At 41.3% G+C, this 576716-nt stretch overlaps 3 protein-coding genes across 3 annotated transcripts; all 3 read right to left on the bottom strand.

Annotated features, from left to right (window-relative positions):
• Positions 1 to 23139: 23139 nt before the first annotated feature.
• On the bottom strand, positions 23140 to 33281 carry PTGER3 (prostaglandin E receptor 3). Its single transcript, XM_009482365.2, has 2 exons — positions 32448 to 33281; positions 23140 to 23446 (listed from the first exon to the last, which is right to left on the bottom strand). Exons 1-2 carry the CDS (start codon positions 33279 to 33281, stop codon positions 23159 to 23161), a joined length of 1122 nt encoding a protein of 373 aa, XP_009480640.2. The 3' UTR covers positions 23140 to 23158.
• Positions 33282 to 37329: 4048 nt separating this feature from the next.
• Positions 37330 to 50554, bottom strand: ZRANB2 (zinc finger RANBP2-type containing 2). Its single transcript, XM_075710571.1, has 10 exons — positions 50466 to 50554; positions 49978 to 50030; positions 49726 to 49834; positions 48285 to 48367; positions 45709 to 45785; positions 44989 to 45126; positions 43970 to 44142; positions 41680 to 41766; positions 39722 to 39886; positions 37330 to 39157 (listed from the first exon to the last, which is right to left on the bottom strand). The coding sequence occupies exons 1-10, from the start codon at positions 50519 to 50521 to the stop codon at positions 39094 to 39096; spliced, it is 1005 nt and encodes a 334-aa protein (XP_075566686.1). The 5' UTR covers positions 50522 to 50554; the 3' UTR covers positions 37330 to 39093.
• A 75781-nt stretch (positions 50555 to 126335) lies between these two features.
• On the bottom strand, positions 126336 to 428060 carry NEGR1 (neuronal growth regulator 1). The gene is made up of 7 exons (XM_075710468.1): positions 427891 to 428060; positions 284552 to 284784; positions 233295 to 233420; positions 215990 to 216121; positions 189004 to 189124; positions 182825 to 182976; positions 126336 to 126460 (listed from the first exon to the last, which is right to left on the bottom strand). Exons 1-7 carry the CDS (start codon positions 428058 to 428060, stop codon positions 126336 to 126338), a joined length of 1059 nt encoding a protein of 352 aa, XP_075566583.1.
• Positions 428061 to 576716: the final 148656 nt, after the last annotated feature.

Below are 576716 nucleotides of genomic sequence, written 5' to 3'. Positions count from 1 at the left end.
CTAAGAGCTGATGTGTGCCCAGAGGAAGACAAAACCTGTCTTTTCCCATTCCTGCTGTTCTCCCAGTCCCGTCCCCTGCCTTCCCAGAGCCTCCTGGGCAGGGGGCTGCAGGGTGCTGTGGCACTGCCGGGGTGGGGGGGGCTGTGGGCCCCCCTGCAGTCGTGTACTCGGTGCTGCCCGCAGCAGCTCGCTCCCCTCCCTCCGGCTCAGCCATGTGTTATCCGCCACAACAAGTTGGCAACAGCCGTGTTCTTGCTCAAGGGTTGTGGCCATCGTCATTCTTTGCTATTTCCTTATAAACAGTCCTCCCTTTACACTCAGTTTTAATTTTTGCCTCTCTGCTTTGTTCCCATTGCTCCTGAAGCTCTCCAATCCTTCACGTCCTTATCGGTGGCCTCCTCGGTGGACCCGATGAGTGGGATCCTGTCCCTGGCCGCAGCAGCGTGGCACGGAGCTGTATCACTGCAGGTAGGACCCTGGATGGGCAAGGAAATCTCTTTTGAACCCTGGCCAGGATCTCTGCTTCTGCTCAACTTCTGTGTGTTTTGCAGGCAAAACCGGTGCTGCTCAGCCAGCCATATAAAGTGGCATTTCAGCGGCAGTCAGGAGAAAGCAAACAGCCGTCCATTTCACTTAGTATAGCTGGGACAGGCTATACAAATTTTATTATAAGCTCTGAAACAGCAGAACCTGTGTACTTGCCTAAGTAAGTTGAGCTGGTTCTTCATAATTGTAAAATGAATTGCAAAAGAAAAAGAAATCCTCAAATCCTGTAAACACAATACTGAACTTTCACAGTTGGAGGAAGAAAGGAGCAGGGGTGGAAACAGGGAGTAGTACTTCCCTGGGAGCTGCCCGCAGCTGATGCTCTTGCCGTCGTCCAGCTGCGCTGTTTATGCTAATGGCGTCGTCCGCGTTGCAGGCACTGATGACCTTGCTCTGGCACTCAATAAACCCCTCATTCATGTAGCCGTGACGCTGCCTTTCACTGCAGGGCCCAGATGAGCCAGCCCCTCCACAACATGCTGCCTTCTGTGGCTTTTACATCATCTGGAGGAGAACTGTGGCAGCTGGGCCAAAGGCAGTCTGCAGAGGTGGGAACGACAGCGGGGCACGGCCAGCAGAGAGCCAGCTCTGCCAGGAACCCTTGCCCTGGGGCCACACACTGCCTCTATGGCCCCTTGTTGCTTTTCGACACGCTCTTTTCAAGTTGGAAAGTACTGCTGGTTATCATCTATATAAAAAGAGGAGCGTGGTGGTTTTTGGTCAGGAGCCATGGCGGGTGGGGGCAGTGGCTCAGCAGCACGGCCCCGGGGACCCGCACAGCTCCCTTTGCTCTGCATCTCTGGGCGTGCTCAGCCACCACCCCGGGGCTTTTGGGCATCTTTTACCCAACCTCAGATGTCAACGGGAGAGGCTGGGAGAAGAGGGGAGGAAAATTAATTAGACTTTTAGCAACTTCCTAAGATCCCCTTCAGTGAAAACTGATGTTGCTGCCATTGTGGCTTGCCATACGAGTTCAAGCCTTTTTAAATTTTGGATTTGCTACTGAAGAGTAAATTTCCTTGAAGTGCTTTGCTATGACCCTCTTTATGGCTATTCTGGCAAACTTTTTCTACTTTGATAATTTATACAGGCTGCTGGGTTGCATTTCAGATGCTCCCTACCACTCCCCGCAGTACTAAAGTGGGGGCTGCTGCTCGCTGTCTGCCTCTGTCTCCGTCTCTATTAGTTATTGGATTTCTTCTTCTTTGCAAGTAGCATTGACTGAACTGCCACATGCTCAATATTTAAATAAAGATCTGAAGCTTCAGTGCTATCCAGACATTTTCAGCGTTCTTTCCCTGTTAATGCTTTTTTCAATGCTTCCCACCTCCCCCCCCCCCCCCCCCCCCCCCCCCCCCAAAGCAGCAGCTTTTTAGGAAGGAGAGCCCTTTTTAGTGGGAAATAATGAAACAAAAGCACCAGCGAGCCAGACCCCATGACTTTAGAGCTGCTGGGGCATTGCTGCTGAGCACCGCTGCGTTGCTGGGCAGCATGAAGCTGCTCCTGCCCTCCGCTCCTGCTGCCAAGCTGTGCTCACTGCCCTGCAGCCAGAGGGAATTTGGGAGGTGGGGGTGAGGTCCTGCTGCTGGGCACAGGTAATGGATCTCAGGTCACCTCATCCCCCCCTGCTCACCAACACATGTATGAGAGATGTCTGGAGGAGCAAAGCTCTGCTCTTACCTCTGATGGGTCCGATGTGGGATGGCAATTAATGATTGCCCTTTTCATTACACAACCAGCGTCTCATGGAGCCTGCCAGCCTATGTTATGAAACGTGTTCAGTATTTCAGCAAAGATCCCTCTGAGGAGCATTGCCAAAGTAACATTGTGTCCTAAAGAAAAAGGATTGCTAACAAACAACTAAAATTAAAAACAAGCTTTACCAGCGTCCAGCAAACGTCCATGAAAGATATACAGAGGTTATTCTTCCAGCTGTATTTTGTCTAACCTTGCTGACATGCCTGAATCTTCTCCCATACGTCACCTGTATCAGCTAAACTGCCAGCAAAATAAGCCTGGAAAGCTTTTGAAAGTGAATATAAGCACAAATAAAGTTCACTTTCAAAGCAGAGAATTAGGACACATGGCTTCAGGTGGGATCTGATGGTGCCTTATCTGGCTGTGGGGCTTTTCCTGGATGCCCATGGCTGCCGGATACAAAAATGGGAGAAAACTGTTGGGAAGACAGTATCCGGCACTCCGGCAGTGGCATTTCCAGCTATCTGGTTCTGTATAGCACATAGTTATAATCAGGTCCAGACTTAGGTATCTTTGCATGGATAAACCGAAGTGCTTTGGGAATAAAACTCCTGGCTGCTGTGCCGCAACCGGGTGGCGACAGTGACAGCCATGAGGGCAAGCATGGGTGCCTCTGTGGCTGGGAGCCATGGTGACACCTCACTGTCTGCCATGGCATGCCGGCCCTTAGCACGCCAGCCCTTGGCATGCCAGCTCTTGCACTCTCACCGCCCTTTCTCAACAACGCCAGCGGCGCCAGCGGGTTCCCAGTCTGGGAAAGGTCGTGCCTGGTGCGAAGTCAGGGCGAGTCTCAAGGGACATGGTACCGGGAACGCAGATGTGGAATGTGTAATGGGGAGCCTGAGTGGGTTTCACCTCTCATCTGCTTCTGGCAACGTGAAACCTCAAGGTCACGCTTACACAAAACCCATCTTATTTGGGTTAACAGCTTTTATTTTCTGGGCTATGGCTTGCCCCAGTTATTTCAGGAAAGAAAAGGAAAACAGGATGCAATGGTATTTCTAAATGTTTATTTTGTCAGTAGAGAGCAGTTGGTTTTCCAAAGGCTGCATAGCTCCCACTGCAGTTTTCGGGGCCAAGCAGGCTCTTGGGCTGTTATGGAGCCATATCTGATGCACCAGCCCTCCTCCCTTGGGGGGTGTGGGGACAAGGTCTGTCCCTGCACTTGCACCCTGTGCTTTGCTCACACCTCTGCAGTGGCTGTAAAAAGCTGCTGATCTGCCTAATGGCACTAGAATAGGCGACTGCGTGCGCTACACAGCGACAGGAAACTGAGCCTCTGCGGGGCTACAAGTGACCAGTGAGTGGCCTTAAGGAAACAAGCTCTTACGAGGATTTAGAGCGGAAACTCGTTCAGGTGCCAGGGATAGAGCCTGGCTGATTCCCACCAGCCGGGCACACCGCAGCCATCGACGGTGCTGGTCTGCTCCCCTGTGCTGCAGCTCATCAGCTGTCCTCTCCCATGTCCCGGCGTGATGGAACCAGAAACTGGAAATGACTGTCTGTGTATTTGATGGGGGTGTAAAAGGGGCCCCTGAGCCCTGGCAGTGACGCTGCCCCTGCTCTGGCCTCGGCTCCACAGCACAGGTCCGGATCCCTTCTTCAGCACATGGGCTTTTTAATTTAGCACGCTTGAAGCTTTAAAATGACTTTAATTTGCGGTTTGCATATGAATTTGATGCCAATACTGCTACCCCTGTGACACTGAAGTGTTTGGGACCAAGCCTGAACTTTGCAGACTGTTTTCAGGCGCAGGGCTTGCCTCTCCAGGCTCATCCTCTGCACGGTGATGGGGACTCGATGCTGAGGGTCAGAACAATTTGAAGTTACCACCTGTAGCGAGGGAAGGAGAGAACATCATATATGTGTTGCTGAATGCAATTAATTAATTAATTTATCGTAACATGCTGGGATGATGTGATGGCCAGTGTTTCTAAAGCCTTGGGCTGCCTGCTGTGAATTAGACCCCAGATTTCCAATGGCAAAATCTGTTACTGCAACGGGTGGCGTCGCACTTGCTTTTGGTGACCTGATGCTGTTGGCTTTTCCTGGAATGTTGTTGGGTGATGCCAGGGAAACACACAAAGGACAGCTTTTGTTTTTCATTGTTCTTCTTTTCCTCCAGGCTGCTTACCCTTTCATTCCCTCCCTGTGGGAAGCCGCTGGAGGAGCTTGTGCTGCTGCAGCAGTGTGCCGCTCCGCCTGCCCTCCTCCATGTCTGCTCGGAGAACCGTCACCATCACCTTCCTCCCATGCGTGCGCTGGTGCTGGTGTCTGCTCGCCTTCTGCTCTGAAGGTGGGGAAGGGAACAGAAACGGGGGGGCAGGCACAGGGAAGGAGTGGAGGGGTTGTAGAGGAAAATACTTTACAAACCTGTCACTTCCTTCTGCTTTTAAATAGCATTTTGACATTTGCTGCTGTGACTGAGCATCTCCTGCAGCTGATGGTCTGTAGTTGGGTGACAAGCTGCGTGTGTGAGTTAACGGGTACCTTTGCTTCTTGCTGTCTGAACGGCAACTAATAAGAAACAAGAAAGCAGCAGCTCTGTAAGTATGTCCTTAGATATATTTATTTAAAATGAGGGTTAATTGTGAGAAGTTCTCCAGGCCAAAATCCAATAAAAATTTGGATTTAGATTCCTGTCAAGGAAAAAGACAACCCTAAAACCCAACAAACCTCTGATTTTACAGCAGGTATGCCAGTGTGATGAGGAATACCTTCTGGCAACGATGTTCAGATCTGCTGGCAGGCGAGCAGTCTTGACGCAGGCAGGGTTTGTCCATGGTGTGCAACACCGCCGAGACAGCCCCGGAGCAGCAGGATGCAGGGCAGGGGGGAGAGGAGCTCGGGGGGGGTGTCTCCTGGGTTTCCTCTCATCTACCTCCCTGGGGGAAGCTGGGCTGAAAATTTAAGGATGGAGAAAATACATTGTCAATGCAGCTGAAGTCAGACAGCAAGGTGAAACTAACGCCTTTATTTTGTTTAATGTGCTAATTAAAATTATTTGGTAACGTTCTGTATAAAAATGGGGGGGAGTTTGGCCCACTGGTTTATAAATAGTACAGAAGCATATGCTTCATCTGAACCATGCCAACTGTACGCTTACAGCTCAAAGTGCATCATGATTTCATCACTACTGTAGCTCTCAGGGCTCATTCAAACACATTTATATTCACTAAATTACAAAAAATCTTCATTACTTCTTTGAACTCAGGTACTTTTTCTGGGAGGACGGCTTTGCCCAGTCTCAGCAGACCCTGGCCTCCTCCGGCTGTGCGAGGACCACGGGCGCTGTGGGCACATGCCGAGCGGCCAGGAGCGGTGGCAGTTGCATGCTCACTTGTAAACCCCAGAGTTTGCTGCATTTCACCGTGTTGCTGTGACCCCTGGCCTTGCTTTGCAAACCGCAGAAGTGCGATAAAACACCCAGTTTCTATAGGCTCGGGACTGCAGCAAATGAGCAATGCAGCCAGTCTTCTGCTCCAGGAGGTACATAAGGAAATGGTCTGTTTGCTTTTTGGTTTTATGAACTGAAGAGCTTTCTTAGGAAATCCTAATGGCTTTATGGCTGTAAAGCTGTATTTCTGCAGAGCCGGGGATCAGTGGGAGCATCCAGGGCAGCTGCAGGGAGAGCGCAGCCACCCTGGTTGGGGGCTCTGTGGGAGACCGGTGCTGCCTTCCCATATTTATTTATCAGGATTGCTGGGAATTCCTGTCACCGTGCTCCCCCCAGCCTTCCGGTGCGGCATGTCGGATGGAGCCTTGGCAGTGTGGCCGCTTGCACAAACGGCTTTTAATTTTGGGAGCTCGGGTTCAGCTAGTGTGCATTGTGTAAGTGATTTAATTTCAGAATTACATTGCAAGATGGCATAAACTAGGAATAACTCAGGCCCAGGTGGTTCGGTAGCCTTTTGATCAAGGAAAGCTTGAGTTAAAATGTACTCATGGCAAGGGGGACCCCAGTCGGGGGGTGAGCCCAGGCAGCCGCTGCACCCCTCTGCCGCAAGGAGGGTGCAGCCCTGCCTGCCCTATGGAGCTGAGCCCAGCTCAGTGCGGAGGGGGAAGGTGGACACAGACCCTTCCTGAAATGAGACCTTCCACCAGACACAGGGCAATATCACTATAAAAGGTTCTGTAAATTCTTAACCGGCATGTCCCAAATTGCTGCACAAATTTCTGTGCTCACGTGCAACTTCCAGCCCACGCACCCAGCTCTGGTCTCGTGCCCGCCCCTGCCGGCGCCGCAGCAGAGAACCCCTGGGCCCAGCACAGGGATTTGTGAGTTGCTTTCTACACGGAGTGGCAGAAGGTGTCATGTGGCAATCAAGCGATGCTGTACCGGTTAGCAGGCACGTTCCCAAATAAACAAAGCAGTTTGCCTTGCATTTGCCTTGCTCTTCAGAGCATTTCAAAATGTCAGATTTACCTGTCATAACCAAGGTGGGTGGTTTGTAATTATTATTGAATATCACCGCTGGAACCACTAAAGGCTTTACAAAGAGTCATCTCCTATTTTACCTAATTTGTGGTGAAAAATCCAAAGAAAGAGACAGCTTGCCAGTGTCCCACAGCACCTGTTTTGCACCTACCCCTGGTTGCTGCAAGTGGGGGATTGCTTGGTGCTGCCTCCTGTCCCAGCAGGATGGCTGGGGACGCCGGTGACACTGGTGATGGCTCTGCCTGGCCATGTGCCTGTCCAGCCACAGTGATCCTGGCACGGTGTCCTTGTGCAGCAGAAAGCCCTGGGCACGGCAGGAATTTACAGTACCCATCTCCTTGGCTTACCAGCACGTGTGTGCGCTATGCAGGGATGGGCCCTGGCACAAGCTGCTTGTAGGGATGCTGCACAGTGTGGAGGGTTTCCAAAGCCCTCGCTGGGGGCTGAGCTGGAAGAGGAATTTCCACAGACATAGAGGATTTTGACCTGTGCTCAAATAACTGCTGCAGCGGAGAGAAAGGGGGGTAACACCACTCAAGTTTGGCCAGCCGGTGCAGGGTCCAGCCCTGAGACTGGAAAGGCAAGACGCTCCTCACCCGGTCATTTCAAAGCAGCATTCACTTTGAAATGTACGCATCTACTTTGAAAACAGTACTGCATTTAGTAGCAATATCATTTTATTTCAAAAGCATAAACTTTCTGACTTAGCAGAGGTGAGGGAGCCAGAGCACTAAAAGCAGGGAGGGTGCAGCATGATCCTGTAATTTGTTTTGAGATGCTTAGTGTAAAAGGGGTATGTACCTGAGACGGACCGACTAAATAAAACTGATTGATAATGGGCAATGACTATGTAGCCCAGTAAAATACCAGCTGAATTATTAACTTTGATATTGTTACTGTAATCAAACTAATTTATTGACATAGTTGCTATAATAATTCATTTCCAGTAACTTAGATAATTCTGCCGTGTCAATACGTACGAGGGGACAGGGGAGCAGGGCCAAACCCTGCTGTGGTGGTTTTGTAATTGTTTTTAAAGCGAGGGAGGGCATGGGGAGCAGACAAACAGAGCTTGTTTGGCTGTTGGCACCCAATGCCCTTTTGGTTTTGTTTATCCCAAATGAATGTGTATAAACTGATCACAGCCGTTTCTGACCGTCTGATAAATGAAGTGTCACAACCAGTCTCTGGGTGAGAGCAGATGATTAAAAACAAACACTGCCAGTCTCAAACTGGTGCTTGCTCTGTTTCTGAAGCAGCTGGAAAAGTCTCCATGCACAGAGCAGCTTTGCTGGGGCTGTGATGGGTGGCTGGGCTGCGAGCGTGGAGGGAATGCATGGGACACCCGGGGCTTGTCCTGCTGCCCACCGCAGCGTGTGTGCCCTCGATTGCTATGGGTGCATGTGTGAAGCGCAGATCATGAGCAAGTGCAGGCTCTAGAGCCTTTTTTTGACCTTCAGGCTGCTTTTAGTAGGACATTTTTCTGACAGTCACATGTGGATCTGAGGATCCTGATGGCCTATGGCTGCTTGGCCACACTTGTGCGGTGCACTGGCTGAGCCTGTGCAAGGTACTGGTCAAGCTGGTGCAATGCAGTGGCCGAGCTTGCACAATGCACTGGTTGAGCCCACGCGACGCACTGGTGGTGTGTGGCTGTGCCGTATCCCGTCCCAGCCTGGAGCTGGGGGACCAAGGAATGGGAAGGGAGAGCCTGGGTGGGCTATATTTCCCAGACAGCTTGCTGGGTCTTTTAATTATTATTGCTTACTGGTGATTTAGTTGCTGTTAATAGACTGCAGCAGCTCCTCGTGCTTTCAGCCCAGGGTGAAGGCTGGCGCAGGTGAAAGACCAGGTCTGGGGCAGTGCAGAGGGGGTCAGGCACCGGCAGCCCCAGCCCCTCTCCCGGCCCCGGGAGCCGCTGAGGGCTGGAAGGAGGCAGCAGGGGTGGGCACCTGCTGTCACCATGGGGTGAGCATTGGGGATGCTCGGGGACACTGCTCGGGGTGCACGTGGGGGTGGGGCAGGAGGGGCAGCCCGGGCATACAGTTGCCAGTGTTCGAATATTGCTGCCCGATGGATTTATTTATCCTGGGATAAATGCTCCTGGGCGCTTGACAGCTTGTAGCCAGTCTCATTAAGCTATGCCACTGTGTTCCTAATTCAGGGCTACAGGCAGCTGGCTGCTGGCACTTTTGTGGAAGCAGGTGCCAAGGACAGTAACGTTCAGAACATTTCTCTGAGCGATTAAACCCAGGCTTGGAAGCCAAAATCTTGGTTTCTGAGTCTGAAAACACCAGCCACAGATCCTGGGCTGGATTTTGCAGCGTGTGCAGTGTCCGTGCCTGTTGCCTGCTGGCAGCAGGATGTGGGTGGGCTTGGCCGGCTTGCCAGCCATGGGCGAGCAGCAGCACGGGGCTCCGTGCTGGAGCTGCCCACTGGCAAGGACATGGAGCACCTGGGGCTCCACAGAGAGCCCACAGAGTGAGGTTTGGAACATGGTCTGTGGAAAAGCTTTAGGACAGTGATGCTAGGTGATTTGCACCCAGCAGCAGTTCCTCCTCACACAGGGGCACCTCCTTACCTGAGGTCAGCTGTGATGAGGCTCTGTTGGCTGCAGTTTATTAGATCAGATCAAGGTTCTGAAAAAATCTGGGATGTTTTTCCTCCCTCAGAGGTATGCATCCATGTGCTTTGTGAACTTGGGAATGTCTTCTGTGAACTATTTGTGATGTAATTCAGAGATGAACATTTCAACTGCATGCTGCCTTTGCAGCACTGATTGTACCTTTTTCTTTACTTTGATTGAAATGGCTCATCCACAACTTAATTCTGGGGGATTTACCAAAATAACTTCTGGGCAAGTACTTTATTAGATACTATTTGAAAGATAACCATGGCATCAGAAAATGGGAGTTTTATTTGTGTCGGCTGGGGACACATGAATGAAAAGTGAATTATCTGGACCCAGCGTGGGAGCGGAGCCTGGCTGTGGTGAGCAGGAGCTGGGGTTGGCAGGGTTGTAACAAAATTGTTGTCTCATGGTTAGTTAGGTATTGAAGCAACAGTAGTTTTGAAGACACCAGTCTGGAAGGGGAGTCCTAACCCTGGTAGATTTGAATGTAGTCTTCAGTGAGTGGTGCAGAGCAGAGAGGGATGGATGGATGGACACTACCACTGTGGAATATCGCTTCTGCAGGAGCTCTTGCCTTAGGTTACATTGGTCAAGAGTCATCTCATGTCTTTAGCTTCACTCCTGTGGATTTACGCCCCAGCGTGGGCAGCAAAATCTGACATATTGCTGTCCTCAGTCTTTCAAGTCGTACTGGAAAGGATGGTGGGAAATGCTCTGTCAGAAGCTCTTCAGTTAGAACATATTGATATTCATCATATACCAAATGTATGTTTTAATTATACAGTAGCAGTGAGAGATAACAGAGAACTGGCCATGCATTTAGTAAGAAAAATAATCATTAAAATTCAGTTTATTAAACGTCCTAAAAGTGACCACAATTTTACCTTTTGTTAAATTTCTGATCAGCTCATGAGACTCAGGAATGGCCATCTTAAAACTAGAAATAAATTTTGCCACCGGGTGAAATCCTGCCATACTGCAGGCTGGAGGAGTTTTAGTGACTTCTAAAGGAGCTGGGATGGTTTATGTGTCCCACAGACCTCCCTGTCCAGTTGTGAAGCATTTCCATAAACCAAGATGTACTTCTCCGGGATTTTGGTCTCTGGCTGAGCTGTAGGATAGTTTGAATCATCCACTGTAAAGAATACATATAAGTTAAGATGATCTGAAGTAATTCAGGTTTGGGTTGATCTTTATGGGTTTTTTTTCCATTATATATTTAGAAAAAATCCTCATTTTAAACATGGCATTAAGTAGGTCTGTACCCTCTGTTGTCTTTGGAGGTAGCTCTCAGGCTGTCTTGAAGATGCCCATATATATATATGCCCATATAACCCAGTGTTGGAAGAAGATGCACTGCAGTAATGCAGTGCTTCGCTGCTGGGCTTTGTAGAGACTGAGCTGACCTTTGGTTTGATGAACCATGGGCTGGTGTGCACCTCAGGGCGTTTCAGAAAGAGCAGGAATCTTGCAAAAGTGGGACTTGAGTGTTTCTGGAGGAAACATTTCACTCCTCATCCTTTAGCTTCAGAGGGACATTTTGTTTTTTTTTTTTGTTTGTTTTTGTTTTTGTTTTAATCTTCAGACAGTGCCTGCATGCCCCCTGTGTGGGAGGCATCACCGTGAGTGCAGGAACCCTATGGGTCCCCTGCCCTGCCGGTGGCACCTCCGGGCTGGGCACTGCTGGCAGCTGCCTATGCAAACACAACGTCCTTCTGCAGTCCGTGAATATGTGTCCTGCTCTGTCACCCTTGGGGAGGACACAGCAGCCTTGGCAGAGGACAAAAAGGACAGTAAGTTCTTGCCCTTCATAATGTAAATTTATCTGGAGGTTTAACCTGCTGGGCTGCTTTATCGCCACTCTGACCGTGACGCTGGGCTGGCATTGCCAGCAATGCAGCATGCTTCTGAAGCCAGTGGCCAGCCAAGTTAAAAGGACACTCTCCAGTGAAGCAGAGACCATTTTATTATTATTATGGTTTGGATAAGATGTTGTCATTAAAAGGCTCCAGTTGAAGTTTGTCACTGCAGAAGTAAAAAGGCTTTCTTCTGCTGTGCTGGCTCAGGAGATGACTGACTGCAGGGATGGGTAAGAAAGGAAATGCTCCGGATGGGCAGAACAGTAATTTGCAGAGTCTGTAGCCTCATCTCATCTTCCTGTCAAGGGCCTTCAAAAGATCAAGAGCAGCAGTATGAAAGGGATAGGAGGGGGAGAAACCTGATTATTCTGAGGCTAAATCATTTATTTCCAGAGTGTTTCAGCACATCCAATCCCTGTAAATTAGTGACTCTCCCTCTCTTCTTTAGATGCACTGTAATAGCACAGATTTCACAGAAAAATGAGCTGGTTTTGAGGACCAGAAAGGGCAATGAGGAGGTTTAGTGCGAGGGCCTGGCGAGCGTGTCAGCGGAGGCTTTGCCTGTCCTTTTCTGAGGAAGTCATGACTTGATGGCTCCAGGAGACAGACACTCTGTCACGTCTGGTGGTTTTAGTCTAAGGTCAGATTCACTGTTTTACATACATAGCACCTAAATTGTAACTTGAAACTCTCTGGTTTTAGTCTTGAGCCACTGAACCTTGTTGCATTTTATTCTGCTAAATGAGATGCCCTACAAAAGGCTGATACTTCCTTGCCTTGATGACATTTAAGTACCATAAAAGATGTTAATATTTCAAAGATCCCTTTAGTTTTAAAGATTTTAAGTATCAGTATTTAAAGATTTAAGATCCCTTACACCTGAATTACAGGGGCCAGCTCTCCCCTGTGGGGAAGAGAGGCCCCCGGCGTGTTGTCTGCCTGTGCTGGGGAAGGGATGGAGGGAGGCTGTGGTCGAGGCGGGTTTGAAGCATCACCAGCCTGTGATGTCCTGGGGTGGGTCAACTCTGCAGCATGGGTGACTTCCCACCCCAAACCTGCCTGTACATGCTGTCACCCTCAGCACATGGGCTTCATCCCACCTCCAGTGGAACACCTCTCTGGTCTTGGCCTGTTGCACAGTACTTAGCCATGAAGAATGGTCCAGACTCACTGATGGGCAAACTCCCTCAGAGAGGGACTGTAGCTGTTTGCATGTTGCACAGCTCTCATGGTGGTAAGAGACAGACTGTGACCTTTCCCTAAGTTGGTGGGATGGGACAAAACCTTGCCCAAATGTGGGCAAAGGGTTTCTAGGCGTGGTTTTGTCTCTGTTCTTTAAAGCCTGTTCACGTTCAGAGCCAGTGAATTGCAAATACATCAGGCAAAATCCAACTGACTCCAACCTGTCACATAAACTGCAAATTGTTGGGAATTACGTCTTCACGCTATAAAGTCACTCTAAAACGGGGTTTATACTTCTTTTCATCTCCAAGCCCAAGAGCCTTTATAAATGCTGAACTTATTTTTCCTAATGGATGCATGTGATAACTGTGGCTCCCCACTATGCAAACAGCCTGTATGTTGAAGGGTGGAGAAGGTTTGTTGAATAAGTATGTTTACAAAAAGTCATAATAGCTGGGGCTTCTACCCTTTGCTACAATTTATTATTAAAACAAAGCAGCCCAAAATATAAATACATTGTCTTTAATAAAATGCATTTGAACATATTTAACATATTTTATATTCAAGTGGTTCTTTTATGTTCTGCAGTGGACCAAAGCGAGGGCTGAATTTCTGCGCATCCCTCATTAGCATCAGTGTTGGGGCCCGCTGAGACTGCTCTGTGCTTTAGGGTGATGCTGGCAGGGACAAGCCTGGGTGAACTCAGAGTTAATTCTCCTTTTGACTTCATTCCTGAAAAATTTGAAATGTTCAGAGGGAAACCAGAGCTTGAGGAAGCTGGCCAGAGGACTGCCAGTGGCTGGGGTCAACCAGAAATGGCTTGGATCTACAGAGTAAACCACAAATCACCAGTCCAGAGCCCTGCTCTGCTACTGCTTCAGAGCATGCTGCCTGCTTTGAGCTGCCTGCTTTGAGCTGCTGCCGCTGCTGCTGTTGTCATGCACTGGGACTCTGTGGGCTGCTAAGATATGCCAAAGATAGGATGCTGGCGCTCTGTATTTTCACAGGCAATGCTGGGGAAAGGAGGGAGTGCAACAGGCAGGATGCAGGTGCAGGGGGGGCAGAGCCCCTGTCAGCCTTTCGAGCACTTGTGCAGCTAGGGCTCTTTCTCTTTAAGGCGCCTGGGATAGCTCTGTGGCCCTGGCACCCCAGCGGGTCTCTTCATAAAGCCCCACAAACAGTTAAATCCTGACAGAAATGGAAAATTTGTCTTTGCACTTCCCGGGAGGAATGGAAACACTGAGGAAAATTGAGCATGGAGGTGTTTGGCTAAAAGATACCCAGCATTAGTTTTGCAGTGTACGCAACCCAGGAGCAGGATAACCATCAAGTATATGCTCACTTTTGATGGCAGTGGTGCTGGGGAAGGGCTGAATTTGGCCCCGCAGGGAGCACCAACAGTCCCCTGCGCTGTGGGTGCTGGGGCATGCTGCTGCCTGGCACCGGGGGAATAATTCACTGCTGCTTGCTGAAGCCAGACAAGCTCTGACCCTTTTCAGCACAACCCCCCAGGATGGTGCTCACCGCAGTGCCCACACTTCCGCCGAGAAAAACCTGGGAAACCATAAAAGTAGCAGCTGCTTAATTTATAACCTGTTGTTCTCAAGTGAAATGGCTGCATATTAATAATGAAAGGATCTGGGACTCAGCTGGCCATCTCAGGCCATCTCAGGCCATCTCAGTAGGAATCTCAGGAACATTAATTCCAGCAGGCTACATGGTGACTTGACTCCCCATAAATCAGTGGTGATCCACAGGGCACAGCCTGTAAATACCTTTCCGATCCCGTCACTCTTGCCAACGGTTTTTGGGAAGGATCCACCAGACCCAACCTTGCTGGACACAAGAAGCCTGTGGACTGCAAACTGTTGTTTCATGAGCCAAGTTTGGGTTATTGCTTCTTTGAAAGTCCTTGAGGACTCCTGGGTGCTAGCAGGCAGCTGAGGGATGGCTTTTTTCCCTTTGTACCCCCAGCTGCAGATATTCCTTCCTTTCCCCCTCACACGCAGTCCATGGGAGCTGGGAGGTCCGACCTTGTCATGTCCATACAACGCAGCTGTGCCAGCCCTTGCTCTGGTGGAAATCCTGCTCGGCTGTCACAAGAAACTCCTGCTGGGTCCAGGGAACTTCTTCATTGAACACCTGAGCACCGAAGCAGCTGCCCCATGGAAGCTGGCTTGGTTTACAGTTGGGATTAGATAGGAACAAGTGCAATAGCACAGGTGTATCTGTACAGTGCACAGATAGTCACGCATATGTATATGAAATAAACGGACATTTCATGTATTCACCATCAGCCAAGCTCAGATCCCAGGGTTAGTGAAGCCCAGCACTACTGGAGGGAGCTGGGGAACATCCTGGGCACTTGGAGGACTGGAGGGCCAAGGGGTTGCTGCAAGCCAGGGGAATGCCTCAGTCCTTCATGGAAAGTGGCCTTGGGTGTACGCCCATGTAGGTAATTCATCCCTGCTCCCAAATCTTTTACTGCATTGCTGTGATCTAAAATACTTCATTGAATATACAGCATCTTACCTGCAGGCAGGCAGATGCTCCCACTTCCGGCAGAGATCACCTCACCCCTAAGGCCATTTTCTTGATGCCTCTGGTAACCCAGTATCACACGTTTATTTGAAAATTGTTATCTTCTGCCTTTGTCACTGTGTTTATAATTTGTCAAAACAGTATTCTTAAAATACTAATTTCCACATCAGCCATACATACATATTTCCAAAATACAGCCATTTCATTTAATTTTTTTAATTGTACTGGGGGATCTGTTAAACAAAAATGGGGCCTGCACCCAAACCAACAAAAACGCCTGCACTCCGAGAGCCGGGATGTGCCCCCCATAAGACCGAGCACCGGCTCTGACTCTGCACAGAGATTCACGATGAGCCGTGGATGGAGGAAGCACGTGGCAAACCACCACTGGCTTCCCCAGGGCTTGCTCAGCCCTGCTCGGCAGAGAGTTGAGGGACATGCCCGGAGGCAGGGTGGCCGGGGGACTGGGGCTGAAGTGAGCTGGTGGGGAGGGCAGTGCTCAGGATCAACTCTTCCTCTGGCTGAAGACTTCATCAAGGGAGCCCAAGCAGGATTTGAGCCTGTAAAACACACTTTACATCCCACCAAAGTTCTTGTAACTCTAGGCAGAGACTTGTGCATCTTGAAAAAGCTGTTTATCCTTGCAGAGTGCACTTTCGGGGAGCTTTCTGCCGTCTCTGGGCAACCGGACCTATCGGCTGTCGTTCTTCCTGCTGCTGTTCAAGATTAGATTTGCTTTCTGTGGTTCCATCTCTTTCATTTCATGGCCTTTAATACTCTCTTGCATTCTGCTTTTTTTTTTTTAACATAGTTTCTTTGTTGTTTTTTTTTTTTTTTTAAGCTGAGATCAAATTAGCTGATAAAAGGAAACTTAAAATTAGACCATCTGTGCGTCTGAGGCTGGGTGGTGAGGTGTTTCTTCCACCGCGTGTGGGACTTACGCTGAGAGCGGAGCTGCAGCAAGGCTGAGTGCATTGGAAAGCCCGTCTCTTGGTGGTGGCCGTGCCGGTGCTGGCTGGGGGCTGAGGGGCAGGAGTGGCAGGGAGCCGTGCTGCAGGGATTCATGCGGCCGTCTCAGCAGGGACGGTTTATCTGATGCCAGGGTTTCATTTCTCAAGTGTCCGGAGGAGCTTGTGCGAGGCAGTGGGAGGGCTGCTGAGACCGGTCGCCACCTCCCTCTCCCAGCACTGTCTTCGGCAGCTCTGGCTGCCAGCACTGCTCCCTCGCGCCTCCCCTTCGGGCTGATCTCACCCTGCCTGCTCCTCCAGTGGTGGGGCTGAAGCCCTGAGCTGGCCCCGAGGCAGCACAGCAGAGACCCAGCATCGCCCCACTGGTCCCCTTGGGTTCCCCTTCACCTTTACCCACATTTGCCTTTTCATGACTAATGGGGCTGGTTATTTGCACCGTCCTCTTCTCCCACCAACTTTGAAATAGGCTCCTTCCTTCTGTATTCTGCTTAAGAACTCACACTTGAAGCGAGAGGACGTGCGTTGCAGGTTCCCTGGTGACTTTCTGGTGCCACAGACCCAGCTCTTCCCCCAGTGATGTTCCTGAACAGCCCTGCACTAAGGTGAGGGATTGCACCGGGGTCCAGCCCCCGCATCTGACTCCTGCAGGCAGCCCTGCCAGTGACCTGACCCCCAAATGCTCGCCCTTACTGGAGCATCTGAGCTGCTACTCTGAACTGAGAAGCCAGAAGGAGAAAGCTGTAACAGAGCAAAACACCAGTTAAATAAAATGGTGGTGACCATCGCAGGAGAGGTCTCATGCTCAACTATTGTTGCCTTTACAAGCCTTCAGACTTTGACTAGCATGCTATGAAGTTTCTATTCTAAATTATTTAATGTTATCTACAAATGCCAAGTGAATGAAAAAAATACAATTTGGGACTTGTTACTCTTGCTGTCTAAAGCTCATGTTTTAATTTAGAAAACATGGCAATTGGCAGGGGACCTCCCGGGTATCTGAGGTTTTGCTTCAGCGCATGAGACCACTTTGGGTGCCTGACACTTCCTCCTCACCAATTTTATCTTGCTCTATTGGGGAGTGATTCATGTTTTACCACTGAGCATTATTCAAGTTCCGTATTCTCCCACCGTGCAGCAAACAAATCCATTTCTCACAATTACTTTATGTGCAAAGACTTGGGCCTCCTTTTACATGCTTATTTTGCAAATAAACATCTTGGGTAATGCTGCATCTGTGCAACCTGTTTGCTTTTAAATTCATGAGCTCAGAGTGATAGCAAGCAGCACCGAGATCCTGGATCGATACGTTTAAGTCAGTTTGCGAGCATGCAAGAGGCAGGCGGTAACGCTGTCAGTCACGCTGGGTTCACAGGGTTGCTCTGGCTCTGCTAATCTGGGCTGATGTTTTAATGCAGATGGTGCCTGTTGTTGAGGTGAGGGGTGGCCGCCGAAGGGAGAAAGCTGAAGACAAGGGCAGCAGCCACCCCGACACCTGGGGCCTGGTGATGCACCTGTGGGACCCCCGGGGCTCCAGCTGTGTTGCTCTGGGGGTGGCAGGACCCACCTTGGCAGGACCTGGGGAAACCAGCCCAAGGTACTTCACCAGGGCAGCTCAACCAGTGTTGAGGCACCGACTGTTGGGCGAGCACCGTTGGTGTGCGTGGCTGGCACGGAATAAGCCCACCAGCCGGGTGCTGCTGACATGGCCATGTGCACCAAGCACCGAGAACCCACCTTGCTGCTGGCAGGGACGCAGCCTCAGCCTGCCCTTGGAGGCACCGCTCTGCCTGCAGGGCACAGGGAACCCCGGGCTTTGTGTACAGCCGTCCCAAGCTCCAGAAGCCCTGGGTTTGCTCCACATGTGCTTCTCTGGCTGGTGTGCTTCACTTCACTGGTGGCAGGTATCTTCATTTGCTCCCAGCTGATAGGACCCGATGTGGGGTCACAGAGCTGCAGAGCGACACATGACACTGCAAAGTGACCGCAGCCCAAAACACCATGCTCAGTACCGCTGTGGCCCTGCACGGCTCTTTGGGTATGTTGCAAGAGACGCTCTGTCTGTAATTTGGTTTTGGTCTGTTTGGTATAAAGAACGTCTCTTTTCATGTTGAAGCATCCACATAGAGAATCATAGAATCGTTTAGGTTGGAAAAGACCTCCAGGATCATCCAGTCCAACCATTAACCTACACTACCAAGTCTACTCTAAACCAATCAAGGGTAGACTAGACTAAACCATGTGCCGAAATGCCACATCTACCCGTTTTTTGAACACTTCCAGGGATGGTGACTCCACCACCTCTCTAGGCAGCTTGTTCCAATGCTTGACCACCCCTTCCGTAAAGAAATTTTTCCTAATTTCCAACCTAAACCTCCCCTGGTGCAGCTTAAGCCCGTTTCCTCTCATCCTATCGCTAACTACTTGGGAGAAGAGACCAACACCCACCTCACTACAACCTCCTTTCAGGTAGTTGTAGAGAGCAATAAGGTCTCCCCTCAGCCTCCTCTTCTCCAGGCTAAACAACCCCAGTTCCCTCAGCTGCTCCTCATAAGGCCTGTGCTCCAGACCCTTCACCAGCCTTGTTGTCCTTCTCTGAACACGCTCCAGCACCTCAATGTCTTTCTTGTATTGAGGGGCCCAAAACTGGACACAGTATTCCAGGGGCTGCCTCACCAGCACCGAGTACAGGGGGACAATCACCTCCCTGCTCCTGCTGGCCACACTATTCCTGATACAAGCCAGGATGCTGTTGGCCTTCTTGGCCACCTGGGCACACTGCTGAAGTCGTTTATGCTCCCTTCTGGTCCCCAGAAGTGAAAGATTTCAATGCAGCAATCCCTGTTGATTGCCAGCTGCTCACATTTTCACGCTAATAGATAAAAATTAAGCGATGGTGAGTATTTCCAGTTCTGCAGTGACATACTAGGTTGAGAAAATTTAAATAAAGGTGCTTTTGATATTATTAGCCACAGAGCACTGATTTCAAGGTTTTGATCAACCCGTGACTGTTGACATTAACTCCTGCACCCGGCGGCTCAGGCTGTGCCCCAGCTGCAGGAAAGCTTTACATGATAAACAGGTTTCTGCCCTGGGGCACCCACCCACGGGACACTTCAGAAAAGTCCTTCATGAAGGACTCCTTTTTCCAGGAGAATCTCCTTTCAGAACAGTAGCCAAGAAAAGCTGTAGTTTGAAAGATGAGCTTTGCTGGGTATCTCTCCTCCGTGTATTAGCTAGTGGCCGTTTCTCTGGGGTGCCAGTCCACACTGAAACGTGGTACCACCGCATGGCAATCACTATAAATCCATCGAGCAGTAAGGGAACAGGCAGGGCATGTGAAATGAGGGAAAATTGCACATAGTAATTTGCTGTTTCTCTTCTGAAGGTCATTTAACTTGGAGAAATACACAGTGACATTTCGCTGGCTTGCTGGAGGAGCACACTGAACTCTGTTGTGGTGGTGGGTTGGGTTTGCCCGTCCTAATGACGCTTCCAGTACATTAGTGGAGTCGCTACTCTTCTGTAGAAATCTGCTTTAGAAGCTCAAAAAGTTTGTGGTAAAATTACAAAATGTAAAAGAAAAAAAAGTTAAATAATGTAAAAAAATGTGGGAACACCCTTGGCGAGAGGGGCTGCACATGGTCACCCACATGGGCTCTTGCACACGGGCTTGGCTGAAATGATTCAGACATTGAGCTGGGTCTCAGATTCGGGGGTGCACAGAGTCCCGGTCCTGCATGCTTTTCCCACCCAGCGGTCGAGAGGCATGAGCCTGGCGTACAGCGAGTTAGGAACTGCAAAGCCTGTACCGACGCAGCAAACCGAAGCAGCCTTCCTCAGTGGTGCAGCACGGTTCCCACAGGTGAAGGTCACTAGCTGGAAGACTGTGCAGATAAGATCTGATCTACGTAAACCTGTCAAGACTTGCATTGCATCAGCAGGTGGTGCTTTTGCAAAACTCACTTAACCATTTATTAGAAGGCCTGTTACTAAACAATGCTTTACAGGTTAGGATTGGCCATTCTCCATCCCCTGCCGCTTTGTGCACAGCCCATCGGGAGCGGGCAGCAAGGAAGAAGGTGGGCGAGCACCCTGCGGCTCCCCTCGCCAGGACAGATCCGCTCAGCGAGTGGTCACAGCCGGGCGCCGGGGGCTGCTCCTCCACCGGCACCTCTGTACAGGGTGTTCGGAAGTGGTGTGACGCTGGGCCCCAGGCAAGAGCAATCAAGGAAACGGAGACCGATTAGTCTGTCAAACTTTTATTCTGACTGGTACAACACACATTGATTTGGTACACAAACAAGCTAGTTTTTAAGGCAAACAATGATCTCAAAATCATCTTTCCATACACTACAGTTTCCATAACATCTTTGACAGAAGTACAACATATTAAAACCAGTATTAGAAATACTACTGTAGTAGAATTTAAATACATCACATAAAAGGCATCTTTAAAGAAATGCAACAAAAATACACCACTCAAACAAATAAATGGGAAACAAAAACTTTCATTTATACTAAACTCTTTGAATTCATTTTTGAAAGTGCGTTCCTCCAGCCACGTCCCATTATGGCAGCCATGGCTGGCAAATAGTGCTTAAACTCCTTTTCTGTAAACAAATTAAAAGCAGACATTCTTTTCCATTTTCTGATATTTAAAGTAGCTGCTTTATCTTACCACACCCAAAGATGGACAGAACTGCCTTTTTCCAAATATAAAAGTGTCCTATTTCACTAAGAAAAGGCATGGCGTAACAAAATTATTTTAAGCGAACTACAGTGAAACCACCCGACTCTTAAGAACAACAAGCCCACGTCTGGTTACTCTAGAACTGAACAAGGGTCCCCTCCCACAGCCGATTTAAGGCAACGTCACGTTTGAGCTGTTCTCTCATTACCATGTATTTGATTGATTGTGTACAGGAAAAAACAACTTTCTCCTCTTGCCGCTATAAAACAGCTGATAAAAGGGGGATTGATTCACTCTTCCTCGCAGAACTTCTCCCTCGCTATCCCACTTACAATCCCAGAGTCGGCCGGTTGCTCCGTAAGTGCTGCAGCTCAGAAATTTCTTGACAAAGAATGATTCAGTCTAATCGTTAAGGTCATCCTGACACATTTTACAAGCGACTGGGTTTCTGTATTTGTTTTAAAAAGCTAATGTACATAAACTGAACAATACCAATCCTCTGGACAGAAGAACAGGCTTTTTATATTCCAAAAGAATTTTTTAAAACAAGTATGAATCCTGCAAGGCACTTTCCCAAAGACAATGAGTAATATTTTTATTTCACCGTGTTCCCCAAAGTGCTGATTAGTAAATGAACTGGGGCTAGCAGCACTGTTGATGTGCAGGCATGTGTAGTCGTTACATTCAACACTGGCTCTCACACAGTGCAGCAGCTCGCCGGGGCCATGCGGCTCCGAGCTTGGGGTCCCACAGCCTGAAGGATGCAGTTGACTCATAAATGAAAAGGGAATTTATTGCATTAAAATGAAGAAGATGATGAGACTGACAAAAGAAAGGCAGTACTTTACAAAATGTGCCTCTCTGTGGTTTTAGGCTGGCTCTTGAATTAAGGAAAGACATTAGCTTTTAGGTTGCACTCGAATGCCACCCAGATAAAATTAGATTTATGTAGGTGGTGGCTTCTGCTGTCAGATTAATTACTCTTGTTTGACTGATACAAAGATAAGCAATTAGACAACGCAGTAACAAAACAAGGAAAGTGAGTAGCCAGTTTATCTTTTGAGTAGATACTTTTACAGACAAAGGAAGAGAAGTAAACATTAAGGTTCTGTGCAAGAAATTCCTAGTAGATGCAGGATTACATTTGCCTTTAAGGCCCCTGAATTCAATGCTATATGGCACATAGTATATGGCGTAAAACTATATGATAAAACTATATTGTATTGTATTTGCATCTAATTTCACCCAAGAGGCCATGAGACAGGAGACATTAGAGGCTATCACGTACAAAAGGGTGATGAAAACAAGGAAAAAACATAGCCCTTGTAAAGATAAACTTCAGATGTGACACAAATGGATTAGAACTCAGTTTCCTAATAAAACCTGAAAATTACCTGGGGGAAACATCTGACTAATGCACACACTGCTACCCACCTCTTCCAGTCTGCTTTATTTTAAAAATTCCCAAAGCTGCCGTATCTTTCAAATTTGTCTTTGGAGGAAAGAAGAAACAAACTATTTTGGGGTACTATTTTGGCTGCTTCATAAGACATTTTAGTAATGAAGAAGTTTTGAGTGGCATTACTTAAAAATCATTTCATGTTCATTTTATTCTTGGACATGTGCATTTCCAACTAAAACAACTCATATGAAAACAGTATTTTTGGCTTTGTAAACCTTTGCCATTAATTTACAGGAAGAAGAACATTTACTGTCTCTTACAACCTGTTTATCACTCTCTCCATCTGCTCAAAGTAGTTTTATAGTGTGCTTTGCAAACAGCAATTCTTGTTATGCCTGCATATTTCACAGGCTGCTATTTAAAAAAAAAACCAGACTACAGATTTCTCACTTGTGCTATTTGTCCCAATGCTACATCCTCCTCAGCAGATGAGTTTACTTTAGCATCCACGCACAGTAAGTATTTATGAGGACAAATCCATGTGTCATGAGACTTGTGCTACCTTCAGTTCTCGAAAGAGAATAATGTACCACCATTGGTACAACACAACCTTTTCAGTTTTTAAGCCACTGGAATCCAAATCAAGTCCCCTAATTTTGTCTTCCTTTAATTCTTGTATTTTTTGCCCCTTTCTCCCCTTGTCCCTCCAGAGAAAAGGAGGAAAAAGGACTCTCTGAAGTAGATGATCTTAGTATTAAAATATATATAGGAGTGAGTCTCTTCAGCAATTTAATCTGTTGAATCTGTTTCAAGTGTCCCCTTATAGGAAAACCATTTTTTCTACCTTAGCACAAGAAAATTCCCTCCAAGCTCTATTTTAGGCACACAAAACATCATGTTCTGCAGCTCAGTTATGAATGGCAATAACAACAGAATGCAGAAACAAAACCAATTCCTTCTTCTGTACTTGAGAATTTTTGGCACATTGGATAAATAATTATTTGGCACTACAGGTCCACTCACTAATACCATTTTCAGCTATTTATGCAGATGCTAACATGTTACAGACACCCCAATTCACAGTAGGATTTAAAACTACTCATTGGCAAAAGTAGTTTCCATGCAAATGGATCAATGTTCCTTCATGCCGTTGTCCGTCGGATTTCCTCTGACAAGGTGATTGATCTCTCTTTCCACTCATTGTTAGAGCACTTGGAGACAGCGCTGGCTGCTTGACAGAACTTCTGGAGGAGGATCTTTCTGAGCAGCAAGTAAACCCATGGATCCAGTATCTGGTTTAGTGAGGCTAAACGCACAGCTGTCAAGAAGAAATTGCATTCCTTGCGCATTTCTGAGCTTTGGGCTTCACTGGAGAATCCCTTGCAGTGTTCAAATGATGTATGGCTGAAGATCATCTTCAACATCGTTATCTACGGAAAGTTAGGAGGAAAAAGTGATATATGTTAAGAGACTGTTATCTGTATATCACTATATGCAAATAGCCCTAAAGACAAAATCCTGTCAAGAAATTTTTGTCCTCCCTCATCCGATTCAAACTGTGATCAGAGCAAATAAACATTGAGAGAGCAGCTCACTCTGTGTGTGTGTGTGTGTGTGTGTAAAATGAGTGATAAACATGATACCTTCCAGCTATCAGTCAGATTTATTTATAGATCTCATGCTAAAACAAGGCAGTACATGCTGCTTCCCTGCTTGAGACACAACGGAAATCTGAGTGCTAAATCCTAGAGGTTCAAGATGGCCTTGGCTAGAAAGGGAAATTACTGACCTTGCAAAATTGACTTAAAGGGACTAATTTTATCATTATCATATTATCACAATTACAAGGAACAGCTGAATAACTCATGATGAGTAGAGCTCTTCAAAATTATGTTATGAACTGTAAATGTCAGAAAAAAGAATTTCAAATACAAAAATGTCTTTTTTTTTAAAGCTAAGATGTTTTACTCTATGACTTCTAAATTTTAGAATTTGATTTTAAGGTAAACTATTCTGCTTATGAACTGAGCCAAATTAAAAGAAAAGGGTTAATAAAGGTGTTTTGGGCTGGGAGTCAAGAAAACATTTTAAGTCAACAGAAAAGAAAAAAATCTTTTTCTTTTGTCAAAAGCCATAGACTGTGTTTTGTGTTAACCTGAGCTATATCTCCTCCTTTCCCCCCTCAGTTCAGCTCCCCCAGTGAAGAGTGATATATTTAGGAATCTATTTCCCACAGCATCCGAACTGGCATGACTGAGAGACACTATTTACACTGTAAAATGTTTCACACAAGTAGAAGTTTCCATAACTGATGTCTCCCATACCTCACAGCACAGATCAGCAAGCTCTGGCCTGGGAGCCAAAAGCTACATGCAGGTTGATTTTTCTGGGATTAAATGCCATCAGGCATGGCAGCATCTTGATTTACAATACTAGTTACACAGCATAGGGCTATCGGGGTCCTGCCATGGGTATTAAAGTGGATGGCACATGTCAGAACTGCACTGGTTAGCAGTAGTCACTCATTTATTCAGAAAAGCCAAAGAGGCAGCTTTGATTAATACTTTCACCCCCAAATCTGTACTTTAAGGTAATTTCTTCAATCATATTTCAAAGTGTCAGCAAAGATATGTGCTGTTGGTACGGCACAGGCAGCAGGGAGGATCCATTTTTCTTATGGGTTGCTGCAAGACTTACAACCATTAGAAGACTTATAAACTGAAGACTGCACTATAATGATTCAATCAACTAAAATAACAACACTTTACATGTCCTCGTTTTCCAAATTAAGACATAAGCTTGCTGTACAGCTACCAATGCCATGAGCCTTGAAACACAAGGACACCTTTATTCTCATGTTACAGACTAGAAAGGTAAGACACTGCCAAGGGCTGCTACAGGCTGCACAGAAAAACCTGTGACTGAAAAAGAACCCAGCCTCGGAACTCCAGTGCAGTGCTCCAGCCACAGGAGCACTGGTTTTGTTATCAGGCTGCTGCATATTCAGGTAAAAATGGTGAGAAGCCTTTTTGTTTGTTCTTTTTTTTTTAAAGCTGGTGAGAGTGCTCACCAGACCTGGTGTTGTGATGCTCTCATACACTAATACGTAACCATGGGAAATATGAATCACATTTTGAAAAAAAATGTCAGATAGATATAATTTTCCATGGTTTAGTCGGTATCTGTGGTCAAGTTTTCTCCTGAGCTTTCTGTGCCAACTACAGCTGCTTAAAAATGTATCACTTCAGAGGCTTTTAGTTGCTTCTCTACAGATAAGCTACTTTAGTTTTTGTATTGCAACGTTTTTTCCAGGAGCCCATAAACACAAGGATCAAAACATCTCCTGAGCAGGCACTTGCCGTGCAACTTGCTGCCAAATGACGTGCGTCTCAGCTGTACAATGGGGAAAATACCTGCGCTCTTACACCTGGCTGTGATGCACAACAAAGCTCCCCGGTGCTTTAGAGCAAGGAAAAAGGCAGAGCCGACGTAAGGACGGGGCACGCTTCATAATGTACACCAGGAGACAGCAAGCAGGCCTTGTCGCTGGGCACCGCGTCCTACCACAGACTGAAGTGTGGCAGTGTGAAGTGACCTGACGCTTGGGAAGCCAGAGGTAGGGCCTGTGTGCTACACTCTGTCCTCTGAGGACAGGGCTATTGAACACCCAAGTTTTCCTGGGCAGGTCCTTTTTTTTGCTTGCAAATCTCTTCTGGGCATGACTTGAAGACCGTGACTGTCTGAATTTACTGTCTGGAGATCCCGCAGAATTGAGATGCAGTAGGTTCCACACATTTTGACGCGTCTACTGTGTATGTCAAGGAGATGGACACCTATGCACGATGGCCCTGATGCACATCTAATTCACTGTCTTTGCAAAGGTCCGTGGTATTACTGAGTGGTACCGTAGTGTACCAAGGTACACTAAATAAACTGGCAGCCAGTCATGAAAACACAGCCCGAGGGACAAGATTCTTAGTCAATTATGCATAGCCCTGCCCAACTTCTTGACTTCAGCCTTTCGAAAGAACCAAGACAATCTGCACCAGCAGCAACACAAGCTGAGTGATCCCAGCCAAGGTTTTCCCACGGAAGGCTGTCTTGAGAGTTCAGTGTCACTCAGAAAGATCATGGCTGGACTGCTTCTGTGCCCATAAACTGGGACAGTCAGAGCAAGAGTGACCAGAAGGAGAGGCTATGGGGGAGGATTTTTCCATTCAAAGGGATATTCTGGGTGCCAGATCAATAACCATGTGTTGCCCTTGGAAAGACTTAGATGAGTCCGGAAGGCAGGGCAGCTTGGACAGCAAAGTAGAATTGTTTTTGTTTCTTTAAATAGAAGCAGTTGAGAGTTCAATCTATTACATTTAATTTAAATAAAAATGAAAATAAGTAACCGTTGGTAGAGCCTTTTGAAAATGCAGATAGACACAGATCCAGACCACATCAAAAGGCCACCTGTGCACCAGTCCCACACAACCGCATCCCTAGCACTTCCTCTGCCCCCTCTGCCACTGTCACAGCTCGGTCTACGCTGCCTGCAGCACCTGCCCCCTGTGCCCACCAGAGACCAGCACAACCCACCTCCTGACGGGGACGGCAGCATTACCGTGACATAAAGAGCAGCGGTATTAGGTAAATATGCTGTGCCCACGCTACAGCCAATGGAAACCACACTGCATTTGTCATTCCCAGTATTCAGATCGCTTTCTCCCAGATCAGCTCTTCTAGCTCTTCCTTTGGGAACTCTGCAATGACCCCTGTTTTGCAGACCTTGTTGTCTTGTTCTTTTGTCAATAAACCCATGGAGCTACAAAAATATCAGGCTAATAAAATACATTTCCCAAGCAGACAACTTATTTTTGTTTTTATTACATAATACTCCTTTACTGGAATATTTGTTGGACCAACAATTGCTCTACTGGAAATTTTATTTGTTTGATGTCCTCAGAGGTTGTTTATCATGGCCCGTATTGGTCTTCTAAATTAATTAAAAGAAAGACTGCAAAAGGTAGAGGAACAACATCAGGTGGAATAAAGTCAATGGAACTACACAATTTATGACAATAAAAAGTTTGGCTCAAAATGCATATAGTAATATAGTTGATAATTGTATTTATTAAATTAGAGTAGATAAAACTTTACTGTTATCATTGAATGTAGTTTTATAATAACATTAAACCTCCACTGCTCTGGTTTTCAAAGTTACAACCACAGACAGGATGTGTTTTGTGAGATGTCTTTACAGTGTTTTGAATAAAGTTGCATTGTAGTACACAAGAACTTTTCAGGGTTGTTTCATAAGCTCCCCCGCTGGCAACCATCACTGTGGTAGATTGCCACTAGCTTAACTTTACATGGGCAGCCTATGTTACCTCAGGGACTCGCAGGCAGCTTATTATTTTATTGCAAAGAGTTTAGAATGAACTTCCACTGTAGTTGGGGGGGGGGGGGGGGGGGGGGAAGAAGCAAAAACTTTCCCAAAGTATTTTTTCACTTTTACAAACTATGTTGTAAACTGCTGCTACCTGCAGTAAAAGATGGAGACTAAAACAGCTGATGTGCTTAAAGGTGTGTATTTTTCAGCCAAGCAAGAGCTGAGCAGCTAGTCTGGAATGTAGGGTAAGAATATGATGGGAAATTCCTGGTCTCAGACTGCAAAAATCTTTTCTTGAGAGAGCTTCCAAAAAACCAAACATATTTTATATGTATCATGAAGACAGGAGCATTCATCCTCTTACACTGCTTCTCCTCTCCCACTAGCCCTAATCTGTTGCTTAAATAATTCTCTCACACATAAAGAAGCAAGCCGTAGAAGGAACAGAGGAGTCTCCTGATGAAATACAAATAGCGTCTGTGGTGAGTGAACCATGGAAAGCCACGATGGAGAGGATATGATTTTTTCTTGTTATTACTAACCATACCTATAGTCATGTACCGTGTTGTTTTAAAAATCAAAATTGTAATTTTTTCTCATTAAATTTTTAGAACTCTCTTCTGCTGCCTCTGCTGGAGCCAAGGCAAAATGAAAGACTTCAGTTTGAGAAGGCCAAATGCCATTACAGATTCTGCTTGTGGACCCCTGAAGGAGAACTTCCTACTGCCTAGCATGGACGTAGATTTCTTTTTTAAAGTAGAAATACTGCCTGTCACAGGCAAAGCTAAGACAAGTCCAGCCAACTAGACTACAGAGGGGCATGTCTGGCATCTGGACCACCTTAACCTTGGTTCACCGCCTCACTGTAGCTGTTCATCCATCAGATTGACAGTAATCCAGAAAGAATCTAAGTTACAAGGCACCTGATGATCTCTCTTTATTAGCAACCTTCTTGCGGTAGGGCAATGCAACACCTCCTGGTGTGCACGGGCCACAGACACATCAGTATGTCCTGGGAAGAATTACTTCTCAGTGCTGGCTCCGCATCAAGGCCACGCTGCTTTCCACGCAGCAGCACCGCACATCTGGCACGTGCGCAGGCAGCACTGCGTGCAGTGCTCTCTCATCTGCCACCCCACAGGACACTGACTGGCACTCAAGCAAATCACTTCTCTGTTCCTGAGAAACATATGGCAGTGAAATAATTTGCAGTCCTCTTGGAGAATTACTGCAGAAGGCTGAGGATTTCAATAAGAACACTTTTACAGTAGGATAATAATGCAGGGAATCACGACAGGTCCCATCAAAGTCTAGCAGGCTTCCAACAAACACGGTCTAATTTGTACCACTTGGGTGTGACCTTATCTAGAGAAATGCAGTCCAGCAAAATGCAGTTTTTTGGCTGTAGGGGTCCACGGGCCTTCCCTGCCAGCATGGCCAAACTGAAATGACCAGCATGCTGGGACAGTTTTGAAACAGGTGGCTGTTCCAGCCTCAGATGGAAGTGGAGCATTAGTGGGAAGAGTTCCCGATTCATAGAACAAAAGCCATCTATTTTCCTTGCAGCTCAGTGGTTTCACTGTCTTTTTTCTCTCTAAGTGAAGGTGCTTTCCATAATTAAGTTTTGCACATTAAAAATATTACAAAATAATATATTTTTAGTAAAAATATCTGTAAAGAAGAATGTATTTAATTTCTGTCTGACAGGAAGGTTAAGGAGAAGTATTTTAATAGGAAAAGCAGAAGAATACCTGAGCATTTTGGCTTTAAATAGCCTTGAAACAAGTCTGTGAGTGAATAATTTTGTAACCTGGAGCTCTAAACTAATTATTATGAGAATTCCAGTTTGTGCTGCACCTGTGTTTCTGTGCAATCAAGGAATAGCTTCCTCTATTTTACCACAGTCTCATTTTAATCTGCTGTCAGTTTAGTTTGATGGTTATGCTCCACAGCTGGGCACCAAAGTAAACAGAATATTAGCACGAACTGGAAACCACTTATGATAAAGCAGTATCTTATTTAAGTGGAGCATTTTCCCAGGTTCTCCACGCTGAATTCAAGTAAGATCCTGAGTGCACAACAAAAGGAGACAACGCCTGCATTATGTATGCACTTCCTCTCTTCTACCAAATCCAGCATAAATCAAGAAAAGGTGGGACACTTCATTAAGCCATTTAGGGCACAGCCACTATCATCAGAAGTTCCACTTTTCTGTTAAATCACATTTTATTTTGTCATTTTCATCAACAGATCAAGTCTAAAAATACTGTGTAAAAGGGCATCGTTTGCCTAATAGTAATAGTTGTCAGAATCCATTAGTTCTCAGTTATAAAACTCAGGTTTCTTTTTTTAAAAACCCAAAGATCTCCTCTGAAAATCCCTGGATTCTTGTTTCAACTAAATTTCTTACAACTGCTAAATGATGCAGCTATAGGTTAAATGAGTTCTACACTCTGGCTTTCACTGAAAATGCACTTACATTACTCCATGGTCACTCTTCCAAAAATCTGGCCTCTTATTCCTAATACATACTTTGTAGTTCTACAGAAAACATTGACGTGTATATACAAATATGCTTCTGCAGTCATGACTCTTGATTTCGAGAATATGAAGACTGGAGAATGTGCTGACGAGACAGAGAAGTTTTGCAGAACTCTGCAGAGCAAGTTACATGTTTTCAAGTGTTGCTGCTGCACAGGGAAATGAACTGTTGACAACTTCACTCTGGATTACAGAGTGCCCCAGAGGGGCAAAAGTCCTCCACAGGATCATAAAACACATGCAAAGCCTTGCCAATGAGTACCACTTCAACTGGCCCCGCCTTTGTCTTGGAGCATCAGGCTCCTTGCCAGGGAGTCAGTTCATCTTCTGTGGCCAAACCTCAGAGAAGCCCTGCTCTCTCTTACCAGCTCCCTGAGCGTTTTCTGGAGGTGTCAGCCTTGTTTACAACAGGCTTTCTGACCTGGGCTCTGCTCTGTTAACTCATCCCATTAACACTTCCCACAGATCCGTTCAGTAGAGCAGGGGCAGCTGTATTGGTTTGACTTCTGACTGTTAACTCTGCAAAAATGCCACGGGAAGCAAACCACCAAGAGGAATCCCTGCACCCTCACTGATTTTTCTGAGTACTCAGGTTCTGAAGGCAGAAAAAGAAAAAACTGTCCCTCTTCTCAGGGATTTTCTCTCGATGCTACGAGGCTGGTTAAACCCTTAGGTGCAATAGCTCCATGGCCCCCGGGCTGGTTGAGGGAGCAGCACGGGTCCTGCTGCCTTGGCCGCAGAGAGCAGGGCAGAACCTTCCGTCCCAACGGAAAGGCTACAAAAGCAAGGGCTGAGAGGCAAACATACTTCCTTCATTTAATAAACGCCTTCTAATTTTTTCATCCGTTTAATTATGGACAAGCATGCAACAGTTAACTTCTGTAAAATAAAGAAGTGTCTCCCCTTGGGACTTGACTGCACACGTCAGTGGGACAGCAGGACATGCCACAGCAACGTTAGGGGCTGGCCAAGGTGTGCGGGGCTGCAGGCAAGCAATGCATGGAGACACACACCGAAATAGTGACAGGGCAGTCTCCTGGTCTAACTTACCAAATCTAACATCCCTTGGGGTTTGAGGAGGAGAACATTATTCTTTGCTCTCAAGTTCTCACTAAATTTTTGTGTGGTTTCATATTTTACTTTTGTCACAAGCTGTTAATGATCTCTAGAAAGTCAACATACAGCCTCTGACTTATTTTGGGGCAGGGTTATTTTGGAGATTTGTTGGAGTTTTAATTAATTTACAAGGGCAACATTACTTAATTAAATTAATTGGTTTTCAATTTTTACCTTACCCCCATCAGCTGTTATCTTTGTCAGCCATTCCTCTTGTCTCAGGCCAATTTATGAGAGCTCAAGTTCTCTGTGCACAAGAAGGAAGAAAAATCCTTCTCTGGCCATAAAGCACCTTTCACATAACTTCAAAATTACCATAGCTAGCTTTAGCCCTTTCCTGCTTACGGATCCCAAGTACAACCTTTCAAAAATCATACTATCCTCTGACAGCAGAATAATCTGGCCTTTTTAGATGGAGTACTGGCCTCCTGTGTGTGCCCTTGTCCCACATGGCAGAAAGAGATGTGGATTCAGCCTCCTCCACTCATAAATCATGAGGAAGGATTTACCCTAGTTTGACAAGAAAGACAGGGCATAAGTGAGGAGTAACAAAACAGTGGAAAGAAATGCAAGGGTCCTTTAAAAAAAAAAAAAAAAACAGAAAAAAAAAAGCCCAGAATGCTGCCGTAAATAAGATACAGTGAGCAATCTACTGAAAACCAGAAGGCACTCACAAAGTCCCAGGTCGTACCTTTTCTCATAAAGCATTAAAGTAAGTTTTGCTACAAGGTGGGAGCAAACAAAAAATCGTAAGTGGCTGTCTCCCATGAGCACAGGGCTCCATCACAGTAAGGTCTCGACAAACTTCCTCACAGGTTCCCCTAAATGAGGAATAAGCAGATTCTGGTTCCCCTTGTCCCCTCACCTTCAGACCCCTACGGCACTATGGGGTAGGTACAATGTGCCGGTCAGAGCTGGGCAGAGGCACAGCATGCCCTCCCTGCCTCTGGAGCCCACTGTCCGCACCAGCCGCTCCCCCTCCCCTCTCAATCTGCCTGGTGCCTGTGGCTCTACGCCACAAGCACTGCCGACTTGTGTCCTGCTCCCAGACTCACAGTCTCCTTGTGTCCTCCCTCCTCCTCTGTACAAGACCCTTGTTTTCCTCAAGGTCCCTCCTTTTGACTCCGGTTCCTTTGTCTTATTTTCCCAAATATGCCGCACTTTGGCTATCCTCTTGGACCTCTCCCAGCTTCTCTCCCGCTGGCTTTCCACGCCAGGCTCTGTCCCTGTCCCCGCTTTCTTTCCTCGGAGGCCATTCACGGCCATGCCATCCATGAGGAACCTGAACTGCCGGTGCCTCCCACCCTGCCCTCTCTCAGGGCCACCCTGCCTCCTGCCCTAAGGGAGGGAGGAAGGAAGCCTGGGGTTGACCCACGGCAGGCAGCGAGGCGACCTACCAGCAGCGGTGACCAGCAGGCTGAGAGGACACACATGATCCCCAAGAGCTGGATCAGTGTCTCCATGGCGATTCGCCCCCACTGCTTGCTGGAGCGCGATGCAGTCGCTTTGGTCCGACAGCGAGACACCAAGGCCTCGATGGTGGCCAGGTTGCACGCCACCGTCACCACAAGGGAGAGAAGCCCCAGGACAGCAAAGGTGGAGGCGAAGAAGAGGCTCCCGGTGAGCTGGCTGTCGATGGTGCTGATGAAGCACCAGGTGCCGGGCCACTGCAGCGTGTACTGGCCCAGGCCGGCGATGGGCAGGAGGGCGAACGCAAACACGGCCAGCCAGATGCCGAGCAGCACCGCCTTCGTCACCCGCGTCTTCATGTGGCTGGCGTACCAGTGGGGCGCACGGATGGCCAGCGTCCTCTCCACGGCCATGGCGCTGGCGATGAAGAGCGGGCAGAGGCCGAAGATGGTCATGCTGAAGCCGAAGAAGGCACAGAGGTGGCCCGAGGGGTCGATGGCGTCCCAGGCGCGGTTGGACAGGTAGACGAAGATGACGATGGGGCTGGTCAGCAGCTGCCCCAGCAGGTCGGTGAGCGCCAGGGAGCCGATGCACAGCAGGAAGGACCGCTTCCGCCGGCTCTTCTTGGCCCGGTAGCTGCGGGAGACCAGCAGCATGGCCAGGGCATTGCCCACGATGCCCGTGATCATCATGGTCAGCGGGAACGCCACCGAGACGGCGCTGCAGCCCTCCGCCGCCCGCCCCGTCCCGTTGCCCCGCTGCCGCATGGCGGCGGGCTCGGTGCCGTTGGGGTCGCCCTGGCACTGCGGCCAGCGGCTCATCCCGGCGGGCTACCGCGGCGACGGGGCGCCGAGGGCTCAGCCCATGCCGGCCAGGAGCGGCGAGGCGAGGAGCGGCGCTGCCGGTCGGCACCCGGCGGGCGGGAGCCGTTATAAGGCGGGGGCGGGCGGCGGGCGGCGGGGGGCCGGCCCTTCCCGCCCCGAGGGGAAGGGAGAGGCGGGACGGCACAGCGCGGCCGCGCACCTCCGCGGAGCTGCCGGTGGCGGCGTCTCAGCCGCGGCGTCGGGAACGCCGCCGTGCCCCAGGACGGGTCTGGGAGCCCGGCGGCACCGGCCGTGCCCCGCCGCGGGGACGGGGGCTCCCGGCCGGCCCCCAGCGCGGTCGCGGCGGCGGGCGCTGCTCGAGCCGGTCCGTGAGCTCTGCTGCCCCCGGGCGGCACCGGCGCTGTCCCCGCCCCTCCGGCGGCACCGGCACCGGCACCAGGAGCGGGAGCGGGCCCGGGCGGCGCTGAGGGCGGCCGTGCTGCGCTGCAGCTGGGGATCCGTCACCGGGCTCTTTCCCTGCCCTTGCCGCCCCGCCCCGCCGCGTTGCAGCGCTCCCGGCTGCTCTGCCGGCGGCTGATGGCCGCCGAGCCGGGGCGGGCCCCGTGCGGTGCCGGGGCGGCCGCTCCCGCTGCCCCTGAGCGGTCTCTCCCCGAGCCTCTGGATGCCACGGTCCGTGCGGGCAGCTCCGGACGTTCCTTGTATGCTGAGGTGGCAACGAATGCCATGTGTTCTTTCTTTTCCTCCTTTCCTTGCCAGCTCTATTTAACTCTCAGGACTGTGCTTTAGCACAGTTCAGGCTCAACCAAGTCGTTTCTCAGGCCATAACTGGCTTGATTAACCAGGAATAAATAAGTGAACACCCCTAACTGTTAGGTGACGGAGTACCTGACCAGCCAAAACACCCACTGCATTGAAGCGCCTTCAGCTTCCTGCCATTTCTGTGGTCTCAGGAGTTTGGGGGGACCCGGCTTTGCTCCCAGTGTAGATAACTAGTCAGAGAACCAACACTGAGCATTGTTACAAATCCTTGTTTCAGGTTACAATAATTTCTTTGCTTAGGAGCAGGAATTTATCTTGCTCTATATAGTCAGCTACTGCTAGGGATTTAACTCATTTTTCCTGTGAAAGCTAACAGTTTTAAGACGTTTTAAGCATCAAAAGTGCTATTAACAGAGTCCAGTTTAAAATACTGCCCTGCTCAGGTTTTACTTTGTATGACCAAGTGTGCACAGCTAAATCATGAAGTGGGAAGAGACGTATTTCTCATAAATAGGAACCATATTAGAAGTTATGGCTTGCTTTATAAATTACTGAGCCGTGGCTTCTTTGTTAATTCTCTGCTTTCTAGAACATGTACAGCAATCCATCCTTAAATGAAGGAATCCAGACTTTAAATCTTGCAGCTTTAAATCCTCCCCCCTCTTCCCTTTTTAATTCTGACATTGATTTGTTCATTTGGAGCTACTGTGAGTTCTACTGTGTCCCCCCTCTGCCATTTGGAACGTTTTTGTGCCATCATTTAGTACTGTGCTCGATATTTGTGCCCCAGTTTTTGCAGTGGGAATGTTCCCTGTTGGCTTAGTTGTGTGTTTTTTCTGGATGGGGTCCATACCCAGCCTATGAGAAAGCATCAATTTATTAGTTCCATTTTCCAAACTAAGTATGAAGCACTCTACAGACTTTTCGTTTTTTTAAAATGCATGTGTAAGCAACCTCTTTTTCCAATAAAAATGCTACTCATTTTGATAATGGGAGGACAGGTAAAGTTAGTAAATTGTGCAGGACTTTGCTCAAAGCCGTTGCTGTAACTGAACTGTTACAGGAGCCTTACTCCCTCTTGTTGCTCCCTTGTCCAAATTTTGAAAAAGTTTGCACAAATATCTATACTTTCATCCTTAAAAAAACCCCAAAACCAACCCAAACCAAATACCCTATTAGCTGTTATTTCTGATTAAAGAACAAAAAAAAATTCCTTCATGTTAAAGGAATTCCAGACAGAAAGTTCTATGACCAGTGATAATTTTGATTAATGCTCCAAGAACAAACTATGGAACTGATTAAGAACATTAGGTGTAGTTTCTTCCCCCAAAGCATGTGAAAGCTACAGCATAGACTCAACCACAGGTAGCATCCCAGGCAGAGACACTCCTCAAATAGGAATGAATTGTAAAGACAGGCTGATCCTGAGGCGTTGCCATTGACTGGGAAGAGTTAAGGGTGCGTTACTGGGACTAGCCAGCCCCTCAAAACTTCCAATCGGCTTCACTCAAACTTTTTTTCCCATTTAAAGTATCTTTTCATACTGTGTAAGAATATTCGCTCTAGGATCTTAGTAACTCATTTGCTATCTGACTTGAAAAGGACTACAGCATTAAGTCTTTCCTAATGGAAGATGACGTTAACTTGTCATGGTTACCCATTAAAATGAGGTGGTTATGGAGAATGAAACTTCTGCTCCTAATCCCTCCATTCACATTCTGTACCATCCCCAGAATGCCAAATTCCATTGGTCAGGTCTTGATTTTCAAAACTTAAATTTTAAGAAGCCTTTTCTGATACCTGGATGACAGGCATTATTACTATTTAAAGTTATCCTGCCCTACTTGGTATTTGTTTTTCAACATCTGTCTAGCAGTGCTACACTGAAATTAGAAAGGTTTCAAGTAAGCGTCTTCAACAATGTTAGTATTTTTCATTAGTCTTGAAATGTTATTTACGCTCATTATTCCCTAAAGGTGGAGTGATGGTAGTGCCATTGCATTTAAAATGCTGTAATTTAAAACACTGGCCTGCTAATCATCAATACAAGCCCATGCAAGCCCAAGCATGCAACATGCTACCCACCCACCCCCCAAAAAACCCCAAGAGTTGGGCATGCCAAATGAGCAAATACCTAATGCACTGAAAAGGATGAAGATGTTGCAGATTACTAGGCATAACAACTAACTTGCAGTAGTTCATTATAACTAAATTTAAGTTTGGGGGGTTAGTGAGAAGTAAGACCTAACACAGTGACTATTTAATCTCTGCTGGTTCATCACAGTCGCTTGCATCAGACAACAGCGTACAGGAGTTAGTTACCTGGTGTGGAAATGAAGCAACCTTGTTTTAAGATGTACCAACATGTACATTTTAATGCTTTTTATTACTAATTGACTATCTATCTAAAGAAAGAAGAAACATTTTTCAGCAGTTGATTTTACTCTGTTGCCAAATTTATACATTAAAGTCTAGTCTGCTTTTAGGTAGACTCACTTTCCAGTTTTCAGTTACTCCAGGAGAATGCTTACACAAAACCACCATTACTATTCATTAATGTATTTTTCTTGGAAAAGCACATTAGCCCCAAACTTAACCTAATCAACACTTCCTCCTTAGCCATTACAAATTTCACTGATCTTTGATAAAGCTGCACACAAATACCTGTTTATTACTATCGGCAGCACTTTATCTGACCCCAATGGCTAAACCAAGGGCAAAGGAAATTATTTTCTAGTGAAATGGAAAAAATTACCGCGAGGTCACTGGAGATAATTCTACCCGCCCCCCAAACCCACACAAACACCCTACCTACAGTACACCCACACCTTTCTACTGCCTGGGCTTATTCTAGCTTTGCGTCTTATCACAGGTGGACCATGTTTAGTTCTAATAGCTTGGTTCTAATTTATTTGCCAGTCCAGTAACTAAAAAGTATTTTGTGTCTTTTATAACCGCCATGCAAAGACTATCATAGTTGCTGTGCCTTTGTATTATAAAATGTAGAGATCAAAATAATTTAAACATACTGCTTCGTCTAAAAACTTTGAGAAGATATAGAACACATACAGAATACCTTGAAGTTTTGTAAAAGCTCATTTTAAATGTGCTGCTGTTTAAATCCACAAATATTTTCAGTACTTAAAGAACTGAAACAATCTGAAAATTTATGATACATATGGCCAGGTAAGTGCACGTACTGCCTTTCTTGCACTGCAGTAACAGAGAACAACAAAAAAATAATCTGTTAGTACAGGTTATAAAGATTTACTTATGTTTCCAAGAGAAAGCACTCACTGCACAGTTGACTCACAGGTTTTATTTACACTTGTCTACAGAATCATTTTGCCTTACATTTTATCTAAGCCAAATGAAACCATAATTTTCCTTTGTTTGTAGCCTATCATTTGCTAAATTTAAAAACTTTCATCTGTTAAGTACAGCAACAATTTTAATACAAAGAACAAGAAAAAAACAAAGGCTAACAACATAGCATCTATTTGATCTGATTTTTACAATTTAGTAGTTGGACTTTGAATTCGTCAGAGGCAGTTACAAGACTAACCTGCTCTTGTGCAATCTACACACACTTAGCATTGAAATTAGATATAAAAGAAAGCATTAAAGAAGAAACTGCAGAGCAATTTTTTCTGCAAAAAGACTATCAAAATATTTCTACACCAAAAACATTTTGCTTATATACCAGTCCAAAAGAAGTGTCTTAAAAAAAAAAAAGCAGAATGTAGTTTTTAAATTTTGCTCCGTTTGTTTTTGTGCAGTTCATTTAAAAAAAGCAGTTGTCAAATATGGGTTTGGAAGTTTTACTACTGAAATAAATGCAGATATATTGCTGTTTGCTTGCTTAAAAACAATTTTCCTTAACATACTTACCTTGTGATGGCACTGAAGATACTTAAACCTTTCTTAACCAAACGGAGCTCAAGAGAGACCAAGTTTTAATGTGATATTGCTAGTAAAATTGATTCGAATAAAGCATTTTAAGCCATAAATTACGTTTAAGGGAAAAAGAATGATTGATGAAGAACACATTTAAGATGTCAGAACTTTCTACACAGTTTATTATTTCTCATTTTTAAATATAAATAAAATTCAGATACCTTGAAAATTTTAGTCAGCCCAAAATGAATTTTACAGACGACCTGCAGAAGCTTCACTTGATTCCAAGAAGCTAGTTCCATATTCCTCCATCTCAAGAGCAGTTCCTAAATGATCCTTTTCTAAGAAAGGATCGCAGAGTCCAGGGTCCATGCACATGAAAATACCATAGCCAGTACCCACTGCAGAAAGGGCACTTTGCTGACTGCAGCAAATCATTTCTAGTGACAGGCACCAGCAGCTATGAGACTCGAGCAATGGAGAGGATAGTGCCCAACGTCTCAAACATCTTTGATTTGAAGGAATGAAGTCTAATTCACTCTGTACAGAATCATATGATGGGCTGGATATTTAATAGCTATTTTTGCACTGAGCATAGCTAAAGAGGGGCATCCATCTATACTTCAACACAGAAAAATAAAAAAAATAATTAAACCTAAGTACTCACTACTGTCATCCAATGCGTAACACCAGCCCTACAGCTACACTAACCTTTCGTGGTCCCATACAAGCTACATCAAACAAGCTCAGGAGTTGGACGCAGAAAGCTCATGGGTTCTTCTGTATTCCTCAGATACTTCTTTGTAATTGTCACGTGAAGAGCAGAGTTGTATCACAACATATCCAACCTGTGCCTGCTCATACATGTAGGAGAGCCAGGAATCGAGTAACTGAGTCTTTAAAAATAATAAAAAAACCCCTTACTCAAATAATAAAACTTCATACCTCCTCTGGGGAGTTTATGGCTTAAAATGCTACCTCACTTTTTGTTTCATGAATGAACAAAGCTGCAGTTTTCCAGAAAGCAAGGACAGACATGCACCTCTACTAGCAGATTTAGCACTTCTGACCAAATAAGACACCAACTTCTTAAAAATGTCTCATGCACTGACTGGAAATTTTTTTTTTTTTTTTAAATGTGAGCTTTAATACATTATTTCTTTTTAGAACTTGTACGGGAACCAGAATGGGAAGATCCAGATGATGATCTGCGGCGTCTGTAAGATATAAATGGAGAAAGCATGCAAAGAAATAAGTTGAAATTAATTTTAGCATCCACTTTGAGAAGTCTGTATCCTATAATAGCTGGAAGCCAAGTATATTTGATAGGCCATAGTATATCTGATAGCCAAGTATAAGCCAAGTATATCTGATATCTTACAAGAATATAGAAATAACTTTAAACTGCTTTAAGCTCATGAATGTGAATTTAATACTAAAAATGTAAGTTTAATACTGAAAGTAGAATACAATTTCTAAATGCAGTATTTACTTATGAAAGTAAATCAATAATGTACATGTTAACACTTTCACACACTGAAAGAATGGTGACCCAGGTCTTTCTATGGAACATGCTCCTAGGAGGAGGAAGTTTCATTGGGGGGGAGAAGGCAATTACAGAGGTTTTAATAAGAAGTAAGAGTACGGGAAGTGATAAAACTATTCTTAATATTAGAATAACTGATCAGATTCAATTCTTTCCCAGTGAATCTCAGTCCTTCAGAAAAAAAATAAAATCACACATTTAAATACACCCATTCTTATTCTACATAAACCCAAACCTTTCGGGTGACCGTGATCTCGATCGTCTTTTTTTGCGATCACCAGATGAAGAAGATCTAGAACGACTTCGCTTCTTGCTTCTCTCAGGGGAAGATGATGAACGAGAGCTTGAGTAAGATCTTTTTCTTGGGGTGGAAGACCCCCTGTAGGACCTGGAGCTGGATCTTTATTGATTAAGAAATAAATCAGATTTAATTCTGGTATAATATAGAAAGAACAAAGAAAGAACAAAAAGAGACAGTTTTTATGAACACTTACTACTCTATTTACTATTATTATCAGTGTTTTCTCAAATAAATTTGTGGATGCTTTAATACTTACTCCTTAGTTATCTGCCAATAAAGACTTCTACTGCTGTGGTATTTTGCTTAATAAGTTTTGCTAAATACGTGTTTCTTGATATACAGGCCACCAATGGTTTGGAACCCTCTTTCCAGCATTCACCAGAATGACGCATTTTGACAAAGAAGCGATGGGAGACTGGGACAGGAAGTAGCCTATATAAGGAGCTTCCTCAGTAGTTAAATTCACAAAGCAAAATGGCTTGAAAACCACAGATGTAATGCTGATTTAACAATGTTTCACTTCATATTAATGGATATTACACATTGAAAATTTGTAAAGTAATGTTCATCTTGCTAGAAGAGTAAAAACCCTCAGAAGGTATATTTACAAATCTCAAAATAAATTTGGGTAGAGAGTAAGACCTTCCACAACCAAAACATTTAAAAAAAAAAGTGTCTTGGAATACAGTCATTTTGGCATTTAAAAAAATAAAATTAACACCTTCACTTACAAGTACGCAAAAAATCACTTTGGTCATTAAAAAAAAAAAGAAAAAAACCCAAAAACACTTGTGGAAAAAGTAACAGAGCTAGAAAGTCCTAAACTGTAATTCCAAAATTATATAAAAACACCTAACAGGATTTTTTTTCCAGTAAGCTGGATAAAATATTAAAAAAAAAACCAAACAACAAAAAACCACACCACAGTATATGTTGTTGGAAAAATATTTTCAGGGTTCTTACTGTAAATAACAAAGCAGTCCTATTTCACACAAGCTAATACACTGAGGACACTTGTTGGATGCCACATGGCACAAGCAAATAACCCAGCTCCGCTGACGAGTCACTTCATCATCTAGTGGGGGTACAGGCACCCTTTTTCTCTTCCTAAAAAAACGGATTCCATCTCGCGCTGACCCTCGCGTGATAATCCATAGCATGTTTCTGCCACCAAAGGGTGGTGGCACCATTTGTGATGGGTCTTCCCAACTCAAACTTCTTTATTTACAGTTCTAAGGTTCTCTGCATGCATGGAGATGGGACAGTGCTTCATTCCATCGCAAAAGGAAGGCCCTGCCAACAGGATGCCTGCGCAAGGACACCTCAAGGAACTTATATGCTTATGTTACTCTTCCCCGCACAGTTCAGTAACTGCTATACAGAAAACATCGGCTAGCTCAAAATCTTCCTTCTCACATGATTTACTGTTAACATTTTTATACATTGTCCCCACATTAATAAAGATAATGGCAGCAGTACCTAGTGGAAGTTAGATACGTTAAGTAAGTTAACACTAAACACAAAACCAGAAGTATAGCCTATTTTCTAATGTTCTTCCACATCAAGTAGCCAAAGTGGAAACAGTAAAACCAGCAAAAATTACTGAAGCAAGTAAACATGCATTCAAATTCTTCTTCCTTCAAAGTGAAGATGAAGTGGCGTCCACTCGTCTAGCTTAGATCAGACTTAAACTCTTCAACCAAAACCTCGCATTCTCAAGAAATACATCTGTAGTGGTAACAACCTCGTGCAGAGACCCCAGGAATTCTGACTTCCAAGATAAGAATGAGTTAATGTTTTGTGACCAGCATAATTTTACGATGAAATCAACAAGCGGTTGGTTCTTCTGCCCTTTTTTCCTCTCTGCAAGGAGAGAGTGCTACCTCATTCACCTTGATTTCGACCCACGAGATCTAGAGTGCTCTCTGGAACTGGAACGAGATCTTGATCTGGAACTGGAAGAACTTCTTGAATGGGACCTGAAACAACATGGAAGATTTTTTTCCAGTGTCTGACTTGTATTTAGCAGAGTAACTGCTACTGTTAGCAGTAGTTAGACAACGATGCATCAATACAATTTGGCCTAGAGTCACTAAAGAAGTGACAATTTCCTCCTACTCCCCCAGTATCACCATAGTACATTTTAGAACAGAAACTTTAACGCAGTAAGATGGCACATTAAAAAAATTATGAAGTCAGCTTTTTATTACATTTCCTAGAACAAAGCACAAAAATTAAATAGGATTGCAGTTATTTGCCAAATGAAACAACTGCATACCTATTAACTATTTCATGAAATCAATGCTGCAACTTTTAATTTGTGCCTTAACTTGAAAACCATCAGTTTCTTTGAAAACCAGAGTAGGTTAAGAGTATTAGGACTAGCTAGCTCAAATTTTCCCCAAGTCAGTTCTCACAAGCATTTCGTGAGCAGTTTCTAGTTTTTGTAAAGGTTTTCCCCTGCATTAAAAATGTAGTAGTAGTTAATTCTTGGCTAAAATACGGACATATCTAACACTACTTATAACTAGTCAAAACTATTTTCTAATTTTTCATGGTGATGGATTTTCTTTAAAGCACAAACCACAAAAGATATGTAAAAATGGTAGTGGACTTGCAGCGACCATTGTAAAAAGAAGGCATTGCAATCAAATTCTAATAATATTTTCAGGAAAAATGTATTATACATGCTGTCAGTTTCCCAGTTTATATTGTTACCATGTCTTTTTCATTTTACTGTGCAAAACAAAAGCAGTATGAACACATGCTAACTAAAAAATATATTTAAACCTTTTTAAAAAACACAAAGAAGTATCCACAAACGGCAACTGGTATTTCCAATTAATTATCTGTAGCTAGAAGCAAAAAGTTCAACAGAAAGGTGAAAGATCCCTAGCAAGTTTCACTTATGACAAGCTACTTCTTACTTGACTGTTAACATTTGTGAATTAATGAACAAAGTTATGGCTAGATGAAGTTGTTCTGTCTTCTTTGACATTCCCACCCCTAAACCTAAGAATTACACTCAAATGCAGCCACACTGGCTGCATACTATCCTCACATAGGACAATACAGCCACCTCCTCAAAGATCTTGCTTCACACCTCACTTCATTTACAAAAATTGCTAACAGCCGGTGCTCCTCCTTGGAGCCATGCAGCAAATACACATCTTGAGACAGCATTTGAAGGAGTGGGGAGGCTGACAATAGGTACTGTGAAGAACGCAATTATTCACAGAAGAGGCAGCATGAAGAAAAGCATGAAAGCAATGGGGAGAAAAACAAAACATAGACAGTGGCTGACATCAGGTTAGTATGAGGGTCTGAAGAATTTGGGCAGCAATCACAGCAGAGAGAGCAGAAAGGTGCAGTTACAAAGCTAGGAAGATTAGAAGAAACTTGAACTTTATGTATATGAACTTTAGGTATAACCCTATCAGCTAGTACCAATTTGAGGTCTCAAACCTATCAGTATCATCCTTGTATCAGTTGTAAGGCAGCTAAAAAGCTACAACATGACTTACATCACATGATTAGAAAACGTTTATTCAATTGTTCATATATTACTGAATTTAAATAATAATGTGAGATCTTAAATTTACTCAGTACGTTTTTCATGGCCCCATGATCAATATAAACCTTTTGTGTTATTCTGACAACATTGCCACTGTATTTAAAGACTTGTTGCTTGCCATCAAACTAAGTTCAAGTTTTTTGTCTTTATATCCAGGATATTTTCCATTCTGTCCTTTCATTGAATCTGTCTGGACTGCATCATCACTGCCCTCTTCTGTCACCTCCTCCCACTTTAATAATACCACTCTTCTGCTTCTGTTCAACAACTCTACACAACATTGCTAAAAAAAGTTCACCCATTGAATCACATATGGCCAACAAGCCTAAAACTAAATCTGAAAATAAGTTTTATTTTCAAAATTTGTTTGAAGGATTCAATTGAAATATCAACTTAAATTTACTAAAACAAGCAACAAGACATATGAAGGCTCCCTACTGAGGATCCACAGAAGGTCAGAACAGAACATTATCTACCTCTGTAAATTCTGTGCATAAAATTGTTAACATTATTAAACTAAAACTGTAAGGCAATCAAGAAAAAAAGTAAATAAAGAAGTTAGATACTGACATTTTGCCTGGCGTTACCCTTGACCTGTACCCGTTTACCTGGACCTAGACCTTGAGCTTGAATGAGAGGATGAGCGCGATGAAGATCGTGAGTGGGAAGATCGAGACTTAGAACGACTGCGCCTATTGGATTTCTTTTTCTTATTAGTGTCCTCTTCCTCACTGGCATCAAGATTATATTTTGAAAGGTCAGCATCATCTTCATCCTCATCCTGAAAAAATAGAGATATACAAAAAATACTTACAAAATACTTTGTTTTCTTCAGCTAGTATTTTTTAGTTATTCTATGGTTCATTTTGTGCTTTTTTCAACCTTTGAAAATACTGCTGTTAGTGCATTTAATGAGATCCAATAATTTTAAGAGTAAAGAGTGACTGAAAATTTGTGTTTCAAAGCAAGCTATTAAAAAGCTGCAAAAGCCTCATCTGAAGTCCCATTTTCTGTTATTTAATGAAGTTAATGAAAATACAGACATTGATTTTTACCAGTTACTTTAAATGAGTGCTTGGAAGAATTTTCAGACTCAAAATCTATAACCATAGCATATGCAGAGACATGTTTCATATGCACAATTTGGTGACTGCTGTGTTAAAAATAAGCATATACCCACGTCTCTGCAGGACTGCTGTCCAAAGGTGTGGACAATCCAGTATGTGATGATCATGTATTTCATGAAAGATGAAAAAAATCTCTGAATATTTTATTCCATTTTATAAAAAGGAAATCTGATGTAGTTTTATAAGATTAAGAATAAAATTCAAGAATATTCCCTTTATATGGTAACCATACATAAAGGTTTCAAATAAAGATCTCAAAATTTTTGATTCTGACCTCAGATAAGCTTTTAATTTTTTAATGGTTTAAAAAACATTATACAGCTTTGAATGCAGGTATTTAGAACAAAACATACTTTACAGAAGTTATAGGCACCGTTATTCTCATAGCTACTCCTCTATATTGCTCTAAAGGTAGCTAAAAATACAGACCAAACCTTGCCTAGTAACAGCACTGTAGTAATAATTAAAAATAATTGCTAAAAAAAACCCAAACACGCTACCTCATCCAATTTATATTTGGAGAGATCTTCATCCTCATCCTCCTCATCTTCCCCTTCAGATTCCTTATCTTCTACTTCCTTCAGGATAGATGCAGGACCAACCGGCTTCCCTCTATACTTTTTCTTTTTGCGTCCAAACTAAGAAATTTTATTCCATTAGAATACGATTTAATCAAAAGCAATTTCCAACTGTATTTTTTGATAAAATTTCTATGAGAAAATAAATATACATCAATTTCAAGTAAGATATTGCTCAAAGAGAAGAAGTATCATGAAACATCAATTAGCAACAAGACATTTTCTAAAGAGATGCTTGTCTTAGATACAATTAGTACCCACAGACAAGGTGAATGGAAATCTGAATTTAACAAAAGAGTATTTTATATTTGTGTCTATGGGATATCTTTATAAGACAATGTTGAACATCTGGCTGAAAACAACATGAATGACTGAAGCCAGCTCCCTAAGAAGTTCAACAAACTAAGCTTGTACCAGTTTAATTTGAACTCATTCTTAGTTTTTAACCCCCAAAAAGACAAAACAGATGCATTCGCTTTCAGTTCAGAACTTTCACACTTGAGCATTTGGCAAAGAGATGCATCACAATGTATTTCTGACTAGCACTCTTCCCTGGAAGGAAAGCAAATGCAGATGTATGTAACCTAAACACAAATCACACAATACATGTCTCTCCAAAGTAATACATGTACCTAATCTTACCTCGTCATACTCCCCGTCTGATTCTTCACGTTCTATATATTCAACATTCTCTCGTTCATTAAATCCTCCTCCATACCCTTTAAAAAGGGGTAAAACAAGACAATCTCTTGAGTTGCACCAAATTCAGCTACATTAAACACAAAGTTTATTCTAAACTTTCAAAGAGGTTCTGGAAGCCTTCAGTGGATTTATAAATATATGCCATACAAATGTAATATGATCTCAAGAGGAAGATGAATTGTTCCCACACGTTTTATCAAATATAGTTCCTCAGAAACCTAATCGAGAAAATGGATTAAGACATACAAACACCACAGAAGCAATAGCATTTAAAAGAATGGGAAAAAAAAAATTTAAAAAAAGAAATTTCAGGATTACAGCTGTGTGGAGCAACCAACTTCCCAGAAGGGCTCTGGTGGGGCTGCAGTGCCCGACAATTGCCTTGGTGCGGATAAACACAGGAATGTCTCCAAGGGGCTAGAATAATCATAGAATCATAGAATGCTTTGGGTTGGAAGGGACCTTTAGAGACCATCTAGCCCAACCCCCCTGCAGTGAGCAGGGACAGCTTTAACCAGATCAGGTTGCTCAGAGCCCCATCCAACCTGACCTTGAATGTTGCCAGGGATGGGGCCTCTACCACCTCTCTGGGCAACCTGTTCCAGTGCTTCACCACCCTCATTGTAAAAAATTTCTTTCTTATGTCTAGTCTAAATCTATTCTTCTTTAGTTTAAATCCATTATTCCTTGTCCCGTCACAACAGGCCTTGTTAAAAAGATTCTCCCCATCCTTCCCGTAGGCCCCCTTTCAGTATTGGAAGGTCGCAATAAGGTCTCCTCGCAGCCTTCTCTTCCCCAGGCTGAACAACCCCACCTCTCTCAGCCTGGCCTCATAGGAGAGGTGCTCCAGCCCTCAGATCATTTTGGTGGCCCTCTTCTGGACCCGCTCCAACAGGTCCATGTCCTTCTTGTGCTGAGGGCCCCAGAGCTGGATGCAGTACTCCACATGAGGTCTTACCAGAGCAGAGTAGAGGGGCAGAATCACCTCCCTTGACCTGCTGGCCACGCTGCTTTTGATGCAGCCCAGGATATGTTTGGCTTTCTGGCCTGCAAGCGCACATTGCTGGCTCATGTCCAGCTTTTCATCTACCAGTACCCCCAAGTCCTTCTCCGCAGGGCTGCTCTCAATCTCTTCATCCCCCAGCCTGTATTGATATCGGGGGTTGCCCCATCCCAGGTGCAGGACCTTGCATTTGGCCTTGTTGAACCTCATGAGGTTCACACAGGCCCACCTCTCCAGCTTGTCCAGGTCCCTTGGATGACATCTCGTCCTCCTGGTGTGTCAACCGCACCACTCAGCTTGGTGTCATCTGCAAACTTGCTGAGGGTGCACTTGATCCCACTGTCTATGTCATTGATGAAGATGTTAAATAGCACCGGGCTACTGTTCTTCAAGACCAAAATCCCACCTCTGAAAGCAGCCAGCAGCCAGCTTGGAAAGTGGGCAATGAAACACGAGGTGAGCACAACACTTGCTAACTGCTTTCCCAGCTGTTGGCATTGCTGCAGCCTCTTTGCCACAGCCAGGTCCTACATGCATGCAGCCTGCTTGGTGGCTTCTGGGCATGCCAGTCTGCTCCGATATCGCAATTATTCTGCAACATAAAGTTGTATATATATCCTCAGGGAGCAACAGAAATAAGAGCATCCTGTAGTTGCACTGAATTGTACACGTGCCAAGATTTGCCTTAAAAGATTTTTTCTATTCCTTTTTACAATGCGAGTGGAAAACTTCAACTATTCATTTTAATTTCAGCTAACTTTGTAATTTACTGCGTGTGCAACATGCTAGGTGTCCTGCACATGACTGCAAATTTACTCTGAAGGACACCAGAACTTGAAAATGAATTAGATAGTAAAAATATTTAATTATATGAAGTATTATATGAAACACAATTATTCTTTTTCTTTTTGAATAATAATCTCTGTGCTCTTCTCCATGCTTACTTTTTTATACACATTAGCATTACACTCTATTCATCAAATTCTCTGCCTGATCCCATTTGCAGCGGTAACAGTATAAATAGTTATGACCGCACTGTAAGGCTGTCCTCTGTTCTAGTTACCACTGGGTTCATTGTTGATGCAGGAGGAACTTAAAATGCATGACAGTGTGACCAAACCTCATTAAGAGATAACAGTCTAATCTATACAGCCCTCGAATACTGTTCTTGTGACTGCCAAGTCGTCTGTAGATGGACACTATATATACACTAGACCTTTTGGAGTTTAATAAAATATTGTATTACTCCTTCCAAACATCTTAGTATCAAAATCAAATACAGAGGCAGTTTAAGCTGAATATTTGTTGACTTTCCAAATGAAACCATCACATATTTGTCACACTACTGAAAGTAATCAAGTCTAAGAACCTAAAGATTCATTTACATATGGAAGATCATTCAACTTGGCTAGTTCTGCTGTGAAAACAATCCCTTTAATTAAATCACATTGTGATTTATAAAAAGAAGTTTTCTTACAGTAGTTTGAGTATTTTAAAACCATATACATCTTACCTGTCCTTTCCTCCAATTTAGCGTACTTTGGAGTATTACACATATTACATTCTGATCTTCTGGCCCAGTTCACGTTACCACATCTTCAGAGGCAGAAAGAACAAAACAGAAATAAGAAACATTTTCTTTCAAATCAAAAAGCTTAAGTGTCGAGGCAACAGTTAAAAAAATAATAAAAATGTATTTGCCAAGTTTTAGCAGTGATGTGCGGTCACTAGTACAACACAATAAACTCCAAGGCCAACAGTCACAAAGACACAAAGAACTGCAAGAGAGTCTATGCATGTTTCACCAGCATGAGGATGATGGGAAGATGACCATACTGAACAAATCAAGGGGAAAGAAGTAAAATTAACAGGCAGGTAGGCAGACAAGTTAGCAGAAGTAACACCACACAAAAAGTGTTAAGATTCCTCATTACTTTCCCCTAGTGGCATTCACAGTTCAGAGGAGTTAAGAATGAAGCTACCATGGGAAAAATGCTTATGAGCAGTCATCATCATCCACCGATGCACAGCTACAGCTATATGCTTCCGTTACTGCATTTCTATCTTACAGCACCCTAAAAGGCCACTCATACTTCATCCATCTGTAACGCTATCATCAGGATGCTGCTCAGTCCCAAAGAGAGGAGAAGGTCATAGAGTCATAGAATCGTTTAGGTTAGAAAAGACCTTTGACCATAAGATACAGCCTAGCTATCAACTTGGAAAGACATGACAATCCTGAAGCGTGCCATCAAGTGGATTCCCTCAGCCACCGGGACCCATGGTGCTGCCCAGGAAACCTGCCCGTCTCGTGCTGCAGAACAGCGCAAACAGAAACCCCTCAGGCTGAACACAGCTAAATTCTGACAGAAAAAAATAAAAAAAAAAAATCCAGGTTTCACTGGTCAGACAGCTTAATCAGCAAAAACTGAAATCCTTAAAAGTGCCCTAGAAAATCTGAAAGCACCTTTCAAAAATCAAAGCATTTTATTAAAGCAGTCCTTTTCTAATCTAGATCTTAATATTCTCAATTGATGGCTTGGAGAAACATCTAAGAATTTAACTATGTGTTAAACTTTACCGATTAAATATTTAGTGAATGTTAACAATACAACAGCATACTGCGTTGAAGGCGTTACTTCCATTTACGCATTTCTTCTGAGCTTGCGAAGTGTCTTATCAGACAGTGGCTTATCAGAGAAAAACATGAACTTTTACCTTTCTACTCTCAATTTTTCACTCTTTTTCCAGTCATGTTAATTAAGTAAGTGCTGTCCAGCAAACAAAAGTGAATGCTGTCCTCACAGCAAAACACTACTAGTGTAGTAGCTGCGAGTTTTGATCACTCTTCTCTCATCAGCACAAGTAAATTTATACTGACAAAATCAGGTATCACGTTGTAGATGTGTTGCGTGGCTCTAAGAGAACACTCTGCATTTTTTAAAAGGGCATACGTTTTACACTGCCAGTCGTTAGCACTGAAGAGGCCACGACTCTTTTCAGCAAGTGTCTTTCCTATTTCAGTCCCTCCAGCTTTCATCATTTTGGCTTCTGTCGTTTTTTCTGGAAAAGAAAAAAAAACAAAACAAAACAAAAAACCAAACAGTTCTCAAACATCTTGCTTTGTAATTAATTAGAAAGATTTAATATTCTTTTTAAAAAGGCAAAAATAGACAAGAAGAAGAGATATCATTTAAGATACTCACCTCTTCCACATCTGTTACAGCTAGTTCTTCTAGCAAAGTTAACATTCCCACACCTGAAAATAAAAATACAAAGAGAACGAAGACGCTAGTTAACTGAACGCTGGAAAACGCACACACATGAGACTTAAAGAAAAACGACTTTCTATTTCAAACTGAATTTGTTCCAGATTGATCCACGAAGTTTCTGAGGCCGTGCCCGACCCTGGGGCTGGCTGGTGCCGGACCCGCTGAACGGCGGGGCCCAGGAGCTCTCAAACCCTGCAGGGAAGCTCGGCCCGGCCCCGCCCGGAGCCGCCCTGGCCCGACCCGGCGGGAGGGCGGCCGCCACCGGAGACACAGCGGCCGCGGCTCGCCCGGGCCGCCCGGACCTGGTGCTGCCCCGCGGGACTCTCCGTGGCGTGGCGTGGCGTGCCGTGCCGCAGCCCAGACCCCGCGGCAGGCAGGCAGGCGGGCGGGCGGACGGGTGGGCGGGCGCCCCCCACGCTCACTTCTTGTCGGGGCAGATCCAGTCCCCGTCGCTCACGCGGAAATTCTTGGTCGACATCTTGGGCCCCGCCGAGCCGAGCCGAGCCGAGCGCCGAGCCGAGCCGAGCGCCGCCGCCGCGGAAGAGGACCGGGGCCCTGCCCCGGGCGGGCTGTCCGCCGCGCCTGCGCCCTGCTGCCGCAGCGAGCGGGTCAGCCGCCGGGCGGGATTTTGGTCAGGCAGCGGCTCGGACGCCTCAGCCCTGCCGCGGGAAGAGGGCGCGAAGGAAGCGCGCCCCCCAGCGGGCCGGAGGGCCGCCTACGGCGGGGCGGCAGGGGCGGCGCATGCGCAGTGCGCTGGGCCGGTGGCCGCGGCGGGCGCGGGGGCCGGTGCGCCTGAGGGGGAAGGGCGGGTGTGGACAGGCAGCGCCGCGGCGTGCCGGGGAACCGGCCCGGCGGGGCGAGGCGGGCTTCGTCAGCCCTGGAAGTGTGAAAATCGCTCGTATAGGAGCTCATTGATTTCATGGCAGTTTGTTTTCCTACAGCTGTTGCTGTGGCTCTTGCCACCCCGAAGTCGCAGGGACAGAACTGCCCCGGCTCCTCACGAGGAAGTCCTGCCGGTTAATTCCTGCGTGTACACCTTCAGTAAAATAAACAGATAAACCGTCAGTTGTTCATATATAATGAAAAAGAAAGAAGGCCTCTTTTTCACAGACGAGAGCGCGCAAGGTTCAGTCAGCCGCCTCAGTGTGATGGCCCTGACGAAATCCCTGTAAGAACATACAGGGCGGTTTTAAATACGAATACGACAGAGCATCGGTACAAATACTAGGGTGTTCAAGTAAATCCATTATCTAAAAAAATACTTTCAAAAATGACGACTGACAAAACATTTGGTGGTTTGCTGGTGGGTTTGTCCCGGCAGCGTGATGGCGGCCTCCCTTTGCCGCGTGTGACCGGGTGCCTGCGGCCGCGCCAGCCAAGCACGGCCGGGTCGGAGCAGCGCCGGCACGGTGTGCTCTTGGCAGCTTCTCTTTCACACAGCCTCAGACCCCCTTTCCTTTTTTCTTTTTGGACTGGTAATGATCTGGCAAGACCTGCTGCGCTTAGGTTGACCAGCACGGCCTAATTAAGTGCGTGCAATGTGCTTATTTATAGCAAATGTTACTTTCCTGGCGGTTTTCGTTCGCTTTTCCTCCTGTGCTGTAACCACAGCCTGTGGAAAAATCATCTGGAATCTGTTTACAGGACTGGTTTTTATCACATCCACTCTCCAGTTCATGAGGCAAGATGACAGTGTTATTTATTTATAAAAGTATGAAACAGCATCAGCACACTGGAAAAATGTGTTGGGGCATCTGGTTTGTCTGCCGCAGAGGGTTGCGTACAAATTCCCAGTTACGAAATGTCCATAGGAATCACAAAGGACTAAACCTGCGTTTACCTGCAGCTGGAGAAGGTCACAGGTGAAGGGCTGTGCTGGAATTTTGAACGAGGGCTGTGAAAAACCTTGTTTTTCTCTACTCCAGAATTAGAAGAATGAGGGGAAAGTACCAGATGAAAAGGAGATGGTGGCTGGGTGGCTGCCACAGAGCTCACCGACGGGGCCTACAACAGCAACAGGTCCTGCGTTGCACTTGTGCTTGTGTACACAGCCTATTTAAGTGGTGCTTCACAGGCGGGCGGTGCAGCCTGCAAAATTTAAAACCTCGATTAGCACTTTTTTCTCAAAACGACATTCCTTTATGGCACTGAATAATCAATGTAAGCTTAAATGAGATATCAGAGTCTTAATGCTGTAGTAGATGGCAACAAATCTTCTTTGGTCATTTTGTCAGCATGGATCTTTAAAATGAAGTAAATAAAAAAGAGCTTGAAAAAAGCTGGAGAATCCAGTTGCAGCCCAGAGCGCCTGGGAGGATTCACTCCTGCCATCCTTTGATGTTTTAGTCAGTACAGCAGGTGGCACTTTAGTAACATACATTTTTCCAGGTACTGTTGTTATTGCAGATTAAAAGCCTGCTTTTTTACGGAATTCAGGGGAGGTAGTTTAGATATCAATGTATTGCTAATGCTATTTAAAAAAAAAAAGTATCACTGTCACCATGCACGATTGGCACTGGAAATTGAATGCAAGATTATTTTTGAGTTGCACATGATACCGGACATTGGAGCTGGCAAGGGTCATCAAGATCATGTAGTGTGTGTCTCCGTTCAGACCTCCTACAAGCAGGACTTTTCCACTGTCACCTGCCTTTTCCAGCAAAATAGGCACTACCCAGCTGCTCCCCTGTTTTTACTTGGGTGAGGCTCTGCTTATGTCGGTAGGATTATAGGGAGTCACCAAAACCAGAACTTGGCCCCTAGAAGTTAATTCATTCCTGTGTACCTTCAGGAAAGACCCTTTCATAAGTAACAGCAATATCAATCATCAAGTGTAATATCAGGGAGACAAAAAACATCCGGACCTGCAGAATAAATTAATGTGTGATGAAAGGTTTTCTTCAGCTGTAATATCCTTCTGCTTATTAAAAAATATTGTCCAAAGCTAGTATGTTAGAAGAAAATTGGTATCTGTTGACTTTAGTAAGAATTGGATTGAACTTCAGCGTGCTTAGGAGAGGCATTGTTCCGAAATCCCGGGTTCCTATTGAAATCATGGTTTGTGAATTCATTACGATACTCTCAGAATTTGGGTCTCTTCTCTCCTGCTGGTGTCTGCAGAAACACCAAAGACAGAGCAGAGCCTGTGCAGAAGATTTCACGGCCTTTGCGTGGCTTCTGTGCAGCTACGAGGGTTGACTTCTGCAGAGCAAAATTTAAAATGAGCTTGGAGGATACCTCTCTCTATCTCGAATGATAAAATCCTCGTGCTGTTCAGGTCAGAAAAAAACCCCTTTATCGATTTCAAGGCCAGGAATTTGTTCATAATCCCTGGATTTCTCTTCAGGCAAATGAAGGTGTGCAAAACTTACTTTTTACATTAAGAAATGGAAGAGAATATGCACTGTTTTAAAAATAAGCAGAAGCAAAACTGCAATTCACCTGATAATAATTTCAGGCTTAAATATTTCAAAAGTTACTAAAATATAATCAGAAGAATGTTTAAGTGGTACTTGTTTTCTGCTAGAGGAAACTTCCCAGAGGAGTCTCTGGCCAGGCACCTGCAGCCGGAAGTTTGAAGTGATCAACCGCATTTTTAAAACAGGACCTTTCCCTATGTGCAGAGGGAGTGTTTCTGTAACTTCCATTTGTTCAATTTACTTCAAAACCCAGATATATTAAAAGCTGAAAAGCCAACTGGGGACTGAAAAAAAAAAAAATTATCTTTTAATTTATGAATAAAAGCAAGGCCCAAGTGGACAAGACCTACAGTCTGGAAGGACAGCATGACCAGACACAATCTGGTCAGTGACTCTGTAGGTTATGCCCTTTATTTATTAAGTCAGTGTCCTGTTTTCGGCTGGGATAGAGTTAATTTTCTTCCTAGTAGCTGGTATAGTGCTGTGTTTTGGATTATTTAGCATGCGAATAATGTGAAAACACACTGATGTTTTAGTTGTTGCTAAGCAGTGCTTATACTAAGTCAAAGACTTTTCAGCTTCTCATGTTCTGCCATCGAGGAGGTGCACAGGAAGATGGGAGGGAGCATAGTCAGGACAGCTGACCCAAACTGACCAAAGGGCTATTCCATACCATATGGCGTCATGCTCAGTATATAAACTGGGGGGAGTTGGCCGGGGGGCAGCGATCGCTGCTCGCGGGTGGGCTGGACATCGCTTGGTGGGTGGTGAGCAGTTGCACCACTTGTTTTTCCTGGGTTTTGTTCCTCTGTCTCTCTTGTTTTTTTCCCTTTTCATTATAATTTATTATTATTATTTATTTCGATTATTAAACTGTTCTTATCTCAACCCATGAGTTTTCTTACTTTTGCTCTTCAGATTCTCTCCCCCATCCCACTGGGGTGGAGGGTGAGCAAGGGGCTCTGTGGTGCTTGGTTGCTGACTGGGGTTGAACCGTGACAACCAGTTAGCTTTGCTTAAAGGTTTTTGATAATGCTGATCATCGTTTCCTGTGTTTCTTACACAAAGTTTCATTTAAATATCTACTCCTTGTTTCACAATGCTTATGAACAATTTTATTGGATTCCCGTTTCCATCACAATACATTTGGGCTTCAAATGTGGGTAAGGAATTGATAATAACCAAGTAAATGAGAAATACATCACCCATCATTTTAACATAATGAAACCAAACAGATGAGAATGAAAAAATGTACAGAAAACTATTTAATTGGCCTGGCTCTAGACAGCCAATTCCTACCAACAAGCCTTGAAAATCAGTTGTCTTGAAGAAAAACTAAGTGGTACAAAGGCCAGCCGAGATCAACCTCAGGTAATTAAATGAAGGCTGCCGGTGCTTCATAGCTCTTTCATTCTGTTTTTCATGTCCCTTCCTGTTATGATGTCTGCATGCCGTGCTCTTTATTAAGCAACTTGGGGCACCTAGCTTTTTAAGCATCACTTTAAAGCACTTCGTACATTGTTGATGCTTTGCAAGACATAATAATAATTTCAGATCTATGAATGCAATGTGCTTCTACCAGGTGAAATCTAACTACTATGAAAATCTTTTTTGTTTATGTAATTGAACATAGACTAAACTATACTGCGAAATAGTGTTTGACTGTTCGTTTTTCAAAGCGTGTCGCAACTTGACAGATACCTGTTTAAACAAGAAATAGTGAAAATGCAGTGCTTATGTTAAAAAGTGCAAATGCTAGAAACCATTCAAGACACTCACAGGTTTGTGATTTACTCTGAAATACAAGGACAGCTGTGCTGGAAAGCAGTTTTAGGACATACCATTGCATTTGGAGAGTTGGTCTTAAAAAGTTTGTTTCAATTTTCAAGTGTGACCGACATTTGGTAATAGAGTTTTTCAAGCAAGTGATGGGTACTGACGTGTCGCTCAAGCTGACATACTTCTGGAGGAAATATTTTCTTCAACATGTGACCTTTACAGAAGATTAGATGCTGCTTGTCATTTAATAATTTAATAATTAAAAAATGATTCAAGGCTGCTAAGAGTATATAAAATCACAAAAGAAATGTTTTAAATAATAGTTTAAAAATGTTTGTTTTAGTAAGAGTAGAGTTGGCAAATATTCGCTAAATCATTTAAACGTGGGGCTAAAAGGGACTTGAAGAGGTTGCTTAGTCCTCTGCCTTGGTTCAGAGGTACAGTCAGTGAAAGAGACCAGTCATGACAGCTGCTGGTTTAATCCCAAACCAGGCACTCCCTGTCCGTGCTCTGGAAGCCGTCCCGTAATCCAGCCTCTGTCATTTATAGCCAAGCAACAAGTAGCAATCAGAAACACTTCTGACCTAAATCTTCCTTTCTGTAAATTAAGTGGATTACTTTTTGTCTTTCCATCAGCTGATACAAAAAAGGCCTGATACTGTTCTCTTTTATTAACATCCTCTGGCATGCATGAAGGGACTCTTCCTCTTCTCTATACTTAAAACACGGATTTAAAAAATTTTACTCCTAGGCCTTATTTTTTAGATATTCCACCATTTTTGTTGCTCAGCTCTTGGCGATCCCCCCGCAATGGACCCCCCTCCCTTAGTGGAACATGAGGGTGCGATTGCATACCATGCTGCAGCTGAGGACTGTGCTGAATGTGGTAGAAGGACTATTTCATTTTGCTTTTGTGCAATTCTACTTTTTGTGCCTGTTAAAATCATGCTTAATTTTTTTTCCAAAGAGCATCACATCATGAATACATACTCAGTTTATGATTCACCATAGGTCAATGCCTTTTGCAATACTGTTGCTCTTCCACTTGTTCACTATTTAAGACTTGTATATTTGATTTCTCCCTTCAACGTCTGATGCTTTGCATGTGGTCTGAGTCGAATTTCTTTTTTATTAATTTCAGATCAATTCTCCGAATACCAAGGTAATTCCAAATACTTAACTGGTCTTTCAAGTTTCTTTTGATTTTCTTTCTGATTCAATCTGGATTGCATTTCCTTAACCTGTGCACGAGTCTCACACAGCCTAGGTCACAGGCTTTTCTTGATTGAAGGTAGATCGTACCTGGGTATTTCCCTCGTACTTGGTGGAGATGCTGAATGGAGTGAAAGGAGGTTTAACATGACACATGCAAGTTTTGTCTTCACATAAACCCTGTAGCTTTTTTGGTACTAGGTATGTTACTTGCTGTTGTGCCATATATTAATTATTATTCATTATTTTTACATGTCATTAGTAAGCAAGTAATAGGAAATACTTTGCCTAAAAAGTGTGTGAAGCCACCTGAGCTTTAAAAGGAAAAGTGTGTGTGTCCGTTGCCGTGACACCTTGCCTACCTGCTTTGCATATGCTCTTTCATTCCACTGTCAACATGTAATTTAGAAATAACATAGAGTTTCAATAGTCAAATGTGCAGGGACAATGCAAATGGATCATATTTCATCATTACATTTTTACTCTGAAACAGTAACAATATATTCTCTAACTGAGCTCTCACTGCTGTTGACAACAGCCTTTCCTGCAATCAGAATTGCGATATAGATGCATTATTTTCTCCAGCAAATTTTACCTGTCAGACAGTTGTTTTAGTTCTAGTGCTCCTTCTCAGAAATAAATAAGGACTCATGATACACTTCACTCTTTTGACAGGAAAATCCAAACATGTATTTGCCCACAGTGTAGTTGACCTTTGCGATACAGGTTAGAGCCACAGGAGATCTGGTTTAAATTTTTAAACTTAATCTCCAAAGCAGATGCAAAATAAAGTAATGCTTTCCTCATCATTTAGAAGAGGTAACCTGTCCAGCAAAGCTGTATTTCTGGGTATGTGAAAGGGTAGAGTTAAAAGTGACAAGGTCCAAGAACTGACGCTGTATCTCCAAAACATTGAAGAATTACTTTTTAATGCAGCAACTAAATATTCTGTGGCTAGCTAGATCTGACAAGTAGATGTCATAGCTGACATAATCCAGGGATATAGAGGGTTTTTCTAAGAGCAAATGTTCTTTAAATTTAAAATTGATATATTTTTCCCAAGATTTTCTTTTAAAAAGAAACCAGTTTGGAAGAACACCAGTTGCCATGCCCTAGCCAAGTAAGGTTGAGAGGAGCAGTATGATTCCTTGTTAAATACATTCAGAGATGTTAAATGTCAAAAAGGATAAGGATTCTCTCACTTGGAGGATAAATGACAGGATCAAATAGTTATGAACTGATCATGAATACATTTAGATAAAAATTAGAAAACAGTCTACCCATCCAAGAATGAAGTTCTGTAATGGTTTTCCAAATAAAATCAGGGAAGAAGGATTCTAAATAACTTAAGATGGAGCTTGGTAAACACATGGAGAGGGTTATTTGATTTATCAGAGGACTTACTGGAGAGGGGAAGCTCTGTCTGTGCTATGGGAGTTTCTGAGCATCACATACACTGGCTTATCCAAGGAATTTGAAAGGTGACTGGATCATTGTTTTGTGCTGCATCAGCACGATGCTCAGGGTTCCTCTTAGTCACCTGTGGAGGTCCTGGAGTATTTTTTGTCCCCTTGGCAGGAGGAATCAAAGCTGCTGCTTCTCTCAGCTTTCTCTGAAGAACTAACTGATGATGATTAGATCTGGACTCAGGAGGAAAAGCTGCTTGATTCACTTTTGGTTTTGGAGGGTTGCTTTGCTTGCTTTCACAGAGCAGTGGAACAGTCTAAGATCTTCAGGATTTGACATGGTTGGATGGACAGCATATCTATATTCCACCCTATGTTTTTTAGGTTTTGGATCAATTGAAAAAGTACTTGCAAATTCCATAATTTTGTATTTCATAGAACATGTTTTGCATATTTGCTTATAAATTTAGAGTAATTAGGAAATCTGTAGTCAATGCACCTAAAAGTCCACCACCAAATTTGTCCTGCTGCGCTTCCTTCTGTCCTGTATTCAGCAAGACACATGCTGTGTGAGAGCAACAGCTTCTCACAAGGGTGGGTTACCCCACGGTTACCCAAGAGCTGCTCTACGGTTGCTGGATGCTGGGTTTCTCTCACTTTCTCTTCTGTTCCCCTCGTCTTTTTCTGACCCACTTTGACGTCTTTCAGGAAAGGTCTGAAGGATTCCTCTCTGGAACCAGAGGAGTCTGTCAGACAAGAAAAAAACCTGAAGTCTTGTCATTTGTTCCTTTTTCAGCAAGTTGCTGGTGCACCATGATCTCTGCAGATCATTATGTGAGGACACCAAGGCCTCCTTCCTCTGGTATCTCAGTGTCTCTGGAAAACACAGAAGGCATTTCCAGTGTTCAAACCTGACGGTGTAGGTGAGTGAGGGACTGGTTGTAATGATGACACGTGTGATGTTTGAGAAGATGTCTTATGGGCTCTGTGCAGGTAGCAGCTCTGTGCTCCCATGTCGCTGAAGGAATAATAAGGCTCCCAGCAGGAAAAGCAGAATACATACTCTCTAAACCTGCTGCTTAAAGGAAGGTGATGTGTTTAAGAAAAATATACATAAATAAGCCACTATGTGTAATTTTCAAAAGATATATTTGAAGACCATGTAGGTGAGATGCAGAATAAATAATGCCCCAATTGACGTTATAATTACTGTGGTTCAAAAAAGCTTATTTTGAATACAAATTTGTCAGAGCAAAAGCATTTAGTGGGCAAGTGCAGTAGAAATAAAGGTGAATCATGTAAAAAGATCTAATATATATTTTTTAAAAGCCAGGTTGGAAAGGGTTCATCATTTAAGGAGTCATCGTCAAGGAAAACAAGATGTGATTAACCTTCCCCATGCTCGTCCTCCCCTGCTCTTCTTACGCTGCATGGTATCACCACTAATTAGCGAGCGGCTGGAATGGGTGCGACAGGAGGATCTGTTAGATTTCCTCTGCTCACCGTCTTGAGGAACATTCATCACCATGGCATCTGAGCACCTTGCTGCTGCGAAAGCTCCTGTCTGCAGTGGCACAGCAGGGATATTTTGCTCAGAGGTACCTGGAGGGCTTCAGAAGTTTCCAGCTCTTTGTGGGGATGTTTCTTTGCTTAGTCAAAATCTTTCATTTGTCTTTTCACAGATTCTGCCCTTGTTGAAATCAACAGCACTGCGTGGAAAATTTTGAAGATCAGCATTTACTCCTAGAAATTTGGTGTTAAGTAGACAAAAGTGTAACTTGGTCACAGAAATAATTAACCCCTTCATAACCAATCAATTTTAATCATTATTTTTTACTGTGTACACGTAAATAAAATTTATTTGGCAAAGTCTTACTTACTTTGACATTCTGTCTCTGAAAGCAATTGATATAGTCCGTTCACACGTACCCCAGTTGATGGAAATGTGCCAGTAGTGTATTTAAAGGGTAAGGAACAATTCCAAAAGAAACTGTACCTAAAAGTTTTTGTACTAATTTTATCTACAATATTGCTATTTTGAGCTATATTTTTGTTAATGGACATTGAGTTGTACCAGTTTAGGACTCTGTGGAGTCAGAATTAGGCTGCTGACCCCTCCTCTGGTTTCTAAATGGTGTCTTTACACCTGTAGTTCATTTTTGCTGTTTTGCTTTTTGCATCTTACTGAAATGAAATATTTTGCTGCTTCTCCAAATTCTGCTTTGCCTAAAAAAAAAAAAAAATAAAAAAAAAAATTAATAATTTGGTTCAGGTAAGGAACTGAACAAACCCAGACAGTGAATAGTCAGGAGGGTCCTCCAGGGTTTGCTGGTCCTTTCTTAGAGGTGCATCTATGTGACCTGATTCTCAGGATGTCCAAGGAGAACCATGAGTGTTCCTTCACTGCCAGAGAATTTGTGAATTCTCATACATTGCTGCTTACCAGACAGAATGCAAAAGCAATTTTGTGTCCTCATTTTTATAGCCAATTCTGCTACAAATGTGCACATTTCAGTGAAGACAGTCTCTCTTTTTCCAGAACACTCAATTACAGTAACATCAGACGCACAAAGTCATTTTGACAAGTGTCCTATTTACAGAGAAATGAGTGGCCACAAAGGAGAATTCTTTTTTTCCCCTCTTCTTTCTTTCTTTGGAGAAGAAAACCCTTGAATAAACTTTGTTTTTCCTTAAATTGCAATTGCAAATGGAATAAGGAATTCAAAGTGCAATTTCAGTTCACATCATGCTTCAAACCAACATGCCACACCAAACCAAATGAAGTGAAGTGAATCCAGATTCAGAGCCCACTCCAGAGAAGTGCTGGTTCTCCTGGTCAGAAGCTAGAGAGATTTCAGTGGGCTGACATCTGAACAGATAAGTGCTCTGCACCTCCATAAGACCGAACTTCTTTTCCCCAAAAACTTCCTGAGATTTATTAATCACACTTTTCCATGAGGTTGGATTAGATCCTGAATTCCATGCAAACTCCTGGCAAGCGGACAATCCAAATACTGAGTGAAGTAGAGGTGTAGATTTATATATGTATGCAGAAGGGATTTCTGGAGGTCTCCCACCTGAAGCAGGTCTATAACCAGTATGGGATCAGGCCAGCCATGGCTTTGTCTAACTTCAGCCCAAACCCTACAGCAGAGGCCAGTACGTCCCCTTCCCCCCAGAAGAAATAAAACCCCACCAGTCCCTCCTGGGGACCTTGGGGTAGGTGGAGTCCTTCTCACCACAGACCACCAGACTGGCCTTACAGCTGCTGCCAAAGCCTGAATGTATTTACCCAAAAGTGAGCCCTGGCAGCATGCATGAGCTATGCTCCCAGGCTCACACTGATCCCAACCAGCCTCCTCTCCTTGCTTCTGCAGCTCCAAACCCTGCCTTGGCCAAAAGCAAAATGGTGCTTGTTCAACACATCTGGCTCCATTTAATGCAAATAGAAACGAATTCTGTCCTTATTGTGTTAGCAACTATGCTTTTTTGTTAACGACAGAAATTTTGAGCGCTGTGTAAAATCTCTACGTTGCTATGGTTATAGTACAGCCATTCTCAGTGTCTCCCCGAAGTAGCCAGAAATGAGAAAAATCCAAGGGACGCCATGAAAGTAATTCCCAGTCATACAGGGCTTTCGGATGTTTCCCCTCCTGTCAGTGAGGAATGAAGGTGGCAAACTAGGTTAGTGCCATCGTCTTAGTTCTAAGTAATATAAAATTCATTTACAGCTGGAAACTTTTCAATTTAAATTACCTCCCAGGAGGTATCCAACTTAAAACTTTGGGGCTAATTTCTACAAGCTTGTGCAGTTTTTTTCCCTGCAAAGCGAAAGCTATCCATGTATTCTCTTATCTCCCCTCTTTCCTTCACCCTTTTTTTACCCTGCCTGTTCGGTCTTCTCTGGCTCTTTCTCTGCTGTAAGCACAGCAAAAAGAAGGATCCCCAGAATCATCATTACCAACAAGCCTTTAAAGAGTCCCTCTGCACCAGGCTGTGAAGTTGCTCCTCCGGTCCCTCGGGTGACGAGATGCTGCACCCACGTGTTCCCACCCTCCATCTCCATCTGGAGGACCTGTGGGTCTCTGGGCCTGGCACCCCAGGCCACCACACCTGGTAATTGCTGGTGCGAGGTAATGGAGACTGACAATTTCATCTTTAAGCTATTTATCAGCTGGTGCTCTGCACATCAGGTGTCACAGGAACATGACAACTCTTGTCAGGGAAACAAGAGAGTCCTGTGACAGGCTTTCAATTGAATTTCTTCACCCAGCACTCCCAGCATTAACACTACGTTAAAACAACTTCATTCATTATTCAAAAAAGGAAAAAAAACCCAGTGAGATCCTGACAAAATATATAACTTTTTTGAATCCTAAAAATGCACCTGATTTTGCTTCTTCGGTGCCTTCTGAATAACCTGTCTGGGTTCATTAAGAACTGCTTTATTTGTTGCTAGTGAATAAGCTAACAATGGGTCATTCTGCCAACGTGTGGGAGTCAGTCGTTTGCTATGAATGATTCATAACTCAGGCTGCTTTTTAATAAAATGCTTATGTTAAAATTCTCCATATGCTCAGAAGGAAGAAATAAAAATTCCTCTCTATATTTTCATTAGAATTTATAATAAAATGACAACCTGGGGTTTTATTCTCTTGTATGCATGTCCTTTCTGCAGATGCACCATACTTGTATACAGGCTTCACTTGGCTGCCCACCATCCCTAAAATCACTCTGTGATGTTGCTCCCATACAGACATTTTAGAGAGACAGTTAACTCTGACTTTTATCTCATATTAAAAAAATACTGAAATAGAGGAAGAAAAAGTGAAGGCTCCAGGAGGTGGCATTGTTCATGTGCCTTCTTCCGTAGAAAAAGACAAAAGCAGTAGTAACAGCAGTGTGACCCATGACTTCTCTCCACTGAGAAAGTAGCAGTGCATCATCACCAAGTCACTGTAGTTATAAAATACAGGCTCTGTATATTTATGACATGTGTTTAATAACTTGGAAGTATTTGATTATAACACCATGCTCTTCCAAGGTGCAACTGAAGCAGAAAACCTAGCAATGCTCTCCCAGATTTATTGGGGAAAGGTGCTCAGACAAACGCGAGAAACAAAGGATGAGCAGTGGCAGTGCTGAGAGCTGATGCATGGCATGTTTGTTACCTTCCATTATACTTCATTTGTCCCGCAAAAGTACCATGGAAAAGGGGGATCTCCCTTATATCCACTGATTATCGCATGGCCCAGGAACAGAAGCCCATGGGCTGCACAGCTTCGAGATCTCTCCCCAAAGCCTGCTCTCAGACCGCACCTATGAACTGCAGTTGCACAAATTTCCAGTTTCAGTCTGCTTTGCAAGGAGTTGCTGGTCTGAAGTCACCTGGCCGTGCTATTTCCCTAACCTATTTTAGTCATTCTTCTGTATTTCTGTCTGGGACATGGGGTAAGTTCCCTTTAGCTCCCTCAGCTGCACAGCTGTCCTCTGTGCCATCCCCTACCACAGACAGTTCAGCACCATCTCTAGCAGCAAAGTCCTGAGCCTCCATTGGCTTTCACTATGGAATAGTTTGTTCTGCATCTCATACCATATCGCTATGGTAAGAAAGCCAAGACATCAGATATGGGAGCAAAAACCTATTAATTTTGGTAAATCTCTTTGCTGCAAGGCAAAGATTCTGCTTCTTTCATGCACCACCTTTTGTGAGCCCTTTTTCCCCCAAATTCAAAGGTTCTGCTCAATTATGGCAATTGCTCACAGTGGGGTGGTGTGGCTGGGATACTATGGAGCTGCTTTCTACCTTCAGCAGAACTACAGCTTTCTCTTCTGCCCCTTAAGCTTAGGGGTGAAACAGAAGTGTTGGTTGTATCTATTTACATAGATCGACTTTATTCAGAAGAGTTAGTATTCTGCACGGGACCACAAAACATAAATTGTTATAGCAGGTCCCCAGTGAATCCTTTATGAAACAAAACATACTGTGCTTGAACCTGTCCATTTAAAGTCCCAATTAACAAATTGGTAACTGCTTATGTCATTCTCTTCACAGCTGCTGAATGGTGTAGTACAGATCCCATTCAGGAGCATAATGGCAATGAACAGCAGGGCTTAATGCACTGCAGTTTACCCTTTGATCCCAGATCATTGCAGAAAGGGTTTACCAGAGAATTTGCTTCCCTTTTCTGTTATATTTTTAACTTTTAAGAATATTTTTCCTGCAAAGAGTTTCCTCACGTAAACTTTAATAGTCTGTCTTTGCCTGGATGCTGCATATAATTTTATTTTAATAATGACTATTATTCATGACTCTTGCTCTACCACTCTGTTCTCCAGCCTTACTCCTGACCCTGAGAGATCAAACAGATGTCCACAGATTTCTGCATGTGATCTAAACAGTTTCTTCAGGGGTGCAGTTGTTTGTAAAAAGATATCCAGTTTTGACTTACAGGCCTCTCAGGATGGAGAATGACGCTTCTCCTGCTAAGCTGTTTCAATGGTTATCTTTTTTTAAAAAGTGCATACTGTCCTATATATTTTTTGGTTATTGGGTCTTTATTCTCTTCAGAAAACCAATTTTTATACCCAAAGACCCTGTGGGTCTCTTTGGTTTATGTGGCAGGGTGCTGTGATGTCAATAAAATAAGAATCAAGAATACTCTTGAGATTTAATAGCCACCGTAAGTACTAGTCTAACTTCACTGTCTTCAGTAGCACTGCTGAGGATAAATGACTGTAAAAGAAAGGTCAAGATGTTGTGGTTTGCTTGTTTAAAAGTAGAGAACTAAATAGAATATAGGCAGATGGATATGAGGTCATTCAAAACTGATATCAAGTAACACAATGAAGTGAATTGGATGGAAGTTTCATGGCAATCATTGCGAGGGAGCTGATGCCTCTCTAAGTTGCATGGCAACATGCTCAAGACAAAAATAAAACATCCATATGGCTTTGAAAATCTGATTTATTTCTGAGGTAAAATAGGTTTTTTTCCTTGCTTGAGGTTAAAGTCTTCTGAGTAAAATGAGTAAGTCCACTGACACTGGAAAAAGTTACCAAGTTTTGAATTTTTCAGGGATCCCTATGTATATGCGCACTCCCATTCGCACTGCCTCTTCATCTGCTCTGCTCTACACTTGACCAGTTCCTTCTCAGCTTTGACCAATCTTGACAATTTCCTTTTTTAAGCTGTTCTTCCAACTGGTTTTTTAAACTTTTTTTTTTTTTTTTTTTATTCTGAATTGTTCCTCCAGTCATTCCTGCGGAGTGGGAGTCTCAGGGCATTGGTCTTGCCTTGCGGACTCTGCTGATGCCAACACGCTTCTCAGAACAAAGCTGGATTTGTTACTGCAGCTTGCACTGCATGAGGAAAACATGAAAAATGTTCCCTCACACAAACATGAGCAGATTTTGTTGCTACAAAGGACTCTGGTGCCTGAGACACTGCAGACTGCCAGGCGTAAGAACTATGAATCATCTTTGCTTACTACTTGGGATTGTCTTTGGGCAAACAACTGTAAAAATGCCCGTATTGTCCTTTTACAGTTTGCTCCTCAAGCAAAAAAACATGGTGGCTCACAGCGAGGGGAAAGTGTGAGTCCAGGAGTCAGATCTTGATCCCACCATAGTGAGGGACAAAGGTGAACGTATGGATGCAGTTTGTGTGATACCGTCCCCATGGACTTCAGCAGCCTCCCAAAGGGACAGACCTCTGCCAATTGATGTCTGCATGGGCATGAGAAGTCCCTGTCTATTGCAAACAAGAGGCTTTAAGATATTCAAGCTCATGGACATTGCAGGTTTGCATTACTGTGCCCAGCTTCCAGCCTGGGAAGATCAGGTGAAAGCACAGTGTTTGAGTGGTTCCATTGGAGGACCTTGTGTCTCCTTGGTACAACGTCAAAGTGTCTTTGATTACTTGGGATGCTAATAAAGAAAGACCTATTAAAATGGTTGTAAGTGCCTGCAGTATGTCATGCTGTATGCCATAGAATCATAGAATCATAGAATGGTTTGGGTTGGAAGAAACCTTTAAAGGTCATCTAGTCCACCTCCCCTGCAATGAGCAGGGACATCTTCAACTAGATCAGGTTGCTCAGAGCCCCATCCAACCTGACCTTGAACACTCCCAGGGACGGGGCATCTACAACCTCTCTGGGCAACCTGTTCCAGTGTTTCACCACCCTCACTGTAAAAAATTTCTTTCTTATGTCTGTTATCCCTTTCGCATGTGCAGGTAGGATGCAGTTGTTTTGGCTGGAGGGGATGCGGTTGAGGCCAGGTGCTGGTGACCACTTCCAGCAGGTGTCATCGCCGTGCTGTGGCGGTCCCCTCCAGCCCTGCCTGCACTTCCTTGAGGATGGACCATAAATATTCAGTACTGGATGCACTGAGATGTAAAATAGCAGGTGCAGCAAATCTGCATGGTGGGGATCCGTTTAATGGGTGAAGGATTCAATATTCTATCTACTGAGCAAACAACTGTATATAAAAACTCCATCTGTAGCTTTTTATGTGATGTTGAGTTTTTTTTTTAATTTAAACCACAATTTATTTTAAAAAGTACAGATACTCTTGTTGTGGAAGATAGCTTTGTACAATTAAATGGCAAAATGGATTAAAGCCATTGATAAAAATGTGAATATTTGAGTAATTTTAGGTTTCATCTGAGTACATTCAGAACAAAAAAACTTGTCCTGTGCAGTTCTTCATGTTCCATTCCCTATGGTAAAATTCTTGCTAGCAATTATGCTTTTTCTTTTGGCTTATTCTTCCTTTGTTTCCATTTCCCCCTCTCTTTTTTCCCCTAGCTCCTATAGCTCCTTCTGCTTCAACAGCAGCTCTTCATTTCAAGGGGAAATGCTACCACGTCTCCATGTGAGCCAAGTACCTCATCAGCTTCCTTCAGTATAGTTTACTGGAAAGCAATGCCTAGTATTTCTTTTTTTCTCCATAATGCCTTTACAACACCCGCCAGTGCTCACCTTATCTTTCATTGGTTACCCTTTGTAGGAATGTTGACATTTATACAGTTAAATTCCAATATTTAGATTGATTTATGTTTTATAGATCTGATTCAATTACCAATGAAATCAATGGATGTCTTGACTTCTACCAGAAACTTCCATGCTGACCAGATCTTCTTCTCCTTCACATTTGTAATGGCTGAGATTTTATAAACAAACATATTTTGATCAAAAGATACTTAATAAATGTATTTTAATTGGCTACTTTTTGAAATAATCATATCTATAGCTAATGCAGCAGTCACAATTCAAAGCTAGAATAAGTAGGCAAAACTTACTGGAAAGCAAAGGTGAATTTACCCCATTTATCTTGTCACAGATGACATCATGTGGAATATATGGTGCATATGAGGCTGTATGGGCATGAAGCCAGCAAGACAGCTGCTGGACATAATGTTGGTCAAGGCCTTAGGTCCTCCCTTGTCTGCACTGGGAAGTGTCTGCCCTGGTTTATATGGTTATTACTCGGAAATTTGCAGCCAGCCTTTCTCATCTCTGTGGCTGCTGGAAAATAACCGTCTGTCTCTGTTGCAGAATCCCTTGATGAACCTCATTTGTCCAAATCTCCCAACAAATAGATGCCATATGCAGTCAGTTTGATTAGTGCAAGCCAGTATTTAGGTTCTCTGTGAAGATGACTGTGCGTGTGGCAGTTTAGCCTGCACGCCGCCTGAAGAGCTGCTGATGCCACTGCCTGTGTCAAGGGCCACTGGGGAGCACTGGGAGAAAAGGCAGTTGTGAGGTGGAATTGCATTCTTGTCCTACTTCAACAGGAACCTCCATGTCTCCTGTGGCTAGACAATTTCTCGAGCCTGATTCAGTTCCACTGAGATTAACGGAAGACCTGTTGTAAACTGAAACAAGTACTGAACAAGACCTGGTGGGAGCTCAGTCTGTCTGCTGGCCAGTCATACACTGACATTTGTTCATTAGACAATGGAGTCCTACAAAGCAGCTCTAGGGAAAGTAGCATAGCCTCCTGCCCAGCCAGAAGATGGTGGCCTGGAAGAGAAGGACTGTGGCAACTGGAGGTTCATTCCACATAAGATGGTGTTGTGGTTTAGCCCCAGCCAGCAACTAAGCACCACGCAGCTGCTTGCTCACTCCCCCTACCCCGATGGGATGGGGGAGAGAATCGGAGTAAGAGTGAGAAACACTCCTGGGTTGAGATAAGAACAGTTTAATAATTGAAATAAAGTAAAATAGTAATGATAACAGTAACAATATAATAATGATAATAACAATAATAATATACAAAGCAAGTGATGCACAATGCAACTGCTCACCACCCACCGACCGATACCCAGACAGTTCCCGAGCAGCGATCGCTGCTCCCCGGCCAACCCCCCCCAGTTTATATACTGAGCATGACGTCATATGGTATGGAATAGCCCTTTGGTCAGTTTGGATCAACTCTTCTGGCTGTGCCCCCTCCCAGTTTCTTATGTACCTGGCAGAGCATGGGAAGCTGAAAAGTCCTTGACTAGCATAAGCAGTACTTAGCAACAACTAAAACATCAGCGTGTTATCAACATTCTTCTCCTACTAAATCCAAAACACAGCACTATGCCTGCTACTAGGAAGAAAATTAACTCTATCCCAGCTGAAACCAGGACAGATGGTCAACCTTACCCAACATCTTTGGTTGATCCTGTAGGATAATCTTCCATCTCTCATTACGGTGGCTGTCCCCATTTCATTTATTTGTCAGATGAGTAGAGAAAAGGGTGAATCAGACACAATCAGTCATACTTATGAAGAGCCACACAAAGCAGTGATGCAGTTGATTAAACCTTGTTCTCAGAGTAAAGTTAACAGAAGCTAATTACAAAGCTTAAAGAGAAAATCTTCCTGTGTGCTCTCACACCAGCGCTCTGACTTGATTGGAACACACTGAACTGCTTAATCAGAGTGAGGATCGGGGACATGGTGCCATGTCCCAGACTCTACCTGCTGGTACCCCAGGTGAGATGCTCTCAGAACAGATTTTATTTTGAAGAAGTCATTAATGGCTATGTGCAACATGCTTTACAGAAATGGTCACGAATACATTTTATTATAAAGGTGCCATGATTACTGTGCAAAGTAGGGTCTTCTGGCAGGGTCTGACAGTCTGAAATGAAGGTAGAGAAAGACATATTTAGGTGGGGTTTAGAGAGCTCTCTGGAGATTTTAACTTGAGGTCAGTGGTCTAAAGAAGGACTTCAGCCTTCTGGAGGTGACCATGCTGCTGAACAGACTCTGGGAAGGGCTTCTGATTTATGCAGTGACACTAGAGAAGGTAGTGGGGTCCATGGGAGTATCTTGAAGGACTGAGAGTTTCGGAGGAGAACCAAGGCAGAAGATGACTCCCTCTAAAACACGGGGAAGAGATTCACTGAGGTCTGTGAAATTACCGAGGGAAGACAGAAGATCTGGATCAAGTGAGGCAAAGAACTGGGAATGACAGAAATACTCTGACTGTTCATGTTTGGGAGGAACTTCAGACCTGACCCTGACCTGTCTTCGATAAAAGTTGTTGTATTTCCCCAAACCATCTGCTTCTTAAGATCAAACCCTATATACTTGATCTCAAACAACAATAACTGACACTTTAAAAGTCAAATGGTCACAGATTTTTCTGAAAACTTTGTACACAGATGACTTCAATGCCATTGAAATGCAAAGATAAGTTTGAAAAGAGTTGTTTTCAGAATAAGTAAAATATTTTCAGCTTCAAATATCCTGCATTCACAGCTTTTTTGCTGTGCAAATTTTATATTTTATTTTTTATATTTTGCTGTGTAAACTTACTTTATCCCATATAGGTTTTTGTGGGGTAAAACTGGGGTATAGTGGCTCAGTATACTAATGTGGGCAAAGAGCACAGTCATGATTTATGGATAAGCTTAGTTATTATTTAGGTACTTTTTTTCGGCTGACTTACATTCCTATTGTATTACAGTCACTTTTCATCAGTAATGAAAATATGTCCTTCTTACCCCCTGCAAAAAGCTTTGTATTTTCTGGTTTGCTTGAGGAAATGATCTGGCATGTATCAATAAAGACAGCAATTATTGCGATGGGCTTACTGTTATTTATGCAGAAGAAATTTCTGTTATTCATTGTGGGCGGTCAGATGTAAGACATCATGCAAATGGAGTGGATCTCAGAAATAATTCTCGTATGGGTAGAGCAGAACTCCCAGAAATATTTATCTTACTAAGAATAAAATACAGAAAATGATATAGTAGCTATTGCAGAAGCAATAATCACGTACTACAGTATTATCTACAATTGTTCATAAAAATCACTTGATAGCAATAGCAAAGTGCTGTGTGGTTAAAGTGAACTGTCTTGATATAATAGAAGTTTTACAGACAATATACAGCATAATTGACTATTATTATGTATACTAATACATACTGATAATTAATTACTCTTTCAAATGAGATAACAATCAAAGCCTTGATTTAAAAGCAAATATATTTCTCTGTGTTTTCTCCATGACTTCTGATATTTCAAAGCATGAAAATATTGATATTCCAGTAACTGGCTGTTACTGCATTGCTAATCCATTAGCTACCTGATTATGGTCAAGACGGTGATGGGCTGAGTCATGATTGAGAACAGGAAAATATATTCAATGTGCTAAAATCAGATGGGTTGAACTTTGGCCATGCATCATCATTTGCAGTTGCTACTGCTAGTGTTAACTTCGGGAAACATTATATTGCCTAGAAATTAATAAAAAATGAAAATAAATGTTGTTTCGAGAAGATCCTAAGCATAACTGAAAGGGTGGAAATTGATAAATAAATTGTCAAGTTTATGAACTGTTTGTCTGAAAAAGACTGTAGTATGACTTTCAGTAGTGTGCGTGTGGATGTGTGTGTGTGTGTGAATGCACATTACAAAAGAGGCCTTTACTGCAACCTTCACAGCCAAGTCTTCTTAGTTTTTTAAAACTTGGCAAATGTATTTTTTGGCAAATTGTCCTACCTCAAATACAACAGTAGAAAGGCCATTTTCTTTGAATAAGCTGCTTGCAAAAATCTGCTGTATGTTGATTGTTTTATGGGTGAGCTTCAAATAGAAGTAAACTTCAATTGTGTTTTAGTAATTAATTAAAAAAAGTCCTGGGATGTATTGAAAGGAGTTAAAACGAATAATGAATCTATTTTTAAATAATGCATTGAAATTTATCATAAACTGAGGGCACTCAAATATAGGAATAAGAAATACATGAAGAAAATCTGTATTTTACATTGTTTAAAGCATTGTTCTGCTGTATGGCTCTGTGTGTGGCTTAAATGTGAGACTAAACTTTAGAAAATACATTTTTACTGTGAGGGTAATCAGACACTGGAAAGGGTTGCCCAAATCAGCTGTGGGGTCTCCATTGTTGGAGATACTCGGGTCCGACTGGAGGCAGTCCTGGGCAGCCTGAGCAGGGGTTGGACCAGATGATCTCCAGAGGTCCTGCCTACCCCAGCCCTCCTGTGATTCTGTTTCCATCCAGGAGAGACACACAGTGTAATGTCGGGGACAACTGAGAGGGTGGTATTCCCGCTCAGACTGTTTCAAGCAAATCAAGTCAGAATTATGATGAGCAAACTTCCAACATGAAAATTCCCAATCAGTGATCAATTTATATACCAATAGATTAGTCCAACTTGGAGCTTTGGGACTCATATACTATTTAAAACCCAACCTCTCTTTCCATTTGGATACTCATGAGTATCATTGCAACTGAGGAGGGAAAGTTTGGAAGTTATCCTTTAAGGCAATACCAGTGGCCAACCCAGATGACTGCTGGAGAATGGATACTTCTGTCCCGTCATGCTGAGACAGAGCACCTCATCTCACCAGATAAAACATTTCTGAAAAGCAAGTGACCAGTCGTAAATCCAGTTCCTAGACTAAATCCACTGCTTTGGACTTCTGAAAAGATGTCTCAGAACATTTATTAATTTTCTTTGCTATGTATTACATTTTTGTTGTTTCATTTTATCTGTATTTTTTCATTAAAATGAAAGTCATCTGCATATCCTTCATTCCAGGATTAGCTCTTTTTATTTTATTTTCCCAGCAGACTGATTGTCAGTTATGTTTCAAGAGCTTCAACCACTGATGGATTTCTACACAGCTGCCTGGGCATCTGTGGCAATGAAATATGAATGTGTTTCAACAAAATCCAAAGACTTCTGCTAGGGATGGCAGTTACCCATAAGAATAGTTTTCTGGGAAATGTTTACATGTTCTTCAAATGTAGCCTGGCAAATTATTTAAGTTAAAGGTCATTTGTCCCCAAGAAACTGTAGGTATTATTCTTTGGGTCTTAGTTAAAAACATATAAATTCTTCATTTAAGAAATCTTTATATTTCAAGCTTCATTCTCACAGAAGTCAAAAGATACAAATCTGAAAATTGGAAACCCATAACAAACAAAAAAAGGCCTCCTCAAAGGCATGACACACAATGCCTTACCAAGTTCTGGGCTTGGGGAGAAAAGGAATGAATGAGAAGGGAAAAAAGGATTATTTTCAGTGTGTTTTGATTTTAGCCGCTTCTGATTCAGTGCTCTGTACATTAACGGTAGATACCTGGAGGTGACAGACTCTGTGTAGATACTGCTAGAGATTAATAACCACATCAGACTAATATAGGTAAAGTGAAGCCATTTCTTTTTACCTAGAAGAGAGAGAGATTGTGTATAAATCTTGTGGAAAACCAGCACATAATCCTTTTCTAAAACACATGCTAAGGAGGAAAAAAACGTGTGGCAGTCCAAGGTGAATTGAGTGACAGTGTCTAGAGGTACGGTATCAACAGGCTGGCCCTGTGTCAAGCCGACAGGCAGTTCTGTACCTGCAGCCTGGCCAAGACCCAAGGCAGGCACCCAAATGTCGCTGCTGCAAAAGCACAATCTGTGCCAAAGCTGGTCACTGGGGCCCTGCAGCTGCCAAGAATGTACCATGAGTGACTGTCTGCTGGCTCGCACTGCACGGGTGCACAGCTCCATGCCACCGGCAGCAAGAGGAGATCATCAGTGCTCAAATGGTGTACGTGTTGGACCTGCTGTTAGTGTGGAGCTCACTAATGCGCCTTTCCACTAAAGAGACAGGCCTGTAAAAAAGTAATTCCTCCTCACGTGTGAAGTAGTGTGGTGTTCTTCTAAGCGACTGTTTCATAATAAGGAAAAGCCCCTTCCTGGGCATCTAAAGGTAAAAGTACAATTCAAAACCTCATGTGCTAGATTGGCAGGTCTAGTGGATGAACACAGTTTATAGGGTCCAAAGCAAGGAATGTATCACGGAAGTAATAATACATAACACTTCTAGAGCATATTCTTCTAAAGATCTTAAAGCAATATGCAGAGGAAGGTGAGCCTGAGCATCTCTGTTCACTCTCTTGCTCTCAAGGTAGTGACTGCCAGGTCTGGTGGTTCCTAATACCATGGTATAAAGAAACCAAAGTTACTGCTCAGCAGTTTCAGATTTGTGTCATGCAGCCTGAGAGATATTTGGTAGAATCGCATGGAGCATAAATTACAATGGAATTTAAATTTTTATATTTATAGTTGTCCAGGATGGACAGTAAAAGATGCTCTAGTGAAAGACGTCCCTGCCCTTGGCAGGAGGGTTGGACTAGATGATCTTTAAAGGTCCCTTCCAACCCAAACCAGTCTATGATTCCATGATTCTAAGGCTAATGTAGAATAAGAAGAGTTTTTCTGAAGAAAATCCACAGGCTTTCTGGAATGCCCAGGAAGATCCTCAGAAGATAGCTACTTAGCCACAAACTAACTGAACTGTGAATTCATCATCCAACTCACTTGATAATAATGTTATCATTAAACAGCTGCTTTTAATATTTAATAAAAGGTATTTATAAATTGCTATAACAACATTGTTTACTGTTTGCATTACCTCTTTCAACATGGTTCATTAGCTGTCATTAGAAGCAGTTTACAGCATGCATTTTGAATATAGAAACGCTGAGTAATAATCTGCATCCAGTCCCATATCAACTTCAGCTGTTTCTTTCCACGTTCCCCTTCTTTCCATCAGAACTCTTTGAATTATATAAAGTGAACATAAGGAGGTATGGACACTCAGAAAATTATTGTTTTGATTATGCCAGTAAATGCCTCATTCCCTTTAAGTGAATATAAGCTATAGTTCCTATAGCTTTTAGAAACTCCTACAAAAAATCAATAAAGAGCTTAAAAATACATGGCATTTAACAGTGAATACCCTCCTTTATTTCACCTTTTAATAGGAGACTACCGGATTTTTCTAATAAGGTTATCATGTTCCACTGCAGTGAATGCTTTAGAACAGCAGCTTGTAATTTTACTCATGTTGTGACCTTCTATGCCAAATGGGGAACAACTCAAAATCCTCCTCTTATCTTGCTGTGTGGAACATGTCATATTCCCTTTTGCAGCCTTGAAAGGACAGTATATATCTTACCCAAAGCTCAAAGTCAACAATAATTGATTTAAAATTCTGCAGTGCAGTGCTACTACTGTCCCATCCCTTTTTACCCAACCAATGACCAAGAGTAATTTTTCAAACATTTTGAGTTTGCAGATATCTAAAATTTCTCTAGTCAAGGTGTGGAGCTTTCTATGAACAATTTAAGTCTACTGACAATTTACAGGTTAGCTAGGGTGAAATGCGAGAGCTGCAAGGATGATGTCCTGTAGATTTGCAGTAAGGCATGGAGCTGTCTGTCCTCACTCCTGCAAGTAGACTCATCTGATGTGAGAGACACAGAAAACATGGCACGGGAAATTTAGCATGTTGGGTGATTGGCAGAGGTCTAGGTATATAGCTGGGAAAAGTATGGGACATTTTGGAACTAATCTAATGATCTCATGGGACTGATTCATGGGTTCAGATACATAGGAACTAGTGTAATTAGTAGGATTTATCTCATTTAACTTTAGCCATCTGAAAGTTGGTTGTCTAGTCTACACTAGCATTGTAGTCAGTGAAGAGGAATAGGTGCTTTTGGCAGGTGATCCATCCCTACCTGAGATCCTTACCTTCAGACGTGTCTGAAGTTGGGTAGGATGGACCCACATTTAAAATTTAAGATCAGCCAATCCTTAAGCAATCACAGAAGAACGTAAAACCATTAGAAATGCCTTACTGGGTCAGAGTAATGGTCTACCTAGCCAAGTATAGTGTCTGTTGTGGTAGCAATAGGCAATGCTATTCAAGAAGAACATCAGAGCCTTACCAATTTTTGCTGCCCATTTGCCTTGTACTCCCCCAGCGTATAGAAGGGTTGTATTAAAGATGTTAGAAGTTAAATCCCATCCTAATATCTTTAGTAGCCATTGACCTGTGGTTTGTGAATTTGTCTAATCCTTTTCAGAGTCCACTGATCCTGTTTGCCTCCAGAGTCTCCTGTGGCACCAGGTTCTAGAGGTTCATGAGCTGCCGTATGAAGAAAAATGTTCTTTTATTTAATTTAAATAAACCTCCTCCTAGTCCCACTGGCTGCTTATGAATCCTTGGTGTGTGTGACTGAACAACAGCTCCATGTTCAGTTTATTCAGTGCCTTCCAGGTTTTGTAAACCTCAGCTCTATCCTTCTTCTGCCTTCTCCTGAGGCAGACTAAGAGCCCCAGCCTTTTAGTCCCCTCATAAGGCAGTTGTTCTACTCTGCTGATGTTTTCTGCTGCCTTCCTTGTGCCTTCCCAAAGTCCACTACATCTTTAAAATGCAGAGACCAGCGCTACACATACTGTGTGAGAAGTGGGTGCATGAAGGTGGCATATAATGGCAAAGGATGCATTTGCCTTGTTCGCAACAGCTGTTCTGATGACATTCAACATTCTGTTGGCTTTTTTTGCCTGATATTGCCAAGCAGCAATTTCAGAGAACTGTCAAAGATATCTGTAGGGTTCGTTCCTAACTGTAACTGCCAGTTCTGAGCTCAGCACCATCCTGTCACTGTGTCCAGAGTTTTCCTCTTCATATCCTTTACCTTACATTTATCTACACCAAAGCTTATCCACCATCTTTTTGCCCCCATTACTTTTGTGAGGGCTTTCTGGTGTTCCTCACAAACAGCAGTGCATTTGATCACATCGCATGCTTTTTTCTCACCAGCATGAGGCATAGCTGAGTATCTTGGAGAACAAGAATGCCTTAGTCCAAATAGAAATCAATGTGATGATTTACAACAGAGAAAAATGGAAAACATGTTTACAATATTTTACTTCACCACCCTGCAACTCACCCAGACTTTTCTGAAATCATTCTGCTGTATTCTGTGTACGGCATGACAGAGTTGCCACCACTTCTGAGGCTGGATTCAAAGCAGGAAATGTGCGAAGATCACAGACAGACGATTCAAAGTACGGATGGATGGAGTTTAATGCAAAAAGCGTGCAGCAACATGCTGAACAGGCATGCTTGCATTGTTCCTGCTGGAATTGTGCTGATTTGTGTGATCTTTTGCAGTAGGAGCATCACAGAATGATTTGGGTCACAACAAAGAGAAAGCTGGCAACTTTGAATTATTTTGTGTTTTAATCTATGAAACATATTTTCAACTAGGCAAGATCTATGGAAAAGACTTTGAATAAATGCAGTGTTTGTGTGTTGCCAGGGCTTCAAATCTGAGCGAGAAAAAGAAAAAACATTTCTGGCTAGGCAACTCCCAAAATATTCACAGCAAAGTGGTAAGGCACACATTTCTCATCTATACTTCAACTGGCCAAGGACAAATATCTCAATTTAATAAGCATTACTACCGGTTCTCAGGAAAGGCAAAACTGCCTCTCCCCTTTGCCCGGTTGAGTGAAGGGATAGCCCTTGCCCTGCCAGAGGACATGCAGTGTCTGGCCAGCTTTTCCATCTGCATTCCTCTGTGCCTTTTCCCCAGAGAATGCCAGAGTTACAGACCTTTGAGCACAAGACTTGGCATTTAAAATAAAAATACCACTCTCGCTCTCCTTTTTTTTTCTTTAAGGAAAGCCTCCACTCCATCACAGTAGCAACAGTCAATCTAATCATGTTCAGGGTTTAATTTATCACATTTAAACCAATACAATACAACTTGCTTGGGTGGCAGGGTGAAGGATGTAACAAATATACTCAGAAATTCCTGATGAAGAGAGAAGCCAGAAGAAGGCATTTCACAGGTTTCTCCGTCCTTATGTAGCTGACCGCTGCTACCCAATCCCTCTTCCACCATTTGTACCCTGGTGGAAGAAGACCTTAACCTGAGGGTTTCAGTGGAGCTCAGGCTAGCTCTGGCTTCGAAGTGAGACCAAGTGAGTCCCGGTACTGCAGAAAGACCCTAAACTGGTACAGCAAAAGGTGACGTGAATGTAGTTGAACAAATTGTTTAAAGTGAAAGCTCAGATTCACATTTCAGTCCCTCAGCAGATGAGAGCTCAGAATCCGGCTCTGTCCTTCAGCAAAGACAGGACGTTCCAGTCCCAGGATCTTGCGCTGCCTATTCTTGCCTACACAGGTAACACTGACTCTGGGGAGTAACTGTCTACAGAATTGATTCTTCATATGGAAATATCAACTCATAACACCTTTCCAGTGCCAGCTGCAAAGCTAGTGTCTATTTATTCATTTTCATTTTTAAAAAGATACTCAGTCCTCTGTGTGAGCCGTAGCTGGTGCATAATGACAGTCGATGCTTGCCTACATGCTCACAGCACCACTGGTTTCTGACTTATTGCATTAAAGCAATGTACTTGGGGACAACCTGAGTACGAAAGGCACTGTATAAATCCAAATTCTATTAGACACTTCATGCAATACATGTTCATTGTACAGTACTTCACCAGGGCTTTATCTTAAAAAGAGAATGGAACACAAGACTTAGAAAAATGGTTTGCTTACAATCAGCAAAGAATTATTATTCTGGTGCCGTGCTAATACATTGTCATACAAATGCCAAGGCAGCCTGATAAGGGTTCCACTGTTTAAGTTGAAGGCTTCTGTTCTGTCTTGAGATATTTGGGCTACATTGCTATTCTTAAATAATTTCTATTTATAATATGGAGAGTGGGTCTAAATTGAAGACAATCTTATGCTATTTTTTTTCTTCTGTTCAGTTCTAACTATTCAAGGCCATTCCCAAATATTTAATTAATTAATTTAGTCTGAATAGTTGGTATTTTTCAGCATCCAAATCCAATCTTCAGTGGATTTCAGTAAATCATCCCTAAAAGCCTTTTTTTTTTTACTTAGATGCTGTTTTTGTACAGCATCAAATCATTCTACTCTTCGACAGGAAAAAATGTTTTCTAAATCTGGCTTGCTTTATTGTTCTCCTTTACATAAATAAAATGATTTATGGTGCAAGAAAAGCAAATAAAGAAGAAGGAGGAATTGTCTGATCTTTTTAGAACTATTTCTTCTTTATCCTGAGATTTATGCTTTTTTTTTTCTCCTGGACGTGTGTTTGCACTGAAGTAGAATCTCAACTTTCTGCTGACCTCTGCTCCATATCTTTTGCACCATGCACCAAAGATTAGTAAAATGTCAGATAACTACTCAGTTTTGGGTGAGATAATGCAGGAGACCTGAAGAGCTCTCATGAGCCTGACAGCGCTGTGTTTCTCAGAAACCTGCAGTCCAGCTGCTTCAGCACAGCAGAGTGGGTGAACGGGATCAAAGCGGGGCGCTTCCTATTGCTGCACGAGGCGGTAGTCTCGCCATGGAAACACAGGTGCCAAACACGCACATGAATGCACATGAATCAAAATTATTGGTTGCTATGGTGATGGAAGACAAATGATGCTTTTTGCAGATTCATTGATCAGGTGCCACAGGGCTGCAGGAATTCTTCATCAGGTTCTGCCTCCAGCTCTCTTCAGTTACAACAGAGTCAAAGATACTCAGAGAAAAAAAAATACCTGTAGCTAACTCTCAGCTATGAGCCTCCACTCATGTGAAGAGAGTGTGAGAGCACAGCACTTTCGTGGCTGCCCCGACGGACGTTGGCGTGGTTGATGGTCCACTACCGGATTTAATGGATTGCAGAATATCCCTGAGCTGGCATAGTTATGCTGGTTGGTCTGGATACCTGTGACTGTCATCCTCTTGTGAAATACCTCACATGTCTTTTGTTGTACTTAGGTGCCCAGGACTAACACTGTGCCTGAAGCCAGCAGAGAGGCTGAAGTATGGCATTGCTGCAGCTCCTTACGTTACATAAATGTAGCAACAACAGCTATCAACACTACATTTCCTTTATGCTTTTTTATTGAAGAATCTTAAAATAGCAGGCACCACCAAAGTATCCATATCTTGCAGTATAAACAGTATGCAGAGAAAAATGACTGGCAATATCTTCATGGAGCTCTGGTTTAGAGAAAAGGTCTGGATAAGAAAAATCTTAGAAGTAACTTAACTGGCTTTGGTATACCATTTTTCTGGGGCAGACAATACTAGGGAAGGATCATTTATCATAGGTACATTCTTGTAATATTCAGAGAAACAATTTTTGAGCTCTGTGTTATCTATTGCTGCTCCTTTTTTGTTCTTATTGCTTACTATGAGTTTCTGTTCAAGAGAAAAAATTAAGTATATTTCAGAATGACTGGAGTCCTACATGTAGTGTTTGTGTAATATATTCAACATTTTATGATTCTGTTCTTCTTAAGTATTTCTAAATAGCAGTACCTTGTAGGCTGACTAAGAGAAGTCAGATTTGCTTTTATTGAACATAAGTATATGCACATTATAAAAGGAGGTGGAATCATATAGGTGTGGGGAAAGCTTAAAGGTTGAACTATTACATCTCTAAAGGAAAACAGAAGTCTGCTAGAAATAAGAGCTGTGTCTTTTGACCTTTATGTCAACACAGTTTTGAAACAGAATGCAGGATTAGAAGTCAGAGCTAAATTTTTGTTCAAAGCTTGTCATTTAGCCTGATGTTATATGCATTGTCCTGGCAGCAGCAGGTTAAACATATTCCTCTCTGAGCAAAGCAGCAGTGGCTAAAGGCTGGACCTACAGTCCCAGTGTGATTGTTGAGTGGGAAGGGAGGGCACTTCCCAGGGTGCTGGTGGGTGGCAGGACCCTGTCTCTTGCAGCTGTGTGCTGATTTCTTGGACCTCAGGTGAGCTGTTTTATGTCTCTGGCCTCTACCTGCATTTGCTTTGGTTTTATCTATGCAGATTTAAAGGCATCGGCATCTTTTGCTGACTGTTTGAACGCCCATATCAAAGGACGTTCCTCACTTTGGTTTAGATGTGTGACAGATGTCCTGGGATTTATGGAGTTTGTGAAGCACATCCCCAATACCTATTGCACTACACTAGGAAGGGGAAGAAGACTATGAAATCACGCTGTATCCTTCGCCTTTGTATATATGGTCATAGCAGGCTTAGTCTACCAACAAGTGAAAAAAGTATAAGAATTGTTATGGTAAATAAGAAATTCAGTGACAAAAAGTTTTGCAACTGGAGATAGAAATTACTGAGGTTTCTTCTGGAGTATATAGCTGATTATCAAAACCTCAAACTTTAGAATATTAAGAAATAAAGACTATTACCGCACATATTTATACATACGCTATGATAGTGATTTTTTTATTAGAAGCTGCTTGTGTCATGATGTGTTTCACTGTACACAGCAAGGCAGTGCAGAGATACCTGAGCTACAGGCCACTGACTGCCAGACAGCAAGAAAATTAGCAGGGAAATATAACCTGTACAGAGCTTTCGTTGCCACAGTCAGATTGTTTCCAGTACCTGAATTTGCTTGTTCAAGTAGACTTTGAATATTAGCAGACTGAGTATTAGCAGCTATGATGCTGAAGAAGGACCAGCAACAGGTTAAGATGCTCACTTCTTCATGGAGAAAAGGAGAACCACCACTGTTATATACAGTCTCATCTGGAGTCTGCTCTGCATTTGCCCCAAGCAGACTAGACAAGCTCTCACTCGCTATGTCTTCTGGGATGTCTTACATGATTTCTTATTTACATTAGTGGAAATAAAATACTGGAAGTTAATTTTATAGACCATCATAATCATTGATGCAAGCACAAAGCCCATTCACTCAAATAAAAAAATCTGGAGCTTATTCAATCAAGAAAACAGATTGAGTTGATTTACACCCCTGGGTCAGGAAGGCTGTGCAGAGCTTTGGGAACCATCTTTCTCTGCAGTGTAAGAATGGTGGTTGGGGAAGTCAGTGGGGAAGATGAGCCAGGAGCAAAGAGTGAAAACTGCTCCCTTGCCGATGGGGAGTTGGGATGCAGAGCAGCAAAAGCTCTGGGCCCCACTCATGGTCTGTGAGCTCTCCTGTGTTTGGAGACTAAATTTCTAAAGTCTGACCCAATATACAGCAGGTGGGAGCAGAAAACCCTCACAGCCTGCTCAGCCTGGTAGGACTTCAGGAGATGCCAGCCTTGGAGTGCCTTCTGGAAGAAGCCACCTTTCAGGGCAAGTCTGAGGAGTGAAGCTGGACACTGAGTAAACATTTTCTTTTCTCTGTTATAGCTGCTATCCGAAGGTGATGCTACAGTGTTAAGAAGCACTTTAGCCTCTTGGCAGATGGAACAATGGTGCAGTCACAGCTGCTGCCGCCCACCCTGCGGTACTGGAAATGATAGTCTCTTTCAAGTCCTCGGCAGACTTACATTTCCTGACTTCACTGTGCAGATGTGGAGCCAGTCTCATGGCTGAGGCCTGGGACTCTACAAGTCTGTCTTCTTGCTGCACTTACCAAGTCCTTAACAAAAAGAATGCAAAATGCAATGCAAAGTCAGTAAAGGAAAAGGGAACTCTTCGTACTGTCTCAATTGTGGCTTTTTAGAGCAACCCTGTTTAATACAAAATTGTGTTCAAGGACCAATCCATCTAAAGGAAAAAGTGAATATTAGGTAGCCCGTATGAGAAAGAGGATAACATTGTCTGATGGACAGCCCGGTGTTGTATGCTCATAAAATTTTGTTAGGAAAGGTACCATGCTCACGTGTGAGTTCGAAAAAAAAGAATTCCATTTCTAGTCCTTGTCAAGATAGGGAGAGAAAGAAAATCCTTTTTTGGAACAAATGAACAAAAGAAAACAAAATTCAAGGTCACAGCTAAATATAACACTGGAAAAAAAAGAAAGCAAGTCCAATAGGCATCAAGTAGCTGTTCAGATACAGTAATCTAATGAAACCAATTGTCCCTGACCTATTCTATTAACATTCTGAAAATGCAAACATACACTTACAGCCTGTGTACTTGCAAAAAACCCACCGAGACAAGAGAGCCTGTAGGGCAATACAAACACCTGAGAGAAAGAAGACAAAAGCAAGGCTGAAGTACATTGTCAAGATTATTGACCTTATGTCCTGTATAGCAGCAATACCTAAACCAAAGACTCCACTTTGCATGTCACCCACTAACATAGAGACTATTCACAGACAGCTCTGTATGTAAAAGCCAACTTCAGAACACTTTCAGCTCATGGCATATAACTGCTCTCAAAGGCATCGAGCTGCTGTGTATGCCCATCCTCTGAAATGCAAATACAGGAGGTATCTGCACTCGCAGTTAGCTCACTTGCAGTTAGCAAAGCGAGAGGCAGCACAGATTTCGTCCACTGAGCAGCAGGACAAGCTTTTGCTGTCTCTGCATATGCTGCAATCGCTGCTCCTGAGTGCAGCACAGGCATGCGACTCGAAAAAGAGCTGGGTTACGCTCTCCAGTTCACAAACAGCTTTCTGGCCAACAGAGCAGCTTTCTGGCCAACTTTCTGCAACCTTCAGATGATGTGAGAGAGGGAAGAGCAGGCAATATCAGCGACTTTCATTGTAGAGAAAAGCTTAAACTCTACTTGGGACTCTGACAGAGCACGTGATATCTGAGCAGAGAGAAGATGGATGGAGCCATGCAAATCCTCGGCACATTTGCCTGGTGAAAGCAGCACATCTGTAACAGAGGGATTGCCAGAACAGGCTTGATGAGGCTATAACTTCCAAGTGATCCTAGGCCATGCTCAAAATTATCAGTCTTAGGACATGAATGTGTCAGGAGAGGGACAAAATGATCTGCACTTTGCAATCCTGACTCTGCAAGGTGAGACCTACCTGTTGCAGCAGCCATTGTCTGTAGCAATTTCCTGAACTTTCCCCTCTCCCTTACACTTGAAATCAGCAAATTGTTCAGAGAACTCAGTGACAGATAAAAAAGTTTGAATTACTCCTCTGAAGAAAACTCCTCCAAGTTTTGGAATGAGAAAAATTTCAACCTTTCTCAAGAGTCTGTTAAAAGAGGTAGACCCAGGCAAGGCAGACGATTCCTCTTTCCTCTCGTGAAGCAGTGGAAGTGGTTTGAAAAGCAAGGTGATGGCTTTCATTTCAGCTTTAACCTCTTGGATGGAATCTTGAGAAAAAAAATGATTAATGGAAATTCCTGGACTGGTGGCTGAAATAAAATGAGATGCATAATATCAAAAACATCAGGAATTTTATTAATGCTGAATACAGAAAATAATAAAGGGGTGAAAGTGCCAGTTAGCAACTGGGCACTTTAGATAAATGTCACATAGTGAGTATTTGCATTAATTTGCTGCATAGATTGTTCTGACATGTCACATTCTGGACAAAATGTAAGAGCTGTGCCTTCTGTGGCATTTCAGAGCTCAAGATGCATGGACAGAGCCCAGGAATCCTTGTAGCGTGTTTTGTCTCTTATGAGATTTTGGACTTGAAACTGCATTTGTTTATCTTTAAGTGCTACACTGTGCAGGTTCCCATAATTTGCATTTCAAACTTGGCAGAGGGAGAAGAATAAAAATACATATGGCAAATTTTACCATTATCTCTGAATTTCTGTCGTTTTATCAGTTTCACTCAGAATGCAGTATGTCTCTGTAAAGCTGTTTTTTTAAAGAAAAAAATAGGAATTTCAGGTTGCTAATGTAAAATATGTTGATAAAAAAAGGAAGAAAAAATAATTGGAGAAAAAGCATATACCTGTGCATTAAAACAATCCTCCAGAATTATGAACCAGGCATAAAATGTGCATTCTTAATTGTGGGAGACATTTCCTGACGGGAGTCAGTCATAGTCTTTATTGGTCTGAGACTGCTTCTTGCTGCTCTCATCTTGGGTTGCAAGTAAACAGAGCTCTGATAACATAAATCTTTATGATTTTAAGAAACAGCTTTGAGATGGTTTTTAATCAATGGCAGTGTGGTTACAAATGTGTGCTTGAGCTCTGAATCCAGCTTTTGTCTCCTAAAATTCTTTCTAGTGACAGTGAACTTTCTTTTTGACTCCACTACCAACCTTTAATCATGTAAATGTGCATTTAAATTTACTTAATAATGAAACAAAGTTTACTCTGCATTTTCAGAAGGATTCTAGAGTTTGTAGGTACCTTAATGATGACAGCCCCACCTGAAACGCTCTGATGAAGCCTGAGAATTGGACACAAAGTCAAACATCTGTCATATTCTGCCACCTTTGAAATTTCACTCCCTGAAAAATATCTCAAGATAGGTATTGCTAATCATTATTGAAGCATTTCCATTACTTTATGTTGCAAAAGACAAATTCTGATCATGCAAATACAGACCAGTATTTTGGTAGTACTAAACTGGATTGAGCAAATGGAACTGATTAAAATTACCAAGGATAAAAAGGGTTAGTTTTAACCAGGATTAGTTCTCCAGGTTAATTCCCTAGATAGCTAGAGAAATGGTTATACCACCACAAGTAAGGAACAGAGCAGGAGCAAATATCTGGTGCTGGAAGAAAGGAAGGATGTTTCTTTCAGTGTCAATGCTTGTTTAATGTGATTATGGAATAGCAGCCAGTGTAGCCCATTTGAAATCAGCATGCAAACCACAATAACAAATTACGCTTCTGCTTGTGCATTTGTGGGCTCGGAAGCACACTGAGGTTGCAGCAGGCACATTCATTCTCACATTGTCTGTGAGCGTGCATCCAACAAACTCCATTTTTCTTACTTCATTGACAAAGTTTGACTAATATACATTCCTTTTATAAGTTTAGGTAGCTCTCATAACACATTATACAATCCCTTCTGCTTTCCACACATTCCCCTTATCTTCAGTTCTATACAAACAGAAATAGCTGCATTTTTATTTTGGTTGATTCTGAGACAATTTATAGAGTATAAAACTTAATCCACAGTGGGAGAGAGAAAGAACAAAATTTCAGTTATTTTTTTCTCCTTGAAGCTCTGAAAGCTTTTTCTAAACAATACACTTTTATTTTGATAATGGAACTTTAACCTTTTTAGATCAAACATGCTCTCTTCACATTTCTACTGTAGCAGAATGGCTGTATTCCATACTGGAAGCTAGCTGTTAAAGCTGAGGGAATGCACAGACCACAGCAAGCACAACATGGGGACACCAAAGGGCAGGAAATATGGCAAAAACACAAGGATCTGATCAAAGCGAGGCCTTCTCAACAGGGCAAATCCTCTGCTTAATCCAAAGCCTGCAATAGGAGGCCTTTTCACTTACCTGTTCTACTCTAGCTTCTTTCAGCAGGTGAAGAAAATCAAATTAATATCCTCCCATGGGTGCCCATTCATCTCACGATGGCCCTAAGCACTCCTCTCTGAATGTTCCTTAAATGGAATACAATAATTTGAGAAGATGCCTGCCTAAAAACCTCTGAGAGATGACAGGCATGCTGGGTTGTTTTTTTTTTTTCCAGCTGAGGACAATCAGACAAATTAGAAGCTCCAGGCAGTTGCAAATGGTACAGATAAACAGAAAAATGCTGATGGATGATCTTAAAGGTCTTTTCCAACCTAAATGATTCTGTGATTGGTTTTGACATTGGGAGTTCTGAAGGTCAAACGGAGGAGAACTTGAGACAGCAACAGACAGTTTTCTGATACTGGTAGTGTCTGATTAGTCTACTAACAAATGTTGGTGAATATTTTGGGTTATATGCTTCCAGTTCATGAAGAGTTTTGCTTTATGAACAGCTCAGATTTGTTGGTTATTTGCAAGAAATGCATTTATTACTGTATGGAGCTTTATCAGGATGGCTAAAGCAAATCCTGTTCTTGGAGCATTGATGGAGCACTAATGACAGCGGCCCTCAGAGTGAAAATGAAAGCAATATGCTTTACTAAGAGAAAATGTCTTTAGAAAAGCCCTTATGTAGCCTTACTGTTTAAAGAGGAAATATAAAACATCTTCAAATGCAAACAGAGCTCTTTGTTTTCTATCACTGCAAATGTTAACTGCTCTAATAAAACTGTGCCAAAACTGCACGCATCTGTGTAAAATGGGTGCCATTGTTTATACATCTGCTTAATATCTCCACTGAATTTGTACTCAGACATTAAAAAAGAAATTGCTGCATGAGCCCACCCCAAAACATCATTCTCCTTGGTGCTTTGCCTCCACAAGGGAATGTAAGTGAGAGATGGCCATTGAAATTAGAGAGGAACAACAGAAGAATCAGTAGAGCATTAGAAGAGTATTCAAAGTACCAGGAGATGAGGAAAACCTACCTTTATTTCCTTATTGCCCTTCATCATATTGCACAAAAACTTAGACATAGTGCAGATGCCTGGCTGGGGAGTTCCTGAGCCACCTGATGACTGAAGAGCACTGGATGTGCGTACAGGTGCAGCCCTGATAACCAGCTGTATCACAATTATGCCTGAAGAGCAAACTTGGTTTTTGTACCTACAGCTCACTCATAAGTTAAGTTCCACAGCTCTTTTCACAATCACACAGTTCACTGCGATAATACAGAATATTTTGAAGTAACAAGGTACCCAGTACTAGAAACAGTTGTACTATTATTCTAAGCTTGACAATTGGGAAAATTTTCCAAATTCAGACGCTGTACATTTGAGCTCCTAAACTGATTTGAGTTTGAGGCAGATACTGCAGAACCTGAAAAGAACAGCTGCAGCCACATCTTTTCATGTTGCTAAGTTCATCTCTCAGTGTGAGCACAAAAGCTGCTTCCAGAAATTCTAAATTTAGTATTCACTGAACAGATTACTAAAACATTGGAGAATATTTTTAAATATGATGGTTTCCTGGCAAGATACACTGAATACCGGCATACTGTGTATAATCTTCTAGATCATGTTTGGTCTTAGCCTAGCAATGCAGGACTGAAGGGAATAAATGCAAGGAGACTATCCCCTTGACTATCTAAATGTCACTAGATACAGCTGTATCTTTAGAATAGACTGCCATAAGTTAATGCAAAGACATTCCCAGACCAGTACTTCTACTGGATAGCCTATTAAGCAGGAGAAGTGTTTGGTTAGAGGAGACATAAGCATAGCTCAGTGCAGCAGGGGGAACTGTTCACCTGCACATTACGGATCCTGGGAAAGTAATTAGCTCATTGAGCATAACGTTTTGCAGGCTTTTTTCAGGGTATGGATAATCCAAAACCTGCTTGCATATCAGTGTCCTAATCCAGTCCTAAATTAGGGGAAAACAGCCTCGATCCTATACAAGTGACAAGAGGTGGGGAGAAGTAGAGGACCTGGTCCAGTTATGCCTGGGACCAGAAAATATATAAATTTGTATTTTGAGACTTTTTCTTCTCCCATTTAGGAAAATGTCTGTAGCTGCAGTGGAGATAAATCAACTGGCCAGCAAGCACTCAGAGAGGTTTTTTATTTTTTTTTTCTTCTTAAGTAATAGCAGTTTTGTTGTTCCTGATTTATGGCTGTGTTATGTAAAACTGTTGTGTAAGGGAGAGCTGTGGATTTTGCTTTCCACGTAATGCTGTGAAAGTGGTGTAATCAGGTTCAGGCAGCGAGGGTGTGGCACTTTGCCAGCCTTAAGCCTAAGTAAACTGCAAGAGAAATTGAAGCAGTTGGTACTGACTGAGCTGCGGCCCCAGATTAAGCTGAAATCTTGCTAGTGTCATGATATGACTATTGAAAAGTTATAATCCCATTGGTTTGAACTAGCAAGTGGCAGCTTCACTCACATGATAAACAGCAGAAAGGAATCTTTCCCAAATTACCGTCAAATGAGTAGAGACTTAATACTTTGAAAAGTGAAACTGTGAAGGCTGCTGTTATGAAATTACTGCATTAGAGTAATAGCAGAATTGTTCCAATTCTCTTTATTGCTCCTGCAGATTAATTGATTTTATATTATTTCCCAGTGATACATACTGTATTATTTATTGCTGTAATCAGTAAGATTCCAGTGCCATAAATAACTTTGCTTGTGCAATGTGCAACTTTGTTTTATGGATCCACATTAATGCATTAAATTAGATTTCACTGGGGATAGCTTTTGGTACAGTGCATCCAGAGAACACATTTATAAAGAGACAGCTTCTTGGATGACCTTGTGTTTGAACTTTGGTTTTTTGTGAAAAAGATTTTATAAAAAGCAAGAAAGAGCATAAAGTTGGTTCCTGGAGGATATGAGACAATTGAAGCAAATATGGGGATGCACTGTTTTCTTCCAAAGTCACTTTCTTTAAGACACATGTGGTGAAAACCTACAGCTTTTGTAGTCCTACTGACTTCAGCTGAGCAGCTGTTATGAGTAATTACTAATGTGGGACAGGTAAGTGATTAAAAATTGCTTTTATCAAGCAGCAGCACAGGTGAACACTAGGCAGAGACCTGCCCTTCTGGGGAGATCAGGAAGGCTGCTCAGAGGGTGCTAGAGGCTGACCTACCTTGATTTCTCCCAAAGGTGCTGAACGGTCACTGTGTACATTTACCTCAGGTCATCATATCTGCAACTCGGTCTGTTCTTTTAGGTTCCTCAACCTAACAAGTGAAAAAGATTTCTTCAACTATCAATAATGAGTAATAGTCAGATTACTCAGTAATAGCCTTGTTTTAATTTTAAAAATAATGATAATGAATTAAAATCTGTTATAAAACTACCCTGCTGCATGAATCGCAATAGTCACATCTATGTGACGTGCTGTTTATCGTAGCCGTGTTGGATCTGTTGCCCTCTGACGTTCTCTATAGGCTGTGGAGCAAAGATGAAATGGAAGTAGGTGTCACAGCAGACACCAAAAGCTCTCATAATGTTTGATTGGCGCCGGTGTAAAATCCCAACCTATAAACCTACCAAGAGCTGAGGAGAGGAGGATTTTCCTCCCCACCGCGGCCTGCTGAGGGAGCCACCCTGCCCCCCCTGCACCGCCTCCCAGGCAGCGGCGCCTGCTCCGATTGGGTGATTACAGCACTGTGCGTGCGTTCAGATTGGGCGGACATGGCGTCCGTTTGGACTGGGGGGCCAGGTGGGGCCTGGGATTGGTCAGTGGTGGCTGCTCCCTGGTGGCTGGGTGGGATGGCGCACTGGCCAGCTGAGGGGAGTGGGGCTGCCATGTTGGCAAGCTGTGGCATTGGAGCGGGAGGCTCCAACCTCTGTTGCAGTTCACTGAAATCAGTCAGAGCATTCACTCATCGTGTGAAGACAGGCATATGTTCCCCCCTCTGATGACACACACCAGCCTTCATTAGGAACTCAGGTGGCAAAAGTGTGTAACCGTAGCTATAATTCAATGCAGAGGCACTGGTACCTGGTGAAGTTCAATGGCAGCTGGTTCCTGCTGTCTCTGCCAGCATAAATCCCGTGAGCTGCAGAAGGAGTCTTGGAGAACGTCAGGGGCATGTCTGCATAGTGTAGCGTAGGGTTGTGCAGTGATACCTAAGCCAGCTGTAAATGAGATGCAAATGTTAGCATGGTGAGTTAACATTCACCTCCTCTGGGCATATTTACCCGCTTTGTGGGATGCGGGCCATGCGTCATCGCCTGACACTTTGCTTCACTGAAATACCTGCTGACATCTGGCAGTGCCAGTACGATGCACAAGATGTTGATACTTGAGGTACAAAAGCTAATCCATTTGTAAAGTCGTATTCCTTAGATATTCCCAGATAGCTGGATCATTTGCTCTTCTGTTTAGTCAATGCTAACCCATAAGGTGAAGAATCTATATTTGTGGTTGTTATTCATATTCAGAAAAGCTTGAGTGTGTAGGCACATACCCAGGTGCTGTTGGGTGTTATGATTCCTGAATTAGCCCAGACAGACTAGCTGTGCAGCAGAGACCTCCGCGGGGTCTTGCTTGTGCTGCGGAGGAGCAGCATGTGGATGTCAGTGCCACCATAAGGCAGTATTGGATCCTCCTTTTTGCCTCCCGGGCAGGTGTCAACTCAAATGCCAAGTGGTGGTAATTTAAATGGTAGCAAGGGCCATCCTTGTATCATCTGATTTGACAGGTGCTTCATTTTAATGCCATCAGTAAGCAACATTTGGAGATACGCTCGCCTTCTCTTTCTCCCAGCCAAGGAAAAGCTGAACTTGTAAGCCTTGCACTACTGTTGAGGATAACTGGGTGCCACTGAAAAGCCAAAGTGAAAGGGCCAGTGAAAGGCAAGGAGCATGCCCAGCTTACTGTAAGGACTGTCTCACTAACGCTGCCTACAGACATGGGACTCACCACTTTTCTCCAAACTTTTATTTGTCTTGTGTTCTGAGGGATGACGTAAACGTACAAAAAATTCATGTTCTTTGCAAGACAGACCCGGAGGACTATTTGCAGTAAATAAGAACTTTCAGCCTTCTTGTCTGTGTCCTATAAACCTGCTCTGAAGAGCTCACATTTTTAAAAGATAGTTCTCTAACACTTCCATAGCAGGAAGGGGGAAAAGGCACATTTTTGTTCAGTTGTGAAGTGGTACAATATTGCAGATTTGCCCTCTGGAACTTTCCCAGTGTGTATCAGTCCATAAAACTATAGAGCACTAGAGAGAGAAGTATGCTTTCAGGAGGTGATCTCTGATGTTAGGTGGTAGACGGAAATCATCAGTAACTTCCATCCTGCAGCATGTAAGAAGGTATAATGATCCACAGACACCGCAAAGCAACATTTTATGCCTATTGTGTTGATAGCAGGGTTTCTGCGCTACACCAGTATTACAAACAGTTACTGTCATTATGGTGTCTTAAGAAACGAGCCAGCTAATAAAGACAAAGTTTGTTTTGTGTTGTTTTGGTTCCTTTTTTTAAAGCATAGAAAATAATACCCGTTCAGCTCAGGTATCTTAGAAAAATGATCCTTTCTACCAACAAAGGAAAGATGGGGGGAAGCATAAGACATCAGCAGATATTTCTTTTTTGGAAGAAAGAACAAGAGAACAGTGTAGCAGCAAGATTTGTGCTTATTAAAAGATAGCGCTAGGGCTCTAGGCAACATTTATCAGACATGGTCACAAAAGTCTAGTGTGGGATTTACCACTGCCTATCACTGGGAAAAAGTAACAACTAATGAAGCCTGCATTTGTTCAAGCAAGACAAATATCCCATTAAAAATCCTAGTTAGCATTTCCAGGTAGGAAAAGCGAGAAAATACATTTTCTGGAGGGGTTGGTTGTTAGAAATGAATCTAATGGAAGCTTTTCCCTGGTGGCCTGACCAGCAAGCTCCCGATGCCGACTGCTTCATATGCGAGGTGTTGGGGTGTGGAGGACTGGCCTTAGCCACCCAAGGTGGTCATAGGTTAGTGTGGGTCGTTGCACCACTTCGATCCAGATAATAATATTTTCTTACCTCTAATAGGAAAACAAAAACCATATGCTTCCCTGCCCAAAATCTCAACTCCTTGGAGGTGCTCCAGGCAGGCTTCCTGGTAGAAAACTGTCCTGGCTCTCAGCAGGCGGTGGCATGCCTGTGGCACAGTGCCTTTGGAGTGCCACACATATGGTTCCTACGTCCAGGACAGGAATCTGCAGCAGAGGCAGGACTGGTTTAGGGGTGGGAGTGGGAATTTTATTTTAGCCCAAATCTGACACGGATCATGTTTTGGGAGAGTGTCCTCCTCCATGTCTGGTCACGCAAAGGGGTATTTCCTTTCACCTGGGCTACATGATGTGTGGCTGCAGCTCTAGTGAGGGAATGGTGCACAGCTAATGACTCCTGCTTTCTGAGTCCACATGCCGGATAAAACTTGTCAGCAGGCTTTATCATCTGTGTCTCGCAGAGTGTCCAGGGAGGAGAAGAGAAACATGAGTTTGGGAATGTGTAAATTGCCTGTGGCAAGACATGGAATCATCAGAAGGGGGGCAGATATATGATTCGTACATATACTGTGTGAGTTTGACAGGTCTGTATCTGTCCTTTGGTCTCTTTTGTAAGATGGTCCATGAATACCGGGAGACAGATTTCTGCCCATCTGCGCATGCTCTCTCTTCCTACACAGTGCCGTTTAGATTATCAGTGACTTGATCAGCTGTGGTAGTATTTCTGATTGCAGAGCACATACCCAGACTGAAATACCCAGTGTGTGGAGAAGTAGCAGGAAGAGCTGCTGACTCCAGGCCAGATGCTTATTTGAACCACTACCTGCAAGAAGCAAAAAATGCCTAAAAGTATGTTACAGCAGAATTTTCTGTTATATTTTGGTGACATATTATTAACATTTAACTCACTGTAGACCAAGATATTCAAACTACTATATTTTAGTTATCGCCACTGCCTCCATTTGAAAATGCCTTTGGTGAGAGAAATTGAACAATAAATTTTACTTTTAGTAAGGATAATTGTTAGAGAGGATCCTCTAGTAAAAGATGACGATTAAAGTGTTCTTGTATGTTTTTCACTCCTACAGAATTTAACGTACAAGTTGTTGTCTTTTTCTCACAATGTGCAAGCTCAGAGGTAACGAATCTGTAACTGACATGAATAGCTAAATGTGTGTGGGATAAAAAAAAAAAAGATTGGAAGCTAGTCTTTAATCTAATGGTAATCTCTATTTTTAAGGCAGCATGCTTTGCTTTCCATGTATTAATTAAAGTATAAACCGGCTGCGAAGCTTATCTTTACAAAGTAAGAACTATTAATATTCTTCTTTTTTGTGCTTCTTTTTATTGGCTTTTCAGCTAAGGCACAGAAACGCCAGCTGAACCAATTAGCTATCTAAAGTTTCAGGCTTATTACACATGCTAAGAAATGAAATTCTTGAACGTACAGTAATGAGGTACCTTAAAATGCAAGAGAGTGGGCAGATGCAATCAATCAAAATAAATCCATCGGTGATACTCTCTTTAACATTTTAGTGGTAACTATAAAGTGAAACTAGACCAGCAGTGATCAGAATAGAAACCCTCTGATTAAAATTCAATTTGTTTTCCCTTTCCATAGTTGAGAAGACTCCATTCAGCAGGTAAGGGTGAATGCACTCTGGGAAAACCAAGCAGAATTAAATGAAGACATCATCTGATTCAGATCCGGAAAGATAAACCTTGTGCTTCTCCCTGAAATAAGCAGCCTGACATTACACATTAGCATTGTAAAAAGAGTAAAATAAATCCGACAATTAGAAAGACTGTGTGTTTTAGATAAATATTTTTGTTGTTGTTGCTGCCTGACACCATATATTTTTGTTTTCAACTCATTAACCTGAAGACAGAAAGAAATTAATTCTTGGGAATGCTGTAATGTACTAGGAGTGTTTTAAGGTTCAGTAATCAATGCAATTCATTTCCCCAACACTTAGCAATAATGCTTACATATATTTGTATGTAAAACACACAAATATGAGCCGGTACTGTGGTGGCAAGGATGCTTTTGTCCTGTGAGGAAGCTATTTTATTGCAGACTGTCAGCTCAGATTGACTGTGTGGGACCAGCTGGCACCAGGGCGGAATGGTCGGTTTCTGCAGTGGACAAGCGGGGTTGCGGGAGTAGGCATATTTTCAAGAGCGACTTTCAAAGTTTTATACTCTGAAGTGCCATTAGTAGCTCTGCACTTAAGGGGCTACCTCCCCTGCTTTGAAAACGTATCCCTGGCCTTATTTTTTTTAATCCTCTTCTAAAGCTTAATTCTCCTTTTGGTAGTGGCCACACTCAGCAGGGACTGAAGCAACTCCTGCTGTATTCAGCGGGAATTCAGGGCAGGTAAGCAAGAGTCCAGTGGTTACCTAAATTGTCTGCTAATACCAACCCTTGGCTATTACACATAACTTAAGCTAATATACACACCTCTAACTTGGTGACTTTGTCCAGGCAGAAACCATGTAATTTGACACAGAGTAGATTCCTTTCGGCAGATCAAGAAATTTTTAAGGAAATGCCCACTGGCATCACCATGATTAATATCTCACTCAGCTTTTGATAAATCTCTTTAAGACAGTGGGAGAGTCATCATATTTGGAGCTGTGCTGCCAACAGACTTGATGCAGGAACCCTACAGCCTTCAATGGGAAGACCAAAGATACTGCAGAAAGTAATGCTCACAATTTTTGTGTAGCGTTTTCCAGACATAATTAATGCTATGATATATTGTGCAATCTATCAAAGGTGCAACTGCTTTGGAAAGTGTAACATCAGGATCTTCAGATCCTGTGCTAATTCCTGTGAGTTTTTATATTCAGTCTGCCTCAATTCCCTCTGAACTATCAATTTATCAAACCAGTCTCATTTGGGATGCAGCTGCTCCGCATCTCCTGGGGTCTTACAGATCTCAGTGTGCAGCCTCATTCCCACATCCCTGCCATAAGCTGCTACCAAAGCAGCGTGCAGTTATTATGATATTCTTCATCTCATCTTCTGAACTGTCACTGTGTGCTCTTCCCTGGTCACTGTGTTTCACCCTACAGGCAGCTGCAGTTCAGTGTCAGGTGAAACAATTCTTGAGTGTGCAAATTTTTCTGAAATGTTTTTAGACCCTTTTGAAATGCCAGTGGCTTTATAAGGCCTGTTATAGTATTATTCTACTTCCACAGAAACATTTAAAGCATGAGTATTGTCTTGGCAGGATTGGCCAGGAAACATGGTTGATGTAGTTGATGATATAAAAAAAAAAAAATCCTTGTGTTAAATGATTGCAGTTCACTGTTTGGTAGGTTACCACAGGAGACACTTCATCATCTCGATTTTATTTGGAAAGAGCTGCTTGGAATCTCATGGGGTCCTGTCTTCCTTAACTTGACACCTCTTTTGCCTCGATCTCCCCACTGCCTCCCAGAACTGTCTTGTTATGATTTAGTGATATCCAGGCAATCTCAGTTTAACTTGGTTTCTTCTGAACTTCTATCAAGTTGTGTGTACTTGCTAACCTAGCTGCCAGTGCTAGCTATCTGGATGGCTCAGTAGTAGCAGTTCTTTCTACTCTTTAAACCTGCCTGCTGTCTTTCTCCGGACAGTGCTTGTACTACTATGCACAGCAAAATATTTCCCTTTGCCATTGTCGTGTACCTTTATCCTCATCAACAACCATTTCACAGTGTCAGTTCACAGTGTGCTTTTTCAAGGATGCTGAAAAATGTAGAACAGTTTTATTGCTACACATCCCGACATACAACAAGGGCGTTTAATTGATATAGCTCATTTTGTTCCTTCCCCTCGCCCTACTCAAGTTTGCAAGGAGACGGACAGACAAATGAAACCTCAGCATTAAACTTGCACCCAAATAGACATGCTAGACAGGCGATGCATCAGATTTTTGTTTATGTTTTTGAAAGAAGCTTAGTTTTCGTATATGCTAATGAGGTAATGGTACCTCTCTTATTTTTTTTTCCTGGCATGGACGTTTTCATGGTTTTAGGTTTGGATACAGCTGACTTTTGCTGCCTGGACTTCTAGTTGAATCTTTTTAATTCGTATCTTCCCTTGAAGAAAAAAAATGTAAGAGAAAAAGGCTGTGATGGCTTAAATGCCGCCATCACCATATATATTGCATCTCATCTCAAGTTCTGCCTCTGCAGGGGTCCCTTCACAGAGTCCTTTGAGGACTCTTAGCCTTATTCTACCAATAATAGCTCTCTGTTGAAAGCCTGTGATGAAGAATTATTTCTTTCTTACCATTAAAAAGCAATGTGCAGAAAAACACATTTAGAAATTCATTTTGCATGTTACAGGATAGACTTTCACTCAGGGCAACTGGCTAATTCACTACAGGCACCATCCAGAAAATTTGGTAATTACTTTTTTTTTCTGAATAAAGTACATTCTTGAGAAATAAATGCACTTTCCCCCTTAAAAAAAAAGTAACAGTTAGGAACAATACAGCCAAAATGTTTTATTTGGGCAATACAAATACAATCAAATCAAAAATATCACAGATTTTCATACATTAGTAAGAAGTTACTGTACACTTGAACAGTTGCCATTTTTACAGCTAACAAAGCTTTACCTTTATTAAAATGTATTTTCCTCTCACATAAAATATACACTTTTCACTGACGTATTTTACATCATACACCTCTCTGGGATAAGAAACATTTCACAAACAATGCACAACAGAGGCCATCTTCTCTAAACCCATACAAAATATTACATAGAAGCGAGAAACACTGGTATATCCTGCTAGGCTGCAGCCCTCAAATGTCATAGTCTGTTGCTACTAAAAATACTACATGCATCATAAAATGCTGTACATCATTTAAAGTTTGGACTTGACAGATTTGATCCTAGTTCCATACGGTACTTTGTAGTGAGTGTTAAACACCGACTTTGTATTAATGGCACACTGACTCTTCCTTTGTGTTCACATCTGCAATTAAAAAACCCTCAAATGATGTTCCTAATGCCAGAGCAAACGCAAATGATTTTGCAGTATAACACCACGGCTGATCATTTGGTACCCCGTGTGCCTTGCAGACACACAGTCTGCTCCGTCTTCTGACAGCATAATAAACATCTGAAATGAAATCCTTGATCCATTGAAATAAATGGAAGTCTTGCCATCGACTTCAATGGAACCAGATTTTAACCCTGCAGTGGTGTTATATTTCCCTTACAATTAGTACAATGGAAAAGGAGGGAAAAAAAGTTCTGTGAAGAAAGACTCCAGCCATGCTGCAATACAGAGATCACTGGCAGCAAGCATTGCTGTAATGTAAGGTTTCCATAAGAGCTTCCCTGGGGACTACCAAGAACCATTCTTTCATAATCATTTTCTGATTTAATTTGGAGAACAGATGCAGGAAATAAATACACTCATCCCTACAGGCTGTTCCTGAGATTTGGAAAGAATTAGGGACTCTGTTAACTTCAGGTTAAACTAATTAAAAAAACATAGAAAAAGAAAATGTCGCTATATTTTAATCCTGGGAGAAGTTCTGTTGTTAACCTAACAAAGGAGTTATAGAAAAGCGATTTTCTCCCTACCCATTGTACAGCAGTAAGGTTACAAGGAAGTTACCGAGTGGCTTTGGAAAAAAATTTTCCATATTTTTTAAGAGGCTTTTTCTTTAATTGCAAATAGGAAGATCTGCCCAGTTACTGAGACAGATACTCTACGTACTGTAGCATTGTTCCTGTAATGTTCTTTCTTGGCTTGAGTCCCTCCCAAAAGGCACTGGCCTCTTCCTGGTGCCCAGCCCTGTGGCTCCCACGGGACATGGAGGTGCTGAGCTGCCCCCAGCGCTGCCATGGCTAGTATGCCTGAGGTTTCAGAAGAGTCAGGCTAGTGTTAGGGTCTGGGAAATGTCCACCCAAGCCTGGTATCTCCAGGCGCCTTTCAGACATCAGCTTCTCTTTTTGCACAGGTTGTTCCTGTCCTGCTGCCAGGCTGGCTTTACACAGAAACACCCTTCCTACCTTAGCTCATCACCGGGGAGGACATTCCCTGCCAGGATTCCTTCAGGTACCTTTGGATAGGGTATTGTTTCTCTTAAAAAAAAATCCTTCAATCCTCATAAATAAGGCATCTGTTTAATTTAGTTACTGTAAACCACTTTTTGAAAACTAAAATCCTCACTGTATCCTGTCATCTTGAGATGATTTATTTAGAAATTAACAAAAAAGAGTAATATATATATAAAGTATCCTTTTCTAATTGTAACACAATGTACAATCTGCAACCTGATTCCGGAATAAAATACAATCCTTAACAGAAGCAGTGTAAATGTAGGGAAAAGTAATTCAATCATCTCCCGTTATTTGTGCATTTACTGTATTAAGATGGCTTTATCTTCTCTGTGGCTAATGGTCACTCAGAGAGAGGAAATGCAGCATTTTTGCATTATCTGCAGCCTCACACCACAGTGCTGCAATGCTGCTGTAGGATGAAATCCTTACTGTAACTGAGGATCCACATGGTGACTTTGTCAGGCTAAGAGATGAATGGATGCAACAGGAATGTGCTCTTGGCATTGGATTTGGTAGTTGAGAAATGCTCTGACCTGGTTGCTGCTTGAGCCAATGTAGGCAGTCTGGTTTCACTCAATCAGCCCTGTAGGAGCTTTAGGAAAGTGCTTTCTGTGCTGCTGATTGATGATGTTTAAGCAGAATTTGATGCAGTTGGATTCACACTAGTCATGGGAATATATTTTTGTGGCAGGGCAAGGGTGACCAGTGTACTGTGATGAATTATATTTCCTTGGATTCGCTTGGCTTATACTGTTATCAGCTATAAGCAAGTGAGAAAACAAACAAATACAATATCTGATCTGTTGACACAGATACTGTACATTGGGCTCAAAGCAGAAATTTCATCAGCAGAAGACAGATAAAGGTGTGATGGGTATCATCCATAATGTGAAATCTGGCTCTGAAATTATGTGAATGGCACATAATGTGAAGAAGCACTTCCAAGTTGCGCCTAGCATTATTCTTAGATTTACTATGTAATTTAGGCAATAATTTATTTGTGAGAAAGCTGCCCGTGCACAAGTAAGGGCAGAAGTTGGCTTTTCTTTTATCTATATGCTACTTTATTTGTCCTGGAATAAAGTATGGCATTGTTTGCTGGCATTTGCCAATACCTCAGCTAAATGTTTACAGTTCTGAAATTTATTAAAAGTAGGTTGTCATGGTTGATTTTTGTTCAGTGTGATCATTAATAAAATCAGAGCAAATTTACTTAACCTAAATTAGACTGGGGTTTGGGGCACTATATAAAAATGATTTATTTTACAGTTAAGGTTTGTGTATGGGATATCCTTTATACATATAATCATATCTGTAGTTTTTTATATTCATGTCTCATGTCTGAGTATATGAACATGCAGCGCATGCTTGCTTTCTTTGGATTACTAGTGTGTCTTTCATTCAGTAAGGTCGACTGTCGGAAACATTTTATAATTGCTTAGTATTAACTTGTCTATTTTACTGTGCCCTGAATGAGAGTCAAACACCTCCATTTGTAGGTTGACTTTTTTTCTTTTACATATTTTAATGTAATGGTTCTACCTCACTTTCTGTAGAGTGAAAATGAGAAGGGAGGTCTAATATTTACCATGAATGCATTAAGGAGATTCATAAGTAAATACACCGGGCCAACTTCCACTTTCTGTTATACTAATCTCAGCATGGTTTACTTCATTTAAACCACTAAGATTACTTGACTGCAAAGCTGAAGCCATAGCAGAATGTGGCAAGTATTGTAAATCCATTGTATATAGGTCCTCTGCACATGCAGGGATGGTAGAGTAGCTCTGCAGAATAACCCTGCTGGGTACCAGGAGTATGCTGCCAGGTAAAAAGGCCTGCTGCACAAAAACACATACCTAGCTCAAAGGTGACAAAATTTGTCATGGGGAAGTAAGCACTGACATAATAAAGGCAAAACTTGCTTTCTTACAGGAAATCTAGAGACTATGTACATTATATACAGATCTACAGAAGAGCTGTACTAAGGAAATAACATGATGATGCTTTCTAGAACACCTTTGCCGTATAGATCATGATTTCACATGTAAGCTCCCAAAAGTTGGATCTTCCTTCCTTTTGGTCTTAGGATCAAGGGATTTGTACTTTCATGAAACCTTTTTGATTTTGTATTTATATTAATAAGAGCATTTTGTTATTGTGGGTCATTATTTCTTAACATCATACGTGTCAAACCTGGCAAGTTTAATTTAAAATATTATTTTTGAAAGAATAGTTTTATACTTGCTAAATAACACTGAGGATTCACCTCAATAATTTATTTTACAATAAAAAGTATACTGGTCTTTCGCAAAAAGTTTTTTTCTAGCATTTAAGATATTAAAATGAATGGAAAAACATTTGTTTTCATTCATCAACTTTATGTAAAATGGACCCCCGACTCAGATTTTCAAAGACAGCATGATGTAATGGGGTCCCATGAAAAAACAAAGGGGTCATTCTCCAACTATCCATATACTGAATTCTTTCTGCATGTTTTTTCTTTTTTTTTTAAGGCTCATTTTAATGAACACTATTTCAATTCACGTTTACTCAGATTCTTCCACCTGGGAATCTCACAGGCTATGTTTCCTTACTAGGAAAGCTAAAGATTCCCTCTGTCAGTGTGCCAGGGACTATCACTACAGCCTATCAAATATGAACACCAGAAAACTTTCATTTGTCTGCAAGGGATTAGATGGTGAAAACGGGAATCTACAATCCATAAATCCCTGCACGGGTGAAATAGCAATACCGCTTCTTTTGCCACACAGGGTAAGTGTCACCCGAGAAAGCACTGAATCCCACCTGTCCTTTCATCTTTCATTGTTCACAGAGAAGTCATCGCACTACAAACCAGCAATAATACTCTAGCATTGATTAGATTTATGTAGGTGAAGGATTGTACAAATGTTTACTTTAACTGCTAGCAGTTGACATGGAAGCTTTATGTTCTGAACCGGTGAATAATGCTAGTCTTTCCCTTCATGCTCCTTAATGCCTTTTTGACCTTATTTGCCTGTAAGTAGCTTTGCCATCAAAAGCTGTAATTCTGCTGAGCGATTTCCCAAACGCAAGAGGAGTCCTACTATGTAATACTTGCCAGATCTCACAGTGTGCAGCATCACATTACATGCAGGGTTTACTACTGAGTGATTCCATTTTGCAGTCCAACTAGTACCATCTTATAATTAAATAGCAAACTCATGCCGTGTAAAGGTCAAATGTATCAAACCTGCCAAAACAAAGGCCACATGTATGTGGGACTCAGGAGATTGAAGACCAAAGTCAGCATATATAAGATATCCATTCGTTAGCTTAGAAATTAGGACTTGCCAAGGTAAGCAACTTATTTACTGTAGATGTACTGCATGAAAGTGTACTGCGGTGATGCAGCTCGTGCATGTGGCTTAAAATGGGCTTTAGCTTTGTAACCTATGTCAATTCTGCTATCGGCTGTATGAATTTTTTGAAAGGGAGACATTAACGACAGAGTAACTTTGCTTATAGATTTGCTTTGATCTTGTTTTTCAAGCCGTGTAATCAAGAGCTGGTGCTTGATAGCTAAGATTGGCTTTTATCTGTCAAGCTTTTTTAAGCTTTTAGAAAATAACAGGGAGATTAGGTTTTGAATATGGGCTTCATATCCTAACCCCTTATGGAAATAAGTTTAACAGATATGACAACACTCTGCTCCCTGGGTGTAATACAAAATATACCATATTATTATATATTAGACCTGCTCTGTAAGAAGAAAGAATGAGTGGGTTATAGTAGATTTACTGTGTCCACAAGTGTTCATAATTCATTCCTCTTGTCCTAGAAATGAGCTTTAGTCTGTCTCTTATGGAACTCATCCTATCTGCTGTTTGTTTTGCACAGGTAAAAATAAATCAGACCTTTTTTAATAATTTGCTATTCCAGTTTTAATTGGAAATGTCTAGGCTGGTTCGTGCTTCATTCCCTTCTAATACACTTTGAGCCTGGTCCACAGAGGTCAAATCAAACTGCAATAGCATAGTTGGATTGACATCATGTTTAAATCTGGTGTTTCAGTGTAATTGATTTTGCACTGCACACAGGGGATAAATTAAATACAATATGTAAGTATTAAATGGATATACTTGAGCCTCCTGTTAATACAACTTTTGTCTTTCAGCTCTGTCCTTACAGAATGAAACCATATTATAAACAACCTGGTTCAGCTGAGTCTGCTGTAGGCATGGTCATATTATTTTTGGGGTGGAGCTACACTGTGCAAACACATTGGAGGTCCTCAAAATACTGGATTTTGTTGTTGAAGAAAAACTGAGAAAAAACTATTTTGCAAACCCCTATTTGGTGATGCTTAAATGTAATTTTTCTTGAGTGTGGTACAGGACTGAATTAGCTAAATTACCCTACCTGGCAACTTTTGCAACATCATTGAGAGCAGGGGCTTCTTTGGTGCTAGATCATTATCCATATTTATCAAAGGAAAAATACAAGAGTGGAGCAACAGCATTATTTGAATTGCTATGGTTATGAAGACATATAAAAATGATAACTGCTGAGTAAATGTTAATAGGCAACATTGTCTGCTGGTGATGGTGAAAGAGTAGTACCCATTAAGAAGAAAAAAAAGAAGTCAAATCCCTAGGAAAGCTGTTTCCCCTCTTGTCATAATGACCGATGCTGTTAACAGGATTTCTAATGGATGTTTTATACTCTTCCCTAAAAGTATGTTACTAATAAAAGTCTCACTTTGTCATATTTTATGTATTTATTTTCAGCATATAAAAATGTAGCAGGCATCCTGTCTGCTAAAACACGCTTGTAATTGAGCTTTAAAAGCCTGGGCAAGCTGCTTCACAAAAGACACTAACGATAATTGGCAAACCAGCCCATCAGAGTTCAAACATTAAGTATTGACATTAGATTGAAAGGAGAGCTAATTCTGAAACAAGTGAGGAAATTCAGGGCCATCTCCAGTTCACATTATTCACTCGGTTCCTGTGTCCAGCTGAGTCTCTGGGCTGTGAAGGACCTCAGTTCCTCAGCCAAGAAGTAGGTCTACATTGTAGCTGCTTTCTGTTTCTAAATTCCACCAGCGAAACATTAAGTTTTAGGTCTAGCAGATTAGTATTTTGTTCATTTTTCTGACCAAGAGATATTAGAAAGACATGTCATTAAGCCTGGCATACTTCGCAAGTAAAGCAAAAGCTTGTAATTAAGAGTAAGCGTCTTTGAAATACTCCAGAGTGTCATTATTTGGGCATTAGCCATGTGATCTGTGGAAATCCACCAGCACATTAAAACTGATCTTGGGCAGAGAGGCTTTTTTGGTTTATTTTATTTCATGTTATTTACTTTATTTTAAACCAATGAGCCAGGTCCTTCTATTGCATAAAGCAACTCCATTGACAGCTGCTGAAGCTATAGATCGGTAATACACAATTTGGCTCTCTGCAGTGTTACAGGCAGGGACCCACTTGAAAAGAGAAGGGTGAAAAATGGAGCTTTATTCCCTCAGTTATGCAAATACCATCTATTTCACGTGGCAGAAAGTTCTGATTTATAATTTCGCCCTCCAGAAATGTCTTCTCTGACACTGCCATTGTACCCCCAGTAATATCATCACCTCCGTTTCACCCTCTCCAGATCAGGATGGCCAGCTCCTGCCCTGGAGAGGTGGAGCTGCCTCTTGGAGCACCATACCTGGAGCCTGGAGCAGCTGCTGCAGCACCCCTCCTCTCACTTTGTGTTTGTAGGGTCTGGATCTGTATCTTGACTAATTTCTCTTTCTGGATAGATAAAGATTTTAAACAAAATCTATCCTTTAAATCACAGTCCTCACTTGGCAAACAGTGAGCATATTATACACACGTGTGGTTTTAGAGCAAGTTATTAATGCAGCAGGATTATTTTATTTATTCCAATTTCACTGTTCACAGCTCAGCACAAAGCCAGAACTGCTTCATAGTTCCTAATAAATCACCTTAAAAACATGCTTTCATTACTTGTCTTGATATACTTTTGTTTTTCCAATCTATTTTTAGCTCTAATATATGTAGTATTATTCAGGTATTATTGTCATGTTGGCTTTTTAATACTGAGCTTTGAGTTGCAGGACCTATTTATTCTTTTATATTGACTTATCATATGATAATGTACTAAGCCGTTTGCTCTGGATCACCAAGGAAAATATATATTTGTGGAATGAAGAACTGATGGCACCGAACCAAGGTGTTATTCAGGGTACTGCTGTTTACTGCTCTGTAAAATCCTCCCTGTATTAGTAGAGCGATTAAAATATAAGCTAGATGCACTAGTACCTGGGGCATTTTTGCTCAGGGCTCGATATGATATTGTATTCCAGGCTTCCCAATTACTGCAATGTAAAACAGGAGAGAAAAATCAGAAGTCTATCAGGGAAGAGGAATAATCAATAGTTACAAGGTATCGACGACAAAGCAGTACTTGTTAAAACCAAGGGGCATGCTCAGCCCTGTTCTGCCCTGCATGGTCGTGTTAAGCCGTGCAGTGCTGCATGGGGCTGTGCCGTACAGGGACCCCAAAAACATTTGGCTGAACCAAGCTAACCCTGCTAACATTTCATTGCATGTGGAACTGAGTTTGATTGTGTGGAATACATACACTCCCAATTCAGCGCTTTATACATTTTAATTGAAAAGCCTGAACCTATAATGAGAAGCAATCTATCTTGCAACTGCTGATCTGAAAGAACTGAATAAATAACCAAGCTGATCAGTCTGTGGCATGGTTCGTATGGCTGCCAGTGCTGCACCCGGCATTCTTCTGGCTGGACAGAAAATGATGATGCTGGATGAACTACCATTAGCTCTGCTAAAGCTTTCCCTTAACCCTAAATAAAACACTAACGCTAAAGCCGGCCCAGTGCGAGTATGACTGGGACACGTGAAGGCAACCAGAGTACTGGCATGCCTGGCATCCTTCTGAAGCAAGCAGTGGCCAGCAGACTGGTGACAGATGAGAGGCACACATTGCTCCTGCAGACACAAAAAGGTGTGGAGTATGTCTGGTGGGGTCTTCACTAGCACTGCTCCAAGGCACACCATGTATCCCTTGCTTCAGACTATGCTTTGGCAGGTCTGCATGTACATCTTTTGTTGGCACAGCACAGTGCTACCAGAAGCCCAGTGAATTAAGACAGGGTGGTCCCTTCGCCTTTCTGCAGCATCGTGGGGTTGTTTTGCACTCTGCCTTAATTTTTTCTTTCCTGTTTGCTTCTCAAGCAATGACCTATGTCTCAGGAAGCTGTCTCAGAAGGATCAGGGCAGCCCAGTCCCTGGTGCAGGTGCCTGGCTGCACTTGTCTCGGGGGGCTGAGGAGGCATGACCTGCTCCACTGCCCCTGCCCTTTCCCCCCTGTTCTGACACAAGGATTGTCCTTCAAGGGGGTAAGTGCTTTCAAAGCATCTGGCCACTGCATATAGTTTGTGGAGACAACCATATCTCTGCTGCACTGCTTGGGCAAGCAGAAGCATGATTCCAGGCTGCAACCAGAAGGCACTGGATGCTCCATGTCCACTGAAGCTAGCAGCTTTTCTCTGGCGTGACCCCTTGCTGCTGCTGCTGAAGGCAATAAAAGGTTCAGATCCAAAGTCTTTACAGCTGCTGTGTTTTTTGTCTGCCGTATGAACCACGTTATTGCGGTCACTTTTTTTGTCCCATGCTCCGACAATGAACACCAGTATAGCACCAACCACACAAAGTGCAGTTAGGCATGGAGGCTGCCATTGATTTTGAGGCTGTTTTTGAGACAGAAGTGCTGCTGAGCTTTAAGCTGCTTTAAATGCTAAGGATCTGTTTAAATTCTCTCTCTTTTGTACTTCACCTAATTTTTCATCAGAATTCCAAGTGTAATATGCTGGTTTTGGCTGGGACAGAGTTAATTTTCTTCATAGTAGCTAGTATGGGGCTATGCTTTGGATTTGTGCTGAAAACAGTGTTGATGATAATACAGAGATGTTTTCGTTACTGCTGAGCAGCACTTACACAGTCAAGGCCTTTTCTGCTTCTCATCCCACCCCACCAGCGAGCAGGCTGGGGATGCACGAGAAGCTGAGAGGGGACACAGCCAGGACAGCTGACCCCAACTGACCAAAGGGTTATTCCATACTATACGACATAATGCTCAGCATGTAAAGCTGGGGGAAGAAAAAAGAAGAGGGGGACACTGGGGGTGAATGCGTTTGGTCTTCCCAAGTAACCATTGCGTGTGATGGAGCCCTGCTTTCCTGGAGATGGCTGAACACCTGCCTGCCGATGGGAAGTAGTGAATTAATTCCATGTTTTGCTTTGCTTGCGCGCATGGCTTTTGATTTACCTATTAAACTGTCTTTATCTCAACCCACGAGTTTTCTCACTTTTACTCTTCTGATTCTCTCCCCCATCCCACTGGGGGGGAGTAAGTGAGCGAGCGACTGTGTGATGCTTAGTTGCCGGCTGGGGTTAAATCATGACAAATATGTTACATGATTCTGGCTCCACCAGCTGTGGCAAAGCCCATTTACAAAAGAACATATTGTTTACAAATGAGGTTTGATACTACTTTAGTCCTGACAGGTGTACCATATTTAGGGTGGCAGTGATACTATCCTGAATATTTTTTTCATGCAGATCATTTCAGTGCCAATATCAAGCAACATTCTACAGAAAAGCACTTGTTCTTAAACTCGCACCTATCGGATTATTTCAGTATATTATTCATATCACCTTTTTATTCTCCTGCATTTTAAAAATCTGTTTATGGAAAAGTGCTTTTAGAATGTATTAGCTTTTGACCAGAATAGGGTATTTAATTCAGCATGCAAGCATTGACAATGAAGCATATATTATGCCTCCTACACAGCATTTACTGTCATTATAGTCGCCTACATATATTAAGTTATTTTGTTGATGATTATGGATGAATATTAGCAAAAGAACTTTGTGCAGAATAAAACCATAGTTTCCTACCATCTGAGATTGAAGGAGAAAAGGGCATAAACAAATGGTTTGGCTTGCAAATGATAAACTCATTGTTTTGAAAATATCTGAGGAAAATTAAGGATTATATTCGGTCATCTGTTACTTGTTGCAGCGTGGCATAAACCTGATGCCTTCAAGGTTTTTCTCTGCTCTGATTTTTGCCCCTGACCCTTTCTAAAGGCACTAACCATGGCTTCAGAGGAGTGAAGGGAGACAGAGACCAAGAGCATGCGATGTGTTTTCCAGTCTGTGTCATTCTTTCGACTGAGTCAGTAGGGCAAAAGATCATGTAATTTTTTAGTGCCGCTGCCTTTATCAGACAACTGATTTATTGCTGTCATGGTGCAGACCTGTGTGAATGATGAATTAATTCCCCCCAGTATGTAAATAGCATATCGGATATCATAGTCACTTTTGTCCAATGTGCAATGCTGTGCATTGTCATAGTGCTACACAAACTAACTCTTTCGTTAGCATTCATATAATTTGTGTCATTATATTAGAGGCAAGGCTCTGTGGTGATGGTATTGGTGACAAACTGGGAATGGTTTGGAAGATTCACTACCAGTCTGCTGAGTCCCTGGTTTACCTTGTTCTTCTGTGGTGCTCTGCATCAGTTACTCTTTAAATGACTGACTGGGTGACCATGTCTGTAGATTATGCAAACCTACATATATGCCACAGACGGTCCATGTGTTTCACCCTTGTGCCTTGTTTTGCAGTTGAATATGCCAGGGGACTTTTGTATGTACGTTTGCAAATTTGCTGTAGGGCTGCTCTTGAAACCTGCCTCTGAGATCTTTTGAGAAGTTGGGAAAAAAGCTTCTGCATCATGTTTTCTCCTGGCTGAGTCCGGGTCTTTGCAGATCTTACTACTAATTCTGATCTTGTTGGTTTTGCCACAAATCCTGAGCTGACTGTGAGTTTTGCTTAGGTGGCATGACAGCAACAACAACAAAGAAAAGCCATAAAGAATAGTTTAGTATGGTGGGCAAAGGTGGTCTGGCAGGTGTTGTTGGGGCTGTAATGCCAACATTTTCTGTGTGACCAAGGAGAGATGAAGCAAGCTGTGGAGCTTGGGGAAGTACCGAATCCCACACTGGCCATGACCTGGCAGCTTGTGGGAGGATACAAAGCACCTGTGGGTTTGTGGGGGATCTGCTCTGCTGCTGAAAACTCCCAGATTGAGCTGGTTCACGTTCTCCACTGTCATCTTCTCCTGCTGACCCTGATTTAAGGGTTGGGAATGAGGGGGAGGTGTGTGAAATGGATTCGATTTGTAGGTGTAGGAGGCACTGCAGTCAGTCCTGAGGAAAACTGAAGACAGAGTGGATGGAGGCAGAGGAGAAGTCTCCCTTCCCTGGGTCAGAGCTGGGGAGTTCTGCTCTGGTTTTGTCCAGGTGTCGGTCAGTAGCACCTGGGCTGGCTGTTCAATGTTACAGGTGGAGCAAGTTGCTGTGTGCAACAGTACATGGGATGCTACAGTGGGCAGGAGACCACATCTCAGGAGAACACAACCCCGACCAAGCAAAGCTTTCACGTCCCTGCTCCAACAAAATGCTCAGCCTCGAGGGTGCCGATGTCCCTAGGTAGTGAGGGTGATAGCTGCATCTCCCTGAGAAACCTTACATCCTGGAAGGCTGTCTTCAGGAATTATTCTGAAGTACATGGCTGAACTAATTTCTCCATTTAATCAACATTTGCTGCATCATTAGGAAAACAGCCCTGCCCCAGTCTGCTGTACTTCCCCAAAGTGAAATGCAGAAGCCAACAGGAGCTGCCGTCCTGCCTTGCTTGGCTTCAGTTTAAAACGATGCAAAGTAAAAAACATCAACAAAACTAAACAATGCTCTGGGAAAAGACCTGATCACATTTCCTATAATAGCTTATCCAACCCAATAATAGATCTTATGAACTTGTGTAGTCCAAGCCCAGGCTTTTGAAGTGCTGCGGACCCTTTCCATGAGTTGGGATACACAGAGACGATTAGATTTACCCATTGTAAATGATCGCCATTGATTTTGTTGAGGAGGAGGAACAGATAGCCATCACAGGATAAAAGAGACTTTAGAAAAAAAGAAAAAAAAAAGATTTTTTTTTTCCCCCGCTGGAGTAAATAGATGATTAAATCACCTGAGGGTCTTGCTCTGTGATTCTTGCTTTTCAGATAAAAAATGCCAAGCAATCTAAACTGGTTAAGGTTGAAGTATGTACTGAGCTTTACATGGTATTCAATTCACAGATCAGTATTTCTTTAAGCTCTAGCTGGCTGGTCATTTTGACCATATGTAAAGACCAATATATAAAACTGAACAGAAATTAATACAATCACTTGATAGCCAGAAGCCTTGATGGTTATTCTAATTGCTGCTCTGACTGTGGAAGCCAGGACTGCATGGCACCGCCTTTTTCTCTGGGGCTGTGTCTTATCTCCAGCAATTTTCTGAGTGCATGTTCTGTGCCAACTGATCGCATCAAAAAAGCTGAAGGATTGAGAAGTTCAGGCGCTCCGTGAAAGGAGAGGCACAGCAATACAGATGGAGTGCTAAGATCTGTGCATTTTAGCTATCCACTTCAACAAAACGTGCTGGAAGATTTGCTCAGAAATAAGCAAACAGATCCTGCAAGCGCGATTGTGTTTCCATCTATAGAATAATGCTGCCTGGATACCCTTCCTGGCAAACCATGAATCTCTTTGTGCTTTCTGATTACACTGTAAATCTCACTCGCTCATCTGTCATAAAGATTGATTTTTCTTTTATTGTTTTGTCAGTATATGGTTTTATCTCTTCAACCCCCTTCTCTTCCCCTCCATCTGTAAGCTGACGTTTTGCTGAAGTGAATGTTGCGACGTCTACTGTATGTTACTGAGTGAAGCTCTAAAAATGAGTCTTGCAAATTAGCAGACATCATAAAAAATAACAGCCTGCAAGGTGCAGCATGCCCTGACTGTACAAGCCTATTCCCCTTTCTCTGGGTCTGGCACTCCCCTGGCACTCCACTTCCTGCTTTTGGCTTGGCTAAGCCTTTTCCACGGGAGCCATGAGACATTTTGTGAGAACAAGCGTATTAGACAAGGTCTGGGAGTGGTAACTGGAATTGCAGCTGTGTCCTCAAGGCACTGTGAAAGAGGTGGCACAAAGGTGGGCAGAGGTGATCACCTCTCCCCGGGCGTCAGGATGCTCCCAGGTGTCCCCTGAGCTGCAGCACAAGTAATTCAAGCCCCGGCAATTGGCAGCATTATGCTTGTTAACTTCTGAAGGCTGGCAATTATTTTGTGTCACCATTGACAAAGTTGACGACTTTCTTTCCCTTTACCATATTAACTCAGTGACTTTTATATGTGCATATGAAAAGCTGTATTTACTTTGATTAGACAAAGTGTGAATGTTAAATTACAGTCTGTACCATCGAATCTGCTATTTTTCTTCTGCCCATTACTGTAGACCAATATTCTACTTTGGGAAGGCATTAAAACCTCTTCACAGTGACTGAAAGCAATGACCAGCTTTTTATATTCTATTTACACCAATCTCTATTTGATTTCCACAGATATAAGAGGCTTCAGTTGTAGGATCACTCTTATCTGTAGATGTAGGCTGAGCAGAGGCAGCGCACAGTGCTTGTAAGCCAGGGAACAGTCTCCTCAAAGAGTATTGCTAATTGTGTACGATTAGTTATGCACTTTTAAACAGTAGCTCAGGCTTAGTCCCCAGCCTTAACACACACAGATCATCACCTGGCTACTTGTGACAGTACCTAGAGACTTCTGGCTGCGTACAAGCTGTGCTGTACATTGCTGGCCTTATTTGCTGCGCTCAAATTCTCTGAGCGTGCTAAAAATTTGGCATACCATCGATTTAAAGCAACTTTCCATTTATAAAAATGCATGTGGGATGGAGTCATTAGAATAGTAAATTTTAATGCTTATATAACGCTTTAAATCTCTACGAAGAGCATTATAACCAGAGCTGTTTCAAAGCCCTGAGAACTCCAAAAGGGAGGAAAAAATGCCCTAATGCCCTGCCCCTGGGCATGGAGCTCAGCTGGGTAAAGGAGCCCTGGCTGGGTCCCAGCTGATGTGGGACTTAATTAATGAGCTGTTCTGAAATCCACTGGTGAGGGAGAGCCAGCTGCCCCATGGAGGAGTTGCTCTCAGTCAGCACTTCCCCATCTCACTGACTCTGGCCAGGTCCTCACCGTCACCACCACCAGTCCATTTTGTGCACAAAGATCTCTTGTGTCCCTTGTTCCCACCTGGCTGAGGTGAAAACTATGAAGTAGTGGTCCCTGCAGCTGAGGGGTGCGGGACGTGCCCTTTCCCCCCGTGGGAGGGCACCGCTGAGGGACAGTGTGTTGATGGGCCGCTGCATGGGCACCATCCCTGCTGCTTTGGGGCACTTCTGCTCATTGCTGAGCCCAAGGATGATGCTTCACGTGGCCATTTCTCTCCGCAGCCCAGTGTGCTGACCAAGGGAGACAGTGCAGACAGCCCCTCTGGGGAGGGGAGAGGAGAAGGGTAGGGCTGGCCAGAGGCGGGGTGGATGCTGAGGGAGGAATGGCAGGCTGCTGAGGCTGCTGCTGCTGCACTGATTTTAAAGCTAAATCAACAGGACCTCTTTTCTCTCTTAATTGCTATTTTCTTACTCCTCAGACTGTTTTAATACAGAATAATTTCCCAACCTCAGACATCCTCATTTGTATTGTTATATTATTTTTAAATTCTGCCCGCTCCCGCCCCCCTCCCCTGCCCCAATTACACTGAAATGTTGGGCCAGATCCTGTGCTGGTATGGACCACTCTTCCACATCTTTATATCATATAGGATCACATGTTATAAGTATTAGTAAACAGGCAAGTTACAAACAATTTTATGATGGTGGGAAACTGAGAGTGGTCCAGCTGGAAGATCTTTGGAGGACACTAATGGGAGAGCCACCTGTAACTGCTCCTTGGAAGTCAGCCTGTCTTTATGAATAATGGAGGAAAACATGCCTACAGAGGCATACAAACTAAATTTAGTTTTGGTTTGTTTGCTGCTTCTCCCTACTAAATCCATGTGTCTTTCATAGTACATTTGAAGGTAAAAGGACAGTAAATAACATCTCATCACACTTCTTAAATCTCAGGTTGGTGAACTGCTGTGGTTAGTCATGGCCCTTTTGGTCCTGCAGGCAAGTCTATTTATTGATGCGGGAGAGGGCAGCTGTGACACTGTGGTGTCCCCGCTTGAAGAAGAGGAAGGGCTGGCAAAGCTTCTGCAGAAAGCCACAAAGATGTCACGGAACCCAAGAAACTCCTTTGAGCAGTTGAGGAGGAAAGAAACTGAATCAATTTTACCCAAGAGGGCCCCAGCTGTCAGTGGTATATGGCAGAGGAGACACAGCGTGGTCCTCCAGCCCCAGCGAGGCAGCCACCCAGCTCGTGCTGATGCTCATCCCCAGCCCGAGGTTGTGGTGTGGGGGCGATGGGAGGGGGACGGCACTGTGGGACCAGTGTGCACTGTGCCAGGGATGAAGCACCCCCCTCCCAGACCCTGTCTGCTGGTTGGGTCCTCCCTCCCTGCAGGGCAAAAATGGGTAACGGGGCCAAAGAAAACTTGTGTCTTTCTGTGAACTGAAACCATCTGCCACAGCCCTCTGGAAGGTCACTGTGATGGTCACATTTTTTTTTAGGCAGCTCCTCATTTTCTTAATGTGAGAGATTTCTAAAGTTAATTATGAAATCTCTAGTATTAAATATTCAGGAACACTTATTTTTGAATACCTCAGGTTCATTTAGGTTCTTTGAAATTTTAATATCTTGCTTTAATATTTAATGCTACACTGACATGAGTATAGAAATTTAAAGTCTATTCTTTGAATGAAACAAGTCCTGGATTTCTATATAGAAAAGGCTGAGATGGAGAGGTGAAGAAAGGGTCTATCTTAAAAGGATGCAACTCTCTTCTTTTTTTCCTGTCAATGTGTGGGCCATTGAATATTTCCAAATAAACATGTTCTTTTTGCACTAGTGCTTTTAAAGTAACATAGACTCAGGTATGCAAAATATCTTTTCTTTTCTTTCTGCTAATTATCAAAGACGACAGTCTCTCCAAAGTGGCAGACTGTTTTAGGTCTTCTGCATCACTCATCCCTCAAGCAGCACCAGGATTGTGCTGTACCCTAGGCTCTGTACTGTTTTTCATTTAGATATGATGCTGAGGAAGTGCTCACAATGTTTTCTTTGGGGCTCCACAGAATACAAAAGACACAGAGATCTGGGCAGTAAATTGGACAAAAGTCTGTGTTATTCGGTTGCTTTGCAGTGAAGAATGAACACATTATCCTTGCATGGTTTGTTTACTGATCCCATGCCAAACGGGTCACGCCTGTGTAACACCAGCTAGTTAGTGAGCGGTGGTAGGTCCTGAGGAGCTGCGTGAGGCAAGGGCTGTGCCTGTGTCCTCCCTGCGCAAGGAAATAAAATGCCATTTGTTTCTGTTCACTCGCAAGGCTAATTCATGTATGAATTCCAGATTATTGTGAAAACAACCCTTCATACACATGTGTAATGTATGTATGTGTATATATTGGGCATTGTAGCCTTGCTCAGTTCATATGTCAGCTCTAATTAAAGCCTTTCTTAGTTATTAAAATCTCTTTAATGTGTTTTACAGCACAGTACCTTCAAATGAGAAGCATTATAATTTTAAAAATTTGGGGGGGGGGGGGGGTTAGCTGCCTAATTAACAGACACCATTAATTTGTGAGCTGCATGTAAAGTGAAATGAGTCATACAGGGTTTGTGAAATTTTCTAAGAATCTGCATTAGAGTCAAGATGCATAAAAGCACTTGGAAAAAAATCACAAGCTGATGGGGTTTAGTGTTTAAAAGATATAGGCAAGCCTGTAGCTGGATGAAAACAATTTGTCTTGGAAAAAAAAGGGTTCTTTTTAAGGACAGAGTATGAGACTTGCATGGAGGATTTTGCTGCTGTCTTATTCAGAAGGCATGGGAAAAATATCAGCTAAAGGTGATGGAGCCAAGTTGCTAGGTGCTGAGTGTCAAAGAGCAAAAAAATATGTGTGAACATGCAAAATAGCAGCGTGCAAAATTATTATCACAAAGGCTTTCTGTGAAAGAGAATGGGATATAATAGGGCTGATTTTGAAAAGCAATTTTGTCCAGTTTTGTGCCTGCAATTTTATATGAACTCATAATGCCGGTGCATCTTTATGGCCACATTTTATGCACTTAGATGATCACCTACTCAGCTTTTACTGCCAATCAGTTAGATTTCCACGGGTCTGATATCATGTACCATTATTCACAAAGTATAATAGCATGTACAAGTAGTCTCACCAAGTTAACTGGACTTCATGTGCAAGTATAACTTGGCATGGATGAGGATGTCACCACTGATCTCCAAACCTCCATCTGTACTGTGTAATTATTTGTGACAACAAGATACTGTTTTCGGATATGAGGACCCAAAATCACTAAAGCCATTTTAAATCCCTGGTAAATGTCTGCACACACACACTCAGAGGATGTATGTGGCTGCTTGTAACTGGTCCTTGGCATTAGCAATAGATTGCAAGTGTTCTTTGTGGCCCACAGGTTTATTGGTGAAGCCTGGGGAAATGTTTGGCGAGAGTGTTTTGTGTGTCGTTGGGGACCCCATTTCAGCCTCAACTCTAAAAACCAACACACCATAGAAAGTTGCACTCTAACTGTCAGGTCTGGGTCCATAGCACTAATGTTCATGTCAGGCTGGATATCAGGGCATGAACAACTGTAAAGTGTTACTTTCCAGTGTAAAAGTTCTCGTCTGGGACAGCAGAAGAATGCAACAAAGTGCCTGGAGAATGTTATTCTTCAGCTGCAGCTTTGCAGACTCTGAGTCTTACAGTTTCTGAGAAGCCCTTCAAAAGTAAACTCCAAACCCTCCAAACCTTAACTCGCTGATTCAGAGACTGCATGATCTGCAGCCCAGGATAATCTGGCATGAGCAGCAAAGCCAGCTCGAGTGCCTCACCACTTGCCCCATCTCAGAGCATTCTCATTTACGCTTGGTTTTGCTCCCCTCACTTAATCACTCTAACCTTCTGTGTTCATGCTCTAAACAGAATCCTGAGGTCTGGCATCAAATCATTCTCTTTTTATATCTATTTAATACTGTGTTCAGTTTTGCGCCCCTCACTACAAGAAAGACATGGAGGTGCTGGAGTGTGTCCAAAGAAGGGCAACAAGACTGGTGAAGGGTCTGGAGCACAGGCCTTATGAGGAGCAGCTAAGGGAGCTGGGGTTGTTTAGCCTGGAGAAAAGGAGGCTGAGGGGAGACCTTATTGCTCTCTACAACTACCTGAAAGGAGGTTGTAGTGAGGTGGGTGTTGGTCTCTTCTCCCAAGTAACAAGTGATAGGACAAGAAGAAATGGCCTCAAGTTGTGCCAGGGCAGGTTTAGGTTGGATATTAGGAAAAATTTCTTCACGGAAAGGGTAGTCAAGCATTGGAACAGGCTGCCCAGGAAAGTGGTTGAGTCACCATCCCTGGAGGTATTTAAAAGATGCGTAGATGCGGCACTTAGGGACATGGTTTAGTGGTGGATGTGTCAGTACTACGTTAACGGTTGGACTCGATGATCATAGAATCATAGAATCATAGAATCATAGAATCATAGAATCATAGAATCATAGAATCATAGAATGCTTTGGGTTGGAAGGGACCTTTAGAGGTCATCTAGCCCAACCCCCCTGCAGTGAGCAGGGACAGATTTAACTAGATCAGGTTGCTCAGAGCCCCATCCAACCTGAGCTTGAATGATCTTAAAGGTCTTTTCCAACCTAAATGATTCTATGATTAATCTGAATAGTTTCAGTGCTCTTGTTTCTCAGAGGGCCTGTGGAGGTGCAGCGAGAGACCTGCTGGGGGGCTGTGCAGAAATGTGCGGCCAGGAGCTGCCATGCCATGACCTCGGCTTCATGCTGGCTCTTGCAGAGCTGTACCTGGGGATTGCAGGGAGGATGAGAGGGCTCAGAGATGTGATCTAGCTTATTCATTACAATGGAGAAAAGAGGTCAGATATGATCTTAAATAGCAGTGTTAGCTATTTAACATCTTCTTGCAGTTGGACCTCTTGCAAGTAGGTCCCTTCAAACTGAAATATTCTATTCAATCCTATTCTATTCTTTTTACTTGTGGTGGTTTTTTTTTTTTTTTTGGTTGGTTGGTTGGTTTTTTTTTTGAGGGGATGTCCATCCTATAGAACTAATTTGGTGTTTTTCAGGGCCTGTGATGGTAGGGGAGAGAGGGGTCCTAAAGACTAAACTGAGTGCATTATGTGTGTGCAGCAGGATGTTCCTGTACAGACAGGCTAGAGGTGGGATACTGGTTAGCTTGGCTTTTAAAGCATGGAAAAAGTGATTGTATAATGAAACGTGAGGCGAACTCTGTTCTTGCTCCTGTGTAAACTTTGCTAGAACAATCTTGGATTGGGATTTGTCCCTGTGAGAAGATACACCTCATGGAAAATGAAGCCAGGTGAATAAGGAACAATTCAAGGCTTGGAGAAGTTAAAAAAGTGAAGACTGCCAAGGTCTGATGATGGAAATTCATTAGCTTCCGGCTGAATAAGTAACTATGATTCTCTTTTAATGTAAGATCTCTGTCAGCTTGCAAAGGAGCAGATGTGCACACAAGATGGATAGTTTCAAATAGTCAAAATACTGGGTTTTTTGTTTTTTTTACTTTAGTGATTATCTTTTTTCATCTAAAATAAATCCAGATTGTGCCTAGTCTGGAAAACAAAACAACAATATTTGGAGAGTGGGAGTGTTTATTTAACAGGTGGCCTATTTAGCAAATGGTTCACTCTTATAATATTCCTGTAGTATTCTGCAGCAGTGATTCAGAACATATGAGAGCGGGAAGACAGTTTTTGGGGTTATTACTTTATGTGGGCTTGGGTTAGGTTGGTTTAATTAAGAACATCTGCAGGAGTGCTTTGCTAAGTGCATTTGCATATATTATTGACTTAGAGATGGGTACTGCATCTTGGAGAGCAGTCACCCCCTCCTCTTTGCAAAGGTTGGTGAAAAGACAAGATGTGTTTGCAGGGGCACCGTGCTGCTGCAGAGCCCTGTGCTGGCAGAAAGGGCAACTGATGGGCTTCAGCCCATCGGTCTGAGGGACACACAAATTCATCAGATATATTTCCAGCCTCAAGTGGCATGGGATACCTATACTTAAACATGGATTTGATGCCCGGATAATATTGCCTATTCAGGATGTTGTTCCTATACAGGATGTTCCCTATAGCAGGATGTTATTCCTGTTATTCCCAGGAAGTTATTCTGGAGTGGGGGAAAAAGAGAAAGAAGCCCTGGTGACAAAGGTGGAGGGCAGGAGCTGAGCTGCACAGGCAATCCCAGCCCTTCCCAGTGGGCAGAGCATTTTCCCTTAGGCTCATTTTTGGACCCTGTTGTCCAGGCTGATCCATCCTTGAGGTGCGGTGTGGCTCTTTGCCCCTTGGTCACCAATGCTCAAACCTAAGCTTTGCCAAGGGATGTGGTTTTGCAGAAAAACTGGTGTTCCCCATGCCTGGTGGCAAAGAGCAGGCGCAGGGACAGAGCAAGCCCCCTGGCATGGGGCAGGAGCTGCCCCACCACCCTCCGAAATGGGACCTTACTACAGCTATACCAGGTGATAGGGGAGCTGTTGTTATCACACGGAGGAGTGCAAACATGTTCTGCTGTAGACCAAATATATATTCTTTATAAATCTCCTACACCAGGTGTGATAGCTGAGCTGGAATTTGAGTGGAGAGTTATTTTAATAACAATATTTTGAATAGTAGAGGGATAATTACATGCAGATTTGGCTCACTACCTCCACGAGGCTTGGCTTTTGTTTTCAGATGGTGTCTCTCTACATTTAACAAATACAAACGACTCTGTGGGGTTTTTTTCCTATACTTGTTTTCTCTTATGAACCCTTCCAAAGGCACTGGCTCTATATTAAGTAGCTGACCTGGTACTGAATAGCTTTGTGCGGTGGAAACAGCCATGGAAACATCCCTGCCCTGCTCACCCACTGCATGAACCATGAACTGGCGGGGCAGGGGGGTGTGCTTTGGTTTTGTTTTTTCTGCCTCAGCCTGTGGAAGGTGGAAAGGGATTTCTTTCCAAAATATTTTTCATTTACTGGAATGTTAAAGCACGTTCCACAACTCCCAGGTTTTGCTAATAGTGTGAGCTTTAAATATAGGTAAAATACCTTTAATGATGAAAGTCATGATCACAATAATTTAAAGTGATTATTACATTATAATAGCCCTAATTCTTGCAATTAATTTTAAGACTCCATCCCAGTATTTACTATTATTATTTGCCGTTTGCAGCAATGGTGTCATGATTTTTGGGTGGGAGAGAAATTAGAAATTGGGAAGGTGTTGGGGTGGGGGGGGAAGGCTGGTTAGGTTTTTTCCCAAATTAGCCAAATCCCTGGTTGTCAGCACTCATGAAGGGGCTAGTCTTAGATGAAGAGCCTAACAGTAGTAATTGCACATTTCACCATGTGGCAAAATAATTACTTTTCACAAGCATCAACTTGATGAGGAAGCAAAGAAAAAAGTTGTATTTCAAGATCACAGTTTGTCAGAAAAATGAACCCAATTTAAACACTCAAAGGAAGATCCTGTGCTCTCCTTAGGGTTCTCAGCCGAGCACCAAGCCAAGCCCAGCTGCATGTAAAACCTGTAGTAAAACCCCATCCCTTTCCATCCTACAACAGGAAAGCCAGAGCAAGCCCTGCCATGGGGGGATCCAATTTCAATCTTTTAGCCTTGGAGCTGGTTGAGCCTAATGCCTCATCACTGGCGTGGCTTTGCACATCAAGTTCATGGCTTTGCATGCCAAACACCAGCAGACCCTCCTCCTCATCCTTTTCCTCTTTCCCCTTTCTGAGCAGGTTTTCTCAATGGCTGCAGCGCTGGGGCCGAGGGGGACAGGTCCTTCTGCAGCAGCAGACCTGCCCAGAGACCTGCACATGTCTAAATCCCTTTCAGAAGTATTTTGGTCAAAAATTCTCTACTCCCTTCTTCTGTTCATTAACCTTTACTAGAGTGCTAATTCTGTATTCAAATATAAGGTCAAAGCCCTTAGCTGAATTTTTTTTAGAAGAACTAAGTGTCTTATCTAAAACCTTCTGGAGAGAAATAGCACGCCAGAAGCACTCATCAGTGCCTCTTGACTGGCGCTGCTGCCGTCTTGTTTCCTGAGGAGCCGGTGATACACCTGACATGGGAGCGACTGTGCTGGGGAGCAGAGTTACTAAGGGTGATTAACTTTGGGAAATTAATTTTTTAAATGTACTCTCTTACATTGTGGCCTTTTGCAAAAAGGTGCTTAAGGCACTGAAATAAAGACCGAGACACTTATCGAAACTCCCATGACAAAAATGAATATACTGTAAAAACTCAGGTATCTTTTCCACTACATGTTTCATCAGCAGGGGAGGCATACTGACATTCAGACATTTCTGCTCTGCTGCATCCATATATGGATGCACAGAAAGACTCTAACACAGTACCCCAAACTCGAGGATGGCAGCATTTATGTGTCCGGCTTGAGGAGGAAAGTTTTGCTGAGTCAGAAAAACATCACGGAGCTTACAGGTTTGTTTAAATTGAAATCAGAGCCCTGTCAGAGAAGCAGGTGGGAGCTTAGACCTCAGTGCACAGGTGTAATGCCCCATCTTTGTCTTCTTAGCTGACTCTTTGTCTGATGCTTCTTCTAAGGTTCATTTTATGAGTTAGGAGCTCAGTCTGAGAGCTGCAGCCTTCCTCCTGCTCCCCTGCCTTCCCCTTCCCCATGCCTGGGAAGAGAAGGGGACCAAGAGATGGGGCCAGCAGTGTGCCAGCCCCAAGGGAGGGGAGATGGTGGCAAGTGTGTGCTGATGCCTGGGGAGAGCAGCCCTCTGCTAACAGCAGAGCCTGAAACTGAGCACTGAGCATCTCCTCCCTCTTAGACAGTTCAGCTGCTGCGGGCTGTAAAAGCATAGTTTGGTAGCCTTGCATTTAAATTAATATGAGAAAAAAAGCCTCTGACGAAATTAGAAAATGCACAAGTAGCAGAGCAGGATGCTACTTGTTTGCTTTTCTAGGGATACCCGGAGGAGGGTGGATGGAATTACCACTTTCCCGAATAGGGCTTGCTGCTCACTGGTGGCTAAAGCAGGAGGCTGCATCTGCAGCAGTTTCAAAAGATTGACGCAAATATCCCAGGACTAAACTTCCAAAGACTGTCAAGCACATTGTTTAGTTTAACTCTGAACTGCCTCTAACTCCACATGGATGCCTCGCTAGCTTATTTTCCAGCTCACTGAGAGCAATACAGGAACCCTCGCCTGGCCCCAGCAAAGCGGCTCGACGCTCAAGGTGGCTCAGGCTCTGGGGAGCAGCTCATGGGAAAGTGTCCCATCCCGTCGCTCCATTTGTCTTTCTGCTACTAATAAACACACAGGTAGGAAAGATACATGCACGCAGCTTGCTAAAAGTAATTTAGAAATGATTCATAAGGACTTACGATCCTTAATTTTTGGCAAACAAACATTAAATCCTCTTTATACAGAAAACAGTGGCAAATGAGATCCATTGCTCCCCTGGCCCAAACTCCAGGCTCTCTAATTTTAAAAGCTTGGGGCAAGTGAATTTGCAGTAGCTTACTCCAGAGTTAACTTTTTTTTTTCTTCCCCTTTTTGTAATAAATGTAAAAAGGTCAAAGTTAATGAAGAAAATAGTGAATTCGGAGTTCCGTGGAAGAACAGCCCAGTGCTTTTAGCAATTCACTTAAATGAGAGAGGAAAACCAGTTCCTTTAACATTTTAAAGCTTTCATAGCCTAATGAACCATGCTACCTCCTGCAGCTTCTACAGAGCCAAAATTCCTGCAAGAAACTGTCTCATTAGCATGAAGTGGGAGCAGCCTGCCCGGCTCGCTGCGGCTCCCCGGGATGCTTCGCCTCTCCCGCGCCTGATGAAGTATCACTACCTGAAGTGACACGTCAAAAATGTTAAGCACATCTAAATGGCTGCACCTCCCAGCCTAAATTAACTGCCCTGCAGAAGTCTATTTTCATATAAGAAAAAAAAATAAGGCAGGGGAGGGAAGAAATAGCCCTGCCATCTCACCATTAGACACCCACCAGAAAACAGGGCTGCTGCTGTTCAATCATATCTTTAAGGTTTATTCTCACTTGTGGTTCACGTTTAAGTCACTGTTGTTGAGGTTAATGGGAGTTATGTGCTTATGACTATAATGGTTTTGATAAGTGGAGAAGCTGATATTATTGCACATAAATCGCATTGTGTAATGTGCGAATTGTGTTTTGGTTTTGGCTGAAAAATAATAAAGAGAAGGATGGATGTGCATTAGGAGAGAACAGATTTTGCCCTCTAGATACCAAATATAATATATATCATCATTACAGGCATTTTTTTTATCTGGCAGCATAAAAAAAAAGGGTAATGGACGAATAATGAGTACTTTCATATTTGGCAGATAAAAGGGGAAATTCCTGTGGCTGTAGTGGCCAGAGCAGCACTGTACCGTCTCCTCCTCCTCTGTCTTTAAATTCTGGCTCACTGCAGAAATGTAATTTATTCTGCTAATGGGGGCTAAGGTTTACCTGCTGTCCAGCTGCCCCAGGGGCTGAAGCAATGAAAGGGACTGCAAGTAAAATGACTTTCAGCTGTGCTATTTTTCATTGCTGTTTGCAGCTGGGTTCAAAGTTCATTGCGTGGGAGAACCGAGTCTGGAGTGAGAGCAAAGGAGAAGGTCCCTCCTGCATTTCTCCAGGCACCGGGATGGCTGGTGGCATAAATTAAAGCAAACCCTCAGGGATAATTCTGGCAGCTAGGAGTTATGGAGACATCAGCGTGTGGGTGATGCAGAGTGGCTGATGACCATTATGCATCATGCAGCAGCCCCCCTGGCACGGGAGCCCTCTTGCGCAGAGACCTGATGGCCTCGCTGCAGCTCCTTTTGAGATGAGAACGAAGCAGCCAGAGCTGGGTGTGAATTTGGCCCCACAGCTTGTCCTATGATACAGATTTACACCCTACCAAGTGGTGGGAAAGCTTAATACACCTTAAAAGATGAATGACTGAAAACTGAGTTTCTGGGAGGTGGCAAATATGCCGATCTCTACATTTTTTAACACAGGAATTTTCTAGTATAAAGGAACCTTTGAGCTCTTTATGAATTAGGCATAAAGTGGGCAGAAACTGATAGGAACAAATAGGTATGTGCTCAGCCCTGAAGATGCCCCGGTAAAAATCTCCCCACCCCTGCTGATAAAAAATTTTTGGAGCAGGATTTATTGAGAATCCCTTCCAAATTATCCTGAGACCCTTGTGCTATTGCCTTGATCTGGCTGTTTTCAGTTATGTTATGGACTTTTCCGATTGCAGAATAAATTCCCTCCCTTGCCCTCAATGCTCAGCAGAGAAACATAAAACAGGACTGAAAAACGGAGCCAGCCCAAACTAAGTGTTTGCAGCATCCCTGCATGGGCAACAGCAGTGCTTAAGGTCGGTCAAATTGAAGGTAAATTCCTCCCTTCAATGTTAACACTTATTTATCGACTCTCATCATTAAGGCTGAATGGAGAATTTTTAATTCCTGGGTTTTAAGATTTTTTTTTCCCGCTATATTCTTGTTTTAAAGAATTTTGTGTTGCAAGCTGTAGAGTGGACAGAGGGGTGTGGGTGTGTGGTCCCCCTTCCCGCAGCGCTGTGGGAGGAAGGGGCACCCAGGCTCCTCGCTCTGCCCTGGCTCAGGGCCACCCGAGGCAGTCAAGCGTACGAGGGGATGTGGAAGGGGACGTGACAAACCTTTGGCAGCGCCGCAGTGCTGCCAGCCCCTATGGCAAACCCCACAAGCGAGGCAATGCATTGCCAGCACTAAAGTGTCAGGCTAAAATTTATCCTTTTCCTAAACTTCCTCACATATGTCAGTTTATGCAAGAATTTTAAAATTGTCTAAGATTCTTTTAAAAGAAATGCTTTTTTTTTTCCTTTTTCTTTTTTCTCCAAAGAAACAAAACCTTCCATGGCAGGCTATGAAATATGGATTATTTACCTCCAGACTGGGCACAAGTCTGGTCCAGTCTTAGAACTAAATGCATATTTAGTCTTTAAGGCATATTTTTTTATCCATGTAAATACATATTTTGGTATACACATTCTTTATAACACAGTTATGTGGACTAAGCAGAGATTTTGGTAGGCATAACATTTACCATTGTTTGTCTAGAATGCTAGCTCTGAAAATGTGCAAAAAAGCAGCTTTTACTGGTGATGGTTTTTAACACTTCTGTATCTTAAAAACAGCATAGTTTCTAAAAAAAATATATATATTGAAAAGTTTAAAAAAAGCTGTCTAGCTATGAAGGATACATTTCCTGCCAAGTTATAAACCCTTGAGAAACTGCATTTGTTCAAGAAGTTGTGAGACATCCTTTAATTCAGCATTAGTATAATATCACGATCAGCAACTGTATAATTAGAGCATCATTGCTTCTATGTATGTCACCGATGCAATGGTAATTGCAGACCTGAGTTATTGCACAAGTAGGAACTTACGGTGTTACAGACTTTGGGGTTTCCAATGTGGACAATGGTCTTGATATAAATATTCAGTTATACTGCTTGGAGCTAAGCCATTTATTTTTCACGTTTGAAAGGTGGGAATAAATATAATAATATTTGCCCGACAGATATGAACAGTATGGGTTAATCCTTTGAAGAAGCATAGAACATACCTTCAAACAGTTGCCTAAAGCAAATACACCCCACAAATTAAAGGGTGGGTAGATTTTGTAAAATGTTGTGTTCAATTTGCAGCAGTCTGCACCGTCCGTTTTGGAGGAATGTCCCAATAAGTCCCAATCTGTACAATTACCAGTTTACCGCATGGAACAGATTCACAAAGAACCAAGTTTCTTTATTTGATCAACACCGCCTACAGCTCCAATCCTGCAAAAATTAAGGTCGTTTGACTCTATGTACTATGTCTGTTGAATTAATCGGTGCATAACGTTAAGCACGGCTGTATCTCTTTGTAGGACTGGAGGGCTGAGTGGGCAGAGTCTCATAAGCAGCCTTCAGGAGACTAACCCTACAGACACCGAGGGCACACGGCAGCGTGTGCGCAGTCCCGGCACGCCTCGCACTGCGCTTTGCACACACGCACACACACACACATGTCCACTGCTGAACACGCAGGTCTGACTGATATTAAATACCTATTTCATCTAAGGAAATGCCATTGGCACCTAGAAATGTTTGTGGTTTTGGTTTTTTTTTTTTTCTTTTTTGACTTGACGATAATTATGTCCCCCCAAATTTAAGTGAAAATTCAGAGATGGGACTGAATATCTTGTGCATGTTATCCAGTGGCTCTACCTGGTACAAATGCAAACAGTCAATACATAATTATATATCTTTTTTTCATATTTAATAAAGCTGCTGTTCATTCTATTCTGTTGCTGGAAATATCAGGATCCAGATAATCAGGAATCACTGAAATGAAATATATCATTAAAATATAGAATTTGATCCAGCCACAGTATAGAAACATCTCTCAGTTTTATGTGAGACAAGTCGTATGAGTTGGGCTATGCGTATCCTTTTTTCTTTCTTCATAAAACTGTACTGACATGATACTTTCTGCAGCACCACTGTTTCTAGCGAATGGATTCTAAAATAGAGCACTTTAAAGCTGCAATACAAGAGAGATCAGAATATCAGGACTGCGTATAGTATAATTTGAATTGGTTCTATACTATTTCCTGTTATTTCATGTTATTCAAGGTTTTAAAAAATGCCACATTTCTGAAAATAGTAACTGCTTAGCACACAGCTGTAAATAATAAGATAGAAATAGTACGTTCTGTCACTGAACATACGCAGAGTGACCCAGGACATTTTATTGCCATATTTTGGAGTCAATATATTTCTGTTTATACTCTTTATCAGTAACTACAACAGATTCACTGCATGTTCTGTATACACGCTAGCATAGGATAGTATAAATTGAGACTAGAGAAACCCAGAGTCTGCCTTTTCAAAATGTGGGGTATCTGTAAACTGAATTTGGAACTGCTGAGTATGCACAGTGCTCCTGTGGTATTGGTCACTACAAAAACCTATTGTTAGGAGAAAAAAATGTTGTAGTATAATAATAGTGTCGCCTACCAGAGATCATATACAAAACAGGGGAATAATAACTTCGATAATGGTTTTATTATTCTTGTCATCAATAGTTGTTTTGTAAGCAAGTCAAGATCTATTGGGGTCACCAGGGGATCTTGTATTCAAGGGCTGTTGGCCATAGTCATGTCCCAGTAATTTACACAGATGGCATTTTTAAATTCAGCTGTAAACTGTGAGCAATGTTTTGTGTTAATGCTGTCCAGAGCTGTTTAAAACAAAAAATTAGTAGCATTGTATGCTATTTTGAAACTTGATCCTTCACTGAGTGAAATGAAAGTGTTATCTTGATAGACTGCAGTACTAGGAAATCATGTATGAGGACTTAACTGCTGTGGTAAGGTATTAGTACATTGGTAATGAAGTCCTGTCTGTAAAGATGATTCTATCATGGACGGCAACATGCACTTCAGTACAGTTATTGGAGAAACCTCATTTTAATATATATATGTATTTTATATATATATGTATATATATAAAATTCTGCTTGATACTTCATGTATTTTCAGATATCTAATATTTAAAAGCATCCTTTATCATTGCTAAATTAGCCAAACCAGTACAAAATTAAGTGCAAGAAAAATACCAATTCACATAGTTTTTGCCAGTAATATAAAAGGGAATATTCAGCTTCTCACATTTACAGCCATTTAGGAATTTTGATTTAGAATGACTAAGGGAAATGTTTCTACATTCAAAAGATGACTCAAAATAATTTGCATTCTGTTTTGTAATGGGAAAACTAATTTTACAGAGCTCACCTACTGGTTAGTGGTGGTAGATGGAAAACTTAGAAAGGAGTTGGTGCTATCCTGGACTGATTGCCTAAGAACATTAAGTGTGAAGCAGTTCAATGACCCCCTGGAGATGGGAGAGGAGGTTTTCCTTTTAGCCATTAGCACCTTTGTCCTCAGCTGGAGATTTGTTATGCTCAAAAGGATGCTTTAGCATTTCCCAAAACACATTCCAGATTTGTTGGAGAGGAAGAGGAAGTAGTGTTTTATGAAGGCACACCCATGCTGAATTTGCAGGAAAAAGGAAAGAAAAACAGAAAGCAGTACTGCACAGTGCAGTTATAATACAAGGCTCATTCTTGAAACCTGAATATCATGCTAGAAGAAAATCTAGGTATGTGTAATATTTTGAAGGCAATATTATTTGATTTTTTTATCAAAAAAGAAAAAAAATGTTTCTGTGTAAATGTGGATAGAATGCTATTCAAGAAGGGAACCGAATATTTGTATTGCAGCCTTAAAGAAGCACATTTTTACTGCAATATTTTTTTTTGTAAACTACAGTCTGCAACTCAGCAGACCATGACTGAATGCTTTTGAAAACTTGTAGATTACAAACATGAAATCACAATTAATATCCTCTAAAAGTAATTTCAGAGCTTTCACGTCTTAAAAAAGGACAATGTGTACTGCTTCACAAGGTAATGCAGCTAATCAAAAAAAGGAGTAGAATTAAAGTATTTACATAATGAGCAATTCTACAGAAGGCGATCATCCCCATGTAAGCACTGCTGATTATATCCCACGCTGCTTTTAACAAACTCTACCAGATTGGATCCAGTCATCAGCACTTTCAGAGAATCCTTAAAAGCCTTTTATGGGTCTTTACACTTAGTGCAGAATGATGTTCTTCAGGTAGAATATGCTGGTGAGGGAGGACAGTGTCAACACAAGGTACCAGCAGGAGAAGAGGACTTCGGCATCACCGGTGATCCCATACTGGGCTGTACTGGGAGCTGCAAAGAGAAGAAAAAGGGGTTAAGTAAAAATTTCCACTCTTAGACCCCCACATTCTTCATTTTAGATAACTATTAGAGCAGCAAAATTATTCTTCTGAAAAATGGAGAGAATGCTGCAAAGGTAGCCAAGCCTTCCTGCTACACTGCTCAGTGAATATTAGTTTTTGTTTTAAAGAGGATAAATCATTATTAAGGCAAGCATTTAAAAACGTGAGTACTTAACATCAGATGAGCGCTTCATGTTTAAACATCTAAATAATTTATCTGTTCTTAAGTTAGCATTAAGTTCTCCACTGAAACCAATGAAAGGTGAATATATTTAGCTCTGCTGGAAAACAACTAATTTTCTGCCTGACTTCAGAGGCCAAAGTTTGACAATTTTGCTTAACCAGAGAGATTCATATTTATTTTCAGTCTCTTTGAAGAAATTGTATTTACTTGCTTTAATACAAAGCCTTTTTCATATCCTAAAGTAAACATTACAGTAAGTGCGTGCAAAAAAGAGTTAAAATATAAGAAAACAGTGTCAAGAAACAAGTGAGGAGACAATCATTTGCAGCAGTCGTGAGCATCTGCAGGCTATCCTGTCTGTGGCGTGGGAACAGACCCGGGCAGAAACCGATGATTCTGTTCTTGAAAAGCCACAGGCAGGAGGAAGGAAAAGGACCTGCTGCCTCACCTTGCACTGAGCCAGAGCTAGCAGGATGATGCTATTGGGATGTTTGGCTGCTAAATAAACACTCTAGGCTCACTTTGGCTGGCAAATTTCTGTACAAAATATATCTCAAATAAAATATTTTTCTTTTATATGATGCATGAAACCCCAGACTCTTATAGGTGTACATAGCATCCTGTGCTCTTTGGTTGAACACCGGTATCAAAGGTTTTGCTTTCCAGACTATATGAATATAAGATAGATTATTCTAAAACATAATATCTGTGCAAGTCTTGTATTGAGTGCCATTTCTACAAGCAGGCATGGCTTATGTCAATGGTACTTTATTTAGATACAAGTTGCAGAATTTACTTTTCTGACCAGACTGACCCAATGTCTGCCAGAAACATGGAGCAAGACTGAGCCAGCTTGGTCCCCACATCCTGATGCCCAATGCCTTTTCCTTGCAGAGGACAGAAGCGTCAGAAAGACAGGAGGGGAACAGAAATTTCCAAGCTCATTCCTGATGACCCATCTTGAGTGAGCTGGAGGTGCTCAACCCAAAGGCTTGGCTGCAAAAGGGAGAAACCACTAATGTGGTTACTTTGAAAAACACGTGAGCCATGTGTGAACAAAGAGAAGAGGTCACCTCGGAGCCCAGGGTTGGTGGGGGGTTGGATGCCACGTGGAGGATCCTGGCTCTTCTGCAGGATCTCTCCTTTCACCCTGTTACATTGCTGTCCTGAGGTGTCCTGAAGGCACTGGGCTATCTGGACCAAGAACATGAGGAGGTGGTCTGAAGAGGAGACTTCAGCCAACAGCTCTACTCTGCAGGTACATGGGAGACGGCTACACAGAACAGGTGTCAACAGTGCAGAAGACAATTTCCCTGAGGCCAAGGCAAAGCTTGTCCCACTGCCCTGCTCAGGAGCAAGCCACCTCTGACAGCACCGCTGCCCCTTGCCAGTGCCAAGTCCACCTCTGGCAGGGAGACACCAGGGTACAGCGCACAGAGCGCTTTGGAGTAGGCAAAATTCACCAAATCCTCATGTGCTTCCCTTTGGGCAGAGAAGAGGAGGAGAAATAAAGCATCCCTGATGGCAAACACAAGTCGTGCTCCTGGGGTGTCCAGGAGGGTTTCATGGTGCAGTCAGGATGGAGCCCAGGGAGGAGAGCAGGACCTCACTTGGTGGTGTGTGCAGGGAGGAGCTTTGCTTTTGCAGGATGCAGTCTCCTGAATTTCAAGTCTTGTTCAGTCTGAACACTGAAACATAAATATCCCTTTGCTTTCTCTACAGAAATCTGAGCTATGCTACCAGGTCCGTTTTCAATGTATGACATTTTATTAGGCACAGAGTATGTGATAAAACCAAAAATCATTCATTTCCCCCCCCCCCACGCAGAAAGGTTCAGGTAATAAAAAAAAATTACAAGACAAAGCTTGATTTTGAAGCTTAGTTTAGTGACTTATAACCATGACTAACTGCAGGACAGGGCGCTCTCTTCTCATTAAAAAGGAACTTTCTGTGATAAGTCAGTATGACAAATCAACATTTAATTTATTACAAAAACCAGGCTAGAAAGCTGAAGCATAGCGTAGGTGGTATTTCATTTTATCATATTAAAAGAGTTTCCCCAACGTAAAGATAATTCGAACTACGGTGGCTATAAAAATGAGTGGAAAATTATGTAAATCTGATTTCCTGCATATGAACCAGTACTATCTTTCTAAAGCTTATTAAATCATATCTGGATTGTTTCAGCACCAAGGTAGTAGGTGAATTAATGGGGGAAAAATACATAGACTTGGATAGATAATAGAAAAGAGTTATGGTTCCCAAAGCTGGCTAACCAGAAGAGTTTGATGTGAAAGAAACCTGAAGGAGAAGCAAATCTGGACCAGTTGAAGTGACTGGACTGTGCTGGGTTTGAATAAACTGCCCCGAGGGCTGAGTTCACATGGTAGAGGGATGCCAAACGTGTGCAGGGGCTGGTTTTGCTCATCCATGGGCAATATATTGGCCCTGTCCACCCTGTCCCACACCTCACCCCCACTGAGGGGCTAGGTTGTCGATGCTATGGCTGGGTCTGACAAACAAGATTTCAGTTCAGAAAATCATTTAGTAAGCTCTCTGGGTTTCTTTAAACCTGTCGTTGGCATTACAATAAAGAATGAAATCCAGCTGTGCTGCATGGCTTCCAGGTTCACTGGGACTGATGCTCTGAAAGAGCTTGAGCCGAAATTTAAAATTATTCTCCAGTCCCTCTAATACCTGTTCTGTTTCCTCAGATTCCTTTCAAGAGGGCAAACTGGTGTGAGCCTGCTGGCATTAGGGTCTGCTTATTGGTATCTGCTGGGTATGGTTTCACTTACTGAGACCTGCAGTGACATTTGCTATAGAAAAACAAAATAAACGCAGAGCTATTCACATTTGCATCCACATGGCCCCAGGAGTCCCCTCGAACAAAGACATTGCTGTCATTGTGGAAATGTCCCCAAAATCCATAGCGTGCCGACAGGCAAACTGGTAAGAAACTGGCTTTAAATGGCTTTTATGGAACTGTATACTGCAGGTTTAAAAAGCCATGCTATTTTAATTCTAACTGGAACCAGTAGCTGGAAAACATTTGCCATATGCCTGCACAGGACCAGCAGTTCAGCATGTGCATCATAGTGCACTTCTTCAACCCTTCATCTGTCGGTGGAAAAAGCCTGACTGCTCTTCATTGTGATTTAATAGGCTCCTTTTATAATTAGCAGCCTGAATTAGAGCACCCTTTGGGCAGCTCGGCTGTCAGAAACGGGCAGGGCGCTGCCTGTGCATTCAGCTGGGGAACACCTGGTTGTCTCAGGTACGATGGATGGTAACTTACTGATTCGGAAAGTCTTGCCAGATAATTATGCCTCTTAACTTTAATTTGACTTCTGGAAATCTCCAAGTGTTTCTAGTCTCCAAAGTGAACTTATAAGCAGATGTCCCTTTCTCACTGTTAGTGGCAAATGGGTTGCATCAATTACAATGTCACGGTAAGTCTACTGGATGGCACACAGTTTAAAATGCTGTGCTTGGCTCTTAAAAATTCTTAAAAATTAATAACTTCTGCAGTCCTTTTGTTTTTCACCTCAGTATTTTGATTAACTTTTCCGGTGGTTACCTGATTGCTTTGCTGGCAAAAGAAAATTTTGTTCCCAAATATTAATAAAATTCTGTAGATCTTTTGTGGTGTTTGACAAACTTTAAAAAGTAAACAAACTTACTTTTAAAATTTAAAGATTCTTAGTATGGTCTGCTTAGTCATTAATCTAGAATGAATAATTATTTTTTATAAGTACTAAGTAGTCCTTGCTTTCATTATCATTGCTATGTAATGCTAGGCAAGGTCATTTTGTACTTGGATCGGTTAATTTTCATAGGGTTTTTTTGAAGGTTCACTGGGTCAGACTAAGAACCTTAGTTTAGGAATGAATGAAAAGGTTTAAATGTTTGAAAATAGCATAAAACTCACAGCTGCTTTTTTTCCCCCCACTAAGATCTTAGCATTGAATGTCATTGTTTTGTACAGACACACACACTTGCAGTCTTAATATTTGTAGGGTGAGATAATGGTGGAGGTATGTATGATTAGGTATTAGATAAAAGCATGAATTGTTTGACTCCCTGATTACATCTGCAGCTATCCTGGGCATTTCCATAATACCGATCACCATCATTATAACAGAGCACTCTGTTTACAGCTGATTTTACAGCGTGTGAAGATTTTGGTACACGGTGGGGGAAGGAGAACAGCAGTTGGCCCGCAGAGAGGTATTTATCTGGCTAAAGATTCTTGTCCAGAACAATGTCTTGGTAACTATCTGAAACAGAAACGAAGGTCAAATTATTTGGCTCCCCTTGTGCTGATCTGGCGGTGCAAATTCAGTTCAGAGCTGTGATAGTGGTACCTTAAAAGACAGTGATTTTCCATCTAGAAGAAGGTTGAAATGAGCTTGATGAAAAGTCTGATGTTTGAAATATGAAATGACCTAGGATTTAGAAGATGCAATAACTTTAAAATATATCAGCTTCTGTCATTACTTTCTTGCTAATGGAGAAGTGAAGCCCTGCGCCTGGGAGCAGGGTTGCCGGGTGTCGATGGTCCCACTAGTGATGGTTGGGAGTTACCGTGTTTAACTCAAGGCACTGGTTGCCATCCGTGTATGACTGGAGGAAACGGTTGTAAAATTTCTGGGGGAGAGACTCCTTGTCTGTGGCGCCTGGTCTGGTAAGGCAAGGGCAGGGTGTCAAGCTGAGCCACTCACATGGCAGCATTGCTGAAGAGCTGTGAAGGGACCTGGTGGGGTTTGGCAGGTCCCTGCGCATGCCATCGCTCAGAAGATGGTTCTTCCCCCATGGAGCTCTGTGGGGAGCCGTGTGCTCCTTGGGATTTGCAGTCATCACCTGCCTGCTGAGAGTAGCCCTCAATATTGACATACAGCAGTAGGTTACAGAAACAGATTTTGTGTGCACATATTGCACCGTGTCCTCATAAGCATTATCAGAATCGTCTGATCTCCCTTAATACATTAAAATTATCAGTAGTTCTGTGCAAGCCATTGCTCTTGTTGCAGCAGGGACCGAGATACGTGGAGAAAGTTTCTGCTCCCATTCCCCCCTTTGCTTTGTAACTCCCTGTGTTATTAGTAACTCATAAAAGCGGGTCCATTTCTCACTTTTGACAAGACCACATCTAGCATCTGGGAGTCATTTTCATGGTGTCACAGTCCCGCTGAAGGAGAAACCCCTGCTAAGGTCAGCACTTGCCGTGTCCTCCACTGCTGTCGGAGCATGACTGCTGGCCAAGGTCCCTGTGTGCATGCCTCTGAAGTCCATGTGGTCTTATCAAGCTCTCCTTTTTTTTCTAATTTAGTGATCATTCTACATAATCCTAATGTTAGCAGTTGTGAAAATATTTAAGCACACTCTTAGCACAGATAGGATTATATTCAGACATCTCTCCTGGTGGTGAACAGAAAGGAACAAAGTAATGTTATATCAGTATCTCTAATTAATACAAGAAATTAGGAAAAGTACTATGCTGAAATGTGCAAACCAACATTTCCTAACACCAAGGAATGAATTAACCAGAAATAATTATAAGCTTTAATGCTGATGCCTTGTAGACAAAAGCACGGACCTCTTTAGGTTGTCTGAATAAGCAAGACTAATTCTATTAAATGGATTATGCAGAGAGATGTTAATAAGCATTTCATTTAACTATATTCAGGTTAATGATTTATTATAGGAAAGCCTTAATAAATAGGGTTTTTGTGCAACATTTAAAATATACAGAGAAGGAAGGAATAAACTAACTCAAGGTCAAAGCAGTAAGAAAAAAGAGATGAAAAGGACTGGGCTGTCAAAAACGGTTTTTTAAAGGAAAAGATTGTAAGATAATGGGACTCTGAAGGCTCAGTTGAGTCCTACAGATAACATCTCTAAATATTGTTACACTTGAAGTTAGTTGAGGATTTATGGCTTTGGAGGAGCAGGTCGACAGTCCATAAAAGACTGAATTAGAAAGCAATGGCTTGTGATAGGAGAGGTAATCTGCTTGGAGAGTGCTAGAACAGGCTTACGAGTGTTTTGACCAAAGGAAAGTTTGTCAAAAAGAGAAACCTCACTCTGTGCCTCAGAGGCCAGGCAGGATTGTAGAAAGCTTGACCTTGGGAGAACAAAACCTTAAAATCTTGTGTAAAAATGAATCAGCAAAGACACCGATTTGTTTAGTCTTATGCAAATGCAATCATCCTCAAGGCTAAGTGCCCGAGACAGGAAATTTACAGTGATGGAAAATTCACTAGTGAAGTTAAATAGATAAATCTGAACAAAGAGGCCCTTTTGAAGTGTGTGCCAGATGGAGGCTTTGATTAAACAGAGCTTTGACCATGATAATAACACTTGGAAAATGCTGATAATGTAAGTAATGTTGAAATGGGTTTGGACCGTGTCTATGGTAGCTGGGAGCTGGACGTGGTGACTCAGAAGGTCCTCTCCAGACCGATGTTCCTCTGTTACTGGTATGAATCATTGAAATTCCTTTTAATGAGAGAAAAACATGCAGCACTGCCCAGGCCAACATCCCCAGAATGCATTTGAAATACAAATTGCTTATATTTTTAATAAAGGCATACATTTGCAAGAGATTATTTTACAGATGAGGTATGGTCAAGACATTTTGCTTATCCCAGCAAAGAAAGTCAAGTGAAGAAATCAGTGAAGAGCTATGCAGCCCTGGCTTTCGGAAAAGTGAAACACATTTTATGAGGTGGCTCACGAGGCACTGAAAAACATTTTTACTGAGCATGACAAACTGTTAGACAAGGTAGCTCAACACCACTGGACATGTCCTCGCCTGTGCGCAGTGCTCGTTTGTCTCCCCAGTCCTTGCTCACGAAACCATAAGGACAAGGATTATGCTGGGAACAAGGGAGGAACGTGTCAGGGGACAGCACCTCCATATAGCATCATCTACATCAAATACATTAGTATAGGGAACAGCCAAATTTTGCTCTGTTAATGCCTGTACAGCCCATTCTCTGGGTCGCATGGGTGTAATTTTGGATAGAATTTTGCTTTTTTTTTTTTTTTTTTTTTTTTTTCTAGCCAGGAGTTGCTCAGCACTACTGAGACAAATATATCTGAAAATCCTTGAGAAAGGAGACAGGAAATATTGCAGAAGTTGTCCATGAGCTAACTCTGCCTGGATGGATTTATGCGACTTCTTCAGCTTATTCTAAGACAGAGCTGTAGAGGATATAGCCCAAAACTGTGAGGTTCTTAAAAGAGTGGCTTTGTCATTCCCTGAAATGTGAGCATTGGCAGGAAGATTCGGAAGATGAACCCCCCCCCCCAATAGATCGATGGAATAGATAAGAAAGGGGTATTGTCAGGTCCTATTCAGTGGTATTCACACAAGGCTGCTGTGAGATGCAGAAACTGTAAAATGAATGGCTTATGCTGATTTGTTTCTTATTTCTAATTTAAATGAATAATGTAGCATTTCTTGAGTCTTAAAATAGGAATACAGAGAATAAAAGATTATTGCTATAACTGCAGAAGCAAAACCCAACCATTTGTTGCACTAAAATATTAAAGCTTATATTTTAATACTTGAGATAGATATGCCACCAGCAATGTTTTAAAGTGAAATATTATCCCTGTGTGTGTTTGCGCATATCTCTGTGTATGCGCAGAAAATAAGAAAGAAGCATTTCTTGCTTCAGTCATAAAGACCACAGTTGTGATATGCTCTGGACCTAATTTGAAACTGGTTCTTTACACTGATTGTGACTGAGTTAAAATATAAAATACGATATTTACAGGGCTAAAAAGAAAGTCAATCAATCAAAACCTGATAATTAGCTCAGCCACCCAGGATTGTAATTTCCTAATTGTGGGGATCTTTGCCTGGGAATTTGGGTTCTCTGGCTGTAGAAAAAGACATCCAAGGAGGCAGCAGAAGACACATACTTCCCTCCCTGCCCTCCACAATAGTCAGAGTCGCCCTTCCCTTTCCACCCGCTCACACACTGACAAATAACTCATGCTAAATATTGTAAACAGCAAAGTACTAATTTAAAACCAGCTAAGAATACACACAGTAATGTAAATTTTAAGCAAGATGATTTTTGCTTGCTTATTAATGTGATGGGGCATGCCAGACACATTTTGCAGTTGTTAGTGAACACTTAACAGCTGCATTTCATTAAGCTTATAGAGAAAGCAAGACCATAACTGATGGAGGTTGTTAACTATGTGCAAAAGGTTTTTAAGTGTCTTAATTTCTGTTCTCAAATAACTCTCTGGAACAAAGCAATTCCAAAGTCAGCAACTTCTCAAAAGTACTTAGTGCAGGCATCTCAATATATATAGTATGCATATAGAAGCACCTCCAAACCCCCTTAGGTTGACTCACCAGCAACGTGTTGTCTTGCAAACAGAATTGTTCTCTTTTCTAAGGAGAGCATCCCATACTCAGGCTGAAGAGGATGCAGTTAAAGATCTAGCCATCAATTTGTCAGAGTGGCATTTGGAAACACAGTCCTGGGCTGGGAAGAGCTTTTGAGCAGCAGCAAGGAGCAGCTGTGCTCCACGGGCAGTGATGGTGCCAAAGGTCATTGAATCAAGTTACCGTTAAGATTTTTGCCATCTCCTGTTTACTTTTCCCCAGTTTCACTGCCTTGAGACCTGCCTGGGTCAACCACCTCTCAGCAGCCTCTCTCTGATGAACAACCCACTTTTAAAAGCTGTGCTAATAAATGGAACCCTAAAATTGCATTTTTTTCCCCCCTAACACTCACTCTTTCTTCCTGTCAGCTTCCAAAATCTGATGTTTTATTTTCCAAATTGTCATTGACTCTTCTCAGAAATCCAGGTTTAAATCTGATGGTTATTGTTCATAGCAAAACAGTTAATGTTAAAAAAAAAAAAAAAAAAAAAAAGTGTTATTTTAGAGAAACAAACATCTCTAATTTTTCAAACTTACAAATGGTGAGTAAATTTTCCAGCTAATTTATACTTTAAAAAATCACAGTAATTTGATCATATGTAAAGTTATAGATGGATTGGCAAAATTTGGGTAACTTAATTGAGAGAAGGTAAAATAACCTTTTAATGCTAATTAAATGGATGCTATTGTTGAAACATATTTAAGATACCAGATAAAAAATCCTGTCCAAGAAGGGAGGCACATGAGATATCTTATACCTAGGCACAAGATCCCGATAACTCAAAAACCTTGATTTTTACTTCACATGCCAAAGGAATCTCTGTGATCCTCAGTGTCAATGTGTGCTTTTTGAAGGAGCTCAGCATCTAATTATTAGTGAGATGGTAGTTAGAGACCTACAGAAGCTATTAACATTTTCTGTTCATTCAGTATACGTACACCATTGAATTGTTAAAAAAACGTGTTGCAACCTAAACTACTGCATTTGAGTACATTTGAATGTAAGCACTTTCTATTGCTACTGTTTTCACAATGAAAAGGTATTGCTAAAACTTTATTACCTAGGTGTGATTTGTTTCCAAACTTGCATTTTAAATTTTAGCATATGGTTGCCGATAGAAAAGTCCCCATTTACGGGCAATTATCACACAGTGGTACCTAAAAATCACTGTAGTTATTGCTCACTCTAATTATATGGTCTTGCTGTTGTTCTTAGTAGTGCTTGTAAGTGTGGGCTTTTCAGTGGGAGCCAGGCACACACCGTTTTTGTAACTCCACATTTCTGTATTTACAATAGATTCAGGTAACGTATGAAAAATGGGCAATGGTGATTTGGAGAAACTCTTCACAATAGCAGTCCTAACACAAAAGCCTGTTTTGTAGATAATCAGTGTAAATAATAGATTCCCCACATGCTGCTGTCTATCAAGTTATTTCTTCAAGCAAATGTCTCTGGGTATCATAAAATCAGAAAAATAGTAGTGCTCAGACAAAGCAGGCTCACTCTAATCTTTCAGATAGTGCAGACATGCTTTTGTTGCAGCTGCAAAAACAAAACTAATTTTAAACCCTTATGCATTGTTGTATGGTATATCTTTAATGGAATTTCATTTAGACACAGATAAGCTTGATCATATCGAATAAAAAAACCCTTCCATTAAATAATGCAAAGGAAAAGAATCCTGCTAATACATTAATAGGATAAATGAAGCTGGCACTGAACACAGAATGCCTTAGTGTTTAACAGGATAAAACAGTACAGTCCTGACATACCTGGTTTCTACTACAAGGAATATTTCATAATCCCAAGAAGTATTTATGAGGAAAATTACTATGAGTGAATAGAATAAAATTTGGCTTTATATATCATCCTTTATACTCAAGTTATCTCAAATTTATTTGTACAAATGAGAAGTGCAGTCATACTGGAACAAATAAAGGATCTTTCAGGAACTTCAGAACTGTGGGTGTGTACCAGCCTCAGAGGTCTGAGACGACTTTTAACAGACAGAGGAGATACCAGCCCCAGTCCTGGGATGAACCCTGTGCTTAACCAGATCACCACCTGATCCCTGCCTTTAGCTGGTAAAGGAGACAGGAGAAATCAGCCAAGCACCTTGTCCGGAGAGTAAAGCAGAGCACATAGTCGATGGCACTGAACAGACATCTCGCTGTCTGTCAAAGCAGACTGAGCCTGAACATAGTTGTTCAGCACAGACAGCAGTATGCACTCAGTCACGGACAATCCCAAACCATCTCCCCCAAGTCTTCTAGCACTGACCAACAATACAAGGACCACCCCAAGGTGACCTGAACTGGGATTTTAATGCAAGAACCTCAAAGCTAGATGTGCTGTAATGAGAAGGAGCTTCATGCATTTCAGAGGGCAGATTAAAATTCCAAATAAACTTAGTGACTAAGAGAAATCTTTTGACCAGAAAAAAAAAAATCCATTTAATAAGGCCAAAAAAATTCCACTCTCTAACAAAAATAGCCTACTGCACGTGTACTGGAAGAACAAGAATTGATTGTGACAATTTCTCAGAAAAGCATCTGTGATTACAGTGGATCATACATGCTATCTTGCTATGAAAGGAGAAATATGTTTCTGGGGTGTGTAAACAGAAGTGCAACCTATGAAGTAGTGCTGCTGCTCTCCTCAGCACAGGAGGGCTATGTCTGGCATGGATGGGTCACTTCGAGAGATGCACAGACTGACCGGACACAGCCCACAGAAGGACAATGAGAACATCTCACCTAGGAGGAAACCTTGGAACAGCAGGACAGTTCAAAACCCAAGGGGGAGAGGGAGTCCTAGTAACAACCGTGGGATACACATAAGGCTTGCCCCCGGATGAGGTAAGGGAATGATCTGCTTGTGTCTGTAGCAGGTAGAACAAGATCAACAGGTCTGACCTGCAGCAGGTAGGACCCAGAATAACTATGAAGACAAACTTAGCCCTGGTTGCACGGAAAGGATGAGGAATCTGCATCATTGCAGAGTTTTAAGAGCAGTGTGTCCAAATATCTGTCAAAAACAACAGTAGACAACACCTCTCTTGCCTGTGGGAAGAGACCTTTCTAGATGTTCTCTCTGGACTTTTAAAAATAATAGCCCAGGAATGCATCATAATTAGCAGTGACTGAAGCATTTAATTTTGTTCCGGAACCGGAGATCTAACAGGTTCCACAGGAGGAAAGGGAGGGTGGCTCATGGCAGAGGCAAAGATCAGTCACTTCAGCCTGCAGCTCTTGGAGGCAACTCCCCAGTCCATAGCACAGGCTGCAGCTCCATTTCCCTCCCCTAGAGACTGGCTCTCAGTTCTTTCTAAAGGCTTAAGGACATGCCCGTTGTATGCAAACTGTGCAGGAAACTTTAAACAGGTCTTTAATTCTCATAGAAAAACGAACACAGCTGTGGAACCTATAATTAGCATACACCTCTTGGCTTATCAAACCCAGCTCTGCTGTTGCATCATATCTTGTGTTAAGATCTATCTTAAAAGCAGTTACTTGTCTTCCACTGGGAGCAATCGGTGGAAGGTTTCCCTACGGTTGCACTTCTGAATGGGTAGGAATTTTCTTACTCTCAGGATAAATTTATCTTTGGATGAGCTCTGTCTCCTCCTGGATCTCACTGCCCTCTTTCCACAGGCACCACTCGTGTGTGATTTCACTTTGTTAGACTAAGCACCATCTTCTAGTCTCCTTCCTCTTTCTCTTTGTTCTTTTTGCATAATGGAACAACAACAGATTCAAATACTTTACATAAATGTGCAGTTTTAACCCATTTCTTCGTGGGATCAGACCCTGAAGGGCTATAATTATCACTGATGTTCCTACATTAGAACTATTAATAAGTTAAAGGGCACCGTTGTTTCTGTGGCTTGAAATAAAACCTGATTTCCATTTTCTTTGACTTTGCCAAGCTTTCCTCTCCTTTAGATGTGCTAAAAATAATTTACCCAAGGATTATTAAGAAAAATAAAGATTTTTTAAAATATTATTTCATGTTATATTGCAGCAGGTAAGGTTATCTTTAGTGACTCAAATAACTTTGCCTTCAAATAAAAGTTATTCCTTAGCCCAAAGGTCAAGCAAAGAGTGCTTTCTGGAATCAGATCCACTCTGCTTCTTTGGAGCCATATATGAGAAAAGTTGAATAAATCCAAGCCTAGCATAGCTTGAGGGTCAGAGTTATAGGATCTACTACTGTGTATTAATGAGCTAGAAACACTATCTAGGATTTCATTATCAAAATAAGGCCTATTAATAAACATAGTCCATGAAATGGTGAAAATTCCAACTCAAAATTCTAGCAAAAGTCAAGGGAGAGTATCTTATTGCTGTGTCCCCAGCTTGGTTATGCAGGCAAAGCTACAAAGTTGGCTTCAGAAATGCAATCTGTCTGTAAGCACCTGTAGGCAAAAAACCAAAACCAAACCCCAAATCCCCCCCTGCTGAAACCCCCAAAATCTAGCCTAATTGCAGATGTTTCCATTAATACTGTGCTTAGTAGGCTGGAACACAGTTGCATATTACTGAAATAAAAATTATAACATCTCTGTAACCTGGCTGATAGGTAACATGGCGTTGCAATAAGTAACATGGTGTTGCATCTTTTGGCTTAAATAGATGGGCTGTTCTGTGTAACCAGGCTCTTCCATCTAGTGATGCACACTGGGGGGCCTGACTTTATGGTCATTGCCAGAAAAAAAAGAGAAAGAAACAGCCTAGAGAAAATATCCTGAGTTTCACTACCAAGACATTTCTATAGACATCTGAAGCCTGCTGAATTTCCTGGCTAAAGCATTAATTCCTTGAACTGAGAATTGGACATAACTGACTATTTTTTCCATTGGATTTCAGAATTACCAGTGCTTTATAAAAGAAAGGCAACACCTCAGTACAGAGTTGTGTAAAGTGGATAGCACAATATACAGCAACCTATTATCTGTCAGCAGGAAAACAAACAAACAAAAAAATTAACACCAGTGTAGTCAGCAAAGCCAGGAAATGCAGCTTATGTTTGCCTCCCACTTACAAGAATGCTGTTCATTGCCCAGAATAACATATTCCACCTCTGGTAGGAAAGGATATGGTAAAAAATAATGACCTCATATTTAAAATGTGCTTGTTATGTGTCTGTAGGGAAGTACTGCGTCACTGTGCACCAGAGTCTGAGCAGTTAGATACACAAATAATTTGAATTGTATTTCTATGGGATGGTGCATGGTAATTGCAAACAGGATTGACAACTTCCTCTAGTCCAACCTCCCACGAAAGGTTGGACCAAGTGATCTTCTGAGGTCCCTTCCAACCTGGGCTGTTCTATGATTCATCATATTTCCCAAGATCTCAGTAAAGGTATCCTAGTTCTGAGACATACATGGACTCAGACACAAGTTCTGAACAGATACTTGAATTGGGGTTATTATTAATTATTGTATATTTTAAGCTGTAATCTAAAAGACAAATGTACAACTCCCAAACTGTCCTTCTTGCTCCAGATTTGGTGAGAAAACTATTTTTTTCTGAGTTTATGTATGGAAAAAAATTTGTAGAAAAGAAAAAAGAAGCTCTTCTGTTGAGAATGAACCATGAAATCACTTTTAGATCAATTTTCTAAATGATGTAGCTACTGAAGCCCTCCATTACTTTAAAATGCTTCTTTATAATTGATATCAGAACTAATTTATGTTGAACTTATTTATGTGAAATCTTAGCATATTAGGCAATTGCACGTCCCATGTATGGTAGGCTTATATGATGTGATTGGTTACTTAATCCTGGAGCTACACTATGGTGAGTAAACATGATTGTCACATTCATCTTCCAAGCTTTGCTTCTAGAAAGATGACTTTTTATATATCTGCAGTGTGATGTACACACTATTTCTGAAGCACGTGTACTATTTTTTTTTGTTGACAGGCTTTCTATTTGAAACTTTCAATTTTTTTGACTATTTTAGATTTTCAAAAATGTGATAAATGTTGTAGCATACATATTTTTTGTTATTCAAAAGTTTAAAAATTCTTATTTTGCAGAAGTACTTAGCAGACAGATGTGCTTGCTAACACGGTAAGTACAACATATTTCTATGTCATAAGAGACATACTAGAGCTTTCAGCTATGGGTATTACCAGAGTATCCCTCATCCTGTAAAAACCCTTCCCTCCCATGTATGTGCTCTGCTCCAGGAGCCATGCTTCACCTGTGTTGCTCTTGGCACAGTCTGGGTAAAGGAAACCACAAAACCAGCTTGTATTTTTGAGTATAAACCCTTTTGTCTTGTCTGGAAGATTTGGCATAGCAACAACTGTAGAGGTAGAAGCAACAACTGTAGAGGTAGAGGGGGACAGCAATAGAAAGGGATCATTTTAAGGGAAACTTGCAGGAAAAAAACAAATAAATAATGAAATTATTTCATGATATTTTGCAGTTTTCTGCTCATACTGCTGGTTTCGGATGTGATGTTTTCAAGGCTGGGACTACCTTTTTATCTACAGATCTACAGCACACATCTAGCCCAGATTTTGTTACAATCTGTAGCAATAACAATCAACAAGAACAATCATCACCTGTTTATGTTAAAATTAAATAGAAGAAAATACACAGAGGGTAAAGACATCAAGTCTAGAACAGGCTGACATTGGGTTCTACATGGAAGTCCAAAATTAGGCAGAGAAGAATGGGTCATGATCTTCCACTGGACATGGTAAACACAGCTTTGGTTAAGAGGACATTGAGAAGATGACTAGAAAAGCACTAGGGAAAGCACTGGGACAAGCAAGCCAGCCACCCATTCCCATTCCTGCATCCCTGTGTTGTAGTATGTAATTTGGGGGACCCAATTCTCATCTATATCCCAAACCATGCGGTTTGGAAAGGTTCTTCAGTGAAGAAGGACCAAGAAGAGCCAAGAACTGCGGCTCTCCATGACAGATAACCATGCTCAGATTTCCATACAAAGTGTGTAACTTTCAAGTTGCCTGCCAGGGTTCCAGTTTGATAAATTTGCCCAATTCAGAAGTGTGATGCTCTAACAAAACTATGGAGTTATAAAGTCAATTGCTGAGAAACACAGGTTCTTTTGAAAGTAATGTGTGGCATGTGCTTTCAGGTACTTATGCACATAATTTTGGCAGCCTACAATAACTGCTTCTCTGACAATGTTGCCCTAATTTGTAAGTGTCACATTTGAGAAAAGGAAAAGCATTTTAATGCGACAGAAAAATCTGACTTCGGAGCTAATTACTTTAATTTGATAGAATTTTTGGCTCATCTGCATACTTGACAATTATTTACAACTTACATTGGTAATTAGAGGTTGGGTCTTGTGCTGAAATATTGCAAATAGCTTTGAAGACATTTGCTGATCCTGCTAACTTTTAGAGGAAATGAAATTATTAGTAGTTAATATGTAAAATATTTGTACTTCTGACCTTTTGTAAAACATTCTTTCTATATTTTAAATGATTGGTTGTCAGAATCATTTTCCTCAAAATGAAGTGTGACATTGTAAATAAGCTCTTGAATTAAGCAGCATATTAAATCTATGTATTCAGTGGCAACCTTTGATAGTTCTCATATATCATGAAGATTTTGTTGGTTCTGCTGCATTGAGGCAATGTCATATTGCATTGTGAATGATAATTTTTTACACTGAACTTTATGGTTTCTGGACAGTTTCAACATCATTCTTCTGATCTTGACAAAGGATACTGAGTTAAGCAGGTTAGTACATGATTTCTTGTCTTTTTTGGTGACTGTGTATAAGAAAGGAACTTTTTTGCTGGAGGATCTGACAACCTTTAAACAAATCTTCCAGTGAGGTGGCTGTCAGATGATTTCTAAAGATATGGTTTTTCTTCAGCTATTCTGCTGATTTTCTTAAGCATTTCTTTGGAGTTTCTTTTGGTCATATTTCTGTATAGTGTATATACTGCTCTGGTTTTATAGGTATATTAAAAAAAAGGAATCCATGAAAGTCTACTGCTGAACCATGCTAATAGCCAATCAATTAATCATCAATAGTGCTTTTATTATAATAAGGTGATGGATGAAATAAATAACAAAGTTGAACTGTTCACTAATTCTAGAAGAGTTAAAGTATGGTGCCACCTTGAATCATAACTGACTAGACCGGTATTATCTCTTGAGTTTGTCTTGTATGTCAATACTGCTTAATCTTGTTCTTTGTAATGGGGTATGCCTTAAATAGAAGGACACTGGATAAGTCATATAGATAAAAGAGATCTACAGCTTGCTGGCATGTGAAATTCCTCTAATATATATTTTTATGAAACTACCAGCACATTATGTGCTCAGCAGCATAAATAAAAAAGTGTGTTACCCTGGCAATTTTACATTTACTACATTAGTTAGTAAATGCAATGGCCACCCTTACTTTCCTATAATAAAAACTGCTGAGCCTTTTCGTGAAAGATGATTGCAATTTCCACCGGCCTGTATATGCAATGAAAAAACATAACTCATCAAAATCTGAGCTATTTGCTCTTAAGATACAAGAGCGTTTTTCTTGAACACTTGACGTGACATTAACTATTCATGAACCTTGAGAGTGTTCAAACACTGCCTAAGTAAAATTGTTACTACTTTTCAACTTGATTGAGATCTTTTCTGAACCAGACTCTACAGCAGCCAGCAAAAGGGCTCTCCGCACATATGAAATGTGGAGAGTGTCCAGGTACTGTACCTGTGAGCTATCGATTTGCTGAAAAGTTGAGTTCCTCCTCCAAAATTGATTCATGGTAACTGCTTCCATTAGGTCAAACAGTATTTAACTGCTTGTAAATTTTAATTAAATGATTTGTCACTTTGAATATATAGTTTGTCATCTTGCAGCTAAGTGATGTGTCTTTATCAGAGAATGACTCAAGGGGAAGGCATCCATCTCCTCTGTCACTTTGCCCCCCATTAAGATAATTTGGCTGTTGTGCAATATGTGAGGCTCCGTGAAAGAGACTATGCTTCCTATGAACAAGTCCATCATGCAAATTATAAAAATACAATTTCTTCCTTTCATCATTAACATATGCTTAACTTTCTGAGTATAACAAACCCTTTTCCCAGCAGCACTTAGCAAAACAGATTTTTTTCCTTCCAACAACTTACTTTTCCCTTTTTCATGTACAAATGACACCTGTAGCTATTCTTACTCAGCTACCCAAGTATCTTTTCTGTGCCTACAGTTATTCTTACTTGCAAGATGTTGATTCTAGGAGAAAGTGAAGAGAAGCTTATAAACCATGTAAATCTGTTGACTGACTCCAGAAATTATGGTTTATTTTAATTGTTTTTTGTGACTGCATAGCTCTTACCCTCATTTCGGTGTGACTAGCTATGGAGTCCTCATTTCAATGAATTTAAATAGGTCTTCTGCATGTGCATGTTATACAACACTGATTTAAGCCTATGAATTTCATATACATCCTCCTCTATCTGTGACAAGGTTTAATCCTTTGAGGCAGAGGGCCTCTTGCTTGTGCAGGGACACAAGCTATTGCTTTAAAGCTGTTGCTTTAATTCTGGGGTCTACCATTTGTGAGCTAAGAGAACTTAATGAACAACATGTAAAGTCCATCCACAAAATATACAGAAAGCACGTATAATCTAATCAAGTGTTTGTTACTTTTCATTAATGTGTAGATTTTCTTTTTCTCAAAGTACTTTCAGATTTCCACCCTGTAACCAAGGGTATCATGTCAGAATATGCTGTTCAATTTATCTTTATTTGCTGTTCCCTATGATGAATTATTTGGGGCTTTTCTGATGCAGGATTGCAGCAGGAGCTGGTATGGCGGTTGGGAGGACTCTGAGCTTTTGCAGCTACCTCCTGCGTGTGTGAGGGGGAATGAAACCCCTTATCTCCAGAGCGGCTTTAGGTTGGTTTTCTGCTGGGGCTCCCCCAGCTATGGGGCTGGTGGGTACCCTTTGTAGAGGTCCCCACCCTCCCTGGCTGATGCTGCTTCTCCTCTGCAGCTTTTAGTGCCGGTGGAGGATTTTGCATCAGGAGGCTTTTCATGCACCAGCCTTCCCCACCCGCTTTTCAGCTTAATCCAGAGGATTTTGGAGACATTATGGCTCAGCTTTGCATATGTTATTACACAGAAGAGAAAAAAAAAAAACAACAGTTGAGATTTTTCAAAGCTGACTGGGAGCTTTAGGCATGAAACTCCTGTTAAGACTTACGGCTTTGAAAATCTCTATCAGTTAGTACAGTATTTTGGTGGAGATTGCAAAAAAATCGTTGGTGCCTTTGCGGGAGGCCCCTTCCCAATTAATGGTGATTAATGGTAGGGGATGAGTATGTGGAGTGCATTATCCTCAGGATGGCTCTCCCATTGGCTGCACCTTTCAAATACCTTTTGCTCTGCAGATGCTTAGTGTCACCATGCCCTCTCCATCCCTTGCTTGGGGAGGAGTGCTGATACTGATGGGAGGGCACACAACACAGCTGCAAGGAAACGTGCTGGTGAAAAATGAGTTAACTTCTATAGATGTATTTTCTAAGCAATATGTGCAAGAAGGTTAGTGAGACCATTCAGGGAAGATACTCAAGCGCTTCACTCTGCTGTGTGAGTCTATGCTGCAAAGGGCCCCTCGACTGCAATTGTGTACTGACCCTGCCACCAGTTACTGAGTTGCCGGCTGGCTGAGGACAGCTGCAAAAAGTCTCTTCTGCGTGTTATTTTCCATCCCTTTCCTCAACACCCTTGTGAAGTCAGGAATTTGGTCTGTTCAGTAGAAATACACTACACTCACCATTGAAATGCACTTTGAAACAGAAACCAAAAAGCACCTAAAAAAGGTTCTTTCGCATTCTCCATGATCGCCTTGCAGGTGAGCTGTGGCTCAGCTCTTCGTAGCATAGCACTATATTTGTGGGTTGCAATCAGATAAACTCGATATCATGTGTGTCCCTCTGTTCATGAGAAAGCAGCACACACAGACTGTCAGAAATGTTTCCCAGCCAGGCAATGGGCAATTTCTTTCTGCTGTTGATTTTGGCTCAAAATCAGGATTTAGAAAGACAAGACAGAAAACAGTACGTGGCACTTGGCAGGAATGTTAGCAACTTTCAAAGTAGTTATGGATGTCATATTCGTAAAAAAAATAGTAACAGAAAGGGAAATGGTACATATTCCCCTCTGGGTAGTCGGTAAAGTTTGGCAGTGATGAAACCTTTCCCTTTTTTCTAACCTCTCTGGGAATTAAGGGTGCTTTGTTTTGAGTGTGTACCCTACGTCATGCCTGTCTAAAGAGCTGTGCTTTTGGGAAGACAGAGATGGACTTGCATGCCTTTAAAACCGCCTCTGATAGTCTTTGAGACATGTGGGATAAAGATGCATTTTGCTCCAAAACCAATACATTTTTTTCCTAGTTTGTACTGTGTATAACCCTTAACTACTAAAATCCTTCAAGTTTCTACAGAAGGAACTTTCCAAAGAACTGAATGAGACCTGGATAGTGATAATCTGCATTTAACAGGCTGAGGATTTCTACCTCTTTGTAAAATGCAGCTCCTTCTTTAAAGTGAAACACTAAATGGAACTGTATATTGTGGGGGAGGACATAGGAGACTGTAGGTATGGAAACCTTACAAACAACATTGCAGGCATTGCTTATTCCTGAAATGTCTCTATAACCAGAGTGCTTTGCTTTGACAATTTACTGCAGACTATTCAAATTACTTGCTGTTTTCCTATTATAAAATCCATACCCCGTTCATTCAAGTGAACATGCTCTTGAGCTTTCAAAACTGAGTTGTTCTCTGAATTGCCTCGGTTTGCCAGAAAACTCATTCAGTGTAGTTTTATATACTGTGCTTGTTGAGTGAGGAGGCTGAATGGTAGGCAATCATTTCTGTTGCAATCAGAGATATTAAGAAGGATAAGTTCTATCAATTTTTTTTTCAAAGTCAAAGAGATGCATCCCTGCCATTGTGGAATATGATTGAAAGAGAAATGCAAGCTGAGTCATGTACTTTGAAAATGAGAAGAAGGATGTATAAAAGATGTCAAGGTCAATCATTTCATCTCTGTGTTTGGAACGACAGGCATCATTGAATATCCCAGCATCACCCAACATCAGCAATCACAATGTGATACAATATGGAGGCGGGTGGGTGGGAGGGAGCAGACTGTCACTCATTCATTGGGTTGGTCTTCTGCTGCCTAATGCCAACAGCTTTTCCTTATGAAAATGTCTGACTCAGCAGTTGATAAATGGTAAAATATTTTGCAAAACTTTCATTTTAATGAAAACCATCTTTAAAACTTTAACCAGATGGCTCCACAGTTTTTTGTGGCACTGTAAAATTCAGAGGCTCAGATAAAATCTGGGCTTAATGAAAATAATGTACAGGAACAGGTACCAAAGAACAGGCACAACTACAAAGTGAATTTTCCTTGTAAACCTTACTGTATTAATGGCGTAGCGTACGGTAAATTGGGCCTGAGCTCTTAACGTGTTTTCTTCCACCTATATAGTGTGTCCTAAATAAGGATGAGGTTCATATGAAGTCTTGCTGCTGAGAGACACAAACTTCTGGTACTGCCACACTCACATTGAGGATTGCCCTATAGCCTTGGCAAGCAATTGTTTATTTTTAAATTTTGGTATTTGGGTCATAAATTCTCATTAGCAGCTGGGCCTGGAAGAAAGCAAATGTCACAGTGTAGCACGACACTGTGCAAATGGCTTGAGTCTATAATATAAAGTATATAGCCTAGACTCTGAGCTCTGGTCCAGCTCTGAGTAAAGCATCTTTGTTTTATTCATCACTCAACTTCACAAGTGAACTATCTGGTCATAGTCAAAGTCCGTTTAAACTACCCTGAATGTTCAGGGACTGCTCCACTGCCCTCACTGGTGTATTTGTGCCTTCAAAAGCATTTCCTATTCTAAGGAAGGTCCATCTTCAATAATTGTATAGTCCTGCACAAAAGCAGGGTAAAACCAAGACAGCACTGCTCCTGGAAGCAGTGACAACTCATGATAAAAGATTATTTGTTTAATTGTTCAGAGCTGCTGTGTAAACCTTTTATAACCGCACTCTTTGAAAGATATGGGCTTGGCCCAACTATCATGTTTTTACCTACAAATTTTTGTTCTATTTTCTTTAATACAGAAGAGGCTATTGGAAGAAAAACACATCATAGAGTCTTTCTTGGGTTGCCTGATAGCATGCTTAGGAGCTCATCTGGAAAGTTTAAAGAGGGACCAAAACCAGTTTAAAAAAATGTTTGGTAGACTGAGCCTTGTGACTGGTATTTGGTAAAGAAAGATAAAGATGCAAAGATACGCCTTTAAACATTAGGTTCAGAATAAGGAAATGACTGATCCTGTATTAACTCTGGATGTTGGTTTTCATCCCTAGCTGGAAATACTGCTGGCAACGGCATCAAAATGTCCATGTTGCATAGATACTCTAGATGCAGCTGGCAAGAAACTGAAATTTCCATTTGGTGAGAAATTCAGACAGTGAAAAGACAAGAAAAGAAGTGTTGCCTGGAATGAGATGGGTAGCCTGGAAGGAAGCCAGTATTTTTTTTTCCCACTCAAAACTCAACAGGCTTTTATTTGAATTTCTTTAAAACTGACATATTCATGGAGATTTCAAATAGGCATTTTCTGACAAGTCCCCTATTCCCCCAAGCCTTCCCTCCCTTAACAACCCAAGTTTGTCAGATCCTTTCCAACCAGCTGTAGCTGTAGGCTCTTTTATATTCTGTGAATAGTTGGGACCCTCCCTGAAGTTATAGATATGTAGTTATATATACATTTTAAATTTCTGCACATGGCTACACATCTCATCTAGATGGATACATGCATATTTATTCCTGTGAGAATTACTGTAGTCAGCCAATTCTGGCTGATAAAACCTTCACATAAAACATACCCTTATGTGATAAATAAAAACAAAGACTGCTCTCTTTTTGCTAATGAATCACATTCTGGAATCTCCTGCTTCTCTTTTCTCAATCAGAACATGTCCTTATATGCATGGTCTTTTAGAGTAGCTTTACCACGTCTTGCAGTGTTGCAAGCTGGAGGATTTGCACTGTACATTTTTCTTGCCCTTTCAGAGCTGGTACAGGACTGCAGAGTGGCACTGCTGCCTGCATACACAACACGCTACAGTGCTGCAAGAGCACAATAATACATGGCTTTGGTCACATTTCAGATTAACCAGAATGGGGTCACACTTACTGTGTTACAAGCTAGATGTGCAAACATCTGATTTCCTGGCACACTTTGGGAGCATAGGCCTAAATTACATCTGTAGACGAAGAACAAAATTTAGATATATGGATCGCTGCTCCCAGCCTGCCTTCAGAGCAGACATTTCCAGCCCATGCACCTCCACACCATCCCAGGCTTCCTCCGCCACACGTACGGCATCAGGTACCACTGCATGACTGAGGTGGGGAAATGTATCGAGGTTGTGGACTGAGATGGTTACACATTTTATCTATGTTGATATTTAATAAACAGATGCCAGGGCTATAAAGAACAATATCTATCTTTTTAAGATAACGTTAACTGTGGGAAGTTAGTGCTGTGCTGAAAAGAGCATTCCCCGTGTCGCAGAGGTGTGCTGGTTCCCGTGCTGTAGTTCCTACACAGTATACACTTGTATGCAACAAATGCTGGTGCCATTTACAATACCATAACTGACTACGTATAACGATAAACCACCAACACTAACGACACCGATCCCTTGGAGCCCAGGAATCACGTACAGCAGTGAGCATCCTCCAGAAACGTGGAACAGCCTTGGGCTCAGACTGCCAACCAAGCCTATGAGACACGGCTCATCACTCAGCATCAGAAACACTCCGGCAGCAGAAAGGGTCAACACGAAAGCAGCAACAGCTAGTAAGCTGAGCATCTCTGTCTGCCTTCCACATCCTCTAACCTTTTCATAGATGACGGAAATTATTTCACAGATGTCCCTGCACTGCTTTCCTGGCATTTCTCAAGAGCACTTCTTGGTTAAAACGTGACATTTCAGCAAACTGATCAATGTATTATATTCTGAAATATTCGGGCATTCTCATTTCTATGTGAAATCCTGAATTTTGTTGGTTAAATGAATTGGTGAGTGTCAGAGCAGCTTCTCCCCTTAAGTGGGCTTCTCAGATTTGTGGAAAAACTCATTAATATTGAAATTCCCCCTGACAGAAGGCATGTAGTCAATACAATATCAGAAAATATATTCTTACATTTTACATACTGGTTTAGAAAGTAGAATACATACTGGTTTAGAAAGTAGGAATCAATGGACTAAAACCGACCTGTTTCTAATCCTATTTTTCAGCTGATAGGAAGTAGCTTTTTTGATATTAAGTGTCGCATCTATTCAGCAAACAGTGAATAAGATACTTATGATTTACTGTGTTCAAACAGTCTTCTGAAATGATACAGACTTTAAATATTGCAGAATATTTAAAGAATATTAAACTCAGCACACACTGTGAGTTATTTGAAACACGCATTTTACTTAAACAGAAACATTTACCTAATTCCACAGATTTTACTTTGAGGAAGACAGAACGATTTGGAAACATAAAGTTCACCTGTTTGTAACAGCAGATGAATATAATACTTTAAAGGCAGTTACTTCCCATAGTGGAGCTGGTATATAATTCTAAGCGTTCCTGGTTTAAGAACCTGCATTTCTCTGCTGCATGTTCCTACAGTAACACATTACACACTGGATAAAATGTGCAGATGCATAATGCTGGGTCAATATATAAACGATTTTTTTCCAGCAGAGAAATACTCTATGCTGGAATTTCACATCTGCCTGGAGTTCTGAAATGCAACAGAAATGTCCGTAATATGTTATGAACGTAAAGCTTTAAAATAATTAACAAATAAGATTGATATATTGATCTTTTTTTCTTTAGACATTGTTTACCTCTTTGATGCTTACCTACCCATAGAAAGTCTTAGTAACCTTATGTATGCTTTTATGTCTGTCAACTGGGACAAAAGAACCTATGGTGTTCTTCCGCTGGGTGTTGAAAGGTGGCTCAATCATCAAATGAAGGAGATAGAGGGCAGTCTGGGAGACGATGCCTTCCTTCCCAGGGCGGGATAATTTGGGAGGCACTGAAGTGGCCACTGAGAGTCAAAAGCTCTTTGAACAAACAGACATCTGTTTTTAATGTATTTTAGAAGTTAAACTTGCAATGACCCAGGATCTATTATCCTAGATCTTGATCATCTTTTCATACTTGTTTAGTTTTTGGAAGAAATTCCACAAACTGGGAAGAGAAAGAAAATATTTTGAGTGTTGGCTGATGAAGATGAATGACCAGCTGTTTCTCAAGGCTGATCATTCTCTTGTGCCTCAGGGTGCATCTCTACTCCAGTGTTTGCTGTACCAATGTGTCTCCTGCCTACATGCAAAAATGCCTAGTTCAAGATACATGGTGCTTTCATCACGTAAAGACAAAATTGATGGCAAGAAAGAATGCCATAAATTTTGAGATTCAGAGTCCAACCCTGTAGATTTTCATTACACAGATCATTTATTGATTAAAATGGGAATTGCAACTGCATAAGAAGAGGAAAAAATGGGGGTTTGACATTCATATGAAACAAATAGAGTCTGCTTGAGATTAGGTATTATTTGGTATTCTAGCATATTAGAACATACTAGATATGCAGTAAAGCACATTAGGGAGAAGTAACTGAAGTTCAAGGAGTTGTCCAACCTGCCCAGAGTGCTCACTTAAACATATGCTTTTGTTCCTGAGAAAATTAAGTAAGTTAAAGTCCTTCTCTCTCCAACTCCAATTTTTATAAAAGTGCCTTATAACATGTGAAATCATTAATTAAAGAAGATTCCTCAGTTATTCTCTCTGACCTGTCACTGTTACTTATTTAGTCAGCATTAAGAATTCAGCAGCATCTTCAAAGGCTTTTCAAGAGACCACCTATGAACTAATTACGCTAAAGGATGAAAGATTTGTAAGTAACTACAGCTCCTGGCAATGGCTGACAAAATAGATACCAACTGTGGCCCCATTTTTTTAACTTTTCAAGCTAATTCTACATGCATTAAGTATTGTCACTTAAAACTGAGAAAGTAAACTCCCAAACGTAAAAGGGGCTCCAGCAGAGGAAGGCACAAGGATATCACTATGGCTCTCAAACACAGTGTTGGTTTTGCATTAGTTGTAAATGTTTTAAATGGTTTGTCACCTATTGTTTGGAACTGTAAGGAATCTTTAAGATTTTATTTTTAAATCAGAATGTTTTTTATAGGTAATCACTGAAAGACATTTTGGGGATGTTGTCACATGGCTTATGAATATCTACAAAATGTCACAAAACTGTGTTGAAATTTTGCACATGCATCTTATAGACAATTTTTAACAATAGAAGGTCAAAACAATTGTTTGGAGTAATTATACTGAATATGAGAAGGAAAATTGGTGAAATTAAAGTTTTTTTGTGTGTACCAATTTCAATGCTGACAGAGTCTGCACAAAAGTGACCTGTAGGAGTCAGAGGCAGTAGCAACTCCAGGTTTAAGCATCTTAAGATGGCAGTGACATTTTCCTTTTACACTACTCCTTCCATATACAAAAATACATATGTATATACTCATACACACTAATAACAATGAAAAATATTTTTCAAAGGTGTTTTGAGAATAGGATAATTACTGTGTATTCAGAGTTGGACTAAAATCTCAACAGAAGGTGGTTTCAAGATCTTCAGGATTACTACAGATTCTTCACTTTCTACAAAAAGTAACTTCCTAGTTTGGGCTCTAAGAAAGATCCTGGAAACCCCTACCAGTGATGATAACGTTGAACATCCTGTCATTTACCTTGCTTTATGGGAGATCCTTGCCTTGCAGTTCTCCCTCATCTATCTACAGTTAAATATTGACTCAGTTTTGGTTTTTCTCATAACCTTTGGCTCGTTATTGAAACACTGGAGGAGGATCTGTCTCCTTCCAGCAGCAAAACCTTCTCCAGGAAAAATATCCATTGAAGCTGCAATGAAGTGAAATTGTAAATGACCGTAGTAATTAACCAACTAGCTGCAAAGCCTAGATTAAGTAAGAAGTAGGCTGATACTTTTTATTCCAACTGATGCAAGACATGAGGAAAAATTACTTTCTACAGGTTTATCCACATTTTGTATTCCTGTCACTGCATGAGGGAAAGCAGGGCAGATGGACAGAGATCCAATGGGTGCTGCTGACTAAAACCTCCTGGGATGACTTCAAACAGTCGCAAATCTTATTTTACTGTCATAAGCAGCTACAGACAAATAAACCAGGTTTTCTGCCACGATCTCCCAGCCCAACCTACTGCTTTCTCTGCTGATACTGCAGCACATGAGGGACTTGGTGTCCGACACTGTGGAAACTTTTTAATTGCCTCTGCAGCTGTATAACTTCATAGCAATAGTGATGGTATTATCTAGCTATTTACCAGACTAAAATTAGAAAAGTAAAGGGAGTATCACAGCATTATTTAATTATGTAAGGCAAACAGAACATTTCAATGGCAATGCCACTGCTGACACCAGTGCTGATTTCCAGGAGAAAGGACTCAATCCTAAATTTTTATCAATTTTGAGAGCTTTTCTTTAGGAAAAAAAAACCCTTTCTGTTGTCTTTCAGGGGAACAGATGTTGTTTTTCACCTGCAAACTGACCTCAGAGTCCTTTCAGTCATTTAAAGTTGGATTGGCTCATGTAGTTTCATATCTATTGCAACTTTAGCTTCTTCTAAATTTTTCCTCTATTGTTCACAAAGGCTTTCATATTCTCAATTTCATACTGTACTTTGGAAAAAGACCTCTCTATTTAACACTGTGCTCTCAGAATTAAGGCAGGGATAGTTATAAAAGGATGCTATTCATTTCCATTCCCCCACCTCCATCCTGCTCCCCCCAAATGCATATAATTTTGCTTATTTGTCATAAATTTCTGCAGACAGCAAGAATTCAAACACATCTTGAAGCTATATTACTCGAACATGAATTTTTTAAAGGCAGAAAAGACTGCGCTTCTGTGTTGCAGTGCTTACCTATGGAAATTAAACCCCAAAATGTTACTAGAGTCTATTCCAACTGTTATCATACAGCATAAACCATCATTCCTTGAACAGAGCTTGGAATAACATCAGGCTAAGGGGACTTTTCAACCAATTACAAAAAACAGCATTAAACGACCCAGAGACTGAGCTTCTCTTGTCGCTACTTTGCCCTATTGCCATATCATCCATGACTCTTTTCTTCTTCCTGGCTTCTGTTAGCTATAAAAATAATTTCTTAGCTTATTTTCAACTGCTTGGTAGTCCAAAGCAACTGTGAAAAATCACAAGGATAGGAACTTTAATACAAACACTACAAGCACCGAAGATTTATGCACTTGTCTTTCTACTGTTCAGCTCTCTGTTGTAACTCTTTGTTTAATCTGCATTTTTAACTAGGTAGTAGATTACCTCAATTGCTATGGCTTTCTGGTGTAGTCTTTCTAATTTTTTTATCTTAATTTGGAAATAAATGTATACTTCAAGTGTAGGTTTGGTAGAAGAAAATTCTACTTGTGTTTGTCTCCCAGATGATCCTGATAACGCTTCTGAGAGTCCTCCTTGGAGGAGACTTGAACATTGCACATCTTACCATATTATGCACATGGACATAATTTCAACCTGTTGGGTTTGACACTGTAACTGCATCCTGGGGAAGGGGAAGGTGTTTAACGTAGAGCAATGGGAGCTAGAGCAGGGTACATGAGACTCATGACTTACCCCTTTCAAACCCTTTGGAGAGTGGTTGGGAATATTGATGCAGGCTGGCCTAAAGGCCATCTTTTAACAAGCTGTGGGCAGGGCAGTCCCTGTTCAATAGCCTGTGCCGGGCTGACCAGCTCCACTGAGGGTGTCCTGCTGGAGACCAGCAATGGGACCCCCCCCCCCCGAGAAAATGGGGAATCGCCAGGAACGATCAGGACTTCTTACTGCCTGCCAACCACAAGGGCAGGCTTTTCAGCTCTCCAGGAATACCTTCTGGCACCCTAAAATGAAGAGGACCTCACAACGGGGTCTTAGATTCATCCTATGGGTCCTTCAGTGATGAGACAGCAAGAAATTTGTAACAACATTCCTGTTTACAGCGATGTGAGAGAAGAGTCAGGTCATCACAGAGAGAAAACACAGTAATTACACCGTGTGGCTGCATTGCCCTGTGTATATCCACTGCATCAGCCTGGGGCAGAGAATGAATGGGAGAAAAACAGAGATGTGGGGAGGTGTTTTCTCAGAAGGGGAAATTTTAAGAAGAGGACAAGATATGAAGCCTGGAGGGAAGACAAACCAATGAATGCACAAAGACGGGAGGGAGACAGTCCAGCACTACCACAACAAAGCTGCCCGTTATCAATTCCAGTTTTTGATATGGCAATGCATCAGTTATGAGTCCCTGAGAAAAAGTACCCAAACATACTTCGTGAATGTATGTGGATACTGACCTGGGCTTGAGACAGGACTAGAGGTAGTAGGCTCAATAATTTCTACAAAAAGGGAAAAGGAAAAAAAAGAGAACATTTGGGAGTTAATCACACATGGAAGACAAATACAGAATGAGACAGAAAACAGTCATGCAACAGACACGACAATTTTATTGAAAGATTGGGTTGGCCATCACAGGCCTGTGACAAACATGCAGTCAACCACACTTCTGTGCCTGTGAACAATGTCTTTTCCCAGCTACATCATTCACGTGTCACAAGTATACAACAGGGAGACCATCACACTCTGAATATGCAAATACTTCTGCCTGCCACCTTGGCAAAGCCACCCTTGGAGTTCTCAAGCTCAAAAATATTTCTCCTGAGAATTAATGAAACCTGCCTAGAAAAGGGGGTTTTTGCTCACTTCATTGAAGGTAATTTCTGATGATGAATATAAGTGAAGGTAACAATTTTGAACAAAGAATGTTTTTAAGTAATAGTTTTGTGCTTTAGTGAACTTTAAAAAATGCATGTCTTTTTAATTATTGAAGTCTTTCCCAAAGAAAACATTTATCAAAAACATCAAACACATTTTGAAGATGTTTACTTCACCTGGGGCAACCAATACAAACAAAAGAAAAAAAATTCAGTCTAATGAAAAAATCACCTGTGGTTTTCATTATAATTTTACTTTAAAATTCATTATTCTGTGCCTTTTTATTAGCTTTGAATAGTGCTATGCAAAATGAAATACCAGTCCCAATCAATCTTGTACAGAAGCAAGCTACCATCTCAATGTAGCAATTCAATACTTTTAATAAAAAAAGATTTAACAAAATTACCAAGCTCAAAAGATCATTGACCGTATCTTGACTATAACAAGAAACTAATGAAAAAAAATGTGAGCGAGTTGACAACAATGGATGTGCAGGTAATAGCTGAACACACTCTCCACTCGTGTCCAATTTTGCATTTTTTCGTCTACAATTACTTTTCAGGTTAATATGATGCAAAAATGATTCTAAGTGAAATAACAGACAAATATTTTCCCAAACAAAAAGTTATGAAGTTTCTTTACCAAATTACTGATGCTAAGAATTCTGCTAATACAGATGAATGTTTCCAATCCTAAAAATATTTATTTGACATTTTGACAAATACATCATTGTCGCTGGTAAATTCAAATCACACTTTTAATACAAAATGGAATTTCAACTGTATTACCACAACTTTTCAATTTTATTTGAAATTTAAAATCCGTGAAGGTTGGTGACATCTTGAGCAGTCTTGAACATAAAAAGGGTTTATAGTCTAGTATCGAGGCTCTGTACACCTGTTTATCTATGCAGCGATGGAGAGAGGGAGAGCTGTGGACAGACAGGTCTGTTGGTCAGTCCCCAGATGTCCCTCACAGGTTCCCACTGTGGCAACTGGGGCAGTGGGAAAGGAAAGGAAAGGTGGAGTGAGGGTGGTCTCCACCCTGCTCTGGCTGGGAGTGTCCCGGGGGGCATGCGCTTTGTACACCCTGCCGTGGTGCTCAGGTGCTGTGCTGCAGGAGAGCAGGAGCTGGCTGCTTCCAGCAAGGCTGACGCAAAGTCAGTGAAAGACGTAAATGATGGGAGAGGATTCTTCTGGGGTTTGTGTTGTGCTTCAGAGGAAGGTTTCTGCTTAACTGACTGCGGTGCAAACATGGGTTTTCCCAGTATATTTCACAGACATAAAGCAAAATTACAGAAAGCTAGAGAAATAATGATCGTACAGTGAAGACTGATGAACTAAATTGATTTCAGCAACACCTAATTTTTTAAAAAACACAGGCTTTGTTACATTGGCATGGATTAGGAAACTGTGCAATAGCCATAGTGATGTATTTGTGGGTTTTGAATCAAGTTGCTCAAGACACCAATTCTGCTTGCTTAGGAGAGAGGCACAATGAAGGTCCTGGCTCATGTCTCATTGCATGGGGAACCTGCGAGAGCTTGCTGGGGTAGAGCCTGTTGCAGGGCAGCACTGCATGGCTGTCGGGGAATGTCCTCAACCAAGGAGCACTGCTTGTGCTTAAAGTGAGGAAAAAGGGAAATGCAATATGACAAAATTTTTCCATCTGTCTAGAAAAAACATGTCCTCTATGAAATAAGGTTTTACTCCTGAGTAGAGTAAACATGATTTTAGCAGGAGAAAAGGAAGTGGTGTTAATACAAGAGACTCAGAAAAAACAAAGAGTTATCAAAATTCCTCCATTTTGTATTTTAATGACTGGTTTACAGGTTTTATAGTAATTTGATTTAGCGGCTTTTAATTTCTTCCAAATCTTCATGTTCTGAGAAATTACATTCTGCTTTTCATGTCTAGTTATCACCTTTGCTTCAAATGCATTGTACAATGATGACAAAAGTTATTTTTCTGGCTACCTTAGAATAACATGATCTTTTTCTTGTGAATTTAGGAGACAATCCTTCTTGTTGCTATGGCTTCCTATAAAGGGAAAGGTTCCTCTTGCTGCAGAGCAACAACAGTGTTTGCAACCATCAGGTAAATTAACATAATGAGTACAATTTTTCATTAAAAGGCAAAATACCATATCCAAACCAGCAGGGAATTTTACTAGGATTGTGCCTCTTTGGGAACCATTGGAACTTGACTTAATTGTAGGTGCTTAAGATAGCATAAAGTCACAGAATTGTAGCACCACTGAGGCTGGAAGTGAAGGCAGTAATATCATGTATTATTCTGCAAAAGTCTCATTTTTAAAATACATTATTAGATCAAGGAACTGGAGAGATGGATATATTTCTAGTTTCAAGTTCTAAAACTCTTTTTGCAAATCTTTATTCATGAAATTGTTCAGGTCTATAGAGAGAAAACAAAACCAGCTGGTTTCCCTATAAGCACGCTAGGCTGGTTCATTAAAATTAAAATATATTAATGACTTCTTGGTAACACTGGGAGACAGGGGTGTCTAGAAAAGAGTGGTATTATCTGTACTTCATTTTGCTTGGACCTCAATCATACAATATCAGGACTGCTCAAATTTTCAAGGGTGATTGTAGAAAAAAACCATGAAAGTATAATAGAAAAACATGGTATTCTGTGCCATTTCTGTAACTTCAGCAGAGAATTCTCCTTGAGCAGAGCTTTTTAGATTTGTTTCATAAACCAGAGGCAAACTGATGTGTTCACACCACCTCCTAGTTTGCCCTTTACAGACTTGGTGCCATCTGAATTCCTGCGTGCAAGATCCTTGCTGTTATCTTCAGAATTACCTATTCTGGTGAGGCAGGCATGAGCCAACAGCATCTTGTTATTTTAAAGCAAATTCAAGCTTTAATTCAAGCTGGGACCAAAAAGATAGAAACAAGAGCATCCTGGGCATAGGGATACTGGCATAGCATCACTGGCTGCTAAAGATACGCTGAAAACTGGTAATTTCTGTCAAGGTCTAAATGTACTAATGCCCAAAAACCACTTAATATTTCTTGTCAGCCTGCAATTTTCTTTGTTCTCACTGCCAGGTTGGCAAGGCTGCCTATTTTTCAGTCCTGTGGCTCCACTTGCAGACTGACTGCAGCTGCCAGTTTGGGATAATGGGGCAATTTCCCACCACCAACTTCAAACACCCAGTGGACATGCAAGCAAGAAGGTAAAAACTGATGGTGGGCATCACTCCTGTGCCACAAGGCTCCAGGGATGCTCAAATAAGGTTTTCTGCAGTGCCTGTGCCATGGAGACAGAACTCAGCCCCTCTGGGAACCCAAGCTCCTCTGGGAAGATGGGCCAGAACAGATTCAGCCAAAACAGAGTAGCACACTTTGGGAAAAGCTGATGAAAGAAGCCAGTTTAATTTTTTCTAAAGTGTGTACAAACACACCTTATACTACCTTTTAAGGTTCAGCTGTCTTTACAAATACCCTACCGACCATACAGTGAATGCTTGAGGATGCTGCCAGAGATGTCACCATGGAAAGCAGAACTTCACAGCAATAGTTTGGGACAAGTGAGTCTGGAGTTAGAAGCCTCTGTCCTGTCATTGTAGAGGTGCTGCCACACACTGCAAACCTGTGGAAGTCATGAAGTGACTTTTGGAGCAGGATCGGTACACCCAAGGGCTGGTGACAGCCACCCTCTGGGGTCGAGGCTGCATCCGTGACTGGGGCAGCTTTAAGAAGAAAAAGGAGGAAGATTGGAAGAAGCTCAAGAGATCTTTGCAACTGTGTGTAGGAGGAGAAAGAAAACAAAGTAAGAGTAGACAGGACAGCAGATAAAGTATTTGATGGCAGTTAGATTAAGTGCATGGAAGAAGTATGAAAGCTGCTGAGAACAGCAGTCAGCTACGTGATGCCTGTCAGGAGAAGGGGTGTACAAATCACAGCCTGACACTGAACGTGGCCAGGGAGAAATAACAAAACTGCCTGTAAGCAATGCAGAGTGTCCTGGAAGGGGGCAAGTGTGACCAAATGCAGCACAACGCAGAGTAGCAGCTGTGGCTGGAGCAGGGGTGGAACAGGGTAGAAAGCACACCATGAAGAGTGCTGTGCCCTATGCTGGCGTTGTGATGGAGTACAGAGAAGTAAGAGATGATAGCACGGGTAAAACACACTGTCTGGTTAATATTACTTTGAGAAAGTAGAGAAAAGTCTTCGTGGGACAACACAAGGAAATCTTTTTATCTGAAAAGTCAGATTTTGATAAAGACAACTAGAGAGTTTTTAAACAGAGGAATGCACCTATAGGTCCTGGTGTAACAGCCCAACTTTGCGGAAGTGAAGGAAGGGGAAATGTGGGATAAGGTGTGCAGGTATCTGTACTACATTGTCACGGGAAGAAATAACACGTAATGTTCTTTTAAAATCAGTTTTGGTTAGTGGTGGTGAGCGTATGCTACAGCTGGCTGCTGGAAATACTCTGGCATTAGAGAATCAGCAGTTGAGTGAGTTTAAATAAAGTGGAAGAATAAACCCCACAGACTTGCAACTACAGCTCTAATCCTCAAAAGGAAAATCTTTGGAGAATATAAGCTACTAAAGACAGCTGGGACAAGGAGCTGCAGTTTAATGTCAAGGACATTTAATGTTGCCTTTTACCAAAAGGAAAGAGATAGTATCTAGAAATTCTTTTTTGATCCCAGGCAGAAAAAAAACTTGCAGAGAAAACCTCTTAACAAAATGGGAAACCACCCCATGAAAGGCTACACAGCACAAGTAGGAAAATTACAAGGAACAAAAGGAATTGGCCATAAAGAAGCAATGTCTAGGAAACCGAGCTGGGCAGGGATGAAGGGGGAGCTGCCCAGATGTCCAGCTGAACGGCACCTTGGAAAGGAAACCGCAGCAAACCTGCTGCAAAATGCTCTTTAGCCCCATAGATACCTTAAGAAAAATTAAAGCACCTTTGTTCACAAAGGTAGGATAGAGAAATTAAGTATGGACCTAAAAATATTTTTTTTTGCTTCAGTTTTAGGAAAAGCTTGAAAGATGGTATTCTGAATAAAAAAATGGAAATGGAAATTGCTAGACCAAAGTTAAAGCAAAATTCAATCAGCTCAGGATACTCAGGTCAGAGGGATTTAAATACATTTGCGCATAAAATTGTCAAAACAAGAGTAAATTCATGGGGAGGGGAGGACAGCAGGTAGAGCAGGACTGGGAGTTACAGATATGTTCAGGGAGGGTAAGCACACACAACTACAACTTCATGGCATTCAAGGATTTAGAAAAATATGAGGTGAAAGGAGCTATTAAAGGATATAGGCAGGTAAAAATAAGCAAGTAAATAAAAACTGTCTATTAGTTTACTAGAGGCCAATTACTTGTAATTATTTGCCTAGAAAATTTCCTAGTATATGATTAAGGAACCGAGTAGTTATCAGCCACTGTTTACATGAACAAATGGGTATAAACCAAGACCAAATGCATTCAGAAATCTGAAGTGGATCTGCAGCCTTTATAGCCTTACTATCCTCACACTGCCTCCTCATCAGAACTTGTGCAAAGGAAAACCAACTCTGAGGAGGAGGAAACTCGATTAGTTTGTGGAAGGGATTACATGACGGAGCAGCTTGCCGTGTAAGGGGATTAGATTCACTGACCCAGGCGTCCTCCCAGTCCCAGCTTCTTAATAGCATAAACCAACCTTTTTTTTTCCCCAAGAGAATACAACAAACTCAGCAAAAGTAAACAATACGTTGTTTCAGTCTGTTGCCTGCAGAAAACCAGCCTACAAGCCTCTGAGTCTCAGATAAAAACCATACCACTACCCCCAAGCAAGCACCCCACCTCCTGTTCCTATCTCCCAAACCCACCAGCAACCAAAAGCAGACACGGAATGGCCCACAGTACACGCGCTGGAAATTTTTCATATCTTTCCATTTAAAAATGCACAGACGTTATAGTGGCGGATGCATCGTTACTACTTATACTGGCATACTTGAGTTCCAACATCCTTTTTCATGAGTTATGACTAGTCTGTCACTCTTTGCTGCTGCTGAAGCCACATTTCCCTGTCCACTGCTCACAGACTTGAGTTCACCGGCCATTTGGGACAGAGTATAGCGAGTCACAGACACAGCTCAGTGTAATTATATTGAAACATAATTGTTACGGCATCTCACAAAGAGTAAGATCAGTATTTTCCAGAATCCAGTTTCTCCTGTGGAATTTGCTACTTCGGTAACATGACCAATTTCATTATTAAACTGCAGTCTGTGAAAAGGGTTCAGAAATGTAACAGATCTCAAACTGCTGCATGAAGCTTCCGGCTGCAAAACATTGCAGTCTCATACAGAGGGGTCTGCCGATGAAGAAAAGAAAACTACCAAAATCTCAGTCTGCACTTGCAAATACTGTAAGTTTTCCCACATTGCAAGTTTAAGACAAAATTTATCTAAAAAGAAATTTAGTAAAACCAAAAATTGCTCACAGTGGTTAATGAAGATGTAATAACTGACACCTCTTTGGTGTTGCAAGTTAATTTATTATTTACAGAGCACTAGCACAGTCACAGTCCGGGCAGCGGGTGAGGGTCTCTAACGCAGCCCCCTTGGAGCTGTAGCTTACATACTGGTAGGACTTTTGTTCAAGATTTATTAAATCCGAGAAGGGAAAGGCAATGGCGAAGATATAATAGATGTGAAGTTTGGAGAAATCTGGAACGCCATGGGACCATGCCAGATGTATACCTTCATTTTCCTCTCTCTTTTCTCCATGCCTTGTCCTGGCACAAACACAAAGGAGAGAAGAGTGCTCATTATTTATTCCCATTCTCCTTCTTTCCCCTGCGCCCCCACATCAGCTTTCTGTATATTATCTATAAAAAATACATAGAACTTTTGACAACTTTCCTGTTTCTGGTACCTTGCCAAACCCCTCAGTCTTCATCTGCTGGTTCTGTCTCTGCATTTTATACAGCGAATTTACTAATTTTTCTAATAATAAATTGGAAATGACAAAACATGTCAAGCAACTGGACTCAACACTTGACATTCTTAGTCTGTTGAGAAGTTTTTTCTCCTGAAAAAATGATCTCCTTCAAGGTAACAGAAAACAAAGCGTCTCTGTGGATATCACTTCTGAAGCACAGTTCTGCTTGAAATATTGTAATTAATTCAATATTAACAATATTTAAAATATATTGTATATATTTTTTTCCCAGTGTATGAAGACTGTAAGGATAGCCTCTGCAAATCAAGGTCTTTAAAAACCACAAATCACAAAGCACAGACTTTTATTGACACAGAAGCAGTCCAGTACTGCTCCATATTAAGACAGGGAACAGACAGTGGCTCAACAATTCTATTTCTACTTACCAGCATCTCTGCCCAGACACGTGGCAGCCACCTTCTTCCTGCAGTCCTCAGCTGCAGACGTGGGAGCACATTTCTGCTGATGCTGGAGCTGGCGAACCAACATTTGTCTGTCGCTTACAGTGGATGTTAATGCCACCATAAAGACCATTTTGATCCATGAGGGAAGGATAATTCTTCAGCAATATAAAAATGACAATGCTCTTTTCCACTTCTCTGGAGCCCCCTCCCAGCACGAGCTCAGCACCAGCCCATCACTGGGACCATTACAGAAGAAGTCTTGAGCTAAAGCTATGAACCCAATTTTTTATTACAAAGATACCTTATTTTATCACTCTGCAGCTGCTCCAAAATGAAACTGTTTTGGCTGGAGCAATTCTTACTGTTAGGAGGATACCAGTTTTTAAAAATGAAAAATATTCTTTATTGTGAATAAAGCCATATGCCACACCCAAATTCTGTTTTTCAGAATAAAAAGCAATGCTATACAAGTCTGACCTATAATTTAATTCTTTGTATTCTTCACTATTACAGTGACAGAAAGTCTAACCTGTCTTACAATAACTGTGACAAACAGAAACTATGAAATGTTTTAATTGTTTTCTGTAGCCCTCAACATTGTAACATTGGTTTCTGCCATTCTTCAGGTATTTTGATCCCAAGTGTGAAATGACTGCTGGAACAAACTCAGGTTGCCTTTAGCTAAAGACTTATGTTTCTTGAAATCTCATTTTAGGATATGACACACACAAGAGCATAGAAATCCATTCTGCTCAATAGTATTTTTTTAGGAAGACTGAGAAGTCAGATACACAATCAAGAACACTCGATTTGACAAAACCATAGCATTGGCATATATTCTAGTTCTTTCTTTCTGACGTTATTCTAGTTTATGCTAGTATTTTGTAGTCTAGAAATTAATCACCAACACTCTAAACAGTTTCCCTATTTATATTTGGTTTAAAATCCCATGAGTTTTCTTAAGATAAATACAAATTATTTGAAAAGGCATGATAAGATGTTAATATTTACTATAGAATGGCATCTACATACACTGTGTAAGAGAAAACACAACTTTATGAGGTATTTTATTATAGGATGGGGGCAGGTGCTTACTCAATAGCAGTAACAGCTTATCTAACGAGAGTGCAATTTCTAGATCTGAGAAAGTGTCAAAACATGATGCTACCAGACTAGATCACTTACAGATCATAAGGAGAGCATTTTGTAACAGGAGAATACAAAAAGCTTGTTTCATTTCAGTCTGCATCAGTAAAATTGCTGGATTTTGCTGTAATAATATTTAGACTTCTCATGTGTTGGAGGAATCAATAACTGGTCCAAAATACAACTGGCAATTAAATGCTAACACATTAATTAATTAAAAAAAACCCCTCATAACTGTTTTCATTTATGACCTCTGATAATTAACCAGGCTTGTTTAATCTAATCTCCCCTGGGCTTTATCAGCTTTGGTAAAGATTAATGATTTATTTTGAAATAGAGGTCTTTAAGCCTAGGTAAGCCAGAGACTGAGTACAATGGTAAATGGAAAAACATATTAATAATAAATCTTTTGGATGGAAACTGTAAGTGGATTGGGTAGAGACATGACCTTAATTTATCCTGTGTCTTTTACTCACCATTAATAGTTCGCAATCACAATTTGAGCTCTTCTACAGCTTTGAGTTATTACACCTTAATTGCCTAGTAATTGTTTATTTTATTTAAATGGTTTGTTCTTCTGTTACAGGATTATAAGAATTTAATAGCTCAATGTCTATGAGACATTAAAAAATATAAATAATTATCAACTTGAAGTTTGAGACCTGAAACTGCCAGGTAGTTTACTCATTCCATCCTTCAGCATTCCTCACTGCTCTACACCTACAGTAGTTTGGTTTTGCTTGATAAGCAGGAGTTTTTCAATAAATATTCAAACATTTTTAAGGCTGTAGAAAACCAAGTCAATGACAACTTTTAGTGTACTCTTGTAAAAGAAGTCCAATGAAAGTTAAGTTTTAAGAGCACTCACTGAAAGGCATTTCTGTGGAGTACCAGGCCTGAGCACCACATGTGTTCTTAGCTGGCACACAAAAAGTAGTGACATGAATTTAAAGTTTTACTTAAAATTCTAATGGGATTTGATTTTATTATGAAAAATCAAAGAAAGATACTAAAATAACACATTGTTTTAACTCTGGAGACTACTAACATTATTTATTTAATTAATTTTTAATAATTTCCAGAATGAATCATCATATTCTAAGTAGCATGAACTATTTTATAGCATGAAAAATAAAAAGTTTTCAATATAATTTAATTGGGGGGGTGGGGGGGAGTGAACCAGTAACAAGCAAATATTATATTTCCATTAAAAACATTCAAAATAATATTGAAAATAAAGGTCATGCATTTGATATTCTTGCCAGTAAAAGTATGCAGTTTCTGTTCCCACTATCACAACAATTTCACGTCTATAACACGTTGGTATATGGTCAAGGCTTTACCTTTCACAGGAATGTCTATATTTTGAGGAAATGAATAAATCACGGAAATTTATCCTGAGCAAAGGGATTTTGGCAAAAGCACCCATTCATATAGCAGTCTACTTTTTGAGTATCACAAAAATATACCCACTAGTTTAAGGTCCCATCACTAGTACTGCTTTGCGCTAGTATTTACAAGCACTAAACTATTAAAAATGAAAAAGTAAAGTGCAACAGATTTCAAGGAACAGAAATAAATTTGAATAAATGAATAATAAAATTTTTCAGATTTATAAACCAAATTTGGACAATGAAATCTTTACAGATTTCAGAATGGATCTCAGCGTTCAACAGTCCCATGCAATGGGTGGCTGAAGAAACTCCTGCAAAGCAGGTCTAAGAGAAAAAAGTAAAACAAACGACGCAAAGGTTCACTCACATCAGGAAAGCAAAAAGTATTCATTCGTTAATTGCAAAGAAAATAGGGTTATGGGTAGTTTGGAGATGGCGAAGGTTACGTGCAGAGAGAAGCCAAGGAAAGGCAAAGAACTCCAAAAGCAGGTAGAAATATTTTGTTCTATGGCGAGTCCCACGGACGCCCTGGGTGTGTAGGGGTGTCTGCAGCCTTCTGAATGACCTCGGGATGTGGAAGAGATGCATAGTAGCAAATACGTCACCCGAGAGAGAAGTGATGCTCTGGATTTAAAAAGAAGGGAAAGGAACCAGCAGCTGCTGGTCAGCGAGGAGCTCTGCTTTTCTGCTGAAATGCCACAGGGATCAAAACGGTCTGGCCACCCTGGTATTAGGGACACACTACTTACTCTATGTAAAGACACATAAGGATGTTTTTTTTCCAAAGAAACTGAGGCCCCTTCAGATGCAGAGAAAGATTTTTACAGCATTGCATTCCTAGCCTAAGGACACCCACTGCAGTTTATGAAACATAACAATAACTTTCGTAAACGAAGAAAACCTCAGACAGCACTTTTGCATTCTAAGAAGATACATCAATAGGGCTCGTTTGATGTCAAATCGAAAAGCATTTCTCTCAGCGCTGTGTATCCAGTTACAAGACACTGTCGAGTATTATCAGAAATAAAACATAATAAAAGGCACAACCAATTTGCAGTCTCTGTTGAGGGCCTGCATTTATGAAGTCTTCGACATGGTTTACAATTTTTTTCCTATAACTTTTATTAGAAAAGCACTATTGAGGATACGATTTATTAAATTCCATTCCCCTGCACACTTGAAGCATCTCAATTTCTCAATGACTGGCTGCAGCCAGACCCACGGCGGACTGTCTGCCCAAAAGGAAAAGAAGCAGCTGTTGTTTTAACCACAAACACTTAAGGGAAATTTTTTGAAAGCTTCCTAGTGTAATCTAACCTGTCCCTGTGTTGCCTGACCACCCATTTCAACTTGTATGTTGTGCTTTGCCCATCATTCCATAAATGTAAGAATCTGCCATGGTCCCCTCTGTGTGACACACAGGCTCTCTGCAAAGCAGAGAGCACACCTAAATGTCAAGGGATGATCAATCAGCGCGTAGTAACCAGTCATGGAGATTCTCACAAAGGAAAAAGCCTTAAAATAAATTGAATGTTTTTAATTAAAATGAATGGTGGGAAAGGAATGGCTCTATTCATGAAAGAGAAAAAACATTTTAAGAGTTTTCTGAAATTGATCTCTAAATGCTTAATCAATGCTTCCCAGCCCGTTGCTCTTGTAAACCAGTTTATAGAACAGCGCTGCATAACCAAATTACAAAATGGACAAAGAAACAGAAAAGACAGACAACTCAATTGTCAGCAGTGCTACACTGAATATGACCTTCTGTTGAAGTCAAAGGTCTAATGAGGCTGCTAACGAGTCTGGCCCTTTCCTGGTGTCATGTCTCCTGTGTGCTGTCCATGCCTTAGGCAACAAAACCAGGGTGAAGCAAACAGAGAAACCTATTGAATTTCTATTTCCTATCAACATTTTAATTATGTCTACATCACAGAAGTTACATGAACTACAATGTTTTTATTTAGTTGTTCAAGTTATAGGATTATAAAGGATAAACAATATTTGCTCATTATTGCTTCTTTCCTATTTCAGATTTTTTCCAGAGAAAATCACTGCTTTAAAGATTTTTACAGCTGCTGACACCACAGCAAAATGAAGAAAAAGTGACAAAGTAGTTTGCATCCCTTTAGCTTGGTCTTTCATTCATATGTATAAATAGGAAGCTCATGAATAATGTAGATCTAGAAATCTGTTAGCATTTTTGCTGTTCAGAAACATATGATTAGCATTGCTCTGACTCCCAATAATTATATTCGTGTTCTCAGAGGTCATTCTTTAAATCTGCACAACTGTCGCTATATTTCTGGAAGTAAATAAGGCAAAATATACATTAGAGATGTAATACGACACATGCCATGGCACTACCTCCTTCCTGTGTGTACAGCAGTATGCCTGCAACTGCTAATACTTTTAAACAAATGCTTTTGCCAGGTTCATTATAATAGGCAGGTTTGTTAATTTTCTCCCACTTCTGAATATGCACAACTCCAATAAAAATAGCCTGGACGCAGGGGAATCTTCCCGGAGACACCTTCCTCTCCTACACAGCTCTGCAGCCCAGTTAAACCCTCTGCCAGCACCAGCGTGTTTTCACTCATGCTGCGCAAGGCTGGAGTATATTGTTAAGCCGTACTTCAGCTTCTCTTGGAAAGACCAAATGACATATAAAAACGCTTCTGCTTTCTGGCTGACTGCACCTTACCCGGGTGTTGAAAAGAGGTAGACTTGCTTTTTTCTGGCACACAGTGGAAGCTATATGCAGTCTATAGGAGAGACAGCTGACCTCAATATTTAAGACCTTTGATCAATATGTCCGGCAGCATTTACTCTGACACATGCACATTTGATCTGGGCTGTATAAAAGATTTGTGGGCTAGAAATGTTACAAAATGTTATACTCTGTAGCCAGGAAGAGTAATTCTATTTTTTCCCAGTTTTTTTTTCCATGGGATATCTTGCCATATTAAATTATACTGATATGATAAAGCTGAGGTTTTTTGTAAAGCTCTGCACATGCAGAAATGCCGGTTTCACTACTCTGGTGCAGTCAGAGGTATCGCGCAGCCATACATGTACTAAAATTGCATCATGCGTTTATGCTTTGGCTAACGTGAATAGTTCATTTCACTGGAGCAGAGCATGATTTCCAAATAAATATTATTAACTTGGGGTCAGACAGGGAGTCCACCTATAAGGATGCAAGTCCTGGTACACAAGAACCACATTCCTGCCTGTTCTCTCGCTGACTCGGAGCAGTGACCTGGGGCTGGGACCTCCATGTCCCATGGGCACACAGAGCAGCCTTGGGCTAAGGAGAAGTCCCCACAGCAGCAGGCGACTGAGCAACACATCGTCCCCATTATCAGCAAACAGGAAAACAGGGGAATCTGCCTGAGTTACAAGAGACCAGTAACTTGGACACAGGGAGCTGATGGGAAAGAGTTCGTACTAACGTCAGGTACCTAACCAAATCGCTACCATTTGTAGCTGATCTATAGGCCAATAGATAGTACCTGTGCAACCAGGGTCCATTACACCCTGAGTCAGCCCTTAGAGATGTTCCCCCCTGACCAGGGGGAACCTGGGTTCCTGACCTAACCACCTCCAGGTTAACCTCCGCTAGGGTTTCCCAGGTGAAAGTCTTCTCCTGCTGCTTGCAGCTCTTGGAATACAGGAATAGAGAACTGTTTCCGGAATAAAAGTCACATTCTCATTTATAGGCATTCTTGCCTGATCTATGTATTACTACTGTGTTTAGAGTAAGCACCCCAGCTCTGCAATCCTTGTATGTATATAACACATGCCTACAAGAACTAGATGCTGTTCAACTGCTCTGATATTTGCTTTCACTGGCACAGCAATTTGTGAGTAAGTTATTAAATAATTACTGTGTAATTATAGTTCTACTGATCCCTGATGAACTGAAATCCACAGACAATGCCTATCAAATGAATCATTACAAATCTCTATAAATTACATGGTGAAATGTGTGAACATCATGATGAAATTCACAAAACGTCTACAATTTCTGTAAAAGGAGACTTAATTAAGCTGGAGTTATGGCTGCACATCTCTATCCAGATTTTAAGAAGGAGCACATTATAAGATTTGACTTTGAACTTTCCAAGAGAAACAGAAAGCCACATAATGCTACAAGTCAGAGAAAAAAAGAGAGGAATACGATGGTGAACATTAATGTGGATTATTCCCGTTATAAATGAGTCATAGAAAAGTACAACTGTTTTTCATTTGGTACTAGGAAATAGGTAGAACATGAGACAAACAGTGCCTGGCTAATCTATAGAACAAGTCATCGTGCAAACACCCAGAGGAAGGAAATGCGTTTATTGCCTGGCAGCTATTAAAAGCTGAGATCAAGGAACAGAAGTCTGCTGCAAAGAGCCTACAAGAAAACAGAGGATCCAAGCACACACATCAATGGTTTGAAATAAACAACATGTACTTCTCAAAGGACTCATTTATCATCTCCCACAAGAGATTTAGATATATCAGACTGTGATAGCTGTTGTCAGACCCGATAACTTTTTCATGGTTAAGGTAGTGAAATTTAAAATATTAGATTATCTGTTATTTACATACCAGGATCCTGCCTCAGAAGATTACACCCAAAACAAGGAGGACTCCCTGCCAAGGTCAAAGGTAGACCTGCTCTTCTGCACAACTTGTTAAGGTAGGCATCATGCTACAGCTTAGAATCTCGTTGCACAGATGAACTACAATTAGCATATTATAAACATACTATTAGCATGCAAACCCTAAACATACCATTTCTGTAAATGGAAATATCTTTTCCATTCTTTTGGACACCAAATCCACCTAAACCTTGCTGAGATAACCCTGGACTGGCCCAACTCCTCTTGCAGTCCCTCCTCAGCACCAAGGATGCCTACGCTGACCCCTTGCTACATCGTCCTTTCACTGCTTTAATAACACACACAACAAACTGGCTACTTCTAATGTATTGAAGATGAAATAAATCTTCATCTGCAAAAAGACAAACAGGACTTCTTTTCTTAAATGCAAAACAATAAAAATCACCTTAAAGAAACCTAGAAACATGGGTAGCTTGGAAGAAGGCATTAGGTAGAGTTAGACCCAGGCCAATCGTTTCGTTAATGCTGACCACATACGCCACTTGTTAAACAGGATAATAAAATCAAACCAGCACTAAATACCTGGGTGAAATTGCGTTTTGTTTAGCTTTGCAGTAAGGTGTTCATTGGAACAGCAGAAAGAGAATTGTACTCAAGAGCTGCGTCTTCTTTTTTGACTTTTTGTATGGAGCAGACCTGAGGCTTTTGGTTTATTTCTTTAGCACTGAGGACAAATCCTTTTGATAAAGTCACTAAGCTTCATTGTTGAAATCATTTTGATTGCTTGCCCCACCACTCTCTATTGAAGACTGTTGCAGAACCCAGCTGTTCTAAAGGTTAGAAATCCTCCTCTCTCAGCCTGGATTTATGCATGACAAATTCATACCCATTCAATTTTTGGACCAGCTTCATCCCGCAGCCTAAGCAGTTATTTTCCCAAGCGGCACTTTATTACATTGATTTATGTGTAGAAACAACACTCTCCCAGCCTTTGCTTTGCTCAACCAGTATTGCGCAAATGTTTATTCAAAGACAATTTCCTTTCACTCTGACGTCATGTGCAGCATCAGAGCCGGGTGTCAGTTCCAAAACCCTAGGCAAACTGAGCAAAAATGAAGAGTTGTTAGCAGCTCTGTAACGAGCTCCAGCCACAGGTCCTTCCTGCTCTGCTGTGCTGGGGTGGCTGCAGCTCAGGCTGGCGTCAGACCTAGGACACAAGGTCAAACACACCACATTCCTCCTCACTCCCCTCCTTCCAAAACGACAATGTCCATCATGATGTGCTAAGAGAAAATGCATGAAAGTATTTTTATGCTCAAGAAAAGTCCCAGGCACTCTGGGAAAAAGTTTTTATAAATAGGGGAATGATGGTTCCAGTCCTTGGACTGGGAATTTTATTTAAAGTAATGCAAATTTTATAGGGTATTTTGTGTAACAACTATTAACAAAGACTGTAAAGACCTGAACTACCTTTCTCAGTTGCATTGACACTTGCATTTCCTGGACATGGTGATCTGTCTCCTTAAGTTGCACACTTAACTGTGGAACAATATTTACAGACCCCAGGAGCAGTTTTAGCACTGCTGGTTGTGAGTAAATGCTGAAAGGTCAAGAGTAAGCCTTTCATTTGCAAACAAAAATGGACTGGCTGCAAAATTTCTTTAGTAGGAGAACCATGTGTCTGATGGGTGACATACTGAAATTCAGACAGGATGATGACAAGTAGTGCAGGGAAACTTTAATCCTTTTTTCACATTGCATCCTAATTTAGAAATCTGCATTCAGGGCAAGCGTCTTGTTATTTTGCAAAAAGTGCTATTTTGCTTCAAAATGTCAACCACTTAGTCATTAAAAGTACTATTTTGAAACACACATATTTTATAAAATATATTGCTGTAATAATAGCAGAAATCTGTTTTTTAAACTCAGCTCTAGGTTAAGAAGAAAGGTGAAGAAGGTGAAGAAATGCACCTTGCTGAAGAAGGTTAAGAGCTGCATAGAGCTACCTTTAGCTGTAAAATCGTAGCTTTAAAAACATTAAACTCTCTATTGATATAGATAAGACATTGTTGGACCCTTACCCCAAAATTAGTTTCTCCAGCCTGACAGACATTTTCTCATATACTTGCAGCACTGTGGAAAGCTCAGCAATAGCATTAGGAAAGAAAAGTGCCTGGTACCAGATGTACATTTTATCGGCTAAATAAATAATAGCTGTACATCACTGCTATATTGTGATGTGCCTTAGTTTACAGTGTGGTTACTTCATGAGATCCGTTGCTTTCCCCTTCACATCCCCAATAGTTTAAAATGAAATGTTCTTTCACTCGGAATAGTATATTAACTGAGTAAATTAACAGAATTTAAATGATCAAATTCTCAGGTTTGTGTTTTATCTTTGAATAAAGTTCATGAAATCTAAATGCTGCATAGTCTAAAAATTGGAATATCTTTTTACAGGTCAATTTATAAGAAAAGGTCTGTAACAGTAACAGCACCTACTGCACAGTAAAATTCAGATTACTGTTGTTGGTGCTTCATAGCAGAACATTTTAAAGTCAAGGAATCAGCTTTTTTACTTGTGATAATATGTTTGGAAAAAAAGTATGTTTGTGAAAAATTTGTCATAGGTCTTTTTCATGAAGTATTTCTAATACTGCAAGCAATATCTAAGCATCTAACATCTAAGCATCGTTTTTACAATGAGGGTGGTGAAGCACTGGAAGGGGTTGCCCAGAGAGGCAGTGGAGGCCCCATCCCTGGAAACATTCAAGTTCAGGTTGGACGGGGCTCTGAGCAACCTGATCTGGTTAAAGCTGTCCCTGCTCCCTGCAGGGGGGTTGGGCTAGATGGTCTCTAAAGGTCCCTCCCAACCCAAAGCATTCTATGATTCTATGATCCGATGCCAAAGTTTTTCATCTGAGGTTTGGAAAAGCCCTGAGAAGACTGAGCTTTTCTACTCAATTTATTATTTAAAAGCCAGTCAAAATCTCAACATATAAACCTGGAGGTGGAAATATGGATAACATTAATTTAGTTCTCTACCTCAGCATTTTGTTACTTATGTGATTCGGTACAGAGGCTAATTAGTGTTTATAGTGTGGGCTCACTGAAAAAGCTCACAGTTTTAAATCTCTGAATCTAGTTTTAGCTTTCTTACAGCAAAAAAAGGAATTTTTTTTCTTTCTAATTTTCTTCAGTTCACAAACTGTTCAGACGATTAGGAACATATAGCAACTGTCAGGAAAATGTAAATAAAAGCTGTGGAGATAATCTCTATTATTTTTAGTAATCTCTAAATTAGAGGACACTTGACATGATAGGAGTACACATGTTTTTCAGATAAATTTCCTTTGGTTTCAAGCAAGTGCTTTTGTTAAATAACCTAGAATTTATTTGGTAAATTATCTCAGTTATGGCATTTTCCAAACTGTCAGACTATTTGCTTAAATACTGAACCTGGTTTCAAAATCTCTTCTATGATTTTCATGAAAATTCTTGATATCCTTGATCAATAGCTAATTCCTTTTTAAAGCCCCATGAGCTTTGGTCTCAACAACTTGTTATGAAAATAAGTTCTACACTTAATAATATTTTAATGAAGAAGTGCTTTGCATTAGGTTTAAAATTTGCCACTGATTAGTGTAAGTGAAAGCTCTCCAGGGCTTGTTTTATGAGAAAACTTCCTAATACACCTTCTCTAGACTAGCCAATATTTCAATAAGCCTCTTTTCCTTTAGAAGATAGACAGTAATAATCTTTAATCTCTTGACATGGGAATTTTTTCATTCTTTGTTTCCTGTCACCCATTTATGAACCTCCCCCCCCTATTCTGCAAAATTTTTGAGGCCAAGGCTGAAGTCTGTATTCCAGATTGAGTTGTAAAATATATTTATATTGTTACATTATAGAACTTTTAGTTTTCATCCCATTTATTATACATGGTATTCTTTGGATTTTCAATTTTTCTAAAAAGGTAATTTACTTCAAGGTTTTCTACCTCTTGAAAAGAAACACAGGTTAAAGAAGAGCTTTGCCCTTCAGTGCTCCTTGCCCTGTTCAGGGCACAGGCAGCTGCTGCCTTCAGCAGCGCACTTGTAAATAAGTTCCACAGGTGACCTTGAATGTTTTAATCATCATAATTAAATGATACCTAAAGATGAACATTTAGACATGCCTCTAGACATGCTTCAACCTCTCTGATTTATCCAGTTCAGTAAGAATATGTGTCTAAACATTGTTAGCTATGGTCATAATTGCACAATTTAAGAATATAGACACCAATGTATCAAAACATGACATAAAGGCAACTTCAGTAAGGATCCATAGCAAAGATCACCGGGGTTTTTGTTTGTTTCTTTTTTTTTCCCCCTCAAACACAGATACACCCTCAGGCTTTTAAAGTTTCTTCTAAATGTCAAGGAGAAACACATTATTGGTCTTGCTCAGATGGGTTATTTCTACCTCATCCTATCTCAGTTACTTATTGTCATATAATTCAGAATAAAGCTCAAGCTGGAAAATGGATTTAGAGAAAATTTCTCCTTAACTCTCAGTAATTGTTACCTGGAGCAGCAGTTGGCATCCATATGGAAGGATCTCACACCCAACATCTAACAGAATTATTACGACTTACATAAATGGTGGATTTGGCCATTTATCTTATTCGATATGAATATATGAATTTAAGGTCCTGAGTTTTTAACTCTGCTGGGCTCCTTGTCTCAGCAATATCTTATGAAACTAGTCCCCCAGGTGTACTTCTGATATAAAGAAAACTCTGTTTTACTTGTGCGCTGTTCAGCTGCATTGTACGTCTGCATTTCACCCTTTGCAAGAATGGGGAGAGAAGAAAGGTTTTCACCTTGCCTATGAATCCCATTGAGGACGGTTGAAAGTTTTCAGAGAGTTGTTTTCCACTGGGAACATGATCACTCAGTTAAAATGCCCTGGATGAATACACCTTGGTCTTTGAGAAAGGTTCCCGAGGAACTATCTCCCAGATTTATAACCCTGCCGCTCTAATTCTCTGAATTTCAACACACTGATCAGGAGGTGGGTGCCTGTCCCAGTCTCCATCCCCAGGACAGGTCCTTTCCACCATGGATCACCTCTCCTGTAGCAGCTGGTCCTATTACGCCATCTTGGATGTGGTAAGCAAAACTGAGGACTTAGACCAGAAGACCCACCAGTGAAGATAGAGCACACACAGAGGTGGGAAAAGAAAAAAAGAAAAATCACCTTCGCTCTGTAACAGAAGAGGTACACCACAGATGTTATGAGCTTCGAGATAGGACAATGCATCACGCAAAGATTTGGCTTGGTTTTATAAAGGGTATACCATGAAACCCTACAGGTCTGGACCTGGATATCCCTTGCAGCAGGTCAGAAGCCGTAAGAAAGCATGGTGGCTCAGATGTGTCACCACACCTTTACAAATGCTTTGGAAGTTCCCAGAATGGATTTCAAATCTGCTCCCTGTCCATCACCTCTCCTGAGATGTGGAGAAAGACACCTTCCTGGCACACTCAGCAGGAGCAGTATGAGCAGATGAGGGCAATGACTGCACCCCTGGGGCAGACCTGGACAGGACTCCCCCAGTGAAAAACTAGGTCCATGGAACCAGTTCTCTGCACAGTGATGTCTACAGGAGACTTTGGGCTTGATCCAAACATTGTTAAATCAACAAATATCTTTTGACTGACTGCAGCAGTCTTTGAAAAGGCTCCCAATGGGTACAGGAATTTTCATTTAAATTTTCTTTATATATCTATATAGATATATCTATATAATTTTTTTTTTTTTTTTGGTGCAGACCAGCCCGCCTGGCTGCGACATAACACAGAACTATGCAAATTTAAGTTTGATTTGCTTTGCAGGCCAGTATTTGAGAGATAAAATAGTAAAATCTTTCTTAGGTAATTGGACAACAGCTGAAATGGTGGACATAAAGGGAATTTCCCCGAAGAATAAATTTATTTCTAGGAATGTCAAATTTGGTAGGCCAGGCAAAGCTATCGAGCTAAAACTTAGCAGAAACCTGTCGCATATCCAAATACACTAAAATACGATTTCTCAGTCAATAAAAAGAAACTGCTGAGTTTAACAATGGTATGAAACTATTTGAACAGAAGACAACCGAAGCAGTCTTTGCACAATAACTAAAAGCTAAATTACTGATAATAAGGACCACCTGCAGCAGCGCCAGCCTTGCAGGGCCTGCACGCATCCTGGATGGTACGGGACAACTCCTGCGGGAGGTCCAGAGGTCCGTGCCAGGGAGAGGTGAGAATGGCCAGTGATGCAGCCCAGACCTTATCTGCATCAGGGGAATATTATTCCAGGCAGAATAACAAATGCTCATCCTGAAGGAGGTCTTGGGCTGCAGCCAGGGCCATGCGCTGGGCACAGGGGGAGCACGTCGAACTGAGTGCCCCGCAGACGGATCTGCTGCACCACTAACCTGAGCAGTGCAGCTGCTGCCACCGGATCCCTGCAGCACAGCTGCATTGCATGGCCCCTTCGCTCTAAATACAGCTCCAGAAAGGCTGAGTTTGAGATGTTCACATCCCAGCTCCTGGATGTGTTTGGGGCAAAAAAACAGAAAAAGGAAAAAAAAAAAAATAAAGGAAAAGAAACTAAAGCTTGCTAAAGCTGGAGGAGTAAGGGCATAGAAAAACCCTTAAGGGTTCGGAACAGTCACTTCAGGAATATGACTGCAGCCCAGACATCAGACAATATTAAATTATTATTGCAAAATGGTGATGGAAGGGTACCTGTCCCAGCAGCAAGCTTGGCCATCCTGTCACCACTGTTACAGACGATGGTAGTGCAAACACATATATTTATCAGTATATAAAGTTACCAATTTTGAATCATTCCCTTGCTCATTTCAGGAGAGGCTTTTATGAACTTGGAGACAATTATTTTGCCATGGCACTGCCCTTCCCTCCCTCTGCCCAGATCTTGTTTCTTCTTAGTCCTGAGAAACCCTGCTCTCTCTTCTTCCCATGGTGACTATGATGGGTGGAAACAGGCTTCAGCTGCAGTAAAAAAAAGTCTGGTTTAAATTTGAAGGAAGAGTTGCTAATGCAAGAAAGAAGCACAGCTACAACCTGACCACGATGGGTCACTATGGATTGAGGGGAGCAGGTCCAACAGCTGCCAGGAACAACGATTAGCATCATGAGCCTGCCCTCGGTCAGATGACTGAGATGAACTCTGAAGTCTTAAGTCCCCTTAAGCCTAGTTTTTCTTTGATTTTCATGACTTGGCATAACAGGAAATGACCATGGAAAATGGTTGCCTGTCCCATTATTTATAAGATGTGTCATAGCAAGGCCATTACCACTCTGCACATACCCTTGATACCTCTGGGTATTTGATGTTCCAGTAGAAGTACTGTAGTAGAACACTACACCAATTATACATAGTGCCACTGAGGAACGTGCATATTATTACGTTATGTGCAATTTACAATGAATTAATTTAAATTTTTGGAAAAATATTAACTTTTTTTTGCATTTCATACATGAAACCTAATGTATTAAAAATATTAATACAGCAGTTTAATTGGGAATCTTTATGTAGGAACCAGGACACAATGCAATCAACACATATAAATTGAGGGCATGGTCTGGTGCTTCCTAGCATGTAGAAATGTTTGAGACAAGATTATAAGCATGTTGCACTAACCATAAGTTCACAGTTGGATGCTTATTCAATAAAGTAGTTCTGTTTAGCTGCCGCAATTAATTTAGCACAGAAGATACTACCACATCTCACACACCTTGCTATACTCCTCCTCCTTCCAAATGTCAGTACTGACCTTTTCTGCAGCTCTTCACAATTATTTACGTTTTTGAATTACTGACAATATATCTAAGATTTCTGTATAAACCTGAACATCAGTAACACCTGTGGATCATATAACCAGCCATTTAAAGGAACTAATTTCTTTGGCAGCTGTTAGTAATGGACATGAATGCTTCCTCTGTACTGCAAGTTTTCTTAAGAAAGGTACCACTTACCAGACAAATTATTTATAGTATTTCTAAAAATACTAGGGAACGTGTAGGAGGTGCTCTTTAGAAAATAAAAATAATACCTTTACTTAAGAATAAACACACACATATCTACTAGAGAAGTAATGATTATTTTCATCTTTGCAAGATGATGGCTTACATGAATCCAGACTTTTGTGGATGGTATGTCTTCAGGGGACAGACAGATCACACATGTAGCAGTGAATTTAATGCCTCTATGAACACTCTCTTAAGTAGATTTGTAGTTTCTATACATGTATAGATTAAATCTACATGCAGATTAAAAATGTAGGACTTCAACAACCACTCAGTTTCCTGTCCTAATTTAACAAGTGCTCAGGCAGAGGAGAGAGGACATGAGGACAGGCTTGCAGAGGCGTGGGGTTGGCGTTGTACCCCTGACCGAGCCAGGATACTAAAATGATGCACCCTACAACCTGACATGTACGGCCTAGAGCTCTGGTGCCATGGAGCAGAGATGAGCTCCTTGCCTAAGCCAGGGTCTCCAGCAGCTCATCAAGGGCTTGTGGTAGCAGCATCTCACTCCACATCCCACTCAGGGAGTGGGGGCTGAGTTCCACCTTTATCCTCATCCATGAAAGGCAGGAAAAACCTTCTGCCACAACTCAGCTTGGATAAGAGAAAGTAAGAAATCCACTACCAACTGTAGCTCCTGGCCAGGAGAGTGCAAGGACAGGAGACACCTTGGTAAGGATGTTGCTGCTTTAGCAGCGATAGAGACCATTTCTGTTTTTGCTGCTTGAGAAAAATGGTTGAATAAGGCTACCTCAGTGCCAATGGTTAATGATAACTCCCTCCCCTCACAATGGCCTTGCAGATTTATTTGTAGGAAAATGCCTTTTGTCTTGAATTAAGATTGTGCTAATTTAAAAGCAAAATCTGTTTAATTAAAAAAGGGCTATTCTATTCCCTGTTGGCTCCTCGCCCCTGTAGATGGAACCTCTTACCCTGGGTGCACATCATAACGCCTCATCTCCTGGGTTTAATGAATCAGCAAATCCATACTTTATTTACAGGGAAGGACTACATTCTTCTTTGTAATCACCAGAAATTCTGGGAAAAGCCAGCATAGGCAGTGCTAGACATCTGATCAATTAGGCCCATAGATGGCAGGATGGGACTGTCCAACAAACACTGTTCATGTGGGTGCTCTGGGAGGATCATGTACTTCTTACGCTTACCCACAAAAACCAACACATTTGGATGATGCAGAGGACTTAGCCATGAATAATTAGCAAATTCCCATTCATTATTAATTTATTGGAATGACTGCTTCTCTGTAATTTTCCCACAAGGCTCAGTCTTTCTATTTTACAGCTGCTGAATTTATTATTAATAGCTAGATCTTAGACATGGCCAACAAGTCTTCAGTTAGGGATATTGTAAATTTTGTTACATTTGCAGGATCTGGGATGTTCATAACTCCCCAAACGTGAGGTTATTCTGCAAACTGATCTGGCTATCTCACCCCAGGACAGAAGTGGTTCTGGGTGACCTTCTGCTGGGCAACCTCAGCTCACAGCAGCAGTGGGGTTGTCCTCTGTCTGCTGGCCATGGGTAAGCAGCCATACTCCAGACAAGTTCTCCTCCTGCCCCATCCATCCCACAGGCATTGTTAAGTACAGCTCTGTTAATCTACCATCTCCTTCGCTCAGTCCATGTCCGCAGCCACACAAAGTCAGCTTTTACCTTGTCCTGACATCCCTTTACTGGCTTTATAACTTTCTATTAGCTCAAGGTTGCCTTTATGGATCACAGAGAGCCAGAGCCCTCTTGGTAGTGGAAAAAATAACCCTTTTTCTGATATCCTTGAGTTTTATATCTGCATAGGATGCAGACACCAATAACAGAGAATATGATTAGCTCTGTTCCCGAGAAAGGCTCCCAGCTGTGCACAGCTACGATGTCATTTATCTATTACACGGGGATGTGAAAAGAAAGAAAATACAGACTTTCTAACTCTGCTATAAACAGTTTTCTTAAAAAAAAAAAACCCAAGAGCAGACAGAAACAGCCAATTAGCAATTACTTAGCAATACTGGGCAAGGTGCCAATACCTAACAGCAGAGGTGTGCAGGCTTCCACACTCAGGATTTGAAGCGCTCCCACTGTAGCTGCGCATTGTGACAGTGTTTTAATAAAACCCCTGGTGTCTATGTGCACCTATTGTGGTTTCACATGGGAATGCAGCAGGGCATGCGGAGGGGCTCCCGAATCGCGGCCGTTACTGGAAGCTGTGCTAATGATACTATTCCAACTGCCCCGCATCTCAGACTGTATTGCACCAATGCAATTAACAGTTTAAAATACACGCTGGAATAAGACATCAACATCTAATTTTTAACATCTGTCAAGTAACATGATGATCAAATTATACATAACCCTATATTTGACTATCAAATGTTGCTACCAACCATTAACTGCTAACACTTCCCCCACACATACCTGAACTAGTGCATATGTTCAGCTATCATTGCCAACAAAATAAAATGTAAGTAGTGTTTCACAAGAGAAAATTCTCTCTGAAGTATTAAGGAGTCTTCACTTGATAAGTTGCTACCCTGTGATTTTTTTTTGTAAATTTTTTTTCTTTTTTTAAAAGTGATACTTTTTCTAGATAACATTAACGAAAACTATGAGCAAGGAAAAACTCCACCAAATGATCTTCATTCCCAACTGAAATCTAGATCACTACCTTTTAGAAACCTTTCCTTGTTTTGACTAGATTAAAAAAATCACAGTATAAAATAAAGACATTTCTTCTTGATCTTTCAGTCAAACCTCTGAGCTAACATCACCTGCATATTTCGTTCCATGAGGTCAGGATCAGACCCAGCTTTCACTATTTTCTCTCGGACTGTTCTGTTTCACACATCCCATCTCTTTCCTGATGGAGAACATCTATTTTTATGATTTGTAACAATGATCTTGGTACTTATATGACATTTTCAACCTCTGCATCTCAAAGTGCTTTTTAAGCATGGCTACATGGTACCTCAACAATTTAAAACTGATAAAATCCTGGTGGCAACTAAAAAACAGATTCAGCTCTGTTCTGTTCAAAATTAAACCGAACCTTTATTTTACCTTCTCTGAATTACAAATACACCAAATACTATCTGCTTCTGGCATAATATTCCTTTGTTTTCACTCCTTGCATTTTCTGTTTAAAATAAGTGTAACATTGTTTCCACTTCGTTAATGATTTCTCAAATATTAAATAAAATGGTAGCAAATGCTATTTTCTGCTTATTATGTCTCTTCTGCAGTAATTTAGAATATCCTGACAATATATATCATACAGGAAGTGTATTCAGAAGTAAGTTTCATAGTTAGAAGGCAATAACCCCAGGATTTAAGCAGCTGAAAAAATCTACATTTTCACTGAATAATTAATATCTTTATGTAGAGAAAAGTATGTAGGATATATTCTAAGTTTTGTCTTTCAGTTTTATCACTATTAGAACAGATTAGCACTGAAGTTCAACTATGAACATCTTCAGATGCCACTAACAGATGGCTAGATATTCAACAAATGTGAAATACTACAAATTCACAGATAAACATATCTTTCAAGCAGGACATTTGAGACCCATTTTACGTAACCTTCATGCTAAAAATCTCAATGCTTTGCTTTGCCTATTACAATGCTTATTGTCTCTTCCGAAAGATTTAACTTCAAGTCCTCCGCGACTTCTCTGTACCAGAGGCCAACAACCGACAAACCAACCCATGTGCAGGGCTCTGGCACACCCCAGTTATTCAGCTCAGTATTTTCCTTGAAACTAGCTGAAAAAGTTTTTAACTTTGCTTACAGTAGTACCTTAGTGATCCATTATTGCTATTCTGAGCAGAAAGATTTTGTCATGCTAATTCTGTCTCTATACCACGATGGTGGGTTGGGTTTAGTTGTGGGATTTTTGTAGATTCATAACTCATTGATACCCCCAAAATGTGCCATCACTGTCAGAACAGAAACCCTTCTGCAGCACAGAATAAATAGCCAGGTGCGTTATTTCCCAGTACTGAAGAACTCAATGGTATTTATATGCCTTATGAAGAAACCAGGGGAAAAAAAGCATACTACTATTTTTTGGCTTTTGAATCCATGTATGTGGAAACAAACAACCATGAGCATTTGCCACATGTCCACGTTACTTACGGTTGAGAGGCAGGCTGGCATTGGTCGTCCCTAGCTTGTTGGCAGCGACACATGTATAGTTGCCAAAATGCTCTTCTGTCACATTGGTAACAGTAAGAAGTGATCTTGTACTATAATTTTTAATAGTAATTCCTTGTTGACCATTGATCAGTCTAGAAAGCAAAAAGAAAATTTCTGTAACTCATATACCATAAGCAATAAATTTCTTTTCTTTTTACATAACTGGTAGCATAGTAAGCTGTTTGCAAACTGCCAGTGTAGTCTGTCGAGCCAAATTATCATAGCGGCAGATCGGAGAGGCCACGGGCAACACTGGAGCTGTGGGGTGTGGAGGGGAACAGTTTCTGCCTGTGTGTCCTACAGTTGAAAGAAAATAAAGACTAACACCCACGGCCCTGCCTGCCTGGACATAGGCTAGGATATAAACTCTCAGATCCAGAGCTTAGATTTTAAATTGGGCAAACCTAACTAAAAATTGAAATACCCTATTTGGGGCAGAAAAGTCTTATGGTAAGTCTTTCAGAGAGTGTTTTTTCAGACCCTGGAGATTGCTTGTGTCCTTACACACCTCCAGCTGATGGCAAATGAGGATTAGGTAGCCTGAAATGTGACTACATAATATTGTGACCACAGCTTATTTTACAGGTCTCTACAGTTATAAATTAGACTTGCAATTAGGAAAGCACTGCAGCCTGAGACAACAACCTGAACACAAACCAGGTTACGAAGCATAAGAAAAAGCCAAACAAGGGCTCTTTTGACCTGGCTCTGTTTCCCTGGCTTTGAGCATCCCACCCCACACTTCATAGGAGCTGTACAGGTCTTTTGATATTGCTTCCAGAGCCACATCAGAAGCACCACTGCTGCACTGGGGCAAAGAGAGATGACCAATTTAAATGTTGGTGTTGTAGGTAAACCATGTCTGATCAAACAAGGAGATGAGAAAGGTAACAACATTATTAAAATAGTAGTTGCAGTTAATTACTTATAATTCCTTATATTTCACATAAGGAGCATAGTTCCAGGTTAACTATATATATTGAAAGATATAATCATATATAGTGGGAATTAATGCAATCTTTATCATTCTGTCTAAAAATATTTCAAGTCTATCATTAATTGCACTTCTGCATATTGTGGATTGAATACTTCTCATTGTTACATTTGTGCCTCAGCTCCAATTTAATCACTATATGCTGCTGCACATACAGGGGTTTTCTATTCCCTGTGCAGTTTGTGTTGCTGTAAAGGACTCTGGTTTGCTCTGTGTAGCCCAGTGTCAGGGAGACGACATAGCACATCCCATGGACACATGTGGTTTTGCAAGAAACATAAAAAATGGGATTGAAAAGCCTGGTTTGGAGTGAAAGCTGCAGTTAGAAGATTCATCTCTTCTCCAGACTTGTGAAAGGCAGAAGGTTTTCCTTTCAACTTATGCACGTGCTTCTGCACATGAATGTTCTCCTAAAACTGCCAATGCCTGTCCCTCCTCTTTCTGCCTCCCTTGCAGAAAAACCCAAGAGCCTCCTCTGCTCCAAAATACACCCTGCTACAACACCGCCATGCCAGCATGCCATGGCTCGTAGCAGGTGACAGTGTTATCAGAGTGGCAGCAACTGATGCCGTGCACGTGGTGCTCGGGGAAGCAGAGCAGGCAGGCACTCAGCAGCGCACCAGAGTTAGTCTCTCCAGCACCAGGTCAGATTCTTTCCTTGGGATGCCCCTTCCCCAACAGGAAGGGTCCAAGCTGCAGCCATGGCCACCATCCCTTCCCACTGCCTTTTGGGGTTTGAACGCCCTCATCCCGTCTCCTGCCCCTCTCCCAGGGGACCTCAGGATACCAGAGCGACAGCTCTGCTTCTACCTACGGCTTATTCCTACCAGCCTTTTCCAAGCCACCTCCATCCTTTTGGCCCATAACTGCAGTTTGAACTACAGCACCTCTATTTTACAGCTGTAAGGTTTAACTCACTTTTTTGTCTGGAAAACTGTGGGGTGTTGGGATTTCTGCTGTCCCCATGCTCCATCAGAGATGACATTCGTATATAAAAAAAAAAAAATGAACTGCGTCTGCTTGATGTGATCTGCTGCCTTCCCCAGGCTGATGAAAGGATGAGCACTGTGGGTGCCAGCTCAGATCCCTTCCCCTCCTCCTCTTGCCCTCCATCCTCTCCCACTGCTCCTGCCTCCTGCCAGCACAGTTTGGACAGCATCACCTTCCCTCCACGTCCCTGCTAGGAAGTGGCTGACAATAAGGGGCCAGCACTGGAAATGGAGTAAATGGAATTGGATAGATATGCATATCAATAAGCCACATAATTAACGGACCGAGGAGTTGGCATTAGTTAGCATAAACTCAGCAGTTTTGAGGATTTCCATTTGCAGTTGTAAGAACCAGATGCTTTTACTTTTAAATTAATTATTCCCGTGTGCTGCTCTGCTTAGCTTATTGACTGAACACAGCGTTTACTACTTGTCTGGGTTTTACCAAGTTACTTCTCAGGCTGGAACGGCATTTTAAGTTGTGTGCAGCCACCCTACACATTTCTTCACCTTACCGATTTGTACCACTAGTTATAAAGGGAAGAGTGATCTCCTTTTTATTCCAGAGATTATGCCTACGCGTCCAAAGAAGATCATGCATCAGTGCCAGCCCCGAGGGGGAGCTACCTTCGGTTTCATATTTGAATACCTTCACATTATTATAATATTAAGCCATGATAATGAGTTTTGTTATTTCAAATGTAAGTCTTGTTTGCTTTGTCAAAGATAAGGGAATTAATATTTTTAGATAGGTGACTTCTGGGCTTCTTCCCTGTGGCCATTTAATGCCTGAGATCTAATTTCTGCGTAACCCTATAATGTAACATAATTAACAGTTGTGAATTTCAGAAACTGAGAGTCAGCACAGTGAAGCCATTCTCTTCTCTGCAGGGAATCCTTGTACAGTCTTAGAAACCACACACTTTTATAATTTTAAGATGCTTTTACTAACTTTTGCCTCAAATTTCCAGTCCCTTCCCAGCTCACCCCACCCTCCCCATCTCAGGGTACACTCAGCTCAGGGTCCATGCAGCCACCTGACAGCTCCCACGTGGAGTTCAAGGCACTGCTTTTGACAGATAAAGTGCTAAATGGTCTGAAACCTTCCTGTGAGACCTCTCCTCGCCTTTCCCCAGCTACAACAGGAGAGTGGAGGTGTTCATCCTGCCCGCTCCCTGCCCTGGAAAGCAACACAGCCTCCCGCGGGATGCAGCTCTCGGGCTTTGGGCTCCTCACCTTGCACTTGGCCAGGGAAGAATATTGCAAAGCACGCTTGTGTGCCAGCGCTTTTGGAAAGTTAACAAACAGCAACTCTTGTGAGCTTGGTGATTAGGCAGAATTAATCCTGCAAGCTCTCTGCCTCAAAGACCGGTAGTTTTAACTGGATGTAGTCTGCGCCTGCTTTTATGTTTAGTTTCAATGGCTATTGTATGATGAGATGATCCTTGCAGTCTGGAAACTGTGGGTTTGGATTTACATTAATCTATGTAACAACAATATAGTTTACAGACCCAAAAGGCTTGTTTAAGACACTGAACATACACTTGGGGTTTCAGATCTAATTCCCATTGTTTGTTTATTCAAAGATTCATCCAGATTCACAAAAAGAAAAAAAAGGTCCCAATCCAAGGCTAACTGATGAAAATGGGATTCTCTCTATTCTATTAGCAGAAAATATAGCAGGGTGTGTACTCCCAGTATATAAATTTAGTCTTGTAGTGTATCTGCAAATTATCTGCAGGATAATGTACATGCTACTCTGAACTACGCAGGAAAGCTGACTCTTCTCAGTTTTGCATTAAAAGAAAGACTGAGCTGTCCAAGGCTCAGTGTATCATCCAGAGTTAAAGGGCTTTCCATCATCCAGAGGTAAAGGGGACATACTGGAGAAAAACCCCAATGTGTATGTATTTTCGTCTTTCCTGCAAGTGGTGGAGGTTCAGAGATTCCCAGTACCTTTGTAGTCATATATTTCTAGCATATCTGTCAATAACAGTTTAAAAAAAAAAAGATGGACTATGAGATTGTCCTGGTTTTGGCTGGGATAGAGTTAATTTTCTTCCTAGCAGCAGGCATAGTGCTGTGTTTTGGATTTAGTAGGAGAAGAATGTTGATAACACGCTGATGTTTTTAGTTGTTGCAGTACTTAGCAAGGACTTTTCAGCTTCCCATGCTCTGCCAGGTGCACAAGAAACTGGGAGGGGGCACAGCCAGAAGAGTTGATCCAAACTGACCAAAGGGCTATTCCATACCATGTGACGTCATGCTCAGTATATAAACTGGGGGGGGGTGGCCAGGGAGCAGCGATCGCTGCTCGGGAACTGTCTGGGTATCGGTCGGCAGGTGGTGAGCAATTGCATTGTGCATCACTTGCTTTGTATATTATTATTATTATCATTATTATAGTGTTATTATTATAATTACTATTTTATTTTATTTCAATTATTAAACCCTTCTTATCTCAACCCAGGAGTGTTTTTCACTCTTACTCCTCCAATTCTCTCCCCCATCCCATCGGGATAGGGGGAGTGAGTGAGCGGCTGCGTGGTGCTTAGTTGCTGGCTGGGGCTAAACCATGACAGAGATTTAACATAATATTTGAGCAGTAAGACACAATAGGGCAGTACATTCCTTGCTGATTATAGCAAGCCTCAGGTGATACACGAACTCAAACAGAAAACAGAGGGCACAACTTCAGCATCCTGAAATGCTCTGCTTAGACTTTCTTCCTGCTGCCGTGGGACTGAATGCACTCACAAAGAAAGGAATTGACCAATGTTATAAATAGAAATGTGATTATCGCACTGGAAATGGCTAATTGAATCCAGAGCACTAAAACCTGCATTACAATACTTTCTACACAAAATATGTTTCTGCTGCAACTCCCCCTAAACATGTGTACAATATCATATGTATTGTTGGAAATAGGATGCAGATGAATTTAACCAACAGAAGAAAAACATTTACTGTTACATATGGTAAAGATCAATTATATTGTTTTAGAGAATGCTTTAGGATATGGTCAAAGTGCAATAGTTATGACTGCTCTGAAAACTCACGAAGGAAGATGAACAGCTAATGTTCCTAAAGGGGAGCAGCTGGCCAGTGAGAAATGAGCTGACAGATGGCTTTCGATGAAAAATGGTAATTACTATTTTCATGTCAACTCCCAGGTTTAATGGGATGTTGGAGCTGAGAAACCCAGCACTTGGAAACCAGGAAATTCCTGGTTTTTTTCAAGCTAGAAGGTGCATATGGACAGTCACTTAGAAGGAACAATATCCACTTGTCTTTGCACCAATATGTAAACTTAACAGAAACAAGCTCTTAGATAAGCTAAGAGCTGTAAAACAAAATTTCCTATTCAAAAAGAAAAATATCTACCTGTTTAATGAGCTGCTTTTTAAAATAAAGATGTCTCTGCAGAGATGCCTGTTATCATTACATAGCACTAATGACCTGGAAGTGAAGCTGACTCTAAACAAAACCAAAGCACACAATCAGTTTTCAGGGTTTGAGCAGAGAGCACTCCCTGACCCCTTCTTGGATGCTGTGAAGTGCAGCAGCTCTACTCGAGTTTGTGGGCTATAAACCTGTGGTCTACACCACTAATGGCACAACTGGGTGAAAATTCGTACATATTAAGGTTTGATTGAAAGTAGTCTTCATGAACCAACCTTCCTGCCCCCAAAAACCCTCAGTGGGAAACTTATGAAGATAAATTAAAAAAAAAAAAAAAAGATCCTTTTAGTAGACTTTTTCAGTGCCTTTCTGGTTATTATACCTAAAAGACTGTAATTACTAAAGCCTGTTTAAATGTTAGGCTCATTATTGGAATTACCGCTATTCCAGCCCAGCCACGGACAGCCTGATTACACCTCAGTTCTGAGCACAGAAGCTACGACCACAAGGAAACCAAGAAACTCCCCCAGAAGCCATGCAGAATGGCTGTTGGTAGCCGACACCTCCAAGCACCCACTGTTTAAAGCTCGGCATTAATTTCAGGACAACCTGCTGGATTTGTCATCACGGGGGACAAACCCAGCCCAGCAGTCTCCTCTCTCTTCCACCTGGGTTCCCGCAGGTGGGCAGCATCCCCAGCAGCACAAGGGGGTCGGCGAGTGCCAGCTACTTACTTCCTCTCTCCTTTGTACCACTCAAAGACTGGGGCAGGAACTCCTGCACCTTCGCACCGTATCAGTCCGTTCCCTCCAAGCATCACACCGCTGGATTTAAGTTCCTGAATTGTGGGGGCAACTGAAAAAAAAGAATTGTAAAATGGATATTTGCATCTGGATATGCAGATTGTTTAACGCCGCTTCTCTTCAGCACGCTTTACGTTACTCTCAGCCTGGCGCATGTTTTCCAGCTTGATTCATATTCAATCACGTTTTCTTCCAGCAGTGTAAAAATTATCCCACACAGCAGATTCTGATACAGATCTGTGTATCTGGTGTAAAAAACACAACTGAGACATGAAGAAGTATCAATCCCATAGTCAAAAAAGATGTTTTTCCAACTCAGTTACTCAAAATATAACTATTTATGAGTGTTAGTGTCATACAAGATGTATTTAAAACCTGTCAATCAGAAAAAAGCACATGAAGCCCCATCACTGGTGCTGGCTGAGAGGCTGTGGGGTCCTACTGGGCTCGGACAGGGGGAACCTCCACAGCTGGGGAGGGGTACAGCAACACCTGGGGTGCAGGGTCCAAAGCAAAGAGAACATGGCCAGCACCATTTATCTTCTGCATCATGTCTTCTGCAAATGCCCCATAAACTGCATAGGCTCAAATGGCCTTTGAGATTTGCACACTAAAAGAACAAACTTACCTTCACAATTATGAACCTACTGTAAATACCATATAACAGCATGACTTTTCCAGTATTACACTGGATATAGAGTTGTTTCAGTAAATATATTTTGTCTTTTTAAATAGTAAACATTGTAAATCGCAATAAACATTTTAAGCTTAGAACTACAGATACAAATAAAGATAAAAAGTCAGTTTTTCCAGTTGCCAGTGAAAGGCAACTGTAAGCTGAAAATAAAACACAACAAATTCCTCAGGAAAAAGATTATCAAAGGAAAGGCTGAACAACTGCCTTCTCCCTGGAATTTCTTTTACATTTTCTGTTTTTAAACAGTAATTTATGTGCATCATAAAAACACTATAAAAACCAAAACACAGAACTTATAAATAAAAATCTGTTCATTTTTTCCCGAGCAGTTTTCCAGATGTTGCTTTAAGGTGTTTATGCATATGTAAAATGCTGACTGCCTCTTGTCTGTTTCTCTCACCATCTTATCCATCACTCAGTGTGCCACGTTAAGAGAGCATAATCTTTTACGGCAACCAGGCACACTAAAGAAGCATCAGATATATGAAAGAGCAGAGTGACAGCCAGGTGCCCTGCATGGGCGGGTCAGCTTCATCGCACATCTCATCACACACCTGTCCTTCACCAACACCATCAATGGCTGCTGTTCCAGATGTGTAGGACATCACGCAGGAATCCAGCTGTCACAGCCCAGGGAAAGCAAACACACAGTCTTAGCACTTACCCAGAAGTCTTGGTGTTTAACAAAACCACATGAGGATGTTTCAGTTAGGATTAAAAAGAGAACTTGTTGTGTCTTGCCCATCATTCATATCCTACCCCACGTCAGGCAGACAGACAGACTACAATTTCCCACAGCTGGCAAACATACCCTCTGCCTTTGACTTTCTCTTCCCAATGACTACATCAAACCAATCCATAAATTCATTAACTTTCAACTGGTAACATTAAAATTTCAAGCGGATAATAAACATATAACCAATTTGCATGACTACTTTTCCATAATCTGCATAGGAAAAAACCCAGATATTTTTGTCACTCATAAAAATAACAGGGACATATAAAGCTTGCTCCTTCCTAATAAATGAAGCAGTTTGTGCAGACAAGACTTTTAAAAAATAACTGAGAAATATGTTGTTTTAAAAAATAACTGTGACACTGATCACATGAAGAGCTGTGAACTAGTTACATTTTGCCTCTGCTCTATTCAGAGCACTACAAAGCTCGTGGATCAGCTTGTGCTTCTGAAGCGTTCAAAAGAATGATATTAAAATCGTGCAAGATGGACCATACAAAAGCAAAACTTGTGCAAGGTAAACCATAGAAATGCACCACGTGGATAATGGAAGAAAATGAACACCTATGGCATGGGCACATGGTCAGCGGAGGTTGCTGAAAGCTGGACTATGACTAGGAGGAGGTCTACCTCTCACACATGGTTTCCACCCTCCCTGGGAGCGGGGACTGCCCGCCAGCATTTCTACTGCTTCCCTCAAGTTGCACGAAAGATGTGAATGCTACAACATAACCCCTAGGACATTTCTCCGCCATTAGTTCATGTGTGACCATGGCCAGGGAGCACCAGCTTGAGCAAGCAGGTCCTGGGACTGCAGGCTGCAGGGCACAGAGGCCAGACCCCTGGCATTCAGAGAAATACCAGCTTGCTTCCCCGTTTACTTATGCCTGTCTGATGTTGTGGTTCCAGATTGCTGGGGGGACCTGGTCCACCTGCTTGACCGAAGTGGGGCTAGCCCAACCCAGGTGGTCCAAATGGACCCCTCCATCCTGAGGTTTCAAATAGTTTTCAGGATCTCCAGGGAGATCCACAGCCTGCCTGGATGGCAACAGGCCAATACTTACTTATCTGCATGGTTGATGCAGTTTTAAACTGTTACTTATTTTGTCCCCGATGATATGAAGAGCAGGACTAAATTTTCCTTTGAAGAAAACTTTACACATTTAAAGACTTGTGCACTCAATCTCTTGGTCCTCATTTATCTGAACAAACTCAGCCTAAAAGTGACTCAGTTCTATCTCTCATTTCAGACATGATCTTTCCCAAACAATGTGCTTGTTTTTTGTGGTGCCTGCAAGTCCTCCAGTTCACCCACACTTTGCTTGAGTGAGTGTCCCTGACACAAGGTGCAGTACTACGAGGGACATGTTGCCAAGCAGAACAGGGAGGTTGCTCTGCATGGTCTGCACAAGACACTTTCCTACACGTGATGACATGCTACCATTGCTGACTTAACATGGCATTTCTTCCCCCATTGCCCCTTGGGATTTCTGTGGCATAAGCCCAATTGCCCATCGTGCATTTGTGCAAGTCCTCACCTGTGTGTAGATGCTACCCCAATGCTTCTCCTTTACTGATAACTTGTTATTTTTACCACTATTCTCCAGTGTGTTGAGACAACCTCCAGTCCTGCCTGGCCCATGGGGCAGTCCCCTAGCGATGCTGGGACACCTGCCCTAGGGAGGGATGGAGATTTGCTGCACCTGGAATAAACTGAACATGGCAGGCGTAAGTAGACATAATCTATTTTTGGGGACACCAGAGAAAAATTCTGGGAGAGGAACTGGGATAATGCACTGCATCCATACATTGGGCAAGCTTTCACGAACTGAAAGCTGAGTTTAAGCTGTTGACGTCTCATGTTATTTCCATCACCACTGAAAGACGCTAGAGATATTTTCAGTGGCCGTGGGCTTTGTCTTTCAGTTGCTGAAAGACTGTGGGTTTTGCCCTGTGCAAGAGAAGAGCTGTAACCACCCCACGGGTTCCACAGGGTCTGCAAGCCCTTAAATAGCAGGAAACAGTACTTCATCCAGCCCTTTCTCCACATAATCATGCAGTGGCTCCTTGGAAAGCTTTGTAGTAAGAGGCGCAAACATTTTTCTGCATTATACAAAGAAAGTGGAAACATATGGGGTTTTTTTCTAATTCAGAGTGGGTAGGATTATCAAAAAACTGAGTTTGAAATTAATGTACCACACTGTGTGCACACTACATGGACAGTATTTAATTCTCATGAGTTAAGCAGAAAGAGCAAATAAAAGACTGCAAAGGCCTGGGTCATGTAGAAAATTTTTTCCAAAAAGTACCACCTTCATGCTTCTCAGTGTGGCCTGCCCACCTTTTGCTTGGTGTTTTGTGATTTTTTGGGGGAATTTTTTTTTTGTTGTTGTTGTTTGGTTGTTTGTTTTTTAAATAAATGCAGAACATCACCGTTAATAAATTTTAAAATTAAATGATCCATAAAAATGTACAGCTTGCCAATGCTTTTTCAGGCAGAAGCCCCAGGCACCATGCTCCTGGTGCAGCTGGAAAGGGGATGCCGGCTGGATCCCAGCTACAAATCACAGTTCCAGGCTTTGCTGTCTGGTGAGGCTGAATTTTGTTTGAAAAATACTGAAAAACTTCTGAAAAGGAAGTTTTCTTAGATCTACCTTTCAGAAGGATTTCAGCTTCTGTTTGTTTAGAATAAAAATAAAAATCAATATTCTCTCCTCTAGGAAATCCCTGGTTAATACTGCTATGAAAACACAAACCAAAGATAGCTTAGAGTCACCATTGTCTTAGATTTTTCATTGTCAGGTTATTTTCTTGGTTTTAGTATAAAGAGAAACTATGTGGTGCAGGCACATTTCTGGTGCACTGATTAGTAATGTGCTGAGCCAAAAATCCATCAGACCCTACTGCTCCCATTGGTGTCGAAGACCGAGTAACTCCATATGAAATTATACACTTAAATACTTGCTGCTGTGTGTTGCCAAAATTTGTTTTGGAAAGGAAAGAGACAAGCACATGGGAAAAGATTCTCGGGCCTCCACCGTTTCATATATTTTTAAAAATGTTTTTCCATGTAGTCAGCAAAGACTCATTTTTGAGAAAACATTCATGATTTGATCTTATTGCTGTCAGTCACACTGCAGTTGTCTGTGTTCTTATGCTGCTAGGGCTGCATGTGTTTTCTCCTATGTAAAAGATTTTGAAGTTATAACAATCAGAAGGAATATCAGAAGGATCTAAATGCATATAATTTAAAAAGAGGAAAGCTCATATATTATGTTAACAAGTGCTCGCAGGATTCAATTAAATTCTGCCATCGCAGTTACCCAATATACATAATTTTTTTTGTGAACAATCTCCCTGACACCAGAGTTGCCCAGAACAGCAGGGATGTGCAGGATCAGCCAAACCACCTAGGAGAAGAGAGGGATGGAAGCTGACAACACCCTGCCTCCAGCTGGGGCTGGCGGGCAGGTGTTTGGGAGAGGTTATAATAAACATACAGAAAATAACATGATTTTTCCTCCCAGGTATCACTGCAAGAATTTAGAAAACTCCTGAAACATGAGGCGATGGTTCTCCCACTCTGTTCCTCTGCCCTGCGACAGGTCTCCACATTTCACAGCACTGATTACCCCTCTGCCTGATCACCTCCACCTCATTAGATCCTTCTGCAGCTCTTTACAGCTTGCTTTATTTCCTTTTGTATTGCCAATAAACTTGCCAGCCCTCTGTTGACACCCTTTTATAGGGTGTTATGAACAGCAGGGGGGGGCTTCCAGCGCACTCCCTGCCCCGTGCAGGGACCAGGGGGATCTGACCCTCTTAAATTACTAAGGGGGATGATTGAAATCCTGCTCAATGGCAAGAGCAATTAGATGCCTTCCAAAACCCCTGTCAGGCTTCCTGCAAGGCGGTTACGACCACTACCAGCCATACCAGCATCGCTGCCCACAAATGCGGCAGGTAATCCCACACACCGCCCACCGCCCCGGCAGTGGGTGGCTGCTGTTGGGTTTTCACAGCTGCTTAGTGAATTGATAGCAAGGATAAATATTGGCCATCTAGGAAAATATTTTCATTCAGGAGTTTAACAATGATGACTTAAACTATTACAGAAAATTGTTTAGTATCATTAACAATGCAATCCTGCTCTATTCAGCTGATCGATCAAACATGTGCTAGCAAAAGTCCCGAGTCGGGGATAGCAGGTAAGGAATAAGTACAGATGGACACAAGCTTAAAGATGTGATGAAAGATTGAAGAGGTAAAAAGAAACAGCAGCTTCAATAAACAAATTTAAAATAAACTAGTTACAGCTGGAAAAATAGTGGAAAAGTAAGAGAAATTTTGGTTAAAGATTCAGCGTAAAAGAATCCAAGGCTGGAGGGAGGCACGGGGTAGGCAAGGCTCCAGCAAACCTTCCTTCAAACTTTGCAGCCTCCACAGCTGAAGGCTTTACCAGGTTTTCCCCTCCACAAGTTATGTGGGAAGAGACTCCGCTTGCGTTGCAGAGACACAGATGTGCTTCTGAGTGTGTGCGGAGCACTTCATTATAAATAATAATAAACACACAAGTGAGCAACAAGATAACAACTTGTCTCAAAGATATAGAGCATCAGTAGACAGTGAAGCCCTTTACCTGGAAAAGCCTACAGGAGGAAGGAAGGGGGTGGCAGCCACAGAGAGCTCCCAAGGGGGAGAGAGAATATAATAGAAAAGTTAGTGGTCTGACAGAAGATACTGCCGTAAAATGTTAACAGTGATATTAACAAGAAAACCTTGTGTAACACTAATAATTTTAAATGTATTTGTCATTTTTATATCTCCTAAATAATTGTTATATAAAACAACAAAGCAAAAAAAATTATTATATATATCTGTCAGCAGTACTGGGCTTTTTTGACTCATATTTGTAGGTTTACTCTCCCTACGGTGGATCCTTGTTCAGTCCTCTCCCACAGTTCATCCCTGTGGAGCAGAGCACTTAAAATAAATGCGTCGTTTCTGACTTGAAACTAAATTACTGGAACTTACTTAATATCATTTTCTCAAATACGTGTAAGTGCTTTGCTGGGAAAGGTTTTTTCGAGTGGGTGCTCGGAGACTCGGCTTAACTGGGGTTTTACTAACACCCTTTCGCGTTTGTCCTTACATGAAAAGGCTCAGGAGATAAGGCTGTTCTTGACCCAGAATACATATTTATTATCCCCACAGAATGCATATTTATGTATCTCCACCAGAAGGATTTGACATGAGAAGCATATGAGTGAGGAGGACGAGACCCGACATGACCCGGGAGGCGATGCATGATGCCACAGCTGCTCGCTGAGGGTTTGGCATCACTTCATGGGAGTCACGCAAGTTTTACCCAGCAAAGCACAATATGCCTCTACACCACCTAGCACCATCATGAGTTCAGGTTATATCACTTATTGCTAAAACAGTGTAGGAAAAGTACAACTGCCTATTTTCCTTCTTATTTAGGAGTAACAGAAAAAAAGCACGATGCAGGACAGGAGCACAACATAGCATCAGCATGAACACTGATGTGATGGTTGAACTATTGCTGTCCCATAACCAAATACAATGTGAGTTCATTAGGCAATTCACTCAGTTCAGTATGTGAGCCTCAGGGGGACCTGTTAGAGATTTCAGGATAGATGAGCACCACATCAAGTGCGTACGCACACTCCGATGTGTGCACATCCCCTTTAATTTTAGTGAAACAATTGAAGTTTCAATAAATACCCCTATTAAAGTCTCATGTGATGATGCTGAGTACTCACTGCACTCCATCTCTCTCCCAGCGTGTTAATGAGAAAGACGTGAAAACTGTCATCTTCGTCTCCCACTCCTGTGCTAAAAAAGCTCTATAATTATTTTTTGTTCAGTTTCTGCTCATCTGATATCACCAACACGTTCGCATGAGTCAGGCGTTTGTGCTGGGAAACCAAATTTTGCAACTTATGTTCCACCCAGAAACGATGCAAAGTACTGCTGAATCTGGTTTCCCACCTAAATATTTTCATTTTGTTTTTAAATGTCTAAAGGAGCAGTTAAAACAATGCATGCAATACACTGGCATTCAGGCAGGCACAGAAAGCATGCAAAAAAACCTCCAGCTAGAACAGGTTTCATCTTTTAACATTTTAATGAGCTTCGGGACTTTTATGCATATTAGTTATGTTGCCCTAATTACTCATTATAATTCTAATGTGCATTTTATATTTAATTACAATGCTTATAAAGATTTGGTATGGACAGTAAATTATTATAACTAGCATGTGCATAATGATTATGAGCTGAATTTATTAACTTTTACACTAGCATTCAGGGCTGGCAACTTCCAATTTCACCTTTGTGATTAACCATATTGTCTGATTAAACTAACATTTTTGTGGCATTAATTGTAAATGTCAAAAAAGTCTTTTGCTTTCCCAGTTTTCATCAGATTTTAATTTGGCATCCTAACATAGTCTTTTATTAGTGAAATTGCTCTCCAGTGTGTTAAGATAAAGACTTTCAGGTAAGAGAACAGGTTTTCTGATATCTGTTTTCTGCCTCAGAAAAACAGATATGAGCAATATTCAAATATATTCATTTTTATATATATACACACATATAATACCAATAAAGTAACAAATCTTTACAAGTGAAACAGTATTACCTGTACTTTATATAATTAAGATGGTCTTCCAATAGTCTAGTTTATTTAATTTTTCTAACTTATTCAGAGCAGCAACCCTACCTGTTCCCAAATTAATGGAGTGTTTAATAAATGTCTCTTCATATCAGAAACTTCTCCAGAGTGTGGCAACATTTGAGAGACATGCCTTTAACAATTACTGGGCTAAACAACTAATAAGCTTATTTTTTCCCTCTCTTCTTGAGGACTTATCAAAAAACACTGAATTCAGTGGGATCTTGATGTGCACATATACATAAATTTTATATGCAAACATACAAGGTATCAGTAAGAATTCAGTTCAACTCCTGCATTTCTAAATGTAACCCAATGTCTCTTATGCTTTTCCCTCTCTTATTCAGGTTTTAACTTTACAAATCAGTATACGTTAATACTGATTACCTGGCACCAGCTGTCAGAAAATGAGCGGATTCTCAAGCATTCCCTGTGCGTAATTTGGCATGTCACAGGGTGCATCAGAATTTCCCGAAACATGCATCTCCCTCAGATACACCTAATGGATTGCATTATAACAGACCATCAAAATCACTGGCTGCTGTGCAATTTATGGTTTTGAATATAAAACCTCCCAGTGTTAAGTTGAGAGGAAAGCTTAAAATCCGCAAGTAATTGTTATGTAGGAGAAAAAAAAGTCAGCAACACAAAATAATACTTAATAAATAATAGGCCAGCAGACAGGGATTCTTAACAATGTGTTTTACAAGTATTTGAGGGGCAAGAAAGAAGAGGAAGAAACTTAACAAAACCTCCCAAAACTAGCAAAGCAAAGACCTCTAGGGAGCTACATAAGAAAATGTAAGTTAGCGCGCAGGTGGAAGGACTGCTTTGTTTTTCTGTCCATCAGATTTTATCTTACTGCTTCATCTATTTAATCCTTCTGTTTTCAAACAAAGCATTTTTCTAATCATACTCCCTTTAAGGTAGCTTTGTACATGTATTTTTATCCCCTGATAAAGGAGTTGCTCTAACGAACACAAACCCCTTTTCTTGAGCAGCTTACGCTTCAGGTGACAGCATCAGAGGGGTGGGCAGCTCCAGGCACACTCTAGCATCTGCTCCACGTCTCTGGGTTAGGTAAACTTGGTTCCCCGAGGATACTACACAGACAAGCAATTTTGTGTGAGCATTGACGGTGTTACAACAGACCCCCTTCAGCTGCAGACCTGGATGGAAACAGCCCCTGCACTCTCAGTGGGGCACTGGCCCAGGTGGGGGGATGCTCCCCTGCTCTTTTTGGCCCCTGCTGCCCAGCCCAGCTGGTATGACTCTCCATCTTTTTACAAATAGCTACGTCCCATTTGATAAAACAAGTCCTGCCACCATATAGTAATTTACAGTATGAATAAAAACCTCAGGTCCGTGCGCTTCCACAGTTGGGGACCTCATAACATAAATCAGAGCAGCTGGGGGAGGACAGCCGGGTCAGGAGCATCTCATATCTGCATTTGTCCAACAGCATCACACTTGCGCTTTCCGCAGGCGTAATTGAAACCACGATGAACAAACATGAAACAAATCCTGCATTTGCATACAAGACTTGTTGGTAATTTAGAAGGAACAGATGCACAAAACATAAATAGGGATATAAACGTTCAGTGTTTGGTGGTGTTTGATATGGTGGAGTTGGTTTTAATCTTTCATTGGCCAGTGCAGCTTGATTCAAATTTAACTGAAGTCAAAGTCTATATATTGACTTCAGTGGGCTTTGAATGAGGCCCAGAAAGATCTGCAATGAAAGAGAATTTCACAGTTTCCAAAACAAAAAAAGTAAAAAATCCCCACAACTTGAATGAGCACTAGTATAACAAAGACAGCTCTTGTAATGTAATCCCTCTTTTTATATGTTATTGCTCTTACTGCTGTAATTTGAGGGAAAAGTTGTCATCGATACTTTCTCATCAGCAAAGAATGGCTGAGCATCTGTAATTACCTGAGCTGAAAGAACAAGCTTCTATGTTTCATGGCATAACATATGGTATTGACAGGACCCAGCAGAACCGCTGATGGTCTTTTTTGAAATATATGAAGGGGATCTATTGGAAAAGGGTTTAAAACTTTCAGTGTGGCATGTAGGGAGATTGAGAGGAACAACTTCTGAGTCCGGACACTGCAGCCACTGTAGAGAGGGGGAAAGTGTGTTTGCTGGGGTGTAGGTGACACCCAGGCACTGCGGCACCAATGGGCAGTGGCTGCTGGGAAGGGCATGTGGGTCTGTAACGGGGTGCAGGTCTCCTGCCAGAGCAGAGGTGGCAGAACCTGAGCAAAGTATTGCAGAGCCTCAGCAACGTATAACAGAGCACGACATCCCTAATGAATCATTTGCAAGTGCTGGCTGAGAGACTTCAAGTTGAAGGCCATCTCTCTGAAATTCAAGAGAGCATCTCCCCCAGGAGAAAGCATCTTGGGAACGGCTGGGGTTGGCTTTTCCCATGTGGAATGCACACTGATCTGATTTTCATTCCCCTTTTGCATTCACTCTATTAAGTTACATTTCTCTCTGTGTTGAGAGGGACTACATGGCCCCATGCAGCCAGCGAGGAAAGCACAGCAATGGGGAGCTTTGTGCTGAAATGCAGGGCAGCGTCTCCTCAACTAACAACGGTGAGGCTTAAGTAGTGGGAAAGATAAAGATATTTTACTCCATGCAAGCTTGCTGTTAAATATTACAGTGCTCCATGTACAGGAGCAAATGTACATCTCTGGGTAATGCTGGAGGATCAGAGCTAGCTTGGGAAAGGGACTTTTCCATATGGGACAGGAGCACCAACATGGCAGGACATGAGGGGAAGAAGGGTGACATACTGTCGTGTCTGTTTGCCCAGGGGAGCTGGGCATCCTACCTGAGCCGGGCTCACCAGCTGCCCCGCCAGGCATTCACTTCAGCAAACCTCCCTCCCTCGGCAGTTCCTATTGGAAAAGCTTCCACACAATTAATGTGCCCTCACACTCTGCTGCGGTTCCTTTATCTCAGCAATTTATTCAAACGCGTGTGTGGAGGTGAAAGGGGAAAAATGAGTATCAGCATCCCGGAGTGGTACTAAGGAACGAGGAGGAGGAGGAGAGGAGAAGCTTTCATACAACTGATGCCAATTCAGAAGGAAGAGTTGGCTGGGAGCCTGGGTGAGAACAAACATGAGCGCTTTTACTTTGCTATTTCTCTCCCTCTAAGGAAGATAAAAGCAATGGACTTCAACAAATTCCAGGAATTACTAAGTAGATCTTTTGGCAGTAAAGCTGAGGAAAAAGTGAATTAAAGCAAGCTGGTAGTTTTCCAAGGAAAGAAAGTTTGGAATAAAAATGCAAAATATCTTAGAGTAGGTCAGAAATGCAGCAAGAGACCTGCTCCAGTCCCACTGAAGCACATCCAGAAAGCCAAAACACAAAAGCAGATCAGGCAGGCATGAGACACCAAGGGCAATGAGAAACCGTGCCATACGTACATTATCAGTATTAAAGAAAAAAGTTACCCTGTTGCTCAGTACTACCCCTGTGTGGTGCCCAGACCACCAAAACACTCGTAGTGGTGCATTTCTGTACTACCACCCTTGCAGCTTGACCCTACCTGAAAATACAACATGATCACTAACCAAAACCCTGAACGCTGGACCCATAACAAACCCTGGGGACCCACATCCCTTTGGCCTGGCAAAGAGCCTTTTGATGACAATTTTCTAAATAATTTTGCATCCTTACTATGGACATTTTTTATCATCCTTTTTTCTCACACTTGCACCTGTAAGTGCCAGATGTCAAAAGCTTATGAATGTCAACACACGACATCTTCTGCCTTCCCCAACGATAAATGGGAATTAGTGATACAACATGATTTGTTGTTGATGAATCCAGGGTAGCTGTTACTCTCCTCAGGTTATCTCCTAGGTATGAAGACATCTTGTTACAGTTCCAGCATGTGTCTGGGGATTGGACACATAGCAGGTGACTGCCAATTCCCTCTGAACAACAGGCACCCGGGGCTTCAGTCTTCAGGACCTTGCCCAGCCTTTCTATGGTCTCAGAAATAACAATTTAATCATTGTTTGCTTTATGTAGACCTTTGATGAAATGTATTATCCGCATCTGATGACTTGAGACAACAATTAGCTTATAGAAGACTGTTCTCTATCTACTGTAGGTTAAGCTTTGTTTGTCTGCTCTTGGTATACAGTGCTGGTGGCTCGCAGGTGACCAACCTTCCCTTCTTCTGAGACAGTGGAGCAGAAAAGCAGGAGGAGGTTTCTGACAACACGCAGTGCTGGGAAGAGAGGCCAGGACCTCCCAGAGATGCTCAACAGGTGCATTATGTAGTGCAAACCACCTGTGTATGGGCCACTAGTGTGGTCTCAGCTGAAGTACCAAAAGTTCAGAAAAGCAGAAGGAATTGGGATTAGCAGAACTGGAAAAGACAATTTAGTAGGGATACATTGCATCACAAAAGATGCAAGACTGAAGAAAAAAGGAATTAACCCTTCCCTATCTCCTTTACGGGCCAAGCAAGCAATAATCAACCAAAATTGAAGCAAGGGAGATTTAGGTCTGGTAAGCTATTGCTGGAACAGATTGCTTAAGGAGACTGTCAGGGTGCTCTTTCTCTTTTTTTTTATTTTAAAAGAAAAAGTTGACAATTCAAATACTAGCATCTGCATCTGGACAGCAGCATCAGCCTGACTCCTCAGTTGCTCCTCTTGGTTGAATTTTTGTGGTTTCCAGGATCCTGGGATTATTAAGCATCAGAACAGTTCCTATAATGGCAAATTCCTTTACCCATTTCTGTAGATACTAGTGTTATATTTAAGGTTATATGCCATTTTTCAACACAATGGGAAAAAAAGAAATCATACTCTTCTCAGCTTACAAGTAATGAAATCCTCAGGTTCACACCTAACTACAAAAATAAGGTAAGTACTGAAACTGGATTTGGAATTCAAAAAAATAATTCAAAAGACAGAAGTAGAACTTTTTTTGCAGAAAACTTATCACGTACACCTTGGATCTGATTTGATATATTCTACATACATAACAAAGTAGCTAGGTGTACTCACCAAAATGATATTTCTAAGGACAGAACTCATTACTACTGTATAATAAATGGAAGCATAAGTCAGAGTTAGCACTGAACAGATTGTTTGGGGTTGCAAAGACAGCAGCTGTCACAGCTTGACAGCTTTCTTGTTAGTGAATCAGCTTTACTGACAGTCTTTTTGATTGAAAACCACTGTTCGTTGACAGTGTGTTATAGCTGATATACATACGTATCTCATGAAGAATGAGAAAGAGCCATAAAAGGTCTAGAAGCTATTGCTCTATATTAAAAAGAAGTGAAGTTTACATAAAGGGTTTTTTGGTTTCTCCCCCCTCCCCAGTAATCTGCCACAGATGTAAGTTGATAGAAACAGGACAATCTATACTGATATCTGACAAACAAACATGTATGCAGAGTCAAGTCCAAAGTGTTTTTTTCTAACAGAAAGCAATAAAGCCACATAAATACTAGTTGCTTTCAAATGCTCTCAGGAAAAGTTTATGTAACTGGCCAAGTTTGGCCACAAATGGCCAAGTATAGCATAGGCTTCCTCGAGCATCTTGGTTAACAGAGCCACCTGCTCTGCAGTACCCTGGACTCTTCACTAAACACATGTGATCTGCATACTTATGGCACCAAAAATTAGCTGGCTGTAGTAAAGGAGGTATTGTATTGAAAGAAATGCATCTCAGGGTCTTTGTCTCTCTCTCCCCCCGCATCTGTATTTATTTTCAGATTGTTCATATAAAGTAACTTCTTCCGCCTCAGTTTTGTAGTATTTCAACAGATAAAAGCCAATGAACTGGGTACAATGGATGTCACCTTTTATTTTGAGATCATTGCTTAAAACAAAGCACATTTGATGCTGTGCTGAAGAATACCAAAGACAAAAAATGAGAGCCATTTATGAACACCAGAAACATCAAGGCCTTTGCAGTTTGTCCCTGATGCACATTTATATTCTTGTTACAACTGCTCATTTCCAAAGAATGTCACATATTTCTCAAGAGACAGTAGATTGCAAGTCAACACTTGGATGCGGACCTGACTTTACATGAGAAGTCTGGAATACCGGGATTTCCCCACTTAAACATTTAATTGCTGCATTGAAAGATAATTCCTGTTTTGCTCTTTTTCTTGCGATTCTCTTTTGCCATTAATAATAGCAGGTGCAGAAGCAGTGAGCATCTGAATTTTGAAACATTTGATATTAAACAGAATTTTGTTCAAAATACACTGGAGATAGTGCATTTTGAAGTGAATTTTTCTGAATTTGCAAACTGAATTCTTTCAGTCTAGAAATGAGTATTGTGATCTTTGAGCACGGTGTGTGACAGGTATCAAAGCAACTAAAGCAATATGGTCCGTAATGTTACTAGTCTTTGGGAAGCAGCACTGAGTGCAGCCATGCCTGCAAGGCATCAGAGCTTTCATTGCAAGAGCTTGTGTTTGCTCTACAACTCTAAGGTCCAAAAAAGGTCACATCAGCTTCAAAATAGTTTTATTTGAGAAGAGGTAGAAAATATGAAGAGAACTAGCTTTATGAATTATAATGCCTGAAGAATGATGTTGGCAATTTTTCCTTTCTTTTGTGTCAACAGTACTGCTTTGTTTTAAACTATAAAAGCAGAAATATTACTTCTCAAAGCTCCCCTAGCTCAGATCTAGTGCCTACACCACACACTTGCTAATACCAGCCAAATTGCAGAAGTTATTAAAACCTAATTTAGCAATCTCACCAGGGGACAAACAAGTTGTAACAATATCATTACAGTCTTATCCGGGACTGGATGTCTTGTTGAAATGCTGAGTGTAGTCAGGGTAGGAGCCAACAGGGACCATCTCTGTGTGGCATCACAGCCGTACCCATACACTCACAAGTTATGCTAAACAGATTTCTTTTGCAGAACCATTTCAAAGCAGCAATGACTGCTGCTGGAAAAAAATAATAATAATAATAAAAAAAAAAAATCAGGGAATGGAGAGTTTTGCAAGACTGACACACTGTTCAGACTTGTCTTTTCATGACCCCTATTGGTGTCACCAGCTGCACTCAAAACCCCTTTACACCGTCACCTCAAAGGCACTGCGCTTGCAAGAGAGAGGGAAGACTAATTCTTAGACCAACAGCAACAAGGAAGACTACAATTACTAGGAGAAATATTGCTTTACAACACGTTGAGTATTATAAGAAATATTTTAAGTAATTGTTTTTGCTGAAGAGCAATCTGGGCAAGTGAACTCTCCTGGAAGCTGAAGAGCTCTCCATTAATTTTGGCTCTAGTTTGGAGTCTAACACAGCCTGCTGTATACTTCAAATTGCTTCTTGAAATGCATAAGCTCTTTAGAGATGAGTCATCTTCTATTAAGACTTCAATTTTCCTGAACTGTATTTTAGCTGGTGTTTAAAGTGGGATCACCTGGAGGCTGAAGAGCTAACACTGGTTCAGAGCTGGGAGAAAGCATTCACTCCAGGCAGGATTGACTTCCCAGGAGTGCTTTTCCTCAGTCACTACAAACACTTCCTGGCTTTGCATCCCATCAAGTGTGAGGGGGTTAATATCCCACCTGTGGATGTGAAATTTTAGCATCTCCAAAGATGACAGTGAGCTGCATGCTGACCTTCCAGGGAGCCAGCACTGCACCCTGGGAAGCCAGCCCCATCAGGAGGAGAACACTCCTGGTCCTGCTGATGTCAGGAGAAAGAGCTGTGAGAAAGGCAGCTTCACCAGAGGTGGATGCACAGAGGTGTCCAGAATCTTACTGTAACCTTATTTGGACTTTAAAACGACAGCACAAGTGGAAAAGTACACAGAAGTTATCAAAGAAAAAATCATTAAATTTTTTTTGCCCACTAATTCATGAGCTGGTCCCCACACTTTCACCAACAATGGCTTGAAGCCTTTACATTGTGCTTTTGCAACAACCATCAACAACATCTTGTTGACAATATTTTTCACCAATATTAGGAAAGGTTGTGATGGATGCTCTATTTTATTTGTTACAGCACAGTCTCCCAGAGATGCATAAACATAATGAACAACATTTACTGGTATACCATAAATGTACAATATGTGGACCTGTAACTACTGGCAGAGTGTAAATATGTGCAAATTAGTACAGTTATTTTTATTTCAATGGCTTGTTTTCCTAGGGACAAGGAAGAGAGATTACTTTCAAATGGGTAATCATGGCAGTCCTCAGAATTAACTACTGCAGAAATGACAAATAATCAGCACACATAGGCTTCCAAAACAATAAAATCCAGATTTGAATAATAGAAACAATCTTTTAATAGCTAGGTCAGACACACTGCTTCTCAAGAAAACAGTGCTTGAAAAGGGATTTGTTTGCACATGTTTTAATAGCTCTCTAACTTCTCAATGTGTTTCACAGATTGGTGTTGGAGATAACTCTTCACATAGTGAAGGGAGAATGTGACATGTTTTTCGGTGTCTTAAACTCTTAATTTGCCTTTGCGTCTGAAAGCTGAGCCATTATGGCAGCAATACTGGTGTAACGCTGGAGCAGCATCTCCTTTTCCACAGAAGGAGCCAAGCTGCATCCTTGTTCTGCGGCTCCATATGCCACTGGTCAACATGAGATCTTTATGGAGAGAAGAGGTAGCTCACTTGACAGGCTGTTGTCCTAACACATCTGCACTGCACCACTGGCAAACACAGGATGCCACCCCCCACTCCCCCCAAAATAGCCCAAAAATCACTTGGGTGAAAAAAAAAAATAAAATCACTTGGCAGAGTTAGGCAGAGATTTTCTTTAAGACGATGAAAGAAGTACTCTTTATCTGTTGGAGGGATATCTTGAGTACTAATACTCTAACTTCTTCAAATGTAAGACCTCATTTCATGTTGCCAAAGCCCTTGATTATGGGCTGTGGCAGCAGAATGCCATCTACATGAAGAAGCATTATAATCAATTTTGTCACACTTCAATATGAGCAACGTTTTTCAGAAATACGCAATAACTGCATAGCGGTTTGCAGAACCTAATAGTAAACTATTACACCGCAGAAAGAAATCAATGTTAATTTAGGAGCCAATTGCACTTGAGTCAGAAGCTTGAGCTATATTGTTTTAATATGACTTCTGAAATGTTAATAAAAATACCCGAAGGACATAAAATGACAAACTTTACTTTCATAAGAGGTTTCTTTCCCCACCAGTGAGGAGAAAGATATTTTCTTCAAATCAACTATATTCTTCCCCCCCACCCCCCACCAGTTGAGATAGTTTTAAATGTATGACCAGTTTTTATTGAATTGGTGTAAGTTGCATTTCATTAAGTGTTACTATGAGATAGGACATCATACGACTCATAGAAGGGATCTCAGTGATGAGAACAGCTTGCAAATTAAATAAATAAGAATGTAGTCCTAATGTTGACCAAAAATAACAAAAAACCCCAAAAGTAAGAAAACCCCAACTCTGACTACATTGCGCAAGATCAAAACCTCCATTTTACAGAATAGCAGAAAATTCTTCAAACATCTTTACCTTATGCAAAAGAGCCCTGTTCTTATTTGTACTAGTTTCATCTGAAATATTTTGCTAGCAGCTCATCGTCTGGATGGCTGGACCCGAGGACAAGCTCTCCTATTATTGACTTAAACCACGATCAAAGTTTTCACCTCACTGTAGGAAAGACATCCTCTCCATTGTTCCTCTGAAGGTCTTCCTGTGTCTTTTTAATTGAAATAGTAGCTCAGATGTAAAAGTTATAACTACTGAACTAGAACATCTGTACCATTTGGAATTAGGTTAATATTTAACAATAACAGGAAAAACAAGTCAAGAGATGGTCTTGATGGGCTAATACATGAACCTCCACACCCTCATCACTCCTGACCTGCCTGCGTTGCAGACTGCCAACGCATCCTTTGAGAAGTTAGCCCATGGTCCCCCAACACCACATTGCAGAGCAGTACTATTCTCACCATTCAAAGCATTAGCACAACACTAACTTTGATCTTTTGCAACAGCTTCTCAGGTGAAAAAAGTTAAGGGAGGACACAATCCATTCCTTGGGTCTGTGGCCGGTAGGACAAAATGGAAGGGGACCAGTTGATGCAGCTTTCTTCCCAAAGAAACCAGAAAATTTATGGAAAACAAGGCAGCCTGAAGTCAGGCTTTGAACACAGCTTATTCATGGCCAGGGTTATCTCTTACTCTTGCAGACTCCGATCCACCATGTGAGTCCATGGAGTCCAGCATTACCCTTGCATGCATGTCTGAGACCAAGAAGTCTTGCACGGAGCGAGGAGTCACGTTCTGGAAAGCTCACGCTGCAATAAGCCCCACTGATCCATTAACAGAATCAAACAAGAACCAGTAGTCAGATTTCCAGGGGTCCCCAGTGTGACTTAGAAGCCAAAATCCCATTTTTGAAAGGTAACCTGAGAATTTAGGAAAACATGTTTTACAGAAGCCAGTGAAACTGCACTCCAGAGTGCTTTTAGCTTTTCAGAGTGTAATTTTGATACTTCAGAAGGGTATTGCAAAGTTCAATCTTCCAAGGCTCCATGGACACATACCTCTCAAAATGGTTGGTGGGAATTGTGGCTGCTCAGTACCTGCAAATTGCTCTCTGTCATTACAATATTGGGAAATACTTCGTGATTAAAGAGAGACCGACCTACATGATTCAGTTTTGAATGTGTGAATTTCAGCCAGATGGATAATATCAGCCACTGCAACACCAAGATAAGGTCTTTCTGTTCCACGGTCAAATATGAACATATGACTTCACCTCACGTGGGTGCAATTCTGTTTGAAGAGTTGACATGACTGAATTTACTTGATATAAATGACACCGTAAAGAAAAGCAGTAACTTTTCCTCCACGGTTTTGTTCTTTCAGAGAACTGGTTTTAGCTGGTTTAAAGAAAAAAAGCTTTGTCATTGGATGGAAGTGTCTTCACCAAAAGGAACAGTTGCTGATTAATTTTCAGGTCCCATAAGTCAGTGAGAAGCAGCACCCTTGACTGCAGTCACTATTGTAAACTCCTGGTACAACAGACAAGAAGGTTGTTCCTTCTCAGGCTGGTTAACAAGCAATATTGCAAAAACAAAGACACACACAAACATGTACAAGTGTTCAATACATTGTCCATGTTGTTTTAAGGAAAAAAAAAAAGTTGCACTTACAGCTCAAAATACATTTATGTAGACTCATATGTAGACTCACTGGTTTCTCTGCCAAAATGACTCCTGCTCTCCTAAAGCCAATGCTGACCATAACCCCCAGGTCCTAAATTTAGTCGGGGATATAAATATGAAGCTGCACATCTGTAGCTATTAAAAATGAATACGAGCAGAGTTATTTATTTATGCTTAAACAGAAGCCCCCCTTTTCTCCCCTCTCTTATATTAGAAGAACATGGAAATTGAAACTGCAAATTGCTCTGAGTAATTTTATACTTGGTACCAAAGCAGAGAAGAATCAAGACCTTCTGAAAATATTTGGGTGTTGCCTTTTTATTTAATAATGCATTCACCTTGATTGGGGGAAATTTTCTTTGTTGAATTAAAAATAAAAAACCTTGCCAAGCAAATGTTTTTCATAGGTCAGCAACAGTTCACAGCAAGACACTTTCTGGGAAAATAAAGTCACAGCAACGTGTCTAGGTATTAGGAGCCCCAACAAACACTGAAGTCCTGTAATGTTTTTCCCCAGTAGGTTTAAGGTTACAGATATAATTAGGTTAGAGTGGCTTATACAGTATGTCTGATTTCAAAGTAAAATCAGAGTATTATGCATAATATTATGCAAAGCACCATAGCAACAGTAAGGCAGACTTCTAAGAAATGCTAATGAGATAAGCTGTTCTGCAAAAACCCTAACCTGTCCAAGCAAACCCCAAACACATTACTTAAAATTCATACAAGAAACTCACACATTCCTCCTATAAAAAACCCTCACAGCATAAAATGTCTTATCAAACCATCACAGCAGGAAGGACACAAGCAGGAAGGGGGCACAAGTTCTGTACAGCAGATACCTTTCGTAACTGGCTCACTGCTCCCCGAAAACCCAATCCTGCACGACTGTTACTGCTCCGACTGAAAACCAGGGGCAAAACTTGGATGCTGGAGGGCAGGCAGCAGCCCAGGGTCCCTCTGCTCTGGACTTGAACAGGACCACCGCAACCCAGGTGATGCAGTGCCTGCTCTAAGCACTCACCTGCAGTCCAGAGTCAGAGAAAAACTTAATGGAGTGGGGAGGGAAACAGACCCAAACTAAAAAAACCCAAACCAGCTTTGATGATTTACTCAAGAACATGAAACACATGCATAAAAAGGAAAGGGCAAAGGAGGCAGAATCATTCCAAATGCAGAATATGACCAATTCAATTACTATAATTAATTGTTCTATATTTCAGGTTGAGTCAGGGAAAGAATAATGCAACAAGTACTTGAATAAACCAAACTGATACAAACCCAGTTGGCCTAATAAACTTCAAAAATATATTTAAGAGCTGGATGAAGCAAATGCAGGGCTACGATATTATTTCTGAGGTGCCTAAAGCAGCCTCCCTGAACCCTTTTCAGAAAAGGAAAGAATAACAGGAACCAGGGAATTACAAGCCAGTCCATTTATGTCCAATCCCCATAAAAATGTTGAGGAGGTGAGACAGCCATCTTGCAGAGAGCATCCAGGGCTGCTGGGGGTGAAACGCCCCTAAAGTGTCCTGCTATCATAAGGAAGGCAAGTGTCCTAGCCAGATACACACACAGAGGCATCAAAAATAATCCTTCCACACCCCTGGCAATCCAGCACCTCACCTGGCATGCTAGCTCAAGTTTTGAATACCTTATTAAAGAAAACCCTTTCCTAGAACCAACTTATCTACAGAAAAGAAACATTTAGTCAATCCCTTAGAAAACAGGACCCGAGAATAAAGATGAGATGAATCAGGGCTGGTGAACATAAGGAGGTAAACATGAAGAGCACAAGTCTACTACCTTCAAACAGATTGAAAGGTAAGACTGATCTGTTCTCCGTTCCTCAGAGGACAGGTGAGGAATGGGGTTGTAATTCTGCAAGGAAGGTTCACATTAGACACTGTGAAAAATACTCAGTTAAGGGCTGTGATTGAGTAGAGTATGTTGCCCATGGAGCTGCCATCACAGGAGATGCCTTATGGAGGGACTGGGCAAACATCTATTGGCAACACCGATTCAGGGGCATGACTTACTAGGTTAATACAGTCTTTACAGGTTGTCATATAGTCTATTTACTTCCATTTTCCTTTTTCAATATTTTCAAGATCTAATGGAAAACATCTGTATGAAGAGGTGCTGTTGCAAGCAGACATGGCTCAATATCTGAATATTTTGAGTTATCTTTATATTGTTTGTATTTACTGTCTACAAAATTTGGCAGATGAGCTTTCTCTTCCGTAGCCTGTGGGACATCAGAGGCAGGAGAACTGCTGCAGGTTGAGCTCTGGCTGCACTATGCATCATTTCCTTTGAAGCAACTTGTGACAGAAAAAATGCTTGGGAGTCCTGGCTCAGAAATGAAGACCTGTCCTCCCTCCTGTGCTGTCAGGAAGACCCCAAGACAGCCAAACCAACAGATCTGACAGCACCAGACCACACCAGTGCTTCCTGATGCCAGCTGGGCTTCCTAAGCACAGGAACTGTAATTTTCACCTCCCCAGTAAGCACCGATGAATCTGGCCTTCAATTTGCAGCATGATGGGGTTCATAAAGGCTGAAATTAAATTATTATCTTTTAGTTTCAACTGAATGGCTTTTTTCTTCTCCAAAGTCACTGGATCTTAATTCAGCAAAGTCTGCAAGATCCAGCTTTAACAGAGCTGTTCAACATACAATTACAGAAAACCAGACTCTTAGTGTATATTTTCTGAAAAAAGAAATACAGCTCCACTTTAAAAAGTCCACACTTGCTATTAATTTAGGTAGCTGACACTTTTACATAAATTAAAATAAATGCCAGTTTTGTGATGCACACATCTCACTCTTCATCATCTCAGCATGGCCTCAACACTTCTGGAGACTCTTGCATTTAGCCACTGCCTTTAATATTTTTAAGTATGGACTAATAAACCGGAAGAGAGTCAGTGAAGCTACAGTACCATATGTACAGTTTCAGACCAGCTTTCAGATGGCATATTAAAGTCTTGCTAATGCAGACACCAGTTCGTTCAATGTGGGGTTCAATATAATAATCTATAAATCAGTATTTGCTTTATAAAATGTAATGGAAAATGCTAATAAGCTTTACTTTTGAAATGAAATTGGATTATATCTTATCTATTTTAACCATATGGAAATTATGGGGGACAGACATAAATTAAGTAGAAAATGTAGATTATGCAATATGAAGCAGTATAAAGAAAAAACCCCTGTAAAGTCATTAGAGTTATAATTTATGTGCTGTAAGGCAGATAGCAAGCTGGTTGTTTATGTATGGTTGGAAGTTGCCCAGCCAAGAAACTTGAAATTCACAAAGTAATTTAAACCTGGTAATTTTCTTGTACATGCTTGGATGACTGAACAACCACTATATGCAATGAATATCCATATTCAAAATTATGCTTATATCTACCGTAACCGCTCAAGGCTCATTGATACATTCTATTAACTGGGCACAATAAAAACTTGATTTATTCTACAGTTATCAGGTCTGCAGTAAAGAACGTTCCTTTTAATAACAGGGAAACAGTATTAAAAATTGTCAGAAGCAGTGGTTAAGCGATCATATTCATGCAAATGTAGTGCTGTACCTTCATCATTGTGTGTGCTGGAGATTGTACATCAAGATATTGCTGATGGAGGGACACAGAAATGAAACAGGGATTGCTCAGACTCTGCAGCACACGACTGTCCATACCCCATCAGATCATAAGGGTGCAAGAGCAGCAGGTGAAGCATAAACCACACACGTTACTTCCAAGAATATTTTCTATTGTAAGCGCTACAGGTGGGAAAGGCAATAGACATTTTGTGAAGCTACAGGATCCCTGTAAGACTAAAGGAGGGGAGTTTGGTGTGCTGGTCACGGCTTCACTGATGCTCACTAAGGAACTGAGTCACAAGTAAGTGGAATTAAACACACAGTGGAGGTACCTAGCAGATGGGCACAACATTGCTGCACCAGAAGTACAATCACAGAGTAACACCAGAGGAGGCTGCAGAGCTGGTGCTGAGCCCAAATGGCAGGGTGTTAGCAGGAGAATTAAATAAGTTTGCAAAACCAAAGAAGATAAAGGAATACAATTTTTTTTTTTTTTTTTTTTTGGTGGGAGTAGAGGGAGAAAGCCTTGCTCTTTATTAGTTGTTAGACAAATGAACAGATGTCTTAAAAGAAGAAACAGGACTGAAGAACATTCAACTAAGGAAACTCTGCCCAACCCAGGGTAACAAAAGGAGCTGAAGGCTTCCTCTCTTCTTTTGTATTTCTTTCATTAAGATCTTTCCAGATTTGAACTTGAAAATAAATTTGATACAAACTTCTTGTAAACAGTGACTAGTAGACAAACCACAGCTCTCCTGAATGAACTATTTAGCTTTTACTGACAGAAAGCTGCCCTGGCAGGCCAGCTCAACAGACAGCAGACAGGCATCATTCTGTTGGTTTGATCGCGTGCACAACATCCCTGTTTGAATGGTGCTGCCCACGCTGAGGTGCTGGGAAGTGAAGCTCACCCCAGCAGCACTGGCCACCCCAGTGCCAAGCACATCCCACCTGCTGCAAACAACACGCCCACGGGGCTGATGACAGCAGGGTGAGCTCTCCCAGCATTGGCCACCTCTGGCGTGACCCTCTCCTGAACGCCATGAGCCATTTTTCTGCCTGGTCAGAATGGATGAGCATCGTCAGCAGGGAGCAGATGTTCAGAGTGCTTTTGCATTGCGCTTAACTGGCTAGAGGACAACGTACAAATCCAAACAGAAGTGCATTAGCAATTAGCCGACTATGGCAAATCATTCACATATACAAACTGTTTCGTGCTGTAGCCAGATCTGAGTTTTACATTGCTCCAGTTTTATCCCCTCCCCCTCCATTTTCTTTAGCTGTAAGAAATATTAAGAAAAATACTTTGCATGTCCCCAGTGCAGACTTAAAAGTTTGCCTGAATCTGGCATAATGCCACATGCACTCACACTATGGCCAAGGACACTTCCAGCTTAGACCAGGTAGCTGAATCATCGGGACAAAGATCAAGTTGGACACTTTATTCAAGTATTCACCCAGCTTGTTGGTTGATTTAGCAGTCTAAAACATGTTTTCCACTGCAGATCGAGGTACCCTTACACTGTGTGCTGCAGTCAAACCTGAGCACCTCTTGCTTGTGGTATGCACCAATGAGTAATATGACCTCCTGAGCCTGCACATCCTTTGACATGGACCCACTGTTTCTCCCATTACCCACTTGGCTCAGTGTTCAGGGAGAGCAAATCCCATCCCACCAGCAACCCAGCCTCTGCTGCTGGCCACATGGGAGTCATTGGTCGTGCTGCCAGCTGCCGCAGCGAGACCCTTGCTCGCCATGCAGACCCGCAGCAGTGGCTGGTGAAAGGGCCAAGGACTGGTGCAGAAACAAACCACCACTGCTCAGCTTTACCTTCCCAACGCTGTCATAGCTGATCTTTCCCACCCACAAAGACAATCCGACAGACTCAAAACTCATGTTAAGAAAAATGGCAAATTGATGTCAGAAATAGTTCCAGTTTTGACACGAACTGGGGTGCAGCACATGTGTCAACTAGTACATCAGCTGCACATTGCATTTAAGCTTGAGTTTTGGGTTTGGCCAGCTAAGTTGATGCTTTTCTCTCAACTAGGACTCATGCAAGTCTAGATCCTGGCTCAGAAAGCAAGATATACATATATATTTTTTTTTTTTTTTAATAAAAAACCCAAACACCAAAACAACCACTAAACAGGCTTACCACCAACTTTTCCTTTTCTGCAAACACTTACAAAGCTCCTGAGACAGTTTCACCCTTATTAAAATCCCCATGATATGAAGTAACACAGATGCAATATTTGTTTTGCTAAAACTAGACTGAGCTCACCATTCCTTCTGGTCGCTATTGCAAGTTATTTATTTAAAAACACAAAACATTTGAGTACAGCTTGTGTGAAAGGTGTTACCCCAAAACACCCAGAGCACACCTATACAAGTATCTGCACATCTTCTCTTATTGACAATCTTCCAGTAACAACATACTGCACAAAAAAACCAATGGTCACTTTTTCCATAGGACACCATCCGTTGTGTTTTTTCCTCCCCCATAGCCCCTAGTTTTTAGGGCACTGCCTGCTTTCAGGAATTCAGCAAAGCTGGTGTAGGTGGAAACACATCAGTGAGGGCAAAACAGTGGTGGGAATGGCGATGGCCTCTGCATGAGCTTCCTCGAGCTGTTCTGCAGCTGAAGTCTGTCCTTGTGACTTGTAAAGCAAGGACTGATGGTCACAGCACATTATACCTGAGCCTCAGTGCAGAAGCCTCAGCAGCAGAGGGAAAGTGGGATCTGCATCCAGCACCCCCAGCCTAGATGGCCAAATAGTACAGAAAGCTGTCTGTGAGACCCAGCGTATGATTGAGCTATTCTATAAGTATTAGTGCATTGATCCACCATGTTCCAGGACATCGTGAACTACAAGTACCCCGATGTCATGTAAATGAGGACAGTCCAGTCAGCTCTTGAATGTGGGAACACCCTATAAACACCCAGGTAGCACGGTTAGCCCCATCAGCTACCCACGTGCAACAACCCACCTCCTCTGCTCCCACCTCCAGCTCTGCAGCAACTGGGGAATGAGGAGCTTTGCTACCTACAGCATATCAATAGGGGCAAGATCTGTGGAGGGATACACAAAGCTGAGATCTCAAACTGTGGTCAATAAAGATGCCACAGCAATTTTCAAACCAGAAACTGTTACAAATTACAAGCTGGGTAATTGCACTTAACCTAATTATTCCTGTTTCCTTTCCGTTTTGGGGTGGTGTTTGGCTTTTTTTTTTTTTTTTTTTTTAACATGTTGGCAGGAAAAAGAACACTGTTTTGAATGTTTCATGTCATACCAAGGGCTAAACCAAATTCAGTCCCAAGTCAGAAACACCTGTTCAGTGTGAAAATCCCAAAAGATCAGACCTAACAGGCTATAGGGACAGGTAACAGGCTACCTTGGCGGTTCCTGGTGTTACCCATCATCCACCAAGACCACTACGGCAGAACTATGCGGCAGCAAAGTCCTCATGAAACAACTTGCTGCCTCTACTGGGAGTACTTCAAATTTCCATGGAGATCGATTGCCATCTAGTCACCCAAACAGAATTTCAAAGAGTTATTCATCTCGTTATATTATTGCACAACTGTGGCAAATTAAATCAGAAACGCTTCAGCCCAACATCCACAGCAGTCCTCAGAAGTTACTCAGATAATTACTCAAAAAATTACTCCAAAAACTTAGTCTCAGCACCACAACCCAGCAAAAGCACCTGCTACAAAGCCTGTGACAGCACGACAGCACTACTGTCCCCTGGCAGACAAAAGGAGGATTTGAACCTTAATCTCATTTTCCCTTCCGTTGGTGAGATTAACTCGTACATCAAATAGCGCAGGTCATTTTGCTACTGTAATACAAAACCCAAACAGACTACAATTTCACCACAAGCAGCAGTTCTCTGCATTAGACTTTTCTTCTCAGCCGCATCCCTCTTCTCCATTGGATTTAGTGATTAAAAAACAACATGACTTACAGTTTACTGTGACTTTTACTTTTTTCACATCTGGGACTGAGACATCATTTTCTGCACTGCATTCATATTCCCCAGCCTGGTCTCTTGTAATTCCATAGATGTCCAGGTACTGTCCGCTCTCAAATGGTTTTGCTGAAATGAAATAATCAGAGAAAGAAATTATTGGAAGCTGAGTACAAACCACCTGAAGCTTCACCAACATCTGAACAGCAGCTGGAGGGTTTTGCTGAGTGCTGCAGATAACACATGTCCAAAGGGAGCTGGGCAGCTGCTGCATTTTTCACTTGGAAACCCCAGCTCCAAACCAGGCTGCAACACCCCCCTAAGCTCCTTGGGGTTGGCCAAGGGTCCTCTCCTGACCATAACCCACAGTCAAGCTCAGCAGCCTCCATATCCGTGACAACAATTTGCTAATGCAGCTCTGTACCTGATGGGCTTCACAGAATATAAGGCAGAGTCCTCAGTCAAAACCTTGCCTTAAGAGTTTCAGCATCCATTAAGGCTTATGGTTTGTACCTGGCTGAACATCTGCCCCCCTACAGCAATCAGAAGCAAAGCCAGCAATTAGGGCAAGCTAAAGGGACAAACAGCCCAGCCCTGGAGCAGCTGATCCACCTCTACTGCTGGTGGCTCCAGCATCAGCTTCCCATCACAGGTGCCCTCACTTTTTAACAACCATTTGATCTTGCGGCTATACATCAACCAGCTGGATATATATATATAAGGATGATAAACCTTATCAGCTGGAGTGTTCAGGCCCCCTGCACCCTGAGGGTTCCCATGTGTCCTGGAGGGAACCAGTGGCTGATCACCTCTAATGGGTGCCTATGGGTACAAAATGGGTGGGTCATCCTACATCCTACCTCCAGAGAAAAAGCCCTTTCAGGCTTGCTCACCACACCAAGTGCTTACATCTTGTGCTGTAATAAACATTTCATCATATTAATTAAAAATTAAATAATAGCTCTCCTCTCCCATAGGACCCAAGCCCAATAAATAAGATCCCCAGTGTTTGCCTTGTTACACAGAAATAAGGACAATCCGTGTGAGCACTACTGAAAGTAGGTACAGGTCTATCTGATGTAAAACAGTATGAAGACCAAAGTGAAATATGTAACTCCTTGGTATATTATATCTGAAACCATTAATTATTTTAGAAAGCAAGAACAGTTATATGATTTAAAAGCTACTTTATGTCCACTGTACATAGAGTCATAGCATACACAGACATTTTTGTAGTTTTCTAAATCCCAGCATCTCCCAGTTTTTCCCTATTGTGATTCCTGCCATGCAGTGAGCACTTTGATATCCTTCAGATCAAAATGGCTACCTGGTTCAAAGTGCATCTTTCTATGTCTTTTGAGCAGTGCGCTGTAGGTGGGGAGCGAATGAATTGTTTTATATACATCACAAGGCATTCACCACAAAATAAACCAAAAAACTGTTAAATATAATTTTTATCTTAAAACAATATCTTATAGCAGTAATGACCACAGATGCTGGAAATTATAGGCCTAAAGGTCAGAAAGACTTGCTGAAAGTGTTTTCCCAGACAGACAAGCTTTTAGTTGACTGTTAATATCTTTGCAACTTATAGAGCAATGACAAAAATCTGAACTGTGTAGTGAGAACTATGTAGAAGTATTATGTTCATGTCCATCACAGCAGTGAATTTCATTTGCTTATCTGTTCACGGATTAATGTTTTAAAGTGTGCAAAGTTCAAAACATCAATTATAACAGTGCATCGCTTAGCAAGATGGCACTCATTAATAAGCACAATATACCATGCCTGTCACAGGAAAGAGCCCAAGTAAGCCCTGGTTATGTAAAGTAGAAAGATAAGACTGAAATTGGAAAGTTATTGTGAATTGAACTGAACATTCATAAAATGCAACAAAATAATTTATGGGATATGAGAAATTGCATGAGAATTAATTTTTTCTCTTCCATGTTGTTTGTAGGAATAAATTACAAAAAAAACCCCTTCCACAAACAAACCAGCGGTTAGTGTTCACATTGTGGCTATCATCCTGTTCCACTTTGGCCAGGTTGAATCAATTTCTAGGAAAATTTTGTTTGCATTTGCTTTGAACAGCAGTGAAGGATGCAAAGCCCCTGCCTGCATGGGAGTATCTGCCCAGACAGAGGAGAGACCTTCCAACAAGACTTCTGCTTTGATTCTAACACCAAGAAAATTATATAAAATGCAAAATTCTTTTGTGTGTCAGGTTAAAAATTACTGTTAAGTTATGAGATTGTAATGTTCTCCGATGTGAGTACTTCCCTGGATATATGGTATGCACCAAATGTTGTACACAGAATCTTGGGAATAATTTTTGATGTATCCTATCCCAGTTCCCAACAGCAATTTGGAAAAAAAAAGAAAAAAACATATCTCCAAGTACCTGGAATTTCACAAAAATAGTTATTTGTGTTTTGGAGTTAAGCTAGAAACCAAACATTCCCTGCTTTAAACTTTTGTTTTAATGTAAACACAACATACCAGACGATAACCTAGTTTCTTGCCTCCCAGCTTTTGCTTTCTTAACAATTCCTGGATTGTAGCTGTGCTTTTGGCACTCGCTTTGCCACCTGAATGGGATAATGTTGAGCCTCAGCCAGGGTCAATACAGCTGCCACTCTGCACTGACAGAAGTGACAGGTTTATGTATTTGGCACAATTCTGCTACGGTGTAAGCAACATCAGTTCTCAGGTCTGGCAAGCAGTCATCCATCCGGCTGAAAAATATCAACAGGAACAATATCTGCAGGGAAAGCAAATGCGTATTCAGGTGCTGACACCAGCCAGCTTTGGGGTGCTGCTGTGGACTGAGAGGGCAGCACAACAAATTACTACAGCTCAAATGCATCAGTGCTGCTGGGTGGAAACTTAGTGGGAGTTCCCACAATAATTCCTGTTGGAATGATTTGCAAAAATGCCCATCGGCACTTTTCATAACCGTTGTATTTATAGGGATCTTATGCTGAGCTATTAACCTAATTTATGCTGCAAACTATGCATGCATTTTTTATAGTGCTGTAAACCCCATGTATTTTATTCAACTCACATACACATTTGAAGATATTAAAATTAAGTCATTTTTAAACCCCCACGTCCCCAGAAATTTTGCATCCAGATGACATAAGAAAGCTTTTAGTAAATATTAGAGATAAATATTTTTCTTAGGGAATACATAGATACTGCATGTCATCTTTCCTATTCGTCTGCACAGTATTTCATCTTCTTCAGCTTGCTTTTAGTTCTAGAGATTTCCCATGGCTGTGTGGGAGAACTTAAATCGTGTTATGTGAAAGATATATGCATAAGTATATGTAAGCGTATTTATGTTACATTGCATGCACATCCAGCTCATAAAAGAATATTCATAAGCAGTAGGGAGAAAAAATTGTGTATAAAGACATTGGTGAATGAAAATGAGTTTCAGCAGGCAACTCAGTTTTCTCACTGTTTTTTTTCTGTGATGTCTTACAGCCTGGGGTAACCACACCTTGCTCTGTCCTTCTGCAGACCGTGTGCATTTTATGGACCCTATCAATATGTCAGAAACATGTCTGGCTAACTTCCCTGGCCGTAGAGCCAAAAGATTTATCAGATTTGGTATCTGAGAGAAAGAAATCTGGAAGGTTCATTAGCACCAGTCCATCAGCCTGAGGTTATGTCAGCCAAGATCTTTGATCAAAGATGGGAAAAACCTGTTGAGTAAAAGAAACATAAATATGAGAGTGCCTCATGTCCAAGGCAATTCCTGATGGGTTTTCAGAAGATCTCTTAATGAGACTTACTGATACACATAATGATATGTTGGTAATCTGCTCTGGATATCCTAGCTTACAAGATCAGGTTCTCCAGCCAGGAAAGGAAATGCCTGTGAAACTAAGCTTGAGTGCCTATTTTCTGCTACTGTCACGTGTTATGATGCCTGATAAATCACCACACTTATTATTCCTCAGGAGAGTACACAATTAAAACTGTGCTTTCTTACCATGCATATGGTACCTGGCATCAGGTGTAGCACATGCACACATTGCCATATGGACCAATTCTCAAAGGCTTGGACAGACGAGTTTTGCAAGGGTAGCATTTTCCTCCCGTGGTGTTAAACAAGTCAGTAAGAGCAAAAATCTGATGCAAGTCCATGGTAGCTCTGAAAAACTCTGAGGACTTCATCTGAGCCAAGGGGGGGGTTTATTTTTTCCTTATTCACTAGGATATTAAATAACTACAATGCAGCCCCAGTTTATGAACTGCAAAACCTGTTCAATGCTCAGGACTTGCTTTTATGACCCAATCTTTGAGACACCTCATGCTCCAGCGGAGAGTGAAGACCCTCATAGGACTGGGAAAGTGGGGAGCACAAGGCTGAGCTGATGTCAGTCTTGATTTATCACGGACTCAGGACACTTCAGAGGTGCACATGAGAGACTGCTCAGAGCCTAGTGAACTGTCTCCAAAAGAGAGGGGGTGCAAACATCCCAGCATGGGCCCACTCTCATGTATACTGCCTCAGTGATGAGGACTGGGCTCAGTGTGAGGGAACAGAAGGTGGTCTCCAGTGACGATGCCATCATGATGCTATCTGATTACCATCAGATGCTTTAAGTAGCCCATAATCTGTAAGGTCCTTCTTGATCTCAGAGGCTGGGGGGAGATACAGGATCAAGGGTGCGAGGAGTCACCTGGACATAAGTTGCTGTGGGATGCTGAGAACCATATAAAGGCTAGAGAATTGGATTCACCCAGAAAAATGGTCTGAAGCTATTTCTACTACTCCTTATGGATTCTGGGTTTAAAGTTACACCAAATTCTGTAACTGGATAGTGTATAGTCCTCTCCAAGGAACTGCAGGTAATCTGAACAGCTCACTGTCTATTAGGAGAATGGCTGTATCATATTAGGGACCATTTAAACATTGGTCAATTAAGACCATTTAGCTTTAGAGAAGCCATACTCTGTGTTTGAAAAGAAAAATCAGATAAAATGTAAAGAAAAAAATATCCCAAACTGACAGTTGAGGGCTGGAGGAGATCTCCCAGCCGATGACATGAAACAAGAAAAGCCAGTAGAGCAATTTTGTAAGAAAGGCATGCTGATAAAAGAAAAGAGATGTGAACATAGATTGACAAAGTTAAAAATTTCAGAGGTGGAGACAAACAAGGTTACATCTGTATGTGAATTATATATAAGTATGGAGAGAAGCATTTGGAGAGATCATAGTATGGGCAACGTAAATCTCAGCAAGTTATCAAGTGATGTTGTGTGTAGAGCGTAGAGGTTGGTCCTACAAGTTGTCACAGTTAGTTTTCCTCATTCTCTAAAGTTACATCAGTTTCTGTCCCTGTGCAGAACAGCTGCCATGCTGCACTCTGTGTCTGAGATTCATAGAAGTTTTGGAGCAAGTTCGAATTTTCTCTTTGCAGACTTCATACTAGGGAACACAGGATCAGCTCATACTCCAGAATATGGACTGACTTTTCTGCCTTAGCAGCCAAGTATTAATATAAAGGAGAGGCAGCTCCATTTTAGTAGTTGAGGAGAAGATACGGTCAACCAGATGTTACTCTGGAGGAGAAAAAAAAGACTTGAGATAGTAGGTTTGTTGCATGTTATGTCTTCCGTATATTTAGTTTCATATATCAGACTGCACTCTGATTTTTGCAGATCTGTTCAAAACTCTGTGCTGCCTGCAGAAGGCAAAGTATAAATGCAGTCTGCTGCAAATGCCAGTTTTTTTCACTGGAAGACCACAACCCATAGCAGGCAGCTCATCTGTCTGTATCACGACATGCAAAGCACCCTTTGGCAGGAGAGAGGTTTGCAAGAGATCCTCTTACACAGAGGCTGCTGGGTCTTCTGCAGCAAATAGCTGAACATGAACATCTTCAGTCTGAAAACAGCCTAAAAAACCTTTCTCTGCACAACAAAAAATTAAACCATGTAGGGAAGAACAGGACAATGATCTTGTTAATAAGCAAGCTACATGATGAAATTTCACTTGAGCTTATTTATAATTCATAACATTTATTGTGAGGATTTGGCTCTTGGGAAGGGGATAATTATTCCTAATAAAGCCGCATGTCTGCAGTGGCTTTCAGAAGAGACTTGGTCCATCCGTCGGTCAGTTGGGGGGTGCAGGAGCCCTAGGGCTGGGGAGCAGGAGGGATGGGGGCCAGGAGGAGTCCAGACGGTGCCCCCCAGGCATTCACCCTGGGGTAAAGGACTGCAGTCACAGCTTTTCTCATGTCTGATGACTTTATAACATTCCTTCCTCCTGTTGCTATACCAAAATGATCCACTGCAAATGATAGCCTATTATTTATCTACTGATTATCTATGTGGCTCAAATACATTTGTTGATCCCTTCCTTTTTATATGACTTTTTTGTCTGCAGTTTGTTGAAGCTGGAGGCATTACTAGAGTTAAATGAATGATTAATGACTATTTTTTCCATATTTCTTCATACCCCTCAAAAGCTATACCATTTTTTGTAAGATGTGCATTTTAAAAAGAATTCTTAATATGTTTAAAATATGATTTATTTATTTAGAAAAATGCCCAGAAGAAATGATTCTGGGAAATAAAACAGGAGGTACTGCAGGTATGGTCAGGATGAATGTGGCATCTACTGTTTGCTTGCTGCCACCTCCCTGGAGCATCTGCTTCCACCAGCCTGCCTAGCCTGGGTTTCCTGCCTGCCTGCCTGCCTGCCTGCAGCCCTCCTGGAGAGGACATCCCCAGAGGCCAAAACACCCTTGTGACAAAGCCAAGGCTTTGGTGGCTCCAGCCACCACCTTGGTACAAACACCCACTACTAGAGTGGGGCAAGATAGAAATAATAGTAATAAAAGTAATAAAAATTAAAAAAATAACAGAACATTTGAAAAGTAAAATAGAAAAAAAGGGTCTCTGATTGGATTTTTTGAGATCATCTGTTACTTTTCTCTAAAAATTTATGTAAGCCCCAAAATTTGCACGCTCAGTTCAAAGGACCAGTATCTCCCAAAATAGCCATGAGGGACACTATACCAAAGGAAAGGGAAGGAGAGTGAAATCTACAGTTGCTTGGTTTGGTTTTGAACGTTAAAGATTTTGTTTCACTGAAATATCTTCTATGATTCATAAATTGCTCACTCAAAAGTGCAATATTTCTCAAATAAAAATGAACTAATATCTGAGGGAATAAACTAAGCATGTATTAAAATTCTAATTTTCATAGCATTTTATAAGTTATAAATGAGTTAATCTACTTTTATTGAAAAGTGAGAAATACTTTCCATTTGTTATAAAATCATCCAAAAATTAACACTTATTTCTGTGCAATGCTTTTGTATGGTTTTAGTTTAAACCTCCGTATTTTGCTAAGATTGCAATCTTACTCTTATTTCTCAGTTCCTTAACAAAGACCCAATTATTTGACCATCTTAGTTTGAATATTCTTCTCCTGACAACTGTATTTTAACAAGAATTTTTTTTCAGGCTATTTAAAGATTTTAAGGAGGCATGAGGATTTCTAGGAATACCTTTAATTGTTCCTGAAGGGACGCTCAAACTTCTGGAACGGTCCTGATAAAAATGACATTTTTCTCAGAAGTCTTCCTCAGAAACCCCCTGACCACAGACAGTGTAATGTCACTTGACCCCAGAGCAATGGATCGTGATACTGAATGTCACTTACTTGGATCCTAATACTCAATGTATCTCCCAAGAATTGTACTTACAAGTATCGTTAAAAAAAAAAGGAAAGGCCAGAAGTCCCATAACATGAAACCAAAAGATATTGTCTTTTGTATGGGAGAGGTGTGATTTTGGAGGTTCCTTATTTTTTGTTTATCCAAAGACAAAGGAAAGAGTCACAACAAGCAGTTCATATTGAGTACTAGTGTTTGCACTGCTGTCTTTAAACTGTTAATTAATCCCCTCATTTACTCCACGCAGAGCTCCAGACCATTTCCCCTTGAGTTCTTGGGAAGCTGCCAGCTGTGTGTTTGCTGTCAGGGAACCATTGATTTAATGACATGCGATGCCTTTACCAACTGAAAAACTTCCCTTTAGAATCGTAAGCCAGGCCGTTAAATTCATATAAAATACTAATCAAAAAACTTCAAGTCCCCAAACAGTTGTAGCATGGACCAATCCACTTATGCAATCACCACATGCCCATCGGTGTGATATTTAGCTGTCCCATGCACATTATTTTTCTCACATAAGAACTGATGAAGGACCCCGACACAGGCGGCCCATGACCCAGGGGACACATGTTTTGGCTGTTTTCCAGGGAGGTCTTGCTTAGCCATGCACAGGAGCTGCTCCTTGCAGCACGTTTGCAGCTGAGGAAGTGCTCTAGTAGAAGACAGCAGTGCAAGTTGTTGCATTTAGGGTGTTCAACCACCCAACTGGTTTTGCATGCCAAGAGGGGTGCGTTGCAGTAGCTCATCCTCTGATGGATGAATAGCATGGATTTCTGCAACTGAACTAATTGCTCAGGTGCCCAGCCCCAGCTGGTGTGAACAGCAGCCCAAAGCCATGGTGCTGTGCCTTGGGTGCTAATGGGGAAACGTGTCAGGTCACCAGACTGGAAGATTTCCTGACCTCTGGGGGCCCCAGCCAGAGCTGCTGATTTGGAGGAGCAGGCATCCTTGTTCAATAAAAGTGCAAAGTGCAAAGCAATGGCCTTGTGTGAAGTACTGTTACACAGAGTTGTAAACCTATATCTGAGTGCTGAGTGGCTTCCTCAGCACAGAATGAGGAGTTTACGTCATGGCAGAAAAAGAAGGGTTGTTCTCCATAAACCCAGTCTAGGAGCAGGACATGAAAGCCTTGTAAAATCAAAAGGCATCTGAGCCTTAAATTAACGTTATCTTTGTCAGTGTAATATGCTGGCATTGAAGGTATTACTTCTGAAACCAGCTGGTGCCAACACGTACAGCACACAGCCAAGAGGCAATTTGCAGGTTTCTCTGGTGGCTCAGGACAGCTGAGAGCACAGCCCTGTCCTTCCCTCCTCCCAAGGCCAGGATAGACATTGTTGGCAGATGTCAGGGACTAAGTGGAGTGGAAGAGGAGCAGGCAGCTATGTGCAGGAGTCCCCTGCTTATCTCCTCTCCTCGCCTCCACCACACAAGTAAAACCTCCCTGATCACAGTCAATCTTAGCACGTCACTGCTGATCGTCCCTGCCCTGGTCTATCTCTGAAGGTTTCCTGGCTTGGCTCCAAACACTTCCAGCTCGGTTGCAAGGAACAGATGTTTCAGCTCAGTCCGGTAATGTTTCACCTGACCAAGAAGCACAGCGCTAGTGCCCATAATGAAGCTGTTGCCTGCAAGATGAGTAATGATGGCATAAGGGAGGCATATCACTGTCATTGCTGATCAGGTTAAATCACTGAATTATTTTACATTCTGCTTCTTGGACACCTAAAGGGAACTAGCTTCGCTTTTGCTCTAATGCAGCAATAAATCTACCTCCATTTATGAAAGGTGGCTGCCCATCATTGCGATTCAGGATGCCACATCTCAAGTGCGACAGGAGCTCGCTCCACCCTGCAGCCCATGAGCATGTCATTGGGTCCGGCCTCAAAGGTTCATCTCCTGCAGGATGTCACCTTGATGAAGTGATAGCTCCTCTGTGAGAAAACCCTTTATTACTTGTAGGGCTCTTACCAAGCTGCTGGGGAGGTGAGATGGGATCACTTGGGCAGGGATACAACAGAACAGTGACTCCAGCCATTGCAAACCCAAACCCATGAACCAGGAAATGATAATCACTGATTTTAAGGTATCCAGGACAAAGCAGCTCGAGTGAAAGTGATCTTTTCAGATGGCAGTATTGCTAGGCTGTTTGAAGTACCTGCTAATTGGACTTGGAATTACAAAGTTGGGAAAATGTGGTTCAATAGTGAGATCCTTCACACAACTTGGTTAGGGCTGGGAGTATCTTCACTGTGCAAAGGCAGCAGCTAAGCGGAGGGTGGATGAGAGCAGCTTCTCGTAGACCAAAAATTATATCATGCACAATTGCAAATATATTAGAGGGAGACAGTGGTGTGAAATAACCCTCACCAGCAATGAATCTGTTCAATTTTTAGAATTTAGTAGGACAAAAGACACAAGCCAGAAACTTTTGTTTCTAAAACTTTCAGTTTTAAAACTATTTTGAAGCAAGAGATGAAGCATTTTAAAAGACAAGCTCACACTTTGTACACACACAAAGACCTGGAAATCTGATAACAATTCATGTCAGTTAAGTATTTTCAGCCTGAAAATCCAGGTTCAGAGTACTTGCACTTCAACAAAATACTTCTTATTTCTGTCACGTGTGGATGACATCTGAAAAATGGTGCAAGTGGGACAAAATATTTGACATTAGCTTGTTCATATCAAGCTTTTTTTTTTTTTTTCTTAGGATTTAGCTAGAAGTTTTAAAAAAGCCGCTTTGCTTCTCCCTCTCCAGTATCAGCTTTCTGTAGCAGTCTGCTTCAGGAAGGGTCTTGCAGGAATCACACTCTGCCTGTTCAGGGACTAGCATTGCCTTTTGTCTTGTAATTGAATTGAATCGGCTCTTAGACTCATTCTTCCCAGACAGCCCTATCATTTGAGTGCTCTGAAGATGTATTACACTAATATATCGTCAGAATGACACTGCTATGATGATACATTAATGCAATACATCTTCAAAGCTTTAGGGCTGTCCAGGAACAATAGAACAGGCATTAGATTCAGTTCAGTCATATCACACTCATGCACACATGCCCTGATCGCAAATGAAATGTGTTAGAGAAGGTGAGGAGTCATCATGTGGATATGTTCAAAACTAAATTCAGGCTAATTTCTGGATAAGTGTAGCTTTCCTCAGTGTTAGTGAGAAATCTGTTATTTTGCATGTGCTAAACAATTCTTACAGGGGTTTTGGCGGGGGGTTGTTGGGTTACTTTGGAAACGCTTCAGTGTCACTATTCTCTGGAAACAGAACCGAATGAACGACGAGAGTGTCCTGGTGCTAGGGATTTGCCATCACTCAACATGGGAAAATCTGTCTTCATCCAGCTAAATTCATAATTCCTGAAAATCTGGTCTCCCAAATGCATGCATATACATGCATCCAGTTTATCCTTATGTAGGAAACAACTAGAAACTAGACTGGAAGTGATGGGGATAAAACAGTGAGAAAAGGGCAAGAGAACAGGGAAGAACTGGAAAATACAAAACTAGAAGTCACCTGGGTTGATGCTGAGGATCCAGGCTGAGCAGTCACAAAGGCAAAGGGGGACAGTTCAATATGAACAAGCCAGGGAAGCCGGGATAATACGGTCAGGAAACACTGCCACACACCACACACAACTACAAAAAACCCAGAAGATTTCTATGTCTCAATCATTTTTTTCTTCTTCTTTTTTTTTTTTCCCCTGCAGCCAGTGGCTATGAAACCTGCTAGCAAAATGTGCCAGAACATATCTGTCTCCTTGTTGAGCCAGTGATGCTCAGTTTCTATGTTAGCAGGTAATGCAGCATAATAGGAGTGGATGTGGTGATTAAAACAGTGCTGAGGACCTAATGTGCACCATGTGTGGGGTCTGGATTGGTTTTGCTTTGGAACAGATCTGCCCTGCTTGTGTGGGCTGAACTCCTGCTCATGGCAGGACCATGCGAAGTTCACTCCAGGAGAGGATCCACCAGGTTTCCTTCATTTGAGGGGATGGAGTTCACGCCCTTTGGGAGCATCTGTATCAGCATTTCAGCTTGGACTAGGAGTGCAGTCTTGAGGTGAACCTCTTGGTTGCCCTTACTTCTTGCACCACGCTTGGTGCTGCAGAACATATGTGCGGAGCCTAGCCTTGTGTGTGGGTCCTCTGGGGAACAACACAATGCCAACACAAACCAACTAGAGTGAAGATATTTGAAACATATTAAACTTCATCTAACAACACTTGTAGTAAATATTATGATAGCAAAGTCAAACACTTTGAACAAAGCCGAAGGTGAGGCTACTCTTGCAATCTTTTTATGTGCCCGCCCCGCCCCATACATTTGATATAGACCCATCCTGGTGACTGTTGTCTGAATGCAGCTGTGCTTCATTTGAAGTGTCTTGTTTCCCCTAGCATCCACCCAGATATTTAGCTAGTTTGGCAAAACATAACCATACACATCTGACCAATCATCCCATCTGCTCTGCTAGCTCTGCTAGCTCTCACTGCCTCCCGCCCACGAGAGAGAGCAGTGGCTCTGATGCCTCCATGCGTGCGCTGTAGCAGCGACTGCCAAAACAACCTGCCGGGATGTGGAAAGATATCCCACTTCTCTCCATTTGCTTAATTCAAATATAAACAAATGAAAAACCTCTATACCCTGACCATTAGATTGTGGTGTGAATTTTCAGGATGTGTCATTTTGTTTTAAGGGAGTTAGGTAGAAAAAGTTTTGCTTTTTCCATAAGACTTTTTGAAGCTATGGAATTTAACCTATTTTGCATTTATATAAACCCAGGAAATTTCAGGCTTTCCTAGCAAGTCCGTCCTAAGCATCAAAGTGCTCAGGTGATGCATGCTTCTGGTAATGGCCCTGCTTGGCTCCGTGGTTTGACCGTGGCCGTCTGGCTGGACACCACCTGAACATCCCGGGCCGTTGGTCCCTTTGCGGATGGGAAAACTCTGCTTTGCAAAGCTTGTCAAAACCAAAGCAGAAAAGGGTTTTGATATACAGCACCTGAATTTTGCAAAACAGTAACATTTTATCAAAAGGTTTCTGAATGGCTCTTGTTACTGCTCGTGGCAATGCTGGCAGAGCTTGCTTTTCAAAAACAGGAATGTAACACACACACACACACACACACACACACTGTACATACAAGTGTTAAAAGCTGGAGTTATGTTTCAGGCAGACCTTAATTCTTTAAAATTCTGGTTTCATTCTTAGACTATTGATGCTGCACTTTGCTCTTAAATGTCAGAACAAAATAAGTAATACCTGCAATTTATTCAGGTGACATTTCAACAATAAGAGATATTCAGATTACAAAGTACAGCCCCATGTTCCTTATGGTGTTACGCTGAATGTGTAGATTTTGTGGATTTACATAATGGATTTGTATAATGAATATTTATATAATGAATGCATTTACATAATGACTACAAGTTAAACATGCACAATAAAGATTCCAGGCCAATAATTTATGTACTAAGTTAAAAATCACCTCTAAATATATTTTATTTTTATTCCTATGAAAGGTTCATGTTATCTCTTCAAAAAAATTGAATCTGACCTTATCCGAGTAAAGGCTGCATTGATGCAAATCATGATAATATTTTGGAATTAGTCTACATTGAATCATTTGTATTCAGCGATTTCAGTTTCTTATCTTTTAGTAGCAGCTTTGACAAACAATTTCAGAATATTCTAAATATGGTTCGTTAATATAACTTAGTGTTGTATTCTAGATGTGATGCTTGCATGTAAGCCTCATTAGTGCTGCTGGGAATTACAGGAGAAAACTGGTAGAAATTATAAAGTGCAGATGAAGCTTATGTTTAGATAAAGGTAATTTGCTGCAGACAGAATACAAATTGTTACAGAAATCTGGTGTTTTCAACTCTCCTGCATTTTGTTTTCTAATAAATTCAGGTCTCTTGTTTGCCAGACTGATAATTAATTGGATTTGAGTGCCATTTATAACTATCTGTACACCAGAACATACACCTGAGCACAAAAGTGCTACAGCGTTACTGAAATGGAAAAATTCTTCTTTCTTTGGTAGACTAGCAGACAGACCATATTCTGTAAATTATATATTTGCTTCCATCACATTTTACAAGATTTTTGAGCAAAAAGTTATTTGGATCCTGTGTTCTCCCACTCCGGACAGAGTTCTATCCATTAATCAACCAGGAGACACCAAGGCATGTCTTAGTGCAACGGCCGCATCAGTGCTCACACCTCAGATGAAACGGGTTTTGTAATGATGCAGCCATGTCATGTAGCATTTGAAATGAGTTTGCAAGGCCTCAGCACTGAGACTTGTCACAGCATCTCTGCCCGGACCTGTTCTGCCCTGCCTGCAGCTTTGTCATGCCTGGTTCAGCTGGGGCAGCATTTCCTCTAACTGAGCAGGTGTCCCTGGCTAATCTGTTTTACCTTTGCATTTCCATGGCATGACCATAGCCAGCAGTAGTGAGCAGTTATTCTGTGTGTAATGAGGTATTTATGACTGTTACAAAATGATGCAGAAAAACACAGGCTGGTGTGGGAGCAGGGATTTGAGAAGTGGGCACACGGGACAGGGTGCAGAGGAGGGCAGGCATGAGGTGGGTAGGAATGGGCAGGGGCTGCCACAGGAGACCCCATGGCTGTGAACAGCTCACCCACGGTCAGTTAAAGAAATGGAGATTTGGAGCTGGACAAAGTGGGGTTTAGGGGTATTAGAGAACAAAGGAATTATATCAGACATTCATAGAAGGCAGCACAAACAGTAAATTAGGATTTAATGTGAAGCTGTGGAGCAATGAAGAAAGAGAAAAGGTGTAAAAACATGATAGCAAACATTTAAAAAGGACCCAAAATGGATCTAAAAGGGAGGAAGAGGAAATGACCAACGTGAACGTCATATTCTGTCCCTTGAGGGATCCTGGATGCTGACAACTTGCCATAATAACCCCCCACCAGAATGAAGCCATGGACCTTCAGCCCCCACAGGGCACGGAAGGGTATACAAATCACCAGGAAAAGGGGTGGGAATTAAGTGTGTCTGTAACAACTTTAACTGCATCAGTATTCTTTCTTTTTTGGTGAGTCATAGAATCACAGAATGCTTTGGGTTGGAAGGAACCCTCAAAGATCATCTAGTCCAACCCCCTGCCATGGGCAGGGAATATTAGATCTAGGTTAATAGTGAGTCTTGAGGTAGGTGCATATCCAACTGTTTATATAATGAATTATACATGCATGTCCTGAGGGTCCCCCCCAGACAAGAGAGACATGGACATCCTGGAAAAAGTCCAGTGGAGGGCCATAAGGATGATGAAGGGGCTCAAGCATCTGAACTGGGGAGCAGCTGAGGGAGATGGGGTCTAAGCCTGGGGAGGAGGGGTCTCTGAGGGTCCTGTACATAACGGGGGATGCAAAGGAGATGGATCCAGACTCTCCTCAGAGGGGCCAGTGACAGGACAAAAGGCAATGGGCTTGCATCGAAACAGAGGAAATTCCATTTAAACATGAAAAAAAGCTTTTTTACTGTGAATGTGATCAAAGACTGGCGCAGGTTGCTCAGAGAGGCTGTGGCATCTCCTTGGAGATATTCAAACCCAGCTGGACATGTTCTGAGCAGGAGTTGGGCCAGCTGATCTCCAGAGGTCCCTTCCCACCTCAGCCAGTCTGTGGTTCAATTCTGTGATTTTTCCTTTTTTTTTTTTTTTTTTTTTTAAGTACCAAATTTGTTAAGCCCATGTTTGTGTTTCATCTAACCTATCACTTCCTGGTGAGAGAGTAAGGGATGTGGCAAAACTAATCCAACATGCCACCCTTCCACAAAGAAAGTCCTAAAAGGAGAAGCTGTATAGGATTTGCAGCATCACCTGAGAGCTACTTGGTCAAGATGCTCCAGCAGAGAGGATGAAACAGGGAGCACGTAAATGCACATTTCTTTCTCCTATGGGAGCTATTCATGTATGCTTCCAAGGAGGGCTGAGAAGACAGAACGAAGCAGGTATTGGGCAAGGGAAGGGAAGCAAAGCACAGGCTGTAACTGCCTGACTCATACCTGTCTGCCTTCAGTTCGCTGCTGTGCAAGGTGCTCGGCAAGAGCACATCACCATTGCACTGTGAGCACTTTGATTTACTCTCCCTGTATCGTGATATCTTTGATTAGTCTTGTCCTTAAATTTCGTTTTCAGTTCTCATTGTGTAAGTGTAATGGGTCTGTAGTTGAATGATCACATTTTTCCTCTCAGTCCTCATTCTCAGTCCTTTGGTCAAGATTCAAAATCAGTGGCCCTTGTGATTACGTGCACTAATTTTGCCTGAATTCAAGATGAGGAGGATCTAATTCCTCCTCAGACCCCTTCTCCAGACTGAGTGCACTAACTCTACTTTTCTGCTTTTTTTCTCTCCAGGAAAATTGTAACAGCTCCTTTCTGTAGACAATCTAATGCTTTAAGCTATTACTCTAAAGTATCACCACGGTTTCTAATAAAATTTTATTTGACATTTAGTTAAAATCCATTTTTTGCTGCAACTGAATTTTTTTCCCCTGGTCCCCTGATGGACACTTCAAGCAGGATTCATTGTCATTGTCTTAAAGGTCAAAAGTTAATTTTTTTTCAGATCTTGCTTTGTAAAGCAAACTGTTAGTCAGGATTATGAGACACTGCGGTAAGCTGTGACAAGTCCATGAAACTGTTCTTCCCTGCAATTACACGGATTTCATAAAAGTTGTGTGAGCAAAGAGAAAGACCTTCACTGCAAAATCAATTATCATTGTAGAGTCCCTAAAAAAGAACCAGTGCAGTACCAGTCTAACATGCAACAACCAGCTGGAGATAGGGAATATCTCCTTTCAGAAACACAAAACCCACCAGGATTTCCAGAGCCAGTAACTCTGAGGTACGGAGTGGGGGTCTCTCCACCTCTGAGTGAGACAGGTCCAGCTTTGCTCACAGGGAGCCAGCTTCGGTGGCTCTGCACCAAGTCAACCAGTATAGAGATGCCTGTAATGTTAGCTAAAAGTTTTCCTTTAAATATGTTATGAGGAATTAAAAGTGTAAATGGAAACACTAAGTTAAATAGAAACTATACATCTGGATGCCATTTTTTTTTGCAATTTTTCATACATATAATTTAGTTTATTCAGTAAAACCATTCTAATAAACTATGCGGTATCATGAAATAATTGTAATGTTCAATGGTAGTTACATTAAATTAAATCTATTGCATGATGTGTTAATGTTTTTAACTTTCACTCCTACTTCTAGAGAGCCCTGTGTGTTCTTGATTATTTCCTTGTTTTGGTTTTAATTGGAATTGTTTGATAAATGTCTGCAGCCTCTTAAAATGAGCTTAAAAATATACTCATATTTAGGCTGCCTTTATTTCCACATTACTATGTTACAGTAGTACTACAGTTTTCACTGATCTCAGCTGAAATCTGAAGCAGCTTTTATTTTCTAGAAGTCTAGTTAGACACACACCTTTTAAGGCCGAAAAAAGTGATGCTGTCACAATTCTGAAAACTGAAGATGCAAAACCTGTTACTGGTGAAACATTGCAGAAAGCTCCAGGTGACAGATATTTGTGCTTACCAGATGGAGAGATGTGTCTCCAAGAAATGGAAGGCTCTGGCTTCCCCGTGGCCAGGCACACCAGAGTAACATTGCTTCCTTCATTCACAACGATGTCACTCGAAATACGAAATATCTTCGGAGAAACTGGAATGAAACAAGGAGACAGTTGTAATGGAGAGTTGCTGAATCAGTGTAATTCTGCTAGAGCATGGGCAGCTGAGGAGAGCTGGGATACCCATATTGCCATTATTGATAAGAATACATGCAGCTGTTGAAATATAACTATGCAAAAACCTTGCTTAGGTGTGACCACAGCTATTTCCATCACGTTTGCAGAAGCTCAGCCATTGATTCGAAATGCTACAAGTAAGAAAGCAGCAATTTCCTCTATTTTGTGCAAAGCAGGTATTGTTATCAAGTTCCCAGTAAACTACTGATGGATAAGAGAAGGTTGAACTTACTCATGACAGTTTGAAAAGAAGATGAAATTAAATTTTTCTTGTACTTTTAAAAATAATGATGCCTATTACATCTACTCTATGTGTACTTGGGGAGTCATATCTGTTCATGGAGAAGTCTAAAATACATTTATTTTGGTTGTTTTGTACTGCTTTTAGTCTTGCAGTAGCAACATGGCCAAGAAAAAATAAGGTAGATTTTTTCTTTCATTTCATCAGCAGAATTCTTCCCTGAACTCCATTTTCTATACTATTTATACATCTGGGCATAAGAGTACAGGGTTCCACACGGACAGAAAATGATAGGAAGCATTAAATGGCCTACCCTAAAGGGAATACTTTACTTCTTGTAATGTTACACAGGGAGGAAAGGAGGTCAGGGTCCCAGCAATGAAGGCAGGAATTCTGGATTTCAGAATAAATCTTTCTTTTTAAAGAAATATGTATTTCTTTACATGACTTATTATTATGTTTGATATAGAAATCAAATCAATGAGGTAACAAGGCATACCCTATTGATGTTTCTGAAAAGCACTATTCTCTATATGATAAATAACAAATTTTGTACAAATCATAGATATCTGTAAAAGATACACATCTTGTATGTGGGTGTTTTGGAGCCTTCTGTAATGACTTCTTTAAAATCAAAGTGCTCTGCAAGGTAAATGGGTACCAGTAAAATGAGAAAAAAAAATGTTTATGATCTTCCATTTTCTAACCAAAGTCTCTGTCCAACTGGAGCTTTACTCTCCTGAATGCCACAGTCTTGTCTCACTGGTTTGCTCCAATTTGTCACAGCCAAAATCCCACCATCTGAACCCATACATACACCTTTGCAACCTGGAACACATTATTAGCACCCCTTCAATGTACTTTAAAACTACAGAGCTTTTTCATATGCACAGACTGGTTTTGTGTGCTTTGGGATCTCCACCTGTGGGTGTTCTCCAGCCCTTTCCCTGGTCCAGTGACTGGAAGTATTTCAGTCATAGAAATGAGTTGGGGTCAGACAGACTTCAAAAAGGTGGAAATTCTCAGTGTTTGCTTGTGGCTATGCATTTGTGAGAAAAGAAAATTAAAAGTCCATGTAGAATATTTTTAATTAGCAGAGACACATTGTCTTTAGGGAAAACAAAGGTCTGGGGAAGGCTGAACCTTTGCTAATTCCTAAAGCAGTGAAGTTCAGTATTACCTGCCTTTGAAGTTCAAGCAGGTTTACACAATCACTTGAACTGAGATATACTTCTGAATTTGCAATAGTGTAACTCACAAGGGTGATAATCAACTCTTCCCTACTTTACTTGATGACCTGAAAAAGCATGCAGTCATTACAGTCCATTTTTAGGAGCTGAAACGTACAGAAGAGTTTTTTCCACATAAAGGGATAGTTTATTAATCAGATTTATTTGCAGGTCCCTGCAATGAACCCTTTACTCAACCTCCTTCTGCAGAAGTGTCTCCTGTCCTAAAGGAGAACATGAACAGCTGCCACCTACATGCCCACCCCACATCAGCCATGCCATGACATGACCCTTCCTCGGGGTCCCCCATGCCCTGAAATGGGGCATTGTTAATACAGGTCTTCCCCACTTCCCTAGTTAGCTTCCCACTAGTTTCCCTTATGCTCAGGCTCCCAGCCCTGGATTTCTTCCTGCATCTCCCGATCTTTCCCTCTCCTCCTTGTTTAAGGATAGCCATTAACTTTGGCTGTCAGTCTTGCCTTCTTTGTCGTAGGTTTTGTCTATCATGTTCAAACCCCAAATCTATAGTATTATGTCAAATATTTTAATTTTGATAAAACCATATGTTCTAATGGCAAACAATTTGAAAATCCTTCCCTGGTGATTCTACATGTGAGCTATGGTTATGGAGCACAGAATTTGATATGAATGAAATTCAACTGTATTAACAGATTTGTGGAATCTGACCAGAGGAGCCATAGAATAATTTCGTCTGAGCTCAGATAGTCACAGGCTCTAGAAATTTTCCCAGAAGCCTGACTGAAATATATGTTTTAGAAAGCTGTCTAGTCTTATCCTGGCAATTCCAGGTGATGCTCATACTACCACGTCTGGTAAGCACTTTCAGTGATTAAATACCCCCGTGCTGCTGGGAAATAGCATCTTAGTTCAAAATTGCATTCCACTAAGTTCAGCTTTCAGAAATCAGATCTTATTTTGGTTTTGTCTGCAAGACTGAACATCCTCCTTACTATCAAGTATCTTTTCTGTGACTAAGGACCTGTACAATGTGATAAATCACCTCCTCATCTTTCTCTGCAGATGATTTGAGCACCACAAGCTTAATTTTTGTAAGGCTTCCTAGATAATATTTGTTTCTCTCTTTTGAGGAATATCTGAATCAACCTGAAATGTGAACAGTGGAACAAGGCATAATAGCCTAGCAAGAGTCTTACCAGTGTTGTGTGCAGAGGTAAACCCACTACTTTATCGCAGCTTTATTTCCTCTTTCCCTGTGCAGTTATTATCACCCAGACCATTATTCCTATTATCCCTTCAGCTCCTGCCATGGCCAGCTGTGGAGGGATGAAGGGAAGGAGGGGGCAGGAGGCACTGAAGGGATGAGGATATCTCGCTGCACAGATCTCCTGCATGGTTAAAAATGCCAGTTATGTATGTTACCAGAATAACACAAATACCTGGAGTCTCCTGTTGGTCCCATTGCACATCCACCTGTGATTCCCTCCTGAGCAGTACTATGGGCACCTCCTCTTAATTTCCTCTTTAAAGTTTCTTATCTTGTAGGTAAAAAGTGATGTCCCCAGCAGGAGGGAGAGCAGCATCACCTCTGGGGCTCTGCTGCAGAAGGGACCTGCCTGCTCCATCTAACAGCATCCTCTGTTTTGCATTATGGCAGCTCTGTTAAGGCTTTCCCAAATCAAACTTCCCCACTAGTGGCTGACAAAGACCTGCTTTTTTCACGAGATCTGCTATCCCTGAAACCTGACTGATTGATGCTAATAAGAATTGAGTCTCTGGCTGACAACATATTTTAGCTCCTCGTTCTTCCTGGAGTCCAGAATTGTGTGTGCCATTATTTTTCAGGGGATTGACACTGAGTCTATAGCTCATTGCAAGGTCTTGTTTCTCATTTTCAAGAACTGGAACTATATTCTCAGTTACATTCTTGTATACATAAATGACACATTGTAATTAAGCTTACTACTGTGGTGGGAATGACTGTAGGGTATACCTGCTTTTTTAGCTGCTGGTGCTTTTTAACCATGGGAAAGGATGTCCTATTTGCAGCACAATTTAAAATTATCAGGTAAATAATCTGGGGCCTCAGCATTAGTGCACCCCTTGTTTCTTAAAGTATATTCCCCCTGTTGAAATGTCCAATCAAAGTCTGTGTAGTATCAAGATTACAACGTATGTGGTGGGGCATACAGCTCTGTTTCTTCAGTAGGTTTCCCCAGGTAAAAGTGATGAAAAATTATGAACTAGATTTTTTACAGTAGCATTTATTAAATTATATGGTAGCCAACTCCCTTTTCAGATTATAGTGTAATTAATACCATTTTATATACAGAATATAGCCAATCCCAATAGAACATATAGAAACTGTGAGAGGAATTGGATTACAAGTACAGAAGTCTGGGAGTTTGACAAGAGAGATTTTACCACCAGAATCTAAGGAATCACCGGCTTCATCCCTCCCACGTGTTGCAAGTATAGCTTTTGCGCTCATATCGCGTTTCATATAGCTGAATCTTCATTTGCTTGCTTTTCAATAAAGAGTGACTTTTTTTTGGTGAAAGAGAAGAATTATATAGCCTCTTTTCCAGAATCCCCAATACCCTTAAGTTCTTCATCCGAATGCTGGGCTGCAGAGAGGTGGGCCTCTCTGCTTGCAATGATAACTTGATTTTTTTCCTAATTACAATTTCGTAATTAAGCAATAAACACAGCAGGGGGAAGAGAAGATGCTGCTTTCAGCTGCTTAACTGACCATTTCTTTTGGACTGGAATTAACTTGTTGACCAATCCATCTGTGCAAATGCTTATGCATTTCTAGCTGTGAATGGGCAAACGGCAATGTGCAAAGGAGTTTGCGAAACACTGTTCACATTTCAGAGCTCTCCTGCAATATGCACTGCAGCTCTACTTAACTGCAGTGTTTGAGCACAAACACTGCTGTTTAGGGTCCGAGCTGCAGTGGAGGGCAGTGAGAGCATGCAGTGCAAGGGACGCTCATGGTGAAGCAGTGCATCATGAAGTGTCTTGGTCCATTGCGATTCAGCCTTCGCTTCTGCAGAAGCATTAACATTCAATCGCACATATTCCTAAAAGCCATACAAGTCTCAGAAGGCAAAATCCTCCCCTCAAGAGCACACAAACACCCTTTGAACATCAGGATTTCAGCAGACCATTGGCTTCCCTGGAAGCAGCTGCTGGCCCTGGGGGTACCTGCTCCCCTCTGCACAGGCAGCAGCCCCCCCCGCGGGGTCCATAGGGGTGGAGAGCAATGCAATGCCCTCATGGCACAGCCCTGGCAGGTTTCCTCTGTTTTACAGGTTTTCTGATACCTCTGCCTGCAGCAATCGGCACAGACAGGGTACAACAGCTTTTGGCATTCCCATGCACACAAAAAGAATTTGCTCCTTTAAATAATATTTCCTACTCCTTCCCATAAATCCCAGAGTCTGACATTTTCACCCAAAGGGCAAATCAACAGCATCAATTCTCTTCCTGCAGCTGTTTGGAGCCTACGGGATGTGAGTGCACACAGTTTTTGCTGGTAGCACTTCATGCCCCCATCCATTACATCCCAAATACACAACAGCTGTATATAATGTTTAAGTGTAAAATATTTTATAATAGCATTTATACTATATATGACACTACAATTATGTGGTGGTTTAACCCTGGCTGGATGCCAAGTGTCCACCAAAGCTGCTCTATCACTCCCCTTCTCAACTGGACAGGGGAGAGAAAATATAATGAAAAAGCTCGTGGGTCGAGATAAGGACAGGGAGATCACTCAGCAATTACCGTCACGGGCAAAAGAGACTCAATTTGGGGAAAATCAGTTTAATTTATTACCAGACAAAACTGAGTAGGAGAGAGGAATGAGAACATGTGTACGGTAATGACAAATAAAACCAAATGTTAAAACACCTTCTCCCCAACCATCCCTTCTTCCTCAGCTCAGATTCACTACTGATTTTTCTCTACCTCCTCCCCCTGAGCGGCACAAGGGGATGGGGAATGAGGGTTGTGGTCAGTTCATCACATGTTGTTTCTGCCTCTCCTTCCTCCTCAGGGGAGGACTCCTCACACTCTTCCCCTGCTCGAGCATGAGGTCCCTCCCACAGGAGACAGTCCTCCATGAACTGCTCCAAACTGGGTCCTTCCCACAGGCTACAGTTCTTCAAAAAGTGCTCCAGTGTGGGTCCCTTCCACGGGGTGCAGTCCTTCAGGAGCAGACTGCTCCAGCGTGAGTCCCCCACGGGGTCACAAGTCCTGCCAGCAAACCTGCTCCAGTGTGGGCTCCTCTCTCTCCATGGGTCTACAGGTGCTGCCGGGAGCCTGCTCCGGCACAGGCTTTCCACAGGGTCACAGCCTCCTTCGGGCACATCCACCTGCTCCGGTGTGGGGTCCTCCCCAGGCTGCAGGTGGATATCTGCTCCATGGTGGACCTCCCTGGGCTGCAGGGACACAGCCTGCCTCACCATGGTCTTCACCACGGGCTGCAGGGGAATCTCTGCTCTGGTGCCTGGAGCACCTCCTCCCCTTCCTTCTTCCCTGACCTTGGTGTCTGCAGTTGTTCCTCTCACATATTCTCACTCCTCACTCCAGCTGCAATTTGTGTCCCCATGTTTTGGTTTTTTTTTGCTTTTCCCTTTCTTAAATATGTTATCACAGAGGCACTACCACCATCGCTGATGGGCTTGTCCTTGGCCAGCGGCGGGTCCGTCTTGGAGCCAGTTGGCATTGGCTCTATTGGGCATAGGGGAAGCTTCTAGCAGCTTCTCACAGAAGCCACCCCTGTAGCCCCCCCACTACTGAAACCTTGCCACGCAAACCCAAGACAGACTATAAACATGTACGGTCTATTGCATTTTTATTAGGGAGACAGAGACCGTCTGGAGTAATGATTCCTCCCCGATGTCATGCTCCATGACTTTTTCCGACAGCAGGCAGTACGCTGCACCCACTGGAAGGCCGCTGCGTTTCACTACAGCACCACAGAGGCTCCTGGTGTAATTGCCAACTGCCTACTACAGCACTTTCCTCTCTGACTTTATTATTTGTGTCTGTAAGTCAGTGAACTCTTCTTCCCTGTGGCCTGTTAGATAATCTATTACAGAACTACAACTGAGCTTTAAATATGGAAAAAAGAAGAAATGGCAGGTGGGAAGTTCTGTGATTGCAACACAGTGTTTGAGCCCTCTTTATATACCCGGTGATTTTCCGTACTCAGCGTTGTACAGAACACAGACCCCATCATCCTTTCCTTGAGGGACACAAGATCCCAGCAGATAAACCCTCTCCAGATTTTGCTGAAGACTGGAAAGTCTGATCTAGAAGAAGTGTGCATGCTTTTGTTTCTTTCTGAGGATTATCATCAGGAATTTTGCAGACTTTCTAAGGGAAGATTTGAACTGTGACATGGTAGAAGATGGAGAATTTTCCAGACTTACACAGTGCAGATTAAGTGATTTGCTTTTAAGTACATGCTTTGTTCATTTTCTAAATGGCTGGGCTCTTCTTTAATCTCGGTTTTATAGTGGGGAAATTACATAAAATCTAGTGGAAGATGTCTGTAAGTCTTATTACAATGACACTGAAGGGGTTGCATCATTTATGCATTTCCAAAATAGAATTAGAAAATAAATGAATACAAGCCATACATTAATGAAGATATCATACAAGTAAGCACAGAAGTGCAGTCCTACTGTATAATGTAATTCTGTCAAATTACAGAAATGATATAATATGATCTGGTACTCATGAAAAATTGTAGATTTTATTTTTATCAATTATTTCCTAAGAAGATGTTCTTTCCCATGATAGAAATTGGCTTCTATAGTAAGTATTTCTGGAACCTCACTGTTTGAGACAAATAGTGATTCCTGGTATGTTAGTATGCTGCTAATTTTGCGTTCAAAAAACGGGTAGATGTGGCACTTTGGGATGTGGTTTAGTAGGCAGGGTGGTGTTGGGTTGATAGTTGGACTGATGATCTTAGAGATCCTTTCCAACCTTAATGATTCCTAATTTTTACTTTCATTAAAAAAATTCCAGTCACCAAGCCAGGAAACATGACATTATTACTCTACCCTTAATTGGTTTAGCAGTGGACTTGGTAGTGTTAAGTTAATGGTTGGACTGGATGGTCTTAAAAGTCTTTTCCAACCTAAATGATTCTATGATTCTGTTCCATGATTCTAATTTTAATTCTGTTTATTGACTGTTAGGGATCACTACATTCAGATCTGTGGAATTTATTAATTATGACTAGAATATATACGCATAATCACAATGGAAAGTTAATATTTAATAAGAATTAAAAAACGTTTATTTTGCGTACATACTTTTTATGATACCTCTAAAGACTGATCTACGAGCCGATTTAGCTTTTAGTATCTGCTATGCTGAGCTTTGAGTGCAGATTAAATCCATTACAGAGCTACTCTCCATTTCAACAACTACAGTCTTTCACCCATCCCACATGGCAACTGTGAAAGTCAGAAAAAAAATTAAATATAGGAATGAATAACCATTTATGCAGTATATAGATTAAAGAAATACATAAGAAACAAGATAACAAGCAAGGATGAAAGATGAATGAAACTCAAGTAAATTTTTTACAAGGGTCCAAAATGAAAAGTGCTTTACAGTCATCCGACATTCTTTCTTAAAATGCTTTTAAATGAATACCTTCCCATTTAGGACAAGGTATATAGACTGGTTGTAGAAACTAGAGAAGGCAGTCAAAACTAAACTTCTGCTCTCTATAGTTTTATCAAATGGCCCTACTGCAGGGACGGTGAGGTGAAGGGACTGAGTGAGGAGCCCAGGGGGATTCCTCCAAAGGTGGAATTCCTCCCTTGACAGGAGGCAGCACAAACTGGGCTATAAGTGCATTGTGCAATGCACAGCGGGTGCCAGGGTGTTCATGTAAGACACCGCACGGTACAGGCAGGATCCCTGATGCTGCCAAACACTGGTGACAGGCACAGTGCATTACTGCAGTGGGACAGAGTCCTGGTTTCGGCTAGGATAGAGTTAATTTTCTTCCTAGTAACTGGTATAGTGCTGTGTTTTGGATTTAGTAGGAGAAGAATGTTGGTAACACACTGATATTTCAGTTGTTGCTAAGTACTGCTTATGCTAGTCAAGGACTTTTCAGCTTCCCATGCTCTGCCAGGTGCACAAGAAACTGGGAGGGGGCACAGCCAGGACAGCTGACCCAGACTGACCAAAGGGCTATTCCATATCATATGACGTCATGTGCAGTATATAAACTGGGGGGAGTTGGCTGTGGGGCATCACTGCTCAAGGGCAGCGGGTGATGAGCAATTGCATTGTGCATCACTTATTTTGTATATTATTTATTATTATTATTATTATTACTACTACTACTACTTTCTCTTCCTCTGCTGTCCTATTAAACTGCCTTTATCTCAACCCATGGGGTTTACTCTTTTTTCTGATTCTCTCCCCCATCCCACTGGGGGGTAGGCGGTGAACGAGCAGCTATGCTGTGCTTAGTTGCTGACTGGAGTTAAACCATGACAGAAAACAAAGGAAGGAAACCCCTGAAGGTACCTGGAGTGGCTGAACAGTCATTGTTAAGTGATGGCCAAGCAACTGCAAGGTTGTAGAACTGAATTGCTATAACCCACCTGATGGTCTGATTTTCCAATGAAATAGTTTGAGTGATTTGGGACTAATTCCCCATTTGCAAATTTCAAATTAAAGAGTTGCTCACATCACATCAAATGTTAAATGCACTTTAGCCTTTGTTCATTTTCTGGGACTCAAAATAAATCTAAATCAAAGCCAAAGATTTTTGTTTTCTAAAACAAATGAGAAAAAATGAATAATTATTTTTTGTTTTGCTGATGACGTTTAAAGTGATGCTAAACATTCTGGAAGAAGATTTACATTTCAGTGAAGCTTCATTTTCTGTCCAGAATGCAGTATACTACATTGCTTACTTAAATTTTGATTAATTGAGAGAAAAATATGGAGCAAAAGAGGAACACAGAGGAACAAATGATAGTTCAACGTCACAGGTAGTCATGCAGGCAACGCAATATCCCCAGTGTTACCGTCCTAATGTGTAAACCCATCCTTATGCAGTTTTAAATCTCCACCATCCCCTTCCTTCATGTGCCTGGATGAATGCATTCTCTGAAAGGTTTCTGTAAATGACCAATAATAGGAAGATTTCAGCATTTTCCATTATTTCCTTTCTCCAATTATTTGTTGAGAATAGTTATAGTACTCTGCTTTAATAAGTAATTTGTCAACATTATAAGACAGAAAAAAATCCAGGGAACTTACTCAGAAAAGTTGTTTACCTGGTTGGTTTGCACAGTGCTTTGTTTAAATATTTACCAAAGCTTATATCCACTACAGCATTAAATAAATGAATTACCTTTATTAGAAGTGCATACCAATAGAGTGTGGCATGAGGGACACAGCGACATGCTTATTATCCCTTGGGCTGTTTATAACAGAGAGAAATAAATTTGTTTCTGTTTCCAAAAGCAATTAAAACAAATGGCATGAGAATGAAGTTCAGACAAGCCTTAATAGCGAGCTACCATAAAAGCAAGTGTGCAATAATAACGATAACGTTAATAATAACAATCATAATTTTATTCCACCGTGATGCCACTAAAGTACAATTCATTGGAACTAGTCCATCTCAGCAAGAAGCAGCTCCAAACCAGCTCATAAGTGATAACAACCCGTGCTCCAAATCTCAAGGCCTCGAAGATGAATAAAATGGAAGCACTCAGCATTTGCCATCATGAAGAACCCCACACCTATCTTCACAAAAGCTGCTGTGAACTGCAGAACACTGCCCAAATGGGTTTTTGCACTCAAAGTGGGCTTTGTCCTTGCCCCCCCGCCCTGGTGCCAGCCACCAGTTCGGGTGCCCCCCCTGCCCTGACGGTGTGATGTTGCTCTGAGCTGCCGAGACCTCGCTCAGCATCATCGGCAGGGGAATGATTGTTTGTGATGTACAAACCATCTTGTAAAGCACTGGGGACTCCTTGGTGATAATAAAAACTGCTATCTCAATGTAATTTGTAACCATTAGTAGTCAGGAACCTCTAGCTGAGCTGCACTTGCAGCCAAAATCTAAAAAAAGAGCTCAGAAGAGGAGGGAACTATTATCTTCTCAGGCTCCCTGCGTTTTAATTTCCTGATTGGATGTTTCTTTTTGGCATTTGGGAGCAGATGGCCCTCTGATCCCACCAACCTGATGAATCCCACAAGGCTCCTAGACAGCCACACCCCTCTTCCCACTCTTCCCGCAGCGCAGGGCATGGCAGGCACTGAATGTGACGGCAGCGCGGGCAGCAAGTCCTCAGCAGAAGGTGGTGGAGACACCACGCTCCTCCTCCCACCAGCACTCACCACCCTTTGGGAACTGCACTAAGGCTGTGTGACTATCTCCAGATCTTCCTAGAGTCCATCTTTGAATATACAGTTCTTTTTTTCCATGTGTACACAGATTTTGTAATATTTTCTGTACATCTGCCTTTTTAAATGTCAAAAAAATTCTAAATTTAGCTGTGAAAATGCAAAATATGTGTGTGTGTGTGTGTGTGTGGGTTGAGATGTTTATCAGAGATAATAACTCATCAGGTCTTGACTTGGGCTAATATCTCTAGCAATTCATTCCCCAAACACACAGCAGCAGGTCCCTGGCTCGGTTCCCCACCCACTCCCGGGCGTGGCAGTGATGGCAGCACAGAACAGACCTGGCTGCAACAAGAAACATTTCCTCTGAGGTGGCCAACACAGCCAGGGCCAGCGGTACAGCCACTGGAGGCTTCTCACCCCGTTGGCAAGGGGACAGCTTGCCGGCAGCAGACAAGGATGCTGCATTTTACCATGGGGTTACCATCAGCTGCAGCTCTGAACCCTGCATTGCTGGAATGACAGGTTAGGGACCTTCATGACCTGAGCTGTATGCTGTAGACACTGAAAAAAGGTAAAACATTGGTTTCTCTCTGCAGACAGAAGAATTTATTGCTTTGCTTTCCTAATATGCAAATTGATTTCATTAGCTTGTATAATATCTAGAAATCACTAACATGACATAAGAAATAGATTATTGTTCCTTTTATGGCTTGGACGTAATAATTAGTTTTTATGACAAATACATAGAAAAATTAAAATGTGCTTATGAGGGTTATTAAAACCAGTGATGAACTCCATTTGCCACTAATTGAGAATCTATATGACTTTTCAGTTTGCAATCATCAGATCCCCCAGCATCTGGAAAGCCTTCCATGTTACAAATAATTCTGTTTTCCAAAAGTTTCATAAATTTTAGCATATGCACTTGCATGCGGGTTTCTTGTAAGAAAACCTTATTTTCCTATTCTTTCTTTCTCTTATTCTTCCCATTTTAGTCAGAAGGATGCAGCAACTTGTGACTGAATAACCAGACACAAGCATAACACTCAAATATGGGGGGGGAGGCGGGGGGGGGAGAAAAAAAAAAAAGGGCACATAATCAGGGGAAAATTTTTATGGAAAAAAAAAAATCCCAGGTGCAAATGTGGTTGTTACGAGTAAGTAATATGTTTGAACCATATGTGAATGAAAAGAGAGGGACTGCATTAACAGCTAGCAGGGTCTTCAACAGGCCATTTGACCATCTGCAGAGCTCATCAATAACTATCACCAAGCACCAAAAAAGTAATAATATTGCCAAACACAAAACACTGTGACTACTGTGAGGTGTATTAATTAGCAGGAACAGATGTAACTTATTTCCAGGAGATTACACTGGCTGATGTCCCACGCAGCAGCTAATGCTGCTAATCCAGCACAGTGGCTAATTAGCCAGTGAGGTGTCTGTGTGTGCTTGTGAAGCTTCATGACTTGCTCTTGACCCCCAGCCCAGCTGTAAATTCAAGCCTGCTTCCGTGTGGTTTGGGAGAGGACACCCTCCAATCAGTGGCTTTCTATAGAAAGTCGACGATGCCAAATATTTGTGACCCCAAACTAAAAAAGGCAGAATTGCAAAGAATCCCCTTAAAGGCTGGACTTTGCACAGATTACTATCAGTCAAGTGGTTAGTGAACGGAAGTCACAGTATTCAATGCAAAATTCGTAAGTTATCCTAAATCAGCATGCTTCGAATGCTCCAAGAAACAAGAAACTATTTCACTGTTTTAAAACACCCTTGGTTTTGTCAAGATTTTAAAATTATTTAAATCTACATAAATACTCCACCTCTCTGGCAAACGTGCACTGTTTTCATCCTCAGACCCGTAAACAATTTCAATCCCCTAAACACCTCTAAATGCCACATCTAAAATACCTTATTTTAAAATAAAAAAACAACTATAAACATCACAAATTCTTTTTTGCAAAAAAATCATTTTTATAATTGAATATATTGCTCCATAGTATCTATCATAGAAAAGATAATTGTGGTTTTTAGAGTTGTAAAACCATTTGTCAACACTTAAGAAAAACCCTTGCTCTACTTTTATGTACCATTTGGGGTTTTTTTCCCCCAGAATGCATTAGAGTTGCCACACAAGAAATATTATTATGTCCTCCTCTGCTCAGCCCTGGTGAGACACATCTGGAGTGCCAGGTCCAGGGCTGGGTCCCCCTGGAAAGAGAAGCATGGAGAGAGTGGAGCGAGTCCAGGCCAGGGCCGTGAAGGTGATGAAGGGCATGTCCCAGGAAACAGGAGTCACTAACATTAAGACTGTCAAACAGGAGTAGATGTGCAAGAGTAAATCAACAGCAAAGATTTAAATTTTATATGCAGTTTGTTGAGTTTAAAACAAAGTTTAAATTGCTGCATTAAAGGGTCTGTGTTTCAGAGAAGAAACCCTTTACATATTAAATCCCATCACAAATTCCCAGCTTGAGGCAATAGCAAATAAGGTTTTTCTTTGGGAAGAAAATTCCTTGAAAGCCAGGATAAGTGGAAACTGCAAGTTACAGAAAAATAAAAGTTCAGAATTTTTCAAGCCATATTAATCTATGGAAGCAGTTAATTGCCCATGTGCCCAGAAACATTTTACCGCTCCTAAACATTGATGCCTATGACTTGTATTACTGTACCAGTCTACCTCCTTATGGCTGCTGAAAAGAGCTAATGGAAGGAAAAGAAAGAGTTTGCATTTTCTGGAGCATTTCAGACATGTGTTGTGAGTGTAACTCCAATGGCAGCTTGCAGATTATTAACCCTGGTGAAATGCATGACCTGAGATCATGGGATGGTCTCACAAAACGGTTTAGGTGGCAGCGCTGGCTCATTGTCTGCAGCAGCTCAGTGCAGCCCAGCAAAAATCATGTGAAAAGCCCAAGCACCTCCCTCCCTACCTGCACCTGCCATGGTCAATTTAACTGTTTATGAATGCATAAAAATACAGGTAACCAACTAGATGACTCTCCATGTAACATCATTTTTTGTCCAGCTGAAGCCCCCCCATTGTAAAAAAATATTATACAAAGATAGCACACATTTTTTCATGTTTGACAAAACAAAATAGTAAGATGATCTCAATATTTAGTCTGTTGTAAAATACCCCCAAAACATATATGATTTTTAGAGTATAGTTAATACAGTTTTTAAGTCAGTACAGTAAATAATACAAAGAAGGAGACAGCAGCCTGTGCTAGTATGGCACAAATCTTCATTTATGTGGCAATCGGTCACCAGCTGGGAAAACTAAGAATATTTTTTTTTCTTTTTTGCATTTACATGATTAGTTCCTTAACAGCAGTTTGATTGAAAAGCATTGCCTAAAGGTCCTCACCTCTTGCTTATTAAACATTGTTTTGTACGCAGAAGAAGCATTGGCACACTGGTTCTGATAAAATGAATTATGGATGGGCTGTGAAGAAAAATGGCTATACCTTGGTTCAGCATTTATTTCCAAATTCATGTCAATGCTAAAGGGTGAAGAAAACCTCATAAAAGTAGTACTTTTGTAAATTTTTTGTTAATCTCTTTTCCTCTTACCTATCATTAGCAGTATAACCATAATTTGTATAAACTGACGTAATACCTTTTACTTTTTAACTAGAAATTTATTATCATGCATTATCTGTTATCAGCGATCAATTTATTTTAGACCAACTTGAATATTGGTCTTAAATTATAGAAAAAAAGACCCACATTGCCACAGGAACATGCTAATGCAGAATTGGAAGGAAAATAAAATAAAAAATGTGTAAGCAAATATTCTCTCTCTTGTATCTATTGGGTTTCTATCAACAGTATCCTGGAGTCACCGGGCCAGGAAGGTTTCCTGGAAGTGGACGCTGGCTGGTTAAAGGCTGACACAGCTGGATTCACATCTACAAGATTTGTCCTAAATCGTTCATTTCAGCACAGAAATATTGGCCTTTACCTGCTCTACTTGTGGCAGTGTCACTTCTCAAAGATAATGATCTATTTTAACCTCAGTAAAAGTTTATGAAGGCATGAGAGACTTGGGAAGACGTCAGCAGTGTCAGATGTGTCACCTGCATGGGTGCCATCCCTCCTGCTCCCTGCCGAGTTGTTAATGACGGCGGTGTGCACTGACAGTTCTTGGACTCTGGGAGGGTCACATTAAAATAGTTTATTTATCTTCAGCAGCAATATCTCAAATAAGTAAATCTATTTGGATTTGTCAAAACCAACTTAAAATGAGCCATGCCTTGAATATGGGAATTGAACAAAAAGTGAACTTAAGAGGTTTGCTGAAGTCAGTGAGAGTTTTTGCTATTGATTCAGGAATTTTCTCTGCGTCACTAAACCAAAAATACATTGTGGCTTTTGGCTATGTGCTTACCATATGCCACTTCTTGAAGGTTCAGACTCTCACCCAGGTTTTGTGAAGAACAGCCACAGCAAAGGTGGAGCCACGTGTGAGCAGAGGCAGGCGGCAGGGAGGGCTGCTTCCATCATACTTGGAGGACTGTTACCAAGCCAAGAAGCCATTCATAACATGCACATTAGAATATATTTATAAATTCAGAGAGTACCACTGCATAAAACTTCAAGTAATGGAAGCCGTTACAAAAGGGCTAAATTTATTACTAAAATTAATGAGCATAAAAGATTAAGAAAATCTTACCAGCTATGTATCAATCATATCATTGTGATTGATTCACTTAGAATATCCAAACATTTTACTAAGAGCTACCTAAATTGAATACTTTTTTCATAAATATTTCAGTAAAATTTAGAAAGTTCAACAAAAAGGCTAAAATATCAGGTGGATTTTTTCTGTTATGAGCATTAACAGTGATTTTCAGGGACAGTTTTTACACTGTTATGCTAATACCTCTGATGCTTATGGTCCACCCATGTTATTCAAAGATGGAAAGCAAAAGACCTCAGCAAAGTAATGTATATAATGTGCATGAGAGAGGTTGGCCCCAAACTGGAAACAAACCACCACTTCTCCGAGGAGGGATGGAGATATGTCTCCAAGCGTGGTGCTTCTGGAACAAACACATTGGCCTAAACCCCAAATTCACTGCAGAAGGGGAGGCAGATAGCAGCCCCAAAGTTTTACCTCACAACCAGAGCCTGCTCTGTGAAGCAGGAAGGATGCGCTCTGAATGAAGGCTGATGAGCAAAATTTGTTATGATGCTGAAAGTTCTTTGAAAGACGAACATGACAGCTTGCTTTTTTCCGAGCAAATCGAAGGATCTTTATCTCTTACCCACAGTTATTTTGTCATGCAACCATTTCTCCATCAATGAAGAAGCAGACTCTCTGTAGATAATCATTCTTCAATTTCTGATGCCATAGATTTTCCCTATTTTCTGTGACTCATATTGTTCACTTGGTAAATGCAGAGAGAAGGGAAAGGACGAGCACTTGTTCTCTCTGCAGCCCTTTCATCACTCTCCTACATTTTTTCATTACTGTACTCAATTTATCAGTGAGAAAATACAGAAATAGAAAAGCTATATCTTTGCCTTGAGTTGGATTTGTTATCAGCAGTTTGATGCTTTGTAAAGCAGAAGAAATGTAGAAAATAAAATTGCCATTTTTGTTAATTGATTTGCAAAAATCTAGTTTTAAATCAGAAAAACCTTACTGAACCAAAATCTAGCAATATTTTATTTTTCTTTCAAAGCTTTCCATCTTTTTCCCTGTGGTGGGTTGACCCTGGCTGGATGCCAGGTGCCCACCAAAGCTGCTCTATCACTCCCCCTCCTCAGCTGGACAGGGGAGAGAAAATACAACGAAAAGCTCACGGGTCGAGATAAGGACAGGGAGAGATCATTCACCAATTACCATCACAGGCAAAACAGACTCAACTTGGGGAAATTAGTTTAATTTATTGCCAATCAAATCAGAGTAGGATAATGAGAAATAAAACCAGATCTTAAAACACCTTCTCCCATAGCATTTTCCTTGGGAAGTTGGCAGCTCATGGCTTGGACGGGCGTACTCTTCGCTGGGTAAAAAACTGGTTGGGTGGCCGAGCCCAGAGAGTTGTGGTGAATGGAGTTAAGTCCAGTTGGCAGCTGGTCATGAGCGGTGTTCCCCAGGACTCTGTTTTGGGGCCAGCCTTGTTTAATATCTTTATCAACGATCTGGATGAGGGGATTGAGTGCACCCTCAGTAAGTTTGCAGATGACACCAACCTGGGTGGGAGTGTCAATCTGCTCAAGGGTAGGATGGCCCTGCAGAGGGACCTAGACAGGCTGGATTGATGGGCCGAGGCCAACTGTATGAGGTTTAACAAGGCCAAGTGCCGGGTCACAACAACCCCATGCAACGCTACAGGCTTGGGGAAGAGTGGCTGGAAAGCTGCCTGGCCGAAAAGGATCTGGGGGTGTTGGTAGACAGGCGGCTGAACATGAGCCAGCAGTGTGCCCAGGTGGCCAAGAAGGCCAACAGCATCCTGGCTTGTGTCAGGAATAGTGTGGCCAGGAGGAGCAGGGAGGTGATTGTTCCCCTGTACTCGGCGCTGGTGAGGCCGCCCCTGGAATACTGTGTCCAGTTTTGGGCCCCTCAATACAAGAAAGACATTGAGGTGCTGGAGCATGTCCAGAGAAGGGCAACAAAGCTGGTGAAGGGTCTGGAGCACAGGTCTTATGAGGAGCGGCTGAGGGAACTGGGGTTGTTTAGTCTGGAGAAGAGGAGGCTGAGGGGAGACCTTATCGCTCTCTACAACTACCTGAAAGGACGTAGTAGTGAGGTGGGTGTTGGTCTCTTCTCCCAAGTAGCTAGCGATAGGACGAGAGGAAATGGGCTCAAGCTGCACCAGGGGAGGTTTAGGTTGGAAATTAGGAAAAATTTCTTTACGGAAAGGGTGGTCAAGAATTGGAACAGGCTGCCCAGAGAGGTGGTGGAGTCACCATCCCTGGAAGCGTTCAAAAAACAGGTAGATGTGGCATTTCGGGACATGGTTTAGTCTAGTCTACCCTTGATTGGTTTAGTGTGGACTTGGTAGTGTAGGTTAATGCTTGGACTGGATGATCTTAAAGGTCTTTTCCAACCTAAACGATTCTATGATTCTATGATTCTCCCCACCCCTCCCTTCTTCCTCGGCTCAGATTCACTACCGATTTTTCTCTACCTCCTCCCCCGCAGTGGTGCAGGGGGATGGGGAATGGGGGTTGCGGTCAGTTCATCACATGTTGTTTCTGCCTCTCCTTCCTCCTCAGGGGAGGACTCCTCACACTCTTCCCCTGCTCGAGCATGAGGTCCCTCCCACAGGAGACAGTCCTCCATGAACTGCTCCAAACTGGGTCCTTCCCACGGGCTACAGTTCTTCAAAAAGTGCTCCAGTGTGGGTCCCTTCCACGGGGTGCAGTCCTTCAGGAGCAGACTGCTCCAGCGTGAGTCCCCCACGGGGTCACAAGTCCTGCCAGCAAACCTGCTCCAGTGTGGGCTCCTCTCTCTCCATGGGTCCTGCCAGGAGCCTGTTCTGGCACAGGCTTCCTATGGAGTCACAGCCTCCTTCGGGCACATCCACCTGCTCCGGTGTGGGGTCCTCCCCAGGCTGCAGGTGGATATCTGCTCCATGGTGGACCTCCCTGGGCTGCAGGGACACAGCCTGCCTCACCATGGTCTTCACCACGGGCTGCAGGGGAATCTCTGCTCTGGTGCCTGGAGCACCTCCTCCCCTTCCTTCTTCCCTGACCTTGGTGTCTGCATAGATGTTCCTCTCACATATTCTCACTCCCCTCTCCGGCTGCAGTTGTATTGGTCTTTTTTTTTTTTTTCCCCCTTTCTTAAATATGTTATCACAGAGGCATAACCACCATCACTGATGGGCTCATCCTTGGCCAGCGGCGGGTCTGTCTTGGAGCCGGCTGGCATTGGCTCTATTGGGCATAGGGGAAGCTTCTAGCAGCTTCTCACAGAAGCCACCCCTGTAGCCCCCCCACTACCAAAACCTTGCCATGCAAACCCAATTGGATTCTCTTAAGGTGGAAAGCCATTCCCAAGTGCATTAACATTGCCAGAACGCCACGTCCCAAACAGCATATTCCTCCTTTGATGCGTTTTTCATTTCCAGGAAAGGGAACAAGGGCTAGGAGCAATCCCATCCTAATCTTGCTGGATAAATAAACACTGACCATCGATCCTGACAGATAAGCCCCATTTAGGCTGGGGGAGATCAGCACAGGTGCCGGGGTGCTGACTCCAACCACCAGCGCTACATTGACTGCATCTCTCTGCCTCATTCAGCCTCTTCCAAAGATTGGTTAAATGTTCACTCAGTTGCATGAGCCTGTGTAAGGGATGCTGATTTTGGCTGAATACATTTTCCTGTAACTCTAGCACATTTGGGTTTTTTTAACCACAATTTCAGCTGTACTTAGCAAGCTAGGAGTAATTAGATACTTTTTCGCTGATTATCTTATTATTCTTAACTTTTTTAAGCACAACTGAAATTGGTTAAAATGAAAAGCAAAGCAATTGATGTACAAAAAAACCCCTTACTGATTCCTGCTACTAATAGCACTGTAATGGGACGATGCAGTGTTGTGTGTTTCTGGTATGAAAAACTGAAATAAAAAGGAAATTAGACAAACATATTTCTGCAAGCCATAAAGTTCTTGAAGCAATCATATCCCGTAAATCAGCATACATGTGTGCCTTGTGCAGGTGCAAGTAGGATGCTTTCTAGCTTCAGAGAGAATCCCTCATCCAAAATAAAGATTGTCAGAATATGGATAGAAAAAGAATTATTTTATTTGGAAATTCTTTCTGTGCAAATGGGGATGAGATTTGTGTCTGTGGGATTAGGTCTTTATGGTCTTCTCTTCTTAAAGAGACAGTAAACTGTCACGGTGAAATGTCCCTCGGGCTTACAGAAGATGCAGAGGAGGACTCCCACCTTCCATCTTTCACACACTGTTTTTCCCACTACCTGGAAAAGCTTTCAGACATATCACAAACTACTTCCAGTAAGCAACGCTCTTCAATCAAACTGCTGCTAATGATTTAATCATGTAAATGTAAAAAAAAAAGAAAAAAAGGAAAAGCAATAACCTACTGGCTAAAACTAAAGTTTTCCCAGTTGGTGACTGATTGCTGTCTAAGTGAAAGGTCTGAGCCACAGACAATATTCTATTTTAGTTGCATTGTTTAAGCTAATTTAGCAGACACGGATATGAAAGTACTCTGAGAAATCAGGGATTCTTTCTGTGTCTCTTACAGACCACTAAATACGTGATTTATTTAATTATTTCCTAGGCAAATTATATCAAATTTACTTTTCATTTTGATTCTAAGAGGGATTCTTGTCTGCCTCAGATCCTTCCGCACATCCCAACACCCCCAACCCTCTGTCCAGCACTGGAGACCTGTGTCATGCCCATGCAACTGTTTCTGTGTAAGATCTAAATATAATCTTAGGAAGGATTCTGGGAAGCATCATCTCAGATAATCAATGCAAAAGTCTTATATGCAGTAGCAGTGATATTGTTTGATTAATGAAGTTATTGCAATTCATTAAAATGTAAATAAAGATTATACACAAAGGTTATTCTTGAAGAGCCTTTCCAATTTAGTGAATTCAAACATTTGCTATCTCCACACCTGGAATATAGAATCATAGAATCATAGAATTGTTTAGGTTGGAAAAGACCTTTAAGATCATCCAGTCCAAGCATTAACCTACACTACCAAGTCTACTCTAAACCAATCAAGGCTTCTCGGCCTTTTGGCTAAGATCAAGTGTAGTGTAGTATAATGTGATTTTAATGGTATATTGTTACAGAAAATAGGTACCCCAAAAAAGAAGACTGATTAAAAATACAGAAGTGGTCAAAATAATACAACATTCAATCTAGCTAAAAAAATTACTCCCCCATATTAATTTTACATGCCAGCATTTCAGGGGAATGATCACTAAGAAAAGACAAGAAGAAAAATGTTTACGCAGGGTAAGAAAGGAATAAATGGGTGAAACAGGACAAACATTCATCAGTTAAAATACAATCTAAATAAATTTGCATAAAACAGAACACTTAAAAAATCTCATGATCCATTGGAACTTTCTGAAGACACCTCTCTGTGATTAAGCAGACTTAGATTGGAAGAGGACAACAATATACAAGCAAAAAATGTATAGATCTGCATATAGATCTTTTCCATCTGTGAAGTACCATTAAACACCTACACATTCCCAGGCTTTCTAAACAATCAGTTTACTTCCCAGACTGAAGACAGCTTAGTCAGATCTCAGGTCTAACCTGTGACTGCTTTACATGAGCCAGAAGCAGCCAACCAACTCAGGCTGCTGTCCTCCAGTCCTTTCCCTGTAATTAAAGTGCAAGGTATGATGGCTTAACATGTTACCTATAAGCAGCCTGTTTCCTAGTCATTACAGTCTGCCAAAATTATTCAAAATCCTTTCTTTTTTCCTATGCCATTAGATATAAGCTACACTGTCCTCCTTTCTCCAGAAGGTGTCAATAAATTGCTAGTTATTATATGGGGATATACACATATTATTCCCTTAAAACCCCAATATTTCTATTTTCTTTTCAGACAATAAGCTAAATACTACAAGGTTCAATTTAAAACCAACAGAGAGAAAAATCATAGTTTGGTCAAACCAGAAAAGTAATGTAATGTAACAATGCAAAGTAAACTTCTATTTCCCATTCAATGTCATTATGGATAAAGCAACACTTGCGTTCAGTCTTAACGAAATGGAGAGGTTGCTTATTTGGGGCGTGCAGGCTGTAGACTGCTGATGTTGCTGTACATATTTATATATGTAAGTATAAACAGAAACAGAGGACATAGTGAAGTGAGAAACAGGTAAAACGCTGAAAATTGGTATGCATAGATTTTAAAGATGAATTAAAACATAAGTGGGCATAGAGCTTTTCACTGAAATATTTTATGCAACATACCAAGTACCAAGAAAAAAAATTCTAGAATAGAAAATTAGAGGTAAATGCCATCAGTAATCCTTACAGGCAAAATGAGAATATTTGAAGTTTTTGGCAGATAAGCAATAATATACTTGTTGCCACTCTTGCTATCACATGAACTATATGAAAGATCTGTAATGATTCAAGATGCTTTCTTGTAACTGTGCATTTTTTCTTTCAGAGGATTTTACGGGTTTGATTTTTCTTCAGTAAGGCTGGATGACAGATTTACATTGTATTCCCAATATAGTTGTTAAAATAATTTCCCTTGACAGTTCTCTGATTGCATCACTCCCCCTTCTTTGAATCCCAACCATATGTCTCTGCTTACTTTGCATTTTGAGTCTCTTGTTCTTGTCTGAAAAGCAATTCATTGTTCTTTACTCAGTACGTGTCCACTCTCGCCTGTTACATCATCAATGTGCAGTTCGATTGCCCCCATGGCCACCTGCTCGGATGGCATCATCTTCCCCTTCCCTTCACCCACATCTCCCTCTGCACCGTCGAGTACCATGGAAAGGACCACAAAATCCCCGTGACCGCTCGGGACCCACCGCTAATGTGATTTCCACAACGAAGCAGCTGAATCCCACTGCCCACAGAGCTGATGTACCTCACCTGGTGATAGCAAACACTGGCATCCATAGTCATATCACTTCAAAGATGCTGTCAAGTGTTAATTCTTGGGAAACTGAAAGTCAAATCTTTCAAAGGTCAGGGTGACTTGAAAAGTGGCATGGGCCAGTGGTGCTTAGGAAAAACTTTTGTACTTTGTCAAATGAAATCTTAAAAATGGGGCTGAAAGGAATGGAATCAGTCAACGACTTCAACCCTTTGTTCTGAGAGAAGATCAAGAGTATCAGAGACATCTCTGATGTGTCAGTCTCACCTTGGCTTGGTAGCTTATGGCAGAGGTCTCCCCAGGCGACCTGCTCTGGCTCTTGTCTGCCTTCAGAACGGGAAATTTCTTCCCACTCTGAACCTCCTTGCCGGGAGGTTTTCTTGAACACTTGTCCTGCCCTTTGTGTCGTTTTTGTAACAAGTGTGCAAGTATTATAAAATTTGGTTTAACCTGCTAGAATTCCTTGTCTACAGGTATGAAATCTTCCACATTTTTGTTGGGTGTTATATTTCCTATTATTATTTATTTTTATGCATTTAGTTTTTATTCTCCTTTGAACTTTCTTTACCTTGTCTAAAACTTTTAAAAAATTATTCTTCCTCAAATTGGACATCCCATTCCAGCTAAGACTTCATCATGGACAGATAAAGCAGAACAGGTACAAACCATTTCCAGTTCAGGTGCTTCCAACCACTGCATCTCCAGATGACATCTGCCCTTTTCCTGCAGTATTTATGTTGTTATCTTGGATTTAATACATGACCCACTATAACTCTTCTGAAGCACTGCTGCCTATGTAGTTTTCACTCATTTGTGTATTTGATTTCTCCCTAAGACTGCTGTCTTGCACTGTCCTTATTGAATTTCATCTTATTGATTCCAGACGATTTCTGAAATCCATCATTTTGAATTTGAAGCCTGTTGTCCCAAGCACTTGCACTTTGATGTCACCAGCAAATTATATAGATGTATTCTCTAGTATATCACCTAATTCATCTATTAAAATCCATATTAAATCCTTCTGGAATCACGACAGACCCATTTGATATGTCTTTCCTGCTAGACAGTGAATTACTGACAATCATTCCTTCAGTACTATTTTTAACAAGCTGTGTACCCACCTTACAGCACTTTGATCTGGGCTGTCTTTCTTTAATTTTTGGAAGAGAAAGCCAGGACTGACTGTGTGAACATCACTCTAATGTCAAGATGCGATTCCCATCTGCTGCCTGACCTTTCCCGGGAGGCGAGTTACCTTCTCAGAGAAGGAAATTAGACTGGTCTTTCGTAGTGCCTGCTTTAAAAATTAATGTTGCTCATTTATCATCTATTACCACTTGATTGTTTATGAGATTCCCTTTTTTTAATGTGTTAATTACAGACTTTTTTCAGGTCAAAAGTTAAGCTCACTTTTTTATATTTTCTGGGGTCTTCTGCTGATTGCTTAATTAACACCAAATATTTGGTTTCATCTTCCCCACAGATTTCCCAAACAATTTGTCAGTATTCAGAGACTGCTTTCAGAAGTCCAAGGATGAATGCTACCAGTTTGTGATTATACCAGATTGTGTGATGCATATCAGCATTTAATTTGATCTTTCCCTGTTTTGGGTCCCAGTCTTGAGGAGTAATGCTCTCCAGCTCCCTGATGGAAGTGGCTCAGAGGGAGATCTGGTCTCTGCACATGTGAACCAGCGGGGGAAAGATCTGCTTTGCTTTGGGCTCCAGTCTCCATGGATGGAGGAGGAAGAGGATGCAGAATGTAGGAGGGTCAGAGGAAGGATGGGGGACCCACCAGGGAGGTAACCCCCAGGTGTCCTGTCCGTGCATCATGCTCAACTCACACACATTTCCTCCTGTAGTTCTGGGACAGGTTAGATTGCAAGTACCATCCTGATGCATTCGTGTGTTTCTGTACACCAAGGGATGCCTCTCATTATCTGATCACATACTATTTTTATTCAGGAAAATGGTTCTCTAGTTATACTGAATGTTAATATGCACTGAGCAAGTTTCAAATGAATTTACTTAATTCAAACGAATAAAGGCTTGTTCCCTGAACTAAGTCAGTTGGTAGGTATTTATTCAGTATTTATTTTTGTTCTCACTACATAACCTAGAAATTAGTAATGATTATCTAACATTTAAACTTGGAATTGCTTTCCACATTATTAATTTCTTCTCTCAAGTTTCTGCAGAACTGCCCCCGTCACACATAAATGTGTTGCTAGTGGTATGATTTAATCTTCATGATGCTCCAACGACAAGGGAAGCATTAGTATTAACAGGGATTAATGGGATTATTAATATTCACATTTTACAGATAGTTAACACCGAATTACAATCAAACTGTTACCTGCCCAACAGTTTTGGATACCTGATCAGAGACAGTGCAGGCATCATCTTCTAACAGAATTTCAGTGTCTAGGGGCTGTGGGAGAGGCCAGGGAGGACTGGCAGACGTGTACTGCTGGCTGCCACCCTGCCCAGAGCAGGCTCCCACTCACAGTGCCAGCTGTTACCATGGGGTTCGAGACTATTTTGACATTTATGCACAAAAAGGGAAAAATAAGTTTGCTCCAGGTTCCTAACTTTCAACTTTAATATTATTTTGATGCAGCTTTTGAAAACAATATCAACAACAAATAAGTGTTTTGACCCTATAAGTAGAACTGTTCCAACTCCAAATGATCTTAAAAGCTTCGGCCAACAAACCCAGTGTTTGTTCAAACTAAATGGAGGTAAGTGAGGTTTTATATCTGAAATGGTTACAGAACTGCTCTATAGGACATTTGCGGTTCTCAAGTATTCATGTACTGAGCCTCTTACCCTTTTTTGTATTACCTATAAACTAGAAGGTTTCTTCTGAGAAAAATGCAGTGCGTTTTTCTGCTTTACCAACATGCTCAGCCCAGCATAACCTTGAGATGATGACAAGATCACCCCATGCCTTTTCATTAACAGAAGCAGCACTTTCAACAGAGAACTGTCCTAATAATGGAATTTATAATGTTTTAAAGTCCTACAATATTGCCTCAAGCGTAATCTCTGGGCCAGTAAGATTTTCAGTGCCAAATGAATGCCAGTTCCCTGTTAGGGTATTTAATTTGACTAAGAAAGGCCCAATTGAAAATTTTACCATAATTTCAGCCATGGGATCACAGCAATAGATTCAATTTCTGTTTCCACTATTACAGTGACATATACACTGTGTTACAATACACAATTACCACCCTGAATGTCTCTGCTTACAAAAATCAATAAAAATGAAAAATGTAAAAGGATTCTATGCACTTGTCCCTATAAATTACACTGATTATTAAAGACTCCGGTAACAACAAACAAATCAAATCTGTCCTACTATGCAAAAGCATCACAAGGATCACAACCATTCAAAGTAGGCAGCTTACTCTAGTTCTTATGGGCTTCCAGAGCTGAGTTCTCAAAATCCTGTTTAATTAGGATTTCAACATCCAGCTAATGACTTTGCTTTGATGATGCAGAGCACCACTTTCCATCCCAGGTTAAAATTACAGCAGTAACTTGTCCATGCTGGGTAACTATGTGGCATACCAGATTCATAAATAAATAACCATTTCTCAGTATGAACAAGCATCTAGATTAATTTATAGTACTTCAAAGTTAAAAAAGACAAAGCATATCCTGTTGGCATAGCCAATGATGAAGGCAACACTGGTTTCCGTTTGGGAGAAGGCACAGTGGCAGAATGGCAGAAGCATCAGTAGAAAAGGTTAAACTCCATAGATGTCCTTTGCTACCCTGTTTGGCCAGTATTTCCACTGGGAGATCAGCATGCTTCTGTAAGGACAGAGCCACAAGAAAAGCCCTGGGAGCTGATTGGGGTGCCTGGACAGACCCAGCTGGGCACACCAATCTGCTGCCTCACACACCTCCCTGGAAATAACCCCAGCTCGGGGCTTAGCATAGATTTGAGAACTGGGAAAGCATTTTTTTGGGGTCGGGTTTTTCTTTTTTTCAAGCTAGCTTTTTGTCAAAGGTGGAAAGGAAGGCACATACAGTTTTGAGAGGTGTGCCAACACAGCTCTCCACTATCATGTACCTGATTTTCCCAGGATGAGAAACACATAAACTTGACTTGAAAGAGATGGGAAATTGGAAAACAATCTTAAATTACCCTTGCCATTACCAGCTCGACACTTGTCTCCACCAGCATGGTTGTGCTGCTCTAAATTTCACTGTGTGCCCATCAGTGTCAAATGCCTGTTATAAGTTTACACTACACACACAAGCAATGTCGGAGGCACGCCGCAGACTGGCACTGGAGCAAGTCCTTGACGTTCAAAGAAGAACATACAGAGACCTCACTTGGGACTCTCACGAGATGACCAGCATGAACCTGGGTCACGCACCCCATGCTCTGCTGCAAGATCAGCCTGTGTTTGCCCTGGGTGCTGCTCTGGACACTGTAACAGAGTCTGTGGGTACCCACAGAGAGAAAAAGGATGCTGGCAGGAGTCAGTGAAGTACCTGTAGGGAAGGAGGATGAAAGCCTAAGAGCAGAGAAAGCACATTACAGGACAGCAGGAGCTCAGAAGGACTGGGCTGGCAGGGACCTCTGGAGGTGGTCCGGTCCAACCCCTGCTCACAACAGGGTCACCCAGGGCTGCTGGCTTGTGGAAAAGCCAAAAGAAAGTGAGCGCTGGGAGCAAGAATAATACTGGAGCTGGAGGAATTGATGTGGACACACACATGGTAGCATGCAGTCAGAAAATATTTGCTCATGTTCTACAGCCCTGAAAGTACTGCCTGGAAAACCTCTCGCTCAATGGTGTTTTCAAGGGAAATCATGGGTGTGTGCAGAATGAAATCCTTGTAGCCATTCATGATATTCAATTTACCCATGTCTATGCCATTCATCTTTTTCCAAGAAAAAGATAAACAACGTGAGTGGGCAAAACTCTTGTTTCTCCTACCCATCAACATGCCTGTTCCTATGAAAATACAAATTAGCAGTGTAGATGCTAGTGCCTGAGGAAGCTTTGCACAGCTAGGACATTTCAGAGTTGGGAGGTTGCTATGATAATTTGCAATTTTAATCAACGATGAGCCATAGCAAGACTTTTCCAGCTGTTAAAAGGTGCCTTTGCAATGTGAAAGCCTCATGATAAAACATTATCATCAATGATTATTTCTGTCAGGATGAAATAGGTATTTGCAATGTGGGGTTTGAGGATTTACTCAACATCATTTTTATTCTTTCCACTGCATAGCAACAGAAGTTATTAAGAGCATCCTGTGAAATATTAGTTTTGGGACTCCATGTTAATGAATTTCTCCATGCTGGAAATACTAAAGACTGACAGAGTTAAAAGCACTTCACCAGTTGAGGTCTTTTTATCCATACAACTGCAGTTCAGGAGCAGATATGATTATAATATAAAATTGTGAATTATTTAGGGAACTTGTTATTTGTGAATGAATTAATTTTTAAAACTCATTTAGGAAAGAGTATGGGATCATGGCTAAAACAAAAGATAATTCGTTAACCACAGCTTTGAGGTCCTTGCCCTGGCACAAAGGGTCTGTGCTAAATGAGGCACAGGAAGAAATCAGTTGACCTTACCAGGACTCTGAATGGCTTCCTGTGAGGACCCAGGAATAAATCAATATTTGATTTCTGAATGTATGATGAGGTGGTCAAGTTCTGATACTGATGGGTCTAGTGGCCAGTTGTAAATGCAGTAAGTTGGGCTGATAACCAGTGTTGTGGCAGGGAAGGTGCTGGGCTCACACCTAACACCAAGGGGGAGCCACGTTTGCAGAGGGAAGAGACTCAAAGACCAGATAAATTCTACTCTTCTGGCCACAGAAATATAAGGGATTATGAGTGGTGTTTCCAAATTAGCACATGGCAAAATGACAACAGTCTCTAGTTGCAGCCAGAGAAAAATTTGGATAAGTAAATAATCACTATGTTACTGATGAGATCAGTGCTAAGAAATACAGGATCAGACACTGATATGTGCCAGTGAGGATGGCCCAGGGAAAACTTGGCTCAGTCAAATAAACAGAGATATAAAGTAATAATGAAGCGATTTGGTTTCTAACATCAGTGATGATGAGTGGAAAGACAGAAAAGGTGATTTTAAAAGGACCAGAACTGATTATTGTAGAAAAAAAATTTTGAGGAAATACATGAACTAATACATAAGGTAGAAAAAGGCAGATAGTTTTAATATTTACCTTTTTTCATGTTACTATGTTACTCATGTTATAAAAAAAAAATGCCCTCCCAAAATAAAGCAAATCAAAATGCATTTGTGAAGAAGTTAAAAACATGCAACATATAAATAGTCTTTTCCACAAGATCTCATGGATGCCAGGAATGCATATTGGATGTTGTTTCCCCTCATACTGGACCACAAAAGAAGAAGGAAACACTTGAATTTCAAACCAAACAGCACCTTGCCTGTCTTAAGAAGGAAACATCATCATTTTCCCTGTGGTTAAGTTGTTCTCCGTGTCAGTTCATATGGCTTTCCCATATATCACCATGGGGAGGGAGATAGCTTCCTCTCACATTATGCCTTTTTACTGTAAAATGCAAATTCTGCTTGCTGAGCTGTCACTGGGGTGTAAAGAGCTCCTTCCAAGAGCCCCAGTGACTGGGAAAGAAAATCTTGCCTTTTGTGATGAGGGAGGAATATCTCCATACAGAAAGTTAGCAGTTAACTGCTTGTTTACATAAATTAATGGAAACTTGAATAAGAAATTACTTCTTGTTCTTAACAGACTCTGTGTATCTATTCTAAATAGAGTTATGAAGGAAATAATTCACCACAGCTCATGCACTATGACTGGAATGGGATTTAAAGAAGTCTGGAAAATTAAGCAATAAAACATGACAGGCAGTGTGTTTCTGGAGGTTGCTCCAAAAGCTTTCAAACACCGGTGAAGTGCAGCAATCTGCTGGGCACACACTTCCCGGAGCGCTTCAGTCACTATTAGAAATGGAAATTAAAAAGGAAGAGTCAGATGAGAGGAACAGAACAGATGCGTTTTAGAGAGATGATCAGAAATGCGGCAACTCCTCCGACAAACAGGCCAAGCGACAACTGCAACGCATAAACTAGAGTCCTTTGGAATCTGCACACATGGAAGCACCTTGGAAAAAATGATCACAGGAATTCTATTATAAAATTAAATATTTTTTGCATCTGCTTGCTGGAATCAGACTTATATGTATAAACATCCCTGCTGTACATAATTATACTCATAAAATGGGTACATGCATGGGTGAATGCAGAGATGCAAAACCAGTGTTTACGTGTGTGGTTATTAATTTTGGGCTCACAAACTCAGTATGCATTCAAATACTTCAGATGTAGCAAGGAACCCTGCTGAAAATTTAACCACAATGTTATATGGGATGCATTTCACCGCTTTAATTTAAATTTTCTGTAAATTTTTATTTAAAATATGCAATGTCAGAACACAAAGCGGCTGCAAATTTACACTGTGGTCACATTTTATCTCACTTGAAACCTACCTGAACATTGCATTATAGATCTGGAAACTCATATGGTAAGTCTGGATGAATAATGGATTTTTTTTTATGAGTAGCTGAATTCCTAAGTTTGAAAAAAAAGTTCAGTTCACATAGAACTGAGAAAGGAAAGCTTTGGTTTTGAGGATTGAAATAATAAACAATAAAATTTCCTTGGGGAAATACAAATGTTTTGTTCAATCTAACCCAAAACCCTGTGTTTCTTTTCCAGGTTAGAGAATCCTGTCTAGCTCAAGAAAAGGCTGTTTAGAAAAGGACAGCTGAAAAGCTGAAGGCATGAGACACTGATTTCTAAAGGATTATTCTAATAATAATAGCCCATGTGTATGATTTAGGGGTCTGTTATGCCTGATACACCCCTTGGGTTATATTGTGTGGTAAGTAAATGATGAGTAAGATCCTGTTCAGATGATGGCTTTTAAATCTTGACACTGAGTTTAATGGGATCAAGATTTCAGAAACTGCTTTAAAACTGCATTACTTTTGACAAAAAAGACCAAATGCCTATCGGTGAAACCTTCCTGGCTTCATCATATTTGTGTGAACCCCAAACTTAGTTTTTATCTTTCTATCTCCCTACCTTGGGCTAAAAGACACACCTGTATTCTGTTCACCAACATTATTAAAATATTCCCCATACCAGAGACAGACATTTAATCTTTTAAAATCATTTAATCTACAAAGCTGGTTGTGGTAGGAAAGCTTGTTAGATGCAAGTTATATACCACATATATTCATTTTTATTTTAAACAAAGATTCTATAAGCTGGGGAAGCCTGATATTAGAAATAACTGGAATTTGTAGTTTCTAATATTTCTGGGTTTTGAGTCACAGTGAGAAAATAGTGTATTTGTCTAAGCAAATTGTACAGTCTGAAGTGGATTAGAAGGAAATCAGCACCTTACAAAGCTTGAAGTAAACACAATGTCAGGAAGTAAACTACAGTAGCACTTAATGATTGTATGTATGATAGAGAGCAATTATTGTAAACCTAGAACTGCAGGCATACTTCAACTGACTTGCATTGAATATCCATATTAATTATAGTGTAATAATATAGATATTACTATATTAAATATTACTTATAATATTTACATACTGATCCTATTCCTCAATTCTGTTCAGCCTTTTTCACAATAAAGAGAATAAGCTGTTTAGGACAATGTAATAGTTGTCTTGCATTTAAAATGTATCTTACTGGAATAGACCGATTCAATCGGACACCTACATATCAGCATTCTGAAAGTCAGCAGTCCGAAAGGCAGAAGCAATTAGAACCATATTATCTAATGTGATGTTTACATTAGTGATATAGAAGTGCCTCTGCAGAAAATGGTTTAACCTAAAGAGAGGTTATCATCTGAAAGTAGATACAGGAAGAGACTTACAGCAAACACTTTTAAATTGCAAAACCTGGGGCATTACCTGTAAATAAACGAAGAGGCACACTATACCTAGTGATTGCTGTTATCACATAGAGAGATTTTGGAATATTTATGGGCAAAAGGGTTTAGTGTGCTAACTACATTCAATTCACTATCAAAACAAAGCAGTATCTTTCCTTTGAAGTATTTCAAACAGAAAGAATTTTTTTATAAAACAACCCTTTTATTGTATAATGGAACTGTTGTGTTAATTATAATTTTTTTTGCCAAGGATGTATTTTACATAACAAAGCAAATCTGTCAAGTATTAAGGAAATTTTTCAGTTTTGTCTTACAGATGATAGAAGGGGAAATAATATCATATTTTAAATGCAAAGTGGAGATGATTAAAATTTCAGTCTAAATAAAATAAGAACATTTGTGAATCCTGAAGACAACAAAACGAGTAATCTGCTGGGGACAATGTAACAACTATCTTACAATTCTATAGTTTAGCCCTTAGTATTATAAAGCCTTACAAGTAAGCAAAAATTTAACTATTTGTTTTGCGTCACTGTAACATCTTCAGCACTGTTGGCCTTGAGGCAGGTTTGAAAATCACAGGCTTACGAATGCTCTTGTTCTATCCAACTCCTGAAGTGCCTTTTTATCCATTCAAATCTGGGCACTCAAATTCAAGTTCACATCTCTCTTGTGAGATTTTTGTTTGATTTTTTCCTTTTAAATGAACATATTAACCTGAAGGGATAAATGTGCAAAATGTCACATGGAAAAAAAGAATGCAAAAAAATGTAGTAAATGAACAGATTTTGTATGTGCATCTCCTTGAGCACAGTTTTTCAAAATTTAGCCATGGGGCTAGGCTATTCTGTTTGCTAAAATTCCCAAGCTTTTATCTGAATAGCTAAGATAAAAGATCTGTGATAAGTAGGTATAACAGAAGTTGAAGTCATATTATAATACTGTATTAAGGATCAATGTTATATGGTTTTCGTTTTGCTATAAAGTTTTCTCATATTGTGCAAAACATCTCGTGCCATTTATTATCCTTGTTACTGCTTCATAAATTATAATATGCAAGAAATACAGCCCCAGTATTTTAAGTCATACAGTTTTCACTAGATGGTTCCTTTAAGGAAACTCTTCAGAACATTTCTGTGAAAGATTTGTTCCTATAAATGAACAGTTAGTGTTACATGACTTGTTCTTTAAAGGAAACAACATATCTCTTAGTCACATGGGATATAGGAGGATAAAATCCTTAGGTATATTCAAATCCTGAGAATTGTCTGATATGAAGATAAACCCGGTAAAAATTAAAAAGTTCTATTAGAGTGTTTAGGGATGAACATGCTTTATCCTGCCTTTCCCTGCTTTATTGCTGGTTGGCAATTCCTCCCCGCTCCCCATGGTGACTTCTACTTGTCATCATCACTCCTCGCTGGAGGTAAGGTGGAAATCCAAAAGGGTGCCTGGCTGCAGTTATAACTCACCCATAAGTGGGGGATATTTTAATAATTCTCATTCATCACCGCTGTTATTGAAAGTATGCTTGTATAGCAGGGTGAACAGTTCATAGAAAAACCCAAACCACTGCCAACTCATGAAACTCATCGTTGTGTTAGATATTCAGTCTGCTGCCCTTGGAACAAACTGTAAGACACTCAACAAAGTTGTAAAATTAAGCATTTGAAAAATCAGTGCAAGAATGGTATTTTGATGCCTGTTTGCTTCAAAGGATGCTCTGATTTTGTTAATTGCCTCAAAGAGGGCTTCGATTCACTGTTTGCTACAAACAGTGTTCTAATTTAGTTTATCCTGTGAATCTGCAGCTGTGTTTGAGTATGGTGATGCTTGGGGCTCGTTGAGCTATTCTTCTGAAATTCATTCACTCAGTTCCTTATGTGAGTGACTTATGTATTTGCAGACTGGACTCAAAACCTGCAGTAGATGAAGACTTAGACATATTGGCCTTTGACATAACCTCATCTCCTGGCAGGACACCCCAAAATATTTTCTTAGTTAATGCATCCTAAAAATCTGAATCATTGCTGTAATTACCAAATAGAAAAGAGAATAATTTGGATTACCCTTTACCATAAACACTGTGTTTTTCTAAAACTGAAGAGAGAAGCATAGCTCTAGGATGGCTCCAAGAGTTGCTTAAAGCTGTGCCATCGAAATGAAAAATACTTGGGTGATTTCTTTTTTCAGTTTTGCTTACAAAACAAGGGCTAACTGAATCTAGTCAAGTGATATTAATAAACCACTGATGAATCTGCTTATTGAAGACCAATGACTCCTGATTCACGAGACCCACTTTGTAGGTTCTTGTTTGTTGTGTGTACTGGATGGCATGTAATGAAATCAAAGTATTAACAACTACATATTAAAAGCTCTTTTCCTTTGTTCTTTCTGTTTAGGGATTTCAAATTAAATCACATGTTCAGTCACCACTGAAGTGTTTTTTACAACTTGTTAATGATATTGTAATTATTGCTTCACATACCACATGTGAGCAGTTTCCAGATCAGATTTGCAGCTATTTGATTACACCAGGTCAGTCACCAGAAATAGGACATTCTGACCACTATTCTACATCTAATGGCTCCTGTGTTACCTCAACGCTGAGACATGCCCAAACTATATGAGACATTTCCTTGAAATAATTCACCATTCGTGTGACTGCTACTCAGATATATTCACATAAGTTACTATAGAATAACCCATATTGAGGGCCGTGAAGATGAGGAAGAGATCCAAGCACCCAGCATGGGGGGAGAGGCAGGGGAGGTGAGAGTGTGCAGCCTGGAGAGGAGGGGGATGCTCAGGGCCACAGCCTGCCCAGACTGCAGCTTCCTCTTTTGAAGGCCCAATTTAGAAATCTAAAGCCTCCCAAATTAAACCTCAGTATGAAGGTATTTCAAATGCTAAAATGGGAAGCAGCAGCATCTTTATTTTCCCTGTAGGGAATGCACCCCTGCATCCTAGCCAGATGTCTCAGGTTAGGCAACCTCTGCATTTTCTGTCCTAGAATGTTTTGATACATAACAACTGCAAAAGTTTTCTTTATGTCTTTATGAAAGCTGTAAAATCAAAGGTGAACTTTTTCAAATTGAGACTTTCCAGGCAGGAAACATTTAATCTATATCTTTAAAGCTTTCTTTCAAATTTCTTACAATTCAATATTACAGTATGAATCTGCAACTTCACTTTTCAGTTTTCAGTCCTTTCCAGAAATTTTCCTAAATTAACACTCTGAGTTCTTTTTAAAGATACGCATTTGATTTTGCTCTTTCCAACTGGTGGATTTTGCTGCTTGTGAATGTCAGAGATTGTCATCATCCCCTCTTACCCTCTCTTAAGCTATAAAATCAAAATTAAGCTGCAGAGGATTACAAAAAGAAGACAGTATATGAGAAGGAACTTCTTTAATAAATCCATCCCCATGCTTGTTCATTCTTGGTAATTCTCCCATAACCATGAATCCAACACAACTCCTAGTACAAAATATTTTTCTTCTGCAAGTTCCCAGCTCATAAAAACAAGACAAGATATACCACCTAATGGGAAGAATTGTATCTTCATACACTGGAGGTGGGATTTAAAGATCTTATACACAATTCTTATTTTTCATTTAATTAAATCACCTATGCAATGCAGATAAGGTTTGCCATAGCTCAGTAGAAGACATAAGAAAGTGAAACAGTACCCAGATACAGTAAAATCCTTGGCAATGGACTGTCCTCTTTGTGACTTGTTCAGTTGCGTGGGTAATTTTTTTTTATCCTGATGGGCTTCACTATGAATGGAAATTACCCTCATGCATCGATGATAGAAAAGACAGTCTCAATATAAAAACCTTACAAGGAAGAGTATAGTGAATACATGTATTTATTTCAAGACTGATTCTCTTGCAAATAGATTCTTCCATAAATATCTAGAGATACTGCCCCTGGTATGAATGGAAAAAAGGTCCCATCTTCATTTAGTATTTTGTGTGTGTATATATTCACTTAGTTGTTAAACTATAAAAGAGACTGGATTGAGAGTCCTATGTATTTCCAGAAAACTGCTGCATGTTTTCCAGTGCAACCTATGGCTGTTTCTGAGGCAAAGGGAATTCCTCTTCTTGGACCAAATATTCAGTTTCTCTGATGAAGTCTCCAGCTGGTGAAGTACTTCAAGTTTGTGCATTTCACTCTTTCATCCGGTTTTCCTAATGAGATCTTTCTATCCCTATATGGATTCTATATGGATTTTTATTAATGGACTGGTCACTGGAGGTAGAATGTTTCTGCCTATATATAATTTAGTCAGCTTTATGAAATAGTCTAGCATGCTAAGAGCTCATGCATCAGCTTTTGCTAAAGCAGAGCTAGCTACAAAGGATATAAATCACAGTCCTTTACACTGTTCTGGATAATAATGCCATCTCTCAAGGATGTCATTAATTTAAAAGCAGGTATACAAGATTACTTCACAATTTTTTCAGAGCAGACTATGACTTGAAGCAGAGCAGCAACATGTAATGCAGATTTAAGTATTATGCATCATATAAGGAAATAAAAGACAAAACAAATTCTCTATGCTATCAGCTTCTCCAGCATTAAATATGGAAATGTAGCATGAAGCATACAGCTCATTTTATTGCAAGTGTTCTATCAAAGTCCTCCAAAGTTTACTATTCTTTCTGCTTATAACTTATAACTTCATTTCTACTTGTGCTTGGCCTAGTTTCACTCCTACAGCTGATGCTTCTTCAAAGAAAAAAAAAAAGTGTGGGAAGAGAGTGACACAGAAAAATGAAGAGCAAAGCATTTGAAACAAAAGCAAAAAAAAGGACATGCTCTGCATTAATGCTATTTTATATTTCATTATTATACTTAGCCATTTCTTACTGGTAAAAAGACATATGGAGAACGTTCCTTACATTTTTCTTCTCATTTAATTTTACTTCGTTTGCTTTTGTGTTTAGCTTTTCAGTCACCAGTTCTTTATGCTTCATCCTGGGACACCTTCAGTGACAAAGGTCATATTGTAAATGAAAATGCACCCTTAGACAGTAACCAGGAATATGACCCCTCTATCTTGCTTGTGCACTTAAAATGCTTTTTATTTTATTAAAAAATGTCTGTCAACTGCCTGTTAAATGTATAAAAAATCTTTTGCATTAGCTGTCACCAAATATTTATAATGAAATTTAACATGGAACAGAACTGCTTCGTTTCTCTATTAATGCTCAATTCCTCTTTTGAGAACTGTTTCAATGTGTCCCAGCTCGGCTTCCCCCAGGACTCCACACCTCTTACCGACTACACCAGTGCTCAGGATTTCTCTTTTTTTAAGCACAAGCAACAAAACAAAAACCCAAGACCAATAAATTTGAGATTTCAATCTGGAGTAGAACTTTTTCCCCTTCCTTCTATTCTGTGGGATAAAAAATTGTTGGCAGGATGGATTGCTTGAATGGGACATTCATTTTGGGAACATTCATGCTGAATGACTGTCCCAGAAATACAGAATCAGTGGACCAGCAATGGAGATCCATCATGCAGATACAAATCTTTCCCTTAGTGGTTAAAAAGCAACACAAAACTTTGCCTGATACTTTTTCCCTTTATTGGATAGAGATTTTCGTCTTCTTTTTTGATACTTTAAACTCACATTTAACCACCCTGTTTCACATAATGACATTTGGTAAACTATGGACTTTATTTAGCCTCCACTGATGAGAACTGACATTTTCCCACCGACTTCTCCCAACATGCTCTCTCATCTATGAAAATAAATATCTTTTCCCAGTGATGAACCATAAAGAAGCCAAATAATCTTACATATGCTGTCTTGCTAGTCTTGTTTTCATTTATTGGGCCAGTCAGTCCTTACCCCAGCCAGAAAACACTGTAAGTGACCTGAAAGTGGGCCGATTTTTGTGTAATAACGCAGGCTTTAAAAACTTCCAGTGGGAGCAGAAAGAGACGGACAGCAAGGTGTGAGGCTTGGTTGGGTTTCTGCTTTCTTCTCACCCTTTTCTAGAGTGAGACTATGTTAGAGCACAGGCATGAAAGCAAAATAAGACCTGATGTTTGGGTTCACACCATATGGAAAAGCAGTATCTTACTTACACTTTAGAGACAAACAGCCTCTTAGAGGATTTACGCCCGCTGGCACGCAGGGCTGACGCAACTACTGGCCTCGGATATTCATCACCAGCAACACTGCAAACCTGTGCCCAGCAGCCTGGTCTGCTCTGCTGCTGGTGGGCTTCTGCCACCACCAAATGGTGGTGATGGGAAGGGGGGAAGGCAGCACCCAGCCTCTGAGGTCCCTGTCTTCTGCGGCATTGCACTGGCCAGGAAGGGCTGGGCTGGGCTTTCTCCCCTGGAGATCATCAAACACCCAACTCAACACTGGGATGGGGAGGAGAGGTGGGAGGGGACAAATAAATATTTTTCAGGCAGTAAAATCTGGCTTGGTGCTACTGAAAAGAAGCATGCATGAAAAGGCTGATGATGGTATTTTTAAATAACAGTCCAGTTTGAAACATAACGCTTCTAATGCAGATCTAACTCATTAAAAGTAAGAGCTTTGCTAATACTTCATCAAGGCACCCTGAACAATCCAGACTGTTACAGGATAAATTACACAATGTTTTGAATTTGGATGACAGACTCTTTTAGCCTGGCTTACACTTGTGATCACTGCAAACAACAGTCCCCAGAGTTTTTCTACATATTGCGTATCACCTGCTCAAATTTACCCAGGACTCAGGGAGATGGACATGGCTTTCCCATTACAGTTCATGGTACAAAGCACACAGGAGAGTATGCAATATATAATGAACTCCCTTGAAAAACTGCAGCATGGTGCTGCCATAATGGATTTGAGATAGTCTGTGCTTGTGAAGCCCCTGTGTAATCAGGAGGGAGTAATCCTCAGAGGTGGCTTAGACTATCACAGGAGTAAAGGACACTGCTCCCTCAAAAGCAAGTGGATTGCCTGGTCCCATTTTTCTGTTGTGTGCTGCCTTTGCTTTTCCTTGTTTTAATACCATTTAAAATATTAGCATACGTAATTCTACTCCTGTAGGAGTGCACAGAAACAGAAGCAAAGTAAAGTATATAGGCAAAGACTGTACATAGAAGAATAAAATGTTAGAGACTAATTACAGCAATGTTACTCAAAGAAGGCATCTTGATTGTTTAAATTTCATAGAAAGGAAAATCTAGAATAGGTGTGTCAACAGGTTCCTGAACAGCCCAAATGACATTTCACACTTTTACAGATGCTACTATCTAATTATTCCAATAAGACTAATGCTTAATGGGGTTTCAAAATTCTAGACACTAATTTCAATGTTTTTAGTTTTTTAGTTTAGTATGTAATATTGACATTTACAACTGGTTAGATTTATGGGACAGAGTTTTACCTGTTAGATAAAGTGAAACATATGTGCAGAATTACCTTCAAAAAATAAAAGGACAGTGGTGAACTGATCCAAAGCTTTTTCTTATCGGTTATAAATAGTTGTTCAGTTACAGATCTATACTGCTAACATAGCATTTCTTTGCAATTACAGAATGCTGTCATCTCTAAGAAAAGGCAAACCTATGAAATATTTCTCCATATTCAGCCTCTACATTCGGCATATTCATACTGAATTGTGCCATAATTTGACCCATAATATGAATATAAACCACAACAAACTTGCATCTACACACAAATACACATATATGTATATGTGCTTAGGCACCCTAGTATATACATTACTGATAGCCAGTATAAACAGACAAGAACTCTGAAGTGTCTTATATTCCTGCCAGTTATCTGTTATATGATCATGGACATTTCACCTAAAAATAAATGTGGGTGAAACTATCCAATGGTTTTATTTATCTCCACTAATGCCTGTCTGGATTTTCATATTGCTGAACATCAGAAGGGCAATTTCAGACCGTGAAATAAGTCTGATTTTATCCTCTCAAGTCTGTCAAGGTCCCCACTTGTAAAATGGAAGGCAATACTTTTCTCTATTTAGCAACTATTATGTAAATTTAATTTAAGTTTAAAAACAATACAGTTACAAAAGGACAATCATTATTTACTTATTGTCAATGCACTGATTTTAGTCTGTAGCTAATACAAATGAACTACTCCTTGTATGCATAAGTTTCCAGTATTTCTGATCACTACAGTGCCAGCAAATTCATAAAGGTCATAACATCCAGAAAAGAGCACCATGAGCTGGGAGTACAGGAACCTACAGCTGGTAGCAAACCTCCCTCTGATGATGAGGTAGAAAAAATTTGGATATTGCTGTCACATTGCATTGTTCTAGCAGTGTTTCCATAGGAGAAACTACTGCCAGCTTCTTTATTTTTACCCTGTTTCCAGCCCAACTCTTTAGGTCTGTAGTAAAAAAAGGGAAGCAAAACTGGGGGTGGAAAGCAAGAGGGGATGGGAGATACGGGGGAGGAAGGCATTAGTACAACTCCATCCTCCTGCTTCAGTGCCACCATGCCTGCCAGCACAGAGACATGTGGTACACAGCAGCAGCCGTTGTCAATGTGCAGAAGATATTTCCCAAGTCGTTAAAACTTTGGAGCAACAAAATCTCCAAGAATTGCATGATGGTTTTTGCAGAATTTCTTGGAAAGTATTATGTCACTGTGATTTATAATTAAGTCTATCTATTTGTTCTCAGAATGCATAGTGTTGTAGTAACATAAAACATTTCCAGCTTGAGAATTTTTAAAGCATTTTGTGGATGTCGGTGAATTTAGGCTGTCATCATCCTTTACAGGCAGGTGAATATGATCCACTCACCTCCAGGAAACCACATCACACAGACTGGACAAAGATGCAGAAGCAAAAACAGAACAGAAGCTAGGCTAGCTCACTCCCAGTTTGCAGGACATCATTCTAATTCCACCTCCCATTTCAATAAAATAATGGGTTTGTGAAAACTTGCATTTATTTTTTTAATAATTTCAAAATGTGAAGTGTTATATTTATTGTTTTTATTGTTAGTGTTATTTTTATTGTCTTCATATACTTAGAATTGCCTGTACTGATACTTGGAAGAGTATTTCCAGTGTTTATAAATACACTTACTTAACCTGCAATATAGCCAGATAAGCGGTTTAAAAGTAATTTGGAATTTCATTATTGTGGCAAAGGAATGTGTAATTCTCAATGTCTTTGATGTTAACGAAGCAAGGTCATGTCACACAATGAAACACAAAGAATTGCTTCTGTCCTGAAGTTTCTGTGATGCTCTTCTCTCTAGTTTTAAGAATCACAGAATCATAGAATTATTTAGGTTGGAAAAGACCTTTAAGATCGTCCAGTCCAACCATTAAGCTAACATTACCAAGTCCACCACTAAACCAATTAAGGGTAGAGTAGCAATTTTATGTTTCCTGGCTTGGTGGCTGGATTATTTTTAATGAAAGTAAAAACTAGTTCATGAAAGTTATGCACCCCTTTTTTTTCCCTGAGGAATTACTCTAATGTCTAAAAGAGTTGCCCTAAAAAGTATTTTTTAATTACTAGATGTTTAAGTTGCAACCAATGCTCCTTTTCCCCTTTCCGTACTAAATAACTACCGAAAACAAATATTCACAGACGAGCAAGCAGCTGCAATGACACTGGCATGCCCAAGACAAGTTTCATCTTCAGCTTTGTCAAGGAGCTTGCATGACACTTGCTGGTCCAGTAGCTTAGATGCCCTACTAATCTCACTCTTCCATTACCACCTTAAAAAAGAAACTTAGCATCAATAAATATTTCTAACACTTTCCCAGCTCCTTAAGTTCCTCTCTATAAAGTGACCTTTCTCATGCCAGAGCTGAGGAGACCGGCAATTCCACAAATGTTCATGGATCTCCATCATCCCTTGCAAGTAAGCAGTGAATTGCTTTCCCACATTCAATATCAACATCCAATACCAAATCAAAGTGAAAATAAGTCGCAGCTGAGTGAGCACCAAGACAGTGAGCGTGGGGCACACCGCACAACCCCTGTGACCGAGAGGAAAGGGCTGAGGGCTTTTTGTTAACGATGCAGAGGTAGAAGGATGGCTAGTCAGGCATTGAAATTCTCACAGAACAAACTGTAATGCCGTTGAGGTGCCATTTAATTGTATATATGGTAAAATTAATTATTGCCGGCACCCTGAAGCCTCTAAGATATTTATTACTTCAAATAAGTGAAAGATTCTAAAAGCACATATGGACATAGTTACGATGCTGTGTCTTCAGTGGCACCAGCAGACAAGGGATGCTGCAGGGAAAGTTTCGCTCTTTGGGAAACCTGTAAATTCAGCGCAGTTTCCATTTGTCTCACTTTTTAAATATTAACTGGACTTGACAAAGGGTTTTTATCAGATTATAGTATTTCAGCTAGGTTATTTAGTATGTCAGATGTCATTAGTTTTAATCAGGCTAAAAGCAAGATGTTGACCTCAGTCTTTCACGCAGACATATGGCAGACATGCTGCTTTGGGTTACGTGATGAAGGGACACAGCTGTGCCACCACACATTAGCCACTGCTTAAGAACCTTTGATGTATCCTTTCATTTTATTGTCCAGTTTCTTTCCATCCTGTTTTTATAGAAATGGTTTTCATATACAGATCTATGTTTTCATTGATTACAATGAACAGAATTCCTGATATGACACATTTTGATTGCTTTAATTAGAATATTGTGAGGAAGAATTTACTAAAAATCTTACCGTGCCAAAGTTTTGACCCTAAAATACTTTTACAGTGTTTGCTCCTCAATCTTAGAAAAACAGAAGATAAGGATTTTCAAAAATGTTGAGAATTCATTTGAGGATAATCAGTGTTTTTGCACCTCCTTAGCAAGACTTCACTAAATATTAAAACCCTTTTTGCAAGATAAAGCTAACACGTTCTAGATCTACCCTGCATCAGGTGGGATATTTTTTACATCCTCTTTCAAATCTAGGTGATGAAAAAGATGACACTCTTACTCAGAGTTGCAGAGATTTGTCTCCAACATACTCCAAGGCTATTTAGTCTCTGTTAACATCACTCCAAGCAGAAATAAAACTTTTAAACATGGGACACCTTTTTTTCTCCTGACAACTGACAGACCAAAATACAGAAGTTGAAATAACAGGAAATCCAATGAAAAAAAAATCAGACAAATCACAGTAATCGCACTGTTCATCGTGACAGGCAGCAGAAAGCTCAACAAAATATCATACTTCTTACTCTGGGGTACAGAGTTCCAAAACCACTTGCAATGTGGAAATGATGCCAATGAATAACAAAATAATTACTATCTCAGTTTTTCCAGGCCAACTCAATTCCCTTTAATTAAATCAACAGGATGGTGAAGAGGCATTGAGAGAGAGAGAATAATAAAGCCCCCAGTAAGGGCAGTCAGAAGAACATAGAATCATGGAATCATAGAATTGTTTAGCTGGAAAAGACCTTTAAGATCATCAAGCCAAACTGTTAAACTAGCACTGCCAAGTCCACCACTAAATCATGTATGTACTTATATGTAACCAAGCCCTTAAAAGTGTTATAAACCAAATTTTATGTCTTTAAAATAATACTCCCGCAGTCCATTACAGTTGCAAAATAACATTTTGGAGGATCTGTTCAAATTAAATTGCATTTGCATAAAGTAATTGTAATTAATCTCTGTGCATCGCCACACTCTGTTTTCAGATGACAATTGTATTTCTGAGGTAGTACAATGGGAAAAACAGCATTTCAGTTTTAGTCTTCCAGGCAGTTCTTGCAATGAGTGTTGACTCTTTCTTGAGTGAAACTACCAGAATTTTTGCCATTGACTTCAGTGGGAGCAGCATATTCAATAGATATGAAATCTTTAAAAAGGCATATTCAATAAATACAAAATCTTTAAAAAGGAGTAGGTTTGGCAGCCTCGATAATTTCTTGCATTATACGATGCAATCACACATCATGTTCTGCTGTGAGTGACTTTTTGCTAATGGACTCCCATAGCTCCAAAAACTTGCCCAGACACATGATGCCGTGCAGTCAGCATCTTCTCTCTGCTAGTGGCCAGCACATGTATGGGGTCAGAGCTCTAGAAACACTTGTTAAGGCTACCCCCTCAATCCTGACTGAGTGGTACTAACTATGAAATTATTTTCACATTTAGTGAGTCAAACACTTCTGATTGTAAGTTCCTTAGTAAAAACCTTTCACTGAGATGTGGAAGACTATGGAGGTTATCTGTACTTCAGTTAAAAAGGAATAAAAAGAAAAATAAATAAAAGCTGGCCCAAGAGTTTTTGTTCACATCATCCACTTTAGATCATTCTAAAGCAAAGTAATAGATTTGACCTGTATTTGTCTTAATGCCAGTAAGAACCAGAAGAGACCCACTGTGCAGAGCAGACACAGCCACCAGCTCACTTTTTGATAAATTCTTATTCTGAATTGGCTTTCTTTCCAAAATCATTCTTAAAATTTTTCTTTCTAAAAGTTTCATAATCTTTTTTACAACTTGGGTTTCATGCAACAATTCCAACTGGTTGTTTTTGTTTGATTTGAGGGAGGTCTCCTGTTTATAGGGTCGGATCCTACCAGACCAATTCTTTAGAAAGGATGAGAGATGCTGTGCCAGCAGGAAGCATCAGGCTGCTTATGCACCAATGTAGCTTGGTAGAGGAAGGGATGAAGAACCTAACTAACCTAACGAACACAAAACTCAGAATTTAATCATCTGTATTTTTGCCCTTTCCATTACATTATTATGTTCTTTAACCTAAGGGGTTTGTTTGTTTGATTGATTGTTTGTTTGTTTTGCTTTACACCCTATTTTTTCGTCCTTACTTCTGCTTCTGGCATTGCCATATAGAGCAAGAAGTTGCTGAAAGACCCTTTGGACTCTGCTGAACACACCTTTTGTAAAACTTTCACAGGTCACAAAGCAACTCATTCAACTTAATTCAAATGTAACAGAAATAATATACTTCTGACCAGAGAGCAAATGATTATTTTGTGTAGATTATCCTTTGCCTACAGATTTCAGAAGATGTTAATTTCAGGCTTATAATGGAAATTCAGTTGCAGCCATGACTGTAAAGCACCTCCAACACTGCAGCATTATGAGTTTCAGACTAGTACAACCCTGTTCTACTTCAGATAAAATATTCCTGATTTACATCCTTGTAAATGAGATCACCTGCTAATGCAAACATTTCCCATGATTTAAGTCTTTTAAAGAAGGGTAAAAACCATTCATACATATTTTAGAGAAAGAGAACCCCTGCAGCTCATTTGAATGCTGTGAGAGGTACAAATGTGGGAGGAATTTAATGAATGGATAAAAAATACAAATCCTGGAGAAAACATTCTGATCGGTCATTAATGATGCATTAATGATTGTGGATGCAGCCCTTGGTAATGGCAAGTCCAAGTATGCTGTTTGCTGGAGCTTGTGGTTCGTTCGACTGTGGGGGCTCTATCATTGAGCAAATCTCACTCAGCTGCCTCCACCTCTGGAACAATTTTTCTAAGTCTTTTTCCTCTTGTGCTGAGCAGGGACAAGATGATAACAGTGGCTGGCACTAGCGAGTTAATTTTATAATGAAAACTGACATCCTACTTGAGTGCTAGCAATTTAAGAGAGTAATGGATTGTCAGTTTTAGGTGGAAAGTGGTTGTTATATGATTTTAGAAGTCTTTTGCATATTTATTTTGTCCCACTTTAAATAAATTTGGGTAAGATTTATCTCGTTAGCTCCAAATGCAAGTCCCTCTTGGCCTGATTGAGGAAACAAATTAGACTTTGCAAACATTGGAAAGACTAAATCAATACATTAATATTTAGGGGACATTAAGGAGGTTTATTAAACAGAAAAAGGGCCTTGAGTATTACTTTGGAAATATCATACATGTTTAAATAAAAAACATAGGTTGTGGTTTCTCACTGAATCTATAAATCACATTTACATAGATAACTGAATTATTTACATGCACACCGTGTCAAGTGCAGACTACCTGCAGAAATGAGACAATGCAGAGAGGGCAGAACAGGGGCAAGTGCTGTGTCTCACATGCACAAGGTCTGTCCCAGGAGGAGCCCCAAACGTGCCCAGCATGGGCTAGATTAAAATAAAAATTTAGATGTCAAGTAACTAACGTAAGAAAGTTTTTCTCTCACTGATTCCCCAGTATTAGCATTCTGGTACTGATGGAAAGCACTGATGTAACCAGGAACTGAGCTCCTGCAGGACAAGAAAGTCAGAGGGTGCAGTGGGGGTAAGCAAGGGTGGCAGAGAGCCTGGGGTGTTGGAGACAGGGGGTGGCAAAGGGAATGAGACCTGTTATCTACACCCCAAAGCCTAAAACATGGACCTATTTGAGCCGTGCATCCATGGCACACCAAAACATAGCCTTGAAAAAATACCCCTCAATCCAGACTGTGCCAGCAGATCCTGGTGCTGCTGTCACCAGAAACATCACCAGGCTCCTCGTTCATGTTCAAGGACATGAACAGGGCTGTCAGATCCTTAATCCCATCATTAGGAAGATCATGGTCACAAACCTCGCTCACCAACATCACGGTTACCCCTGCCCCACCAGCCCCCATGGGAACTGCTGTCATGGACCCTGGCCACGCTCCCTGGCCATCCCATCCACAACGTGATGGGGACCAGCACCTTCCCCTCATCTCACATTAAAAATTACACATGGCCAAGTTATATTTGCCTAGTCTTATACAAGTGCTCTCTCTTATCTGGTATGTTTGTTCTCCCTTCCCGGGATCCACGCTGGGTGGATTAATAAAGCATAACAAAATTCTCCCCGAGTCCTCATTTTGCTAGGTTAAACAAAGTGATCTCTTTCAGATGTGTTCTTTATTCTCCTAATCATCCTGGTAGCCCTCCCTTGGCAGCTGATGTCCTTTTGAACACCCTATTCTGGCCCCTATCTCCCTGGAGTCACAAACAAGAAGCATGACTTGCCCTTTCCCCACATGGTACAACAGCATCATTACTGCATCCTGACACATGGAGAGAACCAGAGACTTCGGGCTGTGACCTGTCACTCTGCCCCATGGCAAAATTAATTCCTAAGGACATTGGTAAACATGTCTTAATATTTTTGCAAATTGAAAGAGAAACACAGCTCGGAAGACGCAATTTAAACTTCGGTAGAATAAATGTCAGACTAGAAATTGCAGAAATTGCAACCTTTTGCTAGAAAAATTATGAGCAATATAGTATGATAAGAGGTATTTATTTTTTTTTTACTTTACTGTGGCAAACATCTGATGTTTAAATCATCTGCATCATCTTCATGGCTTTGCAGATCAAGCATCTGGCACTGAGGTAGACTGAGTTGATTACAAACTCCTACATTCTAAACTTTTCACTAATTACTTCATAATTCTCACTTCTTTTTAATAAGGTCACTGAAATAAAGTTAACTGGATTATCTCCCTCTCTTTAATGTGATTTTTCTTTCACTGATGTAAATGTGGGCTAAAGACACATTAGGCTTTTTTCTTTTTTATTAACTATCTTGATTAAGTATTTCGGTACAAAAAGGTGTAACTATGTAATAAGTAACAGTGATCTAGACTTGACTTGGTGGTCTTGTTAAGGCGTTGAGCAGGGATCTGGGAAATTGAAACTCAACTTCAAGCTCTGCCAGAGATTCTTGATTGACTATAGCCAAACCCCACTAGGTCTCGCTGCTCCCTGTATCTGCATGTGGGACAGTGATGGAGAGGCTGCTGCTTCCCTTCAGCCTTGGTTATTTACTGATCATGTTACCTTTCTGTGTTTTACTCATGGAAATTAAGGCATCTTTAACCCATTAAAATGTTTTTATTCTCTGAAACACTTACCTGAATACATTCAGAAATTGTCAGCCCAAATACCAAAGAGGATATTAAAAATGACAGCTACTGGGTCTGTGTGTATAGAAAGATCTCTCACCCCTGCCCACCCCCCCCCCCCCAAAAAAAAAAAAAAAAAAAGAGAGAGAGTTGGATTTACACAGCTTTTAAAGTGGAGTTTCACAGCAAATGATTTTGTAATCTGGAGTTTTAACCTATTTGGGAGCTTATGATCAGGCATAAGTCTCTATTAAATTTAATTTGTGACACAATGCACACACCCCTGGCTCTTCCAGCTCTGCTGTTTTCAGCAGGAGAATGTCTTCTTTCAACATTACTCAACAGAATACAGCCTGTAGGGCAGAGGAATTTTAAGGGCTAACACTTTGCTTTTAAATCTTCCTTTTCTCCTGTTATTTCATGTGCTGCTCTAGGTCTGCTGCTGATCATTTATTCACAATGTAAAAGGAAATCCAGCCCTTTGACTGAATGATTTTACTTTGGCAAAAGACCTGCTTTTCCCTTCATTTATTTCTCCCCAATAGCAGAAGTTGTTTCTAATCTTGAAATACAAAGCCATGAACTATATTAAAAGGAAACAAAACCGCTTCCATAAAATGTTATTATATCATCCCTGCGAACCCTATTCAGCAGGAAGGGATATATAAGCTTATAGCACCAATTAGCTGTTTGATGTTTCCTTTACAGTCTCCATTACTTTCAGACAGGTCAATCTCCATCTCAAAGGATGCATGAATCTTGCATCCTTACCTCCTGAGTCTCAGCACACGGAAGGTGAAGGGATGACTTTATTAGCAGTGTAAGTATGAAGCAACCTGATTAAAAGTGCTTACATCCACAAGTCCCATTCAGGTCCACTGGATAGATAATGACAGTAGTAATTGTGATGCAGGTCTCTCTAAATTACCGCGCAAAACCCAATGTTGATTCAAGGTGACATCCCACCCATGTGGGATGAGTGATTGCTGTGACTCACATCACTGAGCACCCATTGCCTGGCTGATAATTATTAGTATCTATAGTAATACATACATAAACATATGAGCCGGAATGGAAAGAAATGGCCACAATCATCACTGAGATGGGACGGAGCATACTCCAGAGCTGCTGATCCTGCTCTGCCACTCAGCAGATGCAGGACCTCTCTACAAGCAGGGAATTCAGCAGCTGTCCCTTCTTGCTAAGTGCTAAGAGAACTACAAAGGAAAAAATACAGGTACAGTGATTTTTTTAACTTTATCTTGAAAATGGCTCACTTGTTCTGGCTATGCTTCATGGAGCTGGTCCCTACTTCCTACATAAAATATAACTGAAATAATATTGGGGTAACTGAATATACAATTGAAATAATAATTGATACTGTCACAGCTTCTTCATTCCACTTTCCCAATCTGATAGCATACAAATACTTCTGCATTGCATGAACAACAGCCCCATGTAAAAAGTATGTTCATGGGTCTTCACGCAACAGCTGCCTCTGAGAAAGGTTGTAAAAATTACTAAGTGATGTTTTTTTGGCTGTCCTAATAAAACAATGTTTTTACGCAACAAATACAGTTAGCTCTTACAGAGCTACAGTCTAATGTTCTTACAAAATGTTGGACTCTAAAGGTCCAGTGGTTAAGGATAATTTGAGAAGCATTTCATACATGTTCTTTGTAAGGGATTTTGGTGTGCCATATGGATTAATAGAGATTGCCATTTAAATTCTCCTGGTTTATATCCATTGCTTTATTACTCATAAAAATGCAAAAGAAAAAGTTAATGATCATTACACCAAAGACTAATAAGTTAAAGCCTTAGGTTATACTTTGCATTTCTGAAGATATAAATGCAATCGCTTAATAATTATGCATATTTTTAACTACTGAGTTATTATTTCTGTATATACTTGTAGCTAGCCTAATTAATTTTAAGCTCCTGTTTGTATGTTTTGTACATGCAATTAATACCCAACTTTTTTTTTTTTTTTAGCCCCTTGCATGAGGGCATCAACTGTTATAAAGACAATCAAAACTAAGAACTCTTCACCCTGGAACAATAAATATTACCTCCATGCATGTAAAACTGACACTGTTGTTCTGCAGCGCTTCTAACAGAAAACTGTCTCACGGAAATAAATGGACTGTTCTTATTAACAATTTTGGATCTTAGTATTTCTGTGAGAAAACTGGACTGGAAGAAACAAAACCTATGGATTTTAATGCAAAATCAGCTTATTTTGTCTTCACTTGTTTATTTTAATTTTAATGAATTTCTGTTAAATTACTAAATCTAATAGAATGTCTGTTTTTGAAAATTTTTTTTGTTCATTCTAATTTTGCTTTTTTTAAGCTGTTAATTCTTGTTTATATAACAATGCTTGTGATGGCACACACCAGACAAGACACCTGAGGTGCTCAAATGAAATACTTCATCTTTTAAATGCCAGTAAAATTTACAGAAAACATCATACCTAAAGCTTCATGGGGGTAGGACACATCGATGCGGGCAGGTAAACTGGGAACAGAAAGAAGACCTTTGGGGCTCTGGGGCTGCTGATGGGGTATAAAACGCCCTGGTGAATCCTTCCTTGCAGCTGAGCTGCGCTGGGAAGAGGACGAGTTTTCCAAGGAGCAACCTGCCACCCTGCCTGTCGATGCAGGAGCACTGCAGGATAAAGGATTTTTGTGCTTTCTCCCAGGCTACCCTTGAGGAACCACTTCCGAAGGAGCCCACAAACCAATTCATATTCCTCCTTTAAAACTCATCAAAATAGTCCTGTGGGAAAGTTGGAGCTGGGTTGTTGGGATGCCAGCACAGCTGATGGCAGTGCCACCTGCAAACTCTGCACGACACATTGCGCTCTGGCATCTGTCTCACTGCATCCATCAGTCATCTTTTATTTGATACTTTTATTACATGATCATCAACACGTCTTATGGCCTTGTTCTGTCTCCAAGGACAGTCGGGTCCTGATCCGTGGTGACCTTTCCACGGCATGCTGCATTAGCGACACTAGCTATTTCTGAACACATCTTGACATCATAAAGGAAATAAGGATGTTTCTGGCAGTATTTGGTATGAATGTTAAAATGCAAAAGCAGTAAACTTTCTGTGAACTCAGCACCTGATTATGCACCTTTACATGGTGACTAGGCTGAATACCATGCAAAACAACCAAATTTTGAGCCATGCAGGAGACCTATACCAAACTGACAGATACCTGCAGAGTACCACTGCAGGGAACTATACCTTGACTATTGTACTGCTATTTTCCTCTTATATTTTTACATCTTGTTCAATTGTCAGCAGAGCAGGAGTGAGGATTTAAACCTGATTTTGGCAAGTTGGAGACCCTTCTGGGCTAATTATCTATTTGCAGGGGCCCAGAGCCAATGGTACATAAGTCTATGGCTACATGCATGCAAGAGAGAAAGAAGGAAAGAAGAAAGGAAAGAAGGAAAGAAGGAAAGAAGGAAAGAAAGAAGGAAAGAAGGAAAGAAAGAAGGAAAGAAGGAAAGAAAGAAGGAAAGAAGGAAAGAAGGAAAGAAGGAAAGAAGGAAAGAAGGAAAGAAGGAAAGAAGGAAAGAAGGAAAGAAGGAAAGAAGGAAAGAAGGAAAGAAGGAAAGAAGGAAAGAAGGAAAGAAGGAAAGAAGGAAAGAAGGAAAGAAGGAAAGAAGGAAAGAAGGAAAGAAAGAAAAGCTTTAAAATGTGCTTAGCTGACATTTCCCATCTATAAACTAGTTTTTTCTAGTACGTCTCCGATAATGATATGCAATTGATTTAAACACATACCTTGTACAGTTAAGTGCACCTGCATCGTTCTAGGAATGTGTTGAGTTTGCACAGAACAAGTGTATGGACCGTCATCTGTCACGTCTACATCCTGTATCTGCAGGCTATATTCTCTTCTGTTTGCTGTTGCAATTGAAACTCGAGGATCTACTGACCACTTGTCACTTCCAGCAAAAATAATACTTGACCGATTCAGCCAGGCACCTTTTGAAGCTCCATCTTCCAAGTAACACCTGGGAAAAAACGTGAAACCGTGTATGAAAATGTAGGAGCTTTTAAATACCATTAGCTTGCTATTGATTTTTAGACTGAATACAGCTATATTAGAGTTGAACCTCAAAACATGAGTCATCTGTTAATTCACAAATCACCATAAAACCTAAAGCCTATCTTACAAACACAAAATAAACATAAATATATTTTTCTTCTATGTTCTTCCTTTCTGATTTTCCTGCTGTGAGTGTTCAGTGGAGCAGTAGGTAGAAAGTCTCAGTTATTTCTGAGCTGGACTCAATGACTTCACCAGAGCAGCCCTTTCTGCTCCAGTTTCAGCCCATAAGGATCAGGAGTAGGCATGTGTACCAGTGCAAAATTGTTCTTTTCCTAAGACACAATAAACTTCTGCTTGCTTAATTAAGGAACCAAGAGACTTTTTCCACCACCAACAATAATGACATCTTAGAATCCAAAACAATGTTTTTTTCTTTTCAAAAAGTTATTAGATTTGTCATTGCTAATCATATTCAAGACATCTTGTTTAAAGCAAACATACATTCAATTAGCATGGATTTCCCTGCTGACAACAACAATGAAATATAAAGCATAGTTCTGCTAAATATTTTTTAAAACATCTTTGGTATGGTAGTGACTCAAACAAATGTGATTTGTTTATTATGCTATACTTTAACTTTTTTTACAACTATTATTAGAACAATAACTAAAAATAGTGCTCTTCAGCTTATAATAGTCACCTTAATCAGAGATCAGTGAATAACAACATCCCTACAATCAGGAACAGAGGTACCCCAGACAGATTCCTTTCCTTTCCTTCTAAATTTTAGTTCAAAAATATGCCACCATAAAGACTTTTTTTTTTTTAATGAGTAAAAAGTGCAGCTGGAGAATGAAAACACGTGTATCTGAAGAGTTTGACAGCATTTCTACACAATATTTTGGGGGTTGGAACATGGCACCAGAGATTGCAAGGGAATTGCGAGCTGAACACACCAGTGTAGGTACTGCAAACTGTCTGAAACTAATCAGTTGAGAAATATAAAGAACAAGGTATATTGCAAAATCTAATTTGTAGTCCCTTTCACCATCTGTAGATCCAAAAATCAGTCGGAGTCTTAAAGGTCAATGTTAATTGAAAATCTTTTCTGTAGATATGCAACCAAAAAAAAAGCCACCCAGGCATAACAGAAGTATAACCTTCTACTAAGCTAATTAGGCACTGCAATATGCTGCTGTTGTCAATATTTGGTGTTGCATATTAGGAAACATTTATAATTTCTCTCTAAAATAGCTTTCCCTCTTAAGTTGCTCAATTGCACACTGGGATCAAGAGAACTGCACTACAAAGGATACTATTAAATGTCACTGACAAGTCCTAAGAATAGCACGGCATCAAATGCAATTACTAAAACTTTGTGGAAAAAGCAGTAAGTTGGTGAATAATGTTGACAGGACTTCCTAGCACAATTAAGTAAATAAGAAGGAAAGCAGAAGTTTGCTGGGGCAGGATCCCTGCAGAGGCGAGCTGGCACTGGTGTGAGAGTGCAGTGCTCCTGAACCTCAGATGGCCAGAGCGGTGGCCAGGGGGAATGAAGTGATGCCAGAGGATGCAAAGCTGTACCAGAGCTGAGGAGCCCATGTTGCTGGTAGAGCTACAGGAGCAGTGACACAGTGACACACAGGCTGGTAGGATAAAAATAGTCCCAGGAGATGCTCTAATTTTTAAGGCAACTGGCAGCTTTGGAGTAGCCATCAAACTTTTCTGTCTTCTGGAAAGAGGGGAGTGACACTGGGGACAAGTAGGAGAGCAGGAGAGAGAAAGGACACTAAATACCACTCCTCAGTCCCATGGGCATTTTGACTGTGTGGTCAACTGATGCTTGGATGATGTGGTCTATATTGTACTTTGCAGTGTTTGGCAGTGCAAGCAATGCCTGGCCAAGGCAGCCTTAGGGATGCTCTCTTGAAATTCAGTCAGAACAATGATTTCTGTGAGCAGCCAGGAAAACACATGAAAGAGCAACAAGTGAGGAAAGAAAACATAATGATGGGAAAAAAACCCAGGAAACACCAGCAGAGCACAGGACTGTGTGAAGTATGAGAATACAAGGAAAATACAAACACTGGAGATACTTTAACTGCCACCTTGCCATAGACAAGAAAACGTTTGTCATAAAAAGAGGAGGACTGGAGACAGGAGATGAGACCTGAGCAAAAGAAAACAGTGATATCTTGGGTAAATAGCATGGGAGAATAGGGCTGAGAGAAGGGTGTCCAGGAGGAACAGCCAGCAAGGAGAATCCCTTTTGGTGGCTGGGAAGTGAGGGGATAAAAGGACAGAGAGAGCATGAAGAAAGATCTTTATTTCTATGAGCTGATGAAAAAGACAGTCTGGCTGCAGTGAGGTTAAGGATATTTAACTATGGCTCAAAAACTAAATAAGCACTATACTCCAATTTTCCATAAAGAGGGTGACATCCAGCATGCAGGAAAAGGCAGAGCAGCTAACAGAGACAAGGGCAGAGAAAAACTGTAACGGAGTCACATTTGAGAGCATGAAACTGCAAATCGAGAAGCATGTTGGGTTTTTTAAAACAATCTGAAAGTGACGCTGTGTGACTGGGAAATCATAAATGTATTATCTACATTTAAGGAAATGAGGAGAGTGAATCAGGCAAATTTTAGGCTAACCACCATGCCCACAATAGAATTTAAGGCTTTAAAACAACTTTAAAAGTTGAGGAAAGGTAATACAAAGTGCAACAGACTAATGGGACGTTTTTATTTGATAAAGAGGTTTTTTATGAAGGAAATCCAACAGAAGAGAAGAGTGCAATAGATCTCATCTCTTTGATAAAACATTAAAATAGCGCAACTATGGAAACTGTTAGGTGGGAGAAAATGGTGATTTCATAGCTTAAGCATATGGTGGTATTATTTAAGGGGAAAATGACATTGCCTTTAGGAATAAGAAACTAGAAGCATCAGACTGAAGTTCTTCAGAAATGGATCATGAAAATAACTTTTCATTCATTTAATTAATGATCTCAACATGAAATCTGAAAGGGTTCTGAGAGAAGCTGCGTACGATACGGGATAAAACATCACAGTTTATATAGCAGAGCATGGGATGTCTACGGGGAAGTATCACTTTGAGGATGGAGAGCGCAACAGACATCTGTGAATCTCTGCAGGAGGAGTTTTGTAGGGTCTGGTCCCATTTGGAGAAGGCAAGGAGCTGCTTTCAAAGTCTTATGAATATTTTCAAACTGATTCTAATGAACAGAAGACTGGGGAGAAGCAGAGAAACCTCAGATTCACTGATGTTTTTCTACAATGTGTTTCTTTTCTACTGGTATTTCTGCAGCAGCTGGATACAGTCAGTTATAAAAGAGTATTTTTAAAGGTAGCCTGTAGTTTCAGTGACCATTTGCCATTTTAATTAACTGCCTTGTTGTTTATACACATGCACACATCCATAAACATGCAAGAAAGTGTTAGCACTACGGCTTCTTCCACCAAGAGAGAAAACCAACCTCCTCCTACCCCACCACACAAAACCAGCCTCGCCTTACAAATTCTCTGCTCTCTGTGCAGCTTGTAAGGAAAAAATTAGCTTTGCTTAAAAAAAAAAAAGATAATAAAAGTTGAAATTTTTGGTTGTTAATTAAAGACAAATGTGGAATTCTCATCAGTTGCAAAGTGAACCACCTGAAAACCACGCTGAGAATGGCAGTGCTTGGGGCTGCCATCACGGCAGCTCCAAAGCATTCTCACAGCCTCCACACAGTGCCTGCTCTGAAAGCCCCAAAGGTTCCCAAAAACTTCTCATATAAACACAGCCTTTTTGATATCAAGATTTTCCTGCTGAGAAAAGGCAAGTTACAGCATTGCAGAAAGGAACATGAGATGTCTTGCTGTTTTACTTGATATACAAAGATATTTTGTCAAAGTAACTTTCTAAAACAAATAAGAAATTTTGCTTTATTGATTTCTAGGTGCATGGGTATCATGATAGAGATGAAAACCCGCTAAAATCAACTTTCTTTTATACCCCACTAATTAACAAAAAGTATGCAGTATACAACTGTCATATAAAACATGAAAACCAAGGACTGAAAATGGAACAGATTTGTACTTGTTCAGGGAGATTTTCAAGTTTGATGAAAACAAAGTCACAAAAGGTATTTCTAAAAATGTAACTAGCAGAAAACATTTCCATTTTTTGTTCAGACCCTGACTAAGCATGTTGTTTTGTGGAATAACATTGGCTTCAAACTAAAAATGGTATTCCAAATAAGGTTCTTTGAAAACAGGTTAACTATTTTACCTCAGACAAGCTCCTTCAATACCCCAAAGCAGTCTTTTCTCTACATTTATTCAAAAGCCATGCAAGTTGCCTAACACTGTGCGAGTGAACTGATTTGAAAATGTTGCAGAATTTGGCTGAAATATTTTGCACAGGATAGATTTCAAATTAAATAACAGCCAACATGTTGTATTTTCCCACTATGCACGCTAGATGCAATGGATAAAGTGCATATTTACTCCATGGAAGAAGCAATCAAATGATTCATCTCAGAAATGTTTTCTAATCTAACAAATGTAATCCCTTTCTGTTTGCAAATCACTTCTCATTTCTGAAAATGCAGTTATTGCTTAGAAGTATTTTGCAGGCAACCTGGACTACACACCCATGTGTGTTCCTGGCCATCGGAGGCAATGATTCTGCACTGTAGTTATTGCAGAAGATCAGACATAAGGACAAATAAGGACTTTTTCCCCTTTAAATTAAGGCTTGGTTTTCCTCCCTCCCCCTCCCCTTCACAATTTTCTATGAAAGAGCAGTTTTTCCATGTATGTTTTGTGTGACAAAACCAACCAATTTTGTATGGATGAAGATTTGCAAAGAATAAACAATGAGAACACCACCACCAACAACCTCAAGCAAGCCCATGGGATCCAACCAGTGCACATGAACTCAGACTGCAATACCACAACTGACCTTGCACACGACCTCTGCATTTCTCCCTACAGCTGTATTTCTCGCATACTTGATCTCTGGATGCACTTTGTCATTTTAACTAAGAACGGTATTTTAACATTTTTTAAGCTGCAGATAATAAGTGATAACTATTATTTTCATTGCACAAACATGAACATATCTGGAAACACATTGGCTCTTTTGACTGAAACCCTGCAACCATTCAGTTCCTACAAGAAGATGAATTGCCTCACCGCACATGCACCCTCTTCCCATCCATCCTCCTCCCCACGCCACTGCACCGGCAGGGATCGGGGCACACTCAGTGACAGCCCAGGCATATCGTGAGTGAGGGGAGGAAAGGCAGCTATGAAGAGACAAGATCTCACAAAGGAAACCAATGAGAACTATCAGGAACTCAGCTGAATGGGTCTGCGTGCCCTGGCTGCCCCTTGCCATGCATGTGCTGGGGTGCAGCTCAGCTGGGCAGTACAACACCCACGCTCTGCGCCTAGGGTGCCTGTGCACAGGACAATGCTAACCAAAGTCCTCTGTGAAAACCTCTATTTCCTTAAGACTGCAGCAGTCTAGTTGAACAAAATACGCTATAAATCCTAAAACAGGAGTTGCCACGCTAAGTTTTACTAAAACCTTAAAATCTGTGTTTGCATTCTGGAACAATTTTCCCATTAAGTCTTCCAAACATTTCAGAGAACTTAAACACAAGTTTTCAGCAAGCCTGAGAAGTGAGTTTGAGCAGAGTTTTGATTTCATGCGAACCTATGAAAAGCTGGCAGCCTTCCACTGCAGTTCCCTCAGGATGAGTGTGAGCCTCAAGCTAAGAGCCCAACTCTTTTCAACTCCTCCCAGTTTTAAGTGCCATAAATACATTGAATAATGACACCAGATCAATGCACACTTCTAGATCAGCACACACAAATTCCTGTGGGATCATATTAATGAAGGTGCACAGTTGCTCCTGCCAGAGGTCAACACCAGGGCTGCGGGAGCTGTGGTTGATCACTGCCGATCACTGGTGGACCATTCAAGCCAAAGTATGCTGATGTTTAATAAAGTCTTACAATAAAACATTTCTCACAGTAATGTATGGGAAATAATTTATTGAAAAGATGACAACCAGTAGAAACTGCAGATACTAGCGTCCTTCCCTCTCTTCTCCCTTTCCTCTCTTTCCTTAAATTTTGTTTATTTTTAAACTTCTTGTGCATCATGGTAGCATTTTCTGCAATGCAATTTTTAAAATCTATGCATAGGACCAATTACTTTTAGAAGTTAATAATAACAGTGGAGCACAATTAAAGAAAGCATAACAATCATTACATAAAAGTGACTTTTGCTCTTTCTACCTTTACATTGCTTGGAAAAGTATTGATTAAACTATAGATGATGTCAGAAGATAATTCTTCTATTTTAAAACTTGGAAGATTGGAAAAAAGAACAATTCATTTTTTAACTGATGATTGTAATCAGAAATTCTCTACTTAACAAGCATAAAAATTAGATTTTGTTAGCAGTCATATACGGCTAAAAGTATTTTATTATTTTTCTGATCATTATTAATGGGAATGATCTGCTGTAATTTCTGTAAGTACAGAAAAATATAGTCTTACCCAGCCTCCTTAAAGTTTTTAATCCCCTCTTTTTGATACCTCCCACTTTCCTAGCTCTCTAGTCTATTATTTCCCCATAATTAAAACACAGACCTATTAATCTTTGTAACAAACAGTTCTTCACAGTTGCTTAATTAAAACTGCAAATGGTCTCTTTTTACAAGGGCCTTCGTAGTGCAGCCAGGGTTGGAGCTCCCATCTCACTGCCCTTGAAACAAACTGCATGGGATTGCACACAAAGCTTTCCCATGTTCCATATATCACATGAATGTTTGACATACGCTTATCTCCAAACAGCCTTCACTACGCTCTCTGGGGTTACATCTGGATAGCACTTGGGCAGTGCTTAAAATGAAAAAAATCTTCATTCAAGTAGGACCAAAAGCTACCATTAACCTCACTCCTTGTGCAACTACTTACTTGACCCAAATTGCAAAGCTAAAAGGATAAGTAAGCTAAAAACTGTCTTATAATTCTGTAGGTACATTCAACCCCATGCAACCCTTTAAATACACCCATTCAGCCACATGGGCCTCCCTTTAGTGCTCCCACCTCATCTGTTTCTGCTCTGCTGCCTCCTCAGGTGGGACGGTGGGAGGTGAGCACAAGGAGCCACGGGAAAGCTGGCTGGCTGGGAAATGTCACCCGGAGGCTATTGCACTGCCCAGCTGCAGAGCCATTAAAAGCACATCTCTGACTTAGAGGAGACACCAAGTGACATACTGTGAGACGCTTCCTCCATAAAATACATCCCCTAAATGGTAAGACGCATATTCTAGGTCAGAACATGACTCATTTCTGTGTAGGCTGTGTCTCTAAAACCAGTAATCCTGTTGCAGTTCAGGTTAAAAGTTCCATCTCATTTACAGAAAGTCCTGGAATCCTTTCTTTTCCCTGAAAACATAGAAGAATTTGACTTGAAAATTTTTATGGTTTTACATAACTTATGTTTTGGGTGCTGGAGGAGCTGGCTGTAACACCCACAAGAGATGACAGCATCCCCTTTCCATCACCCTGTAGTGGGTGACTGTTCACCAAAGCAGATGTGAAGCACTCAACAGAGTTGTTATTGCTTACTACAGCATCTTTTTTTCCAGTGAAATTGGTTTTGGCATTGAGTTATAGCCACTCTCCTCAGAACATAGAAAACCTTTGCAAAAAACAGTGTTAAAATTTTTCTGCTTTAAAGAAGATTGGCTTTGAGCTAAGCAGCAAGGGGAGAGAGAAACATGAGGGTCGGGGTTCAGCCTAGAAAAACACCCAGAAGCTCAGAACATAAAATGATACATCCAAGCTCCAGAACCAGAAAATCAGACCAGAAACCTGCTAAGAACTTTTGCAAAGTCCTGTTACTGATGATCTGATGAATGTCTTCTCTGCATTCTCCATGTATTCTTATGAATAACATCTTAAGTTTGTTACACCAAGGAAACTTCTCTGAACAATAAAAATAACTCAGGTGCAATTATAGGTGACCCTTTTACTTTTGTGATCAAAACCAGTTTTCTCATGTCCACTATAGCTCACAGCATGGAATTCTGCTTAAAAAACTGTGCAGCTGCTCATTATCATCACAGCTTTTTTAAAAATTTTATTTACAGAGCAGTCTCAGACCATGAGGCAATTGATGCATCAATGGTTGGCGACTGGGCTGGTGCATGCCAAACCCTGGCTGCCTCCATGCCCAAAGCTCAAGATCCGCCCCCAACTGCCCCCAACAGCACATGCACCGGCACAAGCTCAGTGTGTCCGGAGTGTAAAGATGCAGCAGCCCCAATTTCACCATTTTCTTAGGGAATTAACCTGCACTACCCACTGCCTGGCCTGGAAAAGTCAACACAAGGACTGGGAGGTCACATGGGGAGAAGACTTGGACAGTGTTCAGCTGCAACCGCTGGAGCTAAATTATCTCTAAAGTGTAGCAAGCACTAACTATTACAGAGGAATTGCACCCAGGAAGCAAGACATACAGGATATTAATAACAAGAAAGACCTAACAGAGTTTAAAAATCTTAATCTTAGGAAGACTTCTTCCCCCTCCCCAAGAACCAATACTATTTATTTATGAAACATGCAAATGTTAAATTATCCTGCAGAGGGAGACTGTTCTTTCATGAATGGGACAGATATCTGCACAGACGGTTTCTGGAAAGTCTGATAAACGGGAGTTATGCAAAAGAGGGGAGACAAGCAGTTGTTTCAAAACAGAGTTTAAAATCAGAACCGCAAACTCTGCCTCACAGCAGCCAAAAGAGGCTTAAAATAAAATAACTGGGTTTGCTTTGCTTGGCATCTCCATTGTATGTCCAAGTCCTTATATCTACCTTTAAAAATGCTTTCTGCTTAAAGAATGACAGCAGCACTCAGTTGAAATGTGATGAGGTTTCTTTATATGAACATGCACCTTTCCAGCACCAACTCACCCCCAGGTGCTGAGCAACCTGCCCTCTCCTGCTCACAGCAAATACCAAACCCACTGTGAATTCTTGTGTGCTGCTTTTCTGAAATGGCACCAGACAAGTCAGGATTAAAGAAAAGTGGTGCTAATGGATCAAATATAGATTTCAGTTTCTTTCTCTCTATGCAGCCACCAGTTGACAGCAAACATTAGTGAACTTTGCAGCATTTAATGTAGGTCCTGCAAACACTGCAAACTCTGCTTTGTTTCCGTATAAACCCACCCCCCAGCATCCTGTCTCCTCTCTGCACGTGCCTTGGCCCCACCACACCACCATGTCGACCGCAGCTTCTGCTCCCACCACCCCTTCATCTGCTTGGCTGCCAAACCCTTTTGGCTTCCTCTCACCCTGGTATCAGTTTTCCTTCTCCACAACCAACAAGTCCCAGCATCTCTATTGTTCTTTGTCTTTTCATGTCAGTGGAGGAAGGAGCTCCGATTATGCACTGAGGTGTTAACATGCACAAATGAGCCTTACTCCTTTGATCTTTGCTCTGTGTGTGTCCTACTTTTTAAACACCATAAACCATAGTTGACACCAAATCCTTTCTTAGAGCAATTTTTTTCTTCAGGTTCAAAAGATGCAGCGTGTCTCCCCTGTAGAGGATGGAGAGTCTCCAAAGCCAGCTCCCTCCAAGCATCAGGAAGGAGATGCCACAGGAGACCTGTCCCTCTGCAGCTTTTCCGGCAGGGGAAAGCCACCCAGGGAGGATCCCTCCAGAAAAACCTTCCTTGCTCTTACCAGCACAGTGCGGGGGGATGACCAAGTCTCCAGCCTTGCCTTGCCCCCCCCCCCCAGCCTCTGCTCCAAGGGATCTTCAGGCAAATAACAGACTAATCTGTTGCACTGAGAGCAAAGGAGCTAACAATGTCGTAGCATCTCCTCCCCTTCCAAGCTGACCAGACTAGACACGCCTGAGACATTTTACCCACTGTTTGCAGTCAAACAATTCATTTAGCACCGTATCAATACATTTATTCATAATAACCTCCTGTAAATAAAGATGTTCTTCCAAACCTACCACCCTCTATTTTCTGCAATTCTCAGCAGTCCATTACATTGCTTTCTAAAATAGCAGCTCAGAACTGGAGATCTGCAAACTTAGGGAGAAAGCAAGATAATTCTTCAAATATTTGCTGACCCGTGGACTTTTCCAAAAGGAGCAGATAACAGTATGAGCTTTTTATCTGGCAAACTGCCTGAAATAAATCGGGATACGTGCTACCTGAATTTTCATGAGTAATTAGCATAATTAACCTCCCTGCTCTGCTCCTATGCCACTTCCACCACCCCAGAGAATCGACGTATAGTTTATTAACCATGAGAACTCATCAGATTTTCTGCTCTATGACATGGCCATGACAAAATTGCCAGGCACCTGGCAGCCTGTGGATGAAACAAAAGACAAGGCAGAGAGAGAAAGCGAGACAAAACAACTGGGAGAGAAAGCAGAATATATCTTCTTCATTACACCTCTCCAGCTTCTTGATTTTATAAACTCATCAGCCTTGAGATGCTTTAAGATATTCTAGGAAATCTGTCTGCAGATAAAACACAGATGAATCTCTAAATCTGAAATATTTTAAATCGAAAATCAGTAGAACATTAGTAATTAATAGCAAAGGTGTTTACTCTTCTACTTCTACAGGATTTTAAATGTAATTTGCCCTACAGCTGATGTTATTTGAATTTTAATCTGTATGGGTTTCAACCTCAATACCTGCCAATCCATCCAAGCCAGGTGAAAGACCACTTTCACAGGGGTTTCCTGGACTCTAACATTCATCATAAACACCAGCCATGACCATAATGTGTATTTCTCTCCTGCTACAAAGAAGTGGGTTTTTTTCCATGGCAAGGACAAAGAAACTGTTAGTATTACAACTGCACTATATTCATTTATGGCTTTTAGTAATACAAAAATATTCCCACCCTTTTCACAGATATATTTTCATGTTAAAATGAACAAAACAGGATAATGTAAAGCTAAGAATTATTAGTTATTAAAAATAATGTTATTATTATTTCATGGAAGCACATAATGTTTTCCTTTTGAAGGCTCAGAAACAATACCACACAATATTATTGGTTCTGATAGTCTTGGTTTCATTTTCAGCGAGTAACTCCCAGCTTAATCATATTATTTGAAATATTAAAAAGGGGCTGGCTTCTGCATTTGATATTTATTAATTTCTAAAAATTTATTATATAGAAACACTGACTTCCAGAAATTATGAAGAAGAAATTGCCAATGCAGAAAAGTAAGGTAACAATTCACTGCATGGTTTTGTCTTTATTTTTTTTTCAATTTTCTTAAGGGAGAGGGGTCTTTGAAAATTTGAGAGACAATCATGCTTATTTTATAGGAATAGGTAAGTCAGCTGTTTCTTCTGATGGTGAAAGATAACTCAGATGGCAATTTTTCCCCCTGCTTTTTTGCCACATGACACTGAAACACAAATTAATGGAATGAAAAGCAACATAAGCTCTGAGACTATGGCAAGGCAAAGGATCGTGCCTAGAGAATGAGAAAACATCAGGTCCGTGAACATACCATGTTACTTTCCAAATTTTCAATATCACAGCATGTTATTGAAGGATTTTAGCATCCAGAAATATATAACTGAATTAAAACAGCCATGATACTAATTAACTGCATTTATTTCAGTTTCAGAACAGTTACATTAGTCTTTATTTTCAATGCTAAAATGAAACTAATGTTTCTTCACTGACATAATAAGCTCTGACAAAAAAATGAGGGCTTACAACGGGAGACTATTACAGTAACGTGCACTCAGGATAAAATAATGAGTGTTGGATGGCTGTTATACTCACCATCCACATAAATGCCATAATTTGATAATGAATACAGCATCACGGCGATGCGGGGCTCACACCAGCTGCAGCACATTACAGGAAAGAGTGAGACAGGCTTGTGGGCAGTGGACATCACCTGCACCTGGGGAGCAGAAAGCAGCCCCTACCAGCTTTGTCTAGGAGAAAACTGGAGAATCACCACACCAAATGCAAATATCTACCTGAGTTTGAGCTCCCAGCTCAGGAGAAGGACCTGGGGTGGGCAGGTGGACCCATGGGAGGTTCCCAGGAGATAGGTATGTGGCCAGGCAAGGAAACACAGGCTCCCACGTGCATGGACTTCCTTGATATAAACTCGCTCTGCTTTTATTTCCACACTTGCCTCTGTAATGTTTTAAAAAACTAAACCAAAAAGCAGGTGGGATAGGGACAAAAGGCAAATGCTATTTACCAGTCATTTACAATACGTGATAAAAGAAAAATGTAGGAAAAACCTCTAGATCTGTGTTCTGTTGGGTGAATCTCCATGTCACGCTGCCCAGAGACCGCATTATCAGCAGCTTGACAAGGGGTGGGAGATCCCCTTCTGCTCGCGAGGAGGCTTTCCTGGCTTCCTTGGCTGCCTCAGCTGTTTCTCCTGATACTGCAGTCTCCCTTCTGCTGCCGGGTTGGCCAGTGGGACCATGCAGTACAACCTGCTAACTACTGCATTGCCTCCTAACGTTGGGAAATTTTCTGATGTTTGCCTGCAGACTCAATGCAACAGTGAGGTCCTCTCTACCTGCTCAGCTGTTAAGTATAAAATGCATCAAACATAGTAAGAAAAAGATGTCTACAAGCAGAGGCGTGGGTGCTCCTGCTCCACAGCAGAGCTATGATAACTTCACCTCTCCCTTCTCCAGGCAGACCTGTGACACAGGCTGCAGCTGCCCAGGCTCCAGGGATTTCTTAATATTCAAGTTCTATATTTCACATGTTCTTCCTGGATAGGCTTTTTTCACTAACAAGGCAACATGAAAAAACATTCTTTCCAAGTGAAAACAAGTTGGATTTTAGGATTTCCATATAATAACATCTACACTATGAGTAGTTAGGACATACAAGGCAGGAGATAATGGTATGCTGTGTCATATCCTTTATTGGATCAGTATTGAGCTGGGACTCTTCTCTGAGAAGGTAATACCAACCCTACAACGCAATTCTCTCCAGGTTGATTTAAGTAAAATAATAGAGTTAATGACAGAAGCAAAGCTACCTAGAGAGGTGTAATTCATCATGGAGTGTTTCATGCCATTATCTTAAAAACATACAGTGTAGTAATCACTTGAAGTAGTGATAACACATAATTGTATGCTTCTCATAAATTATAGGTGAATGGGAGTTTCAGCTAATGAGTGCCAAATAGCAGCTCAGGAACTGTAGTGATTACAGAAGATGTCGTGATGAATGCATTTATTATTGGGGTATTACAAATCTTTTTATAGCAGAGAAGGCAGATTTATAAATAAATAACCAGCCACAGAGGTACCTGCGTGTCTAACCAAGACAAATAAGTTATTAGCCTGCAGTTTAACCAGCCTCTTACACAAAAACATTTTAAAGCCTGGTGAAAACAAAACAAAGCAAAACAAAGGAAACAAAAGTCCCACCCAAACATCTGTATCCATGGGTATCCACATACTGTTTTGCCACCACTTGCGAAAGGTGCACTGTTGGAGTATCCTTAACAGAAAAACAAACTTTTGCATCATTTCTCATGGAAAATCAATACACACACACAATATAATTAAAAGCAACAGTGCTCCTTTACAGTATAAATAAGGTGCTGCCCAGATTAAAGAGCTCTTTCTGTGTCACTGGTTAAGATTAACCCTTGCAGCGGTGAGAGCTGGCAGCACAGCAGGGTCCAAATCTGGCAGAGACCGTACAGCCCTGCAGTGAACCTGCCCTGTGCAGCACTGGGGAAGGGCTACACAGTATTCATTGCAAAACCCGACAAAACCCCATTCAAAATGTAATTTTGAATCCCTTCTTCTTCTCCAACACTCACCATCAGAAAATGCTTTTATCTGACAACAAAAAATAGCAACATCCCTTTGGGGCTTCTCCCTCCTCTCCAGGACAGGAGGACTGATGGCAGAGGAGTGAAGGTAGCACTGGTGGCACTGAGGGGAGCTCCACAAGCCCTGTTTCTGGGGGCTTGCCTCCTCCCACAGCCACCCATCACAAACCAGTAAACACTGAGGATGAAGACACAGATGGAGGAAGATCAAACCTGCACTTGCTGGTGTGAATGAGCTTTTTCATTGGTTGCAGTAGAGGCCAACTGGGTCCAGCCTCCTGTTCCCTGTGGAGAGGTATTTCATGAGCACCATCTCAAATATTTCTGCCAGTGCAGCTACTGCTTAGAGCTCCATACATATAACTTGTTTTTATTTTGATTTGCTTTTCTTTGCACACTAAAGACAGGAGTAATGGTTAACATTTCAGAGAAAGTAAATGCATGTAAAAAAACCAAGCAGAAACCAAGCAAAAATCAAACAAAAACATTTATGCTACTTGAGAGCACAAAACAATTACTTATCAGCCGATCTGCAGCTGAGCAGGGTTCAGGGCCAAGCTGCAGCATGCTCTGCACCCTGTGTGCCCACTGGCCACCCCCTCTATCCCTGGGGCAGTTGTGTCCTGGGGGTCACTGAGTGGCTGCCTCTGAACCCCTGCCCTGCCAATGCCACAGAGGGTTTTGCACATTTTGATGTCAGTGTTATTCCCCTTTGGTCCTTGGGCTGCTAACTCATACGCTGCCTAGGTCAGTAAATCGGTGCAATGGGTTAGTATTTTGGGTTTGGAAGAACTTGAGTACTCCCTTGCTTTCTTAAATGAAGGAAATATGTTAAAACTTATTAAAAAAAAATCCAAATTAAAATATTCTGACATTCTGTAATGTATTTTGGCATTTTTACAAATAACACATTTCCTCGCAGCAATTTCTCTGCAGCCTGACAGTGTGCTTTGTGTGCCCAGCCACTGTTGCTTTCTTCATCACGATGAAAATAAGCCAAAAAGCAGAGCAAGAGATGCCTCCTATTTCTCTGAAGTTTCTGACATTAGCTTAGACCCAGGTTTAGTACTTATTCCAAACTCAGAATGATCTATGACTGAGATCTTTGCTCTTTGTCAGGCAGAAGAGAGATTACACAGAGGTGTACCACGCTTCAGGTCAGTATATAATACATTTAGGAAAGTGCAGCTGGCAGACAAGGCCATTTCAACAATTCCATTTTTGTGAAAATATTGCGGAAGTTATCTTCAACCCTCTGCAGAATGAAAATAGAATTTAAAAATCTCAAAGGCTTTCATGAAATAGAATTTTCCACCCAAACTAAAAACTAAATAACTCAATTCATATGACTTCTACTAGGGCTGATACATGATTTCATCTGTGCTTATCTCCTAGAACATTAGTTTGCTGATTTACTACTGTTTGGAATATTAGTAATAAATTAAAAAAAAAAAGGTAAATTGTGCTGCAGTCCTTCACTATAATGAATCTTTCAGGAGAAATAAGAATGACCTCTTTATTTAACAGAGGAAAAAAAGGTTATAGATGGAGCTGTGCTAGTTCATGTAAATACACAAACTTGGTGCACAGATGTCTTAGGTTGCAGTTGCCAGCAATAGCCAGATTTTTGGATGAACCTCACAGCTGCTTTCTCCATAGTACCACTAATAATAGATTATTAATAATATTATTAAGCATCTCCCAGGGGGGAGACGGAGATCTCGGCGTGGTGCAGCCGCTCCTGGCCACCCCACCATCGCAGTGACACCCCACCTGAGAGGGGTCATGGGAGGCTGACCCCAACCTTCCCATGGAATAACTTTTTCTCACACCACTTATATGGTGCTGGTGTAGCAAGAAAACGAGCTATACCTTGGGAAAAGAACTCATAGCTCAGGAAACACTTCTGCTGATGCTGGGCTGTGTTTTTTGCTTGAATGGACTGTAAAATCCACCCAGTCCTCACCAGAGCTTTCCAGGATCAAAATCTGCACATCTCCAGTGAAATGCAAAGGGGTTGCTCCACAGTGGCCCTCAGCTGTACTATGCACTGCCATGTGGTGGAAACCTTCGCATCTTATGCAATGCATTGATGTGTCAAGTATTTTGTAATAGCATCTAATGGAATAATTTTAGATAACCACTCCAAGGCATCCTGCATTTGACAGATCCCTCTTGGTGGTCCTGGTCTCTCTGCTTATGCACTAGTACCAATGGTGAAGCGAGGAAAAGGCAGATAAAGGACATACTTTACTAGTGGCATTCCAAAGAATTTCACTAATTCATATCTGGAGCCAATCCCTTCCATATTGCTCACATTTAAGATTTAAATAAACCTTGCCATGCAAGATAATGGAAAAGATTCAGATAAAGTATTTGCTTTTAGAATGGCAAATTACAGCAAAAAAGCTTTGAAATGACTGGAAGATAATAAACCTGACTGAGTTCTTGGTTCATGTGGTGCTTAGTTTTCTAGTTTTTATAGAAGAAAACCATGTATAATCTGAAACAGTTTCTTCCTATGCTTAATTTAGTGGTGCAAAATGTAAGAACAATACTGTGTGTTTTAATTATCTCAATAAAAGCAGCATTTTCTGCATCTTTGGGCTGAGACTGAGACAGATATGTTCCCATATGTCCATGCAGGATGCCATACCTAACCAACATGGACAGCAAAGCAAGACTAACAGCATGTGAAGTTTTCCACTATCACAAATAAAATAAGACAATAAGAACTGGCTTATGGGTGTCTTTTTAAACCAGACCGAGTTTAAGATACGAATGAGTTATTATAAATCTGAGAAGATGCCTTAAATATATTATACATCTTCAAATGTTGTGCCTAGACTTGTTATTTTTTATCCCCGTACTGCTAATAGGATGAACATTCTTTTGAGCGCCTTAGAAGCCTATTCTCATTTCTCATGCTGCATTTCCACTTGACTCACTCATTGTGAAAAGAAATTTTACCAGAGGAATTCAGCTTTTTACAGAAGGCAGCCAAGGAAGTCAATTACTTAGCAAAACCGCCATCTCCACTCAACTGGTGCTCTTTATCTTCTCGCAGCAGACACTCACACGCTTGCTTCTGTAATCCAGTCTGAAGAACATGGCCCACGACCATTAAGCGTAGTTACTGCGGGATAATCACAGCTATTGATTCTGACACGCTGATTTTTCTGCAAAATCTCCCACTATCTTCCACTATATTAAGGAGCCAGTCCTAGAGCATATCCACTGAATGAGCACATAGCCAAGTTTTTGTCTGCTCCTAATTATTGCTGTGGATTCTTATTTATAACATAAAAAGAATCAAGTTGAAACTACCTCACATTCAACTAGCTTTGAGGAAAGCAGCACAAAACCTGACTTGTCTATGTCTGGATACTCCATAGACCTGCTCTGTCAGATTCGTGTAGCTGGTACACACAGTAAATAATTACGTTGCACTGACTGTATTCAAATCCTGTCTTCGAAATGGCAATGCAATTTATAGCAAATGATTGTAGCAGATGTGAATGACAATTGTTTTAAATATGCAGTTGTTCACCTGGACTGCTCTAAAGCAAAACCCCAACAAAGACTAGAGCGGGCAGTACCACATTGACACCATCTGGAGTTCCTGCACGTGGAAAAAACAGACTTGCATTATTTTTCTGCTGGAAGGGAAAAAAAAAAAGATGCAATCTTTCTTCCTGTCTTCCTAGGCTCCAGCTGACTTCAGCAAGGACAGGATTTCACCCCAGATCTACAACCTTGCCAACAGGGAGAGCCAAATGAATCATCTGAACACTACACTGCCTGACACCTATGTACAGAATCAGGTCCTTGGGTTGATGCCTGTCTTACAACTTAGACATGAACCAGTTTAAATAGTGACGCTGTAAGTCATTTCATAGAACCACAGAACAGCCCAGGTTGGAAGGGACCTTGAAAGATCAACTGGTCCAACCTTTCATAGGAAAGGGAGCAGAGACGAGAAGTTTCAGTTTTCATTTAATTTAAAAAAGATTAAATGTACCCTTTATTGGGTGCAGAAAAATGGCATTTCTCAGCATAGGTTGTTTTCTGAAGAAATACATGATAGTGCACACAGAAGCAGCATGAGCAACCTATCCAAACAAACATTCACTGACTACCTATATGCAACAACTTTTATAATTACCAGGAAATCCATTTGTGCCATTTGAATCTCTTCAGAGATGACTTTAGCTTGCACGACTGCTCTAAGGCAAAGTATGACATAGCCTGACAACATTTGCATAACCTGTGCGTAACAAGGAACTGTTCTGGAGTAGTTTCCTTTAGCACATCACCTACAAACAAGCTTTCTAATAGTAACAACTAGCAGGACTTCCTTTTTTTCTTTTCTCTTTATGTTTTCCCTTTGAAAAAAATATCCAGCCTTCTTATTCATGTTCAAAATATGTTGCCTGTTCATTTTACTTGTAAAAGAGGTGGGAAGAAAGAATCACATATTTTGAAATTTAACAATTTCACATCAGAACAAACAGACTTTTATGAAATGAATCAATTATTGATAACCTCTGTATGAGGTATATTAAGATGCTGACTGTATTAACAGGTGAGGTAATCACAATGGAAAACATACAGTGCACATTAAAATTCATATTTAGATAGAATAGCTGCAAACTTTTCTCCATAAGTTTTTAGATTAAGTGATGTCTTATTATGCAGTTTTGACAAGTAAAATAATTGTTGGCCAGAGAATGGATTAGTACACATTTGTTTTATAAACAACAACTAAAGGAATAGTATTAAAAGTATTTACAATCACATTGGGCATATGTTCCACCCATGCAAGTCTAGCCTGTTTCCCGGTGAAGGGTATTTGGGACCAACGAAGAAAATGCTGAATGTGCTGGAGAGATGAGGAGGGCTGAAAGGTTGTGGTCAGCTTGGTCCTGCTGGGGGGCAGCCCTCTGCACTCCCCCTTTTCCTTGCGTAGAGGAGGCATAGCTGGTTCCTCACAGGTGATGTGAGCATTTGCGTTCACCAATATTGGGAGGTGCTTGGATTGCACAGGAAAATCCACTTATTAATTAGATTCGTTACTGAATAATTGCACCTCCTGTTTCCTACCCTTCTCCACTCCAATCAATATGGTGTTATGCAGAAAACCAAAAAAAAATCTGCTGTACAATCACTATATGACTTATCGAGTTTGTACAACCATATCATTATGTATATGTATGTATATATAAAATGATAACTAATTTGGTAACTATGTCACTATATGTTCTGTATATCCATCACTATATAATCATTATACAGAAACATTTATGATGCATATGTCTCTTCAGAAAGGTGTTTAAATTAAGGTTAAAATCAATTACAGCCAAAGCACAAACATTAAAGGGTAATACATTGTGGATGATGGAAAGGTAGTTACTGAACACCACCACAAGAAGTAACTGATGGGATAAATGAGCTGCCCCCCAGACTACGCTGTGCAGCTGGCCCATCCCTCCCCAGCACCAGCATCACTCACTCTTTCCCCAATCTGATCCAAGCAGAGATTAACGCTGTGCTTCATCCAAAACACAGCCCTGGGTAGCTCAGCAGCATGCTGAGTGGACTCGGGTTTTACGGTCCACAAGGGAGCAGGCAGCAAAGTCAGGTCAGAGTGGAAGGGAAGGCAAGGCAGTTTGTTATCAGGATTTCATGTCTGCAAAGCCTGCTATCCTCTAAACCCCCCTAGCCTGGTCTGTTCTTGCTGGGTTTGAACATTTCAGATGAGAAAAGGGAATACTGCTCTGAAAAGAACTGTGTAGCAACATTATCTTGCTTAATAATTCATCCCACACAGGCAAACACATCTATTTATCAGTGTTTATTTAAATTAATGGCAAAAATGTGTTTCCTTCTCCAATTCCCTGAGCCAGGCAAGAGTCAGTCAGCAAGCACAGCTCTGTTACACCTGGAGCACGAACAGAAATGTTTGCTGAACGCCAGTGGGTTATAGCCCTGCAGAGCATGAAAAACAGCTACTTTTTTTTTTATTAAATGTAACTGGAAAGAATTCAGCTTGACTCTCAGAGGTAACCTGAATTCAGAGTGCTGGGAAAGAGAAGAAATCAAGCAAGCAAACAAACAAACCCAAACCTGACCATGTTTTGAGCAGAAATAATTGAAACTACAGGTGGAACCTCACCATGACATTTGCAGAGTGACTCCATTAAAAACAACTACATTTCCTGTGATTGCTAATCCACCTTTCCTACTCCCTCCCAGACAAATACTTTAAATGTTGCTTGGCAGAGATCTTAGAGAGGTTTCAGCTGCTTGCCCACCTTGAGCCATTTTTAGATTTCTGAGTTTCCTTTTTTTTGTTGGTTTCATTAACGCAGCAGCTGCTTGCAAATAGCACACAAATAATTGGACACAGAGCCATTGAGGAACTGTTGTCCTCAGGTACACATGCATGTGGGAGAAGCACCAACATTATTCCCACATCACAGCTTGTCCTCTAGGAGACTCGCATCAGCTAACGATTTTGCTTCAACAAGTACTGAGTAGGAACAAAGACTTTATCCTATTATAAGCAACTTATTAAAAGCAATATATTATAAGCAAACATATTTTTATATAAGAACTAGGGTCAAAGACCTTACTCTAGCAATGGCATTTAGAAAGCAAGGGAAAAAGACAGATCCTACAGGCGATAACTTATCTACCTATGCACTCTTAGTGCTATTAGTGTTGTTGCTGAGTGCACTAGAAATCAATAAATGTTTTTAAGCAACTATTCCGAGAACATGTGGAATATAGTCAATCTAGGAGGTGAGCTGGGATGGTTGGAAGACATTTGCTCTACATCTTTTCAGTATTTAAAAAAACCCAAATATTTGAGCTGCACCATAAGTAGCATGAATCAGAATGAGGCTATTAATCTTTGAGAGCCACATACAACTGAGATTAATCAGCTTGTCTCTCATAAGCAATATCTGCAACTCCAGAATAAAAAACATTTCCATAAAGAACACACAGACATTAACCTCTTTTCCATAACTTAAAGTCACATCTTCATCACAAAATTTTAAAATACAGTTTCTTTTTTAAGACAACTAGGCAAACATCAACAATTTAGCCTGATTTATAACATAGGAGAGATAATTAACTGAAATTTACTGGCTTATTAAGAAAGAATGTGTGAGCAGAAAAGTGAGTGGGGAGAGGCCGACCTTGCTGCCCCAGTGCCACAGAGCGTTGGGGCACCCGAGGGATCTTTAAACTGGGATGGCAGCTGTGCTGGGTACAGCACTGCACAGCCCCCTGGCGAAAATCATCCTTTGTCTGAAGCAGGGTAAATTTGCCTGTGCTGAGCTCCAAACTCCCAGAGCTAACCTGCCACTGCTGTCTAAGATGGTAACTTATAAGCTGTCACAGTTATCTTCAAACTTGTATGGGACTGAAGCTATGGGTAGTCATATCCTGAATACTGTACATTTTTTGCCTAAAAGGATAAGAAAACATCAAGAAAATGGACCAAACCCACCCGTTACTATTGTATACATAAGTTATTTTCATTTAGCTATATACATTTTTAGGATGGTGCTCTGCTAGACAACAGGTGTTTTTCAGAGATGAAAATCTTTATTAATTTCACTGTGATGATATAGAGGTACCTGCAATAAAGGGGTTTTTTTCTGTATGTATAGTAATAAATGTTATATAAAATCTGATTAATCAAAAGAGACTGTTATCCTGCAAATTTCAGAGCTTGCTTGACTTCTCCAGGCAAAAATGTAAGTCAGCCCCATTTCCCCAAAACCCCTGGTTCAGTTACAGGGAGGAGCTTGTAGGAAAATTGATGAATAAGAGGAAGAGACCCAAAACATGAAATGCAGAGTAGCAGAACTGTGTTTCAGGGAAACTATGATATTATTTTGACAGGATAATCAAACTGCAGGAGCAGCTGTGTTCCAGTGTTTGAGCTGGACACATATGCAGAAGGAGGGAAGACTGGTTGCGGTCCTGCCCAGCTGGCGGTAGGCACGGGGAGGCTCGGTCCTGCCCAGGGACCATGCAGGAGAGGATTAAACCTCACTTCATGTCCTCCTGCTTTACCTATCCAAGTGACAACCACTCCAAATCACTGCACATGTTGGATGGGAGTGAAGTGTAAGTGTTGATGGGATGCTGACACATGCTGACAATAAATTTACACATACTGTGGGAATAAAATCGATGGGCCTGATTATGAAGATTTACATTATCAAGTTAAAAGGATGGCTTCACTTACAAAAAGAGTGGAGAATTGGATCCTTACAGTTTTTAACATGTTTGGCCTTTGTTGTTTTTGTTACTAGAAGGTGGAGAATTTACGTACATAATTGCAAATAAATTACATATTTGCAGACCATTGTAAAAAATAATGACCTAGCTTTTAACTGTTACACATACTCAGCTCAAATTAACTCCAGTGAAAGCCCTGTGTTTATATACAGGGAAGAATTTGACTTAATTATTTCCAGTATTTTTAATACAAATTCTGTTAGTGTGTATAAAAGTTTTTATGGCTATCCATGTACTGGAGGATAATGGAGCACTGACTTCGTGCACTGCCACAGATGCCTGATTGCATATTTATCTATAATGGACATTTCAGTGAAATGACCCAATAATTTTGCTGCTCAGACTTATTGCAATATTGCATGTTAATTGCTAGAGTGAGATGAAAATAGATCTTAAAATAGGATGTAGGTAGTAAGCCCCAGGGGAAAAGAGGAATGAAAGATTTAGTCTGTGATGCTGGCTATGTTCAAAAGAAAGAAGCAGCAGATAAGCTAGAGAGACAAGTAGGAGCAGAAGGGAAAAAGCAAGCTGTAGTTATATGGAGAGTTACATTTCCACATCCGTCTGATAAGTGTCGGCCTCTGTCTAAAAGGCTGAGCAGTATCAGCCCATGTGCGTGCACCTGGGAATACCTGCCACAGAAGTTTGGGGAATCCCTAGCATGGTTGCGGAGGTGGCTAGTGCAAAAAATAATAGAAACATATTGCTCTGCTGCGAGAGTATCAGGAGCAGCAGAGATTAAAATCGCTACAGCTGGAGAATACTTTATCCCACAATTATCAGCCACCGCGCCTGCATGACTGTGGTGCCAGCAGGACTGACAACGGGCTCTGGGACATGCTTTTGCCTACACACTGCAGTGCAGTGGCTGAATGCCTCACCAACAAGGCAGACAGGGAGGCAGCTGCAAACACCTAAAGTATTTATAATAGTAATATTTCTGATAGCAATATTTCTGATAGTAATGTTTTTGACCAAAAAGTGTTCTTTCTCATTGAGAGCAACAACTAAAAAAAAATCCAGCCCTTCTACAACCTATTCACAGCACTTCTCTATCTGTTCTCCCAACCCAGTTGACTCCAGTTCCGTCATTGCTGCTACTGATAACCGCATTGGGGCTGCTCCTCAGGACCCCACTCTGCTGCAGGAGCTGCTGAACCGGAACGACAAATATCCCACCCAACTGGCACAAAAATCAGCAGAAGAGCTTACAGTCCAAGTATTTCTTCACTAATATTCCCTACATTTTTTGAAGTAGCCTTGTCTTAATTGTGTTCATATTTGTTGTCCAGAAATTTAATTTCTTATAGTTCTTTAGTCATGTGTCAACATATCTAAAATGCCTGTAATACTTATTCTCCTTCTCTGGATAACCTTGTCAATCTTAATTATAGCTTAGGGTAGGCAAACAAAATTGAATGCGTCGCTCCAGATGAGATGTACCATTGTTCAATATGCTGCTGTAATATATTCCATAGTTTTAATGCACCAAAGCTTTTTAACTGCTGTTGCACACTGTGCAGACAGTCATTTGAGCTCTCAACCACATTTATTTATTTAGATTTCAACCTATAAAACATAAAATAATACATTTCCAAGGCTCTAGGTGCCCTTGACAAATAATTAAAAATGCAATTCAACAAATTCTCAAATAGCACCAGCACATCAAAAACTTTTCTCTGCATAAAACCGCACAAATGTCAAACTTCTTTACCTGAACTGTCACAAAACTTTATTTCCTCCTGTCACCCGTTTTGACTAAAATAGCAGTATTTACCTGCCTTTCTCACAAATTAAAAGCCCTTTCGTGCCAAAGGAAGTAATGGATTCTCCATTTCCAGGGGTTTTCTGCAGAGAATTCTGCCAGTTCACAATTTAAACTGTTTTTGCAAGGAAGTCCCATTTAGTTCCCTTAGCCATGCCAGCCCATCATACTTGGCAGCTCCTTGGCTGAGACCCACTCAACTTCTCATACCAGCTACGTTAAATTGCTCTAAAAAGGAAAGAGATGCTGCCTTTCCTGGCACTCAAAACTTGCAGGATGGACTATGGGGCAAAGGATGACTGCAGAGAGATCTAAGGACAATTCTAAAGTTAAAAAGGACATGGTGAAAACTGGCAAGAAGCAAGGCATATGCTTGTGGACCTGTCCAGTTCTCAGTGCAGAGCCAGCTGAAGCAGAAGCAGCGCTCTTGCTACACAATGTAAGGCAAGAGGAAGAGTGGGCAACCTCAAGTGGGAGGGAGAAAACAGAATTTTGCCTATATGAGCAATCTCCTTTTCTTGCAGGCATCTGCCTGAAGCTGCCCTATGGACAGCATGTATTAGAGAGCTCCTATTTTACAGAATCACAGAAGCCCCAGAGCCAGAGGGTAGCTCAGACTGGAAGGGACTGGAGCTCCCCAGGGCACCCTCCTGCTCAGAGCAGGGGTGACTTCAACACTGGGCCAACTTACTGTGGCACTTGTCCAGTTGGACCTTGCGAATCTTTTTGTTGAGTACATTCAAAGTTATATGCCCATCTAACAGCCAACAAGGCTGTAGTGGCATATACCCACAGCCTACTTGAAAGTATTGCTCCACATTTGACAGCCAGTGCTGGATCGCTGTATTTTTGCTATCAGATTTCTTCTTCCAAGCACATATTTTATGAAATAGGCAAGATGATAGTTTAAATGTCCTTTGATTCTCATGTTATGCTACTGGATTCCTATGTGATATATAAGGAAGATGTCAGAAGATGTCATGGCTAGTGGCCAAAGGGTCATGTTAGTGGACACAAAGACATGACTCTTCCATCACCCCTCTTCTCTCTCAAGACTCAAAGGTCAACAGAGGAAAAGGGAAAACAAAGAAAACAAACCAAAACCTGAATTTCTTTGCTGTAGATGACCTCATTATGTCTCATACCTAACCTGTGCTTCTTACTGCAACAGGAATTATAACTCCATGTCACGGTTTAACCCCAGCTGGCAACCAAGCACGACATAGCTGCTTGTCCACCCTCCCCCCCAGGTGGGATGGACGAGAGAATTGGAAGGGTGAAAGTAAGAAAACTCATGGGTTGAGATAAGAACAGTTTAATAATTGAAATAAAATAAAATAATAACAACATGAGCCTACCAAGAATCCTCATCTTAATCCTGATCTAGAAATGACAAGCTTTACATTGGTCCTTCACACATCCAATTAAACAAAAATCTGTGTACTAGGTGGAGGTACTTCTCATTCATTCTTGCACCAGCCTTGCACTTACTGATGGAGCTGGTAGTTTCTGCTGCACTTCTGAGCTAGGCAGGCTCTACTGTCACCACTTAGTTTTGGAAGTGTAGCTAAGGACATAACAAAACTTGCTTTTAAGTACCAAACACAGAGCTCCTTGACAGTAATATGTCAGCTACCAAGTGTATCCCTTAGATAGAGAGGAATTAATCAGACTTTAAACATTCAAGTTGGTTCAGGATTTAAAAATCCCAGTTGCGGAGGCTTCATAGAGAATAAGGTAGCACATACTGGTGAATATTTAAGATTTTTTGAAGTGCTTAGAATTTGCAGCAAATATTTTACAGTTGCAAACAGATTTTACAGAGATTAATCAAGGGAATTAGTAAAATATCTCAGAGAGGCTCCCGCATTAACAAGATCCAACCACAGGGTGACAGCATGTCTAGAAAGGTAAAGGGCTAAAAAAGTTTCTATTACTTTAAAGACTTGATTCCTAAGGGAACAGTTCTATATAAATCATATTTTCATAAAGTAGACTGGAAAGTGTGGCTAGAGTACTTTCATCTAATTTTCATAAAGTGTCTCAAATGAGCAAGAAGTACCTATCCCTGAATATAGATATTTCAGAAAAATTAAGAAAGAAATGATGTCTTAGTTCAAGCTTCCCTAAGGCAGCTTCAAGTGGAGAAATATAGACTTATTTAGCAAATTATGAAGGTTAAATTTTATATATACTGCGATAATAGTAATTATTAAGGATTTGCTCAGAGGCCAGGCTCTCACTCCCCTTTTAAATTGTATTGAATTGAATGGTGGGGGGAAAAAAAACATGTTTCGTCAGCAATTAACCTTTTCCCATACAGATGAAAAACGAATCATTGTCCATGTAAATTCTTAGCTCCTGTTATAAAGCCTTTTGTTAAAATAAATTGGAAAGATCAACATCACTGAAGTTAGTAATCAAGTTTCTACTAACTTCTACTAATGGGACTCTGCTGTCATTCACTGCTGATATGCTCATGAGCCAAAAATCTTGCAAAGAATTTTCACAGAATCACAGATTGGTTGAGATTGGCAGGGACTTCCGGAGCTCATCTGGTCCAGTCCCCTAGCGCAGGTGGCACAAGACCATGTCCGCTTGGGTTCTGAATATCCCCAAGGATGGAGACTCCACCATGTCCCTGGGCAACCTGTGCCAGCACTCGGTCACCCTCACAGTACAAAAGTGTTTCCTGATGTTCAGAGAGACCCTCTTGTATTTCATTAGAATTGACTTCCTAAGTTTTATTAAATGATATTTAGAAATAAAGCCTAAACTCATTTCCTCACTAAATAATAAGAAAGCAACTAGAGAAAATAGAAAATTAGATCATTATTAATAATACAGAAGGGGAAGAAATAAAATTTTTTTATTGTTTTGACCAAACTTAAGCTTAAAGACAAAAACACATATTCTATTGAAAACATTTTTCAGGGAAGAGAAATGATGGATAAAGTCTTCAAATTCCAAAGGAAAGGAAGTTAGTATAATTACTTTTGTGGGAAGCAAGCTAGTGCTTAGGAAAATAGAAATTTATAAGATACAATTGACTACAATTTTCCAAAAAAACACCCCAGTATGAAGAAGTTTCCAAAGGCTTTTAAGAGCTAAGAGGTTCACGAGGCTGTGAAATTCATTACTGTCAATTCATGGGTTGGTTTACTACTGGCTTTTTTCCTCTGGCATGTAAAAAGAACGTTTTTGAAAACAGAGTCCTGAAGTTAGAAAATTGCTTAAGAAATGCTGCTTAGAGGCAAAAAGCGCCCCCCCCCCCAAGATAAGTTTTTAAGCTATTTAATATTTCAAAATTATGTGAAATTATCTCAGTCCCAATATTACATTTCATTAAGCTACTTAATTACACGTAGTTTGGTTTAGAGACTGTTCAGCTGCATGGGGCCAAGTGAATGCTTAAACTCCTGTCTGAACTGGTTAACACTTGTAAAAAGGATTTGTCTCTCTCCTTCCACATTGAAAAGGCAGCTTGTGTGCAACCAGAAAAATCTAGTTTATTTGTTGTGAATTGATTCAGTTTCTTCATCACCCCCAGGGTACTCCAAAGTGCAAAGGGAGAACTTCACAACTATCGAAGGCAGCAGCCAAAGAAAGAGCTTGGCACTGCCCGAGGAAACGACCAGCAGCTCCCAGTCATTGACTTGCTCTGTTTGGCAAAAAATCACTTTGAATTATTTTAGCCAGTGGTTTCCAAGCTGTTAGTATTATCCTGTTGATAATACTAATAATCCTTTGGACTATTGATAGTCCAAGGTCCAGATGTGCTCTGTAAGAGCCAATACTTCTGCTTTCAAAATAGTAAAAGTGAAAATTTTTATTCTCTGAAGCAAAGAAGTAGCTACCACCAGCTTTACCTATGAGCTAATTAATTTATTAACGTTTTTGTATGTGTGAATTACCAGGCAGTTAATATCCACAATTTCTAGTGAATATATACTGAGGAAGCTTGACATGAAGGTGACATATACCAGTGCTACTGCATTAGCCCAAACTGATGCTTGCAGAATGTTTTTTTTTCTATAATAAACGTGTCTCTTTGCAAGCAAGACAAGAAATCGCATCATGCTACCGCAGTGCTTTCAGACCAAACTCTCATAAACATAGGTTTGCTCACGCTTATCCTGATTTCTTAAAATCCTATCGGTTTTTGAGGCTGACAGGACTGGCTTTACAACACAGCAGCTGTTCTGCTGTGCCTAGTGCAATATTGATTTTTACAACAAGCTCTGTAAATATCAATATTTTTGTACTTCAGGCAGACGAAAAGCAGCATAGTGAAATGTACCCTGCCAACCAAACATGCCGGGTCAGTCTGGAGAGAGCCAAGACAAGTTTAATGAGAAAGTAAAACAGACAGGAAGAAAAAGAGCTTGGAAATAGAAAATAAGCCGTGGAGGAAGACATGAGAACTCAAGTGAAATAGAGGAAAGGTAGGCAGAGAAACTGCAAACAGACTTTGGGGGCATGCCAAGCCTGAAAGAGAAATAAGTAAGACAGGGAAAACAGAGAAGACAACCACAGGGATGGCAGGGAGAGCCACCAGGACTGGAGAAGTAGGCCGTTAGGTTTTTCTCATTTTCTCATCATTTTAACTAAATCCTACTTGCCTGTCTATGACAGAGTGCATATATTGGTCTCATTGAACAATGTTTTGTGCTTTTGTAGGATTGAAAAATCCTACAAAATTGAAGAAATTGAAGTTGTATTTTATTTATTTCATGGTTGACCTTTATTCCAATGGGCATGGAGTCATCATCTTCCTAAACTTGGCCCAGATGTGGGCTTCAGTGGAAGTTAACTGGCCAATCTCTCACTGTAAAGAGTCAACATGAAACAGGATGGTTCAGGACAGGAGCCAGAGCCTGTGGTGGGCTGACCCTGTCCCACAGGGGAGTGGGTTGGCCACTGGCTTTGCAGGTAATTTTGGGGGATCCCAGGACCTCCTGAATCTTTCACAGCCAGGAAGGTGCTGAAGATCTGGAGCACCATGCCTACGCCACACCAGCGTTGAAACATGTCCCTGCAGACCAGAGGTCTGTCATACCCTGCACGGATGGTTTGTCCTTGCAAATAGAGACCATGAAAATAAAGAGGGGACAGAAAGAGTCCTGCTGGCACATTTGCTGAAAGGAAGCTAAGCGGAGGAGGCAAATTGCAAGATCTGTGAATATTTTTAGTATTTTTTCTCATGTTACTGCTTAGGTGTAGTTTCAATAATTCCTTTACATAGTGGATATAACAGAAAACTATAGACAAAACTGCATTTTATTATTATTTTCTGATGCCAAACATTATCAAAATTAGCAAATACTGTACAGCTGAATGGAGGGAGGTATGAAACACAATATACTCCCTGCGTGCTTTTGATTTGGTTTATGTTTTCAGGTAGGTTGCTTATTAAAGTTTTCATGAACTAGTAATTCAGATGGAAAAGCTGTGGAATGCCAAATTCTGAAGGTTTCCTGCAATTTTTTATTAAGCCACAAAATTAAACAGAGTTTCTATGAGGGACTACTCTTTCTATAGAGAAATAAAGTAAAATGACATAACAAAACCTACCTCTTGCCAACCCTACAGTCTTTCTGAGACTCAGATTTCACAGCCGGTAGGAGATAAACTGCCAGAAAGGGGAATTCTCCTGTTTCCAAAGTCCCACATGTTGCTATCAAACTTCAACCCATGGAGATAGAAGCTTTTGGTCCTTCTCAAAAGCAGCCCCCTGCAAGGCTGAGCACCAGCCCAAGGACACCTCTCCCCACCCCAAACCAGCACATCAGGCGGGACCCATCCAAACGATAAACTGTCTAAATAGGCAGCTCGGGCATATCACTAGTATGAATTTCATCATCCACATGAAGATGCTGGAACGGAAAACTTGAGCAAACCCCACCAGCCTCTCCTGGTGCTGCTGGAGGAACAGCAGGTGCGCAGGCTCTCAGTGATGCTTTTTCACCTGTCTCTGATGTTTTTCCCCAAACTGTAGTGTAGGCGAGCTCCCCTGTGAGACCATGAGCTCTCACATCTGTTTGAGATATTTGGTCTAGATATTGAGTTCTTCCACAAAAACATTTTGGGTACGTTGTTAAGATTCAAAGTCATGTTTCCAAAAGAGAAGAAAATGACAGAATCAAGGTTTGTTGGTTCCCCCCCTCCCCCTTCCCCAGCCTTAAATTGGCCTCATGTTACCTGGACTATGACACAGAGGTTATTTAAATGAAGAACTAATATTTTTCCAGTTAAGCACGAAACTATTCTTCATGTATTCTTGGCACAATTGTCCATGTCAAACTGCTCCAGGACCATCCTTTCCAGCATTCCCTGACCCAAATGCTGACTCTACATCTTTCATAATTTCTTTTAGAATAATTTTTATGTGCTAAAAATCAAGTGACTTAAGAGCTCTTAAAAAAAATACAAGTCTTCCAACGTGAAATGAGAAAAACTCTTTTTTTGAAGACATATTTCAACCAGATGTGCCATTATTATCTGCCATTAATTATGTCATTTATTAATTTAAACCTTTTCCACCTACCTCATGCAGATTTGAAATAAAATATTCAAACACATTCAGTGTCTACAAAAGGGTAAATTCAGCTGTGAAACAGAACAGATTTCCATTTTCCTAATGCTTTTTGGCACTTGCTGCTGTCCAGTTACATTAGTTTGTAAAAATGTTCGCAGCTTTATCAGCCTCTAAGTATGTGCCAAACCAAATGTGAATTTAAAATTCTGAGTAAATAAGTCCTACACATGAAGTCCCTCAAGAACCAAGAATATGTAATAGAAACTGTTTATACATTTTAAATGCCTATAATCGTAACATTGTACCCAAAAGTGTGATATATGTTCCATCAGGAAAAAAATAGTTTTTAGGTAAATTCTTGACAAGACATAGCCTTAATAGCTTGCATTTTTTCCTGTGCTACATATGATTTTGACAGAGAAAAACAGAGGACATTTCAGACACATTACGCATTTTGACATTAAGTAACTGGCAATTAACTAAAGTACATAATTGCATCTTAATGCAGCAAAGGAGAAAATAACAAAAAAAGTCTGGGGAAAAGTGTTATAAAACTGGGGGGTTGATGATAATTAAAACAAAAAAACAAAACAAAACAAAATCAGGAGGGGTTGGGGCGGGGGGCAGGACGATACATGACCCAAACCAGAGACACTGAAATCACACATACCAGGCTAAAAATGAAGGTAGATAAGATTCCCAAAGCCTGCATTCCTTACTCAGCCAAAATGCCCATGACATACTACAGATGGGCTCACTAAATATACGCACACACAGCTCTAAAACCATCAGCGCCATACAGAAAATTACTAAGCTAAGAAAAATAACATTATTTCTAGCTGCTCTTCTTTGTACACAGCTTGTTCTGAGAATTTTTCCTACATGCTATGTTATCACAGGCTTCCACAGCAAGGAAAAAATAGCTGTTTTGAAGAAAAAGAGAGCCACATAATGCAAGTCAGTTTTGGAAAATACAGTGCCCTGAAAGTCCGGGACTCAGAGCTAGGTTAGGTTCTTGAAAATAAATTAGAGTAAATAGAGTCATAGAATGCTTTGGGTTGGAAGGGACCTTGAGAGATCATCTAGACCAACCCCCTCTGCACTGAGCAGGGATTGAATCTATGACCTTGGCATTATTAGCACCACGCTCTAACCAACTGAGCTAACCAGGCTGGTCAAATAGCACCAGTGTAGCTTGCACTGCTTCCAGTGAAGAATTTACAAATTCAGGTGAAATGTATCCAGCCAGTGCAGGGAGTAACGTTCTGCATCTGCTTGCAAACAAGAGGAAAAAATGCAATTTGACCTGTTTTAGAAAAGGATTCTCCAGTGTGGTTAGCTCTGGCAACAAAGTATTAGGTTCACTCATACAAAATGTGTTTGTTCCCACATCTAGTCTTCTCAGCAATGGACAGACCACCCATCAGTGATGAACAACAAGTAACACCTCAGCTGGCTGATACACTTGTCCCCAGGGATGATGATAAGAATAAATATGGAAATAATTATTTAAGGTTAGTCTCTAATTATGGAATTGCATCTAGCTGTAGTTGGCAGAAGTATGTTTTTCATGTTCAAGTAATCAAGAGACTAGATGCTTTTCTTTGACAACTGGACTTGCTCAAAGTCATCAATAACCTTGTCACTTTGAAAGACAGTCTTCTGCAATCTGCTCCTTCACTCGCAGACTGCTCGTACTTATCTTTTAGCATGTGCAGAGAGATGACTTCATTATACCAAACCTTCAGCAATGAATACCAATTCACTTCTGGTCAGAGAATCTTCATAAAACCAAAAGCTCTCTTGTAAGGGGTCTAGGATGTAAAAGACCTCACAGACCAACTTCACAGCTTTCCCACAAAGACACATTTGTTAGGTGCCTGTCCTCAGGAAGGGCTTCCTGCATGGTCCACTGGTGCCGGAACTTGCCATAGTGTGGTGTCTGCACAGAAGAAATCTCCTATTTAAATATTCTCTCTGACCCTTCTCCCTTGGATCCTTTGAGTAAGAGTCATCTTTAATGAGGGTGAGGGGGATCTGGTAGAAATGGGCTTATTATAATTACTTCAACTCCAAATTTGGGATAGCAATTATGATAAGTCTTTCCTAAGTACACTAAAAGCAGATAGATATAACAACAGAAGATGTGTCACACGTCTTGCAAAACAGTGGATTTTGAAAGGAAAACAAAGGGGGTAAAGAGATGCAATTTTCTACCAATAAGTTCTACTGCTATATCACAAATCCCCTTCAGGTGATCTGGATCAACTCAGCAAACACCAATCTTGGCTCAGCAGGTGCTGATGAGAATTCAGACGCCACAGAGAAGAATGGGATGAGAAATAATCTAAGAGCTGAAGGAAATACTGGTGTGCACAGTACATCTGTGAGAGTACACCAGTGGGAGTGATGATGTTCATGGGGAAGGGGAGGCAGGAAAAGCACTGAGATTACAGAAAACACCCTCGACCATTTTCTGGGGTCTTCAAACAGAAACACTGCTCAGTGGGCGAACAAGTGGGTGACAGTCCATGAGCAGGACTTCCTTAGAGCATGGAGAAAGATTAGCAGAGGGGTAATGAAGTTAAAACAGGGACTTGTCAGACAGGATTTCATGGAAGGCAGGAGTCCAGCAGGGCTGTGTCTCATCTTCCAGATGTTAACTATTAAGCAGTGATGTGGTACTTGAAAAGGGACATTTTCATGGATACTACAGCTTCTTTCAAGATCAACTCCTACACTACAGAACACAATACATGATTCTGCTCACCAGCTGATTGCAGGTATGCAAAGGGAATATAGTAAGAGGAACCAGAAAATTTAAAAAAAACCCATGGAAACAAAAAGATTAAAAACACTGGAATAGTTTCCGTTAGGAGGGATAATGGAGGCAGCTCAAGGTCACATTTACAGCACAGGGAGCAGTACAGAGATGCTGAATGTGCACGAGCACCACTTCTTGCCATGCCATTGTTATTGTTAACAATAATCTAAACCACAGCGTTTTCCATATAGAGAGGTCGGCAGCATGCAAAGGACATGAGTGTCACCATGTCCACTTTTTGGAGAGAGAAGCTGAGACTGTCTCTAAGCAGGGCAACAGCTAAGCTGAGGAGGTGTCTGTCCACCCAGGTCACTGCCACAGGCAACACCATGAACTTCAGAATGGGCTTCACAGATGCAATTCTGAACTGTTTGCCTGAAAGTTTCAAACCTTTAAGTGTGCCCTGGGACAGTTCAGCCCATTATTTTCTTAAAATTCTTCATATGAAAATAAAAATTACAATAAAATATTACTCCGTACATGGCAGAATTTAAGAAGGGCCATTGGGGTTTAGTGGGTGGTACAGATTTACTGAGAAATGTGACACGTTTCATGATGTGACAGCTTCACTTTATGACTTCTCCTGTCCTCTCACCACTAGCAGAACAGAAGCACAATGATTTGCCTACACCTGAGGTTACGAAAGAAATCAGTAGTCATAGCGCGAACACAGACTGAGCACTCCTTTCATAGTGGTGCATTTAAATACATACATCTCAATTCTTATGGTCTGTCTTCAAATTTCAATAGGCAAAAGCACTAATTGCAGGGGGGGAGATGTCGCATATATGTGCACATATGTCAAAGGCAATGGGGTAATCCTGTTCAGGCACTTAAATTTCAAAATTAACGACTAAGCAATTTTTCAATGAACAGTCAAGACTCTTAAGCACCTGTATACAATAATAAATGATAATGACCAGTTTTGTTTTAAATGGGACTGTTAAACGGTTGAAGTGTGTTCTCATCACTAGTGCACTCATAGTTCTTTATTCAATCTTAGGAGCAAATCCTCCTTTTGACCAGAATATTGTGACATAAATCAACACCTCTCAGCAAGATGTGCCACAAAGCTACCAAAATATTTTAAGCTACATAATACACACCCCAGGAAAAAGTGTATATTCACAGGTATATTTTATTAGCAATGCAAGCAAGATGTTTTTATACTGAATTTCTAATGAACAGATTTTAAGGTAATTTTCCTTAGGTTACTAGGAATTGCACATAATGATGCAAAACCTGATCTTCTGGAAAGTTTCCAGAGCCGCACTACACTCCATCATGGTGATTGCTATACTCAGCACAGTATTTATTGTCACATGAAATGCTTCATCACTATTACAAAACATCTGTATGTTGTTAACTTGCTAAATCTGACAATTAGAGACCTCTCCCCCATCACTTTTAACATAAAATCTGACCACATCGACCTCATTGCTTTCAAATGACTATGTACTCTGATGTCTTGAAAGGTGAGTCCAGATTTCTGTGTGTATTAGCATACTAGCATAATTAAATTGGTTCTGCCTTTAGGGTAGCCAGTCAGACTGTGCAAATGTGGTTGCTCATGGAGTTGTTGAAATAATTTGCCACTTGAGAGTTATAGTAAAACAATTCAATCCCGCTTTGCTACAAAAGGAATTAACTCAGAAACATGAAGTCTATCCATCTTCCAGCAAATACTGCATAGTCTGAGAAGACAACCTCCTCCACATTCTCCACTTACACGATTTGCAGCAGGGAGCCTATGCTGCACAATTCTGTTTATGTGAGTTGCCCATTTTTATAAGAAGTATCGTTGGATTTGTGGAATTAGTTATGTGAATAGCAATTATGCAAGTAAGTGAAGCTGAGACCAACAGTGCAGGCAGCAGCCAGTACTCATGATCACACATGACTCCCCCATTTAAACAAAAGCACAGACATCACCAGTAAGGTGATATCACAGTTCAGTGGACATTTTCTCTGATTAGTTATATAGGAACAGCTGAATTGCAATCCCATTTTAAAGAAAGGGAGAGGTTTTCCTTAGCTGACCTTAACAATATAGACCTTTTTCAAAATTTCCTTTTGAATGTCTGGCTTCAAGAGCAAGGTACTGGTGGGCCACCTTGGACTAAAGTCATACAGCTTCGCTCTGCAATGTAAGATATAAAATATTTGCAAAGATGCACAGAAATAACCAGCTAACCCGCACAGTAAGGCACAACATTAAAGATACAATGCATTTGAGGCGGCATTGGGTGGTGGAGTACAGGGTGTGCTGGGGGTGGCTGTCCCAGACTGCCGGCTTCCCCCATGCTCCAAGAGCTCCAGCCTCAGCTGCGTGGGAGCTCCTGGCTCACAGTGCCATGGGCACCTCCAGGGATGTACCCTTTGGTCCTGCTTCCACTCAAGAGATTATTGTTAACAACAACAATGAATGAATTTGAGCAATAATAAATTTAAAAAAAAGGAACATGATTATTTCCGATAGCTTGAAGGTAGTGCAGCAACCCCAAAACAACAAAGATTTAGACTGGGTTTTTATCAAGCAGATGCTGAACGATGGAGGAGTAGAGCACCAAGGTGGAGAAATGTTATTTCCTGAAGGGTTAAGTCTAAACAATGTTACTGATTTAGTTATTACTCGATTACAGAGCAAATCTGCAATGGCATAGGATGCACTGCCTTTTTTCTGTAATCTTATATTTTACTGAACATCGTTCAGCCTACTTTCATATTCAAATCAGATGAACGTTAGGCACACTAATAAAATAATATTTGCAGAGCTTGAAAGAGTCTTGGTTCTTTAACAAAGGAAAATTAGCAGGCTGTGAAAGGTAAACAATATTTTAAAACATCAAATATGAAAGACAAAGAAATGATTTGTTCAAAAAAGTAAGGACCATTGTTTCCCAGAAGTGGCCATTATTTCTACACAAGCCGAGGGCAACCCCAGTACCGCCCAACAACAAGGAGCATCGGCACCTCTGGCAACGCTGCACATTAATGAAATGTCCTCAGAGCTGCAGACACAGCTAGAGCTTTCTGTGATCAGTCACTGTTCTCATGTGAGACAGAGCCACATTTTTCCTATACTTATTTCTATAGTTCACTACATAATTTTATTCATGTATTCTATTACATAATACCAATACGACATGCCAGCCAATGAATTTTCATAGGATTATTACACTTCTCAGAAGCAGATGAAGTCAATCAGACTTGTCCAATACCATTGACTTAAAACAAAGTAAAATAAAAGTCATATTTGTAATTTTTTACTTTCATCAAGAACCACACAATGCTAGCCTTTTTATACCTCAAAATCCACTTCCTTTCATAGCCACTATCACATGTTCAGAGTTATAAATATAAGAAACAAAGACTGTGTATTTTGGGTATATGGACTTTTGACATTCAGAATTCTGCTCTCTTTTTATTTTTTACTTTTATGAATTTCTTTCTGTAAAAATAGATCCTTTAGCTCCAAGTATCTAAATGCAAAGAAGAAGGAAGAGGGTTAGTTAACAAAATTAGCCTAAAATTTTACAGGCATAATAACACCTAAAGGCCAACATAGCTAAAAAATAGATGTTTATCAGTTTTTTGTAGAATACAGAACACTAAGAGGCACAAGGCGGTTGGAAATATACAACAGAAATTTATTTTGTTGCTACTGCAACCACTTACTTGTTATTAAACATCTTATTACAGGACAAGCAAACACATTAACCTATTTAATAGCATTTTCACTGCTCTAACATTGAAGAATTTACCAACATTAACATGAATCAAAACTACCTGTTATTCAATATTGAGTGCAATTCTATAATAAAATATTAGCTGTGTTGGAGATTACTTCTTTATGGCCAGTGGGTGAGTGTGATTGCATAACATCCTTTCCTGAAAGGTTTTAGTACAATTGCCATCCCTAAACATCACAGACCCTACAAGCCTAGGTAGACCTACAACAGACCACACGTGTTGTCTGACATAGCTGTACCCTACTGCTGTCAAAAACTAAATCTGCTCATTTTACTCCACTGCCACGGGGACAGAAACGCAGAACAGGAATGCAGAAGTGTTGAAGACCAGATCATCCATGTCTGCATGTATTCTGATGCTGACTGTGGTGGTCCTCAGCATCAACGAGACCCAGATCGGGGTGATTATGAGCATACCCACACTATACTGGGGTGCAGATCCTCCTCTGCAGTTATATGAATACAGAGAGAAACACAGAAATTATATTCTAAAGCACAATGATGAAAGTGTTACCTAGATAGCTATGTGGAAGAAAAATAGCTTATGAAGCTCTTGTGGCTTTTCAGAAATAACAGAATCACTGGAAATGTAAGAAAACAGAAAACAGCTTCTCAGTGGTGTAAATCAGAATACTGCTCCCACCGCCAATGGAGTGGAGCGGTGCTACTTGATACTCAGTTGGGATCTGCTGAGCATTCACAGCCAGGGTGTGTGTACATTGATATTGAAAACTTGTAGGAAACAAAACCTTTACAAACTCAACAAGGTAGAATATTAGCATTAAAAAAGCTATGCCCTTTAGGCTGAAAATATGATGCAAATACTTGCCAGCATCTCATCTCTAATTTCTGGCATAATTATTCTATGTTAGGAAAGATGCTAATTTGAATGTCCATTTAGAGCACTGATCAAATTGATGCCACTGTTGGAATTCAATTATCTTCTTAGGCTTTCAGCACTGCAACCTAAGGCAATGTGTATGTCTAACATGACATCAACATTTGTTTATATGCCGCGATAATCAGAAGTGACAAGAAAGTGAATCTTTTTTGAAAAAGGACTACCTTAAAATGGTTCTGTGTCCTGAATATATTTTCCCAGGGACATTTGAGAATCATGCACCCCCCTGCCCCAGTTTCCTATCACCAAGACCACTGTCTGTCTCCTTCGTCAGGATAATGTCCAACAAGCCCATGTCCCTTGGCTCTGCAGCTGAGCACAGTTTGGTGAGAGCCGCTGCAAGGCACAGAAATGCCCAGCTTTGTACCTTCACAGCAGCGAGACATGGAGTGGGATTGTGAGATTTTAAACATCATGAGAGACATAAAGAGTAATCAAGATTAATCCCCACCTGTGAATATAGACACTCAACCTAGCCCATCAGAAATGAGCTAAGTGGTGGGAAAGGAAAGGCTAAGCGAAAATCCTGCAGTGGGGACAGAGGCTGCTGGCTACGGCAGAGCGGAATGAGTTTACATCTCCAGCCAGGGAGTCCCTGCTCCAAATGGGATCCTGGAGGGGATGAGGAAGCCAGCTCTGGGTGAGGCTGCTGTGGAACTGCTAATCCTGGCTGCCGCCTGAGACTTTGAGAGAGGCGGAGAGGGGGCTGCCAGCAAAGGGGAGCACAGCCCAGCACTGCTCTCCAAAGGCTGTGGGAAATCCAGCTTGCCCACTTATCCCTCAAGTACAGGGATACAAATGTACAAGTCTTGATTGTGCTTCTGATGGCAAATCTGAGTAGCAATGCCTTAAACCTTGTGCTTTGCACACCAGTACTCCACTGCCGGTGAGAATCCTGACCATAATGTTGCACCATGACCTGGTCTGTAACTCGGGAGCTCATACTCCACACTCCCTCAATGAAACTGAGAGAGTCTCAAATGGGATTTGGAAGTATTAATTGTGTTCTGTAGTTCATACTTCCTTTATTTTCTAAAGACATCAATCAGATTTTCCATCTTGGCACACAGGGAACATGTACAGAGATTTTATGCACCCCTTAGACAAACTAAAATAAGTGTGTTGGTTTCCTTTTTTCTTTGAACCAGAAATTCTGAATTAAACCCAGAATAAATACAGAAGGCTCTGTGGCTAGAGGGAAATAAATTTACCTACAAATTCTGGTATTTGTTTCTATACCCAGCATGAGACTTGCACATCCTTTCTTTCTGATATTTGTTTCTATACCCAACATAAGAATTACACATACTTTCTTTCTTTTCTGCTTAATTTTCCACCTAAAGAATTCTGGTTGTCTGCACAGATTTGCCTTAGTGGGAGGTCTTCAGCTGGGCACTGGCAATGCTACCAGATGCTGAAATTTTATAACTCTCATTTGAATGGTAATTGTGCTAAATATCCTCAGCTTGCTCTTTATACATCAGTTGTTAAAAACACATTAATAAAGCAAATACAGTCCTAGTAAGACCTTGACCAAATGTACAGCCATCCCAAACATAGCAGATCTTCCCATGAACGTATCTAGTTCAAAAATAGTCTCTACTGTTTCAGAAAAAAACTCCAGACTTTTGAAGTAATCCTCTAAATAAATTCTTTGCTTGGAAAAAACATGAGCCTCCCATTGCTGCATGACTACTGACAGCTTTACCAAATGTACTTCAGTTTATGGTAATAGGAAGAATTAGCAAGGTCAGGGATGCTGCCCGCCATGAAGAGGCTCTTTTGTTGAGTCACTGATAACTCTGGAAGCATGGATTAGTATATGAGGTGTAAGAAATGTTGTGATAAGGTTGGAGGTTTTTCAATGTCTTTATAGTGTTGCTTGGAGAGGCAGCTGCTGCTTATTTTTGAGATACAAACTACAGAAACATTTTTAATTGTAAAGTGGATAAAGACAATGAATTGTAAATGCTTTTAAAGGAATATATTAATGAATGTAGTATATGAAATGAAATTTAATTAAAATTGTAAAGTCATAAGCCTTTAAAGATAAAGTGAATTAACTAAAAGGCTTTATAATGAATTAATATAATACATGAACTAGAATTGAAATAGATTTTAAAGGTATTTTAGATAGTTCTTGTATGGAAAAACAGCAACACATGTGACACTTTTTAATTGGTTTTGCTCACTGGGAAAGAATAGTAGCTGGCTTCATTTTACTTCAACATAATTTTTTATTTATGCATATTTATTCTCTTATTCTAATGCTAATAGAATAATAGAAATTAGGTAGCTATGCAAATAACTTGATTAGCTTAGGTGATCAAATTAATCTCCAACAGCATAAGTATGGCCCCTATAGCATATAGCATGCTAGAGTTTCTGTCTCCAACTCTGCTGAAAATTTCTCAGTAACTAGAAGTGACCACCTCATAACCACTAATTCTTAATGAAGACCAATGAACATGATCTCACTGCCTGCCCTCTGCCTTTACCTCATCTTCTGTGTTTCACGGTCCCTTGCATTAGAGACTGTGTTCTTTAGGGAGCCCAGAACAACTTTGGGAAGAGTTCACGCAACACATCCACAACAGATCCACTTGGTTTTCCCACCTGTGCCTTGCTGACACCAGGAACGGGATGAGTCTGCAGGAAACCACTTGGCTTTACCCACTCCTTCCAGAAGCTCGAATACCCCACACACTATCCTAATTTTTCCATTCCGTTATGTCATAGCTATTATTACAAGGATGCCATTTGTCATTTAACATTTGCAGTGTGAAAAAAAAAAGTGTGTGGTATCCATTCCAGTATGAATGGACGCTACATCTCAACTACTTCTCTCTCCTGGTGCCCATGCTGGCCAAACACTTAGAGGTCCAGGTCTCCCACTCAGGACTGTCAACACACCAAGATAGATTTTTTATTTTGTTTTGTTTAAGGCTAAAGACTAAGTTCAACAGCTTTAAAACCTCCAGCTTATTATTAATATTTTTGATCTATCTTAACTCTTTTTCAGTGAATCCATGTTTTTTCTTTCTTTTCAAGTATACAGATAAGAATATCATGGTAACACACAAAGTTATTAGGTATATTTGGAAAGACCACTAAACTAAGGTGATATCACACTGATAAAAACACTCCTACGATCTCTTATCTAAAATAGATGCCAGCTTTTACCCAATCTGTCATTAGAATGGGCTGATATAACTTGACCTAAAAAGTACTCACTTGAGGGAAAATATTTCTGAAAGGAGATGACTCTTTAAACTACCAAAGTATATAGAGATCTAGTGACTGAAATTTCAAGACAGATTCAGTTTAAATTAACACTGGACGAGTTCATCCTAGGTTTCCTGTGTCACATGTGAGTCTTCAGGTAAAGATGGATTTCTTTTCTAAAAGATGTGTTTTAGCTGAAAAAGAAATTGTGGACCGGATACAAAAATTACACAGTCAGATTTTGCGGCACGTTAGATGATTATTAATTGTTTCTTTAAGGCTTAAAATCTCAAAATCAATTCCTTGACAATAGCTCATGGTACATTTTACGTGTGTCCACATTAGATGTCTAATTTGGATCAGGCTTGAACTCAGGAGGATCTCCTGGAGACTGCCTCTTTATCATCTCTTGGTTCATACCACAGAGAGGTCATGGTGTACCATGGCTGCTTCCAGAAGAAACTAAGCTGGACAAGATGTTCAGGGTTGGCATACACGTCGTTCCACCAGCTAATGGGCAAGAGCACATGGGACTGCACCACAGCCACCCAAAAAACAGCAGCTGAAAGAAGTGTACTGTGGATACTGGAGTCTTTGGGCAAGTTCTGCTCCCCAGCTCCATTCCTATGTGCCCCAGGACTTACTAAGGCAGCCATGGCCTTCAATAACCCTGGAGAGCCCTGAGAGCAGGACAGTGGTGGGATGGCACAAGTTCTGAGAAACAGGCATGGGCGGGAGAGCAGCACTGCCCCAGGAACAACAAGAAGAATGCAAGAAAGCATCCTAAAGTGTGCCAGAGAGCTACTGCAACTAATTATTTCAGAAATCCAGCCTCAATGTTTGGCTGACATGTCAGTGATGAAAAATTTCGATAACAAAGACTGTAGCATCTGACAGCTTTGACCAGAACTACCATGTTCTCTTATTCTAATATACACCTTAGGAATAGAAAGTTGTGAGATACATGGATGATCAGTCTTTGTTATACATTTTCATCTTCAGAAAATTGACTACATGTAAATATTTCAGAATCTGTTGTTGTTCTTAAATTATGCTGCACTACTGCATTGGGTTTGCATGGCAAGGTTTTAGTAGCAGGGGAGCTACAGGGGTGGCTTCTGTGAGAAGCTGCTAGAAGCTTCCCCTATGCCCAATAGAGCCAATGCCAGCCGGCTCCAAGACGGACCCGCCGCTGGCCAAGGATGAGCCCATCAGCGATGGTAGGAGCACATCTGTGATAACATATTTAAGAAGGAAAAGAGAAAAAAAAGCAGGGGAGACACACACAAATTGCAGCTGGAGTGAGGAGTGAGAATATGTGAGAGGAACAACTCTGCAGACACCAAGGTCAGGGAAGAAGGTGGTGGAGGAGGTGCTCCAGGCACTGAAGCAGAGATTCTCCTGCAGCCCGTGGTGAAGATCATGGTGAGGCAGGCTGTGCCCCTGCAGCCCATGGAGGTCCACGGTGGAGCAGATATCAACCTGCAGCCTGGGGAGGACCCCACACCGGAGCAGGTGGATTTGCCTGAAGGAGGCTGTGACCCCATGGGAAGCCTGTGCCAGAACAGGCTCCCGGCAGCACCTGTAGACCCATGGAGAGAGAGGAGCCCAGGCTGGAGCAGGTTTGCTGGCAGGACTTGTGACCCTGTGGGGGACCCACGCTGGAGCAGTCTGCTCCTGAAGGACTGCACCCCGTGGAAGAGACCCACACTGGAGCACTTTTTGAAGAACTGTAGCCCGTGGGAAGGGCCCATGTTGGAGGAGTTCATGGAGGACTGTCTCCTGTGGCATGAACCCCACACTGGAGCAGGGGAAGAGTGTGAGGAGTCCTCCCCTGAGGAGGAAGGAGTGGCAGAAACAACATGTGTTGAATTGACTGCAACCCCCATTCCCCATCCTCCTGCACCGCTCAGGGGGAGGAGGTAGAGAAATTGGAAATGGAGTTGAGCCCGGGAAGAAGTGTGTGTGGGGGGGGGGAGGTGATTTGGTTTTACTTCTCATTACCTTACTCAGTTTCGATTGGTAATAAATTAAACTGATTTTCCCCAAGCTGAGTCTGTTTTGACTGTGACAGTAATTGCTGAGTGATCTCCCTGTCCTTATCTCAATTCACGAGCTTTTTCATTATATTTTCTCTCCCCTGTCCAGATGAGAAGGGGAGTGATAGAGCGGCTTCGGTGGACACTTGGCATCCAGCCAGGGTCAACCCGCTACAACTACAAAGAAATAAACACTTCATGTGGAGAGCCACAAACCAGTAGGAGTTGGGCGTCCTGAAATCTCCAGGGAGATTAGTCCTTAATAGTTTTAAAGCGCAATTGCTGGAGACTAAAAACAATTTTAAAAGCCTTCTAAAGAGAAGCAATAATCTAAATGAAATTATATTCAGCCATAGTAGGACAACCTAGATAAGAAAGGGTATTTTAGCTTAGCCAAGTGAAATTCTGCTTGCTAGAGAAAAAATGAAATGAGAGAAGTAGAGAAAATTAGAGAATGAACATGTAAAACTTTTAAAACTTCTCAGGGTACCAGCCATAACCATGTGAACTCTGTGGATAATAAGGGGCAAAAAAATGACTAATTGCTCCTGACACTTCATTTGAAAGATAAAGTCCTCCAGAGGCCAACAGCAGTAACTACAGAACCATGACCTCAGATTTTAATCTACAGGTAATTTGATATTTCCTTCAACAAGAGGGAAAGAAATTTACCACATTGAGTTGATTTATGGTTAACCTGAGGAGTGTGGCAGCAGTGCTCCTCATGGGACATGATGGAGGGGTGGCAGCTGGGTATGGTGGTGGTTATTGGAGAGGTTGTCTTTGGGTGTCTTTCTCACATCTTCCTCCCAGCCTGAGACTACTGAGCAGCCCCCAGGACTGCAACAGCCAGACATTAAAATACCTAGCGATAGGAGGCAAATACTTGATAGACATCCTTCACAGGAAAAACGTTTTGTTTGGTTTCAGTTTTATGTTCAAGTGTACGTATTTCTCATTTAATCATCCCTCAATAAATAAATAAATTGAAAAGAATCAGGAACAAGGCATCAGCTGCAGTCTAAAAATACTGCTACACTAAGTAAATACACTTAAGCCCCACTAAAATGCCCGGGTTGATTTCTGTGAAGGCAATAGCCCAAACTCCTCACTGTTCTTAAGCACGTACCAGAAATGGCTAAGCGGTTGCAGTGATCACACAGACCACAAGTTCAGATTTGCATGTCCTGAGTCAACCAACAGCAGCAGCAGGTACCACAGCACTGCGTGAACACTGGGTCAATGCCACCCCACAGCCATGCGATCATCAGCTCACTTGTACATACCCTTTTCTTCTGTTTTTGTGGAATTCTTGGGCATTTTTCATTTTAGTTCCCTTAACTGCTTCCCTTGATTTTCCAGCTCAAGCTTACATATAGAATATATTGCTTTTTTTTTTTTTTTGGTTGGGTTTTTTGCCATATTAACCAGCATTTCTTTCATTAACTGAAAATGTATATGCTACAAATGTCTCTGAAACCAGTCATATTTCTTATTACTAGAGCAGGTTCCAACTGCAGTTAGTGAACCTGAAAGCTCTGGAATATTAAGGGAAACACCCAAGTTTGAGTTAATGATCTATTATCATCCATGGGTAGCCACCGTCAAAGATTACTCCAACACAGAAAAAAAATATTTTCCCCTTTCAGTAAGTTTACATATTAAAACTTAGTTATCAAAACAATACAAATCAAATGGGCACTTCACGTATCAGACAAAATTGCCTTTTAGATGTGCATAGGCTTACGAGGTTCATAGCATCAGGGAGCCTTTGTTTGCACAGAGGCTACAAAGCAGAGCAGCCAGGGAGTTTTTACTCGATGTTGTCTTTGCTGAGCAGTGCAGCTTCCAACCATATTTACTTAAGATTTTGGCAAAGGCACTATCCTTGTCCTTAACAAGCTTAGCTAAGCTTTTACAGGCCCATGGCAGGTTCTGTGTGTCTCACATAATCTGATGGCATGAAGTACTTGTGCCTGTACTGGAAAATAATTGCTCGTCTATCTTCTACAGCGCTTTTAAACCTTCTCCTGTATGGTTGAAATAGCTTCTTCAGTCTGATGGTCTAAATTCTGCAAGATAAATGTGTTCTATGTTCTCCCTCCTGCTTCCCAAGCTGATAAACAGGCTATTATGTTATGCTATATAGACTGTATGTAAACAGCTGAAAACAATATAAAAGGCAATTTCACTATGACTTCATCATAAATTTAGAAGGGAAGAAGTTGCAATGTTTTCCTTCTCTGCAATAGCAAAGCAAAATAAAGGTATTCTGAAATGACCAGAAGTGCTTTTCTGGTTTTAAAACTATGCATTAAATGTGAAAATGGCAATTCCATTGATGCAGAAGAATGAGAGATGAAGAACAAAATATTGTCCCTACAAAAGGTACAATGGCATTAATTTCCATGAGTGTGTTAGCTTGCACAGGCAGCCTGGAGCAAGCAGTCAGGCACATGAAGCATGAGGCTCACTTCTTTTCCTGGCATTGACAGAGAAAATTTTCATGCACTGATGTATTTACCTTTTAAGTCAATGGGACTTTTTGAAAATGGTATTCTTCGCTTCTGCGTGCTTCTGCTTGCCTTTCAATCCTGGGTTAAACCTACCTACTTGGACTGTAAGCTACTTTAATCACAGAAGGGCAGATTACAATACCTTTGTACTGGGTGACATCTTCCCCATCTTCTGACAGAGATCATAGAACCATAGAATCATAGAATCATTTAGGTTGGAAAAGACCTTTAAGATCATCCAGTCCAACCATTAACCTACACTACCAAGTCTACTCTAAGCCAATCAAGGGTAGACTAGACTAAACCATGTCCCGAAGTGCCACACCTACCCGTTTTTTGAACACTCTACCCATTTTTTGAACACAAGATCCCAAAGCAGAAGATGCTGCATGCTCCCAGGAGTGGGGCCAGGGCACTCTCTGCTGAAGTTCAGCCCTCTGATCATCAGCCTGCCAAAGCCACACTCCTACCCTCATCTGCATTTGGTGCTTGAGGCTTGCATTTCATGAAAATATTTCCAAAGTTCAGCGCATCTACGCACACTGCTTAATTGCCTTGAGAAATTATACTAAACATCTAAAACCCTCAGTAACCATGGATATGCTATTTTTGTAATAACCTCTGAATAATACTTCTCAGCCTTCATTATGGACCAAACAGTGCTTCAAAATGACACTGGAATACAAAAAGTCTGTTGGTTTTGTTAATGGATTTACATTGTTTTTACACTAATATAAACAAGATGAGATTCAGGCTTTATCAGAATTTCCTGACAAATATATTTATCCCTATTGAAAAGAAAGCTCCTCTTCTCATGAAAAAGGCACGCAAATGAAACTATGGTTACATAAGTTGTCTTGTACGTTAAATAATGCAATACTGAATCATTTTAAGTCTCTAATCTCATTAGGATCAAACTGTGGTAAAGGATTAAAATAGAGATTAGAAACAGTGCAGAAAAATACCCTGTCCCTCTGCAGGTAAAAGGCAAAAATATTTTACCATATAATGACCAGGTTATGGAATGGGTTTTACGTTACTCATTATTTTTTACTATATGAGCCTTAACAATCGCAACATCCTTTTGAAATTTTGGATTTCAAGGCAAAGAGTTGGAAATGACCTGTACATCTGCCACCTTCTCTCTGTACCATTGTGAGAAGGAAGGATGGGAAGAAAAAGTTAGTTCTGAGTACTATTGCCTTGTCCTGCCTCCTTTTCTCTCTCTAAGTTTGCTGAGGTTTAACTCAAATTAAAAGAACTATGAAAACCAGAAAATAAAAATAGAGTGGAAAGACAAAACAAAGTAAGTTTTTAATTGGTGCAGATGTCAGAAGTGTCTTGGAGACTCCAGCCATCACAACTCACAGTGCAGTTGGGGCTGTCGTTTGCCGTATTTCATTATACTAGTTGGGTAACAAGATAAAAAGTTCAAGCTTTAAAGCAGGGTTAGTTGATATGATGTATAGGTAAATCCAAGCATTTCCACTAAAAACAATTGCCTTTTCCGAATAGCTCAGCAGTCTGCACCCTCCCCAACGGTAGAAGCATATTAGATTTGGATGCAAAACACAGTTACCCTCTAACTTAGCCTCTAATCTCTATGAGTTAAGCCTACATATTGCTGCTTGCCTGGGAAGGTTTAATGAGAGATTTGCATCATTTACAGTCAGTTTTAATAAACTTTTTATTTACAGTTGTCTACTTAGGAGTAAGTGTTAATCCAGCTAACTCTTTGCTGCTGTAAAGCAGCCCTCCAGAACTAGACACACCTACAGCTGTGCTGTGCAACTGAGATGTGCTCCAGCTCATGAAAGAATTAAAAAATGGGATAAGGGGGGCTGTGCACAACCCTCACACCTGTTCTTCCAGAGCCACCCTCCCAGGTGCTCCGCTGCACCCAACAGCTGCGTCTGAGCCACTGCTCAAAGGACTGGGAGGAGGGCAGTTGGAACACTTGCACCCAGGGAAAGACACAGTTCGCTTTTACCCCACTTCCCTTTGTATTCAAAGCACAAATAGGAATCTTAACAACCTTTATGGTTTCTTTTACGTTAGTTGGAACATATGAAGATGAAATAGATGAGTAAAGAAAAACAGGTGTAGGAACAAATCAGCTAAAAGGTATTCTTGAGTTAAAATAACAGATTACATAGTTTCCTAAGATAATCATGTCCTTCTTGGTGAGTCATTAAACTGATGAGAACTTTCAATCAAACTCACAATTATCATTATGCAGAAAGTTCATCAAATTAAAGAAGTAACTTTAGTTTCAGAATATACAGAAATAGTGACATTTCTTAAAAAAGTAAAGAAAGACTCTGAAGTTCATCATGCTGAAGTATTTTAACTGGACATTGAAGTATTTTAACTGGACATAGAGTCTCAGAGCCCATGCTTTCAGACTTCTACTTTTCCACTCCATCTGTTAACCCTAGAAAATAGACATGAGACTCTCCAAAGTACTTTTCACCTAAGCAGTGATGGGAAAGAAGAAAACCACCAATTACTTCATTATGAATCTCATTACAATAATTTCAATATTTATCAGTCGTAAGAGGTATCTCTTACCTCTTAGCACTTATTGTCTAAGAGCCACATACTGACCCTGCCTGTGCATTAGGCACAATACGCTGCATTTAAAGGGCTTTGGCAGAAACCCCATCATTTTAGGTGACCTGATCTTTAATTTCTTTGTCATCTGAAAGGATTAGTTTCTGTTAAAGATTTTGCATTGCTTATATTTCTTACAATAGATAGCTATTGTTTTATCTGTGTGTGTATATATATGTATGTATATATATGAACAGAGACAGAATTTATTCTGTTTGCAAATAATCATTCTCATGATCTGTTTCCCTGTGATACAAGGCAACATTTTCTAAAAAAAATACGAGTTAGTTTCACCTCCCTGCTGAAGAAGTGTCTAACTGAAGGATTACTATCTCATTCAATCAAGGTGGGTTTCAGAGTAATCCTGTCCTCCTCCTTCTGATGGATGTAATCGGAGGGAGGCCACGGCTGCTGCAGAAGCAGGGCATGGGCTGGCCGTGCCAGTGGGAGTGGGGCAGCTCTGCAGGGGCTGCTCCCCACCAGCAGCAGCACCCCTGGTCACCCCAACTCCTGGCACCCCCTGGTACCCTCCAGCTGTTTTGCTCCCCCTATCTTTCCCTTTGAGCCTTTTCCCCTAAATTGACCCTCACTGTGGCTACCAGTTTCTTTTTTTCTTCCCTTAGGTCCTGTTTCATCAATGATACCTGCAGGAAGTAAATTACCTGATAAACATAGGAAAAGGGGTGGATTCGTACTGATAAACATGCAGGAATATTTTTATCTAGACAAAAATACATTGTTACATTGCACATACTCACAGCTGAATCTGCTGCTTGTACTCAGCACACAACGCACATGATGAGGATTTGTTTAGTTTCAGCCATCAAGCCAAGACCCACAACAAGGCAGCTCACTGTGAAGCTGAGACATTCATGACAGACCATCACATAATTTATCAATAATCCTTCTTGCAGAAGTAAGCAACCCCGAAGACACACCATCCCGACAGAGGAGGAGAAATGGTGCAGAGTGGAGCTGTGTGGGAGAGAGGGATGGGGAACCCTCCCGATGGAGCACAGAGCAGACCCCACTGCTGCCCACCAGCGCAGGACTCCCCTTCCGGTGCTAGTGGCTCAAGACATCGCCTCTGATATCACAGTCCCACTATTTTCCTTCCATACACGTACTGAAAAGACATTCTTTCATTATTGATTTGAAACCCCGCATAGTTTGCAGTAGTACAAAGTATTACTTGCAACTGAGTGTGAAATGCCTAATCTTTTGAGAGCAGGTGACACAGCCATCCACCTTGTGACCTATACTCACTTACAGTGTAATTTATGTTAAAGCATCTTCGCTAGGTCCTCAGGTCTGTATTAGTTCCCTGTGTATATCACAGCAAATCCATGTAACGCGGGGGAAGGAAAGACTGCATGCATTTTGACCATACTTCTCCATACTTTGGATGTTGCTTACCTCCAGTTACAGAACCCTTTATTTAAACACATCTAATTTAGTTATACGCCTAAATTCAGATAGCAAGAGTATTTGCACCAGATCTGTACTCTAAAGCAGAGGCCTGATTAGTTTATCTAGTAAGATAATGGAACAGTGAAGACCTAGTAGTATGGAGAGCAGGAGGTCCACCCATGCCCTCCAGCCACTGTGGGGACATCACCTGTGATCACTGAGCTAGGAGGGGAAGGATGTCTCCCAGCAGCAGGGCAAGCACACTGCTGAAGGATGCTAGACCCAACAGTGATAGACATGCATGCTCAACAGCAACCAATTAAACATTTTGAAACAACACAGATATTCCGGTAAAAGCCTGCAAACTTCATTGGGTGAATTACAGAAATACTTAAACACCAGCTTCTGAAGGAAATAAAATACAAAATTGCTGATTTGTTACCTGGTGCTTAAGCTGGCCTCAGCATTAGGGGAATGGAAGGTGGAGAACATAATACAAATTTTTCATAATGGCTCCAGCATCAGTCACACAGACCATTATGCATGACTTCCATGCTGGGCAAACAGGTGGGTGCTGGTGAAGTACCGAAGGAGGAGACATACTGAAACCTGAGGTTTACAGACAAGAGATGGCATAGCTTTTCTTAGGAGCAGTGGTGTCCCAGAAGGCCATCACCCACATAGGCAGAGCTGACACTGACACCCGCCCCCCCCAACGAAGAGACAGGAGGGGAGGGGTAGGAAAGTGGTTAGTTTTCAGCAGGAAGATTATCGGTGCAGCCACAGTGAGATCTCTGCTGGGCAGGGCTCAACATTTTCCCACACTGGAGTGGTACAGAAGGAGATGACAAAGTTCATTGGTAATGCACAAATGCACAACTGTTTGGAGTGATGTAAAGGCAATTTGGAGGAGCTCAAGCCCAGCCTCACAGGACAGAGCACTGCTGCAATGGCAGGAGGAAGCTGCCATTATGGATAAATGCAAGGTAACACCAGGTTGAGCAAGCCAGCCCTAATGACACACACAAAGCAAAAGGTCACTAAATTAGATAGTGGTGCTCAGAAAATTTCTGTGGATGATGGAGTCTTTATGGGTACTTTTCAACATCAGCTTAGTGCTCAGAAGGGGAGAAGGAAAGTGAAGGTACAGGCAGGAATTATACAGAAAGGCACTGATGACAATGGAAAATGCCTTTATGCCAACAAAAATCCAAGGGAGAGCCACAATTTGCATATCTGGCATCCTATCTCAAAAAGGATTTAGAAGACCTAGAAAAGGTATGAAAAATGTGACAAGAATGGTTAACTAATAGGAAGAGGTTCTATTCAAAGGAAGATAAAATAAAGCACTATTTAATTTGTGAAAGAGAGGATGGCATAGCAGACGTATAGAAAATCATGTATGGCAGCAAAAGTGCAAAATGGCAAACAATTATTTGTTGTTTCTCAAAATGCAAGAACAAAGGATTGTCAGAAAAGAATGAGATAGTAGGTGCAAAACAAAGAAAAGAAAGTATTTTTTCATATAGTGTATAATTAAACTGTGGAACTCATTACCACAGGATGCTGTGGGAGCCAAACTCATAAATGGATTTGAAAAGCAATTAGACAAATTAATGGAAGAAAAGTCCATCAAAGCCTATTAAACACAAAGAAGTGGATACAACTATTGACACAACATTCATCATCAGTCATGCAGCACTTCTTTCCTACTACGTTTATCTTGAAAATGTCATTTCCCAGCCCCAGCGGCGAAGGCAGCACCTCCTCTGCAGCTGCAGCCCAACGCCTGCACGGCCAGGCATGATGCTCTTCTCCCCTCTCCAAGTTACTACAGAGAGACCTTCGGCTTGCTAATAGAGTAGGGTTTTACCACAAAAGAAAATAAAACCTTAACTGAAGCACCAAAGTACTTATACATTAGTTACACACACTCGTAAAACATACTGGAAATACCAGCAGTGCTGGGCTTGGAAAATACCAATACTCAAAAAAACCTGAAAACCTCTGTTGACTGTTACTAACCTCAGATCAACTTCCAATAGTTCGAGTTTGCCAGTTAGGAAAGTCTATACCAGTACGTGCAGGCTGGCCACAACATATACCTATCTTTATTATGTTGGCAAATACAACCCGAGGGCTGCTTACTGATATTTTTTATGTGGTAACAATAAATGCTGTTTGTATTTCTTATTAAAGAAAGGAATTTCTGTATGGTATTGCAATAGGAAGATACCGTTGAATTGGCACTTTCAATAGCTTCATTTGCTTTGATGATGCTAAACTGCAGCCTAGTCGTTCACAACCAGCTATTGCAGTTTCTGCTCACACCAACACAAGGCTGGTTCTGTTCCCATATATTGCACTGCTCAGAGGGAACGTGCCTGCACGTGTAGAGAGCTAAGGGAGAAAGTTAACACTGTATGTCTGCTAGCTGAGGATAGAATATTACTTTGCAAAGTTTTAAATCTTCTCCTGATTACATTGAGATATACCAAACTATTTAGTACAGACCGAACGTACTGCAAATTCTTATTATGCTGGTATGTTTTTACTTAGGAAAAAAAAATTACAGATAGGGTTATTCTACCAGATTTAAAAAATCATGCTGAATTGAAAAGGGTTTTTCTTGTAATTTAGAATCTAGACAGGAATAAAATGACAGCAAATATCAGCCCTGGATTACTGATACTCTGTGTTATACCAAAGTGAGGACACCTGAATGCAACCTATTCTAAATGTACTCATTGTAAAACAAAAACTGCAGAGCAGCATTAGGGAAAGAAAAATTACAGTTCCAGGAAATGGTACCTGTGTAAGTTAATATTTTTTATTAAAACATATTGACTATTTGATACATTTGTCTCAATTTATAAATTCTAGCAGTAGGATATGACTCCAAGACATGTGCTAAACTAAAAAATTAAGATGTGAAATCCAAAATATACACTACTTGGCAAATGTATTACTTGTGTAAACGTATCACAACAGATATACTTTGCACTGTTTATAATTTGCGATCATATTTCCAGTTCTGTAACTTGGAAAGATACAGGAAGAAAATGACATAAGGTCTTCTGGGTTTATAAAAAAATACACATGCAAAAAGAAGTCGAACAACTTTATTCTCTAAGATTTATTGTCAATTTCAACTAAACAAAAGTTTATATTTCTGATTAGGTTTTTTGTTCTCACAATATTATGTCTGATTTTCTAAAGAGTTACATAGATTCTTTATATATAAATATATGTAAATTAATACTGTAAAGCGAAAGCGACTTTTTCATAGATCTGGAACATAAAAATTTTAGATAGGTTTTTTCTAACATCAATGTAATGCTGATCAGAAATAAATAAAAGATGTTCCTACTAAATTCAGTGCATATGGGATTAAGCTACACTTCCCTAGTAAGGTAAAATACTTCCTAGGCTGATAGTGAATCCATTTAATCAATTTGCTGGTCTTAAGTAATATCTATTCTACTAAAAAGGCACCTAATTATCGAGAATGTTGCCACCTTTGAATTGCATATATTATTGATTTGAAAAATATACAAAGTAAAACCACAAACTGTGTAAGACCCAAATCTGAGTAACTTTATTATAATCTAGATAAACTCAGTTAAAATCAATTGATTTGCAAAGAGATTGCTAGAACAACAACAACGGCTATTTTTGAAACATTTAACAAATAATATACCAGGAAAATTTTCCCAACAACCAAACAAATGTCCTATACAAAGGGTATTAATTGGATCTTTTGCATAGGAAAGATCAAAAAGCAAGTATTTTTAATAGAAAAAATAATACTGTTTTTTTTATATCTCATAGTGACTGGAAAGGTGTTTTAGACAATACAGACCTAACCTTTGTACGAAAGCTTTCTATATTGTTTTAATGTTACGCTATTTAGCCATAGTGAAATATTAGACTGACTGTGAAACTGTTTTCCTTCAGATAATGCAAGAGTCCTGTTGTGTGGGCTCAGCAAGGAGGTCATATTTACACCTTAATGCAAAGACTGGAAAAAGAATGCCAGCAGGCTGGTGCCACAGGGCAGAAGATGCTCGTAGTGGAAGGCTGCAAAATACCCTGTGTGATGCTTCCAGCCATGACCCACCGCATGCCTGGGAGGGGGAGGGGCGCAAAGCACAGCTCTGCACTTGTGGGCTTCATGGCATGAGCTGGCTATGCCTTCGGTGACTGCACAGGAGGAATCTGGGCTAGCCAGAGAGGTTCCTTAGATTTACGTTGGGGAAAACTGGGACCTAGTGTCAAATTAACCAGGGTCTGTAGCTGCAGAGTGAAATGAAGTTATGTGTACAAAGGGCCCACAACTGAAGTCTCTACAAAGGCTAGCTAGACATGCATGCTTTTTTTTGGAATGCTGTTCTCCATCTTCATCCTGTGATATGACAAGAATTTACCTTCATGTCTTTAGAAAAGAGATATAAAACCTTATTGGTCAAAAGGAGGAGCTCCCCAGCCTTCTGGACTGACCACTGTGGCCCTTCTGAATTTCATGCACACCTCAAAAAAACTACTTTACTTAAGCATAAAGCAGCTGCTAAGTTTGCTCAAGGACCAGTTTGAGAATCACAGCCTGAAGGTGAATGTGAAAAGTACATGCAACATGAAAACTACACAGTGCTTCTATCCATAGACCTTCAAAACTCTTTCCATCTTTGCTCTTCTAACTACTTAACAGTCTCTGAAAGTCTGTAGAATAAAGAGGTCTGACAGAAAAATAACACACACTGATTGCTAATGATGAAGCTAATCAACAGTGTTTTTTAATTCTTGGCTTCAACAGCCCATTTTCTTTTTTTTTTTATTAATATGCAGACCAGCACAAGTTGTGTCGTTTCCTGTTCTTAAGCAGAAGAACTTTTGTGCATAATGCTTTAAAATTTTCTTCCTTGACGTCATTAGGCTAGTGCAATAATGAGTAATGCTGAACCCACTATAAAGTCCAGTTTTGCAGAATTTTAACTTCTGCTAAGAAAAGCGGAATGGATATGAGAAAATTATAATTAAATCTAGCATTCAAAATAGGTAAAATCTGGATTTGTGCAACCCCTGAAATGTGACTGTAATGATTACTGCCTTTCTGATGGAGGAAGAGCTGCATTAATTAAATTGAATTGGAGCCTTGTAGAGGTTTCCAATAACTTTTTAATTATAGCTTAATGCTGCTTTCTAGCCCCTGCAAAATTGAAATTTCTCCTGTAAAGGATGTATTTCATATTATTTCATATTCAGCCTCCCTTTTTTTCCCAAGACGCTCACAGAAAGCTGTGAAGTTGCAACCTATCAGCTGTGACTCAAGCAGGAAGAGTTTTGCGCAATACAACATTTTCCTGATTTCTTTCCAAAGTGCAGACCCACTAAGAAAATATTCTTATAACCTATTACAGACATCTACATTTGTGTGCCCAAGCTGCAAGTCCAGTCTCTGCTAGTTAATCAGTGGAAAAGGGCATTTTCTGGAGAGTCAAAACATTTTCACAGGTTCCTGCCCTGCCTGAGGAGGAGGCTGCACTCATTTCATTCTCTTTGCCCTCTTCCTCAGGGCCAGAGACATACAGTTTTGGAGACAGGCCCCAGGAGGCTGGAGGGCTGAGAAGAGTTAGCAAGGTCCAAACTGCTCTAATAAGCAATGGAGGGTGGGAGGAGGAGGATGCACCCTATGCTGGGAAGTGGCACTGGAAGAGCTCATGGTCCTGATGCTGGAACTGGAGATGTCCTTCCTCATACTGGGACTGGAGATGTCTTTCCTCACCTTCACACCCTTTCTGGATTTTACTGGAGCAGTATGGCATGGCTACATTCATTGTCACACTCAAAAATCAGTAATTCAGAATTCCCATAGTGCATAGTATCTGCTCTCAGACTGACTGAATTAATCCTGATTATAATTACTATGAACCTCAAATGAAATATTAATATGCAGGCATTTTCATGTGAGTTCATATTTCCACTTTCAGTCCAGCAAGAGTGCACAAAGAGTGACATTTACGGAAGACAATATACAATGTTCCATGGTAAAATTCTTGACGTGCAGAAACTTTCTTGGTCTAAAGGGCTATACTGACTGTAGTACATGCTCACAATATAAGGCTTTAAGAGATATAAAAGATGACATTTCATTTTTGTTCACTGGAACATTTCTATTTGAAAGGAATTCTTTCCTAAAGAAAATATCAAAAAAAAAAAAAAAAAAAAAAAAGGAGTTTAGAATGACATTTCTAGCACTGCAAAGCTTTGATTTCAAATGCACAAATTTCAGCACACGAGCTTTACAGCCTGAGGACTTTGCATGTTGATGGCAGCTGACAATCTGACTTCCAGCCAGACCTGGAAGAGACAGGGTATATTATCACTGTCTTTGAAAATTATCTTTGTACAATTTAATCTTTTTCTTTCAACTGGTCATACTGTTAGCGAGCAATTTGGTAGGGAGAAATTATCAAACAACTTTACAAGACTGGCAAGTCTTTTCAGATTTTTAACACAGGTTTCAGAAAGTCAAGAAAAGTTGAAATATTCCTCAAATGCAGAAATGTCACATCTAAATCTGAACTCTCCTTTCAAGAAAGTCTCTGAGAGAAATCACTTGGCTTCTGCTCTGAGGCCATCATGGCAGAAATGGACAACGGCTTGGATTTATTCTGTGCTTCAGATATGAATTAGCATTTTATATTTCCAATAGTCCTGGCACAATATTCAGTGTCATGGTGAGTTTACCAAGACTCAGCTACACCGATGCAACGACCTGACCAATGTCAGCTGAGATGCTTCTTGATGCAGGGGACTGGGAGAAGCCTTGTAAAGCCTGCGATGATGACTTACACAGCCATGGTCTTTCATTGTCAAAAGACTCTGAAATTAAGTGTCTAAACCAGGACTAAGTTATAAGCACCACTTCAGCAGTGGACTCCACAAAGCAATTATACACCCCCACATGGTACATGCCAGGCATTTTATGAAATGAAATAGAATTACACAGATTACTAGAAAAGGAAACCCAGCCACCCTGAGCACTTTCTCTTTCTCTCTGGCTGACAGTCTGAAGTAATTAGTCGATTGTGTACATTACATTTCTACATAGCACAAGTAAATAGCTGTGATAAATAATTACAATTATTAGCAAAAAAAAAAAAAATCATTCTAATAAACAATACAGTGCAGCAGGGACGTACTTGCTGTGTTCATTAGCTTGGAACTAACAAAGCACTGGTTCTGGGAGGATTACACTGACAATCCTGTCCATTAAGTGGCTGTTCCTCACTCCTGAGATCAAACATAAAGACTACTTTATTATTCTTTAACTAAAATGTTATCCAAAATTATGTACTGTAAAGCTGTTGACTATAAGAGCCACTGGCATGCAGATACTGAAATATGAGGGGTAAGCGTTGCACACAACCACACACACATTTTAATTCCCCATTTCCTGAAAACCAGGGATTGCACACTTTCATTTTTAAACTTTTGACTCTGCACAATGGACACTTAACTTTCTTGTCATGACAGAGTAAAACACCTCATGTGCCCTTCTCACATTGTGCAGCAGGGCAAGAGCGCCAAATTAATCATCTCATTTACAGCAAGCAATCGATAGTAATGAATAAATGCTAAGTGAGGAAGGAACATTAATTTTGCATATGAGGCAACTCCCTGCAGGTATGCTGTTCTTAGGACAGAAAACACTGAAATACAACCCAATAAACATTTTTATACAAAACAAAACAGTGGTGCATGTGTGTGAATATAATATCTTTTCCCCTATCAGTTATTTAAAAAAGTAATTCCTACACAGAAAAATGACATATTGTATGGTCTAGAGCAAACTATTTCCAGTTGCCAGCTGCTAAGCACATGCCCCCTGTTAAGTTTTAGTACTGCTTTAATACTCTTAAGCAAAGGAAAGGCGGGGAATCTGGCCTTGTCACCAAGAGGAAAAGAAAAGCAAGCAGAAAAAAAGCCTTGCACTTTCCTTGTCAGCTGAAAGACAGGCTGTCCGTGCTGAGCAGCAGCGGGCTGGGTCTCGGTCCTGCCCCTGCTGCCACCACAGGTTCACTGCCGTGACATCAGACTCTGGTTTGGCTGCCTGGGAGGCAACAAGTATTGGCCAGTGAGGAGGGGCATCGTCAGCCATTACCTTCTGTGGGTGATGCTGGTATGAGCGGGAGAGTGGTTTTGCCTGTGAGTTAGACTCTCGTTTGCAAGCAACGCCAAGGACAAACAAAAGTCTGACCCCCAACTGGTGACTGTGAGTGCTGAAACATCACTTTTCCATTGAAAGAAATGAAAATGACTGAGCCTCCGATAATAAGAATGAAGTAACTTTTTACAAGGCTGTTAGGCAACCTAAACCTACAAACTCCTGGAATTTACCCCAAGACTTCATGTTCTTATAAGCCAGGATATTAGGTCAATTCTAAATTTGCAATTCCCACCTCCAGGTGTCAGGTCTGTCACCTGGCCGCACTTACGTCTTGACGTCCACTCATCATGCTGACACACGGAGCTGTATTATCAGAGAATTTCAACCTCTATTTCACCTGTCACAGCCCTGGGGGGCACACACCCAGAGGATGGGGGATCAAGGATGGTTTTCACTGAACCTGGCTCAGAAAGGCACCCACTTCACTACAAGGTGTGGACATGCCATGGCCAAGTTGGAGCTCAGCATCTCTTTGCAGTTATTTCACTGCTGAGGCTAGCAAGCAGGATAAGGCATTTGTCTAAAACTTTATATCACTCAAAATATGCATGAAGTTGCATGGGAGCATGGCATTGAGGACCCTGACTCATTCCTGCTGCCAGAGTCCAGGATCCCAAAGGGACCCAAATTAAACCTCCCACAAGGCTAATTTGCCCCAGGAGCAAAATGATGAAGAAGGAATCAAATCTAAGCTTGAGTGTAATCTTATGGTCAATAATACATTATTTATGTTTTAAATTAGTTTCTAATGTATGCCATTAGCATAATTGCCCTGTGTTTGGGCCAGGTCTGAGCATGTTCTCTCACTGAAATTAAACTAAAGCAATCACACTAAATTTACACAGCTGTTAATGAATGGCACACTGAAGTTTCCAGGATTCAGGGTTTTGTAACAGTACAGTGCAGTGTTGAAGGAAATAACTGTGTTGCCCAGTACAGCCACCATATAAACAGATGAAATTCTTACAAATCTATTGAATCTGGTTTCCTATTGCACCATTGCACTTACTGGTTTTGGGGTTGGTTTTCTCTTTGTCTGTTTTTTTCCCTGGAAAGAAGAGTCATCAAATAATATCTAAAGCAAATAATATCTAAATCCCTACTTTCCAACTAGCTGTTCTCTAAGCCTACTTCCAGTGTCTCATACCCATACCTCTACCAGGACCTGGGCTATGATATTTGCATCACTTTTCTTTTAAAACCTGGACTGTCAGCATCATGTAGATTTCTGCCCATCCACCAACAATCTCTTTGTGTGTTTCCAGCTTTGAGACTAACGGCATTTTTGGTGTAAAATCAAATCAGGCATTTTCTTTTGAAAAGACTTGTACAAGTTCATTGTAATCTTATTTTTTTTTCATTCTGCCCTTCTCCTTTTTTGAGGATTACTTCCTAAATTGAGATATACATGCCATTTGTTGTACCTCTTGAAGGTGAGAATGTAATTTCTAAAGAAATCATCTAAGAATGTAAAAAACCCTAAAAGTCTTGTGCCTTTTTAAGAAAGAAAATTCAGATACTTTTGAACCATCAGATCTATCTCAATGCAGTACAAAGACAAAAGAAAAGGATTCAGACACACTTTAAGAATAAGGGTATAAAAGATTAACTTGTTGAGCCTCTGTTATCTCTCACGAAGGACTGACACAAAGTGATGTCCTCTCCAGAACCAAGTAACTCACAACATCAAAGGTCATCACTGTTTCGATTGCCAGGCTGTTTGGACTGGGCACTCTGGTCACAGGGATGCTTTTGTTCCCTGCGAAGATAACTGTAATACTATAATTATGAATTTCAGAAGGAATAGCTACGACGAATCCAAAATCCATTAACTAGACTCATGCAGTTTTTTGTTGTTTTAGTGTAACACAAAAAAGACACAATTTCAATGAAGAGTAATTAATTTAAAAATGAGTAGTTTAAAACAGTACAGTATTTGACCACATGTAACACTGAAGGAAAGCTAAACGTACCAAAAACCAGTCTGGCGAAATAAATGTGATCTTTCATAATTGCTTTGAATTAAATCTTTAATTCCTCCATTGATTTAATCTGAAATACTAAACTTCAGTGACTATGTGGCAACCTGTTCCAGGGCCTCACCAGCCTCATAGTGAAGAATTTCTTCTGTATATCTAATCTAAATCTGCCCTCTTTCAGTTTAAAACCATCACCCCTTGTCCTATTACTACATGGCCTTGTAAAAAGTCCCTCTCCAGCTTTCTTGTAGGCCCTCTTCAGGTACTGGAAAGCTGCTATAAGGTCTCGCTGGATACTTCACTTCTTCAGGCTGAACGACCACAACTCTCTCAGCCTGTCTTCATAGGAGAGGTGCTCCAACCATCTTTGTGACCCTCCTCTGGACATGCTCCAACAGGTCCAAATAATTCCATAATTATTCTGTGGTTTTGAATGATCCATGAGCAAGCTGTAATGTTTAAAAACTTCCAATCTATTCAGCTCTTTGACATGGTGATTTAAACCCATGGATCGTAGATGAACTTTTCCATGTGAGCATGTAAAATGTTATTCACTAGTCATATATTTCACCAAAATTCAGGTTTATTTGATCAGGATTGGATGGCCTGATGCAAACACACCTTGCAAAATATATATGGAAATCATGTTATGACTTATGGAAGTGTATTTTTGCACTTATAAAATATTTTTCTTTCAGTATAGAAACAACAACAAAAAATATTGGCAGTGTTTTGGTCACGCTCCCAAACATTCACTTATCCAGAAAAGCAGAGCAAGACTAAATCCACACCTGGCCTTTCCATGCCCTCATTCCAGTCTTATTAAACACTTGTGCCTTAACTAGTGCCTGAAATTCACACTGCCACAAATGCTCTCCTACCCATGATCCCGGCTACCCCAGCCATGGCTCTGCTCCCTGGGGCTCTGGGCACTGGTCCAGATGCAGAGCATGGGAAGATGCTGCCCCAGGCTCTGTCAGTCCAGCAGCTGCTGCCTCCAGGTTGCTGCTTCTGCAGTCCCGCCATCACCGGCTTGTGGCATCTTAGACGCCTCTCATTCCACTTAATAAATCCTATAATTTTTTCTAGTCTGTGACAGAGTTTTATGGCTCATGGTGAAACTCAAGGGGGAGAGACATCAATGAAAGATAGCCATCTCCGGACAGCCATGATGAGACCCCATACCTGTACTGCAGCAAGTCAGGATGGATTGCATGGTCACGGTCTCTGTGGCAGGGCATGGACCCAAAATGGCCAACATTAATTTCAGTGGGAATTAAAATATCCCTTACAGAAGCCCTTTGTCTGCATCTCCGAATACTGCACCCTTTCACCATCAATCTAAGTCTAGGTCCATCAAATCCAGTGCTCTCTGTGCTTGCATTACAAAAACATCATCTGCAGCAGGTGGTGTTACAGACCTTTCAGCATCCGCCTTTTATTTCATGGCTGTCCTCGTCAAAACAAATTGGATACTTAATTCTTTTTTTAAGGATGCCTCTTGGCTTGCTTCCAGAACTTTTAAAAATTTTACCAGAGACTTTCAATATAAGATGAACTGCTTTTTTATTATAAAAACTGTCAAATGTTTGAATTGCTACTCTGCATCCTATCATTTATCATTTCCTTGAATCCATACCAATCACTAAGCTTGCAATACTGTTGTCATGTTCATTTTTTTCCTACATAATAACTTTATCCTATAACAACTTCTCTTTGTAATGGAATAATTGAAATGAAAAATTCCAGTAATTCACATTTCTCATTACTTACAAATAAGCAACTTACCAAAATGGTCCCAAACAGACACTCCAGTAACTTCAATTCACTGGCTAAATATAATTATTAACCTCACAACTTTTTCAAAAGACATTGGCATCACTTTACAATTCATTATGGGGACCAAAGACTTATAAATCCAATATCAGTAAATGACTCAGAAGAACAATAATTACCAGCAATTGGTGCAGGTTAGCAGAGCATCTCAGACTGCTGAAGCACCATGTTAATGGGTTAGGGCTTGCCACACCTCTGTAGCAACGGAAACATTATTGGTCTAAGAAGCATCTTTCTTTAGGTGCTTTGTGTTCAGATGATAAACCCAACTTTTCTCTGTTTTAAGGAATGGGAATGGAGCACCACATGGCTTGGCTTCAGGTAAAAGCCAAATCTAGTGACTGTCAGACCTGTGTTTCTTCTTTCCATGAACTGGTGTAAATCCTAATGTGCACAGATGTGGACCAAGGAAGCGCATGATCCTGCAAGCAGAAGAATTTGCAGCACAAATTAAGAGCTTTCTAAAACTCAAAGGAGAAATGCTGTAACTTTCCCAATTTCCATAGAAACTGGTTTTTTTTTTTCATAGTCTTCACATTAACTGACTGTAGAAATCCTTTCCACCTCATTTCCTCATAAAACCAGATGCAGGTAATTGTGATATGCCCATCTGCCTGTCCCTCTCAGTTACCTTTGAACCCACTGGCCCATTTACATCTAATCCAACTGAAGGATAGGAGGATCAACAAAGAGAAGAACTCCATGAAAGGAGAAAAGAGACCATATCAATGCTTCCAAACCGTGAAAGGCAGGAGCAACTTGGCCTTCCCTGTCTCCTTTGGACAGACGGCATCTAGCTGCAAACATGGCCAGGCTTTCTGAAAACTCAATGCAGGTAGGCAGCTCCAGACTGGTGTCAGCATCTCCTGATCCCAGCATCTCCTCCCTGTGGCAAGTCTCATGGAAAGGGGGATGAGCCCTATCATAAGGAAGAAACTGAGAATGTTTCAACAGGTGGGAAAAAGAGGGGCAGAGGACACAGGACCCCATTTTGTAGGAAACCAGCCTACTTGGTAAAATGTATCCCTGAAATAGGTAAGAAGAGTGAAAGTACCCCATTTGCCATTCACTGCAAATTCAATATCAGAAAATCAGCTTTCTCACACATTCACTATTGGCTCAAATCCAGCAATGCGTGATCACAGTAGAAATATAATACTGCAATAGAAAAGGTTCCCCGTATGTTGGAAGGATGAATCTCTAAGTTTCTAAGACTACTAGCAAAATTTCCAGAAATATGTAGAGGTTGCATGTAGCTTATTTAAATCACTAGACAACTACGATGGCTTCTGCAAGGTTTGCACCTGTGTGGGTTTTTTTTTTTTTGTAAATGCCATGAAAATTGGCAGCAACATAAAGCGATAATACTCAAATTGTTCCTTAATAGAAGTGAAGTGAGAATTAGAACAAAAATAACACACATATTGTGTTTGCAAATGAGAGAACAAACAAAGTGTACACATTTCTAAGTTGATGTTTGAATGTTCTTATTTTTCCAGCAGCAGTTTAATAACTATACCAAAACCCCACCAACAATAGAGGAAGCATGCTTTGGTTTAATAGAAAACAGATTAAGACGACCAATGGTAAAACAGAAAAAAGACAATACCCTCAGAACAAAGTCTTCAGTGCTTGGGTGACCTTGGATGTAATGCACCTCCAAGATATAAAAACCAAAACCAATGTACAAAGGTAGTGTATCAATCATTTTTTATTACAAAACAAACTATGAAAAGCTATGGGAGGTGGATCAAAAATGGCTGAAGAACCTGCAAGACACTGATATACATAGAGTACCGTGACACTGGCCAAGAGGATGGGATGTAATTATTGTTTACAATCCCAGGTTCAAGTAATATTGCAGTGGAAGATAAATCAAAGCCTGACATTCAGAGCAAAACATCAGTGACCTTGACAGGGGCAGTCTCTTTACTGGCCTGAGTTACAGCCACAGCAATTAGACTGCATTTTCTTGAAGACATGCCTGCCTTTTTTACCTGTGAATGTCCTTCTGTATTTTATGGTGATCCCTTGTTTCTATCCTGTGTTTTTTCGAACCTTATTATACTACCCTTACCCCTATTAGTCATAACACTTACACTGTTCTTACTGTTTTCTTTCTTTAAAAAGCCTATACTTGATGATAAAAAGCTTAGAAATTAATTGAAAGTTTCAAAGGAAAATTTAAAATTGCTGAGGTCAATGGAGTCCAACCAAAGGCAATCATGGGACAATCTACTTTTAGATATGCCTGTGACCCCTTCTTAACTTTTCTGTCAGATTTCACATAAAATTTTAGTATTTTGGATGAGATTTGCCTTTGTCCATAACCTGACATCACACAAAAATATATTAAAAGAAATAGTAAAATTAGAAGTAATTCTAATAACCAGCATTAATTGTGCTGGTTTTGGCTGGGGTAGAGTTAATTTTCTTCATAGAAGCTAGTATAAGGCTATGTTTTGGATTTGTGCTGAAAACAGTGTTGATAATACAGGGATGTTTTTGTTATTGCTGAACAGTGCTTGCACAGAGTCAAGGCCTTTTCAGCCTCTCATCCCACCCCACCAGTGAGCAGGCTGGGGGTGCACAAGAAGTTGGGAGGGGACACAGCTGGGACAGGTGACCCCAACTGACCAAAGGGATATTCCATACCATATGACGTCACGCTCAGCATATAAAGCTGGGGGAAGAAGAAGGAAGGGGGGGACATTGGGGGTCAAGGCATCTTGTCTTCCCAAGTAACCTTTATGCATGATGGAGCCCTGCTTTCCTGGAAATGGCTGAACACCTACCTGCCAATGGGAAGTAGTGAATGAATTCCTTGTTTTGCTTTGCTTGTGTGCACAGCCTTTGCTTTACTTGTTAAACTTTACCTCAACCCACAAGTTTTCTCACTTTTACTCTTCTGATTCTCTCCCCCATCCCACCCGGGGCGGGGGGGGGAGGGCAGGGGGAGAGGAGGTGATTGAGCAGCTGCATGGTGCTTAGTTGCTGGCTGGGGTTAAACCACGACATTAATACATAGACCCTCCTCTAATATTGCAGTTCTTAGTAACATTTGATGATCTTACAGATCCTTTCCAACCTTAATGATTCCTAGTTTTTACTTTCATTATAAATAATCCAGCCACCAAGCCAGGAAACATGAAATTGCTACTCTACCCTTAATTGGTTTAGTGGTGGACTTGGTAATGTTAGGCTAATGGTTGGACTGGATGATCTTAAAGGTCTTTTCCAACCTAAATGATTCTATGATTCTATGATCATTATTTCATGTTCCTTTCTTCCAGCCTGTAGTCTATAGTAAAAGACAAAAAGAGGCCCAGCAGGAGAGAAAGCCCCACGGACTGCCATCTTTGCTGTGAGCAGCTTCCTCAGCTTGAAGAGAAAGGGAATGTACACAGATAAAAGGAGAAGGATTTTTACATATATTAAGAAGGGTATAAAATATAAGCTTCTCACAACTACATTAGCTTCCATGAAGGGATGGCTTACAGTGATTCCTCCTCCAAAAAACTGTTGTCTCATGACAACTCCTCTCCTTTTGTCAGTGCATGGAACAGGAGATACTGGTGATAAGTAATGCAAGATACTGGCTTGTTCCTCCTCTTGTAGCATCATTCCAGGTTGCTGTTCTCTAACAGTCTCTATGAAACACTATGCTCTTAAGCAGGGTAACCTAAGGTTAAGTTTATTTCAAGTACTTCTCTCGCTACCACAGACTACTTTTAGTATGAATTTTCTTGTTTTTCTGTCATAAACATTTGTGAAATAATACTTATTCTTGGGATATCATCTTCAGCACCAGACCATCGTTTCTCTCCTGATTGCTACCATTACCAGTTATAAACAGTCAAGCTCATTCATCAGTAAATATCCAAAACAAGGTAGCTCAGCTCAAATAATTTTTGATGAAACCTAGAGAGGATTAGAAGGAACAGAAGACTGGGCATATGGCATTTTAGCAAAATTGACAGTCTTCCAAACTGTTACTCGTATGTGTCTTTATTGGTAACTGCTTTATCCAGACTTGTTTGGTACTCTGAAAAAAAAAATTTTAAAAAATGGAGAATGAATAAACCACCAACATTTACTATTAAAAAATCCCTTGTTCAATAGCTAATTAGTTACAAATATTAAAATATTTATCCATGGGTAATGACTGAATATCAGGTATTTTGAAGGTTGGTTCACATAGCTTCAAAGAGCTATACAAAAACTTCAGATAGGTAAGTTCATAGGCTAAAATCAGTATCTAAATAATAATGTAAAGCTATAGAGACAGACTACATAAATTACAGAAAAAATTAAATTGATAGAAATGAAGATGAGATACAAGTATCTTCCCTTTGTCATCTAACTCAGTTTATGTTTATTCCTCCATTTTTTTCTGTCTTCTGATTCACTGCCCTTCACTTGCTCTAGCTTTCTGAATTACATCCACCAAACTGACCCCTCTTTCCCCATTCCGCACTAGCCAGGCTGTACAGGAAAGGAGGTGGTACACGTTCACACAAACCCCAAAATTATGTTAAGCAAATGTGGGAGCACCAATAAGACACATTTGAAAGATGTTCCTGGTTTCCCCTAGTAAACCAGAGTGCAGTTTGGTTTGAGTGTCATTTCTACTGCCTACGAACAAAGGTCCAGTCTAGTTTTGCTGTTATTTTGTTATGAATGAGAGGGAAGGCTCCTACTGATTTCTTGTTATACGTGTATCACAGTACATGCACATACCATAAGAGAAGTCAAAGACTATATGACAGTCTGAGTCCTCATTATAAAAAAGTCCAGTTTCAGTAATTTGGTTATTCTGGAATCAAGCCTTTAATTTCTGACCAGGCTGACTATGGGCAGATGTGTGTCTCTGAAGCTGCTGCAAATACCCACCAGCTGCAGTGGGCTGACAATGAGCCCGCGCTTCTTGAGCATCACCATGCTTTCAGGAAAATGAACTAAAAAGAACCTGAAGGAAAGCATAAATGATTGGAAACCTGACCAGTGAGAAACAATCGAAAGAATTGGTTGTTTTGTCAAAGGGAATGCTATTTAGACACTTGTTTTTTGATCTTCATTAATGACCTGGAGAAAGGAGACTAAGAAAATAATGAATATTCAGAGAATGGAAAGTGTTCTGGAGCTGCCCCATGCACAGAAAAGTGATAAAATTCTCTGTATATTTTCCAACTTGGTGCATTGACATTTACAGCAAAACCTGTGTACAAACCTCTGAGTATCCCAGATCCACTTAAAGAAAAAAAGTAGGCTGGAAATACAATTTCTGTATATATTTTTATATATGTATATAAATACATACATATGTATACACACATACAATTCCCATAACCTATTGCTGGAAGTTTATAATAAAATCTTTTCATGAAATCCTTATGAGAAAATATGTCATTTAGACTGACCCTAGTTATAAACCTCCTTTCCAACTCTCCTCATTATTGGTTCCTAACATTGAACTCACTGGTCTCCAATGATTGATTTGTCTGAAAACCTTAAGAAATTGACATTCTATCAAATAGTTCTTCTTTTTCTTTTTTTTTTTTTTGTCTCCTATAAGAATAATTGTTTTAACATTCTATGTAAAGTCTTCTGTTGTGAACTAGACTTTTGCTAGATATTTTCTGAAGATGGGATATGATTTGGGATTTGAGCTAATTCTTTGTTCAGTAGCCTACATTTTTCTTCCAGCACTAGGCAGATCTTTCCCCAATTTATATATTTAATTAAAGCTTTTCAAATCATTATTATTCAACGGTTGCCAGTGCAATTCTGTTTGCTTTCAGGTTTCATGAGGATTCAAATAATTCATGAAACTTTCTTTCTCTCTCCCATGTCCAAATGTATATAGCCCTTTATTAGCTTCTTTGGATGCAGTAGGATCTGTTGAAGACTACCAGGTTTCTCTGCAGTATGGTGATTCATGTGTCTTTGCACACAAAAAATGAGCAAAAGAAGCAAATGACTTGATACGACATGCCAGGAGAAGTTATCTGAAGGACTTCACAGCTTGACGTCATATGATAAAGGCTTTGACTATCTTCAACAATGCTTTGAAAAGTGAAGTAGCTGAGAGAGGAAGAGTCCCCATGACATTGCAATTATGCAAAGGTGGCATATAAATAAAACCCCTAGGCAAAAAGAGCTGCCTTTTCATATTAAGATTGAAATAATTCTCAGATCAGGACTAAATTTTTGTGAGAACTGTCATATCAATTAGAGGTTTTAAGGAAACTGAAGTCATAGATAATGTATTGAGCATAGTAAACTGACATTTTGATATGCAACCAGCAGACATTAAAAAAATGACAACTGACTCCAAAAGGTCCAGAAAGATATTTAAATCAGTAATGCTGAAATGAATAAATTAAATGAGCAATTACTAGTATGTTTGACAAAGCATGATATAACAATGCATTAAGCATATATTAGCTCAGCCTTTACTCACTGATCTTTATCTCCTTTTAATTAATGAATTTAATTGACTGGAAGGGAGATTTAAGAATAGCTTTTTACAAGTCAAGTAGGAAAAACATTTTGTATTTGGGAGAGGAGAAGCAAAGAGAGTATGCAATGGCAAACAATGTTGGGGAGCCACTATCGGTCTATATCTGGTGCTAAAACCAGAGAAGATATGAGAATCATTAACAATTGTAATTTTCACAAAGAAAAATTTACCAAAATTAAAACCAGTAAGACATGCAAAATAAGGGGAATTCTTGCAAAATTGGACAGATTCATAAAGAATTTTTCAAATCTGGGAAACAGATAAGAAAAACACCTTTATATATCTGCCAGGGTCCCAAGCATCCCTGAAGCTGGCATGCTTAGCCACTGAAAACTTGTGGTGAATTGGTGATCTCCAGTGACACAGAGCTCTAAAAGGACCTCGTTGGTTTTTAGGTTGTTTTTCCGGAATCACTGGGAATTGACGTTACTCTTTTCTGAGTCCAGATACAACCATCTCCCTTAATATCATCATTAGACACCAGCCTTCTTACAACCTGCCTGGATATACATCTATTCACCTTATATTGTGAGTTTGTCTGCTGTATGGGTTACAATGCACTGCAGAGTGTGTGTCCTGTTCAGAGAGCATGCTACCTTTGGGATTAGAAGCAACCTAGCTACTGATTTCTTGTTATACAAGTATCACAGTACATGCACATACCATAAGAGAAGTCAAAGACTATATGACAGTCTGAGTCCATGTGACGCCCATCTACAAGAAGGGCTGGAAGGAGGACCTGGAAAACTACAGGCCTGTCAGCCTGACCTCAGTGCTGGGAAAGATTATGGAGAGGTTCATATTGAGTGAACTCAACAGGCAAGTGCAGGTCAACCAAGGGATCAGGCCCAGCCAGCATGGGTTTATGAAAGGCAGGTCCTGCTTGACCAACCTGATCTCCTTTTATGACCTGGTGACCCGCCTGGTAGATGATGGAAAGGCTGTGGATATCATTTACCTGGACTTTAGCAAAGCTTTTGACACCGTCTCCCACAATATTCTCCTTGGGAAGCTGGCAGCTCATGGCTTGGATGGGCGTAGTCTTTGCTGGGTAAAAACTGGTTGGGTGGCCGAGCCCAGAGAGTAGTGGTAAATGGTGTTAAGTCCAGTTGGCAGCCGGTCACGAGTGGTGTTCCCCAGGGCTCTGTTTTGGGGCCAGCCTTGTTTAATATCTTAATCGATGATCTGGATGAGGGGATTGAGGGTACCCTCAGTAAGTTTGCAGATGACACCAAACTGGGTGGAAGTGTCGATCTGCTGGAGGGTAGGATGACCCTGCAGAGGGACCTGGACAGGCTGGATCAATGGGCTGAGGCCAATTGTATGAGGTTTAACAAGGCCGAGTGTCGGGTCCTGCACTTGGGTCACAACAACCCCATGCAATGCTACAGGCTTGGGGAGGAGTGGCTGGAAAGCTGCCTGGCCAAAAAGGACCTGGGGGTGTTGGTAGATAGCTGGCTGAACATGAGCCAGCAGTGTGCCCAGGTGGCCAAGAAGGCCAACAGCATCCTGGCTTGTATCAGGAATAGTGTGGCCAGCAGGAGCAGGGAGGTGATTGTTCCCCTGTACTCGGCGCTGGTGAGGCTGCCCCTGGAATACTGTGTTCAGTTTTGGGCCCCTCACTACAAGAAGGACATTGAGTTGCTGGAGCATGTTCAGAGAAGGGCAACAAAGCTGGTGAAGGGTCTGGAGCACAGGCCTTATGAGGAGTGGCTGAGGGAACTGGGATTGTTTAGCCTAGAGAAGAGGAGGCTGAGCAGAGACCTTATCGCTCTCTACAACTACCTGAAAGGAGGTTGTAGCGAGGTGGGTGTTGGTCTCTTCTCCCAAGTAGTTAGCGATAGGACGAGAGGAAACGGGCTTAAGCTGTGCCAGGGGAGGTTTAGGTTGGAAATTAGGAAAAATTTCTTTACGGAAAGGGTGGTCAAGAATTGGAACAGGCTGCCCAGAGAGGTGGTGGAGTCACCATCCCTGGAAGTGTTCAAAAAATGGGTAGATGTGGCACTTCGGGACATGGTTTAGTCTAGTCTACCCTTGATTGGTTTAGTGTGGACTTGGTAGTGTAGGTTAATGGTTGGACTGGATGATCTTAAAGGTCTTTTCCAACCTAGACGATTCTATGATCTTCTATGATCTATGATCTTCTACTGCTGCATGGAAAATAAAATCACCCCATGCTGAGCTCTACTTCCAGCATCTGGGCTAGATCAGCTTCAGCTAAGGGGAATATACGTGCTGTATTCTTCCCTAAAGACAACCTGCACACAGGTATATTGGAAAGCATTCCTTTTTGCTTACAGGTATGTTGGAAAACATTCCTTTTTGCTTAAACAGGCTCAGATTACTTCTTTAAAAGCTGTATATTACATGTATTCATATATATGTGTGTTTATAAATGTTATCCTATGTATATCGGTTTGTACATGTACATATTTTTCCAAGAAAGTATCAATAATATTAAGTCAGACAAGCAAACTGTCTAAAAAAGAAGATTTATTTTGCTACTATGCACATAATCCTTACACAGAGACAACAGGAAGTATTACCTTTTTCCTTTTTTTAGCTTTGTTTTCAATTGCATTTTAAATAACAACCATTTGTAGTTTTCTTTATTTTCCATACCCAGGGAATAAAATATATGCTTAAGCTATTTGAAATTAGTTAAGCCTGAAAATGTCAGACAGAGATTTGTCCTGGAGTTTCTGATAGTAAATTACATTTAAATGGCTCATGACTTTGCTAATACTAGACTGGAGGCAGTGTAAGGACCAACAGCACTTGAAACAATGAATTCCACTAGCTATACATTAATGGAGAAAAAGTAATACTTATTAGAAAGGCTATGAAAAATAAAAAATGGTCTGGCATAGGAGAAAAATGGCTCTGTTATATACTATAACAGTTCTGAAGACTTTTATATCACATTTTTTTCAAATGTTGTGCTCTGTCACAGTAAAAAACAGAAATGTGCACAGCCACTCAAATTCAATTTCAGCAAGCAGTGATGCAAATACATTCAATGTGAAAATTTCACTATGCAATTCTTTAGAAGGTTCTACTGATGGGACATGTTATGATGGGTACTCGGGAAGCATCCCCATATATACTTATTTAATATATACTCACATTGGCTCTTGTTTATCTTTTGTTTCCATCAAACATTAAATAATAGGACCAAAAAAGATAGTCTAATTCCTCAAGGTGAAATTTTTAGAAAGTCTGTCTCAGAAGGAATGATCACTCACTCCTTGCAGCTTCTGAAAACAAAACAGGAAAAAGGGTATGGGGGAGTCAGTGGAGTGGCCAGGATCAAAACTCATGAAGATCCTCTGGGGAAGGAGAACAGAAATAGCCTGGAGTGTGTGGAGGGAGACAAAACAAGTTCCCTCTTTGTGTCCTGCATGTTGCTGTGTTGGCGCCTGCCTGTGCAGGTGAGGGATATCTCCAATTTTGCTTGGCTCACAGTATGCATGGCAGAAGAGGAGAGAATATGGATGCTAAAATCTACTTCCTGCCAATATGCATTGTCCTTCAAACATGTAGCTGAAGAAATATTCAATACGTCAGTGACTTACTACCTCAATGAAATGAAAATGTGAGAATATTTGTGGAATGCATAGATCCTTCACAAAATCTGGGTTGAGTTTCGTTATTTGTTTTTATTTCAGATTTTTTTTCTCTCACTGTGTCTGCACAGACTTGCAAACTACCGTGGCAGTAGGACGGAGAAAAGCAGTCAGTAGGAGTGTGAAATCCTGTCTTGTGAAGAGCCCCGCAAAATCCACAACCCCCCAAACCAAGCCTATTAATGTGAACACAACCTGATAGAAGATGTTACACCAACAAAGCCAAGAAGATTTCCATTAAACTCCATTTCTTGGATGCATAGTTACTTTAATCCATAAATTTATCACCACAAAAAGCCAGCAGCTGGAGATTAGCTTCTCCTATGCTGAGTGTAGTTTGCCCTGCAGAACTGTATCTCATGACTCCAGCAAATACCCCGAGTAACATGGCTATAAAAACTACTAATAATTCATTTATTCTTATCACATAAATTTCGTTATTTGGGGGAGTGGCTTGGGTATTTTTCCTAAGGAATAAAAGATGGTAAAACTCCATATGCAGGTCTGAGTTTTGCACAGGAAGAAATATAGCTCAGAAAATATGTGGAAGAACAAGTCCTCATTGTTTTCAAGGCAGACAATATCCACACATATGTACAGTTTTTACAGGGCAACTGTATTTTATCATTGGCCTTTGATAAGCGAGAAAATAATATCCCCCCTCTTTAGTTACAATAACTAGCTAAATGACTCTTGTCAAAAGCCCAAACTTTTTAAAGGATGGCTGACAAAGGAACTTTGTGAAGCAAGAGCAGACACCTGGTTGTGTCTGACTTGCTTTGTTCACAGACAGGTATATTACTAACTAGCCAAACAACAACGTATCAAGCATTTTAATAATCCCATTAGCTGGGCAGCTTCTTAGCATCACACCAGAGGGTCTAGAATAACAAGCTTGTATAAAAGCTCTAGTTATATTAAATATTAAAATATTGTTAAATATTAAAACAACACTTCTAAAAGATAAAAGCAAAGCAAAAGTCACAACCCATTCTATTATTTTACTGAATTCTGTCTCAGAAATGGCCTAGGCACTTAGGATAAGAACTGGCACTTACTTACAGTGTTAACCATTGACTTCCTGTTGACTGAAGAGAAGAGAGGACCCAGCAATTTTTATTTTCTGGATAAATTCATCTTCTTTTTCTCTTTTCTGCTGATTGTAACATGCCCAGGACAAATGGAAGGGGCACCAAAGAGAGCAACTCCTTTGAAATTCTGCCACTAACCTGCTCCTATGCTATGACATTTTTTTTCTCTTTCAGAGAAAAAAGCATCCTTTTATTTATGTATGTTTAGTGAGACTGATCAAACCCATGTCTAGAAGATGAGGGTGCAATACAAAGAAGACTAAAGCCTATGAAGCCTTCACCCAAAATGAAGGCTGTACATTCAATGGCAAGAAGTACATAGGTCACATAGGAGAGCTTTTATGGGATTATTGCATTCCTATGTGCCTCTCTCATGGCAGCTGTGAGCACCCAGAAGCTGACAGACTGCTCTTCATGAAAAGCACCAGGCAGGTGTCTGCAGATTTTAATGGCATAGGGAATGGAAATGGGAAGGGAGAGAGAAAGGGGAGGGAGAGGCACACAAAAGACAGGAGGAACACCAGGCTGCCAGTTAATACCAAGCAGAAGGTGTGAGGAACAGAAATGCTGCTCTTTCCAGCAGAAGACAATAAGCCTCCATTTGGAAGAGAGGGACCCAAAAAGGGAGACCTGAAAACCTACAAGAGCTGATGCTGAGGGTCTCTAAACCTCAGAATAATTTGAGAACATATTCAAGCAAAAATTTTATTATTATATTTTTATTATTATATTATAATAACTTACAACAGCAATTAATAATTGATTCATTATGCTTTTTTTTTTTTTTGTATTAATGTGTTAAGATGTGTTTCTTTCCAAATAGCTGTTATTTTTCAAAGCACGCTGTCAGCCAAACACCCCAAGGGTTTCCCTGCCACTGAAATACACTGCATTTTGGGGGAACCAACATACCTAAACCAGTAAGAAAATGAAGACTGTGAGACCAGATCAGAGCCTGTGTCCTCCTCAGTTTAGTAGAACAGGCAGGATCAAACCAGAAGAGCTTGCATGTAGACCTCGAGCCAGGCAGAAGGCAGCTTTCCCATGTGACACCACGCTGTCCACCAACATCACCTTCCACCCCTCCTGGCCAAGCCCTGGTCCATCAGTAGGCTTTTTAATTACAAACACTATGTTCCAAAATTGGATAAATATACCTTTTTTTTTGTTTGTTTGCTTATACAAAGACAGGGAAAAAGCACATTTGAAAGATGGTAAAAATAAAAAGTAAACAGGATCTACAGTACCTCTCTGAATAATTGTACCTTTCTTCATCTCCTGGGGTAACCATGGTAAATAACTGCTCTGTGCTCAGCACAGCAATTCGCTCGCATTAGTCATTCTTGATGCTGAATTACCTTTTCACAAACAACCAGTTTGAGAACAATTAAACTATCATAAAAATGGGATTTTTCTCCTCAGAAAGCTTTGGGATATGGCACGTTGATGACATTTTTCAAATTTTCACAGGAAACCTTTCTTTGCTTGTGCAGCGAATACCAGTGGTCACCACTACTCATGCAAAATTATATTTTATTAAAATTGCAGCCAATAACGGAAGAGAAAACGATGCCAGATACAAGGTAGGTTGACCTTTTCAGTAAGAGAGGGGTGAAGTGGGAACAGCAGGTCAGGTCTGTGGACACTAGAAGACGCCATCCACCCAAACAGTCCTCCCCAGAACTGCTCCTCTCTGTTTAAAAATCCAACTCTCCCAGACACAGGTCTTTCTTCCTTTATTGCAAAGAAAGGAATCTGGTCAAATCAGATCCTGAGAAACTTATTTAACACAGAGGTGCAAGGAGCCTGCTCCTAACTGTGATTTTGTTATTAAATCAAAAACCAGTTAGAAAATCCTCACCCCCTGGTATTTTTTTAAAAAAGCTTCCAATGAATCAGAGAGAAATCAGACAGGTTTTGGCAAGTCAGGTAAAGTACTCCAGCCCCCAGTACCCCAATGGGTGCCCAGTGCTCCCCTGCGGCAGTGGTGCACGAGCATGCACAAGCGCGAGAGAGGCTCAGGCTCACGGGAACACGTGCATTGCACCATCGCCAAGTGTATTGGGCAAGAGGCCAGCAGAGCTGCAGGGTATGGCCTTCCCTTTGCTTCCTTACAGCAGATGTATCTTCCAGCAGGATTTTTTTTCTATATATATATATAGAAAAAAAACCCTAATGTTTTTATCACTGCTGCATGCATGCAGGGAGACTGTTTATAGATCCAGAGCGACAAATTGTACCATAATCAAACTCTGTATTTGTGCAAACACCATATCACTGTCAGGGCATACTATTTATATCCAGAATATACTGCTTTTATACAAGGAAAGCTTTGACTTCTGTGGAAGCAACAGGTATAATAAACTTTTCTGACTTTGCTGTTGCTGGGTTTCATTGTTCAATCTCATTTCCTTCATAATTTGTACCATACGGAAGAAAACTGTATCTCACGTCACGCAGAATAAGTTACTTCTCAGGAGCTCCTGAACTTCTGGTTGCCTTGCAATTTCATTTTTTGCACCTCACAAATGACTTTCATGAATATATCTAAGCCTGGAAATCAGAAATGTTATCTGCATCCTTCAGCACCATACATCTAAATTTGTACAGTGCGATGTGGAAACCAAAACTCCAGTAGTAATCAGGATGGATTTACCAGACTGAAGTTACAGGGGACACAAACCACCTGTAAATTAGACGCATACTGAGCATACTGTGTTTGTTATTTTTACCTTTGAAAAATGAAGCTGAACTACGAAAGATTCGTAAACACAAAGGCTATATTTTTAATAAATACAGTTGAATACTATATAATGCATGCAGAGGTATTTGAGAATTGAAAATAGAAAAAAGTTATTTAGGTAATTTACTGAAAAGTAATGGTAAAATGGAAAAGCATTTAAGATACTTCACCTTCCAAAACTCTTTTTATCTAATATCAAGAAATTACTATTTCTCCTTGCAACACTACTCCACTCTTGGAAAACTATGTTTAATGAATAAGAAAAATTAAGAGAAGAAGGGATGATTTATTGAGGAGATCAACTGAAGGTGGAGCAGTAACCCACCCACCAGAGCTGGGTCAGCTTCATGGAACTTCCCTTTCTGGTTGTTTTCTTCTCTGTTTCAATTTTTTACTAAAATTTCAACAGTAAAAACCTAAGGTGGCACTTATATATTCCTTACTTCACAACAGGAAACAAGTTCTCTAAGTTCTTCTACAAATTCTGAAAATGTTAATGCTATAGAGTGGCACTATATAATTTCCTGAATCATATATTTTTTTAACTCAGCAAAGGCAGTGTAGATTACATTTTCTCTCATTCTTTCCTAAACAAGGAATACTGGTTGCTTTTACATGGATGAGCAGTACCACAGCTTTCTACACCATGGCAGGAGGTGAGCAGGGGAGTAGCCTTATGGATGAATTGGGCAAACCAACAAATGTGGAGCTGATCAGAAATGTCTGCAAAGACAGTGGCCAAAACACTTTGAAAATGAAGGCAATGTATTTCTTTTAAATCCCCCTCTTCCGTGTCCTGACATTCAATCAGCAATTTTGACTTTGCATCCTAAAACCAGCTCTACCTAGTTAGGCTATTGTACCTTATTCTTCATCAGACCACTGAGCATATTTGCTTGGAAGCCCCTGCTCTGCCCACACCTGCCTCGCACTCCATCGGCAGCTACAGCCAACTCTGAAACCTACTGACAGCTCACCTGGAGCACAGGAACCCACAGGCTCAGAAGTGCAAGGAAACAGCAGCAGAACAATCCACATCTGATATTCTTCATGATTATCGTTGAGATCTCTATTAGTCTGCTGAGGAAATACAGATGGTGCACGGTGCCCTTGAGGTCGTTCATTGGGAGGGTAGTACCATGCATAATGCACTTTACAGTCCTCCCGCAGACCTGCCATATGCAAGTCTTGGAGCACTCCTTAAAATACAGCAACCTTATATGACAAGGAGTAAGGCCACTTGAGGTCAAAAGTCGCTATATCTGCAAAAAAGGCTACGGGCACTCACATTTTATTACATGATTTTCTTACTTAAGGTCTCAGTGGTTAAATATGATGAAGTTCTCGAAGGAGCTGTGCTTTGCCCTGAAGGGCTGCCTGGGGTACTCTGGGTGAACAAGCCTTTGTAAAGCTCTCTTGTAATCCACCACAGCAAAGGATAATCATCTAAGCAATACACAGAAGTCAGAATAGAGTGGTTGGAAATTAAACGGCATTTCCAAGAGACTTACATTTTCTACTATTATGTATGTCACTTCTAGCATGATGGCAAAAAGCCAACGATAAACCTAATAGCTTGCTTCTACCAGCATGCAAAAGTATTTGAGCCTTAATGAACCAACAGTTGGATGTAGAAAGACAGTGCAGCTCTCAGGTACTCAGACTACAGAAATTAGAAAGCATACAGTGTTTACTGCCTGAAAATAATTCAGTAATAACAAGCATATCTGGCCTTCACCCAACAAAGTGGTAATGGGCACAGTGGAGTTCATATCCCATCAGCCTTCACATCTGAAGCTGCCCTCCAGCAGGCAGGCTTCTTCAGCGGACAGCAGTGTTTGATGAAAGAGAAATGGATAACATGTTGAAGATTCATTAGCTGACAGCCTGTGATTGGCCTGGCAGTGGAACCGCACGCAATAAAATCCTGCCAAGACCAGGCTGTTTCAGCACCCTGGAAGAAAGGTTGCTCTGTGGCCTGAGCTGAAAACTTCCCAAATGCTCATTGGAGGGGTGTAGGTACGCACACAGCACTGGTGGCATCTCAGTCTGGGCAGTCACACGTGAGCCATGAGTTGTGAAGAGCAAAGACCAGATGAATTTCCCGAAATTTCAGTTTATTGAAACTTAATCGTATGCACTGGGAAGGCCCTTTAGTTAGAGCATACCACACTGATTTTTCAATACTCAGAGGTAAAAGGAGAGGTAATATTTTACCCCAAACACTCATATTTAATTAATTTATTATACAGATATGAGTATCTGTTTCTAACTAGAATGGATGATGATTCAGGAAGCCTGTCCTCGTTTGCAGGTTTATTGGCAGGTCTCTTTAAGATACTGCCACTCCTATGAACATCCTCTCACAGCTCCCGCTCACCATGGCTGCACAACACTATTAATGTGAATATTCAAATACTTATGGGCAGCAACATTTCAAAGATATATCTTTCTGTTCATTTTCTTTTCTTTTCTTCTATGTCCCTCCCTTTTAGATCTTTCTCAGTACAGAACACTTATAACCTGATTAATTAAGCTGACCACTCCACTGAGATTTTGTAAAGTGGGTTATAAACTGAGCAATTAATAACCATTATAAATACGAATTTAAATTGACACTCCTCATTTTTGTATGAGTGTCAGGCAGTCCTTCTTTGCTGGCTGGGGAGTGGCGCTCTCACCCCGCAGTGCTCGGCAGTGCTGGACCGTGCCCCATTCCCGTTATTTTGCAGACTCCTGACCTGAATTCTGATGGGAAAGGGAAGCACTGCTTACCGACACTTCATGGCATTTCCCTTCACTTCACTACCAGTACATTGGCTGCTAGTTGCAGCTTTTATGGAAAATACCTATTCAGATCACAGAAATCTCTTACATAATGTATATCAGTATTTTAAATTGTTACTGTGTATTTTGAAAATCAAGGATACATTTAACTCAACAGTATTTATTTCCTAAGCCTGAAAATATGAATTTACTTTTAATTTCCTTGTGCATGTAGTATTTCATTCATTTACTGCACTTTCTTTCCTTACTTGCTGAACATAAAGTCCTTAGCCTAGCAAACTGAGATAAGCCCGGAAGATTTACCCCAGAGACAAGAGTTTACCTACATTTAGATGCAATTTTGCTTCCAAATTCCCCGTGGTATCCTTTAAATGATGAGCCATGTGCTGTTTGAAAGACTTTTCAGAACACTTTAGTGCTGTGAAATAAGGATTTAGATGATCCTAATTTAACATGGCCCGTCCCATTCCAGCTCCACATTACCCTCTTGGAGAGAGGCCACAGGAACACAGCATCCGTGGCAGAGAGCAGAAGTGGGCTGCATCCCCCTCCAGGCCTGAAAACATGCCTGGAATTATTTTTCTCTCTCTTTTTTTTTTTGGTTTTTTTTTGTCTGGCTGGTTGGTTGGTTTGGGTTGGATTGGGGGCGGGGGTTGGTTTTTTGTTTGTTTGTTCTGGGGTTTTTTGGTTTTGCGTGTAATAACAAGGGACATGTTTTTTTCTCCCAGTGAATGACTGGTGTTCTACAGACTTTATCTTTTGAGCTCCTGCCACCCCCAAACAGTCCTAGTGTGGGGAAGTACAGAATGATACAATTATAAGGATTTTATTTAATGTTTCTCCAAATAGAGAAACTGGCTGGTTATTGTGAACACGGGTGCACTTTTTCAGTAACGTGCTGAAGCTGTCACACACACAGAGAAAAGTGTTTCAAAATTCAAATGGCAACAAGGTGCTGCAAAGAATCTCACAGGAACACATTTACAAATCTCTCTACTGCAGTAAGAAAGTAATAATTAAAGAAGTATTCCTCTCTGCGTGGAAGCAGCATTGCATTTGAAATAAACCCACTCTTAGATATCATTGCAAATTTACCAGAACATGTTGACTTCATCTGTTTCCAGACAAGAAGAACCCACAGCTCTCGGCAAGCTGTTCTCATTTATAATACAATGCTCTCGTAGTGTTGGCAAATGGGAAATCCCAGAGCTGGTGAATATACAGAAACCTTCATCTCCAGCTAACAATCCCTTAGGACCCTATTTGTAATGAAAGGCCCTTTGCATGCACATGCAAAACTACGCATTTTGAGCGCTTGGCAGAAAGGCTGTGGATTTTAGTCCCAGTCCTTTTAAAAAACTTTATGCTTACTCACAAAAAAAGTCTTTGTAGAGCTGGCTTAACAAAGAAAATGGCTGTGTTTCCACTGCCATGGATAATCCCTGCTCAATTACTTCCAATTTACTGGAATAGGAATCCAGACAAGTCATTTCACTGAACACAATGTGACAGCACTGCAGACGTACTGTCTTTGTATAATTAAAGCACAAGAAAGACTCCTCTTATAAGTTTAATACACGAGTCAGTTCCAATCTGGTATAACAAGATTGTTTCCTCATGATATTTTTCTCTTATAATTTGAGATAAAGAAAAAAACCCTAACTTCGGGAATTTTGCACAGTATCCTGAGCTGATATTAAGCATCATATCACCAAAGTCATTAATTAGCATTAGACTAGAATTTGGCCCTCCTACTAATTTAAATTGATCAAAGTAATACATTACATTTTTACAAACGAGAAATTAATCATAATTTGCAATGCAGATAAAGATATATACTGTTTTCTATTTTTTCAGATTTACTGGAAACCTTAATACATATATTGGAAACCTTCATACATACATACAGCTCCAAAGATAACAGGCATTCCGGTTTCTCACTGCTTTTACTCTTATTCAGAGTTACAATCTTTAAAATACAGAGCTAAACATACTTTATATGGAATGCCTTTACATACTAATGTAAATGTAATTAACAGGATACATAAATTGCCTGCAAGCAGAGGGAGCTCTGACTCTTCTGAGAACAGACTCCGTGGCTCAGATCCTCAGGACAGTGCCAGCAGATGCAACTCAGCGAACCTGTGTTTCCCCTCAAAACCCACCCCAGCAGTGCCTGGCTTTGGGGGCTGTAGTCACTGCTCCCAGCCACGGCAGGTGAACCAGCCCATCCCAGGCACTGGCAGAGCTCACCTTGCCTGGCCTCCACGCCAGCCCCACCGTCACGCACGGGGGGAAATTTTTCCACTTGTAAGAGATTTATGAGTACTTGACTGGGTGCTAGTAGAGATAAAACCTTTCAGCAGTAACTATTCTAAAGAAAATGTTTTAAAAGAACAATGGGAACTTTACACGTCAGTCTGTAGAAAACGCCTTTGTTAAATACGAAGTGTTCTGCGTGACATGCAAAAAGGGACACGATCGCCATTTAATGCCTAATAGAAAATGTAATAAATTTACATTTGAGCCCATTTCCCCAAATGCCAGCTTCAAGGACAAGTGTGACTAAGAAAGGCCAAGCCGTCTGGCTGCAGGCTGAGGCTCAGCTCCCAGTACTCCCCACCAACTCAATGACCAGGATGGGACTACACAAAACTGAAAAACTACAGCTATACTGGCACTTGCCCGGCCGGGCATACTATTGCAGACCTACTGGCCCATGACAAGACCTGAAACTATCTGAAAAACCTCACTTTGTTTTTTTAAAGACTTCATGATTGAAAATAATTAACATTACTGTTATGAACAGAAAAAAATCTGAAAATGTATACACAACTTTACATAAATCTTTTCCTTTTACATGCAGTCATGAAACCCAAATACCAAAATCATTAAACAGTTCTGTCCTCAGCAGTCAAAATGAAGTTTTGGTATAGATGTGTTTATTCTGTAAATAACGCCAAGGGTACCTTACCAAGAATTAACACAACAAAACATGCCTAACCTAACACCAAGTTTTTGTAGTGGTGTCAACCCCGCTCAAGATATTACTAACTAGCTCCAGTGCTCTCAATTCATCCTTCTGGACTATTTGAGCTATGCTGTCTGACCCGAGGGTCAGCAAACTCAGCTGTGTCACATTTCTGAAAAAGTAAATTTGCAGTAAAAAAGTTGTTGGCAGGCAAGTGCTCCACCACCCAGAGCTGGGATACTGTTGTGGCTCCGGCACAGTCACAGCAAAAAACAAAGCTGATATATGACTGAGCTGGAATTACCTCCAGAGGGAGAGAAAGAAGGAAGCTGCGGTCCCTCAAGTAGCATCACATACATTTACCAAAACTACAGAAAGCTGCAAAGATTGTCAGGGTTTGAAATGTAGGTGACATCATTGGCAGAGCAATGTGATATTAAAACTGACAAATAAAAATAATTTGACTTACAAATTTTCAAAATTATTATAAAATATTTTTTCAATTGCTAATGCTTTACAATGTGAATTGAGAACATTTCTGCTGTTTGCAAAACTTTAGAAGTGGTTTTATACGTATTATTGAAAAATGTACTTCTAGGAAAAAATTTCCTATAAAACTGCTTAGTAAGAAACCATTTTCACATTTCATCACAGAACAGCTGAGGTTGGAAAAGACCTCTGGAGATCTGCTAGTCCAACCCCTGCTCAAAGCAGGATCAGCTGGAGCAGGTTGCTCAGGACCGTGTCCAGTTGGGTCTGAATATCTCCAAAGGTGGAGTTACTGCAACCTGGGCAACTTGTTCCAGTGCTCAAGCATTCTCATTGTAAACCAGGTTTTTTTTTCTTTTATTGCATAAAGTAAGCCCACTGTCCTGAAAAAAAGCCCACACCACCAAAGACTATCATGGGGACAAACTAATGGAAAGCCCCTGCATAAAACTAAATTAGCTTTTTGATCAAATATGCCAGGAAAACTGGCATCTGTAATTAGTTTGATGTAATGTTTTCACTGAAGGCACAAGTTAGGCAGCATCTGACTGTATATAAAATAATGTAATCAGAATTATTAAACACTTTGAGAGGGGAAAAATACCCTTCCCTCTTACTGAAGAATTTCCTTGAATGTTTCACAAGTTGAATTAGGGTGACCAACTAAAGATACAGTCAAATTTTAAAATTATACCCCAAATTAAGTACATGTACTTAAATAACATATCTGATAATGCTTCTAACAAGTAACATGATTTAACATTTTCTGTTAAGCCTCTACAGGCACCAGTGTTATGTATGAACTTAATTTCCCCTATGACAAACATAATGCTATTGCTCACTGTTTTCTATATATTTAAGTACTGTTTGTTTTGACTTCCAAACTACCTGAACTAAAATTAGAGTTTTCTGTGATGTTTCAGCTAAGTAGAGCAAGAAACATTTGTCATTTGCTATAGGTTATATACATATTCAAAGCAAAAAATGAGAGCAAAAAGACTACCAGTAATGATTATAGACATAATATAATCGCATTGGATTATGGAGATGAATTACATTAGAGCTTTTACAGTACAGTTAAAACCTTCTAAAACTAAGACACATGCTAAAATAACAGCTGGAGAACAGCTGGATACTCAAGACAAAAAGTATTGAAGCATAGTAATAAATCATGAAACCTGCATGTCTGACACACTGACTTGATCAGGAAAAATGAATTGCCAACCACGAAGTGTAACAAAGAGAGGTGCCAAGAAATAGTCATATCTGCCAGTAATAATTTGAAGTTGAAATATAATCATATACAATATATATGATAAATAACATGAGACAAGGTCTCCAGCGACAAAGGTAAATAATAAATTTATGTGGAAGTAAGGATTTACACTGAGGCTGTGAAATAAAACTAGAGAGATACTGTAAATATTGTCCATTCCAGATGATGACTTTAATTTCTCAGACAAATAACTTCTAAGGTTTCCCATGTATTTTCTGGACCTGGAACCAATACATTTTCTATCTTTAAAGTTTCAAAATAATACACACACTTCCAGCCAGTGGCCACCACTATGTTTTAAAGGGAACAATGTGTTTGACAATGAAATAATAAGTAAAAAAATAATTACGAAAAATTATCACATAAAAAAAAAAACCAACCCCACAACCTTATAAAAAGGACAGCTTATTCCCATGTTAAACCTTACAGAAGAAAGCCATGGGCAAGTCCCTGTGAAGACGCTGCTGCTGGAGAACTCCCCAGTCTGCACCATCCCACCCATCGTTCCTCCTGCTAAACCGACTGCAAATCCACATCACACGCCCTGAATCTCTTCAGAGGGAGAAATGGATGCTGGCGCAGTGGCTGAGGCCCTCCATCCCCTGGATCACAGTGGACCTGTGTGCAGACAACCCATCTCTGGTTTGGGGGAAGAAGAGGGAATATGTATCATCTTCAAAAGTTGACGGATATTTGTAAGAGGCCTGTGCTGTCTGAAATCTTGCAGTGGCACCATAATGACATACAATAAAGGAAGCTTGAACACAACATCTTCAGAAAACAGAAAGCTTGTTACTGTTCCTACTGAAGGTGATATTTGTCTTAAATTAAATCAGTCAGTTTACACAATAAGCTTTAGGGAGGAACCCAACTACAACATGCAAAATTTTGTCCAGTATTTCAACAATTGTCAATATGTAATAGAATATCACTTTGATACACCTTGCTTTTCAAGTTTAGCTCAATACAGGTAAGCTTATCTATGGCACAGGGCTATGATTTTTTCCAGTCTAATTATTATTACTCATACATGATTTCACTGGTAACTTTATAAATATTTAAAGTTTTGTGTTAAATGTGCAAAATTGTCTCTGTATAGAGCAGGAATGTATCTGCACTGAAACTGCTGCACATCTCAAATGTTCATTGCTGGTAGTCAGTGTGCTACCATAAATGATCAAGATTGTTACGGTCCTTAAAAGTCAAGACAAAATATGAAAAAATAGATTGAGCTATGAGACAAAGCACTGCAAATGACATGCAGGGAGGGGCGAGGCATGTATTTTGGACAGATGGTGATGGGTGTTTCTCCGGGGGAGGCAGACGGTGCTCACCAGCAGCACCACGGTGCTCTGGAAAGCAGCACCCGCCAAGTTATGTATAATTTACAGCTCAGGAGGTATCACAATGGCAAAATAAACTCACAAGTCAATGAGAAGTGAGCTGAGAGATACAGCCCTTTTCATGCTGCTAGAGGGATCCACGGCAAAAGCAGAGGTTGTTAGAGAGTCCCCTGTTTGACACAAGGGCAGAGGCAGTTAATGGAGAGTTAATCCCTCACAGTGTCCAGACTGTCTGTCTAAACACTACATTAAGGATTTTACGCTGTGCCTAAAATGAGTGATCTTACCCAAGAGCCCAAGATAAGTTGTGCATGGCTGGTCCCAGGGGCTGCAGATCTGCTCCAGCCTCCAGCGAGGGGTGTGGAGTTGCAGACGGGGACCACCGTGTCCCCAAAAACATCCCTGCTGGCAGCGCCCACCTCCTGCAGAGCCAGGGCTATCACGCAGACCCCATTGCTTGCCCACCCCAATTGGCAATGTTTACACAATATGGAACCACAAGAGGGTATTTTTTACCTTTTTTGTTTCATTCCTCATCCTGAATATTTTAAGTTATAGTGCCTTCCAAGAATAACCAAGGTACATTACATCGAGGGAATGGCTTGCAGGCTTGCAGCTCTGGGCAGACATCTCCCTTGAGCCAGATTTCAGCTGCCAAGCACGCCAAATTTGTGTTCCTGCAAGTGACTTCAGCCCATGATCAGCCCAGCTACAGAACAAGAGATAGTCCAGTACTGAGAAGTGACAGCCAGCCAGCGCTGGCCCCACCAAGCAGCGGCAGCCAATTCTCCTTGGCTGCTATACTCCTCTTCTATTGCAGACCACTGCAAGCAATTAGCAGTGAACTTTGGGACTGAATTTACGTAAAATGGATCCTTGCAGCTTCTTTCTTGTCACTTTTGAAATTTTCTTTTTAACTTGCACTTTCAGGGGTGAGTGGTGAAGCACAGAGAGTGGTGAGCACGCCAGCCCTCCTGCAGGCTCCAGGGGTTTTATGGGAGCAGCAATTCCCCTAATCAGAAAATGTGCACTTTTTTAATAACAAGAATGGCAAGGTGCTTTGTCCTCAGACATCTCCTGTGCCCATACATAGAAGGATGCTGCAGAAGTGGGCAAAATTTTGTATTTTTAGGCCCTGTTTGAGTAGAATGAAAAACATACTTATCAATAGACATACAGATCAAGTTAAACAGACCAAAAATAATAAAAAATCAGCAGAACTCCAGGAATAAAGTTTTAAAAACAATATATGTAAAGGAAGAAGAGGTCCTTGTGGAGCATTTGTAGACATCACTGGGGCTTCCAAACCAGACCTCCATGAGCACATATCGAAACTAGGAAAGTCTTCTCAAAACCTGAGTCCTGGCTGTTACTGAAGCCCATGTGGCCTGAGGTGCCATGTGGGGACTGGGATCTCCATCACTTGCCGTGCCTACCTTGCTCAGCCCTCACCACCCATCTCTTGTAAACCAGGGGGGTCACACTGGGAAGTGCAGTACGCTTCGGGTATTTGGAAGCAGATTAAATTGCTGTCATGGATGATCTCTCTCTGATAACAACATGAACCCCTTGCTCTGAACTCCATCGGAGGGTCTGATCTCCAGTGCCAAGACTCCAGCCCCTGTACCAATGCCTTGGACAAGAAGCAGGACCCTTCAGATATCAAATAAAGCACAACAGAGAACAAACACTTGTATAAAGTAATTTGTATAGTTCTCACAAGCAGGCAACAGAGAGTGGTTGCCTGAGTCTCAGATGTAACAACACAGGCTTCAAAGAAAGCCATCATTAAACCTGGAGCCGAGAGCTCAGCACTGATTGAAATCTGACTAATTGGGTCTATCAGTAAACAGAGACTAGAAAGGAAAAATATTTAGGGTAAGCAAGTGTCCTAGAAAAATCCAAAGCCCTAGTAAAAAATAAATTCTGGTGCGTGTTCCAGAAAGGCCTTTTTTGTCTACAATTAAAAAGAAACTGGACAGTTCGGGGCAGTTTGCAACAGGAAGGTATGATGCTGCACAAGTATCTGGGGAGCCCAGAAAGTGGTACACTGTCACACTGCAATAGGAGCAGCTCCTGGAGATATTTGCATTTAAATTTGTTTGTTATGCAGCATCACACATACTTCAAAATATTTTGTAGCATTTTGCTGTAATGCAATACCATATAACACAAAATACCACACATCCACATGAATCATGGTGCTCTGTTTGGTACTCCATGCTCACTGAATGGTGTTTTTTGGCACTTTTTGATTGTGGGACTATAGGTCTTGGCCATTACCAAGGGACCAAAATCCACGCTGCTGAGCTGCAACTCTGCACTCAGAAAGGAAATTACGACTAATCCCAGAGACTCTGCAGTATTTAAAATAAAGTGCTGTTCTCTGAAATTGGTGAGGGAAACTGTCTTAAGAAGATTTGCAGTGATCTGAATAAATGCGCTGTCCTGGGGGTGTGGGAAGGCAGGTCCATACTAGCAGATTTGTTTTTTCCTCTTTCCTTTTATCCAATCATTTTTTTCTTTCCTTTTTTTTTTTTTTTAAACTAACTAAAAGTAAAAAAGTAGATCTTTTCTGAGTGAAAATTGTTTGCACATAAATGGTAAACAATTTATGCTTGTCAGAAATTTAAAAACTAGGAGCATCGGTTACTACTAGTATATTATTACTGTGTCATTACTAAAAGACGGAATTTTTACAGTACCGTGCTAGTATTTATACTTCATTATATTGAAGGGACTTATTATATTTAAAGGATTATCTCTACTGCCTTGCACTGTTCAAAGCAATAAATGGCTGCCAAGTTTGATTAATGGCCAAGAGGAACCTAAGGCATTTAATCAATCTCAAAGCTTTTTTATTGCGAATATTCTACAAAGAGCTTATTCCTATTATAAAACAAACTATGGATCAAAAATCAAAATAAAAATAACTATCCTTCCCTCCTATGGGAAACTGCAATTATCTTTTAATGCAGTGTTGAATTTTCAAGGGATGTAATTTTTTACTCGTGTCAAGGCATACATAGATTTGTATGTGAAAAAACACATTAAAATAAATAATTGAGTGGCATGTGTGGAAAAAGATTAACATTTAACACCTGAGGCACAATTTTCAGAATTACCCATGCAAAAGTGTGCATGCAATTGCATACCACCAAGTAATTACCTGATTTGCATATGTAATGAAATATGAGGCCATCACTTCAGGATGAATTTCAGTGTCATTTTGATGGGTCTGTCCAGCGCAGAAAGAGAATGAGTGTTAGACTCTCATCTTCTCCAAGTTTAACATGAACACAGTGCTCAGAAAAGGACCCAAAAAGCAAGCTACGGAGCCCAAACGTCTGCATTTATCCAAAGCCTGGGCAGGAGCCATACAAACATCAGCTGAAGTTTACTGCTGAAGCAGCGTGGCTTAAAAAATATCCTGATCTCTCACCTCTCACAACCCAGATCTCAAGCACATTAAATAGGGTGTGATTAACATATAAGGATGAGAAAATAATTCATTTTTGTACCAGAAGGCGTGATGAACAGACAGACTGAAGATGCCTTTTAGAAGCCTTTCTGAACCAAACAACTGCTTGCCCTATGGGCATCAAATACACATTAGGCACCATACTTCCAAATATCTAGAAGTACTCTGTATGTAACAAGAACCGAGATCTACTCGAGCAGAAGAATGAGAAGATAGCCCACACAGCAGCACTTCCTACTTCATCACCACAGTCTTTACTGTTGCCAAAACAAAATATGGTCCAGCCGGTATCATTTCGTGAAAGCACAATGAGGGCTATGGTGAATAGGAGTACTTTTTACTTTTGTTTATTTCTTAACATTTTGGCTTAGTTGTGTACATATTTATTTTGAACTTCCAAGGAAACAAAGCACCCCCCTCAGGGAGATCTGATTTCATATTATATTAGATTTTACTTCATTTTATTTTGTCTCACTAAACAGATATGTTTGAGAAGTACATACAGAAACTGTATTTTAAAAGATTTTTTCCCCCATTATAATTAATTCATTGTATTGTATGCAAAAGATAATCAACAATGAAAAGGGGTTATTGACCAGAAGCAATTCAAGACTTATGCCATTAAAAATAAATAAGGAAAACCTAAACAGAATACTCATAGGTAATACTGTATAAAAAACTGATTTCTGGAAAATTGATTACTTTTGGAGAACACAAACAGATATTTATGCACCAATCTAATATTCTGTTTCACAGTACCCACAGGGCTGCACTGTAACAAGGAGCTGTTGTATGGGAAGAGTATGGGAATAGCTATGGACAAGTTACAGAGCCTGCCAGCAGACAGGGGCCTTTCCCATTATTTATTATTTATTGATCTCATCCATATAGTGTGAGTTAAATGAAAACTTGCAAGTGTGCTAACTATGGACCTATGAATTTGCAAGGTGCCCAGGGCTGTCACTTAAATAAATCCCTCTACTCTTTCAGGTTACTATCATGGTATTTTCTTGCTAAAATACAGGAAAACACATGGCCAAAGAAGGGCTGTACTTTAATCAATACAGACTAAGATGTCAATAAATTTATTTTCTGTAAGCAAGAGAAGTCCGGTCCACACAATGAGAGCTGAGATAACAATGCTCTCTATATCTGACTGAGTTTCAGTAAAATGATGGATGTGGTACGTAAGCCTTCAAACACATCTGCAACTGCAGTCATGTATGCATTTATTGATTCTAAAAAATTACTCAACCTAAATTTTCCTGTGCTATTCTACAATACTGCATTTTATAGCAGTAGAGTACCACAGGACTCCAACAAAAGTAAATCTTTATAACCAATACTCAGACAATTATAGCTTTTCCCAGTGACACTGAGGTAATAATTAAAAATTCACAGCAAAAAAAAGGGTGAATGGGACCATAAAAAAAACAGTGCCTCATAAAAAAAAGATGAATCAATGTAAAGACTCTGTAACAACTACCTCTATGAATGCATTTTGGACAGCCATCTTTGTAAAAGATATAAAGCCATTTTTGCAAGAGCTATTGAGCCATCTTTTTAAAGCATCTCTGCATTAAAGAGTCAAAGAAAAATTAAGCCTAATACCACGAGTGAACTATAGCAAATTATTAAATGCAAATCTTTACTTTTGCTCCCCAGGCTGTTTCCATGCTTTGTTGCAGCACACAGACCCTTAACTAATGACTTTATTGGCATAATGCAAGTAATCAGTCTGGTGAACAGCAGGCAAGTGATGGAAAATACTTGGATTTGTTTACATGAAAGAAGGGCTGTGAACCTACAGAGCTGTAAACACACCAAAAAGCTCACAAAAGAGCTGAGATACCTCGAAGGTGATGGTGAAAGAGTTTGCCTAAGTGGACTAGAGTGGCATCCCTCTGTCCTTCCAGCGTTACCAGGGGTGGAGATCCCAAGCCTGCAGCCACACCTAGGCTCAGGATTGAGCAAAATTATGGGTGAGAACACAAGGACCACTCTAACCCTGTCATGAACATAGGTATGCTACCAGCACTGGAGTAGTCTGTAAATTAAACTACTACCATTAAAGTGGTTCCAGACAATATCTCATAACCTACAAACCAGGCCACTGACTTTACTCCAGTCCTCTCTGCATTAATTCAGGCAACGCTTGGACTGCAGGCAATCAGAGATGGAGAACATGCTTCTCTGGAGCTTCATTTCCATTGATAATTACCTTCACCATTTCAAAAGTCTGTTCAAATCCTAATTTGAAAATGTCTGTTTTAATCACCCTGGCCAGTAATTCCTCTGATACCTTCCTCACCAGATCAAGGAGCTCTTTTATACCTCCTTATGAAGGAGGATTTCATGCCGACATTATAAACACTCCGGTTCTCAGATTTATTTCTGGAAGGTGGACCAGGGCTTCTCCAGCTGGTCTCCTGAAGCTGTGCACTGTGCAGAGGTAGGGCTGGGTTTGATCCTTGCTCTTTGGCAGACAGAGGAGGGAAGAAACACGTAGCAGAGAAGCTCCCTTTCATTGCAGGGCTGGAGGAAAGCTGTTCCAGTGGCAGTCGGCACTCCCTGAATCGACCTTTTCTTCCCTATGCTGGACATTGAGGATTGTGACCCCCAAAAAAGCAGTGCCACAGAAACCCTGGGGAAACTGCATAGAGCCATATGAACAGACACAAGCAAGACAGAGTGGAGGCAGTGTAAGCAAACACTATTTGTGAGATTATATGGTGGTAAGGAAATATTATCTGAGTTTAAGAAGATCTTCTTAAGTTATTCGTGACACAAGGTCTGATGAGACTAGATGATGAACTATTCCCTTCTCATGAAAAATGACAGTCTGTTGACCATGTCACTCTTGTGACTTGCACTAGTTTTTTCTGAGATGGCATAGAAAGAAATGTAGTAAGATACATGTCATTTTTTAGGGTGCTTTAGTTGTCAGCATTTAGATAACAATAAAAGATCTAACAGGGTGTGTTACCATTGTTACTAAACTAAACAAAAAGCTCAGCAGTTATGGACATTAAATAAATAACACCATCAATACTCCTGGCTGATAGTCTTCTAAAAACACCCTGGGGCCAGGAACGAGATCTGTCTGTACAGCATCAGTCCTTGTTACAAACATATAAAAAAAGAAATTGTTGAAGATGAGATATTTGAGTATGTCTTAAAACCATTATAAACATGGATCTTCATGGATAAATTTCCCTTTCAGACTTGGAAAAATCTGCCTTGGATAAACAAAAACAAACCCACAATTTGACTGTGCAGATGTCTGAAAGTTTCTGATGTCAGGCGCAAGACCAGATGCCTGAAAGTCTTGAAGAAACATACGCTCTAATAGAGTGAGCTGTGCAAGTTCAATGAGCCCAGCACCTCTGGGCTGCAACCTGCATCCCAACAGCATCAGACATTGTACATCACCACTCAGAATCCCTTTCTGCATTTCTCTGCATGGTGTCCCATGCAGAAACCTGGGAGCCCTACCAATCTGCTTTCATCTCTCAGGTACACATGTATGTACGCACACACAGAGGGAATGGCTCCTGCCTTCAGCACGCCTTGGAAAAAAGTTTCAGAAAATATAAATAAGAACTCAGCAATTCAGCGTGGACAATAACTGCCAGTAATGAATACTTTCTTCTGTCTTGTCTTACAGTTATCATGAAGAGTCACTTACTGTCACATTTATAACCTGCATGTATATGCAGCCTGATTCAACCTTTATATTTATTACACTCTTGAAGCAATAATACATCAGACATCTTACATGAGGGAACCATTTCACATGAAGGAAACATTGCCTTCACAGAAAAAGACTGCTCCTGCGGGAGCACTCTCCTCTGAGACTAACTAGCAGAGAATCCTCACGCAGGTCAAGGGGGAATTTGAAGCCTGTGGCACTATCTCATCTCAGCAGAGTAAAGGAAACCATTCAGCTGAAGAAGTGAAAATGCAATGTTAAATATGAGGAAGAATGCTAAAAATTATTTGGGCAACAGAAACATTCTCAAAATGCTAGGTTGCCATGGGTAATTAGAACAGTTTTCTCTGTTTAATTTCAGTCCTAAATACACATCCATGTTTTTTATGATAAAAGTTGTATTTTCAAACAGCAGCAGTTAGAGGTACATATTTGTAAAACAATTTAGCTGTGAAGTGTAATAAATAATAACTGAGTAATAACAAGTGAAATTTTATTTCTTACACTAAACTACCCAAGTACCACAAGTACCACTCTTGTATGGAAGCTATTTATATGTCCAGGTGGCGTCTAAAATGCTTTGGTTTGTCTTCTATGAGCCTGTCAGCTGGATCTTCTTGTTCTCTTCACACATCAGTGCTCTAAATCCTTCAATAATTTGCCTAGTTGCAATTCATATTTTATACGCATTAAAAGTCCACAGCTGAGTGTCTTAGGCTAAGATTTTCAAGATTTCCTCTACCATACTTTTATTGTCCTTTAATATTAATTTGCATCACCATTGAACCTGACACCTGTCAAGAAGCACAAGCCTTTCAACCTGGAAAGATACCATGAATTTGTAACTGACACACTTTGACTTGGGAAGAAAAAGCTTTTTTTTTTTTTTAAAGGAATGCATAATGAAAAAAGAATCCTGGCTGAGCTTTCTCCATTAATGATGGTGGTTTAAATGATTAGAATAGAAAATCTCTGCACCAACCATTTTTAAAAGTAATTGCAGAGAAAGGGAACTGGATTAAAAGGACAGAATTTTCTGAGACTGTATGAGGCAAATTTTAGGTCACATTTGAGTAAGCTGCTTGATCATTGCAAATTTCCCAGTCCAGAATTTCTTTTTCTGATGTTAAATATAATACTTCAAAGCCCATACATTGTATTTTAGTCTTACATAAGAGATTCCGTGGACCTTTGTATTGAGTAATTCTAAGTATTGAGTTGTTCTAAATTCGCTTTTATCAGAGCATGTGCAAATAAGAACAACATACGACTATGGTCAAGATGTAGAGTAAAAACTGGCTCTGAGACAACGTGGTTCTGTTCAGCCCATGTCTTGCAATGTGTCTGAAGTGTAAGAGGTATCTAAGTGTACTGACATGAGATCAACATCAGACTTTAACTTCTTCAGGAATCTGAGGTTTAAAAATATATATAGCATGGAAACACATTAAAAAGTTACTTTACATGAAATAATATGGTCTATCAAGAAGTTATTGTTTTAAAAATCTCTTAAATCTTCTAGACTAAAGGAAAAAGCCGTTGCATTCTAATTATCATAATCTTAGTGCCATAATCAAACTTATATAGGGCCAAATCCTCAAACGCAGCACTCAGTAACTCCACTAAAAATAGTTGTAAGCTATGAAGAAATGATAAAGCAATTCCCCTAGATATGGCACCATATTTTAACTATCACATTGCTGGATCTTTCCTCATTTTTGGCAATATAATACCATTTCTAAACAGAAGACTAGTCTATATATTAGCAGCTCTATGTCTTTCACATAGGTAAAATACAGATAGATGGAGTAGGCTATCCATATTTTGCACAGTGAAGGATAGTATAAACAGTATAGCAAGAACAAAAATAACCCATATTCCTTAGGCAAGCAGAAGTTATAAAATAAAAGGGCAAAATACTCTATATTAAGACAAATTTAAACATTGAGTACAATTCAAAGAGGATTCAGTGCAATCCTGTATTGGAAATTTAAGCTTGTAGCTATCCAGGTTTACCACTACGCTGTGTTTTCACTTTCACATGAGCAGTATCTTAATACCACCATCAATGCTTGCCAGATTTAGTCCTTGCATCTTATAACGTTTCACACTTCAGACACCTTTCTGTGTCAAAGAGGATGCCTTAATTTCTTTTATTATCTGCCTAATAAATTTGACGCCTCACTGTCAAACTTTTCTTTTTCCTTTCATAGATTCTCAAAGTATGATGCTCTCAAGGGCTGATTTTCTGTCTACATTCTCTATTTCTCTCATATTTCTAACAACTTAATTGCAAAAAAGATACCAAGTCATGGATTTGTGGAGGATACATGGAGGATATGCAGCAGTAAGCTTTTTTTCTTCGACGCTAAGTACTATAGAAATATTGATAAATATATACATAGGTATTCACAACAAAAAATCTTGCTTTAATATTTGACTAAGTGAACAGTACCTTGAATACCAAGAATGGCTCATTGCAAATTCTAATACTTAAATGGTGATGGGAGATTAATAATACTATTATATTAGGACAATAATTTATTGAATACATCCAAACCACCATTTATTTAAAGGACATTATTTCAAGAGCAAGTAAATCAGTAATTAGTGGCTTAGTCAATAATCCAAAGACAGTCAGATTTTATTTTTAGTAATTAACATTTGGCAAAAACGCTACCTTTTAAAACTTGTATTTTATACTGAGGGAGTTAGGCAAATTGCCAGAAGAACTGTATGTCTCATTCATAAATACATTTTTATTGTAACTGCTAGAAGGGTATGTAAAGAGTAATGTGCACAGTCATGCCCAGCCACGTATGCAGGTGATGTAACTCCACCTAAGGAGCTGCTCCATGCTGCTGGGTCTGAGCATGGAACATGGCTGAACCTTCCTGCACTTCAACAGGGCACTGCTGAAACCCGCCGTGGAGAAACGCAGCTCTGAAGCTTAACACACGTTAACTGGCATTTATTGTTCTTAATGGCTGCTTCTCTATAATTTAAAAGCAGGGCATGGAGAGCATGGACTGCCGCCCAACACCGACAGTAAACAGGCAAATCTTTGTTAAAAAAAAAAAAAAATCAAAATCTTTGCCAGGAAATCAGATTTAATTCTTTGCTATGCATAGAAATATTTGTACTATACTGATTACTACCATTTATTTTGTTCATTCCCCCACCCCAGCACAAGATGAATAAGAGAGCAAATGCAGAAGTGAAGGAAAATCTGTAATGGTGCAGCTGGGCTGACACAGTGGCTCTGGTGGGAGCCAACTTCCCAATTTCATCTGTCATTTACAAAATCCATTTGTAAAAACATCTCAGATGGTTTTCAGCTCTAAGTAGAGTTCCTTGATCAATAGAGCTTCCAAGGAATACTAAACACTTTTCAGAGAGAGAAAGAGAATTTAGATTAACCTTCAAAATTACATTTTGCCAGTGACAGGCAATGTAAGCCCAGTTGCTCTTTACAGCATTTCAACAAACATTTGCCCTTTATATATATATAGTTGGATTGCTTTAATAAGACTTGTTTGCTCCTTACAGCAGAACCGATCCATACTTATTATTTTTCCAATAAAATACAAATTTTTTTCACCACTGTGCAATCACAGTCTATTCGTCACACCTTATTTTTCAAAATAATATTTAGCTTGTACCTGTGTTTTATTTTTTAATGGAGCAGGAATAAAATAACTGAATCTTCTCAAAGCAAGCTATAAAAACTAGCGTGAAAAAGCAACAGAAAAGGAATGAGGTATCACCCTACTGAAGAAAAATTGTTTTTGCTACATCCGTGTATATCAAAATTCTTTCGGAACAAAATTATGGGGTTTTAGGAGGGAAAACAAAGTTGTAAGGCCATTCAGGGGAGTGTTTAACTGTACTTTGATAGCATTCACAGCAACCTGTTAAGTACAGGGATGTCATGATTTTTGAACTGCGCTGCAGCTAAGGGATTTGTGCATGTAACTCATCTCACGTGGAGCTGGAAGACAAAACTTCACAGCACGTGCCGCCTGTACAGCATCCCACATGAGACTGACAGCTCAGTGTTAAACCCTCTGTGATATTCTCTCATTGCAGCTTGATAATTCATTAATTTTAGAGAAATTTTACACTGAAATCTTTACATAAAAATCAGCTGCCTTTGCTTTTTCTAAGCAAAAGCTGCTCAAAGTCCTCACAAACACACAGGCTATCCCATCTCTGGAAAGTTACCCAGTGCTAGGAGCTATGCCCGAAAGCCAAGTCAGATGGCAGTGGCTGCGCTAGTGCAACGCGCAATAGTATGGGGTACGAAATCATCAAGGTTTCATTTCTGTTTTCAACTCAAACAGCTGCTACCATGGATGGAGAGGCAGGTGCTGATACATGAACAATATTACTGCTAAAAGAACAGGCCGTTTGCTGATAACTTTTCTCACTAGAATACCGTATCGAAAACACTTTTAAATTTCCTAAAGTGCTCAGCTGGGAAAGGAAGTTAAACAAAAAAAAATATATTTTGAAACAGAAGAGGAAAGAACGAAATGTTTTTCTTGTTCACCCTCATTCCACTATGGTTTTTCCAAAGCTGTAATTTGTTTGGGGTGCATGTGGAAACAAGGAAACTGTTTTACTTGACACCAGGTTGGATGGCAACCACACGGCTGTTCTCCTGGGTGGTTTGGGAGCCAGAAACCTGGCTCCCAACAGCGTGAACCAGAAGTGAGAGAAGCTGCAGTATTCCTGTGGGCTTCAGCCCCCCAGGGCAGGATGGCCGTGCCCGGGGCTCAGCTCCAGCCGGTAGCACCACGACCGTGCCCTCAAGGAGAGCCGTGCTGCTGCCAGCAGCAAGGTGGTCTCCCTGCGGCTGTGGCTTCTCCTGTGCTGCCCTGCCCAATGCCATGTCAGCGTCCAGCTGCCATAACCAATGTGCTGGGGGCCAGCACCCAGAAAGGTACTGTCGTGGTTTAGCCCCAGCCAGCAACTAAGCACCACGCAGCTGCTCGCTCACTCCCCCTGCCCTGATGGGATGGGGGAGAGAATTGGAGGAGTAAGAGTGAGAAACGCTCCTGGGTTGAGATAAGAACAGTTTAATAATTGAAATAAAGGAAAATAGTAATGCTAATAGTAACAATATAATAACGATAATAATAATAATGATATACGAAGCAAGTGATGCACAATGCAATTGCTCACCACCCGCCAACCAATACCCAGACAGTTCCCGAGCAGCGGTCGCAGCTCCCTGGCCACCCCCCCCCCGAGTTTATATACTGAGCATGACGTCATATGGTATGGAATAGCCCTTTGGTCAGTTTGGATCAACTATTCTGGCTGTGCCCCCTCCCAGTTTCTTGTGCGCCTGGCAGAGCATGGGAAGCTGAAAAAGTCCTTGACTAGCATAAGCAGTACTTAGCAACAACTAAAAACATCAGCGTGTTATCAACATTCTTCTCCTACTAAATCCAAAACACAGCACTATGCCTGCTGCTAGGAAGGAAATTAACTCTATCCCAGCCAAAACCAGGACAGGTACCCATACCGTCTGCACATCCAAGAGCAAATCGGGCTCAGATAGTTCTTTGCTTTGTTCCAGCAACAGGTTTGGAAATATGTTTGGAAATACGTTTGGAAATGATACAGCGCATTACATAGATTAAAAAAGTGAGGACAGGAGAGCAAGCGCTGTAGCATCACTCTCTCAGTGAAGCTGTGAGCACTCTGACAACCACAGGTCAAATACTAGACTTGTAGGTGAAAATAACCATATGGAAAAGCTCAGTGACATATTTAGCTTTTAGACATTTGGTTTTTTATTTATTGGATATCTCTGTTCTTGCTTGTACAGACTTCATCTGATAAAGACCTCCCTGCTGTGTATATCTAAGGGCAAACACACGAACCAAATGTCTCCCTGTGCATCACCAAAGCAGCACCGGCTGCATCGCTGGCAGCAGTCATGCTCAGCAGACGTGCTCATATCTCTGCTGCGGTATCAGAGGGGCTTGTGTAGATACTTCTTATTTGTGGTTTTAATCCAATATTCAGATTCCGTCAAATTCTGGCTCACAAAGTGGAACTCAGTCACAACTACTAAAATGCACTTGACCTTACGCCACATTTCATGTAAAACCATCAGCTGCCCTAATTAATTACTAGCTGTCTTCAGGCTTGCTTGGGAAGTTCAAACTTTTCTGAAGTTTTTCATTGGGACAAGTTTGTAGCTAGAGGAAACCCAGCAGCACTAGAAATGGTAGGAGCAATTTTGGCCTATAAATTATAACGCTTAATGATGAAAAAGCAAACAGACGGGATGATGAAGGCCATGAACATCTACTTGGCTTGGGCTTCCCTTTGCTGGCAGCAAAAAAGGAGAGAGGGGAGGACCCAGAGAGACTTCAAGAGACACATCGTCAAATAATTCCCTCAAATTCCCTCAGCTGAGTGTGTTTGCCAAGAATAAGGAAAAACAGCAGAAATCTGGCTGGTTTGCCTTCACATGGCACCTGCCCAGCAGCTGTGATCCCCAAGCAGTGCTTGCCATGGCTGCACATGGAGCCAGATGCCCATGAAAGAGAGCATCTGCCTGCAGGCAGGGGAGATGGGCAGAGATTCTGAACCGTCCCATGGCTGTTCACATGTCATTTCTCAGTGACGTTGGAATTTGCAAAGTCAGAACAAAAATGTAATGCCTGCTATTACAAGCCAGAAAAGGTAATTTTATCCACAAACATTGTCACTGGATGTGGGGATAACTTGATTTTCGTCGTCTGCAATATGAGCTCCAAGAAGCATGGTTTGACACAGAAAATCTCTTTCTCTGGTCCATTTCTGAAGCCTGACATCCTATACCAGCTATAAACCAGCTGCTGCCTGAGAGCGCCACGGAGACCAAGGGTTCATGTACCACTGGGACTGTGGTAGGATTTCTGCTCCTACAGCTTCTGCATACAATGCTACATATGACTTGTTTGGTTTCTTCCTCGATTATTTTACTTATAGTGGAACAATTATAAATAAGGTGTTCACGTACCTTACGAAGGAGGACATTGGTTAAACATGCACATGAATTAGAAAATTTGCTTTCCCAAATAATGAAAGCTCAAATATGTCTCATGCCTTTATTAAAACAACAACAAAAAAAGGAGAGCTAGGGAAAGGATTTTCTTTTTAAAAAACAATCATCCTTTAAGTAAAGGAGAAAAAAAAATATGGAGAAAAGATAAATTTCAATTTCTTCTAAAAATATACAAAAATGTTTGTTAGTTGAGAAAAAACCCTGTACAGAAAACTGCTCTACGAATGCTTTTTAATGCTGAATTTCAGTGCATTAGAATGCGACAAATCCAACACATCATTACAGCCAGGTAGCTGCAGACCTCTTTGCTGGGCCATTAATTTTGAAGAAAAAGCTTATTTAACAGTGTGCTGGAAACAAAATGCAGCTAACTAGTGTGGGAAAGCTTGTGATGTTTGGGACCCACTACCAAGAAAACACATTATCCAAATGTAACTGTGGAAAGGGTTGTGGAAATTGTTGACAGTTTAAAACTGTGTTTCTTTGTTGTGGAAATTAAACAAACACACTTTTTTTTTTCAAAAAAATGCTGCAGCCTAGCTCTTGCAGGGCATATATTCTCTTTTCCATTGCTGATCTCCTGGTGCAGCACTGTCCCAGGGTGGTGTGGGTCCTGAGTCTCCCGCAGCCAGCCAGTGCATGCACCTGCTCTGCGCCTGGGCAGCACCGGCGTGAGTCAATGGACTTGTTACCGCACGATAACCAGACACCATTAATATGTCTAAGCTCAAGTTCTCGGGATCAGAAGTCACCGTCTCCCATGGAAACGGGAGCTGGCAGGAACGAGACGAGTCACAGCATCTCTGAGGCAATTAGAAGCAATCTAACAGCATTCATGATTTAAGCACTCACTGGTAAGTGCAATGTACATACAAACTTTCCACCACTGCCTACAACACAAAAGGTATTTACCCTGTGGAGAGCAAATAATGTTTGCACTCCTGCCTTCCCCATGGATCCCACTACCGAAAGCAGCTAGGAATTGCAGCTCAATACACATATTTGTATATAATCAATGTCCCTGAGACATGCCCTTCAGGGGGTAGGAGGGGAGGGTCTAGCACAGAGCCTTGCTGTGGTCTGACCCCCCTTCCTTCCAGAAATTTGCCTGCTGTACTCTTATTAAATGAGCAACTTGGGAGCACCACTGCATTTGATGAACTGAAGAACATGACAACAAAGAAGAAGGGAAATCTAAGCCCTGTGGCCACCTTCCACGGCCACCCAGAGGGAGCAGCTCAGCCCAGCCCCTTGCGGCTGCCCCCTCCCCACATCCCACCTTGGTCAAGACACAGCCCACCCACCCACAGTACGCCCTGCTCTGCTCTCCTCCGCCACCCACAGCCACTGCACGGACTCTGTAGTCAGCTCTGCTCAGGGGTTCTCCCTCCCATCCTCCGATCACTGTGAGCAACCAATTCACCCCTTGTCCCTCTCCTTTCTCTTCTCATCTCTGGTGTAGGCCTGTATTTTTTGTTTTGTGCTGCAAACCTTCTGGAACAAGGACCGTATCATAGCATTAATTTAGATTTTCTGCAGGCCAAGGAGCCCTAATCTCAAGGGCTTATTCTGCATGGTCTTAGGTGACCTCCAACCTGCATCCCACCAAACACTGACCATAAAGATTTCCAGCAGCCTTAGTTCCACTGCTGGTTATGGAAGTACACAGTCCCAGAGCAATAATGTAATGTAGATATAAGATGACTCAACTTCAGAGAGTTTTAAAACATGTAATAATACTGACAAGTTATGAGACTCTGAATTTCTGCCCTTCATCTTGGTTGTATAAGTGATGCCATAGGAAGCAACCAGCTTTGGTATCCAGAGGTTCCTATTAGAAAACATCACCATTTCAGCTAGAAAGGATCTAGAAATGCCTAACAACTGCAGAGTAAATCTTCTTAAGAGAAAAAAATGTCTTGCATAAAGCAAAGATGCCCAATTACAAACTTTTTTTTTTATATAATACTTCAAAGCTAAAGAGAACTCACACTGAGAGAAGGAAGGGAACAGAAGACATTTTTGTTGTCATCTCTTAATAATGATTAGGCAATAAGTGAAAACCTGGATCAAAGTAGGAGGTATGAAAATAAGACTGATAATCAGAAAAGGAAAACTGATCCTAAAAGATGTTAATAATCTGAAAGGCTCTGGGAAATCTACTAATTGTGCTTGTGAAGAGAAGGGAAAGATGCAATGATACAGTGAAAAAAAACACTGTGCTAGCCAGAAACCGTATCTCAGGGTCCACACCATGCCTGCCCATGCACAACACTCCCACCAGCACCCTGCTGCAGCCTTGTTAACAGGCATGTGAAACAGGCAACACCTCAAATCCAAAAGGATCAGATGGATGAAAGTCTAAATATACAAAAACTATTTTAAAAACTCACTCTTAAAATAAATCACTCTCTGAGCATGCTCCTATTCCACAGCTGAAAAAGACAAAGACTCTGCTGTCCCACAGCATGTTTTACCATCTGAACTCCCTGCGAACACCATGTGACAGGAAAAGACAAAAGTCACAGAGAGCTAAGATGGAGGGAGGAAAAGAAGTATTTCCTACAAGTAGAAAAAACATGGCTTCATGCTCCAAGCTTCATGGTGCATGCCTTTTGTCTCACTGCATTTTTTCTTTTGAGTTCTGATACAGATGGACTTGGTGAAAACTATCCAGATTTCTGCCCAGGAAAGGGATGGTCTGCCCTGGTGTAATATATAATGCATGACTTTGTGCTTTGTGTAAATAAAATCCAGCTATATAAGCAAAGGCTGTCTTTTAAATTCCTGCAGTTTCACTGACTGCAATGCAAGTGAAGATAGACAGTCTTGCATATTTCATTTTTGCAGCTTTGTGACTTTTAAGCAACAAATGAAAAAAGAGAAAAATACCTGGACTGAAATTCAATACAGGCTTGCATCACAGACTGATTGAGGTTGGAAAAGACCTCTGGAGGTCATCTGGTCCAATGCCCTCCTTAAGCGGGACCACCCACAGCCAGTGGCCCAGGACCACATCCAGACAGCTTTTGAATATCTCCAGGGAGGGATACTCCACCACCTCCCTGGGCAACCTGTCCAAGTGTTTGGTCACCCTCACACTGAAAAAGTGTTTCCTGATGTTCAGAGGGACCTTCTTGTGTGTCAGTTTGTGCCCATGGCCTCTGGTCCTGGCACTGGGCACCACTGAGAAGAGCCTGGCTCTGTGCTCTCTGCATCCTCCCTGCACCTCCCTGCAGATGTTTATACACATGTGTGAGATCCCACTGAGCCTGCTCTGCTTCAGGCTGAGCAGTCCAAGCTCTCCCAGACTTTCCCCATAGGAGAGATGCTCCAATTCCTTCAGCATCTTGGCGGCCCTTTGCTGGACTCTCTCCAACATGTCCACATCTCTCTTGTACTGGGGAGCCCAGCACTGGACCCAGCACTCCAGGGGTGGCCTCACTAGTGCTGGGTAGAGGGGAAGGATTCCCATGGTGACACCCCAGTTGTAAGCTGTCCCACCACATCTCTGTGATCCCAGCAAAGTTGTAGCCCTGCACCTGCATAGACTTCCAGCTCCTCCTGTCCAATCCCCATGCTGTGTAGGTTAGCGTTGAGGCATTTTGGAGAGGCACCCAGCATGCCAACTCCCCAGAAAGGCCAAGGGAGTTTTTTCTAGGGTTTTCCCACCTGCGCTTCCTCATGCACTTGCCTAGGTGCATCGTGGTTCCATTTCAGCCCTGCCTTGTTGATTGCCATGGCCCCTCTGCTCTGTTTCTATTGCCATTTCTGTAAGAGTTACAGAAGTAAATCAGTTTTCTCATTAATAATCTTGCTACAACTTGCTCTCCTCCCTTTACCCATCATAAGTATTTGTGTCTGAGTAGGAAAAAATAAAGAAGAAAACAAATGCAACATCTCACAAAATACTTATAGGAAGCCTTCACTGCAGAAAATCCAGTGCTCTATCATTTATTGAGGGATTTGTTTCCCTGGTGTGTTCACGAGGTTATACAAGTACAGCTAGTCACCCAAAATTAACAGTTACTAGTAATTTTTGAACTGTTTTGCAAATGACAGTCAATGCAGCCTTTGTGCTACAGTGAAACATGACATTTTCTTTTCCTGATCAAATTCTATTCAGAAGTTGAATTTGCACAGCAGGAATGCTCAACATTCCCATCCAATGAGTCAGTCGCTGATGGAGAGTCCTTACAACAGCCCCATCCACCATAAGCATCCACACCCAAGGGAAATGCTGCACAAAGAGAGAAGGTGAGCAGCAGCTGAAAAGAGTTACAGCATTTTAGAGTGGAGATCTGGTTACAGGAAAATAAGGTTGATAAACATAGCAGAAACCTAATGAAGAACCTAAGTTATTAAAAAAAAAAAAAAAAAAAAAAAAAAAAAAAAGCCTCTCCAGATTCAGTTGAGAAGCATATAAAAGTTTATAAAAATATCTGGTGGTTCTTGATTGATAAATTTCACAATTAAGTACAAATTTTGAGAAACCTAGTCTACAGGACAGAGTTGTGTTAGACAGCTGGGCACTTCTGCATTAGACATAGCACAGAAGACCTAACTGTATCTTGCCCCAAAATGCACGGCCCTCATATTGCTCTATCTTCCTTTCTTGTTCATGACAAAAAGCTCATCCTCCTTTAAGACTGTAAAGGTATGCTCTGTTACAGCTCGTCACAGCAAAATGAATGCTTTTCTCATTAAGAGTGTAATGGTAAGCTTGCTGCATACTTTGATAAGCAAAACCAGCTGCTAACTGTAATATGTAATACTAAGTGTGAAAATTTTAACTCCATTATACTTTTTCCATATCACATGTGTCTTCTGAAGAGAAGGAAGAGTGCAATTTGGTTCATATGATGAGAGAAGAAATTTGATTTCCAGAACACTGCAATCCAAGCTAGTCTTAGATTCTCTCAAAACATGGTAATATCTCCAAATGAAACTTTGCCCCCATGTTGTAAACAAAGCTAAACAAGCACACAAATATCTTGTTTTTATATATACATAGAACATATTAACATGCAATAATAAAACTGTGTCTTTTTCAGACTCATGAACATGTCTGAGGACCCTTCATCTTAGCCACAACCCATGTATTTATATGCAGATAACATGGTTTAAAAATGCTAGCAAATTCAAATGGCAGTATTTAAAAACATATACAAAAATAAGTGAGTGTGTAGGCAGTGAATTTGGGATGCCAAATCCCCAAACTTCAATAGAACATCTATCTCTTCCTCCACCTTGTGCCAAGCTGTCAGCAGATGTCTAAGTGATGAGCATCTCTCTGCTCTGCACACCAAATTCCCGCACAACATCTTGGGCACCTTCTCCTCCCATCCGCTCACAGAAAGCCCAAGGACCTGAATATATGTTTCTGAGTTTGCTTAGGAACTGGCACACACAAATTTTGCCTTACAATGTTTAACATGGGGGCTCAACTCACTTAGCTGGAGTTATACAGTGAGGCAGGACTTTCCTGAATAGAAATTACATTTACTCATATTTGTGGGTGCATCCATATAATTATTTTATGTTTTAGACTTATTCTCCCTCTAAATCACCTAAATTGTCATAGTTTCACTGACATCAGTGAAGCTATATCAAGTTGCCTTAGAGTCTACTCAATATTTATTCACCCAACGTTCCTCATTCAATGCAATCACCTTAGACTGAGCAAGATCTTTGGTGAATGTTTATATGCATGTCAAAAGCTGCTAACTTAAATAAAAATGCACTAAGCTTCAGACTTTCAAGTATTCCTTGAGAAATTAATTCAAGGAAATATAAAGTTAGATGCACTGGTTCACTAATGCCACATAATACAAAAAGGGTCTGCTTTGAGCTCAGATGATAAGGATCAGTTGAATCTATTCTCTTTAATTCTGATACAGGTGAAAACTTTCACTTATATTACCAACATTTACTATCATAATTTCTACGAAGGAAATGCAAAATTCAGGTGGCAAGGAAAACAGAAACAAGTTTCAGTAAGTTTTAAGTAAGAGAAGAGCTAGTCTCAGTGCTGAAAATTTTTGTTGCATAGAGTAAGTTAGTGGCAAGATTAAAAATGACACCTAAAGTGCCTAAAGACATACATGGAATTTAAGAACTGGCTACTCAGCTATATTGACATAATTCTCATTGAAATAAGATGTAACAGTCACTCAGGAATCTGTCTTCTTTAGGCACTCTGAAACAGCTTAAACTCTGGCCACTACTACTCTATGCAGGACCACAGAAAGGAAAGTCAGTGAGAACTACGGCTTTAACAGCTATAGGTCAAAGGCTATAAAAATCAATCTTAATTTATAGAAAGCCACTCATAATACAGGGTATTCACCATATGTTGTTTTCATGTTAATGCATAGAATGAGTGAAAACTCATCAGAAATAGTGCAAGAGGTAACTCAGAGATCTGTTTTCCTATCCAAAATCAAAACCAACCGTAAAGCATCATTGAAAGATGTACCAACTCTGAAAGCCTTTCATGACTGAACTTCTACAGTCTCCTGAATAATTTATTGTGCTGTTTTGAATGTGGTTACAAATAAAAAGGGTTTTTTTCCTGTTCTTGACTTGCTTCATAGTTCCACTGATAGTAACTCTGAGAAGCATATTCCAGCACTGCTGACACCACCTGGAGCTCTCCTGCTGCCCATGGTAAGGTCTGGCCTCTTCCAGCAAGACAGAGCACTCAACAATGTCTTCTGGACATTTCTTGGAAAAAAAGCACTGTGGATTTTACCACTTAACCAAGAGTAGCAACAACATTCAATCTCAGTTGATAAAACATGATACAGATGTTGTGACTGACCCTGAGCAGGCTTGGACATCAGCATGAAAGCAGAATATGAATTCATACCTCTAACACCTTGATAAGCATCTACTGCATGAAAATGAAATTAAATAATTTGCTGGAGTTTGCTGGAACAGAAAGCTGTATGTATTAGGACCACTGAATAATTTAGGTTGGAAGGGAGTTCTGAAGGTTATCTAGACTAACTTCCCCTTCATATAGAGTAAATCAATGCCCATAAAAATTAGACTTATTTCTATACAGAAATGAAAGCAGAAAGGAGGGAACGGAGGACACTGTTGGAGATTGGCCTTCATCTATGAAGGGCAGAATAGTTGAAGAGCCCTAAAAAGCCAGAGTCATGGATGGTGCTCTGACCCTGGATACTGAACAAGTCCAGAGCTGATTGGACATGCCAGCAGACACACAGCCATCTCCTGCCCATCGTGGAGGCAAGAGGGGTGTCACAAAACTCGCAGGAAAACCACACCAGTACTACAGCAATTACCTGGTGATACATGATTTCATCACTGTCAATGTTACCTTCTTGATCATCAGAGCAGGGAAAGTTGTTAAAGCAGAAATTTCAGATAGCCAAAAGACATCTTTGTCAGCAACATGGACAGTGGGATTGAGTGCACCCTCAGCAAGTTTGCTGATGACACCAAGCTGTGTGGTGCAGTCAACACACTGCAGGGAAGGGATGCCATCCAGAGGGACCTTGACAGGCTTGAGAGGTTGGCCCATGCGAACCTCTTGAAGTCCAACAAGGCCAAGTGCAAGGTCCTGCACATGGGTTGGGGCTATCCCAAACACAAATACAGACTGGGCAGAAAATGGATTGAGAGCAGCCCTGAGGAGAATGACTTGGGGGTGTTTGCTGATGAGAAGCTCAGCATGACCTGGCAATGTGCACTTGCAGCCCACACATCCAACTGTACCCTGGGCTGCATTAAAAGAAGCATGACCAGCGATTCTCCCCCTCTAGTGTGCTCTCATGAGACCCCACCTGGAGTACTGCATTCAGCTCTGGGGCCCCCAACATAAGAAGGACATGGACCTTCTTATGGAGCGAGTCCAGAGGAGGGCCATGAAGATGATCAGAGGGCTGAAGCACTTCTCCTATGAATACAGGCTGAAAAAGTTGGGGGTTTTCAGCCTGGAGAAGAGAAGGCTCCAGGGACACCTTATAGCAGCCTTCCAGTACCTGAAGGGGACCTACAAAAAAGCTAGAGAGGGACTTTTTACAAGGCCATGTAGTGCTAGGACAAGGGGTTATGGCTTTAAACTGAAAGAGGGTAGATTTAGATTAGATATAAGGAAGAAATTCTTCACTATGAGGGTGGTGAGGCACTGGAACAGGTTGCCCAGAGAAGCTGTGGATGCCCTATCCCTGGAAGTGTTCAAGGCCAGGTTGGATGGGGTTTTGAGCAACCTGGTCTAGTGGAAGATGTCCCTGCCCATGGCAGGGGGCTTGGAACTATATGATCTTTAAGGTCCCTTCCAACCCAAACCATTCTATGATTCTATGAAATATTCAGTTCTTTCATATGTGAAGAAAATTACTGGTGTGTATTAATGCTGTGTCATTTTATTTTTCTTGAAGAAGGTAGGAAAAAGTTTGGGATTTTTTGTTGTGTACTGCACATATATTATACTGCTCTTGTGTATTCACAGTAAGGATGACAAGGAGGAGGGAAAAACTTTTATTTTCCTTTTTCTTTAAAGACTGAAAGACCATGGGTTTCTAATCAAAAGTAACAGAGACATCCACTACTTACAAAATCAGATGTCAGAATCCTGTCCCCCCCGATTTCTATGGCATCAAGAGTTCACCTTCTTAAACTTCAGAAAGGGAGAAGACTTTGAATATGGAATACTGATTATATAACACTGTCATAAGCCTATGATAGAAATTAATTAATTGATGAACATGAACACATTTAAGTGTATTTGGTTTACAACATGAGAACTGTTTGAGAATCAGTAAAATAAGTGTATATCTGATACTTTCTTTTACCTATGACAATTTAAATTACTAAATGGGAAAAATAAGTTTACATACAAATATTGTAAAAGCAAAATCATTATAGTGACTTTCCATCTTTTGGAAGTGGAAGTCAAAACACTCCAGATTTTCAAACAGTCAAATTGATTAAAAATACATTACAGCTTTGTAGCTATAATCAGCAAGCATCCTTGAAGTTATAGTATCAGCTCTACAGCTCCTTGTCTCCTAGACTGCACACAGCTTATTCAGCCATATTTTCTGGTTTTTTATGAAATAGGGATTTCTGCAGCATCACCTTCACATTGTTCACTTGCCCACGTATATGACACAGCTGCTGTGTCCTGAGGAGAAGGGACAGCTCAAGAGAGCTGAAAAAACACATTTTTACGGTGATGGAAGTCTAGTGTGTCTAGACTTCTAGAATACCATCTTTGATCACTTTTCTTTTCAACAACAACAAGGGAAGAAATTTTTTTAAATTACAAAAGTGTTGCAACAAAGTGGATTTCTCATCTTGTAAAGAAGTCCACATATCTCCAAGAACTTTTATGGCTAAGGTTAGGAATTTATTTTTCAATTCAGTAAACAGTAAAATATTTCAGTTATTTAGAATCCTTAGAACAACAATCTCAAAAAAGCAAGAAAAGTTTTCAAATGAGGCAAGCAAAGACAAATTATACAGGGATACTTTGAAGATGTATAATATTTAATGTGTCTTACTTTAATTACTAACACCAATCATCCCTTTTAATAAAAGGTCAGCTGCTTTATTTGTCAAGAATACTACTTAAATAATTTGAAATGTAAGATGCATTAATTGCATTTTCTGCTAATGATTCCTTGTGCATATTACTTGTCATTAGTTCTAATGAGAAAGCTTTAAATACAAATATATGTAAAGAGGTTGCAAAAAATAAACAAGATGCTGTAGCAGGATGATTTTTCATCAATCAGCAGCTCTCCTGGCACAATAATACACACATGGTAGCACGTCTTGGGAATCAAGGCCATGTTTTTGCCCATGCAGGTGGGGCCAACCTGCACCAGAGCAGCAACCTGGGCACACGTGTGACCCCCAAAACCAAAGCTGGTTGGTTCCAGCTGGCAGATGACAAAGCATGGGGTTGTGCCACAACTGGTCCCCGAGGCAAATCTCCCACTGACACCACAGCAAGCTTCTGAGCAGAAGGGGTTAAATCCGGGGCTATTTTGGGACAAACTGGAATTAGGAGTTGTTTTTTTTTTCTTTTGAATTAGCACTTAGGGGTCCCAATTTGTAGGGGAAGGTTTTCAGGTTCAAGGAGTAATTTTTTTCTGTTTTTACAATTGTAGAAAACTTTTAATTTCACCTTTGATATCTTAATGACAACAGTAGCTGCTACAAATCAGAATGCTTTTTTTTTTTTTTTTTTTTTTATGTGCACCAGCATGCAGGCTCTTTTTCTCCCTGGAGCCTCAGCATGATGCAAAATGTTACCAGATCTTGCTTCAATTCATTTTCTAAAACTATCAAGAGTGTACCATAATTTTCCCTCAGTGCTCCAGAATACGTTAGGATGAAGAACACTGAGTAATTGCCATGTGCAATTTAAAGCTTGGTCACTGAATAAATAGCAAATCTTAACAGACTGTATACATTTCCAACATTCATCTGGAGGAACAAGCAAAGATTTCTCATTTCTAACTTTTGTGCTTTGTATAATACTTGATTGTTACCATCTGCTGGAAATTAACATAATGCCACAGATAACAAATTCTTGCAAACCGATTTAAAGGTCTAGAGCAAAATAATTGATTAATGCTTAAAAAAAAACCCTAAAGAGTTAGGCTTCAAGGATTCATGAGAAAAGACTGCAGAATGCGGATTTACATTTCAGACACACATTCATTCTTTTAGAAAAGTACTGAACACAAAATTTATATTCATTTTGTGGTACTAGCAGTGCTGATTGATGTGAACCTATTCATATTTAGATAACCTATGAATCAACAAAATAAAAATCCTCATATTAAGAAGAAGAATAGAAGAAAGAGAAAGAGAAGATACCAACTTCATCTTCTTAAAACCATTAGCAGCACTTACATATGGGAAGCTGTTGCCTGGATTTCCTTTTGCATGGATGCTGAACCTCAACATGCCCCAGCCCATGTAACAGCCACCTGCGGCCAAGGCGTCGGGGCCAGCCAAGATCTGCTGCATCCATATACTAACCTTGAGAAGAAAGCAAAATACCCGCCCCCCAGAAACACGGGGACATGAAAGCTTGTAAGCAGAGGTCTAGATGTAGATTGTAGTAGGATGTAAGCTAAAGTAATTTAGAAGGACATGATAAAAAAAAGAATGTGATATAAAGTATTCACTAGAGGCTGAATTTTGTAGAGGTACTGGAGTACATGTTTTGCACTGAAGCCTGGATTTAGAAATCACTTAAGGTTGTTGTGTAAATTTAGTAACATGCTACATATCATATATCAAAAAACATCTTATGTGAAAACATCTGCAAATTTTCATACCCTTTTCTAAGGTTTCTGTGAGTATTTAATTCATTGTCCAAACATCATTTGTTTGTTTTAAAGAAACAAAAAGAAGGAATTTTGTTGTTTAAAATCTATTCTCTGCTTTCAAGGTAATTTAGAAATCATAAACACTAACTGGGCCCATTCATGTGTACATGGACAGCTGACACGAGTGGGGCATTCAGGATGAGAGTAGCTTCCACACGGAAGAGTTCAAATTTCTAAAACCAACATAAAACAAATATGGTGAGAAAAGAAGAAACTGTGTAATATTGAGCTGTCGGAAAAACACCTCCTCCCCAACACCTCTCCTCAGGCTGCAGCCGGCAGAAGGGCTCTTGCGGCTCCCGTGGGCTGGGGTCTCTGCCTTTCCTCTCACAGGGATCCCAGTGGGGAGCAGGGAAGTTAAAAATTGCTTCTTCTACCATAAATAATGCCAGTTTGGTGAAAACTGAGAACCTGCACCTCATGAAAGTACTACCTCTCCTTGATGCTCGGGCAGGGAAGCCATCTGAAGGGACATGCAGAAAATATGGGCTCTTGATGCACAAGTACCAACAGAAAACCTCCTTTTCTAGGTAATAAGACAAAAACAGGAGAGTCATAGCCCATGGAAAGTGAGAGGCATACTTTGAAAGACTGTAGTTTCAGATTAAGGCAAACTGTTTCTTGGGATACCTGGGGCAGAGATCTGTTCCTTTTCACATGTGAGAGCAGCAGATCATGAACCAAACCAGTCTGTGCCAAGGAGAAATGAGAATGATTGCACAGTCCTTAAAAGGCTCTTATGGGTGACTACGTATTGCAACTGGCTGACTAAAATAAGCAGCCCTGCTTATTTCAGACTGCAGAGACAGCCTCATAAATTGCCTGCATGTCAAAATGTTGCCTTACTGTATTTCGGCATGGAAAAGGAACATATATGCTGTCCCTCTTTCCTGTGCAATAGATTTAGGACCCCTGTGGAGAGGATCCTTTCTCTGATGAAGCTGCAGTTCAGATCAGCCACAGGTAAACAAATTTCCATTACAGGATATCAGGGAAAAATGACTTGCGTAGCTCTGGAGATGGAAATCCAAAGTGCTCCCACAGCTGCTCTCCTAACCATTTGGTACCCCCTGCAGAGTGCGGGATGCTGCCGCCCAGAACCCCAGCTCCCCATGGAGCCACCCCCTCCCTCCACCCCAGCCCTGCTTCTTCTCCTAGCCAAGGATGCTGGCTGGAGGAGCCCGCTCTTCTCCCAGCACTGGAGTGCCTTCCCATCGACAGCTCCAACTATTGACTTTATTATTTTTTAATATACTGCTGGGAAACTGAAGCAGAAGCTTATGGATTGCAGAGGTCAAAGGAGGCTAAAAGCCTTGGGGGAAAAGAAGCTGGAGGTCCAGCCCTCCTCCTGGACAGGAATTGATTTGCTGAAGTGCACTGCTCAAGGACAAAGTCACTGCTGGGCCAAGTCCGGAAAAACCCTCATCCCTAAAACTGGAACTGAGCGAAGAGACAAGGTGTGGGGTTTACTATGTATTCCATTGTCTTAAGACTTTTTCAAAGATGTACTTTGTTCAAATGTGAGCATTATCTTCCAATCACGGATTTATCAAGAGTACCACAAACGCAACTGTAAATGCAATCAAGCTGTGACGGGCAGAAATCAGTGTATCATGACTACTATGAATATTTCTCTCTAGAATTAATTTGTATTATCATTTTGAACTCTTTTTATATAGCTAGTATTGATTTGCAGGAGCTGCTTGCATTTTAAATCACAACTACGTGCTTTTCATTTACAATTCAATGTACTTTATTATAAAGGTGTATGTTAATGTTTTCTCATTTTCACAAGAAATAACTTATTGCACAATATCTTTCCCAATTTTGCTACCCTGAGCCCTGTCTGCCAGGGGACAGCACAGTTTAAACTGGTAAGTTACAAGCTGACTTTTAAAAACCATGGGCACTGTTAAAGCCAGTCTGTACATCAGAGTGTACCAGAAAGAACAACTGCACTGCGCACTTGTTTGAATTACTTCACTGCTTAACAACATAATTCATCCAACTTAAGTGGAACTAGACATTAATACTGGGGTTCAGTAGATGAGACATCATCTAGATGGAAAGTAGGGCTGTAGGGTGAAAAGGCAATGAGTTTATATGTCTTCTAAATATTACTTTTGGAAAATAAGTGATCTAGAGGAATTAAAACAAGGCTTGAAATAGAGTAATACCCTTCATCCACTGGGACTTCACCAACCTCTTCATTAACAAGAGAAAACTAATAGTTATTCCATCAGCGTCAGGGGGACGCTATAAGAAATCATTCACCACTGTACTTAACATCCAAGTGTTTTGAGTTTATAAAGTAAGATATGCTAAATATATCACATGGGTTTGAACTTGAAGCCTTTATCTCCCAAGACTGAGAACTGGGCATTTTGCTTCCTACAGCCCAGAAGGCAGCCCTGGCCAGGACCCTGCGCACTGGCTGGCTCTGCTGCCAGCTTGTACCCTCTGGCGTGGGGGGCTGTGGGGAGGGGATGCCAAGTGGCTTTGCTGGGAGCAGTGGCTAGATGAGAAACTCTCCTGGAGGCTGCTTCCTAACAGCTCTGGTCCTGACTTAGGAGAGCATGAAGCATCAAACCATCAAATGCTTATAAACCTTTTACTATTCCTCCCTTCCCTGTATATTAAGTACTTTACATACAAAGATTCTTTTTAAACAGTGTCACCACTGAAGCATACAGCCACATTTCATCCTCTTCAAAGTCAAAGTAAGACTGAAGTGAAAGAAAACATTTCAGCATCTTTTAGGCGATCCAAGAAAGCTATAAAAACCCTGAACAAAATGCTATCAGTTCCATGATTTAAACGTTTCCACAACATGTCTGTCTGTTGAAAGGGAATTCAGTCATCAAGCCAAAAGGGATCTGCAGTGAAGTTTGTTTCTTTACCACTTCAGGCCTTAGGCATGGAAACTGGTTGAAAATAAATGGTTTCGATTTCATAGTTCTGTACTCAGACCAATGACAGGGCTTTGCACAGGTAAGCATTTACACAGACCATGAGGTATCTGGCTCCCTTTGCTTTGGGGACCAGTTCGTAATTACAACTACACTTTATAATTTTCTAAGTTTCTTCATAGGCATAAAAATACACCATTGAACTTTCTTTGCCTCTTCTATTAGAATAATCTGTGTGACAATGATTTGAATCTGGAAAACATGAAATGTCTTAAAATCGGTATTTTCTGTAGAGGAAGCAGGAGAACAGTAGGAGGATATATGAAAAGCAGATTTATCTCCATAACAGAAGCAGATGTTCTGTGGTCTCACTGAACTCTGAGATCTCTTTATAAATAAGTAGTGGGGCATGTCCCTGCTGTTGATCAACAATGTGCCACAGCTACAGGTACCCCAAATAAAAAAACCCCAAAGTAATAAATTTAACTCATTGTTTTTAAGTCCTTAATCTTTATCAGAATTAAAGTGATCAGATGTTGTACCATCTTTGTGACTAGCGGAGCTTTTTTTTTTAAGTTTTCCATGTCAAACATAAGAGCTGGATGGATGCTCAGCACTCACAGACAGCAGAGATCCCGATCACAATTGTATCATGCATTGCTGACTCTGTTGAGGAACTGTTACTCATTCCCTCTTTAATTTACTGAATTTCTCTCTTAAATTCCTGCATAGCAAAAGCTGCAGAAGAAAACAAACTTGTTTTTAACTCCTTCATGCGCAAACACTCTGAAATATCTGAGTAATATCCTGTATAAATCAAACCCTTGATTTATTTTTGTCTTTTTTTTTTAGCAGCTGCTATAGTTTGTTCACCTTTTTAGATGTGTTGTTGATTCTTCTGATGTAGGAAAATGCATACAGTCTTATTATTGGAGAGGCATGTTGTCATTTCATCTCCATCACCTGCAGTTGGAAACACTCTCAGGAGAGCATACAAATTCTCCGTAGTCACCCCATTCTTTATGGAAGGATAAAAATAGAGACTGCTTGAATACAGACGGGAAATGATTCAGAACTTGGTTTTGGTCAAAAGCACTTTCAGTCATTGCAGAATCACCTGCTGCAGGAAAGAAATCAGAAATTCATGTTCAACTGGAAAGAATACTGCTGCCTTAGACCTTCAGCAAACACTTGCATGCAGAGCCCTGGGGTGCTGCTCAGGAGCAGGAAGCATTCTTGGTCCACCTTGCAAACTTATCAAAACAGTAACTAGCAGAGACCCCCAAACTGAAATCTTATATACCGTCAACGTGCTGATTTTAAAATAATACTTTCTATATTTGCTTTTATCACACAGAAAAATGATGAAAATATATAATCTGCTCAATTTCTCCAAACTCCAAGTTTCATTAGCAACTGGAGAAGCCTGACAGTTGGCCATCTATTCTGGACGATGACAAAACATATCAGTAAGGTATTTGTTCCTCAGCTGTGATAGTTTGGGACAGTGCATGGCACAGGCATATTCAGTGAGGAGCTGCCAACAGAACCAGCCAGAATCCCTCCAGCAAACCAAGAATACACTAAATCACAGAGAATTCATAGAGAGGTTTACTTTTTGATGCATATGATTTAAGTGTAGTTATACGGTAGTTTAAGTTTCTTCCCCTTCCTCCCCGCCCCCGCCCCAACTACAGGACTTGCTGTGGCTGGTAAACTGAAGTGCTTTAAAACTCTGTTTGCTTTACCAAGAATTTCATCAAGACAAGATGTATTTCTGGGTAATCTTAACATCCTTACCACTAACACTGCACTTTTTCTATGGCAAACACTTCATGTACTGCTCTTCTAGCATGTTACTTTTTTATCCTACCCTTATAAATGCACATGGTTTTCTGAAATGCAGTCCTCAGCCACAGCGGCATCTGAACACAGTCCTGCCCTTGCACAAACTCCAAGGCTTTGTCTCTGCTCTTGCTTTATTGCAAGCCAGCCATCATGTCTTGGATGGCTGAACAGTGAATTAGAGAAACAACCAGTTTAAGAAGAACCTAGCAGGGAAGGTGTCACATGCTGCTCTTTTTCTAGAGCCAGATGGGCTCCCAATTCAAACCACAACATGGCTGCACAAGCTGTGTAGGGCAAGAAGGAACAGGGGGGACTAGGATCACCTTTAGTGGGTTTTGCTGTCAGAGATGGAGTCTCATGAGGTTATAACCTAAGTGCCACCCAGTACCTGGTTCTGCAAATACTGAAACCAGCTCAGCTGCAGAGGATCCCTGCAGACTTCTGCCCCACCGCTTGCAGTGCCAGAGCTGCTGCTATGGCCATGCAGTAAGCAGGATTAGCAAATGCATCTAACTGACTATATTTATTTTCCCTCTAGACAAGGCACTCCACTCACACTTTTCCCATGTTCTGTGGAGCTCTGATGTACAGATTTTCCTATTGGACATTTTCTTTAATAAGATAAACTGCTTTAACACATTTGGTTTTGTCTGAATAGTGTGCTGTATTTCATATATGAAAATAATTATTAAAAATGCGTTTTTATCCTCTTCCATATCCCCATACAGATTTCTAGAAATCTCATTCCTAACATAAAACATCTTTAAATGTATTGCAACATCAGATATTTCTGTGTACTGAACCAGCCAGACAACAGGAACAACACAGATGCAATCTTCTGTACCCTTCAACAAAACATTAATTTGGAAATTTCTAAATTTCATGTTGTAGAAGAAATAACAAGAAAAATTAATTTCTACTATCCAAAATTGTATCTATATGTTTTCATTCCATAAGCTCACTATTTAGTTTGACAACAGGGCATGTACAGATCATTACATGGGTAATAAGTTTTTGTTAAGTGGACATAGGTCATATTTTAGCGATATATTTATCCATAAAAGTGTGATAAAATCCACATAGATTCACCGTTTATCTTTTTTTTTTTTTTTTTAAAGCTAAATGTGAAATATTCAACAATTTTTCATATCAACGTGTTGAATGATCCCTAACGACCCATCTATGTGCCTCAGGTACCTGGTGGTCCTGGGGAAGCATGCTTCCTTCATTCAGCCTTCCATCTGCATTCACACGCATTTCTAATTATTTGTTGTAACAAGTGTAAATTCTTCAGCATTTCTTACCCTCATGGGAAAACCAACAATAAAACTTTATGCGCTTAAAATTACCTCTCTATTGTTTGAGGACTTGTCTACTATTTCGTTAGTAGCTTCCCTTCATCTTGCAACTTTAATTAGCAGCTCCAGTCTGGGATTTACCTATGACTGTCATGGGTGAAGAGTGCTAGCTAATGAATTATTCAAAGTAAATTAAGAGACTAAGCGAGTTCTCTACCTGTCTAAGACTAATACACACTTCATTAGCAAATATTTTCACCTGTGACAGTCACAGGTACCTCACAGACTGAATTTTTACGCTCACCTGAAATGGATTCTGTCTATGTCCATGTTAATGTCAAACCCGGAGTTTTACTTCTATAGAGATTACATTAACAGTGACAGTTAGTAAATTGGATCCTCAAGATTATAGGATATCTTCATTAAACCTAGGTAATGCTAGGAACGGTTAAGCAGGCAGATTTGTATCACCCTCAAAATACCCCAGTGCTGCTTGTCAGGATCCCACAATGTGATTTATCACTACCACTACAGACTTTTTGGAATACTAGCTGAAACTTTCTGAAAACTTTTAGCAGTATTTTTAACTCTGAAAATATGCAGAAAGCTTCAAGCCTGCTTTACCTGACTCACCCTGTGCAGACTATGTAAGGATCTGCCTTCCATCAGCCCAGCCAGTTCAACTTCACAGCAGCAATTTGCTAGCCATGAAAACTGGTTTTCAACCAGCATTTTAACAAGATCAGATCAGTAAAAACAGAACTTCATATACATCTCTGACAGCCTCAAAGACAGTGAATCCATCACAGTGGAGTTAGCAGAAAGATGCGTATTCCTGCAGTCTCTGCCCGAACAGACTATGTGAGTGCTTCTACACAAATTCATTTTACATTTTGGATACGACAATGAAGGACTGCAGTTAGCTAGTGCAAGATGTTACCACAGGGAAAAAGGGGTACTAAGTGAACTATCTCCATGTAACAGGGAGAAAATACATAGGTACATCTCATGCAGAAGCCAGAAGGCTCCCTCTCTATAAGATGAAAGAGATGGAGAGGAGCACAGCATGGAGCTGCTGCACATAGTGAGTGCAAGAGTTCTCTGGGGTCCAGAGCCAAGGACAGGGACCTGCATGCTTCATCTGCGGTGCGACTGTCAGCCCCGTCTTCCCAGGGCCAGGGCGGGCAGGCTGTACCCTGCTCCCAGCACACCACCATACCGCACCGCCCTGCACCAGCACTCCTCCTTCCCAGGCACAGGATCTGCGCTGACCCGCACTGCCAGCCCGGACACCTCCTCCTGCTCTGGATCTGTCCCCAGGCATCCCTGCGCCCGGTGCGATGCCACAGGCCGGGAGGCTCCTCTCAGCCCCCTTGGGAAACGGGAAGATGCCATCTCACATCAGCATGCTGCTTATCCTCAAAGCTCAGAAAGCAGACATACAATCACCTTCACAATAATTATAATACTCAGCAACACATCCAGCATGTAAATATTAGATCTTACAGAAGAAAATAATATAAATGCATAATCACTGTAGCATCTTGAAACTGCTGACAGACTATCAGTCAAAATTTGATACTTGAACCTTTAATGCAGTTTACTGTATGAACTATATATCTGATACTTGATAGTTATATAAGTTAAACCAAATAAATTACCGACAGCAATCGGTTGTATTCTAATCTCCCTGTAAGATGGCATCCCTGTTATGGCACACATTCCCAAAGGACAGCAAGTCTGCTCTCAAGGATATTGATCTGCTCCGCTGTTCTTCCTCCTAATTGTCACCAATGCAGTCCCTTCCAATTAGCCCGCTCAGCTAACCGGCAGCAGCAGCCTGCTCTCCTGGTGTTCATTATCCAGGTAGGTGACAAAGTCAAAGCCTAGCTAAAAAAGACCCCCAAAAGAATATAAAAACAGAGCAGTGGTTGCTGTTCCAGGCTTTTTTTTTTTTGGCTTTTTTTTTTTTTACTTGCAATATTTTCATATGCCTACGGGATTGAAAGCTGTCAGTGAAATAATTTATACAAACACTCTTCAGGAACTCTGTATCAGTGTAGCAGGGAACATCCACCTGCCAGGTTTTCCAGCATGAAACAGGAAGCCATCACATGGGAATATGAAGGCATCATTTTTTTTGCTGACAGAAATCACTAGTTCTAAAAAGTACTGCCTTCCACAATCTAAAGATAAAATTGACTGTTAAAGATAAATTGAACTGTTTACTTATAGAAAAGATTTATGGGTTTAGGAACAGAGGACACATGAATAAATTGTTTGCTAAATAACTGCGGGGGAAAAAAGGCATAGAAATGCTTTTAGTTTATTAGGTTGACTCCACAGGTAGCTCGAATCAGCACAGTTGCTCTTTGCAACCCTGTGCCACAGGTGTGACGAAGACAAGGCAAAGGTCAAGTGTCTGTTGAACACGTTTTGTATTTTTTCCCATGCTTACAACCCACATTAAGATATTCTCAATCACACTCCTACACACAACAGATTTTATGTAGGTCATTAAAGAAATTAGTTTTTTAACATTAAAGTTAAATAATAATTTAATATATCTTAAAGTACTGAACTAATTTCACAGAGACACACAGTAACACTCGGAAAAAAAGGTTTAGATACAGGAAATTTTCCAATGAGCAAATGGTAGTTCTCTGCTCTGATACACAATAGCGCAGTGAGGGGAGCTGAGGTTCAGCAGAACACTTCACTCCCTTTTGCCTGGGTGAAAGGGAATATCTCCCATAACTATGTCAAAGGAAAGAACCACCTTTCTGACATTATTCAGCTCAACAAAGGGCCTAAATGTATCTTCTGGAGAGGCAACAAGCCACAAGAGATAAGAAATCCTCTATTTCTTTGATAGCTGATTCCAGTAGTTAATTGCCTATAAAACACTTGTTCTGCATTTATGTTGAAACTGTTCAGTTTCAGCTTTTAGTCGTTAGTTTTCTTTTTTTTTTTTTTTGCCAAGATTGAATTTTCTGAGATTTTTTGACATAAAAACATTCTTCAACACAATGAGGTTGCCTATTTCTATTCTGCTAAACTAATTAGACTGAGTTCTTTAAGCTTCTCCCTGCAAATGCTTTTTATTTCCTATATAATATATTTCTCTCTCTTCTGCCATCTTTCTGTTATTTCAGCATCTTTGAGAAAACATGCACCAGAACTATACATTGTATTTCACTACTTGTCTCAGCAAGGCATTTGTATTCCTAGTCGTTACCCCAAATGTGCACACCTTTGGATCCTGTTAGTGTGGGTTTTGCCGTAGTGTTATATTAGGACCCAGCGTAAACTATTTTTAGAATGGATCCAGCTTACCAAGATGTACCCTTTGAGCAGCTTTCCTCTTCATTATATCCTATTCCACTCATCACTGTGTCATTTTCAAATTTTATCATCAATAATTTTATGTCAAATTTCAAAATATTCATACAAGCACCAAACAGAACTGCTCCTGTTTCTCACTACCGAAAACCCCCACCAGAAATACGCTTTCCACCCACACTCAGTGTTGACTCCACATTAATGATTTTTCTCAGGTCTGTTAACTATCCAGGTCTTAATCCACTTAACATAGCCTTACTGAACTTGCAGCTTGCCTTTTTTTTTTTTTTTTTTTTTAGCAAGATTTTTTATAGTACTAAATCAAACAGCAGTAATAGGCAGTGCTTATTACATGTAGCCTTTCAGAAAAATCTCAAAAGATTGTGATAGATTTGAAATAGTTCCTTCCTCACAAAAAAATGCAAAAAAAAAAAAAAAAAAATTGGTTTTGTTAACTACTTGAATCCGTTGGATTTTTCACTGAAGTATTTTAGATTGTATATTACTATGGAATAACATCTATGGACTGGTGACCTCAACCAAGTCTTGTAGCACTCCAAGGGTCAGAGCATCCAGATCTGCTGGCTCACACATGGTCACCCTTCATAGATAAGTGTACAACATCTGCCTCAGAAAGCATTTAATGATTCCCAATTGACATCAGTCCACTTCTTTCCAAAAGTAGCCAAGTTATTGAAAATTGTTAAGAGTGATGCAAGGACAGGTGATTTACTGTTTCTTTCCGGTATGAGCCTGTCCCATTGTTATGGTTTCATAGACATGAACATCACTGGGATCGGCTACTTCTGCTTTCAGATACATAACAGAGACAGTACTTGCTTCATCAAGTGTAAGAAAAATATTTACATACTTGCATTTATTTACACAATAATAGAATGTTAAAATTATCCAGTAATCACTACATAAAGATCAAATGTGAAACCTTATTATATACATCAGGAAAATTAGCTTTCCAATGAAATATGGCATGACCTTCAACGACTAGTATTCACAGCAGAGTCTACATTCAGCCATTCATACATATATTCATAAATTTGGAAATTGTAAATTACATCATGAGATGGATTCAGCCCTAGTGAATGCTGAATTCTATCTTTCACTTACGCACATCTATCACAAATAAATATTTGCTAGCACACCCATAATATTTTCTTCAACGCTCACTCAGTTCCTGATTAAATGCAGGTGGTTTTCATCCATAACTACTATTCAAATTCAAAAGTGAAAGTGATTTAGGAAATAAATTATCTTTTAGAAGTATATTTAGTGTCACATGTCTTGGTCCTCTCATTCAAATGTAAAATGTTCTCCTCTCTGTCTTCATTGTTTTCCATTCCATAATCGTAAACTTCGCAGTCAGAGCTGCAAATGAAGACCTATGGAGTGCTCTACTCCCCAGCACAGGCAATGAGCCGTCTTTGTCACTGTCACATCCAGGATAGTGGCCAAATTAAAGACATTCATTTTCATGGCTGGTTATTACTACCTGATTACCTAAATGTTAAGACAAATACATTAACCCTGATGAGATGGAGAAGCTGGAACCAGAGGAAACTGAAGCAGGATACCAAGAGGACAGTCTGAAAAAATATTTGTCACAGTAGTCTGAGGAAATGTCACAATACAAGATGGTGTTTCTTAAACTCAGAAGGAAAAATAATTCCTTAATCAAGATGAAAAAAGCCTGAATAGGAGTTTTCATTTCACAGTGATTTTATGCAGAAAGCATCAGCGAGGTTTAGAGCGAGCATGGACAGGAGAACCAAGAGAGCTTAGTTGAAAAGGCATTTATTGGAGACAGGAATGAAAGAAATGTGATCTTTTTTAAAAACCGTAATGCTTCAGATCCTTGGTAGGTATGTACAAGGAGATTTCAGAAGATAAAATGGAGATTTTGGTTTGCAAATCTAGGATGCAAATCTGAAATGAAAATGTATCTGTGTGTCATCTTCATGGAGATAGCAAGTTAAATTGTCAAGAGCAGAGGGATAGGAAATGAGGGAGTAACCAAGGGGATCCAAAGCCTGCCTGCAGAGCAGAAGTGTGGAATAGGACTCTTCAAAAGGAAAAAATAATAATAATTACAAAAATAAACAAAAGAGGACAGACACTCATGAGTGAAGAAGATTTCAAGATGAGCACAGCTGGTGATATTAAAGCTGGATGACAGATGATAAAAAATGAAAACTGACTATGTTTTGGCAAAGCTCCTGTCTCTCCTTTACATATCAGGTATAATGTTACCATGAAATATATTGAACTACTTGCCCAGATAATATTCAGTGAATCTAAGATTTTCATATCTGCCATACATCACTCCAGGAGGGTATGATTGTCTCCGAAGTGTTTTTATGGGTTTAGGATTGGTTCATCTTGTTTAGACTACCAATCTCAGAGGCCATAAATGAACAAAGACTTTCTTCAGTTACAAGTTATTTTAGTTTAAAGATAGATATCCCACCCATCACGAGAGATTCATAGTCAGATTTCAGGTAGTCGGATCACCGTCTGAAAACATTTCCTGTTCTTTTTTTCTTTTTTATAGAGTAGCTAAAGCAGTAGACTAGGGTCCTAATCTAGGAAATTTAATTAATCTCCAGCAGTGAAGCAAGGTGAACCCACCCTGATCAAATATTCCATATAACACATTAGTAGAAATATCAGTCATATTTCACAGCACATCTGGTCTTTATATTTGGTTGTTGCTTTTACTGTTTCTGACAGAAGATGACTATACACAGAAAAAAAACCCAAAGCCAACAATCAGCACTCGACATATCAAGTTTACGTTAAGCAATCTAAAAAACATTGATGCCTTGAAGTACTGCAAAAAACTTTCAGATATTTTGTGTAACTAAAAATCCCAAAGATTAGTTTGCAAAGTAAACGAATGTATGTTCACAAATTCTTTTAGGAAAAATGTCCTGCACATTGGAAATCGAACTTGCTACAGTTACAGACATGAGCTGGATGAAGACAGAAACTGGAGTGCCGTCACTGTTTTTGGGAGTGGTGTTCTTCCTTCCTGCTCAATCTACAGCTCCATGGCAATGTCAGAGTCTCAGCACATTTGACTGATCAGCAGATTACAAGTTTCAAAAGCCTCCTTGCCTGTTTTCAGCAATTACTCAAACACAGGAAAATAAAGCATATTTAGGTTCCTAATTGCTAAAATTATTTTGGAAAATAAACTGTAGGCTCCCATGGCATTTAGATTATTCTCAAGATATTACTAAAAGACCATTTTTAAAAAGCCTTTAGAATTAATTAATATAGTCAATGAATAGTAAAAAAAAATTAGTATGGATCTAAAGAAAGAAATAAAAAATAAGTATTTGGTGCTGTCTATGAATCCATAGCCATACTGCAAAGTAAAACTTCTCTGTTGTTTCCAATACTCTGAAAGTATAATTTATACCAAATACTTATTTGTTCTTGTGCTGAGACACTAACAATGACAATACCTCTCTAACCGGTGATCAGAATATATTTTATGATGTCTAATATAATCTTTACCTAGGAAAAGTATTCACAGATGTACTCATGAAAACATCCTTTTGGAATAGATGGTAGATAACCTAAATTATTTGGTCAATTTTTGCAAGAAATCTGAAATATTCTGTTAACTGCTGTACAAGTCTTGCCCTGGAAAGAGAAACTAATTAAATGAATGTAGAAATAAATTTTAAAAGATCTTTCCTGGACCCTTTTCTGCAGGCTTTGGTATGAACATGATGCATCCCACCTGCAGCATAATGGAAAACAAAGAGCTGTGACCAATGTCTCAACACATCCACTGCAAAAGGCAAGTACTACACCTCTGAAAGAGTATCTGAGGGTCTCTATTTTGCTTCTGTGTATTCTTAATCCACAAAAAACCCCTGTGTCAGCAGAGAAGAGGGCATATTTGAAAACATCATGTTGGAAACAATAGGATGAGGGGCAGCGTTTTCGCTAGTCTTCAGGCAGTACAGACACAGAAAAATTGGTTTGCCATCACAAAACTTGGTATTAAGAAGACAGCAGAGTAACAAATACTAATACCAGCTTTTGTTTCGTACTGTGAATGTTTCATTTTTGCTTTTCATATAGTGTCATAAAGACACTAACTTGTATCAGTATCATTAATTGTTCAAAACAATTCTTGCTTGCAATCTCGAGTGCAGTTAAAAACCAGCTCCAAAAGCACTTCCTATAGCTGAAAAATCACTTTCTGTTGAAAATAGAGTCCTCTTGAAGATCTGTGTAAAATGCACTCTTAAATATTATCTTTTCAGGTTCATTTCTCCCAAAACCCACATACTCAGGAATATATATTGCAACATGGAACCAGATTTGCAACCCAGCTTCTGCTGAAGTTAAAGATGATCATTAAAAGACCTAATTCTTCATTTTATTATGCATCACACTAACAGGTTTGACAGTTCTTTATGCTGGTGCAAACAGTTTTGTTATTTATAACCACTTTCAGATGACTTTACAGTATGGACTTGAACTTACACAAATGGAGATAATAAAATTACCTTTTTTCTTAAATAATCTAATCGAGCTAGTCTACTAATTTAAAATTAATGGGATGGAATGAAAATTTTGGACAGTTTCAAAATAAATTAAGTGTGCAACCAGGTTACATTTAATCAAGCTGTCATGCAAATTAGCTGCTTCACTCAGTGAGTGCTATTTAAAGAACTTTTTTGCTAGTGAAAATATTTTTTGAACCATTACAGGAACTATCTACTTTTCTTTAAAGACAGATGAATGCTAAAATGTACAGCTGCCCCAGTACCAGGTTCATAATTACAATATCATAAAGCTTTGCTAGACAGGAAAACTCCACATCAGTCTGCTAGGGGTGGAAGGTCAGTTATAGTAAATATTTTCAGAAAATAACTCTCAATCTGCAATATTATACACTGCTGCCAGAGGAAAACAAAACAAAACAAAACAAAAAAACCAAACCACTAACAAAAATAAAAACAACCCAAGAAAAAGCAAACAAAAACCCCTGAAACCCAAATCAAACCAACCAACCAAAAAACATATATGCACATGATTCTTACAGGAAGAGAAACACAGAAAATGTCCCTTTCTGCAGGAAATGAAGCTGTAAGAAGGAAAAGTCCCCCCCAGATATCATGTCTTTCAACCAGCATGTCAGCCTGGGCTCCCGGGCTTGGCTCGCAGCCACCCCAGGGCACTCGCTGCCACTCGGGTCGAGTGTTCCACAAGCGCCAGCAGTGAATAATCGGCAGCAGGCACTCAAGCTGCACATTCCTGATACCATTCCTTCCCAAGACTTATTATCTTCTAATAACTACAACCAGCCCTATGAAGGCATCACCTATTAAAAATGGCCAAAATTATACTTCAGTACTGCCAATGGCACTTATTTGTTAATTGAGTGGTGCTCTTTATTATCAACTGATTACGTTAACTGATGTATAAGATGCTGTAACTTTATAAAAGGGTTGGCAACTTCAATAATCAGTGTGCTGAATTCCTGTTGTTATTTTAGATGAAGATTACTGGTTCTTATCCAGATGAAGCAAAAGAAAGAACATTCTTGATTCTGCCATCACACAGGTATAGACGTATATTATTAAACAGCATACTTATGTAGCCAAACTAATATTCTTAAATAGAAAAAGGAATCCTTTATTCTGCTATGAATATATTTGTATTACTCTTCTGCACCCATCAAACTTCACTAGCAGATGTGCTTTGGATATTGGAATTTATCTGCTTCTGACTTAAGAATAATGTGTCAAGTCATCTCCAAAGACAGCAAACATTTGCACAGAAACTCTATTCTAGGTAACATAAACTTTGATCAACAGTAAATACTGCACATAACTTGATACCATAAAAAATAATACTACTTCATAGTATTATAATGTATTATATTCCATCTAAGAATTCAAAAGGTTTGCAAAAAATGTTAGGAACCTAAGCTTATTCCACCTCCCCTCACCTCACCAAAAAGAATCACAGGAATTTCAAACATACTCGTATTTATTGAGCATCTGAACCTTTATGCCTGTGTTTTTTTTGGTGGTTGGTTTTGGTTTATGTGCTTACAATTCTAAGTATTGCATCCCAAAAATATTTTATCATGAGCCATAATATTAGTGAGATAATGGATTCTCCTTACAATTTATTGTAACTATAATAAGCAGGTTGACTATCCATACATTTGACATCAAAATATCATTTAGAGTCCATGGCCAACTATCTGAGTATCTCCTCCCACTTACTCAGTACTCGAGTCTTGGCTCCTGGACTGGCTTGCTTCTTCTGTGAGTTACAACTTCCTCAAGTCACAGAGATAAATGCACTGACCCATCCTTAACGTTATATTCTACTTTTCTACACAAGCATTATTTTCATGAACACTTCAAAACAATATTCCTTCTGATCCTTCACTTGGTTAATCTTGTAAAAAGAAAATGTATTTGGATGTGTCTAAAATATTAAAAAGTATGCTTTTCAAGACAGTCACTCCAGAAGTATCATATTTGAATTAAAAATAAATTTTGTTATATAAAATCTTCTCCTTCACTGTTCATTTTACCTAGCTGATATATAAAAAAAGCAGGAATCAGCATAGTCCATCGGAAATGTGATGATTCAAGAGTTATTTGAATTAAGTCCCAAATATATATGCAGTGTTCAGGGTTATTACTATCTTCATAAACAGAATAATGTGTTCCCTGGACATGAATAGCTTCACTGCAGTAAACATTAATGCTAAAATAGATGGTAGGGAGGGAAAGGTGAACTACTGCTGGGGAGAGAAGGCCATAGGTACAGGAAAAAATAACATGCAGGTAGTAAAGCTACTCTAGTATGCCAGTCACCTATATTTAGAAAGGCCAGGCATCCCAAGATATTAATTATTTATATTACCACTTAAGCCTTATTGGTATTTATCAAAGAATGCATGTTAACTTGAAATATTTACACAGAACGACTGTGCTCAATAAGATTAATATCACAGAAAGTGCTCTTTACACCTCCAAAACCAATATGCATTTTAAATCCATTACCCATTGATAAAATCAGTATGAATGAATCACAAATGTGTTACAGAGGGGGAAAAAAAAAAAAAATAATGATCAGATATTTGGATATAGTACATGAAAGAGGAAGAGCAAAAAAATCCAAAATCAATTCTGTAATTCATAGGAAATGATCCCGGCCCCTTGAGCATACCCCAGGACACCAGACTGTCACCCACATGCGGGAGCTGGACCACCCCAGGATGCCTAATGGCCACACTGGCACTGCCAGCGCCACGGTTTTGACCACGCTCCCTCTGGCTATCGCAGCCTGGGTGAAAGCTGCAGGTTTTATAATCTCCTGACAAGACCATGCAACTCTCTATAAAAAAAAAAAAAAAAATCAGAAAATTCAACTACTGCATCTATGCTAAAGACTCTCGTATCTCCTCCACTCTGCACCTGTGCCCCAAGTTTAATTTTAAATTTTGAACAGTTTTTGGCATTTCATAGATACTCCCGTACAGGGTCAGGGGCGCTCGCAATGCCTTGCCTCCTCTTCCTCTGCCCTCACCCCTTCTTGCCTTCACACTCACTGCAGACAGCATTGACTGCTCTGCCTCTTATTAGAGTTTATAAGCAAAATTCCTCCCCCCTTTGCTTTGTGCTAATCCCCCCATCTTCTGTTATAGCTGGACTGTAAGAGGCAGAACAGGGTGGTGCTGCACTCATGGTTCCCACAGAAGCTCCTGTGGGAGGCTCAGCCCAACGCATCCCCCCAGTCTGGGGCAGGACTGAGCTGCAGCCTACCCCAAATGACCAGGTTTTCCAAATTTAATTTGCAGGCTGTGTTTTATCTTTAGCACATACACCTTCATACTACCAGAAATGTAACGTAAAGAAGGTTTATGCAGGTAAAAAAAAAAAAAGTCACAAATTAAATACCATTAATTAAATTAAATTTAAACTGATTTTCAGCCATGTGCAAGACTCCATACTAAACAAACAAACAAAAAAATGTAGCTGTGACCAAAGATCTATTTTGTTCTCTCTTCCTCTGCTATTTAATAGTCTCAGAATGAAAAGCCTAGTACAATTTTCTAGTCCAATCATTCCAGCCAGGGGGAAAATTGCTCATCATAATTAGGCCACTTTCATAACGTATTTGCTCATCACCTGGTCTCCTGTGAATGTGACCAAAGCTCCGCACCTGTGAATTGGTGACCTGTTCCTTCACCACTGGTCATTTACCCATCATCTTCTCTCCTCTAACCTGATTTTGATCCCGCTACACAGTTGTTCACAGGTTGCGGACAGAAAAGCAAAGTTCACCAACCACAGAGAAAAATATATAAAAGATTGTTTGCTTTTCGTGACTGTGGAACCTGTATGGGTGGTTTTGCCAGTGGGGCTTTGCTGGCGCGCACTGGGTGACATGGGATGATGCCCTGGGACTGGGTGGGAAGCCCGAGGACCTGCACGCCCATCAGAGCCGCAGGGCTGGGGTGGTGCCAGGCTTGGTGATGGACCTGCAGAGGGGCAGGGAAGGACTAGCCCAGCGCCCTACCACAGCAGGCATGGGCTACTTGGTCATCATAAGTCTGTTTTCTTTCACAACATTGGAGACTTACTCTTTCCAGTGTACTTAATATGTCTGGTGCATTGGTTATTTATTGGTAAATATTCCTTTCAGCTGTATGTGTCCTACTTTTTGTCTGTTAGGCAGAGAATCAAAGTTCTGTGAAAAGCAGAAGTTGCAAACTAATCTTGATTGTGGGGTGAGGAGCATCTGGACCACTGCTGCAAGTTGGAAGCTGTTGTTTTGATTCCTTCCCTGAAGTAACACAAATTTCACATCTTTTTTTAAAAAACTAAATATATACAAAAAACTGTCTCATACACGAATACTGCAGAAAGTAAACAGAGCTGTCCAATAACAGAAAGTCATTCAGATGATCTCTCTATGATTCTATATTCTTTACTGTGAGGGTGGTGAGGCACTGGAACAGGTTGCCCAGAGAAGCTGTGGGTGCCACCTCAGTGGAGGTGTTCAAGGCCAGGTTGGATGGGGCTTTGAGCAACCTGGTCTAGTAGAAGGTATCCCTGCCCATAGCAAGGGGTTGGACTAGATGATCTTTAAGGTCCCTTCCAACCCAAATGATTCTATGATTCTATAAGAATTGGAGACACTGTTTTATACAGAGGATGTGAAATAATTAATTGAGTATATTTGAGTAATTATCCAGAAACAACTACGATGTTTGACCTGGCCCCAACTTGCACGCTGCTGGTGTAGAGCTGGCAGCATGTCCCTGTGGCAGGTGGACCTGGTGCTGCTGGTTGGCTCCTGCCCAGAGCCGATCCAGCCCCTCAGTCCATGTCCCCAGCCCAGCTGTCCTTTAACTGTGAGTTTAACACATAAAAAAAAAGAACAAACAGCCCCTCTCTACAAAAGACTGGGTGAGTGTTGGGTAAATGTCTTACTAGTAGATAAGTTTGTAGGTTTTTCTAATAAGCAGTGTGTGTTTCCAAAATCCTGGAGGGTGACAGTCTCATATACGTTGGGACAGGATGCTAATCTTCTGATTTCTAGTTGAATTGTCAACTCCACAGTTTACCTCATGCCCCCTCTTTCTCCCAGAACAGCCCTAAAGGATTCCAGAGTTAATTGGGCATGGTGCAATTCAACACACCAACATCTGAAGAATTTTTCAAGATTATTTGGACAGTGTGTGCTATGTTTCTCAAGCCATTATGTAAATCTATACCCTAAAATGCCTTACAGAAAAATTCCTGAAGAAGTAACTTGAATGGTAAAGATGGGATTTTCTTTGTAGAGAGGAATATAATGATAATTTCAATAGCAGAGGTATGCAAGTTAGCATTCACACATTGCTATAGCACACTGTAAAGATTTTGAAGGTCACCGGTGGCTTCCCACAATCACTGCCACAGCACCTAAAAATCTATTTACACATTGTAAAACAAGAACTATGATATAAGAAACGCTGTCATGGTTTAAACCCAGCCAGCAACTAAGCACCATGCAGCCATTCACTCGCTCTCCCTCCCTGGTGGTATGGGGGAGAGAATCAGAAGAGTAAGAGTGAAAAAACTCCTAGGTTGAGATAAGAATGTTTTAATAATTGAAATAAAATAGTAGTAGTAATAATAACAATACAATAATAACATAATAATAATAATATACAAAGCAAGTAATGCACAATGCAATTGCTCACCACCCGCCGACTGATACCCAGACAGTTCCCAAGCAGCGATCGCTGCCCCCCCCCAGCCAACCCCCCCCCCCCCAGTTTATATACTGAGCATGACATCATATGGTATGGAATAGCCCTTTGGTCAGTTTGGATCAACTATTCTGGCTGTGCCCCTTCCCAGTTTCTTGTGCACCTGGCAGAGCATGGGAAGCTGAAAAGTCCTTGACTAGCATAAGCAGTACTTAGCAACAACTGAAACATCAGCGTGTTATCAACATTATTCTCCTACTACATCCAAAACACAGCACTATGCCAGCTACTAGGAAGAAAATTAACTCTATCCTAGCCTAAACCAGGACAGATCCTTAATACCTGAAAGAAAACTGTAGACTAATGAGTCTTTTTTTTTTTTCACTGTTTATATTAGCATTTCAATGACATTTTTAATATTTAATTTTAGATTTACTTAATAACTGTCTTGAACAAGAATTATAAGAGAATTACACTGCTGAAGTGGAAGTGTGATCAGAAGTTAGAAGTGGCCTGGTGAATCCAATCATAAAAGGTATGCCTTAATTGCTGCAATACAATTTAACTTATATTGAGACAACCTAAAGTAGCAGCTAGACAGTAAAACACTTTAACAATTCTCTCTATAGAACACATTTAAAACTACATGGTTTTGCCAGTTTAGTGATTTAATTCCTATAATTCAAGATAATTATGACATAACACATCAAGATAAATGCATGCATAGTTTTAATGAAGTAACCTATAGTTTTGTAAGTTTTATATAATACCACCATATTAAATTTATAAACACAAATATTTAGCATGAATATTACACAAAGAATTTTTTTCATTATTGCATTATTATGTATTATTTCATTCTGTAAGCAACACAATATCTGCAAAACTACTGCATTTTTAACTCCTACGGGTATGAGATTTTTCATCTCATCTATTAAAGTACACAGCTAAGCTAAATAAATACTTCATAAGCACAGATCCTAAAATAAGTCAATTTAATAATGTAAGTCCTGAGACCTACATATACAGTTGTGCTCATTTTTTAACTAATTTAGTTCATCTGATCCAAATCCCTCATTAAAACCTGCTATATTTTGATGGTTAGGAACAGAATAACTGAAATAATTGGTTTTAGACCTGACAGAATTACCTATTTGAAATCATGCTTTCAATAAAGCTGGTTTCATTTATCTTTCAGAAAAGACCTCAGCCTTTCAGGTTTTATGACACAGTAGACAAACACAGAAGACAGCGCTTTTATTTATCTGTTTATTTTTGCCAATATATCCATTCTTCTCGCTGCCTTTGGAAACTTATTATTGCCTCAGCTCAGGATATAAAATTATTTTGGGATTTCACTGAGACTTGCATTCAATCTCCTAAACATTTTAAGCATTCAAAGTCTGGTACAACCTCACCTGTAATTTATTTCAAAGTGTGTTGACACTGTTCAACTTCTTTTAGGACCGTTTCCCAACTTCTGTTATAATTAAGCTAAAAGCATCTTACCAATCTAAAAACCTGGTAGAGCAAGTCTTCTTTTACTCCTTAAGTTTACCTTCACTTATGTGCAAGAAACCAAAAAATCATTAGGAAATGCTTACAGAAGTGTGATTTGAGGGTCTGACAAAAAGATGAGTCAACACAACTTCTAGAATTTAAAAAAAAAACCCAAATCAACAACCTCTTTGAAAGCTCTGTTACTTAAATATTTATCTTTGGTTAAACTCTACATTTTCCTCTCAGCATCAAAGCACCAGTCCCACCACCAAGTATGGGGTACCAAAAGGCGGTTCCAACTCTTGCGGCAGCTGTTGAGCAAACATCACGTTGGCAGAAGCCAATGCTTCCATGCACACTCTGCAGTCCAAATGGATCAGAGCCCTGGAGGCTGCTGTCACCTCACGGGGGATGACCCAAGAACTCAACGCGATCCCTGACTTCTGCTGTCCTCACTTCAGTATTGCGTTTCCTGGAACTGGCAGAAAGGCTATATGGAAAATTATCTGTCCTTTCACCCTTCTTCTGAGGCACCCGAACCTCTGCTTTCATCTTCATGCTCCCATGGGTCATGGCATGGGAGTTATTCTCCTCCTCTCCCTTGCTGGCAAGAAGAAGTTCTTGACTTTTATTCAGCCAGTTTGCAGAAAATTAGCAGTTCCACCTCTTGCTGAGTCTTCAGTGCAGTATGGCCCATTAATTTGGACATCACAGTCTGCTTCACCTATACCTTTCTGAAGCCTCACTAGAGAACCTGTGAGACCATTTCACAAGCCAGGTACTACCAATGTAAAGGACACTGAGCCAGGACACCAGCTGGGTAGTGCATCGTGGATGGAGGAGATGCATCATGGGCATATCGTCTCTCAGAAGAGTCTCAGTGTTGGCAGGTCCACAGCTAGAAAAGCAGAAGAAGCAACTGCAGAGGCATTAACCATCCCTGTCCTCCACTGGAAGCAGCTGAGGCAAGTACTTTGGTTCCAAAATGCAGTACATGGCCATGACAACTATTTCCATTTGTTATCAAGCACAGTACTGCTCTTAATACAGACCTTGCTCTCTGCACACGCACAGGCACCCTCCCCAGCTCTCACATCCACCACCAATCATGGGAACTTCTGACCATCACGCTGTTCTATAACACATGATACAGAGAATCTGATCTGATATTAAATTACATCAGCAATAATAGACACTTTATTTTGAACTGTGTCACTAATAAAATGTGTTTATTCCAAGACTGCAATGTACCACTTACCAAAAGTATTGGCTTCAATATTTAACGTTTTCATTTTTCCATCATGCATTTACAGCTCTATTTTAAAATTAAGTGACACGACAATTTACTGAAAGCTAAGGAGTTGTGGTTTAACCCAGAAGGCAGCTAAACACCACACAGCTGTTCACTCACTCCCCCCTACAGTGGGATGGAGGAGAGAATCGGAAAAAAGATAAAACTCATGGGTTGAGATAAAGACAATTTAATAGGACAGAAAAGGAAGTGGAAATAATAATAACGATAAAAGAATACACAAAACAAGTGATGCACAATACAATTGTTCACCACTCATTGACCGATGCCCAGCCAGTTCCTGAGCAGCTGCCCCCCTCCCCGGCCAACCTCCCCAGTTTTTTTGTTCAGCATGATGTCATATGGTATGGAATATCCCTTTGGCCAATTTGGGTCAGCTGTCCTGGCTGTGTCCCCTCCCAGCTTCTTGTGCACCTCCAGCCTCCTTGCTGGCAGGGCAGTATGAAAAGGTGAAAGTCTTTGACTAGTGTAAGCACTGCTCAGCAACAACTAAAACATCAGTGTGTTATCAACATTATTCTCATCCTAAATCCAAAACACAGCACTATACCAGCTACTAGGGAGAAAATTAACTCTATTCCAGCCGAAACCAGGGCATAAGGTTATGTCTGGAGCTCCTGTGTCAGTTGAACATTTCTAGGGGGTAGCATCACAGTTACAAAGAATGGGCAAACATAATGCATTCTGTTACATCCTCCCCCATTAAACTTTTCTGATAATTATAAACTAGTAAATTGTCATTTTGGTATCAGTAAGCCAGCCCATGGAGGTGCTGTTTCCCCCAAAGACTGCGTCCCAGCCAGCTCCTCGCACCCTGCTCCCAGCAGCACTGCCTGCTGGCTGCTACCGCATCTCATTATCACACACTACACATTTTACACAGGGTTTCACCTTCCAGTGGAGGAGTGTCCACCAGCTGATAATTCATACCTATGAAGAGCTTTCCATGCTAACAAGGGACAATGAAGAAACAACAGAAGATGCGGAGACCAGAGCTGCCCAGTTGAACGCCCCAGACCACACCCCTTCATGACTTCATGCAACGTGCATAGTGACTATGCCTCTGATGAACATTTAGAGTCCAGGCTAAAATTTTGGGCACACACGCCAAAATTACTGGAGGAGGCAAGTCCAGGGCAGCATTTTGGCCCTGGGCACCACCCTGCCAGCCTTTGCTCTGCAAATGCCCGCAATAACCCCCTGGGGATGCTGCACCTTGCGCCCACTCAGCCACCCATGCTCTTGCCCTTTACACAAGCAGTGGTACCCTCCTGCCCTGGTCAGAGCCCCCCCGAGAGTTAAAAAAGCTCTGCATTCTTTTTGAAGTCTGTTGCTCTCCTTCTGGCTCCCTGAAGGAGCTTCCCCAAGTTCAGACTAGCACATGTGCTGAGGACAATGAAGCAGTGGGACTGGCTGTTTCGGAGCAATTACCCTTTGAGCTGGCGCACCATTCCAAAAAGTGCTTCTGCTGCTGCTAGGTCTCTTACTCTGAAAGAAGAGAGTAAACTTTCCTGAAACAAAACAAACCAAAAATTGCAGTGAACAAGCACGCGCTCTGTGTTCCTGTGCTCCTGATCCTGAGTGAATGAAGTGTTCTGACATGTCTTTGCAAACTTCCACCAGTGTTATTAAAACCCAGAGCTAGTAAAATGGAAGTAAAATCTCTTCATAGATATTTCAGCACTTAAGCTGGTAGCTTATTAAAACCTGCTAAAAAAATTATTGGAGTTTTCACACAAGGGTTGTACTGGACTGCCTGCTCAGATTTTAAATACACTTAGCTGTCCAATGAACTTTATTCTTCCACATACAAGGCCTACTGGCATATGGACCATTTTTTTACAACAGAGTAGAAAAATAAGTAGAAAAGAAAGTTCTAGGCAACCAGCATGGCCAAGCAGAAAGAGAGGGGAAAAAGGGGGGAAAAATGGTTTAGAAAAACACTGCTTCATTTACTCTAGCAAATTTTTTGTTCCACAGCAGCACAAAACAATTTCTTTGGCAACACTTTCCTCTTTTCACGTCATCTACCCTCACCGTAAACCAGAGGCTGCTGGAGCTATCTATAGCTGCTAGAAGCATCGCTTTCCCACACGCAGTGCAGCCACAACCAAACCCAAAGGAAGCACCTTTTCAGAGCAGGCACGAAAGGTACTGCTGAGGAGGCATGCCGCACACTGGAGTAAGGAGTCTGTTCTATTTTAAATATTCTACAACTTCTACATTAAATGAACTGCTTTAATATTAAAAAACCACAGCACTAATTCTATAAAAAAAGTACATATGTCTGCCTACATATATATTATTTTAGTCAAAAATTCAACTACTGTGCTGAAGAAAAAATAATGATTTTCCTGTAAGTCAAAAGCTCCTAGGCAGGCGGATGGATGGATGGATGGATGCATGCATGCATGCATGAATTACCTTTTTTCACCACATATCAGAAATGTAACAAAATAAATACACTGAATCACCAGCTTCCTAGTGCCCCGTGCATGCTCCTGGACACCCAGCAAGGGCCCATCTGCACAGTGGGTTAGGGCAGGTCCTTTTGCAGGCACCCAGCGCAGCCTCCCTGAGGAGCTGGGAGCTGCTTGCTGCTAGGGCGAGGCAGGTTGTAACCACTATTTATTTTTGCATAATCAAATACACCTTAACCACACTAAATCAAACAGAACTTCGTCTGAAACTTCCTCTTCCCTTCGTCAATCATGCTTCCTTGGAGAGAACTGTCCTCAGTGTCATTCTTGCTTAATTAAGTACACTAAATCTGTAGCCGGTAGCAAAGCTACAGTCCACCTCTAGACCTGTGGTTTACAAATGCTTCCCTCTCCAGTCACTAAGAAATAGGCGTGTGGTTTCAAAACCTTGCTTTCTTCTTTAAATGATTATTTATAACTCTTAGCTGGTCCTGCTTCCCACCAGTTCCTATCACTAACCTCCCTGCGAGCATCCCAGCACCTCTCGGCTCTCCACTGATGGCAGCATCATGCCACTGACATCAGTAGCTCTGGAGCTCCTTACCAGGACCATGCTCTAAAGAAACATATCTCCTCCATACCTAATGGCATCTAAAGCAAGCCTGAACAGTTGTGCAGTGCAACGCAACAAACCTGTCAGTCAGTCCTTTCCAAGGAAATAAAGGGCAAAGGTCTACGTTGTCTTCTTCATACCCAGAATAAATTTAACAGGCGCATTTGTGTCAAGTGAAAATCAGGTGGTCAGAAAGGGAGGACTTCAGTCTCAAGTGCTGTTTTATGATGGTGAATTATATTCAGTTTAAAAATATTTTTAACATGAATTCAGTGAAATATCAAAGGCATACAACTGTACAGTAAATTATGTATGCCTATGTTTTGTAGAGGGAATAAGGTTCCTGCTTATTTTTGACAGAACTGCATTATGTAAATTTAGCAGGCATATCACAGATGCTATACTAAACTGGACAGTTATCGTATTCCTGTATATTTACATAAGTATAGAAAAAATACAGCATATATACATAGATATATAACATTTCCTTCATTTACATTGACATTTGCAAGAGAAAAATTACTGGAGATTTCTGCAAGAAATATTGTATGTTAATGAGATTTTTTCCATGACAAAACTGTTACTGCTAACAGTTGGATTCTCTCTTTGTTTTAATTATGCATGACTAATGATAGCTGTTTGGCTGTCTGACCACCAGATTGTCTGCCGTTGCCAAGGGAAAATCTTTTAAAATAGATTGACTGTTTTTCTGTTATAAAACAGAGCATGTTCTACTTCATCTTATATTTTTTAACAGTTTTGCAGGTATAAAAATCAAAACATGAGTTGAATTCACTGGTGGGCCATTCTCGTGTGTAAGTCACCACCAAATCTCTACCGGTGTTATAAGTAATACACTGTACAAAACCAGAGCTACAGCAGACATCTACTGGCTCCACGTGCTGTTACGTATACAGAAAGTACTACAGAAGGAGTTCCAAGGAACACTACTGTGATGGCTGGACATTTTATTGGGCCTATTTTACATATCCACCTACATGCAAATGTGGGTGTGCTAATGAATCCAGCCTGCTCTGGGGTCTCTGATAGCTTTAATGCTGGGAAAAAACTGTGCATTCAGTCAGAGGATGAATATTTTTTCTGCTGAGTTTAAAAAATATTTTGAAAAAGTAAAAAGATAGCCTGATCGATTCTGATACGGTAGGACAAAAGTGAGTGGGATTTGGTACGCCCATGCAGAACACCAGAGCACTGCAACCTCAGCCAGCTCCAAGAGTGAGGATCTGCTCAGGCCGTACTCTGCCACGCTGCATACAGCGGTGAATGGCCAGCCACCCAGCAAGGCACCCTGTGCTATGGCAAACCTGCACCAAGCAGCCCAGCAGTGCAGGGTGCAACGGCATGTCCATACTGAGCAGCCCAGCAGAGCTATTCAGCCCCAGCGAAGGGTCACCCTGGGCCCACTATTTGTCTCTGCTCTGGAGCTGGCTCAGCAGTGAGGGCTTGAGATGGCTGCTCCATGCTAACACAATGGTGGATGCATAACTACAGACAAGAGGAAGAGGAGGCACTGCCCCAGTGATTGCAAATTTCAGTAAGCACATCACCAAGTTAACATCAGCCTTCAACCTACGGCTCGGTTGGGTTGAGGAAAATGGAAATCTTGCAAATTTGAGGAGTGAGTTCCTCTGCTTCCAAGTGGGACATTTTTTTTTTCTGGCAAGTACATGGATTTTGTACTGATCATCTCTGCTCAAAGGCTGAAAGAGTGCCAGAACTGAAGAGGACTCTGAACCCCCTACCTCTGCCAACAGGCAGTGCCTTAGCAAAGGGGTATTAAACAAACATTTCTCCCCATGTTCCTCATGAAGAACAGCATTCTCGTAGCGAGACAAAGGTTTGTCTTTCAACCTTATTTTTGCAGATCATTTTGACTCACAGATGAAGCAAGGTAAAGGAGACGGCAGCATTGGTACCAGAGGCCTGCAGATGGATACGATCAATTAACCTGATTGATTAGTGCAGCGTTACCTCATTGCCGGCGAGTCCGCTGCCGCTGCTGTCACCTGCAAAACCTCACTGAATTTATCCAGAGCTGCAGCCAGCTGGATTAACCTGCCCTTGCCTTCACTCAGCTGCTGGCTTGAACCCCTACAGTTCTAAAAAAAATATTTATTCTCAGGCCATACTGCTCCTTGCCTTGCACTGGGGGTATCTGAAGAGGACAGCTGCCAGCGGTGGGGTGGTAGCTCTCTCCATGGCTAAAGCAGCAGGAAGGATGCTGTGCAACACTTATTCCTTCTTGTTCCCTTAACCACAAAGAGCGACAGCCCCACTACGGAGCAGAGTGAGAGAGGATCCTTTGAAAGGATGGCCCGTGATATTAAAATACTATAGTATGTGTGCAGGACTGGCAGCTGGCATGGGCCAAAGCCGTGCCAGGGAGAAGGAACAATGTGATCAATAACCTGCCAGTGCATGAGCGCTCCCCAACCCTGCCTGGCCAAGCCAGGACATGCCAGTCTACATCTGGGAGCTGCCTGCCTTCATCAGAGGTGGTCTAGAACTGTTCCCTAGTTTTCCCAGCTGGGTTTGACAAGAACCAATGCCCACTCTGTAGTCACAGCTGGACACAGTTATCTGCTCTACAGATTCCACCACTCCTACTCTTCACAGGCAGCCTTTGGGAACCTCAGTCCAATGGATCCCAGCTCAAGGTTTAGCTCTTTGCAGTGAAGAATTCACATTATTTTACATATGTCAGAGCATATATTTCATAAATTACTCTATAATCACATGGTGGTAAAAAAAAAAAATCTTTTGTTTTTTTTAAAAATGTGTCAACTTCTAAAACTTAATTTACTGTGATTACACAATGTAAAAGTACTATCAGGTAAATTAGCTTTTATTGTGCATGAGCTTTAAGAAAAATAAAATGCAGGATAAAAAACTTTGCTTGCTAGAGAAAGCCATTTTGATCATCTTAAGATTTGTACATTTAGATATCTAAGGGGATTTTTTTTACAAATTGCAGATAAGGTATGTAGGAACTGTTAAGAAACTTATACCTGTTTTCTTGAATATATAAAGCCAAGAGGGCCATGCGCACAGATCAGCCATAACCTAGATAAGCATCAGCACAGAAAGTCAGAAAAATTCTTTTTTCTTTCTTCTGGAAGCAGAGACATCTCTTGCTGCAATCCCGTCAGCGAGTGCTCCGGCTGCCCTCCCCACGTGACCCCACGCACGGCTAGTGGGAAGGGGATGGAGCAGCCCCCACCCAAGTGGAGGTAGCCTTTGTACTCCCTGAGCATCCAACCTCAAGTACAAGCACTGCTCACAGGGCAGTGAGGGAAAAAAAAACAGGTTACCCATGCCTGCTCTGAGCAAACTGCTCTGCATTTTTCACCTCTCAAAACTCTCCTGTTCCAAAATTGCCACTTCTGCTGTCAGTGTTACAGATATGCTGCAAACATACAGTGATCCCTCTTTTTATAAGAGGTCTTGAAAAGGGTCACTAGAGAAATCCAGTTCTGAAAAGACAGAGTGTTTCCTGTATTTCTAGCAGTTTACAATGTAGGAATTTATTCATCTAATAAAATAATGGTTTTGTAACTTGCTTTCTCCTTCCTTGTGTGTTGTCATTAAATCTTAAGTGGTTGCCTGGGAAGAATATAGAAAAGATGCAGGACAGAATTATACTTCTGAAAATAAGTAGCTTCCCAAAATTATTTTGCCATACAAAATGACTGCATTAGTGATATAATTTCTTATAACTTCAATAGTGACACAAATAGTGTTGGGACTGCATGGATCAATCACCGATTGAAAACAAACAAAAGGTACCAGGTTTTAATTATTAAGACTACAGAAATAACTCATCACCAGAAAAGACACCTTGGCTAACACCAAGAGATTTTCTTTAAAAAAATGCTTGCTACAATGTTTCCCATACCAAAACATGTGCTAAGTGACGTTCTTGGCAAACTGGCTACTTGGCCAGTCCATCCGGAGGTGAAAAGCGCAGGGTGCCATGCCTGTTGCCAGCATTGGGGTGCGCTGGCCAGGGAGGCCGTGGGAGAACCACGAGCATCCCAGTGCCACCTGGGCACCAGCAAAGCGTGGCCCAGCCCCGCAGTGGTCTGGGTGGTGAGGATGGAGAGTGCACCTACAGTGCGCAATGGGGGCGAGGGGCGATGGGGGGTCCTGGCCGAGCAAGAGCACCGGGCAGGGAGCGATGCTCGCAGCTTTGCTTCTACAGCACTAGAAAAATGCTGCATGCATTTGATGCTAAATTGATTAATCAAACTTTCGTACGAATTAACTATTTTAAAATGAGGGAGCAGTACTACTTATTTTACTTCATGTTAACGCTTAGAGGCTTTTACTGGAAAACCTCAGCAGTTAAGGGAGGCTTTATTCCTCATCTTTAGTAAAGACAATGAAAACTTAATGTGAGAACTGAGACTGGAACTTGGCTCGCTCAGTCTGCCACTTTATTAATCGAAATAGACTACGCACTTTATTCCCTAATATTTTAGCTCAAAACGAGACTCACACGTAAAAGTTCATCCTCAGTTCAACACAGGTAACCCCATTTATTCACACTTCTTGCAGACCTCAAAACGTGGGTCGATACATAATTAAGCTGCACAGCTGAGTAAAAGCCCTGAGAAACAGCACCACAGCCCTGGGAGCCAGCACAGGGTGCGTGCCAAGCGAGCGCTCCTGCAGCGCCCGCAACGCCCTCTCATTAGGGGATGCCTCCCCTTAAACGCGCATCACATAAATCACCCTGATCTTCTTGCAGCCAAGAAAATGCTGACTCAAAGCCATGGGAATTACTCCCATATTCTAGCATTACTTATTAAAAAAAAAGAACGCTAGGTGCTTTAGGCACAGTGCTGTCTTTGTAACAAAGTAAGGAGGCAACTTTTGAAGCCCTTGTTGGCGGAGAACAGATACAATTGGAGAAGCCTGGTGCTAAGAGGTGAATCAACACGTGCCAGCAGAAGGGAGCTGATGGCCATCTTGCCGTAAGAGTCTGGGAACTACAGCGCTCAGCCAACTTTGGATGCTGCAATGTACAGTAACTGAGAACAGCTAAATTCAGATTGCTACAGAGCTGGAAGGAAAAACTCCTTTTCTAACGCCCAGATTGCTTTATCCAGCTCACTGGAATTTGTATTTAAATAAATAGCCAGCTTCCAATACTTAGGCTACTAATAGCAGTTATTTTAATGTGTATTGAAATATATTTAAGTTACAAATATCCAGTGAGGAAAAATTCAGGAGGAGCAGTGACGATGTGCAGCAAGATACCCAAGATAAACAGCTCTACCCATCTTCTGCATACTCTTTTGAAAAAGTGTTGTCTCTTATAGTGATCCTACATTTTGCCTTTCAAGTTGCAATAGCAGCTGAAGACAAAATAAACCCTGATTTGAAAGAAAGCCTACAAAAGGCATATGAAATGAAAGAAGTTAATCATAGAGCAAGAATGAAAAACCAGATGTAACACACATCATTTCACCATCTAATTGCTTTGTTCCAGAGTTCAGTAGTAATGTTTATGTTTCCTTTAGCAGCATCTCTTTACAAAACAGATACTCTCCCTCCCTTGTGAGAGAAAAGTAGAGTTTTAATCTTAAAGTTCTAATTTCATTTATGTAACCTATCCAGCTGCACAGACACTGAGTTTCAAACACGATCTTAGGCCTAGAAAACTGAATGTATTCCAGCTGCAACCCAGCAGGAGGTAACCTTTAGAGTAATTCCACAATTTTTTAATAAGATAGTTCTAAATACATATTTGTTTACCTCTTAATAACGTTTAGTACTGGCTGAGTACCTGTCTTAAGTGCTGCCAACTCACCAAGTTACCCTCTCTGCAACCTTTAAATCCGAAACAGTACAAATAAAATAGACTTTTAAAAAATTTCCTTTGATTCTCCAATTCTGTAGACAGAAAGCACGAGGACTTTAAGGACATCTCAGAATACAGAGTATAATCGAGGTATACATAAAAAATACTTGTCAGCTGCCCTACATAGACATCTACTGTATTTTCAGTAGCTACTACACCAGAAGCAGGCTGACTTGCTATAAAACAATTCCAAATTCCTACTGAAAATACCTCATACAGTATTTTACAGCAGACTGTAGGATCATTAAAAATGCATATGGCTAAAATACTTTGTAATCTGGAGACACAAGTGAGTGACACCCCAACACAAAATAATACAGCCAGATACTTCATAGCTTAAAACTACTGCCAAATAAATCAGAGATTTATCACAAGCAAGGAGGTTCAACCCACTGCAATCACATTCCAGATAACAAGAAAACATGTTTTTCTTGAACTATAGCAACATCATGGCAAAAGTACAATACAGGAATAAAAAGTTAGAATTGGGGGGGGAAATAATGAAATCAAGCTAGAGGATTAATGAACTCAAATCAGAAAGAAGGATTCAAGTAGATTAAGTATGGTGTATGACTACTGGTAAACAAATTTTGCTCCAGTCAACTGGACTGAAGAAAAGATACTGTAAGCATGGGGAGCGCAAGGTTCAATAGGAGAAGCAATAAAAGAGCTACGGTAAGCATGTAACCTCCTAATGGTGTAAAGCTAGCTTTCCAGGTTAATCGTTGAGAAACATGAAAATGTGAAAAAAAACCCAAAACCAAAACAAAACATCGCAAAAATACTTCTGACAGGGTATAATCCTCAGCACCGTGTTACAGCCCAGCGCTACCCTGCCAGCGATGCTCGGACTGCAGAGCCCGAAACGGATGCCAGAAGCCAAAACTGCATCATTTCACCCAGCAGCCGGTGTCCAAACTTTCTATCAACAGACCGTGCTTTACTAAGCATCTCGAGTGAAAACCGGGAAACGACTTCCAGCACGCAGCGGGACCCGCCGCACCACACCCCGGGGGACCGGGAGAGCGGCCCGGCGGTCGCCCCAGCTCCGGGGATGCGGGCACCGGGCGCTGTCGGTGACAACTTGCCCGCACCGCCGGGGCACCCCCGGACCCTCCCTGGGGGGAGCCGCGCCGTCGGTGCATCCCCGGGAGCGGTCGGGGCTCCCGGCGGAGCCCGCGGGCTCCGCCGGGAGCCCCGACCGCTCCCGGGGATGCAGCGGCGGCGGCTGCGGGGCCGGTCGGGCTGCTCCGCTCCGTGCTCCCCTATCTCCCCCCGCAGCCCGCCCGCCCCATCGCGGCCGCGATCGCCTCCTACCTAAGCACCGCCGTGTCCCCCTTCCTGACCACCAGATTGTCCACGGCCGCCCCGGGGAAGTCTCCACCCGGAGCGGCGAGTCGCCCGGGGGGCAGGAGACAGCAAAGGCCGAGGAACACGATCGCCAGCCACTGGTGGGAGCCCCCGGCGCTCCGCACCAGCGGCACCATCTCCGCGCCGCGCTGCGCCTGGGCCGGGCGGCGGCCGAGCGCTGCCCCGGGGAGCGGCGGCCCCTGGCTGGTACCGGCGGTCGGTGGCCGAGCGCGGAGCGTGGCTGCTCCCGGGCGGCCGCCGCAGCATCTAGCGAGGAGGGCAGCGCGCCCGCTCTGCGCGCCGCGGCGGCGGCTCGGCAGCGGCGGCGGCGGGCGGCCCCCGCTGCCAGCCCGTTGCCACGCAGCCGTCGCCCTGGCAACCGTCCCGGCGGCGGAGGGATGCGCGCCGCCCTCCCCGCCGCTCCGCGGGGCCGCTTCCCCCCCCCCCCACTCCGCTCCCAGGCTTCTCCCTCCGCCGTCCCGCCCCTCGGCATCCCGGCTCGCAGACCGCCCCCCCCCCCCCCCCCCGCCGCCGCTGCCCGCGGGGTGCGCAGGGCCGTCCAGCACCGCGCCCCGGCCGGCCGGCCGTGCAGGCCTAGCGTCGCCTGCTTTCGCAGCGCGCTCGAGTGCCACGTCTCGTCCGAAATTGCTCCTTGGTACCGCTCTCTCCCCTTAAGATTTAATAAAAATTTACCACTTTGCCAAAAGCCAGTAAGTCAAACATTGCTTTAAGGCGGTAGGGCTGGAAATAACACCAACCGCTCCACGGTGAGGCTTCCTCCTCCCTCGGGAGCTGCTAACATTTCCAAAGAAACGACACGGTCCTTTCTGGAATACAGGATCGGCCGCTCCAGTATTTGGGGAGTTCCCTTTCCTAAAATTCTACCAGGATAGCTAGAGACGTTCACCAATAGCAGGAAAAAAGGAGCAAAAAAAACATTGACAGATTATTTCCCTATAGACACACAAAAATTAGCAGCCTTTTTTCCTCCTGTGGTCTTCTCCAGCGTGTTAAACGCACGCTCCGAATGTTGTCAGCCTCTGACAAACGCCACTGAGTGAGGAATTCTGTTTGCTCAGTTTGTTTACCCAAACGCCCACTTTCCCGTCTAACCGTTCATCACAGGACGCGAGGTTGCACCTCTCCAGGATTAGGCTGAATCTCCTACAGGAATTACTTTCCTCCCGTCAGTTCGGTTCGAGAGAAGTTGCATAAGCGATGCACTGTTATGTAACAGGAATTGTATGACTGCGATGACATTAAGGACAGTTTTGAAACGTTCGCACACTAATTCACGCACATCTGGCCAATACAATGTTGCAATTGTTCCTTCACAGCAGCTCTGCCACCCCACACTGCCAGCCCATGGTACAACATGCACTGATTTTCCTGCGGTACTTTCCCTTTCATCAGCTGCCACAGAGTACGTATTCTTCTGATGCACCCTTTTTTCTTCCTCGCAATTTATATCAGAAGGATTTTAGGGCAGAACGTTTCAAGTAAAAAATCTTAAATAATCATGATACTTGCAATGCTCGCTCTTTTGATAAACTTGTATTCTTTCTCCTGTAAGCTTTATCCTTCTTTACTGCATCCCATTGCATTACATCTTTCCAGCTGCCAAAAGAAATTCTAGTGTACACAGAAGGGAATTCTTTCTCTACTTCTGCAGCACATGATACTACAGTGTTTCCTTGACAAGGAAAGAGAGGGGGGAAGAGAGAGAGAGAGATTGGCTCACAAGTCTTGGATGTGGAAGACTCACCATCAGTATTATTGCCATAATACAGTAATGCCTTTTTAATGTTAAATACAACTCCGCAGTGAGGCTATTCTCTCTGCTGGCATATATGCAACTGCCATAGTATGCAATACCCATCCATTGGGACCACGACAGTAGGAACTTCCTGCAAGCAGAAGTTGAACATCTAGTATCAAAAATATTGTTAGGAATATTCCTGAGGTGATGCCATGCATTTTGACATGGCCTTGCCAACAGGACAGACCCCAGCTGTAAGACTCACTTGCTTTCACTAGCAGGGAGTTGTTAATAGCAGGCAGAGCTGTCCCACATCTCACACTGTCACCATCCCACATTCAAAGATATACAAAAATCTCCTGTAGGACCTTTCCAGATGTGTGCTTCTTGCAGTTAGCAACCACAAAAGCATCACATGCCAAAGAGTTGCAAATGTCCTGTCTGCACAGCTCTCAGGTATCATTGTTACCATCACGCATCAAGTTCTGTTGCCAGCAGTGTCAAAGCGGTTCTCCAAACACTGCATCCTCAGAATGTTTGTTTCCAAAAGAACCTCAGTAACCTGGTGGTTTTGGTCTTAATTTCTTCTCTGATATTTCACTGGTGGCATTATCTCAGCTTCAAGAGCCATTTTCTGTCTTTTGCATAACTATCCAGAATCACAGTGCAGTTGAGGCAGGCAGGGACCTCCAGAGGTCATCTTGTCCAACCGCCCTCAAACAGGGCCACCTAGAGCTGGTTGCTCAGGCCCATGTCTAGTCAGATTTTTAATATCTCCAGAAATGGAGGCTCCACAACATCTTTGACGCATTCCCTGCCAGTTGGATTACTGGAAGGCAAGTGGCTTATCTTACAGCCAAACATATAACATGGCTCTGCTTTGGATCCTAGGGTGGTGTCTTCCCCATTCACATGCTCAGGTATATTGGACTTTTCTTCTATCACTCTTAATGTATCAAACTGCTCTTCTGCCTACTGTTGTAGTATGCTGCTGTATAGACTCATGCTGCCTATAAGGCTGGAAACGAAGTGAGCAGTACTGAAGTAATGCTTTAACAACACCCCAGTAGAAAATGCCTCCTGTTACCCAACCTCAGGACTCCAGGCCAGTCACCCATTTGCCATCATCATTGTTATTCAGGAGCAGATGCCCTACCTTCTCAGATATTGTCATCAAAACCTTTGCCTCCTTTTCAAGTCATTGGCCTTCTAAGCATTTAGATCTCCAAATGCTCATGTGTGTAAGGGAAGCTTAGTCTGAAAAATCAACCAGCTCAAACTGACAACAAATGCTTACCTAGCTGCATCAACATACCCTTGTCACAACAACAGCAACACAAAAGAGTAAAGTACAGAGAAATTTTCATTGAGAAGGTTTTATATACAAGACACAGATGACAAACACACCAGCATCTGTCCTACTTCAATGGGCCCTGAAGAACTTTCTATCACTTTTCCCCATACTTCTTCCTGCCAAGGTTGCATTCAATCAAATAACCATCTCCTTTGCATGGCCTCCATTCCACTGCTCTGAGAAGAGCATGTCAAGGGCTTCATCTTCCTTCTTTTTCACAGGATGTTTTTTTCATTTGCCAGAACAACTGATAATTGCTTTACCTTCCCTCTGATAACAGCAGACTGCATTAGCCAAACTAACAAGCAGTGCAATCCTTCCTCTCTGCTGCAAAAAAGGACCTTCCACTATTTCACAAGTCAGTCCACACTTCGCTGTTTTTCATGTTAAACTTTTTTGGTAGGGGCAGTTGAAAAAGAGAAACCACAAACAAAAACCAAAACCACACAAACAAAAAACACCACACCTGTTTCTCAAGGCTCTCTGTTCTTCCTTTTATCACAACTATGCTATGTACCCAAACTAGATAATGCCATTCTTTTTAAAACTAAAAAAAAAAAAAAAAAGGGGGGGGGGAGGGCAGGGAGTTCAGATCCATTAGATCAGTCTCTTGCAGAGTTGCAGTCTAGAGCAAAATGTGGTTCCTACTGTAACAGACATGAAAAATATTTCTATTATGGCTGGTCAGACAACATTTGCCAAATCAATTAATTTTTGAGGCAGAAAATTTATGAATGTGTTTGTGATCTTCAGTGCTATTTCTTTCTTCTATGTGATATAATAGTTGAGATCTAATTTTGGGGAGAGCTCTGTAACCTTTAATGACTCATATGATGTTGTTTGTACTTGACCTTAACAAACAGTCAAATAATTTGCTCCTTTTTGAATAAAAAGGACAAAAGACATTTCCTCAACAACATCCAATTAATTTTGCACCAGATCGTATAAATCTCAATCAACAATAGCCAAGATGAAGCTTTTTATTTTGTTTTGTTCATTTTTAGATTCATATCCCTGGCTTTCATGCTATTCACAGATCAATGGAAAAAAGAGCAGGTCAGGAGTCAATAGCAGTTATGCCAATCAGTGTTGCTCTAGAAACTGAATCCTTTCATCTGAATCTTCCCCACCTCCTTCCAAGTCTAGGAAGCTTGCAGAGGAAAAAAAAAAGGAACAGAAAATAAAAAAAATCTCACACCAGATGTGTACACACATAGAAAAATTATTTCTGTGGAGGGAAGACAGAAATCTTTCACGTTAGCTAGTTTACTATGAATTGCACTTAGCTGTTTTAGCATGTTGGTTTTACCTGAAAGAGCCAGGTACTTGAAGCATAGTAACGGTAAGGCCATATGATATTTCTTGAGATTCAACTGCATATTTTTGTTTAGAGCCAATTAGGAAAGGTAAATTTATTTGTTGTCTGCAAGTATTCATTTAACAGTTTGCACAAATATTCAAGACTGATTCTCAAACTCCACACTTGGCTTTTTGCTTTGTTTCCTTCTGTGTGTTTAACTCCCCTGTAACTGTTCCTCCATGCTAGCAACAAAATATGGAAGTTGAATGACTAGAATAAACTCAAGAGAATTGGTACTTTTGATCTGCATCACAGACCAACATGGGAGGAGACAACAGACAACACACACACCACACTCATGGATCGTTGACAGCCTGTGGGCAGAGCACCGTGGCACACTGCCTGTCCTGCCGGGATCCAGGTGCAGGACTTTGGTGGAATAACCAGCTCAGGGAAACCCCTCTCCCTGACACAACAGCTGGTTGTGGGATTGCTGTTTTTCAATGAACTCTTCAGTTTTAGTCACGTTCTGTTTCATTCCTGGTCATGTCAAGTTCCAGTTAGTTTCATTTTTTTGTGTACTTTGGACAGTGTTTGCCAACTGCTAATTACCCCTACATTGGAGCTGGTCAAGGAACTGGCTCTATTTCTACATGTTTTAACACTGGCTGGAAATATGCATGTCATATTTTCAGTTCCCAGCAACATCCATGGCAGCAGCATTTTCAAGGTATGTCTCGTCTTCTAAAACAATCATGCTGCGGTGATGGAAGGCATTCTGTCCTGTAATTTTGTTAATGGCTCTAATAAAAATCTTTCTACAGAGCTCTGTAAGAATCGAATGGGCAATTTCCATGTATACATCTGTTTGCTTTTGAGATATATATTTCTGAAAGCGTTCAATTATTTCTACCTAGTTACCAAGTGACTTTGGTTAACATCATCCATAGCATCTGAATCACAACCTGAGGTTTGTCATAATATTACCCCTGATAATAAAAACCTTGTCTCTGCTTCCTAAACAGATGATAGGCATTTTAACCTGGGGGCAGGAGCAGGGGTGGGGAAGGACATATGGGACAACAGGACAAGATGGGACACAACAACAACAAAAAAAAAGAACAAAAAAACTCCTACACTGAATTTTCAGAGTAATGTTTTGTGTCCAAATTCACAAAAACTGCAATTTTGAAACGTTTTTACAATGCCAAAAGAAGAGCAGAAACTTAAAGATCATGAATAAAGCATTCCCAGAAGTAAAACTAGTTTTTAATTTTAATTGAAAATCTTTAAGAAGAGGAAAAAAAAGTAAAAAATTTCTATCAGCTTAGGAACTGTCAGGTAATTAACATTCTTGGGTAATATTCTCTAATATATCTGCTTTCTGCCTTTCTCTCCTGTAGCAAAACCATCACATAAATAAGGACAATGCCTTATTACTATGCTGTAGTGCAAACTCTTCCAAGAAGCATCCAGCCATTGCTCAATGTTCTTAAAACATGTCTCAAGTTGCCCAAAATGAGAACAAAGAACTGAAGACACCCAAAGAATTTGTCAGCTATAGTTCTCAAAGCACAATTTCTGATGTTTCTGCAGAACTGCTATGTAAAAGTGCTCATCTAGATCAATCCCACTGGATCATCAGTTACAGTGTGAAAAGGCTTCACAAAATGCATTCCCTGAAAATTCCCTTTGTAAAGGGGTGGGGGGTGCAGAGAACGGCAAGGAAGGGATAAATCAGAAAACACAGGCCCAGCACTTTCACATTTTTAAATAAAAGTTTTTGTATGTGTCCTTTCCAATATCTACTTTTCATTTTTTTTAAATCTCATACATGAAAAATGGAAACAGTGATTTTGTCAAGTATTGAAATCAACAGAAATTTCCTTTTAAATAAGTATCTCTTTCACAGATAACTTCAGAATTCATGACACTATCGTGGGGTTTTTTTGCTAATAGGATTGAAAGCAAATGCTGAAATCTCCATAAAATGCATTTTCCATTTTCTGCATAGTCTTTTACGTGACTATGTACAGAAGTGCTCAGTAAAATACTCTACAACATTATTTCCCATACTTCAAAAATTGGAAGAATCCTGGTGTGCTATCATCTGAGCTAGCACCTATGAGCTGTAAGCCAGTAGTTCTATTAGCACCAGAACAAATGGACTCTAATTTCCATAGATTTCAGTCATCATCTTATTCGAGTTTTTAAATTGACAGAACCAGGGTGCAGAACAAGCTCAGCCCATATCAGACATCAGAAAATGCATATAATAAAGAATTCTCAAGGGAGGAATGAATCCATGAGTGCCTATTTATAAAACACAAGCTCTAATTATACCTTTCTCAGACACCAAGCATTAATAATGTCACTTCTCTGGATTCTGTCATGTCTGAGAAGACTTGACTTGTGCTGCATCCCTCCACTGCAGTGGAAAGACAGACATGCTATGTGTGCAGTGACACACACTGAAAGCAGTGAGGCAGCAGTCATTTCCATCTTATGTCCATTATTCAAGCAGGAAGACTCAACAGTGCAGAAAAAAAAAAAAAAGGGGGCGGGGGGAACAATTTCTTCTCTAGCATCTGCAGAGGTGGCAGGAAGAGCAGTACTGACTCAGCACCTCATAAATCAGCTTTCTTAACCCAAGAGAAGCATGAAAATGCTATGCTTATGCAAGATATTCCTTCTGAAATCTAGACTCTTCTGCTTGATAGAAGTGCACGTGTGTCTTTAGGTTCTTGGTTGGCTTAACCAACCCTCTGTGGGATAAGATTGCACACAGTACAAGGCTATCAATAAAACTTTAGTCATATGTGGGTGAATGAAAACATTTTCTTCGCCATATGGTATACTATGGAAATAATTGCCAAACGACAGAAGCTCACTAATATTGATGCCAAATACATAGATAATATTGTCAACTTGTGATCAGCCTACATTTTCCTATTTTAAGGCATACAAGTGAATGCAGTTTGAAAACATCCACAAGAAGCTTCAGACTGAAGAACTCTGCAAAGACACAGATTCCTAACAGACATGGAAAGTGTGGGGGTTTTTCAGTTGTTCAGAACTCTTTGATTCACAGAGGTAAAGAGCAGAGTTTGCTATGCAAAGAGGTAGCTTTAAATAAATTTCAGAAAAAAATGGTATGTGAAAAGACACAAGCATCATGCCTTACTAGAAATAACATCTTCTTGTGGCTACTGTTCTATAGTGAGGAAATACACCCCTTGTTGGGTCTGCAAGTGGAGCAGAGGAAGGAAAACTGGAGTTTGTGGTGCAACAATTTGCAACTCTCCATGTTGAGACAAGTCAAGACACTTACTCTAATAGTGTGGTGTACTGCTTATAAACAAAATGCTTTTTTAGTGGTAAGGAAGTGCACAAACATTTTTTCAGGTATCCTTGCTGCAAATATAAGACCATTTTATGAGCCTAAGGTTTATATATGCAGTATATTTCAAACTTATAAAACAAACTGTAGTTGTTCCTTTGGTATTTCTCAGACTGGAGACGTGCAGAATAGTCATTACTGAAACTATCCGATTTTAAATCTCATTTCCTAACCAAGACATTCATGTTTTACAATGGCTTGTATGGGGATCCCTCACTATTACAGTCAAGAGTTTATAATTTGGACAAGACAGGATGTGCTACGTGTCAAAACTTAACAAGCGTGGACAATCTGTGAATCTGTGCTCAGCAGCCCAGATCATTCTTTCATGTTAGGATTTCATTTATTCATCAGGGAGCATTTTGTCTAAATAACCTCTGATGTCTCACGCAAATGTTTCAACCTTGGCAGAAAAATGCCGTACACTCAGATGCCTCACATGAAGGAAGGACAGGGAGTGCCTTCCACGGGAGGGATTAGAAAATTCAGGACACTCTCCTTTTCTTGCCTGATGATCAACACCCCTGTTGTGGACCTGATGGCAAGGCAAAAACCCTCCACCAGCATTACAGTAATCAACTTTACCCTTATTATTACAAAAAGGGGACCCCACCCCCTATTTTATGACCAAGAAAACAAAAGAAAGAAAACAAATGGATTTTTTTCTGTCCCAGAGTATGACTCACACACTTTCCTTTGGGACATAGTCATCTCCAGCATAATATTATAGGATGTCTTTTTTTTTCTTTTTAAAGCACACTAAAGAGTACACACTAGTTGTCTGGAAATGTGAGACCTTATCGCACTCAAATTGCTCATCTAAAAGCATTATTCTTTAATTCTTTAGGCTAATCAAACCAAGTTCTTCCAGTCTACACTCATACCCCATGAATCATACTTGTTGGTGTCTTGTGGAACATCTCTAGCTACTTGGCAGTGCTTATTGCCCCTGCTAGCTTGGGGTCACTTGGGTAGATCTTACTCTACCACCGAAACCTCTGCAAGTCCATAACCCTAAGCAACCTGATCCAACTTCAGATCTGGCCCTGCTCTGAGCAGCAGGTTGTACTAGATGCCCTAGAAAGGGTCCTCTGAACTGTCATGGTTTTGTGTTTCTAAAGTTCAGACCAGTACCAATGCAAGCTAGACCCTGAAGGTGCAGCATGTAGTCAGTGCATCATGCCATTTTGATAGTGACCACCAGTAACTGCACTGAATAGGATTTTCTGAACCATCATGCATCCATTCCGGACTAGCTTTATCTCAGTAGCTTTTGTAAGAGCTTTCTTTAAAAAAATGTATTGCAGGAAAATATCGAGCTTCCTAAAATCAAGTAGATTTCCATAATGCTCTTTTCTTATTCACAAGGTCTGTTATCCTGTAGAAAAATGAGAAGTGATATGATATGAAATGAGTTTTTAAAGGTTTTTGTTATGTGGTTTTTTGGGTTTGGTTGTTTTTTTTTTTTTTTTTTGATATGCAACACACTGGATGGAGGATATGAAGACCACTGATCACAGCATATCAAATAAACCAACCTGATAAATTGATTAATGTGCTGACTTCATATTATTCTACTCTGTTCTCTATTTGATTTACATGTATAATTTAGCTTACTCATTTAATCTCATTAATAAAATATCAGATTGGAAGTTTGTGTGGATTGCATGTTTTCTCCCCAGGTATTAAGATTAAAAACCCGAGGAATCTCCAGATAGTGACTTTGTAAATCTCTGAGCGATGGTACAAAGAAATGCCTTATAGCACTTCCATAATTGATGCTTGAATCACAGCACTGCTGGAGCCTGTAGGAAATAATATTTGCATATCAGTCATTTCTTTTGACTAACAACAGGGGTTTTACAATCTGTGAGGAGTGGCTGTGGTGGATATAAACCAGCCATCACAAAGGTTGATCACTTTCCCAAAAAATCAATCTCTGCTTCTCACAGTGTTGTTAAGTGAAAATGCACCTGCACTATTTGGATTCAATAATAAGAATATTATTAAGAGTTATGACATTATTAGGAAAAACACATGAATAAAACAATGAAAATAAAGTCAACTTTGGCCTCACTTATGGTCAAGAACCGAAATGGAATTTCATGGTCACATTATCAGAGACAAATTAGCCTTTTGAATATTAAAGAATTTGTATGAGAGGAGATGTGACAGTAGAACAAACAGAGCCACATACTAACGACTACAAAACATGATTTATGTCACCAATCTCAAGCAAGCAGTATGGCTTATATTTTGAATATTCACACTCCATCCTCAGTGTGGTGTTTTAAAAAGATACTGTATCTGTCAAATAAATTGAAATAACTGCAAGAAATGAACCACAATCTGCTAGGATATGGTAGACTTACAAAATAAGCTTAATTCATCAAAAAAGTATACCTTGCCAGTGCACACTCTTCTTATTTCTCATACATAACTTATCTGTATATGCATATTTGTACACATAAATATACGCTACATGCAGAGAGATTCAAAAGATGTAATCTTAACAAATTTAGTTCCAATGCAACATGGAGACTACTAGTGAAGGTGATATAGATTGATAAATCTGTTTGAAAGGCTAAATTTTGAAGAGAAGCTTTTCATCATCAATTAAAAATAATAATTTTTAGGTATCCCAAAAAACCTCAACAATCACGTCTATAACACCTGCCAGTGAAATGGACTCATTTGCATATTTTTAAATAGTAAATCTAAATTCAAAATCAGAGGAACTTTAAAAGACTGAGTCAGATATTATTGTCCTAAAAGTGAAGATCTCTGTTGACTTACCTAGCATTTTTAAAATTATTATTTTCAAACCAAAATATCAATAAAATGCCTGACCATAGCGCTGCAAAATGTTTTACATCAAGCATAAACCTGTTTAAGCTTATAGCATATATTTTATCCTTTTTTTTTTTAAATGAGGCTTATGTCACCAGATATGTTTGCATTTGTGTGCCTATCTACTGTGAACAGCTTTGAAACTGGTTGACTGATTTCAATCACATTTGACATAAAGACAAAGGTTTAAATGATAATAAGTTCCTACCAACATTATGAAATTAAGTAACCAGAGACACTCTATTAGTGCTTCACTTGAGAGAAAAACTGCAACATGAGTTTACCCATTTATCCTTTATTAGACACCAAGAATTCAATCTTGAAATGCAAAGTCACGGGAAACTAGGCTTGCCTGAAAAGAAATTAAATCTTTATTTAAAATGAATAAACAAAACTTGTATGTCTGAGAATCTAAGATGCGCCTAGGTCACTGCTATGGGAGATGTCAAACATTTTCAAGATTTTTCTGGGGCATTTTTGCTGCTGCCATTATTCCTGTAATGCCTTTCATTAAAGAATCATGATACCATCAGAAATCTTTCCCATGTAGCTGGTGGTAGGCCATGATCAACTCTTCACCTTTACCTTTAAGCTTGTATTTGTAAAGGCATGTTTTTCAGACCTTGAATCATTCTTTGTCATAATTTTTCTTAAATCTTTCCAATTTTTTTGGTATCTATTTTAAAGTATAAACACCCACAACATGACACAGCAATCAGTACTACAGCAGCAGTCTCAATGCTGCTGCATCACCTCTAGGTGCTTCCTATTTCCCACCTATACATTCAAAGAATGGATGTCTTCAGGCACAAAACCAGCAGCAACTTTCTTTTTTCACAGATTTATGAACTTAAATTAGAAGGGATATTCAAATTCAGCATTCATTTAACCTGTTTGGCTCTAAGAAAGAACTACTGGCTTTCATGACTAGTGTTTTTAGAAAACAGGAAATCTTGAAAACGTTTGACATTTCCCATAGGAGTGACCTATGGGCATCTTAGATTCTCAGACATACAAGTTTTATTTATTTTAAATCAAGATTTAATTTCTTTTTAGGCAAACCCAGTTTCCTGTGACTTGCATAACAAGAATGAATTCTTGGTGTCTAATAAGGGTAAATAGGAGGATGAACTTACAGCATAAATAGTAAACTAATATATAGGTGAACTAAGACTAGTCAAGAATAAATCACAGACAATGATGACAATGGTAATCTTTAAGCAGTAATATAATTTTTTGGTGTACAGGCAGAGACATTCTACTTGTGTATGTACACAAGTACATGTTTGAGTCTGACAGATGAACAAGAAAAGAACCATTTTAAACAATGTAAAAATTATTATTTAAAATAATCTGGGACAAAATTTCAACATTTAATTGAGATCCTAGAATGGATTGTGGCTCATCTGTGTACATGGAAAGGCAGAAGAATGAGCAACTACAACGAATGTCAGCAGCATTTGACCCCTTCAGGAAACAAACCGCAGAATATTTATGAAAAGTGCGTTTGCCCAGGGTAAAAACTGGGAATTAATGTTCAAATTCTCATCATTTGTTAGTAATTAGTCATAGTGGTTTGAAATAACACCTCTAGTACAAAAGTAATGATGTGTCATTCACACACAATTCCCAGAGCTTATGATGCACCAGAAGTACAGGAATCATAATGTATTGGTATGGAAGTCTGAAGATGTTTACTAATGACATTCAAATAGAAAGTACCATATCACTGAGAAACCCACAAACAATTGTGCTGGTGAGGAAGAGAAATTAGTGCATGTGGCAAGCAAGAACATGAAAGCCAGCGGAGATGATGTGTCCAGACCTGGCTCTTGACAGTGCAGAAGGCTTACCAACACCTGTCTGCAGCCCACCACGTCAAGCACAGGCAAACAAGAAATAAACAAGATTTCTCTATGCTAGCATCAGAGTACTCATTTCCACTTAAAATGGTGGAAGTCAATGCAAGAAAACCAAAACCAGGATCGCAGCAAATTTGCAGATTTTAAGAGGGTGAGTATATTAATGAAATAACTGACTCAGCTGTTAGACAAAACTATTGGTCTTATGTACATGAAACATTCTGTATTAATGCATAATCAAAACAGCTGGAGTTAAATACTCAGGTGCACTAGTTGGTGGACAAAGACAGAACAGTTATGAAATAGGGTATAAAACCTTGGGGGACAGTGAAGAACATCTAAATAGGAAAGTCAGACACTAGAATAAATATATCATGCTACTAAATAATGCTACCAAAACGATTTAACTTGCAAAACCAGGAAATAACAAGTTTCAACAATGGAAACACATAAAGAATTTAACCATACATATTGATAAAACACAGAGGTTGCAAAACCCCTGCCCCAACACACAGCAATCTAAAATAGGTGACATAAAATGCCACAAAATATTTCCCTTCCTCAAAGAAGGACGATAATGCACAAACTGTTGTTTGTTATGAGGTCTGATAAGTGTACCAGGCTTGGATATGTTTATGGCCAAAGAACCTGTGGCTGGAATTTCCTGCCACACCTATATTTTAATTAAAATACAGAATCCCCTTTTGCAATTCCAAAAAATCCATAAGAAACCTCATTCATTCACGTTATGAAAGTTGTCCCCATTATTTGTTCTTTTTTTACAGTTTTGTTATTATGACAAGTTGTTCCCTCTCCATTTTCTTAAAAGGAAAAAAAAATCAAAAAAGGTGATTGTCTTCAAGAATAAATTTCATTTTTCTACAGGAAAGGCCTACCATGTAACTACATCATCACATTTCTACACATGCAAAGGGTCTGTTTCTTTTGAGGGACACATTATTCAGTAACTTCATTCTGTGCAGCTACCAAGGAACAACACAACCTTTCCTCAGGGTGTATTTTCAGTAGACTAGCAAACAGTGGAGCAACTCTTTAACAAGACCAGAAGGCACTGTATAGAAGACAGCATTGTTCACAGCGTAATACTGGTCTATATCAGGAGTCATTGTGTAACTGCTGCATCAAAGCCTGGGCTGGGCTGGAGCTTCCAGAGAGCCTCTGGCTTCAGCAGAGCCAAGAGAGGTTCAATAATGTAACGATGGTTTACACCAGCCACACAACCCTGAAGGTTTTCCCACGAGTAGCACACAGATAGAAAAAAGTTTCCTGAAAGTACTGCCAGTGTTCTTCTCTTGCTGTGCAGTCATTATACATTACTGAAATATGTTCTTTATAAGGAAATAAAATAAGCCTCCTTACCACAATGCCAGTCATAGTGGCAGTTGTCTCCTTTCAGATGGTGCAAGAAGTGAAGCAGAGGACAGCAGCCTCTCTGGAGCCAGGAACCAATCTTTCCCTCTTTGCCATGGGGTTGAACACTTTTTGCCATTATGCATCCCATCGGGTAGCCTTCCCAGTGTAACTTTGGCCAGCCCATCAGACAGTGGTCCTTTGGCAGCAGATTTGGTATTTTTGTGTTATCTGCACAGAGCATCACCATCCCACACCACAGGGGCTGGGAAGAACCAGGTCTTTCCTTCTTTTAGTCTTTATTATCTGTGCAAGAAACATCCATGGAAGAAGGGCCTATGCACAGTCACTTTCCGTTCGTTAACAGGCCATGTATGTTCCCTTTCCCAGTCTGTTATTCTGAGAGGTATTTATTTCTGAGCATTACAGAGTAACCAAATGCCCTTTCCAGATTAAGCCTGAAGGATGCTGGTGTGCCCCAGTGTGCTGTCCAGCCGCATGCCGCAGCATGCCTCAGGCTGTTGACAAGCTGGCATGGAAAGTCTCTGTCCATCAGCTCCTTCCATGTTGCAGACACACACAGAGTGCCAGACCTTGCCAGGAACATGACCTTGCAGATGCACAAGCTTGCTTGTACCCAGAGCTGTTGGCCATGGATAGCCTCTCCAACAAGAGGTCACGAGGAGCACCCCATGTCCCCTGAGAATGGGAGTCCCTCCTTGGAGCCAGGAACTGAAAGAAAACCAATTACTATTTCTTCCTTTGCTCAGTAGTAGGGTCATATCTTCCAGGTTAAGCAGATGATTAAACCAGGAAAGGAATATTGAAGCACTTCCCAATTTAAAATATGCTGGGACACCTAGGAAAGAAAATAAAAGCCTATTAGTTTATGTATGATACATGGATTCCCATAATGACTGTATACAAACTAAATCGTTAGTGATTATTGAAATCAAAAGTGAAAAAAAGCTGCATTTTAACAAAAACCAGCTTGAGAAAGTAATTTCAACAGACATACTATTTCAGAAATATATTTTCAAAAGTTTTCTTAAACACCACAGTTTCCAATATATAGGGTTATTTAATTTTTTAGAAAAAACTTTTTTTACCCGATTATGTTCTCCTGCACTCCTCCCTGGCATACATTTACCTTTGCTTATGTTTTTACATGTACTTGAAGACAACCACAATTCTTAAATTTCTACCATCTTAGTCATATAAGTAATACTGAGTAGGAAATATTTTAAAACTTTATTTTCAGTGTGTGTGTAAATTAAGAAGTGATAGACTAAGCCATTATCCAGACCTCTTTAAGAAGCCTTTGTTAATACAGCTGTATTTATAGAGGCAGGAATCATGAGAAGAATACTGACCCTAAACCAAACAGAAATCTAAAATATGCATTTTCATTGATTTAGCTGTATGTTGCTTCAAGAAAACATTACCTTTTAGCCCTCAAATTCAGTTCAAATTACTTCTGAAACTTATAGTTAAATAAATTCGGGTGAAAAATATCAGAGAGAGGAATGTACTTGCAGCTGTACAGCCATTGTATTTTCTTATATTGAACTGAAGAAACTTTACCCACAGCCTGTGCTTTAAGCCTCCTAGTGAGTAAACACATGGAAGGGGTGTTTCATCTTCACAGAGTTTAAGCAGCATATGTAAAAATAGCTTTGGTTTTGGCATACAACTGAGAGCTGAGGAAGGAGAGAAATTTAGGTTAATATTCTAGCATCCTCCAAATAGTCAGTCAGCTGCTATCCAGTCATGTGATGAATGAAAATTGATCAAACAGAAATTTTTGTTCACTTAATCCTAGAACAAATTAACCTTTGTTGCATTATAATAAAAAGGAGTCTCAGTGATACTTGCTGAGAGACAGAAAATGCCAAAGGGAAAGCTCCTCCCTTGCTGGCGTACATCCCACTGAAAGTAAGAATATACGGCAGCCATGCTGCATAAAGAAGATGGAGGAATTGGATGCTCTTTATCATGTTTTCATCAGATAAGTGAAGCCCCCCTCCCCCCCACAAATGAAGCTTGAATCAAGCATTATAAAGAACACAGGAACTGTAAAACCTAGAAGTACCATGCCTACTTGCACGTGGTTCTCGAGGTCTCAAAGTCAGAATATTGTAACTGATTTTAGTCAAAAGAGGCTGAAGAAGAGAAGTCTTAACTTTATACATGCAGTGGTTTATTTAGTAGGTGAGTGGTAGTGGTGGTATTTATGAAAAGAAAAAGTTCTTGTAAAAAGAAATCCAAGACACCATTTGACATCTGAGCATTTTTGGTCAAAGAGTTATTTTTCTTAACAAGTGCTTGAGGTGTTTTTGTTGGAAGAACCATATTGTTCAAAAAACTCTTTAGTGCAAAAACTGTTTCATATAAAATTTTAAACCAGATTTAAGCTATCTCACCTACAGTGACAGTCTACTTAGCACAGCCTTTTTCTGGAAGTGCATACTTCTGTTGGTCTGAGGTTGTGTGACCCTTTGCGCTGCAGCAGCTCTGCACAATGATGTACGTCTCTAGTGAGAAACATAGTAATTCTGCCCTGAATTATTGAGAAAGGCACATGTTTCGTTCTTGGGTTTGTGATGGCTAGAAGGAAGGTCAAACGGGGTACCAAAATTTGTTCCAGGCCTTTTGAAAGACTTTGAAAAGCATGAAAGTCTTGACAATTCAGCAGTAGTTACTTAATTTTTTACGGACTACTTCAGTGTTAGCCGCTCTGCCCCCAGGAGAAGATAAAGCCTGTGTCACAAACATTATCCCATGTGTGACATCAGATGGTTAAGGAGTGGCATGCCTTCAGAGTGGTCTGAGAATTCAAATCAAATTTAAAACCAAACTTCATCCCTGTAACTCTGCCACAGCAACCATTACACACATATAATCTATTAATTTTAAAGTAGACATGAGTGAATTTTGAAGCAACCAAGTAGTTTGATCGCCTTCCAAACTGTTAAACATTTAAAGCAATAACATTAAGAAAAGCTCTGTAGGTGTTATACAGCTTGTTACAGAATTATGTCACAGCTCTTCTCTGAAGTGGCATTTCTCCTTCAGCAAAAGTATTGTCTTTACTGTGACTGCTTACTGACAACATTCCAGCTATGTGAGAAAAATCTTCATGGAAAGCCCTCCTGCTGACAAACATTGACTAACAAAAGTTATGAGCTTCTGAACAAATCTGGGTAGACAGCATGCATTTACAGAAAGGTAGGAGCTAAACATGTTTGAATGAAGCTCAGTCAAAGTTGGAAGAAGTTTGCTGATACCTTTTGGGTTTTTTACCTGGTTGGGACCATTGGCATTCACTCTGCACAGTTTCTCTGAAATGGTGCAGTTTTGTGACTAGGTTGGGTTTATGTTTCAGAAAGTAGCAAGCTGCTTCCAGATCCTGCCAGGGGACAAACGCTTGCGTTGTTTCTTCCACTCCAGTTTGCATCTGCTAATGTTTCTAGGGAAAGCAGCAATTTCCTTGCACTTAATTTCCATACTGATGTCTATGAGGCCAATATACTTTTATTCATATGAAGCATAATGCTCAGAGTAACTCATGTTCAGAGGGTGAAGAGGTTTCCAGGTATGCCGCTTTGCCAGTGACGTTTTTGGCTTTGCTGCAGGAAGACTCCGTCTCATGTTTTTTCACTGCAGGAGCCTGTCAGATGATCTGGAACCAGAGTGCGTTCCTTCCCTGCCTGTACTTGCAAACTGCAAATGCAAAAAAGGATAGCATTTGCAGTTTACATTCTGGTAACGACTCACTCAAAATAAGCATATCAATCACATATAATTAAGTTGTCAACCCTTAATTTAGGGTGTTGTACTACTTAAAAAAAGCAAATATAAATACCAAAGCAAAGTGACAGGAAAAAAGAAAAGAGTTCTATGATTTTTATGGCCAGAGAAAACCTAGATCTCTTACTTTTTTCATTATTCCAGTTGAAAACTGAAATTTAGTTATTTAATGTTTCAGCTGAATAAATCTCAAACATATTTGATGAGACATTTAAATCCACCATTTGTGAATATGTAGCTAACCCTTAGCACAATATGATCACTGTAATATATTTATGAAATACTAAACCCAACTACAACTACTAGCAGCCAGTGTTACAGATATACAAAAAATAAAACCTCTTTTCCAAAGAGCACAGGCGGTAAATCAATGGGAACGATTTACAGAAACGAAAGGCAGGTCCAACATAAAGTAGAGGTGGCTTGCACTTTTATGGAAAATGATTTTTAACAAAAAATGACATTTTGATGAAGATTGTTCAAAATTTTAGTGGCACTTACAGGAAAAATGTAATAATTCTAAGTAAAAAAAATGTTTTGGACAGTTGTTATAAATGCTGATCGTGCACTGCATTGGTTAGACCATACAGTTTGTGTGCATCACACCGTATATCACCAGTGGCTTACAAATGCCAAGGGACACATTATTGGCTACAGACAGAATTTCAACATCTTTGATGCATTATGATTTCTCTTGGCCAATTTAATTTGCTGTAGGTTATCAGCTTCCAACATATACGGTGTTTTATTTTTTTACTTTTATTCAGAACCTGAGTGATATTTTTTGGCTGTAATCTTATTAAGTAAGCTGTATTATGAACCTGCAAATAAGGTTTTCTTCCATACAGACAACATTATCTTTTGCTGGCTTTATGCTCTTCTTGCAAGAGATCCTTGCCAGAGGTTTCTAAACAGAAAAAAACAAGCTTTTTTTGAAAATCTTGCTATAATTGTCTTCTCACTTTCATTAATTTGGGATTGACATCAAGAAAATACTTTACTGTTCCAGAATAGGTCATTTGTGTTTTCTGTCTGAAACATAATGAGTATTATGATCATACTTTTGAATATCCCTTTGGATGTCAAGATCATGATACAGGATACCTGGATAAAAACCCACAGCTCTCGCAATCTAGAAGGAGAGATGTCCAAATGCCTCTGGGAGTTAGTGGGGGTTGTTCCTGCCTCTCCCAGGTGCCATTTGGGTTAATATCAAATGAAAATTTCACAAGTCTTCAAGATCCCACAAGGTATGAATGCTTGACAGGTAAATTTAAAAATAGAATTTGTTTCCCCCCTCAAATTCCAGAAAGATTTTGATCTTTCGCATCAATATATATTTCAAACATGAATAAGTGGCAAAATCCATTTCAAAAATCCATCATTTAATAATCTAAGTGACACGCTATTTCCTTTCATTTGATGGAAAACTTATACAGGAAAAGTGTTTTACAAAAAGTAATAAAGAATCCGATCCAGTAATTTTGATTATTTCTATAAAACCTAGGAAAGAATCAGAGTGACACTTCTGTAATACTAAGTACCACCTTACTCGAGAAGTATCCCAATGAAGCAAAACTAAAAATAGTGGAATTAAGTCCAGTACTATATTCAATTCAGCACTTTGATTGATGGTATTTTCATTGCAGGGACATTCAATAAATAAAGTGAAAGCAATCAATATGGAATTCCAATTAATTTTTTAAATTTATTTTTTGTTTTGAAAGAATCACTTTTGAAAAGATGAGCAAACTTTTGCAAATGGCCAAGTCCTCTGCTCAGCACCAGGTACACAGCACATTATTTGTGTGACAGATGCTAGCTAGATCAAAATTCCTGAAGTCTTCTTTAGGAGGCTGTGCACAACTGTGGGGAGGTAAACATGGATAACAGCTCCTAATTAGAATGGATTAGGTACTGCATGTTCCTAATTGCTATGCCTTTCTTTTCCAGGCTGGCCTGCCAGAAAAGCAGCAGCATCAATCCTAGAGCAGAGCACAGTAAGGGATGGAAGATGCTTGAGCATCGCTTCCTACCATGGCAGCAGGGCCAGGGACACCTGGGATGTCCAGAGAGACCTTGGCAGCTTACAAACAGTCCCAGAAGAAAAAAGGCAAACCACCAGATTCCTAGTACTAGATACTACATTTCTAACACCAGAAATTTACCGTATTGATCAGGGATCTCTCACTGGTTACACTCTAAAGCTAATCTTAGCTTCTTTGAGCAAACCACTTTGTTGTATTTTGAGTATTATTTTCAACAGCAACAGGACAGCCCTTCTAAGGAACACTGCAGTAATCACATTTCTGTGTGGAGTATGAAGAGCATATTTGCAGAAACTGTACAAAGAGATCAGGATAAGTCCTGCAGCTGCACAGGGGAAAACAATGTAGAAAAGAACACAGAAACACTTCTTTCAGCATTAAAAACAGATAGATAAATAAAATAAGATCGCTTCACAATACTGTCACAGATTGTTTTCCATAGAAGCAGCTTGGATGCAGTCAAAACAATCAAGTTGAGACCTGATCTGGTAGCACATTTAATATTCGCTGTTAGAAATTAATTCCATAAAATTCAAATCTGGTTTGTTGGATTTTGTTGATCAACAACTCTGTGTTAGGTGGAGCATTGCACAACTGACTTCTTGTCAGTAATACTATCTTCCAGAAGGCAACGAGGCAACAAACATCCCTTATCTATACTAGACACACTGGGGAAAAAAGATAATAATCTCTTGGCAAGGTACTGCCTACATAATAGCCAGATCTATACTGGCAACAATATCTTTAAATTGTAATTAACAATGATTTAACAGTTTAGTTTACTCTGAAAAGAAAGGTTATGATTAAAGGATTATAGAAACACCATTGGTGACACTACATTGTAGTGGTATTTGGACATCTAGATGCCCTGGTGCATCGCACTGACAGTTGACACAAAATGCTCTAGGTGTATATTGCTGTTCAATGGATGTGGTATGGTAAAATACATCTAGTTCATGCACAGCTGTCTACAAGGTACTGGATGTACAATAATACATTAATAGGTTTCGGCTGACTTCTCAAAAGCTGAAGCTGTGGGGTGTATCCCGGCGACGCACCCCTCTGACGGTGCAGAACAGCAGGAGAGGGGCAGCATGGGCTTCTCGAGCATCCTTCAGGTTCAGGCTGCTGCTCAGGAGGGACAGACAGACCTTCACTGCACTGAGCAAGTGAACTTATCCCAGGACTACCAGTCATAACTCAGCAAGACTTTGAGGATCTGGACATGTCCCTTAACCTACCAAAACCATGTATCAGCCCAAGTCCACCTGTTTTCTGCTACTCTCTGACTATGCTGTCATTTGAACACATTGACTATGTCTCCATGCTACTGCTTTTCTCCATTTCTAACTCTCTCAAAATAGTAATGAACCTGTCATCCCAATTGCCCTAATACTCATCTATTTGGGATGTCAGGCATAAAATTCTGAAGATCTTCCACAAGACATTTTTGCTGTTGTGCAGTAATACAAAAACCTATTCATAAAGTCCATGCATTTGTCAATATGATAAATAGTATTACCTCTCAGAAGCTGAGTTCATTACCTGCTCTGATGCTATCAGTACTTAGCAGAGTACTAACAGATCAGGTGAAGAGAGCATTAGAAAACAGATTGCCTTCATATTAGGTGTCTGTGTGGATAAAAGCAAAAAAGCTTATATATTTACCAGAAATATTAATAACTTTAGATGCCTTTAATGTTGACCCATTCTAATACTGAAGCCATATCAATCAAATTTAAAACCAAACTATCTGCATAGCTTATTGCACTGCTGCAGGCTAAAGGCATGTCTCCTCCAAGTATTTTAATATATCTTTATTAAAATGAACCTAAATGTACACATTTTTCAACTGCTTTCATGCAGCTGCATAACAGATGGTAACAACAACAGCTTTTTTCCAAGCCCCAAGTATTTTGAGTATTTTGAAGTGTTCATGGCTATGGCTAGCATGACAACCTCTACGTTACCAAGTTATGCTCTTATGATTTCAGTGCTTTAGCACCTCCAGCAAGTGCTCACAGGAGACGGAGCTGCCTTTGGTGCAGCTGTGAGGGGACCACTGGTGTGTGTGTATAGGGTGAGCTGGAGGGGGACATCAGCTTCAAAGAGAAAGCAAATCATGGAGGTGGGTCTGCAGCTCAATTCTTCAATGACATCCACTTTAGACTTGGAATAAATGAGAAGTCACAAGAAACATATCAGGATATCAAAAGTTGGAGGGGAGCAATAGTAGAGTTGTTTTTCAGCATCAGTGGTGGTAGACATTTTCATTCATTCTGGATTTTAGCTCCCTGTTGAATCTAAGAAATTTGCTAGAGGACAAAACTTGTCGCTCTTCTGCCCCTCCAGGAGCCCTGTCCAGACATTCAAATGCACCCTTATTCAGAGAGGAGTCATCAATGGCTTCCTTTAAGTTATGCCAAATAATCACTATAACACATGAATCGTAGCAATAAACCTGATCACTAGAGGTTTGAAAAGAAGTCAAAAGAGGCTGTGCTTGATATATCCAAACTTCTTGCAGAGAGGGTTTGTGAAGGAAAATTATTTCAACACCAAGTTACTGCCTTATTCAGCAAAGCCTGAAGATGACCAAACCCACAGTCCTCTGCATCAGGTCAGTGCCTGGAATACATTACACAACTAAGAGCAGAAGACACTCCAACATCATCTACTTTCCTTCTGTAACCCCCAGTCCAACAGCAGCAGATGCTGTACTCAAACAGTCTTAAAAATACAAGTCCATAGAAGTTGTATAATTAAGTTTGCAAGTAATAACCATTCATGAAGATCAGACCTTTTTACTATGTTAAATATTTAAGAAAATATTTTTAGACAATCTACATGATCACTTAAGAAAAGGAACCCTGAGCTGAGCTTACAAATCTGAACATCAGGGAATGAAGAGACACCTCCACAGGTGATAGCAGATACTGTATACTCACTCCCTTTTCTCCAACCTAACCTTCTACCCTCTGTGAACTTAGGAATATCCCCCATATTTAGTGGGATTGCTCTTCAACCTTACAAATTATATTCAGACATGACATGTCAGTTTCATATCCCAAGCAGGGAAAACAGGAATTTTTCTGAAGTTACCAGGACATACAACTGTGTTTCTGGCACAGAGTCATGCTGACTAACACACTGTAAAAAAATAGATTTGTAACAACAGGTGAAGATTTGCACTTTTAAAAGAACCGCACACAACAGCAAGATTAGTCTCTACTCTTCTGTGTGGTGCAATAGATTTCAAAGAAGGTCCTTGTGAAGCATGAAAGAAACCATTATTTAAGGTTCAGCCCTCATAAACACAGGTGTATTTGTTAACAATTTTCTTGTGAAAATCTTAAAAACCTTGACAGAAGAGAAGCATTTTTCACCAAGCCCACTCTGTGGACAGTGAAATGAGACAAAATGCTTACCTCGACCAAATTCAGATGCAGAGTCTGGGTCAGCTGAAACTAAAACTCTTTACAAATGGTAGTTCTTAGTCATCAAATCCATAGACTTATTAAAAATACACTCAATTGATGGGTGTTTTAGCAAGCAGGTGCATGGACTAGAGATCTTTTTAACAAGCTAGGTTTGATTTTTTACTAGAAATCACACTGTAAACTCCTTAGTTTTGCTATAGACATCACTTCTTTAATTTATCTGTATACTTGTTAGTGACTGGCAAGTGACTTTTCCTTTAAAATTATTTTGCCAGAAGTATGTTCTGAATACTTGATTAGCTGTAGACAGATTGACTTGCAGACGTGTTCTGTGCTACCTGCTTAAAATATTATGTACCCCAGAAATACATTTGCTAGCCAGAGGCAATTCAATATGTGCAGATTTCATTTTGCCTGCAGTAATGAACACTATATCTAGACAGTTAAAATACATATTTTAAGGGAAAAAAACCTCCTAATAAGCAGGTGTGTTTTTACCTTCTAGATTTGGATGATTTTGTTCATATCTCCAAAATCATCAATATTTTGTTTTTACTTCAGGACTGACACAAAGAATTGTGACACAGCGTCAAAATTTTACAATAGACTTTTCAAGAGAGTGCTTTGATCATTTAAAGCCCTGAGCATAGTCACACTTTTCCTATGAAAAGCATGCTACCCATGTGGCAGGTTATATAACGAACACTGAAAAATACCACCTATACTTGCATTTACTGTCAAGCTACTGGTTTTTCTCAGAAGCTTCTTGGTGTGTACAACTATATACTGCACCTGCAATTCAGGAGCCAGGCCTACTCCTGCTACGCATGGTATCATAGGTGGAAACAATACATGATAAAGCAAATAAATTGGTTAATGAGATGTAACAAACTCAGTTGAAGTCTTGTAATTAAATAAAATTTAATTATTTTAATTAGGGGAAAAAAGAACCCAAATCTCTTTGAAAAGAAATTGCTGCGTCCCTTACTTGTGGTCAATGTCTGAAACAGATGCAATATGCCTGCTTCAGCAAGTTTATTCACACCATTTCTACTCTGACAGCTCTGTCTTGCTATTAGCCTTCAGACTTTGGAGATGGCTTTATATAAATTTTATCTTAATGTTTAGTCCTTCATAGCAAATAATCACAAAGGCTACCAGTGAACCCTGACACAGACATGAAAATGCACTTGTACAACATGTATTTTTTTAAAAAGCCAGGTAGCTGCTGATAGACTCTGATAATGCTTACTGACCTAAAATGGCCAAGAAATAGACCAAACAAAGATCCACACTAAAATAAGTTGTGTCCTTGGCCACAAAAAATTAGCACACTAGATAAGAAAAATAAAAGCATTTAAATATATGAATGTTTTGAACAGTATTTTCAGCTGAAGACAGTCTGCTTTTCTGTAAAGCATGAGTAGAAGAGCTAGAGTACAACTGTGCTATCTAATTTACATAATTCAGCTATTCATGTTCAGGGTTTAAATGCTGCCCTACAAAACAACCATAGGGATACGAGAGGTAAAAATAAATAAATAAATATGATTTTATACAAAATGTTCAGAAGAAGTAGAAGGAAAACAAGAATGACTCATATAGAAAAAAGATTTGCAGGAGAAACAGGGTTAGCTTGTTACTGGTTTGCTCTCAGTGTTTAAAGCCCAAAGAATGCATATGGGGCATTCTATTCCTCAGAATATTCCTTCAGCTGGTTGAGGCTATAATTTGGCTTGATTGTTAACAGCAGCAATGGATATCTTAAACATAAAATGTTTAAGAAATGAATGGCTTTCTCTCCCCCTTCCCCCCCAAGTCTGGATTTTGAGCCGCAGATATCATATACTGCTAGCATTAGTTTTTCCTTATTGAAAGCAAGATTAAAAGCCATTTTTTTTAAAAGTAGATCTAGACCAGCTGGGTTAGCTCAGTTGGTTAGAGCATGGTGCTAATAATGCCAAGTTCACATGTTCAATCCCTGCTTACTGCAGGGGGGTTGGGCTTGATGATCTCTCAAGGTCCCTTCCAACCCAAAGCATTAAATGATTCTATGATTCTATTTCTAAGAGGATTACATGAATGATTTACTTTCTGATTTATTGTTATGCCTTCCTTATTGTTTTGTTTTGTCTTGCTTTGTTTTTCATGGTCCCTCCCACGTGGATTAAGAATAACACATTCATAAATGATCTACATTTATATAGGCAAGTACAAACCTGCTTTTGTTTTCTACTGATCCATATGTGGGTTTGCTCAATGAGTAATATATATCTTTAAAAGGAATCACACACTCCTTATGTGTTTCCCTATGCCAGGGATTCCTCCACAGCTGGGCTGCTGGAAACACCCCTCATGGCCATTTTAAGAAAGGACTTGCAGAAATGCATGTGCAGAGTGTGGGAGCTGGGTGCTGCCCCGACTTCATGTGGTACAAAACCCAGGGGTGCATCCACCCACACCAGAGCCTGGCCCTGGTTGCAGGGATGAGGTGACTGGGATGACCAGTATGCAAGGAGGAAAACCATGTCTCTCTTTAGACAACCAAACAAAAAGGTGAGGGATGGAAGAGAGGAGGGATTTGCTCTCTCTTGAGATGCAGCAGAGGTAACCCCAGGGAAAGGGAGAAGCGAGGAGATATCACTGGCACAAGCATGATGGCCATAGGCAGACAAGAACATGTTCAGGCTGAGAATTAGGAGATTTTTCAAATGATCAGAAAAGCAAGAGTCTGGAACAGGAGAGTGGAAGAAAAAACTGACACAGGGAGGAGCCCAGCAGTTTGGAGATCAGGGCCAGGGGCAATAACACTCCCTGGAGAGGAGTGCAGACAGGTTTGACCTGCAGCCCCAGCACTGAGACAGCCCGTCTGAGCTGTGGCCTTAAAATGGGCTGGGGAGTCTTTCTTCTTGTCCAAATCCCCCTTCAAGAAGTACTGCTTGCAAAAGTCCTCACTTATTACTGAGATTGTTCCCATTCACATCCATGGTGCATCTGCTGTTAAAGGCAGCAGGAACTGGGTGGGACGGATGCTGAGAGGATTTGAAAACCACCTACAGGAAGATCCTTTATTTTGTTCCTGCATTTATCTTAGAAATGCCATTTTTTTTCTTCTCACCCTTGTCTTCATTTATTGTACCATTTCATTCCAACCTTCCCCACATGTCCTGGATGCTCATGCTGGCCAGATCTACCGTAGCACATCACCACCGATCTTCTTCCCACACCTTTCCCTGCGCCCAAGTGTCACTCTGTTACCTGTGCCCAGTTCTGCATGCGTGTGCACTCTTGCAATGCCGCTATTGCACCAGAGAAGAGGAGCAGCCCACTCGCACTTCCTATTTTTCTCCCCATCCTCTTTCTGACAGCATAGCAGCCAGTGTACTCTGACCACTGATATTGCCAGTGGAGGATGTGGGAAGGAAAAGGTAGCCGGCTCCCCACCTGGCTGATGCAATATCAGCAGGTCCTGTGGAGGGTCTAAGCCCAACACAAATATTACACAGTTAACTACTCAAGCAATAGCGAAGGTTACATGGAGCATAGTGAAATGGAGTGACAATGAGCTGGGCATCTGTTCTCAGGTGAAAGAATTTGCAATTAAATGTTCTGGCTTGAGCTGTAGTTAAGATGCCAAAAGAACCCACCCTAAATCCCATGTGTTGTTTACATCAGATATGCGTCTTTGTTGAACACACAAAAACATAGGCAGTAACTGCTTAGAAAACACAGCACTGGCTGCAGGGATGCAGAGCATCCTCAAAGAGTACAGATTAAGGCAGAGCAGAGGAGTGAGAGAAAGAGGTGCATTTGAAACACATAAAGCCAGTGATAGATCCAGCACAGCAAACACCGGTCAAGAGGGGGACTGAGAAGAACAGAGGACAACAAGTACCTAAACGCAGTCCAGAGCAGCATTGAGCAGTCTTGAAAAGGCATATGGAGAATTTGATCTATTTTACTAAGTGCAGAATTGATTTAGTGTTGTGACAGCCCTGCTAGATTTACTACCTTCTTCTCCTTCTCCGAAAAACCAGGCTGCTACCTGTATCTACGGAGATAAGTGTAGAAGCTGCGGTACAATCAGACCACAAACACAGAACGGGTGGGGGCTGGATTCTGCTTCATTAATCTGCAATCTCCCTGTCACAGATGAAGAGAAAGAAAAGGCACTTCAGTGCAAAATTTGGGTTTGCTTTTCTGAGAACCTGAGACTAGTTTGTACGTATTAAAGTTAGCTTCATAGCACTTCAGGGAAAAAATCTCTTTTGTTTTCAGTTTACACAGAAGTTGAGCAGGGCTTGTCAAATTCAGTGACACAGAGCCCAGGATGCCTGCAACCCAGTCTTGCAGGAACACGCTAATGACGTTTCAGCAAGGTAAGGCAAAGGGGAAGCACTCGGGGTGAGGGAGAGGAGGACAACTCCTAGCAAACTTGCGCCTCTTGCAGAAAGATAACCAATTCCACCATAAGTTTAGATTCCTGGCTTGGAACCAAAGTAGCTGAAAAGAACCAATTCTTCAAATGTGAGAAGTTATTTTTGTACACTGTTTTGGGAAGTTGCATATAATTTCAGTAAAATGTAAAATTCTTCCATTTCACATTACCCTGTTAGCAAGATTAACTTGCATTTTCACTTTTGTAATATGAAGTGAGCTTTTAACAAGAATGTTTAAGACAACATCAACAGAATCATGTGAGCATCCTCCAGAATTTTCAGCCAAGGAAAACATATCTAAAAGCGGCAAGTGGGCAAGTTTGTTTGGGAAAAAAAAAAAATCTTGTAATAGATAAGTATTATTTATTTCTCAAAATTGGTTTAAAGAGAGAAAAATATTTTAACTGGTTCACAGAATGCAGTTTAGCTTTAGACAGCTAAGTAAGGCTTTTATTTAACATCAGCTTTGGAGGTGTTGTGGTTTAGCCCCTGTTGGCAACCAGGCACCACAGAGCTGCTCGGTCATCCTCCCCCCCTGCAGTGAGATGGGGGACAGAATTGGAAGGGCAAAAGTAAGAAAATTCATGGGTTGAGATAAGAACAGTTTAATAATTAAAATAAAATAATAATAATAATAGTAGTAATAAAAATTGTAATGAAAGAACAATGAGAGAGAGAAACAAAACCCAGGAAAAAAAAACAAGTGATGCAACCACTCACCACCAACCAACTGATACCCAGCCAGTTCCTGAGCAGCGATTGCTGCCTCCTGGCCAACTCCCCCCAGTTTATATCCTGAGCATGACGTCATATGGTATGGAATAGCCCTTTGGTCAGTTCGGATCAACTCTTCTGGCTGTGCCCCCTCCCAGTTTCTTGTGCACCTGGCAGAGCATGGAAAGCTGAAAAGTCCTTGACTAGCATAGGCAGTACTTAGCAACAACTAAAACACCAGTGTGTTATGAACATTCTTCTCATACTAAATCTGAAACACAGCACTAGGAAGAAAATTAACTCTATGCCAGCCAAAACAAGGACAGGAGGGAAAAGGCTCTTTTCCTTCTGCAGCCTGAAATAGATTTGAACAAGAAACATATAAATGATGAACAACATATGAAGAAGTGATAGTAATTATCATTCAAGAGAGCAAACAAAAATACTCCAAAACGGTATAGAATAACATGCAATCAGGGAAATACAGTAAATTTATACTGGCACTGTAAAGCAACAATTTGAATCTTGTCACATTTATGTAAATTGTTAGAAAAAGTTGATACAATATGACCATCAGTACAGATGAGAGTCTACAGGCTAAGCACAACAACTTTGGAAAAGTTTTAACACGCTCCACTACTTTCTTTTTCCCTTAAAGTGAGATATGTAATTTTTTTTTTTTTTAACCTCTGAAGACCAATTGAAATGGCCAAAATGAGCTTTTTAATAAGCTATGTCATTAAAAAAAAAAAAATAGGGACCTACCTGTGAGACTGTATATTCTCTTGGCAGGCAGCTCTTACCTCCCAGCTGGACTGTCACGTAGTTAAATTATTCCTTATTGTATGTGTGAAGAATATGGCTCAAGGCATCAGAATGCTGAAATCTGAAGGATCAGGTTCCAGTCTTACAAGTGCTTAGGCAGAACAGCAAAGGGTAAGGGAGATGGGTTTATTCCTACAGGAAATGTGCCATGACAGAGGACATGGGAGCCATTGAAAGCCTGATGCTAACACCCATGAGGTATTGGGTACGGTTCTGCTCCTTCTCCTGTGAGCCTCTGACCCAGCTACATGCCTCACTGTGACCAAGCACGGATAGTGCGAGCAGAGCCGAGCCTCAAGGACTATCTCTCCCGCAGCAGAAATGTTTCTGTCCAAGCTGGCCACAGCACAAATATGGTTTGTTCCACCTCAACACAGGGGTTGTCCAGAGATGGACACAGCGAAGTATCTCTTCCTCTGGAGATATCAGTTACATCGGTACACAGTCCCTGAGATACAGCTCTGCCCTGGGCAGGGAATAAGACTTTTTGAGTCTATCCAAAGCTCTCATGCTGCCCAGCACAGCTTTTATCTAATCAAACAATGGAATCGTTCTACAAAAACTAAATGCATGTTGATGCACCACATGAGAAGCCATACATGAAACCTCTTCATGACATCTTGGTGGTGAAGGGTCTGGAGCACAGGCCTTATGAGGAGCGGCTGAGGGAACTGGGGTTGTTTAGCTTAGAGAAGAGGAGGCTGAGGGGTGACCTTATCGCTCTCTACAACTACCTAAAAGGAGGCTGTAGTGAGGTGGGTGTTGGTCTCTTCGCCCAAGTAGTTAGCGACAGGATGAGAGGAAATAAGCTAAAGCTGCATCAGGGGAGGTTTAGATTGGATATTAGGAAAAAATTCTTCATGGAAAGAGTAGTCAAGCATTGGAACAGGCTGCCCAGAGAGGTGGTGGGGTCACCATCCCTGGAAGTGTTCAAAAAACACGTAGACGTGGCACTTTGGGACATGGTTTAGTCTAGTCTACCCTTGATTGGTTTAGTGTGGACTCAGTAGTGTAGGTTAATGGTTGGGCTGGATGATCTTAAAGGTCTTTTCCAACCTAAACGATTCTATGATTCTATGATCTTCCTTATCAGCACTCGGTGGCAGGGCGAGAGCAGAAGCAACCAGACATTCAGAGATGCTGAGCACAGGCAAGCAGAGGTACAGGTGTACAGAGGTACACCTAACCACCTTTCCTTGTCCGTGTGCTGGTCAGTCTGACAGAAGAGCAGTACCACCACCGTTCACCCTGCCCAGCTCTCTCACGAGCCAGAACCTGCACAGCACTGCTCCCCAGCCACCTCCATCAGTGCTCATGGGGGCCTGAATGGCTGCTAAAACTGCCCCAGCTTTTCTGTGGGAACACCAGCAGGACTACACATCCTTCCTCCTCATCACATCGCTACTTGCACATGTAAGAGGAAAAAGCCTTCATCTGATGAACACAGATGGCACTAGCTGGTACATACAGAGGGACCCTGGGATATTCTCAAGGATGCCTGGCTACAGAGCAATAGTCACTGCATATGACAAGCACAGGTATGGGTTACTACATGGGAAAAACAACAACTGGAATTTTATTAGCCAGGAAGATGAAATGAAGATCACAGATACAAATCCTTTCGCCCATATGCACGCAAGCCTAGCATTTTAGTAAACACTGGAGAGAAGCATCCTGCTCTGGCAATGCTTATCTCAATGTACAGGGAGGACTTGAGGGTTGAAATCCATCAGGATTTTTCAGAATCCCTGATAAACTGGAGAAATCCAGGCAGCTAGCATACAGGATAGCATATAGGTATGTTCACAACAGAGGTGGAGACCCAAAGGGCTTTTCTGTCTTCTGGTTCTGCTTTTTTAAAGCATATATGAACATGATATTCATGTATTCCTCTCCTGCTACCAAAAGCCTACTTATTATCTAGGACAGAGAAGTGCACACATATAAGCAGCTTTTTTAAGCCATCGATATTTCTATCAGTTCCAATTTCAGACTTGAAGGATTTTTGCTGTGTATTAGGAGTGTGAACAGAGTCAGCTGCCTCAAGTACACAATTGCATGTGATAATGCAAAGCAGAAGTCTCCCACGAGTTTGAACTGCAAAGCAACCAACCCTTTCTGGGTTTCTTGATGAATTCATGATCTAAATTCCATAAACCATATGTTAAAAAGTTATGCCCAAATAATTTATGGTCTTGTCACACCTTCATGCAAATTAGTCATGGAAAAATTGCATAGGACATTCCTATTGCTACAGCTCAGTCATCTGTCTTCAACATTACTCCTAAAGCTGTATGACATAACATCTTATTGTCATGGATTAAATTCACCCACTCTTAGACTTAAGCTCTTGGTTGGGTCTAGCTTGTTAACCTCATTTCCAATAAGCTTAGGAATTTGCAGCCCACTCTGGCAGGATTTAAAGGCTAGAGATACAAAGTTATCAGACATTTCCTAAAAACAAAGAATTATTTATCAAAGCAACATGATAGCAATGTGGAAGAGCTATTTCAAAGATTTCTGTGTACAGAGTTATGTTTCATATAGGGAATTTTCATCAGAGTACGGTAACCCAGGCAAGTTACTGTGGGTTACCAGCTGCAGTAAAGCTTGGAAATTTCTGCAGCAGCATCCTAGATATTTCACCCTGATTTCCCTAACTGGCATCTTTCCATTGTGTGATGGTCCTCCCCCAAGGAGAGAAGAAGCCAGCACGTTAGTCCTGCTAATGTGCTTTTCCCCTTCTTGGTTTATTAACTTCAGCCCCTCCAGTCATGCAAGCTTGGGTGAAGGTGGGCTAAGGTCCTCAGGACCGTGCATCCAAAATTGTCCCTTACCAAGCCACTGGCATCTGCTGAGAGCACACTAGCCACAGCCATTCTGTTCTCTCCTGACTTTTTTTTTCCCCCCACATGGCTCTCTGAATTAAAAAGAAAAAATCACCCAGTACATTCCAGTAACCAGGCCAACTCCTCGTCTGCCAGATGTGCACTTACTTGCAGGAAGGGTTTGAGTAACCTTTAGCAGTGGCTACATTCAAAGGGGCATTTAAGTTCCACTGGTATCATTTGTTCAGGTTAAATGGAGTAAATTATTAACCACAAATTATTTGCTCATTACTTGCTTAATAAGAAGGCTGCTTCCACTTCCTGGCTGAGCTGGATTAGAGTTCTTTACTTTTTCACGGAAATACGATGTGTTTTCGCTAGTAAAGAAATGAAGCATTTGATGAGTCAGCCTACGCAAATTTTAGAGATTTTTATATAATTCATTCATTAAGCTTCCTACATGCCTTCATTGGGAGAAGAACATCAGGAAAGATGTGAAAGTGATAACCTCATTCCTATAACATTTGAAGTTATTAGCTATATCTATATATAAAAATGTGTATACCAATTTCTAAACACTGGCCTCTGCTCTGGAGCCCAGCAAAGGCTCAAATGTCCTGCCTCAAAGTACTCATTGGGAGCAGGGAGGCAGGAAGACATGAATGAATCTGAGTTTGAAAGTCATATATAAAATAAAACCATCAGTTTTCTCCTCAAAGCCCTTATTTATGTCTCATCTTCATAAAATCTTTAATGCTTCAATTCATAGGTGTCACATGAAGAAGTCAATCATTGCTAAGACCTAGGTAGTGCTACATATTTTCCATCTAAGATTTTTTTTTTTCCTAAAATAAACATGATATTATATAGTAATATTTTTTACTTCTTAACAATAAGGGGTGTGTATAAGCAAGCATCATGTCTGAGCAGCATGCCTGCAAAGAAAAGCAAGTTATCTCATACTAAGCTCCATGCTGCAGTGGCTGTTTTTCTTCTGGTGCCTAAACTCACTTATCTGGGAACTATGAACATTTTAGAATAGAAAAATGAAGCAAAATGTTGGTCCACTGTTAATAAAATGTACTTTTTTTTTTTCTTTTTTTTTTAAGGAAACTCTTCGTAAAAGAATTGTGGATCATGACCAGATGCATAATGCAATTAATTTTAACTGCAGAGGTTCAGCCCCCAGGCCAAATTTGGGAAATAACGAGGTTTGAAACACACTAAGCACCTTTTGGAGTCTACTGAAATCCATCCTAAGAGAGTCACAAAGTAGACAAGCAATTGCAGAGGACAAGGAAGGTCATAAAGGACTGAAAAACAAAAATATCTGTGATTAAAGGGTGGAGAAAGGGGACTCTAGAAAGCTAGAGAACGGTCAGACCAACACTCAACACTGGAAGGAGGCCAGGAGTTAATCAATTGGTTTGGAAACACCTGCTGGTTCTCAATGAACAACAACAGGGAGTCATCAGCAAAATTTGGCAAATGGATTCAACACTGTTATGCTTGTTTCTAAAACTCCAGCCCTCTCTCCAAAGAAAGAGGGATGGAATGTAAAGGAGGACTTGTTACTTCTTGTACTGATTTTCCCAAGATTTGTCATGTTGCTTCATAGACTAAACTCTCATTTAAATGTAACTTTTACTTTGCATTAAAACATTGTTTGAAAATAAAAAGAGGAAACCCATGTCTCCTACATACAAGTTATTTAAGAAGCTGTCACCAAAGCAGAGCACCAGCTACCACCACCCCAGGAAGTGTTAGTGGAAGAGTTTGAAACCCCAGGTCAGCAAAGCAGCAGCTGGGACAGCCAATGACAGCACTGCCTGGACGCAGCCAGAGGCAGAGCTGCCACTGGTGCAGCCCTACTGCAGATCTGCAAGCCACCACCAAGAATCCCACCTCGTCCTGCGCTGCCTTCACCAGCCATGGACAAGGCGGAGAGAGGTTTAACTATGCAAAGTGCAAATAAACAGAGCTGTGAAGCAACAGCTCTGCCAAAGGTTTCAACCTTTTAACAGCTGACTGACTATAAATTCCTCCAGCTACGTGAAATATCTTGCATTTCTGTCTTGAGGGCAATACCATCTTCACCAACTTTCACGCCTCACTTTCAGAGATGGTAAAAGAACAGAGACAGCTGATGTTGCTATATATTGTCCTTTACATCCTAACAGCTACTGACTTCAAGGGATTACTGAAACAAATCCCTGCTTGGCTGCACTCCCAGGGAGCCTGACCAGCACCTCAATTTTGCATGCCTGCCTGGCCCCAGCAGATATGCTCAGAGGGAAGGAGCAAGCTGTCCTGCAGTCCCACCGCTTGCCGGAGCAATACCAGGGTGCTGCTCATCAAACAGCCATGCTCATAAAATAGTTATTATGTGGTACTTTTTACCACTGTTCTTAATATTCCTTCCCAGTTTTAGATCCGGTTCACCCTCCTGTGAGGTACTTGCATATTAGTGCATTCACGGTATTCTGGGGAAAAAAAAACACAGAGTCAAGAAGACTACATAATTTTCATTTTTCACAGGATCCAGGACACCTGTTCTTGGTTCTTCTCATCTCCTCCACCCATCAGAGTGGTTTTTGGCTCTCCCTCTCTTTCTGCGCTACTTTCCATGTGTCCTGTGCACCAAGCTGGCTTTAATGCAGGTGTTAACTGTAATTACTCAAAGAGTTTATTTTTCTTCCAATAGTGATTAACACTGTCAGAGCCAATGCATACTCCTCTCTTTTGCAAAATGGTTGAAAGTATTCTAAAAAACCTATCACATAAGCTGGGGCTTTTTGGTAAGTGCTTCTTCAGGGAAAGAAATGGGTCTGTACATTTTTAATGCAGCTGCTTCATTTTGAGAGGTGAAAAGCTCACAGACATGGACATTTTACCCTTTTCAGCATCTCAGCAGTTGTTGTGTGCTGTTAAACAGCTCTAATAGGAGATAAGCCCACCCTCCTGCTCTAAGGCCAGGACAATTAGGTTTTGGATTTTCTTTTTTTTGGCCTCACCATCTTCATGGGTTGCAAAGCATAAGGTACAGGCATTCCAGAGAAGCCACTGGACCCCAACAGGACCCTCCAGTTCAATGAAAGCTGTCAGTTCTCCTCATGCTGTGGGTAGGTGGGTAATAAAAGAGAAAGAACCTGGAAGTGAGGCTCAAAACTTAGATCAACAATCCAAACAAATAAATTAAATTTCATGAGGTCTTAAAAATGCAATGGGGAAAGCATATTTTCAGGGTTTCCTCTCTCCTGTTGGCTAGCTTCTTGGCTAATGTTTACATACACAGCTATTACAGCTATACATCCATAAAGTTCATGAAAATTAGAACTACACCTGAATGAGAGCCTTGCACCCTAGCACTGACTGAAAAGGATCAAACAGGCAACAACATTTGGATCACAGATGCTGTGGAATGTTTTTACAATTACAGTTGATTTAATGCAAGATAAATAAGGCTTTAGAGGCAATTTAACATCTATTGATTCATATGAAAAGGAGTGTACATAAAAAGATTTATTTAATTGCCTTTGCATTTTAAAAGTGTAGGTTACAGCAATTAATCACTCCGAGTATAGACATGAAAATGTCCCGGTGACGCAGAGTGTGTCAACATGCTCTTCAGTGTGCTGTGGGAAGACATAAGACTTTAGAGGAAGGTTAATGTGGAACCTCACATTTAGATTTAAAAGTTTGAAATGAGGTACGATGACATTTGTCATGAAAGCATTGAGTGGCGTCCTTGAGGAACGTAAGATACATACAGGCACAAAAGCCTCTGATGAAAACCAGCCATCACCAGAGGTCAAGCTCAGCCGTCTGCTGAGCGGCTGTGAGTGCTGTAGCATCCTCCTGAGGATGACCCTCCATCCAGAACTCAAAGCCTAAGAGCCTTCCAGCAAGTTCAGTAAATGTTTGAAAGATGAAAATTATGTGAGCAGGTTCTCCTCAGTAGTTTCCCCAACACAGTCAAATACCCACCTGGGTTCTCTGTTCCCCTCCATTTTTTTCCTAACATACTTTTTAATTATCTGCCATTAGCTCAACATGCAACCCATGCCGAAGCCCTGCCCCCACTCTGCATGGAGTTGAGGGTCGCTCACTGTGTCCAGGTGCTTAACCTGGTGTGAGGGATGAAATGGCTGGACATTTGTCTCAAAGCTTGCCCACATGAAGCTGGCAGGACGTTGCAGGAAAGTGTGCGGGGTGTCGCCCGCTCGCAGGGCAACAAGGATGGCGGCGAGGCCCTGGTAGCAGCCTGCTGGGAGCAGACAATTGGCTGTGGGCGTGTGCACGCAGTCGGCGTGTGAGACCCTGGGCATAGGGGGGCTTGGAGACACGGGATACGTGCCGTCGCCCTGGGCAAGCAGGATGCGAGGGAGTTCTGCGCAAGCATGAAGTTGTTGCCTCAGGCATGCAACCTAAAAAAGACCCCCACTGAAGACCCCGGTGTGATCACCCACCACCAAAGACCCCAGAAGCACAGACCCCTGGGATACCACAGATCCATGGTGTGACTATTTGCACTTTCCTATCACGAACTCTTGCTTAATTTTCTTCTCTTGTTTTCCTTCTTTCTCTGTCGCTATTTTTCTCTCTTCTCCGAGGGCTTAATAAATGGGTGGACTTATGACATCTGACCTCATTTGTGTCTTAATCTCACTTGATGAGATTGAACCTGAAATGAGAGGTCAGTCTAGCCGCCCCTAGCCCCTCAGACTCGTCTGAAGTTGGTTAGAATGCAAGGGGACCCTCCTCTCATCCAAATCGGATCATAACACCTGAGCTGGGACCCTTTGCCAGCCCTGTAAACCTGTGAAAAACATGGCAACTTGCTTCTGGAGATGCAGGCACGGTTACATGAGGAAATGAATCCTGCAGCATTTTCTTTTCTAATACACAATTTTTCCCCTATTTTTCATTATGATTTGCAACAAACAGTACATTTTGTGACCTATAAAAAAAGGCTTAATTTTACAAACCAGTTGACAGTTCTCTACTCATCCTTTTGCCATCAGTGAAGAGGAAAGGCAGCAACCACTCCAGACTCCAGGTCCTCCAAGTACTTAGACAGGTAACAAGGACTCCCCCCGCCACAGCTAACCTCAGAGTTCATTCTCATTGCTCATTCTTGCTCATACAAGACTGTTCTTGTATGCACGCAAAGTCACCCCACGAAACGACATCACCTTCTGCTGCCAGCGCTCAGTGTACCCTCTTCGCCCCTTTGAGATGAAAGAGCAAAGCAGTGGTGGGGTCCATGTCACCAGCGCCAGAGCCATGCCCCGCCGCATCACGCTGCCTCCTGGTGCCACATGGCTACATCTTGTCAAACCAGTGAGCGAGGCAAACCTGTACTCAGGTCTGCCCTTCTCAATGTCACCATGCACTTCTGCTGTCACCTTCCCGTCTGCTACTACTTTTAATCATTTGTTGTTAAATTTTATAGCAGAGGGGTTTTTTCCCCGCCCCATAAATATCACCGTAGGGAAAGGAATACAGCCGACTTCTGGACACCTTCATAATGATGTCAAACCCTACCTAAAACAACTTGCACATCTTATTCCAATGAAAACAATTCTCTACTTGTTGTTATTTGAAATAGCTGGCAAGTACTGGTAACTAACTAATTTAAAAAGTACACTTCCTGCAATTATTTAATAAGCATGAATAATTGCAGAGCATTTTTGGATGTCATAATAACCCCACATTAATCTAATTTATTATTTCATGGCCCCATTTTAAGACATGGCATTGGTTACCATAAACAGGCTATCTGGCCAGAGGATAAATGTCCCATTACTGAATCCAACCCAAATTACGAGTCTGCTCTGGCATGGGAAGCTATGTTTCAAGAAGCCACAGAAAACATGATAGCAGTAGGTGTTTCCTCCCTCGGCACTCTCTCAGCAAGAGGATTAGTTTGTTTAGAGTTAAAACCAGATGAAGCCCTGCCCTAATGCCTGGGCTTTAGATGATGCTCTGAGCCAGACCCACAGAAAGTGGGTCATGTAACAAGTATGACCTCTGCTAAATGTAAATAACATCTGGCTCATTTTAATCGCAATCCAAACAGCAACTGGGAGACAAGTAGTCAGCCTGTGCTTGCTGCAGAAGGTAGGTCCAGAAACACTTGAAGTATACAACTTTTTTTTTAAACCCAGGATACCTTAAAAGTTCTCTAGCTCAGTGTCTGTATGCCAAATACGAAAATTATCCTGATTACTACTAAGTCATTAAATATAAGATATGTAAAACACTGCTACATCAATTAAATTATAATAAGGAGATGGATGAACAAGCTAATATTCTCCAAGCTACACATATTTACTTTATGGAGCAATGGCTGTTTCAGGAAATGAGAAGGGCAAGTTGTGATATGCATACAGCAATGATTTTTGAGTTTGCATCAGTATGCAAAATCATAATTATTATTTTATGTCTCATTTTGTCACACAGTTGCTATGCTTGACTTTCAGTAGCAAGTATATCCTTATAATTCAACCCAAATGAGATTTAAAGTAAAGGTGGGGGGAAGAGGGGGGAAGAGACTTAGGACCCAAAGTATTTCACACCACTTCTAACTGTAAATTGAATGCTAATCTGAATACAGATTTCAGTGCTGCTTGCTTAACTCCTCTGCATTTGTAATAGACCTCACACCATTCTCATAACAACTGGAAGATATTTATATTTAAGTCAAAGTCAGTGGATGAGTGTAGAAAAGATGTAACAAGGAAAGAAAAATGAGAGGTTTTTGTCTACTGAATGCATGATTTTGGAGTGATTTATTATCACACTTGAATTTCAGATGAAGTAGCTTGACCATTTAAAAAAATAAACAGAATAAAAACCCAAGCTATGGTCCTTTTTCCTGCCTTTGGTATCACAGAATCATAAAATCTTTTAGGTTGGAAAGACCTTTAAGATGATTGAGTCCAACTGTTAACCTAGCACTGCCAAGTCCACCACTAAACCATGTCCCTAAGTGGACATCTATATGTCTTTTAAATACCTCCAGGGATGGTGACTCAACCACTTCCCTGGGCAGCCTATTCCAATGCTTGACAACCCTTTCAGTGAAGAAATTTTTCCTAATATCCAATCTAAACCTCTCCTGGCACAACTTGAGGCCATTTCCTCTTGTCCTATCATTTGTTACTTGGGAGAAGAGACCAACACCCACCTCACTACAACCTCCTTTCAGGTAGTTGTAGAGCGTGATAAGGTCTCCCCTCAGCCTCCTCTTTTCCAGGCTAAACAACCCCAGTTCCCTCAGCTGCTTGTCATAAGACCTGTGCTCCAGACCTTTCACCAGCTTTGTTGCCCTTCTTTGGACATGCTCCAGCACCTCAATGTCTTTTTTGTAGTGAGGGGCCCAAAACTGGACACAGTATTCCAGGGGCGGCCTCACCAGCTCCAAGTACAGGGGGACAGTCACTTCCCAAGTCATGCTGGCCACACTATTTCTGATAGAAGCCAGGATGCTGTTGGCCTTCTTGGCCACCTGGGAACACTGCTGGCTCATATTCAGCTGGCTGTCAACCAGCATCCCCAGGTCCTTTTGTGCCAGGCAGCTTTCCAGCCACTCTTCCCCAAGCCTGTAGCATTGCATGGGGTTGGTGTGACCAAAGTGCAGGACCTGGCACTTGGCCTTGTTGAATCTCATACAATTGGCTTTGGCCCATCAATCCAGCCTGTCCAGATCCTTCTGTAGAGCCTTCCTATCCTGGAGCAGATCAACACTCCCACCCAGTTTGGTGTTGTCTGAAGACTTACTGAGGGTGTACTCCATCCCCTCATCCAGATCACCAATAAAGATATTAAACGGAACTGGCCCCAATACTGAGCCCTGGGGAACACCACTTGTGACCAGCCACCAACTGGATCTAACTCCATTCACCACAACTCTTTGGGTCCGGCCATCCAGCCACGTTTTTTTACCCAGCACAGAAGTAAGTTGACTCCATCAAGATGTGGTCTCTTTCAGACATCTGGAACAGCTCTCTAGTGAAAGAGTCAACTTCCTCACCATTCATAATGCTTAAGTAACAGGAAATTATCCCCTCCCCCCCCCCTTTTTTTTAACCACTTCTCGTTTCATCTCCCCCCCAATTTTTCCCATTGAACAAAACCTTCAGACATGGGGTGGAGGAAGGGGGAACACTAGTCAAATCATTTTTGCATATATTCAGGTATTATGCAGAATTAAAAAAGCTTTCCCATGGAAATTGTACTAAAATACTCTGACAAGCACAGCGGAAGTGGTTTTATCACACAAATATTGTAATCACATGGGCGTTTTATACCTTTTCCCATTTCTGTTTTCTGTCTATGTAGAAGTGAACTAAATTAGTGCCACTTTAACATCCATTCTACCAAGAGAACAATGCTGGGAGCCTCTACTGTCTGCAGAGCAAATCCTGCTCACTGAGACAAGCACCAGCAGGCACAAGAGATGTTGATTCTGGGCAAGGGGAGAGTTTAATGGGGCTCAGGACTGATTCCACATTTCCCTGTGGGAAACCCTCCCCTCCCTCTCCATCATCCCACACCTTGGCACAGGTGAGGGTTGGGATCCAGCTGCAGGACAGAAGAGCTGGCATCACAGGTGGCACACCACCTGGCTTGGATACGACCTGCACAGTGAGAGATGCTCCATAGGGTACCCAGCTGCTGAGATCCCACCAGCATGTGGTGTGTGCACCCACCCTCCGCATGGTGCCATGCTGCTGCTGAGAGTGGCCCTGAGGACACCACACTTCAGGGGTTCAAGTTCAATAGTCACAACTCCTGTTGAACAAGAGGCGAGATTGACTCTTATAAATTAGAAGATTGTTTTCATGATCTATCTAATCTGCTCTATTAATAAAAATAGACTAAACCCTTCTGGCGCAATTCATTTCTCACTTCCACTTTCAAGTGGTCTCTAAATACAAGAAATCATGCCTGCCCAATTAATCACAGTACTGAACATCTCGAATACCTGGGGAGAATGCAAAACCACAGCTACTGGAAAGTTTAATTTAAACACTTGAGATAAATTAAGAAGTACTTTAAAAAACAGTCGCAGTTGTCCAGTAGCAGGTAAGAACTAATCTCCTGGCTTTTTCTTTTTTTTTTTTCCCTTGAAATTTTCCAATAGGAGAAGTTGTTTGTCAGTTACTGTAAGGCTTTTTGAGTCTTGCTGATGCTGCCCTTATTGAGTAGGAAAATGACAGGAGAATAAAACCCACTGGTAAACATTTAAGTTCCAAATTATTTTAATTTACACCCTAGTGACACAAACAGGCTTTCACATATGGTGTCAATGTGTTAACTGAATTTTCTCTACTTTCTACTATTTAAGCGCAATGCCGACTCGGCAGTCCTATGAAGAAACAGCTGAATATAACATACTATGTTCATTCTACACTTTGGGAATTGTCATATTGCACCTGTGGGATTAAATTTTTTAAGGAGTTGTCAAGTTTAATTGGAGAGTTCACGCAGTCCCAGCTCTGGTGCTGTGATTTATCCAACAAGTGTTTCTCTTTTATCACTTTACACTAACTCATAGATCTAAATAAAACCATCTGTGAACAAAGCCTGTTGAATTAGGCAAACGGCTCTAAATGCATTGGTTTTCCCAAGGTTTAAATTTGTATGTTTCATCGTTTGCTGGATGACTGATTGTGTTTTAAAGTTTTCTGTAGGTTTGGTGATGTGGATGGAGATCACTTCAGCCAGGGGTAACTGACCAACGATGCTTGGAATGCGTCAGCTTTGCCCTGCCCCAGCACCCTCCAGGGCACTACTGTGACACAACATGACTGTTTTTGAGCCATAATCCCATTTTTCCTGCAGTCCTGGGCATAAGAAACATCAGGAGTTATGCATCTGAAGGAAGAGCAGTGTCACACTGCTCAGAGCTCCCTCCTAGAGCTCCTCTCTTCCGAGGCTGCATGAGCTCTTTGGGGAATGGGCAATGTTGTTCTGCCATTCTCCCAGCATCATCTTTCCCCTCAGCTGCTGCAGTCAGAGCCCTTGGCTGCCTCTGGAACCCATCACAGCCTGAAGAGACACCCTCTTCTGTGCGTGTATAAGTATACACACACACAAATTTCTATATAAATAAAATTTCTGTTTGGAATAATATTTTATGAACTTCAAGCTTGGGAGCTGAGCAATGCAGGTGCAAGGTGGGACCAGTACGAGGTACAAGTCAGAACAGAAGGAATTTATTTAGTACCTAAAAGGCACTTTAACCCCTCTCAGGAAAATGAGCCGATACCACTTTAGTTTTCCCTGCCCAGTGGTTGAAGATTACTGCTGCCCTAAACAAACTAATGAAAAGAAATGAGCTTTTAATAAGTTAAACAGACCACAGCAAAACTCACAGGGCATATCAGATCTGAAAAGGCAGATGCTCAGGTGCTCACTTTATGTAAAACCACCTCTTATTTCTTGTTATGAAGCACAACACAGGGTACCCACAACTTGACAGACCCCACATCCCTCAGGCTGAGCATCCCTCTCCCCGTGTCGCAGTGTGGGAGGGGAAGGATGGGCATCGTGGAGCTCCCCTACAGCTGACCACAGCCTCATGAGGTCAACAGTGCAGCCTACACTCAGCTAAACAGTCCCACTTGGGATGATGGGTTTTGTGGGGTTCTTTCTAACATTCTTTTGACTGGCAATTGCGAGGTATTTGTACGAGAGCAAGTGTTATCTGTCTCCCTGAATACCAAGAGGACTAAACCTAAAGTTTTGTATGTGCCAAAGCCCTGCCTTACAAAATATTTAATGATTGCTGCAATTATTCCATGGAATTGATCTGAATAAGTTTATTATCATCACGTGCAATAAAACTGATAGAAATCATCTTTTAAATACATACAGAGAAGGGGAGATGCAATTTTGCTCAGAAATATAATTCATTTCATCACTTATCAGCAGATGAGCTTCCAAAGACTCAGAGTACGGGGCTGTGCCCAGTTAATGCTGGTTTTAGGGCAGCTCTTTCTGTGGCTTTCAGAAGATGTCTCAGCTCATAGTCCCTCCCAAATGCTTTAATGCAGTGCCTGTTTGTTTTTCCTCCAGCACTTACTACCTGCAGCTTGTAAACTAATATTAAGTGCACGATGAGATTGCTGAGCTAGGGATTGTGTCATAAAAGCCTTTTGCAGCACTTGCTTTACCTTGGGGGGAAAAAAAAAAAAAGCCCAACGCCACATATATCCTACATGAGCTCCCAGTTGCATTATGCAAGCAGTGTTCTGGAGTATTAACCCTTCTCTTCCTCTGTGCAAATGGAGATCTCTTTCAGGTGACAAGAGTCAACAGGGAGGATGCATACACACTAAAGATGCATTTACAGAGAGAGAAACTACTCCTAGAAATTAAAAGTAAGATATTTTAGTCTTTCAAGTATTTAGAGCTCTCATTTGTACATATTTATTCTACTCACATAAAAACAGTCCCCAGGAAAGACATATACAAATTCATAAACAGAAAAATGGAAATTGAAACCTTCTGCTTCCTGCAACAGTGGTGGGAATTACCCCAGCATAGGGATGAATAGCATATGTATGTATTCATAGAAAATACTGATAATGTGTGCAAATTATTTTTTTGGTATAAAATATATTTATATTTGCAAAAAACAGCCCAAAAGTACATGAAAATGTCTAATCATATACATGGCTTTCCAAAGTCCTCTAAAAAAGGTAGCTAACATAAATTGCAAGAATATGGAGGACTGACAGATTTTGCGTATCTGTAGATTTTTAAAGAGACATCACTCTGCAATAGCTTTGTTATACTTGATCATGACTTAGGGCTAGACTAGATGATTTCAGACTTATTTTCTGTGTTTATTATGTAAAGCTTCTGCAATCCAATGGTATTCTCTCATTAATATGAACAGAAATTTCAAAGACCTGACCCATTCTTGGCCAAGTGCTCAGTTTGCAAAAGAAGGAATTATATACACACACCCCATTTTTACAAAAGAAAAAAGTAAACTCCATTAAAACTTATAACAACTGGCAAACTTCCATCTTTGTATTAATTCATAACTTCAAGCCTATGGAAGTCGAGATGTTCAGCTCAGCTTCACCATTACGTTTTTCTATTACTTTCTATTGTAGAGCACCAGACAGGTATAAAAGCCCATTAAAAATAAAGTCTTTATTCTAAAAAGTCCATGATCCAGCTAAGAACGTGCTTTACAAATAAGTTTAGGCAGGCTGGCCCACAACATCCACATTTTTCACATCTGTCTGTCTTTGTGACTACTAGCAAACAACTTTCCCATTACAATGTTTAATAGGTACAAAGTTCCATCTTGCCATGTTCTCATAGTGGGAAATGCCCATGTCTGAGCTGATACAAGACTCCCACTTAAGAGTTATTGTGCAACACTGCTCCTTTTCCCCCGGATGCCATCGTTCAGTGCTGAAACTATTTGCAAAGGCATAACTGGTTCACATGGCAGTTTCTGGTTTTTGTGTGTAAAACAGTGATACAAGTGAAGGAATTAGTTTAGCGTGTCCTGCATGACCAGGCAAATCAAGTTGCCTTGTGTCTAATGTATGGGCATCCACACAAAGGTTACAACTCCTCATTCTCCAGATCACAGACAGAGGCTCAGCTGTTACCATGGGATCAATACACAGGTGAGCTGCTGCTGCTGCTTTCCATGATCTCCATCATGCCTCATCTTCCAGCTTTGCTCTGAAGGGGGAGACCAGAGGTCCCACCTGCATTGCTGTGGTATGGGCTGGGAAAGAGCAGCTGAAAGTAGTAAAGAGGATCCACTGAACTTCCACCTAACCAGCATATCAGTTATCCAAAAGCAACTTTTAACAATCCCCAAGCAGACTCTTACCCACGGAACAGACTCAAGTGCAAGACACAATGCTGGCCATTGTCCGGCCACAAACACAGCTTTCCCAGCCTGGATATCTGCTAACATGTTTCCTCTGCCAGGACAGTCACCAGCCATAATCGGAATTGGTTATTAATACCACAAAGCATGAGCAGTATTAAGCATCTCATTTAATTCTGTGCTTCACAGCAGTGTCCAAATACTTTGATAAAAAAAAGTTTAACTTGTTCCAAAGCTATCTTAATATTTTCATGGAGACCTGTTTCTCTTTGCTAGATTCCCTTGTAATTTAAAACCAATTGACTAGATGAGAAGAAAACAATCTTTATACCAAAGGAAAAAAATCTCATCATGCCAGGAACCAGTCTCCTTTGACCTCATGATTATGACCATATGTGACCAGGAGAATAATACATGGTTGACCATGAGCTCAGCTTGACCCGTTTAACTATTAACACAATGTTTTCATATCTTTCTTCCTGAAGCCATTCTTTAAAGGGGCTTTATGACAGCTATTCATGCAGCAGTGAATTGCACTTAATGAAACCATGCATCTCACCCTGGCATCCAGATTTTTGTTATTGACTTCAACCATAAAACTTTGCATATTTTTCCTTAGGGTAACCTATTAAAGAATCATTTTCTTAGCCAAAATAATGACTTAGAAGATATACTTTTCATATAAAATGTGTACAAGGAAGAGCTCTTTTCCTGTGACACGTTCTCATTTGTTAACATAATTTTGACAGTCATTCCCGAGTGCAACAGTCTTAAGATGTAAATGCTAGGCAGTGCTATAATTAGCACATAATTTGCTCTAAACTTCACTTTCCAAAATAATGAGATACACACATGGAAAAACTGCTGGACTGACAGAAGGGACAGCAAAAAGCTCCTGTTTAATGTTGGTCAGGCTCCTTGCTGTAAAGCATGTCTCCTCCTGCATTTGTGGACCAGGAATTTAGGAAGTCAGTGCAAACTATTAGGCTCGCAGTGGTGTTTTCCACCATGGGTGCCTGGGACAGCTCAGGTTAAGCCTGTCACACTTGCATAAGACCAGCATCCCAGCACAGACTCCAGTGCTGTTTCAAAGCAGAGGACCTGAAAGCTGTAGGCAACCAAACAGCGTTGCTGCTCCTGCAGTACCTTCAGGATACAACGCCAAGAGACACAGGAGCCTGGGAGCAGTAACCCCAAACCAGGTCTGAACAAGCCCCATGCCAACCCAAAGTAATTAAGCACAGAACATTGACCTTTTCACCTTGCTATTGTTTTAATTATTTGTAGAAAAAACATGCTTTCCTCCATATCCCTGTTTCAATCAGCTCTACTGTACAGGAGGCCTCACTGGAAAGAGAGAGGAAAGCGGAGCTGCTCATGCATTAATAGCTAATACAATCTCTTGATGGGCCATTTGAAAATAAAAGGGATCCATAAATATAGCAGCATGTTATATTTGTTTTGTCATGAATACTTATACATCTATACATTTCATGTTAATGATGCTTAATTAAATAAAGTAGCCTATGAAATTTGTCAGGTGAAAGCCCGAAGATCAGAGGTCATGGTGTCTTTTGGGAAGGCTGCACTCTGCTTTCCTGTGTTGAAGTGCACACAGTCTAAAGTAGATCAGTTTTGTCATTTTGGGAACTGCTGTAAAGCCTTTAGACAACTCAGTTGGTTTTAAAAGTATTCACTGTGATATATGATGGTCTGTTGGAATCCCCAGGCTTTGACTCAGACCAGTTGTTTACATCTAAAATACTTTTCTTCATTAAGCTCAAACTTCAATTCCCAATATATTTAATTTGTGTTATTCAAAACAATAAGAAGTTCTTTTTTATTGGCTTTGTTCCTCCAATTATTAGATTAAGGACGTTGTTAAAAAGTTGTCAAGACTTTTTGTAGATATAGTTCAGTAGTTATAAACAGACCAGATTTTCACATCAATTTAGAGAGGAAAGAAATTCATACTGCATTTGATAGCCCAGTATCAGTCCATTGTGTCTTATTAAAAATGCTACTTTCATAATGGATGAAGCAGAGCTGTGGGAAGAGCACTGCTGAGGTTTGCGACACGCTCGCTTTGCTCCTCAAATGTTTCAGACATTGGAGACTAGCTAGGGGTTTTGGTTTCTGTTCTCCCTCCCCCATTTACTAGTATATGGTGTACAGAAGTAAATCTAATGGTAAAAACCTTGCTATTTTCCTCTGTTAGAAGCTAGTTTGCTTTTGTTTCTGGTGAGTATCAAGGTGAACACAGGAGCTATTTGCTGTAAAATAAGCAAGCCCACCTTTTCTAAAAGAGTTTTCCTTATATTCAAAATTACGCTTAGCAGCTCATATAATATAAAATAACAGTGCACGCAAGGGTGTGATGTGGTAGGAATCGTCTTGTGTTTTATCTCTGAGTGGAGAAATACTTGCTATATTGAAATTCCCAAGTGCCTGAAAAGCTCTGGGGCCATAATTTTAATACACACAAACATACAATATGTATATTATGTATACACTCACACAGATTTTTTTTTTAAGCCAAGTGCCTACACATGATAGTTTTCTGCAGAGGTAAGCAGAGACAACATTTATAAGGCTTTAAAGAGAAATCTTTTAGGTGAAATGTTAGACCTAACCCACTCACAACCTCTCACAGGCATGGCAGTGCCAGAAACCCAAGAAATAAACATGAACAAAAAGTGTTTACTTCTTTAAATCCAGGCGCAAAAAAAATTTCCTTTCTCTCAAAGCGCACTTTATGGTCTTCTAACATCTCCCAGGCATTGTTACAAACAACGTGGTGTATATTTGTCAACAAATAAAAGCTTATGGAGAAACTAATCCAAAAGCAACAAGTTTAGCCAACAATTCTCATTCCCGCCTCTTCTATCGATCCAGTGACTCATGACAGAGATCGGCATTGCCAGGAACACATGGGAGCTGTTGGCTGTCAGCATCGCATGACTTCAGCCCTGTTCTTATATATTAGGCAAAACAGACCACGCTCAAACTTCCCAACCCATGGACTTTTATCCAGTGATCCCTCCATCAAGCCAAGTGAGAAATCTTTTCCCCTAAGCACTCTTTCACCATCTGTGAAAGGTAGATAACACACAGAATTCACTAATAGCAAATGAATTGTCAAAGTGTATCTCTCCCATCCCAAATGAGAGCATTTTAGGGAAAAGAATAAGCTAATTAGATATACGTTCAAAATGTTGCTGTGAGCTCTCTTTAGATGTAGATCGTATCTCCCAGGTGGAAAACAGATTGCTCATTTGTTGAGCCAGCTTGCTGAAGAACAAGTTCCTGACATTTTTTTGTTATTATTTTTATAGCTATATTCATGAAGCCTGTGGTTGATAAGTAGGGCAATTTGCATAGCTAGTTTGGATGGGGTTTGCTGTATCCCTCTGCAATGCAGTTTCAAGCATTTAGAAAAGCAGGACACAAGTGCAGCTAAGTAGTCCTGCCCTACCCCATGCATTTTTAAAAATACATTGTGCAACAATCTCTCATTAGCTGGTAAAGCACAGCCGTTAGGAGTACTTCCTGCACCTTTAGCTTCTTTGTCTTCAATCACTGAGATGCATGGCATTTCAAAAAGTCAAGTGGGGAGGATTAGACTCAGCTGAGAAAGATATCTTTGCAGCAGAGAGATTGCAAATATCAGTTTGAATGGGAAGCACACTCACAAAGAAGGGCAGAGAAGAAATCATTCTCTATTTGTTTCTATTACAAAAGGGAAAAGGACCATAAGCACCACATATCAAAACAGAAAGATTTATCTGATGGCAATCAGAGATTACAAATACTTCTGCTACAAACAAGCATACTGCCTCAGAAGCAACAACATGCTTTCAGTAAATAACTCATTAATGGATAATATACATTTCCCTTGCTTTATATCTTTGACAGTAGGAGAACTGTTCTTTGTATCTGGTGGTGGGTTACAAACTGCTCAAGGACAGTGGGTAATTCAGGCACCAGCCCCCTGTGCTGGTCAGGGCAGCCAGAGCCAGCCCAGGTTGTCACCTTGCCCAGGGAAAGTGAGAACAGCCCTGCAAGGCTTAGCTGCATTCTCACATGGAAATACTTCAGAAGAGTTGCCTGAATTTTACTTGTATCAATGAACAGGAAAAAAAAAAATTTACGGCAATGAAAGTATAAGCAGAAAATCGGTTCATGTCCAGTGTTTTAATTTCAACACACTGTCACTATCCTATTCTGCACTGAGATCCATCAGTAATCGGAAGACCAGAGGATCACTTGTTGCACCCAATTCCAAATCAATTCTGAATACATCTGCCTGATGTTAGTTATTTATCCTTTATGACATGTTCACAGTAATGACTAAATGGAGATTATAGCACATGCATATGTGATTCCTGGACTATATATCACCTAAAATAAAATCAATATATTTCTCTGAATGCCACCAGGTTAAACCAGAAGCAGGCCAGCATTTTATAATCTTTCCAGCAAAATGAACAATGTTTCAGCCAGCACACACATCCCTCATAAGCTTATATAATACAATTATATTCTAACCAACAGCCTCAATCCTACCTTTTTTTTTTAATGAGGTGATAGTTTTCATTTTATTTATAGCTCTCATTCATATATATTGGCAAAGGTTTCCTTTAAGTGAAGAAAAGGCAGTGTGAATATTACTTATTATTTAGAATCCTACTGAGCCCCCAGACCAGTCCAGCCAGCATTAAAAAAAAAAAAAACCAAACGAAACAAAAAACCAAACATATACAGCACTCACCCTCAATAAGTTTTGAGCAAGTTTCATCACTTTACATCCTCTATTTCCACAGTTGCATTTTACTCCAGCACAAACCCCCCAATTTATTACACCTTCTACTAGCATTAATATCCTACAGCTGTTCCCCATTTTGAGCTAAGATACTAAAAGAACAGAACAAAGCTCTAAGCACCCCTCTCCATCCCCATCCCCTTGTTCCAGGAGAGGGGCAGCCCCCCCTGCCTGCCCATAGGCTGATACACAGCACCTGGGGCTGGCTGGGGCTTCACCTGACTTTGGGAGGGGGATTGGTCCTTATGCAGCAACCACCACTATGGCATGAGTCAGGGTAGGGATAGGGAATGGACAGGGAAAACAGAGTGTGTCTGGTTGTTGCTTCCCATAGCCTGGCTGTAATGGGGACAGTTCACGTTGCTGCAGGGGCCATTGTGTTTTACTGCTCTTCGCAACCATTTCTGTGTTTCTGTTGTAACACCTGTGGACAGGGTCACAGGGAGTGGGTGGGCAGAAGGTGAGAACAATGGCAAGGAGATGCCACCACCTCTCACAGGAGCAAGTGTGTGGTGTGACAGCTCTGGGTCAGCAGCTTTGCTGTCCAGAGGAGGAGGAAGGGCATGTCTTTGGAGAGGAGGGCAGAAGCAAATCGAGTGTGTAGGCATGTGAAAGGGTTAATTAGAAGCTGCCAGTAGTTACTTTCCAATATGTATCCTGAGAAAATAACTATTATTTTGGCATTGAACATGAGGGTGCTGACATAACGCTTATATCTTCTCTTTCATTAGCTGATGGAAATGTTACATGGATGTATTTCTGGAACTAATTGGACTGATCCATTCTCTCAGCTTGCTTGTGCAGTTTAAATAAGCCTTCCATTGACTCAGTTGCTTTCTTAATCCAGCACTAGACTTTAAATACTGTTACTCCTAACACAACGCTGACTCCACTGTGAATGACTCTGCTCCCTAGGCACATTACTATATTGATAATGTGATTTAAGCCCTGATGCATGCACCTCTGATACCCTGATACGCAATTTGAAAAGCTGTTACTTAAAAGGCTTAGGTTGCTGGAAAAATAATTCAGTGAACAGATGAAGAGCAATCTTTTCCAACAGCAAAGTGCTCCTGCAGAGCAACTTGAGTCACCCCAGTAGCTGCTGGCCCCCATCTCCTCCATGGCATGCTGGTGCCATGAGCCCCGAGGCACCCTGGCTCTGCTACCACGAGTCATATGCAGCTGTGGCCCATCAAAGGGTGTGAGTAGACTGTTAAGGTAATGACGGCAGGTAAATAAAATGCTTAATCTGCTGTAAACCCACTGGGTATCACAAAAAACTATAATTTAAACTTGACCCTAACAGCTGGATAACAAAAGTAGCAAATAGGAGGCCTCAAAAGTTGGTGACTTGTAGAGGACTGAACTCCACCTGGTACAAGGTGTAAAACGCAGTGCATTATGTGTCTGCCATAAAAAGAAAATATTATTTCAAAGCGCCTCCCCCACCCCGGCCATGGCTTCCCAGGCAGTGGGAGATGGCGGTGGCTCATGTCCCTCCCAGGGCTGTCCCTCTGGTACTGGGGGGTGAACAGAAATTGCTGTTCCCTGGATGAAACATAACATGAGCTCTTCCAGTCTTTTCACCCATTTACACACCCTTTTCTCCCTTCTTCAGATGCTGAATAGGATGACCATGCAAATTAGCACATTGTCCCATTCAACTCTCTGAGTCACATTTGATTAACAGGAAGGCAGTGCCCACCAGGAGGACCCTGTGTTTGCCCAGTGCATATGTTGTCATTACAGGGAGCAGCCCCAGCTTTGGGCACACATGACAGGCCAAGCGCTTCCCCAGGTCGCTGTGTGCTGGGGAGGATCCAGGCACTTTGCGCAGCATCACGCTCTAATTGGTAATTGACAGTTTTCTTGTGAGCGCTTCCCAGCCAAATCAAGAGATTGTTCTCCAAAGACAGGCAGCTGGGTAAATGTCAAGAGCTCAAAAAGTAAATTATAGCGCAAACAGGTTTGATATTTCTATGAAATGAAAGTTAAGCACATTTCTTTTTAAAATACAGAATTTTATTTAAAGCAAGTGAAAACCTTCTATTGTGACCTTTATGAGATTCCAAACAGTGACAAATTTGGTCATTACAAATAACCTTTTCCTAGCAAGAGCTTTTCCAATGGGGACTTCCTTGCAGTAATATATGTAAATTAATTTCCATCCTAGAAAACAATAAATAATATAAGAATCTTTTAAGATACCTAATCTACAGTAAAACATGAAGAATGAAAAAACAACGAAAAAGGCGGGTACCACTTTAAAGTGTCTCCATGGAAGATTTTATTTTGTGCCGCAGCTTTCTGGTAAGCCAACTCTGTCACTCCACTACTATTTCAGTAGTGAGTAAGTATTCCAGGATTTGCCTTGCTATTTGTCTATATGATTAACCTGAAGGTGAGAATGAGATCATTAACCTGGGATTACTTGCATGTTTAGAGCTCTCATCACGCCTGTAGTGCCTTGTAAGCCAAACTAAAAATATCCCCAATTTTTCATTTTTCTTCCAACTTTACACTGACAAACATTATTCTATACATGTAAATCAGAAAGAAAAATCAATGGTCACAAAATGAAACCTGAAACTCTGAGTAATTAACCCATGGAGCACGAAACAATGTCTCATGATGCAACCATCAAACTAATGTGCTGCTTTTTGAGACGAATGTTATCCTTTTAGCAATGGACACTTAAAATTTGTTCATGTTTTTCAAAGCACGGGTCCCATAGTTGCATTCTGCTGCAAACATGCAGGGATGGAAAACCAGAGGCAGCCTTGGCCAGACAATCTGCAGCTGCATCATCCACTACCTTATCAGACACACGGCCCGCCGCTGCCCAGCTGAAATGGGAAAGTGGGTTATTTTTCCTTATCAGAGTAACTGTGGCATTCACTGCACTTCAGATGAGAGCTGCGGTGTAAGCTGGGGCTCAGCTGTTGCTCCCAGGTGGTAGATACACAGGATTTACCCTGCCTGTTTTATCCTGTCAGAAAAGGCCGCCACGACACCCTGCTCCCACTTTGAAATAGCTCCTAGAAGTAAAGGTGGTCTCCTTGGAATAAGCAACGTGGGGAGGAGAACCGAGCCGAGGCTGAGCACTGATGACCCCCGTCACACTGCCCCTCCTCTGAGCAGCATCCTCTGGGTGCCGGCTGCCCAGCGCAGGGAGGTCCCCCATGGGAGGGGACCAAACCGGGGAGGGGGCAGAAAGATGTCCCGTGCCCTGGGGACACTCCATGAGGATGGAACTGAAGATGAACTGCCCAAGGATGCAGATCCTGGTTGGTGCTGAGCCTCAGGGAGCTCAGGATCCTGTCTGCCACAGGTTTCACAGAAAATAGGCACCACAGTATGTGGAAGGAGCTGGGCCTCTGCCTTAGCAGGACCCCGGACTCTCCAGCATCTTTTTGGCTAAACAGGACTTGGGGCTGCTTTGATCAGAAGAACAGTTTTCCTCAAATACGCCAGTCTGACTGGTGTTCCCCTACTTGTGAGTGGCTGGGAACACAAATCCCAACAGACAGTAAAGACATAAAAAGGGTGGACCACTTCACAGCTGAGCTGGTCCCACTACTCCTGCTCCCACTGATCCCTGAGACCTTATTGCCAGCACTACCCAGCCTGAGTAGAGAGGGTCGCTTCATCTGCCAAAATGCACATTTGTGGCTCAAATGCAGTCAACCATGAGATACAGAGTCAGCGCTAGTAACCAACTGCAGAAACCCCAAGTGAACGCTGTTTTCAGTTAGAGCTAATTAGGAAGGATGAGCACTGATGCCGGGTCACCAACACTGTCTCCTGCCCTGCGCAGGGTATTCCACCCTGGCACAGCACCGTCTGGTCCCCTGGAGCATTTGACCTTGAGGGTGCAGCCCAGGCTTCTGTTTTATTTCATGTGCATTGCAGCTGGAGATTGAAGACTTACTTTGGAAGGTATGACCACCCACAAACCCATTGCATGTAGTGTCCTAGCAGACTGCCATATTGGGTATTTCTTTTAAAGGTCCTGATTAATGTGTCACACACAATTGTGATGGTGGCTTCATGGTCCATATCCTTGCCCCATGTATTGCATCTGTCTATTTAAAATGTAGGAACAGCAACTGTTGTAGGAGGCAACAGAGACCACGAAGGCATGTGCAGATGACAGAAGAGGGAAGACAAACTTATTTTTCTTCATTGTGGTCCCTATAATTAGAGTACCACATTGTCTTTTTGCTGTACTTCGAAAAAATTTTCATTAGTTAGGATTAAAAAAATTGTCTAAATGTGACAGTACATTTAAAAATATTGATAATAAATTCTTTCATCTTTCATACTGTGTCATAAATATAGCCTCTGCTTTATATTCCCTAACAAGATGTAGCATTTGCTATTTAATTACATCTACAATAGGAAATACAGTATCTGCTCCATTATTGAAAAAACAGGATATAATGAAGACTAACGTGTTAGAAAGTTTCTGTAATAATTAAACATTTCATCTTACTTGATTTAATTAAGAAATTTAAAGACTGCCATTTCAGAAACAGATCTCATGTACTTTTATGAAATCAACAGGTCAAATGTTCAAGCAAATCATACAGATGATCAGACTGCATTTTTGGAGTTGCTCTCCAAATTAATCTCCCCACTCCTTATTTAGGCTAAACCCCATAGTGAAGTCTGGAGACTTTCATCATTAAAGAATAAACAGATTTCTGAATCTGCAGTAAAATCAACAAATAAAACATGCTGAAATAATGGCATTAGCATGCAGCAGACAGACATCACCACGAGAACAGCGGCTGTGGACAGGAAGGTATTTTTCAGACTAGGGCAGCTGTTAAAAGCAATTTCTGTCTGCAGAGCAATACAGTGGTTAATTCCCATATTTAGAGGAACTGTCTTATGTCAGGCAGGGTGAGAAGCTGCCTGTTGACTACTGTGCATTCCTTATTGCTGGCAGTTGTGTAAATCACAAAATGACCCTACGGAAGGGAAGGGAGGATCTTCAGTATTGCTGCAGTCCCTGGAGAAGGTTTCCCAGTGCAGCCGTTGGAACAGGAGCTCCCTTGGCACTTGGATGATGGCTGCAGAGTGGGGGGAGCTGGTGCAGGCGATGTCTGCTGGAGATAAAAGACCCTGGAGCGTTTGGCACAGTTTGCAACCCATGCAGCTCTGTCAAGGGCTCTGTAAACAAGAGCTCCTTAAACAAATAAGATGAAAGAAGTAATCAGTGCATAAATCTCCTCACACTAAGACATTAGAGGAAAAATATTTATTAAAGAGTACTATAGTTTTCTAGCTAGAGATGATGCATGGTGCGTGGAAGACACCACTTGAATAAACATTGCAGTAGCATCTGCAAAAGCAATGCGATCATCATCAATCTGTATTTCAGAAGAATGAGCAATGCCTCTATGGCCAGGTGCTCCCATTAATACGAAATCCTTCTGTCAAGCATTAAGTTTAAAAATAAATATTGGGACACTTACATCTGTGGGTTTCTGTCAGATAGGCTAACCAGAATCAGATAAATAAATAAAGGTGGGCAGAGAGGATCAGTATCAGCAAGCAGTGAAAACTGAACCCCCATTGCTGGAAAAACTGAATCTATTGGGGTTGTAGGAATGCTAAAGAGCCCTGAACAAAGAGCCCTTGGGGAGCTACATTAATGGAGCAGAATAGTTCAATGCATAAAACACAAATTGAGACCAGTTAAGTAAATAAGAAAGCTATGTAAACACTCAGCCAGGCAACCTGATCTAGTTGAAGATGTCCCTGCTCATTGCAGGGGGGGGGGTTGGACAGATAATCTTTGGAGGTCCATTCCAACCCAAACTGTTCTATGATTCTACGATTCTGTGTTCCCATTGATCAGGAAAGGCCTCCTCCTGATTTGACGCACAACACACAGCCCAGCAGCGTGGGAACATGCAGCCAGAGCCTGCTGCTGTAGGGTTTTTACAGAAAGCAGAGGAAGTGTTTCATGGGGAAATAAAAAGAAAGTAGCCAAGCAAGCCACCCATCTCTGAGCAGCTGCAACATGAGCTAAACAGGTACGGGAAATGAGAGTGTTACAAATACTACAGCCCAAAGAAGCTGAAATCAAAAGAAAACCAAAGAAGTTGGTGTATGTTAGCCAAATCCCACCGCTGAGGAGTTCACAAAGCAGCTGTGCGTGGGGCTCTGCAGAAGTGTGCAGCGAGAGATCTCTGGGCACCAAGGTGGACGCAGCAGCTCAGTCCTTTTGGGTGCAATTACAGTTTTTCTCCTTTGCTGCAGAACTTCAGGGACTGCAAAACTCTCCAATTCAATAATATCATCATACACTGACAGTAACAGTGCAATAGAAATTGAAACTTTTGGACACCGATGTCCAGTTTATGCATGCATAAAATCAGCAAACCATAAAACAAGCTGCCCTAGTTTCAGGTACCACGTGCCATCTGCATCTTATTAAGTTCATTTTGAACCCCACCTAAAAGAAATCTCTGCAATAGCTGCTTGCCTTTCTACATCTGCTTTTGCAAGTCTGCCAAGGGAGTAGCTTATTTCAGTATATTTTTACAACTGGACTTAAGAGAAATGTTCCAAAATCTATGTAAGAGTCCCCATTTTTCCTTTTGGAGTTTAATCATCAGGTGAGAAAAAGTTCAGGACAGAGAAGCCTGAGAGCAAAAAGTAATTGAAGTCATGTTCGGGGGGGGGGGGGGGGGGGGGGGGGGGGGGGGAACCACAACCCTCTCTTTAAATAGCATAATTCCTGCCTCTTGGGGTTGAAAAATTGATCTCCAATTGCCTGTGCCTCCCTCAGATTGCTGCTTTGATCATTGCAGCCCACTGCTCGGCATCTTCCACCTCCAGGGCTTTCTGACTGGAGCCAAGCTTGATAGAGGTTGGAAGAAATGATCACTATTTAGATACAGTTCCCTATTTTTTGAGTGCCATTGTTGTCCTTGAAGCTGTTCAAAACCAATAAAGGAAATCTTTTCCATGAACTCTGCTACTTCATAAAGAGACACACCAAGATGTTCATTAATTTAGGTGAGCCAGAGGATTAAAAATTTGTTTTAGTTTGCTTGCATCGTGACGTTTTTGTTCTCTTATCTATTTTAGTTTGTGTGAAGATTAAGGGAAAGCAGACTTGAATTAAAGCATTTCACAGAAGAAAGGACTTGGAGAACGAGGAATTCCCCAATTGTCTGGCTTAGTTCAACGGTCAGTTGTTTTTGCTTTGTCTTCATCATTCTCCAAAAATATTTTTATCACCCACTTAATAACTGTTGGAGATGCATCTTCTCTACCCTTCCTTTTTTTTTCATTCCTTCTTCTATTTTCCTCTTAACATTTTCTTCCTCTGTTCATCATTGTCATTGTGACAAATAGAGTTTTACAGATTAAATTACTTTTCTTGTTATAATTCCAGTATCATAAGAATGTTAATTAGGGTTGCTTATGTTTCAGAAGCTATTTAAAATGTACTGTAAGATCATACACTATTCTTCACCTCGGTATGCAACTCCCACCATTGCTGGTAAAAAAAAAGTTCCTAAGATTTGAAGACTGATTTTTTTTTTTTTTAACTTTTTTTTTTTTTTAATAACTGTGGGTAGTATAAAAAGGAAACAAAGTTTAGCTTTCCAATTTAGGGTCTGTCAAAGTGCCTCTGAAAGTCACAAGCACAAAAAAATCAGTTCTTCCCACAGCTCTGCTGAAAATTTCCATCCCTGTCTTCTCTACAGGGGCTCACCATCACCAAAGGTTTTGTGGAATAAAGGCAGTAGATGCTTTGCAATTACAGCTTGCCAAAACCTGGATTCTTTTCTCTGAAGGAAGGGCTAAATTTGGAAATATTCTCACTCCATGAAAATGTCCCATTCCAAAATAAAACCTTTGATTGTCTTTGAGCAAAAAGGAATGTCTTGAGGGGGCTTTTTTGGGGGGGTGGGGGATAAATGCCTTTTTTTCATGATAGGGAGCATCTCTTTCTGGGTGCTGGTGGTGGCAGGACTCCCTGGCTTGTCTCTCCTGGGAGCTCAGGAGCTCTGCCTTTGCAGACCTGGCCAGTCCTGCTACCTCCTACCGCTCAGTGTTTGCAGCTCTTCACTGCTTGTACAGATTGATGTCTCTGCCTCGCAGCGATGGAAGATAAAACACTATCACTGACCTTGCTGTAAGTGGCTTAACATGGCAAGGCGAGAAAACAGGTGTTTATATAGCAGGAAAATCGTCATTAAAGTTGATAGCGTTCTTCCATTGCTTGACCAAATGTGTTCCTGAGGGCTGGTGTGTCAGCGGCAAAGCCTTGTTCGGTACGGACGGCTAGATAAGGGGTAGAGAGGTAGTGAATTATAAACAATCCAGCAAAAAAGCTATAATGGCAGAAAATGAATTAAAATTACACCCAGCCGTTTCCATTAAATGGAGTAGAATGCAATGTATGATACAACTCTGCGCTTGAAAGCAGGAGTGTATTTGCTGTCATTATTCTTGTAAGCTGAACAGCATAAAACAAGATATACTAATGGCAATGCTTCTGACAGTAGCTGAAATTGCTTGCAGCAGCTCTCCCTACTTCACCTGGTAGTGTTACGTAAAATTAAAAGACTGGCTTGAGGAAATCTACTGGGGATTGTTCCTATCGAGTAGGAGAGAAAAAAGAAATATTCGCCTAGTTTTCTTTGTCTTTTTTTTTCTTTCCTTTGTCTTTTATAAGAGAATACAGAGTAATGTTATATGGAAAGGATGTTACTATGACACTGCTGAGATGTGCTGAGAAAAGGACAGATTCATATAAATTATTTATGATTAATGTATTATACTTTACCAGAGCAATTTAAATATAGAGATTTCAATATTTCTTAACATTATTATGGAGGTATAAAAAAAAGCATTAGCAGCAAATACCTGCTGCTAATAATCAGGTGGAGCATGTAGGAGAGTCTGTTTGGGTGAGAAAAGGAGACTAGAAAACCCCGGAGACATGTTTGCAGTACCCCACTTGTAGCACACCAAGGGCTTTGGGTTCTGCCACCCTGTGTTGCTGTCACATGCCCAGATCCTATCTACACTCCTGGTTTGAATCTGTTCTTGTATGAATACATCTATTTCATAGCAACTGAAAAGGTTAATAAAGTTAACCATGAAGTTGACTGATTTTTTTAAGAGAAGCATAATTAACTCCATATGTATATATATGTATGTGCTATATACTTACCTACCTACATATTCGTAAGTGTATTTATATATCATGAAAGCAGCCCTGAGCTGACCCCCCTTACAGCCTGACCGCAGGAGGCAGGGCTCCCACCCTTCGGTGTCCGATACACCATCCTCCTCTGTGCCCTGTTCCCATCCCTGCCAGAACAGTGGGGACAATGTCGGTGGGTTTTTTTGGATCTGAACTTCTGGAACAAAAGAAAAAAGAAGGAAAAAAACCCAGCCTTCACTTCATATTAAGGCCAGTCCGGCAGATGACATGAGATAATGAAGTGAAAGCAGCCACATCTGTATCAGCGATGGTGTGTTGGCTCACTTGGGTACCACAGGTCACAACACATATGGCTCATGACAGCCCCACACAGGTAAAGTAAATCCACTTTTATTCCTTTCACCCAGTTGCTTTTAGGTGCAAGCACCAGGAAAATGTTTTCCTGGCCAGGACACAGGAGAAAACCAGGAGATGGGCAGAGCGACCCGGGAGAGCCTGGTGCTGCCCCACCGATGCTTGCGCCCAGTGAGGACCCTTGCAAGGCAGAAACTCCTGCATGGATGGGTAGGAAGAGCACCTGCACTATGCCAACAAGTGTTGGTTCACAAACAGTTACTGTTTGGTAAAAATTGGCAGTTAATTCATGCAAAGAGGAGCTGACTGTGCAGTATGGGAAGAGCTGGTGAGGGAGGCTGAGGTGCAGTTCTGGCTGCCCAGGTTTGATACTAAATCTGCTTATAACCGGGGTCTGCAAAAAAAACAATGCTGAAAGAGACTCAGCCTCATGGAAAATTCTGCATCAACCCTTGACAAGCTACTGTCAGTCAAGGAAAATTACCCAGTTATGGCCAAAACTAACAGAATGGGCAGTTTAGATTTTATGAATATGGAAGAGTGTCCAAAGTACTGGTATCAGCATTGAAAGAAACGCTAGGGTCACAGAGACTGCAGATGAATAATATCCAGGATATAACAATGGTGATAGGCTCGCTGGGGGTGTATGTAAAATAAAAGCATGCATAAAATGTGGGAAAACCCCGCTCCATAAGTGTAATAAGGAAAAGTGTATCTGCTGTTGAAATAAAGTGGGTGGCAAGCTTCATTTTGCTGTATTATGAGAGTTACAGAGGGTCTGGAGAGATGTACTTGGCCTTCTTGAGAAGCATCATCTCAGATATCTGTGTTCAGCTTGCAGAAAACTTAGTTTCTTCCCTGGGATAACCTTAGTTATAAGATTCTGCATCTCCACATATGATTAAACACACAAAATCAAAAGTTGATCTGACTCCCTGGCTCTGAGTGATTTCTGGTACTGCAGATCCCACGTTCAGTTAAGAGGCAGACTCATGCACTGTACCATCCATGCTCCTAGGAAACGCTGGTTTCTTTCAAAACCAGAGACATGAAAGGTGTCCACAAAGTAACTGTCTACTGCGCAGACCATGCACACAGACCCTGCTACGGGACCTACACCTCTGGGTTAAAAGCTGCAACACATCATTGCATAAGTTGTTCACCTGCATGGTAACATGTAAGCAAGGAGCCAGGCAAATGTAAGGCTCACCTTGAAGGGGATTAATTACACAGCCCCTTCCTCGGCACTGCCTCACACAAGGGAAGACAGGGCATTTCAGCATGCTCATGGGCAGTGTGCCGTCCCGGCACAGGCAGCCGGCATGCATGCGCCAAGGGCACACCAGCCACTTGTGCCCAGAGAGGAGTGGGAAGAAAGTCTCCAGGGTTATTATGCAACATCAATTTTCCCAATCACTTCACCAATTCCTTCTGCGGAGTTTTTGATTAAATTTGCATAAAATGCACCCTCCTTCCCTCTATGGCTTACAACTGCTGTATTATTACTACTTCTTGCACAGCCCTTCCTGGGAGCAGGGATGGTCTCCAACTGCAGAGGAACTTGCCAGCAAGCCTTCGGAAAGCCTGTGTGAAAGCACCTGAGGGTGGCAAGGTCCCAGGTTTCCCCCTCATCCAAGTGGATTTAGACGTCTTTGCAGTGAACCATTGTTATTATTTTAGAGGCATGTAACTTCTGAATGGTTTTATTCCTCTTTAAGAGAAGAGATTAAAGCTAGAGCAAGGCACGCTGGCAGGATTTGGAGACTTCTGTAAGATTTCAGCAGGTTCATGCACACCTGCTCATCACACAAGCGTTGCAAGATCCTGCTGCTGCTCAGCATCCAAGTCCCAATTTCCTTTCAAGCCCAATGGTGGTGTGTGCCAGGCTCCGGTCTGGTGGGCTTGGCCAGGGTCCTGAGACAGGTCAAGCCCTGGTGCTCAAAGTTGAAGTGAGACAGAGGGTTTGTGGAGGCACTGAGGGGTAAGAGCTGGTTAAATCACCTCTGCATCATCCAGGCAGAAATACAAGCATAAAGGAACAATCTACAGCACTGTTTTTCCCCATGGCAGTAGGAAAGTTCATGAAGAAAAGGTTTTTCAGTACTATGAAACAAGGGAAGTACATTAGAAAGTGAAACAGTAGAGCTCTGATTCCAACACTGTAAGCAGAGCTCTGCAGGAATGGAGGAGACTGCCAGTCCTGCTTCAGCAGCACCCGTTCCTGTTCAGAGCACTTGGTCGTAAAAGGAGCCATTAACCCAAAATGTGCACAACTCCATAGCTGACCAACAAAACATAACCTGCTTGTCACAGGCTCTGCTTTACCTTATTCCACTTTTTTTTTTTAAAACTGTGCATTCACAGTTTAAATATGGATTGAATTCACATAATATAATCATTTCCCATAATTTTTAATCCCACTATTCTATTATGCCCACGTTAATCAGGCTGTCTGAATACATGAACATAATGATCCCTTCTAGCCTTAAAATCCAGCAGACCACCACCCAGCTCCTTGGCAGGGCTCACCCAGCTGGTCTGATCATTGTTGAACATGCATATGTTGATTTTCACAGCTCTGCATCGGTGCCATGTAAACATGCTTTCTGGGCAAAACATGAATTTTTGGAATCTGGGTGTCAACTTGCCTTTTTTGTGAAAATCAAACCCCACCATCTTTAGCCCTCCAAGTTTAAAAACAAAACTATGGCTGCAGTTAGCATAGACTTGGTAAGGGCGGAAGAGAGTCGGTGGGGAAGTCTGCACGGTGCCAGCAATGGCAGGGACTTCGAGTTCCTGAAAACACAGTTATGAGAGTGGCCAAACTGCCGTGCTCGCCCACCACCCTGCGTTGCTCTGTTCAGAATCAGAGCTATGGCACAACACTGACACTTTCCTCAAGTTTTTGCCTTTAAAGATAGTTTTCAACTTTAAACATTTTACATATTCCAGGATGCCCTTAAAATAATTTATGCATGCATTATAATGCATATTTAAACAGGAATGCCTTCATTATTTCAGGCTTTTTCTCATTGTTTACAAATACAGGGCAATGCAGCAGACAGCAATCATATCCTGCTTGCTAACATAATTTCATTCTTTCCCCTGGATTTATTGCATGGCTACATATCTGAATGAACAGGAAAAACAAGGGGCAAATGAGTATGTAAGAAGTGAGCCAGGTAAGGACCACATGCTCTGCTTGCAGCAGCTCCGGAGACTGCCTCTGAGGGCAAGGCGGGTGCAGGCAGCACAGTGCAGGTGTCAGGGTGCAGCTCATAGCAAGCAGCAGTGAATGCATGGTCTCAAGAACCCTAATAGACAGTAAAAAAAAGAAAAAAAAAAGCCAAACGTCATATTAAATATACTTTGGAAAACTGTGACCCACTTCAAAACAACTCACAACATCACCGCCAGCTGACACCAACCACATTTTTGATTTTTACTGTCCTGGTTTGTGATGATTTAATAATGTGCATTGTCAAATTCTGTCTTTAAATTTTAATTGCTAAAATTCGTCTTTGAAGAATATTTTTCAGTATCAAGAATGTAAATAGAAATAGGGCCGAACAGGAATAATATGAATAATTCAGCTTTACAATATGCAAGTTTTATACTTGGAAATGAGTGATTCACTCCTACTGTATATTCAGTCATCACGAAGTGCAGACATTAAAATATGGAAAAAAATGTGAATAAGCCATAATTATTTAATGGCGTTGTAAGATTAGAATTTTTTAGATTGTATTTTAATTATAACGTACCTTACCATGTGAATTTTATGTCCTGAGCTTATAAAAGAGCCGGCTTACTTCAAAACAAGAGAGTGCCTGGTGCCAGCTCGCCGTGAGTGATGCATTTGCCAGTCTGCCTTAAGTGGGTCACGGCTCTCTCGAAGGACTGCGTATGGATTCCCTGCTGCCAGGCAGGAGATTTGACATTGCATGCAGCGCAGGTGTTTCCTAGCGGGAGTTGCAGGACTATGATCTGCTCGTTCCAGCGTAAGGAATGTGAGCAGGCTGTCTGTGTCCACTCAGCAGGTGAAGCAGACTCACTGCCTGCAGCACTTGAGGTGTTCATCTCTGCCCTAGGTCGGGTGCTCAACTCCATTGCCACTCAGGTGGGAACAGGACCTGATGGAGGCACCACTGCCCTGCTCTCCATCATCTGCACATCTCCATGCTCTCTGAAACCTCTGGGGAAAGAAAAAAATACGAAAACTTCCTCTTTTGCCTTATCGACCCAGAAGTGTGAATCTGCTCCTGCAACCAAAATTTTGTTAGGTTCCAGCACTTTCTAGATTTGGTAAAATTCCTTTTGTTTCTGTAACTTTTGAATTTCTGCCTTTGTCCTCTAATGAAAATACCTGTGTGCAGTTTGGGGCTGAGGTGCATTCAAAGGCAGGGCCCTGAGGACAACCAAGACGTGTCCTGCGGGAGGTCCCTGGGCCCCGAAGGAGATGGTCCTTCCCATCCCCCCGCTGCTGCAGGGTGGATGAGATAGCTGCTGGCCCAGCACCCGCTCCAGAAAAAAAGAAGAAAAGCTTATCAACACCTTGGTACGCCCAGTGGATTTTGTCTTTTCTGAACAGAGAAATAATACATTGTTCTTGACACTACACCTACAATTTTACACCTCGGTGATTTTAGTATTATGAATAACAGATACATAACACCAGCGCCCAGCACTCTCTGAAGGAGGCTGCAGTGCTGTGGGGTTACCTGGGGCTCTGGTTCCTCCACCGCAATTTATCCTGTGCACTTTGGATGGCAGACCTCCTGCCTGAATCCCTGATTTTCTTTACTTACAGACTTCTCTCTCTAAACACACAAAAATATGGACATAGGTGAACTATGCTAATACATTTATGCTGATGCACAAAAAGTTAACTTTTAGCTGATGAGCTGCAGACAAAATTTCACAAGAGAAGACCCAGTGGTGCTCTGCAGACCCATTGGTGCTCTGCAGACCCCTGCTCCCACATAGCACTCTCCTTGCTGCTGCAAAGGCGCCCAAGCCCACAGCCCGCACACAGGTCACCAGTGGCTGTCAGCACTGCCACCATCTGCTAAAGATGCTTCCCATACTATTATTGCCTTCCAAAAAGTGCAGAGAGGGATCTGAAAGCACATTCAGCGCACAGCAGCCGTTGTTTCACCACCCAGCAGACGATGCCGGTTCTGGCACCTGCTGGAGTCCAGTGTGACCACCACCACCACAGACATTTTATAAACCGTAACCAATATTTCTTCCACTTTTCCTCTTTCCTCTCTTACTACACAACAGGCTGCAAAATTGTATGGATGGGGTCCCCGTGCAGGAGTAGTGTATCTCAGTGCCCCCCAGGTAAGAGCTGGCCCCCATCCCTGGCCACACCAGGAAACACCCCCAGCACCACCCCAGTGGAGTAGGGGCTGTGTGAAACCTCAGCCAACTAGATGAGCATGGAAACATGTCTGCGATCTTACCTGGACTCCAGGTAGGCAGAATCAATACTCTGTAAAGAAAATGAGCAAGGAAGCATTTATACCCATGGCACGTTCACCATAAATCGTTAAATGAGCATTAAACTTAATCTTAAAGACACAAACTGGTGCTATAAACATTTAGGCTTTCAGGTTTAGTGAAAGAGTGGCAAGCAAAGTTACAGAAAAAGGCCTGCTCTAAACAAACATAAGTATTTATAAATATAAATGAAAATCGAAACTTACATATTCTTCTTAATTTAGAAACATCTGGGTTTCCCATGGAAAAGTGAGACTTTATGTGTTTTCCAAGTAATTATAAGTTTCCAAGTAACAAACTGCAGCTTGAAGACCTCTGCCAGGACTTCCTGTTTGAGCAAACACAGACATGGTGCAGGTGGGTCTTGCCGCTTCATTCATGTCTCTGCTGCTGGCACTTGGAGACATTTATATCTACAAATAGCAGAAGTTAAAGTTAAGCACAGCCCAAGGAAACACGGTGGTGGTAGGATGTTGGAGCGGTTGGCAGCTGGGAGCCTGGATGCGATGCCTGTGGCATCCCTGTGACCATCCTCATGGCTGTCCCCATAACCACGGCCATCCTTGTGGCCATCCCCGTCTCCTTTGTCATCCCCATGGCTTTCCCCATGGCTGTCCCTGTTCCCATGGCCATCTCTGCGGCCATCCCCATTCCTGTCCTCATGTCCTTTCCCATCTTTGTGGCTTTCCCTGTGGTCATCCCCATGGCTGTGCCCATATCTGTGGCCATACTTGTGGCCATCCCTGTCCCTGTGGCTGTCCCTGTGGCTGTCCTCATGGTTGTGTCTGTCTCCATGGCCATTGCCATAAATGTCCCCATGGCTGTCCCCATTCCCCTCACCATGGCTGTCCCTGTGGCTGTCCCCATGACCATTCTTGTCCCTGTGGCTGTCCCTGTCTCCACATCATCCCTGTGGCCATGCCTTGGCTGGAGGCATGGGGGTCTGGTCCTGGGCGGCCTGACTCTGGGTGCACATGGTCTGCAAAACCCCCTGCTTTGTCTGGGCTGTGGCTCCGGGGGTCTCCCACCCCCAGCCCCAGCCCCCACCCCCAGTGTCCTGCCCGCCGGTGCCCACAGTCACACACGCTCTTGGTGGAAACAAGGGTGCCTGGCAGGACTCCCTCCCACAGTGCACTTTGCAAGGTATGTTGTATATCCAAGCAAAAAATGATGGTAAAAGCTAATAAAAAGACTATCAGAAATTAATTGTTCACCACTTTTCTATACAATATGAAAATAATTGCTGCTGTGGCTCCCACAGTGTTTCACAGTTTCACAGTACATATGAGTGAACAGGCACCCTGATAGGCAGATGTCTGATGGCAAGTTACAATAAATATTCATATACATAGTTAATACTAAAACATTTTCTTCTCTACTACTTCCACTTTACTTGTTTCTAGTTGCTGGAGAAATAGACATATTAGAATATTAATTTTCCGCTTTACTGGAATGATTTCAGAGTCAAGTGCCGTCAGAACACCAAATGCAAATGCAAGCGGAGGGGGTGTGACTCACACTAATCTCCTTCATTGCCCTTAAAAAAAAAGGGGGTTATTTACTTACTTTTTCTTTTTTTGGAGACTTCTTCAGATTTTTCAAAAAATGCTTTAAAGAAGGTTTAAGGCAGATATGTATCAAGAGTGCATCCTCACAGATCTGAGCATGTTATTTTCCGTCTCAGAGGCAGTGCTAGGAGGCTTTGCATTCGGGGATCTAAGGGAGACCCATCTGGATCAAAGCCTCCCTGCCTGGCCGCCCAGGCTCTGTAGGCTGGCGCTGCGTGGCGTGCACAACGGAGCCGCTCACCTTGCAGTGCAGATAACGCTACCCCAGCACATTGTCAGTCGCACTTTTTGTAGCAGTCTCTGATACAGGAGCAGTAATCTGCCAGTGAAAGGGGTAATCTGCTCAAAGTGAAAAGCAGGCTGAAAGTTAAATTTTGCATTTTCCACTGAATTTGCACATAGTTCCTTGCAAATGGCCAGCTTTGTGCTTTCATTGAAATATGCATATTCTGCTTGTTTATTCATTTAAATTCCTCTCTGTTGGATGAGGTATTGGAGGAAATAGTCATTTGTTGCTTCTCAAGAAATTTCAGCTAAGCTTGCACCACAGCAAGAAAACAGGTTCTGTCCCTGTTGTGGTCAAGATGTGAAGGTCAAAGCAGCAACATCCGGTGCCTTGACTGGGTCTCTGCTGTCATGCAATGACTTGATATCAAATAGTAAACTTGGGTGTTTTCTTTCTCTAGAAAAAAATTGAGCAGTCCTCCAAGCAGGCAGGAGAAAAACATATCTGAAAGACCCTGATTATGAAAGCAGAAGACTTATGTGGGTAGCAATAATGTTTAATTTTAATTAGATGATAATATTTAAGGAGGGCATTTGGGTTTTTTTACATACTTGATACTGGCTGTTTGCTCATTTTGTGGAATTTATTATCAGATGAATTGGTTTAGGCAGCTGGGGAGAAGGGTCTCCAGTACTGTTTAAGATAAAAAATGCTGTCTCTCTTCAATAAATCCAATCCAATCATTATTAAATCTTTTGGTAAATATCTTGAAGAAATTAGGTCTCCTAGTATTTGTGCTTGTGGATCAAGGAGAGAAAGATAGAGTCAGATGGTTTTCAGGTAAGCAAACAGGGAGAGTTTGTTATTTCAAGTAATGGATAGAGTGCTACCTAAAGTCAAATAAAACAATATAAACAAAAGTGGCGTACACACACATTTTTCCCAGGTACCACACTAAGCGAGAAATGCTACAGGCACTCCTGGAGCTGTGCAGAAACCAGCAGAAACACCTCATGCACAGCGTGAAAACACAAACCTAGTGATTTATCATCACCCTGCATGAGGATGCTGGATCAGAGCCATGCCGCAGTGGGCAAGGAGCAGTCACCCGGGACAGCCACCATCCTCGCTGGGGCACGGGGAGACAGCACCGTCACCCTCCTCGCTGGGGTATGGGGGGACAGGACCATTACACTGGTGCTTACATGGGATGGAGGCTGCATGCCATGCCTGTGCTGCCCACCTCTTGGGGACAACTTTCTGCTGCCACTGAGAAATTCAGCTTTACAGGGAAAGCGTGCACTAGCCCTGGCACAAGGGGCCGTACGGGATAAATACAGGAAGCTGTTTCCCTTCCAGACATGACCAGGATACCCCTTGGGAGCCAAGTTTAAATCTTGGATGCTTTGCTCTGCAATTAAGCTTCAGGATTGAAGAAGATACTGAAGATTGTATAGCAAATATTGCAGTCCTACAAGAATTTCTGCTGGATATGGACATGTCTATCTCAGCTCACCTGTGCAGCACCTGAAACGTGGTGAGATGTTCAGATCCCAGATATGTGTCAGGAGAGGTGTCAGCAGGGGAGGTCTCCTGGGAACACCAAACTTGCTGAAGCGCATTAGGGCACAGCTAGGGTGGTGGCTCCGTGCAGTCTTATGACTTCATGAGTGCTCCAGCATACCCACATACTCCCAATCCAGCTGCTGGGGCAAGGGTGGGTTTGCACACCGTGACATGTGGGTGCAATGGCATGGGCACAGCATCTAGGCATGAGGCACGGGAAGCTGAGGCATGTGCACAGAGTCTGGCCACGAGACAGTAAGTCCTATGAGCTCTTCTCTTAAGTTAACAGGATCCCCAGGGATGAGATTTAACAGGATCCTCATGGATGGGTGACCTCAGTGATCCACTGACAACAATCTCAGCAATTCCAGCCCACCTCCCAAATCACAGCTGCTTTGTTGCTGTTGTTGTTTTCTCCAAGGGTAGAAGCATATGTGTGTAATTTGTAATTTCAGATGATTTGTTGCCTGCACCTTTAAAGGTTTGGAAAAAGACATTAACTACCCCCTCTTGGCTTTAGTTCCTGCAAATGTGTTCCTCATTGTCTTCCTTGAGCCAGCAGTACAATCACTGCTTAGCCCAAAAAGACAGACGCAACATTTCTAACATTAATACAATAGTGTCCAAATATTCTGCAGTTCCCCAGCATCTGTCACAGATGGCTCCAGAAGAAATCTGCTGCTATTATAAGATCACATTTAAAATTTTGATATCTGCTTTAAAAGGGCAAACCCTGCCAGCTGACAAATAATAAGTGGCCCTTTTGTATTCTGTTCCATTCTTATCCATTTTTCATGCGTTAGCAAGGTGAAGCTTTCTAATCAAGGAAAAGTAACATGGGCAAGTGTAGATAATATATTTTGATGGAGGTTTGTAATGAATATGGTATTTATTAAGACACAAGTCATTAAAAGAAGCCTTGCATGGTTGTTGCACATTATTTTATTGATTTTTTTAAATGCATGGATCAAGGTGAGGATTATACTTTAGAAGAAACATTTCTATTTCTAATTTTAATTTGATAATGCATCACCGTATTTGTTGATTTGTGCCATTTAAGCTTTTGTGGTTTTTTTTTCCGTACACATGCTGTGAATTTTAAACTCAGGGCAAGCTTTGAAAGAAGAGGGCTCAAGCTGTAGAGAGTAATGATGAAAGTTTGGAGAATAGATTGAGGTCACTGCTTCTCTTTTTGATCTTTTATTCGTGTGTGCGACTATAGGGTGATCTGACTTCTACTGAAGTCAATTATAAAGCTGCTCTTTATCGCAGCAGTGAAGGAAGAAGTTCCTTGTAGACATAACAGATGTCAAATGGATAGTCTTGGGGGATGAAGAATCATCTTTATCAACAGAATAAATACAGTCTGGGCATCAGCAATGAGAATTCCCTTGAACCTCTTGCCAATATGTATTAATCATCTCTGGAGTTAATATGCTGTGAAGAAGGTTTGGGTGGGGATGGCGCCCTCCCTCCCGTGCTGGTGCAGCCCTTGGATGTTCTGCTGGGGCTGTCTCCAGCTGGCCGTGCAACTGGGCAAACCCACTGCTTTTGGAAACCACTGCTTGGAGATTGGCCTCATTTATCAAGAAATCAGATGATGCTGGTACTTATCACTATCAATCACTGCATGTTTGGACGGTGTTTAACTTAGTGATTGTTTTTACTTGACATCTGCAGTACAGCCCCTCAATTTTTTGTCTTCCTTTACAAGGAGAGCCAGCAGTCTCTGAGACACAGGGTGGAGTGTGTGGTGCTGGGGGGATGTGGTGCCTGGTCAGCAGGTGCCAAAGGGCCTGCACTACCATAAGCCAACCTAAGGGAAAGTGTGAGTGTCCTGTTTTTAGCTGGGATAGAGTTAATTTTCTTCCTAGTAGTAGGCATAGTGCTGTGTTTTGGATTTAGTATGAGAAGAATGCTGATAACACACTGATGTTTTAGTTGTTGCTAAGTACTGCTTATGCTAGTCAAGGACTTTTCAGCTTCCCATGCTCTGCCAGGTGCACAAGAAACTGGGAGGGGGCACAGCCAGAACAGTTGATCCAAACTGACCAAAGGGCTATTCCATACCATATGATGTCGTGCTCAGTATATAAACTGGCAGGTGTGGCCGGGGAGCAGCAACCGCTGCTCGGGAACTGTCTGGGTATCGGTCAGCGGGTGGTGAGCAATTGCATTGTGCATCACTTGCTTTGTATGTTATTATTATCATTATTATATTTTTATTATTATAATTACTATTTTACTTTATTTCAATTATTAAACTGTTCTTATCTCAACCCAGGAGTGTTTCTCACTCTTACTCCTCCAATTCCCTCCCCCATCCCATCGGGGCAGGGGGAGTGAGCGAGCGGCTGCGTGGTGCTTAGTTGCTGGCTGGGGCTAAACCACAACAGTGAGGTAGGAAGATGCATGCACAGCTTTGGCAAAAGTCCTCGATTCTCACACTTGTTCACACTCTTGAGAGGAAATGATAATTAGTTTTTTAAAGGCTCTTTTTGTTTCCATATTGCTCATTGATTACCCCAATGGGGAGATCAGTAAAGGCAAGTGACCCTCCACTGGATGATGCAGCAGCAGGAGCACGCGGTTGGAGAAAGGGGGGACACCAGCAGTGACACTAACCTGGGGACCAAGCCCATACCAGCCAGTCCTGCTGCTTTCCCATCCCTGGGGTCAGGGAAGGAGCCGCTACTGATCACCAGTGATCACCAGTGGTCACCAGTGGTCACCACTGGCATTGTGTGGGGAATGCTGCCTGGCTTGTGCTTTAAATATGCAGACAGTGTTTGGTTTTCTTTTAAGGTAGGCACAAAGCTAGAGATTAAGCAGAATATTGCAAATACATATTTAAATTTAATTGGTTAAAAATAGATTATTGTTTTCTGTATCTGATCAGCAAAGTCTGGTATAAACAAGTCTTTTGTGAAGAAATGCAGAAAAAAAAAAAAAGAAAAGAAGTGTTACTTTAATTCCTTATCTCAGTTCAGAATAAACTCTATCATGATAGGGGTGAATTGCAGTTTAATGCATGTCTGTAGGTTTTGTCTCTGGCTCCTTCTTGGAAAGAAAAGGAAGCTTTTCACCTCTGCTAGACTAGCAGGCTTAAAAAGGGCTGGGTTAAAAGGAGATGGTGAGTGATTTGAAAGGGCATTGACCCCAACTATACTTTCACCAAGACCTGCATGCTGGGAAGATTTTTCTTTTCTGTCTTGTGAGAGCTGTGAGGGTACCGAGTGATGGATTGTAGCCTCTGTGCCGCTGGGCACGGAAGTGCCTGGAGCGTGTGTTGCTGAGGACCGGCTGGAAGTGCGTGGTCAAAGTAAACACAGAAGAGAAGGCAGAGCACAGCAAGCATGCAGCCATGAACCACGACAGAGAAGATGAGGAAAGGCCACGTTCTCCAGGCTCCAGAGCTCATGAAGAGACTCCCACCTTCCCTTCTGTTCTCCTGAAAATACAGCAAATCAAACACTATGGGCATTTAAAAAATGAATATCATTCATCTATTAAATGAGTTGAGCATGTACAAACTATTTTTCAAATACTAATTTGTTGATAGTGATTATCCGCTTTCCAAGGTTTTCTACTGTCATCCCATGTTAATAATTGCAAGTCCCTGTAATGCACTGGTGCGGGTGTTTGTTATGATGGTGTTGGTAAAGGCACTCAGACTCCATCATGTATGGATTAAGATATTATTTATTGGAGCTAACACCAGCAGGGAAGAGCAGATAGTATGGTAATCTGCTGTCCCTTCAGATGCTGGGACCCTGAGTGTCACAGCATTGGACAGATGTCCTACCCAGGCACGGCAGGCTGCGAGATCCCACCTATGGAAAAGTGCCTTGGCATTTTATTCTGTAGAGCTCCTATAGCATTTTCCTAGGAGAAAACAACCCTACCTATCATCTCTACTGTTAAGCAAAAGGATGTTCACATGAGAACATGCTGCTTCACTGTAAGATAAAGCCACGGCCAGCAGGGTGGTGTAAGCACCAGTGCCAACGGGAGGTGCTGCAGACTCCTCTGTTGGGAATAGCTGGGGGAGTCCATCCCGCAACCATGGGGTGTGCTCAGCATCCCTCTGGCCCATGTGTAACTGCTGTGTGGGTCACTAGTTCCTTGATGTGCTGTGGTCTTTTGGTTAAGACCATTAGTACAATATATTCCGAGACTTCAGCAAATGGGATATATATGGATGAGGCACTCTTTTTAGATGCCACTGCCTTCCCAGCAGTACTAATGTAATTTCCAATGAATTTTCATGAGACAGAAACATTTCCCACTCCCTGTCACACTCAAACAAAATTCCTTTGGGTCTGCCATGTCTGGATTAAAAATCAGGTGACTGTCTAACTCTCAAGAGTATTTCATGATGAAAAATAGCCCGCTTCATTTTGTCTTGGGAGCCATTATCCTCATGATGCCTAAGAAGTGTCTATTACCTATTTGGTTTATGCTACTGACATCTTGCTTTCTGAGAACAATGTAGATTATTATCCCTAAGTGGAGGAATCATAGTGCTTTATGGAAACCCAGATCTCTTACTGAATTTCAGATGTGTTTTCCCAAATCTGTAGCTTCCAGATTTTCATTCCAGTAGTTTGATATCCGACACTGGTTTTCTAAAGCAGCTCCCACTTCCAAGCCATTCTCTTGAACTTGAACAGCTTCGATCAGTAGCTCTTATTTTCTCATTCCCAATTAATATTACCTTTTTTGGTTTTACCATTTTTCTAATTGTCATTCCTTTGTTGTGTTCACTTTATTGTTTACAGCACACTCCATTTTACACTCCTAGCTAGCAAGCAGCCTTGCTATTTCGCATCTTCAGGACAACAAGGTGTCAATTTGTGTTAGACACTAGTCATAAAGGAAAACACTGAAGCAGGTATGTGCAACTGTGTAAAATGACAGAGATAAATAAGAACAGAAGTTAAAACGGTCCTATGTGTTTGCTCTCATTCGGATGTCTCTGTTATTAGGAGGAAACCTGTTCTTCTCTCAGAAATTTTTTGCCATGGGAATTTGTCCCTTCCCAGTCCCAGCTGCTGCCCAAGACTTGTCAAGAGGCAGCTCAGCCCGGGGGCTTTTAGCTGAGAGGGGGCAGCCAGGGTGAAGGGAGGCATACAAGGCTGGGGAGGGATGCCCAGGGAAGAATGTCCGTGGCATGGGTGGAGTGCTCTGCTGGGGGGGAGGCGCCTGCAGCTGGAGCGGGGAGCGAGGGCAATTGCAGCGAGGAAGAGCAAGAGCATCATGGGGTTGTTGGGAAGGCGCCCAAGGGGCGCGGAGCCATGCTACTAAGAGGAGGGTGCAACTATGCAGGGTGGAGGGGGAGCCAAAGGAAGAACTGAGCCCGTGATAGCAATATGACTAAATTATAAATTGTTTAAGAGTGGATAATATATTTCAAATAATGTATTTCATTTCTCCTCAGAGCCTCCGTTATTTCTGATTGGAGGTCCCTGATTTTTATATCTATTTATCTCCACCAATTCCTAATATTTCTTAAAATAAACTTTTAAGTATTCTTTACTTGAATTTTTAATATTTAAGACACTTTGGTGCATTCATTGTGTTGTACATGAAAATCACTGTCCTTAGGCAGCTTTGCGCAGCCACGTGAGCCTCAAAGAACCTGATACCCTTGGGAGGCATCAGGAAATGCAGCCCTGAGTCACCATGTGGTTCTCGATGCTCCAGGAACCAGGCATGCCTTGTGAAAACTTCCACCTGCTGAACAAAACCTGGTGGGCAAAAGGCTGACGACCTGGATCAGTGTCCCGACTACACTTGGAGGACCAGGGCAGGCTCAGGTTAGATAGGGGCAGATCCTCCCTGTTTTGATGGTTTCACTATGCAAGAAAGCTGGGAAGGGAATATGTAGAAACTGTGTGAGTTCTTCAGCAGGGCAAGGGAAAAAAGTATTAAAGGCACATGTGGAAACAGCCCCTGTTATGGTGTGCTACATGCCATCCTGAGCCCAGAATGAATTAAATGGAATTTGTGGTCAAACAGTGAGAAATTATATTGTCAAGGTAGCAAATGCATCAGTGGGATTTTCAATTTTACCTGATGAAATTGCATACATTGCTGGGAGAGAACAAATGCCTCTAGGAGAAAGGCTGGTTGAACTGAGGCATGCAAGTGCCCACATTGAAGAGAAATTCTTCGGCTTTGTCCTGGTCTTTGCTCTGAGTGTATAGCCAATAAAACCTTAATGAGCATTTCTGAGTTTGGGCTTGACCTTTCCAAATTAGTTGGTCAAGGATATGACTATTACTGAAGTCTCAATGACAGCAAAAGGAGTAAGCATTAATAACAGAAATACCCCAAAGCAATGACTGAGTGCTGCTCCCTGCATAGGTTAAACCAGGCTGCTAATGGTGTGAGTGGTGAGTGTAGTCTGCAATACAGTGAAAGCCATCAAGGAGACTATTAAGGGGATCGGGGACTTTCTTTTTCTTTCTTTTTTTCTTTTTTCCAAGTGTACTGGGAAGATGTCTCAGCCCAGCTGTACCAACGCTGCATCACTTTCATTGAAATCTCAGCATCCATTTGGCAGAACAGTGACCTCTACCTGACAGCAGTGACAGGAAGAAAAGGACCTTTATATTTGCTCTTTTATGTTGCAAATGCCTTGACCTTTATAATTAGTTTGATCATGTGATGAAGTTCTGCTGAAAGTTTGAACACTGAATCAGAGAGTTGCATAAATACCTGCTAAAAAAGCAGATACACATCAGAAGCTGAATAGGACTGGCTTAACAACAGCACCACATTGCTGCTATCTGCCTCATCAAAGTCACAGCAGATGTTGTGTCCCCAGTGGCTCTGGGAAGAGAGGCTGGAGTTTCCCACAAAGTATCACTAAATAAACAAGCCAATCACATTGCACAAAGTTTTGTTGCTTAAATGGCTGTTTCTGATTTCAACTCTGTTTATTCTTTACACCCACTTTTTCCCTAGTTTTTAAAGTGTCATTGTTCCCTAAAACACTTAGACTCAATTCCTAGGCTCAAAACTGCAGAAGAGTGTTTGGGACCTGACCATGTTGGGAACGATTTATATTGAAGTTATTATGCCAGATGGGGGGCAAGCAGGCAGCAGGCAGGAAGCAATGAAGAACAGGGCTGGCCAGTGTTTTGGGCCAGAGCTATGAACGGCTCCTGAGCAGCGAAAGTTGGTCTTTCTGCTCACCAGACCCAACAAATAGACATCAATCACCTTCAGCCTTGACAGTGCCTTCTAGGAACTTGTAAATAACTGAAATGAAAACAAAGCAATGCCATTAAGATTTAAAAAAAAAAAAAACAACAAACTAACTTGGGCCATGGCAGGGGAGCCGCCTGACTGCTCTGTGCTCCTTATTTCTCTTCTTTGCTTTCTTTGTGTGACATTGAGCTTTACCCATCAACTTGGACATACCTCTTCCCCAGATCCTTTGGAGTGGGTCCCTTGGCCAGGAACCGGGCACTGTTGGCTGGCACAGGAGGCAAAGGTCTTCCTGCCTCTCCACCTTCTCCTCCTCCTCCTCCTCTTCCTCCTCCTCCAGAAAAAATAGTAGTTGAGAACATTTTTTTTGTCCAAAACCTGTAGCAACAGGAACACTTTTTACTGGCTTGAGAAAGCTTAGCAACTGCTCTGGGACAAAGAGCAGGAAGGGATGATTTGGATTTGAGACAAGGAGACCTCCATCCCCTCATGAGGAATCAGTTGTATGCAAGCTGATGGCTGTGCTACAGCTCCATACTTCATGAGGCTGATGCTCTGTTTAACTGCAGCTATCAATCATTTCACTGTTGCAACCTTTTCTGGATGCTGACATAAATGCACCTGAAGTAATGGACCTGCTGTGGGGTGCGGGTGAAAACAAAGGCTACAGCTTTCAGAGGAAGGGGGACAGTGAGGCAGGATTGATCCTATTACTGATCCCATCCTGGCTCCCATGAACAGGACTGCTGAGCCTGCCTTTTGGGGAGCGCACGTTCCCTTCCATGCAGGGATGAGGAAGGGCGTCTGGTCGCAGCAAGACCTGACCATAAATAGGTCTTGTTACTCCTCTGCTTATGTTGTGTATACCAAGATAAGCTTTATAAATCTTGAAAGAAACTGTTAAAACTAATTTTTATTATGCTATATGACTTAGAAAGCTATGCAAACACATTTTAAGGAGGTTATAAAGTGGGAGAAGTAGCCTAGAGGCAGAAAAGTAATCTAATCAAGGTACACAATAGAAAAGTTAATTAAGGAGCCTTGGAGAGGAAGATAAAGGAAATGGCTTAATCTGCAGCATCGCCACGTGCTTCCCGCAACACCCGGCTGCCCATCGGCTGTGGGGGAAGCTGTGCCCTCCTGGGTGGCTGCTGCCACAGCAGGGTGGACCCCAGCCCCACCAGGCAGGCTGCAGTGCTGGGCAGCTGCTGGAAGCAGCCTAGGGGTGGCCAGAGGTGCTTCAGAAATGCCAAAATAATGAGGGAGGGTCCTTATGGCTTAGTGTTTCCTATTAGCACATTTCATCGCTGTTTGACATTGCTCCACTACTGACCCCCCAATACACAAGCATTGTGTTTTTTCTGCTGTAATCCATGAAGGGCTTCCCCTTTGCTCTCCCAGCTTGGGCTGCTCTTAATTCAGCTAAACTAAAACTGGCAAAAAATGATGCAACACTAGAAACTGGGTTCTCGTTGATCTGATTTGGACAATTTACTCTTCTACTGCTTTTTTTTAACAGACCCCCTTGAAACTAACCTCACCATAGCAACACACTTCATTAAAGCACATTGTAAATCAACCTAGTCTGACAAAAGTGAATATATAGCACTGATCCTTAAACTTGGAGCAAGGATTTACTCAGGTTCATCTCCCAAAACCACAGTGAAATCATCAGGATTTTAGAGACACTCATAAAGTGAATGTGGTGAGGGAAGAATGCAGATGCTGCTGCTGTCCAGATGCTTGTTCAGGCTGTGCAGCGTACGGAGTAGCAGTGCAGGGTTGCAGCGATTGTGTGGTTGTCCCCTGTCCCCTGTCTACCTGTCCTTTCTTCACTCATCCCCCAGAGGCGGCCGCCTCTCGCCCTGCAGGTGAAGTTTTGGTGTTCCCATCGGACCAGGCACCTGTGAAACCCACTGAACTCCTGCTCCCATCCCATGGCCAGAGAAGCTCGTACCAGATGGCACTCCCTTCTCCCTTCGTGTTTTCATCCAGGACTAGAGCCCGCAATTGTGTGTTCGGAGGATGTGAGATCCCATAAGAACCTGAGAAGCTAAGTTTCCTGCATTATTTCAGATTCGTCCTGGGTAATTAGATGTTTGCCTACAAGAGCATCTTATAAGTAACAACTTACTTTCCTGCATTTTAATTTGACATTTTCAGGCATTCTTTGTGAATTATTCAGAAAACAGAAGAGGTCAGATGTAAAAGTCATAGGCCCATGCACAGGAAGAAAAAGACTCATCTCTTTCTAAGTCAAACAGTTCAGAATACAGGAGATGCAAGAGAGGAGTCAAATGGCAATTATGTACAGTATCTAGTCAGATGGTCAAACAGCAATTAAAGCTGTAAAACATTTCAACAAAACAGAGTGTTTCTACCTCCAGAGCTGCAGAGGCTTTTGCTGCAGACGGTACCAGGCTGCAACCCTCACTGACCTGGCAGCAGGCTCTGCCTCTGCCACTTTGGATTCATACTCTTAGTGTTCAGTCTCTGATGGTTTTTAAATCTCTATTTCCAAACACAGCTCCAAAATCATTCCTAAGCCCACATAATGAAAGTAGCATGTATTAACATGCACATAAAGACTTTTTATTTTCTTGGTGAATTTCCTCTAATATGGTCTGGTATTTCCCTGTCATTTTATGGGCATTTTCACAGTTCATTTTATGTTTTTTCTTCACAAGACTTTCTCAGCTTTGAAGAAGAAATAAAACTTTTTTTTTTTTTTAATTCATATGGATCCAGTCTCCCAATCTGAATGCAAAACCAAGAATCCCATGCTGCTTGACATCTCTCTTTTTCCTCTCATATCCTCTTTCATGCATGTGACAATGCCACACAATACCCAGCTGCAAACAGTTGAACTGTCCATTGCTATTAGTTGGTAAAACAGACTGGACAATAAATATACTGCATGAACATAAGCACAGCAAATAATGATTGTATCACATCATAACTCAGGGTAATTAATGAGAGTTGATTTGCGGAAAAGGTCACGAGGAGAATAAAGATGTTTCACGTAAAGAATATACATTATGATCATCTTCAGTATTATGAAAGTGACACTTCAGGAATAAAATTAAGACGTCAGCATTTGCTGCTCTCACCTATAAAGGTGAGAGTTAAAGGGAGGTTGGTCACAGAGGCACAAGTGGCATCATCCACTTCTCAGCTGGAATTAGGACATGAATAGCCAAACTCAATCCCTTCCACCCTTGCTGCTAGAGCTGTTATGGGCAAACGCTCCCATTGCACAGCTGCTGGTGGACACAGCTTTTGTTCAGCTGGTGCTCTGCTGTGTGGCTGCCGCCCCAGGGGAGGGTGTTCTTAAAGTTTGGTCCATACAGAAATGCATAGAAAAATTAGTTCAAGCTATCTCTTAACCCAAACTAGCTGTCATTTGAATTCTGTGTTGAGTCTTGTTCAGCATGCAAGTGGTCTTTGTCTAGTTTAGCTTAATTTTATTCCATAGTAAATTATATTTTATAGTACCACTTTAAGAAGCTGACACGAGCTTTAGGATTTGTACCTGAAGGGCTGGAAATTACATTTTGTTGCTTTGGCCTTTTCTTCTGTCTTTCTGGAAAAAAAGAGTTGACATGATTAATCTTTACCTGAAAATTGAACTTTTACTTCAGAAATCCTCAAAATAAAGTATTAAATCAACACATTTTAGCTTTCCAATGGAATATCTATCCATGGAAGGTGTTCAGTGAAAGAAATTATAACAATAGAAAATCTTAGGCATCTCTAATTTACATGTACTTAAGAAATAGGGAAGTCACATTACTTACTATTGAGCAGTGCCCAAAGCTGCATTTCCACATCAGGTTTGCTAAAACTAGGGTTTTTGGGACCTCATGCTATCATATTTTGTAACTGAGACTTGAAGGAATTTTTCACTTTTGTGTTCCAGGCTCAGGGGTATTTTTAAAGGATCTTCTGAACTTTATTTTTCTCCTAAATTATTCTTGAAATTTTTGCATATCATACCAGGACATCTCCTTCAAAAGATGTTCTGCCCCAAAATAATTGAAGCATTTTAAAAAAAGTTCTGTTGTCATAGGGATGAATGCTCTAAACAGGGACACCTCAAGAACAGTTGGATCAAATTGTTATGTTAATAGGATTTTTTAAAGTAATTAGATCACAAAGATGCTTTTGTCTTTTCTCATTCAGAGCATAGTGTGACACCGCTAAACAAATCATTGTGAAAATAATAACTTGTTTATTTTAATCAGATATTGTCATTGGAATACTTTATCAGTTATCTTACAATTTTCAGTCGTGTTCACACTGCAGAATTGTCTCACTTGATTCTTATCAACTCTGATTAATCTAATTTTCTGGGCATTTTACTTGAAGCTTCTTTCTTGCCTTCTGATCAGCTGAAATGGTGAGTTTGCTTTGATAACGTAGCTCAAGAGAAAGCCATGCTTTGAAGGGGATCCTCTATTGGATTAAAATGCAGATTTCTGAGAAAGTCCCATTTGAACCTGCTAAGAAGAAACCCAACTTCTTTTCAAAAGTTGCCTTTTCTTCTCATATCTTTTTATGTATCCAAAAGACTTTCTGTTGCTTTGAAGATTTCTGGTGCTTCTGCTGGTAAAGTGCTCATGCATCTTCCAAGTCTCCTGTCCAAGCTGCGGGTCTGTTTGCATGGTCAAGAAGGTCGCCTGCAGATTCTCCGTGGCTGGGTTGCCTGGGGAGGCTCTGGCTGGGAAAACATGACAAATGTTGAATGTGGGATTGCTACCTGAAAGAAGAAAAGAAGTAACTTACTTGTGAACTAGTGTAAATGTGTCTTGGAGAAGTAAGTTTCTGTCTCCATATTTCCTTTAGGATGGTTTGGTTGCCTGGGAGATATGTAGGGTGCTACGGAGGCAGTCTTCAACAGAGGTGAAAAACAGAAATAGATTTAAAATAATTTTGATCAAACAGAGGTTTCTTCAGCTGTCTAACCAAACAAGAAAACCTGGTTTAGGTTGAAGTGAAATAGATCTGGTTCACTTTGGATGAATTCAGAAGACTTCATACCATTTACTGTTTGATTAAATCATTATACTTTGCTTTAATTCACAGCAAAAAGTCAGCAAAAACCTTCTGAGATGAAAAAGAAAGATTGACCTGTAGCAAAACCTGATAGATTACCTGATGACAGGCATATCCCATGCTGCTGCATTCAAGAACTCCTTGAGTGGGACGTGGGTTTGAACCATCATGGCTTCCATCATGCTCATCCCTGCCCAGAGTAACTAGGGGATGCCCCATGACTTTGCACCCCCCAGGGGCTCACTGGAGCAGAAGTCCTGGAAAAGTAGACAAATTCTGCCTTTGTTGGCACTTGCAGAGTTTTGGGGGTTTTCCCTAATGCTGCCACAGCACTCGCAGTTTTGATCAGTGCAGCCCTGGAGAATTTCCCTGAGAGCACAGAAATCCATTCAAGAAGGAAAAAAATGTGTGTCTTTCCCTCACACACACTTATTTAGGTAACTTCATTAGTTTATGTACAGAAAATAATGCCAAAAATAACAGCACTTTTGTCTTTTATCATTGTGGTATGGATGACACAGCATGTCCCTACCTGCCCCAGGTGTCAAGGTCTCCTCCTCTGTCACTGCTTTGCCTGTTTTCACTGGGACTCCAGTCTCCTGCTTGCCCTACAAAACACTGGATTCCGTTTTGCTAGTTTTGGTGCCACTTTGCAGGCTCTGGAGGGGCTTTTGACAAATAACTCTTTTTTTCAAGGTGAAAAATGGACCTGCTACCCTACTGTCAGCTTTAAACAAAGAACTTGGTTAATGGACCACCTCTTTCCCGAACAGGACCACGTGCTGTGGGAGCTGAAAAACAAGGGACTCCCCTCTGAGGACACAAACTGCTGTTTAAGATGTTGCATGTGGTATCTCGAAATACTTTTTAAGGTTTCAAACTTTTTCCATCCTCCCTTTACTCTCCCAGCTCACAATGTACTGTCTGAAAATTTTGCATAAACCCTTAGTTTTGAAACAATCAGACCTGGTGCAGTTAACAGGTCTGGGCTGTTAGGAGAGTGGCTGGGATGCAGACAGTGCTTATCTCACATTTGTGTGCCATACAGCTTTTTGTTAATATAATTTACCATTTGCTTTTTCAAGAGGGAAGAGAACAGGTTAAAAATGGAAGATTAAAAAAAGGTTGAAGTAAACTAAATTATTCCAGCTGATTGCATTCACAATTGCCTTTAGTCTTATGCCATTTGGAATGAGTTAGGCAATTAAAGTCATATATTACTTTTAAAAATCAGTTAAGAGAAACACATTGTAGCACACAGTCCCTTCTAAAACCTGACTGAGACCAGCGGGGGAGAAACACGAAGTGGCATGCTATAAAGACAGAAATTTCACAGTGAAAAAGTAAGCATGTGTAAAGAAACAAAGACATGCAAGACAGCAGGTGCCTTCAAACATTGAAATCTTCATACACCCTTGGTGTGGAGAGGTAGGTATCAGGGTATGATTGGATGTTTTCCAAGTTATCTCCGTTATTCTTCTGTGTACAACTCACACTAGGAGAGCGTGAGGCTTTGAAAGCCACTGCTGCCTGTGGACCTGAAGGCACCTGGATCCTTTCTTTCCTTCCCCAACAGATGACGTAACCACCAGCAGACAGCCACTCTCCCTTTTGCTGCTTCTTTTTCTGGCCCCACCAATTTTGTTTCCAGGCCTCAACAAGAAGGGTTGAGTTTGTGATTTCCTCCGCTCCCCCCCAGTCCTGAGTGTGGCAGGTGACTTTGGGCACTGTGCACAGAAATGGAAGATGTGGGTCCAGCTTCAGACTGATGAAGATGTTAAACTAAGAGATCCCTTTTCTACACTGTGTCTTCTAATCGTTGGGCTGAAATATGAAGGAAGGTGGTAGCACAGTGCTAGGACCATGGCAAAGGTGCTGGCTTTAGCGGGGTGGTACATGCTCTGGCTGAATCTGTTCTCTGCACCCCAAAGCAATGACAGCACCTTAGCTCAGGAAACAGGTGGAGTTCAAAGATAAATCTTTTATTTAATATTACATTTGGGAACCTTACTTCTTTTTTAACAATATTTTCTCATATTCAAAGCTTCTATGTTTATTCATTTATTTATTTTGCTATATGTGTAGAAATCCATGTGCTCTACTTACTCTTGTTTATCCAAAGATGTAATCACCTGCACACAGGTTCCAGCTTTATAAAGCGCCTACACTAAGGATTTTTAGCACAAAGAAATTTTGTACTAGAATATATTGGGAGACTGGATTCTGCTAGCAAGAAGTTACATCTCCATTTAAAACCAAGAAAATAAGATTTATTTGGACTTAACAAGAAAAACATCAACACTGAAGCTGAAAATGTGCCTTTGAAGGGCTGTCAGTCACTCTGTCCTTGGTGAGCTCCCCAAAGAGCACAGGACACCCAGGGACCGCGATGCTAGCCTCATTGTCCTGGGGATGGTCAGTCAAAACCCAGACGCTCACCGGCCTGTGCAAAGGTGTAGTGGAAACCCTCCATCCATCCCAGGACTCATCATGGTGGGAGGCAGAGGGCAGTGACTGGTGCCCATGGGGCACAGTGTCAGGGATAAGCACCTTTTTTTTGTGAGTAATGCAACCGAAGGAGCTGACGCATGAATAAATCACTAACTGGTTACCTGTGGGGTACAGCAAGTAAAACAGTGTGCTATGTTTTCTTTGTGAGATAAAAGACAAGTTAGCAAACTGTTTGAGGCTGTTTTTAAAGATATAAATCAGGTGTCTGGAAGGGAACGCCTGGTGCTACGCCATGCCAAAGCAAGCTGCAGCCTTGTGGCCTGCTGTCGTGAGAAAATGCTTGCCCGCTGCTTTATGGAGACGCCTGCTGCTGACTCCCATCACTGCCACAGGAGCTACGAGCAAAGCCATGATGTGCCACTGGGCGTACAGGAAAGCAATTGCTTTCAACATTTGGAGCTGGAGATAACAATAATTTTGTGGGGTTTTGCCTCCAAGACCCTGTAACTCTCCCTTAAATGCATAGAGGCTGCAGGTGCTCGGTGTGTGTAGGGGTTGGACTCAGATGGAACCCACACATCCTTGGCCAACCCCAGCACCCATAACATGAGTCTGGATGAGAGGGGACCTGTAGCAAGCTCTATTATTATTATTATTATTATTATTATTATTATTATTATTATTATTATTACAATCTCAAGGCTCCTGATGTTTCATGCAATGGTGCAGCTAGTGTTTGGGTAACTTGTCAGCACAGTGCACCTACTGCAATTACACATCAAAACACGTAGATCAGCTAATAATGAGGGAGAGGAGGAGGAGGAGGAGGAGGAGGACGATCGTCTTTCCATGTCCCTTGTGTGATGACCAGTAGCCTGAACAGAGGTCCTTGGTATTTCATGCACACAGTAATACATGGATAATAAAAAAGCCCTTACGAATTCAGAGACAAGCTTGGAATTGCTGTGTATGTGGTAAATTTTCAGTGGTAAATTTTCAGTTTCACTTTATTAGCCATGCAAGATTTATGGAAAGCCTGAAAACACCATTACTGTCTGTGACGTTCTGGTGGCAGCATTAAGACAACATTGTAAAAACTGCTATACAGTATAAACTGTAGATTGTTATCACACCATCACCATAAATCTGCTCATTTTGCAAACTCGTTTAAAGAGCTGGTGATTTCCTGTTCCACTGGAGAAAACCTGTTTTCTGTCGGAGTATCGCCATGGCAAATCTGATTTGCTGCTGTCTGTTCAACATCTCTTAAGTTCAAACAGCTCCATAAATTGGCTTTGTGGGGGGATTTTTTGTTTATTTGCTTTTATTTGCCTTTTGAACTTAAAGGTTTCTGGGGTGAAATGGTCTGGCTGCTGGCTCAGTGAGTGGAATGCCAGGCTGGGGCTTGTGCCTCCCAGAGACCAGCGTTGTCCTCCTGGCCACACTGATCTGCTCTTGAACAGCAGCCAGCACAATTAGCACGTGTTGTTGAAAATAGTGCACGGAGCAAGATGGCTAATGTGCAGAGAAGTTGTCTACAGAGCAGGAGGAAAAAGGACAGGGACAGATGCAGTCTGACCTTCAGCTTTTAGTCAAAAAACACACTCCAGCCAATTGCCACTGCATGCTGTGCTCCAGTTTGCTCTAAGCGATCTCTTTTCTGGGGCATTTTGGAGATGCTGCTAGCACTGGTGGGGAGAAAGCTGTTGAGCAATGGTTGTCTCGGGGAGGCTGCGGAGGAGAGGCAAGGGTGTCATGGTCTGCGCTGCCCCGGGGGGGACAGCCAAGGCACGGAGCCCCTGCTCTAGTGCCCTTCTCCCGGGCCGGTAGGTACACCTGTGCTGCGAGAGCAACTGCCTGCCAAGCAGCCTACTGCAGCACGAGAGCTTAAATTAATGCTAACAAGAGCTGGGAAATCACTAGTTTTTAAATGACAAGACCCATACTTTATGTCATTTTCATTTGGCTGCAGAAGAAAGACAGATGGTCACATTGTCTGTCTTATCAATAGCAAGACGCCTGTTTATGCAAACCTTTTAAGATTTAGCAATCTGTAAATCCCATGGCTGGGGTGGCATGAATCCGCATTTGTGCAAAAGGCTCTGTGAAACGAAACAAAATAGTATAAGCTGTGTGCATTAACTGTCAACATTTAAACAAACCCCCAACCCTTGGCACATATGCTGTGTATTTTCAAGGACAGGGTTAGTGAGATTCTAAGGAAAAAAACGCAGCCACCCAAAGATCCCCCAGCCTATCCAATTAATATTCTTTCTCATTAAAACTGCCATTAACCTGGTTGTTAAATTACCATGTTTATTAATAAAAATACTAAAACACACACATACCCTGTAATGACAGTGCATCAAATGAGAAAAAAAATAAATGCTAATTTCAAGTGAAAGTGATAAGAGGTCAGGAGTATTTTATCCTGTTATTACTGCCTCCTCCATATGGTTATATTTTCCATTTTGTTTTTTCTATGACAAGAGGTGAAGACCCAGGAATGCATGAACATGCTTAATTATTTGCAGAAAAAACTTCTCAAACTTTTAAATTTTAAATGGAAAGGGGAAAAAACCACCCTGTTTCAGAAGCCATGGAGAGTGGGTAGGAAAACAAAAGAGGTAAAAATGCATGTTGTAAGAATGGTGTGGTTTATTCTTACCTATATTCCAGTATCTTCCCTTAGTGACAACACAGAGAAAAAGCTGAGAAAAAGTTACTCCACCAAGGCAAAGCTTAACTAGTTTGGTCTCAAAAAAAGAAAATGTTCAGATTGCCCAATCTCTTCCATTTCCAAGTGCAGAAGATGCTAGCTGAATTACATCCTCCTGTTGTGTGTGTATGTACCTGCTCTGAGTATTTGCATTTATGCTACTTTTCTTCAGCTGCATTTAAGTGTTTATAGGTGTTATTTCAGGTACAACTAGAATCTACTTTTACTTTTTAAGACTTTTCCCATTCTACAGCCCAAATCTCAGAGATGCAATTTTTCATTTCGCCACCCAAGCTGCAAATTCCAGCTCTGTGGGTAAAATGTTCTTTCCCAAAAGCTATAAAACATAGTCTATTTATGGTGTGTCCCTGGCCAAGCCCTTCAGTTGCAGACCTCAGAGGTGGCGTTTGCGGTAGCTGGAGCACACGCAGGGCTGCACATGGCTCAGGGGCAGTAATGGTGAAGGCAGAACACAAGTGCATCCACTACTGACACGGAAGATATTAATACTTTAATTAGATCTATAATTAACTAATTTGCTGTCGTCAGCTCCTTTGGCAGCTAGGAAAGGCTAGTGCTGTGATTGCAAGGTATTAATCACGAAGATCGGTGATGATCTCCCTGAATATGGACATGAACTTTGCTGAATGTGAGTGGAATACATTAGTAAATAAAAACAATGCTTTTTTTTGAAGGGTCCCTCCTTCCTTAACACAGCACAGCACAGGGCACTGAGGCAATGTCATCCTGCCTGGCTGCAAGAAATGGTCTGGGACTTTCAAGATGGGAGTAGCATCACCTCAAAAGTCATCGAGGGGAATGACTATTGCAAGGCAGACAGAGGAGCATCCTGTCAGTTTTCACCTGGTTAGAAAGACTCAGAAGGAATTTCCTCCCCCTGCCCCCAGGCTCACACCTTCCCAGCTGTGCTGGATGATGCTTGTCCCCATAGGGGATATGCAGGTTGCTGGCCATCTTCTGATGTTCCACTGCTGCTCAGATGCCTGATTATCTCTGGTCTCAGCTGGATGTGGCAGCATCCTGAGGGGATGTCTGTGGTGAGGCCCATCAGCGATGATGGCTAGTCAGTGCCAGGACCCCCACCAGGACCCCACAGGCCTCTGGCACAGCTCAGGACCATTTCTTTACCTTTAGACATGAGGAATGGTGTAAATCCCACTTAACAAACCTTTGGTTACTGTCCTACAGTCTGATGAACTCCAAGTGCATGTGAGAGTAAGAATGTCCTCTCTCCTGAGAAAGTTGGTCTTGGTTTTATCATTAGTCTATAATTATGATCAACTGCTGTAGATTTATTTCCATAGTAAAAAATATCCACTCGCGCTGGAAGATCCTTTAGTGTACTTTGGTTTAGCTTGCATAATTTTTCAGCAAGACACCTAAAAAGGCCGTCACAAGGAGTTGGAAAATAACAATGAAAAATCTTTTATTCTTTTTAACATTACCTAGCATATATAATGCAGCACACATGTTTATATGTAGCAACATAGCATTTCTTTTCTAAAAGATAGAATTTTCATCCACATCATAATTTAAGTGTGATGCATTTCCTGTAAGAATCCAATTCCATTCACCTCAGTAAAACTTTCTGTCACATTTTAATGTTATTTAATAATAATACTGAGAATAAAATCTGGTTAGATGTGCTGAGTGGTATGCTAACAGAGATGTAGAAAACCTTTAGGGAATGCAACCTAGAAAGTGGAACCTCGCTGGGAAGACTGTCAATGGAAAAAGAAATACCAGTGTGTTTGTGTAAAAAAGTTAATTTGCTCTATAAATGAGGCAAAATAAACACATACAGTAAATGCTATTATTTCCATCGACAATGAGGTTAAATGAGTACTTGATGGGTAGTTCTCAAAGGCATTTGTGTACAGGAGAGATACTTATCACAGTGCATGATGGTTATGTATGGTAATAGAATTAAAATGAATTAAAACTCAGCTGTTATCTGTATGCAGGGGAAAAAAGCCCCAGATATTAAAGCAAAGAGGATCAATTTATGCCTTGCTAATTGGAAATTCTTAGTATGAGTGAAATTATGCAAAATTCACTATCCTTTAATTTTCTTTGGTTTTCAGTACTGCAGAGATCCAAGAAGCTCAAGTCAAATGTAATTTCAACTGCCAGGGTTAGCCAGGAAAATTACTACTGAATAAAAAAAGAAGAAGGGAAAAAAAAAAACCCAACCAAGTCTATCTCTAGGTGATCATTTGCAATCACTGTTCAAGGTTGCAGGCAAACAAATTCTCATGCTTCATGATTAATTACCAGCAAAGGTCAGAAGGGAGCTCTTTCCCCTCCCCTCCTCTAGGTCCTTGTTTCTACAGCTGACAAGAAAAGGAAGGCACTGCGATTAATCCCCAAATCCTTCCCTCATTAGGGAGAATAAGAGATGACCCAAAAACTCCTTGCAGTCAACATGAGCATTTCTGTCCACCCTGAGGAACTCTGGATCCAGATTTCAGCTGTAGACTTGGTGTGAAAGGAGAAGTGCTAGCTATCCTCTCAACCTAGAGAAAATGCAGTTGCCTCCTTGAGGCAGATGATGTGTGAATCAAACCTGTGCATGCTTTGGTGAAAGATCTGCTTGGGTTCTTTGAAAATTTCTCTGTTGTGTAATATATTTGCATAATGCTGAAAACTCACAAGGTTATTGTTTTCCTGTCCCCCTTCATGTGCAGAACTCCACATCGGCGGGAGCAAAGGAAGGAGGAACAATCTCTAGGCAAGGTAAGTTTGATTTCAAAGTGTTATACTCTGAGTTATGACTGAGAAGATGTATGCGCCATTAAGTTGGGTCATGTCAAAGCAACCCAGGAATAATGTATTTTTAAAAGGTTCTTTTTATACCCTGCTATATATGTCACTGATTAAAAACCACACTTACCTTCCCAGTTTTTCTTCCCTGAAGTAGGGATAATAATCTACCTATCAAACAAAATATTGACACACTTACTTGTACGAAGTTCCTCATTCCACCCCAAGTCTAATTGTAGGGTTGATTCCTTTTGCAGGCAGTGAGTACTATTAGGCTGTGAGGTTACTATAGTAATTATTCTTGTTCTTAAATAGTAGAACAAAAAGCTAGAGCCAGAGTCTATTTAAAGTGAAAATTAGATCCACCCCTGCCTGGCAGAGTTGAATTAAGAACTTTTTATCCTGATTTTATCATATTTTTTTATCATACTTTCCTCCTTCTTATCATACTTTCTCTTTTTCCCAGAGTTTTAATTTTCCCTCAAGTATGTAATTTATTTATTCTGAGGGAGCTGGACACATTTTTAGCTGGGCAGAGGATCACCAGCCATTCAGGACCATTGTGGGTAGACAAGGAGTCTGGTACTGTTGGGAAAGTGTACCAGGGCTTTCTCAAAGTTCTGAAAATAAAGTAGAAACATGTCAAGAAACATACACTGTTAAGAGTTAGTTTCTCATTTAATTAAGTACAGCAGTTGATTTTTCAAAAATGAGCTGGCAGACATCTCATACAGCTGGACTGCAGTTAACAGCTTTTGTTAGTACTTCCAAATATTTGGGTTAGGGCTGAAATCACCCCCAGCTGTATTCCCGCACATGCACTGCAGCCAGTACCGGCTGTGGGGACATGGTGGGTGCACTACTTGGTTGACACCTCATGCGACCAGGTGTCTCACATCCTCTTGGTGACTTGGGCTTGGGCCACATTTCTTTTTTGCAGGAAAGCAGGGAATGTAATATACAGGTGGATTTGTTCCCCAGTAAGAAGTATAATTTACTGTTCTGCTAGATTTTGCCACTAGAGATAAACACATACCTGTGCACATATGCATGTAGGGAGACATAAAGAGGTAGTCTGCACCAGAGTAAGTACAGTGATCTCAACCTCATGAGAAAAACACAGAATGAATGTATCAATTACGAGCATATTAATGTCATGGGGAGACACTCTGGGTTGTTTGTGGTCACCCTTAATCCAATAAAATCGTCTGGGGCTTTGTCTATGAATTCAGAATATGATTAAAAAAATGAGTTCAGGAAATGAAGATGAAAGGATTCTTTTTTTAGACTCTCTCAGAGCTGCATATCAAATTGTTTGGAGCGGAAATCACAAGATGATGACTTCTGCCAGTCTTGCAGATTCAGGTCAAGCTGTGAAAGACCAAGTTATCTTTTTACTGGCTATATGATGAAAGGTAAGATAAAAGTATAGCGGAGACAGAGCTGAAAGCTGCCCTGTGTGTGCATCAGGACATTGCTCTGCCTCATCTTCATTTGAGTACTGTGTTGCTTCAGGGAGCAACGGCGGCTGGACCTGTGTGCCAGCCCAAATGCCTCACTCCTTGGAGGGGTGGGACGCTGCTGGCTTTCACCTGCTTTGGCCCAGAATTGTGTCTTCAGTATGAGAAACTTTTCTATTTTCCAAATAACCCTGGCTCTTGAACTGGTCCCATGTCTGTCTGGATCAGTACCCTGTCTTTGGTATTGGACGCTCTCAATGTTTTCTCATAGCAATGGGCAGCACAGCTTGCAAAGAAACATTTTCCTTTAGAATTTTAATTTACTGTCTCTCACCCTCACTGAATCTATATTTATCCCTGTACGTGAGAAAAAGGAAACAGCAAGATTTCTTATGCTGTTTTTTATGTCATTCCAGATGCTTAGCAGGAGGTTTCTGATTGAGATATATGCAATACCAAAGGACTTGTTCCAAAGGTTGATGAAGCCTCTTCGGTGACCCTCACTGAAAGTGACTGGAAACACAGGTCTGGCATCTTCAGCCTCTGCCCTTGCCTGTTGGTTCAAAATTCAGACCAGCCTCATGTACCTAATTGCAGCTCCTCCTCTGCAGGCTCTCCCAGTTCAGACACACCACCCGTCCGAAAAACTGCTGCTCCACAAATACCTCCTAGCACAAACAGAGAGCATGTTGTGATGTCTATCTTCCATGACATGCAAATACTTGATTTGTTAAATTTATGTTTGTTCTCTGCAGAAGGGTAAAACCAAAGGCATTTCTCTTTACGTTCTATTTCTCTTTTTGACATTTTTATCAGAAGAAAAGCAATGAGAAATGGGCATTCTCTAAACAGACTATGAAGTGGGATTCAGTCTCCAGCAGCAACATGGATTCAGGCTGACTGAAACAGCCTGTGAAATGGTAGCATCTTCTCAGCTGCTCCAGAAAGTTGAAATTCAATAAAACTTCACACCTTTTTAATTTTTTTAATTAAAATAAAATAACAAAAGAAGAATCAATGTCATTTGTTTCCTTTCTGTCTATAGGATATAATATGTAAAACTAGAAACACGATACCAATCAGAATCAGTTACAGATTTGCAGTTGACCTCTAGTGCTTTATCCTACACTGCTAGTCAAGCCAATCATTGCTGATAAAGCTGTGTGTTGCGAACAACATGCCTGTAGCCTATCCTCTTGAAACAACAGAGGTTTATTCCCTGTAAAGCTCTGCGTCCCTTATCCTCTAGAAGCAGTGAGCTCCTGCAGCCTTGGGCCAGTGCAAGGCATGGGTGATGCTGGTCCTTGAGGGTGATGTGAGCATCGCACGGGGCTGGTGTGCTCCCACCCTTCTCCTGCTGCTTGCGACTCCAGTGCCTGTGGTCAGACCCCAGGTGCATGTTCTTGCATTACTGCTAAGCTTCATCCCAATTACATTACTGCAGTGTTTAAGGTCATCTTGTTAATTCTGTGCAATAGTCCAGCCCCCTCCTGTGTTGACACTCCCTCTCAACTTTGCATCGTCAGCAAATTTCCTCAGTGTACTCCCTCTTTCTATGCCAAAGTCATTAATCAAAATTTTAAAGCAGTCTCAATAAAAAGCCCTGAGGAAGGTGCCTAGTAGCTTTCCATAGCCTGGTACATGTCCTCCCAAAACTGCTGATGCCCCTTATTAAAAGCAAACCTGGTCCCAGCCCTGTCCTCTCCAGCCTCACCAGTGATTTCCCTTGCAGCAGTGTATCCACTCGCATGGCCACACGCGGGTGAATGTGACCTCTGCCCTCCCTGTAGGCACTAAAATAATGTAAAGTGTGGAGATAGTCGCAAAATCACAGCGTAGTGGTTTTATTCTATTTGCCCCTCCTCCCTCCTGTCATCCTGCAGTAGGGGAAACCTCCCAGAAACACAGATGTAAATCAAAATCCTTTTTCTGCCTGGTGTGAGGTGAACCATGGGGAAAATGAGTAAGGATAACACTACACCTATGTGGCTAGGGCACAGCTGAGGTCCTGGCCCCACCAGGCCAGACTTCTCCAGGCAGGGCTGGCAGCAGGGCCAGGGGTGCAACGCCGCGATCCCCATCCCTTCCATAGCCCGGTGGCCTTGACCCCACCGGGCCCACGAGGCCGCAGCTGCTCATTCGGGCACAGGCAGACATTGCCTTCCTCTGGTGTGGGAGTGGAGAGGCCTGACCCACAGCCGGGGCGGGCCGGCCAGCCTGCACGGGCAGGGGAGGCCATCCAGCCACCCCGGGGCATGCAGGAGGGAAATGGAGGCGCCCGCCCTGCCGGACGCCCCCTCCCCTCGCAGGCCGTGTGTCCCGGGCCCACCTCACCCTGCCCGAAGCGAGCTCATTTTTTAAACCCAGAAACTATGAAATTTAAATAAAATAACCTCCAGAGGTAGGAGCCTAATGATATTTAAACTAAGTAACGCTGTCTCGAAATAATTTATTAAACTTCCTGTGTTAAACCCATTTTATTACTGTAAAGGAGCTCAAGTATTTTTAACTTCTAGAAACTCATGTATCCTACTATTTGATTTTTATGATTAAAAAAGGTAGAAACTTGTGGCAGTCACCTACTTTGCATGAGTGAAAGCAGCATGATTGTGCACATTATACCAATGAAATAAAACCATACTCTCCCATGATTTGCTGTATTATTAATAGTGCTACCAAGCTCATTATAATCTAATTTAAAGACAGAACTAGCACAGAGAGGTATGAAGGATGATCTAAGTTCAGGCCCTACAGCAAATTGCTTGAATCTTGATCTAATTACCCCAGAACAGCCAGTGTTACCAGCGGTTCGTATTTGGCAGGGAACTTTTGAAAATTAGCCTGATCAGTGTCAGAAAATTGCGGGGGGGTGGGGGGAAGTGACACACATTTTAGGTGGTTGCACTTAAATGTGCAGATACAGCTGTCTGTGAATGGTGGATAAATGAACAGTGAGCGGTCCGGAACCCCTTGAAGTGCCTCAGTTGTTCATCCCTGGCCCAGCTTTTCGGTGACTATGTGCCAGGATGCAGATGTGGGGCAAGAAGGTTTCCCTGCACCGGTTGACAGCAATTAGAGCCACCATGATGACTCCCCTGCGCCAGAGCAGCATCCGAGGGCTGGCGAGCTGAACGGCAGATCAATGATTATTCATGCTTAAAGTTCAACTACATTTTAAAGCAGCAATTGAACTGTTTGACCTCCACCAAATGCTTTGCCTGGCTGAAAACTACAAGCCAGAAGATAAATCCACGCGTTTTAGTAGGCATTTGAGTCATAATCACTCTAGGACCCAATACATAACTGAATATTGCTCTTAATTAATGAGACAATTAGACTTTGATTATGGCACTACAGTACCCATTATCATTTTTATCTATCATGACCCTCTTGTACAAAGCATCCAGATTTCCTTATATGCTGCTGTATTTCTGTCTGGGATAATATTGGAAAATAATTTATATAATGGCATGGACTGGGCAAGCATTCAAATTGTCTGTGTTACGATCTGATCGGCCGGGATAACGAGCAGCCGAAACAGCCCAGAACTGAGTTACGGGCTCACTGATCACAAGGGAGCGATGCCCAGCTGGGGCACAAAGGTCTGTTTAACATTTCCAGTGCTTTTCGTCATGCTGAGGAGGTCACTGTGCCCTGTACTGTGGCTCCCCACTTCCCCAGGACCCTGGAATGCTCGGGATGTCCATGCCCTAACGCACACTCTGCACACACCTTTTTGTCTTCCTCGTTCATGTATATTTTCTGTAAAACCACCTCAAGTCCAATTCATCTTGGCCTTGGCCACCCCCACCACCACTGCCCCATGGTTTGGTGGCTGATCTCTTGGCTGCCCAGATGAACAGTGGTTGCAGCAGGGAGAACCCTCCCTGCTCCAGGGGCCAGCAGTGCCCTCCAGGACCCCCACTGAAAATCCTCCAGAGCCTTCCCTTTGCTTTTTTACCTAAGTCATGATCAAGACTTTATGTAGAGGCTCTTATGAAACTTAGCACTAAAGGAAATATGTATAAATAAATTACAATGTATATTGCCTAACGCCACGTCCTTCTAAATGACTTCAACAGGTGTCATCTAGTGATGTGTAAAACATACAGAATGCTCTACCTACAGCTTTTGGGAAGAAAGGGAGGTTTCATCTAGCATGTAGATTTATTATTCCTTGGTGAACTCAGACATTTGCTATTTAAATTTTTTACCTCTGCATCCAGAGAAAACAAACCAGACAATTCAAAGTGCTTCTATATTAATATTTCTTGGGTTTCCAAATGCTTAGATGAGATCAAATCCACTAACATTGTACCAGCTTTCCTTTCATATGAGGTTTTCTGTCAAGGCAGATTTTTGTTCAACTAGTCAAGGAAAGTGTGCTCAGTGGCACGCCCAAAGACACTGGAATAAATCAGTGAGAATGGGAAGTTACAAACCAAGCTGTTTGGAGCATCCATCCTCCAGTTGTCACTCCAGACATGCAGATATTATCTATAAAGCTATCTCTGATAGTTCATAGTATCTAAAATATTACACACCCTGCCAAAAATATTCATTGTGTTTTACATACTGCTGTGCCATTTTACAACTCTGGAAACAGCTACCTGATCCTGTTTAACAGGAAAACCCATCAGATGTTCAATCAGCTCAAGAAAAAACTCTTTGATTGTCACAAAGGCACTGCTTTTCAGTTGCTGTTTAACAAAAAACAGAGAATTGTAGACCATTGTACTTCAACTAGCAGCTAGTGTTGCATGTAAAGGCTACTCCCTTCCACTGACAACTGTATTTGATAACCATATGATGAGTACTGCAGTTTTCAACAGTGGCATGCCAGTATTTCAGAGAGAAATAATCAAATTTTTCACAAAGTTAAGGTGGGGAATTACTTCAGTTCTGACTTTTCATGACTTTAGAAAGCTATTCCCATAGATACATACAAGTAACCTAGTAAGAATAAAAACCTTTCATACATTATGAAAACCTCTAGAGAAGAACCCCAGGATGAGTTATTCACTGCAACAAATTATGGGCAACATCTTTGATGGGCAGCTGTCAATCAGCTCTTTTTGCCAGTTCTGTGAGCACTTGAGTTGATGTGTGTAAGTATGGAAAACTGCATGGTAGCAGGTCACTAGATTTGGATTGCAGATATGGAATGCAAATAATCTGCCACAATTTAGCAACAAGTAATTGATGGACAGTTCAACAATATTAATTACCAAGCAACAGAGGCTGGATACCACAGTGATTGCAGACTGTTGCCGTTTGTCTCTGAAGAAGTGGGTTCAGGTCTTGATCTCCATTGCAAATGAAAATACATTTGGTGGCCTCATCCTCCCCTGCTTTGCTCAGATCAAAGACACATCCACTGGCAGCATTTGGAGCTACCAACCCAATAGCCAGCCCCTGTATCAGACAGACGTGGAAGCTGAATTGCAGGTGTGTGGCAGCTCTGTCACACAGAAGCACGTGGGAAGCCTTCCTGGCCCCTGCCCATCACATCCTGGGTGCAGGCAGAGCTCAGGGGTCTCTGCTGCTAGCACTGAATTCACCCAGAGGATAAATCTGCAGAAGCTGAAAGAGTTACCAGGAAAATGAACTTCTAAAGCAAATGAAATTCAAGGGAAAGAAAATAAGAAGTACAATGCATCGTGGCATGTGTCAAAGGTCCAACATGCAGCCTTATGGACAAGCACAGTGCATGGGCTGGCAGTGGGTGTATGAAAACTGTGAGGACACCAATCTGTGGTGCCGAGAAAGGTATGACAGCTTGAGGACATCTCGTGGCACTGTGTGGGCCTTGTTAGCTGGAGAGAAAATCTGCATTCACACAAAACCCTGCCCAGAGAAAGATTTTGAAATGAGAGAGCGGCTGGCAGCCACAGAGGGGTGGAAGGAGGATCCCTTCCCTGCTTGCACTGCTGCCGGTGGGATGCTGCTGCAGAGTGGGGACAGGGACGGGAGAGGAAGGTACCGCTGCTTCCAGCAGGGACAGCAGGAATAAGCAACCAACCGGGGCTAAGCCTGACCTGTGAAAGTCGACATCAGCTGGGGGAGTGCGGCAGGGGACGGTGCAGGTGAGACAGCCAAGAGGATGCACAGCCGGAGGGTGGCTCTGCTGGAGGGAAGGAAAGAGCCTCTCCCCTTCTCCAGTGAGGGAACACGGGGAGAAATCTGACTTTAGCACCTTCAAGTTCAAAACAATCTGGTTTACCACCTCTGTTTCTTTTACTTTATTTTTGGCGTGCTGTCTGTACACTTGTCTGTGCAGCTCTGTCCAAATACCTAATGGTGCCATTTAACTGTTATTCTTTGATTAGGCTGCAGGCATTAAAACTCAAATGCACAATATTCTGGACACTTTGTGTGTTGTAAAAACTGGTCAGCTGGTCTATGGTCAATAGGGGTGCCTTGAGATCTAGACTGGTGTAAACAAACCACCCTGCCTGGAGAAGGTCAAAAGGAAAAGGTGCATAATAATATTCTGAGAGCTGCATTATTTCTACAGAGCAATGAATATTCCATAAAACAATTTGGGAAGCAGTTTTATCGGGGCATTAGTAGCAGCACTTTATAGCTCTGTGCAGTGCACTGTCTTTCAGTAAGTATTATTAGAGCTGTACCTGAAAATTGTGGTGTTAATATGCTCCTCATAGTGCTGGGATTTGATCTACTAATAATGGTCGTTTGGGACTTGCAGGTTCTGCATGTGGCAGGGCTGTCTTCAGTTAGAAATAACAATAACCAAGCAAAATACATGCACATTCACATTCCCAGTGTAACTAAGAAAATTGTGCTAAGCAATTTGTAGATATGAGCTACAAAGCAATAGGCAAATTGCACTCCTCAGATTTTCTCATTTCCTTTCTTTTACATTTCATTATGTTTTGGGCTAAAAAGTGTTTGGATAGAGACCGTGGCAGCAGTTTCCCATGGCACTTTATGAGTTTAGGCATACAAATACTTTCAAAAGTCTTATTCAAATCAGCTTTTAAAATGCCATCCTTTATCTTTTCACACCTTAGGGAGGTATCACATCTGTGATCCCATGCAAACAAGAAGAATCTCATATCTGGGCCTGCAGATTTGAGAGGTTTTTGATGGAATAGCTCTCCATTGGGGCAGGCACTGGAAGGGTGCACTTAGGAGCTAGCTCCACTGCAGTGCATACCCCTGACCACATTTCACAGGAGCCCTGCCTACAAGACTCACTCGAACTGCAGATAGAGCATTCCCCTGTATATCCATTCAGAACCAGATTTTAGGACATCTGCCAAGATCTGACAAGCTTGCTTTGTTTCTGACATGGACCCTTCTCATATTTGTGTTAGTTAAGTCAAAACATGCAGATGCTGACAATGAGATACTGCCTATATGGTGGGCTACACTCCTGTCAGAAAAAGTACGTCACCCTGGAGACCCGCAGAGCTATTTTGGTGTGAATAAGTGTGCATGTACTCTTTACGATTTCATAGTCTGAACACATGCATACATTTTAAGCCTGTGAAATAACGTCCTACCTAGGGTCAGATGTCACATTTTCTCTCTGTTTCCTTGTAGGGTCTGGAAGGGAGAGCAGGAGCATCACACCTCTTATCCTGTTCAGCAGCTATTGAAGTTACAGGAGACCAAGCTGTGGGTTCTGACTTCCCACACCATGTCCTTAGATAATAAGGGCATAACCCATCTTTCTTTTTGTCCTTTTTCCCACCTAGCCTGTAACTGGGGCAGGGCCCAGTGGCATGAAGATAAACAGAGAAGTACAGAGCCCAGGGATGGGAAGCGTTTGGTACCATTTGAATCAAGCTGCAAGGAAAGCCCCAGCCCAGCCACTGCCCAGACCCTCACGACTCGGCCTCGGGCAGCCTCTCAGCCTGTCTTCCTCGGTGGTGGCCCTGCCAGGGTCGTAATGATAGGCCTTCTACTTCTGCGTTTGGATTTTTGGCTTTGCCCAGGTTTTTGTGGCCAAGGTTTGCTCCGCCTTTGGTCTGTGACAAAAACATCAGAATTCCTCCCCATCGCCTTGCCCTGCTGCTGAAGACGTTTCTGCCTGCGGCTCATCCTTCTCCAGGAACAGCACACGTCAAGTCTTCGCAAAAATCACCTCTGTATTGACACATTTTCTTCACTGAGAAGGAGAAAAGTGTATGTAAATATATTCAAACTATCAATTGCTGGTGACCTTGCAGTTGTGAGAAGCAATGCTATTTTTCATTTGTCAGGCATTTCATTTATACTAACTGCTGTGGTGAGATATAGCCAAAATCTCTGCTTAAAAGTTCCCCAATTATAGTCCATATGTCCAACCATTTGCAATGAAAATGGGACCTTCATTTCATCCATCATAGCATAAATATCATCCTTCCTGTGCTCTGCTTTTGTATCTGTTTCCTTCTCGCTCTTTTTTTTTTTTTTTAATCAAATTTGCTTTTAAATTTGCAAGCTTTTGCAGTATCATAGAAGATTAGTGATCAGTGAGTGAAGTAATGTCAGCAGAGGAGTGGTGAGAAGTGATTTTGGATCATTAATCATCAGAGTGTGCCCCAGTGCTGTGCCAGTGCTGTCAGCAACATAGCCTGCATGATGGGGGACAGCCACCAGCCAGATTTCCTCAAGGGAAGAGATGCTTCTGCCATCCATCTCCATCCCTCATTGCCAAGGTGGGCTTCTCTGACTTAAGGGGTAACTTGAGCTTTGCAATTCCTACTGGCACCCAAACCTGACCTATGAAGTTCTTATGCCTTTTGGATAACGCACATACACAATATCAGACTTATTCTCCTAGCACTTAACTTTTTCTATGAAAAATCCCACTGGTATTCAGTGTAGGTTTAAAGTCACTGCAGGATTCTGTCATTGTTACAGGTTTTGTCCAAAAAGTGAATGAGCAAATTCAACAAAGAAAATTACATCAGGAAGTGTAGAAATAGTGAGAAGGGCAGACCTTTTTCCTGAGTTGCAGCTGCAGGCTGAGCAAGGATCTGATCCTGAGCAGCAGCCAGAGACCCACTCTGTGCTGACCTTACACTTCTCTGCTGGGACCAAACCCCACCAGTGCCTGGAGAAGAATGGATGCTTCTTGCATAGAGACGCCATATAATAGTCCCAAATGTTCAGGCTTTCACAAGTCTTCATTGATATCCTACCTCTGCCCTATGGTCAATGTGAATCCTTTTCCCCAGTGAAAGCAGAGCTGGGCTAATTCTTAATGATGTGGAAGGTCCCAACTTTTCACTGTGATCACTGATTAATTTCAAGAGAGAGACAAGTGTTAGAACATCTCAGAGCCTGCCAACAGTTCTTCTAAAGCAAACATAAATTTAAAAATGTATCAGTGACAATTTATTTCTATGACATTTTTAACACTTCTGTCAAGCACACATTTAAATTAAAAATGAACAAGAAACTGAATAAAGAGATGGGGGTGAATTGGAACAGATCAAAGAAAAATGCTCAATCCGTAAGCCGCTGCTCCATCTCTTATTCCCTGTCCTGTGACAAACACTCTAGTGCTGAGTAAAAGCCTTCGAGATCTCTTGATATTTACAAGAAGAACAAGCTACTGGTCTTGGATGAAGAATTTCTTTGCTATTTGCAGTTTTGGTCAAAATTTTTCATAGCTTTTTAGGGTATTTTTGTGATATTCATGAAAGAAAAATCACAATCATTATACAATGGGATTCTGGGATTTATTTGCTGGTGATGGAGTAACTTTGCTGTAAGAAGCAATAACACAGTAATGAATGTGCTGCCCATTGTCTTTAAGTACATCTTCAGTATAGTCATTATATATTGAATGTATATAACTCCTTCTTTATGACTGGCTTTTTCATTTTTCCTCTCCCTCACTTTACAAGAGTGTTACTGAGCTAAACTAGCCCTTCCTGAAAGTGAAAGGCATAAGAGTAGGAAAAAGATTAGAGAGAACATGAGGAGAGGATGGGAATCGGGAAAATGAGAGATGTTAAAACACAAGAACATGTCCTTGACTGAACTATATTTTCCCTGCCTGATTTACTCCAAGAGCTGCATAACATGTATATGCACAGGATGCAGCACAGAGTTTAAATTTTAAAAATAAATAGTGAAATTTCTCTTAGTATAGTGCGGTGTTATATAGGTTATTTATTGCTATAAACTTGGCAAAGACAGCTCATGAAACAGCATTGTAACGGCTGCAAAGTCTTTTTAAACTCAGAATTTTTGCTTCGCTTTTATAAAGCTGGACTGCAACACTGCTCAGTGGGATTTTCCCAGCCACTAGAGCCCCATCCTGGGTACCTTCTAAGGGGCTTGGGGCATGCAGCTCCCCATGGCCACTCTGGAAGCCTCACCCAAAATGCATCCTCAAAAATAGAAATATCCACCCAGTTTTAGGCCAGCTGGGTTCTCTGGGGCTCTGCTCCATGTGTGCAGAATCTAGGCTTATAATGCAACCCCGAGGCATGGGCAGTCAGACACGTTGCCAGATCTGAACCACGGCTCTCTGGAAGTCAAGTTAGGGGCTTACCGAAAATAATCCCATCACTATCAATGATGGGAAAATTGAAGTTAATTTCCTCTGTAAGTTCTAATAAGTTTAACTGAGGGGGAGGATAGACCCTTGGCTCATCAGCGTGCTTGCTGTGGTTAAGTAATTAAAGGCATATCAGCCCCCTTCAATGAAGCTGGAATGAAATTCTTCAGTCCAGTACTGCAGATGCACTGTCATCCACATAGAAATTTTTTATTATGATTCCTAAATATTGATGCGTTATGTATTGTTGCCTCAGACCAGTACAGAATAGCACATTCTACTCATTCTGTAAACATTAGCCAGTCCCATTTAATAACTTTCCCATGATTTCATATCTAATAGTTTCTTGCAGTTAAAGAATAATTTATGGGTTTATTCAGCATAATAAATATGTTTATGTACGTACACAGAGACAAAACTCATGGCTGAATGGAAGAAAATAAGTATATTTCAATTGATCTTCACTGTGCAACTCTGATTCTTATTCTTTCAACATTTTCTATCTGGAAGTAAAACACATTTGCTTTGTTCAACATCAGTTTGCTTCTGAGCAGGATGCAATGGCTGGCTGGATTTCTCCTGGTCAGGCTCGGTGGTTGACATCGTGTGTTGTCTCCTCACGTTTTTAATGTTAAACTGCTACAGGTTTAGGAAAGCAAGTCATTTGTCAAAATTGATTTCTGTGTTGTCAATGTGTAATGCCATGGTAACCTGATGGTACACGTGCTGTTAGACTCCAGCTCAGTTGGGATTTCACTGTTTTGCTTCAAATTACATATATTAGTTAAAACAACAGCATTTTCAAATAAAAGTTTGTGCCATTTTGTGGTGGCATGTTCTAGAGATCTCAAAGGACAAGAACAAGTGCTCATGGTGATTTCTGTCTTGTGAGCATGCCTATGTGAGGGGCTGACCACGGTACCTCTGGTGAACTGGCAACGGTTCCTACCTAATAGCTGTAGGAGGGTTTTATGCTCATTCAAAAGGTTCCACATAAACACAACGACATAAACACCCTACCTGTAAGTCTTCTTGCTGAAAAACAGAAAGCAATTTCTTCTCAGTATTTTGGAATATCAAAATGTATCGCACATATCAAAAATGAAGATACATCTTGGTTATTTATATAAAATACGAGGACATTCCAGGTGCCAAATAGCATTTCAGTTCCTAAAAAGACTCCTTGGGATGCTGGAACACTCTATGGAAAACAGGAGCTATCTAAAACAAGCCAAGAATAAATTACAACTTTAACATGAGATCTGTCAATTAATGTATATTGAAAGAACAGCACGTGCCAAGCTGCCTCCTTGATTCACAGCTTCAGAACCAGGTCATTACCAGAAATACATTTGGTTATTTGCCTTATGTTATTAGGCTGTTTCCCCTCACCAGTCAGGAAAGACCATTGGTAAGAGAAGTCTATTACAGTCTTTGAAATTGCCAGCACCATTTGTACTTGCACACATGTGCTGCAGTGCAGAAAAATATTTCTTCTTTTAATTGGGTGCTGTTCTGAGATGTTAGTTTATATCGTAAGAAAAATAAAGCGGCTCACTTAGTTAAAGTAGCAAATTACAGCTGAAAAAAGGAGGAGGATAAACACACATTTAGCACGTTGCATCATTTAGCCTCAGACAGAGTCCAACCCATAATGGTGTAAATGACCCTCTTTAGCTGAGACATAAAACAGGAGCGCAGATGAGTTGCAGTACTTAAGAATCGCAAGTCACCTTCCCTGAAGTAATGATGGAGGTTAATCTCACTGTCCTGGCCAGATTCACGCTTGAATAATTAACCTCTGGCTCTGTCTACATTTCCCCTGTATTCTTAGTTCTCTGCTGAAAAACTTGCAGTAAATAATGTTTTCGGAGCAGAGTTGAGGACGTGTTCCATTTCAAAGGCAAGGTGACTAATCCTTTCAACTGTGTTAAGCAGTTTGAGATCATCCAATATAAAAATCACTATAAACACTTAATATTCTTATAGAAGTAGTGTCAGCGCTGCTGCCTGGGAACCCATCCCAGGAGAAAAGGGCAGAGATCAAGGAAAGTATTCAAAAGGATAATTAAATATTTAATAAAAGCCATTAAACATTGTGGGCAAGAATTACAGCCTGCATAAATCAAGATGACTCTATTGGTGGATCTGTGCTGCTTTATATCATGCAAAAGAAGCTGCTTTGGGGTGGTTTTCTAAAAGCCATTTACATTTGCTTGTGTTATTAAGACGTCTTCTATAGCCAGGGCAATGTCAGAGTTATTGTATTTCAGAAGACCTAATAAGGAAATCAGTGCAAAAACATATTATTAAAAGTAAAATATTTTTATGAAGAAAATCTGTTTAAAAATTAGGTTTCATGGACTGTATGCTATGTATCTGGTGCTCCTAACAGACACTGCATTAATCACTGGTTTTTGGTAGGCAAAGAGATCGAAACTCTTTTTCTGCCATGTAGTGTGAAATACGTTAAAGCAGCACAGCCCCGGAGACCTCATAAAAGTGTGCCGCTGGATTTCGGTACCAGTTTGAACAAGAACATTGGGTATATGCCTGCCTAGTGCAGATCTGGTCCTGCAACCAACTGAAGACATGAGTCTTGGCAGATGTTTACCACCGTGATGAATGTTCCGACTTTGTCTCTAAGAACGCATTGGAGTTTGCAGCAGTCGCTTCCCTCATTTAAAGTCAGAGCAGCACGCCTGGGCTCTGTAACTTGGCAGAGACAACAGTGCTTAACTATAGAGAGAGTTTTTCCAGATTCCCCATATCTGGCCCTTTTCCTCCAAACACCTTCCACCAGGCCATATGTCATCTTTAATCCACCAGCACACACAGAGAATAATTGGAATTATTCTTTATAATATATCAGCTTGCATTGTAAAACAAAGAGCCAAATGCAGAGGTGAAGTGTAATAGGAATAAGTGGGTTTAATTGAGGTCAAATTGATGTTACACGTCTAGGAGCTAAATGAAGTTTTAAGTTAAAGTGGGAGATAGCTCAGGTTAACTCACACACCCCTTGAGGCTGTTTCTCATACTACTTCTCTCTTTTTTTTTTTCCCCTTAATTTTATCAAATTAGTCAGTTTTAGATTCAGCAGGTTAAATTTAAGACCAATATATAGGGAGTGAATATATGCTTTGGAAAACGAGTTTGTGACAAAATGCTTCTGCTTGCTATGTGAACATATGACCAGAACATGGACCACACAAAAACTGAGGTTGTCTTCTGCCTATTGCTGAGGAGCCCATTTTTTTTCATGTAAAAGGTAAAAATTGTGAAAATTTGGGGGTTTAAGCTGTCATGTTTGGCCACTGAAATAACAAATCAATGTAATGTCTTTCTTTAATATCCTCCTGCATTAGCCTGTATCAGCGGAGAAGAGGAAAGAAATAAAGATGGCACAAAAAAACAGAGTCTGTGTATATGACACAGCTTGGTGGGTGGATATACATCCTATAGAAAGCAGGGTCACTGCTCTGTGCATCCATTATATAGCTGCACCCCAAGAGGGTAATCGCATCCCTGTCCAAGTCAGCAGTTGATCCCATTGTTTTTCCCATACATCAGTTGCCAGGTGTCTTTGAAGACTGTGAATTAATGTAAGCCCCAGGCAAAGCAGGAGCATTACCCTATTTGCGTAATGGCTTTGAGCATGAAATATTAAAGACCAAAGACAAAAGTTGTGGTGATGCACTAGTAGCAGTCTCTGGAGAGGCGACTACAAACAGCTCATTAGCACCAAGTGTCCTGTAAGGTGTTCAGTTTGGTGACAAATCTGTCAGTCCTCAGGCAGCACAGGGTGCAGGTGACAGCAGAGTGCTCAGACCTCCGGGAGCTGGACACAGGCAGGAGCCTGCTGAGCAAACTGCAAATGGGTGATCAGGGAGGGGATGCTCATGAGAATATGGAAACTTGAGGCATGTTGAGGAAAAAAATGCTATGAGTGAGAAGTTCCTTCCTTGAGAGGATCTGAAGAGGTTTAGAGTAAAACAGTTTATACTGATTGATTGAAAATGTCTTGATTGCCATGAGCAGTATTCCTTGCAGTCATCTTCTCCAGATCCTGGTAACGCTCCTGTCAGTGATGATTCCTGTCAACAAAGCTGGTGAGACAGGAGAGGGATGATGTCTGGGCTCAAGACTTCAGCCAGAGCAGGAGAACAAAATCTGGTAGCCCAACAGCAGGCAGCCACTCTCAGTATTGGTGTCCATTTTCCTGGCACATAGATATAATTACAAATGTTATAATTATGCCTTTGTCAGCTGGCTGATTTCTTTTATTGCAGTGAAATGTTGGATAATGACAGACAGTATACACCAGAAATGTACCTGCAGGAAAACCGAAATTTCATCAGAGGTCTTGGCCAAAGGCAAGAGAGGTGCCCTGAGTGTCATACTGTGACTATGCTATCAAGAAATCTTGACACTGCAAGCTAACCAAGATTGTCTGTCTTGCTCTTCACAATCATATATAAATTCTTCTCAGGAAAAATCTCACCACGTGGGATAACTTCTGCCCAATTCCTCTTGCATTTCACCATTGCTGTCTTGAGGTCACAAAGAGCACAAGAGCTCATGATCTCCAGCTATGGCTATTTATCCTGAATAACCATGGGTTGTTCACAAGGCCCCTGTCACAATCACTAAGCTGGGGAGCAACTGTAATCTCTGGGAGCAGGGTGCAGCCACACAGACTCCCGGTCTCATCAGCTTTTGTTGCACAGGTTGCAGGGGAGAGCAAGCGAATGGGATGTAAGGTAAATCCATTTTGTGTGGCCTGGGAACAGCAGCCTGTGCAGACAAGCCAGCATCTCCAAAGGATATTTATGGCATCTTCCATATAAATATGCACATGGGATATAAGCAAGAATATCACTTTTCATATTCTTAACACAAGTGCTTGTGCCATTATTCTTTCACAGTCATTCCTTTAGGTGCAATTACAAGTTAGATGTAGTAAAGACATATGAATTTGCAATTATATTTCAATGCTATCCTGTGAATATGTAAAAAATGAAAATAGTAAAAAATTGTGTGTTAGCTGTTGAAGCGTATACATTCAACATGTGATTTCAGAAAACATGAAATGTATGTAGTTGATAATGATACATTTCAGAAATACTGAAATTTTCTAAAATTATATCTATCCTTATATTGAGAAATCACATTTCTATCATGTACCACAAATTCATCTTTCAGGTTTTTGGCTGCTTCCTGTCTTTACATTTAATTTTTGTTGAAAGTTCTTTGTTCTGCAAAACTGGTTGACTACCTGACAAAATTAGCCTTGTGAGCTGATCTCTCAGACCCCTTTTTTTTTTTTCTCTGCTCTTCTTTTTCCAAATGGAAAAAAAAACCCCACCCCTATAAAACAACCTGAAAAAAAAAGTTCCGTTTCCATGACATCTACAGATTTGCACTGATTCTTCCATAACTGAGAGGTTCATGCAGGTGACCCTCAATAGTCCTCCTTTGATCCGACCAGGGTTTCACTTCAGCGTATGACTTAAATGCGTTAATAATTTAATGTAATGCTTAGCGTCCACTGAAGTCAATGAGACTTAAGTATATGAAAAATAAGTTTGCTGAGTTAGAGTGAAAATAGAATTATGTTGGTCAGCCTTGAAGCCACGAGTGAACTAGTTGATAGGGAATGAGTTCATTTAATGTGTACAGAAGAAAAAACTTGACCCTGAAATCACTGATTTTTGGAGGAAAAAAAGGGTAAAACTTTTAAAAATTGAGCCTTTCAATGCTAGAAAGGTATGACATCTACTTATAGCAATGCATATAATTTTTGTAGAATGTTCAGAGTTATTTAAAAGTCAATGAAAATGTGTCTGCTTTTCTGATGGAGCATAGTTTCTTGGAGATGAGGTCAATCACATAACATCACTGATCGGAAAAATATTAAATAATCCCCTGTCGTTAGCAGAAACCTGGTGCGTAATTGCTAATTCTCCACAAGCAGAGCACTTCTTGTTTTTCTAATTCTGGTTTTCTTCCTCTCCTCTGTCTTTTCAATTTAGCAGCAGTCATATGTCAAGAAGCCTGGCTATTAGCCCCTCACTTTTAAGGTGTCCAGTGGAGGTATAAAACGCAGATAAGCCAACATCAGCAGGAGCAGCAGGCTCAGTGCTGTCGCAGTGTAAAATGATATCACATTTTGGTAACTCTGATTCTGAAACTGTTTAAAATGAAAACACTTTTCTTCAAATCATACTGTGCTTTCATGTGTGAAGATGGTGCTGGGAGGCGGGTTGGCTCTAAATATAGCACTGCAGCTTCTTTTAAGCCTTTTTATGAGAAGCAGAGGACAGAGGTCCACTCTAAATAACAGGCGAGGGGAAGCCTGCCTGGGTAGAATATAATAATGGTCTGTAAAAGGAGATTGATAGATCACTAAACACCGCGCTGTGATGTCAGGAAGAAATGAATAGCATGTTATTTGGGAATTCCTCCTGCCTCCTTCAGCACATCAGGAAGCCAAGAGGCAGTAAAACATTCAACTGAGCCTGGAAATGTGACCGCTCTAGAACAACACTTTCATCACAAGATGTTTATTGGGGTCACACGTGAGTCTTGCCTGCTTTGGCCTGTCTCCAGAGGTGTTATTGCTGTCTCTGGGATGTGTAGGATTTACCATTTATCTCAAAATCAGATTTTATCCAGCGTAGGCAATTGACATTAGCTAGCCACTGGTTTTGCCCAGGAATAACAAGCACTGCTAAGCCAGACATCACAAAAATCTCTCCTTTCATATGCAGGCACCTCTTTCCCTACCCTTTTTATTTGTTTGTTTTCTAAATATAGGTTCCCCATCTGTTCATTTTTTATATGACAATCTGCCTTGTTTCCATTTTATTCTTTACAGCGTAGTCATAGTTGACACCAACAAAAATGCACTTACATGAGAAGAAGAGGTTTAAAAGGCTGGTCTAGACCCTGCAAGACAGGGCACACCAGGAGGGTCTTGGCACAGACCTCGGTGTCCTCATCCCATCTGCTAGGCAAGAGGACCTTCAGCGAGGAGTGCTGGGGACCTAACTCCCACTTCCAGTACTCTCTGCATCAGGTGCAATGAGGTTGCCAATCAGTTTCAAATTCACAGAATATGTTTTATCTCAACTTGTTTTCATGATAAAGCCATTACTGAGTAGGCCAAACACCATTTTTGGCTGCAGCCATTTTCTGCCTCACTGCCAGTGGTGGAGGACAGAGGGACGGTGGGTGGACATGCACTAGAGCTGACCACATCACTGACACTTTAAGGGATTCAAAAATTTATTGCAATTTCTTTCTTTAATTACTTTCAATATTTCATGTAGAAGCCCTTACATGTTTTTCTTCCTAAAAAGTAATTTGTCCAACTTATTTCTCCTTATCTATTTGCCTGGTAAGAGTCTCCATGACCTCTCCTTCTGCAAGTGCATGGAAGAAGCCATTGTTCATCCTGGCATTGGTTCAGCCTCACTCACCATCCTGCCCCATGTACTCGTAGCTGAAAATGGGCAAATTTGGGGTTTTGACAGAGAAAGAAGTATTGGTGACAATGAAATGGTCATAAACTTGCTCCAGCTTTTTTTAATTTTTCCATTAGGAAAATATGAAGTTAGACCAAAATTTCAAAACTTCAGTTTCAGAGTCACCAATGAAATGTGTGTGTTTTCTGATTTTAAGTAATTTCAGCTTACATTTTCATTATTTTGATTAAGAAATGTCTTTCAAAATGTCTTTTAGTTTCAGAGGCAAATGCTCAGGGAATTCTTTAAAAGGCAAGAAAATACATAAAAGACTATCAAAGGGTTAAATGAACCATTTTGTTTGACCTGAAATGACTTCTGGATTTCTTGGAACTGGCAGAACATTGAAAAGTCATTTATTTGCACAGCTTTAATTAAGCAACTGCCTCCAGTTATGATTTATGCTGTCATTCAGAAAATTAGACCTTCACACTGTGCTTAATTTTTGCCACAGTCCTTAAGGACAACATTTATGAAGATAAGCTGTGGTCTGGGGTATTCCAGCTTTTAGATGCCTTGCTTGAAATGACTTCAGATTTCCAGAAATGTCTCTGCAAATCAGCCACCATAAAGGAGATTTGAGTTGGACACTCAAATGCCAGGGTAGAATTACTACTCATCTTTTAGAAACCCTGGGCTAATGATTTTTATTGCAGCAAAATACTGTAAATTGTATTTTGGTAAAAAGTGTCAGGTATTTAAAGTCTTTTACAGCAATGTGCATTCCAGTTTCATAACCACCTTTTGTAGCACCACATTAAGTGACAGCACTTTTATTTTATTGCACAGTCTCATGTGCTGCAGTTGTAATGATGACTTCCCATATATCCTTGTCTATTTGCTATATTGCATTAGCTGGAGACAAAAAAGTTAGTTCTGCCATGAACTTTGCTATTTGTGTATTTCTCTTGAAGTCTATAGGGCTGCTCAGGTACTGAGCATTGACATCAGTATTTGTGTGTAAGGCTATATGTGTATTTATATATATGTGTGTATGTGTATATATGTATATAAAAGTCTTCAGAAATGGAGAAACAGAAGGCTGGGGTATATCTAATGGATTGCCTTAATAACAGATTCAGATTCATACTCATCATCTGAAAACATCCAGCCAGAAGATGAAATGCCTTTACATCAATCAAATTCTAAATGAATATGCTATTAAGGATATTGTACAATATCAAAATAACTGTGTAAGAGCTGTCTGCCTCCAATACCTTCATGGTTAGTGTAATGTTATATGATAAGGGTCACTGCCTAAAACAAGACAAAACAAAACAAATAGAGAAAAATTAACTACAGTGTCATTTCTCACACATTCCTCTCTGTTGTATTCTTTTTATATTCTTTGCTAGATCTTTCTATCAAGGAAAAGAATACAACTCCTCCTTTTACCTGCACTTCTCAATAACCAGCAGAGCCTGCACTCTGTTCAGCACTAATTTCTATCTCGCGCTTCTAAAGCAAGTTGAAGGCTATAATCATTGCAACAACCAATCTAGCATTTGTGGTTTTTTCAGGCATGCGTTCTGGTGGCCAGCAATGATACCATAGTTAAGATGTGGGAAGCTACCAATGCCAAACCTATAGCACTGGTAACTAAACCAACACTAACACTCCTACCCTAACGATCCTCCTCTTACTGATCTCCTCATGAAGGTTGCTGCAGGCTGGCAAGAGGAGAAAAGATTTCTTGGCTCCTGACCAAGGGAGCAAATCAGAAATGTCTGAGATTACTGAGATGCTGAACACTGAGATGCTGAACACTGAGATGCTGAAGACTCCAGACTGGCAGGAGTTCAGAGAAAAATGGTGAGTACAGGTGTCAAGATAGGTGGTAAACCATCAAGATCAAAGATAACATGGAGAAATCATGCTGGAGGCAGATCAGAAAAATAGTTCTAGACTGCAGTGCTTGCATCCTCTGTCCCAGTCCACTTACCTCCTTCCAGGACCTCACTTCTACTTCCACAACACCATCTGATGGCCCAGTTTGCATGACTGTGACATAAAATGATATGCAGAGCAAAGACGGGAAGAATAAAAAACTGGATCCTCTGCTATTAAAATCAACAGGTAATACACATCACAAATCCCACTGGACCCAGGGTAATGCAGTTTAAACAACAGGAAGCAGCGAATACACACTTATTTGAAAAAAAAAGAATGAAAAATCTCCGTACAATAATGACATCTGAGATAGAAAGAGCACAGTCCTCTGTAAATAATTTCTCCAGCTATCTGAAGTCTAAAAACATTTTCCAGATACTGTGATACAGAGATCAGAAGGCCAGGAAGGACCATACGCAGCAGCTAATGTGACCTGTTGTACCAACCAAGCCATAGATTCTGGAATTAGAGCACCTCATTTGGAAAGCACACAATTACGCATCAAGAACCACCAGTTAGTTAGTTGTTAATGCACTGCATGTTTATTATGTGCACTTTATATTATTCTCATTTCTTAATTAAAATGTTATGTGGTACCAATTCAAATTCTGAACAGACATCCATTACAACAACAGTATTACCTTTATCAACCAAGCTCATAACCTCATTAAAAGGAGATGTCAATTTGGTTTGACAGGATCTATTACCAGTACACCTTACTTGATTGGCATTATTTATATTACCCTTCCTTAACTTATTAATTGAGCCCCTTATCAGCTGTCCCATTATTTTTCCTGGCACCACGGGCAGTCTGGCAGCCCTGTGCTGCCTGTACCTTGTGGTATGCCCTGTGCATGCTGGCATGACCTAAGCCATGCCGGTCCTGAGGGAGCACCAGGGGTCCAGAGAGTCTCATGGCCAGATCTTTTAAAATATTTTGATCTATTTGGAGGTTCTGGCTTTTAAATATCAGGTTTAGTAACATCTTTCTAATGTATGCCCTGAGTTAATACTGGAATGAGAAGTGCCTTGTCTTCCTGTGGTATGGCCGTGTCATCTGGCTTTCTTTCAGGTGTAGACCTGCTACAGTTACTGGGTTCTCCTGTGTTTTCTACTTGGAAAGGTTTCCATTTGCATCTCAAAATACACTAATCCCATAACTGGAATTATTTTTATTCATAATATTCATTAGAAAAGCCATTTTTACTGTTCTGACTCCCGCTAAATATTGATTTTTTTCCTGTCCTTCGCTTCCCTTAATATTATTCTCAATTTCTACCCCATGCATATTCGTGAACATTCACTTTCCCTTTATTCCATTTGCTTTTCATAGAAATGTTTGCAGTTTTTCTGGAGGTCACTTGAAGTTTCTTTGGCTTAGATATTTTTTTAGGCAGTATAGTCTTCTTTCTTGATCGTACCATATAGTGACCTTCTGAAGGACTTCAGGATGTTTTTATTAAATGTTTCATAACTGTTTTCAGAATTTTAATGATTTGTTTACATTATGAAGTCTGGAATTCATTTTAATAACATTTGTTATTGCAAGCAGGCTGTGATCACTTGAATCCAAGCTGGCACCAATTTCTGGTGGTGGTATAAATTTCTCCTTAGCTGCTAAATGAGGCCTGATACAAAGTTTCCCTGTATTACTTGGAAAACTCCCTCTTCTGTTCAGGGATGTTAGAATTGCCCAGAGTAGTACCAACACCATGAGATTTCCAAATTATGTCCCTTAGACCAAAGTTCCTTATGCTAATGCTATGTCCTTGGCAGAAGACACTTGTGATTTGGTATCTGTGGTCTCTCAGACCATAATTTTTTTCAGAGGCATTAGTGACTCCAGAAATTAACAATTCCAGACTCTTCTGCTTTCTGTCCTCTGCTTCCATAGAGACATCTCAGAGACTCCCAATTCCACCAGCTTCTTCTGTATTTCCACTGTCTGTGAATCACCCCTTACCAACAAACAGACCAAATGCACCCATAGATTGTGGAGTATTCACTTTTTTTTTAGAAGTTACCTCGTTTTAGGGGGACATTTTGTGTCATTGTCTTGATGAAGTCTGCATACCTTTGAAACCATTCTTCTCCATCTCAGTTATTGTAAAATCCCTATCAGGGACTCTGTGAACCCTGCTGGGTTTTCTGTTGTTCCCCCAGTAGCTCCACAGCTGTCTGGCTTTGAACTTACACCTGTGCCAGAGTAAGAGCAGTTTGCATCCTCTTGCACAAATGGACTTGAAATAGCAGAGAAGTAGGAATTGGAAGTAAAATAAATGGTATATTTTTATTAGAAAAAAATAGGGTTGCAAGTTAATTTGTAAGATTTTATACTGGATTGCATTTTATTGTATTTTTGGTTTCCTGTTAAGGCAGTGTTTAACATGCCAAATTATAAGTAGTAATAACAATGTTATATAGGAAATAAATATAATAAATAAAACATGTTGCCACTCTGATTATCTTTCAGGTACTATCAGAAGTAATAAAACACTTGACAGAAAACTTTGAAGGCGTCTTTTCTCCTCCCCCTCCAAAGGATCTGGACAGTTTCACCTTGGATGTTTGACCTTGTTTCTTGGTTTTAAAGAGTGACATTTCATTAAAACTGTCCTTGCTGGAGTAATTGTTGTTGGGGATAAAGACAACTGCAAACTCTGAGGTAGTGAATTGGTAAAAGCAATACAAATTCTTTAGTGTCAGTATATATCACGTTTAAAATGTGGTATGCGATCTAATTTTGTATCATTTAGGAGCACAGAAGGGGGTTTTGCTGGTTGAATTAACACACACCATGGTATAAGAAACATTTCATTAAACTCATAGTCAAATAATATAAAGAAAATTCTACCTTTATTTGAAATGCTGTGCATAAAATTATTCAGGTATCACATTGAAGAAGGAGAGTTCAACAAGTACGAAATCGGCCCAAAGTTTCCTCCATGAATTGATGTATCTTCCTCTTCATAGTATGTAGTTGCTTAACAGTGACATTTAATAATACATGTGAATAATTGCTTGAGTTTACTGCTCATTACTTCTCTAAAAATCCAGAAAAATAGTAAAAGCTCTTTGATATTTTTTAATAAGAAAATAATTTTCACTATAAAGGTTGAAAAGAAATAAGTGATCTTTACTTACAATTTGATAATATCATTGCCGTTTCTCTGCTGTTTTTAAATTCTTAAAATTAGCATTTCAACTGCATTTGTGCAGACTCTAAAAAGAGGACTTAAAAGACAAGTTATTAATTTTTCTAAGCAAAGTCTTTTAAAACAATCCTTTACAATCCATACTGCAGTAGCTGCAGATCTACTAAGACAAACAGTGTCTACCCTGCACTTTAGCCACATCACGTGGGAAGAGTTTTTAAGGGTCTCCTACAGGAGTCAAGACCCAGTCGAGTGTTTGCTGGGAGTGTAGTGCCGGTGTTCAGCCCCCAATGCTGGTGAGACGGGGCTGAGGCAGAGCTGAGCCTGGGGCTCCAGCAGCGGCGCTGGCCATGGCGTCAGCTTAGGTTTAACAAGGCAGCGTGCTCTTCGGGAGCTGCCGAGGGTGCCTTTCTGTCTGCAGCAGTTTTGCAAAGAGCATGCAGCGGGAATAGGAAGAGTCAAGGCTCACACATTCTCAAACATCCAGAGAGGACCAGAGGGAGAATCACTGCAACAGATACGCGTCTTCTAAAGGCAAGCCAGGAGAAGGAAGCATTAGCTCAGTCCTGCTGGATGTCTGCTGTGCTACTGCTTGCAGAGCCCAAAAAGTTAAGCTCGTTTGTCTCAAGACTGTGAAGAAATATTCTGCATAGTAGTCTGCCATGTACAATTTTGATCACATCAGGGCAGATATTTTGCAGATTCTAGTATCCACGGTAAAGTGATCCACACAAAGTTTCTGAACTCTTAATACCTTGCGGGCAGCCATGTGTCCAAAGCAAAACTGAACCAACTTAATTTAAGTTCAACTGAGAGCTGCGGGCATCGTGGCAGTCCCAGACACAACACAAGCTGGCTACAAGTGTGTTTATCCTGATCCATGCCTGGGTTTTGCAGCAAGTCCCACACTGCCAGAACTTCCCACTGCTGCCCGATTGTTGCTGGAGTGTTCAGAATTAGCTATGTAAATTTATATGAGCAGCAATCCCTCCTTTCACTACCATGTGGGCATCTCCAGGCTCTGGAGATAAATAGACTTCCAGAGGAGTACGCCAAATGTAGGCATTAATAATACTGCTGTATTTGATGGATTTTCCTCAATTTGCAATAAAGCAAACTATGGTAGAGAAACGATTGATTCTGTATTTATGTTTTGGTGTTCCAGGGAAAACTAGAGAGCTGGTTTTGGGTCAGAGCTAAGATTTTATGTCAAAACATATTTTAATTGGAATTATCCAAATAATTGGCTATTATTTGATTTTTAATGAGCTGCTTCATTTATTACCTCATTCTATACATGGATTTAAATGAAAGGGCTTTGTTGTTGTATTATTATTTTTTTTTACTATTTGGAAATGTGTTTTTTAAGTTTTCTTAGTTACCCCAGACTGGGATTAACTGCTAATTTGACTAGGAAACTGTGCTCTAGTTCTTGGCACATCTATCTTTTTTTTTTTTTTTTTTTTTTGTCTAAGCCTAGTTTTGAGGACCACCTGGTCACAACTGCTAGGCTTCTGGGGCTGGACAACAAGAGATTTCAGGATGCTGATTCCACACTACTGGAGGTGGATATATGGGTTATTTGTTCACATGGTGCATCTACTTTGCTGTCTGTGGTGGGCAGCAGAGCCTCTACTCTTTCCTTTTTGGAAAGACCATTAAAGCACAGATCCATGGTCTATTTTTGAATCAGCCTCTTGCAAATCCTACCTTGAGTAATGAGACACTATGAAAAGCTGTGTAGACCCCTTTTCCAGAAGGTTCTCTGAGAAGATAGACACAAATATGTTGACAGCTCTCATGGCAATTCTCACTCTTAGCATTACAAATAATCATTTTTAATTATTTCCATTTTGACAGGTACTTGTGCTGAAAAGCAACAAGCAGCAGAATTGCATTGGCTTTGGACATACAGACTGTACAGACTTCTGTTCTACCCTCTTTGAAATGCACAGCCATAAAGCAGCTAAGCTCAGGGTCCTGAATTATGAACTGTATAGGTGTTCTGGTTTTGGCTGGGGTAGAGTTAATTTTCTTCCTAGTAGCTGTCATAGAGCTCTGTCTTGGATTTAGTATGAGAATAACGTTGATAAGACACTAATGTTTTAGTTGTTGCTAAGTAGTGTTTACACCAGTTAAGGACTTTTTCAGCTTCCCATGCTCTGCCAGGTGCACAGCCAAGACAGTTGATCCAAAATGGCCAAAGGGCTATTCCATACCATATGACGTCATGCTCAGGATATAAACTGGGGGGAGCAGGCCAGGGGGCAGCAATCGCTGCTCAAGGGCTGGGCTGGGCATCAGTTGGCGGGTGGTGAGCAGTTGCATCACTTGTTTTTCCTGGGTTTTGTTCCTCTTTTTGTTGTTTTCCTTTTCACTATGTTGTTTTTGTTGTTGTCATTATTATTATTATTACTATTTTATTTTATTTTATTTTATTTTATTTTATTTTATTTTATTTCTATTATTAAACTGTTCTTACCTCAACCCATGGGTTTTCTTACTTTTGACCTTCCGATTCTCTCCCCTATCCCACTGGGGTGGGAGGGTGAGTGAGTAGCTGTGTGGTGCTTTGTTGCCAACCAGGGTCAAATCATGACAACAGGATTACAAAGATTTTTCACCAAATTAAGGACAAAGCACAAATATACATCTTATTAAAAGCAATCTCTACATCATGCATTGGAAACCAAGGCAATAATGCAGCACTTCTCCAGAGGAAAGTCCTCCCCTGAAAGCCTCTCCTTTACTGACACTGTAATTAGTAATTAAAAATAAAAAATGAAATTTGTATACATGCAATATATGCCTTGTCACCTGATGGAAGTTGGTGTAGTGCGCTGTATTAAAATACAGCTTTGCTGACTTTCTACCCTCTGGTAGCAGGTTATTGTATTTATCTAGCATTAATTAGTTTTAAAATAACAAGTAGCCCTCTCTGCAACATGCAGAGGTGGATCGTAATCTTTTCAAACGGGCTTGTGATAATTTCACTTTCATATTATCTGGAGAAACAGAAAAGACTACAGGATCTTGTTCCAAAATCACCATTCTTTTTAAATACATGTTTTAAAAGAGAGATCACTGCACAGGCAATGTATAGATGCACATGTACTATTAGTTTACACATGAAAAAGAAAACACAGGATGGATCTACAGGATTGTTGTATCCTGTCAAAAAATATGCCTCTAGTGGATCCCTTGTACTCTCTATAATGTACGTCAAAACACGGAATCTGCACTAATTAAAGTACAGTGATAGGATGCACCCCAGGAATGTGTTTCCACGCTAGCCCACTGGAGATGCTTGGTCACCCTTTCAGCAGTGACTGGTGACTGTTTGAAAATGTGATGAATACAAAGAGAAGCAAATAATACAGTTATGAAAGAAAATTATTGAACAAACACTTCTCTAATTGATTTTCCTTAGTCATTGTTTGATTCTGCCTTCTTGCATGAGGAACATCCCTCCAGAAGATGAGAAAGCTGTAGCTGCATAGAGCCTGTCTTATATCTCATACCAGCGCTTTAGTAGGAAATTAAATAGGCTCCTGTATAAAGTAGAAGGATTAAGATACTGATAAGAAGTTATGCCGACATATTTCCACAGCTATTACTTGACAGATGGTATTTCTTAGTAGGAAAGTTGCTTTGCACTACAGGGTAACCCTTCTCCCTGGGTGCCCAATACAAACAGGGAGTCAGTGCTCTTCTCCGGCAAGGGAGTCGTCCATCCTATGACCCCACATCATAGCGCTCATGTCCACCTTTCTCCCCAGGGACGGCACCTCCATGAGGCCTTTCTCCTGAAATGCTTTTTTTTTTTTTTTTTTTTTTTCATCTTGCTTCCCACTGGGGTAATTTCAAATAGAAAGATGTCATATGGTGGGTCTGCAAACAGAAGAGTCCTAATGGGCAGACTGATGGAAAACACTGTGCTTAGCCCTTGAAAGCAGATCCTTACTTTTATTTCTTGAAAAGCAATCACAGAGGAGACAGTGCTCTGGCTGTGCGTAAGAGCAGGTTTGTCTTTCATAGATCTATTCACTTGTGTGCGGGAAAGCATCTCTCAACACAAAGATTATTCACTTCTAACTTCTTTTTCAGCTTAAAGTTGTTCAGTAATGAAAGGAGAGAGCAATCTAATCAAAGCGATACTTGCTATGTTGTTAAGTGAGAACAGCCTCACAATTCGCAGGCTCAGTCATTTTCCAATCACAATTAACATCATGTTAGCTAAAGAATCACAAGTGAAAAATAAAGGGATGGGCACTCTAAGCAACAGAAATATGGTGAAGGCTGAAATACTGCTCATTTCCAAAGCCCCTGAGCTCAGATTACTGTATAATCAAGATCCTCTTCTTGGAAAATTGAAGAAACTACATAGATACCCTTAAAATCTGCAGGCTTCTCCTAACTAGAAGAACAGAAGGTTGCTGTAACAGAGCAGAAACAAGCAATACTTAAGTCTATGGAAAATTTTTTGGTGGCTGTACCAAACTTCCAAATTAAACAAACCCCCCCCCCAACCCTTTCCATAGTAGTACCATCTGAGAAAGGTGACTTTCATGGGGGTTGTTGTCATCGCAGCCTTGCAGAAACATCCCTAGAGTTAGAGGTCTTTCCTGACCCTGCCGGGTGGCTGCAATCAAAAAAGGGACAGGACCTTTGGAAAACAGAGGCGGGGCTGTGTGCCATGCTGGTGAGACTGTCCTGCTGTCCTCCACGGATGCAGCCTCTCCCTTACCTTCAGCCCCATCAGGGACAGAAGTGCTTTGCTAGGACCAGAGCTGATGGCTGAAGCAGTGCTTGCTGATTTCCAGAATCATCCCTGCACATCTGAATGAGACATCGTAAAAGGCTACTTTATTAAACTTTGAAAAATACAGAATTTATGGTGAGGTTGACTAGTCTGGTACACTTTTATCCTTCTGATAATTCAAACTGCACCTTATTCTGGATGTATTTGACAACAGAGGGAATCCGGATGTCATGTGCAATCATGCTTACCCATTTTCTCAGAGATGAAATCAAGCCAGTGAATTATAGTTTGCAGATAGCAGTGTCAGCTGGTGACCCTCTGTATCTGTTGCTCTGCAGAGAGAAAATGTTGGGAATACCTCTTCCCCAGGAATTTTAAATATCTAAACTGAAACATGACTCCAAAAGTGTATGCAACATCAAAAGGAAGAAAGGCAAAGATTTAGTTAACAGGAAACAAATGTGAAGTGATGTGGTTGTATTTGTCAACTGCTGTTATAACCCTATCACTCATGGTTTTCCCATATAAAATAATTTCAAATTGAAATTAAACCTTCCAAGCCCTCCAGTTATCCCAACTGACAGCCTGCAGCGATCGCTGGTTGGCTCATATTGTCATTTCATCAGCAGCTGTCACTTTTTGTAGGTAGAAGGATTTAAAGGATAAGGGAAGAATTATCTCTTGACATAAGTCTCAGGTGTTTGAAGGAAACAAGCAGTTTATTGATCTATTGGGGCATGGAGGACCAGTTGTACCCTAACGTGAGCCTTTGAATAGTGAACCCTGCACACCTGCCTTGTGCTCTGTCCCAGCAGTAAGGGGACCACCTGCAATGGCTAGAAAGGATCTCCTGAATAACATAAAAAAGACAGAATATTAACAGAAAAAATAAAGCCAAGCCTACCAATGGGTGGAAATTTACATCGGATATCTGCTGATACAAGAAATGCAGAGTTTGACCAAATTACGTTAACTACTAGTTATACTGAAAACAAAATAATTGCTTGACAGTCTCATTATTTGTCAAGGAAAAGCACATAAAGAGTGGGAGGTGCTATAAATGGCTCCGGACCGAGCCATCAAACAGTGAGAAGAACATCATGTTTACATGTCAAACAAGCCTTGAATATGTCTATTGCTAAATATGAGTGTCAGCCCACTCGGGGCTCACCCATTCAGGGAATGGTCACCCCAATCTTCTCACCACCAGGACCCAGCAATCTGCTGTTGAGGTGCTTGTCCTCCCCAAAGGGAGCAGAGGCTGTGGCAGACAGATGTGCTGAACTGCATCACCCTAGGTAGGGAACTGCAGGTCCTTATAAAAGGTAGGTCCTTATAAAAGGTAGGTCCTTATAAATTTGTGCAATGTGGGCTTTTGGAGGAAAAAAACCACAACCAAAACCCCAAACAATAAAACCCCACCCCTGTGTTAATCCTTTGCCTAAGTATATTTTAGGACAGCTGCTTACAGACCTGCAGTGCTGGGGTCCCCAGTACAAGAGAGACATGGACATACTGGATAGACTCCAGCAAAGGGCCACCAAGATGGTTAAGGGACTGGAGCATCTCTCCTATGGGGAAAGGCTGGGAGAGCTGAGATTGCTCAGCCCAGAGCAGAGCAGGCTCAGGGGGTCTCACCCATGTGTATGAACACCTGCAGGGAGGGTGCAGAGAGGACGGAGCCAGGATCTTCCCAGTGGTGCCCAGGGACAGGACCAGAGGCCATGGGCACTCACTGACACACAGGAGAGTCCCTCTGGACATCAGGAGACACTTTTTCACTGTGAGGGTGACTGAGTACCACCAGGGAGGTGGTGCAGTCTCCATCCTTGGAGATATTCAGAACCTGTTTGGACATAGTCCTGGACAACTGGCTCTGGGTGGCCGTGCTTGAGCAGGGGAGTTGGGACCAGATGACCTCCAGAGGTCCCCTCCAACCTCCATCAGTCTGTGATTCAGTGATTGCGTGATTTTTGGTTATAGACCTTGCCTACATTAAAAATGAAATTTATCTTTTGTCAATAGGCTGTTGACTAAAGGGCCTTTTGATCTTGGTGAATTAGTAACGTTGGTGATTGGTTAAGTGAGCAAAGGTTGATGTGCAAATATAATGCTGAAATAGTCACAACAACATGCTATAAATTAGGCACCACAGAAATTTCATAAGGTCAGAGCTCTTTCCTGCTTATGCAAGGCAGCAGTGTCCAGGACAGTAATCTCCTACGGGGAAAATGCAGACAGAGCACTGAAAGCCAGTAAATAATAATGCTAATAATAAAGCCAAGAAACACTATACAAGGCATTTAAGATACTATTTTTCTTGGCAGCTGCCCAGTAAAAACAAATTACAAGGTAAAGATTAGCAGCAGCAAGCTGGCAGAGTTGGTGACTGAGGAGCAGAAGCCATGGTTCTGCCTTTCGCTGAAGCCAGAACATCCCACCTGAAGTCAGAGCACCCCAAGCATCCCACCTGCAGTCAGATCACCCCCCAGAGTGACACCTGAAATACCGCAAGCCTGAGACAGGCTGCGTCATGAAGCTACAGACATGGCACAACCAGGCTCTGAAGCGCCGTGCTCTGCCAGGGCTGCTGGGAGGCTTGGCTGTCCCCCATGCTGCTGGCAGAGTGCGCACAGAGCCTGCCTTCCCCTTGCCTGTCGGCATGGTGGCATCTCCAGTCATTTCACAGCTGCCAGTGCGTATGCAAAAAGGCACACTGGGGTCTCTGGGTGTTTTCCCCTCGAATGCTTGCCCTCCGATTTCTCACAGCATCCGTCACCTCTTTTTCCCCAGCTGAAGCCCGTGTTGGTGAGGAGCTATGGGGCAAGGTCTGGTGCTGTCCCATGGCCAGAGCTTCAAGACTCAGACATGACTGGTGCAGTAATGCACTGGTCTTTACAAATCCACCCTTGAGTGAAGCATGCCTTGTTTGGTACTGGGGTTTTAAAAAAAACCAAACATGCAATCAAGCAGGATCCTCAGACCCTTCCCAGAGATGGGATTTCATTTTATCGGCAATGGAGACAGCTTTTCTTCTATAGCTCTTGAATACTTGCCTCTCTTTCCTCTGCCAATATACTTTTTACTTGAAACATTAATAATTTGGTATGCTGCCATCACTCACTAAAGATGTAACTTATTTGTTATGTAGCATGCTTTCAGTACTTTGTGTTACCTGGTAATTTTGCCATTTGCTTCAAAAGAGCAGATTGTTTTCTCAATTTTAATTTTGAAGCTCTACTTCTTTCCTCCTTTCTGACATGTACACATCAGGTGAACACAAGCTTGTTCGTGTGCAAGTGCAAAGAAAACTGAGCCCTGCTACATGGCCATGTCTGTGCCCTCCGTGTTTGCTCTCTGCAGCTCTCAGAGTTGCCCTGGTGCCACTGCCTGTCTCTGCCTCCTTCATCTTCTGCCTCCTCGGTGGATGTACATAGCCTGAGGACATGTACAAGAGTTCTCTCAAGTCTGAGTCAATATTTGACAAACAGAAGGAAATTCCTGCCGACGCTAGGCGCAGGCACGCTGTGGGCTGGGGCTGCCCCTCACTGCCGCTGCAGGCAGGGGAGGGGAGAGGGATGGAGGGAGGGCTGGGGGCACAGGTGGTGGTGGGATCTGGGGGCTGCCTCCTCAGCCCCCCAGGCAGCACTCGCTGCTCTGCTCACTGGCTGCTGGTCTGTGTCCACATCAGCAGCAACTGCTCCCATTGCCATTATCCTATGCAAAAGTATAAATACAGTAAAAAAAGTTTCTTTATATCAGAACAGGATGTGGGGCTTTTTCTCTTTGCAGGTACTATGCTCTGGGTGAGGGACTGGCAGGTCAGAGCCCCTGTCTTTAAGGGAAGATGGGATGGAGGAAAACCACACCTGCGATTAGCACAGATGCTGGAGACATCAGTAGCCTTAGCCACGAAAACACTCGTTAGAGGAGGAGAAAATTTATCTCTCAGGGTGCTCTACTGGGGAAGCAGTAACATGTTTTCTCATAGCACTGCAATTTTACAAAAAGACACATTTTTTTTCTCACTGTGCTGGCCATACCACATTTCAAATGCACAACTTACTGCCTGTCATTTACACTTCATCACCTCCTTTAAAGCATACTGGTCTGAGTGCTCATCCTCTGTACAGGAGACACCAGGACATTCGCCCCATCTCTCTTCCTTCACTGGGTGCCTGGGGCTGCAGGAAACCGTGTTTGTGTCACTTAAAACTCCCCTCTTCCATCATGATGTCTGTGTGCAGTAATTAGCACACGCTTCAGTTTACTTCATAATAGCGGTCTCTGTTCTCACTCATCATTCATTTCTTACTTAACCGTGAAAACCTGGAAGTTGCATCAACTTGAAAAATATGTTTAAGGGGCATAACAGCATATAAATATATTGGAAGAGCATAAACATGAAGGATATGAGAGATTTGTTTACATTGGTAGAAGAGAGAAATTACTAGAAGTAACAGGGTGAAATTAATAGAGAATATATTTTCAGGCCAATTGTCAGCCTAAAGTGCCTCCAGCAAAGGGAAGGAGGGGAAACCCTGGCATCAGAGACCTCTAAAAACAGACTGAGAAAACTATGTCATGGACAGCTGGACTTTAGACGTTATCACCTCCAGTGTGATCTTGTCTTCCATTGCAGGATCCATGGTGGTTCCTCGGTCACAACAGCAGGCTTACAGGTATGACATATCTGAGTAGTCACCCACCCCAAACAAGGAAAGGTTTGGATCTGGGAGAGAAATATGTGAGGCTGACAGTGACAGAGGGCAGGAGAAGGGAGCTGTTATGAGAGGGACTGGAGGTCAGCGGTAGAGGGTGATGGAGACACAGTCCAGGGACATTGGCAACATCCTGCAAGAAAAGGCTGAAGGTCTGGATCATTCAAAAAACTCACCTGGCCTATTAGGCTCCAACCAAATATTACAAATGGAGTCTATGAGATTATACTAAAAACACAGGACATTGAATGCAGTAGCAAATTCCATTATTTTCCCTCATGCTCATGTAGAGAAAATAAACAGTCGATAGGAAACACCACACAGCAAAATCTCCACACCACTCAGATACTAAAGCAAGCACATCAGACCACATCCCCTCCTGAACACTGAATCAAATGAATTACCTGGGAGTAGGAGAATGTGTGGAGACCGAAGTCATGGTGACGAATACATGACTCCTTGGGGGAAGCGTCCGTCCCTGTGGCATTGCCTTGTGCTGCCGGCTGCCCTAGCGCTGCATGCGCCCCATGCCCTGTTACAGAGGATGCCACTCTGGTCCAGCTCAGTCACTCAGGTCTGACAAGGACCAGAGCATCCCTCCTTGCACCCAGTGCTGTCCCCAGGAGATCGATGTGTGGCCTTCTCTTGGTCAGCCTGATGCTCATGGAGATACAATTAACATGTCCTTATCTAACTGATCATTCCAGTTGATGTCATTAATATACATGAATTTCCTCATAAAATTACTGTCAAAGATTTTTAAAGTAGGGCAATCATTGGATATTTTTTCCAGAATATCTGTAATTAAGTGACAAAAATATGATTACTTGAAGACAATTTACTTTTTACTTGAAGTACAATTTACTTTTCCTTTATTCCTTTGAAGCCCCCCCGATTTTTCCAGATGTGGTGACAGTTTGTACATGGTAGGTCTGGATTGCGGATTGGTTAATTCCAGGGCAGGGCAGAGCTTGCCTTCCTCAGCCTGATGCTGGGGAGCTGCACCCAGCTGAATGCCTACTGGATCTCCTGCCTTTGAGCCAGGAGCAGAAGGATGCTGGGACATGCAGGGACAGACAGTGGTCCTTTCCCACCCTCAGTTCCCGGTCAGTTGGATGCTGTCGGCTGCATCTTGGAAAAAAATACACAGCAAATGGTGATGTCTCCCACAGCTGTTTGCACAGGTCTCTGCCTCTTTTCTCATAAATTTGACTTGTTCCACAGTCTTTACCAGCATTTATGGGACTAACATAATCTCAGGGCCTCTGAGGTGCCTTATATATACTGGGATGAGAAGCAACAGACCATACAACTTTATTGCAGGCTTTCTGAAAACCCAGACCAGCATCATTTTCTGAAATATTTTCAGGACACTTTTTTCCTTTGTGTGTTTTAGATAACTATTATTATTTTCACAACAGCTGAGCCTGAAAAAAACTACAGCAAGCTGCTGTTGGCAAAGAGGTCTGGTCCTCCAACATCTCTCAAACCCTGCTCACTGCAGGAGACACGCACCTGTCCAAACACAGCAGGTGGGTGAGAAAGGTCAGACTCCACTTCTTCTAGCCAAATCTCTGCTCTTTTCCACCTCCTTACCCCAGAATTTCCAACCCCACCCCCCTTTTGCACATGTGCGCATCTTCCTTCTATAGGTATAACAACCACTTATACAGATGTGTTACTGTTTGCACTGGGCAGGTGAGGATGTGCATTAAAATATGGAAATATAGGGTTTGAAGTTGCAAGTTCTAGTACTTTGGAGACTGTTGCCTTTCCTTGATTATAATACAGTGACATATATCAATGCAGAGGAGCGTTTCATGTGCACACAGTGTTCCTAAAATGTGTTTAACAGGAACACGACATACATTTTAAAAGACTACATTCCCCTTGCGGGGAAAGTGTGACTCTGAAAAAAAGAAAAAAAATCATTATCAACATTACCACTAGAAAAAAATAACAAAAAAAAAAATCCTGGAGAAACTGTTGACTTTATTTTCAAACAAAAAATGTTTTAAAGCATTTCCGATTAATAAACACTGTCTACTATTGCATTTGGAAGAGTCAGTCCCTTAGTAAAAAAACCCTTGATAGAAATTTTGCAACCCATCCTTATCAGTAAACCTTATATACTACCTGAACAGCAAAAACCACAGGCCAAACCCTGAAAAAAGCTTGCTTATATTGGTAACCTCTGTTTAAAAATATCAGATGTAATATTTTAAAATAATTATTTATTATTTAAGCAGCTGCAAGATTTTGAAGATCAAATTAAGATGACACTGTGTTTACTGGAATGCTGGAATTAATTCACGTACTGTGAATATTTTACCACCCCAGGATGACTTGTGCACTGTGCTGGCATTGCTCTGCTGCCAGATGTGCTCTCCTGAGATGTACACAGGACTTTTCTTAAAATATTGGGCTTAGTCAGAGACCCCTCATCTGAGCAGACCTCAGAACAGCTGTTGGGCAGGCTGAGCATCCCCACCTCCAGCTCTGCCCAGTATTTGCCTGCAAAACAGAACAGATTTATGGTGGATTGGACCAGTAAAGACCCAAAGCAATGCTTAATTGATTTCAGACACCGCCAACATAATCACTTTAGTTGGAGAAATGTCCCTTCCTGCTATGAAATTTCTTGGAAACACTTGTTTAAATTAAGTTCATGGACTGCAGTGCAGAAAGATTTGCACCAGGAGCTGGTCGCTGAATTCCCTTTCCCCAGCATACCAGGGAGTCAGGAGGCCACAGTGCAGGCAGGGTGTGAGCAACAGGGAGAAGGGTTTGGGTTTTGGATCAATGCATACAGAAGGACGACATTCGTCCTGGACTGCTTCACTATCCTTTTTAATTCCTGCAGCAAGCAGATATGAGGGTCTATTATTCCAGCTCCCTAACTTTACACAGCTGTATGTCACACTGTCCTCGTGATGTGGTGTCCTTGCCCATGCATCCCGCAAGGGAGCAGGGCATCTCTACCCCTCTGCTGCAAAGTTTGACCTTCTGCAGGTTTCCCTTCACTGAACAACAAACAGTTCAAAACTGAACACAGGCAAGGCCATAACAGGAATGGCCTTTTCCTATAAGTATTTATTCAAAGCTGAAGAACATAGTTTCCCTGTTCTCACGTGCATGCCCATTGGATTACCATTTATCATCAGCGTAATGATTTTACTAATATTGTAACTTAATTATTTGAGCATAGCTTGTTTTGAATCACCCATGTTTTACTCTAATTAAGGCTAATGTTTTGAATCATTACTGACTTTAAAGCAAAGTTTGGTTTGGACTTAAATGATAATTCACATATCTGTGCAGCATCTATGTTTTCTGTTTCAGTGAATTAATTTTCCATCTTCAAATTTGAATTAAAAGAAATTGAAATTTCTAACACATTTTAAAGTAATTTTGAATTAATAAAAACATTTTGCTTTAATGAAATTGAAATGTTGTCATGATGCTAATCTTCAAAAGTCTTAATTTTTTAAAGTGTAAGCGCTAATGACTTCACTTGGACAAGCCCTTTGGAAATTGAAGATCAAAACTGTTCCATTAATACTGTTGAAATGAAATATGTCAACTCTACTGAAATACTTGATTTCAGTGTTTTAAAAACAAAATTTTATTGAACTTTATTTGATGTTTTAAAATGAACGCGATTTAAATGACAATAGAATTTTTCACTGAAAAATCATTTGACTTTGAAATGTAACTAACATACAGAAAATAATCAACTGAAAGCTTTGAAGTATCAGAATCCTCTGAATTAGCTATAGCTGAGGCATAAACAGAGCCTTGCATCTGTCAGCACTTCAGAGGACTTATAGACTGCATAGAGAAAAATAAGTGACATCTATCTAAGGAACCGGGCTTTTCGTAACAGTCAAAAGGAATGAGAGAGAATTACCGTGCTAATTAAACTCCCATCCTTGCCATTAGTGCAGAAACTTTAGAAGGGCTATATTCCCACCATACCAGGATTTTCCTTCTTCCCAGCTCTGGTGGAAGGGAGTCCTGGAGAAGAGTTGTCCTTGAGTAATATGGGTATCTGCAAAAGAGAAGAAAATTCTCCGTAAAATCGTGTGCGTACTTAAAGTTGGTCTTGTGAAGTATTTGAATAGTTTTTATATCCAAAATCTCTTAATTAGTCCCAATATATAGTAGCAGCATTCTCTGGAAAGAATTCAGTCATCCCTAAAATTATTTGCTAAAATAAATGAGAATGAGAAATGACATTATTTGTTAGAATTCTATCTAAAATTGTGCCTTGACATAAGGAGAACTGAGATACATTTTTTCTAACATCAACAGCTCCTGGCATATAAATTGCAGCTGTGTGTGTGAACAACAAAACCTTCCAGACAACATATGTGTGTACATTTATTAAACATTTGTACTTCTGTCTCTTTAAAAAAAAAAAAACAAACCACGTTATTTGCTGAAGACTTTCCATATACTATCTTTTCCACGTGGGATGCCTCGATTTCATTCAGTTTTGCACTCCCAAATGTTCTCTAACAGGTGGTGTGTGTAAAAAATAATCTCTGTGTTTTTCAAATGCAATCTTACTGCATTGCCAAGTGTTTAAAGTTCATATGACAGGTATAATGAACGGGTTTGTAAGAAAGCCATCACGCAGTGCTGAAGAGTTCAACATAATTATTGGATGCTGTACTTAAAGCACACTACATATTTCCTTAACAAAAAGTAATTGAGAAATAACATTAGTGCAATGCCAGGGATGGGGAGGCTTTGTTCAGCATTTCTGTGTGGGCATAATGGGAGTATTAACTAAAGTACCCCATTTATCTCGCCACAAAACCCACAAGTTATAATGACAGTTCACTTGATGAGAGGCAGAGAGAGGAAAGAAGACTTTTTTTAAGTGCCCATATGGCCATTGTCTGTGGGCGAGCACAAGCTGGGATGTGCACCTGGGGGCGCAGGATTCACACTCTGCCAGTGCCACCAGCTCCACGGCACGCGGCCGGAACAGCCCGGCGTCCATGGAAGCTCCCCAAAGACAATATTGCAGATATTTCAATCTACCTGCAGGCATGTGGTGGGCCTGGTTTTGCCTATAGACCTTCAGGTGAGGTGCTCCTTAGCTGGAGGACCAGGGTCCCTGTGATGGAGGCTGTCCTGCAGCCACTGCCAGCCAGCCAGGGACAGCGTGTCCCCCAGGGCTGGGATGGGGCTGGGTGGGAAGTCCATCCCCCAAGCCAAAACTTCAGCACATCTGGGAGGAGGTGCGTGCCTCCGGACTATCCCCTCAGGGAGCAAATCCCTTCCCTACAAGGGAGCATTCTCTCTCTCTCTGAGCCTCACATCAGGTTAATCCATGCAAAGGTTGTTTCTAGCGCCATACCCTTCTTCTTGCTGGCAGCGATATGTTTTCTGCAGTCTCATTGTCTGTTTGCAAAGTCACATAACCTTGACAAAAAGTAAAGAAATTTATTTATTATATTTTGCTTTTAGACAGCTCTGTGCAGGCACAGTGGCACCAATTTTAATTGATTAAACCACAATTTTCCTCAACTTCTCCAGCAAATATGATGCAGTGTCGCACCTCAATCACCTTAGCAGGAACCTACTCCAAAGACCTTATCATTCCAATTTTTCACACATTCTCTGTGTGTGTGTGTTTGGTATTTCACTCTTATCTCATCTCCCAGCCCACTGCAATAAACCAGTATTTCTTAACAAGAGCCATTCTCAGTCTCAGACCTAATAAAAAAGAAAAGTCTGTATCACAAAAGCAGGCTGTTGGTCCTTCCTTTTTTATGATTAAAGTTTTTTATTGTTTTACAGATAAAGTAGACAGAAAGAAAGCATGTTTGCCCATACTTTAGTCACAGACAGTCTGTCACTAATGAGAGGCTTGTGCCAGCACACACAAGCAGCACATAAAAACATAAACAAGGAAAACAATTATTTTTCTCATTCGAAAGTCTACCTACACAAACACAGGATCCCATAGATGCACATCATTAACTCAGTGACCAGTATATAATCCAGCCTCAAAGCCTCCTGCAGCTGGAAAGGAGCATCTGGCACTACTTCTCTAAAGCATGACATTATTTTATAGGAAATCAGAAGTATACATTCTCCATTGCAATGTGCCATCTCCACTGTTACTCACAGGCGTGCCACAGAAATCAATACCAAGCTCAGTGTTGATAACTAGCTAACAATTACTATGACTTCGGCGTTTTTCCTTTCGTCTTTCCTTCTAGTCTTAGGCAAACTAAGGATCACCGATGACTCTACCTTGTTCTGATTTGCTTCAAAGCAAGCCCCGTGTTACATTCCTGGGGGGATTGAAGACCCTCTGCCATGTAGCAGACAAATGTAGCAGAGATCACTGCTACCTAAAAATTACAGTTTAAAACACTGCAGCGTGCAAGCCTCAGTGATTTATCATCTAGATCCTCGCAGCGCTCCCCACACAGCATTTGGGTCATATATTGGTTTCCAAGCAGACATTTCTAGTTCTTGGATGTCTTCTTGGAGCTACTGACCCTTGAACCAGGAAGAGCTGTCCATATTTCAGTTTTCCTATCTTTATGATATCAAACATTTTCAGCTGAACTCCCAGCAGCATCCAAGATGCACTTGCCCCTTCATTGGCAATTCATCTAGAGATATACTGATGGAAAGGTGATTACAAAAGAAAAAAAAAAAGAAAGAAAAAAAGGGGGGGAGATAAATATTTAGAAGTTCTTAATCAAACATGTAGAGAGAAAAAAAAAGACAAAAAAGAGGCAACAACATTAATAGTGTTCATATATGGACTATTCAGTGCTGCTGTTATAGAAAACACAGTTGACATTTATTTTTGTTATGATGGTCAGGATTGAAGTTCAATATCAGGAGAAACTGCTGCAGAGTTAGATTCTCTCTTGATGCATTTATTGGCCTATTTTATCTAAAGCTCTCAAGCTTCCATCTTATTCCTTTATCTTGTCTTGGTGATAGCACTGAATATTGATAAGTAACAAAATGTAGACAGTTTCCCAGGTAACTTCTCCTCATACTGAAAACGCAAATTTGTACTTTTTTGGGTACCATATGGGTCCAATTACCCATTAACTTACAAGGAAACTGGTTGGATCCAACATTGCATTAAGGTGTACAATATGTGAGCTAAGATTTTTTTCCTACTGGCATTTGCTTGCTGGCATTTAAATTTCCTGTCAATCACAAGACAAGCAAGTTATTTTCACTGTGCCATTGAGACCAAACTGTCATGAAGAAAACATCACAAAAGGCACAAAAACTGTACCTTTTTGATGGTACAACATGATTATCCTGATCTTATATTTTGTTGTGGTTTCTATTGATTATTTTCCTGCCTTTTTTTTAGAACAAAGTTCTTGCTTTGATGCTTTTCTTTGATAAAGTTATAAAGCTGTGCCAAAGATTTGAAATCTGTCATGGGACTTCTATCTTCACAGAACAAGTTGCAAATTATGTCCCCCATATTTTTTAAAAAGGCTGCATGCTTCTCAATCAGCAAATATTATTCCATGATACTGTGAATCTGTCATTTTTTCATCTCTGCTTTTGTCTGAATCTTACTGAAATATTAACTGGGTTCCTTACAGATGACATGAGATCCAGTGTCTGCTCAGCACATTGCTATTAATATTTATTCCAAGGGGACTTCAGGAGAACAGCCATTACCCCCCCCACCATGCTTCTGCACTCGCCTTGGGAGGACACCCGCTTGTGCCTGCCTGCATGAAGCCTTCCCAAGAACTGGAAGTTTTTCTGAAACAGCCATCCTGGCCTCACACAGCTTTAATTACCATTGCACTGGTAGGAAATATCACGGAGGTTTCATTCTCACGAATAAAGAGATTCATGCTGTTCTACTCCATATATAAGAATTACTCAGATAGGGAACAGTACCATGACTGTCCCTGAGCCTTTTCTTTGAGGCTGTTTCCTACTGATCCTCTTTTCATCAGTTTTTTTCCCCAGTTCATGCAATCTACTTTACCTCTGCCCAAGGGGAGAGCTCCCAACAATGTGCAATCCCCCTACCAGGACTCTGCATGGTGAAGCAAATAAAGCTGTGTCCTCCTTGATCAGAGGTCCATCTCTTTTAAGTACCACAGCCATCCAGCTTTACATAATGATGATCTGCAAAGGTTTGTTCAAAAGCACTTGTCTGAAACATTCTCAAAGAGGCACATGCCTATAACCATCTCTTCAGAACCATCTCTGCCTGCTCTTGTAACAAAGCTGAAGATGAGGACTAAGTCTTAAATGTAGTTGAAAAAAAACCTGAATTAAATCAAAACAGATTTAAAAACGTGTTTCTGTTTCATTTGAATATCAACAGGAGGAGGGCAACATGATCAGAGGCAAACAGTAGAACTCAAAGCCGCAGAACATGGAGGATGCAAGCACAATTAAAGGATTTAGAGAAAAGAAATCAGATGCGTTTGACAAGAAGACACAAGCCTTAGGTCTAGAGGACCTCAAAGCTACAGGGTCCTGACACGTGGGCAGTTTATGCCAAGGCAGCATGGCTAGCTCCGCTCTTACACTCCTCTGCAGGTCCCAAGCAAGAGGGGCTTGGTGGGAACCAGTATGGATATTTCCATGCTTATGGTTTGCATCTCCTTTGCATCTGCTTTTATCTTCATAATGTCACTGAGGATGACACTCTTCCCCACTTAAAAAAAATCTCTGAAAAAGAGTAAGGACCTCATGAAGAACTATGAAGATCTGAGACTCCTGTTTTTCACCGGCTATCCAACATCTGAGTGATGAGGTAAATGAGTTAACAGACTGTGAAATGTTTCACAGACCACTAAATAGTGAGCCCTTTCAAGCCAAAGCTGAGAGCCCAAACTGTGGTTCAGCTGGGAATAAAAATTGATAGTGAAGTCAGGTATTTTTTAATGTAATTTTTGTTTCCATGAACACAGGAGAAAACAAATAATAGGAGAACATTTATTTGCTTGCAGCTCCAGCCCTCTTTCAGCCAGCACTCAACTCAGAAACCTCTGAGTCTTTCATAAAGGCTGCACTTCCAAGTTTTGTTCATTTTGTATGTTTTGCCATTCTTCCATTTTATGCTCAGCATGTCTTGTCTTTTCCCAGTTTCCTTCCAATACCTAGAATTTATTTCACTTACTCAGTGATGACTTGGCTTCCATTTAAGCTTGCCTTGGGTGCTGCTGTGTTTTTCCAGCTCTATACTCACAATTTCTGTAAGCCGACTGAAGAAATTGGGAGATAAAAAGTCTCTTGCACACTAAAGGTCAAATATCTTGTTTGGAAGAGAAAATTCCCCCAGCAGTGAGAGAGATGCTTCTCTGTGCTGGGACTGTTAGTACGGGCTTCCCTGAGTGCATCTTCCACCCAGGGGGGAGATCAGGGTGGGATGGTGCAGGATATCACGGCACTGGGGCTGGAGGTTTCTTCTTCTGCATCTCTCCCCACTGCCAGTGCTCAAGGCTCAGCATCAAAGCTGAAACAGCCATCAAGTGCAGTTTGTATTAACACAGCACACAGTATGACCCAGGGGCAAGAGCAAGTAAAAGTGCTAGCTTCCCTTGCTAATCAAGAACTGTGTGCCAGGATCAGCAGCTTCATTAAGCCCTAAATGACTTCCTCACAAACACAAGGAAGAAAGTTTTTGTTGGTTTTGGAAAATAAGGTACCTACAATGTAAGTCCTGCTAAACTCACTCTTCTTCTGCACTCTGCTGAACCACACTGTTCGTGTGTGGAAGGCACTTGCAGGTGGGACTGTCACTGATGAGAACCCAACCCTTCTGAATTTCTCATTGTCTCAAGTGCTGCAAAGAGCAACTTGTGCCACAGCTTTGTCCCCACAGTGCCTAAAACTGACACGATTCTCATGGGCTGGTCTTCTCCTGAAAGAGGGCTACATGGTATCTGTGCAGTCATCAGCAAGGTGCAAGTGACAGAACAGCTTTGGAGCACACTCCTCTGAAAAGAAGAAGAAAGAAAACCCTCACTTGGACTTCAATCTTCCACCCAAATATTAAAGGTAAAAGCAATACTCCTTGTCTACCAGAAGCTATGTATGCTGCATGAGTATTTATGCTGCATATATCAATCTTTCTTACAGGGAAGTATTATTAATGCTGCAAGTGGTTTTAACCATATGCATGTCCCTCTTAAAATAAAAAAAAGTGAACCTTGAAGTTGCTGGATGAAGACTGCATTTATCATCTTCAGCACAAGCGCCATTAAAATACACAAATTCTTAAGCTCTCTCATCTGTCATACGTGGGATTCAGAGAGAGCAGCTAGCTCGATGTTACATGATTTGCATAAAACCCATCATCCATCCAGCTAAACTTTCACATTTTAATGTAAGATTGCAAAAACCTACTGTACTGACCACGTACATTTCCCAGAGCATTAAATGCCCGGGTAACACCCTTTTGGCAGGCACTGGATCACAAGCGGTTATCCCTGGACACTATCACAGCACTGCTCTGCTGGTGCAGGAGGGGCTCCCACAGGTGCGACCCCCCTCTTTCACTGCCCCGAGTCTGTCCCAGAGGTCCATGCACCACCTGCCCCAGCTCATCCCAGCGGAGAGCCTTGGTGGAGGTTTCCCAGGCAGGGTCTGCACAAATTGGTCAGGACACTTTCCGCTGGTGAAGCCGGCAGTTTTTCTTTCTGACTCTTTCTGACTTTTAGCTAAAGTCAGAAATTTAGAGTCAGCTTTAAAATACAACACATTTTTGCAGACACATGACCTCTGCTGAGGGCCTTCTGTCCTTTGCAGTTGCTTATGCCCCCCGGGGGTAAGCCCCTGCTGTCTCTGCAGAGCACCCTGCTCCCCTGCCCAGCAGCCCCCAGTTCTTCCCGTCTGCCCCAGCTCGCCCCAGCTTGCCCTGGCTCCTGGGGCTGGGTCTGCCAGAGGCTGCCCTAGACATCAATATTAACCGGAGAGCATGGTTAGGAGTACATTGCCTTCTTCACAGAAGGCAGATGTTTCAGTGATGAAACCAAAGAAATTAGACAGCTTTATGAAGTCTGTTCTCGGTATTGCCATTAGATCCAAGCAGGTTTCATAAAATGCAGCTTTCGGCTGATGTGTCAGAGCGGCGCGGGCAGAAGTCGAGCATCTCTGCTGAGATGTGGTGGAGCGGCTGGCCAGATGCCCGTCCCAGTGAATGCTGTAATTGCCTCTGCTGCGGCACGGGACCAACAGACAGCACGGATGGCAGAGACTGGCTGTAAGAAGTCCCCTAATCCTGTGCGGGACCAATGTAACATGGGGTATTACAGCTCCTTCCCCACTGAGGTTTCTTTAGTGCGGAAAACATTGTGTTTGCTGAGGGATCTTGCAGTTCAGTCAATTCAGCTGCTCCCCCTTGGCTTCTGTTGAGTTTGGGGTACGCTTCCAGGCTGCTTCCTTGGATGGAGGAGCAAGGGTGCACTTTGCACAGGGCAGACCCAGTCCTTATGGGCACAGATGGTCTTTGCCCCAGGTGGGTGAAGAGGGAGCACTCAAATGGCCGCAGTACCCCCACGCCGCTGCCGGGGTCCAGGCAGAGTGAGGGCGGTGGGGGCAGCCAGACCTCGGTACAGTGCCCCCCAAAGCAAATTTTATTTTCTCTTCTGGCTCCATGTTTCTACTGTGATCATACTACTTTTACCTCTACAAGTGATGCACACAAATTAACAATGCTCAACATTTTAAACTTGATTTCACACTTCTTTGCAAATTCTGTGAAATTTCTGTGCTTCCTCACTGACAGGTACTCACGATGAGCATGTGTGAAATTACTGCAGAGGCAGCAGAGAAGCAAAACATGGACTCATAATAATTCAGTTGTAAACGTCTGTACTGTGCATGCGGGCACTAGACCCTTTCCTAAAAATAATTCAGATACACCACTGTAGCTCTGTAAATCCAGCATCTGCCTAGGAAACAGGGACATGTATACTGTAGTGCTGCCAAAGCCAGGTGACTAATAATTAGCCTTTTAAACTTTCTCATAATTTTTCCATCTACTGACAATGGCTTATGCATATTATAATCGTGTCTCACTCAAATGCATTACAGCTTTTTCTTTTTTTAACTAAGGTCTTAAAAATAGGCTTTTGTTAAGCTTCAGCTCAAAAATAATTTTAAAAAACTTGTAACAATCAATTTTACAAATCTGCACAATCAAATCTACTGACAAAAAAATGGCACAAAGCAATCATCACTTCTGTTTTCAAGAGTAAAAATTGGTATGGCTATTTACAGGGCTTCACAGCTGTACACAATACATGTCGCACTTAACTGAGCAAACAATAAAATAGCAATAATTGCGCCATCCCATATGTTTCCATTCAGATATTGATAAGAATGTTATCACACTTTGGAGACACTGATTCATTGCGTTGAGGAGTAGATATGAAAAAAAAAACCCATTCTTGATGGAAGCCCTTAATATGAATTCCCTCCATGTTACACATATTAAAGGAATTTCAACCCATCAGGAACTAATCACATTTCATTTTCTCTTATTTTTTTTCTCATGGTCAACACATAGCAACACAGCTGAGGTGTATGATAATCAAAGCCTTCTTCATGGTTGAATAAATTTAATACTCTTGCTTCATCAGTGCAACGTATTAAAAAGTCCCTTGACATATTTAGCTTGATTGTTTAAGGCATTACTCTAGAGCCATGGTATTACAGATTTCACATACAATACAGGGGGCCTTTGCTTTCATTTATCTGTAGCATGACATAAGAAATTGGATTGAAATAAGTTTCTTGGAAAAAAAAGAAAAGCCAATTGATAAAGTCATAATACAATCACCACAACATAAGTGGAGAAATAAATGAACATTAATTCAGTATTTGTAATAGCGGCTAGCACAAATAACACAGGTATTTTGAGCTGTAAATAAATAATTCAACAATGTAATGTAATATGAAATAGACATTTGTTTTCTAAACAAACAAGTTAAAAACAGTTCCAGTGTGTTTTAAATGTTAACTTGTTTTTCTATGGCATAATTTAATATGTGTATTAGAAATGCACAGTTGGCTCCTATAATTCCACATGTGATTTCAGTTTGAATCATGCCTTTCTCCTCCTTTAATTTGTTAGGACACCAGACATTTCTGTTGGCTTGCTGTAAAGGAGCCCAGGACTCAGGCTGAGTGGGAGCTGATGTCCTTGAGCAGTGAGGATTCATCCTGGCTTCAGACGCTGGGTACTGCTGGCCTGAGGGAGGGATGCTCCTGCTCTAGCTTTAGGCACAGTTAATAAACAGGTATATGGAATGGATTTTCGGATGCTGACCTGGACATAGTTGTATAGAGGCATTAACATGTCTTTACTATTGTTTTCTCTGATATGTTTTTCCGGAATAAAATGGTGTGAGCGCTCACTGTGAGACTGCAGGTGACAGCGATAGATTTCCTCTGAGCTTGACCTGTTTCTTCTCAGACCCACCTGTACCCCCTCCTGCAAACTGAAAAATTCAGAAGTGACAAGTGCACTCAGCATCCAGGAGTTGCTCAGGCTGAGGGTTTGGTGTGCTGGAGACTTGCCATGTAAATCACCTAAAATTCACGTCAGCACTTAGGCACAAGGAAAGTGCCGTGGAAACAGACAGGACTTGTGCATTCTCTGCCACCACCTCATTCCTCCCCAGCAGGAACCCTGAAGGACAAGTCTCCAAGGGAAGGATCTGGAGCTGTTGCAGGAAGGTCTGGCTCTCAGTCCCCAAGGCAGCACAACTCATGGACAGGCACCAGGACATAACTTCTGCTTAGCATTGAACAGCCAATTTAATCAACTTTAGCTGCTAGACAATTTGAACAACTTCAGGCAAAAATGTCAGACATTTGGTCCCTGCTGGGCATGGTTACATCTAAATTAGAAAACACCAAAGCAAAAACATGCTGATTTTCTAGTTAAGGTTTCTGCATTTGATGCCAGAATGCAATTGGGGTAAAATGTCTTCAACAGCATTGGAGACTAAATCAGTGAGCCTAAAGCAAATGCCTGGGTCTGTGATAAATTAAAATGAAGCCCCTCTGTTAAAGGCCAGGTTGCAACTTATATGAAATTCAATTAAAGTTAAAATATCTATTTTCCAGGTCTTGCTAATAGAGCGGATGGTAATGACCCTGCCTCAATAACTTCAAACTTGCTTTGGGATATGTTCAAGGGTGCAGATTTTCCTGTCATTAATAAATCATTTTGTATTCCACTGCACCACCAGAATTGTCTTGGTACACCTGTGACTGGAAATAAAAGGATATAGTGCTGAAATGTCTCTTAATATTGTTTTTCCAAGAGCAGATTCCCTCTGAGATCAGGACAAAGGTTTTGAACCCCATGGTCTGCTCTTCATCAATGCTCTCAGCAGGTGGACGATGTCCCACTCCCCTGGACATAGGTTGGGAGCCCTGAGGATAGACCAGCAGCAGAGGTTTTTACCACATTAAACAATTCTAAATGCTAGAAGGGAGAGAAATTAGTTTCTTGCCAAATAGCCAGTGGAAATAAAATAGACCTAGCCTTCTTCCCCCGACTTTAACAATATTTCTGTCCTTCTCCCTCTCCTTTTAAATGCAGGAGTGCAAAGCCCTGGGCGAGTTTTGGAGCTCCACCAGGATCTGGTGTCTAGATCCCTTGAAAACAGCATCATTTGGAAAGAAGTGCAAGTCTCCGTATCAGTCCATCCTGTGCTCTAAGGGTTTTGTTGAGAAGATGAGAAGTGTATGTACTGGCCTTGAATGACTCACAATCTAACCAAAACCATAACCACGATATAAAGTCTGTATTTTTAGCTTCCCTGTTAGGGACAGAGACCCTGTTTTTGCTTGGACTTGGTAGTGTAGGTTAGTGGTTGGACTGGATGATCTTAAAGGTCTTTTCCAACCTAAACGATTCTATGATTCTATGATTGGTGAGGTCTCCTGGTGCAAAAAGCCCAGAAAAAAGTCTGCTTCATGCCCTGTTATTTTGAGGCTGATCAGGCAGTGGTGAGGTTCAATGTCATTACAGAAGAGCTTTCTCATAGACAGGCTTGAAAATTTGGGCTTTGCCAGCCAGCTCCATACCTGTGCAGTGCTCACACCTGGCACAATGTGTGGGTTTCAGCACTGCCTTTGATTTCACTGTGTAGACTGTGTCTGAGGAGCAACTTTCCTAAGATGATTTCCCTGAAAAACTCATGTCATCCCTACATGTAAATGCAATTGTGCTAAGAGCAAGAAGTTAGTCTTAAAAAAAAAAAAAAGAAAAAAACCCTGACAAAAGCCTGGTCTTGGGAGCTTTCTTGAATAAGCCTTAGATAGCCCGGGGCAGGGAAAGATGCTGTGCTTTCCTCTAGAAGTGACTCTTGATTTATGAACTGTTTTGAGGAGTCGCTGTACTAACAACATGAGCACTGCACCCTCCAGATCTTGATATACGTCCTTTCGAGTAGGAAAAAACTTTCAGGTAGGTGAAGAGAAGCACCAAAGCAATGAACTGCACTGTCTTGTCTGCAAGAGTTGTGACTAATCCATTCAACCCCTTTGGATGAAGGAGAGTTTTCCCACTGTAGTGAAATTTCACAGCACCGCTCTGGCCAGCAGTGATGAACAGTTTCAGGATGGATCAGCTGCAAATGCAATTGCCAAGGGATGATTAATCAGCGATGCTCTGGGTTTTCAAGGGAGATCTAATATCTACATTTATGAAAATATTTATTTGCTAGGTCTTATTCCTGGAGATACTGAAGCAAAGGCTGGACAGGGTTTCTCCCTACCAGTACGTGCATGTCTGAGCAGGTCCTCACTTCCCAAGCTGACAGCAGGATGGAGGACAGGACACTGTGAAAGCAGCCCCTCCACCACCACCCTCCGGGGCTGCTTTACCTCCCTGTTCTGCCAGGGCTTGAGCAGACACCACCAGCCAAAACACTGGCAGCACAGAAATGGCCAAAAACCACACTGTGTGGCCTGACAATGATGCACAACACTGTGAACACTGTGCTTGCAAAATAAAGGATTTGCTCCTGAGATGGTGCACTAGGCAGCTCCCCGTGAGAGGCAGTGCAAGTGTGCTTCAGCTGAGGATGACACAAACCTTTGCCTTCAAGTTAAAAGGGCTATTAAGTAAAACACTGAGCTTATAAAAAGATATTTATTGTTAGTATGGAGTCTATTACTATGTCATTAGTAATAATAACACACAGATAATGAATTGCACTGTTCTCCTAATGACTTGGGGTGTGGAATCATTCTTTCTAACTTCTGTTCTTCTGAAGACCACACGCCAGGCAATTAATATTGTCACTTGCATACCAAAGATCCTAACCCCACTGTGATTAGAGCAAATGAATAATTTGCCATTCAGGTATACTGAGAATAAAACTAGGATATGACTGAGAACAAAATTCTTGAGTTGCAAGCTATTATAATTAATATCCAGCAGAGAAGCGGGGGAATGGTTTAGAAAGGCCTGATCTAAAGTCTTCTCAAGGGGCCAGGAAGCCTCGCCTTTTTTTTTTTTTTTGTGGCTTTGGATCAGACCCACCTTGTAAAATATCATGATCACCATCCTGCGTTTTGAAAAGCAGAACAATAAAGTCTCTCTGCAAATTATTGTGGCCTCCACCACCAGCAGCAATTATTTGGGAATCACCCAAAACATGAGGAGGGTGCATCTGCTCAGCAGAAGTTGCATATAACGTGAGTCAAGGAAGAAGAGAACAGAGAAGGGGAACCGTCCAGCACCACCAGTGCTGGGGTACAGACACGGTGCTGCCAGCTCACCGGTGTCTCTGTTAACAACAATCTTTGTCTTCTTGAGTCAGCACTAGACCATAACATGTAAAGGAGTTTTTGTTGATAATTGAAGAGAAGAGTTAGCACTACGACCTAGATGACCCTTTCCAAACTGGATTCCTAAACCTGAGGTCCTACAGCCACATCCTTCAGAGGTGATGAGTACCTCCTGCTACCACTGCACTTACTGGGTATTTTGTTTTAAAATGAAATGAGTTGTGAAGAGCTTAGACCGATCTCCCATAATTAGCTAGCAGAAGGTCAGGGATATGGTTCCCCCCAAGGACACCCAGTCTCCCTTGTGCCAAGGGCCATGTGGGACCATGAGACCCAGCCTGCAGCCACACCCAGGCAGACCCCCCAGCTCCATGGACTGCTTGACTTGCTCCTCCCAAATATCATCGCTCCCTGTGGGTAGCTGTGGTTTTTCTTATTCTCCTCCAGTTGCTTAAAGTTACTTGAACTGATAGCATGTTTCGAGGGAGCTGAATGGTGGCTGATGACGTGGGAGTTTTAAAGTTAAAAAAAAATAAAAAAGCAACCAGAAATACCTTATTTGAAAAGGAAGAGAAAAAAAAAACCCACCACATAACATTTATCATGGAGAAAAAACTATTAAAAATTATTGTGACAGGAAATGAAGGATGAGTCATTTAGTGCAATTCATATAATATAACAGTACTTGTTTAACATTAGTCCCAAGTCTGGAAAACGGGATTGAAAATGGATCTAGGAGCACCTGGGACAGCAGAGGATCTATAAGAAATAAATGAACGAAATACCCTCATAGCACAACAAGGTATAAGATATCCTGTGGTCACAGGGAGAGTGAAGTAACAGGTTGTGTTACACATGATGAGGAGAGGGATGGTCAGTTCCTGTGTGGGGTTTGGGTTTTTTTTTTTTTTTCCGTACCTGTACATGCGTGTGTGCAGGAAGAGAGAGCAGCTCATTTAGGCAGAGGTACCAAAGATGACATAATGGGGATGTCCAGTACCATCAGCTGGAATTGTCTTGCCCAGCCAGCAAGGAGGGGAGCAAAGCTGTGGGCAGTTGCCAGGGGGTCAGCCCAGGCTGAGGGAGGGGCACAACCCAGCACTTTGCTCTGCTGGTCCACACCTGCGCCTTGGCTTGGGATTTCTCTGTCACTGTAATGATGATGTGGTAATGTTTATTAAGTCAATACCTTTGCTTTTTTGGGTCTGGATCTAATTAGAGATTTAGTTAGCTTTATGTTTGGGTGTAAACCACTCAATTTTGTGTTCTCAGGACTGCATTTCAGAAACACCCGTGCCATTACCCCCACAGCCTGGGTCTGACTCGCCGGGAGGGCTCCTCACTGCAGCCTGGAAGAGATTGGGGGTGTGCATTTTCTGAACATTAGTTTGCAAATGGACCCTGAAGTGTTGGTTATGTCCCATAAAACCCTAAATAGACCAAAGAGATTTAGGTGAGAAGCGTGTCCCTGCTCGGCCCTGCAGGGAGGGCACAAAGGCTACCTCCTGCATGCCTTGGTGGGGGGAGGGACATCAGTAGGCAATGAGCCGAGTTCCTCTTTAAGTCATTATTTTAACGCTTTGAGGTTTTTATGGTACTTATCAATACTGTGTTGGAGAACCTATAGTCACTGGTAAGTGCATTTAACATAAAAGCACCTAGACTGCTCTAATGTGGGCTGGAATAGCAAGGATTACCATTACTGAGCTTACCAGTATTGCTGGGAATATTATCCCTAAAATATCTCACACCATTTACCCCGAGGCACTGCTGGCACTGGCTTCTCTCCTCTGGTGCTGCATTATTTTTCATCCCAAGCAGGCAGGATGTGTGCATCCCATCCAGACTAATTTTCACATGAGTGAAGGCAGGAACAGGCTGTTTCAGATCTGATTTTGGCTTCCTCTAATCACCTCACTGGAGTTTTACATGTTTAAAGCCATGACCAAGAGTACTTCACATCCAATTTTCATGACATCCAAACTGGCAAGAGGTTTGAGTACAATTTTCACCTATTGCTAATGATGATGCAGGACACCATTTAGCCGTACTCTGAAGTATAATTGCTGCTCTTTATTTCCACAGGTGTACTGACCCAGAATTACCCCTTGTTACCCACTCCCACTCGAGGAGAGCGGGAGCCACCTCTTCCCCACAGCTCCAGCTCTCGGGTGATGCGGCAGTGAACCAGAGACATCTTCCAACCCCTTGGCTCAACAGCAAGTTTGACTCTGTGGCAGGGTGCACATGCACGTATTTTATCATCATTGCGCCTTTTCTGAATAATTTCAAATTCCATATCTCTATAAAACTACTTTATTCCCATTTCCCAACACAATTTCCCCTTGCTTTTGCTTCAGGAAATCCCTTTCTCCCCTCTGTCCTGACACCTGACTCAAACTTCCCAGGTTTTGCACCATCACCACTAATGGCCCACTGGGCTCCTTGTCACAATGTCAGATAAGTGTGGCTTTGGAAAGCTGACATGCTTTTAGGAGCTCTTCTGGTGATTTTGATCTTACCATTTGCATCAACATTCTGTAAGCATAAAGAGCAGATTAGCCAAATGATGTTGCTGTCATCCTTCTCTCTGTCTGCACTTGGATCCTGCACTGGGCATGCACAGGTAGGTTTGCTTCCAGAGGTGGGAGCAGAGGGGCATCTTGTGTTGCTGGGCTTTTTTGTTGCGGTTTTTTTTTGGTTTTTTTTTTTGTTAAGAGTCTGCTGTATATGGTACTTGATCAGAAGTGTCAACTGTGCTATGCTTATGCCAGTTTGCTGGGTAGTCAGGCCAAATTTGGGGCTTTATGTTCCATCCATTTTATTCAGACCTGACCGATGACAGTAGGAGCTGTGCATGCAAATGGTGACAAGATACGACCTCCGTCAAGAATGATTGCTAGCTGTAATTGCCCAAGCAAAAATATAAGCAACCAAGCTTAAACTGCTCTGATAGAAGTGCTGGGTCTGTTACAGCCCAGCAGTGCAATCCCATTACGTTGTAATAAAACCACATGGCTGGGACATCTTCTTTTAACTTCTCTGTAATGTTGTTTCTTTCTCTGAGGATGCAAAAGAAAAGTGCTTTTATTGCTGGGTAGGATTCCTATGAGTTAATTCTTCCTGCCTCAGGTGGGAAGAAATCCCATTTTCAGTTGAAGCTTATTTATGTTAATTTGGGGGTTTGGATTTTTTAAAATAGCAATTCCTTGTAGCTATCGGCTAGCATTTGCAAACTAGAGTGCCTCAAGTCAGGTACCTCAGATCTATGTTTATCATATACTGACTTATCTTTTCAAGGCAAAATAAATAGTTACCAAAGTACTTCTTTATGACACTGAAAATGCATGAAATGGAGTTTCTGCAGTTAAAATCCAACAAATTTTACAAGTGAGTTTTTCTAAACACCATTTGGTTTCTCAAACGTTTTAAATGGAAAATGAAGAGCTGCTGAATATTGATAAATAAAAAATGAAAGCAAACTAAGAAAGGTGTTAAACTGAAGAGTCCTTTGTGCACAGGGCTTGGCCACCTCCTCCAGCGAAGGAGCCACCTTCAGCACTGCCGTACTTGGGTGAACCAATGTGCTGTACGATGTGGGTCAAGCAAGCTCTAACACTTGTGCCAGCTGTGCCCTGAGCAGGAATGGCTCAGAAAGTAAAAGCTCATACTTTAGTTGCAGGAAAATTTTTCCATTTTAAAGCCACTCAGATTTGTTATTTTCCCCCCTAAAACTAGATTTTTTAATTTATTTTCTGTGGTTTTATTATCTTTTTTTATTTTCACTCCTATGGCTGAAAACAGGGAAAGGAAAAGGTATTAAACTCATCTGCCTCTGTTCTTTAGGAAAGAGAGGTTCCCAGGATAGCACAACACATCGAGAAAAGGTAATACAGAATAATATGGAATTTGCACATTTGCCACATTTGTGTGGCCATTTAACAGCATAATTTGCACAAATACAATTTGATCAGGAGGAAATATCTTTGACTAGTACACATGCAACTTCATTTTGCTAAAGGTTTTATGCGGTCTGCAGGAATGGGTCTTAATTTTGCATCAAGGACAGATTCATTCTCCACCATGCCCCCATCCCTTCATGGAAATGGATTCATGTTGTGACATTTTCTCTTCTTGCTACAATTTTTGTCACTGCAATGAGGTATCTGGGATTGTATTGTCTCATTTTCACATTGCCATGCCATACTCTGTTGACCTTTTTAATATTCAGTATTTTGAATGGTTGACCATTGCACTCCTCCTCTTCCTATTAAAAGGGGAGCCTAACCTGTTGCAAAGGACTGGGGTGACCAGCCAATTGAAATGAAAAATTCTGAAAAGGTCAGATTAGTGCAGCACTCCATATATTTCACAAAATATATTAGATATTGAAATTTGTATGCCTCCTCTCCGTGACAAAGACTGTTCCAGCAGCAAAAATAAAAATAGGTACAACATCAATCTAGTGTTATGCTAACAGCAGTGCTAGAAAAATTGTGGGACTGTATAATTTAGCCCATTGTTATTATGGTTTTTAGCTTCTGCTCCTCTTTGGATGGATTATTACAGAAACGTCGCAGAAAGCTTAATTTACATTTGATTCAGAAATCTATTTATGGTGCTGTTCAGGCTCCTGGCATTTTTGAGACACTCCTCAGCTATCCGCTGTCTCTAGATAAAAAGGTAAAACTCATTCAAATAAGAAACGTACGTTTTTTTCTGCTTCTTCAGCAACTTTAGAAGCATTTTCAACACTGTATCTGCCTCAACATTACCGTTATCAATGGGCATCTGCTACTTATTGTCCCACACATAAACAGCATATTTAAGCCCAGTTCAGCATATCCAGCGCTGCTGCTGCATGCGGGAAAGGAGAGCGAAGGCAGATAGCAACAAGTGCTCGGTTTGAATAAAACCTGACCTGATGCCGTTTTGGGGGCCAGCACCGGGGCAGAGCTGGGGAGAGTGCTGAGTCAGCATGCCGCACGGGAGCAAGTGTGTGGCTTCTGCAGACTGGAGACCCATCTGCCTTGGCACAGGTGACTCTGAATGTCACTGAGACGTGGGGCTTCTTGCAGGCCTGGCTTGTGTACGCGCCTCTTAGCAAGGTGAACGGCCTGGCTGAATCACTCAGTTACTTCAGCACTTAATCAGAAGTGCGGATTTGTCCTTCATGGACATTCTCAGTATTTCCAAGCTTGCTTTAAGGGATCCAGCAAAAACAGAGATTTTAAAACTGTTACTTGGAATTTAATTATGAAGATATACTTAGCATTTTTCCCCCATGATCAAACATTAGTTTCCATCTTTTGTTTGGGTTTTGGTTTTGATTTTTTTATTTATCTTTATTTAATGACATACCAGGACTATTACTATTCTGCTCTTAGTGATTTAAAAGTAAATTATGAATCAAAAGATAATTTCAAGTATGTTGTCACATGTTCTCTAGCATGGCCTGTTAGCCACAGTGAGTTTCTGGTAGTTGGTTGAACTAGATCACATCATTTTTCCAGATCTGTTTGAAAAAGAGCAACCAGGTTTGCTTGTTTCTTTAACTTTTCCAAGGCAGCAGTTACAACACAAATTACGGTCCAAGTGGTTTACTGTGCTCTGTAGAAATGATCCCGGCCAAAGACAAGTCAGGGTTAAAGCCCTGGTGTGGTAGATGGTTTAGAAATAAGAACACAATGAATAAATATTATTACCGTTTAAATCTGTCAGTTTATCAATACTATTACAGCCAGGTCAAATTTCTTTTTTTCCTTTCTTCTTCACGTAACTAATTTACATATTGGTTTACACATTGCCTTCGGAGGTTATGCACGCAAGGCAAAGTTGGCTGTAAGGCGTCAATTTTTCCAGCCTCTTAAACAACCATAACAGGCCCAAGTCAATTGGCAACCTAACTATTTAAGAAAAGGCAAAAGAATTATTCTGTGATATGAGTTTCTTTTGGTATTATAACATATGTGTTTTCTTGTCAAAACTACCTGTTTGACACAAGGGAACAATGTGCCCCCTGTGCCGAGTTCCGCCGTGGCCCCCCCAGCCCAGCGGGTGCAGGCGGCGGCGCTGCCTCTGTCACACGGAGTCCCCGCTGTCCCACTGCGACTCGTCCTCACAAGCTCTGCAAGCGCCAGGCTGCAATTGCACCGAGAGCTGGTTACCTCCGGCTGGGCTGGCGTTCACCGTCACCAGCTTCAGCCTATTCCACGCTTCCCCTCACCCCTTTCACTTCATTAAGGCTGTCAGGAAGGTCATTTTATTGGCTAAATCCTATTACATATTATGACCTCTTATTTATTACTCTGCCACCAACGTCATTCAAAGACTTTTGCTCATCAAAAGGTCCGATGGTCCCTAAAGCCAACGAACATCATCCAAACATTCCTTTTTATAGGGCGCATAGTTGGCTCTCTCCAAGTAGCAGAAATATTACAGACAGATTTTCAAAACTCTTTATTCCTCTTCTCTCTCTTTCTCCCAAGACTTCTGGTGGAAAGGAAGAGGAATTATGCACCGTGAGCAGACAGAATAAAACCAAATGTCTGACAGAAATTATTTCTAAAAATATTTCTGAAATTAACATAATAAGGAACTAATATATCAGTTGTTTAAACAGTTGCAGTTATCCAATAAAACTGGATTGCAATGGTATTAGCTCCCTAAAGGGCAGTTTTAAGGTTGTGTCATTTCCCTGTGCAGGTCTTGCTGTATTGAGTACATAGTATTTTCTAAGATATAGTTAATTTCTACAGGCCCGACAAATAAATTGCATTCATTGTTTCAATGACTGCACATAACTAAAGTGAAGATCCCTGCAAGTCAAAGCACTGGCAGCACAGTGACCACAGCATGCTTCATCTCTCACTTAGGTTGTAAAGGTTTATCTTATTTCCATTTGTGTTTTCCTAATGAAACAAATCTCAGCCTCATCTGGATTTCCCTGCGGAAATGGACTTCAATAAAATCTTTAAAGCCCAGAGTGCAGCGCCACTTCGGCACACAGCTCTGCCAGGCACGGACAGGGATGGTCCCCATGGGGGGCTGTGCCAGGGGATGCCAGGCGCCTGCGGGGAGCCATGCCCAGTGCTGGAGCAGGGACAGCCCAGCCGCGGGGGATTACAGTGTGGTCAGCACCTACAGTGCACGTAGGGGAGCATCCAAACTGCTCATCAGAACCATCAAATGCACCACGGTGCGGGAGGGTACCTGCAGGAGGGACCACGTGAAGCACAGCACAAATGCATCGTATAATTACCCCTCTGCTTTGGAACGCAGCACCAGGCAACAAAATTTAAGAGTTTGTATTAGGTTCTGAAAAAGTTGCCCTGGTTTTTGAAGGTCTTATTGCTCTAACACCAGACATATGTCTGTCTGCTTGTTTTGGATTAAAATATATAACATTCAAGGGAATATGAAACTCCAGAAATCTCCTGTAAAACAGAGAATTCCTATAAAAGTTCCTATGCAATAGTTAGCATCGCAAATGCAGAGATGGCCACAGGTCCATTTCACATTATGCCTGTACTTGAGAGCAAAAAAACCAATTAGAATAAATTCAAGCCTTATGAAATATTTTATTTTTATGCCAAAGGCTTCACTTTTCTTTTCCAGAATTATATTTCTTTATGACCATGAGTAAGAAGTTTCAATCAGCTTCTCCAAAGCTGAAGAAGGACCAGCATGAACGTTCAGACTTCTGACGGGTTATGTGGATGGCACTGAAGGTAACAGTGGGCATGACAGGAGCCAATCACCTTCCTGCTTTGTGGACTACCAACCCAATTTCCAAACCTACTGGGAGTGAGGCATCCAAGTTTGTGTCTAGAGGAACTGCTGCTGTCAACAGACATCGATTAAGCCCTATTTGAATTACTTTGCAATTTTCCTACTCTGTAATAGTACTGTCTGTAAAAACTTGCATATTTATTACCTCTTTTCTGACAAGATCACAGAACTGGCCTGAGCTAAAGAACAACGGATTTAAAAACAATCACTGGAGCATGTTAATCAGTTAAAATGCTTTTGTGCTGCAAGCAGTGATGTACACTGCATGCACCTGAGTGATTCAGTACACAATTCTCCAAGACACATTTTTTTAACCTTCATTTTCATTTTATTATTTAAGTGCCTTCAGCATTTCCATTTAGTCACCCTTTACTATTTCTCCTTGTTACAAGAAAATGATTTTTCTCTTATCCTTTCAAATGAATAAATACAGGGTTTCTTTCTTTAGGGGAGGTGATCTCAGAAGTCAGTTTTGTCTGCTTCTCCTAGGGTCTAAGTTGAAGAGGAGCCTTGCCAGCTGGCACAGGGACCACAGGGTCTGCGTGTTATGGGCAACAAACACTTTGGCTAATTTCTGCAACACAACATCAGTTAACATGATGATTTCTTAAGCTACCTGCATCCTCAGTTTCTGTGTATCCATACCAAGGGATGTATATCCCTACTTAATGAAAAAGATGAAGTGTCATTCCCTGGTCACAGTGACATGCTGATAATCACACTGCCATGTCTCCCAGCTGCCCTGGGAGCCATACTGGGCTCCCCAACCCTGGAAAGGGCCAGACACTGCACACAGCGGTGCTCGTTAGCAGTTATTTCTGCAGGCAAGAGACACAGCGGCTTGAAACAGTTAATTCACTTTCCATAATCATACTTCACATCACACAAGCCTGATTAGCATAAAGAAATGCAGAAGAAATCAAAATGTGGAGAAGAATTTTCTAAGAAACAGATTTTCTCTTCCCTTAGGAATTAAAGAACAATAAAAAAAAACCACGACAACAATTCTGCAATCACCCCTACACAGAGTTTATTGTTCAGTAATAGTGCTCACAAGAGTCAGTGATACATTTCTTCTTTTTCTCTGGCACGGGTAAATTTCTTAATAGGATGTAAGCTCAAGTCCCAATAACAGATAAAACAGACTAACCTTTTTTTTTTTTTCTTTGATACCCTTTCCAATTATATTTTAAAATCTTCTTTGGATTCATTATATTCTGTAATCCTGCCAATTTGCATCATTTACTGTGATGCCTTCCCTTTGGAAGCAGCAATCCCTTACACATTCACCACCCTGTCAAAATTCAACACGGAAATGTTCAGATAATCTCTCTGAAATGGTTTCCTAGGCATTTGGTAACCCATTTTATTTTTCTTGTACTAAATGGAGAGTGATCAGGAAGAAACATCAATAAAATGTCACTGCACAAAAGCATCTCAAAGAGGTTGTAATTATTTACTATCTGGGCTTCATTGTACTCACACCCTACCCCTGTTATGGGAAATTACCTCTGCTTTGATGTACACACTTCGATAAATGAAGTGCAGTAAATCAGAGACCTGAGAACGACACTCGCTGTGCTTTGCATGGCGCAGGACAGTTAATAAAGATCACTCAGTTCTAATTGCAGACGACTTCACACAGCTTCATAACGCATTCCTCCAGATATGCTACCTGGGAGATGTTAAAATCAGAATTTTATTTTATTGAGCTACTGTTGCAATTCAGCCATAGCAATTAATGACTTGCAAAACAGCAATATTAATTTAGTGTTGGTAGCTACTACCAACCCTAATGGTTTAAGGTTAAAATGAAATT

The sequence above is a fragment of the Pelecanus crispus genome, chromosome 5 (genome assembly GCF_030463565.1).
Source record: "Pelecanus crispus isolate bPelCri1 chromosome 5, bPelCri1.pri, whole genome shotgun sequence".
Taxonomy (NCBI): domain Eukaryota; kingdom Metazoa; phylum Chordata; class Aves; order Pelecaniformes; family Pelecanidae; genus Pelecanus; species Pelecanus crispus.
This window is presented reverse-complemented; position numbering and strand designations above follow the sequence as displayed.

Coding starts and splice junctions, on each gene's coding strand:
- PTGER3 (XM_009482365.2), bottom strand. CDS start 33,281: ATGAGCCGCTGGCCGCAGTGCCAGGGCGACCCCAACGGCACCGAGCCC. Junction 23,447..32,447: donor CCTGCTGGTCACCGCTGCTG/GTAGGTCGCCTC, acceptor AACTTTCCGTAG/ATAACGATGTTGAAGATGAT.
- ZRANB2 (XM_075710571.1), bottom strand. CDS start 50,521: ATGTCGACCAAGAATTTCCGCGTGAGCGACGGGGACTGGATCTGCCCC. Junction 45,786..48,284: donor TAAATTGGAGGAAAGGACAG/GTAAGATGTATA, acceptor CCCTTTTTAAAG/GGTATGGAGGAGGATTTAAT. Junction 45,127..45,708: donor CAGACGGGGAGTATGACGAG/GTAAGATTAGGT, acceptor AAAATTTCTTAG/TTTGGACGCAAAAAGAAAAA.
- NEGR1 (XM_075710468.1), bottom strand. CDS start 428,060: ATGGTGCCGCTGGTGCGGAGCGCCGGGGGCTCCCACCAGTGGCTGGCG. Junction 216,122..233,294: donor GAGACACATCTCTCCATCTG/GTAAGCACAAAT, acceptor ATTTCATTTCAG/CAAAACCATTTGAGAGCGGA. Junction 189,125..215,989: donor AGTAAAAGTCACAGTAAACT/GTAAGTCATGTT, acceptor CTTTTTTTTCAG/TTGCCCCCACAATTCAGGAA.